Here is a 576716-nt window from a genome sequence, read left to right on the forward strand (position 1 = left end):
AAATTCCTGCTTAGGCTGTCCGCCAACACATTGTCTTTGCCTGGAACAAACTGGGATTGTAACTGAATGTTTAGGCTCAGTGATTTTTCCCAAAGATGCATTGTCAGTCTGCAAAGGGGGTAAGAGTGGGTGCCCTTGCTTGTTTATGTACCACATCACAGTGGTGTTGTCTGTCCGTATCAGTAAATGGCCTTGCTGAAGTTGGTGCTGAAAGGCCTCGATGGCATGCATTACTGCCAGCATTTCCTTTTGGTTTATATGCAGATGTGTTTCCTTTGGAGACCATTGTCCTTGTATACACCTGCCTTCCATGTGCGCCCCATCCAAGCTCTGAGGCGCCTCTGGTCATGGTCTGTGTTATCTGTGGCTTTTTGAATGACATACCTGTGTTTGCCTGGCTCACCGAGGCCCACCATAGGAATTCCTTTTGTAGGCATGGAATGAGCGGAATTATTGTCTCCAAGTTGTTGCTGTGTTGAGACCAAATGCTTTTTAGGTACCATTGAAGCTTTCTCATGTGTAGTCTTGCTAATGGAACCAGGAGAATGCAGGATGCCATGTAACCCAGGGCCTGTAGGAATCTCCTTGCAGTCATCTGGGTGAGTTTTGCTAAACCTTTGAAGTAATGAGTAAACTTCTCTTGCTTGTCTTCTGTCAGGTAAGCCATTTGAGAGGCTGTGTCTAGTTTGGCTCCTAAGAAGATTATTTGCTGGGATGGCTGCAGTCTTGACTTTTGGAAGTTGACTGTGTACCCCAGAGCTTGAAGTAATCGTATGACATAGTCCAAGTTTTTTGTCAACATCAATTTGTCGTCCGCTTGTATGAGGCAGTCGTCCAGGTACGGGTAAATTTGTATCCCCTGGAGCCTGCAATGAGCAATTACTGAAGCCAGGCATTTTGTGAATACTCTGGGCACAGTAGATAAGCCAAATGGCAATGCTGAGAATTGATAATGCTCTGGCCCTGCAAGAAATCTGAGGTATCTTCTGCAGCTGTGTCTGATAGGGACATGCAGGTATGCCTCCTTGAGGTCCAGAGTAATCAGCCAAGACCCCTTACCCAGCATGGGAAGGAGTTGCTGTAAAGTCAGCATTTTGAACTTTGGTACTATGAGAAAGGTGTTTAACGCGGACAAGTCCAGTATTGGTCTCCATTGAGATTCTTTTCTTGGAACAAGGAACAGTCTTGAGTAAAACCCCTGGTCTTGTTCTTGTTGTGGAACTCTTTCTATTGCTTTCATCCGAGTCAGCAGAGTGATTTGCTTGATAGCCTCTGCCCTCTGGTTTTGTGGTAGGTTTGGCATGCCTTGTTTTCTTGGCAAGGTATGAAAATGGAACCTGTACCCTCGGTCTATAATGTCCAAAATCCATTTGTCCTTTGTCAGTCTGTGCCAATTTTCTGCAAATAGAGATAATTTCCGCCCAAGGGAGCTTCTATTTGTTCCCTGGTAGGCGGAAGTAGAGGAAAGTCATTGAGATTGTGGCTGTGGGGCAGGTGAAACCCCTGCGTCACTTCTTTGGTTTCCTGGCTGCCATTGTCTTCCCCTGTAAGGGCCTCTGTATTGGCCTCTTCCTCGCCACGCCTGTTTTACCCCTTTGAAACTTTTCTGGATTAGGAAAGGACCAGTTTTTGAAGGCCAATTCCTACTGAATCTGGGGTTGAACCTGGAGGAAATCTTTCACCGTCTGAACTGATTTTGCTTTTTCTTCGATGGTCTTTAACACATCCTTAGCATTAGCACCAAAAAGCTTGTTCTTTTCCAAAGGTGCATCCAGAAGTTTTGCCTTTACATGATCTGGTAGAGGTTGATCTTTTAACCACGCATTGTCTACGAATGACTGCCCCTGTCATAGCTGCCCTACATGAAGCTTCCAGTGCATCATATCCACACTGCAGGAAGTGATTGCTTACTTGCTGAGTGTTATGTACAGCTTCCTGCAAAGCCTTCCTGTCTAAAGGATCAGGAGTGGCTAAAGTTTTTTGTAAATCTTCTAACAGGAAATCCTGATATTGTAACATATGAAAAAGGCAATTCAAAGCTCTCATAGATAAGGTAGTGGATGTGTAAACCTTTTTGCCCCATCTCTCTAATGACCTAGCTTCCCTGTTGGAGGGCAATGGATTTTTAGAGGTGGAAGCTGAAACTCCTTTAGGCCCCTGTGAAATAGTTTCCAAATCAGCAGTATGGGCCCTGAATAAATGGGAATGAGTTTCTGGGACCCTGTAATACCTGTCTGGCTTGGCTGGAGCAGGAGGAAGAGAATCAGGGGTAGCACTAGAGTCAGAATATAAATCATCCAAAACATCAAGTACAGGAGGAATAGCTAAGGACCTGTGCTGTGGCTTCTTAAGGAAAGTCCTAAGGCATTTTCTGGAATCAGAATATTCCTGCCCTTGCCACTTGAAATGTTCCCTCATGGTATGCAAAACTTCCCCAAAAGAAATATCCTCAGGAGGGGAGGCCGAGGGGATGGAATCATCTGCATCCGAGTCCTCATAGGTCTGGAAGAGCTCTTCCTGGCTATCAGAGTGGACAGAGCCCTCAGAATCTTCATCTGAAGGAATAGGTTCAGAGGGTTCAATCCGGGGCCTTTTATCAGAAGGAGGCTGGGATCCTCTCTCAGGATGGGCCTGTGAACCTCTAATCATAGAAATTAAGTCAGCAGCCATGGACATAATTTGTGTCTCTGGAGTAGGCTGAGGTAAGGTTTTAGTAGTAAGATGCTTTGTTTTGCTGGCTGCCTTAGCCCTAGTTGTAGGCCTTAATAGACATGGCCATAGGAGGCCTGGCAGCTCCACGTGCAGGAGTGACCTTGTCTACAGCAATGGTCTCGGCATTTCCTCGGTTTCGGTATCCGGAGGAAAATCGATAACTGGCGTCGGAGTGATGTCCGGAATCGAAGTCGTCGGTAATGCGGTGTCTTCGGTTCGGAGTGGTGGAGAGACCGTCTCAGAGGGAACCGGAGCACTCGCACTGGGTTTTGGCGTGGAGTCGGTGGTAGACACGGGCCGAGGATGTCGGTCCCGGTCTTTTCACTTCTTGGGAGTTTGCGATGTCGGGAGATCCGACGGCATAGTGTAAGCAAATTTATCGCCGAAAAAATCTTCAGCGAACTCCGCCCGGCGCCTGAGAGTGCGCTTGTTGAAGCGAGCACAGGCTACACAGGCCGAGACGTCGTGGTCTGGGCCAAGGCAAGGAAGACAGTAAGAGTGGAAATCCTTATGAGGTATTTGTTTACCACAAGAAAGACAATTGTTAACTTTTTCAGTAATTTCTGACATCGGCTGAGGCAAGAAAAGGTCCCCAACGTGGTACTTAGCTTTTTTAATGACTTTTGATGACTTCGGTATCAAAGAATACAGGAGCTGACCGACTGGCACTTGCGAACTGCTTCTGCTTCGGGCACCGCGCGGTAAGAAAGACTGAAGAAAATGGCGTCGGCTGATGCTTATGTACTCCAGCCGCACTGACGGAGAGAAACGCAACATCAGCCGACGTCGGACCCAGACTTTGGAATCCGGCCGACCGAGGGCTGCCTTTGGCAGGACAACCCACATGTTATGACTGCAGTTGCATTCTTGAAGGACATCAGCAAAAAGCCAACCATCGATACTTAGAAGCTCAGAGGAGCATACTTTTCGGCGTCACTGAAGCTCTGAAGGGCATGACGCCCAAACTTTTCTTTTAGTCAGCTCAGCTCTAACTGCCTGAAAGTTTGGACATGTGGAAGGTGCCCTAAAGCTTTGGAAGGTGGCCAGCGGTTATATCCTTGGTAGGATATAATTCATATAGCTAAAGCTACTGCAGCAATGATCAATATGACTGTCAAGTGTACATTAGTTTGAAAAACTATATAACGTTACTCTAGTCTTCTGTAAAGTAGATGGAGTGAATAAGGGTTGCTGTATACAGCATTCTCTACCTCCTCCAAAGCTAGCACTAGGAGAAAACCAAACAAAATATTTCAATTCAGAGGAAACAAATTTCTCCTTCTCCTGCAGCTGCTCCAGTTAGGGCCACCACAGCTGGTCAGTGATCCACAGAATGAGTCAGGGGAACATACGTTTGCTCCCTTAAAAACATTCATCCTGGCAAACTGAAAAACAGAAAATTCCTCTAAATGAGAATATGAAGTCCAAGATTCATAATCCAAAGTTTTGGGCTAAAGAATCTGCAAGAGATGAAGCCCTGTTTCTGCCTAAGTGAGAATCTGATGAGTCTTCCTCAGGGACATTTTGACGGACCTGATTAACAGACACTGCATACAGTATACCAGAATCAACCATCTGTAACAATTTCATTGCTGAGGCAACAAAATCCTCCTTTTGTACTGATGCTCTGTGTTGGAGAAAGTACAGCTGTGTAAGTAAACCTACCATAACAGTAAATGTTTGAATGAACACGGCTGCAGTAGCCTTAGCTACATGGGGGTCATATCCTGCATACGATATAACAGCTGCCCACTTTGCAAAGCTTCAAGGCACCTTCCACATGCCCAAACCGTTATACAGCTTTAGCTAAGCAGACTAAAAACAGGTTTGGGCACCAAACCCTTCAGAGCTTTCATTACAACTAAGACAGGAAAGCAAAGCCCTGAAAGGGCATGGCTAGGAAAAACAAAATAGATATCCACAAGCTTACATAAACACACAAACAAGTGGAATGGAGGGAAAGAGGGAGCAGAAACTACAGCAGTGATTATTCAAAAAGTTGTCATGATAGTTTACTTGCCAACTGTACTATGTTCTTCACATTGATCACTGTTACAGCAGCCTTAGGTAAGGCTAGAGTATCAGTTTAAAATAACTAGAAGGTGGAAGGGTCCAGGAGTCCCTGGAGAATTATCCCAGCAAAGTTTGTCCAAGACGTGGAAAAGGAATCAAACTTGTACTACTTTGTAAACATATGCACCAGTCCTACATCACAAAATGGATATATGTGGAATAATCAATACCTAGTGTTAAAGTATACAACTACTGGTCAAAACAGAAGCCTGGCTGAGGATACAGCCCTTAAAAGATGATATTGTCCAGCTTCTCACTGCACTACCAGACAAGGAGCTACTATATGAGAACCCCACTAGTGAGGTCTTCAGGAAAATACAGCAAAGTTAGAAGATGTTCGCCCTTCATCAGCCAAAAATATCCATCCTCTACCAAGAGCTGCAGGAAGAGTAATTTGCTTCCTTAAAAAAAATCTAGGAGTTTACCACAAGAGAAAAATACATCCTGCAGATCATAGCTCAGTGCTGCACACTACAATTCATAAATAAACATAGAATGCAAGCCATTTCTCCTGTACCAAAAGACCAAGTACCCTTAATTACCTTCTAATACAGGAACTCCTGCAGCTGGTACAAGTAATAGAACCTATACCAGAACAGAAGATTCTATGGGGCTTTTCCTAATGCCCAAAAAGGAAAGACCATGGAGGTCCATCCTGTACCTCTACAGGATAAACACTTCTCAAGATCCCAAAAATCAAAATGTTGAAACTGCAGATCTTTCTATCAGCCATGTTTCTTAACGCCCTAGTAGGCACTACAGGTATCAAGGATGCCTATTTCTACATACCAATCTACAAGGGCAACAGGCACTTTGACAGATTTGAAGTGGGGGTTGCTGTTTATGTCAGTTTACCTCCTCTCCCCTTGGGGTTATTATTGTACACAAAGGTTTTCAGAGTGCCCAGCTGTAGTAATACTTTATGTCAAGATAAAGTGCACTCGTATATACTATTACTTAAATGACTGCCTCATCCAGGCATTACCACACAAGAGGTAGACAGAGGCCCTACATTTTTACTATGGACTATTTTTAAAGTCTCTGATCTTCAGCATTCCAAAATCATCTCCCAACCCTCCAAAAAATTTCTCTAGGCACTTGAAGATTTAAGCAGCCAGTAAAGGTGGAGTAGTTGATACAGTATTCCCACATGGTAGCAAAGGCAAACAGCTACTTCCCCAGAGAATGCCTTATGGCACTGGCATACATAGTCTCTACCATTTTATGGTAAAATCATCACAATGAACACAAGGCTCCTGTTTTACCCAAGAGCCAGGTGGAACCAACACTTTGCCCCTGGAAGAGGGGATACCTATCACACCCTACATTTACAGAGAAGAAGTGGTTCGTCCAGGGCAGGCAAACATTAGGGTTTCCTTCACACAGAACACCTTAATCAAACCCTAGTCACTGGTGCTTCTAGTCTAGCTGAGGAGGGGTATACTCATGGACTCTCAACTTTAAGGCCTTTGGGATGATGCCCTGGTAGTGGCACCTTGGATTCGTTCAGGGGCCTCAGATTACAGCAGAAACCTAACTGAAAACAAAGTCTCATCACACACAATTTTCAAGCTCTTACACTCATTCCAAACTAACTAAGCATCAAGACATCCATCCAGTACAGAGCTACCTGCTGAAGGCTGTCTTCTTCAGACCTGGCTCCATCAGAAAGTTGTTGTCCATCTGTGGACCTAACAAATGAAGAAATAATGAACCTTAAGTATATGTTTTACAATCAAAATATTCATAAATATTTATATAGAGTAATCTGGTTTTCATTTTGAGTACACATCTTAAAACTAAAAGCATCTATCTGAATTTTAGGCATAGAAGCTGTCTACCACTTCACATAACTAAATGGTTATAACATAATGCAAACTTAACATTTTTCAGAGCAGCAAGTCAGACAAGTATTGGGAATAATAAAAAAAAATAGTTGCTTAAGGAATTAAGGACCACTGCCTTAAATTCAGCAATTTACAAAAGCAGAAGCAGTGTTGAGAGACTGTCAAATTAGAAAAGAACCTCGTGACTAAAGTCAACTAAATGTAGCACATAAAGTTTTGCTGCAAAACAAATTTTAGTTTAGAATTAAAGTTTTGCTGCAAAACAAATTTTAGTTTAGAATTAAATGCATTGTTCAGCAGTGTCCTTCAAAAGTGTTTGGCGATACCTAAACACAGACACTGCAAATATGTCAAATAATTCATTTACAAAGACAATTTAGGAGATAGCTGAACCCCTAGGTTCAGATTCTAAAGGTTTGCTGCTTTTTTTTTTTTTTTTTTTTTTATGTCAAACAGAAATTGGATATAGCCTAGGTAAAAAAAAAGCCAGTTAAACTGCAGACTTTAGCACATGATTCACAGAATGACAAAGAAGTTAACCTAACAGGCTTTGCTCTGCCATAGCAAAATCTGAGTGGCCTGTGAATTTTCATGCAGGGCAATAAAGTATTCTCCCTTGCTTAAACAATCTAGGAAAACATGGGTAGGTTTCATTTACTGTTCAAGGCTAGTCTCCATTACTACATTGGGCAAAAGTAAGGTATTAGTTTTCAGTGAAACTTTACGGAACCCTAAATTAGCAGCACTAATGGTAAAAAGCCTGCAGTTCATAAAGTCCTAGCTCAATTAATGATGAAAGTCATACAAAATATATACTTTTAAGGTTTACCATAGAAGCTGACCAACTACAGCAAAATTAAGTTATCCAGTATAAACTAGAAGTCTTAAATTGAACTAGAATATTGATGGAGGAGGGGGCAAAGAAAGCAGACATTAAAAAAAAAACTTCAGTAAGGCTACAGATAAAGAAAAGTCCCATGAATGAAAGAGATGGCTGCCAGATGGCTGCATCTGAATAACCAATCCTCCTCCCCACGGGTCACAAATCTAATGTAAACAGCCAAAAGTGCTCAGCAACTGGAACCATGAAACGATCTAGACATGCAGCTATGGCCCACAATGAAAAAAGTACAGTTTTGTACCTACCATAAATGTAGATGTCCGATAGGAATGCATCTGCAGTCCTTACAAATGGGTTGTCCTGTCGTCAGGCAGCCCTTCGGTCGGCCGGATTCCAAAGTCTGGGTCTGGCATCGGCTGGTGTCGCACTTCACCCGACGTCATTGCTGCAGTTATTCGGGTATAAAGGCATCAGCCGACGTCATTTTCCTCAGTGTTTCTTGCCCCAGATGCCAGGTGCCCTCTAGGAAGGCTAAATTTGGATAAATGCCAATGATTCCAAATATTAGAGAGCAAACAAAAAATAAGCATGTATGTACATATATACAAACAAATACACCATAATAGATTCCCCCAGCTAGCTATAAGAGGGGCAAATACCCTAGGAGTACCACAGAGGGGAAGGAGGGTGGGTAATCCTGACTGCAGATGCATTCCTATCGGACATCTACATTTATGGTAGGTACAAAACTGTACTATGTCCTTCAAGGATGCATCTGCAGTCCTTACAAATGGGTAGAATACCATAGCCAAACTGGGGGAGGAGGAAAAATAAAATTATGGTGTAGTTAGGATCCCTTGCAAAACAGCAGTGGCAAAACCTGCTCGGGATCTAGAGTATAAAGGTAAATTATAATGCTTGGCAAATGTATGCACGGAGCTCCAAGTAGCAGCCTCTAAAATGTCTTTGGTAGCCACTCCTCGTAGAAAAGCTGTGGTAGTGGCTGTAGCTCTTGTAGAGTGAGGCCTGATGTTTTCTGGAGTTTTCTTTCCATGGTAGGAGTAACAAAATCTAATGCAATTTCCTATCCACTTAGAGATTGTTTTGAAATTGCTTTCCCTTCCATTCCTGTTGCATATGCTACCAGTAACTGGTCAGTTTTTCTATTGCCCTTGGTCCTGTCCAGGTAGTAGCGTAGTTGTCTATGTACATCCAAGGTATGCAACAGTCTTTCTCCCCTGTTCTGTGGGTTGGGGAAGAATGTAGGTAGGTGGATAGCCTGATTTAACGATACTCTGGAGACCACCTTAGGCATAAAAGTAGGATTTGTTCTCATGGACACTCTATCTTGATGGAAGATCAGAAAGGGCTGTACTGCCATTAGTGCCTGTAGCTCAGATACCCTTCTTGCTGAAGTGATTGCCAGCAGGAAAGCAGTTTTCCATGATAAGTATTGCAATTCTGCTGTTGCTGCTGGTTCGAAAGGAGGAAGTGTCAATTTTTCTAGCACAAAGTTCAAGTCCCATGCAGGTAATGGTGGCTTCCTGGGTGGTTTTACATTTTTAATTCCTCTCAGAAACTGCCTGAGCAGAGGATGTGAGAAGACTGGAGGATCCAAGTCGTATTCTGCTGAAATAGCTGATGCATGAATCTTAATGGAAGAATAGGACAGGCCTTTGTGGAAGAGCTCTGACAAGTATTCCAGGATGTTAGCTATGTTTACCAGTGACACATCTTCTCCTTTAGCAGTACTCCAAATGAGATATCTTTTCCATTTTGCTGAATAGGTTTTCCTTGTTGAGGGTCTGCGAGCTTCCAAGATAATGTCTTTAACCCTTTGTGATAAATTTGGGTTAATTTGTCTTATGCAATGTTCCAGGCAGTCAGCTGCAGAGTTTTCAGGTTTGGATGCAGGGTGTTGTAGTTGTTCTGAGTTAACAGTAAGGGAACTAGGGGCAGGGGCCATATTTGTTCCCGAGACATGCTCCTCAGTAATGGGTACCAATGTTGCCTTGGCCAGTCTGGAGCTATCAGAATGATCCTTGGACGGTCCTCTTTGATCTTCAGTAGCACCTTGTGCATCAAAGGAAGTGGTGGGAATGCATATGCTGTCAGGTTTTTCCAACTGAAGGATAGGGAGTCCACCTTCCAAGCAAGTGGGTGGTACGTCCTGGTGCAGAATTTCTTTAGTTGGTGATTGTGTGGGGATGCAAATAAGTCTATTTCTGGGAGTCCCCATTTTCTTGTAATGGTTTTGAAGATGTCCGGATGCAGCATCCATTCGTGGGCATCCGTGGAAGTCCTGCTTAAGATGTCTGCTAGAATGTTTTCTTTTCCTGGTACAAAAATTGCTTGTAACTGAATGTTGTAACTCAGGGCCACATTCCAGAGGTCCAGTGCCATCCGGCATAGAGGGTACGAATGTGTGCCTCCCTGCTTGTTGATGTACCACATAACTGTGGTGTTGTCTGTCCTTATCATCAATTGACCTTGTCGAAGAAATGGTCTGAATGTCTGAATTGCCAGTTTTACTGCCAGCATTTCCTTTAGGTTTATGTGTAGGTGCAGCTGATCTTGAGTCCATAAGCCCTGTATGCACTTGTCCAGCATGTGGGCCCCCCAACCGAGGTCTGAGGCGTCCGTTGTGATGGTTTGGCTTGGTTGAGTGCTGCGGAAGGGCAATCCTTTGTTTGATTGACAGGCCTGAGCCCACCATTGGAATTCTTGCTTCAGGCATGGAATTATTGGAATTTGGGTTTCTAGGCTGTGCTTGTGTTGAGACCATAAATTCCTTAGGTACCACTGTAGCTTTCTCATATGCAGTCTGGCATGTGGGACCAATATTATGCAGGATGCCATGAAGCCCAAGGCTTGCAGGACTTTTCTTGCTGTTAGGTGGTTCTGCTTTGTTAAAGCCAAGAAGTAGAGAGGTAGTTGCTCCTGTTTTTCTACTGTTAGGAATGCCATTTGTTTGGATGTGTCCAGCTCCGTACCCAAAAAGGTTATCCTTTGGGATGGTATCAGCCTTGACTTTTTTATATTGACTGTATATCCCAGGGCTTGTAGAAGGTAAATGACCCTTCTCAAGTCTTCTGCTAGCTTGTTTTTGTTGTCCGCTTGTATCAGGCAGTCGTCCAGGTAAGGGTAGATTTGGATTCCCTGAAGCCTGCAATGAGAGATTACTGATGCCAGGCATTTCGTGAACACTCTGGGCGCAGTAGATAAGCCAAAGGGCAATGCTGAGAATTGATAATGCTCTGATCCTGCAAGAAATCTGATGTATCTTCTGCAATTTGGTCGTATGGGGACGTGCAGGTATGCCTCCTTGAGATCTAGAGTTACCAGCCAAGACTCCTTGCCCAGCATGGGAAGAAGATGCTATAGGGTCAGCATTTTGAATTTTGGAACAATGAGGAATATGTTTAAAGCGGACAGGTCGAGAATAGGTCTCCATTTGCTTTCTTTTCTTGGTACCAGGAAGAGTCTTGAGTAAAATCCCTTTCCTTGCTCCATAAATGGTACCTTTTCCACAGCTCTCATCCTTAATAATTGAGTTATTTGTTTTAGAGCTTCTGCCTTTTGATTTGGAGGTAGGTTTGGCATTCCTCTCTTCCCTGGTAGAGTATGGAAGTGAAACCTGTAACCTTGGTCTATTGTCTGCAAAATCCACTTGTCTCTTGTGATGTAATGCCAGTTTTTTGTAAATAAAGCTAGCTTCCCGCCTAAGGGTGCTTCTAGTTGTTCCCTGGTAGGCGGTGTCAGAGTCAAGTCACTGTGATTGTCCTGTAGTAGTGGTGGTGGCTGTGTCTGTACCTCGCTGGTTGTTACCCTGCCACTGGCGTCCTCTGTAGGCATCCCTGGATTGGCTTCTGCCTCTTGAACGCCTATTCCTGCCTCTCTGAGCTCTGGAGGAGTCTGGAAAGGACCAATTCTTTGAGGGCCAATTCCTGCTAAACCTTGGAGGTTGGACCTGCAAGAAATCCTTCACTGTTTGGACAGATTTTGCCTTCTCTTCCATCTTCTTCAGCACCTGTTGTGCAGGAGAGCCAAACAAATTGATCTTGTCCATGGGAGCATCTAATAGTTTTGATTTGACATGGTCTGGTAAGGCCTGCTCTTTTAACCATGCATGCCTTCTGATAACTGTGCCAGTCATGGCTGATCTAAAGGAAGCCTCCAATGCATCATAGCCGCATTTTAAAGAATGGTTACTGACTTGCTGAATGTTATGTACCATTTCCTGAACATATTTTTTGTCTAAGGGTTCATCAGAGGACAGCTTTTTGGTTAACTGGTCTAGCATAAATTCTTGATACTGGATCATGTGAAATTGACAGTTCAAGGCCCTAGCTGAAAGAGTAGCAGAAGTGTAAACTTTTTTACCCCATCTCTCTAAGGACCTGGATTCCCTTTCAGAGGGGAGGGTTTTTTTTGCAGAGGTAGCTGCTACAGCCTTAGGTCCCTGGGAGATAGTCTCGGGATCTGCAAAAGGAGCCTTGTATAAATGGTAATGCGTGTCCGGGACCCTGTAGTACCTATCGGGCTTAGCAGGGGCCGGAGGTAGTGAATCAGGAGCAGTACAAGCATCATTAAATGCATCATCTACAACAGAAAGAACTGGAGGTATGGCTAAAGGCCTATGTTGTGGTAAATGCAAAAAAGTTCTAAGCCTTTTCCTGGAGTCTGAAAAATCTTGTCCCTGCCACTGAAATTGTTCCCTCATAGCATGCAAGGTTTCCCCAAAGGAAAATTCCTCAGGTGGAGAGGCAGAAGGGATGGACTCTTCAGCATCAGAGTCTTCATAAGGGGAGAAAGGAGCCTCTGGAGGGTCTGTATTATCTGAATCATCAGAGGAATCATCTGTGGAAACTGGCTCAGCGGGCTCTGCTCTAGGCCTCTTCTCTGGAGGTGGGTGAGAGGCCCTGTCTGGGTGAGGTTGGGCTCCCCGGATTAAAGAAATGAGATCCTCTGCTAGACTAAGCATTTTTGAACTGGAGCTAGGCCTGTGAGAGGGGGTCTTAACAGGCACAGATTTAGTAGCTTTAGCTGCTTTAGCCCTGGCAAAGGCCTTAATGGACATGGCTGCAGGAGGCCTAGCAGCTCCACGTGCAGGGGTTGAAATATCCAAGGGAATAGTGTCAGATAATTCCTGAGAAGCTGCAACAGCAGGTTGGATTTCAGAAGCCGATTCCACCAGGTTGGAAGAAGCCTCGGTAGAAGGTAAGTTTTCGGCTGAAGGAAGGACCGCTTGCTCGGTTTCAGCCGAAACCGAGACACTCGCGGTTGGCTTAACCGTGGTTTCGGCCGAAACCGCGGACCGCGAGTGTTGGTCCTTTTCCTTGCGCTTTTTGGAAATTTGCGAAGTCGGAGGATCCGACGGCATAATATAAGCAAAATCAGAGCCGAAAAACTGCTCAGCAAATTCCGACCGACGTCTAAGCGTCCGTCGGTTAAAAGAAGCACAGGCTAGACAAGCTGCTACGTCGTGGTCTGGGCCTAAACAAGGTAAGCAGTAAGAGTGGAAATCTTTATGAGGTATTTGTTTCCCACAAGTTAAACAGTTATTCACTTTTTCTGACATCGGCTGAGGCAAGAAAGAGTCCCCACGGGTACTTAGCTTTTAGAAGTCTTCGGTAGTAGTAGAAGTATTCGGTAGTAGTAATCTCTGGTTCTGACCGACCGGCACTTGCGAACAGCTTCTGCTTCGGGCGCCACGCGGCAAGAAAGACTGAGGAAAATGGCGTCGGCTGATGCCTTTATACCCGAATAACTGCAGCAATGACGTCGGGTGAAGTGTGACACCAGCCGATGCCAGACCCAGACTTTGGAATCCGACCGAAGGGCTGCCCGACGACAGGACAACCCATTTGTAAGGACTGCAGATGCATCCTTGAAGGACATCTAGTTTGCTCTTTTTTCCCCCAGTAGTTGTTCTTTGACCAGAAGTATTTGGCCCACCCCTTCCAAGTAAGACAGGGTTCCCATGACTATCCCTGGTAGTGGAAAAATACAGTCAACATAGGGAAGGAAACACTGGGTGAGACAGAGGACTCCTAGACAGCCTCAGACTAGGAGCTACTCCAGAAGGTGAGGCTGTAACAGCAAACTTGGAGTCCAAAATGAAGATATCAAAAAGGTTTTCACCTTGTGCAACTGAGACCTGGGGAACATTTCTGGATGAGAGAATCTACAAGATAACCTCCCAATACAGGAATAAGGACAAAGTTGCTGAAAAGCTTCTGCCAGCACCACAGCACATACTACAGAAGGACAGACTACTCATGGGCACCGGCAGGCAAAGACTTAAGCAGTACACCAAGTATGGACTCTCCCAGGATGTGGCTGACAATCTGAACTCAGTCTTACTCCTAAATCTCTTATGTCCTCCCACAAAGGTATGGGGCATGATTTCCACCTTGCTTTTTGACATAACATACCACACACATCGGCACAAATGGCAACTTCACCTTTGGACAAAGTCCTGAAAAGCCTGTACTGGTAGAAAGACTACCCTCATTTTCAAATCAATGTACAGATCAGCCTCAATCAGTAACCACATACCTTGAATTGACTGTTCCTGAAAATGCCACCTCCCCCCTCCCCCAGACTAGTCCCCACATGTATTTTAAAGTGACTGTCAGTTAAAACGGGGACATAAAGGAGTCTGCCAAGACAGAGGCTTGACTTCTGAACCTACCAACTGTCTTTTATCCAGGATATTCAGAGTTGGAAGTCTACGAGATGGACTAGCTACATCCTGCTGAACCTCAGGAGTCTACTGAAGCAGTTAAGGTAACTAGCAACCTGAAAATTGACAATCCCAATTCCTAAAGACAAAGAATCATTGGAACCAACTGACTGATTAATCTGAAGAGTGGTATTTTAACATAATTCTGTCTAAAAAAAAAAAAAAAAAAAAAAAAAAAAAAAGCTTAATTAGCCAGAGTGAACAACCTATATCAGGTAGATGTTACGTTATGCAATCAGCAAGCACTAAATGGGACTTCGATTTGCTTACTCTGATGCCTTATGACTGGTAGACTGACGGAATGGACTCCCTTGGAGGTTAGAAAACTCAAAGTCATGGCTACCAGTAGCACAGATATGGGGAAGACCCAGGTAACACAAAGCTTCATCTGAACTGCAGTCATCATCAACATGAACTTTGGTGAACATCCTGCGGGCTGATAAGAGGCCAAATGACAATATACAAAATTAGAAATAAGTGGCTTAGGAAACCTCCTCAACACTAGAGTTATTTTATGCTGAGGTGGGGGGGGGGTCACAGCTTTGAAGAGAAACCGAAATCCATCCCACTTCAACATGAATCTCCAAAATTTCCCCAAACCTTACATCACTCAGAGGACTGGGTCAAGATGGAAGCTTCCTCATCTACATCTAGGGTGAGAGACACCAATAAGTAGTTGAAGTGCTTCCTCTTATAACTTACCTTCGATACTGGAGTACAGAACTCTGAGCAAGAGGATGGACAGGAAGGCAAAATCTGTCTGGATGAAGCCTCTGCATGTGGCTGCATCTCCCAGCCCTTCTGTCTTCACAAGGGGTGGATGGTCAAAAATGCAGTTACTTAAAAGTCTCATCGTGGATGCTGTGATAATAGCTATGTCAAAGATGGCGCACAGAGGGGCACCTGCATCATTAGAATCTGGAACAAAACTAGTGCCATAACTTGTGCTATAAAGACCCCCATAAGGATTAAGGACAGAACTGGCCTAGATCCTTGAGGCTCTTACTCAAGCCCATGTATTGGTCGGCAATGAAAGGTCAATGTCAGAGATAAAGAAGTCAGATCTAGGAAAATCATGACCAACCTTGCCCAAGAAACAGTGGTCTGCATCCCAACAATAAAGGGGGTCTCCTAACATCATTGGGGACAGGAACTCCACCATTGACTGTGGGGTCAACAAAGTAAGACAAGGTCAGTAGCAGGGGCCTCAACATCAAAAAAAGTTATGTCTTCACCATAAAGTACAGTTTTGTACCTACCATAAATGTAGATGTCCGAACAGGATTGCATCTGCAGTCCTTACAAATGGGTTGTCCTGTCGTCAGGCAAGCCCTTCGGTCGGCCGGATTCCAAAGTCTGGGTCTGGCCTCGGCTGGTGTCGCACTTCACCCGACGTCATAGCTGCAGTTCTTTGGGTATAAAGGCATCAGCCGACGCCATTTTCCTCAGTGTTTCTTGCCCCAGATGCCAGTTGCCCTCTTGGATAGCTAAATTTTGGATAAATGCCAATGTTTCCAAATAGTAGAAGGCAAACACAAGAAATAATCATGTATGTACATATATACAAACAAATACACCATAAGAGATCCCCCACCAGCTAGCTATTAGGTGGGCAAATACCCTAGGAATACCACAGAGGGGAAGGAGGGTGGGTAATCCTGACTGCAGATGCAATCCTGTTCGGACATCTACATTTATGGTAGGTACTATGTCCTTCAAGGATGCATCTGCAGTCCTTACAAATGGGTAGAATACCATAGCCAAACTAGGGGAGGAGGAAGAAGAAATTATGGTGTAGTTAGAATCCCTTGCAAAACAGCAGTGGCAAACCCTGCTCAGGATCTAGAGTATAAAGGTAAGTTATAATGCTTGGCAAATGTATGCACGGAGGTCCAAGTAGCAGCCTCTATAATGTCCTTGGTAGCCACTCCTCGTAAGAAAGCTGTGGTAGTGGCTGTAGCCCTTGTAGAATGAGGCCTTATGTTCTGTGGAATTTGCTTTCCATGGTAGGAGTAACAGAATCTTATGCAATTTCCTATCCACTTGGAGATTGTCTGTTTGGAAATTGCTTTTCCTTCCCTTCCTGTTGCATATGCTACCAGAAGCTGGTCAGTTTTTCTATTGCCCTTGGTTCTGTCCAGGTAGTAGCGTAACTGTCTATGTACATCCAAAGTATGCAGCAGTCTTTCCCCCCTGTTCTGTGGATTGGGGAAGAAGGTAGGTAGGTGGATTGCCTGGTTTAAAGACACTCTGGATACCACCTTAGGCATAAATGTAGGATTAGTTCTCATGGACACTCTATCTTGATGGAAGATTAGGAAGGGTTGTACTGCCATTAAAGCCTGTAGCTCAGAAACCCTTCTTGCTGAGGTAACTGCCAGCAGGAAAGCAGTTTTCCAGGATAGGTGTTGAAGATCTGCTGTTGCTGCTGGTTCGAAAGCGGGGAGTGTCAATTTTTCTAGCGCAAAGTTCAAGTCCCATGCTGGTAATGGTGGTTTCCTAGGAGGTTTTACATTCTTAATTCCTCTCAGAAACTGCCTGAGTAGAGGATGCGAAAAGACAGGGGGATCAAAGCTGTATTCTGCAGAAATAGCTGATGCATGTATCTTGATGGAGGAATAGGACAGGCCTGTATGGAAAAGCTCTGCCAAATACTCCAGGATGTTGGCAATGTCTACCTTTGACACATCTTTGCCCCTTTCGGTACTCCAAATGAGAAACCTTTTCCATTTTCCTGCATAGTTCCTTCTTGTTGAGGGTCTGCGGGCCTCAAGGATAATGTCTTTAACCCTTTGGGATAAATCTGGGTTAGTTGCTCTTATGTAATGTTCCAGGCAGTCAGTTGCAGAGTATTCAGGTTTGGATGCAGGATGTTGTAGTCGCTCTGAGTTAACATCAAAGGAATCAGGGCTAGTGTCCACATTTTCCCCCGAGACATGCTCCTCAGTAATGGGTACCAATGTTGTCTTGGCCAATCTGGAGCTATCAGAATTATCCTTGGACGTTCCTCTTTGATTTTCAATAGCACCTTGTGCATCAAAGGAAGAGGTGGGAATGCATATGCTGTCAGGCCTTTCCAACTGAAGGATAGAGAGTCCACCTTCCAAGCAAGTGGGTGGTACGTCCTTGTGCACAATTTCTTGAGCTGGTGATTGAGTGGGGATGCGAATAGGTCTATTTGTGGCAGTCCCCATTTCTTTGTGATGACCTTGAAGATGTCCGGGTGTAGCATCCATTCGTGAGCATCCGAGGTAGTTCTGCTTAATATGTCTGCTAGGATGTTTTCTTTTCCGGTACAAAATTGCTTGTAACTGAATGTTGTAACTCAGAGCCATATTCCATAGGTCCAGTGCCATCCGGCATAGAGGGTATGAATGAGTGCCTCCCTGTTTGTTGATGTACCACATGACTGTGGTGTTGTCTGTCCTTATCATCAACTGGCCTTCTTGGAGGAATGGTCTGAAATTCTGGATTGCTAGTTTTACTGCCAGCATTTCTTTTTGATTTATGTGCAGGTGCAGCTGATCTGGAGTCCATAAGCCTTGTATGCACTTGTCCAGCATGTGGGCCCCCCAACCGAGGTCTGAGGCATCCGTTGTGATGGTTTGGCTTGGTTGAATGCTGTGGAAGGGCAAACCTGGGTTTGACTGGCATGCCTGAGCCCACCATAGGAACTCTTGTTTCAGGCATGGAATTAGTGGTATTTCGGTTTCTAAGCTGTGCCTGTGTTGAGACCATAAATTCTTTAGGTACCACTGTAGCTTTCTCATATGCAGTCTGGCATGGGGGACCAGGATTATGCAGGATGCCATGAAGCCCAAGGCCTGCAGTACTTTCCTTGCTGTTAGTTTGTTCTGCTTTGTTAATGCCAAGAAGTAGAGAGGAAGTTGTTCTTGTTTTTCTGCAGTTAGGAATGCCATCTGTTTTACTGTGTCCAATTCTGCACCTAAGAAGGTTATTCTTTGGGATGGTATCAGTCTTGACTTTTTTATATTGACTGTGTATCCCAGGGCCTGTAGTAAGCAAATGACTCTTTGTAAGTCTTCTGTTAGCTTGTTTTTGTTGTCCGCTTGTATCAGGCAGTCGTCCAGGTATGGATATATTTGGATTCCCTGAAGCCTGCAGTGAGCGATTACTGATGCCAGGCATTTCGTGAACACTCTGGGCGCAGTAGATAAGCCAAAGGGCAATGCTGAGAATTGATAATGCTTTGATCCTGCAAGAAATCTGAGGCATCTTCTGCAATTTGGTCGTATGGGGACGTGCAGGTATGCCTCCTTGAGATCTAGAGTTACCAGCCAAAACTCCTTGCCCAGCATGGGAAGAAGTTGCTGTAGGGTCAGCATTTTGAATTTTGGAACAATGATGAATGTGTTTAAAGCGGACAGGTCGAGAATAGGCCTCCAATTTTTCTCTTTTCTTGGTACCAGGAATAGTCTGGAGTAAAATCCCTTGCCTTGTTCCATAGATGGTACCCTTTCCACAGCTCTCATCTTTGCTAATTGAGCTATTTGTTTTAGAGCTTCTGTCTTTTGATTTGGTGGTAGGTTTGGCATTCCTCTTTTTCCTGGTAAAGTGTGGAAATGAAACCTGTAGCCTTGGTCTATAGTTTGCAAAATCCACTTGTCTCTTGTAATATAGTGCCAGTTTTTTGAAAATAAGGCTAACTTTCCGCCTAAGAGTGCTGCTATTTGTTCCCTGGTAGGCGGTGCCAGAGCCAAGTCACTGTGATTGTCCTGTTGCAGTGGTAGTAGTTGTGTCTGTGCCTCGTTGGTTGTTACCTTGCCACTGGCGTCCCCTGTAGGCACCTCCTCTGGATTGATTTCTGCCTCTTGAACGCCTATTCCTGCCTCTCTGAGTTTGAGGAGTCTGGAAAGGACCAATTTTTGGAAGGCCAGTTCCTGCTAAACCTTGGAGGCTGAACCTGTAAGAAATCTTTCACTGTTTGTACAGATTTTGCCTTCTCTTCCATTTTCTTCAGTACCTGTTGAGCAGGAGAACCAAATAAACTGACCTTATCCATAGGAGCATCTAATAGTTTTGCTTTAACATGATCCGGCAAGACCTGTTCTTTCAACCATGCATGCCTTCTTATAACTGTGCCAGTCATGGCTGATCTAAAGGAAGCCTCCAGTGCATCATAGCCACATTTTAAGGAATGGTTACTAACCTGCTGAATGTTATGCACCATTTCTAGAACATATTTCTTATCTAAAGAATCATCAGAGGACAGTTTCTTAGTTAACTGATCAAGCATAAACTCCTGGTATTTTATCATATGAAACTGACAGTTCAATGCCCTAGCTGAGAGAGTAGCAGAGGTGTATACTTTTTTACCCCATCTCTCTAAGGACCTGGATTCCCTTTCAGAAGGGAGAGGGTTTTAACTGAGGTCGGCTACTGCCTTAGGCCCCTGGGAGATAGTCTCGGGATCTGCAAAAGGAGCCTTGTATAAATGGTGATGAGTGTCCGGGACCCTGTAGAACCTATCGGGCTTAGCAGGGGCTGGAGGTAAAGTATCAGGAGCAGTGCAAGCATCATTAAATGCATCATCCACAACAGGAAGAACTGGAGGTATAGCTAAAGGCCTATGTTGAGGTAAATGCAAAAAGGTCCTAAGCCTTTTCCTTGAATCTGAGAAATCTTGTCCCTGCCATTGGAATTGCTCTCTCATGGCATGTAAGGTTTCCCCAAAGGAAAATTCCTCTGGTGGAGAGGCAGAAGGAATCGAATCCTCAGCATCGGAATCTTCATAAGTAGAAAAAGGAGCCTCTGGATGGTCTGTATTGTCTGTATCATCAGAAGAATCATCTGAGGACACTGGCTCAGGGGGCTCTGCTCTAGGTCTCTTTTCTGGAGGTTGAGAGGCCCTGTCTGGGTGAGATTGGGATCCCCTTATTAAAGAGATGAGATCCTCTGCCAGAGTAAGCATTTGGGAACTGGAACTGGGCCTGTGAGAGGGGCTTAACAGGCACAGACTTAGAAGTTTTGGCTGCTTTAGCCCTGGCAAAGGCCTTTATAGACATGGCTGCAGGCGGCCTAGCAGCACCACGTGCAGGGGTAGAAACATCCAAAGGGATGGTGTCCGATAATTCTTGTGAAACCACAGTAGCAGGTAGAACTTCAGAGGCCGATTCAACCAGGGTAGAAGGGGCCTCTTTAGTAGTCATGGATTCGGCTGAAGATAGAACCGTTTGCTCGGTTTCGGCTGAAACAGAGACACTCGCGGTTTGCTTAACCGTGGTTTCGGCCGAAACCGCGGACCGCGAGTGTCGGTCCTTTTCTTTGCGTTTTTTAACAACTTGAGAAGTCGGAGGATCCGGCGGCATTATGTACGCAAAATCTGAGCCGAAAAACTGTTCAGCAAACTCCGACCGACGTCTAAGCGTCCGTCGGTTGAAAGAAGCACAGGCTAGACAAGCTGCTACGTCGTGGTCTGGGCCTAAACAAGGTAAGCAGTAAGAGTGGAAATCTTTATGAGGTATTTGTTTCCCACAAGTTAAACAGTTATTCACTTTTTCTGACATCGGCTGAGGCAAGAAAGGGTCCCCAGCCGGGCACTTAGCTTTTTAGAAGTCTTCGAAGTAGTATTCGGTAGTAGTAATCTCTGGATCTGACCGACCGGCACTTGCGAACAGCTTCTGCTTCGGGCACCACGCGGCAAGAAAGACTGGGGAAAATGGCGTCGGCTGATGCCTTTATACCCGAAGAACTGCAGCTATGACGTCGGGTGAAGTGCGACACCAGCCGAGGCCAGACCCAGACTTTGGAATCCGGCCGACCGAAGGGCTGCCTGACGACAGGACAACCCATTTGTAAGGACTGCAGATGCATCCTTGAAGGACATCATTCCGTGTGTGTTGCTCATTTTCATTGTTCACAAAAACACATACGGAAATAGCAAAAAAGAAACCCCAAACGAAAATTGCAGCCAACTGGAAAAAATCTTTTACTTCTTTACTAGATTCTGGTACCTCGGCCTTCGCCTTCAATGGAATTTTTGTTTGGTGTTTCTTTTTTGCATTTTCATTGTTCCTCAACTAATGGTTTGGTTCGGATCCAATCCTCGTATACAACTCGGCTGTTACACTAGTTTGTGGCCTCCAAAAGCTATAGAATACCTTCATTACCCATAACGCACCAACCCTTAACATCTGTCAGAACTTGTTGCTGCTTGACAAGAAGACTATAATGATATGCCACAACTGGAGTTCAACACAAAGGACACTGGTGTCCTTGAAGCCTCTCATTCCTCCAGAAGTTTGAGATTAAAAATGGTGGGGATTGGTGGGTGGGAAGTTGAGGAAGAATGAAAATGGACAACACAGATGGAACTTTATGGTGGGTGAACCATGCCTGTCAGGTGAAACAGGAGATCTGGATTTGAATCCAGAATCCAAGGTGGATATAGTAGATGAGGACAAAGAAAGGGAAAACAAATTTGTTGAGGCCTGTAAGGTGCAATGAGGATGATTTTGCTTTTCAACCAGGATGCTTTCTGCAAGAATTTGGGAATTAGGGGGAGTCAGAGGATAAGCATACAGAAGAACAGGGGGCCAGTCATGGAATAGAGCATCCATTGGTGACTCCCCCCAGTGGGGAATAAGGCCAGAAAAGCTGCTGCACTTGTTTAGGAGATGGGCAAAAAGATCACAGTAAGGTTGGCCCCACTGACTGAATATCATATTCACCACTTTGTTGTTGAGAGACCACTTGTAAGGTAGAAAGATGGACCTGCTCAGTTTGTCTGATATCACATTGGACTTCCCTGGAATATGTGTTGCTATTAGAAAGCAGTTGGAAGATATTGCCTACTGTCACACTCTGAGGGCTTCTCAACATAGGGGATAAGACCTGGTTCCCTCCTTGCTTACTGATGTATCAAACTACTGACATATTGTCTGTCTGGATTGCAACTGTTCCAAGAGGGAAGAGTCTTGGAATACCTGTAGTGCCAAAGCAACACTCATTTCCAGAACATTGACATGCAAAGTAGGCCTCTTCAGGGGACCTAGTACCTTGGAAGATTTTCCCCAGGAATTGCCCCTCCACTCGACCCAATCTGGCAAGTGTTCGGGGTCACTATGGCCTTTTGCTGACAGAGGATGAAAGGACAGCCTTGTAATACCTGTTATGACTGCATCCACCAGCAAAGGTACCTTTTGCATACTTGAGTTATTCTCATCTTCGCTGACATGGGTTAAGTATTGACCACTGTATTACTAGCATCCATTGCAGAATTTTCATGTGGAATCTTGCTAAAGGAACTAAAATTACTGCCACTGACACTGACCCCAGGGCTTGCAGAATCAAATCAGGCTGATTAACTCTAATTTCCACTCCCACCACTGTCACTCACTAAAACAATTAGGCTGGCTAGAACTCGCCAACTTACTGAACTATAACCAAATGACCATGGCCCATTACTTGCTGTACCACACAAACAAGATTCCTGATCTCTCAGGCTTACTCAACTTTCACAATTCTGCTCGCCAACTAAGATCCACAAACAAAGCCCTTCAAGTAGCTAAGTGTAGACACATTGCTGGTGAATCCCTCTATTCCAACACAGTTGCTAAAATCTGGAATTCTCTTCCACCAGATATCAGATTGCAAAACAGCAGTCCCATCTTTAAAACCCAATTAAAAGCCCACCTCAATCGCATCTGGCAATATACTTGTACTGACCATGGCTAGCCCTACTACCATTCAGATAAATCTTCCTCTGGCACTACTCAAAGGTCAAACTTGTAAGAAAAAAAAACTACCATAACGAAATTGTATTTTTAAATGTATGTATATAACTGTATAAATTACTGCACTTTCTTACTCAAATACATTATATTTTCTGTTTTACTACTGTACACTCTATTGTACACTTATGTAACTTCTCATCATACTATGCTATGATATACCACTGTTTGCTCTATTAATCTGTACTCATCTCTGACTTTTGCATTTTTATCATATATGTGGAGCTTTTGTATTTTTTATGATTGTCATGTATGTGGAGCTTTTCTCCCCGGGTCTCTGCTGAAAATGGGCACCTGATTGCCCAAGTCAGACCAAGCCAGTAATCAAATATAAAATAAAAAATTAAATAAATTCTGTTGCTGCAGATTATTTTCCTGACTTGCATCCTTATTTGCACTCTTGATAGTGGAAGAGAGGCTACCATAGATACTATGTTGAGCACTGCTCCTATGAATTCTGATGTCTGGGCTGGTTGTAACGGAGACTTGTAGTTTATGGTTATTCTGAGATGTGAACAAGTCTGTAACACCCGATGTGAACAAGTCTGTATCACCTAATTTTGTGTTTCAATCAGTTGATGCCTGGTCGGTGTGGTAATGAGCCAGTCATCTAAATTAGGAAACACTCGGAATCCTTGGAGTCTCAGGTGAGCTGCTACCACTGCCATGCACTTGGTGAACACCCTGGAGGCTGTGGTTAGGCCAAAGGACAGTGCTCTGAATTGACAGTGACTGGCTCCCAGAGAGAAGCACAAGTACCTTCTAGATCGTCTGTTCATCTTTGTGACACATCTTCAGGATGCGTACTATTAAGCACAACCAGTCATACTTTCCCTGAAAGAGCAGAATGGACTGAACCATGACCATCCAGAACTGTGTGAACTGACTTGTTCAATATACTGAGATCCAAAATTGGTCTCCAGTCCCCTATTTTCTTTGGCACCAAAAAGAATCTTGATTAAGTTCCGGATTCTGTTTGATCTGGTGGGACCTCTTGGATGACTCTTTCTTAGCAGCTTTTGGATTTCTAGTGCTGCTTCTTTCCTCTGATTAGGTGGAACATCAGGAAATTTTCTGGACAATGAAAGAGGTATGGAAAAGGGAATTATATAACCTCTAGAAATAATTTTCTGCACCAAACTGTCTTTTGTTATATCTAGCCAGGCTCTCTAGTGCAGAGTTAAGCAACCCCAGATTGCCTCCAGTAGTGGGCAATCAAGCCTCCTTGCAGGAGCACTGAAAGGGTCTGTAGGAAAAGGAACTTCTATACCTCTGTTTTTTGCAGGCCTGCTCTGCTATGGGGGAGTCACCTTCCATTATAGCTCCCTCCTCTGCCTCTGGGGGAACTATCACCATGCGTGTCCAGGATAGGACCCTGGGACTTTTTCAACCACATTTTTCGACATCCCCATTGGTTCCTGGAAAAGGTCTTTTGAGGGGTCGAAAAACGCACGCCCAGTGCAGAGAGCATCTTTCCACCTTTCTCACACCTGCTGAGTGTGTCCTTCACTGTGGGGCCAAAAAAAGAGGCGTCATAAGGAGGATTTACGAATAAGGACTTGAAGGGCTCTGCCAAACAACGGTGCATCCAGGCATGTATCATGATGAAATACCTGAACCAGTGGCCCTTGAGGCACGTTCTGCAGTGTGCAAGAAGCCTCATGGATGAATTAGATATAGCTTGTAGGGTAGCCAACTGAGAGACTACTGAAGATTGAGCCTCAGTACTTCTGGTTCCAGAAAGAGATTTTGATAACTCTTGAATCAAATCTCTTTGAAGCCTCGTAAAATATGCCAGATAGTTCGGCGATCCGAGTGCAAAAGTCTCAGAAGCATAAATGCCCTTCCCAAATTTGTCAATCACCCTAGACTCTCTGTTAGGAGGATGGACACAAACTCAGTTCACGCAAGTTCCTTTTTTGTAGCTGCTGCCACAATGACATCTACTGGCACCCCTTTACCCCAAAATTCCCTGCCTACTGGTGGGGCCAGAATCCAGTCTGGTCTCTTGGGATTGGCTCAACCATAACAGGCTCCTTCCGTGCTGCCTGGAGATAAACTCAATCAGCTCATCGGCAGCCTTAGTAACCCAGGAGGCAGATGGGCCAGCTCCAAAAACTTCCAGAAATACTGACTCCTCTGGAGAAGGATCTTAGGAAGACCAGCCACCGTTCTGCTTAAGGATCTCAATGTCTCCAAATGACAGTGGTGATTTTGGGGACCCCTCTCTTTCATCAAAATCAGTATCCTCAGTGATAAGACTCTTTTGCACTTTCTCTTCCTACGGACTTCCTGAGTGGGGTGGTCCAGTGAAGTATCAGAAGAGATTAGGATACCCTACTGGGTAGTCTGGAAGCTTTGAGATGGCTGTCCCTGTGGGGTAGAACATTGAGGATCATGGGGCAAAGTCATCCAAGAAGTAGAGGGTGAATCCAAGGGGGTAGGGACCCATCTGACCTGATGAAGCAGAGAAAATCTCTTGACAACCTCAAAGGCAGATCGCTCCAGAGAGAAGGAAGACAACAAAGCCGAGGCTCATCACCTCCCTCTGCCTTGAGAACAATCCACCTAATGCTAAAGAGATGGCTCGTAAACCTCAGAGTAGACTCCAACCTTCAACAAGGATGCTTAGACTCAGTCATCCGGCTCAGATGATGTCAGAGCTGGAGCACTCAGAGCAGTATTTGGATCCGAAGTCCGTGATTTCTTCAGATCTGAATCAGACAAACCCAGAACGCTCGGATCAGAGGACTCAAACAGCCGGTTGGACTACAGAAGGAGCTGTAATAGGTAGAGTAGTAGATGATCTGACTTCCTGACCCAAAGAGTTAGAAGCCTTAAGAACTCGCATCTGAAATTGTGCCATGAAAAATTTCATCATCCTTTCCACATCTGCCTCAGTTAGACTTCTGGAGGAACGAGAAGATGCTAGGGATGGCAATTTGAGCACCTCTCTACAAAGGGAAAAGGCACTCTGGATGATACTGGATCCAAGCGAGGAGAATAAGTTGTGCTTGGTAAGCCTGAACAGGCTTGATCGGATCCGATGAGGGTTGGACTGAGTAATTTCAGATTAGATTTCTCTTCTTTTCAGGTTCTGAAGAAGAAAAGGCTAAAGACTCAGAAGGTTTAGACCTTTGTGTAAGGTCTCTAGCTTTGTGTTTGGGGGATTGAGCCCCAGTAATAGCTTCAGAGAAGGAATTTGGCAGCAAGCCTTTCAAAATCAATTTGTTTTTCCCGTCAGTGCTTGGGGGATGAACCCACGAAAGGTACTGCAATCCTATTGCAAATTAGCAGGGCTCAAGCAATATACACAAATGTGTGAGCATTAAAATAAGGCAACTTGTGCCCACACTTATCACACATTTTATTTTACATTTAACTGGGGAAGTCTGACTGGATGCAAGTCCTTTTTTCAGCAGAGGCCCGGGGAGAAAAGCTCCACATAAAAAGTAAGCTAATACAACACAGGTACAATTAAAATATAACAAGTACAGTAGAACACAATTAAATATACAAAGTGAGACACATGGAATAATTAAACATAGTACTTTTAAATCCTGAAGAACCCTTTTCAGACATTCTGAAGAGAAAACTATAGCAATAATAGACTTATAAACAAAAATTTTTTTGAACAGAAAGATGAGGAAAAGTTAAATACTAAGGGAGTAAAAGGAAGGCTAGGCCTACCAATGATGGTAGGCAAGGGTACACGCAAAGGTATATGAAAAAGGACTACAGCAGTAACAACTCAAAAATAAAATTAAAAGATTAAATAAGTAGTTGTAAATAAGTAGCTTTTAGAAAAGAAATATCAAAAAAGACATCTCCCACTCTACACTCGAGAGCTGAAGGTGACCATGTCTAGATGCAAATGCAGCAAACATCTGAGAGATGTTATTTATTGGTGCATTATTGGTAGGGAAGGAGCTCCTGTATTTTTGGAGGCCACGAGCTAATGTAACAGCAAAGTCGTATCCCACCATTAGTTGCGGAATGAATGAAAATTGACATCAGATCTACAGTATATCCACTTACAGCCACCAGTGCTGACAAAGGTTGGTCTAGGCAATGGCCTCAACATGGACACCTGATCAGGCCTTGAGGAAGAAAACCGGCAGCAAGAAGCACAGAAACAGAGTGCAGAAGATAACTGACTTAAGCCAATGTTAGCAGGAAAGGAAGCCTTATACCACACATTGCAATGAAAATGTGGCCTTGTCATACTTTGTTGCAGTTTAAAATCCACTGAGATAGAACAATGATGCATGACTGACCTCAAATATGGAAAAGCAGACGTTTCATAGAATAACTGCCTGCTGCCCTCTCCTCCTGGGCTCATAGAACCCTGAGGAGATGTCTGATCAAGTTGCGGGTGGCAGCCAGGACAGACTCTTGGTAAAACATGCCCAGAAGGTAAGGGGGGACAAAAACTACAAAACTTAATCCTGGAAGTTTTTGAAACAGGATTAAAAGATCTTCAATCTTAGACATTTGCACTAACAGTATCAAAGTTACAAATGCAGTCAATGACTCCCACACACTAAGCTAATGACTATCACTCTTGAATACACCAAGAGTTACTTTCAACATGAATTACTTGTAGAAACCTACTGAAATGTTAGAGAACTTTGATCTTTTTGTTCAAAGTTGAGAGCGTATCAGTTGGAAGTCCTGCAAATGACCCTTCACAATTATCAAGACACATTAAAAATGTAATACTACCTCTAACTTCACTGCCACCCCTTTAAAAAACAAACACAAGCAGTAAAACTCAGGACAGGCTGCATGCACAAGCTGAAAAGAATACCAGGATGCATATGTTTTAGCTTGCCTTATCCTTCTTTGGGGGTGCAATATCTAAGCAAAGACAAGTGACTCCATGCTTAAATTATGCTTTACCAAACTATATTTTTTCATGTTACTTTTGTTCAAAACACATTTTGTGAGGTTACCTTTTGCTGTACATTATTAGAAGGAAGGTCAAATTTTGTGACCCTCCTTATTTACAACAGGATTTTTTTTTATCTTTGGTGCATCACCAAGCAGTTTTGGAGATATTTTGGGTGATGTCTATTTTTGGGCTGCACTGAGATTTTTTTTAAGCAAAGTGTAATCACCGTTTGGCAAGAACACTGCATTTCAGTGGAGAGTTTCTTCTTTGTCTGCTATTGTGAGACCATAGAGTCAGAAAATACAACTAGAGTGATACTGGAGGGCAAAGCCTCCCATGGAGAGAGGTTATACACAGACTTGTCTCGAACTTTTAATGTCTACCATGGCATTTTTGGGGAGAAAAGTTGTCAATTAGCTATAATCAACAAATACTTCAATATAATGCATGCTGAACAGTCACAAGGAAAGCACCCATACTGACACCACTAATGATGCCTTTGAAAATGTGAGAGAGCAGTGGAAGTTCTGCCATGACAATATTCACAAAGTGGATTTCACTATCACTGAAAAAAAATTCTAGATCAGGGTGTCCTTTACTTTGGGCCCAAATAGGGTGGACCTCTTCAAATGAGCAATGCAAAATGAACATCTTGAATTTCTCAGAAAAATTCAAGATACTCTCCCAGATGTGTTGCCTGACCAATGTTGGAGCCTGGCACTCTAGAGATGCCATCTGCTGCATGGGACGAAAGGAGCATGGTTACATCAGATATAGACCGAACGTTCGCCAACAATAAATCCATTGTCTTGTGGAATTCTCTGGTCATAGCTCCTAAAAGGGACTTTGTTCCTTTGTCAAGTCCCCCTGAAATGTTGTCAAGTGTGCTAGGTAGTTCATCAGACATAATGGAAAGTTCTCTGAAGCACAACTCCACTTTCTGAATTTGCCCAAAGCCCTAGACCCACTTGACTGAGAGATAGACAGAAGACCTTTTCTCAGATAGATCCTTCTTCATGGTCAGTGCCACCATGATGGCATCTACTGTGGGCCAATGTTCCGGGGGGGTCTGTCTAGAGGGGAAATATTTTACTAGACTTGCAGGATATAGGCTCCACCACATCAGGCTCCTTTTGGGCCTGCTGCAAAACCTGGTTAATCAGTTCATCAGTTGGAAGTACTACTTGGAAATAGATGGGCCAGCTCCAAATGCCTTAAGAATGTACAGTTGTGTAAATTCTTACCATAACAATAGATGTCCTTCTCTTCAGTACTGCAGCATTCTTTACGTATGGGACTTCCTTTCAAGGGTAGCTAAACATCCGGCCAGTATACCATAGCGTTAGTACATCATAAAGATGATGTACAGCCGTACATATATCAAAACTGAAAAGACCCATGAGGAACAAATATTCCTAGAATCTAGGAAGAACATGTGCATCCAGAAGGAGAAAAAGGAAAAGAATTCCAAGCCAGGAATAGGGCACAGCAGAAGGGGGGGGGGGGATACTGCAACAGTGAAGAGAAGGACATCTACTGTTATGGTAAGATTTTACACAGCTGTACTACGTCTTTCCACATCCGTATTGCAGTGGTCTTTACATAAGGGAGAGTACAAAAGCACAAGAGGAAACTTGAGAGGAGGAAGGCAAAGAGAAGCCCCCTAGAAACCAATGCGGGATAGGTCTAGCAAATTCAACTCTTGCTTTAGAAACATCACCCAACTTGTAATGCTTAGTGAAAGTTTGGACTGAAGTCCAAATAGAAGCCTCAGTGATGGAATTGGTATCCAATCCTTTGAAAAAAACAGAGGAAGCAACAGCTCTAGTTGAATGAGTCTTTACAGAAGTAGAAAGACTTTTACCATGAAAAGAACAGCAAAAAGAAATGGCCTTAGAGATCCAGGAGGATATGTTTTCCTTAGAAACAGCCAAACCTAGAGACCTGGGATGAAAGGAAAGAAAGTTTTCAGATTTGGAAATAGCCTTATTCCTATCAAAACAATATCGGAGCTGCCTATGCAAATCCAAAGTATGAAGAATCTTCTCACTAGCAGACTGCAGAAAAGGAAAAAAGGAGGACAGATTGATGAATGGCTCAATTTATTAATCAGCTTGGACATAAAAAATGGATTAGTATGAAGAGACGCACCCTGTCCCTATGACAAAAACAAGGAAGAACAGCATAAGAGAACCTGGAGTAAGGACCAAAAGAATAGTTTTCCAAGTAAAATATTGCAAGGAAGCTGAAGATACAGGCTCAAAAGAAGCCTAGGTCAATTTTTCAAGTACAAAATTAAGGTTCCAGAAAGGTGGAATAGGCTTCTTGGGAGGCATGACATGAAGGATGCCTTTAAGAAATCTAACCTCAAAAGTAGAGACAAGGGGAAGACTCAATGGTAGACAAGCAGAAATAAATCAAATTAACCAATGAATATGCTAACCCAGCATGAAGCAATTCACATAAGAGAGAAACAAAGGGATGCCCTTGGAAAATGGAACCTGGTGATGAGAAAAGCACCAAGACAGAAAATCTCCTTCATTTGGACAAATATGATTTCCTGGTAATGGATTTCCAGGCCTCCTGCAGAACCCTAAGCATATCCTCAGAAAAAAGGGTGTCTAAAAGGGATCAAAACCCTATCACCCACAGCATCAGCTGAAGAGTAGACAAGTGGATCCCCTTGGACCCCTTGGTCTTGTGTGGAAGTGTCCAGCCTATGAGGTAACCCATGGTGATTGCCCCAGGTTAGGTGAAGAAGGGGGAAATCAATGCTGTCTGGGCCAAATGGGAGTCAGCTGCAAGAGTTTGGGGGAAGTCTTGCTTGATCTTGAGCAGGAGACACAGAATCAGAGAAAGGGAAAGGGTAGAGAAACATTCCCTTCCAAGGAAAAGATAGGGTTGTCCACTTGGGACTCTGGCACAAAAAAATAGGAAGTTCTCTCTAAAGGGGAGGCAAAAAAGATCTACCAGTGGAGTACCCCCACTGATGGAAAATGTCCAAAAACACATCTATATGAAGCATCCATTCGTGAGCCAGTGTACTGCAGAAAGAGTCTGCCACTACATTTTGCTCTGAAGGAATGTAGGCACCTGAAGAGTCATTCACTACTCAACAACTATATCCAGAACTGAAGGGGAAGTCTGCAAAGAAGGTAGGACTGCATCCTCCCTTACTTGTTAAATTATCACTGTGGTGTTGTCTAAAGATTTTGTGAGGCCATGAAAGAGAGGCAGAGAGAGAATGAAAAGTCTGAAGAGCTAAAAAGGAGAGTGCTCATCTCCTTTATGTTAATGGGATCTGAACTCTGATGAGGAGGCCAGAGACCCTAAAGCGTGAAGGAACCAAAGGAAGCTCCACACCCCCTGTCCAATGCATCTGAAGAGAGCTCCTGAGTTGGGACTGTGGGTTGAAAAGAAGTCCTGGGTTGAAATAAAGTTGATGAATACACCCACCAAAGCTAGAGTTTGAGGCATGGAAGAAAGCAGCTAGAAAATTTAGTGGATGACCGTGTTGAAGCCAGACTGACTTTAGGAACCACTGTAATTTTCTCACATGGAATCTGGCTAGAGATAGGATAGGAATGGTGGAGACCATGGATCCTAGAACTCTGAGAAAAGCCCTGGAAATGACTTAACCTAGAGGAAGAAGGGAAATAGGTAATTAAAGACAGCCTTGGGTGGAGGCAGGGATGCCAGTATGGGACCAAGAAAAACAGGATCCCAGGGAAGGGATCACGACTGATTTCTGAGAGTTTATGGCAAACCCTTGGCTTTTTAAGAGACAGACTGGAGGTGCTGAAGCAAGACCTTGGGGAATGAAGCCTGAATGAGTAGGTCATCCAGTTAAGATTTGAACCCCTCTCACTCTGCAAAAGGCAATGACAGGAGAGAGGCAGTTGGTGAATACCCTTGAGGCAGCAGAAAAAAACAAAGGGCAAAGCAGAGAACTGAAAATGCAAGAACAGAAATGTAAAAACAACCTGAAAGGGGGATGAATTTGGATGTGAAGATAGTATCTTTAGACCTCATGGATGCTTAAGAAAGCCTGGGAAGAAAAAGCGGGTACAGGGTTTGAAGGAACATCCAAAATGATGGGAAAGATGTTGAGCTGAGAAAGATTCAGAAAGGGTTTCTGGGTGCCTTCCTTCCCGGCAACCAGATTCATCCTAGAATAAAACCCCTTCCCTTCCTGGGCAGGGGGCATGACTTAAATAGTGCCTTGTGCCAAAAAGGCCATGAAGCAGTTCTGGAAAGAAAGGAAGCTCTTCCTGAGAAGGAAGAGGGATGCCCAGAAAAAGGAGGAAGAGATTTCCACACCATCCCTGGCAGATGGTGGACAGACCCCAAAAGTCATGAGTAACTTCCCCAATTGGTAAGGGACAGGAAAAGGCGAAGGAATAACAGAACCCTGACCCAAGGAAAGGGGAAGTAAACTGCTAAGATTGACACCCTGGTTTGACTTGAAAAGGAGGCTTTTGAGAAGTGGGAGTCTGAGAAGGCTTAGCAGGAGGCACATACCTACTGCCCTTCTTACCTTTTGGAGAAGGGTGAGGCTGTAAGAGTACAAAAGCAGATTTGGATGGATAATTCCTCTGAAATTTAGGGATAGGAAAGAAAAAAATATATGTTTCAATTCTTGTAAGACACTGCCTTTATCCTGGAGGGACTTAAGTTCAGCAGCAGAGTCAAAAAGGTTCATATTATCAACAGGAGTATCCAACAATTTAGCCTTAATATCATCATGTAAGGGCTGGATTCAAAACCAAGAAGAATGTCTCAAAACAGAACCAAAAGGTGGCAGCCCTAGATGAGGCACCAGCTGCATCATAACTACATTTAATACAGTGGTGAGCCACTGGAGAGGTAGAATCCAGTAGAGAAAGGGCAGAGACCTTCTCTTCTAAATCAGGGAGGTCAGAGATTGCCTGAGAAGCTTGAGAAAGAAGGGCTGGGTCTGGTAATCAGTATAGCCCAAAAAGCCAGGGTGGCAGCAGTATATACGCTTTTCCCTAAATTTCCCATAACTCTACTGTCCTTATCTGAAGGAAGTAGCTTAGTAGAAGGCAAAAGTTGAGACAGTTTATCAGATGAGACAGATACTACAGAAGGATCAGCAGGAGGACATTTGTACAAGAACTTACAACCATCATGCACCTTGCACAATCTATCAAGTTTCTTAGGGACTGGAGGATGAGAAACAGGAGCCACAGAAGCTGCTGAAAATGTATCTAGGACGACAGCCGAGACTGGAGGTACAGCAGAGAGCTTAAGAGACTCCATCTGGAGTTCATAATATTGCTTTTGAGCATCAGAAATCTGAGAACAGTCCCATTTGAAATGTTCTATTGTGCGAGAATTAGTGTCCCCAAATGAGAGTTCTTCCGAGGGAGGATCTGGACTAAGAATCCTCCTCAGATCCATAATCCAAGGGAGAAGGGATTTGGGAGGAATATGCCAAAGACTTCCCCAGAATCCAAATCCTCTTCAGAGGATTCCTACTCTCTGGGTCTCTTAAGGGGAGTAGATGACCAAGGAGAAGCAGCACAGAAAAGTACAGTTTTGTACCTACCATAAATGTAGATGTTCGAGGATTCCATTGCTGCAGTCCTTACTATTGGGTATAGTCCGCATCCAGTCGGCCCGAATACCAGAGTATAAGGCTGACGTCGGTCAGGGCGCATTAGACTGACGTCAGTACGTCAGGGTACTAATGCGCATGACCGGCGTCATATCCTCAGTCTTTTCTTGCCCCAGATGTCAGAAGACCCTAAAAAGACAAGGCCCAAAATACCTGCACCAAAACATGAACAATATATACAAAAATATAAGCAGGTAAAACACCTACACAACCACCCCTAAACACAGAGGGGAAGGAGGGAGGGTAAATTGGACTGCAGCAATGGAATCCTCGAACATCTACATTTATGGTAGGTACAAAACTGTACTATGTTCTTCGTCTTCCATTGCTGCAGTCCTTACTATTGGGTAGAATCCCAAAGCAGAGGTAAGGGAGGCTGGCAAATCATAAAGAAGCAGGAGCTGACAACATGCCTTGCAAAACAGCTGTGGCAAAACCAGCCCTAGACTTAGAGTAGATAGGAAGGTGATAATGCTTAGAGAAAGTATGCACTGAACTCCAAGTAGCTGCTTCCAAAATATCCTTAGTTGCCACCCCGTAGAAATGCTGTTGAAGTGGCAGTAGCCCTAGTGGAATGAGGCCTAATCCCAGCTGGAACCTCCTTGCCATGATGGGAATAACAAAATGCAATGCAAAAGCCAATCCACCTAGAAATAGTTTGTTTTGACACAGGCTTGCCCTGAACTCAAAGCAAAAGAAACAAACAACTGCTGAGACTGCCTAAAATCCTTAGTCCTGCTTAAGTAATAACGCAATTGCCTGTGTACATCTAAAGTATGCAAAATCTTTTCCCCTTTATTTTGGGGTCTGCATAAAAGGTAGGCAAATGAATAGTTTGGTTTAAAGCCACACTAGAAACCACCTTAGGCATAAAGGAAGGATTAGTACGTAATGATACCCTATCCTTATGGAAAATCAAAAGGGCTCGACTGCCATAAGGGCCTGCAACTCAGACACCCTTCTTGCAGAAGTAATAGCCAACAAAAAAGCAGACTTCCATGACAAATATTTCAATTCAGCAGTAGCCGCAGGCTCAAAAGGTTGTAGAGTAAGTTTTTCCAACACAAAATTGAGATCCCAAGCAGGAGTAGGAGCTCTCATTGGGGGTCTTATATTCTTAGCCCCTCTAAGAAACTGCTTGAACAAAGGATGCGAAAACAATGGTGGGTCACAATCATAGTGAGCTGAGATTGCTGCAGCATGAATCTTGATGGAAGAGAAGGACAGACCCTTGTCCAGTAACTCAGTAAGATATTGAAGAGCCATACTCAAATTAGGCTCAGAAATCTCCAAATTCTTTGCTTTACTCCAAAATAAAAATCTCTTCCATTTTGCTGCGTACACTTTCCTTGTACTAGGTCTTCTAGCTTCCATAATCACATTTAAAACTTGTTGAGGAAGTTGAGACCTGCTGTGTTTCAACACAGAATATGCCAGGCTGTCAGATGAAGAGAGTGAAGCTTGACATTGAGCAGATGACCGTCCTGCTGGGAGAACAGATGTGGAATCAAAGGTTAAGGCCATGGAGGCTTCTTTACCAGACTCCGTAGTAGAGGGTACCAGTGTTGCCGAGGCCAATCTGGAGCTATCAAAATCATCCTTGGCCTGTCCTGTCTGACCTTTAACAGTACCTTTGGAAGAAGAGGCAGAGGTGGAAAGGCATACAGATGAAGGTTTGTCCAACTGAAAGACAGAGCATCCACTTTCCAAGCTGTGTGATGAAACCCCTTTGTGCAAAACTGTGGCAGCTGGTGGTTTAGTGGAGAAGCGAACAGATCTATGTCTGGAGTTCCCCATGACACTGTCAATTTCCGAAATACATGAAGATCCAGTTTCCACTTGTGGGGATCCATGATTTGTCTGCTTAACACATCTGCTAAGGAGTTCTGTGCTCCTGGCAGAAACCTTGCCTGAAGAGTTAGGTGCAAGCGTGGCGCAGTCTCCCATAAAATCATTGCATGCCTGCATAGAGGATAAGAATGTGTTCCCCTTGTTTGTTGAAGTACCACATGACAGTTGTGTTGTCTGTTAGAATCAACACCTGCCCTGGAAGAAGTAACTCCTTGAAAGCCAGCAATGCGAACTGGACTGCTAACATCTCCTTTATGTTGATATGTAGATGCTGTAGTCTGGCAGGCCACTTGTCTTGTATCCACTTTACATTTAGATGAGCTCCCCAAGCAATGTCTGAGGCATCTGTCGGTAAAATCTGACTCGCCTCTGGCGGGTCACAGAGAGTCCCTTGTTTAGGTGACATTCCTGAGCCCACCACAAAAATACTCTTTGAAGGCAAGGTATTATTTGAATGACAGTGTCTAAATCCTGGCAGTGCTGTGTCCATACATTTTTGAGATACCATTGTAACTTCCTCATATGCAGTTTGGCATTGGGAAGCACCAGAATACAAGATGCCATGAACCCTAATGCTTGAAGGACTGTCTCTGCAGTCAGCACGGACTGATGAGATAGTTGATGGAAGTAAAGTGACAGACTCTTTTGTTTGTCCGGGGTTAAAAAGGCCATCTGGGCTGCTGTATTCAGTCTCACACCCAGAAAGCACATGTCTTGAGAGGGTACTAGACTGGACTTTATTTCGTTCACAGAATACCCTAGGCATCTTAGCACTGCTATAAGATATTCCAGATGCGGTAGAAGGTCTTCCTTTTCTTGAGCCAGAATCAGGCAGTCGTCTAAATAAGGATAGATTTGAAGTCCTTGTAGCCTGAAGTAAGCTATCACTGGAGCCAGAACCTTTGTGAATACTCTGGGGGCAGTAGATAAGCCAAAGGGCAATGCAGAGAACTGATAATGAGAATCTCCAGCTTGAAACCGCAGATACTTCCTGTAACTTAGCCTGATATGCACATGAAGGTAAGCTTCCTTGAGATCTAAAGTTACCATCCAGTGATCTTTGCCCAGCAGGGGTAAAAGCTGTTGTAACATCAACATCTTGAACTTGGGAATGTCCAGATAAGTGTTGAGGAGAGATAAATCCAAAAGCAGTCTCCACGTGTTCCCCTTCTCTGGTACTAGGAACATGCGAGAATAAAATCCTAGGCCCCTTTCTGACACAGGGACTGGTAGAATGATGTCCAACACCCATCTGTCTTGAGTAATTAAATTCCAATTTCCTTTGAAAAGAGACAGTTGTCCTTCCAAAGGAGCTGCCAGACGAGAATCTACTGGCAGTTGAAAAGGCAGGTCATTGGGTCTGTTTACGAAAGGACTGACCCCTGCCCTCACCAGAAGTCTGAGCAGGTGAACTCCCTGTTCTAGGCCTAAAAGAACCTTGAGCCCTGCCCCTACCACGTCTAGACCTACCCCTAGACTGGGAATCATAAGCAGGATATGTCCACCCCGTAGCAGGCCAATTTCTACTAAACTTGGATGGCTCTACGTGCCAAAATTCTTTAACAGTTTGCATAGACTTAGCTTTGTCCTCCATTTTCTTTAAAACTGCTTCCACAGGTGAACCAAACAACACATCAGACTGTAAAGGAGCATCCAAAATCCTTGTCTTAACATGCTCAGCCAAATTTTGATCCCTCAACCAGGCATGCCTGCGAAGAACAGAACTAGTGGCAGCCACCCTCGAGGAGGCCTGCACAGCATCAAAACCACATTGCAAAGAATGCTTGCCCACTTGTTCAGACACATAAACTAAATCCAGCAAGTCTTTACAATCAATACCTTCCGCCAAAGCATCCACCTTAGATTTCAATTGTGAAAGGAGATAATTTTGATATTTCAGCATGTGAAACTGACAATTCAACGCTCTCATGGCTAGAGTGGAAGAAGTATACACTTTCTTACCCCACCTATCTAACGCCCTTGCCTCTTTGTCAGTGGGAACAGGATTTTTAACCACAGAGGCCTTAACACCTTTAGGCCCCTGAGAAACAGTTTCTGGGTCCGCCCTAGGACTCTTAAACAAATACTTATGAGCTTCGGGCACCCTATAGTACCTATCAGGTTTAACAGGAGCAGGCAAAGAATCAGGGTTCAGGGAAGCCTCTGCAAAAACATCTTCCACCACATTCAACACAGGAGGTATAGCTAAGGGCCTATGCTGGGGTAAACCAAGAATTCCCTAAGCCTCTTCCTGGAATCAGAGTAATCCTGGCCTTCCCATTTAAAGTGCTCCCTCATGGAATGCAGAGTCTCTGAAAATGAAAAATCCTCAGGAGGAGAAGCCGAAGGAGTGGCATCATCCACATCAGAATCAGAATAATGAGGATACTCCTGCAAATCTTCCAGAAGATTCAGAAGCCCCTGAACCCTGTTCAAAACTGTCAAACTCTGGTTCCACTCTAGGCCTCTTATCAGGAGGGCCCATAGAACCTCTAATCATAGTAATCAAATCTTCTGCCATTTTAAGCATATGTTTCTTAGGTACAGAACCGAAGGCTAGGAGAAGCCCCTACTGAAGCTGAAGTTGGCCTACCTCTAAAAGAAGTTTTGGCAACAGAAGGAGAGGCTCTAACTACTTTGGGAAGAGAGGGAAGAATAGTTACCTGAGAAGCCCCTCAGCCTGGCCTGCCTCCTGAGAGGGTACATCCTGTAACAGTAAAGTTTCTGCCTGAGACTCTATAGAAACTCCTGGCAAAACCTCTGGCTCCACTGAGCCATCTAAAGAACTGACGTCCGGGACTGCGGTTCATCAACCCTAGGCTTCGCTGTTTTGTCCTTGCGCTTCTTGGATGAAGCGGTCGGAGCATCCGGCGGCATTTTATAATTACAACGCTTCCCAAACACTAATCTGGCACAGTCTAACCTCCTCTTAATAGTGCGTTTGTTAAACTTAGCACAAGAGCGGCAACCAACAACGCCGTGCTCAGGCCCTAAACAAGGTATACATAATGTATGGTAATCCCTATGAGGTATTTGTTTCCCACAAGAAATACAGTTATTCACTTTTTCTGACATCCGGTTAAATACTGAGGCAAGAAAAACCAAAATGTTCCCCAACGGGTACTTAGCCAACTCTGATTCGGTCTGAAACTCCGGTTTCGGAATATTTCAGAACGCCAACCTGCACTCGCAAAACTGCTTCTGCATCGGATCACGCGGCAAAAGACTGAGGATATGGCGCGGTCATGCGCATTAGTACCCTGACGTACTGACGTCAGTCTAATGCGCCCTGACCGACGTCAGCCTTATACTCTGGTATTCGGGCCGACTGGATGCGGACTATACCCAATAGTAAGGACTGCAGCAATGGAAGACGAAGAACATCTCCTTGGGGAGTCTTTTAAAGCCATTAAGGCACTGAACAACCCCTGTGCAAAATTCTGCTATTCACACTGGGGATCTTCAGTAGCAAGGGAAACGTGCCTGTTTTGTTTTTTCTTTTGAGGGATGTCTGCCCTAAAAAACCCTAGGAGGTTCAGACCCTTGCCTACACTCAACCAGCGTAGTAGGAATCTCTTCCTGAACCAGGATTTGCAGTATCCCCTTCAGTCCCCCCCCCTAACATCCAAAGCAGATGTTTGCAGAGCCTCCAAGGACGTGTGAAAAGTTAGATCCTTGCCGGCCTCAGATAGGGCCGTGGCAGAGGAATCAGAACAACCCAGCAATCCTCTGGGCTTTCACCAGCCTTGAGAGAGGTGTCTGGGGGAGGCAAGACAGCGACCAAATCTGACTTTTTTTTTCCTTTTTCTTGGCAGGCAGCTGATCTTTAAGGTGAGAAGATTCTACTACAGCACCATGCACCAACAATTTAAGAACTTGGATCTTCATGTAAAATCGACAAGAAAGAGAGATGACTATGTAGGGTCTTGGGGACAAATGCTCATGAGAAGCACACAAACATTAGACTCTGCTTGTGATCTTTGAGGAATCTGCCTCCCACAGCAACATTTTCCCTTTCTATAAGGCATGTAAACTCAGAAAAATAAAAGTGAAAAAGATGAGAAACCCCAAAACGGCACTTGTCTGAAACACAGACTGGTAACCAGCAGAGAAGGAGCATTTAGACTTACTGCAAAGTAGTTCTGACATATGTACACCCATACATCACATTTATGTTGTACGCCTTGAGCAGGACGCATGTGTGACACGTAGGATATCTATATATTCCTAAGACATTGGCTGGACATTGGGCTGCCCTTGACAGGGAATTCCTTATGTAAAGAATACTGCAACAGTGAAGTACAGTTGTGTACACTTACCATAAATGTAGATGTTCGAGTGTATTCACTGTTGCAGTCATTACATTTGGGTAATCTGCTGGCAGGTTGTCCTCAGTCGGCCTGAATAACAAAGTCTTGGGTCCTACGTTGGTTGCTGTCTCTTCTTCCATTACGTCAGGTCGTCAGAGGTATAAAACATGCAGCAGACGCCATTTTAAATCAGTTTTTCTTGCCCCAGATGTCAGGTGCCCCCAAATGGGGAGCAAAAATATATATAAAAAACTGTAAATATATAAATGCACTTAAACTTAAAATTTCCCTTCATCTAAAAGCAAATACACCACAAAGGCTTTAGAGTATAGTGAAGGAACAGAAGATATAGAAAGGGGACTGGCGGGTGGGTAATCCGGACTGCAACAGTGAATACACTCAAACATCTACATTTATGGTAAGTGTACACAACTGTACTATGTTCTTCGTGTTTCACTGTTGCAGTCATTACATTTGGGTAGAATCCCAAAGCCATGGATGGGAGGATGGAACTAAACAGCATTAGGAGCGGCTATAAGGCCCTGCAGAACTGCAGTGGCAAAGCCTGCCCTGGATTTGGAGGAGAGGCACAAATAATAATGCTTTGTGAAGGTATAAAGAGAGCTCCAAGTAGCAGCCTCTAGAATGTCTTTGGTTGGAACCCCTCTGAGAAAAGCTGCTGAGGTAGAGGCAACCCTGGTGGAATGTGACCTGATCCCCTTGGGCACAGGTTTACCATGGTGCAAGTAGCAGAAACAAATGTAGTGGCTTATTCACTTAGAAATAGTCTGCTTTGATATAGCCTTCCCCTCTGACCCTGTAGCAAATGCTACCAGTAGTTGCTCAGACTTTCTTAGAGATTTAGTCCTAAGTAGAATCTTAGTTTTCTGTGTACGTCCAATGAAAGCAGAATCCACTCCCCCTTGTTCTGCAGATTTGGGAAAAATGTTGGCAGGTGAATGGTCTGGTTAAGAGCCACACTGGATACCACCTTAGGCATAAAAGAAGGATTGATCCTGAGGGCCACCCTGTCCGGGTAAAATATAATGAAAGGCTCCACTGCCATGAGAGCCTGTAGTTTTGAAACCCTTTTTGCTGAGGTGACTGCCAAAAGAAAAGCTGTCTTCCAAGATAGAAATTTTATATCCGCAGTAGCTGCTGGTTCAAAAGGAGGCAGGGTGAGTTTTTCCAGCACAAAATTGAGGTCCCATACAGGAGTTGGTGTTCTCCTGGGAGACCTTAAATTTTGGCCCCTCTGAGATACTGTTTAAGCAGTGGATGTGAAAAGAGGGGAGGCTCTGTATTGTAATGAGCCAAGATGGCAGAGGCATGGATTTTTATTGAAGAAAAAGATAGGCCCTTGTCAAGCATCTCAGTTAAGTATTGTAAAATCTGAGGAATATTGGGCTTTGCTGTGTCTATTCCTTGTGCTTGGTTCCAGGCACAGAATCTCTTCCATTTATCAGCAAAAGATTTTCTAGTACTAGGCCTTCTGGCTTCCAAAATGACATCCATCACAGATTTACTGAGAGATGCGGTTTGAATAATTAGTTGATTAGCCATGCTGCAAGATTCAGAGTTTGGAGCTGAGTGTGCAGAATTTGATAGTTGTGCTGAGACATTAGATGAAGTGTTTGAGGCAAGTACCACGGAGGAAGGTGTGACATATTCCTTAGAAGCGGGTACCAGTGCTGATGGGGCCAGTCCACAGCAACTAGGATCGTTTTTGTTTTTTCCTGTCTTAATTCTCCTGGATGCAGAAGGTCCTTGAAAGCGGTTAGGGCATTTTGAACAGCCAACATCTCTTTTTGATTGATGTGTAGATGCATCTGGTCTGTGGTCCACTTGCCCTGAATGCATTTTCCTGCCATGTGTGCTCCCCCGGCGTAATCTGGAGCATCTGTTGATACAGTCTGCCTGGCTGTGGGTAGGGTGAAAGGCTGACCCTTGTATAGGTGACATGCCTGTGCCCACCATAGAAACTCCTGTTGTAGGCAGGGAATCATTGGTATTACTGCTTCTAAACTGAGTATCGAGTCCAAACACTTTTTAGGTACCATTGTATTTTCCTCATATGCAGTCTGGCATATGGTATTAGTAGTATGCAGGAAGCCATGAATCCCAGGGCCTGCAGAATTTTTCTTGCAGGGAGATGGGACTTTTTTGCCAGTAATTGAAAATATTGAGTTAATTGAACTTGTTTGTCTGGCGTGAGGTAAGCCATCTGGGCCCGTTGTATTTAAGCTGGCACCCAGGAATGTAATCTGTTGTGAGGGCACTAGTTTTGACTTCTTTTCGTTTACTGTGTACCTTAGAGAAGTTAGCAACCTCTTTACAAACACCAGATGCTGTAGAAGGATGTCCTTTGTCTCTGCTTGAATGACGCAGTCGTCCAGGTATGGATATATTTGAATTCCTTTTTGTCTGCAAAAAGCATCTACTGGTGCCAGGCACTTTGTGAAGACCCTGAGCACAGTAGATAAGCCAAAGGGCAGTGCAGAGAATTGGTAGTGCATTGAACCAGCTTTGAATCTGAGGTATCTTCTGCAATTTTGTCTGATAGGGACATGCAGGTATGCCTCTTTGAGGTCCAGAGTAACAAGCCAAGCGTTCTTGCCCAGCATGGGTAGAAGCTGCTGTAAAGTCAACATTTTGAATTTTGGAATAAAAAGGTAAGTATTTAAAATTGAAAGGTCTAGTATGGGCCTCCAGGCCTTGTCCTTTCTGGGGACCAGGAAGAGTCTTGAGTAAAATCCTTGTCCTTGTTCTTTGCTGTGGTACTTTTTGAATAGATCTCATGTCCATGAGGGCTGAAATTTGTTTTTGTGCCAGGTCTGGCATTCCTTTTAGCCTTGAAATTGAATAGTCAAAGGTAACAGTCCACTCGATAAAAGAAACCAAAATCTGTTCCCTTAGGCTCAGATTCGTACTGCTGGCACTCCAATAACTGTAGTATAACTTTGATAAAAAACTCCTTTATTTAAACATAAACTTCAAAAATGAGTTAAGCACTTTCATCTAAGATACTTAGACCTCCTCAGAACTAAATCACCTCTTGTCCATTATGTTTATATACTCCATACATTTCCAATTATTTAATTAATTAATTAATTGGGTATTACAATTATACATTGTATTAAAGTGCCAGTGTGCCTGTTGATAAAGTGCTTTACATAGTGCTCTTTAAACATAAAAAATACCTTTTAAAATTCATTAAAACATTACATGTTAAGCTACGCTGTCCACATATAGTCATTTACATTTCCTCTTGTTTTTAAAAAAATAAACTTGTTAATAAAATACAATTCAATACATCAGTGTTAGACCTTGTGAGTTGAATCACAACTACCCTCATATTTCCCCTACCCCATATTTGCTAGGATGGGTTTTATAGAAATATGATCGTTTAATCCTGGTAGGGTAGACGCGTCCAATTTCACTTGCCACTTGGTTTCCAACTCCCCTAATTTTGTTTTAATATTTCCCCCCCTAGGGTTCACTTTGGCTATGTCCACAATACCAAAGTGAAACATGTTACAGCCCTTGTTTTCTTCCAAATGTCTCCATGTGGACAGCGTAGCTTAACATGTAATGTTTTATTGAATTTTAAAAGGTATTTTTTATGTTTAAAGAGCACTATGTAAAGCACTTTATCAACAGGCACACTGGCACTTTAATACAATGTATAATTGTAATACCCAATTAATTAATTAATTAATTAAATAATTGGAAATGTATGGAGTATATAAACATAATGGACAAGAGGTGATTTAGTTCTGAGGAGGTCTAAGTATCTTAGATGAAAGCGCTTAACTCATGTTTGAAGTTTATGTTTAAATAAAGGAGTTTTTTATCAAAGTTATACTACAGTTATTGGAGTGCCAGCAGTACGAATCTGAGCCTAAGGGAACAGATTTTGATTCCTTTTAGCCTTGGTAAAGTATGAAAGTGGAACCTGTAACCTTGAGACACAATATTCAGAACCCATTTGTCTTGGGTTATTGTTTGCCAGTTTTGAGAAAAAAGTGCTAGTTTTCCCCCCAAGGGGGCTTCCAAAAGGGAAGTGCTTGGCGTACGAAGGGGAAAGTCAAAGCTCTGGAATCTCTGTCAGAGGGTACTGGATTTTTTGCAATAGAAGCCTTAACCCCTTTTGGACCCTGGGAAATAGTTTCTGGATCAGCAGAAGGTTTTTTTTTATAAAGAAACTTGTGAGAGTCAGGGACTCTGTAGTACCTATCTGGTTTGGCTGGTGCAGGGGGTAAAGAATCAGGAGATAAGCTGGATTCAGAGAACACATCATCCACAATATCTGGCACAGGCGGAATAGCCAGGGGCCTGTGCGGAGGCAGTAAAAGGAAATCTCTGAGCCTTTTCTTAGATTCTGAGTATTCCTGACTTTCCCAATGGAAATGCTCCCTCATGGTATGTAAAGTTTCCCCAAAAGAATAATCCTCAGGAGGAGAGGCTGAAGGGATAGATTCTTCAGCATCAGAGTCCTCATAGGGAGGTATAGAGTACCCCTGGTCAGAAGAGGAATCGGAGGAAATGGAAACCTGATCAGAGGAATCATAGTCTGTATCCTGCCTAGGCCTTTTCTCAGGAGGGGGATGGGAACCCCTGATTAGAGTAATGAGGTCTTCGGCCATTTTAAGCATCTGTTTCTTAGGCATGGTGGTTTGTCAAGGAGAATGCTGTACTTGTTTCTTTGTCTTTAGTGGTACTTTTGTCTTGGCTGTTGATTTAATGGCAAGTTGTGAAGGTCTGAAAACACCCTCATAAGCCAATGCCTGCTCAGCGGCTCCGGACCCGTCTGAGGGATTAGTTTCCGTAGGCCCAATACCTTGAGTTTCCAAAGGCCTAGTTGTCTCCAGATGGGAGTCGGAGGCGGCCTGTGGCTCTGAGGTAGCAGGTGTCAGGGGCTGCGAAAGCACCTCACTGAGAACCGGCGAAACGGCGACTGGCCTAGAAGAGGTTTCGTCGTCAGTTTTGGACCTCGGATGTCTGTCTTTATCCTTGTCCTTGTGTTTCTTCGGTAATGCGGTCGTCGGTTGATCCGCCGGCATAGTATAATTGAACCTTCAGCCAAAGTAGTGCAAAGCAAAATCAAAACACCTTTTTGTAGTACGTTTGTTAAATCTAGCACAAAACCGACAACTAGTGACGTCGTGATCAGGGCCTAGGCATGGAATACAGTAAGAGTGGAAGTCCTTATGAGGTATTTGCTTTCCACAAGAAATACAATTAACTTTTTCTGACATCGGTCTGAGGCAAGAAAAAAGTTTCCCCAATGGGGTACTTAGCTTTATTGAAGACTTCGGATCTGAAATTCGACTTCGAAAATCTCAGGAGTCGGCCGACCGGCACTTGCGAACTGCTTCTGCTTGGCACGCGGCAAGAAAGACTAAAGAAAATGGCGTTGGATGCATCTTATATACCCCTGGCGCACTGACATCAGGGAAGAAGTGACAGCAACCGACGCCGGACCAAGACTTTGGAACTCTGGCCGACTGCGGGACCGCCTGACGGCAGGATAACCCAAGTGTGATGACTGCAGCAGTGTAACACGATGAACATCCTGGGTGGCTGCACTTGCAAGAAATCTTTTACAGTTTTCATAGATTTAGCTTTGTCTTCAATTTTCTTCAAAACCTCTTCTGCCTTATTACCAAACAGAGTATCATGCTGCAAAGGGGCATCCAACAATTTTGCTTTAACATGATCAGGCAGATTTTGCTCCTTGAGCCAGGCATGCCTTCTAATCACAGATCCAGTAACGGCGGCCCTACAAGAGGCCACGAAGGAATCAAAACCACATTGCAAAGTATGCTTTCCAACCTGTTCTGCTGAATGCAATAAATCCTGTAACTATTTTCCACACAATCCGAAATCAACATAATTTTCTGTTTCAGTAAGCTCATAACATGCTGTTGATATTTAAGCATATGAAACTGGCAGTTTAAAGTCCTGATTGTCAAGGTTGCAGACGTATAAACCTTCTTGCCCCATCTATCCAGTGCCCTGGAATCTCTATCAGAAAGAGTAGGATTTTTGGCAGTAGAAGCCTTAACACCCTTGGGACCCTGAGAAATAGTCTCAGGATCAGCAGCAGGATTTTTGAAAAGAAACTTGTGGGAGTCAGGAACCCTGTAATATCTGTCTGGCTTACTAGGAGTCGGGGGCAGGGAATCAGGAGCCATGCTTGATTCCGAGAATACATCAACAATGTCTAATACAGGAGGTACAGCCAAAGGCCAATGCTGAGGAAGAAGAAGGAAATCCCCAAGCCTCTTTTCTGATTCAGAGAAGTCCTGACTCTCCCAGTGAAAATGTTCCCTTAAAGTATGCAAAGTCTCTCCAAAAGAGTCATCCTCAGGAGGAGATGCAGATGGGATGGATTCTTCTGCATCAGAATCCTCATAGGGTGGAACAGAAAATTCCTGATCAGAAGAAGAATCAGAAGAAATGGAAACCTGATCTGAAGATTTATAATCAGTGCCTTGCCTAGGCCTCTTAGCAGGGGGTGGTGGGAACCCCTGATCAAGTTAATTAAATCCTCAGCTATTTTGATCATCTGTTTTTTAGGCATAGGGGCCTGAGCACGTGGGTCATGCGTCGGCTTTTTAGACATAGTTTTTTACCTTGTTTTTGTAACTGGGGTCGGTTTAATGTAAAAATGTTGAGGCCTGAAAACACCCTCAGAAGCCGGTGCCTGCTCAGCGGCTCCGGACCCATCCAACGGGGAGACATCCGCGGGTTCAATACTTTGCGAATCTCGCGGCATACCAGACTCCAAATGGGTCTCGGTAGAGGCCTGCGACTCAAAAGTAGCAGGTATCAGGGGCTGCGAAAGCACCTCACCAAGTACTGGCGGCTGGCTTAGGAGAAGCTTAGTTAGTTTTGGACCGCAACGGTCCGTCTCTGGCTTTTTCCTTGCGTTTTTTGTGAACTCCAGTAGTCGGATTGCTAACAGATGACATTTCAGGGTAGTTAAATCTTGAACCAAAATATTTAGAAGCAAAAATATACCGACGCGCAACAGTGCGTTGGTTAAATTTAGCACAAAACCGACAGCAAGGCACATTGTGATCAGGGCCTAGGCAAGGAATACAGTACAAATGAAAATCCTTATGAGGTATTTGCTTCTCACAAGTAATGCAATTATTAACTTTTACTGACATCGGTAAGGAGCAAGAAAAAAGTTTCCCCAACGGGGTACTTAGCTTCAGTTTGAAGACTTCGATTCTGAAACTCGAATACGAAAATTTCAGGAGTCGGCCGACCGGCACTTGCGAACTGCTTCTGCTTCGGGCACCGCGCGGCAAGAAAGACCGATTAAAATGGCATCGGCTGCATGTTTTAGACCTGACATCATGGAAGAAGAGACAGCAACCGACGTAGGACCCAAGACTTTGTTATTCAGGCCAATTGAGGGCAACCTGCCAGCAGATTACCCAAATGTAATGACTGCAACAGTGAAACACTAAGAACATCATGGAAGGACATATACAGATCCCTCCTGGGAGGAGGAAATCAGTGGACTATTCCCCCACAGCCCCCACTGTCAAACCATTTCCAGAATGTCCCCAAAGCAGACTTCAAGGGGGGGTGGGGGACACATGGGAGGCCCTTCCCCTTCAAAAATCAGCACCTTTCGTGAGAGACTGACAGGAGTCTAAATGCCTTCTTTTACATGAGTGTTTCTGGTGCTTTTCCACTGCGGGAGGGTCTGATAAGTCAAGGAAGCTGAAAGGGAACTCTCTTCAAGCCTTTCTGAGGCCTGAAGAAGCTGTCTGTCCCTGAATGCAAGATGATTCACTGGAACCACAGAGATGAGGGGAATCAAAATGGCTCCAAAAGCTGACATGATACATTCGACAGTGAAAACCCTTTCAAATGCCTTGAAAGGCTACGACTAAAGCAGCACTGGAGGAGTTCATTTTGGATCACAGGAGCCTGACAAGGAAAGTACAGTTTTGTACCTACCATAAATGTAGATGTTCGAGTGTTAATACAGCTGCAGTCTTTACAGATGGGTTCTCCTGCCATCAGGCGGGTCCTCGGTCGGCCGAATTCCAAAGTTTAGGTCCGGCGTCGGTTGTTGTCGCCTTCTTCCCTGACGTCAGTGCGACAGGGGTATATAAGACACAGCCGACGCCATTTTCTTCAGTCTTTCTTGTCCCAGATGTCAGGTGCCCCCACAAGGAAGGCAATACATAATTTATATATCTATGTATAGTCATGCAATGCAATATAATCAAAATTCAGTAGTTGCAAGCAAATACACCATAGAAGGATAACCCAAACAGGTTTTATGAGGATGAGTTAGCCACTAGGCCTGTACCAAGAGGGGAAGGAGGGAGGGAAACCTGGACTGCAGCTGTATTAGCACTCTAACATCTACATTTATGGTAGGTACAAAACTGTACTATGTTCATCGTGCATACAGCTGCAGTCTTTACAGATGGGTAGAATCCCAAAGCTACGCACAGGGTGGTAGGCACTAAGTGGAATTTGGAGGAGCCAGAATGCCCTGCAACACAGCAGTGGCAAAGCCTGCTCTTGTTTTGGAGTATAAAGGTAGGTGGTAGTGTTTAGTGAAGGTATGCACCGAACTCCGGGTGGCTGCCTCCAAAATATCTTTGGTAGGAACTCCTCTGAGGAAGGCTGCAAAGGTAGCTGTGGCCCTTGTTTAGTGGGGTCTGATGCCTGCAGGCACAGATTTACCATGAAAGGAGTAACAAAAACGTATGCAGTGGCCTATCCATTTTGAAATTGTCTGTTTGGAGATTGGCTTTCCTTGAGCTCCTACAGCATAGGACACAAAGAGTTGTTCTGATTTCCTGAACGGCTTTGTCCTGTCCAAATAGTAACGCAGCTGTCTATGGATGTCTAAGGAATGTAGCAGCCTTTCCCCTTTGTTTTGAGGATTGGGGTAAAAGGTAGGTAAGTGTATGGCCTGATTTAAAGCTACCCTGGATACTACCTTAGGCATAAATGACGGGTTGGTTCGTAGGGGAAACCCTGTCCTGATGGAAGATGAGAAAGGGCTGCACAGCCATGAGGGCTTGTAATTCCGAGACCCTACGTGCTGAGGTAATAGCCAGAAGGAAAGCTGTTTTCCAGGACAAATATTGCAAATCTGTTGAGGCAGCTGGTTCAAAGGAGGCATTGTTAATTTTTCTAGAATGTAATTAAGATCCCAGGCTGGGATTGGTTGTTTCCTTGGAGGTCTTATATTCTTAGCCCCTCTGAGGAACTGTCTTAAGAGTGGGTGAGAGAATAAGGGTGGATCAGTATTGTATTCTGCTGAAATGGCTGAGGCATGGATTTTGATGGAGGAGAATGAAAGTCCACTGTTCAGCAGCTCAGTTAGATACTGTAATATCTGAGGTAAATTCAGTTTTCTAGGATCCTGATCCTTTTTCTCATTCCAAGTGCAAAACCGTTTCCATTTTGCGGAATAAGCTTTTCTAGCAGATGGCCTTCTGGCTTCCAAAATGACATCCTGTACCTCCTTGGAGAATAGGGTCTGTTGTGGTGTTAAGGAATTTTCCATGCAGCCAGATTGAGTGTTTTCAGCTGACTGTGAAGAGTTTTGTAGCTGTGCTGAGTCAGAAGAAGAGGCATTAGATGTAGGGCCCAGGGAGGAGAATGTGTTAGGCTCCTCAGGAGTGGGTACCAGTGTTGTCTGGGCCAGTCTGGAGCAATCAGCATCATCTTTGGTCTGTCTGCTCTTGCTTTCAAAAGCACCTTGGGCAGTAGAGGAAGAGGTGGGAAGGCGTAAACTGTCCGTGCTGTCCAACTGAAAGAAAGGGCGTCCACTCTCCAGGCCTTTGGATGAAATGTCCTTGTGCAGAATTTTGTCAATTGATGATTTTTGTGGGAGGCAAATAGATCTATGTCTGGCCTTCCCCAGGCTTGGATTATCTTTGTAAACACTTGAGGATGCAACTTCCATTCGTGAGGGTCTGTCATATTTCTGCTTAGATTGTCTGCCAGCGTGTTTTCCATACCTGGCACATACTGTGCTTGAAGCTCGATTTGCCATTCCAGAGCCCTATTCCAAAGTGACATGGCCAGCCTGCACAGGGGGTATGAATGTGTTCCCCCTTGTTTGTTTATGTACCACATTACTGTGGTGTTGTCTGTTCTTATTAGTAATTGTCCTGGATTCAGGAGGTACCTGAAAGCTGTAATTGCATTTATCACTGCTAGCATTTCCTTTTGATTGATGTGAAGGTGCTTTTCCTTTTGGGACCATTTGCCCTGAATGCACCTGTCTGTCATGTGTGCCCCCCAGGCGTAGTCTGAGGCATCTGTTGTGATGACCTGATTTGCTTGAGGTTTGCAGAATGGTAGACCTGCGTTTGTTTGGCATGCTTGAGCCCACCATAGAAATTCATTTTGCAAACATGGAATTAGTGGTATTATTGTTTCCAAACTGTGGCTGTGTTGAGACCATAGGTTTTTTAGGTACCATTGAAGTTTCCTCATATGCAACTTTGCACATGGGATTAGAAGAATGCAAGATGCCATGAATCCCAGAGCCTGCAGGATTTTCCTTGCAGTTAGCCTGGTACAATTTGCTAGTATCTTGAAGTACTGAGTTAGTTGCCCTGTTTTCTGGCATAAGATAGGCCATCTGGGTGTTTGTGTCCAAGTTGGCACCCAGGAAAATTATTTTCTGAGATGGTGTTAGCCTGGATTTCTCTTTGTTGACTGTGTATCCCAGCGAATTCAATAACTGTGTTACATAAGCCAGATGTTCCAGAAGTATGTGTTTGCTGTCCGCTTGGATCAGGCAGTCATCCAAATAAGGGTATATTTGTATCCCTTGAAGTCTGCAGTAGGCAATTACTGATGCCAGGCATTTCGTGAATACTCTGGACGCAGTAGATAAGCCAAAGGGCAATGCAGAGAATTGATAGTGGATTGAACCTACAAGAAATCTGAGGTATCTTCGGCAGCTTTGTCTGATTGGGACATGCAGGTATGCCTCCTTGAGGTCCAATGTTACCAGCCAAGACCCCTTGCCCAGCATGGGAAGAAGCTGCTGTAAGATGAGCATCTTGAATTTTGGTACGAGTAGAAATGTGTTTAGGATGGATAAATCCAAAATGGGTCTCCAATCGGTTCCTTTCCTTGGTACCAGGAATAGTCTGGAATAAAAACCTTGACCTTGTTCATGAGTAGGTACCTCTTGAATAGCTTTCATGTCCATGAGCTTTGAAATTTGTATTTGAGCCTCTGCCCTTTGGTTGTGTGGCAGGTTTGGCATGCCTCTCATTTTTGGAAGAGTGTGAAAATGAAATCTGTAGCCTCTGTTTATAATGTCCAGGATCCATTTGTCTTTTGTGACAATATGCCAATTTTTTGAAAATAATGTCAGCTTTCCTCCCAAGGGTGCTGCCACTTGAGCCTTGCTTGGCATGCAAAGGGGAAAGTCATTGGGTTTGTTTTCTGTATTGCTGTGCACTGTCTTCGCCACCTCTTGATGCTGGAGATTGCCATTGTCTGCCTCTATATTATCCTTGAGATTGCCCTCTGCCCCTTGCGCGTCTGTATCTACCTCTTTGGGGCTTGTCCGTGGCTGGAAAGGACCAGTTTTTTGAAGGCCAATTTCTACTAAAACGTGGTGGTTGTACCTGTAGAAAAGCCTTAACAGTTTGCATAGATTTAGCTTTTTCTTCCATTTTCCTTAGTATTTCCTCAGCATTAGTACCAAATAATACATCCTTTTGTAAAGGAGCATCTAGTAATTTAGCTTTGGCATGATCAGGCAAGGTTTGTTCCCTAAGCCAGGCATGCCTACGAATGACTGATCCTGTAACTGCAGCTCTACTTGAGGCCTCTAGAGCGTCATAACCACATTGTAAGGTGTGCTTACCCACTTGTTCTGCACTATGCATCATATCCTGTAACTCCTTCAGATCTGGTTGTTCAGGTTGTGACATTTTATTCTTTAATCGTGATAACAGGAATTGCTGATATTTAAGCATATGGAACTGACAATTTAAGGCCCTCATGGCTAGGGTGGCCGAGGTATATACCTTTTTTCCCCACCTTTCTAAGGATCTAGACTCTCTTTCGGAAGGTAATGGATTCTTAGCAGTAGAGGCCTTCATTCCCTTGGGGCCCTGAGAAATGGTTTCTGGGTCAGCATTATGGCTTTTGTAAAGGAATTGGTGTGAGTTAGGAACTCTGTAGTACCTATCAGGCTTGACTGGGGCTGGAGGCAGGGAATCCGGATTAAGGCAAGCCTCCGAATAAACATCATCAAGTATGTCCAAGACAGGAGGTATCGCCAGAGGTCTGTGCTGAGGTAGCAGAAGAAATTCCCTAAGCCTTTTCTTTGAATCTGAAAAATCCTGGCCTTCCCAATGGAAGTGTTCCCTCAAGGTATGCAAGGTTTCCCCAAATAAGAAATCCTCTGGGGGGGATACAGAAGGAATGGACTGTTCTGCATCAGAATCTTCAAAAGGGGAGTACGAATGCTCCTCTTCATCAGAATGTTCTGAAATAATGGAGCCCTGGTCAGAAGAGGGAGATTCTTCCTCCACTCTGGGTCTCTTGTCTGGTGGGGGTTGGGAACCCCTGATAAGAGTAATTAAATCCTCAGCCATTTTGAGCATCTGTTTTTTAGGCATGGGGCCTGGAGATGGGCCCTGTGCAACAGGCCTCTTGGAGTGCATGGCTGATTTAGACTTAGTAAAGGCCTTGATGGAAAAGGAAGAGGAAGGTCTGAAGACACCATGGGTGGAAGTAGACCTAGCCACATTAAGAGGCTCAACACTCACAGTGGCTTCGGTAGCTGTAGTCAGGGTGTGGGCCGAGGAACCTGCGGTCTCGGTTACAGAGGACACCGCCAGAGAAGTGTCGTCGGTAGTCAGGGGCTGCGTAGGCGCCTCACTGAGAACCGGACCACGTGTAGCCAGTTTTGGCGTGGTGTCGGTGGAGACCGCGGGCCTCGCATGTCAGTCTTTGTCCTTGCGTTTTTTGGACAAAACGGTAGTTGGAGTCTCCGACGACATTTTATAGTCAAAAGCTTTACCAAAAAAGTGCTGGGCGAACTCCGCCCGACGCTTAATAGTGCGTTTATTAAAAGTAGCACAAAAGCGACAGCCCGAGACGTCGTGGTCTGGGCCTAAACAAGGAATACAGAGGGAATGGAAATCCTTATGCGGTATTTGCTTCCCACAAGAAATACAATTGTTAACTTTGTCTGACATCGGTCTAAGGCAAGAAAAGTTTCCCCAATGGGGTACTTAGCTTTAAAGAAGACTTCGGTTTCCAAATTTTCGTAATTTCAGGAGCTGGCCGACCGGCACTTGTGAACTGCTTCTGCTTCGGGTGGCAAAAAAGACTGAAGAAAATGGCGTCGGCTGTGTCTTATATACCCCTGTCGCACTGACGTCAGGGAAGAAGGCGACAACAACCGACGCCGGACCTAGACTTTGGAATTCGGCCAACCGAGGACCCACCTGACAGCAGGAGAACCCATCTGTAAAGACTACAGCTGTATGCACGATGAACATCACCCCCCCAAGAATCTACCCTGCTCTAAAGCACAGAGAGGAATGGATGGATCCAAAAGTCTGAGTCACCCCCAACCCTCATCTGCAGACGCTGACCTTTCATCTCGGGAACCCCTTGATATCCAACACTGTTAGAGTCCAACAGGTAAAAGACACAGTTGGACTTTAAAACAATAAGACTAGAGACAAACAAAAGCATCCTGCAGGTGGGACTCTGCTCCAGGACCAAAGGATCAGTAGGAGAAACTAGACATGGGGGGGGTGGCAGTGACTGGTCCAAACACTCCCAGAGCAGAAGGTGCAGGAACGACCACCCCCCACACCTAAATCCGGGTACTCAGGAACTAGCACATCATCCTGTGTAAATCTGCTTCAAACTCCTCACTGACTGTACTGACCTAAGCAAGTAGACAAAACATGGCCTAGAGTACCCGTGTAAGAGCAAGTCAAAGGTGGTGGGGTCAACTCTGAGGAGAATCTTCGCTCAATAGTTAACAGAGGGGTGGAGGAATGGGTCCAACTTGGTTAGAGATAAGTACCAAATCTGACTACTTTGGAGACTTTTGGAGATGAACCCACAGCCCTGTCACAGTTTGGAGACCTACTCCTCAACTGCTTATCAAAATATGTTTATGTCTTCGTCTTTCTTTGTCTCTTTTCCGCTTAAGCTTTTCTCCCATTGACTATTCTGTAGATTTCTTACCAGAGGCAGATTCCCTTGCTATGGCTGGGAGAAAGCATTTTAGGACCAACCTAGATCTGAGGTCCACGAAGGCCCTTGGCCCAAAGGCAGAGAGTACAGTTGTGTAAGCAAATTTACCAGAACAGTAGCTGTTAAAATGATCCCTGCTGCAGTAGCCTTAATTATATGGCTTACATCCTGCATATGATATAACAACCGGCCAGCTTCCAAAGCTTCAGGGCACCTTCCCTGTGCCCACTCAATCATCTCGATCTGAGCTGACTAAAGCCAGTTTTAGACACCAAACCCACCAGAGCCTTTCATGCCAACAGAAAGGAGGCTAAGCCCTTAAAGGACAATGCTAGGAATAAAAAATTTAAATGTCCACACCCTAGCATAAACACACCAAAAAACAAATGGGATGGAAGGAGCAGCTACTGCAGCGGTGATCATTAGAACATCTACAGTTAATACAGATGTGCAAGTACCCTGTGTTCATTGTGCTGATCACTGCTACAGTAGCCTTCGATATATGGGTAGATTATCCTAGCTTACTACATTTAGGAGGTGGAAGGAAGAGTAGATGTTCTTCGTGTTTCACTGTTGCAGTCATCACATTTGGGTGGTCCTCAGCCAGCCTGAATATCAGAGTCTTTGGAATTCTGCATCGGATGCTGTGGCTTCTTCCATGACATCAGGTCATCAGGGGTATAAACACATGCAGCCGACGCCATTACATCAGTCTTTCTTGTCATGCAGTGCCCGAAGCAGAAACAGTTCGCAAGCGCCGATCGGCAGACTCCTGAAATTTTCATTTGAGTTTCAGACCTGAAGTCTTCAAAAAGATAAGTATCCCATTGGAGATCCTTTTTTCTTGTTCTAACTGATGTCAGAAAAATTAACAATTGTCTTGTCTGTGGAAAGCAAATACCTCAGAGATTTTTCATTCTTACTGTGTCACCTTTTTAGGCCCAGACCACGATGTCCCTCGCTGTCAATTTTGTGCCTTGTTCAACGCCTGAACTATTCGTCATCGAGCTATTTTTGTAGCTAAACACTTTCGTTCTCGATCTCCGTACTCCGCAAAGGCTTCGTTAAGCCATCCGACTACCGATCTTCCAAACAAACGTAAGGATAAAGACAGAGACCAGCTGCATACATCCAAAATTGCCGACGACACTTCCGTTAAGCTAGTCGCCAGTCCGCCAGTACTCAGTGAGGTGCTTACGCAGCCCCTGATACCCGCTACTACAGATTCGCAGGCCTCTACTGAGACCCATTCAGAGTCCGGTATGCTGAGAGATGCTTCTTCGACTATGGAACCTGCGGATGTCCCTACCTTGGATGGGTCTGGAGCCACTGTGCAGGCACCAGCTTCTGAAAGTGTATTCAGGCCTACCGATTTTCATATTAAACAGACTACTTCTTTTCAAGCTAGAAATACCCTACTTCTTTTCAAGCTAGAAATACCAAATTCCTCAGGCCTAAAGCTCGCACTACGCCTAGAAAACAGACGACCAAACCGCATACTCAGGGCCCATATACCTCAAAAACAAATGATTACAATAGCTGAAAACCTTATTACCTTAATTAGGGGAAGCCAGCCTTCCCTCCTCAAAGAGACCTAGAATTGCCTTTCTTTCTGATTCTTCTGATCAGGAATCAGATATCTCTGTTCCTTCTGACTACCAGGATTTACCCTTATCTACTTAGGAGGATTCTGATGCGGAGGATTCCATTCCATCTGCTTCCCCTCTAGAAGATTTTTCTTTTGGTGAAACCTTGCATACCCTTAGGGAGCATTTCCGCTGGGAAAGCCAGGACTATTCCGAGTCCAAAAAGAGACTTAGGGAATTTTTACTCCTGCCTCAACACATGCATCTAGCTATCCATCCTGTTCTGGAGATTGTAGATCATGTTTTCTTGGAATGCAGCCTTACCTCAGCTTTGTAAAAGTACGCATACACAAAAGCCCCAGATGCAGCTTCTGGAATACTACTAGAATCCAACCCTTTCCAAAAAGGCATAAATGAGCCAAGGCCCTGGTATAGTGGGCCTTGACCACACCTGAATATTTTTATTGCAGTGAGTATAATAAAGGTAATAGCCATAGACACTCATCTGTAAATAGTCTGTTTTGACATAGGTCTTCCCTTCTTACCTTCGCAAGAAATCAAATGTCCAAAGATCTGAAAGAATTAATTTACTCAAGATAGTATGTGAAAATTAAAGATACGGAATAACCTTTCCTCTCATTTTTAAATTTAGGAAAGAAAACAAGATGGATTACTTGGCTTAAAATAAATTCTGATACCACTTTAGAAATAAATGGATGGACTTACCATAAGACCTTGCAACTCTTGTGGAGGTTAGAGCAATAGGTAAAACTGTTGTCCATGTTAAGATCTTCAGGTCAGCCAGGTTAGCTGGTTCAAATGGAGCAAGTGTCACTTTCCCCAACAAAAATTAGAGAAAAGGGTGCCCCACAAAATGAACTGGACCACAAAATGTATAAATGAAGCACCTAAAGCCACAAAGTGCTCGAACACGACTTTATTACTTCCAAAAAATAAAAATCACAATAAGCAATGATAAACGCTTATCTTGTTCACAGTGTTTTTCGTTATCAATGTAACTTCCTCAGCAACAAATTTACAATTAATACCGCCCCTTATTATATAAGGACTTGCCTCCTTAATTATCCAATCCCTTTATACATTGCATTAACAGGATTATTTGTTGAACAATATTGCAGCATAGGCATCAAAGATAAAATACTTCCCTAAAACCTTAGAAAATATTCACTAAATAAGTATTAAAAATCTTTTTTTATATTAGAATAAGTTATTTCTGTAAATATAAAATACCATTTAGGTATGTAAACAATTAAAAAATAAATAAATACAATTTATATACAATTATAATGTTACTAGATCAACTCAATACCACCATCTTGTGACAAACTAAAGAATACACCTTCCTTTTGAAACTCTGATACAAGTTTCTGATAAAAGTTGGTAAATCTTATTGAAGTGATTGAATATTCATAAACTGTTCTAATGTACAAGCCATTTCCGATTATATATATATATATATATATATATATATATATATATACACAAAAATATACATAAACTTAATATATAATAAAAATATGAAAATATAAACCTTTCATAATCTAGCAGCTCTTAATTTTAATACAGGTACCATGGATACATGTTCATTGATCCCTGGCTTTCTGCAAGCTTCTAGAACCAGTTGTCAATAAAGTTCCCTCACTTCTATCCTATTCTCCCAATCACCTCCTCTAATATCTTGTGGGATAACTTCTAAAACAAAAAACATAAAAGAAACTTCCTTGCAAACTGTACTATGTTTATAAAGAGCATTGTTAGAATCTTTTTTACTAATCTCATAAATGTGTTCATATATACTTCTTTTAAAAGCCCTTTCGGTTTTACCCACATAAAAGGAGGTGCATTTTTTGCATTCCGCCAGGTATACTATTCCCTTTGTGTCACAGTTAGCATGGTTTTACTAATAAATAATTTATCTCTAGCCATTAAAACGAGGCATTCCTTATTCATTACATATTTGCACTGTGTGCATCTGCCACATTTAAAAGTACCTTTTTTCTTAAAGCTTGTTTCTTTGTATCCTACCTTATTTTCTAACATATTTTTTTATATTTCTATCCTTTCTATAACTAAAAACAATAGGTTGTTTAAAAATTGTAGTAAGGTCTGAAAATTCTGAAAACATTTCCAGTTTTTGCTGATAATCTGCCTTATTAACATAGGTTCACAGTTGAAATTCATAATAAAAGCACCATTATAGTCTATCATTATTATTATTATTATTATTATTATTATTATTATTATTATTAAACATCCCTTTATCCTTTTTCCACCATATTTCTCACATTCCTCTGTATACCCATCCCTAGCAATAGACAAAAGTTATCAGCCCGCCCTTGCTTTACTTCTTTCATAACTTCATCAATCAAGTTTTCTGGATAATGCCTATCTAAAAACATTTCTTTCAATTTCATGCATTCCTCCTCAAACACCTTCTGGACTGTAGTCATTCTGGATATTCTTATAAACTGTCCTTTAACTAGGTTCCTCTTTTGTTTAAAGGGATGAGCGCTGGTGAAATATAAATAAGAATTGGAGAATGTCTCCTTCCTAAAAATTTTTAAATCAAATATATTGTCTTGGTAATTTTTGTATATTGTAATATCCAAGTATTCTAACTTGTCCTTATTAGCTTTATATGTAAATTTGAGAAAGTTAGTTGTATTGTTAATAAATTCTATAAATTCTTCCAATTTTTCATCTTCCTCTAACCAAAAGAAACACATATCATCTAGATACCTTTTATAAACATTCCAATAATTCATATATGGTGATGAAATTAAAAAATTATTTTCCCATGTGTTTAGAACTATATTCACAAAACTGGGGGCACAACAGGCCCCCATAGCTACACCTTTTATTTGCCTAAGAACTCTCCTTCAAAAACTATAAAATTGTTTAACAAGGTCAGTTCTAATAGTTCCATAATCACTCTTAATTCTTTCCAATTAAAGTTTTTGGTATCTAATAAAGCTTCCAAAAACCAGTCCATTCCAACTTCATGTGGAATCATTGAAAATAAATCTATTATATCCACTGTTAAAAAAGTGATGTTATTTTTATATAAATGATTGACATTCTTTAATAGATCCCATGAGTCCTTTAAAAAAACTTCCTTATCTAAACCTACATTCTTAATTTTTTCATCCACAAATTTGGCTAACAGATATGTTTTTGATCCATTAGCCAAAACTATAGGTGTAATTGGTGGGTTGTTCAAATCTTTATCCACTTTCACAATACCAAAAATAACTGGTATAAGTTGTTTCTCAACATACAAGTACTCAAACGTCTGTTTATTAATTAACCCATCATTTAATAATTCTTTAAGGGCAAAATCAATTTTAGAATGAGCTATATTTATTTTGTTAATAGATACTACTTCGTATCTATTTTCATCCCTTAATAGTTCTTCCATTTTAATATTATAAATAATGTTATCCATTATGACGATCCCACCACCTTTATCAGGCCTTGAAATTCTTATGTTTCTGTCCTCTCAAACTTTTTAACAATTCCCTTTCCTGCCACACCAAATTTGGTCTCATTTTGTATCTCCTAAGTTTCTCTCTGAGTTCCCTCTCTACAACCACCTCAAAATTTTTAAGTTGGGGATGTATAATAGGGTTGGCAGTACTTTGCTTTCTGAGTAATACAGATTTGGAAGAGGGAGTCAGGTTAGCAGAACTATTATTTTCATATAGTAATTCAAAATTTTTCTTCCTAATAAATAATTTCAAATCAATCAAGGTTTTACTGATGTCACTTTTCATATTAGGAACAAATTTTAGGCCTTTCATAAATAACCTAAAATGCCATTCATTAATTTCTATGTTACTATAACTGAAAATGTTTAAGTTCTGATATCTATACACATTTTCATTAATTTTAACCATCTCCTTACTACTATCATCAGTCTTATCTTTAGTAAAAAAATTCACCCCTTAACTGTTGTATTGTACTGTTGATTTGTTCCGAATCCTCTCCGAGCATTTCGGTAGAGGAAAATCCAAAGGGTCATTCAAATCATATACATGATTATCAGTTTCACCTAAATCATTTTCATTTTCTATTAGTCTACTATTGTTAAAGTGAACCCTAGTATGGGTGTCATTAAACTCTCTGGTTTCCCAATCGTTCTTATTAAAACCATGAATGTGAACACCTGAATCACCCTGTCTAAATCTATCATTCTTTTCAAATCCACCATTGTTAAATACACCATAATAACCCCCATACCTACCCCCTGTTTTTGTTTTAGGGTAACTTCTCTTCTCCTTGTATGCTAATACATCCCTTTCTATTTTTCTAGCTTTTCTTCTAGAATTATTAAGACATTTCTCATCTACCTTCTTTTTAATGTTGTAATATTTAATTTTTTCATTTTCAACTGTGAACAAGAGGTCATTCAAAATCATCTCATTTACTTCATCTGTTTTGTTAAATAGCTGTTCCATTTCAGTTTCATTATCTCTAATTATTTTCATTATTCCAAACCCACATTCATCAAAGATCTGTATTAAATCTTTAATACTACTTTCCTTTGCATTATTCGGGTATTTACAAACTCGTAAACCTTTAGGCACAATGCCGAGCAATAAACATTGTTTCAAATACAAATTATCTAAATGCAATGTTTTATATTTCAACATCAAATCCTGTAATAAATTAACATTATCACTGTAAGTGTTCACCTTTTCAAACTCATTCCTCTGAGTATTTTTATAATTTAAACCATCAGATTCTTTTAACCAGTCCTGCCAAACAAAGTCATACTGATGTTAAACGTGTTTATTACCTGCGTTGAGTTCAGAAACTTTGTCCATATTACGACCGTTCGTATGCTTGTCCTTTGGTCTCACATCTCTCTGTGCTTGTGTGACAACAACACTGTTTGAAGAAGTCCCCTGACGCCTAAAAACATTAGGAATATCTTCCAAGCTCCCATTATTCATATTCCTTCCCTCTGCTTCCGAACTAATGGCTCGTCTGCTTTCATCTTCCATTATGACATCATTCCGCAAATTACTCAGTCCTTCCTGGTTACCAGGCAACGAACCATTATTCCTATTCAGCAGCTGAGAAATGTTATTGTTTAGAAGCATTACGACCTGTGTAAGCTGACAGACTGCCTCACGCAGATTGTCAGTATTGTTGGCTTCCATTAAGTCCTGTTCCTCCACACGTTCTGGCTCCATTCTCTCACCAAATGTACTCGACCAACAAAAATTAGAGAAAAGGGCGCCCCACAAATCGAAATGGACCACAAAATGTATAAATGAAGCACCTGAAGCCACAAACTGCTCGAACACGACTTTATTACTTCCAAAAAATAAAAATCACAATAAGCAATGATAAACGCTTAACTTGTTCACCGCGTTTTTTGTTATCAATGTAACTTCTTCAGCAACAAATTTACAATTAATACAATTTTAATACAATAAATAGCCTGTTTTGACATAGGTCTTCCTTTCTTACCTTCGCAAGAAATCAAATGTCCAAAGATTTGAAAGAATTAATTTACTGAAGATAGTCTGTGTAAATTAAAGATATGGAATAACCTTTCTTCTCATTTTTAGATTTAGGAAAGAAAACAAGATGGATTACTTGGCTTCAAATAAACTCTGATACCACTTTAGAAATAAATGGATGGACTTACCATAAGACCTTGCAACTCTTGTGGAAGTTAGAGCAATAGGTAAAACTGTTGTCCATGTTAAGATATTCAAGTCAACCAGGTTAGCTGGTTCAAATGGAGCAAGTGTTACTTTCTCCAACCCAAAATTAAAATCACAAGAAGACATCAGATGTTTTCTTTGAGGCCTCAAGCAAAAAAAGAAGTTATGTACTCACCATAACCTTCCAAGTTTGTTGTCCTTGATCTCGTCTTCCTTCTTGTTGGTTGGGTTCGAAGTCAATCCTCGGCTCAAACTCGGCCATATTCTAAACCTTAAGAGCTTCCACTGGCTCGAACATAAGAAAACCACCAAGCCATAAGTAGAAAAACTCTTAGTCTACTCAACTCATAAGCCAGGAAGGGAATCAAGGCCTATATAACCAAAAGATGGATAATTCCTCCAGATCCTCCAGGAGGGGGAAGAAGGGTGAGATGCAAGAAAGAAGGCAAGTTCAAGGACAACAAACATGGAAAGTTACGGTGAGTTCATAACTTCTTTATGTTATGTTGTCCATATCTCACCTTCCTTCTTGTTGGTTAGGACTGCGTCCCAGGCACCTTCTTCTTGGGTGGCTCAATGGAATAGACACTTTAGAACCATGGAACCAAAGGATGCCCTGTTCCAGGAGGCCACATCTACTTTGTAATGAGTGATGAAGGTATGGGTATCAACCTACGTAGCTGCCACACAAATTGAGTCTAAAGGCAGTTTGGCCTGAAAGGCAGTAGAGGTAGACAAGGCCCTGGTTGAGTGTCCTCGAATTTTCACTGGCAGTTGCTTGTCCTGTGAGTTACAGACTTAAGTAATGGTGTCTGAAAGCCATTTTGATGACAGACTGAAGTTCCCTTTTTATTTTCTGCAAAGGATGCAAACAATTGGTCAGATGGTTTGAATTTCTGTGTCGTGTACAAGTAAAAACGTAATTGTCTATGAGCATCCAGTTGGTGGATTTTATACTCTGCCTTGTTGCCATGGTTCGGAAAGAATACAGGTATTTCTATTATTTGATACAGATTGAGCAAACCTTTGGTAGGAAGGAGGGGTTGGTTCTGAGAGAAACCCTATCTTTGTGAAAAATTAAATAAGGGGGACGAATGGACAGAACTTGTTACTCCGATAGCCTCCTAGATGAGGTAATGGCGATCAAGAAAATTGTTTTCCAAGTCAAAAATTTCAGAGAACAAGAACTAGCCGGTTCGAACAGAGGAAGAATCAAGGCAGCTATGACTAAATGTAGATCCAAAGGAGGAAGTGGTTCTATTATTGGTGGTCTCAAAAGGATAATACCCCTCAGAAAAGCTTTGCATAGCCTGTGGGACATAACACTGGAACCCATTTCTCCCACATCAACGTTGGAAATAGCAGCCAGTTGAACTCGGATAGCGGCTGCTGCTCCTTGGTTAAAAGTTTAATTGAGGAATTCTAGGATCTTTGAAATAGGTGCAGTAAAAGGATCATTATTATTTTTGGATGCCCAACAAGAGAACCATTTCCATTTGCTAGTATACAGTTTTCTCGCAGAGGATTTGAGAGAGGAAATTAGAATATGTTGTACTGCTGGAGAAGCCTGGCTAAGACGGGAAGTGGAAGAACCAAGCTGTCAGCTTGAGGGTCTGTAAGGAAGGGTTAAGTGTGCCTGACTGATGCATCAGCAGATCCGGAACTGGGTCCAGAATCCAAGGCTCCTGCTGAAGATGGACCCATAGAAATGGGAACCAGATTTGACAAGGCCAATAGGGGCAATGTGTATTAGCTAAGGAATGGGGGAAAGGCATACAGAAGTCCCGGAGCCCAATCGTGAACAAGTGCATCCCTGGGTGATTATCCCAGTGGGGGGACTAGGGCAAAATGGCTGCTGCATTTGGCATTGATGAATGTGGCAAAAAGATCGCAGCAAGGCTAGCCCGACTTGGAAAAATCTGGTTAGCAATATCCTGTTTCAGGGACCACTCGTGAGGCATAAGGATAGCCCTGCTTAGCTTGTCCGCTATCACGTTGGAATTCCCCAGAATGTGCATCGCAATCAGAAAGCATTGGGAAGACATCTCCCACTGCCATACCCTTAGATCCTCTCGACACAAGGGGAAGGATGTGGTTCCGCCTTGTCTGTTGATGTACCATACCACTGACATGTTATCCGTATGAACTGCAATCATCCCCGTGGGAAGAGCTGATGTGCTTGCAACACCAGGAGCACCAGTCATCTCGAAGACGTTTATGTGCAAGTGGTACTCGTGTTGTTGCCAAGTCCCATGAACTTTCTGTCCAAGATAATGCCCCCTCACCGTATCTGGGAAGTGTCCATGGTCACTGTGGCCACTGATCGGGGGAGGACGAACCATCTGCCTATCGTCAGCTGCGTGGATTGAAACCACTATTTTAGGTCCTTTTTGCAGGTCTCCGTGATATGAATTTCATGGGACATGGTTAAATCTTGCATAGACCATTGAGAAAACAGGAGTCATTGCAATAACCTCATGTGGAAGCATGCCAAGGGAACTAGCATTATTGCTGCCACCATTGAGCCCAGGACTTTTAGAACAAATCTTGCTTGGGGTCTTTCTTCCCAATTAAAATTGCAACCTGGTGTCGAATGGTCGACACCCTCTCCTGAGGCAATTTTAGGTCTTTGGTATCTAAATCTGCCCCTATAAATGTAATATATTGACAGGGCAACAAAGCAGACTTTTCGTAGTTTACAGTGATGCCTAGCTGAAAGTAGAGGTGGATTGTGGTGTCCCTTGTCTCGGTTAGTCGACGCTCGGTGGTGGTGGTAAGGAGCCAGTCGTCCAGATATGGAAACACCTGGAATCCTAGACGCCTCAGATGAGCCATGACTACTGCCATGCATTTGGTGAACACCTTGGGGACAGTGGTGAGGCCAAAGCTCTGAACTGATAGTACGCATCCTGCAGATCGATGGAGCACATCCAATTGTACTTTCCCAGGAAGGAAAGTATGGACTGCAATGTCACCATCCGGAACTTTTAGTTATGTACTTACCATAACTTTAGATGTATGGGATCCATCTCGCCTACATTCTATACAGTATCTCACCTACATTCTATACAGATGGGTTCGGAGCCGATCCTCGGCTCCAACTCGGCACGCTATACAATAGAACGAAGTCTCTTATTGGCTGAGTTACCTCATATCCCAAGATGCACCACTACTGCTTCCCCATATCTTGTTTGTCCGCACACATGCACATACACATAGACTGTTGTTATAAGATTGCCAGGTGTTTCAAGAGATGAAACAGTTGTATTCGGACCGTCCGGTCTCTTCTGGCCTCCAAGGTAGGGGGAAGGAGGGTGGGTTATTAGGAATGTAGGCGAGATGGATCCCATACATCTAAAGTTATGGTAAGTACATAACTAAAAGATGTAATGTGATCCTATCTCGCCTACATTCTATACAGATGGGACAGCGTCCCTAGCACCTAATTCCTGGGTGGCTCATTGGAAAACGGTCCGGAGAACCGTGGAACCGAAGGAAGCTCGACCCCTAGATGCCACATCCAATTTGTAGTGAGAAATAAAGGTGTGTAGAGAAGACCACGTAGCAGCCGCACAGATGTCATTAATAGAGAGCTTGGAATGAAAGGCTGCCGAAGTAGCCATAGCCCTGGTAGAATGAGCTTTCACTGGAATTGTAAGCTCTTTATTTGAAATGCGATAAATATGACTGATACAGTCTCTGATCCACTTGGCAATAGTGCCCAATTTATTGTCCAAAAAAGACACAAAGAGTTGATCTGATTTTCGTGCTTGGTGTGTCCTGTCCAAATAGAAACGTAATTGTCTGAGCACATCTAAGCTGTGAAAGGTATACTCAGCTCTGTATACTTAGGGAAAAAAAACGGTAATTCCAGTGATTGTTGCAAACAAAAATTAGAACAATCCTTTGGTATAAAGGATGGGTTTGGTCTAAGAGATACTCTATTCCTTGTGAAATACCAGGTATGGTGGTTTGACACATAAGGCTTGAAGTTCTGAAACTCGCCTGGCTGATGTGATAGCAACTAGAAGGGCAGTCTTCCAAGAAAGAAATTTCAAGTCACAGTTTGCTGCCGGTTCAAAGGGAGGTGCGATTAATGCGCCTAACACTACGTTAAGGTCCCACGGTGGTGCGGGATGAGATATAGGGGGCCGTAGAAGCCAAGCTCCTTTAATAAAAGCTTTGCACAACTTATTGCTCATTAAAGGTGGTTCTACGTTCTTGTGAAAATTGGAAATAGCTGCCAATTGAACTTTGATGGTAGACACCGAACAACCCTGGTTGAACAGGGAAGTTAAAAACTTCAGAATCTCTGACACCGAAGCTGTCATAGGGTCTAATCCTCGGAGTTGGGCCCAAATAGCAAACCTCTTCCATTTACTGCTATACATCTTTTTTGTAGAAGTCTTGTGGGCCGAGGACAATATATGCAAGACTTCAGGGTCGAAAGAATGGCTCCTAACTATGGTCGGAAGAGGAGTAGCTAAGCTGCTAGCTTCAATGAATGTAGGGACTGATGGAGCTGTCCTGACTGATGCGTCAGGAGGTCCGGAACTTGGTCCAGGAACCAGGGGCCGTCCAATGCATACTTGCGAAGAAAGGGGAACCAAACTTGACGAGGCCAGTATGGGGCGATTAGAATCATTTTGCTTCCCCAGCGAATCGCCTTCTGAATCACCTTGGGGAGAAGGGGAACTGGTGGAAAAGCGTATAGCAGACTGGAGGGCCAAGGTTGGGCCAGAGCATCCTTGGGGATCTCCCCCAGAACAGGAATGAGAGAAAAGAACTGCTGGCATTTTGCGTTGAGGGGAGTTGCGAAAAGATCGCAACATGGAACTCCCCATCTCGTGAAAATCTGTGTTATCACTTTGTGATTCAAGGACCATTCGTGAGGGGAGAGAATAGTTCTGCTCAGTCTGTCGGCTATCACATTGGATGTCCCCGGAATGTGTGTTGCCACTAGAAAGCATTTGGTAGCAATCGCCCAATCCCATACCTTCATGGCCTCTCTGCAAAGGGGGTAAGACCTGGTCCCTCCTTGCTTGTTCAAGTACCAGACTACCGACATATTGTCGGACTGAATGGCAATCGTTCCCTGGGGGAGGTGATCGTGCAGTGCTTGCAACGTTAAAAGCACTGCCCTCATTTCCAGGATATTGATGTGGAGAAGATTCTCGGAGTGCCACGTGCCTTGGACCGACCTGTCCACATAATGTCCCCCCCACCCTGTCTGGGAGGCGTCCGTAGTCAACGTGGCGAGGGATGGGGAGCGAAGGGTCGCCCCTGATCCAGGTTGGAGGAAAGAAGCCACCAACGAAGATCCTGTTTGCACGTCTCTGTGATCAATATGTGGTGACTGAGGGGGAGGTCTTGATAAGACCACTGGACTGAGAGGAGCCACTGGAGTATCCTCATATGCAACCTTGCCAAGGGGACGAGAAGAATGGTGGCTGACATGGAACCTAACAGCTGCAGGACCATTTTCGCTGGAGCGCGACGTCTGAGGAGTAACACCCGAACCTGAGACTGCAATGTTGCTATCCTTTCCGCAGGAAGATAGACTCGCATCTGCCTTGAGTCTATTTCTGCACCAATAAACAGAATACGCTGTGATGGCAGCAATACGGATTTTGTCCAATTGAAGGTGATTCCTAAGGAATTGCCTAGGGAGATAGTGGCTGCTAGAGTTCTTAAGAGTAGATGCCTTGAGGTGGCAGTTAGGAGCCAGTCGTCTAAGTATGGAAACACCTGGAATCCTAGACTTCTCCGGTGAGCAGTCACCACTGCCAAACATTTGGTGAACACCCTGGGGGCTGTGGTGAGACCAAAGGGCAGTGCACGGAACTGGAAATGACTGTCCCCTAGGCGGCGCAAGTGTCTCCTCGGCCTGATCTATCAGAATGTGATAATAGGCGTCTTTGAGATCTATGGAGCACATCCAAACACCTTCTCCAGAAGCGGAGAATGGTTTGCAAGGTGACCATCCGAATTTGGACTTTTTCACTGATCGGTTTAACCTGCTGAGATCCAAAATGGGCCTCAAGTCCCCGGTCTTTTTTGGTACCAAAAAGAATCTTGAGTAAGTCCCTGATCCGGCTTGATCTGCGGGGACAGGTTGGATGACTCCTTTTTGAAGCAGCTTTGAAATTTCGATGGCTGCCAGATCCCGTTGACTGGGTGGCGGGTCCGGGATTCTTTGGGATGGTGGGGAAGGTTGAGAGAAGGGAATGGTGTAACCTCCGGTGGTGATTCGGAGCACCCATTGGTCCTGAGTGATACTTTACCAGGCCTTTAGGTGCCTTGAAAAACGACCCCCGACTGGCTCCACAGCTGCACAGTCGGGCACTCCTTCAGGGATGCTGGAAGGAGGAGGAGCCATGAAAGGACTCGCGGTCTCCAGTGTTGCGGGGGCCTCCGCTGCCTCTGGGACGGCGTCTCCCTGAAAAATTTCCCCTTCCTCTGCCTCTAGAAGGGGAATCGCTCTGCTGCGATGAGTAAGGCTTTTGAGACTTACGGAACCACATTTTCCCTCCTCTTCGAGCCTTGGGATAAGGTCTGAAGGGAGTGGAAAACCGGGCCCCTACGGCAGTTAAAGTCTTACCCTCCTGTTCGCAGTGAGTCAAAGTGTCCTTTACCTTGGGTCCAAAAAGAGAGGACCCATCGAAGGTGGAGTCGGCAAAGGAAGACTTAAAGGCCTCCGCAAAGTGACACAGGCGTAGCCAGGCTTGTCTCCGTTGAGCAACACCTGTGCCCGCCACTCTGCTCGCTCCTTTGGCTGCATACGAAATGAGCCTCATGGACGAGTTGGATAGGGAGGACAGGGTAGCCAACTGGGAGTTAACCGTCTGGGCTAACTGCTCAGGTAAGTTACCGGAGAGGGTATCCGAAAGCTCCTTGACCAGATCCCTCTGCAGTCTCGTAAAATGCGTCAAGTAGTTCAGAGACCTTAATGTATAGGTTGCTGAAGCAAGGGTGCGCTTCCCGTATTGATCCATGCTCCTAGACTCCTTATTAGGAGGATGGACGGACGTTGAAGCCTCTGCCACATCTTGTTGGGTGGCAGATGCCACCACCAAGACATCTACAGCCACACCTTTGGAAAGAAAATCCTTATCCGGGGGTGCCGACAGGAATTTATTGGGGTGAGCTGGCACCGGTTCAAAAGAGTCCGGGTGTTCCCACGCCCTTCGAGAGATCAAATCCAGGAGCTCATCAAAGGGCGGAGACACCCAGGAGGCGGAGGGCTGAGCCCCGAAGGCCTTGAGGAATACAGACTCCTCAGCAGAAGGGGGTTTGGATTGCCAGTCTCCTCGTTGCTTAAGGATTTCCAAGATGTCCGCAAAGGATACATCATCCGAAGACGACGTGGGGGACCCTTCCGCATCATCTAGGTCGGTATCCGAGGTGAGGGACTCTTCGGAGGGACCTCCAGGAAGAAAGGAACCCCCAATGGGGGTAACCTCAGGCCCCAGGGCTCCGCTGTCATGAGACAGGGGGATTGCAAAGGAACCAGTCTCTGTGCCAAGGGAAGGTGGTGGTGAGATGGTAGAAGTGGCCAGAGAGGACTTGGCCAAGGCACTCCTCATGGCCTTGAAGGCGGGACCCCCAGAGTCCTGGGAAGGTTCAACCCCCAAGGCCACAACAGCAGTCGGAACAAAGGATCGGTCCCGAAGCGTCCCCCCGACAGAGGAGGTCCGCGTACCGAACACCGACCCAAAGGGCGGGGTTGGAGTTAGGGTCGAAACCGACCCGACAACCTGCACTGGCTCCACCAACATCGACTCCAATGGCGCCGAAGCTGTTGGAGGAGGAACCAAGAAGGCAGGGTGGGAAACCGGCTCCGGAGCCGACTGGGCTGGAGCCGAGACCAACTTTTGAAAGACCGGAGACTGAAAAAGCCTTTGAAGCACCCTGTCTACATCCGAATAGGACATCCTCGACGACCGAGAAGAGACCGACCGGGTCCGAGTCGACTTCGCCGGTTCCGAAAGACTGGGGGACCGGCTCCGAATGGTTACGAGAAGTATCGGCGCCGAGGGAGATTCCAGCACCACAGCAATTTCCCTCGGAGCCGATGTGGACTTCGGCACCGAAGGGGAAGAGTCTGAGCGGGCACCCTTCATCGGCTCCGAAGGCAGTGGAGCCGATGGAGATGACTCGCCTCTCGATGCCCGAGCTCTCTGCTCCGAAGCCAGAGGAGTCGAGGCTGGAGACATCGAGGCAGACCGTTCCGCCCTCGGCTCCGAAGTCCGTGGAGCCGACGAAGAAGCCTGCCTTGACTTTTTTGCTGCTGGATCCGACGGGCTGGTCGGAGCCGAAGATTTTTTCTTCCTCGACGGGGAAGAACAAGAAGATAGGGCTTCCTCAAAGGAAGGGGTAATAAGCCCTTTCAAAATCAACTTATTTTTCCTCTCTTGGAGCATGCGAGAGGAAAAAGCGTGGCAAACGTTACAGGATTCCTGAAGGTGCTTCGGCCCCAAACAGTATACACAAAGAATGATAGTCTGTAATGGACATTTTATAATTGCATTTCGAACATTTTTTAAATCCTGATGGCCTACGTTCCTTTGACATGGCTATCTACTTCAACACTGACTTCTAAGAGAAAAATAACTCTTAGACTAGGGCAAGATCCCGCTAAGTTAAACGGGATCACTTACCACCAAGAAAAAAATACAATTTACCACAGAAAAAATTTTAACTGCACAATTCCACAATGAGTAGCTGTTAAACAGCTCTAACTAAGGCGCGTGGGCTAGGCAAGGCCCCACGGGATCCTCGAAGAAAACAACAATTTCACCACAAAAATTCAAAATACTCAGTCAAACAATAAGTAGCTGTTAAAACAGCTTTTGGGTAAGTTTAGCGAAAATTCTGACAGAAAAATAATCACTAAGAGGCACTTAGCTCAGCCAAGTCCGAGACCACGTCTATGCTGTAGAAGCGGCAAACGAGATCTGGGGAAGCAGTAGTGGTGCATCTTGGGATATGAGGTAACTCAGCCAATAAGAGACTTCGTTCTATTGTATAGCGTGCCGAGTCGGAGCCGAGGATCGGCTCCGAACCCATCTGTATAGAATGTAGGCGAGATAGGATCACATTACATCTTTGTCTTCTTGACAGACGTGTCTGCTGAGGTCCAAAATGAGCCTCCAGTCCCATTTTCTTTGATACTAAAAAGAACCCTGAGTAAGTTCTGGACCCAATTTGTTCTGCAGGGAATTCTTGGATGACTTGTTTTCTTAGCAACCTTTGAACTTCTAGAGTTATTTGTTCCCTTAGATTGCGTGACACATCTGGGATGGATTTCTGTTTCCTGGGGAGAGGTGGCATGGAGAAAGGAATACTGCATCCCCTGGATATTATCAACTGTACCCCATATGTCTCTTTTGTGATATTTTGCCAGGCTTCGGGGTACAGTGACAATCTTCCCCCGACACCCTCCAGAGGTGGACAGGCGGGCATCCTTTTAGGAGTGCTGGAAGGGCCTACCAGAGAACGTATCGCTGTCGTCCTAACTCTGCGAACCCCCTCTGCCAAGAGGGTGGTGTCTCCCATTATTGTTCCCCCCCTCTGCCCTGGGGGGGGAACTCACCATGTGCGTCAGGTGAAACTCCCTGGGATTTCCGGAACCATATTATTCCGCCTTTTTGACCTTTAGGATAAGGGCTAGAAGGCGTATAAAAACATACTCCAATGGCAGAGTGTCTTGCCATCCTGCTCGCTCCTGGCTAGAGTCTCTTTTACCTTAGGCCCAAGTGATGAGCCATCAAAAAGGGCATTAGTAAAGGAGGAATTGAAGGGCTCCGCAAATTGACAAAGGCGCATCCAGGAATGTCTCCCATAAGGCGACTCCTGTGCCTGCAGCCCTGCTCGTTCCATCGGCTGCATAGGAAATAAGCCGCATGGAGGAATTAACTACCAAAGATAAGGTTGCAAGCTGAGAAGCAGTTCTATCCGCAGCTACAGGATCCTGTAGGGTATCTCCTAGCTCTTTCATGAGATCCCTCTGAAGACGGGTGAAATGGGCTAAATAATTCAGTGACCTAAGAATAAAGGCTGCTGAAGAAAAGACACGCTTCCCGTTATCTGTCCATCGTACAGGACTCTCTGTTCGGAGAATGGCCAGAAGTAGAGGTCTCTGCTAATTCCTTCTTAGTGGCTGCCACCACCACCATAGCATCAACTGGCACACCCTTGGTCAGGAAGGGTTTGTCATCTGGTGCAGTTATGAACTTATTGGGCCTCCGTGGAACTGGTTCCATATCGATTCCGGAGAGCTCCACACCTTTTGACTTACTACCCCTAGCAGCGGGTCGAAGGGCAGAGACACCCAAGAGGTGGAGGGTCGGGAACCGAATGAGTCCAGGTACCCGGACTCATCTTCAGAAGGGGAAAGGGACTTCCAGCCACCCCTCTGCTTGAGGATTTCCAGGATGTCAAAGAATGAGACATCCTCCGTGGGGGACCATGGGGACCCTTCTGAGTCCTCCAAGTACATGTCTGATGTCAGGGACTCGGGGGAGTCCACATGCTTCCTCTTACATTTCTTTTATTTTATTTATTTTACGTTTGATGACCAGGATAGTCCACTTGGCCAAGAGCAGCCCTATTTTCAGTGGAGGCCCGGGGAGAAAAGCTCCACAATAATTGCAAGTTACATTTCACATGTTACAAAAGGACATAGTTCATACAGCTAATTAAACATTTACAGATAAGCTCCATGATATTTGCAATTGGCTTGTCACAATGATACAAAAATGAAAAAATATAATTCAGTACAGAAATTTTAACATTTACATATAGTGAATATTTTTGTTATAAACTCAGTTGTAGGTTTAACATTTCAAAATACATAGCTACTAACCATTAGTAGGTTAGGAAAATATTATGCATGGAAAGGGTAATAGTATATTTGAGAATGGAGAGTACAGTACAATAGATATTAGAGAGAAAATTAGTTTTTGGTACGATATGGATTGTTTTCGGTGGGATGAACTAATAGTAGAAGACAGTTGGATGAGTCAGTGCAAGGTGGAATGGGGGTTAAGTTGGAGCATGGCAAGGGCATTCCCATTTGGAAGAAAGATGAGGGAGTAGCTGAGATTTGAAATTTGTATGGTTAGGTAGGTTGCGTAGGTGTGTGGGGAGACAGTTCCACTGTTTAGCTAAGGAGTAGGACAGCAGTACATGGCCAGGAGGTCAAGCAGGTTTGTGGACCTGTAGGAGATTTTGTTTTTTGGATCTGAGTGAGTGGTTGGGAATGTGAGGTTTTAAGGAAGTAGTGAGAGCTGGGCAGTTGGCAGGTTTAAAGTTGAGCTTGTGGGTGATGGTGAGTTCTAGTAACTGAGGTAGTTGGGTAGTTCAAGCCAGTTGAGGGCGAGGAGGGAGTGGCAGTGGTGAGGATAAGTTTTTTGAATTGGTTGCAAATTTGAAGATCTTGTGGTAGCAGGACTCAAGTTTGAACCGAAGGCCAAGATGGAGAATGGTGAAAAGAGGGGCACCATACATAAGATAGGGGAGTAGGAAGGTGGATGCAAGAGTTTGATGGGTAGAGGGGCATAGGAAGCGGTTGTGCCTGTAGAAAAGACCTAACTTTTGGTGAGTTTTCTTACTTGTCCTCTTCCAAGGGACCTCCTCAGGGGGTGCTCTGGGGAGATTTCGGAAGGGGGGGGTTGCCCAATGGGGCATCCTGGTGCATTGGTTCCCTATGCTTAGAATGGAGGGGTGCTGAAAGGGAAGATACTGGCTCCATAGGGGACGGAGTAGCTGAAGCAGAGAGAGGAGCTGTCTGACAGGACAGCACACTCATCACCTCAAAGGCACCACGATCCCAGCCGGAGAGGGTCCCCGGCTCCGAAGAGTCGAGACCCCTTCCCCGCAGCGAGGGCAATGGCTCTGAGGCTGATGTGGGAGCAGAGCTCACCTGCGTCGAAGCTCCAAGAGGGAGAGTGGGGTCGGACAAGGGTCCGATGCCACTCGCTCCTGCTGAGCCGAGTGTGTCGGCTCCCAGATCCCTCGATAGGAGGTATCGAAGAGATTGGAGCGATGTCGGAACAGAGACCAGAGGTTTTCGGAAAGTACAGTTGTGTACACTTACCATAAATGTAGATGTTCGAGTGTCTTCACTGTTGCACTCATGACTGTAGGGTTCTCCCCTGCCGGAAGGCAGTCATCGGTCGGCCAGAATCCCAATGTCTGGGTCCGGCGTCGGCTGTTCAGCCATGCTCCTTGACGTCAGAGCGCCAGGAGTACAAAGCTGACAGCCGACGCCATGTTCTCCAGTTTTTCTTGCCCCAGATGTCAGGAGTCCCAAAATGAATAAGGTCCCATACCCTTTGCAAATACACCTCAGAAAAATGGTGAAAAAAGGAGCCACACCAAAGTAAAAATAAGAGGGGACAGGAGGGAGGGAAACCCAGTCTGCAACAGTGAAGACACTCGAACATCTACATTTATGGTAGGTGTACACAACTGTACTATGTTCATCGTGTTTCACTGTTGCAGTTATGACTGTAGGGTAGAATCCCAAAGCAGAATGAAAGGGAGGTGGTCATAAAGAAGAAGGGGCGGCTAAAAGGCCCTGCAAGACTGCAGAAGCAAAGCCTGCCCTAGACTTAGAGTAGAGAAGTAGATTGTAGTGCTTTGAAAAAGTATGCACTGAACTCAAGTTGCAGCTTCCAAAATGTCTTTGGTAGGAACTCCCCTAAGGAAGGCAGCGGAAGTGGCAGCAGCTCTGGTGGAATGAGTCCTTATACTTCCTGGGATTTGCTTTCCATGGTGTGAATAGCAAAATCTGATTCCATGAGCAATCCATTTAGAAATGGACTGTTTTGAAATGGCTTTACCTTGGGAACTTGAAGCATAAGAAACAAACAATTGCTCTGATTTCCAGATGTCCTTGGTTCTGTCCAGGTAAAAATGTAGTTGTCTGTGTACATCCAAGGAATGTAAGATCCTTTCCCCTTTATTTTGAGGAGAGGGGAAAAAAGTTGGCAAGTGAATAGTTTGATTTAAAGCCACTTTGGAAACCACCTTAGGCATGAAAGTAGGATTAGTCCTTAAAGACACCCTGTCTTGATGAAAAATAATATAAGGCTCCACAGCCATAAGAACTTGCAACTCAAACTCTCCTGGCAGAGGTCAGAGCTAACAGGATGGCTGTTTTCCAAGATAAAAACTTGATGTCAGAAGTGGCAGCAGGCTCAAAAGGAGATAAGGTGAGCTTTTCCAAAACATAGTTGAGATCCCAAGCAGGAATGGGAGGAGATCTAGGGGGCCTTAAGTTCTTAGCTCCTCTGAGAAACTGTCTCATGAGCTGGTGGGAAAAGACTGGAGGGTCTGTATTATAATGAGCAGAAATAGCAGAGGCATGTATCTTAATGGAAGAGAAAGAGAGACCCTTATGTAAGAGGTCTGTCAGGTAAAGTAAAATCAAAGGAATGTTAGGAAGAAGAGGATCAGAATCCTGAGCCTGCATCCAGGAACAAAATTGTTTCCATTTTCCTGCATAAGATTTTCTAGTGCTAGGACGTCTGGCTTCTAAAATGACATCCATAACCTGCTTGGGTAGGAGAGTATGAATCAAAGACCCTGGATTAACCAGGCCACCAGGCTGAGAGTTCTGACATGGGAGTGTAGAACCTGACCCTAGTGTTGGGACAGAAGGTTCGGAGTCTGTGGTAAAACCCAAGGGGGCTCCAGACAAAGGTTTTTCAGAGTTGGGTACCAAAACTGTCGAGGCCAATTTGGGGCCAGCAAGATTATCATCTTGGGGTTGTCCTGTTTGATCTTTAATAATACCCGTGGAAGAAGAGGAAGAGGCGGAAAGGCATATCCCGAGAGGTTTCTCCAACTGAATGTTAGTGCATCCACTTTCCAAGCTTGTTCGTGGAAAGTCCTGGTGCAAAAAATCTGTAGTTGATGATTAAGGTGGGATGCAAAGAGGTCTATGTGAGGACATCCCCAGACTGCTGTTATCTTGAATATTTCGGTGTCCAGCATCCACTCGTGTGGGTCCGAAAGGTTTCTGCTCAGACTGTCTTGCCAGGAAGTTTTGCTTTCCTGGTAGAAACCGAGCTTGAAGGTCCAGATTGCAAGCTAGAGCTGTGTTCCATAGATCCATGGCTAGTCTGCAAAGGGGGTAGGAATGAGATCCCCCTTGCTTGTTTACGTACCACATAACTGTGGTGTTGTCTGTCCGTATCAGTAGTTGTCCTGGTTGTAGGAGATTCCTGAAGGCCAACAGAGCTTTCTGAACGGCTAACATTTCCTTTAAATTGATATGCAGATGCTTTTGATCCTTTGTCCAAAGGCCCTGCAGACAGTTGCCCTGAAAATGGGCTCCCCATGTATAATCTGAGGCATCTGTGGTTAGTATCTGAGTGGCAGGAGGCAGACAGAAGGGTTTTCCTTTGTTTAGAGTACATGCCTTGGACCACCAAAGGAATTCCTTTTGAAGACAAGGCAGGACGGAGATCAGTATGTCTAAACTGTGGCAATGCTGAGACCATACACTTTTTAGGTACCACTGTATTTTCCTCATATGTAGTCTTGCATATGGTACGAGAAGGATGCAGGAGGCCATGTAACCCAAAGCCTGCAGGAATCTCCTTGCAGATAGCTGAGTTAAAGTTGCCAAGGTTTTGAAAGTTGAAGCCAGCTGAAACTGTTTTTCATATGTCAGAAATGCCATCTGGGTTGTTGTGTTTAGAGAAGCGCCCAGAAAAATTATGTGTTGTGAGGGTGTCAAATTTGACTTTTTTATGTTTACAGTGAATCCCAGCAACTTGAGAAGATTCTGAACAAACTGTAGATGCTGGAGTAAGACATCCTTGCTGTCTGCCTGAATAAGACAGTCATCCAGATAAGGGTAAATTTGAATTCCCTTGAGTCTGCAATAAGCTACTACTGGAGCCAGGCATTTGGTGAAGACCCTGGGCAGTAGACAATCCAAAGGGCAGCGCAGAAAATTGAAAGTGCCTCGATCCGGCCTTGAACCTGAGGTATTTTCTGCGGTCCTGCCTGATGGGAATGTGTAAATATGCCTCCTTTAAATCTAAAGTTACCATCCATGCATTTTTGGTCAGCATTGGAAGTAGCTGCTGTAGAGTAAGCACCTTGAATTTTGGTATCTCTAGAAAAGTGTTCAAGACTGACAGATCCAGAATGGGTCTCCATGAATTTTGCTTCCTGGGGACTAGAAAGAGCCTCGAGTAAAAACCTTGTCCCATCTCTGAAAGTGGAACTAGTTCTATGGCTTTCATAGCCAAGAGAGCTTCCACCTGGTTTAAGGCCTCTGTCCACTGATGATGTGGAAGATCTGGCCATCCGCTTGGCCTTGGTAGGGTATGAAAATGGAATTTATAACCTCTTGAAACCACATCCAGAACCCACTTGTCTTGGGTTATATGAGTCCAATTTTGGTGAAAAAGAGAAAGTTTTCCTCCGTGAGGGGCTTCCAGGCAAGAAGTTCCTGCAGCCCAACAGAGGGAGTCATTGAGTCTGTTTCCTATGAGCTTGCGACCTGTCCTCTCCTCCCCTAGGGGTGGAAGCAGTCCACTGTCTTGGTCTATAAGAGGCTTGTGTTTGAGGCCTTCCTCGGGAGCATCTGTATCTACTCCTCTGAGGCCGGTCTGAATTGGGAAAGGACCAATTTTTAGTAGGCAAATTCCTACTAAATCTGGGTGGCTGTACTTGTAAGAAATCTTTAACTGTTTGCATGGATTTTGCCTCGTCCTCCATCTTTTTAATCACCTCTTCAGCTTTAGATCCAAACAAAACATTATGCTGAACAGGAGCATCCAATAATTTAGCTTTTACTTGATCAGGCAAATTTTGTTCCTTTAACCATGCATGCCTTCTAATTACTGTGCCAGAGGCAGCAGCTCTACAAGAAGCCTCCAAGGCATCAAATCCACAGTGTAAACCATGCTTCCCAACTTGTTCAGTGGCATGCATTAAGTCATGTAATTCCTTATCATCTGCACAGGCGGAAATGGAAATTAGCTTTTGTTTTAAAACGGACAGGAGAAATTGCTGGTATTTCAGCATATGAAACTGACAGTTTAAAGCCCTAATAGATATAGTAGCAGAAGTGTACACTTTTATGCCCCATCTTTCTAAAGATCGGGAATCCTTCTCAGTGGGAATGGGGTTTTTAGCAGAAGCGGCCTTAACTCCCTTAGGACCCTGAGAAATGGTTTCAGAGTCAGCAGTAGGGTTCTTGTATAAAAACTGGTGGGAATCAGGAACCCTGTAATATCTGTCAGGCTTAACAGGAGCTGGAGGAAAAGAGTCAAGGGTTAAGTTAGCCTCCGAAAAAGCATCATCCACAATATCCAAAATAGGAGGAATAGCCAGGGGTCTACGTTGGGGAAGAAGAAGAAAACCCCTTAGTCTTTTCTTAGATTCCGAATACTCCTGTCCTTCCCAGTGGAAATGTTCCCTCATTTCATGCAAAGTTTCCCCAAAAGAGAAGTCCTCAGGGGAAGAAGCTGAAGGAATGGATTCCTCGGCATCAGAATCCTCATAAGGAGGGAAAGAATATTCTTGGTCAGAAGAAGAAACTGAAGAAACAGAAGCCTGATCAGAGGATTCATAGTAAACTTTCTGCCTTGGCCTTTTATCTGGAGGGGGATGTGAACCCCTAATCATAGTAAGTAAGTCCTCCGCCATCTTAAGTAACTGTTTCTGTGACTTGGGAGCTGGATCAGAAGAGGCCTGTGTTGCGGTCTTTGATTTGGAAGGAGTCTTTGCCTTTGTCTTTGGCTTTGCCTTTATTAGAAGTTGAGTAGGCCTGAAAACCCCTTCGGAAGCCAGTACCTGCACAGCGGCTCCGGATGCATCCGAAGGAGCATTGTCCGAAGGTCCTGCAACAGAAATATTCAAAGGCCTAGTTGGCTCCTCGTTGGAGTCCGTTTCGGCCATCGGTTCCAAAATGGCCGACGACAGGGGCTGCAAAAGTGCCTCACTGACGACGGCCGAACCTGAAGCTGGCTCTGCTTGAACGATATCGTCTGATTTGGACCTCGGAGGCCTGTCTTTGTCCTTGCGTCGTTTGTGAACTCCGGTAGCTGGAACCATATCCGACGACATTTTGTAATTAAAACGCCTACCGAAGTAATGAAATACAAAATCGTACCTTCGTTTAATTGTACGTTGATTGAATCTAGCAAAAAACCGACAACTAGCTACGTCGTGGTCAGGGCCTAAGCAAGGAACACAGTAAGAATGAAAATCCTTATGAGGTATTTGCTTCCCACATGAAATACAATTATTAACTTTTTCTGACATCGGACTGGAGCAAAAGTCTTCGGACTGAAGTTTGTTCAGAAAAAATTGTCAGGAGTCAGCCGACCGGCACTTGCGAACTGCTATCACCGCACGGCAAGAAAGACTGGAGAACATGGCGTCGGCTGTCAGCTTTGTACTCCTGGCGCTCTGATGTCAGGGAGCATGGCTGGACAGCCGACGCCGGACCCAGACTTTGGGATTCTGGCCAACCGAGGACTGCCTGCCGGCAGGGGAGAACCCTACAGTCATGACTGCAACAGTGAAACACGATGAACATCAGACTGTTCCGCCACAATGACTTCCATGCACTCCGGCTCAGAGCTCAGGTGAGTCGAAGGAGGAACAAACTATCCGAGGGAGGGGAGGGTTGAGTAGTCGGCTCCACATCCACACGGGCTGGGCTCTACAAGATTTTGGCGAGAGCCGGTGTCTTGAGTAGGGTCTTCACCACCCTCTCCACATCATCGTTTGAAAGGTTCCTGGATGACAGAGAGGAGTGGGTGAACGATCGGTGGCTGCCTGCCACAGACTTCAGAAGCGGTGACTGTGGAGCACAGAAGATAAAGTCTCGTCAGACCAGAGAGGTTTCAGATCCGACAAACTGGAGGATTTGTCTTTCTGCTTTGACAGCTCGGAGGTCGGAACAGACTGAGATGTCGGTTTGGAGGATTTTTCTGGTTTTCTTGCCTAATTCCCTTCCACTGGTGTGTCAAAGGGCCCTTTTAATAAACCTCTCAATACAAGTTTGTTTTTGGGCTCCTGCAGGACTCTGGCGCTGAAGCCATGACAAACAGAACATAAGTCCTGCAGGTGCACTGCTCCCAGGCAATAAACACAGCTAGTATGTCATTCAGTCAGGGACATTTTTTGGGAGAAGAGTCACACTTTTTGAATCCAGAAGGCTTGGATTCCTTGAGTGGTTCTTTTGACATTGTTGAGGAGCACAAACAGCAACAAGCGCAACAAAACTATCAAGAAAGGAGACATACACTACTCTACAATAACAACACAATATCTAAATTTTATATATATATATATATATATATATATATATATATATAATATATATATATATATATATATATATACAAATATATATATATATATATATATATATATATATATATGTATATATATATGTATATATATATGTATATACATAAACACGGTGGTGGTGCTGCAGTATCGCTGTCGCCTCACAGTAAGACGTTGTCCTGTTCGATTCTTAGCTAGAGCGTCTTCTGTATGGAGACGTGCATGAATGGGCGTACCTTCATTGAAGGCTATGCGTCAGGGCCGGTAACTCGGCACGTAAAAATCTACTGCCAATCATTAGTGGACAGTTCGCTGTGGCGACCCCTAACGGGGAAAAGCCAAAAGACACAACATATATATATATATATATATTTATATATATATATATATATATATATATATATACTTTTTTTGAACATAGAAAGAAACGGAAGGTAACTGAAGGGGGAGAGCCTCTAAGTTAAACAACTCACCCAACTGTGGAGAGCCTCTAACTTAAACGGCTAACTCCTTAAGCAGAAAAGGGAGAAGGAGGGAATAAGGGGAAACCCTCTAAATGAAACAGACCAAAAGCAAGGGTGAATCCTCTACCTAAAAATTGATTCGTAAGGGAGGGGGATAGGCCTGAAGGAAAAAACAGAGATAGGGATCCTAGAACTACTACTAATCTATAGAAAAGACTGTCTTAAAGATTTTAAGACTTTAGTAAAGAATATAAGAAAAAAATTCAAAAACTTAGCCTGAGCCAGTCTCCAGCAATCCCGAAGCTTAAAGCGGCAAACGAGATCTGGGTAACTAGCGCTAGGCATGATGGGATAGGGTCAAGCCTCAAGCCAGTGGAAGCTCTCAAGCTTTAGAATACAGCCGAGTTAGAGCCGAGGATCGGCTCTGAACCCAACCAACAAGGAAGGAAGGACAGATAGGGACAACATAACATCTCCTATTAAAAACATTTTTACACGAGACTGCATTGAAAGAGCAGGATTCATGGGCAGACATACTGAAATGTCCGATAAATAAGCCTTGATGGAGGAGTAAGAAATACATAGGAAAGTGACTCAAAAAAATATTGTAAAACCAGTGAACAACTAGCCCTGAAAGGGTGCTGGTTATGTTGCTGGCACCAATTAGAAAATGTTTCCCATTAAATAATATATGCTTTTCTAGTAGCAGGCTTTACTGCCTCCATTAGTACCTGCTGCACATCCTCGATAAACAGGATTTTAATTCCTTTTAGGTACCCATCATCCGGGCAAGTCAACTGAAGATGATTGGGGTTGGATGTATCAGATGCCCCTGTTCTTGTGTGAGTGGATCCAGTCTGTGAGGAAGCTTGTGGTAATTGCCACTGGTCATTGCCAAAAGGGTGAATTACTGTTGCCTGTAGAGGAGTGTGTGTCACCACAATGATCTTGGGGAATTCCTTCTGAATCTTCAGAAGTACCCTGGATATCAGTGGGAAGGGTGGAGATAAAGGTATACTCCTCACAGATGATAAAAGCCTGAAAAATCCCTGATCTACTTTTCATTTGTGAGGGTCTACCCTACTCTGTTCAGCTGGTCTGTCACACAATTTTGCTGATAGAATACAAGATGCCTACACTGTGAGATTATGTTGTGAAGCTATATCCCAAACTAATTTAGCACGTCTGCAAAGTGGGAACAACCTGGTTCCCCCTTGTTTGTTAATGTTCCGCTTCAACAACTTGGGAGTCCCAGGAACCAGAAATGATTCAGGAAGTTGAGTCCTTTGATAAGGGCAAGCATCTTTTATATCAATTACCTTGTGTCGTCCTACACACCTTACACTTGTATCCCCTCCTGAAACTGCTGCCCATGTAAAGTCCAAGGAGTCTGTGGTGACTGAATGTTTTGGAACAAGGAGAGAGAAGGGGAGACATGAATTTAGGGATATTTGTTCTCTCCACCAAGTGATTTCTCTTCTGACAAACTCCATAACTAGCATTTGAAAAGGCAAAAGATGTTGGTGCTGCGACCAGAGACTTCAGATACCACTTTATCTTCCTCATGTGAGTCTTGCAAGAGGGTATCATCAGAATCATAGATGCCATGAAACCCAACACTTGAGGTATTCTCTAGCAGTGACCAAAGTCTGAGTGGAAAGCCTTAGAACTAAATCTGGATGTACATCTTTTTCCTGTGGAAGAAAAGGTCTTGGAAATGAGGTGTCCAGCTGACATCTCAGCAACAGAATCCAGTATGAGGAAGTTGCAAAATATTTTTTCTCTTGGAATCTCAGCTTGTATAAGAGATCTCACACCAAAGTCAGAAATTCCTGACACTATAAAAAGGACTATGCAAAGATAAGAAAGTCGTTTAAATATGGAAAAATGTGGATACCCTGTAGCAATCAACTATAACTAGAGCTAGTCACTGAACACTTTTGGTGCAGTGGACAGTTCAAAGGGTAAGGAAGAGAACTGATAATCTGATCCAGATACACAAAAAAATAATGCCTAAATTCTGGATGAATAGGGATCTGATAAGCATCTTGGATGTAGTATATCAGGAAACTTGAATGAGGAAGAATAGGTAACAGATTGAAAAGTGGCATCATTTTGAACTTTGGCATGATCACAAATCGGTTTAGGAAAAAAAAATCCACAACTTGCCTCAAAGCATTTTTCTTTTTTGCACTAAACATTCTTGAATAAAAAAATTCCACACCTGGGCAGGAGAAACTGGTTCTATCATTCCATGTTACAGCGTGTGAAGGACAGATGGAAATAACAGTCTGGACTGATGGATGAGGAATCACAAACTCCCTGGAAAAGGTGCCATTTAAAACCTTGACGAATGTTTATCTGAAACTATCTGTTCAGAGGGAGATAAGTGGAGATTCCTATCTTTTGGATGGGAAAGGGGGGAGCAAAACAACTTGGACTGTTCTTGGTTTTGGGCATATCCTGAATTCTTTTAGGAACTACTTCGCCATTTATTACACATCTCTTTACCTGCATTTTGTTGAGAATTTTTTGTCAAAATTTGATGAGGGCTTAGGATTTAAAAATCTTAAAATTCCTGTAACCACTTTCCCCATTCATCACTCTTTTTGATCACCTCTACAGCAGAGGAAAACAATCTCTTTCCAAAGGAATAACACAAATACACACCATTGTATTTGTTGGTCCATGGTTCCTGAATTATTCTCTGCAGCGGTTCCTGAGTTATTCTCTGCAGCATTATTTTAAAAAACAAATGTATCTCCACCATTAAGCCGCTGTGAAAGGGTAGAATTACCATTATACGAGCTTCCCATTGTCGCGATGATGTCATTACGTGCCGTATGCAAATTCTCCGAGGCGGACTGGCTAGAAAGTCATGCTGGTGATCTTTGAGCTGGAGTAATGCTACTAGAAAGGGAATTAGTAGCCTGAGATTCCATTCTGACGCACTCACTGAAGTTCACTTGCCACTTCACGTGGCAACTGCAAACCAACGCAACAAGTTAACCAGGACTAAATGGCGTTGTTTCCATCAGTCCTATTTTGAGACTCAAAACCAAGTTTGTTATCTAGGTTCATGGGGCATACACTGTGTTAAAGTCAGCATTTTTTGTATAGTACACGTTATAGGTAGCAGGATAGCTAGATTGTAATATGCATTTGTTTATTTACATATATATGAATCTATCTAGTAGAGGTATTTTAGTTATTTTAGCAATGTTATATGTAAATATGTGTTTGTGTAGCTTAGTGTGGAAGTTTGCAATGAATGTATATGAAAATGCATGTGTTACAAACTGCAGATGTAATATATCTTTAAATGCTGGTTTCAAACTGAGGCAAGTTTTATCACGATTGTTAGTGCATATATAAATGAGGTGCCCACTATGGTTCAAGTTTTTAAGTTTTTATTCTGAGGAAGTTTGTATTTCATAAACCAAAGAGCTAAATTAATACTTGGGAGTGGATCAGTTTGCCTTTTGCCTTCATTTGTGTTATTTCTACAGTTTGTGGGTGTAGTGGAAGTTTTGAAGTCTCTTTCCAAACGAGAATTTAAAACCTCATTGTTTTTAAATTTGTGAGGTTCTGAGAATGCAGGCAAACCTAATCAAAATAGTACCCGTGGTCATAGCTTTTGATGTTGTATGACTCCTCTGATACTCAGACTGTAAACAACTGAGTAGTGACTTGTACAATTGAATAAACAAAATTTATAGCAGATTTCTCCAAATAAAAAGTTGCAGACAAACCATTCCTCATGAGCCTAACAATTGAAAATTCTGAAAATCAAAGTTGCAGCAATCCCCCCATACTTATCATACTCTTCCCATCCTTATCAAAAAGAATAAGACTGGAATGAACATTTAACAGCAGTAGGATTAACTAAAGCTATATCTGTTGAATAAGGTTTGCAGAGTGTATAAAAACTTGAAAAACATTATACTTTCTGCCTTTTTAGGGGAAGCTGCCTATTAGGCAAACTGAAGGCAGTGATATCCACATAGGTTCATAGGTTGGTACTAGGCTATCAGCCCTAGGGCCTATACAAGCCTATCCATAACAATTCCCTAGCTATTTCTTCCCACACTATTTACTTCCCTGGACCCCTGTCTAGCAGGGCGACTGACGTGATCCCCGGGGTGATTTTCCTTTCTCCCATCCAATCGTTGAGGTTCCTTTTGAAGAGGGCCAAAGAGGTGCTCTGCTTGACATGTATGGGCAGTCTGTTCCACAGTCTGGGGAGTCTCTGGGTCAGGAACCTTTCCCTCCAGCATGTTTTGTTTAGTGATGACAAGGTTTAGATCCCTGTAGCGTGTGGCTCTGAGGGATTGGGATTTCTGTAAGTGTAGCATGACCAAAAGCTCTGGGTTTGACATGGCCTTGTATATTAAGCAGAGATCGCCTGAGCAGATGATATGCGACAGAGTATAGCTGGAGTTTAAGGCGGTCAGTGTAGGGCATCTTCTTTAGGCCTGAGATTCTTTTAGTGAGGTATTTCTGCGGCCTTTCCAGTTCATATCCTCCAAAGCTGACAGAATCGGAGGGATGGGTAAAGGTTCTTAAAAATTCATTCTGTAACTGTGCTCGGTATTTTCTAAGGGACTGAGAACTTGTTTTCTCCCATTGGGAACACTGGCACAATGTGGGAACAGTCTCAGAAAAAGAAACTCCCAGAGGGAGAATCAAAAACTGAGCTCTCCTTAGTAATCTGAGGAGAAAACCCTGTAGCTGTCACTTATTTTCCAGTCCAGATTAAAAATCTTGAATCTCTGCAGGAAAAGAGGCATCCCTCTTTTACCAGAAATCACCTTAAAGAAGGATCAACAGCCTGAATTAAACCCTGAGACAGACCCAGTAAACTATTCCTATCCAAGGATATTTGAGTAGTAGATGCACGTTTAGTTCATTTTCTTTTTGGCAGGAAAAATGGGGCCAACAATGTTAATGGCAACATCAGCTTCCCCAAGGATGGGTACATTTTGTCAAACAACAACATGAGTGTCTCTTCCATGCCCACTGAGGAGAGACAAAAAGCCACTAAGGACATGGCTAACCCCAAATCCACAGTGGCTGTAGGTGTTTCACCTGGTGGATTAGGGGTAAAACATGAGTAGTCTGTGCAACAATGGTTACAGAAGTCACTTGTGGCTCAGGCAAACCACTAGCCTGAAGTGTTGGCAAAGGCTGTTTGCTTAACTTTCATTTTGCAGCTGGAAGCACAGACCATTTGACTGGTAGTTTGTTCTATGGTCAAGCCAAAAATGGTGCTTCCTTCCCAGGTAAAACAAGCAGCAACAGACAAAGTGAAAGTCACTTCAATTACTTTAGACAGGAAGAAAGTTGTGCTCTCATTTAAACATATGAGACAGTCTCATGACAGTCCGTTAAAACAAAACAGTAGCTTAAAAATAACTTTCAACAGGAAAATATTAAACATTTTTTCTACAGCAGGACTAGCCACCAGCAGTGTGAATTTTGCCTATAGATAATTGTCACCATTGATGTGGCACCTTGATGTCATGTGCAAAAAATGGGAAAAGGGTGTGTGTATGGATGTTTTTTTCGGGTCTATATTAGAAGACCGAAGATCCGTTCGTGCGAATCAGAATTGAGCGACACATATAGCGCGAGCTATGGTAACGGTGAATGTCCAAAACCACGAAAAAAAAAATATCAAACTGTCATGGTTGGCCCGTCTGCGGTATAGCTCAGTAAGGTAAGCGCGAAATAGTTAATGACCTTAGGTTTAGGGTGCGGGTTAAGGTAAGTGCATAGATAGTAATGTATGTAAGGTTTAGTGTAGTGTTAGAAGTAGGGTTTGGTTAGTGTATCTATGTGTTTTATTTATTATGTTTGGGTGCGGGTTAAGGTAAGTGCATAGATAGTAATGTATGTAAGGTTTAGTGTAGTGTTAGAAGTAGGGTTTGGTTAGTGTATCTATGTGTTTTATTTATTATGTTTGGGTACGTAATATGTAGTGTGCAGTGTGCAGTGGTGTTGGCCGAAGATTCAAGATTTTAAATTTCACGGTTTAGGGGGTTCGGCGTATTTGCGTTTCGGGCTGTGTGTGTCATTTTGTAGCATTCACTGTAATGGGTTTTCGGTTTCGTAATATAGACCCGTTTTTTTCTACCACGAGACTTCTTTGCCCAACAGCAAAAGCCTGCAGGAGTATACTCGCTGGTGACAGGAAGGCTCAGAAGGACCGTGCACCCAACATGTCTTTATAGTCAGCTCAACTCAAGCTGCCTGAAGGTTTAAACGTGTGGAAGGTGCCCTAAAGCTTTAGAAACTCTCCAGCTGCTATATCCTATGCAAGATATAACCCATATAGCTGAGGCTACTGCAGTAGTGATGAATACGATTACTATTTATGGTGAGATTTTACACAACCGTAGATGTCCTTTTCACTACTGAAGAACTCATTACCTCTGGGATCTGCTGCCAAGGATAGCCCAAAGTCCAGTTTGCATTCCAAAGCTTTTATTACCTAGGGAGAGTAGTACGTCAGACGTATGCTCCCCATGCAAGCTTAGGGCATATAGGTGGTGTACATGCTCTTACAACTCAGAACTGAAGTGCCCCAGGAGAACCAGGACCACCCAATGGGAAAGAGGACATGTACATCCAGAAAAAGGAGAGAGAGGAGCCTCTTAGCCAGAACAATACTACCCATGCAAAAGGAAGAAAAAATGGGGCAGGGAAAGTACTGCAACAGTAAAAAGGGCATCAACTGTTCTAATAAGATTTTACACAACTGCACTATGTCCTTCAATATCACTGTTTCAGTATTCATCACCTCTGGGAAAGTACAAAAGCTACAGTGAAGGCAGAGAGGAGTCCTACACAAACCCATGCAGGATAGGCCTTGGCAAAACCTTCCCCAGCCCTGGAAATGGCAACCAATTTGTAATGTTTTGTGAAAGTGTGAACTGAGAAAAAAGTAGCAGCTTCAAGTACGGAGATGGGTGTACAAACCTTTGAAGAAAGCCCCCAAGGAAGCCACTGTGTAGTAGAATGAGCCCTCACAGATGCAGGCAGCTGCTTACCATGAAAAGAACAAAGAGAAATGACCTTGGAAATCCAGGAGGTGGTGGTTTGCTTACAAACTGCCAAACCCAATGTCCTGGTATGAAAAGAAACAAAAAGATAAGATTTACTAAAAGCCTTTATTTTCTCTAGATCATATCTGAGCTGTTTATGTAAATCCAAGGTGTGAATGACCTTCTCACTAGCAGATTGCAGATAAGAGAAAAAAGAAGGAAGCTGGATAGACTGATTAAGGGAACACTAACCACCTTTATCATAAATGGATTGGTATGGAGAAACACCTTGCCTCTATGAAAAACCCAAAAGAAAGAAGGGACTACCATCAAGACGTGTAGTTCAGATATCCTTCTGACATTGGTTACAGTAACCAATAAAACAGTTTTCTAGTGTGATGCTATAAAGCAGCAGCAGGCTCAAAAAGAGCCAGAGTTAAATTTAAGAACACAATTAAGATCCCATGAGGGGGGAGATTTCTTAAGGGTCTAACATGAAGGATGCCCTTAAGAAACTGCTTTACCTCAAACCCAGAGACCACAGGAGGAGGAGTAAGTGGCATACTGGTAGAAATGGCTGACAAGTGGACTTTTACTGAATATGCCAAGCCAGCATGTACTAGTTCACATAAATAGGAAAGAACCAAGAGAACCCCGCAGTTGGTGATATTTAAAACAACAAACAGAAAATATCTTCTATTTGGACATATATGATTTTCTGGTATTGGGTTTCCTGGCTTCTTGTAGGACCATAAGTACATCCTTAGAGAAATGGGGTCAGAAAGAATCAAAACTCCATCATCCAAAATGTCAGCTGAAGAGTGGACAGATGAGGGTAAAGGAGAGCTCCCTTGCCCTGTGTGAGAATATCCATGCAGTGAGGTAATGTGTGATGACTGCCTCTGGCCAAATAGAATAAGAGGTGGAACTAGTCCTGTCTGGACCAAAAAAGGGGGTCACCAGTAAGATTTTGGGAGAGTCCCTCTCTATTTTGTGAAGGACTCTTGGGACGAGGAAGAAGGGGAGGAAAGGCAAACAGGAACATTCCCTTCCAAAAGAAGGGCATGGTGACCACCTTCCAAGCTAAAGGATTTGGGGCACTGGGACAGAAATGGAGGAGTTGCCTATTCAGAGGGGAGGCAAAGATCTTCTTATGCATCCCATCCATTCATGAGGCTGTGTCATGGACCTGCTGGGAAAATCTGCCACAAGATTGTGCTCTAAAGGTATATACACACTGCCTGTAGGGTGACCTGCAGGTTGATGGGCATTTCCCCATGCTCGAAGGGAAAAAAAAAACAGTAAAGATTGCAAGACCTTATGCTTCCTTGTTTGTTGATGTACCACATGACTCTGGTGTTGTCCGTGTTAACCTTCAAGGGACACAGAATCTGGGACCCAGAGCACACAGAAATCTCTTAGAGCCAGAATAAGAGTTTTCATTTTTCTTGATGGTGATACGATCTGCATTCTGCTGAGGTGTCCAAAGGGCCCTGCACCTCTAGGGTGCCTGAAGCAGCTCCCACCCCAGCTCTGATGAGTCTGAAGAGTTCTTGAGACAGATGAGGAAGGTGGAAAGAACACCTGGATTAAGACAGAGGTGCCAAATTCACCAGTGAAACTCCAGTTTGAGACAAGGAAGCATAGGAACTAGATGGTCTAGCTGGTGGAAGCATTGAAGCCACACTGATCTGAGGTACTACCAAAACTCCTCCATATGAAGCCTGGCCTAGGGAAACGTGAAGATGGTGGAGGCCATGTGCCCCAGAGAAACATCCTGGCTGGAAGAGCGGACTGGGGAAATACAGACAGAAAATTTGTGAGCAACAAAGCCTTGGAGGCAGAGACAAAGATGCCAGCATGGAGCAATCTGGAACCTGCAAAAGAAGAAAACATGATCCTGAGATGGATTAAACATTGGCTTTTGAAAACTGATGGTGAATCCAGGCTGTGCAACAGTAGCCAAGTAAAATGAAGATCCTGCATAGTCTGGGAATGGGATGGTGCCTGAAGCAAGAGGTCGTCCCAATAAGGAAATATATGAATGCCCTAAAGCCTGAAAAAGGCTACTACAGGAGCTAGACATTTGATAAACACCACTGGGGCTGCTAAAACCCCAAAGGCCAAAGCAGAGAACTAAAATTGAGAAGGAGAAACAGAGAAATACAAATATTTCCTAAATACAGGATAGATAGGAATGTGAAAGTAAGCATCCTTCAAATCCAAAGAAACCAGGAAGGCCTGGGGGAACAACAGAGAAAATAGTCTGAAGAGAGCATTCAGAAGGAAGGCACTGAGAAAGATGTTTAGAAAGAAAAGATCCAGAACAGTTCTCCAAGAGCCGTCTTTCCTGGGGACAAGAAACATCCTAGAATAAAAAAACAAACCCCTCTTGGTCTACTGGCTGAATGGTGCCCTGGGTCCAGCAGACCCTGCAATGCCCCTGGAAGATGAATAAGCTGTTCTGCAGGGGGTAGAGGAATACCAGAAAAGGAGGAAAGGGTTGGGTCTTCCAGGTCAAAGTAACACTGCCAGATAACAGAGAGAACCCAGGTATCTGTAGTAAACAGCTGCCAAACTGGAAAAAAAGAAAACCTGATAAGCAAGGGAACCTGGCCAAATTGGAGGGATGGCAGAACAGTCAGACGGCTGCACACTTGTCATGAAAGGACTGCTTCTGGGGCCTGGACGCTTGAGTAGGTTTATCTCAAAAACATGCCTAGAAGCCTTGTTACCTTTGAAAGACTGTCTAGGCAGTCTGCAAAAAAAAGCAGTCCTCCTAGAATAGTTCCTTTGAAACATGGAAATAAGTGAGATGAAAAATTTGCTTAAAATCCTGTCATACGAGTCTAGTAATTGGTAGCTCTGAAGGTTAAAGTAGCTGAAGTGTATACCTTCTTACCAATCCTCTCCATGGCTCTACTATCCTTATCTGAGGGAAGGAGTTTGGAAGAAGGAAACAGCCAAGAAGGCTCATCAACAGATACAAAAATCAGTGCAGGATCAGATTAAGGGCATTTGTAAAAGACCTTGCAGGCAACAGGCACCATATACATTCTATCAGGTTTCTTAAGAGTTGAAGGCTGAGAATCCAGCGTCAGGAAGTAGCAGAGAAAATATCTAAAAGCGGCCAACACAGAAGGGACAGAAAAAGGTTTAGGAGAATCCATTTGTAACAACTAACACCTTTTATTGACATCAGATACTTAAGGGCAATCCCATTTGAAATGCACCATCATACGCAGGACCGTTCACCAAAGGAAAATGCATCCAAAGGAGAAATCAGGACTGACAAGATTCCTCCTCCTCCTCCTCAGACCCATAGTTTAATGGTGAAGGCAACTGAGAGGAATAGGCGAAAGAGTTTGGCTCAAGAGTTGGAATCTTCATCCAAAACTTCAGGTCCCTAGCCCTCTTAGGGGGGAAGAGGAACAGGGAGGAGCAGAACTGAAACCCCTCCCCCACAGGAAGCTTCAATGCCATCAAGGCATTGAACAAGCAGCGAGTGAAATTCTTTCACTCTCTGTGGATTCCTGGGCCCTGACACTACATGCTTAGTCTTCTGCTCTTCTTCACTGGGACATCCACTCTGACAAAATGCCGAGATTCGAACTCCTGCCTGGACACGATTAAGGTACTTGGCACCTCTTCACCAACAAGGTACAAGGAATCCCTTCAGATCCCTCAGAAATAAATCAGCTGTGGTTCCCTCTCAACACCCACAGCAGATGTTTGCAAGGCCTCCGAGGAAGTATGAAAAACTGGTTCCTGGCCAGCCTCCAAGAAGGTTGTGGCAGAAGAAAATTAGAAGTTATGTACTTACCATAAACTTGGTATCTGGGCTGTCCTCTTTCATTCGTTCTCATGACTGGGTTTAGGATCCTTCTTCAGATCTGATCCAGCCCTTTCCAGACTGATGCGTCGTGTCTCGAGCTTCTCCCGCTCCCTAGATCAAGTCTGCCAAGAAAAAAGGCAGCGAGGAAGAAAAAAGGAAAAATGTATGTATGCAAACAGACCATACAATGACACCAGTCACAAACAAGAATATCACCAAACATGGAGCTCAGAAATGCAGATCTGTGGATTCCAACATCCTCCAGGTACCTCCAGATACAAAGGTAGGGGGAAAGTTGGGTGGTATGTGAGAACGAATGAAAGAGGACAATTCAGATACCAAGTTATGGTCAAGTACATAACCTTAAAAATCTGTTGTTGTCCCTTTCATTAGACCTCATGACTGGGTCAGAGTCCCCAGCTACATGGTTCCTTGGGTGGAGGGATATGCCTGAGCACCACAGAGCCAAAGGATGCTCTATTTCTGGAGACATACAATTTGTAATGAGAAACAAAAGTATGTGAATTTGACCAGGTTCGTCCTGTTGCTGGTTGCGACAGCGACCCTAGCACCTTAGTCCTGGGTGGCTCATCGAAACAGACTCTTGAGCACGGTGGAACCAAAATCAGCTCCACTCCTAGAGGCCACATCCAACTTATAATGTGAGATGAAAGTATGAGGAGTGGCCCAAGTGGCTGCGGCACAAAATAGATTCCATAGATAGTCTTGCTTGAAAAAATACCGAAGTAGCTAAAGTTCTGGTGGAATGACCTTTGGGTTTAGTAGGGAGTTCTTTATGTCTCAGCTGATAAATCAAAGTAATAATAGAGGACAACCACCTGGATAAGGTTACTTTAGAAACTGGCAGGCCCTGTTTGCCCTCAGCATAGGACAGGAAGAGTTGGTCTGATTTCCTTGTTTGCTTGGTCCTGTCCAAACAAAAACGTAATTGCCTATAAACGTCTAATTGGTGTAACATTTGTTCAGCTTTGTTTAAATAGTTAGGAAAAAAGACAGGTAGATCAATAGCCTGATTCAGGTTTGTTTCGGAAGGTATCTTGGGCAGAAACAAAGGATTAGTCCTGAGTGAAACTCTATCCTTATGAAACACAAGGTAAGGAGGATGAATACAGAGGGTTTGAAGTTCCGAAACTCTCCTAGCGGAGGTGATGGCTACTAAAATGAGAGTCTTCCATGAGAGCAATTTTAAGGAACAGGAAGCCGCAGGTTGAAAAGGGGGGAGAATCAAGGAAGCTAATATCAAGATCAAGTCTTACGGAGGCGGGGGATCTCTGACCGGGGGCCTAAGCAAAATAGTCCCTTTAAGAAAGGCCTTACAAAGTTTGTGGGACATGATGCTGGTTTCTGACAGGCCAGCGTAGAAATTTGTGATAGCAGCTAATTGGACCCTAATGGTGGCAGACAAGGAACCAGCTTGAAAGAGTTCTGCTAAAAAATCTAGAACGTGATGGACAGGGGCTGTAAAGGGGTCTATATTCCTAGCCTCTGCCCAGAAAGAGAAACGTTTCCACTTACTAGCATGTCTTCCTGGTGGTAGATCTGTGCGAAGAAAGGATGATTTCACGCACCGTCTGAGAAATATGTGGAAGCCTGGCTAAGGTTGGAAGTGGAGCAACCAATCTGTGAGGTTGAGAGACTGAATGGATTGGTGCAGCACGCCCGACTGATGGACCAAGAGGTCTGGCACTGGGTCCAGATTCCAAGGTTGCTCCAGTAGGTGACTATGCAGGAATGGGAACCAAATTTGTCGAGGCCAGTAAGGGGCAATGAGGATCATCCTGGATCCCAATGCGGTCGCCTTCTGAATTAGTTTGGGAAAGGGTGGGAATGCATAGAGAAGGCCCCGGGGCCAATCGTGAACTAGAGCGTCTCTGGGGGAGTACCCGGGAAGGGGGTAGAGAGTGAGGAAATCGTCGCACTTGCTGTTGAGAGGAGTTGTGAAAAGGTCGCAGCAAGGTTGACCCCATCTGCGGAAATTTTGTCCGCTACTGACTGACTGAGAGACCACTCGTGAGGCATGAGAATAGCTCTGCTTAGCCTGTCCGCTATGACGTTGGACTTCCCGGGGATGTGCGTTGCTATCAGAAACCATTGAGAGGGGATCGCCCACTGCCAGAGTCTGAGTGCTTCTCGACATAAGGGATAGGACTTGGTTCCGCCCTGCTTGTTGATGTACCACACTACAGACATATTGTCTGTTTGAATTGCAATAGTCCCGGTGGGTAGAGAGTCCTGAAGAGCTTGCAATGCTAAAAGCACTGCTGTCATCTCCAAGACGTTTATGTGCAGGTGGTACTCTAGAGGTTGCCAAGTGCCCTGAACAGTCCTGCCCTGAAAATGCCCCCCCACACCCGATCAAGGAGGCATCCGTGGTCACTGTGGCAACAGGAGGAGGAAGAACAAACGGTCTGCCCTAGAGTACTAGAGGGGAGACCATCCACCACGCCAGGTGGTCTTTGCATGATTGAGTGATTATTATCTTGTGAGACATCCGAAGTTGTTGAAAAGACCATTGGGTAAAAAGCATCCACTGAAGAATCGGCATGTGAAAACGAGCCACGGGAACTAGTATGATTGCTGCAGCCATGAGACCCAACGTTTTTAGTACAAATCTGGCCTGAATTATTTTGCACTGTAGTAAGACGTACACGTCAGCGAATGTCTGACACTCTGTCTAGAGGAAGTTTTGCAGACAGATCTTTTGTATTTAATCTTGCGCCTATAAAGGTTATAAACTGACAAGGCGACAATGCAGACTTTTCAAAATTTATTGAGATACCTAGCTCGGAGCAAGTTTGGAAGGTATAATCCCTGGCTCGCAGTAGTTGATGCCTGGTGGAAGAAGAAAGGAGCCAGTCGTCTAGATATGGAAACGCCTGGAATCCTCGCTGTCTCTGTGAGCTGTAACCACTGCCATGCATTTGGTGAACACCCTGGGGGCTGCGGTGAGTCCAAAGGGCAGGGCTCTGAATTGATAGTGACTGGCTCCCAGCCGGAAGCTGAGAAACCTTCTGGAGCGCCTGTGCATTTTGATATGGTAGTACGCATCCTGAAGGTCTATGGAGCACATCCAATTGTCCTGACCCAAAAAGGGTAGAATGGACTGAAGCGTGACCATCCGGAACTTCGTTCTTTGAACAGATCTGTTTATCCTGCTGAGATCCAAAATGGGTCTCCAGTCCCTTGTCTTTTTTGGTACCAAAAGGAACTGAGTAAATTCCGGATCCTTGCTGATCTTCTGGGACTAGCTGGATGGCCCGTTTTTCTAGCAGTCTTGAAATTTCTGGCACTGCTTGTTCCCTTAGACAGGGTGGAACATCTGGAAGGGACTTGGTTGTTTGTACAGTAGTGTGGACAAAGGGGATTTTGTAACCCTTGGATATGATAGACCGTACCCATTTGTCTTGTGTGAGGATTTGCCACGCTTCTGGGTACAGTGACAATCTTCCCCCGACTGACTCCGAAGATGGACAGTCGGGCAGCCCCTCAGGGGTGCTGAAAAGGTGGTCAGAGAAAGATTCTCTGCTACCCTGATTTTGCGGACCCCCTCTGCCCCTCGGGCGGCGTCTATTATTGTTCCCTCCCCTGCCCCTGGAGGGAAACTCACCACGTGTGTCAGGCACGACTCCCTGGGTTTCCAAAACCACATTTTCCCACTCTTCTGACCTTTAGGGTATGGTCTAGAGGAAGTAGAAAAACGGACTCCTACAGCAGAGAGAGTCTTGCCTTCCTGCTCACACCTGGTAAGGGTATCCTTCACCTGTGGTCCAAACAGAGCCGAACCATCGAAGGGGGTATTGGTGAAGGATGCCTTAAAGGGGTCAGCAAAGTTACATAACCGCATCCAGGCACGTCTTCTCAAAGCCACGCTTATACCTGCGGCCCTACTCGCTCCATCGGCTACATAAGAAATGAGCCGCATGGAGGAGTTGACGATTGAGTTAAGGATCGCCAGCTGGGAATTAATCTTATCTTGAGCCCCCGCAGCTGATGGATCCTGAAGGGTATCACCCAGTTCCTTGAGAAGATCCCTTTGAAGGCGGGTGAAGTGGCACAGATAATTCAGCGACCACATGGAAAAAGTTGCGGAGGAAAACATCCGCTTCCCGTACCTGTCCATTGTCCTAGACTCTTTATTAGGTGGATGGACAGGCACTGAAGGGTCAGCCAACTCCTTCGTGGCTGCTGCAACCACCATGGCATCAACGGGGACACCTTTTGTCAAAAGTTGTTTGTTGGGTGGAGCTGTAATGAACTTAGTGGGCCTGCGGGAGTTGGTTCCACTGTGTCCGGGACTGACCATGCCCTTCGAGCCACTACTTCCATCAGCGGGTCGAAGGGTGGAGACACCCAGGAGGTGGAAGGGCGAGAACCAAACGCGCCCAGGTATACTGACTCGTCCTCGGAAGTGTTAAGGGCAGTCCAGTTCCCCCTCTGCTTAAGGATCTCTAGGATGTCTGAAAAAAGAGACATCCTCAGAGGGGGATCTTGGGGACCCTTCCGAATCCTCCAAGTCGGTATCAGACGTGACTGACTTGGAAGAGTCAAAATGTTTCCTCTTACATTTTCTCTTCCGAGGTGGCTCCTCTGAATGATCAGGGGAGGCCTCAGAAGAGCAAGATATGCCCAATGGGGTGACCTGGAGCATCTGTTCTCCACGCTTGGAGTCAGAAGGGTGGGCAGAGACCGATGCAGGCACCATGAGGGGAGGAGCCGACTCAGGAGTCAGCACACTCTTCATGACCTCGAAGGTGCCCCTACCAGGCAGAGTAGAAGGGCCCTGCTCCAAAGAGACGTGAACCCCTCCCGGCACCGAGAGGGACGGCTCCAAGGCCGATGTCGGAGCCGAGCTCACCTGCGCCAAAGCCCCGAGAGGGAGAACGGGGTCGGACAAGCGTCCGATGCCACTCGCCCCCTCGGAGCCGACGAGGGAGTCCCGGCGCCCAGATCCATCCAAGGAAGGAACCAATGAACAGATCAGAGCCAACAAAGGAGCCGAAAGGTGTGGTATCAGCTCAGACGTTTCCAAGATTCGAGGCCCAACCAGCTCCGGCTCCGAACACAAAGGGGGAGTCTGAGGAGGAACTGCTGAAGACACAGGGACAGCCACAGTCTGTTGAGAAGGGCTGGTTAACATTTTGGCCAGGGCCTGCGATTTGAGTCTACTAACCACCCTCTCCAAGTCATGATCGGATAGCCTGGAGGACCGAGAGGAGTGGGACATATGGCTTAGTTCAGACTGAAGCAATGGTGACCTCGGAGCCGAACAAACTGATTCTAGGGAAGGGGACCTAGAACCTTTTCGGACCAAAGACTGTTCCGACACTAAAGCCGGGGCCGATTGAGGTCCAGAGATGTCGGTTCCAGCCAGAGCCGAAGAGGAGCCGACAGCTTGGGCTTTAAGGATTTCCCCAACTGAGGCTTTGCTGAGGATCCCTCTGGCTTAAGTAAGCCTCTCAAAATAAGCTTGTTCCTACGCTCCTGCAGGACTCTCGGGCTGAAAGCGTGACAGACCGAGCAGGAGTCCTGCAGGTGTAGGGAACCCAAGCAATAAACACAAGTGTGACCGTCCGTCAGAGACATCTTCTGACAGAACGAGTCACACTTCTTGAAGCCTGAAACTTTGGTATCCTTGGACATACTGGCAAGGGGATACCAAAGAGAGAATATTAAACTAGTGCTTAAACAAGGCACACAGGAACAGTCACACACCCGCACTAGTTAAACTAACAATAATAAGAACAAAAACTATCACACCACTTAATAACAACAAAAAACTATCCACTAATAAAAATATATACAAATATTACAAGGCTAAACCCTACTCCTATTAGGTACAAAAAAAAAAGGGTGGGGTTAGCCACTAAAGAGAAGAAACAAGGGGGGGAAGGGTAGAAACTCTCTAACAAAAAATGAGTTTCCCGAGTGGGACAAACTAGGGGACAACACAGTCTAATAATACTAAATGGGAAAGACTATCTATATATAAGAAAACTACAAAGGTAGATTTTAAGCTAATAAGACCAAAAAAGATTAATACGACCTGAGCCAAGTAAAAATGCAACCTCGTAGCTGAAGCGGAAAACGAGATCTGGGTATCTAGCGCCAAGCATTGTGGGATATGGGGAGGCCTCGAGCCAGTAAATAGCTCTCAAGCTTTAGTAGATAGCAGAGTCGGAGCCGAGGATTGGCTCCAAACCCAACCAGCAAGAATGAAGGCGAGTGAGACAACTTAACATCAATTGTTCTGATTTTCTGAAGTCCTTCATTCTGTGCAGATAGAAATGCAACTGTCTATGAACATCAAGTAAATGAAGCATATATTCACCTTTAGAGTGATTAAGGAAAAAAAGAGTGGAAGATGAATAGATTGGTTAATATTTGCTTCCGTGGCTACTTTGGGCATAAAGGAAAGATTCATCCTCAAGGAAACCCTGTCAATGAAAAAAGTTATGTATAGTGGCTTTGATGGGTTTGAAGAATAGGTTTGAAGTTCTGATACCCTCTTGGCAGAAGAAATGGTCACCAAAAAGACAGTCTTCCGAGACAAAAACTTTAGATCATGGGAGGCAGCCAGTTCCAAAGGTTTCTGAGTGAGACCTTGCGAAATCAAGGTCAAGTCCCATAGTGGAGAAGGCTCTTTAATTGGGGGCCTGAGTAGGAGATTTTCATAAAGGCCTTACACAATAAAGTGATAGAAATTGGTGTTAGGTCCGATGTGGCATGAAAATTGGCAATCACAGCCAGATGCAACTTAATTATGGAGAAACTGTCACCTTGTTGAAAGAGCGAAATTAGGAAGAGAAGAATGGCAGAAACTGGAGATGAAAAAGGGTCTATTTTCCTGTCTAAAGCCAAGATGGAAAATCTCTTCCACTTGATATGGCACGTTTTTTTGGTAGAAGGTTTCTGCGATGCAATATGTTATGGACTGGGGAAGCTAGCCTGGACTGCCTTAAAATCATTGGAAGTGGAGGAACCAAGTGGCCAGTCTTGGAGATCTGAGGTTGGGAAGGAGATGTTCTGCCAGATCAGATCCTGTCTGGGATCTAGTATCCATGGTGGATATTTGGTGCGAGACCAGAGAAAGGTTAAACATACCTGATGAGGCCAGCAAGGGTCAATGAGGATTAGAGTACTCTTCAACCTGCTGGCTTTCTGTAGAACTTTGGGATCAGGGGGTTTGGAGAATAAGCATACAGGAGACCCAAGGGCCAATCATGGATTAGAGCAAACCTGGGTGACTCCCCCTTTGAAGGGATCAGAGCGAGGTATTTGCTGCACTGGTTGCTCAAGAGAGAAGCAAATGGGTCATAACAAGGCACGCCCCAATGGCTGAAGATTTTATCTGCTACTGCTTGGTTCAAGGACCACTCATGTGGACTCCAAATAGATCTGCTTAGTCTGCCACTAACACATTGGTTTCGCTGGCTATGTGCACTGCAAGGAGAAAGAGATTGTACACTCCCATACTCTCATGGCCTCTCTGCACAAAGGGTATGAACGGGTTCCCCACTGTTTGTTGATATACCAGACTGACATTGTCTGAATGAACTGCTATCATTCCCAGAGTGAGGCAATCATGGAAGGCTTGCAACACCAAAGGACTGTTCTTATCACCAGGATACTGATGTGCAATTGGGTCTCTATAGAGGACCATGTACGTAATGTCCCACCCCACCAAGAAGCCGTCTGTGGTCACTGTCGCTGTTGGAGGAGGAACAGAGAAGGGCCTGCCTAGGTAAAGGTCTTTTGAGAAAAGCCACCACTGAAGAGGTCATCTGCAGAACTGACAGCTTGATCCGATGACTCAATGGGTGAAACAGAATAGACCATTGGAATGAGAAGTCCACTGAGGAACTCTCATGAAAAATCTTGCTAGCGGGATCAGTAGGATGGCAACTGACGTGGAACCTAGGGTTTTCAATAAAAGCAATACTGGGGGGTTGGGCATGTCTAGCAAGAACTGTACTTGTCATCTGAATAAGAGCACCTTGTGTGTTAGTAAGGATACTACCCCAGTGACATATTTCAGTTTCATTCCTATGAATTATATGGTCTGTACAGGGGTCAATTTGGATTTTCTCACGTTTATATTGAGCCCCAGCTGGCTGAATGAATGTAGTAGGAATTGCACCGCCTGACCCAGTTGATGCTTCATAGGTGCCATTAGGAGCCAATCATCCAAGTACGGAAACATCTGAAATTCTTGCAGTCTCAGGTGAGCTGCCACCACTAATATGCATTTGGTAAACATGCAATGGGCTGCACTGAGTCCAAAGGGCAGTGTTCTGAATTGACAATGGCTGGCTCCCAGTCGGAAGCGCAAGTGTCTCCTGGAGCGTCTGGGGATCTTTATGTGGTAGTACATGTCCTGGAGATCTATACAGCACATCCAATCATCCTTGCACGGTAAAGGCAGAATGGACTAAACAGTCACCATGCAAAATTTCAACTTCTTGACATACAGATTCAATTTGCTCAGGTCCAATATGGAGCTTAGGTCCCTTGTCTTTTTTGGCACAGAAAAGAAGCGTGAATAAGGGCAGCATACTTGGTGTGCGGTTGGTACCTTCTGGATGGCTCTTTTTTCCAGAGGTTTCTGAAGCTCTTGAAGGGCCTGCTCCCTCTGACTGGGTGGTACATTAGAGAGTCTTCTTTTGGTGGGTGGAGGAAGGGAAAAGAGAATGTAGTATCCTCAGTATTATGTTCAGCACTCTACCCTGTTATTTTTGCCCAAGCATCCAGGTGCAAGGAAAATCTTCCCGACTGCCTCCACAGTAAAACAGTCAGGCAACACTTCAGGACAGCTGGTAGCACTTGTCCAAGAAAGGTTCTCTAAAGCCCCAATTCTGCAGACCCCTTTGCCTCTGGGGCAGCACCATCCATTAAATCCTCGTAAGACTCCTGGAAAGGACTCTGATATCTTGAACATCATCTTCCCGCTAGGTTGGTTCCTTGAGAAGGTCTTTTGTGGGGAAGAAAACTTGATCCATATGGCAGACGGGATTTTTCCTTCTGGTTCACTGCGGAGGAGGGTCTCCTTGACCGATGGTCCAAACAAGGAGGAGCTACTGAATGCAGCATTGGTAAAAGACACCTTGAAGGGTTCTGCAAACCTGCAAAGCCTCAAGCAGGCATGACTCCTAAGGGCTATGCCTGTTCCGGCCGCTCATAAGGTTTGTTCCGCAGCACTGGAAATCAGCTTCATCGAGGAAATGGCTAGGGAGGATAGGGTGGCCAGTTGGAAAGACACCTTCTGGAAGTCCACTGCCGACATGGACCCTGAAACAGAATTGGTAAGCTGCTGAACCAGGTCCCATTGCAGATGACTGAAATGGGCCAGGTAATTTAACGCTCTCGGAGGAAATGTGGCCGAGGTCTAAACGTGCTCCCATGTCTGTCCAGCTCCCGAGATTCCTTGTCTGTGGGGGGTAGAAAGTGGAGCTTTGTTCTGCCAGTTCCATCTTTGTAGCTGGTGACACTATGACACCATCAACTGGGATGCCCTTACTCCAATGAAAATGGTCAGCAGAGGGGTTCAAATATCTATCCACTTGCTTGGGAATGGGCGACATGGTGTCAGGTTCCTTCCAAGCACGGTGGGACACAAATCAACAAGTTCATCCACTATTGGGGTCACCCAGGCTGTAGATGTGCCCATCCCAAAGGCCTCCAAAAAGACAGATTCCTCAGCAGAGGAGGTTTGGGCACACCATCCACTCTTACGCTTCAGAATTTCCTGAATATCTCCAAAGGAGATTTCTTCAGTTGGTGAGTGGGGGGACCCCTCGCCTCCATCTAAATCCATATCTTCGGTTAATGACTCCAAGGGGGAGTCCAGCTGCTTCTTCTTGCATGTCCCTCTTCCAAGGTACCTCTTCTGCGGGGGACTCAGTGGAGGACTCGGAAGAAGGGGGGGTTCACTAGTGGAAGGGAAGTCTGGAAGGCCTGTTGGGCAGGTTGACCGTGGACAGGATATAAGAAGCCAGACTCGGACTGCATAGAAGCTGGATTGGTTCGGGGGGGCAAGGAGACAACTCTAGGCCTAGAGAATGCCCTGCCAGCTGGAAGGCTGCCAAACCTGGACATCTCTCCCACTCTCTCCTTGAAGCCGGCAAAGCCTCAGAAGAGAAGGTGGACACCACTGCGGACCTGGCACCTCTAAACACCAGCCCCAAACTGTCAAGAGCTGAAGCTCTGAGAGATAGGGACTGATCCAACCATGTCAGAGCAGAGCCCCCCCCCCCAAGAGTTGACGCTGACCTCACAGGTCTCGGACCCGCTCTGCTCTGACAGATTCGGTACCTAGCAAGTCTGGGACACTGCTGGAATCAAGCAAGTATGGATCCTTGAATCTGAAGTCTCTCTCGGGGTGTCTATAATCTGGGGTTCCAAAGACAGGGGTCAGATCGGAAGAAGTGGCAGCAAAGGAGTACAGCACTTTCACGGATCCAAATTGGGATGGAGACCGTAAAAGCCCCAACTCAATCTGAGCCTTTAAGAGGCTTTCTCATCATCTTGTCCATATCGGAGCGGGAAAGTCTGGATGACCTGGAAGAAACGGAGAAGTAAGTAGACCTTACAGGTGATTGTACCAGCCTGACTGGAGAGGGAGATTTGCTGTACCTTGGAGTGTGGCTATGAGATCTCCAATCTGAAGCTCTGGAACCAAAGGAGGGAGGGGAGCTCCTAATAGTCAGAACCTCTCACTGGTTCGAAACCTGTTTGGGATGTGACATTCTAGGATCTGAAGAGGCTCGGAATCAATGGCGGATTACACCTGGAGTAAACTCCGGATCTGAGGAGCCTTTCGAACCCGAAGGTTTGCTCTCTCTTGGATCTGGCAGTTTGGACCTTTTCTCCAGTCTGGACAATGAGACCCCCGGAGAGGCAGAATGGGCTCACTTACAATGTTCCTTGCCCTCCTTGGGATCTTTGGAGGAGCAGGTTTGGCAAGAGTCTGATCACCAGAGGAAGGCAACAGTCCTCATAAAATCAATTTGTTGTGCTCGTCTGCCATGGCATGGGGTTAAAGGCTGCGCACACCTCACAGTCCTGACAGAGGTGAGCAGGACCCATGCAATACACACACCTCTTGTGGACATCAGAGTGTGGAATCTTGTGCCCACAAGAGGAGCAACACTTAAAGTCAGTTTGTTTACTTTTCATGACACACTATGCAAGGGGTTAAACAATGCAAATGAAAAATGTAAAGCACCACACCACCAAGCACATACATGCACTTGCACACACAAGAAAGAAAAAGAAGTTATGTACCTACCATAATGTTCTATGTTAGTTGTCTTCATCTCGCCTTCTTTCTTGCTGGTTGGGATCGGAGACGATCCTTGGCTCTGACTCGGCCATCTTCTATAGCTCGAGAGCTGTTTACTGGCTGGAGGCTACCCCTTATCCCATGATGCCTAGCGCTAGCTACCCAGATCTCGTTTGTAATAGCTAACCCCAGACATAGCCAGAGAATCAACCTGTCCAAACAAACAGGTTGAGCAAACCTGTCATACTCTCAGTCAGTAGAGGAAACAAACCAGAGAACACTCAGCCAGTGAAACCAAAACTCCTCTCGATCCAACAGGACAGGGGGACGGAGGGTGGGACGCAAGAAAGAAGGCGAAATGAAGACAACTAACATGGAACGTTATGGTAGGTACATAACTTCTTTATGTTAAGTTGTGTATCTCGCCTTCGTTCTTGCTGGTTGGGACAGCGTCCCTAGCTCCTACAATCTTGGGTGGCTCATTGGAACAGACTCTTTAGGACAGTGGAACCAAAGTCAACTCTGCTCCTGGAGACCATATCTAGCTTGAAGTGATAAATAAAGGTATGAGGATTTGCCCACGTGGCAGCTGCACAGATAGAATCCATGGGCCACCTAGATTGGAAGGTCACAGAGGTGGCCAAAGCCCTAGTAGAATGACCTTTTGGTTTGATAAGCAACTCTAGTTTCTCAATTGATAAATGAAAGTAATAATGTGAGACAACCACCTGGATAAGGTCTCTTTGGAAACTGGGAGACCTTGTTTGCCTAGGGCGTAGGAAAGGAATAGTTGGTCCGACTTCCTTATATCCTTAGTCCTATGCAAGTAGAAACGCAATTGTCTATGAACATCCAATTGGTACAATTTGTATTCTGCCTTGTTGGTGTGGTTAGGGAAAAACACAGGAAGGTCTATAGATTGGTTTAAATTGTTTTCTGAGCAGACTTTCGGAAGGAAAGAGGGATTAGTCCTCAGAGCAACCCTGTCCTTATGAAAAACCAAGTATGGAGGACGAACACATAGTGCCTGAAGTTCAGAGACGCATCTGGCTGAAGTAATAGCTACCAGAAAAAGTGTTTTCCAAGATAGAAACTTGATGGAGCAGGATGCTGCAGGTTCAAAGTGGAGCATAATTAAGGAGGTCAGTACCAAATTAAGGTCCCAAGGAGGAGAGGGATCTCTCACTGGAGGTCTAAGGAGAGTAGTCCCTCTTAAAAAGGCTTTACACAGCTTATGAGACTTAATGTTTGAATTAGACAACCCAACATGAAAGTTAGAAATGGCCACCAATTGAACCCTGATTGTAGCAGAAGCGGACCCAGAATGAAAAAGCTGTGCTAGGAACTCCAAAATTTCATGGACTGTGGCTGAAAAAGGATCCATGTTCCTAGCCTCTGCCCAACAAGAAAAACGTTTCCATTTGCTAGCATAAGTCTTTCTAGTTGTGAGCTGGAGTGTTTGGAGAGATTGATGCAGCCCGCCTGATTGATGAATCAGTAGGTCTGGAATCGGATCCAGAGTCCAGGGCTGATCGAGAAGGTAATGGTGCAGGAACGGAAACCATATCTGTCGAGGCCAGTAGGGGGCAATGAGGATCATTTTGCAACCCAACGATATTGCTTTCTGTATGAGTTTCGGTATCAGGGGAAACGAGGGGAAGGCATAAAGAAGTCCCTGAGACCAACCGTGGACTAGAGCATCTGTGGGTGGGTGACCTGTAAGCGGAAGAAGTAGTTGCTGCATTTGCTGTTGAAGGGGGTGGCAAAAAGATCGCAGCAAGGCTGTCCCCATTTGCGGAAGATCAGATCCGGAACTACCCGATTCAGAGACCACTCGTGAGGCATGAGAATAGCTCTGCTGAGACTGTCCGCTATGACGCTGGACCTTCCAGGGATGTGCGTCGCAATCAGAAATCGATGGGAAGAAATTGCCCACTGCCATAGTCTGAGTGTTACTCGACATACAGGGTAGGACTTGGTTCCGGCCTGCTTGCTGATGTACCACACCACTGACATGTTGTCTGTTTGAATTGCAATGGTTCCAGAAGGGAGAGAGTCTTGAAGAGTTTGCAATGCTAGGAGCACAGCTCTCTTCTAGGACGTTTATATGCAGGTGGTACTCGTGAGGCTGCCAAGTGCCTTGGACTGTCCTGCCCTGATAATGCCCCCCCCCACCCACCCTATCAGGGAGGCATCTGTGGTCACTGTGGCTACTGAAGGGGGCTGAATGAAGGGTCTGCCCTAAGTCACTAGTGGCAAGACCATCCACCAGGAAAGGTGCCTTTTGCATGCTTCTGTAATCGTGTGAGACATGGGCAGCTGTTGGAAAGACAACTGTGTGAACAGAAGCCACTGAAGGATCCTCATGTGAAAGCGGGCCAGTGGGATTAGAAGAATGGCTGCTGCCATGGAACCCAGAGTTTGAAGAACGGACCTGACTTGGATTCTTTTGCTCTGCATCAGAATTTGTACTTGCTGACAAACTGCAGACACCCTTTCTGGCGATAGCCTTGCGGACATGTTCCTTGTGTCTAAGTATGCACCTACATAGGTGATAGTTTGACAGGGTAACAAGGCAGATTTTTCAAAGTTTATTGTAATGCCTAACTGGGAGCAGATTGTGATTGTGTAGTCCCTGGCTTGAAGAAGTTGATGCCTGGTAGTAGCAGTGAGGAGCCAGTCATCTAGATATGGAAACACCTGGAATCCTCGACGTCTCAGGTGAGCCGTGACCACTGCCATACATTTGGTAAACATCCTGGGGGCTGTGGTGATACCAGAGCTCTGAACTGGTAATGACTGGCTCCCAGCTGGAGGGGAAGGAATCTCCTGGAGCGCCTGTCCATTTTGATGTGGTAGTACGCATCCTGAAGATCTATGGAGCACATCCAATTGTCCTGACCCAGAAAGGGTAGAATGGACTGTAGCGTGACCATCCAAAACTTTGTTCTTTGAACAGACTTGTTTAGTCTGCTGAGATCCAGAATCGGTCTCCAGTCACCTGTCTTTTCTGGTACCAAAAAGAACCTCGAGTAAGTTCCGGATCCGTGTTGGTCTGCCGGGACTTTCTGGATGACTCTTTTTTTCTAGCAGTCTTGAAACTTCTATGACTGCTTGGTCCCTCAGATTGGGTGGAACATCTGGAAGGGATTTGCTCGATGGTAAGGGGGGTTGAGAGAAGGGAATTTTGTAACCTCCAGATATAATTGACCATACCCATTTGTCCTGTGTTAAATTTAGCCAGGCTTTTGGGTACAGTGAAAGTCTTCCCCCGACTGCCTCCAGAGGCGGGCAGCCGGGCAACCCCTCAGGGATGCTGAAAGGGCTTCTCAGAGAAGGATTCTCTGTTGCCCTGGTTCTGTGGACCCCTTCTGTCACGAAGGCGGCACTTATTGTTATTTCCTCCTCTGCCCCCTGGAGGAAAAATCACTACATGTGTCAGGCGAGGCTCCCTGGGATTTTTAGAACCACATTTTGCCACTCTTCTGACCCTTGGGGTATGGTCTGGAAGGAGTGGAAAAACAGACTCCCACGGCAGAGAGAGTCTTGCCTTTTTGCTCACACCTAGTCAAAGTGTCTTTCACCTGTGGTCCAAAAAGAAAGAAACCATCAAAGGGGGTGTTAGTGAATGACGCTCTAAAGGGTCCCGCAAAGTTACACAGCCGCATCTATGCATGTCTCCCAAGGGCCACGCCCGTACCTGCGGCTCTACTAGGCACCATCGGCTGCATAAGAGATGAGCCTCATGGAGGAGTTGACTACAGAATTAAGGGTCGCCAACTGGGAAGCCACTTTGGCTTGAGCCCCCTCAGCTGATGGATCTTGAAGGGTATCTCAGAGCTCTTTAAGGAGACCCCTCTGAAGCCGGGTAAAATGGCATAAGTAGTTCAGTGACCTCATGGAAAAGGTCGCTGAAGCAAACATTCGCTTCCCATATCTGTCCATGGTCCTAGACTCCTTGTTAGGAGGATGGACAGACGAATAGGTTTCCGCGAACTCTTTTTTGGTGGCTGCTGCTACCACTATGGCATCAACAGGAACACCTTTGGTAAGGAACTGCTTATCATGGGGTACTGTGATAAACTTGCCAGGTCTTCTCGGAGTTGGTTCCACTGTAGCCGGGGCTGACCAAGCCTTTCGAGCCATCACGGACATAAGTGGATCGAAAGGTGGAGAAACCCAGGAGGTAGAAGGTCAGGAACTGAACGCATCCAGGAATACAGACTCATCCTTGGTAGGGGCTAGGGAATTCCAGTTCCCCCTCTGCTTAAGCATTTCGAGGATGTCCGAAAAGGAAACATCTTCAGAGGGGGATCTCTGGCACCCTTCCGAATCATCTAAGTCTGTATCAGAAGTGACAGACTCAGGGGAGTCAATGTGCTTCCTCTTGCACTTCTTACAAGGGGGCACCTCTGAATGTTCAGGGGAGGCCTCAGAAGAAGAGGAAACTTCCAATGGGGTGCCTTGGAGTGCCAGTTCCCCACTCTTGGGGTCTGAAGGAGGAGCAGAGGTTGGCACAGGCACTACAGTGGACGGAGCCGGTGGGGCTGATAGTGGAGCTGACTCAGTGGCCAGCACACTCCTCATGACATCGAAGGCGTCCCTGCCACGACGCAGAGAAGGCTCCGGTTCTGAGGAAATCAGAATCCTTCTCCGCACCAAGGGAGATAGCTCCGAGGCCGATGTAGGAGCCGAGCTAACCAGCGCCGAAGCTCTGAGAAGGAGAACGGGGTCGGACAAGGGTCCGATGCCACTCGCCCCCTCGGAGCCGAGAGAGCCCCAGCACCCAGATCCCTCGACGGATGGCACCATTGAGGGAATTGGAGCAGACGACGGAACCCAAGGAGATAAGGTTATCGGTGCCGACGGTTCCACTACTCGAACCCCAACGAACTCCGGCTCCCAGCTCAATGGAGTCGGAGGTGGAACATCGATGGAAGTGGACGGAGCCGACACCTGTTGGAGGACTGGACATTTTGGCAAGTGCCTGTGACTTTAGCAACCTACTGACCACTCTCTCAACGTCATGATCCGAGAGCCTAGAGGATGGAGAGGAGTGAGATGATCTGTGACTGCGCTCGCTTTGCAGCAGGGGAGACCGAGGAGTCGAATGTATCGATTCCAGAGAAGGGGACCTCTGCCTCTTGTGGCTCCACAAAGGCTCAGAGTCGACAGGGAGATAGTCTTATCGGTTCCAGCCGGAACCGAAGTAGCAGGTAAAGACTGAACCAAAGACGACTCCAAACTTGGAGTCGATGATTTGGTAGATTTAGGGGATTTCACAGGCTGAGTCTTGGTCGGTGAACCCTGGGGCTTTAAAAGGCCCCTAAGAATAAGCTTATTCTTACGCTCCTACAGAACTCTTGGGCTAAATGCATGGCAGATAGAACACGAGTCCTGCAGGTGCACAGCGCCTAAACAATAGACGTAAGAAGTGTGCCCAATCTGTCAGCTGCATTTTCTGACAGCATGAGTCACAATTCTTGAACCCAGACACCTTGGATTCTTTGGACATCCTGTAACAGAAAAATACAACAATAGCTAAAGTTTATTTATTTGTTTTTTTTTTTTTAAATAGGAAAGCCTCTAACTCAAACGACTAGCCTATAAAGAAGATCGAAGGAAAGCCTCTAACTTAAACGGCAAACCTGACAGAAATAAGGAGAAGGGGGGGGGGGGGACTCTCTAAATTAAACGAGTTCTAAAGGGACGGGAAGGAATCTACAAATACACACTTAACAACACAACAAATATATGACTAACAACTAACAAAAATCCCTAGGAAAAATACTATTTCTGGTAAAGAAGTTCTATAAAGAAACTTTATACAAGCCCGAGCCAGAAAAACGACACCTCGTAGCTGAAGCGGCAAATGAGATCTGGGTAGCTAGCGCTAGGCATCATGGAATAAGGGGTAGCCTCGAGCCAGTAAACAGCTCTCGAGCTATAGAAGATGGCCGAGTCAGAGCAGAGGATTGGCTCCGATCCCAACTAGCAAGAACGAAGGCGAGATAGACAACTTAACATCAATAATTATATAGAAATTTTTTAAAAAGAGAAAGTGAAAGACCACTTTTTGGGGGGGGGGGCTATTGCAAACTACTCAAAGTCAGGAGAGGAAAAGAAAAAGTACAGTTGTGTACACTTACCACAAATGTAAATGTTTGAGTGTATTCACTGTTGCAGTCATTACATTTGGGTAGATTCCCAAAGCAAAGGTTGGGAAGATGGATTTATACAGCATTAGGAACAGCTATAAGGCCCTGCAAAACAGCAGTGGCAAAGCCAGCTCTTGATTTAGAGAAAATTGGTAAGTGATAATGCTTGGTGAAAGTATGAACTGAACTCCAGGTAGCAGCTTCTAGAATATCCTTGGTAGGAACACCTCTGAGAAAGGCTGTTGAAGTAGACACAGCCCTGGTGGAATGAGATCTTATCCCCTGGGGGATAGGTTTTCCATGGTGCTTATAACAGAAATGAATACAATGGCTTATCCATTTAGAAATAGTTTGCTTTGAAATAGCCTTCTCCTCTGCCCCTGCAGCAAATTCTACCAGCAGTTCAGATTTACTTTGAAATTTAGTCCTGTCCAAGTAGAATCTAAGTTGTCTGTGTACATCCAATGAATGAAGAATCCGCTCTCCCTTGTTCTGTGGATTGGGAAAGAAAGTTGGCAAATGAGCGGACTGATTAAGAGCCACACTGGATACCAACTTGGGCATGAATGATGGACTGGTCCTGAGTGACACCCTGTCCGCATGAAAGATGATGAAAGGCTCCACTGCCATAAGGGCTTGCAATTCAGATATCCTTCTAGCTGAAGTGATTGCTAAAAGGAAGGCTGTTTTTCAGGACAGAAATTTTAAGTCTGCAGTTGCAGCTGGCTCGAAAGGAGGTAGAGTGAGTTTCTCCAATACAAAGTTAAGGTCCCAGGCAGGGGTTGGAGCTCTCTTGGGTGGTCTCAAGTTTTTGGCCCCTCTGAGATACTGCTTTAGAAGAGGATGAGATAAAAGGAGGGGGGGGGGTCTGTGTTGTAATGAACTGAAATGGCTGAGGCATGGATTTTTATGGAAGAAAAAGACAGGCCTTTGTGAAGCATCTCGGTTAAGTATTGCAAAATCTGAGGTAAACTGAGCACTGCTGTGCTCATCCCTTGAGATTGATTCCAGGCACAGAATATTTTCCATTTGTCGGCATAAGACTTTCTAGTACTAGGTCTTCTCGCCTCCAAAATGACACCCATCGCAGGTTTGCTGAGGGATGCTAAGGGGGAATTTAAATGATTAGCCAAGCTGCAAGATTCAATGTTTGGAGCTGAGGGTGCAGAATTTGGTTCCCCTGCTGAGACAGTAAGGTAGGTGTCTGAGGCAGATGCCATGGGGAAATGTGTGACACTGCGCAGGAGTGGGTACCAGTGTTGGCGAGGCCAGTCCAGAGCAATCAAAGTAATTTTTGGTTTGTCCCGTTTGACTTTTAGTAGAGCTTTTGAGAGCAAAGGCAGAGGGGGAAAGGCATAGACTTTATAGGTTTTTCCAGCTGAAGGGCAGAGCATCCACTTTCCAGGCTTTTTTGTGAGGAGTTCTTGTGCAAAATTTGTCCAACTGGTAGCTCTGGGGTGAGGCAAAAAGATCTATGTCTGGGCTCCGCCATTTGCATGTCAACATGTTGAAAATCTGTGGTTCCAGTTTCCATTCACGAGGGTCCATAAGATTTCTGCTTAGTTTGCCTGCCAGAACATTCTGCTTCCCTGGTAGGAATTGAGCCTGTAGTTGTACTTGGTAGCTTAAGGCCGTGTTCCACAATGCCATGGCTAGTCTGCAGAGGGATTAGGAATGTGTAACCCCCTGCTTGTTTATGTACCACGTAACCGTGGTGTTGTCTGTCTTTATCAGTAATTGTCCTGGATGAAGGTAGTACTTGAAGGCTGTCAGTGCATTTCATATTACATTTTGCTGCAGTTGCACTTTATGGTTTATGTGTATAGTAAGGTTTTTTAGAAGTTTTAGATATTTTTAAGAACTATTATATATGTTTTTAGGATATTAATATATTATTATTAATATATTTATAAAACACAATGAATTATTTGAATCCCAACAGATTTTAACAAATATGCATGTTATGGTTATCGATATCCAGGTTGTAAATTTAAGTTACACATATATATTTTTTCGATATACCTTATTTAAGAATGTAATTTTATTTTTTCTAATTAAGTCAGATGACCATTAAGAATTATAAATAGGTTTGGGTTCCTCTTAAGCACATCTTGATAAACTGCTAGTTGTCTTTACTGTTGTCCACATATTAAAGACTTTTGCAGAAAACTTCATTGGTTTGGCCCCGCTGTGTGGTTTTTTACTACTTCTTGGTACTACTACTTACAATTCTGTGCAGCTAGTATTTCTTTTTGATTGATATGAAGGTGCATTTGTTTTGGGCTTCATTTGCCCTGAATGCACTTCCCTGCCAGATGAGCCCCCCCATGCATAGTCTGATGCGTCTGTAGTTAGGGTTTGGGTGGCAGGGGGTGGTGTGAATGGCAGTCCCTTGTTTTGGTGGCAGGCCTCTGCCCACCATAGGAACTCTAGGCGCAGGCAAGGTACGATTGGAATCATTGTTTCCAGGCTGTGACAATGTTGACTCCATACACTTTTTAAGTACCACTAAAGTTTCCTCATATGCAGTCTTGCATATGGAATTAGAAGAATGCAGGAGACCATGAACCCCAAGGCTTGCAGTACTTGCCTTGCAGATAGCAGGGTTTTTGTGGCCACCTGTCTGAAGTAAGTCACCAAATGAATTTGCTTTTCCGGCGTAAGGAAAGTCATCTGGGCAGTTGTATTCAAGCTTGCACCCAGGAATGTAATCTTTTGAGAGGGTACCAGTTGAGATTTCTTTTCGTTTATGGTGTACCCTAGACAGGTTAGAACTCTCTTTACAAACGCCACATGTTTTAGAATAATGGCCTGGTTTTCTGCCTGAATTAGACAATCATCCAGGTATGGATATATTTGAATATTTCTTTGCCTGCAAAATGCAATTACTGGAGCCAGGCACTTTGTGAATACCCTGGACGCAGTAGACAAGCCAAAGGGCAGTGCAGAGAACTGATAATGCATGCAGCCTGCTTTGAAGCGTAGGAATCTTCTGCAAGATTCTCTGACTGGGATATGCAGGTAAGCCTCTTAAGTTGAGAGTTACCAACCAGGCATCCTTGCCTAGCATAGGAAATAACTGGTCAAGAGTCAGCATCTTGAATTTTGGAATGTCCAGGAAGGTGTTTAGAGCAGGCAGGTCCAGAATTGGACGCCATGATTTGTCTTTTCTGGGTACCAGGAAAAAGTCTGGAATAGAAACCTTGTCCCTTTTCCTCTTCTGGTACTAGTTGAATAGCCCCCATGTTTAGGAGGGAAAGTACTTGTTTCTGAGCCTCTGCCCACTGATTTGGGGGCAGGTCTGGCCACCCGTTTGGAGTTGGCAGCATGTGGAAATGAAATCTGTATCCCTGGGATACTATATTTAAAACCTATTTGTCCTGGGTTTTAAGTTGCCAGTTTCTTGAATGAAGAGCCAGTTCCCCCCCAAAGGGGCAGCTAAGAGAAAAGTGCTAGGTAATTTCAAAGGGAAGTCATTGAGACTGTTTACCATAGGGTGGGTTGCCTTGTTGTTTCCAGATTTGGAAGTGGAAGCACCCCATTGCTTAGTTCTGAAAGTCTCTTGGGACTGAAACCTAGTACTTTTGGAATGTCTGGGTTTGACAGTAGTGGCTCTGGAGGGAGCTGGAAAGGACCAGTTCTTAGTAGGCCAATGCCTACTAAATCTAGGAGGTTGTACTTGTAAGAAATCTTTCACAGTTTGCATAGATTTAGCTTTATCTTCTATCTTTTTTTAGAACTTCATCAGCCTTATTGCCAAATAGGCGGTCCTGCTGTAAAGGAGCATGCAAATGTTTTGCTTTAACATGATCAGGCAGAGATTGCTCCTTAAGCCAAGCATGCCTTCTAAGTACAGACCCAGTAACAGCGGCTCTACAAGAGGCCTCTAAAGAATCAAAACCACATTGCAAAGTATGTTTGCCAACTTGTTCAGCTAAATGCAATAAATCTTGCAAATCATTATTCTCCACACAGTCAGAAATCTACATAATTTTCTGTTTAAGCAGTCCCATGATATGCCGTTGATATTTTAGCATATGAAATTGACACTTTAAAGCCCTAATTGCTAATGTTGAAGAAGTATAAACCTTTTTACCCCATCTATCCAGCACCCTGGAGTCTCTATCAGAAGGGAGTAGGATTTTTTGCAGTAGAAGCCTTAATGCCCTTGAGCCCCTGAGAAATGGATTCAGAGTCCACAACAGGATTTTTGAAAATAAATTTGTGGGACTCGGGAATCCTGTAGTACCAGTCTGGTTTGCTAGGGGCTGGAGGTAAGGAATCAGGGGCCATACTGGATTCTGAAAACACATCAACAATATGTAGTACAGGAGGTATAGCCAAAGGCCTATGCTGAGGAAACAGATGTGGAATAAAAGGTAAAGGCCATGGAGGCTTCCTTACCAGACTCCTTAGTATGGGTACCAGTGTTGCGAGGCCAATCTGGAGCTATTAAAATCATCCTTGGCTTGTCTTGTCTGACCTTTAGAGACCTTTGGAAAAAGAGGCAAAAAGGCATACACATGAAGTTTTTTCCAACTGAAAGAAAGAGCATCCACTTTCCAAGCTGTGTGATAAAACCCCCTTTGTGCAAAACTTTGGCAGCTGGTGGTTTAGTGGAGAAGCGAACAGATCTATGTCTGGAGTTCCCCATGACACTGTCAATTTCTGAAATACATGAAGATCCAGTTTCCACTGTGGGGATCCATGATTTGTCTGCTTAACACATCTGCTAAGGAGTTCTGTGCTCCGGCAGAAACCTTGCCTGAAGATTAGTTGCAAGCTGAGAGTCTCCCAAAAATCATTGCTTGCCTGCATAGAGGATAAGAATGTGTTCCCCTTGTTTGTTGATGTACCACATGACAGTTGTGTTGTCTGTTAGAATCAACACCTGCCCTGGAAGAAGTAACTCCTTGAAAGCCATTAATGCAAACTGGACTGCTAACATCTCCTTCACGTTGATATGTAGATGCTGTAGTCTGGCAGGCCACTTGTCTTGTATCCACTTTCCATTTAGATGAGCTCCCAAGCAATGTCAGGCATCTGTCGTTAAAATCTGACCCCCTCGGGCCCGGGTCACAGAGAGTCCCTTGTTTAGGTGACATTCCTGAGCCCACCAAAAAAATTCTTTTGAAGCAAGGTATTATTTGAATGACAGTGTCCAAATCCTGGCAGTGCTGTGTCCATACAGTTTTGAGATACCATTGCAGCTTCCTCATATGCAGTTTGGCATTGGGAAGCACCACAATACAAGATGTCATGAACGCTAAGGGTTGAAGGACTGTCCTTGCAGTCAGCACGGACTGATGAGATAGTTGATGGAAGTAAAGGAAAGATCTTTTGTTTGTCCGGGGTTAAAAAGGCCATCTGGGCTGCTCTATTCAGTCTGACACCCAGAAATCACATGTCTTGAGAGGGTACTAGACTGGACTTTATTTCGTTTACAGAATACCCTAGGCATCTTAGCACTGCTATAAAATATTCCAATGCTGTAGAAGGTCTTCCTTTTTTTGAGCCAGAATCAGGCAATCGTCCAATAAGGATAGATTTGAATTCCTTTTACCGAAGGTATCAGGGCCGCCTTTTTTTTGAGTGAAAGCCAAAGGGGTAGAGAAGATTGGAAAAATTACTCAAAAAGCAGTCTTCCCCCTTGTTTTGGAATAAGGGAAATTCCGAGCTAAAGACCCTCCGGATTTTCCCCCAGAAAAATTTGAAGAAATCGAAAAATGCCAAAAAAAAAAAAAAAAAAAAAAAAGAATAAAAGAAAAAAAAAAAAAAAATAAAAAAAAAAAAAAAAAAAAAAAAAAAAAAAAAAAAAAAAAAAAAAAAAAAAAAAAAAAAAAAAAAAAAAAAAAAAAAAAAAAAAAAAAAAAAAAAAAAAAAAAAAAAAAAAAAAAAAAAAAAAAAAAAAAAAAAAAAAAAAAAAAAAAAAAAAAAAAAAAAAAAAAAAAAAAAAAAAAAAAAAAAAAAAAAAAAAAAAAAAAAAAAAATAAAAAAAAAAAAAAAAAAAAAAAAAAAAAAAAAAAAAAAAAAAAAAAAAAAAAAAAATAAAAAAAAAAAAAAAATCAATCACCCGGAAAAAAAAAATAAAAAAAAAAAAAAAAAAAAAAAAAAAAAAAAAAATTAAATAAAAGCACAAAACCAACAACGCCGTGGTCAGGGCCCCAAACAAGGAACACAAGGGAAAAGGAAAAACCTTTTGAGGTATTGTTTTCCCCCAAGAAAAACAATTAATTTTTCTGACATCCCTTTAAGAGCAAGAAAAACCCAATGTTCTTTCGTTAAAATTGGGCAAAAGAAATGAATAACCTTGATAACCGTTCTGACTTCCTGAAATCTTCTATTCAGTGGAGATCAAAATGTAGTTACCTATATACTTTCAAAAGATGGAGCATGTATTTTCCATTGTTAGCAAAGTTGGGAAAGAAAACAAACAAATTAATGGCTCTATTAATATCTGTTTTAGGGGCTACTTTAGGCAAAAAAAAAAAGACGGCTTGGTCCATAAGGCAACCCTGTCTGTGTGCAAAATAAGAGAGATTTAGAAGAGAGTCTGCAGTTCAGAACCTTGTCTTATAGACATAATGGCTACCAGAAAAGCTGTTTTCCATGATCATTTTAAATAAGACTTGGCTGATGGTTCGAAAGGTTTCTGAGTTAACCTTTGCAACATGACTCTCAAATCCCGGGGGTGGGGGGGGGGGCAAAGAGTCCTTTGTTGGGGGCCTAAGCAAGAAAGTACATTTTATAAAAGCCTTGTACAAGTCTGAAGAAGCATTTCTCCTGAGTGAAAAATAGATAGCTGCCAAATGTACCTTGATAGTAGAAAATCTAGCTCCTCCTTGAAAAATAGATATTAAAAATTTTAGGACCACAGTGTTAGAAGCAGTGAAGAGGTCCAATTCCCGCTGTATAGCCCAGAGAATTTTTTTTCCATTTACTTTTGTAAATCTTCCTTGTAGAAGCCTAGAGGTAAAGACAGAAGTATCTGTCGGACTGGGGAGGAAAGCCTGGGCTGTCTAGTTATCAATGGAATTGGAGAAAACCATGTGGTCAACTTGAGGCCTGAAATGTCCTGATGATGCATCCCAGATGGGTGAGAAATAAGGTCTGGACTAAGGTCCAGCACTCATGGTGAATAACTATGGTGAGACCAAAGGAAGGGGAATCATACTTGATGAAGCCAAATCAGTGTAATGAGGATAACTGTGCTCTTCAACCAAAGTGTCTTCTGTAAGAATTTGGGGATTACAGGTGTCAGGGGATAAGCATAAAGGAAATTGGAGGGCCAAATATTGACACACTGTGAGTTGGGGCTAAAAACCTGCTGCATCCTGCTGTTGTGAGGAGATACAAAGAGGTCACTGCAAGGCTGTTCCCAAGATAGAAAATCTTCTCCACCACCAACTAAGTGACAGAGCACTCATGAGGCATCAAAATGGACCTACTGACTTGTCTGCTAAAATACTGGACTTCCTTATACGAGAGTTTGCCTACTACCACACACTTACTGTCTCTCAACAAAGCGGGTAAGATCAGGCTCCCAGTGTTTGTTGATGTACCAAACCACAGACATGTTGGTCAGTTTCTATCTCAAACGTCCCAAGAGGAAGAAAATCTTGGAAGACCTGCAATGCTGAAGGAGTACTCCTATCTTTAGGTCGATATGCCAAATTGGTCTCTTCTGGGAACCACGTGCCTTGGACCGTCCATCCCAAGAAATTCTACCCCCCCACTCTAGTTGGGAGGTGTCCATGGTTACCATGGCTACTGAAGGCAGAAGTACAAGAGGGTGGCCTTGGAAAACTTTGTTCAACTATTCATCCAAGTAGACGGTCCCTGAATACTGGAGTGAGTTTGACCAGAAAAGAAAAGGGAGGATGAGGAACTGACCACTGAACAGCTAGGGTCAATTGAGGAATGCACACATGAAACTGGGATATAGGAACCAAGGTTATGGCAACTGCCACTGACCCTAGGGCCTGGAGAACGTCTGACTAAGGGGAGAAGGGCATGTAATAATCCTTGCACAATGTGATGGAAGAGATGCTGTCTGACTTGCTGTGTTTAACTGGGCACCTATGAATTCCAGCCTCTGAACACGTTAAAGAGGAGACTTGCAGATGTTGACTAAGATGCTTAGTGACTAACATAAGTGGAGCAAGTAGTCCTTTGGTTCCTTTAGGAGATGCTTGGTTGGGGTGGTGAGGAGCCAGTCGTCTTAGATATAGAGACTGGTATGGCTGTAGGATATTCTAAGAGGATACAGCAGCTGAATCTCTCCAACAAGAGAAAACCCTATCCACTACCTTGACGGTACAAGGAATGGGTGATGCCATAACTGGTTGCACTGGAGCCAAAGCTTTCAATGCTACCATGCCACAACCTTGCCCAAACCCATGCCTCAACGGGAGAGTTTGACATAAGCTGTCCAACACCGAAGGTCCAAGGAGCAGAGAAGTCTCCGACATCATCAGAGTGGAACACCAAGGAGCAGGGATGGTTCCGACAATAGAATGGAACCTAGCTACCCGGACCCAGTGACGACGCTTCAGCAACAAGACTTGTCCTGGTCTAAAAAGTCTAAGTCGAACAAGTCAGGGAAGCTGTCCAAGTCAAAGATCTAGCTTTCTTCGGATCCAAGAGACACACTCAGGTCTCTCGAATCCAACAACTCTGAAACAGTGGGTCAGATCGGAGGAGGAGAGATTACTGCACGAGAAGTAGAAAGGAGGCTTATGGGTCTGATGGGAGAACCGGAATAACCCACATTTGAATCTGAGGAACTTTCTCATCATCCTATCCACTTCAGCTTCTGAAAGGCTCCTGAAGAGCCTGACAGAAGTGGTGGATTGGGGCCAACACACTCTCCTTGGGGTCCCCTGAAGGAAGGGGGGAATGGAGCAGAGGAGAAATGGGCTCTACAGTGAACCCTGGAGACCAGACTCTTGGAGACTTCATATGAATCGTTGTCAGATCAGAGGACGTGGAATCAGACTGCTTCTGCTTCACATCCAAGGGAATTGGATTTGATTTCTTTTGAGGAGTCTCCAAACATGGAGTAGTTTTTGGAGAGGGGGTTGGAGACTGCTTATGTGAATATTTTGCCTCTGAAGAGACTTTGGATGATTTAGTGGGGGGGGGGGTATGAGCCCCTGGTGCAGAGGAAGAAGGTGGCAGTGATCCTTTTAAAAACTAACTTATTTCTATGATCGCTAAGAGGTCTAGAAAACTACCAACAATGGTAAGTAAAGAAATTACCCTCTAGAGGGTAGAAAAGTTGAAAGACAAGGTAAGAAAAAGTGTTGACAACGGTACCTGCAGCTAGAAGATACAGAGAAAAAGGAACCACAAAGTAAAGAACTCTTTTTGAATATAAACTGTGCAATGGAGGTGGGTGAACTAGAAAGATAGGAGGCTAGGAAGATGTACAGAAATTATTTGACTTACAGAAGACAGAACACCCAAAACAGCTCTACGAGATGGATCAGCGTCCGCAGCTATACGGCAACAAATGAGATCTGAGGAATAGCAGGTTGACTAGGGCATTATGGGCAGAAAAAGGAGCTTGAGAGTTTGATACAAGAGTCTTGTAAATGCAAAGGAGTCAGATCAGAGATCCATTCACTGTGGAATGACTATAAGGGACAATATCAGATCTGATGGCAACACTGGACTATACTCTGGATTCTTACTTCAAGAAAAACATCAGGTGGAGGCTGGACAGCAGTAGACTCGGGCCTAGACTTCTTGGCTTTCATTTTGAGCAGCAGCTGTACTTCAGGGTGAGCCAATTTTGCCATGGTACCTTGGGCCAAAAAGCTAGAGATGTTGGTTCTCAAAGTAAATGGAAAGTGAAGAAAGACAACTATGCAAAGTCTTCAGTACAAAAGCCTGACAGATGGAACACTGAGTGAGGTCATTAGGTACAGTTAAGTAAAACACGCACCTATCATGGTGGTCTTTATGGGGAATCAGACTCCCACACTGACATTTACCCTTCTTGGATGACATGTAACCCACTGAACAATATAAGAAAAAGAAAAAAGAAACCCAAAAAGGTACTTCTCCGAAAGACATGGGCTCAGTATCACCAGCAAAGTGAAGGGCATTCAGACAGATGTACAATAACTGCATCTGGACTGGTGGCAACGAAGTTCTGAGTTGGGAGCCTACATAAGTCACCGTTATGCTGTAAACTTGCTCAGGAAGCACACGTCTGATGTACAACACTTCCTAGTTAATAACTGGTCGGACATTGGGCTACCCTTGGCAGGATATCCCAGAGGTGATGAATATTGCAACAGTGATATGGAAGGACATCTGGATGTATCATCACTTGGTCTCCTATTAGGTGTTTAAAACCACCTGAACTGTTTTTCAGGACTGAAGGGGGGCAATGTCTCTTCTCAGATGATCTGGACTATCAAACTCATAATACAGACATGGTGTGGTGTGAAGAAAATTTCTGTCACTTACATTAAGATCTCATTTTTTGGTTACTTCCCAAAGTTCAGAATCATAGGGTAGGATACTGACAGACTAGTAAGCAAAACTTTGTTCTAGGGCTCAACTCCCATCTTAGTCCAGTGCAATGCTTTCAGTATTGTTACCACAACACTAATTCACAGGTCAATCTCTTCTATACTACTTTGTGAACAAGAAGAAACCTTAAGAAACATTGCCAGGTGATATGGCTGCTCCCCCTTATGGATAGAAATAAAGCCACTTTCTTCCAGAAAACAGCCATGACTTCTAATAGGGAGGCACAGTTTCTCATCCAAACCAGTTCCAGCTCAAGACAACTGCTCCAGTGCAAGCTGAAAATCAATTTAAGGCCAAGGCAGCCAACACTGACTACAAACACTTATGCAACTCATCCCTAAATTGGGGACCCTCAAACAAGAAGTTATGTACTCACCATAACGTTCGATGTATGTAGTCCATCTCGCCTCACATTCTTACCCGTGGGTTCAGAGACGAATGTCGGCTCCAACTCGGCCATACTTTAGCTCGAAGTCTTTCAATTGGCTGGGCTAAGATGGTATCCCATGCTGCACTGCTCTCTAGCCCCAGATCTAGTTTGCTGCGAGCACTAGCACTCACTTTCCATGCATAACACCACCTTAGAAAGGAAGAACAAACCAAGAATGAAGGGAATTCTGAAACCAGGCCTAACCTCTAGATCCTCCAGGACGGGGGAAGGTGGGGGGTAAGTAACAATGTGAGGCAAGATGGACTACATACATCGAACGTTATGGTGAGTACATAACTTCTTGATGTTATGTAGTCCAATCTCGCCTACATTCTTATCCGTGGGACAGTGTCCCCAACACCTAAATCCTGGGAGGCTCAGTGGAATATACTCCTGAGCACTGTGGAACCAAAGGAAGACCTGCCTCTAGATACCACATCAAACTTGTAATGAGTAACAAAGGTGTGAGGAGATGCCCAAGTAGCCACAGCACAAATATCATCCATAGACAATATGGCCTGAAAAGCTGTAGACGTAGATACAGACCAGGTAGAGTGAGCCTTCACTCAGAACAGTAAATCTCTTCCCCCTGAAGTATAAATGAAAGAAATACAACAGGAAATCCACCTAGACAACGTGACTTTGGAAACAGGAGACCCAATTCTGTTTTCCGAAAATGAAATGAACAACTGATCAGATTTTTTCTGAGGTGAAATAAAATCATAATTGTCTGTGCACATACAATTGATGAAATTTGAATTCTGCCTCGTTTGAGAACTGAGTAAAAAACACTGGTAATTCAATGGATTGGTTATAACTGATGCTACTTTGGGAAGAAAGGAAGGATTCGGTCTGAGAGAAACTCTGTCCTTATGAAAAATCAAGTAAGGTGGTTTAATTGATAAAGCTTGAAGCTCCAAAACACGTCTCGCTGACGTGATGGCTACCAAAAAGACAGTCTTCCAAGTTAAGAATTTTAAATCACAAGTGGCTTCAGGCTCAAAGGGGGGTGACGTAAGACCCTGTAGAACAAAGTTTAAGTCCCAAGGCATAACAGGTTCAGAGACAGGAGGACGAAGCAACAAAGTGCCTTTCAGGAAAGCCCTACAAAGTCTATGTGCCATTAAACTAGGTTTGTCTGCAACGTGAAAGGTAGAAATCGCTGCCAACTGGACTTTAATGATTGCGGCAGCTGATCCCTGGTTGAAAAGCATAGAGAGGAACTCCAATACTGACGAGATTGGGTCTGTGTAAGGGTCAATCTGTTTGGCATGTGCCCAGATGGAAAATCTCTTCCATTTGCTGTAATAAATCTTCCTGGTCGAAGGCTTATAAGAGGAAGATAGAATATGAACCACATCCGGCGAAAAATGGTGAAGCCTAACTAATGACGGAAGTGGAGTAGCCAAGCTGTCAACCGGAGGGTCCGAAGAGAGGGATGGAGCTGCCCTGACATACGAGTCAGTAAGTCTGGTTGTGGGTCCAGAATCCAAGGAGCGTCCATGAGATAGGGATGGAGAAAGGGGAACCAGATGTGACGAGGTCAGTGTGGAGCAATCAGAATCATTTTGCTTCCCAAGGATTGCGCTTTCTGAATAACCTTTGACAGCAAAGGAACCGGAGGGAAGGCATATAGTAGACCGGAGGGCCAATCGTGGACTAGAGCATCCCTGGGTGACTGCCCCTGAGGGGGGATAAGGGTGAAGTAGCTGCTGCATTTGGCATTGAGGGGACTGGCAAAAAGGTCACAGCAAGGCTGACCCCACCTGCGGAAAATCTGCTCCACAACTTGACAGTTCAGGGACCACTCGTGAGGCATCAGAATAGCTCTGCTTAGCCGGTCTGCGATCACATTGGACTTCCCAACATTTTCTGGTAGCAACGCACAATCCGGGGAAGACACTGCCCACTGCCACACTCGCATGGCCTCTCTGCAAAGGGGATATGACTTGGTTCCTCCCTGTTTGTTCAGATACCATACCACCGACATATTGTCTGAGTGGATTGCAATAGTCCCAAGAGGAAGAAAGCTCTCAAGTGCTTGCAACGCTAGTAACACTGCTCTCATCTCCAGGACATTGATATGCAGATGCATCTCGTGCTCTTGCCACGTGCCTTGGACTGTCCTGCCTAGATAATGCCCCCCACCCCCACCCATCTGGGAGGCATCCGTGGTCACAGTGGCAACCGGAGGCAAAGGAATTATCTTTCCATGAAATGAATAGCAGAATCGAATAATGCAATTTCTATCCATTTTGATTGTGTCTGTTGAAAATTGCTTTTCCTTGCCTCCTGTTGCATATGCTACTGTCAGATAGTAGTTTTCTGCTGGTGTGTCTTCTGTCAGATAAGTAGTTCAGTTGTCTGTGTATCAAGGTGTCTAGCCAGTAGTTTTCCCCCCCTGTGTTCCAAGTTGAGAGGGAATGTAGTAGGTTGAATAATAGGGTTCAAGGAAACCCTGGATACCTTCCTGGTAAAAGTAGGATTGGAGCAGACACTCTATCCTGGTGGAAAGATGAAGGCTGCACTGCCATTAATAATGCTAACTCAGATGATACCTATTTGCTGAAATATTGCTAGCAGGAAGGCAGTTTTCTAAGATAAGAACTGTAAGTCTGCTGTTGCTGCTGGTTCAAAGTGTTAATTTTCTCTAGGTGGTTTCCTTGCGAAGGGTTTTCCCGCATTGAGGTTGTCGGTGTGAAGCCACCAACTGAGATCCTGTCAGCACCTGTCTGTGAGCAGAATAGAGTGAGAAAGTGGAAGATGTTGAAGAGACCACTGGGCGAAGAGTAGCCACTGAAGGAGCCTCATATGTAACCTTGCCAGGGGAACTAACAATCGTAGCAGCCATGGTCCTCAGAGGGAGCAAGGCGTAAATCTGTTGTTGTAAAACTCTGATTCTTTCCTGTGGTAAAAACTCACGCATTAGCACGGTGTCTAATTCGGTGCCTATAAAGGTGACATGCTGCGAGGGCAACAAGGCAGATTTTTCCCAGTTCAAAGTGATGCCCAACTGTTGACATAGGTTGATAGTGGTGTCTCTGGTCTGAAATAGCAGATGCCTGGTGGTGGCAGTAAGGAGCCAGTCGTCCAAGTATGGAAACACTTGGAATCCCAGACGTCTCAAGTGAGCAGTCACCACTGCCATGCAGTTGGTAAACACCTGGGGGCTGTGGTGAGACCAAAGGGCAGGGCTCGAAAGTGAAAGAGACTGGCTCCCAGCCAGAAGCGTAGGTGATTTCTGGATGCCCTGTCCATCTTTATGTGGTAGTAAGCATCCTTGAGGTCGATGGAGCACATCCACACTTCTTTTCCCAACAATGGGAGAATAGATTGCAACGTGACCATTCAAAACTTGGACTTTTGCACATGGGTGTTCAATCGGCTGAGATCCAAAATGGGTCTCAGGTCACATGTCCTTTTCGGCACCAAAAAGAATCTGCAGTAAGTCCCTAATCTGATCTGGGTTTGAGGGGACATGTTGGATGGCTCCTTTTTCTAGCAGCTTTGAAACCTCTGAAGCTGCGGAATCCCTTTGACTGGGTGGAACATCCGGGGTTTTCTTGATTGGAGGGGGAGTTGACGAGAAAGGAATGATATATCCTTCGGAAATTATTCGTAGAATCCATTGGTCCTGGGTGATACCTTGCCAGGCCTCCGGGTATAATGAGATGCGGCCCCTGACTGGCTCTGGAAACGCACAGTCGGGCCTCCCATCAGGAGTGGCGGTAGGGAGAACCACGAAAGGAACCGCGGTCTCCCGAGTTACGAGGGCCTCCTCTGCCCCTAGGGCGGCGTCTACCTGAACCCCCCTCCCCTGACTTTGGAAGGGGATTCACCTTGTGCATCGGGAAAAAAACTCTGATTTCTTGAACCACATCTTCCCACCCCTCTGAACCTTGGGATAAGGCCTAGAGGGAAGGGAAAAACGGACTCCTATGGCAGACAGAGTTTTCCCCTCTTGCTCGCACCTAGTGAGCGTCTTTCACCTTGGTTCCGAACAAAGAGGAACCATCAAACAGGGCGTCAGTGAATGTAGACGAAGGCCTCCGCGAAATGACAAAGGCGCATCCAGGCATGTCTCCTAAGAGCGACTCCTGAACTTGCTGCCCTACCCGCTCCCTCGGCTGCATGAGAGATAAGCCTCATGGAGGAGTTCACAACAGAATTGAGGGTAGACATCTGAGCATTGACTTTCTGAGCCACTGCCTCAGAAACGTTACCCGTTAAGAGTATCTCCAAGGAGATCTCTCTGGAGCAGTGTAAAGTGTGATAAGTAATTCAGTGACCGCAAAGTAAAGGCTGCTGAAGAAAACATATGCTTCCCGTACTGGTCCATAGTCCTAGACTCCTTGTTAGGGGGATGGACGGTGGAAGAAGTCTCAGCCAATTCCTTCTTGGTGGCCTCTGCCACCACCATGGCATCCACAGGGACTCCCTTGGATAGAAAATCCTTATCAGAAGGGGCAGACAAAAATTTAATGGGTCTCCTGGGGACTGGTTCCACAGAGTCAGTAGTTTCCCACACGCTTCGACTAACCAGATCCAGAAGCTCGAAGGGTGGAGACACGCAGGAGGCCGAGGGCTGAGCACCAAAGGCCTTCAGGAACACAGACTCCTCTTCGGAGGGGGCTTTGGATGGCCAGTCGCCCCTTTGCTTCAAAATCTCTAGGATGTCAGAGAAAGAAACATCCTCAGAGGATGACTTAGGGGACCCCTCAGATTCCTCGAGGTCGGTGTCTGACATGAGAAACTCATCTTGGGAATCTATGTGCTTCCTCTTGCATGTTCTCAGAGTTTTTGCCTGAGGAGCCACCCAGAAATACGGGGACCACTCGTGGGGGTACCCTGAGGCCTTGGGGCTCCGCTGTCAAGAGATAGAGGGTGATCAGAGACCAGCACCGGTGCTGTAGGAGACAGAGTGACTGAACAGTATGATGCCGCTGACGACCTGGCTAGAGCGCTCCACATAGTCTCGAAAGCTGGTCCTCCTGGGTCCTAAGATCGACCAGCCACGGAAGACCTCGGATCAGAAGGGACCAGGTCCGAAGCTGAGACAGGAGTCGGGGCTTCCCCACGCCGAAGCACCGAAAGGGAGACTAGGAGCCGAGAGGAGTCCCGAAGCCTCCCCCTCAGGTCCAACCGAGGAATCCCAAGTCCTGAACCCCGTGGACGGCGCCGATTGAGTCAGAGCTGATGTCGGAACATATAAGCCAGGATGGGCTCTCGGAACCGACCTAGGGACATCAAACGGAGCCGAGCACTCCGGCTCCGAAAGATGAGATGCAAGTATCGACGTAGGTAGAGGGACCGGCTCCAGAGCCGACTGGGTCGGAGCTGAAAACAATTTAGCCAGTACCGGTGACTGAAGAAGTCTCTGCACCACTCTATCAACATCCACATCCGATAAGGTCCTGTAGGATTTAGAGGATAGGGAAGGAAATAGAGACCTCCTCTCTGAAGGAGATCTGCGAGGAGGAGATACCGGCCTAATGCTTGGTGACCAGCTCCGAACAAGCTCCGAGAGAATAGGAGCCAAAGCAGGTTCCATAGAAACTGACACTTCCTGCGGCCCCAAGGACAATGGAGCAGAGGATGTCATCGAAGATTTAGCTGTTTTCTCCAGCGGCTCCGAGGATACTGATGGAGCCGGGGATCTCTTTTTAGCCTTAGAAGATTTAGTTTTAGATGGAAAAGACTTAAAGCTGGAAGCACTCTCCAAACCCTCCTCGAAGGAGGGTTTCAGAAGTCCCTTCAAAATCAATTTGTTCTTCCTTTCCTGAAGAACACGCGGGCTAAAAGCATGACAAAAACTACACGATTCCTGGAGGTGAATCGCTCCCAGACAGTACACACAAACAGAGTGTCCATCAGTGATAGACATCTTATAACTGCACTTCGTGCACTTCTTAAAGCCCGAGGGCTTATGCTCCTTAGTATCTTTAGACATAGTCACTACAAAAACTGAGTCACTAACCCAACAACCAGACCAATGGTCAATTAGCCACAAACGCGGGAACAGAACAGACAGTACACCACAAAGACCTCTAACTTAAACGGTCCTAGAACACAAGGTCAAGAGGGAGGACTAGTTCCTCTAAATTAAACGGTCTTAACCCAAAGGAAGTTAATTTAGCACACAAAGGTAAGCGAGGGGACAGACTAGGTCCTCTAACTGAAACAGGCCTAGCCTGCTGGAAACAGCTAGTGGGATACCACAAGAAACATGCTAATTCAAGAAAAAAAAAAAAAAACAACTTTTCCACAAACACAGCTCAAAGATACACACACAAATAGCTATGAAAATAGCTTTTGTTGCAAAAACGTCTCTGCTATAAAGATGAAAAGAATACTTTGCCACAGCCAAGAGCGAGACCATGTCCGAGCTACACGAGCGGCAAACGAGATCTGGGGATAGAGAGCAGTGCAGCATGGGATATCATCTTAGCCCAGGCAATTGAAAGACTATGAGCTAAAGTATGGCCAAGTAGGGGTCGACATTTGGCTCCGAACCCACTGGTAAGAACGTAAGCGAGATTGGACTACATAACATCCTCTTTTGCATGTGGACATCCTGTGCATGGGACAATCACAAATAGAAAGGGAGACAAGGCACATCCTCAGACTCCTACAACTACCTTAAATATATTCTATTTAGTACCAAGAACAACTCTCACTCTTCAAATACACAGGACAGATGGCACACATTTAAGTGGTTTTGAATATGCTTCTCTTACAAAAAAAAAAATAATAAATGCTGTGTACATCCCTCTCAAAACTTATGTGCAAATGGGACCACTACCCACAATGAACTGCTTATACTGCCTTTAACAAAACACATTTTGAAAACAGGAATTCTAAAAGCCTATACATTACCATGCTGCTAAATCAGCTCCTGTCTGCTTATCCCCCTGCATCATGTTTAACTTCTGAACATGGTGTCTGCAGTCTGCTCCAGTGCCCTCTCCATACACCTTTAAAATAAAAAGGAAATGTAAAATATATTACAATGTTATCTATATCACCATTTTCCATATGGCTTGTGACTACTGATAGGTCAGAAAGTGAGATACATCACCTGCTCCTGTGATGAAAATAATTTTAGAACTGGAGATATTAGAAAGGCAGACTAACACCTTGAAAATACAAAAATAAAGTTGACTTACTCCTTTAAAAACTGCCATTCAACAATTCAAATTTGATACAGTCTGACAGCCATCTGGACAATTATTCTGGAGACACTTTCCTAGTCTACTTGGAGCAAAGGAAATAAATGCAAATCCTTCCTTTGACCTTTACTGCAACATAAACTTAACATGCACAAACTAATTATCCATAAAACAATGCAATAACATTGATAAGATTTAAAAGTTTTAAACCATACAGTAAGCATTATATGCAATTCATTTTTTTACAATTAAATAAAAATGTAAAACTTCAAAGCATTAAAAAGCCAAATTTTAAAACTTATTTTCACCAGTACTGAGCCACTATCCTTTTATTAAGTAATGGATATTTTTAAATAACTGAAATAGTTTACTCTGCAAGTATACACACTCACTCTAAGGGCAGATTGAAAGACACAAGGCTCTCTACTAGAAATGCTTGGATGAAACAGGGACAGAGACCTTCGGAAACATTATCCCTGTCAACACTATACTAAGCATGTTCCCAAAGTATTTCTGATATGTTAGTATACAGCCTAGGATACTCCCCCTCCTGCTTTCAGTGATATTTTTAAGACAGGCTGGGGAACACGCTGGCAAACAAACTACAGAAAATTATTTGAAGAGATGGCCCTCTGCATCAAGCTGCTTTACTGTACTGAAAAGTAGAGGGAGTAGGTCAGATATTGATTCAGCTCAGGTGACGTACCACTGACTGAGACTATAACCCACTGTGCATCAAGAAGGCAGCAAGTGAACAGAATATATGTAAATAAGCTATGCATTAAGAGTAATACCCTAAATTAAAGATCATAATACTGTGTGCTTACATGGTGATTATATCTACAGTTTTTGCTGACAGGTATAAGACCTCTTAAAAAGTTTGAGCAACATTATCACATGTTAGCATCAGGTATAATTAGAAGCACCATAGCAACAGAAGGTCCAGCATACTCCTAAAGCAGCAAAGCAAGACAATTTATCCTTTTAATTCTACAAAGTGCAGGAAATAATGAATGAGAGCAATGTCAGCTACATATTTTTTTGAATACGTTCTTATCTGCCACTGCAAAAAGAGGGGTGTGTGGTTAGTTTGGTTGTTGAGGGCAGCTGTGTATGGATGGGATTACACTGCCTTTATTCCGAGTAGGTATTTCGCAGGGGAAATTTCTTGTGCGGTTTCGGAGTATGCACTGGCAGAGATTTCCTAGCTGCAGCTGTTTTACCTTGTTGGTGCAGCCATCGAGTCTGTCAAAGTCTGGGATTATCAGGAGTTTGCCCCCTGACAAGTTTTTTTTTTTTTTTTTTTAATCATAATTTGTATTCATTTTTCCTACAGCAGCAATCAGAAGGGTGCACATAAGAGAAAACATGAACAATCTCAACAGAAAACACAGTGGTAAGTAAACTTACACTACTCGAATAGATCACTGATGCATTAGCCTTAGCTATATCATGTAAGTGTTGTATATCTTGCCAAGGATAGAACAGCTGTCCAGCTTTCAAACTGAACAGCACATTCCATGTGCACCGACCACTGATCACTCAGAGTTGGAGAAAAATCAGCTGTCTGGCTGCCTAGCCCCTCCAAAGTTATTATACAAACTAAAAGGGGAGGCTAGAGCCCTGAAAGGGAACAATGCTAAGTAAACAGAAATCTCTGTCCACACCCTGGCAATAAAAATTACATAAAATATGGGGGAGGGGGGACAACTACTGGAGCAGTGATCTTAGTCAAACACCGACTGTTATACCAAGTTTTATTTACACAACGGTACCATGTTCATACTTATGATTACTACTGCACTAGCCTACGTTATATGGCTAAAATAGCATAGATTATAAAATGTTTGGGAGAACAAAGGATGAGGATTCAGGAGCCCAAGCAGAATGGGCTTAGTTCTACACTTGGAAAAGAAGTCTAGACTAATATTCTGTACATGTATGTACAAAACACCAAATTGCTGCCTCTAGAATACTTCAAGTCCACTTCTTTCCAAAAAGTGCTGAAAAAGCCAAGGCCTAGTAGAATGTGTCTTGACCCCACCTAGAATTAACTTGTTATAGTAAGAACAAAAGGAAATAACAGCATAGACAAACATTTGGAATTTGTCTGCTTTGGCACTTTTTTACCTACATTAAAAAAATAAATAACTTGAGCAGTATTTCTGAATATTGTACTTATATCATTATAGCATCAAAGGCGTCTGTGGACAATCATATTACGAAGAATCCTTTAACTCATTTTTAGGTTCAGGAAAGAAGACTGGGAGATGAATAGCTTCTCTCAATGTAAACTTTTGATACTACTTTGAGAAATAATACTTTATTGATGGTTAAAGAAACCCTTAGTGGAAAATGAGAAATGAGCCTGCAACTCGTATACCCTTCAAGCAGAAATGAGATATCAGCAACACCATTCTCCATGGTAAGATCCCCCGATCAGCCTGTTGAGCTGGTTCAAACGGAGAAGTCATTTAATTTTGCCAAAACAAAATTAATATCCTAAGGAGGAGCCACCTCTTTTCTAGGTGGAAGGGTATGAAAATTTTTTATATACGTACAACAACACTGGACCATTTCATTTCCATCCTGCTGGATTCACACTGGCATAGCAAGTACTCCAGAATAAAGCTCTTTAAACTTCTTCCTCCCACAATGCACTTGCCCTCTCTAGACCAGCTTACGCCAGATCATGTTTGCTGCCTAAGCACATGAGACACAATATGACTCGGAATCCTCAAACAGCAGAAGGCCAGAGGATGATAGAAGGTATGTCTTATCAGACAGACAGGAATGAAAGAATCCACGGTCATGGCAAGTACATAGCTTCCACATCCTTTTTATTCTGTCCTGTCCGATCAGACTATTGGGTTAGAATCCAAGCCACTGGTATGCATGGGTGGTATCTTGATAATAGCCCTTTGAAGATGGAGACTCCAAATGAAACTCTGATCTAGAAGTCAATCAAGCTTGTAGTGCTTAGAAAAGGTATGCAACATCAACCAAGCTTCCACAGCACAAATACTGTCAACTGAAGAATTCTTAAACAAGGCTGTAGATGTAACTACAGAACATGTGGAATGAGCCATGGGTTTAACTGAGAGGGGCTCACTGCAGCTTTGATACAAAAATGTGGTACAGTCTGACAGCCATCTGGACAGAGTGATCCTGGAGACTCTTTCCCAGACTACTTGGAGCAAAGGAAATAAATGCGACTCCTCCCTATGACCTTTAGAGTAACAAAGAACATTTCATTTATCTGAACATACAAGGTATGAAGGGTGCAATCTCATTCAGTGGAATGAATAGGAAGGAATACCGAAAGGCTGACAGATTTTACAAGGATAGTATCCATCAAAACCTATGTATGGCCCGAGTGATGACAAGGCATGCAGTTCAGAAATTCTTCTGGCCAAAGTAATAGCATGAGGAAAAGTTTTCCCAGAATTAAATTTTAAGGCCAAAGGAGAAGCTGACTCAAAAGGATGTTGAGCAAGTTTCCAGACTAAATTTAAGTTACATGGTGGGGCAGGCTGGTTGGTTGGCAGTCGTATAAAAATTCCTCTTCAGCAGGTGTTGTATAAATTTATTCACTGCCAGCAAACAAGAATCTGGTTAAGGAAGAAAATTGGAAACTGGAACCTGCATCAAATAAGGTGAATAGAAACCGCAAAACATTAAGAACGGATTTGAGGATGTTGCCTTACCAAGAGATTAAAATGGTTGCATTTACTAAGGTAGATCTTTCCAAATGGTCTCTTATTGGGACGCAGACTGTATCCTAAAAATCATCTTGAGACAAGGTGAGGCTCATTGCAATCACTTGAACTGGAGAAACCAAATAGTAAGTTTTAGATTCTGCAGAAAGTAGTTAGGCTTCCTGGATGTGTGGGACAGAAGATACAGAGTTGGATTTAACAGCAGAAGCAGCTTCTTTAGATGAAGCCTTAGCAGGTGGAACCACATCTGACTAGGCCAGAAAGGAACAATGAGAATGACCACTGCGCTCTGCATTTGAGGACTTTCTGTAAGAATTCCAGAGTCAGGGGAACTGAAGAATAAGCATGGATTATTCCAGATAGCCACTACTCAACTAGAGAGCTACTTAGGGACTGCTTGCCTTGGGGGATCAAAGCAAAGTAGGTGCTGCACCAAGTACTGGTTGAGAACACAAAAAGATTGCAGCCCAAATGGTTGAAAACTGCATGAGCCACCATCGGATTGAGAGACAATCATCACTGGATAATGGAGAACAAATTATTTTCCCCACACTGATGATTGGATAAAAGATCCACCAAAAGAGGATCTCTCCAAGTATTGGTCAGAAGGATGGGGAAATAAGAGACAAAGGGTCAATTGAGACCACTGATTGCACAATAACCAGTGAACAACCTCATGAGATGCTAAGCAAACTGAACCAGATTACAAGAAGCCATTACACCCAGGACCAAATAAGCTGCAGGTTTGTTCCACAACAGATCTTGTATTGCCTTGTGAAAAGTCTGTATTCTCGCTGAGGGCATGAATACTACATGGCAAACCATGTCTAGAAGGCATTTGATGAACTGCAAGCACTCAGATATTTCAATACTTACAGCAATGCCAAAGGACAAACAAATCTGGGAAGGTAATCACTGGCTTTCTGTAGGTATTCTACTGTTAAGGCAGCCAGCAGCCAAACATCCAAATATGGGAACACAGTGAATATATTTCTGTACTACTTATATTGCTCAAGTTCCTATTCGGAAGACTGGTCTAAATCCCAGACATGGTTTTCTTATTGTGAATGAAATGTTCATAGAAAATACATGTAAAATGCTTACACTGAATAGCTTTAAATATATTAATTTCATAAGCGATAAGGAATCTGAAATGCTCGTTTTATGTTAACCTAAAGCAGTCTATCAATACAATATTTGCCTGATAGTAGAAATGCTTGTTGGTCTCTTATTGTGAACACGGAGCTCACTGTTAATGAAATGCTGATACTGAACTCAGAAAAGCTGAAAATAGAGTTTGGAACAAGCCACAAGATATCAGGTCATCTCACATTTTAAATCTGTAAATCATCAAAAATATAGAATCCTGCTACTTCCAGTTTTATAAGCATTATTTTTGCAATATAATGTCTTTTGAATATATGTAGAAAATCTTTCTATTTTTTTCTCAGACTAATTTTGTAAGAAAAAGGAAAGAGATAATTAAAACATTGCAAATTACCTTTGCAGAACCACAAGGTCCTGCTGACAAGAGAAAAAATTAAGTTGCTAAGGTCACAGCAACAATTTTACATGAGATATCTGTTAAGGTAAAATAACTTCATGTAACACAGTTCAGAGAATAATCTTTATTGTACAGAACACATGTATGTGGGAGACTAAGAGGCCAAGTTCTTATCTCCGTGAACAAGAAACTTCATTCTTTTACATTCTAAATGCTTCTAAGCAGAAAGTACAGTTGTGTAAAATCTTACAACAGTAGATGCCCTGTTGCAGTATTCTTTACCTAAGGGAGAGTACAAGAGCCAAGAAGGAGGAGGGAAGGAAGAAGGCACAGAAGAGCCCTCTATGAACCCATGCAAAATAGCCCTGACAAAATCAGCCCAGGCCCTGGCAATAACATCCAACTTGTAACGTTTGGTGAAAGTATGAAGAGAGGATCAAGCAACAGTCGCAAAGATGAAATTAGTGTCCATTCCTTGAAAAAGGCACCAAAGACTACTGCCGTAATAGAAAGTGCCTTTAACAACAAAGACAGGCATTTGCAGTGAAAACAAACAGAAATTGCCTTAGAAATCTAGGAGAAGATGGTTTGCTTAGTAACAGCCAAACCCAGAGTCCATGAATGATAGAGGAGAAGCTGTGGATAGCAATTAAAGAGTTGAAGGATTTTATCTGGGAAGGGAAGACAGCAAGGGGTCAAGTGGGATAAGCCGATTCTTCCAACAGAACAAGGCAGACTAGGATTACCCAATTTGAGGGGGTATTTTAGAGCAACACAGTTGAGGCTCTTATACATAGCACAAACAGAACACTACAATACAAAGTGGAAAGGAATGACTCTGATACAGGGAGGAAGCTCAAGAATTAAGGAGAGATTGGGATTTTGGATGCAGACTGTTAAGGAGAACAAAAATCATACAATATTCATAAAATAGCAGGGAGTACTAAAAACCAAACCAGCACAAGAATGGAAAAAAGAGATTTTACCGATAGGGATGACTTTTGGTCAGGGATACAGATAACAGACAAGAGGGGGCTAATTTATTGGAGAAAATGGCAAAAGAACCAAGGTATCGGGAGCAAATAACTAAAAAGGGAACTGTAATAGAATGGGAAGAGGCCAAGAATTTATTTGGACTGCAGGTTAGAGATAGCCTTCCCCATCAAGGATTGATATCAGAGTATAGGCAAACAGAAAGAAATAGGGTGCTCCTGAATGAAAGACCAGCACTGGTAGAGTTTTGAATAGAATCAAGAACAGAATCTGCTGTTAAAAAAGGAATAATTAGTAAAACACACAAATTACACAATGACCCGCCCCCCATTAATATTCCAAAACGTGCACGCTGATTGGTCAGCGTGCCCGTTTTAAATCAGACTTATACTAATGAAAAAGCTCCAGTCTCCCAGACTTTTTCCATTAGTATAAGTAGTTTTTTTTTTTTGTTACAGCAATGGAGAACGGAAGAGCTCCGTTGCTGTAATCTCGCTATGTTAAACGGGTTTAACATAGCGAGATAGCTTTAAAAAAAGCAAAGGAGCTCTTCCTTTGTCAGTTGCTTTTTTAAAGCTCTCTCGCTATGTTAAACGGGTTTAACATACCGAGACAGCTTTAAAAAAAGCAACGGAGAAAAGAAGATCTCTGTTGCTTTTTTTTTAAAGCTATCTCGCTATGATAAACTCCTTTAACATAGCAAGACACCTTTTAAAAAGCAACGGAGATCTTGCTTTCTCCGTTGCTTCCACACACAGCTCTGATGTACTGCGTAAGCATTCGTATGCGCAGTACACCAGAACTGCCGCAGAATACCAGACAGCTGCGGAAGGGCAGCACAGAGGCATTATACAATGCCATTATTTAAGAAAAGTATTTTTTTTCTTAAATAATGTCATTGTATAATAGCAATAATCCACGCCTGGGTATGGGTAATGCTGGATTTATCCATGGTGGTCTTTGTTTGGCCACTCGTGCTTCTCCCTCATGACCAAACCACACCAACCGTGGGTAAATCCAGCATTACCCGCACCCAGGCGTGGGTTACTGCTTAAATATTTCATGGTAATTATAAGAATCAATTAGAGGAGCTCAAAAAGACTTGGGAAGACAGACTGGATAAGCAATTCACAGAGAGACAATGGTATGGTATATGTTAATCTCCCAAATATGCAACAAAGTCTAGAAAATTTTGGATCTTTGCTTGGAAGTGTTTGCATAGATATTTTTATACCCCAAGTAAACTCTAAAGAATTTTTCCTCAGGTGGATGGCAAATAATGGAGGTGTGACGGGCAAGAAAGAGGTGGCTGGGAACATTTATTGGGAGTGTAATGAGCTGGCAGACTTTGGGGATTCCCTGTAGACCACTCTGTCAGAGATGCTGGGTGAGCAGATTGGATTGACTGGGGAGATGATTTCTTCGAGTTATGATACAGAATCGGAATTGCCTAGGCATCGTAAAGCCTTGCTGAGTCTAATTATGGTGGCTGACAAAAAGTTGTTGTGTCTTTCGGCTTTTCCCGGTTAGGGGTCGCCACAGCGGAACTCTGGTCCGCTAATGACTGGCAGTAGATTTTCACGTGCCGAGTTACCGGCCCTGACGCACAACTTCAACGAAGGTACGCTCATTCATGCATGTCTCCACACAGACGACGCTCTAGCTGAGAATCGAACAGGACAACGTCTTACTGTGAGGCGACAACGCTATGGTGGCTGACAGAGTAATTACTAGAAAATGGAAATCAAAGTATAGACCAACTTTACTAGAAGTATTGAATATAATAACCTAGATAAAACAAGTGGAATTGGGATCTTTAGAAAAAGGAGGAAACGTACTACATAGGAAAAAATGGAAGTTGTGGGAACAATGTATGCAGTGCAGGAACAAGGTTTAAGCGACAGGATTTGAATGAGCCATACAATGCTTAACTGACAATGACTGGATAGATTCTAAGCAATGTATAATGTTTGCAACTACAGTCGTTTTAGTGGTGTCTGTGATGTATATTGTTTGCAACTAAAGCGGTGTCATGTTGTTTGTTTTTCATTTATATAAATGTAAGATTGCCTATGTCACATGAAAATTTAATAAAGATGCTAGCAGGCAAAAAAAAAAGTCCCTGAATGATGAAAAACAAAAAGTTGCTCAGACTTGCTAATTTCCTTTGTTTTATCTGAACACCTGAGCTGTCTATGGAAATCTAAGGTGCAAAGAACATTCTCAATGGCAGACTGAAAAAGAAAGGAGATGAACAGACTGATTAAGGGGCAACTCATTGACCACCCTGAGCATAAAGGATTACTTTGGAGACGCCCTCTCTCTGTGAAAAACTAATAAATGAGGACTAGCCAAGACAGCCTGAAGCTCAGACACACTCAGGTTGAATTAAGAGCCAAAAGAACAGTCTTCCAAGTACAATGTTGCAAGGAAGTTGAAAAGAAGAATATACTAACTCAGCATGGAGCAGATCACACAAATAAGGGAACCAGAAGAACCTCCACAGAAAAGGCAACCTGATGGAGATACAAGCACCAGTCAAAATCTCTTCCATTTGGATATATAGGATTTTCTGGCAGTAGGTTTCCTGGCCTCCTGCAGAACCCAAAGCACATCCTCAGAAAACAGGCGCCTAAAATAGATCAAAACCCATCATCCACAGTGTCATTTGAAGAGTGGATAGGTGAGGATGAATAGAAGATACGTTGTCTTGTGTGAAAAGATCCATCCAGTGAGGTAACTTGTGATAACTAACTCTGGCCAAATGAAAAAGAAGGGGGAACAAATACTGTCTAGGGTAAAAGGGAGTCACTAACAAGATTTTGGGAGACTCTCACCTGATCTTGTGCAGAACGTGTGGCAATAGAGGAAGGGGGGAGGCATACAGAAACATTTCCTCCAAGGAAAAAACAAGACATCCACTTTCAAAGTCAGAGGACTTGGAACTCTGAAACAGAAGAGAGAAAGTTGTCTGTTCAGAGGGAAGGCAAAAAGATCTACCTGAGGAACAACCCACACATGGACCATGTCCAGGAACACATTTCTGTGAAACATCCATCCTAAAGAGCCTGTGTTCTGGATTTGCTCAGAGTATGCTGCTAGATTGTGTTCTGAGGAAATGCAAAGAACCTGAAGAGTCACCTGATACTGAATAGCTAGATCTCAGACCTGAACAGCTAATCTGCAAAAGAGATGGGACCTCATACCCTCTTTCTTGAAGACATACCACAACACAATGGTATTGTCTGTGAAGACTTTGAAGAGGGCCAGGATGAAAAATGAAAGGATTGTGGAGCCAGAAGCAGAGTTGTCATCTCTTACACTGATATGATCTGACCCTTTGATGAGGTGGCCAGACAACCAAGAAGTTTCCCACCCAAAGTCAGAGGCGCCCTTGTAAAGTCCTGAGAAGGAATCAAAGCCTGGAAGGGAAGCCCTGGATTGAGAGAGAGTTGATGAATCCACCACTGAAGCTCGAATAAGAGACAAGGAAAAGGAACAGGAAACTCCGAGGGGGAGGGCAATGTTGCAGCCACACTGATTTGAGGTACTACTGAAATTTCCTCATATGGAGCCTGGCAAGAAACAGCATGGGAATAGTGGATTCATAAATCCCAGAACCCTAAGAATTTCCTTAGCTGTGAGACAGGATAGAGGAAGAAGAGACTGGAAAAAAGCTGTAAGAGACAGAACCTTAGAAGCAGGGAGAGATGCCAGCATGGGAACGGTCTCTAGCTTGCACCAGAGGAAAACATGATCCAGGGAGGGCATCAGAACTGATTTCTTGAGGTTTACGGTGACCCCAAAACTGTGTAAGAGACAAATGCTAAGCTGGAGATCCTGTAACCGATTGCTGGGAAGAGGAGCTGGGAAGAGGAGTTTGAATGAGCAGGTCGCCTAAATAAGGGAAAATGCATATCACCCAAAGCCTGCAAAGTGCAGTGACAAGACTGAGCCATTTGCTGAATAACCTTGGGGCAGTAGAAAGACCAAAGAGCAAAACAGAGAACTGAAAATGCAAGGAAGAAGCAAACAAATTTCCTGAAAAGGGTGAATGTGGACATGAAGGTATGCATAACTGAGGTCTAGAGAAACAAAAAAGGCCTGGAGAAGTAGAAGAGGAAACAAAGTCTGAAGAGACAAACAATATCTGCAAAGAAGGAACTTTGAGAATGGTGTTGAGCAGAGAAAGTTCCAGAATTGGTCTCCATGTGCCCTCTTTCTGAAAAAAAAGCAAAACATTCTGGAGAAAAAAACCCTTTCCTACCTGGGGTGAGTTGAACAGGCTGAATGGTGCCCTGATCCAAAACGGATTGCAGAACTTGTGGAAATGAGGAAACTGTTCTAAGGGAGGTTGAGGAGTGCCTGAAAGCAAGGGGGAGATTTCCAAACCATAAAATAACCCTGACAAATAAAAGACAGCACCTAAGAGCCTGAGGTGATCAGATGCCAATTTGGAACAGAGAGAAAACAGAACCTGGCAGAGAGAAAGGGAGGCCAAATGCCAAATTGAGATATGCTTGTCCTAAAAATAAGGCTTATGAGACGGAGTCCGAGTGGACTTAGGAGGAATGCGCCTAGACTCCTTCTTACCCTTAAAAGGAAGGTGATTATGTCTACAAACAAAGGCAGACTTAGAAGGGTAATTTCTCTGGCATTTGAGGATGAAGGTATAAAAATATGTTATTATCCTGGTGGGACTTAAATAAATCAGCAGCAGCTGTTCCAAAAGACTTATTCAGAGGGGCATCCAAAAACTTGGCTTTAATATAATCAGGTAAAGCCCGAAGACATAGCCAAGAATAATGCCTTATCACAGAACCAAAGGCAGCAACACTGGAAGAGGCATCAGCTGCGTTTTGAGTGACAGACCCAAGAAGGGAAAGAGCAGAAGCCTTCCCATCAGAATCAGGAAGGTCAGGCATCATCTTAGTCACATGGGAAAGAAGAGCCAAAAGACACCTGGATATGTGCGTCTTCTAATTAACAGCCCTAAAAGACAGACTGGCAGCAGTATACAATTTCTTACCCAACCTTTCCATGGCTTGACTGTCCATATCTGAAAGGAGCTTAGTAGAAAGAAAGAGATTAGAAGGTTTATCAAAGGAAACTGAAACCACTGAAGGATAAACAGAAGGGATTTGCAATCCTCAAGCACCTTGTAGAACCAGTCAGGTTTCTTGGAACTGCAGGCTGAGACTAAGGAGCTACAAAAGCAGCAGTAAAGGAATCCAAAAAGGGCTGCCAAAACAGGAGGGACAGCAAATGGGTCAGAAGCGTCCGTTTGTAGAAGCTCAAGAGACCCAAGAGCAATCTCACTTAAAATACTCCATCATGTGGGCAATAGTACCCATTCTGGGGGCAGTCTGGACATCATGAATTCTCTTCCTCCAAATCATTGTTCAAATGGGAAGGAATTTAAAATGCAAGGGATTCCTCTCCAGAATCCAAGTCCTCATCTGAGCAATTCGATTCTCTAGGCCTGTTAACTGGGGTGGAAGACCAGGGAGGGGTAGGGACAGACACCTTGAGGAGCCTTCAAGGCCATTAAAGGATTGAGCATACCCAGAGTAAATTCCTGCCATTCACAGTGCGAATCTTAGCAACAGGGGAAATATGTTTAATTTTCTGCTTTTTCTTGAGCGAGACGTCTGCTCTAAGTTCTCCACAGGAAGTTCAGACCCTTGGCAAGATTCAATCATGGTAGTAGGGATCTCTTTCCTCAATAAAATCTTAGGAACCTCCCTTGGAAATAATCAGCTGAGGTTCCCACCTAACGTCCACAGCAGACGTTGGAAAACCCTCAAAGGATTTGAAAGAGTTCAGATCCACGCTGGTCTCAGATGGGGTTTGGCAGAGGAATCCAAGCTAAGCACTGGACAATCTTCAGGGCTTTCACCAGCTTCTAGAGTGACGTCCAGGGAAGGCCGGACAGCAACCAGATCAGGCCTAGTCTTCTTAGCAGACTGCTGGCACACCAGACAGAAGGATTCCGTCATAGCACCCTGAGCCAACAGCTCAAGGTATATGGACAAGCAGGATAAAGGACTACATAGGGTCTTAGGAACAAATACTTGACAGACAGACCTCCCAAGCAAAAAAAGGCACTAGTCGTGACAGACTTTATGGGAATCTGTCTCCCACAATGACATTTTCTCTTCTTGGGATGACATGAGCAAAAATACAAGATACAATTGGAAAAAGTGGAGAAGAATCCCCAGTGGGGTACTTATCTAAAAACAGCTTGGTAACCAGCATAGCAAAAGGGCATTCAGATCAATGTTCTATAACTGCATTCGGACTGGTGGCAAGGATGTTCTGAGTGTGTGTCCATACGTCACATCTTTATGCCCTATGACTTGCATGGGGACCATAAATGTGAAATACAGCACCTATAAGACCCAAAGGCTTTGGTATATTGGCTAGACCTTGGGCTATCCTTGGCAGGAGAGCCCTTATGTAAAGAATACTGCAACAATGATACGGAAGGACAATTTTGTATCTTCTAACCTACAACTACTGATCAATTAAAACTAAACACCTTTGGATTATTCTGCTTCGTAAGCATCTGCAGACCCCTTATCTGTGCCTTTCCATATTACACGCAAGTTTCGATCTCACAATGGAACTTTCTTCAACGGCAATTCCATGTTGGCAGTAAAAAGAAAACTAAGGCAGGCTTAGGCTGTCACGATCGATCTTTAAACAAAATGAATTCCATAGAAAGATAAGTATACACTAAACATTTTTCCCCATCTTACACTTCTCCCTTCACAATCCCCAATTTAATGCTACAAAACATCTCTCAAGATTTATTTTAAGACTGGACAATGACAACAGCTTTTCAAATGAGAAGACACTTAGACATCTTTTACTCTATCGTCAACAAACACAATGCTTATACAGACACTTGGAAAAATGTTTTTTGTGAATAAATATATCTTTATATGGAACAAAAAAAGTTTGAATATTTTTCAATTTACTCGTCTCAAACAAATAATTTGTCTAAAATTTTATAACACCCTATCCTCACCGTCTTATTTTTATTTACTTCAGTTGTGGTCAGTGGCAATTTTCTATTCCATTTTTTAATATGCACATTTTGTAATTTGATAATTGCACAGTTTCTCTAAAAGAAAAGTTCTGTACTCACCATAACATTCCATCTGTATTGTCCATTTTCATTTTTCTTCAACAACTGGGTTCAGATCTGACTGCCATTATTTTCAGCTTGTGGCCAATGTAAACTCTCAAGCTCCTCCCTTACCCACAATGCTCAATCCCCAAAATCCTCAAATCTTTTTTGCTGGCTTACACTAAAGGAAAAGTCTGCATGTCCTTCCCGCGGTTGGGTAGCGTTCGAAAGACATGCGTGCGTAAATGGGCATGCCTTCGCTGAAGGTTGGGCGTCGAGCTGGCACCTCAGCGTTTCGTAAAAATCTACTGCCAATCATTAGCAGACCGGAGTTCCGCTGTGGCGACCCCATACCGGGAAAAAGCCGAAAGACAAACAAACACTAAAGGAAAATATTAGTACCCTGGTAATGGAAAAACATATCTGGAGTTCAACATAAGGAACAGTGGTTCCCTTACAAAGTCTCATTCTTCCAGAAGTGATTAGTTTAAAGGTAGGGGGTTGGGAGGGTTGAGGAAGAATGAAAATGGACAGCATAGACTGAATGTTATGGTGAGTACACAACTTTATCTGATGTCAATTTTCATTCATTCCTCAACAAGTGGAAAACACTCCTCAGCTACTTGAAATCCCAGGAGGACTCTTAAGGAAGGATATTCCTGAGCACAGTTGAGATGAAGGCTGCTCTTCCCCTCGAACAATACCCCATTTGACAATTTGTAATGTGTAATAAACATATGAGGATTAGCCCAAATAGTAGCCGCAGATATACAAGTCCATGGAAGCCCTGGATAAACACATTGATGATGATGCCATGGACCTAGATGAATGGGCTACGAAAGAATTTGGTAAGGAAAGGCCCAATGTATTACAGACAAAGGAAATACAAATCAGTCAGCCATATGGCTAATATTACTTTCATAATTGACTTTGCTAATTTGGAATCTGCAAAACAGACAAATTAATCTGTTTTTCTGAAATCCTTTGTTCTATGCAAGTAAAAATGTAACTGCCTATGTACATCCAGCAAGACTAACATATATTCACCTTTGTTTGTAAAATGTGGAAAGAAGACTGGAAGATTAGTAGACTGGTTGATATTGCATTCTGATACCACCTTAGGAAGGATTTGTTTGTAAACCTACCCTATCTTTGTGAAATATTAAGTAAGGAGGTTTAGCAGGCAATGCTCGAAGTTCTGACAGTCTTCTAGCAGATGCGAACACAACCAAAAATACAGTTTTCCAGATCAAAACTTTTAACTCACATTTTACTGCTGGTTCGAAGTGAGAAAGAATTAAGACATGTAACACTAAATTTAAGTCCCATGGTTGGATCCTTATAACGAGGTCTCAAAAGATGGGTACCTTTCAAAAGGCCTTACAAAGTTTTGATGCAGCCAAGGAAGAGTTTTTAATCCCTATATGAAAATTGAAGATGGCAGCTAGTTGTACTTTGTAATATCTACACTTCTGAGGTTTTAAAGATGACTATTATTTTATTAACACTTTATTATTAAAACCAAGATCAATAAACACACTTGTTCTACACAAACTAGGACTTCATCAAAATCAATGTTCTACCAAGTAATACTTAGTTATGTCTTAAAATGACACTAATTCATGAATTATCCATTATTAAATAGCATTCTTAAAGAGACAGTGCATATCAAAACTTAGACCAACGTGTCCAAACAGTAAAAGACCTAAAATATTCAATAAAACCTTGAATAAATGACTTGGACAAAAGTAAAAAGAAGTGTTAAATAAAATATATTCTAGAATTTAACAAAGGCTGTAAGGAGAGGTTTTCATTTATGCCTGGAGCTTGTGAGGCTTGCAGTCTAAGCTGCCATTTTACCTCCTCTTCTTCTAACTTAATATTGGTATCACCTTCTCTGGCGTTAGGTTTAATATGCTCCAAAATGCCGAAGGCAAAATTTTTGAAGGAGGGACAAGTTTTGGAATGCTTATATAATGCATTATTCTCATTCTGTTTACTAATCTGATACACATGTTCATATAGTCTTTTCCGGAGACATCTCTCCATTTGGCCAACATAGAAAGCCGGACACCCCAAACATTTAGCAAGGTAAACTACCCCTTTTGATTAATAGTTCCTTCTTACAAATACTACTTTTGAACCTATAGCACTCTCCAAAATTTAAGTTCTTCCTTCTGAAATAAAGGGGCATTAGGCACATGTTCAACTTTGTTGTTCCTTTGTTTTTTGTGCCAAGAAAATCACTTAACTGTGGCTCTTTCCAATTTTTCTTAAGACCTGTTTTAAAAATAAATGTAGGATCTGTACCTAATATTTTGTAAATTTGTGGACTAGCCCTTAATATATTCCAGTCTTTGCTTACAATGTTTTTGACTTCACTTGCCTGTGGTCCATGATCTATTTTAAAACATGCTGTGTCTTGCTTTTTGTCACTATTACTTAGTCTTACCGCTAGTAAAGGTCCGTACTTCTTACCTCATTGTGACTCAACATACCCTTGTATGTCTTCAACAAGATGGGGGAATACCCTCCAGCTAAAAACATATTGCCCACAAATATTAACTCATTAGAAATATACTCTAAATGTGAGGTCATCCTGGCTATTCTTCTAAACTGCCCCTTAACAATACTCTTTTTCTGACGAAGTGTATAACAACTAGAATAATCCAAACAGAAATTACTGAATGTAGGTATCCTATAAAAATTGTTGATTTAAAGCCACTACTAGCATGTTTAATAAATGTATCCATGTAGTCGATCTCCTTTTTTTATAATTATATGTAAATTTTAAGAAAGAGGAGCGGTAGTTGACAAAATTGGCAATTGGCGTTTCTGCCCCATTCCACAAAATAAATATATCATCCAGAAATCTAACGTAGAGTTCTGTGTTTATAAACATCACACTCAAAAATAAATTTCCAGTCCAAAAGAACAAAATTAGCGTAAAGTGGGGTGCAGGATGACCCCATGGCACTGCCTTTATTTTGTTTTAAATATTCCCATTTGAAATATATATAGTTATAATCTAAAATTATGACCATTACATTGTTGTCACCAGAAAAACTTTTTATATCGAATCATACTGTTACAAAAATGTTCTAAACCCTCTTCCTTGAGATTTGAAGTGTAGAGGTCCACCACGTATATAGTTAAGAATATGATTTATTTGGCTTAAAGGTCTTAAGTCTCCCTAGAAAATCGCAAGAATCAACAATTAAATAGTCCACCTTGTCATAAACTGATTTTAACCATCTATCAATGCATTACCTAATGGGGTATGTCTTTGATCCCCCGAACTGTAACAATGAGACTAAAAGGAGTTTTTTCTATATTTTTATGGATTTTTGGGATACCGAAGATTGTGACGACTAAGAAGTTATATACTCACCATAACGTTCCATCTGAGTAGATAGACTTCATTTATCTGCAACCTTTGGGATTCGGATGCGACCTCGGATCCAAGCCAGAAATCTTTCACAGCTTAGATCCGAGCTCCTAGCTCCTCCCCTTCACCCATAATCCCCTGCCATCCCTGACTGACCTCAGATCAAGTTTACCTATAACCAAAAAGGCTGAAAAAGGAAACTAACTACCTTCCTTAAAAGGGCAGAGCAAAAACTCCTGGCCAAAAAAACATCCGAAGGTCAGGGGGAAGGAGGGTGGGACAGTTGCAGACAAATGAAGTCTATCTACTCAAATGGAACGTTATGGTGAGTACTTAACTTCTTAATCTGAAGTAGTTGACTTCATTTGTCAGCAACCTTTGGGACAGAGTCCCCAGCTACCTGTACCTTGGGCGGCCTTCATGGAAGGATGTTCCAGAGCACTGCAGAGCCAAAGGATGCTCTCCCTCTAGAGATATCCAATTTATAATGGTTGATGAAGGTATGAGGTGAAGCCCAAGTGGCTGCTGAGCAAATATCATCCAGGGGTACTCTAGCCCAAAAGGCAGCAGAAGTAGACATGGACCGAGTAGAGTGGGCACGGACTCCCTGAGGTGTGGGCCTGCCAGAACTTTCATAAGCCAAAAGGATGCATTGTGAAATCCATCTCGACAAGGTGACCTTCGACACAGATTTACCTAAATTAAATTTGGCAAAGGAGACGAACAACTGGTCGGATTGTCTATGACCAGCCGTTCTATGAATGTAAAAACGTAGCTGTCTATGCACGTCTAAAGAATGCAGTTTGTATTCTCCTTTGTTCTGGTATTCAGGAAAGAAAACTGGCAGATTAATGGATTGGTTAATATTTGCCTCGGAAGCAATCTTAGGAAGGAATGAGGGATTGGTCCGGAGGTAAACCCTATCCTTGTGGAAGGTCAAATAAGGAGGTTTTACAGATAGGGCTTGAAGTTCAGAAACCCTCCTAGCTGAAGTAATAGCGACGAGAAAGGCTGTTTTCCATGACAAATGTTTGAGATCAGCTGAAGCTGCAGGTTCAAAGGGGGGAACTGTCAAGGCCTGAAGTACTAAGGTCAAATCCCAGGGAGGCACTACTTCCTTTATTGGAGGTCTGAGTAGGAAGGTGCCCTTCAGAAAGGTCTTACATAACTTCGAGGTGATCAATGGACCCAGTTCATGTCCCACGTGGTAATGAGAGATAGCTGCTAGTTGAACTTTGACTGTGGAACAGCTAGCCCCCTGATGAAAAAGCCCTGAAAGGAAATCCAAGATGGTGGGCAACGGAGCTGTGAAAGGGTCTAGGTTCTGCCGCTCCGCCCAAATAGCGAAACGTTTCCATTTACTCCTATAGACTTCCCTAGTAGAAGGCTTATGTGCTGCTACTAGGATAGCTTTAACTGGGGAGGAGATACCGGGAGTCCTAGCTACAAGTGGAACTGGAGCAACCAAGCCGTAAGCTTGAGATTGTCCAGGTTTGGGACTGGGAGGCCTAGGGGGTGGGAAATCAGATTCGAAAGGAGATCTAGAATCCCAGGCGGATTCACCAGATGAGACCAGAGGTAAGGGAACCAAGCTTGACGAGGCCAGAATGGGGCAATGAGGATCATTTTGCTCCCCAACCAACTGGCTTTCTGTAGAAGCTTCAGCATCAGAGGTAGAGGAGGAAAGCATAGAGTAGACCAGGAGGCCAAACATGCACCAGAGCGTCTCTCGGGAATTCCCCGGTGGGGGGAATTAGAGCGAAGTAGTTGTTGCATTTCGTGTTTGAAGGAGAGGCGAAGAGATTGCAACAGGGTTGTCCCCATACGGCAAATATCCGCTTCTCTACCTGGGGATTGAGAGACCACTCGTAAGGAGACAGTATGGTGCGACTGAGTTTGTCCGCCAGGATGTTGGACCGTCCCGGAATATGCGTTGCAATAAGAAAGTGGTTGGTGGAGATCGCCCATTCCCACACACTCATAGCTTCTCGACAGAGTGGGTAGGACCTGGTTCCCCCCTGTTTGTTGATGTACCAGACCACCGACATGTTGTCTGACTGAACTGCAACTGTTCCTGTAGGAAGAAGGCTCTGAAGTGCTTGCAACGACAACAGCACTGCCCTCATCTCTAGAACATTTATATGCAATGAGGTCTCTGTATAGTTTCACGTGCCTTGGACCATCCTGCCCGCATAATGCCCCCCCCACCCGAGGCGGGAGGCGTCTGTGGTCACCGTGGCTAGTGGAGGGACCATGGAGAAAGGACGTCCCGCTTGGAGGTCCGGTGATTGTAACCACCATGCGAGAGCCCTTTTGCAAGCCTTGCTGAGAGGAATGGGGTGACAGAGGGTATTGACGGAAGGACCATTGGACTTGGAGAGTCCACTGCAAAACCCTCATGTTCAGGCGAGCTATGGGGAGCAGGGTAATTGGGGCCGCCATGGAGCCCAGCGCCCTCAGGACCAATCCCGCCGGGGGAGCCGACAATAGTAAAATGGCCCGCACATGTAGCCTCAGGGTGTGAAGTCGTTCGGTGGTTAAGAAGGCTAGTAAGTTGTTGGTGTCTAATCTGGCCCCGATAAAGTCTACCACCTGAGTCGGGTTGAGAAATGATTTGTCCATGTTGATGGTGATCCCCAACTGGGGAGCAAGGTGGAGAAAGTAATTCATGGCTGAGTAGAGTAGATGCCTTGTTGGGGCGGTCAAGAGCCAGTTGTCTAGGTATGGAAACACCTGCATTCCCTGAAGCCTCTGGTGGGCCGCTATCACTGCTAATAGAACACCCTGGGGGCTGAAGTGAGACCGAATGGAAGTACCCTCAACTAATAATGACTGGCTCCTAGCCAGAAGCGGAGAAACCTCCTGGATCGCTTTTCCATCAAAATGTGGTAATACGCATCCTTGAGGTCTATCGAGCACATCCAGTCGCTCTCCCGCAACTGGGGAGAATGGATTGAAGGTGACCATCCTCAAACTTTTCTTTGGTTACTGACAGGTTCAGGAGGGAGAGATTGAGATTGGCCTAGGTCCCCCATCTTTTTTGGCACCAAAAAGAACCTGGAGTAGTAACCCGATCCGAACTGGTCTGGGGGGACGTGTTGGATGGCTCTTTTTCCTAAGAGCTTCTGAATTTCCGCAGCTGCAGCCTCCCTCTGATCGGGTGGGACGTCGGGGAGGTGTTTGGGTTGGTGAGGGGTGTGAGGAAAGGGGATTTGGTATCCTCTGGATATGATGCGAAGCACCCAGCGGTCTGTCGTGATTGACTCCCAAGCTGCCAGGTGCCTCGAAAAACATCCCCCGACTGCCTCCAGAGAGGAGCAGTCGGGCAACCCCTCTGGGTCGCTGGGTGGGCCGGTCAGAGAAAGCTTCTCTGGACCCACCATTCCTCGGGCCCCCTCTACCTCTAGGGCGGCATCCACCCTGTCCTCCTCTGCCACCGAAGGACTGGGGGTCCGGAGCGACTGGGATTGTTGCGACTTCCGGAACCACATCTTCTTCTGTCCCTTTTGGTTCTTGGAGAAGGACCTCTGGGGAGCAGAGAAGCGGACACCGACAGCAGACGTCTTCCCGTCCTTTTCACTCTGGACCAAAGTCTCGCGAACGGTCTTGCCAAACAGGGCAGAACCATCGAAAGGGGCATTCGCAAATGACGCCTTGAAGGCTTCCGCGAAATCGCAATGCTGGAGCCAGGCCTGATGCCGCATGATGAGGCCTGTTCCGCTGGCTCTAGCGGCTCCCTCTGGGGCATGGGAAGACACACTGATTCCCTCGGATCCGAAGCTCAGCCCACAGCTCAGAGAGCCCGGATCTGACAAAAACGGACCCGACAGGCTCGAGGGAAGAGTCGGCACCGAAGTACGCGATACTGTTGGCGCCTACCCACCTCCGGCTCCGAACCCGGGAAGCGGGTCGGAGAAGGAGCTATCGGGGCAAAGAAAGGTGTCGAGCTCCCCCCGGAGGTGGGGGGGGGGCAGGAGCACTCCCATCTGCAGTTGGGCCTGGAGAAACCTTCGTATCATCCGGTCCAAATCTGCGTCGGAAAGGCTACAAGTCGACCTCGACGAGGCCACCAAGGCTGGTCGGGAATGCCACCTCGATGACCTCGACGGAGATCGGGTCTCCTCCTCCTCGGGGCCCGGTGAGAAGCACGGAGACCGGATCAGAGAAGGAGGAGACAGGGAAGCCTTGGAGGGAGAAGACCGCTTAGCCATGGGGGGCCGAAGCGGAGGCCTCGGCCTGCTGCTTGTGGTGCTTCTTCCTCCTTTTTTCTTTCCTGGCCTCCCTCTCCTCCGGTGCTGCAGCGGGAGTTTGAGTCCCGACCGGAGGAAGAGAGGCAGGAGTGGCCGCCACCGAAGCCAGGGAGGGGGCCACAGAAGCACCGGAGGCCGAAGCCGAATCCGGGGGCAAAAGTCCTGCTAGGATCAGCTTCGACCTCCGGTCCTTCAGTGCCCTGGGGTTGAACGCCGTGCAGATGGAACACCCAGAGGAAAGGTGTTCAACCCCAAGGCACCGAACACATCGAGTGTGCCATCCGCTGGGGAGAGCTTATGGCCACACTCGGTGCACTTAGAAAAAATGGGTTTTGGGGCCTCAGACATCTTAGGCCCCAAACACACAACACACAGAAGCTACACACCCGCGAAGGGGAGGGAGGGTAAGTTTTAACTAAAAGGTATTAGTTAAAAAAGGGAAGCCTGACCACAAAACACACTCGTACACTTAAGGATAATAAAAAAAAGTTTTAAAACTCGCACAAAACACTCAGAAGACCCTACGAACCAGGAGCTCAAAAATCTAGCTGCTGACAGAAGCGCGGCAAATTAGATCTGAGGTCAGTCAGGGATGGCAGGGGATTATGGGTGAAGGGGAGGAGCTAGGAGCTCGGATCTAAGCTGTGAAAGATTGTCGGATCCGAATCCCAAACGTTGCTGACAAATAAAGTCAACTACTTCAGATAATAGGGTTTCCCAACCCTCGGAATATTATAGGCATCCATAGATGTTATTTGATTCAATAAGTACTCTTCAAGATATGAATCTATTCTCTGATAACTTATATGAGCTTCAGTAATAGATGCTGGGGAATAAGGACCTTTGTCATTTAATAAATCAAACATGGCCTTAGAATATTCAGGGGAGTCAGTGACATGCAGTACAGTCCAGGAAGAAGCAGAACAAAGTGGAGCTCACCCTAAAAGTACTGTGCCAAAACCTATGCTCCTGTATCATCAGCCACAGCCATTCCTAATGTTAAGACTACTCGGGCCCACTCAAATAACAGTACGAATGGGGAGGGGGCGCATAACATTACATCTTTTAAAAAACAATGTAATAAATATTCTAAGAGAGGTTCTGGCAATTTAGAGAATTTTCTTGACATGAACTTTAACTTTGCCTCAGGGGTGATGTATAATGTAGAATCAAATGAGGTTTTCGAGTATAATGTAGGCAGTTCCCTTAAAGAACTAATTTTCAAGCTGGAAAAGAAACTGATTCAAATCAAATCATTACTGATGGACAATGCTTATTTAATGAGGTGCTTAGAATTAAAAATAGTACCTCAAGGGCTGGGCGTTTTAAATTCTCTTTTGGACTTGATTTTAATGATGGAAATATTTGTTAGGCACGGCCTTCAATTAATTGAAAAAATTAAGTTTAATGATGTCAGTCTTTATTTGATTTAAGAGGTTGAAAAATTGAATCTTGATACAAAAATGATTTAATATTTCAACAATGGGAAGGCATTTATAATAAGCAATTCATCATAGTAAAAAGAAAATGTGAAAGTGTTTTTAAATGAAAAATGACAAAAACTAGACAGCTATGTGAAGCAATATGCAGAAAAGCAAGCCTACCCTGTGAAAGCATTTGTTTCTAAAAACACTTCTTAAAAAAGTGTATATAGTTGAAATGAGAAAGATAATGCAGACCAACAGGGAGCATTTAGGTTCATAGGTTGATACTAGGCTATCAGCCCTAGGGCCTATACAAGCCTAGCCATAACAATTCCCTGGCTATTTCTTCACACACTATTTACTTCCCTGGACCCCTGTCTAGCAGGGGAACTGACATGATCCCCGGGGTGAATTTCCTCTCTCCCATCCAATCGTCAAGGTTCCTTTTGAAGAGGGCCAAAGAGGCACTCTGCTTGACATGTATGGGCAATCTATTCCAGAGTCTGGGGAATCTCTGGGTCAGGAACCTATCCCTCCAGCATGTTTTGTTTATTTTGATGACAAGATCCTTGGAGCGTGTGGCTCTGAGGGATTGGGATTTCTTTAAGTGTAGCATGTCCAACAGCTCTGGGTTTGACATGGCCTTGTATGTTAAGCAGAGATCGCCTCAGAGTAGACGATATGCGACAGAGTATAGCTGGAGTTTTTTAAGGCAGTCAGCATAGGGCATCTGCTTTAGGCCTGTGATTCTTTTAGTGAGGAATTTCAGAAGCTTTTCCAGTTGTTGCAAATGTCTTGAGAGGTACTTACCAAACAGGGCGTTGTATTCTATAATGGGTCTAATGAGGGATGAGTACAGTGGATCAATGACATCCTTTTTTCTGGATGAAAAGCCCTTAGTGATGAGGTGTGCCACATAGAAGGATTTCCTGACTGTTGTGGCGATGTGGTTATTGAAGGTGAGACCACTGTCCACCTGTGTCCCTAAGTCTCTTATCACACTTTTGGTGTTTAGTGTACTGCCACCTATAAGGTAATTCACGGGTACATGTTTTTTCCCAAAGGGGATAACTATACATTTCTTGGCAGTGAGCTTGAGCCCATGGCTCTAACACCAAGCATCTGTTTCTGTAAGGCTCTTCTGCAGAGTATCCACATCATTTGGGGATTCAATAATGGCTCCCAGTTTGCAGTCATCTGCGAACTTTGTTAGCCAGAGCCCCTTAGTGTTGGCCTGTACTTCAGAGAAGTAGATGCCAAACAAGAGCGGTCCCAGGACTGAACCCTGAGATACTCCACTTGTCTGGAGCTGGAATTGGAGTCGGCTACTTTTACAGTGAGGGTTCTATCAGTAAGCCAGTTAGCAACCCATTGGGTGACGTAGGGATTAATGCCCAGCTTAGGAAGTTTATCTATGATTCCAGCATGGGGGATGGTGTCAAAGGCCTTGGCAAGGTCTATATAGGCTGTGTGGACCACCTTACCCTTGTCCATGGCTCTGGAGACTGATTTGAAGAAGTCAATCAGGTTCAGTAGACAAGATCGGCCCTTCACAAACCCAAACTGGGTGGGGGTCCCAGTGTTTGAAGGTTGCCAATGTCTGTTTACAAGTTCCACGATAATACACTCCATGGCCTTGCAGAAAAGGCTCATCAGACTGATGGGACTGTAGTTTCTGGGATCCAAGGTGGATTCCCCCCTTGTGGAGTGGGATAACTGTAGCTCTGCGTCACTCAGTGGGCACGAAACCTGAGGTGAGGCTATGATTAAACATGACACTTAGGTGAGGTGCCAGTTCATATTGTAGTTCATGTAGTACACAGCCCGGGATGTCATCTGGTCCCATGGATGTTGTATTCTTAGCTTTGGAGAGTGTGTTTTTTACCTGTGTGGCCATTACCACCGGAATTTGGCAATCTTCCGGTATTGAGATGGGCCATTTATGGAGTGGGAGGGGGATGAAGTTGGCACTGAATCGATCTGCCAGGATATTGGCAATATCCTTGGGATCAGTATATTTAATGCCATTCTGTTTTAGCTCAGAGCAGATCTGAGCATTGCCATTTAGATTCTTGACATAGCTATAGAATGCCTTGTGGTTGTCTTTGAAATCTTTGGCAATTTTATTTTCGTAACTAGCTTTGGAGGATTTTATGAGGGATCTCAGTTTCTTACTGAGGCTGGTAAGGGAGTTTTTTGCATCCTGGGATTTTCCTCTTTTCTGCAACAGTTTCTTCCTTTTGTTGTAAAGATTGTTTATGGCAGGGGATCACCAGATTGGCTTCCTTTTTTTGGATGAGAGCATCTTGGTTCTATTTGGGATGGCACGATTCATGCATGAGTGGATGTGCTCGTACAGTGCCTTAGTGTAGGATTCAGCAGTTGAACTTTCAGTTCCTGTCTGCATGGGTGTCATGAAGTTTGTCACTTCTGACTTGAGTAGCATGAAGTTGGCTTTGGAGAAGTTTTTTTATGGAGGTTTCCTTACTGGGGGGTGGGGGTGGGATGTGGATGTTAAGGGTGATTAGCTTTTGGTCAGACCTGACTAACGAGGGGGTGAACATAGGTGTGGAGCATCGATTTCCCATGTTAGTAATGACCAGGTCTGGGATATTGGAGCCCCTGGTGGGACTATGGATTACTTGATCCAGGGCGTTGGAATTTATGAATTCCAAGAACCATTGGGCAAAGGTGCTGGTACATGAGTAGTTTTCCCAGTTAATGGTAGGGTAGTTAAAATCACCCAGTATTAGGGTGTTTGGTTCTATCTTAATATTTTCCAGTATGTTTAAATATTAGACATGAAGGAGAGAAACTGTACACTTTTTTCCCTCTGCAATCTCTCCAGATACCAGGAGGAGAAAATTTAAGACATTACAATTCTGGAGAGGGGATGAATCAATTTCCGCCCAGAAACAGGTGAAAACGGGAAAAGTTGGATTCCAATTCCATAATAAACTCTAATAAAGATATTGTCACCACACTTAATTTTCACATATATAATTATACAAATAATTCCATTTCTAAGGAACACTTTTTAAATGGTACTTATTTCCCAGCATCTCTTAATGAAGTTTATATAAGTTACCAAGGAATAGATTCAACTCTTGAAAAGTACTTATTGGATCAAAGAATGTCTACACTACAGATATCTATAATGTTATGAGGGTTAAGAACCGTATTGTCTCCACAATCTTCGTTATCCCAAAAATCAATAAAAATATAGGGAAAAAAAAGTCTTTTAGACTCATTGTTGCATTTGGTTAAAATCAGTTTATAAAAAGGCAAATCATTTAAATTGTTGATTCTTGGGATTTTCTAATGAGACTTAAACAAGACCTTTGGGCCAAACAGATCATACTCTTAGCTACAGACATGGTGGACTTCTACACTTCAATTTTCAAGGAATAGAATTTAGATCATTTTTACAACAGTATGATTAGATATACAAATTTTTCTAGTGACAAAATAAAATAAACTTAATAAATGATTTAATAGTAATGGTTTTGGATTATAACTATATTTCAAATGGGAATATTTTAAACAAAATAAAGGTGTTGCCATGGGGGCATCCCTGTGCTCCAACTTACACTATTTAGTTCTTTTGGATTAGGAATTTGTGTTTTTGAGTGTGAGAAAACACACAAAACTCTATGTTAAATTTCTGGTTGAATATATTTATTTTGTGGAATAGGGTGAAAAAGCAAATTGTCAATTTTATTAACTACCTCAACACCACCTTCTCTTTCCGAAAATTTACATGCAATTACAATAAGAAGGAAATAAACTACTTGGATACATTTACTAAGCATACCAGCAGTGGCTTTAAATAAACAATTTATAGGAAAGTTACTTCCAGTAATTCCTATTTGGATTATTCGAGTTGTCATCCACTTAGTCAGAAAAAGAGTATTGTTAAGGGGCAATTTCTAAGAGCAGCCAGGATGACCTCACATTTCGAGAATGTTTCTAAAGGGTTAACGTTTGTAAGCAATGTTTTTAACTCATGGGTATCTCCCCACCCTGTTGAAGACGTATAAGGGTATGTGGGAGTCACAATGGGGTAAGAAATACAGACTTTTACTAGGGGTAAGACTAATTAATATAAAAGTAAAGTCCAGGACACAACCGTAGATGCAAATCTTCTTTATATTCTCACAAAGTACAACAGATGAGCGCTTTTGTCTAATGACTAGACTTCATCAGATAAAAGCACTGGTACCAGTAACAACTTTTATACAACTAGTCTCAATCAACAAATAGACTTAATTAAAATTTAAAGTGATGCACATGTTCACTATTAACATTCCTGTTTTACTGTGTCCTATAAAAAACTATAAAACGTATTTGTAGTTTCAGTGGATAAATTTAAGCCCATTTGTACAATCTCTAAATTATAAAATCATTTTTAAATATAACTCAAACTGATTACACGCTTTCAGCTTTTTTATGTAATACAGATTTTATACTAATATAGTCATTAAGACCTGGTGGGGAATTAGATTTAAGCCTGAGCTGCTATAACAGTTCCCTGTATAATAAAGCATTTTTCATATCACCCCCTCCCCTCAAAAAATCCTTTGTGACTAAATCAATTATACCAAATTTAAATCCTACAAACAAAGAACAAGATACACTGTGTTTGTACAAAGCATTTGTTTCCTTGTGGGTCCTAATGTCGTATAAATGTTCATAGATACGGTCCTTAAATGTCCTTTCAGTTTTTCCTATATAGTATGCACTGCATGCAGTGCATATAGCCATATAAACTAACATTTTGGACTTACAATTCCCTTTGATAAATCTTACTATCCTATTCAGGCCGTTGTTTAATTTTACAGTTGCCTCTCCCCATATATAGGTACAAACACTGCACGCTCCACAAGGAGTGGTTGCCTTGTATTGTAAAGATTCCCTTTTTCCATGTTCGAAGGTCCTCTTGAAATTCATTCCCACCTTATATGTGAAAATGGGTTGTATACCCACTAACTGATGTACCTCCTTATTTGTTTTCATCAAGTTCCAATTGGTTCTAATTATGTGTGAAAATACCTCTGAGAACATACTGTATTGAATAATACATGCTGTGTTCTATTTTCTTCTCTCATCCAAAACCACTTTTGTGTTCTGAAGGGGTTGACCTAAAAGAGCCTTATATTTTACACCCCATTCATTCATAACCTCATTTAGAATTTCAGTGACCATTTCGATAGGGTATTCTCTCTCACTAAAACATTTACCTAGGAAAACCATTTCTTGTTCTAAATCATAGTGGTCAGAGGTCATCCTGGCTATCCTAACTGCTTGGCCCTTAATTAAGCTTTTCTTTTGTGCAGTCGGATGGTGACTAGTGAAGTGTAAATAACTATTGCACCAAGTAGCTTTCCTGTAGATGTTTGATTTGAAACCACTGATCGTCTTAGAAATGGTAACATCCAAATAATTAATATAATATTCATTGTATGTGTGTGTGAAAAAGTAAATGAGTGCATGAATCCAAATATTCCATAAATTTGTGCAATTCTTCTTTGGTCCCATTCCATAGCACAAAAATGTCATCCAAAAATCTCAAATACAACTTAATGTGGTTGTAAAAAGCAGAGGGAAAAATAAACCTATTTTCCCATTCAAGTAATACCAAATTAGCATATGTTGGAGCACATGCTGCTCCCATAGCTATACCGCTAATCTGTTGGTAATATTCTCCTTGGAAATGGATGTAATTGGAATCCAGAATGACCTCCATAAGTTCTAACACCAAAAGAATTCTATCCCTAGGTAAAGTAGAATGTTTAAATAGACATTCACTAAAATAATCGTATCCCTCCCTTCTAGGAATACAAGTGAAGAGATCCCTCACATCAGTAGTGAGGAAAATACAATCTGCACTCCAAAGCTGCTGGGTCATTTTACTTAAAAATTCCCACGAGTCCTTGATTAAATGTGGGGTCTTATTAACTATATTTTTGATGTGCCTATCCACTAAAAGGGCCAACGGGTGAGTTTTAGAATTCTTTGCAGATACTATAGGTCTATAAGGCGGTACGTGTAAAGATTTGTGCACCTTTGGGACTCCAAAGATTAGGAATATTTGGATTCAATTGTTTTAAAAAATTGTATGTTTTAGAATCAATCCTGTTTTCTAATAGATATTCTTCCAGTAAAAAATCAATTCTACTGTAAGCTACGTGAATTTGATTAATAGACACAGGTGTATATGTTGCACTGTCTAATAAAATATTGGTAATAGCGTTATTGTAGTCTTCTACATTGTAAATTACCACACCCCCACCCTTGTCAGGTTTCATAATACGCAGTTCGTTTTGCGTCTGTAATTCTTGTAACAAAGTATTTTCTTCCGTAGTCAAATTTGAATGTTCTCTCTGCCATCTGTTGTTGGCATAGGATTCATAAATTTCCTCAGTGACAACGTTTTCAAATAATAACAAGGTGGGGTGAAGTGGGGGGTTGTATGTGCTGTGTCTTATCAAGGCCCCATCGCCCCTATAGTTGTCAGTGGCAGTGTCTTTACCTTGATTGAATATGATGTTTAAATTTAATTTTCTTAGATACAACTTCAAATCCACTAACATGTTTGCTATATCACCGTACTGTGTCTTAAAAATTGAAATCCCTTAGAGAATAAATTAAAGTGTAATTTAGTTAAATTGTAACTAGTGTAGTTGAAAATTTTGAATCCCTTGTATTCATAAAGAATATTGCAACTGTCTTCCTTTTGTACTATCTCATCCCCTTCACTACTTTTTTCCACCCGTAGTGCCTGTCCAAGTGTCCCGGGTCTGGAGGGAACCTGTTCTTGCTCGCTAACCTTTCCGACCTCCTAGGGAGAAAAAAAATGTTCCCCCTCCCCTCCAAAAGAATCAAGTTCATCTAGTTCATCTAAGGGTCTATGCCTGTTATTTTCATCAAATTCTTGATCAGTTAGTTCAGGGGCCTTGTCGAAAACTGAATTAGTTTCCCAATGCTCCTTTTCACAATTGATTTTAGACAAGTATCCTTGTGTCCTGTTAATTCTTTTGAAAGGACCTACATAAGCCTTCCCCATTTCATATTGTTTTTTATCCCTTACAAATTTCTTTTGTTTGGTAATATATACGCTTTGGATTCTTTTCTCAGTTTTAGTCAATATACTCTCATACAACCTCTCAAATTCAAAAAATAATAAATCATTGACAATTGTCAGCATTCAATTTACCTATTTCTGCAGTCAAAGTCACTAAAAATGCTTCATTACATTTCACCATACGTTCAATAAGACCTAAACCACATGAATCAAAAAAACTATGAAAATCTTTACTGTTGGCTTCTGTGTATATTATACCAAAAGGGTATTTAAATAACCTCAACCCTTGTGGCACTATTTTGTGAGCCAAACAACATTTCAGGTAACTATTGTCCATTTGTACATGCTTTAATTTAAATAACTTCTTTTCAAATAAAAATATAATTTCCTAAGTGCAGTCATGTTCCTTTCCAGCGTCATCATATTTAGTATGACCATCCATATCAGCATTAAAATGGTAAGTTTTCTCTAAAATGTCTTTAAAACACATACCCTGACCAATCCCAGGGTTCTTTTGTACCAAAAATCCATCACTGTTAGGTATTTTAAGACCTGAACAGCCAGACTGCTGTTTAGGTTCAAAATCAGTACCTCTTTGTAGAAAACAACCTCCGGTGGTCGTTTTTTCCTGGTCCGCCCCTTGCTGAATTTCCAAAGGGTAAAATCCATTTTTTCTAAGCCCTGCATGGTTGGTAATTACGCCAGCGCCGACCTCTTGTCTCTGCAACCCTCCACCATCACTCGCGCCAACCGAGCGGAGATGACGAACTAAAAACAGCGTCTTCTCTTCCCATATGGGGAGCCTCCTTCCTCGATGTTGCAGCACCACCTGCTGGTGCCTTTTGACTCATCAGTTCAATAAGTATAGACAAATCTACTCAAAGAAGCTATTTCATCTCGCATTTTAATGAGTTTGTCTGATGCGGACATGGCTAAAACTGGACTTGAAATACGGTCATCGACCAGCAGAGTAGAATCACCAGATGATATATTCATTGGTACCAGTGCCCAAAATAATCACTTCACTTAACGATAAGCACCAAAGTGAAATCCTGGGCAAAAACAACTGAATACAAAGTAAGAAACCGAAACCAATTCAAATATAAAAGTAAAGTCCAGGACACAACCGCAGATGCAAATCTTCTTTATATTCTCACAAAGTACAACAGATGAGCGCTTTCGTCTAATGACTAGACTTCATCAGATAAAAGCACTGGTACCAGTAACAACTTTTATACATCAAGTCTCAATCAACAAATAGACTTAATTAAAATTTAAAGTGATGCACATGTTCACTATTAACTTTCCTGTTTTACTGTGTCATATAAAAAACTATAAAACGTATTTGTAGTTTCAGTGGATAAATTTAAGCCCATTTGTACAATCTCTAAATTATAAAATCATTTTTAAATATAACTCAAACTGATTACACGCTTTCAGCTTTTTTATGTAATACAGATTTTATACTAATATAGTCATTAAGACCTGGAGAGGAATTAGATTTAAGCCTGAGCTGCCATAACAGTTACCCGTATAATAAAGCATTTTTCATATCACACCCTCCCCTCAAAAAATCCTTTGTGACTAAATCAATTATACCAAATTTAAATCCTACAAGCAAAGAACAAGATACACTGTGTTTGTACAAAGCATTTGTTTCCTTGTGGGTCCTAATGTCGTATAAATATTCATAGATACGGTCCTTAAATGTCCTTTCAGTTTTTCCTATATAGTATGCACTGCATGCAGTGCATATAGCCATATAAACTAACATTTTTGGACTTACAATTCCCTTTGATAAATCTTACTATACTATTCAGGCCGTTGTTTAATTTTACAGTTGCCTCTCCTCATATATAGGTACAAACACTGCACGCTCCACAAGGAGTGGTTGCCTTGTATTGTAGAGATTCCCTTTTTCCATGTTCGAAGGTCCTCTTGAAATTCATTCCCACCTTATATGTGAAAATGGGTTGTATACCCACTAAATGATGTACCTCCTTATTTGTTTTCATTAAGTTCCAATTGGTTCTAATTATGTGCGAAAATACCTCCGAGAACATACTGTATTGAATAATACATGCTGTGTTCCATTTTCTTCTCTCATCCAAAAGCACTTTTGTGTTCTGAAGGGGTTGACCTAAAAGGGCCTTATATTTTACACCCCATTCATTCATAACCTCATTTAGAATTTCAGTGACCAATTCGATAGGGTATTCTCTCTCACTAAAGCATTTACCTAGGAAAACCATTTCTTGTTCTAAATCATAGTGGTCGGAGGTCATCCTGGCTATCCTAACTGCTTGGCCCTTAATTAAGCTTTTCTTTTGTGCAATCGGATGGTGACTAGTGAAGTGTAAATAACTATTGCACCAAATAGCTTTCCTGTAGATGTTTGATTTGAAACCACTGATCGTCTTAGAAAAAGTAACATCCAAATAATTAATATAATATTCATTGTATGTGTGTGTGAAAGAAAGAAAATGAGTGCATGAATCCAAATATTCCATAAATTTGTGCAATTCTTCTTTGGTCCCATTCCATAGCACAAAAATGTCATCCAAAAATCTCAAATACAACTTAATGTGGTTGTAAAAAGCAGAGGGAAAAATAAACCTATTTTCCCATTCAAGTAATACCAAATTAGCATATGTTGGAGCACATGCTGCTCCCATAGCTATACCGCTAATCTGTTGGTAATATTCTCCTTGGAAATGGATGTAATTGGAATCCAGAATGGCCTCCATAAGTTCTAACACCAAAAGAATTCTATCCCTAGGTAAAATAGAATGTTTAAATAGACATTCACTAAAATAATCATATCCCTCCCTTCTAGGGATACAAGTGAAGAGATCCCTCACATCAATAGTGAGGAAAATACAATCTGCACTCCAAAGCTGCTGGGTCATTTTACTTAACAATTCCCACGAGTCCTTGATTAAATGTGGGGTCTTATTAACTATATCTTTGATGTGTCTATCCACTAAAAGGGCCAACGGGTGAGTTTTAGAATTCTTTGCAGATACTATAGGTCTAAAAGGCGGTGCGTGTAAAGATTTGTGCACCTTTGGGACTCCAAAGATATTAGGAATATTTGGATTCAATTGTTTTAAAAAATTGTATGTTTTAGAATCAATCATGTTTTCTAATAAATATTCTTCAATAAAAAATCAATTCTACTGTAAGCTATGTGAATTTGATTAATAGACACAGGTGTGTATGTTGCACTGTCTAATAAAATATTGGTAATAGCGTTATTGTAGTCTTCTACATTGTAAATTACCACACCCCCACCCTTGTCAGGTTTCATAATACGCAGTTCGTTTTGTGTCTGTAATTCTTGTAACAAAGTATTTTCTTCCGTGTGAGAGGTGTGAATTTTGATGGAGGAAAAAGACAGGCCCTGGTGAAGCATCTCAGTTAAGTATTGTAAAATCTGAGGTAAATTGGGCACTGCTGTGCTCATCCCTTGAGATTGGTTCCAGGCACAGAATCTTTTCCATTTTTCAGCATAAGATTTTCTAGTACTAGGCCTCCTTGTCTCTAAAATGATATCCATCACTGGTTTACTGAGGGATGGTAAAGGAGAAATTAGGTAATTAGCCAGGCTGCTAGGTTCATTGTATGAAGCTGGGGGTGCTGAATCTGTTTCTCCTGCTGAGAGGATAGGGTAGGAGTCTGAGGCACGTGCCATGGGGCCAACAGTGACACACTGCACAAGAGGGGGTACCAGTGTTGGCGTGGCCAGTCTGGTGCAATCAAAATTGTCCTTGGTTTGTCTTGTTTGATCTTTAGTAGTACTTTGGAGAGCAGGGGCAGAGGAGGAAAGGCATAAACTTATAGGTTTTTCCAGCTGAAGGACAGAGCATCCACTTTCCAAGCTTGTTTTTGGGGAGCCCTTGTGCAAAATTTGTCCAACTGATAGTTCAAGGCAAACAGATCTATATCTGGGCTCCCCCATTTGCTTGTCAACATGTTGAAAATCCTTGGTTCCAGTGTCCACTCATGTGGGTCCATGAGGTTTCTGCTTAGATCGTCTGCCAGTGTGTTTAGTTTTCCTGGCAGGAATTGAGCTTGTAGATGCACTTGGTAGCTCAGGGCTGTGTTCCACAATGCCATGGCTAGTTTGCAGGGGGGATTAGAATGTGTTCCCTCCCCCTGCTTGTTTATGTACCACATAACAGTGGCGTTGTCCGTCTTTACCATTAATTGTCCTGGAAGAATGTGGTCCTTGAAAGCTGTCAGAGGATTCTGTACAGCTAACATTTCTTTTTGATTGATATGCAGGTGCATTTGACTTGAGTTCCATTTGCCCTGAATGCACTTCCCTGCCAGGTGAGCCCCCCATGCATAGTCTGATGCGTCTGTTGTTAGGGTTTGGGCAGCAGGGAGTAGAGTGAATGGTAGTCCCTTGTTTTGGTGGCAGGCCTCTGCCCACCAAAGGAACTCTAGGCGTAGGCAAGGTATGATAGGAATCATTGCTTCTAGATCCTGAGAATGTTGACACCATGGGCTTTTTGTAGTTTCCTCATATGCAGTCTTGCATATGGAATTAGAAGAATGCAGGAGGCCATGAACACTAATGCTTGGTGGTTGTACTTGCAAAAAATCTTTAACAGTTTGCATAGATTTAAGCTTTTTCCTTCATCTTTTTATAAACTTCTTCTGCCTTGTTGCCAAACAGGTGGTCCTGGTTTAAGAGAGCAACCAGTAATTTCGCTTTAACATGATCTGGCAAGGATTGTTCCTTGAGCCAAGCATGCCTTAAGTACAGACCCAGTTACCGCAGCCTTGCAAGATGCCTCTAGTGAATCAAAACCATATTGCAAAGTATGTTTTCCAACTTGCTCAGCTGACTGCAGTAAATCCTGTAAATCCTTATTTTCAGCACAATCAGGAATCAACATGATTTTCTGTTTAAGCAATCCAATAATATGCTGCTGATACCTTAACATATGAAACTGGCAGTTTAAGGCACTAATGGCCAAAGTTGAAGAAGTGTATACCTTCTTACCCCATCTATCCAGCACCCTGGAGTCTCTATCAGAGGGAGTAGGATTTTGGGCAGTAGTAGCTTTAATGCCCTTGGGACCCTGTGAAATTAGTCTCTGGATCCGCAGTAGGATTTTTAAAAAGGAACTTGTGAGAGTCAGGGACCTTGTAATATCAATCAGGTTTTTTGGGAGCAGGAGGTAGAGAGTCAGGGGCCAAGCTAGATTCCGAAAAGGCATCATCAACAATGTCTAATACAGGAGGTATGGCTAAAGGCCTGTGCTGGGGCAGGAGTAATAAATCCCCAAGCCTCTTTTTAGAATCAGAGAAATCCTGACTTTCCCAACGAAAATGCTCCCTGGGAGTATGCAAGGTTTCACCAAAACAGAAGTCCTCTGGGGGGGAAGCAGAGGGAATAGAGTCCTCCACATCAGAATCCTCATGGGTAGATAAGGTTAAATCCTGGTCATCAGAGGAAACAGAAAATTCAGAATCCTGGTCAGAAGTATCATAAGCAAACTCAGTCCTAGGTCTATTAGAGGGTGAAGGCTGGCTTCTCCTGATTAAAGTAACAAGGTCTTAAGCCATTCTTATAATTTGTTTTTTAGGCATAGAGGCCTGAACATGCGGTCTGGGAGTCAGTTTTTTAGGCATGGTTCAAGTTTTAGGCCTTGAAGAAGAAGATTGAATCTGTTTAACACGCAAATCAGTAGGCCTGAATACACCCACAGAAGCCGGTGTCTGCACAGCGGCTCCGGACCCATCCAAGGTAGAGACATCTGCAGGTTCCACAGTTGAAGCATCTCGCGGCATACCGGACTCCGAATGGGTCTCAGTAGAGGCCTGCGAATCTGAAGTAGTGGGTATCAGCGACTACGAAAGCGCCTCACTGAGTACTGGTGAACTGGCGACTGACTTAGGAGAAGCATCGTCGGCAGCTTTGAACCTAGGCGGCCCGTCAGCAGCTTTGAACCTAGGCGGCCTGTCACTGTCTTTATCTTTGCGTTTTTTCGGAATGTCGGTAGTTGTATGGCTTACCGAAGACATATCAGGATAATTGAACAGAGCACCAAAATATGTAGAAGAAAAAATATACCGACGACAGATAGTTCGTGGTTTAAATAAGGCACAAAACGGACAGCGAGGTACGTCGTCGTCAGGGCCTAGGCAAGGAATACAGTATGAATGAAAATCTTTATGAGGTATTTGCTTTCCACAAGTAATGCAATTATTTACTTTTACTAACATCGGTTTACAGCAAGAAAAAAAGTTTCCCCAACGGGGTACTTAGCTTTTAGTTGAAGACTTCAGTTCTGAAACTCAAATGAAAATTTCAGGAGTCGGCCAACTGGCATGTGCGAACTGTTTTGAGCACCGCAAGGCAAGAAAGACTGATGTAATGATGTCGGCTGCATGTTTTATACCCCTGACGATCTGACGTCACGGAAGAAGGGACAGCAACCGACGCAGGACCTAAGACTTTTATTAATCAGGCCGACTGAGGGCTACTGCAAGCAGATAACCCAAATGTGATGACTGCAACAGTGAAACACGAAGAACATCAGATACAGTGGTCCAAGAAAAGAAGGCAAGAGTAGCACTGATCACTGAAATTGCTACACCCAGTGACTACAGTGTCTTGCGTAGAGAGAGAGATAGAGAGAGACAAAGTCATAAAATATTAGTATCAGCAGGCAGAAATGAATGCAATCTGGAAGAAAGATACCCAAGGCAGTTCCGATGGTAGTAGGAGCAACGGGTCTTATAAAAAAGAATGTACAATCCTATTTAGATAGGTTACCAATACATGTAACTCCATACAAACTGAAGGAGGAGTCATGACTGGGCACACTGAGTACTGGGAAGAGCACTACTGGCTGACATCAAAGATTGAAACAATATTAATTTCATGAACTTTAATCATACTTTGAATTAGGAATGGGGTCCATTTCCGCCATGGTAGTAGAAATCCAAAAGACTTGCAGAAATTAAAAGAGAGTAAATTCAGAGGTAGAGACCTAGGTACATAGATAGATAGCAGCCTGAACTTTGACCACCATGTGTCCCCAGTGGTGAGGAAGCCCTTCTACATGGCACAACTTATAGGTAAAGGTACGACCATCCACATACTAAGGAAATTTTATAGCCCCACTGTACTTACCCTACCACATGTACTTGACTAAGCACTTACAGCAGCTGGAGCGATCTCAAAGGTTCCTCAAAGAAAATACAGGGTGTAAACATGTCCTATCTGGATTGACTAAAAGCCTTATCCCTTTACTCAGTCTCCTACAGACTGTTAAGGGGTGACCTATGCCTGACTTATAAGGGAATCGCAAATCCAGCCTGGATGGAGCTGCTAAACATCCATAAGTCAAACAGCATAAGTGATCTAGAGATCAAAAGTTAGTCAGAGACTCAAACAAAACATGCTGGAGAGACAGGTGGGTCTCTCAGAGAATGTCCCTTCTTTGGAAAAGTCTTCCTATTCACATTAAGCAGAGGACTTCCCAGGCCCTCTTCAAGCACCATTTGGATCAATGGATAAGGAGTCAAAATTCACACCTAGGGTAGTGCCTATGTCCCTTATGGACAGGAGCAATCTGTAAGATATTCTAGGCATGTTCAATTTTATGTGATTTTAACTTTTGATGAATATTTATGAGATTTAGACATTGATCAATTTGGACACTGACTGGTTAATTAAGTTTTGAGTGCATATTTAAGGGATTGTTTACGTTTTATCATGCATTAGCTGAGGAAGTTCCACTGGGAACGAAAAACGGGGTGAGAAAGCCAAGCATTTTATTTTTGTGTATTTATTAAAGTTGAGTGCTTTCAGTCACTTACTGCGACTCCAGGTTCTTCATTTTGACTTTTTGTAGATGGAGCTTTGCTCTTAGGGGCATCTTTTCGCCTCTATTTCTGGTTTAGCATATTCTAGGTATGGGCACAAATCCATGGCATCCTCTTGCCCTAGGGGCCATATACTAGGTAAGATTGGGCTACACTAGCTAGGCCTATAAGGGCTTTTAAGCCATTAGCCTAGTAATCTCCTATGAACCAATGACATAGCCCAAATGGAAAATCTCTATTTGCTATGGTAGATCTTTAGTGGATTTCTTTAAAGAGGCTGATATGATCTGAAAGGATGTTGGGAGCCTGACATCTCTGGCTAAAGTTAAAACATTACGAACCCAGCAATTAACTTCAGGATCTCTGGTAACTTTACAGAATTCTCGTCCAGAGAAGGCAGTCTAGTCAGGAGTGTTAATAGGTTTGTATACTTATTCAACATCCATGGGCGGGGGTTTGTACTATTAGAGGTCACAGGAAAACAAAGCACATTCATTGGGGAAACATAGGAGCAATGAGGATCACTCTGGTCTTGCACATTCTTGCTTTCCTGATGAATTTGTTCATTAAAGACAATGGGGGAAGTATAAAGGAGACCTGTGGGCCAACTGTGAGCATCCCTCGGTGACTGTCCCTCTACAGGGATCAGGACAATATAACTGCTACAATTGTTTAGATAGAATGAAAAGAGGTTGCAGCAAGGTTGGCTGCAGCAACAAAAAAATGAAGGCCGTCGCCGTTGGATTAAGGGACCTATCACAAAGCATTAAGATAGTTCTGCTTAATTACCACAAGAGAGAGATGTGTGTGTGCGTGTGTGTATATATATATATATATATATATATATATATATATATGAGAGATACAGACAAAGAAGGAACGCATAAACTCTGCAGCTGGGATTGAAGAGGGTCAAAGGAGGCACTCTGCTTGGCATGTATGGACAGTCTATTCCAGAGTATGGGGAGTGTCTGGGTCAGGAATCTATCCCTCCAGCATGTTTTGTTCATTGTGATGACAAGGTTTAGACCCCTGGAACGTGTGGCTCTGAGGGATTGGGATTTCTTTAAGTGGAGCATGTCCAACAGCTCAGGGTTTGACATGGCCTTGTACATTAAGCAGAGATCGCCTCTGAGTAGACGATATGTCACAGAGTACAGCTGGAGTTTTTTTTTTTTTTTTTTTTTTTTAGACGGTCAGCATATGGCATCTGTTTTAGGCCTGTGATTCTTTTAGTGAGGTATTTCTGCGGCCTTTCCAGCTGTTGCAGATGTCTTGTGAGGTACATACCAAACGGGGCGTTATACTCTATAATGGGTCTAATGAGGGATGAGTACAGTGGGACAAGGACCTCCTTTTTTCTGGATGAAAAGCTCTTAGTGATGAGGTGTGCCACATAGGATTTCCTGACTGTTGTGGTGATGTGGTTATCGAAGGTGAGACCACTGTCCACAAGTCTCTCATCACACTTTCGATGTTTAGTGTACTGCCACCTATGTGGTAATTTATGGGTACATGCTTTTTTCCAATAGGGATAACTATACACTTCTTGACATTAAGCTTGAGCCCATGGCTCTGGCACCAGGCATCTGTTTCTGTAAGGCCCTTTTGTAGAATATCCACATAATTTGGGGATTCAATAATGGCTCCCAGTTTGCAGTCATCTGCAAACTTTTTTAGCCAGAGTCCCTTAGTGTTGGCCTGTACTTCAGAGAAATAGATGCCAAACAAGAGTGGTGCCAGGACTGAACCCTGAGGTACTCCACTTGTCACTTGTCTGGAGCTGGATTTGGAGTCTTCTACTTTAACAGTCTGGGTTCGGTCAGTAAGCCAGTTGGCAACCCATCGAGTGACGTAGGTATTTATGCCCAGCTTAATAAGATTATCTATGATTCCAGAGTGGGGGACGGTGTCGAAGGCCTTGGCGAGGTCCAGATAGGCTGTGTACACCACCTTACCTTCATCCACAGCTCTGGAGACTGATTCGAACAAGTCAATCAGGTTCAGGAGACAAGATCGGCCCATCATGAACCCAAACTGGGTGGGGTCCAGTGTTTGAAGGTTGCCAATGTCTTTGTTTATAAGGTCTACGGTAATGCATTCCATGCCCTTGCAGATCAGGCTCATCAGACTGATGGGACGGTAGTTCCCGGGATCCAAGGTGGATCCCCCCTTGTGGAGTGGGATAACTGTAGCTGTGCGCCACTCAGTGGGCACAAAGCCTGAGGTGAGGCTATGATTAAACATGACACTTAGGTGAGGTGCCACTTCATTTTGTAGTTCACGTAGTACACAGCCCAGGATGTCATCTGGTCCCATGGATGCTGTATTCTTAGCTTTGGAGAGTACAGTTTCTACCTGTGTGGCCATGATTACCAGAATTTGGCAATCTTTTGGTACTGAGATGGGCCTTTTAGGTTCAAATAACAGAACAGATTCCTGGAGGTAGCAGTTAGGAGCCAATCACTGAGATGAGGGAAAACTTTGAACCCTGGCAAGCAGAGATGTGCTTCCACAATTGCTATTATCTTGGTAACTACCCTAGGTGCTGTGGTGAGACAGAAAGGCAGGGCCCTGAATTGAATTGAGAGAGTTTCCCAGCCAGAAATGGGTAAATCTTCTCTGTCTTTACGTGATAGTTTGTGTCCTGGAATCTATGGAACACATCCAATCGTGCTTCCTCAGTAGAAGAAAATGGACTGAATCGTGACCATCCAGAATTTTGTCCATTTTACAGATTTGGATGACTCCAATTCAAAATGTGTCTGAGGTTCCCCATTTTCATTTAAAACCTCAAATAGACTCAGAACTCAAACTGGTCTTTAGGAACTAGTTGGATGACTCTTAGCAGCTTGTTATATTTTGAAAAGCTTGTGAGAGCATGGATAAGCAGTCCCCTCCCCACCCGACTGCCTCCAAAGTGCAGCAGTAAGGCAACCCTTCAGGAGCACCAACAGGGCTTTTTGGCAAAAGGACCCCAAAAAAACATGGTTGTAAGGTCTGCCTCTAGGATGACAGCCATTGCAGTTATCGCTTCCTCCACTTGAGTGTCTATTCCAAAGGCCATCCTGATAAAAACTGGATTTGCTAAATCACATCTTTCCAGACCTCTGATTTCTAGAAAGTTCTCTGGGGGTGGAAAAATGGATTCTCCTGCAGTGTGTGTTTTACCATCTTGCTGACTCCTGGTTAGCATGTCTTTTACTCTGTATGGAAAAAATGGCAACAAAGACAGCATTAACAAAGGATGTCTTAAAGCCTTCCACAAAATCAGACACATCCAGGCATGCAGATGCATGGGGATGTTGGTGCCTGCAGTTCTAGCTTTGCCATCAGCTACATTCAAAGGCTACATTGGAAGTACACTGCAGAGTAGAAAGTTGAGAAGCCATAATCTTCTGAACATCTGCAGGCAGATTACCCAACAAAGACTTGGAAAGTTCTTTGGTCAAGTCTGTCATAAATCTAGTAACATGGGTCAAATAATTCAGAGCTCTGACTGCAAAAGTCATTGAAGTGTATGCCAGTTTCCCAAACCTGTCTATAACCCTAGACTCCTTGTTAGAGGGATAGGCAGAGGAAGTTTCTTAAAGCAATTCCTTTTTAGTGGCTACTACCACCACCTACAGCATCCACCAGTGGATTCTGCTCCAGTGTTTCAAATCAAACTGGGAGCTAATATAGCATGGAGTCTCAGAAACCTGTGGTACAGACTGTCCTTGTCTGACAGAGGTAGGAAACAGCACAATCCTATTGAGGTTTGGATGAAACAGAGCTGGATGGAAGCACCTTGTCCTTGCGCATGGTCAAGACCCTCGTTAAAGCCTCAAAAGGTTGAAACTGCAATCTGATCTGGAGGCAGTCTTCAATCCAAAGATGAAAGATACTTTGGTGCTGATGAGCTCGACTCTGAAACAGAACTCTGACTGGAGCCATAAAGTACAGAGGCCCTGAGATGGAGGAACAGCTTCAACAACTTCGGTGTTCACCAATCCCCTGCACCAAGGCTTCAGCACACAGTCTCTTCCAAATCCAAAGATATCGGAGTCTAAAGAGAAATGGATGCTGTCGGATTCAAAGTATCTTGGACTGTATGCTCCAACAAAGGAACCCTGGGACAAGTCCGATTCAGGGTAGACTGGTCCGAAGGAAGGACCAGGACTGGAGAAATGAGAGGAAGTATAGCTGGAACAATACTTAGTACATTTCCAAAGGGCAGTACAGAGAACCCAAAGTTGGATCTGTGTTCTGAGAAACTTTGTATGATCCTATCAATATCTTGTTTGCTTAGGCTCCAGGATGACTGGGAAAAAGAAGCCAACAGAGATGGTCTCTAGTATCTCCACTCTTGGAGAAGAGGGAGAGATGTGAAAGACTGTCTGCTCTGACCATCTAGGAGTTTTTGGAGATGGCCCAATTGACCCCATCAGATCTGGAAAATACCTAACTCACTTTTTTTCTTTTTCCTTTTCTTTTTCTATCAGTTTTTCCTTAGGTTTACTTTTATCTTGTTTCTTAGCTGGGGAAATTGAAGTAGAGGTGGTAGATATTTAACACCCTTGTCTGCGGATGGAGGAAGCCCATGACTATGAGCTTCTTTCCTAGTCTGAAGTGCCCTAGAACTAAAAGAGGTGCGGGCTTGGCACTCTGTATCAATATGGGCAGTGCCCAAACAGTACACACATAATGAATGGGGGTCCTGAGGAGGAAGTTTTGCCCACATTCAGTACAATTTTTGAATTCATTACTATCTGACATAAATCAACTATAACCACCCACTAGAAAAAAGGCACACGAACTGTAAAACAACCTAGAAAGAGTTGCTACTTTTTCTTATAAGAACACACACACACAAACGCGCACACACACAGCTAAGACTACAACTGCAAAAACTACATACTAAGATTTAAATGTTATTTCACTATACTGGTAACTACAACTACCCAAGTTCTATCTAAAGCAAAATTCTAGAAATCTACACACAGCAAAATTATTAATGTTATTTTTTATAAACTAATGCTAGCAGGACACCTCTCTTAGTAGGAAGAGAAGAAAGTGTTATAATCCAAAGGATATAAACTTTTCGCTGAGCCCTCATGAAGTCTTTAGACATCAAACAATATTTAAGGTACTATGGTAAAGTGGAGGGAATTATGAGTAGGAGAGGAGTCAGAGCACTGGATCAAAGAGGCCTCAGTATTGGTGCTGAGGTCAGATCAGACAATCCACTTGTTAAAATGGATGAAAATAGAAAACACTGAATACAAAGTTTGATACCAGAATACAACTATGAGGATGACTGTCATTCTCCACAACTTAGCTTTCTGAAAAAAAAAATCAATACTGGAAGGACGAACTGCATGTTGAAGACTATTGATGGACCAAAGTGTCCCAGTGGAGAACAAAAGGGCAAGGAATTTTTGCACTTTATGTTGGCTGGCTAAAGTGTTCACAGCAAGGCATTCCTCAAATTGAAAAAATTCCTGTGCTACATGCGATTTGAAGGAACCACTCATGAAGCACCAAACATTTGTTAAGCTGTTCCTTAAGAAGTTGAATTGACTAGGTATGTGCATTGGCAGAAAACATTGTGTGGTGCTCAGGCATACCTACAATTTCATGGCCTCCTGGACAAGAGGATAAGGTCTGATACCACACTGCTGATTGCTATACCATACCACTGCCATGTAGTCAGTATGGACAGAAACACACTAAGAGGACTGCCCTCATCTCCAGTATGTTTATCTGTAAACTGGCTTCCTAATGGGACTGGGTTCCTTGAAGTGTCTGGCCTTAAAATGTCCCCTACCCCAGGGCAGTGGCATCCATAGTTACCATGAAGACATGTTTATAGAGAAAAATTATAGTAGAGAATTGATTCAACTGGTTAAACAGTCCTTTGAGGCATCTTTAACTTCATCTACACAAGGAAGAAGCCTAAATCAGGTACAAGGAGGACATAGGTTGAATAAAGGTGTCATACCTTTTCAAACTAGATACACCAGTGATAACAGATGTATTGTTGAAATTATACGAAAGAACTGGCATATTTTGCTTACAAATGATGATATAAAGAGCTTGGTAGGAACAAAACCAAGATTTATCTATACTAATAGTAAGAACCTTAAAAGACTACTATGTATTGAAAAGTACAATGATAAGCCTAGTAAGATATATGATATGAAACAATCTGATGAAAGAGAAGGACTGACCAGAAATAATGAAATAGGAACCAATCCATGTAAAACATGTAACATGTGTGGTTATATTTCTAATGATATAAATTTTACACATCCCAAGCTAGATATTAATTTCAAACCTAATTTTAAATCAACTTGTACCAGTTCAAACTTGATATACCTAGCAAATTGTCAGGATTGTGATGCGTTCTACATAGGAATGACAACAAGATCTTTGAAAGAACGTATATACAATCATATATATGATATTAGGAAAAAAGATCAGAAAAATGCCCTTGCTAAACATATATCTAATAATCCTGACCATAGTTTCAGATTTAGAACATTACAACTTGTACATATGAGTAACAGGAAAGGGGATACTTTCAATGAACTAGAAAGCATAGAATTGCAATGGATTCTTAGGTTTAAAGCACACTATAGCCCAGGTCTGAACCAGTATATTAGTGTTAGGTCGGTACTTAAAAAAAGAAGCTTAAAATAAAATAATAAATTCAAACAATTGATTCATATCTATTGATATATTTATATTTTACATCACCTTTGAGACTCAACCACCATAAATATATATATACCTTTCACTACATCTCTACTATATATGAATCAACATAAATAATATAATATATTAATCAAAATTCCCATATTTTAGATACATAAATACACATTTTATACATACATTATTTAATACTTATTCTTAAGATTTTTAATATATTTCTTATTAAGTTATTAAGATGTTTTTAAACTTATTCATATTTATATTCATATTTATATATTTTCATACTTATAACGCATCAATGTTATTAAATAATGAAATTAACATCTCGTGACTGTACCATATAAATTTATACTGCCTCATTATTTATTTTATAAACAAATAAATAAATTAATAAATATTTTTATATTGATATTTATACATTTTTAGTTAATAATTTATATATCTTACAATTATCATAAAATATAATACAAATATATACATTTTTTCATTGTTTAATATAGTTTTCATCTGTATATTTCATATAGATACACATTTAGACAAGCTATGAATATATATATATATATTCTTCCTTTTTACATATTCTAACATCTTTATTATAATACCGATCTGAAAGGAATTAATATATCCACCTATTTATATAACTTTAGCCTCCAGTCTAGCCAAATATTGCAGAAGATTTTGTTATTTTGCATCATCAGAACAAACAAAAGGGCTGAGCTGATCTTGACAGTCTCTTTTACTCATTTATTAGCTATTTTTATTCTAATTCAGCTTTAGATACAGGGTCATATATAGCCTATTATAGTTATGGTTAAAAGCACTTTTTATGCTGACACCTTCAAGTTTTCCAGACATAAGGAGAACTTCAGACATGTATATATAATGTTTTTCACATACTTTCTCTGCTTTACTATACAATGTTTTATTTTTATAGAACTTATTCAAGAATTGAGGTTTTTCTATGTGATATGGATAGGAAGATTTCCATCTTCTCTATGTTTTTATGTCTGTTTTTATGTCTGTTTTTAACTTTGTCTGTTTATAGAGTGAGACAGCTTTATGATTCTTTCAGAAACTGCACTGACACTTTAGTAGATACAACAGCTTTTTGCAATTAACTCTGTAATTACCACATTAAGTGGTTAATAGATGCAATTTGTTACTAATCAGTACTATATAAGGAATCAGTTCAGCTATAGTTAAATAGATCTGAAGAAGCGTACAGTTCGTACGTGAAAGCACTCATCTCTTTTTGTACCTAATAAAGAAGTTTTTGCTGCATAATCGTGGTGGTCCTCATACTGGTGTTCTTCTACATAGTTACCATGGCTGTTAGAAGGGAAATCCTACAATCAGATTCCAACTCTCCATCCAACCACAAACAAATATCTGGCACATTTACATAGGTGGCTTGTGGCTGTCTTCAGACCCAGTGTCTGAAGAATTAAGAATGTCATCAAGGCAAAGAGGTTTAGCATATAGTAAATAACAGACTGAAATGGAAGGAGCTTAGCCATTCTGTGCATGGTGTCCAGATAACATCTGATGAATACCAGCTTATTTGTAGGTTCCAGCTGAAACCTAACCATGTGTATCGAAATTCTTAGGGACAAACAAAACAAATAATTCATCCCTTGCTGCTCAGTGGGATTCCTTGGTGGTAGAGACTAGAAGTCATCTAGGTAAGGAAGATTCAAATTCCATAAATCCTCGTGTGACAGATTACAACAGACACATACTTGGTAAACACCCATTGGAGGGGATATAGAGCATCCAAGTAGCAAGGATCAAAAGTGGTAGTGAATGGCTTGGATCCAGAAGTATAAGAAAGTACAGTTTTGTACCTACCATAAATGTAGATGTCCGAGAGGTATGCATCTGCAGTCCTAACATATGGGTTGTCCTGCCTCAGGCAGCCCTTCGGTCGGCCGGATTCCAAAGTCTGGGTCTGGCCTCGGCTGATGTCGCACTTCACCCGACGTCATTGCTGCTGTGAATTGGGTATAAAGGCATCAGCAGACGCCATTTTCCTCAGTGTTTCTTGCCCCAGATGCCAGGTGCCCTCTAGGAAAGCTAAATTTGGATAAATGCAAATGGTTCCAAACAGTAGAGAGCCAACAATATAAGCATGTATATACATATATACAAACAAATACATCATAATAGATTCCCCCAGCTAGCTACAAGATGGGCAAATACCCTAGGAGTACCACAGAGGGGAAGGAGGGTGGGTAATCCTGACTGCAGATGCATACCTCTCGGACATCTACATTTATGGTAGGTACAAAACTGTACTATGTCCTTCAAGGATGCATCTGCAGTCCTAACATATGGGTAGAATACCATAGCCAAACTGGGGGTGGAGGTACTAAGATGATTATGGTGTAGTTAAGATCCCTTGCAAAACAGCAGTTGCAAAACCTGCTCGGGATCTGGAGTATAAAGGTAGATTATAATGCTTGGCAAATGTATGCACGGAGCTCCAAGTAGCAGCTTCTAAAATGTCTTTGGTAGCCACTCCTCGTAGGAAAGCTGTAGTAGTGGCTGTAGCTCTTGTGGAGTGAGGTCTGATGTTTTCTGGAGTTGCCTTTCCATGAAAAGAGTAACAAAATCTAATGCAATTTCCTATCCATTTTGAGATTGTCTGTTTTGAAATTGCTTTTCCTTCCATTCCTGTTGCATATGCTACCAGAAGCTGATCAGTTTTCTGTTGGTCTTGGTTCTGTCCAGATAGTAGCGCAATTGCCTGTGCACATCCAATGTATGTAGTAGTCTTTCCCCCCTGTTCTGTGGGTTGGGGAAGAATGTTGGTAGGTGTATTGCTTGGTTCAATGATACCCTGGAGACTACTTTTGGCATAAAAGTAGGATTAGTTCTCAAGGACACTCTATCCTGATGGAAGATAAGGAAGGGCTGTACTGCCATTAATGCCTGTAATTCAGAAACCCTTCTTGCTGAAGTGATTGCAAGCAGGAAAGCAGTTTTCCAAGATAAGAACTGTAATTCTGATGTTGCTCCTGGTTTGAAAGGGGGAAGTGTTAACTTTTCCAGCACAAAGTTAAGGTCCCATGTAGGCAAAGGTGGCTTCCTTGGAGGCTTTACATTTTTAATTCCTCTCAGAAACTGCCTGAGTAGAGGATGAGAGAAGACTGGAGGATCCATGTTGTATTCTGCTGAAATTGCTGATGCATGAATCTTAATGGAGGAGTAAGACAGGCCATTGTGGAAAAGTTCTGCTAAGTATTCCAGGATGTTAGCTATGTTCGCTAATGATACATTTTCTCCTTTTGCTGCACTCCAAATGAGGTATCTTTTCCATTTGGGTGAATAAGTCTTCCTTGTGGAGGGTCTGCGAGCCTCCAGGATAATGTCTTTAACCCTCTGAGATAAGTCTGGTTTATTTTGCTTTATGCAATATTCCAAGCAGCTAGCTGTAGTGTTTTCAAGTTTGGATGTAGGATATTGTAGTTGTTCTGTGTTAGTAGTAAAGGAACTAGAGGTAGAGGCCATGCGTGTGTCCGAGACATACTCCTCAGTAGCGGGTACCAATGCTGCCTCGGCCAGTCTGGAGCTATCAGGATGATCCTTGGGTGATCTTCTTTGATCTTCAGTAGCACTTTGTGCATCAAAGGAAGAGGTGGGAATGCATATGCTGTCAGGTTTTCCCAACTGAAGGATAGGGAGTCCACCTTCCAAGCAAGTGGGTGGTATGTCCTTGTGCAGAATTTCCTCAATTGGTGGTTGTGTGGGGATGCGAACAGGTCTATTTCTGGTAGTCCCCATTTCTTTGTAATGGTTTTGAAGATGTCTGGATGCAGCATCCATTCATGGGCATCCGTGGTAGTTCTGCTTAAGGTGTCTGCTAGTGTATTTTCCTTTCCTGGCACAAATTTGGCCTGTAGTTGAATGTTGTGTTTCAGGGCCACATTCCACAGGTCCATTGCCATCCGGCATAGAGGATATGAGTGTGTGCCTCCCTGTTTGTTGATATACCACATGACTGTGGTGTTGTCCGTCCTTATCAGCAAATGACCCTGGTGAAGAAAAGGACTGAATGTCTGAAGTGCCTGTTTCACTGCCAGCATCTCTTTTTGATTTATATGTAGGTTCAGCTGGTCTTGTGTCCATAGGCCTTGTATACACTTGTCCACCATGTGTGCCCCCCAGCCTAGGTCTGAGGCGTCCGTGGTGATAGTCTGGCTTGAGTGAGGTTTGTGGAAGGGCAGACCTCTGTTCAACTGACAGGCCTGAGCCCACCACAGGAATTCTTGTTTCAGGCATGGAATTATTGGAATTTGGGCTTCTAGACTGCGCTTGTGTTGAGACCATACATTCCTTAAGTACCATTGCAACTTCCTCATATGTAGCCTGGCATGTGGAATCAATATTATGCAGGATGCCATGTAACCCAGGGCTTGCAGCACTTTCCTTGCTGTAAGCCGGTTCTGCGTTGTTAATGCCATGAAATAGAGTGGCAGTTGCTTTTGCTTTTCTGCTGTGAGAAATGCCATTTGATTTGATGTGTCCAGTTCTGCACCCAAGAATGTTATCCTTTGGGATGGTACCAGCTTTGACTTTTTCATGTTGCCTGTGTATCCCAGGGCTTGCAGTAGTTGTATAACCTTTTCCAAATCTTTTGTTAATTTGGTCTTGTTGTCCGCTTGTATTAGGCAGTCGTCCAGGTATGGATAAATCTGAATTCCCTGAAGCCTGCAATGAGCAATTACTGATGCCAGGCATTTCGTGAATACTCTGGGCGCAGTAGATAAGCCAAAGGGCAATGCTGAGAATTGATAATGCTCTGATCCTGCAAGAAATCTGAGGTATCTTCTGCAATCTGGTCGTATAGGGACGTGCAGGTATGCCTCCTTGAGATCTAGAGTCACCAGCCAAGACTCCTTGCCCAGCATGGGAAGAAGCTGCTGTAGGGTCAGCATTTTGAATTTTGGAACAATGAGATATGTGTTCAGAGCGGACAGGTCGAGAATAGGCCTCCATTGGTTTTCTTTCCTTGGTACCAGGAAAAGTCTGGAGTAAAATCCTTGCCCTTGTTCCATAGGTGGTACCTTTTCTATAGCTCTCATCCTTAGTAGGTGGTGGATTTGTGCTAGAGCGTTTGTTTTTTGGTTTGGTGGTAGGTTTGGCATTCCTCTCTTTTTTGGTAGAGTGTGGAAGTGAAACCTGTAGCCTTTGTCTATTGTCTGTAAAATCCTTTTGTCTCCTGTAATGTAATGCCAGTTTACGGAAAATAAGGCAAGCTTTCCGCCTAAGGGTGCTTGCAGTTGTTCCCTGGTAGGCGGTATCAGAGTCAAGTCATTGTGTCTGTCCTGTGGGAATGGTCGTAGCTGAATCTGTGGCAGTACTTCTCTGGTTGTTAGGCTGCCACTGACGTCCCCTGTAGGCACCTCTGGATTGACCTCTGCCTCTTGGGCGCCTATTTCTGCCTCTGTGTGCTCTGGAGGTGCCTGGAAAGGACCAATTCTTCGAAGGCCAATTTCTACTGAACCTCGGAGGCTGGACCTGTAAGAAATCCTTGACTGTTTGGACAGATTTTGCTTTTTCTTCCACCTTCTTTAGCACTTGCTGTGCAGGGCATCCAAACAAACTTTGTTTCTCCATGGGAGCATCTAGAAGCTTTGACTTTACATGGTCTGGTAAGGATTGTTCTTTTAACCAGGCATGCCTTCTAATCACTGTTCCAGTCATAGCTGCTCTAAAGGAAGCCTCCAGTGCATCATAGCCGCATTTTAAGGAATGATTACTGACCTGCTGAGTGTTATGTACCAAATCCTGAAGGGACTTACGGTCTATAGTTTCAGGAGAGGACAGTTTTTTATTTAGCTGGTCTAACAAAAATTCCTGATACTGAATCATGTGGAATTGACAGTTTAAGGCCCTAGCCGAAAGAGTAGCAGAAGTATAAACTTTTTTACCCCATCTCTCTAATGCTCTAGATTCTCTTTCAGAGGGGAGGGTTTTTTTGGCAGAGGCAGCTGCTACAGCTTTGGGGCCCTGTGAAATGGTTTCAGGATCTGCAATAGGAGCCTTATACAAGTGTAAGTGTGTGTCCGGGACCCTGTAATATCTGTCGGGCTTGGCAGGGGCCGGGGAAGAGAGTCAGGGGCAGTACAGGCATCATTATAAGCATCATCAACAACTGTAAGTACTGGAGGAATGGCTAAAGGCCTATGCTGTGGTAAATGTAAAAAAGTCCTTAGCCTTTTCCTTGAATCTGAAAAATCCTGGCCCTGCCATTGAAAATGCTCTCTCATAGCATGTAAGGTTTCCCCAAACGAAAATTCCTCAGGAGGAGAGGCAGAAGGAATGGAGTCTTCTGCATCAGAATCCTCATAAGGAGAATATGGGCCTTCTGGAGGACCTGAGTTTTCTGAATCATCCGAGGAATAGTCTGTAGAAACAGGATCCGGGGCTCTGCTCTAGGCCTCTTCTCTGGAGGGGGTTGAGAGGCCCTGTCTGGGTGAGGTTGGGATCCCCTGATCAAAGAAATGAGATCCTCAGCCAAGCTGAGCATTTGGGAACTGGAGGTAGGCCTGTGTGAGGGGGTTTTAGCAGGCAAGGCCTTAGAAGATTTAGCTGCTTTAGCCCTAGAAAAAGCCTTGATAGACATAGATGCAGGGGGCCTAGCAGCTCCACGTGCAGGAGTAGATATGTCTAAAGGAATAGTATCTAATAAATCCTGGGTGCCTGCTACAGCAGGGGTAATTTCAGTTGCGGATTCAGCCATGCTGTGTGAGGCCTCGGCTATCGGAAGCAAGCTTTCGGCCGAAGGAAGAACCGTGGACTCGGTTTCAGCCGAAACCGAGACACTCGCGGTTGGCTTAACCGTGGTTTCGGCCGAAACCGCGGACCGCGAGTGTCGGTCCTTTTCCTTACGCTTTTTAGCTAATTGCGAAGTCGGAGTCTCCGACGGCATTTTGTAAGCAAAAGCAGGACCAAAAAACTCCTCTGCAAACTCCGACCGACATCTAAGTGTCCGTCGGTTGAAGGAAGCACAGGCTAGACAAGCTGATACGTCGTGGTCTGGGCCTAAGCAAGGAAGGCAGTATGAGTGGAAATCCTTATGAGGTATTTGTTTCCCACAAGTTAAACAATTATTTACTTTTTCTGACATCGGCTGAGGCAAGAAAGAGTCCCCAACGGGGTACTTAGCTTTTTAGAAGTCTTCGGTAGTAGAAATCTCTGGATCTGACCGCCCGGCACTTGCGAACAGCTTCTGCTTCGGGCACCGCGCGGCAAGAAAGACTGAGGAAAATGGCGTCGGCTGATGCCTTTATACCCAATTCACAGCAGCAATGACGTCGGGTGAAGTGCGACATCAGCCGAGGCCAGACCCAGACTTTGGAATCCGGCCGACCGAAGGGCTGCCTGAGGCAGGACAACCCATATGTTAGGACTGCAGATGCATCCTTGAAGGACATCCTGCTGAAGCGCTGAAAATTTTGCTGTGCAGATATGCATACCAGAGGGACAAGCATATGCAATCTTCTTCCTGAAGTCATGAAAAGATAGATTACACTACAACTATCTGAAATTTGGTTTTGACAGCAATTTTGGCTGCTGCTGCTATCTAGGATGGGCCTGATGTCCTTTTTTCTTGGCGGGGGGGGGGGGGGGATTCTGAATAGATCCTAAACTCTCCCTAGTCTGGTGAGACATCCAAGATAGCTCTTTTCGATAAGAAAGCTTTAAACTCCGGACTTTTCTACCTGCTTTCTGATGGACTTCTCTGGAAATGGTGAGAAGGATGGCTTTCGTATCTGGGGGAAAAAGGGAACTATGCAACCACTAATTACTATTTTGCCTGACCCAGATGTCTTGCATGATGACCAATCAACTACCTCAGTGCAGAAAAAGAATCCAAAGCTACCTCCAAAGTAGACTAGTTCGCAAATTCTTAGGTATTCTTGCTATCAGCTTCCTTGTACGGGGCCATGGAAACTGATTTTTGTGGAACACCTCTGCCTTGAGGCTACATCCTTTGAAGAGCTCGTCCCTCAACCTCCGCACGCACTCATGTCTTGCAACTAGTAAAAGGGGCTATTTTTTTTCTAAACCACAAGTTCTTAGGACCCTTTTTATTCCTTGAGAAATCTCTTTGGGGGGTGTCAACTTGACTCCTACTATAGTTTTGCCCTCTTGCTTGCTCCTTACCAGTTTCCTACTATAGTTTTGCCCTCTTGCTTGCTCCTTTCCAGTTTCTCTTTGAAGTAAAAAAACATCAAAAAAGTTTCCCCAAATGTGGCATCATCATCCAGAGGAGACAGTTGGGATCCCTCCCCTTCACTGATGTCTGAAAACAGAGGTAAGAGACATGAAAAGTACAGTTTTGTACCTACCATAAATGTAGATGTTCGAGGATTCCCTTGCTGCAGTCCTGACTATTGGGTATAGTCCGCGTCCCAGTCGGCCCGAATACCAGAGTATAAGGCTCGCGGGTCATGGCGCTTAGACTGACGCCAGTACGTCAGGGTACTAATGCGCATGACCGACGCCATTTCCTCAGTCTTTTCTTGCCCCAGATGTCAGAAGACCCAAAAAGACAAGTCCCAAAAACAACCTGCACCAAAAAACAAGTACAATATATACAGCAATATAAGCATGTAAACTCACCTACACAACCACCCTGAAACACAGAGGGGAAGGAGGGAGGGTAAATTGGACTGCAGCAAGGGAATCCTCGAACATCTACATTTATGGTAGGTACAAAACTGTACTATGTTCTTCGTCTTCCCTTGCTGCAGTCCTGACTATTGGGTAGAATCCCAAAGCAGAGGTAAGGGAGGCTGGCAAATTATAAAGTAGCAGGAGCTGACAACATGCCTTGTAAAACAGCTGTGGCAAAACCAGCCCTAGTCTTAGAGTATATAGGCAGGTGATAATGCCTAGAGAAAGTATGCACTGAAGTCCAAGTAGCTGCTTCCAGAATATCCTTAGTTGCCACCCCCGTTAGAAATGCTGTTGAAGTGGCAGTAGCCCTAGTGGAATGAGGCCTAATCCCAGCTGGAACCTCTTTGCCATGATGGGAATAACAAAATGCAATGCAAAAGCCAATCCACCTAGAAATAGTTTGTTTTGACACAGGCTTGCCCTGTGAACTCAAAGCAAAAGAAACAAGTAACTGCTGAGACTGCCTAAAATCTTTAGTCCTGCTCAAATAATAACGCAATTGCCTGTGTACATCTAAAGTGTGCAAAATCTTTTCCCCTTTATTTTGAGGATCTGCAAAAACGTAGGCAAATGAATAGTTTGGTTTAAAGCCACACTAGAAACCACCTTAGGCATAAAGGAAGGATTAGTGCGTAATGAAACCCTGTCCTTATGGAAAACCAAAAGGGCTCTACTGCCATAAGGGCCTGCAACTCAGACACCCTTCTTGCAGAAGTAATAGCCAACAGAAAAGCAGTCTTCCATGACAAATATTTCAATTCAGCAGTAGCTGCAGGCTCAAAAGGTTGCAGAGTAAGTTTTTCCAACACAAAATTGAGATCCCAAGCAGGAGTAGGAGCTCTACGTGGGCGTCTTATATTCTTTGCCCCTCTAAGAAACTGCTTGAACAAAGGATGCGAAAACAAAGGTGGGTCACAATCATAGTGAGCTGAAATTGCTGCAGCATGAATCTTTATGGAAGAGAAGGACAAACCTTTGTCCAATAATTCAGTAAGATATTGAAGAGCCACACTCAAATTAGGCTCTGAAATCTCCAAATTCTTTGCTGTACTCCAAAATAAAAATCTCTTCCATTTTTCTGCGTACACTCTCCTAGTACTAGGCCTTCTAGCTTCCATAATCACATTTAAAACTTGTTGAGGAAGCTGAGACCTGCTGTGCTTCAACACAGAATATGCCAAGCTGTGAGATGAAGAGATTGAAGCTTGACATTGAGCAGATGACCGTCCTTCTGAGATAACAGATGAGGAATCAGAGGTAAAGGCCATGGAGGCTTCTTTACCAGACTCCTTAGAAGTGGGTACCAGTGTTGCCGAGGCCAATCTGGAGCTATCAAAATCATCCTTGGCCTGTCTTGTCTGACCTTTAATAATACCTTTGGAAGAAGAGGCAGAGGTGGAAAGGCATAGACATGAAGGCTTTTCCAACTGAAAGACAGAGCATCCACTTCCCAAGCTGTGTGATGAAACCCCTTTGTGCAATACTTTGGCAGCTGGTGGTTTAGTGGAGAAGCGAACAGATCTATGTCTGGAGTTCCCCATGACACTGTCAATTTCTGAAATACATGAAGATCCAGTTTCCACTCGTGGGGATCCATGATTTGTCTGCTTAATACATCTGCTAGGGAGTTCTGTGCTCCTGGCAGAAACCTTGCCTGAAGAGTCAGTTGCAGGCTTAACGCAGTCTCCCATAAAATCATTGCTTGCCTGCATAGAGGATAAGAATGTGTTCCCCTTGCTTGTTGATGTACCACATGACAGTTGTGTTGTCTGTTAGAATCAACACCTGCCCTGGAAGAAGTAACTCTTTGAACGCCATCAATGCAAACTGGACTGCTAACATCTCCTTCATGTTGATATGTAGATGCTGTAGTCTGGCAGGCCACTTGTCTTGTATCCACTTTCCATTTAAATGAGCTCCCCAAGCAGTGTCCGAGGCATCTGTCGTTAAAATCTGACTCGCCTCTGGCCGGGTCACAGAGAGTCCCTTGTTTAGGTGACATTCCTGAGCCCACCACAAGAATTCCTTTTGAAGGCAAGGTATTATGTGAATGACAGTGTCGAAATCTTGGCAGTGCTGTGTCCATACATTTTGAGATACCATTGCAGCTTCCTCATATGCAGTTTGGCATTGGGAAGCACCAGAATACAAGATGCCATGAACCCTAATGCTTGAAGGACTGTCCTTGCAGTCAGCACGGACTGATGAGATAGTTGATGGAAGTAAAGTGACAGACTCTTTTGTTTGTCCGGGGTTAAAAGGCCATCTGGGCTGCTGTATTCAGTCTCACACCCAGAAAGCACATGTCTTGAGAGGGTACTAGACTGGACTTTATTTCGTTCACAGAATACCCTAGGCATCTTAGCACTGCTATGACATATTCCAGATGCTGTAGAAGGTCTTCCTTTTCTTGAGCCAGAATCAGGCAGTCGCCCAAGTAAGGATAGATTTGAATGCCTTGAAGCCTGAAGTAAGCTATCACTGGAGCCAGAACCTTTGTGAATACTCTGGGCAGTAGATAAGCCAAAGGGCAATGCAGAGAACTGATAATGAAAATCTCCAGTTCGAAATCGCAGATACTTTCTGCAACTTAGCCTTATAGGCACATGAAGGTAGGCTTCCTTGAGATCCAAAGTTACCATCCAGTGATCCTTGCCCAGCAGAGGTAACAGTTGCTGTAACGCCAACATCTTGAACTTGGGAATGTCCAGATAAGTGTTGAGGATAGATAAATCCAAAATTGGTCTCCACGTGTTCCCCTTCTTTGGGACTAGGAACAGGCGAGAATAAAATCCAAGCCCCTTTCTGATACAGGGACTGGCTGAATGGCCCCTATCTGGAGTAACTGAGAAACTTGCTTGTGAGCCTCTTGTCTTTGTGGAGGAGGAACATCTGGCATGCCTTTGAAAGGGGGCATTGTGTGGAAATAAAATCTGTAACCGTGATGAATGATATCCAGCACCCATCTGTCTTGAGTGATTAAATCCCAATTTTCTTTGAAAAGAGACAATCTTCCTCCCAAAGGAGCTGCCAGACGAGAGTCCACTGGCAGCTGAAAAGGCAGGTCATTGGTTCTGTTTACGAAAGGACTGACCCCTGCCCTCACCAGAAGTCTGAGCAGGTGAACTGTCTGATCTAGGCCTAAACGAACCTTGAGCCCTGCCCCTACCACGGCTAGACCTACCCCTAGACTGGGAACCATAAGCAGGATATGTCCACCCCTTAGCAGGCCAATTTCTACTAAACTTAGGAGGCTGCACCTGCAAAAAATCTTGAACAGTCTGCATAGACTTAGCTTTGTCCTCCATTTTCTTTAAAACTGCTTCCACAGGCGGTCCAAACAACACATCAGACTGTAAAGGAGCATCCAAAATCCTGGTCTTAACATGCTCAGCTAAATTCTGATCCTTCAACCAGGCATGTCTGCGAAGAACAGAACTAGTAGCAGCCACCCTCGAGGAGGCCTGAACAGCATCAAAACCACACTGCAAAGAATGCTTACCCACTTGTTCAGACACATGAACCAAATCCAGCAATTCTTTACACTCAATACCTTCCGCCAAAGCATCCACCTTAGATTTCAATTGTGAAAGGAGATAATTCTGATATTTCAGCATATGAAACTGACAATTCAACGCCCTCATGGCTAGAGTGGAAGAAGTATATACTTTCTTACCCCACCTATCCAAAGCCCTTGCCTCTTTATCAGAGGGTACAGGATTTTTAACCACAGAAGCTTTAACACCTTTAGGCCCCTGAGAAACAGGTTCTGGGTCCGCCCTGGGACTCTTAAACAAATACTTATGAGCTTCGGGCACCCTATAATACCTATCAGGCTTAACAGGAGCAGGAGGCAAGGAGTCAGGGTTCAGGGAAGCCTCTGCAAAAACATCCTCCACCACATTCAACACAGGAGGAATAGCTAAGGGCCTATGCTGGGGTAAAAACAAGAATTCCCTAAGCCTTTTCCTGGAATCAGAGTAATCCTGGCCTTCCCATTTAAAGTGTTCCCTCATGGAGTGAAGAGTCTCTGAAAATGAAAAATCCTCAGGAGGAGAAGCTGTAGGAGTGGAATCATCCACATCAGAATCAGAATAAGCAGGAAACTCATGCAAGTCTTCCACAGAAGACTCTGAAGCCTGTGAACACTGTTCAAAACTATCAAACTCCTGTTCCACCCTAGGCCTCTTATCAGGCGGGGCATAGAACCTCTAATCAGAGTAATCAAATCTTCTGCCATTTTAAGCATATGTTTCTTAGGCACAGAGCCCGAAATGCTAGGAGAAGCCCCCACAGAAGCTGAACTTGGCCTACCTCGAAAAGAAGCTTTGGCAACAGAAGGAGAGGCCCTAACTACCTTGGGAAGAGAGGGAAGAACAGTTACCTGAGAAGCCCCTCAGCCTGGCCTACCTCCAGAGAGGGCACATCCTGTAACAGTAAAGTATCTGCCTGAGACTCCATAGAGACACCTGGCAAAACCTCTAGCTCCCCTGAGCCTTCTATAGAACCGACGTCCGGGACTGCCGGTTCCTCACCCCTAGGCTTCACTGTTTTGTCCTTGCGCTTCTTGGATGAAGCGGCGCCGGAGCATCCGACGGCATATTATAATTGCAACGCTTCCCAAACACTAACCTAGCACAATCAAGCCTCCTCTTAATAGTGCGCTTGTTAAATCTAGCACAAGAGCGGCAACCAACAACGTCGTGCTCAGGCCCTAAACAAGGTATACACAATGTATGATAATCCCTATGCGGTATCTGCTTCCCACAAGAAATACAGTTATTCACTTTTTCTGACATCCGGTTAAATACTGAGGCAAGAAAAACCAAAATGTTCTAACGGGTTACTTAGCCAACTCTGTTTCGGTCTGAAACTCCGGTTTCGAAAATCTCAGAACGCCAACCTGCACTCGCAAAATTGCTTCTGCATCGACCATGCGGCAAAAAAGACTGAGGAAATGACGTCGGTCATGCGCATTAGTACCCTGACGTACTGACGTCAGTCTAAGGCGCCATGACCGACGTCAGCCTTATACTCTGGTATTCGGGCCGACTGGGACGCGGACTATACCCAATAGTCAGGACTGCAGCAAGGGAAGACGAAGAACATCATCAGAGGGGAGCCATGTGCCTCCTCTTGCACATACTCTTTCTGGGTACCTCAGAATGAAAATCTTCCAAGTGGCTGCAGAATAGATTACGCCCTGTGGGGGGCCATTTTCTGATGCTTTTCAAAACTCTGAGGAATGCCCAAAAGTAGAAACTAATCTGGACATGAAGATCAATCTTTCACAGACTTTCAATGCCAATGAGAGGTGCCTGTAAGAGACAAAGCCAGTATTAGAGCCAAATAGGTAAACACTGACTGGGGTCAGTCTCACTGTTGGGCCCTAAAGTCACCACCATACTCAAAGCAAGTTTCTGTAACAAAGATTGAATGCCAAAATATGGGATATAAAGTAAACTGACCCAAAAGAGCACACACATATACACAGATATATACATATATATATATACATATATATATATATATATACATATATATATATATATATATATTATATATATGTACACACACACACACACACATATATATATATATATATATATATGGGTCTACTGCTTTACAGCGAAAATACACTTCGAAATAAAGCAGTAGACCGTACACTTCAGCAAAAGGGCACTTTCGCTGGTCTAGTTCCCCGGGCTACCCAAAAAAAAACTAAGACATATTTTTGCAGGGGAACAAGCCCCCCTGCACCCTCCATGTGGGGGGCTGTGCCCACCACACCCCCCCCTACTTAAATATACCAACTCCGAGATCGCACTACAGCGGGGAAAAGGGAATATTCCCATTCCATGCTGTAGTGTGACTGCCGAAGTCAATGTTCTAAGTTTCCTACTTCGAACAAGTGGTCTTGGTGAAGTGGGGTTCGAAGTAGTGAAACTTCGAATATATTGACGGATCCCATATACGTGTGTGTGTGTGTGTGTGTGTGTGTGTGTGTGTGTGTGTGTGTGTGTGTGCATATACAACTAAAGAAGGTTAGAGAATATGTATAACTAGTTAAAAAAAATCCTGGCCAAAGCAGCTTAAAGAAACCACAAAGATAGTTAAAATTTCTATATACCTGCTAGAGTTGTAGTCAATCATGTCTCACAAATGAGATCCAAGAGACAGGAGAAGTTGTGCTAGAATTGTAGGGGAGAGATGTTATGTTTGCTGTGTTGATGCCTGGCATGCCCAGTGCCATCAGTGAACAGGGCAGACTGGTCACTCCAAGATTTGAAAGATACGTATTTGCAATGCATAGTGGGTCTTCATGATCCACACCCATCCACTTAAAATGCAGGAGAAATCATTGCAAGGCTCTAGATGCCAAACACCTTTAAGACTTTCCCCAAGCTCAACCTCCTATCTGTGCACTCCTATAATACTCCGGGCTCCATTTAGAAGCTCAATTTTGAGGAAAGTCTAACTTCATATGGCAGATAACATATAGAGTTTTACAAAACATTTGTATGGAGATCACGGATAACAGTGGAGAATCGGGTAATTTCCCTTTTCTCCCACTGCAGTGCAATCTCAGAGTTAGTATATGTAATTTTCAGGGGGTGTGGAGATGCAGGTGGGCTTGCGCCCTTCAAAAAACATAGATTTGTTTCATTTTGTTTTGTTAGTCTCTTCGGAAAGTTGATAATTTGTGAAAATTTACAAGAGGACAGAGGAAGTTGGGAGGTTATACTGAAGTGAACTCATCTGCAGCAAGAAGCTCTATCATTCTGGCAAATATGTGACACTCCATCTTACATGATCTAGTCAAACTACTTTAAATATAGGCTAGAATCCCTAGCTTTCTCCTCTTGGATGTTATGGCAAGTTTGTCCCATATGATGATAAAGTCAAAGGTCACCCCGAACTTTGAGATGATATCAATCTTTTTAATGCTTGCAAAAGTAAGCAGTTAGAAGACCAAATCACTGCAGCAGAAATGTCAACTGAAGCATTCCTAAAATAATTGCAGCCACCATCCCTTGCGAAATGGTCTTTGGGTTTACCTCGTAAGGTTTCATTATACTTGTCACAGCTGAAAGCAGTACGGTGAAACAGCTGTCTGGAAAAGGTGGTGTTGGAAAGTTTTTGGCCTAGTCTCCTATAAACAAAGAAGTGGACATCTTTCCTATGATGTTTGGTTCTATCCAAGAGCAGCTCCCGATTCTCCCAAACATTTTTGTTCAGTTTTGCTTCAGTGGTTACTTTTGCAATAAAGGATAATTTGGTCCACAAAGATACTCTGCCTTTTTAAAAGATGTAATAAGATCTGAAAGAAGAATCTGGAGTTCTAGAGTCTTGCATAACAGAAAATTATGATCTGCTCCAGTGGCTGGCTCAAATAGAGCCACAAAATCAGTTCCTCCTACATATAATCAATGTCCTAAAGAGCTACATCAGGTGTGGGAAGGCAGGGCTCACACACACACACACCTTCCCTTCTACAGGCACGGAAGTCTAGATATCCTCTGAGAATAGCCTTACAAACCTTTAGAGATGACAGTGAGCATGAATTTATCTCCTGATGAATGGAAAATGCCGTTAAATGTGCTTTAACGGGTCGAGGACACATGCTCGACTAGCATATATCCGAAATACAAAACATTGAACACACATACACAAAAGCGCTTAACATCGAAATGCGCTTCCGTGTATGTGTAGTTCATAAAAAAAATCTACATTTCTGCAGGGGGGGCTTCGCCCCCTTGCACCCCCCCACACACCCCCTACTTTATTATTCTCACTCCAAGATCTCACTACAGTGGGGAAAAGGGAATTTTCCCTTACCCACACTGTAGTCCGATCTACGAAACAGGCACACATACACAAAGCGCTTCTCAATGTTAAGCGCTTTCATGTGTATGTGTTCGATGTTTTGTGATTCAGACATATGTTAGTCGTGCATGTGTCCGGATCCCACTTTAACAGATAAAAAAATGATCAGAGGACTGTCAGAAATGGAGCCAGAAAAAGGGTCAAATCCTTCTCAACTGACAGCCCATATAACTTTCATTCATCGGTTTTAAGGTTTCTGGAAGATACAAGGACGTAGACCACCTTGAATGGGTGGGGGGATGTTACTGTCCACCAATGAAACTTCTGGGGGGGCGGGGGACACTCAGTTCAGTAACCTTGAGGGACTGAAGGTCAAAGTGAGGCTTGTCAGATTGGCAAGTTAGAAAAACGTGTGTATGGTTGTAGATAGGCAGGCTTCTCTACTAGATGAGGTCACAGCAGTGGAAACCAATTTGTCAGGACCAGAATGCGGCCACGATGAGGACTATTGCCTTATGCATGTTGGCGTTATACAGAAATTTCTCAAAAGGGGAAATAGGGGATTATGCAGAGAAGAATACCGGATGGCAGTTTAGCAGAATACAAAACAGGGGCAGAGTGTACATGAAACTAAATGGACGCTGCTGCACTATAACATTCTGCTAAGTGTCTTCCTGACAAGGGATTAGGAAGTAAAGCTGCTGCACTTGGAGATGGTCCGGGGGGAGAGCAGAGCTTGCCTCAGCATTAAAAGCTAGAGTTTGCTCCTGAAGAACACTCCTGTAGCATTAGGTGAACTTGTCCACAGGAGAGCTGGCCAAGGCAGGAATATACATTGTGACCAAAAAAATGATTAGTCTTCATGGTCCATTCCCACAGCCACTTGTTCTCCTAACACATACGAAAAGAGTGGGATCCACCTTGTGGATATACCATATCACTGCCTTTATGTTGTCCAACTAGACCACAACAATACCCAAAGAAGGAAGCGCTATACAGCCTGCAATGCTAGAAGAAAGTACAGTTGTGTACACCTACCATAAACGTAGATGTTCGAGTGTCTTCACTGTTGCAGTCATAACTGTAGGGTTTTCCTGCCGGCAGGCAGCCCGAGGTCGGCCAGAATTCCAAAGTCTGGGTCCGGCGTCGGCTGTACCAGCAAGTACCCTGACGTCAGAACGCAGAGGTATAAAGCTGACAGCAGACGCCATCTTCTCCAGCCTTTCTTGCCCCAGATGCCAGAAGTCCCCCAAAGTAACCAAAAGGTGTCCAAAAAGGAAACACAAATACACCACAAAAGAAAAGGAAGATAGAATAAGCAGAAAATAAGAGGGGATTGGTGGGAGGGAAACACCGACTGCAACAGTGAAGACACTCGAACATCTACATTTATGGTAGGTGTGCACAACTGTACTATGTTCTTCGTGTTTCACTGTTGCAGTCATAACTGTAGGGTGGAATCCCAAAGCTGTGATGAGGGAGGAGGTTATGCAGAAGAAGGGGCAGCCAGAAGACCCTGCAAGACAGCAGAGGCAAAACCTGCCCTAGACTTAGAATACAAAGGGAGATTATAGTGCTTAGAAAAGTATGCACTGAACTCCAAGTGGCAGCTTCCAAAATGTCCTTGGTAGGAACTCCTCTGAGAAAAGCTGCTGAAGTGGCAGCTGCTCTAGTAGAATGACTTCTAACAGTACCTGGAATTTGCTTCCCAAAGTGAGAGTAACAAAACCTTATCCCATGAGCAATCCATTTGGAAATAGTTTGTTTAGAGATAGCCTTGCCTAGAGAACTGGATGCATAAGAGATAAGCAACTGATCAGATTTTCTGAAATCTTTAGTTCTATCCAGGTAAAACCGTAGTTGTCTGTGTACGTCCAATGAATGCAAAATCCTTTCCCCTTTGTTTTGAGGATTTGGAAAGAAAGTATGAAGGTGAATAGTCTGATTTAAAGCCACTTTAGAAATCACCTTAGGCATAAATGTAGGATTGGTCCACAAGGCAACTCTGTCTTTGTGGAAAATAAGATATGGTTCCACAGCCATGAGAGCTTGCAACTCTGAAACCGTTCTGGCAGAAGTCAAAGCTGATAAAATAGCTGTCTTCCAGGATAAGAACTTGATATCCGAAGCAGCCGCAGGCTCAAAGGGGGATAAAGTTAGTTTTTCCAAAACATAATTAAGATCCCAAGCAGGAACAGGAGGAGTTCTGGGTGGTCTTAAATTCTTAGCCCCTCTCAAGAATCGTCTCACCAGCTGGTGAGAGAAGATGGGGGGATCAGTGTTGTAATGAGCAGAGATAGCAGAAGCATGAATTTTAATGGAAGAAAAGGAGAGGCCTTTATGCAGAAGGTCTGAGAGGTAAAGTAAAATGGAAGAAATGTCAGGCAGAAGAGGATCAGAACCTCGATCCCGCATCCAAATACAAAATCTTTCCCATTTAGAAGCATACGATTTTCTAGTGCTAGGGCACCTAGCTTCTAAGAGAACATCCAAAACTTGTTTGGGAAAAGCAGAAGGAATCAAAGGCCCTTGTAGAGCCAAGCTGCCAGGCAAAGAGTCTTGATTTGAGAGTGTAGCATCTGACCCTGATGCTGGGACAGAAGAGAAGGAAACAGAGGCAGAATCCATGGAGGTTCCAAGAACAGGTGTCTTAAAGTTGGATACCAAAACTGCCGAAGCCGATTTGGAGCTATCAAAATGAAAATCTTGGGTTTGTCCTGTTTTATTTTCAGTAACACCCGAGGCAGAAGAGGAAGAGGAGGGAAGGCATATCCCGAAAGATTCCTCCAGCTGAAAGACAGGGCATCCACTTTCCAAGCTGCTTTGTGGAAGGACCTGTTGCAAAAGAGAGGTAGCTGATGATTGAGATGAGATGCAAACAGATCTATCTGAGGGCAACCCCAAACTGCCGTAATCCTGCTGAATATGTTGGGGTCCAGCATCCATTCGTGAGGATCCAAAAGATTTCTGCTTAGGCTGCCTGCTAAGAGATTCTGTTTTCCTGGAATGAATTGAGCTTGAAGATGCAGATTCAGATTTAGAGCTGTGTCCCATAAACTCATGGCTAGTCTGCAAAGGGGGTAAGAGTGAGAGCCCCCCTGTTTGTTTATGTACCACATGACTGTGGTATTGTCTGTGCGAATCAGAAGATGGCCTGGTTGCAAAAGACTCTGGAAGGCTAGAAGAGCATTTTGAACTGCCAACATTTCCTTCAAGTTGATGTGCCAGGGAAGATGCTTCTTGGTCCAATAACCCTGCTGGCAATTGTTTAGGTAATGAGCTCCCCAAGCATAATCCGAGGCGTCTGTGGTTATGATCTGAACAGGATGAGGTAGACGAAAGGGATTCCCTTCGTTTAAAGCACAAGCCCTGGACCACCAGAGGAACTCTTTTGGAGGCAGGGAATCAGAGGTATCATTGTTTCCAGGCTGTGGTAATGCTGAGACCATACACTCTTTAGGTACCATTGAAGTTTTCTCATATGAAGCCTTGCATTTGGGATCAACAGGATGCAAGAAGCCATGTAGCCCAGTGTCTGCAGGAATTTCCTTGCAGTGAGCTGAGTCAAAGTAGCCAAGGTCTTGAAAATTGATGCCAGCTGTACTTGCTTTTCTGGAGTAAGGAAGGCCGTTTGTAGGCTTGTGTTTAGAAGATCTCCCAAAAAGATCATTTGCTGAGAGGGGATCAAATGTGACTTTTTTGTGTTCACTGAAAATCCCAGAAGTAGGAGAAGACGCTGAACAAACTGCAGATGAAGTAAAAGATCCTTGCTGTCCGCCTGAATAAGGCAGTCGTCCAGATAGGGGTAAATTTGAATCCCTTGGAGTCTGCAATAAGCTACTACTGGAGCCAGACACTTGGTAAAGACTCTGGGCGCAGTAGATAAGCCAAAGGGCAGTACAGAGAATTGAAAGTGTCTCGAACCTGCCTTGAATCTGAGGTATTTTCTGCTCCTGTCTGATGGGAATGTGTAAATAGGCTTCCTTCAGGTCCAATGTCACCATCCAAGCATCTTGGGAGAGCATGGGAAGAAGTTGTTGCAGAGTAAGCATCTTGAATTTTGGAATCTCCAGGAAGGTATTTAATACTGAGAGGTCCAGAATAGGTCTCCATGAGTTTTGTTTCCTTGGGACCAGGAACAGTCTGGAGTAAAAACCTTTTCCCATCTCTGGAAGTGGAACAGGCTCTATGGCTCCCATGGCCAATAAAGCATCCACTTGATTTAAGGCCTCTGACCATTGATGTTTTGGCAGATCCGGCCAACCCGAAGACCTTGGCAGAGTATGAAAGTGGAATTTGTAGCCTCTTAAAATCACATCTAAAACCCATTTGTCCTGGGTAATATGAGTCCAATTTTGGTAGAAAAGAGAAAGTTTTCCTCCAAGAGGGGCTTCCAGGCAAGGAGGACCTGTAGCCCAACGGAGAGAGTCATTGGGTCTGCTTCTTTTGTGATTGAGGTCTGTCTTCTTCCCTTCTGGGTGAAGAAGCAGTCCATTGTCTTGACCTGTAAGAGGCCTGAGCCTGCGCCCGACCTCTGGAGCGTCTATATCTTCCCCTTTGAGGCCTGTCAGACGTGGGAAAGGACCAATTTTTGGAGGGCCAATTTCTAGAAAATCTAGGAGGCTGAACTTGTAAAAAATCTTTGACAGTCTGCATAGATTTTGCTTTTTCTTCCATCTTTTAATAACCTCCTCAGCCTTGGATCCAAATAAAACATCATGCTGAACAGGGGCATCTAACAGTTTAGCCTTAACCTGCTCAGGTAAATTCTGCTCCTGAGCCAAGCATGTCTCCTGATGACAGTACCAGAGGCTGCGGCCCTGCAAGAAGCTTCAAGGCATCAAAACCACAATGTAAACTATGTTTGCTAACTTGTTCAGTGGCATGCAATACATCCTGTAATTCCTTGTCCTCTGCACATGCAGGAAAGGTAGAGAGCCTTTGCTTTAAAACAGACAAAAGAAATTGCTGATACTTGAACATGTGAAACTGGCAATTTAAAGCTCTAATAGAAAGAGTAGCAGAAGTGTAAACCTTTTTGCCCCACCTGTCCAAGGCACGAGAATCCTTTTCAGAGGGAATAGGATTTTTAGACGAAGCGGCCTTAGCAGCCCTAGAACCCTGGGAAATGGTTTCAGGATTAGCAGAAGGGTTCTTAAATAAGAATTGATGGGAGTCAGGGACTCTGTAAAATCTATCAGGCTTAGAAGGAGCAGGCGGCAAGGAATCAGGATTCAAGTTAGCTTCAGAAAAAGCATCATCCACAATATCAAGTACAGGAGGAATAGCCAAAGGCCTGTGTTGAGGGAGAAGGAGAAATTCCCTAAGTCTCTTCTTGGAAGCAGAATAATCCTGACCTTCCCAATGAAAATGCTCCCTCATCTCATGTAAGGTTTCCCTAAAAGAGAAATCTTCAGGGGGAGAAGCAGAGGGAGTAGAGTCCTCTGCATCAGAATCCTCATAAGGAGGAAAAGAATAATCCTTGTCAGAGGAAGAGACAGAAGACACAGAAGCCTGATCAGATGAATCATAAGGAATATCCTGTCTAGGCCTTTTTTCTGGAGGAGGGTGAGAACCCCTAATCATTGTCAGTAAATCTTCAGCCATCCGTAGTAATTGTTTCTGGGACTTGGGAGCTGTATCCGAGGAAGCTTGAGCAGAAACCCTTGGTTTAACAGGAGTCTTTGACTTCACCTTTGTCTTTGTAGAAATAGTGATGTGAGAAGGCCTGAAATCCCCCTCAGAAGCCGGTACCTGCACAGCGGTTCCGGACCCATCTGAAGGAGCGACGTCCGAAGGTCCTGCAGCAGATAAAATACTAGGCCTAGAAGGCTCCCCATGGGAGTCCATGTCGGCCATCGGTTCCGAAGTGGCGGACGACAGGGGCTGCAAAAGCACCTCACTGACGACCGCCGAACCCGAAGCTGGCTCCGGCTGCAAAGTATCTTGTTTGGACCTCGGAGGCCTATCCCTGTCTTTGTGTTTCTTTTGAATTCTGGTTGTCGGTAAAGTATCCGACGACATCCTATAATTGAATCATCTACCGAAATAATTCAAGGCCCAATCGTACCTACGCTTGATAGTGCGAGAATTAAACCTGGCACAGAACCGACAGCAAGAAACGTCGTGGTCAGGGCCTAAGCAAGGTAGACAGTAAGAGTGGAAATCTTTATGAGGTATTTGTTTTCCACACGATATACAATTATTAACTTTTTCTGACATCGGAGGAGCAAGAAAAAAGTTTCCCCAATGGGGTACTTAGCTTGAGAAGAGAAGTAGAAAACTTCGAACCGACGACAATCAAAGCACGTTGTTCTGAATGCGCCAACCAACGACTTGCGAGCTGCTTTCCACCGCACGGCAAGAAAGACTGGAGAAGATGGCGTCGGCTGTCAGCTTTATACCTCTGCGTTCTGACGTCAGGGTACTTGCTGGTACAGCCGACACCGGACCCAGACTTTGGAATTCTGGCCGACCTCGGGCTGCCTGCCGGCAGGAACACCCTACAGTTATGACTGCAACAGTGAAACAAGAAGAACATCTACCTCACTTTCAGAGCATTTATATGCAGATTAGCTTCTTCTAGTGATCATACCACCCCACCCCACCCCACCACAAGGCAGACACTTGTTTTGAGAGTCACTTTGAAGCACAAGAGGTTGAATGGACTGTTCTGAGAAAGACTGAATAAACAAACTTATCAGGTTAAATATTTGTGACATACCCAGGAAATCCTGATTGTGACAGATGTTGATCACTGTTACAGCACTACTTATCCGTTAGCATCTCTGCAGAACTTTCACAGGATATCTTACAAAAAAGGAAGCAGAAAAATTGTTGTTGCTATGACCCTCAAATTGTAACTGCTATCACTGCATGAGATAGCAACAGAATGTGAACCCAGAATGCAGAGAGAATCCTGGTCCTCTAGGACAGAGCTTTTAAAAAGTGTCACACAAAAAAGGCTAGTGTTTTCAACTGGGTCTGTGTTCAGCCATTAAAAAAATATTAAATCAAATGGCTGTACATTGAATGTTACTCAACAAACAGCACTTTTAATGAACAGGCATGTCTTCGAAAAATTCATTGAATGGCCATAGTTGGCCAACATAAAGGAACCACGATCTACTACTAGCTTAACAGCAACTTAGCTTTAACAAGAACCTGCCATTTCCCCAACTTAATGCGTCCTTGGAGTTGGTACATATAATTAGTGGTGTGTGTATGGGGGGTGCAGCCCCCACATACCTATTTTCCCGTGTTCACTGAATCCTTCTGTTGTGGGGTACTGTGCCTCCCACCCCCCCACTAATTATATATAAACAATTCCAAGGTCACACTAAATTGGGGAAAGGGTAGATTCTGTTAAAGCTAAGTTATTGGTAAGCTACTATTTGAATTTTTGTTCCTGAGGATTGCTTATCTGTGATGAATAAAGGCTTGTTGCTTTGGAACACTACATGGGTTTCATAATTTTTGGAAATTGTGACTGAGCTCATCAACAAATTTGTTTAGACTACTAGTTTTTCTGTTTTTATTGTCAACAACTGCCAAGCACTTTCTGAACATGCTGGTGGTTGTGGCAAACACACACTCTGAATTCAAAGTGGCTGGCTGCTACAGTGACACATGAATTTCCTGCATTCCATTCTTTGTCTTGCTGTGCAGAGTTACGCATCCTGAAGGTTCAAACAGCACACAGACACCCTTCTCTAACCATGGAAGGCACAATTGCAATCACTCGCCAGAACTTTGTCTTTGCTTTGAAAAGATTTAGTCTGCTTTGATCCAGAAATGGCCTGAAGTTTTATTTTCATGACACACAAAAAGAACCTTAAATAATATCTGGACCCTATCTTGTGTAGTGGGATACCTCCTTGAATATTCATTTCTCCAAAACATTTAGGGCATCTAAATATGGTCATTGCCTTCTGATGGGATAAGACATGGAAGGAGATGAGCTAATAGCTGGTGAGTGTACATTAACAGTTTAACCTCTAGAAATTACCTCCATGAACAAATAGTCTTGTCTGATGGGCTGCCACACATGGAAGTGTGACCCCCAAATACCTCTAAGTCAGGGTCAGGCAGGCAAGTCTTCAGGAATTTTACTATTGGCTCCAATATGCTACTGAGGCAAATCTCCACAGTTATGCTAGTTCATCAGAACACTGCTAAAATGGAAACCATTAGCCTTTTTTGAGGCCGCAAATCTGGGACACACGAGTGAAAATTTCCATGCTAACTGCTGTGAACATCTTACTTCCTTGCTCACTCACCTGTAATTTTTCCTTCACTTTTGAACCAAAAAAAAATAAGTTACCATTACAAGGACAAAGTTGCATTTCCCAAGCCAGTTATGTTGATGTACAGTAATGCCCAGCCCAGCTGCACAAGCTGCTCCACTATCTGTTTTATATCCAGGAATCACATGGACAAATTAGATACATTTGTCACAGCTCGCCAGTCCCAATTCCCCACATAGATTTCTACCTGGCACTTTTCTATTACTTGTTGCCATTTGATAACTGTGCAGGTGGGATGTTCAGTTGATCTTTTTTATCAGCAACCCAGGCTCCAAAGGAGCAATAAACAAGTTATCAAATCAAATGCGACAAAAATAGCAAAAACACAGAAGACAAACAGAAAAATACACAAAGTAAACAAGAGCGGTAACCAAACAGAATTCTACAGTTGTTAAATCTGCTGCGATGTCTCAAAAGTGATACAGAGTTTACACTTATACATATTAAGCCATGGCTGGAATGTTAAAAATAAGCACAAAGTTATTTACAATAGGGGTGTAAATATTTACATAATCTACAGTAAAACTATTTCATAGCACATATTTACATGTTTTTGAATTCTTTTGTCTTGTAATTACAGTGTTAGAGTTGAAAAAGAAAAGTTGCTGAAGCAAGAGCTTAATAAATTGCCATACGCGCTACCCTTTAATCCTAAAATCAAAGGTGCACATAGTTTGGCCTTAAATTCCAGTGGAGAATTTTGAGATTTTTACTTCCATGGAGGCTTTGGCAATTTTATAAAGGAAAGGCTTATTCACCTGTAGCTGTACCAGATCTAGGCCTAATGATGAGCAGTCCTTCCTGGGAGTTCACAAGTTGGATCCTTAACTTGAAGCTTGGATTTCAGAGGTGGGAAACAGCAAAGCATAAAAGCATTTTAAATATATCTGGGTACCAATAATTAGATTTTTGTTTTGTACAGCAAACCAATCAGAATCCTTTTAATACATCAGTGATGGGCATAATAGCCGGCTAGGAGTGAAAAGCAACATTTTGTTTTCAACCAGTTGTAATGGAGAGGAAGTAGTGGCAGTGAAATTCAAGTTGAGAGAGGAGTACATTGTCAGTCAAGGATTGCCATGCTTTTGGAGACAAGAGATGTGTTACCTTGCTGCAGAGCTCAAGTTGCTCTAATACAGTGCCTGTAATACAGTCAGTGTGATATGAAATATAGTAAAGGAAGGGTGCCAACATATTTCTGCAGTGTCTTGTTTGGCATGGTATTAAAACATAAATCTTTTGTTATTGGAGGAAGACTTGTGATGTTTGGTAGGTTTCAAACAGGTTAAGACTTGACTAGTCTGGACTCTGCAAAACGTACTAGGACCAAAAAAGGCTATTTATATAGACATGACACATTATCTGTATGTTCCAAATCTTGCAATTAAAACTACCAAGGTCTATAAATCACCAAAAGAAACTGTTGCTATGTAAATGTGGAAAAAAGGGAAAAAATACCAAAAAAGTGAGAGAGAAAATCTTTGGGGAGAATAATTATGCAGGGCATACAAGGCACAGAAGAAGCAATTCCTTCCAGTAATGAAAAACTGTAGAGAATCTGGGCTGAGGTTCAAAACTCTCAAAGCCAGACATTTTAAAAAAGGTTTTTCACCAGCCCCTCAACCATTTTTTGTAGTTAGAGGAAGATCAATAGTGCATTTTCTGTAAAAATGGGAGAATGTTTAAGTCATAGCTGTGCCTGGTAGAATACAAGGTTTCTTATTAAATGAACAAAGGAAAAGACGAGAGAAAGAGTTCAGACTAAAGGACATCAAAAGCAAAATGGAGTAGAGAGGCATCTGAATGAAGATTCCCACCGAAGCTATTACAACAAAAGCACAGTCTAGATGAAAAAGCACAGAGAACCCACCATACAACTGCAAAGATCACCAAGGAAAACAGTCACAAAAAAAGTGTTAGGCACAGATGAAGTCACAACAGTTATCAACAGGGTGTATATGCATGAAGGCAGAAACAACTGCAGATGGTATCATCGCATTATGAAGACACATGCATATCCCAGATGACTATGGAGAATCAGTGTTCTAGAGTGTCAGAGTACAAGAACATGGATCTTCACATCTACAGGCAGTACAGAGGTATAGATTGTGTAATCACACTGCTTGAAAGTGCTGGAGAGAAAAAAAAATACCACAGCAGTAAAGACAGTAAGATGGGAAAAAGAGTACTTCAGTTTCACATCAGGATGCAGTACAACTGAAGAGGTTTGCAGTAAGACAGACAGTGGACAATCTAGAAAAGAGGAAAAGTCCAACAGGGCATTCCTAGACTTGGATAAAGCTCATGACAAGGTCTCAAGAAAGCAGATTTCTGCACTCCTGCAATGGCTTCAAGTCCCAGAAATATTGACATACATTAGTGTAGGTCATTAACAAGTACCCAAAAGACAGAAGTACAAACACTTGAGTGACAGAGGTTCAAATTGGGAGTGGATGCACATCAAGTACAGCACAGTCCACTCCTGCACATACTGATGGATTACAAACAGGTCGGCGTAAACAGAAAATACAACCTGCTGCAAGAAGATTATTCAGCCCTGGAAGCAACCTCTGAATAGAAGCTCAACAAATGATATGGACTGTAAAGCAAAACTGAAGACACATGGGATGAGAGAGTAATGGTCTTGGCGGCACTTAGGGTAATCAGAGGATGCTAAATATGAAGACAGGAGGGAAAGCTCATGGGGGGGGGGGGAGGGGGATTTCAAAATGGCTGCACATTGATCAACATATTAACTTCATCTCTCCCAGTGTGAAAAAAAGAGATAAGAGTCATGGATATTAACAGACTAAGTAAAATTCAGTTACTGGCTAGTAAGCACAGTGTACTGAATGCCACAAAGAAATGTAGAAAACCTGAAAGAAAATCAACCAGAAAAGGGAGAAACAGGGATGGAATCCTGTTCAGTAAAAAGCAGGTTTGGTACAAGACATGGCTTCCATTAGAGTTAAAATCAAAACAAATGTACTGAAAAGTGATTAAAATAAATCAAACTTGTAGGAACGCATCAACTCAAATAAAATACTGGAAAATGGCTTTAACTAGTTATTAAGACGAACTGATTAACTACAAAAAGGCTGTCTGGCTAAGGGACTTCTCAAGAAGAAAGAGTTGGATGATAGTTTATGCAGAGAAAGCCATAGATTTTCTGCTGTACCAGACAAACTGGAAGGAATAGACTATTAATTTTCAAAAAGCACAGATAAGCAATTGAACTAGCATTACACACCAGGATCTGTTAACTGAAAGGGCACATGGAGTGCATGCTCCAAACCTGGCCATAAGAAGGGAGCCAAGACCTGTACTAGTAAAGATGCAATCATATCAAGAGAAAGAGTTGATACTGCCAAAACTACAGCAGAAGGGAAAAATAATTAATTTTTTGAGATAGCAGAGAGCTTGTAGAAAATGATTATTCACAGTATATCAGGCCGACTGTTGAGAGACACTTGTGAAATTCAAGCTGCTGTATCAGACTGTCTTCAGACAGTTTTTTCCTGGAGGATCACACATTTTTGGATGCAGAATCAGGCTAAAGAAAAATAAAGCTTATTCAACAAAAAATAAACTGGCAAAAAGAAGGGGACTCTGCTTCTCATTTTTTGACAAAGCTCACGACAGACTGTCAGTGAAGCCTTTACCACTGTTCCAAACACTTGACACACAAAAAAGCACAGGAATTGACTAGAAGAATCATGAGTACATTGGACTTGCTGTTGGGAGACTCAGATTAAAACAGGAAGACCACCAGCAACACTGAAAATTAATATTTGTGAAATATTGCTTTTCAAGGAAAAGTGTCAGAAAAACATTGGACTCTTGTTGACATTATGAAACTTGTAGTTGGACTGTGAAGCATAAACCTCACTTTACCTAATTAATGTTTCAAAGGACACTACGCAAGACAAAAACATTTTTTGTTCTTAATAGTGTTTGAATCAAACATTGCATGATCTAAATTGCATCTTATATATATTAAAGCGGTTCTATGTACTGTGTATTCAGGGGTATATTAAATGTGTGCGGTGGGGAGTCTTTTCAATGACTGATGGATATGTTAAAAGATAAAGTAAACACATTTTTTAGTTGTAAGAAATACAGACTTTACAGTACAAGAGAATAAAAGCTGATCAAAAATAATATTTAATGTTAATAGGTAGTGATCTTGGCCTGCTGAGGTTGGGGTGGCCTGCAAATATATGTAGAATTAAGACAATCACATTTTTTACAAGGTAGAATGTCTAGTTTATTACCCTCGGCTTAAGCTATAAACAATGTTTTTTTGTAAGCAAGTAGTCTTGAAAAACAAGACAAAATTATGAACGCTGTGAAAAATCCTAACTTCTTTCATCACTAAAGATACTCACACCCCCCCCCCCATTAGAAAATGTTCAGTGGGAGTTGAAGTCTACAGCTGGGTTTTTGTACCCCCCAACCCTCCAGGCATACAAAGATTTTTAGATATCTGTGAAAATGCTTTTAATGAAGCTTATACTCCTGGTATGCAAGGCTGCACCTTTCATAATTTAAATACAGAAGAATATAGGGCTCTACATGAATTGCAGGATTTACATTCTCTTATTATTAAACAAGCAGATAAAGGTGGTAAAATTGTATTAATGGACAAAGATTTATATGTTAACCAGATGAAGGTTTTGCTATTAGATACTTGTACCTATCAAATGCTGACAAAAACAGCTGTAATTGCTATCACTGATAAAGTGTCCTTTTTAGTGTTTGATTTACTGATTACAGGATTAATTGATGAATCCTTATTTAATTATTTTTCAGTACAAAAACCTCTAGTTCCTAGGATCTATGGACTCCCTAAAATCCATAAACATCCCACGGTTCCTCCTTTACGCCCCATTGTATCAGGAACAGGATGGTGCACTGAGCCTCTATCTATTTATGTAGAAGGCATTTTACATGAGTTCTTGGATAGTTGTTATACAGTTCTTAGAGACACAAAAATGTTTTTACAGCGGTTGCAAAATAGAATGGAAACTATTGATAATGATGAAGAATTTGTATTCCTTACCATGGACATTGAATCTCTTTTTACTAGTATTCCAAATGTTTGGGGTATTGATAGAATAAGAGAATTCCTCGATATGAATAAGAAGCTGACTACTAATAACATTATGCTAGTCTGTGCACTATTGGAGATTATACTTGAAAATAATATTGTAGCTTTTCAGGATCAATTTTTTCTACAGAAGATTGGCGTGGCTATGGGCACTTCGTGTGCAAATAGCTACGTCAATATATCACTAGTACGATGGGAAGAACAATATGTTTTGTCAGATGTTAACCCATTTTTTGGCTACATTCTCTGGTACATCTGTTTCGTGGATGATGTTTTTGTCTTGTGGAAAGGGCATGGTGAAAATATCAGTAATTTCATTGATTACCTGCATAGTACTACAGATTTTTGAAGTTTACTTTTACTTTTTCTGATACATGTGTTGATTTCTTGGATGTGAGTGTCACCCTTACTAATTTAAAGCAGATAAGAACCAGTATTTATCACAAACCTACAAGAACCAATGCCTGTCTGCACAGGTCAAGCATGCACCCGAGACACATACCTAGAAATGTCCTTACAGGACAAGTCTATAGAACCCTATGCCTACATAATAATGATGAAGAGGCAGTTGCTTTAAATAAGTTACAAGACGAATTTCAAACAAGAGGCTATTCTAGCTCAGAAATCACTAGAGTGATAGCAGATGCATGGAAATTGAGATCTACAAGATGTAAACCATACATGAGCTCTTATAGTGCTGATACATGTATACCTTATGATACAAGTATTGATAGAAATAAGTTTAGAATAGTTTTTAGATTTGCAAGTGACATCAATAACTATACGGAAATTATTAAAAAGAATTGGCACTTATTACATGAAATACCAGGTCTGGTTTCCACAGTTGGTGACACCCCAAACTTCAGTTTTAGAAATAATGTGTCTTTAAAGCAGCAGCTCTGTAATAGAGAACATCAGTCTTTTAAAAAAAAATTTTCAAACAGACAGGGCACCTTCGTGTGCAGGAATTGTGCTGCTTGTCAGCATGTCTACACTAAAAATGAGTACATTCATCCTGTGAAAAGTTTTAAACTTTATACAAAGAATTATTATGATTGTAAAAGTGTCAATGTTGTTTATTTTTGTTTTTGCCAAGCATGCCATGCCTATTATGTAGGCAAAACAAATAGGAGCTTTAAAGAAAGAATGTTAGAACATACAAGGGACATACGGAACCAGAAGCAATCAAATGCTCTAGCTAATCATGTCCTGAATACAGACAGTAGCCATTGTTTACAACAAATATTAAGGACAAACAGAGGTGGTGACGTAGAAAACCACACTGAAGAATTACAACAACAATGGATCACTAAATTACAAGCAGATAGATATCCTGGTTTGAATGGCTGCACCTCATTAGTTCCTTACCTTAAGGCCAGGCGCCTTAAACACTAAAATATGAGATGTATATATATATATATATATATATATATATATATATATATATATATATATATATATATTTTCCATTGTACTATTATGGTTATATGTGTGTGCATATGTACATATTTTATATATATATATATATATATATATATATATATATATATATATATTTATTTATTTATTTTAATAACCATCAGGGATGACACCCCCCCCCTTTTTTTTTAAATATTAATATATTTGTTTTAAAATATTATTGTTTTTAAATATTGTTTTTAAATATTATTGTGTGTAAATACACACCTTTCTATATATTTTATGCATTTTTCTTATGGATATTGATATTCTTATGTTAGTGGAGTAATATCTCTTTAAATTGTGATGTCATACTAATTGTCCTAGTATTTAACCAAGCATCAGTTGTAGTGATGTGGTCTGATGAAGCAGCATTAAGTTGTGAAAGCGCTTACCGTTTGTCTTCTGCAATAAAGTACAGTGACTGATTTCCAGTGTGTAACTTTGGTGCCTTAATTTACTTTTGCTGGGTTTTCCAAGATGGCTGCACACTGATCAACAGCTTATCTTCGCTCTCCCAGTATGACAACTGGAACTGAGAAATAGCAACTGATACCATTAGCTTGAATAAAATTCAGTTACTTGCTAGTAAGTACACTCTCTGATCACTGCAAAAAAAGAAACCAAGAGCCCAGAAAATATTGGATTAGAAAAAGTGAGGGCAAAATACCGACTGGAAGAATCCTACAGCTGTTCAACCTCCAACTTTATTGCAAGACATGGTTTCCAGTATCTATAGAAAAAAGTCAAACGTGATCAGAGCGGATTAATATAAATCAAACACTGAAGGAATATATCAACCCAAATAACAAAAGGCTGGTAAAAATGGAAGGTTTAAACAGATATTTAGTGGAACTGATAAAACTGCAAAAATCAGAGTCTGAAATGAAAAAAATGCTGGCTGACTGAGACTGCTCAAAAAGAAAGGTTTCAAAAAATGGTAGAAATGGAGGGCAGAGCACACAGGGAAAATCGGAGATTTTCTGCTATAACAGAGAAAGTAGGAGGAGCTGATTGCATTAATTTTATGAAGGCACAAATAAGCAACTGGACTGGTATGCATTAATTTTATGAAGGCACAAATAAGCAAGTGGACTCGTGTTCCACAACAGGAACTGTTAATTGAAACAGTACAGTGTTGTGCATGTTCCAAATCTGGCCATGAGAATGCAACCAAGACCTTTTTTAGTAAAGATGCAAACCTACCAGAATAAAGAGATGATCCTGACAAAACTGTTGCAAAAAAGGCACAGTATTAAAAGTTGGACAGAGTAGAGCATTTGTGGAAAATGTATTATTAACTGTACAGCAGGCAGAATATTATTTTTTCCAGTAATCAAGGAATGTCAAGAGGCAAGTGCAAGATTCAATCTGCTGTATCCAGCTGTCTTCAGAATATTGCTCATGTAGTATCAAAGTAATTTTTTGTTGCAGAATAAGCTAAGGAGGAAATGCAAAGGTTTGTCACACAAAAAGTGAGTCATTAAGCAGAAAGGGGCTCTGCTGCTCATTCTTCTGATAATAAAAATCACTCATGAAACCTTTTCCACTGTTCCAAAGGAAATGCTTGAAACAGAAAAGCACATGAGTTGACCTGAAGAAGAATCAGGAGGATCTTGGAAATGAACCAGAATCTGGAGCTGGGAGATGAAGATGAACAAGACAGACAGACCAGCAGCACAGAAATTGGTGAATAAATGCATAACTGCAAGGCATCGATCACATTTGTGATATACGGCTGTATAAGAATAAGTGGAATGAGTGGACTTTTGTTGACTTTGTTAAATGTTTGGGGAAATGAAAACCATTTGCCTCACTTCATGTCATTAACGTTTGCAAGGACTCCAAGGGGACAAGAAGAAGGAAAAAGGTAACCAAGTAAAACAATATCTGTTCTTAACAGCATTTCTATGAAACTTTTCACAATCTAAATTACAGACTTCATATTAAAGTAGTATTAGTTGTCCTTGAATGTGAAAGTAAACAGATGCTTTTTTTCCTTCCTCTTCTCTTTCTTTTTTGGTATTAAGAAATGTAGGCATTGCAGTGCAAAGAGAAGAAAAGAGACTGAAAACAGGCTGTGATCTTGGGAAATAATAATACATGTAGAGCTCATATGTTTTTTCTTACTTTTGCATAGGTAAATGACTGGATTAAGACCCTTTGTTTAATCTAACAGCAGTAAATATGACAACACAATGTAATGAAAACATTTCCTTTAGTGATGTTTCAACTTATTTTTCTTCTCTTACATTTCCAAGGATACAAGCTAACAACAGGGAAATAAGAGAGAGAAGAGTGGTTTGCTTAAAGGCTAAAAGTTAATGATTTATGAAAGCATGCAAGCTCTTTTCATATCGGGGGGGAGATAAAGATAAAAAAAGAACAGACAACAATTACTTTAAGTAGAAGTACAGGCAATAGCACCTTAGCATAGATAACCACAATTTCTGCTTAATTAGGATCCGATGTAGCAACTTGCAGCTTTCTATTTGGGACAAGTGTTCTTATTACGAGGGTTACACTTCATTATTTGAAGATGACATAGTTGTGTATGTATCAAGTTAATTGAGGGGGTAACAAAAAAAGTCTTGTAAAATAAGACCACTTCCAGTGTTCATAAAAAACGTATAAAGGATTAACCTACCAAATATTAATGGGTGCATATATCAAAAAGCTGGAAAGACATTTAAAAAAGCTGCCATATATAGTAAGTGGGAATAATGACTTCTTAACATAATGGCAATACTTTCCATATTAGCTCGAAATGTGAATGGTCTCAGGTACATACAAAGAACAAAGAACACTTTATATTAAGAAATGCAGAGTGCAAATAGCAATGTTTCAGGAGACATTTAGGAATTCAGATGTGAATTTGCTAAAGAAATATTTTGGGATGGATCTTCTGCAGAATATCAGGGCAAAGGAAAAGAGAAGTACTTACATTAATTACTGGTGGAGCTCCAGTAGTAAGAGAGGAGGAAAATACGATTATGGCAGATTTGTGGTAGTTGAGGGCTACTGGCAAAGGATGAGGATTATGCTGGCATGTATTTATATTCCACCTAAAGCTGCTGTTCTACAGCTTAAAACTTTGGGGAGAAATAATCATCTTTCAGCAGGTAATATTAAATACAGTAGGAATGGGAACTGATTTGCAATGAGGATGTATCTAGGGGGCCTAGAAAGATAAAAAAAAAGAGGGTAGATTTCTGAAGAAATTTATGAAAGTATTTAGTACAAAATATAACCAATAACACAAAATGGTGTGTAGAAGAGTGGAAATAAACACAAGTAACAGCCAGCAACCACTCTGAGCCAAAAAAACCTACGACCAGTAGAAAAAACAATTTAATTCAATCCACATAAGGTCCTTCACCATACAAAAGTAAATCCACAAGAATAAAACTGATTGTAAAACAGGTCAAGCTCTTTCGTCGGTAGACTTCATCAGAGCAGTTAAAAGTAGTTACTAACATCATTTTAATATACCCCTAATAACTTCAATTAAACAAAACTTTCAGAATTAAAGTGACAGTGCAGTTTTGATCTTAAAACTTAAACTTCACATAAAAAAAATTTTCTTTGAACTCCATACATACTGTTTTTTAAAAAGTAAGCAGTTGTCAAGGTGATAAAAATGTTATTACATAAAAAACATTATTACATTAAAAACGGTTTGCCCAATGTTTCAATTCGGGTTTCAAACTAATATGTTCATTTAAACCTGGGGCAACCGTGGCATTTAATTTCAGTTGCCATCTAACTTCAGCCCGAAGCAATTGGTTCCCCCAGTCACCTCCCCTAAAGTTCTTACCTACAATTTCCAAAATTCCAAACCTAAAATAATGATCAGGTTGGTTAGTTTTAATATGTTTGTATAAAGCATTGTTTTCGTCCTTTTTTGAAATACTATACATATGCTCATAAATTCTCCTACTCAGACGCCTTTCAGTTTTTTTCAATGTAAAAATGACCGCAAACCTGACAAACAGCTAAATAAACTAACCCCTGGGAAGTACATGTACCTGCAACAAAATTCACAATTGTTTTATTAGGTCCAAGAAAGATGGTTGAAACATCAGTGATGTACCTACAATAATCACAGGCCCCACATTTGTAAGTACCTTTTCTATAACATTTCTTATCTGGAATTGGATTATCCAATACATTCTTTAAATTTCGGTTAACCCGATATGTAAAACAAGGGCCATCACCAAGAGTTTTCAATAAATCCATATTCCCTTTAAACATCACCCAGTTGTTTTTAATGATATTTTTAACTCCCTGTGATGTTTCTCCATAAGTTAGTACCATAGTTTGTGTAAAATCCCTATTAACACCTGTATTATAATTTTTCGTACCTTCCTCTTCACCTAATAATGGCTTAAACCTAGTGCCCCATTCACAACATATCTGGTCCTTGATGTTGTTGATAAAAGTTAGTGGGTAGCCCTGAGCCTCAAACATATTCACTAGTTTGTCCAACTCTGTTTTAAACAAATCAAAATTTGAACACATACGGGCAGCCCGTACCATTTGCCCCTTTACAATGTTCCTCTTAACAAAAGTTGGATGACTACACCTTATCTGCTTATTATTTCTGGCCAGAATAGTATTACCCACCCATTAGGGGTATTTATTGACCGTACGGTCCAAGAAGCCTTGGTGTCCATTGACCATATTCTTATTGATTCATGGGATTTTCTCTGGAGAATCAAGAAACAATATTATAATAAAAATGTTTGTTTTTCAACCATAGATGTGGCTGATCTTTTCACCTCAATCCCACATGATATGGGGTTAAGAGTTTTTTCACGAGGTTTTGGTTGAGAAAACCAGTTTGAGTCATAATATGATAAACTTTGTTATGGAATTAATGGAAGTGATTCTTAAAAACAACTTTTGTTGTTTTGGTGGAGAATTTTTTCGGCAAACGAGGGGTGTGGCAATGGGGAACAGTTGTGCCCCTTTGTTTGCCAATCTTGTCATGTATAAATGGGAAGCAGAGTTTGTTTTTAAGTCCCCCTACAATGAGTATTGGTCAATTTATCTCAGATTTTTGGATGACCTCTTTATTTTGTGGAAAGTGGTGAATTTCATGAAAGGTTTTTGAACTACTTGAATGGAGTATGTGACTATTTTAAATTCACTGGGGACAGTTGAAAATCATACATTAACTATTTAGATGTTAAGTTAATGAAGGAAGAGAGGACCAACAGTTTTGTTTCAAGTGTATATAGAAAACCAACATTCTCTAATGACTATCTCGAATTTTCAAGTAGTCATCCAACTTTTGTTTTGAAAAATTATAATACAGGTGTTAATAGGGATTTTACACAAACTATGGTACTTACTTACCGAGAAACATCACAGGGAGTTAAAAATATCATTAAAAACAACTGGGTGATGTTTAAAGGGAATATGGATTTATTGAAAACTCTTGGTGATGGCCCTTGTTTTACATATCGGGTAAACCGAAATTTAAAGAATTTATTGGAAAATCCAATTCCAGATAAGAAATGTTATAGAAAAGGTACTTACAAATGTGGGGCCTGTGATTATTGTAGGTACATCACTGATGTTTCAAACATCTTTCTTGGACCTAATAAAACAATTGTGAATTTTGTTACACGTACATGTACTTCCCAGGGGTTAGTTTATTTAGCGGTTTGTCAAGTTTGCGGTCATTATTACGTTGGAAAAACTGAAAGGCGTCTGAGTAGGAGAATTTATGAGCATATGCATAATACTTCAAAAAAGGACGAAAACAATGCTTTATACAAACATATTAAAACTAACCAACCTGATCATTATTTTAGGTTTGGAATTTTGGAAATTGTAGGTAAGAACTTTAGGGGAGGTGACTGGGGGAACCAATTGCTTCGGGCTGAAGTTAGATGGCAAATGAAATTAAATGCCATGGTTGCCCCAGGTTTAAACGAACATACTAGTTTGAAACCCGAATTGAAACATCGGGCAACCCGTTTTTAATGTAATAATGTTTTCTATGTAATAACATTTTTATCACCTTGACAACTGCTTACTTTTTTAAAAACAGTATGTATGGAGTTCAAAGAAAAATTTTATGTGAAGTTTAAGTTTTAAGATCAAAACTGCACTGTCACTTTAATTCTGAAAGTTTTGTTTAATTGAAGTTGTTAGGGGTATATAAAAATGATGTTAGCAACTACTTTTAACTGTTCTGATAAAGTCTACCGACGAAAGCGCTTGACCTGTTTTACAATCAGTTTTATTCTTGTGGATTTACTTTTGTATGGCGAAGGACCTTATGTGGATTGAATTAAATTGTTTTTTCTACTGGTCGTAGGTTTTTTGGCTCAAAGAGTGGTTGCTGGCTGTTATTTAGTACAAAATAGGTGAATTCATGAGTAGAAACTCAATTTAGATATTATTCCCCAAGGTGCAATAACTGGGCTAGACTAGACAAATTATATTTCACAGGAACATGTGCATTTAACTGAAAATGTTGATACACATCCAATAACTATTTCATATTATGTGCCATTGAATTACTGAAAAAAATGCAGGGTATTAAAAGGAAGAAAGGCACTGCCACTTCCCCAACTACCCCTTAAAGAGAGGAATTTAAAGTAAGGCTGGAGGAAATCCTCAGGGAATTATTAGGGAACACAAAGTACCCCAAAACTTATAGCTAAGTGAGTGGGATAAACTGAAAGTGGAGTTTACAGAGTAGAAATAAAACAGATCTAGTTAAGAAGTAATACGATTTAGAGGGGCTGACAAAGGTATTACAAAATAAGGACAATCTCACATAAGAGGCATAATTCCAGAGTGCTAAAGAGAAAATAAGGGAGTACCCAGATAAAATGCATGCATTTAGAAAGACTGGTGTTAAGCAAATGTTTTTTGGTAACTCCAGATCACAAAAACTTTTGGCACAAAAACGCAAGTCAACAGAAAGTGGACAGGTTTGTTGCCAAACTTGGGGAGCCTCTAACAAGAAAAATACCCAGAGATCCTGTAGAGGTAGGAGACATTTCTGAAATTTTCAAAAAAATTGTATAAAGCAAAGATGAGGAGAAATCAAGCAACACACAAATGGAAATATTTATGGAAGACTTAAATATGCCAAGATTAGAAGAACAACATGCTCAACACATAAAAAACAAGACAGGAACAGAGGAGATAAAAATGGTGATGTATAACCAATCTGCAGGAAAGAGGAGAAATCAAACAAAACATAAATGAAAATATTTATGGAAGTCAAATATGGCAAGATTAGAACAACAACAGGCTCAACACATACAAAACAAGACAGGAAGAGAGGAGATAAAAATAGTGATGTATAACCAATCTGCAGGAAAGCCTCCTGGAACAGATAGTATTAGGATGGAAGTTTAGAACCTAGAATGGAAGAAAGTGATAAAGATCTGGAAGGTTTTGTCGAACAGTATTTTTAAAAAACAACATCCAGGGGGGGGGGGGGCTATGGCAGCTGCAATACCTAAAGATGGTACAGACCCATCTGATTAAGCTTCATACAAGCCCATTTCAATTTTAAGCCAGGATCATAAAGTGTTTACGTCTAGAATTGCCAAAACATGGCAAAATTTATGCCAGAATTGATAGATCTGGACCAAACTGGTTTTGTGGAGGGAAAGCAAATATTTGACAACGTTAATAGAATAATGATGATGCAGAGGGAAACGATGTAAGAAAATATCACTGTTATTGTTGGGTCTTGTTGCAGTAGAGGTTTTCGACAAAGTAAGCTGGGATTTTATGAATCAGACAATAGAAGCATCACATTTCCTGATAATGAAAGTTAATTAGAAAAATATATGAAAGATTGGAGGCAAGTGGGACGGTTCCTATCTGAAGTTGTGTCAGAACACAGGAACCAGCAAGGGTGTCCCTCTTCCCCTTTTTCATATTTGCATTATATTTAAACCCACTGGCAAAGAAAATAAGGGACTCAGAAATTCAAGGATATAACAGGTATGTATAGTGTTCAAGAAAAAGTACAGTTTTGTACCTACCATAAATGTAGATGTCTGAACTGGATAGCATCTGCAGTCATAACAAATGGGTTGTCCTGTCGTCAGGCAGCCCTTCGGTCGGCCGGATTCCAAAGTCTGGGTCCGGCTTCGGCTGATGTCGCACTTCACCCGACGCCATCTCTGCTGGTCTTCGGGTATAAAGGCATCAGCCGACGCCATTTTCCTCAGTGTTTCTTGCCCCAGATGCCAATTGCCCTCTTGGAAAGCTAAATTTTGGATAAATGCCAATGTTTCCAAAATAGTAGAAGGCAAACACAAAAATAAACATGTATGTACATATATACAAACAAATACACCATAAGAGACTCCCCCAGCTAGCTATTAGGAGGGTAAATACCCTAGGAGTACCGCAGAGGGAAGGAGGGAGGTATCTGACTGCAGATGCTATCCAGTTCGACATCTACATTTATGGTAGGTACAAAACTGTACTATGTCCTTCATGGATGCATCTGCAGTCATAACAAATGGGTAGAATACCATAGCCAAACTAGGGAGGAGGAATAATAATTATGGTGTAGTCAGGATCCCTTGCAGTACAGCAGTGGCAAACCCTGCTCGATCTAGAATATAGAGGTAAATTATAATGCTTGGCAAATGTATGCACGGAGGTCCAAGTAGCCGCCTCAATAATGTCCTTGGTTGCCACTCCTCTTAAGAAAGCTGTGGTAGTGGCTGTAGCCCTTGTAGAATGAGGTCTTATGTTCTGTGGAATTGGTTTTCCATGGTAGGAGTAACAGAATCTTATGCAATTTCCTATCCATTTGGAGATTGTCTGTTTGGAGATTGCTTTTCCTTCCCTTCCTGTTGCATAGGCTACAAAGAGCTGGTCAGTTTTTCTGTTACCTTTGGTTCTGTCCAGGTAGTAGCGTAACTGTCTGTGTACATCCAAGGTATGCATTATTCTTTCACCTCTGTTTTGTGGATTGGGAAAGAAGGTAGGTAGGTGGATTGCCTGGTTTAAAGACACTCTGGATACCACCTTAGGCATAAATGTAGGATTAGTTCTCATGGACACCCTGTCTTGATGGAAGATTAGGAAGGGTTGCACTGCCATTAAGGCCTGTAGTTCCGAAACCCTCCTTGCTGAAGTAATAGCCAGTAGGAAAGCAGTTTTCCATGACAGGTGTTGTAGATCTGCTGTTGCTGCTGGTTCAAACGGAGGGAGTGTCAACTTTTCTAGTACAAAATTCAAGTCCCATGCTGGTAATGGTGGTTTCCTAGGAGGTTTTACATTCTTGATCCCTCTGAGAAACTGCCTGAGTAGAGGATGTGAAAAGACAGGAGGATCAAAGCTGTATTCTGCTGAAATAGCTGATGCATGTATCTTGATGGAGGAATAGGACAGGCCTGTATGTAGAAGCTCTGCCAAATACTCCAGAATGTTAGCAATATCTATGTTCGACACATCTTTTCCTCTTTCAGGACTCCAAATGACTAACCTTTCCATTTTCCTGCATAGTTCCTTCTTGTTGAAGGTCTGGCGGGCTTCAAGGATAATGTCTTTAACCCTTTGTGAAAGGTCTGGGTTAGTTACTGCTATGTGATGTTCCAGGCAGTCAGTTGCAAGGTTTTTAGGTTTGGATGTATGATGTTGTAGTTGTTCTGAGTTAACATCAGAGGCATCAGGGTATTGACCACATTTTCTCCCGAGACATGCTCCTCAGCAATGGGTACCAGTGTTGTCTTGGCCAGTTCGAGCTATCAGAATTATCCTTGGACGTTCCTCTTTGATTTTCAGTAGTACCTTGTGCATCAAGGGAAGAGGTGGGAATGCATATGCTGTCAGGCCTTTCCAGCTGAAGGATAGAGAGTCCACCTTCCATGCAAGTGGGTGGAATGTCCTTGTGCAGAATTTTTGAGCTGGTGATTTTGTGGGGAAGCTTAATAGATCTATTTGAGGCATTCCCATTTCTTTGTGATGGCCTTGAAGATGTCCGGTGTAGCATCCATTCGTGAGCATCCGGAGGTGGTTCTGCTTAAAATGTCTGCTAGGGTGTTCTCTTTTCCCGGTACAAATATTGCCTGTAACTGGATGTTGTAGCTGAGAGCCAGATTCCAAAGGTCCAAAGTCATTCTGCATAGGGGGTAAGAATGAGTGCCTCCCTGTTTGTTGATGTACCACATGACTGTGGTGTTGTCTGTCCTTATCATCAAATGGCCTTCTTTGAGGAATGGTCTGAATTTCAGGATTGCCAGTTTCACTGCCAGCATTTCTTTTTGGTTTATGTGCAGGTGCAGCTGGTCCTGAGTCCACAGTCCTTGTACGCATTTGTCCAGCATGTGTGCCCCCCATCCTAGGTCTGAGGCATCCGTTGTGATGGTTTGGTTTGCTCGAAAGTTGTGGAAGGGTAGGCCTGGGTTTGACTGGCATGCCCGAGCCCACTATAGGAACTCCTGTTTTAAGCATGGGATTAGTGGTATTTCTGTTTCTAAGCTGTGCCTGTGTTGAGACCATAAATTCTTTAGGTACCACTGTAACTTTCTCATATGCAGTCTGGCATGTGGGACCAAGATTATGCATGATGCCATGAAGCCCAAGGCCTGCAGAACTTTTCTTGCTGTTAGTTTGTTCTGCTTTGTTAATGCCAAGAAGTAAAGAGGGAGTTCTTTTTGTTTTTCTGCAGTTAGATATGCCATCTGTTTTACTGTGTCCAATTCCGGCTACCAAGAAAGTTCTGGTCTGGGATGGTATCAGCCTTGACTTTTGAAAATTGACTGTGTATCCCAGGGCTTGTAGCAAGTAAGTGACCCTTTGTAAATCTGTTGTCAGCTTGCTTTTGTTGTCCGCTTGTAACAGGCAGTCGTCCAGGTATGGATAAATTTGGATTCATCCAACTTTTGTTTTGAAAAATTATAATACAGGTGTTAATAGGGATTTTACACAAACTATGGTACTTACTTATGGAGAAACATCACAGGGAGTTAAAAATATCATTAAAAACAACTGGGTGATATTTAAAGGGAATATGGATTTATTGAAAACTCTTGGTGATGGCCCTTGTTTTACATATCGGGTAAACCGAAATTTAAAGAATTTATTGGAAAATCCAATTCCAGATAAGAAATGTTATAGAAAAGGTACTTACAAATGTGGGGCCTGTGATTATTGTAGGTACATCACTGATGTTTCAACCATCTTTCTTGGACCTAATAAAACAATTGTAAATTTTGTTGCAGGTACATGTACTTCCCAGGGGTTAGTTTATTTAGCTGTTTGTCAGGTTTGCGGTCATTTTTACGTTGGAAAAACTGAAAGGTGTCTGGAGTAGGAGAATTTATGAGCATATGTATAATACTTCAAAAAAGGACGAAAACAATGCTTTATACAAACATATTAAAACTAACCAACCTGATCATTATTTTAGGTTTGGAATTTTGGAAATTGTAGGCAAGAACTTTAGGGATGGTGACTGGGGGAACCAATTGCTTCGGGCTGAAGTTAGATGGCAAATGAAATGCCACGGTTGCCCCAGGTTTAAACGAACATATTAGTTTGAAACCCGAATTGAAACATCGGGCAACCCGTTTTTAATGTAATAATGTTTTCTATGTAATAACATTTTTATCACCTTGACAACTGCTTACTTTTTTAAAAACAGTATGTATGGAGTTCAAAGAAAAATTTTTTTATGTGAAGTTTAAGTTTTAAGATCAAAACTGCACTGTCACTTTAATTCTGAAAGTTTTGTTTAATTGAAGTTATTAGGGGTATATAAAAATGATGTTAGCAACTACTTTTAACTGTTCTGATAAAGTCTACCGACGAAAGCACTTGACCTGTTTTACGATCAGTTTTATTCTTGTGGATTTACTTTTGTATGGTGAAGGACCTTATGTGGATTGAATTAAATTGTTTTTTCTACTGGTCGTAGGTTTTTTGGCTCAAAGAGTGGTTGCTGGCTGTTATTTAGTACAAAATAGGTGAATTCATGAGTAGAAACTCAATTTAGATATTATTCCCCAAGGTGCAATAACTGGGCTAGACTAGACAAATTATATTTCACAGGCACATGTGCATTTAATTGAAGATGTTGATACACATCCAATAACTACTTCATATCATGTGCCATTAAATTACTGAAAAAAATGCAGGGTATTAAAAGGAAGAAAGGCACTGCCACTTCCCCAACTACCCCTTAAAGAGAGGAATTTAAAGTAAGGCTGGAGGAAATCCTCAGGGAATTATTAGGGAAGACAAAGTACCCCAACACTTATAGCTAAGTGAGTGGGATAAACTGAAAGTGGAGTTTACAGAGTAGAAATAAAACAGATCTAGTTAAGAAGTAATAAGATTTAGAGGGGCTGACAAAGGTATTACAAAATAAGGACACTCTCACATAAGAGGCATAATTCCAGAGTGCTAAAGAGAAAATAAGGGAGTACCCAGATAAAATGCATGCATTTAGAAAGACTGGTGTTAAGCAAATGTTTTTTGGTAACTCCAGATCACAAAAACTTTTGGCACAAAAACGCAAGTCAACAGAAAGTGGACAGGTTTGTTGCCAAACTTGGGGAGCCTCTAACAAGAAAAATACCCAGAGATCCTGTAGAGGTAGGAGACATTTCTGAAATTTTCAAAAAAAATTGTATAAAGCAAAGATGAGGAGAAATCAAGCAACACACAAATGGAAATATTTATGGAAGACTTAAATATGCCAAGATTAGAAGAACAACATGCTCAACACATAAAAAACAAGACAGGAACAGAGGAGATAAAAATGGTGATGTATAACCAATCTGCAGGAAAGAGGAGAAATCAAGCAAAACATAAATGAAAATATTTATGGAAGTCAAATATGGCAAGATTAGAATAACAACAGGCTCAACACATACAAAACAAGACAGGAAGAGAGGAGATAAAAATAGTGATGTATAACCAATCTGCAGGAAAGCCTCCTGGAACAGATAGTATTCGGATGGAAGTTTAGAACCTAGAATGGAAGAAAGTGACAAAGATCTGGAAGGTTTGTCGAACAGTATTTTTAAAAAACATCTGGGGGGGGGGCTATGGCAGCTGCAATACCCAAAGACGGTACAGACCCATCTGATCAAGCTTCATACAAGCCCATTTCAATTTTAAGCCAGGATCATAAAGTGTTTACATCTAGAATTGCCAAAACATGGCAACATTTATGCCAGAATTGATAGATCTGGACCAAACTGGTTTTGTGGAGGGAAAGCAAATATTTGACAACGTTAATAGAATAATGATGATGCAGAGGGAAACGATGTAAGAAGATATCACTGTTATTGTTGGGTCTTGTTGCAGGAGAGGTTTTCGACAAAGTAAGCTGGGATTTTATTAATCAGACAATGGAAGCATCACATTTCCTGATAATGAAAGTTAATTAGAAAAATATACGAAAGATTGGAGGCAAGTGGGACGGTTCCTATCTGAAGTTGTGTCAGAACACAGGAACCAGCAAGGGTATCCCTCTTCCCCTTTTTCATATTTGCATTATATTTAAACCCACTGGCAAAGAAAATAAGGGACTCAGAAATTCAAGGATATAACAGGTATGGTGTTCAAGAAAACTCCACTTTAATTGCAGATATTTTGTACTTGATGCAACCAAAAAATAACATCAGTCTTGTGGAAAAATCTGAGAAAGTTCTGGGTTTTTTCAGGATCTGAAATTAAACTTTAACATTTGTTTATGGGGATAACATAACTGGTGTCAGTTTTCAGCGGAGGCCCTGGGAGAAAAGCTCCACACACTATAAAAGTAATTAATGGTAACAGTTACATGCTACAAAAGTTTAAAATGATTAACAAGTACAAAGTAGTAAGATAGTTGAAGAGAACATATTGAACACGAGAGACATTACAAGTGTTAAAAACTTGGTTGTTATGGGTGCACAGCATTAAAGTGTCAAAAAAACATAAGTACAATATTTACAGAGAGCATTGGTTGAGCAAATTTGTAGTGAGTTTTTTGAAAGTGAAAGCACTGTTTTGTAGTCTGAGGTCAAGACGAAGGGTATTCCAGGTGTTAGCAACTTCGTGAGGGAAGAGAGATTCCCCAGAGCTGTTTCTCATGGAATTTTTTTCAATCGAGGCTTTATTGGTGGAACATAACTATCTATTTGAATTGTAGAAATTTAGCAGGCCAGATAAGGCAGGGGTTTTTCTCTGGATAGTATAGTATTTGGTGTGCTAGGTTGACTTGGTGGTATCATAATAAATTGAAAAATTCAAGCCAGTGTAAAGTAAGTAAGGATTGGTAGTGGTGGGAACGAGATTTGGCATTGGTTGCAAATCTGGAGATTTTGTTGTAATGTGGAAAGTTTATTAAGGTCAGTCTTGTTTAGGTTTGTTAGTACTGGTGATGCATAAAGTAATGTTGATAAGAGATGGGTTCTGGCTATAGCAGTTCTAGACTCGGAAATCAGGTACTTTTTGCAGCGATATAGGTTCCCTAGCTTTCTGTGGACTTTGGAGATAGTTAGGGATATATATTTGTTGACTCTTAGTTGTTGGTCAATTGTAAGGCTTAGTAATTTGGCCTCTGGGACTGGGGTGATGAGGGTCTTATTGGCTGAGAATATAGAGAAGATGGTTAGGTCATTAATTTTTATTGGGAGGAACAGTAAATATTGTTTTTTTTTTTTGGGGTTCAGTATCAGTTGTGATTTACTTAACCAGTTTTCTATCTCTGTGAAGGATTCCTGGGTGTTTTAATGGAGGAGCTGGATATTAGATGCACAGCAAATTAGAGTTGTGTCATCAGTATGTCATACTATTTCAGCTTTTGTGGTTGCTAAATGAAGTTGATTTGTAAAAATGTAGAAAAGAAAGGGGCCGAGAATAGAACCCTGAGGCATACTCAGTGTGACTGGGCGTGGGGAGGATAGGGAGTCAAGCCATTTGACAGACTGAAGGCGATTGTCTAGGTAACCTTTGAACCACAGCAGGGCAGGGTTGTCCATGTTGTGCTCAGAGAGGCAGGGTACGAGTTTACTGTGGGAAACTGTATGTAATGCTTTGGTTAAATCTAGAAATATAGCAGAGACTAATTTGCCTTGGTTTCTGTGTGTGTTTATGGTGCTGGTGAAATTAATTAGGGCAGTGGTGGTGCTATGGGATGGTCGAAAACCATGTTGAGTTTCAGATAGTACATTATTGGCGAGAAGGTGGGTAAGGACTTGGTAACGGATACATCTTTCTAGAATCTTTGATAGGGGTGACAGAATCGCAAAGGATCGAAAGTTAGAGAAGTCAGTAGAGGGGCCACCCTTGTGAAGGGGAATGATGTATGAGGTTTTCCATAAGGATTTATTGGTGTGTTCAGTGATGGATCTATTTATCAGTAATGAAATAGGGTAAGCTATGGCCCTGTATGCAAGTTGAAGGTACTCTTTGGGGAGATTGTCAGCAACGAGGGTGGTGGGTTTGAGTTTGGATAAGAGTTTTTGGATAGTTAATGTTGGTACTGGCTTGAGTGAGAAGGGGGTATTGTTCTTTAGGCCCTTAGGGGAGTGTGGGAGGTTGGTGGGACTTGTACTGTTAATAAGTTTAAGTACAGAGGAGGTAAAATGGTTGTTGAAATTGTAAGCTATGTCTGAATTTGATCCTTCTGTATTGGGTGAGGGTGTAGTGGTTCTGCCGGCTGGAAGATGTTGTTCACTGCTGCCCAGAATCTTTGTGGGTTGGTACTATGCTTCCTTTGTAGGGAAATTTAGTGATTTTGTTTGTCAGTCTTAATGAGCTTTTTTGCCTTACTGCGAAGTTCAATAAAGGCTTGCCTAGTTGTGGGTGTTTTGAGTTAGCACTGGGTCTTCCAAGCTTTATCCCTTTCCTTGAGCAAGGACCTTGTGGTTTTCTGTAGTCAGGTGGCTGGGTTACTACGAGTCCTAGTTGTTCTAAGTGAGGCTAGGTGGTTTAGGATGTTTAGAAATGTGGAGTTAAAGTATTCAACTGCCTTGTCTAGTGGATGGGTTTTGATGGGAGCCGAGTTGCAGGATTTTAAGGCATCCAAGAAGTGGTTAGTGGGGAAGTTTTTGTGGATACGGGTATGAAGTAGGGAGGGAGAGTTATTAGTTTATGTCTAAGAATAAAAGTGGGATTGTGGTCACAGAGTTGGCCAGTGTACTGCACTGATGGGCAGTATTGGGGTGGTTTGTGAAGATCCAATCTAATGTGGATTCCTTTTTTGTAGTTTTATCAATGCAGGTGGGTGTTTGTATGAGTTGGGTGAAGTTGTAAAGGTTAATGTGGTTAAGTTGATATGGGAGAGTAGATGGAGTTCCAATCGAGGTTGACATCATCTAGCAGGATAGCTTCTTGGGGAAGGAAGTGGGAAGCCCAGTGGAGTACTGACTTTAGGGTGGTCAGGTTGTTCCCTGGGGGTACATCAATATTTAGATGCTTGTGTTGGTTAATGAAGAGTTTAGCAAGTAGAGTTTCTGCATTTTTTAAATCTGGGGATTCTTTTTGTAGGAGCTGGATTTTTAAGTTAGTTTTGTAAAGCAGGGCAACACCACCACCTCTTTTGTCTACTCTGTCAACTCCATGAATGTTATATCCAGGTGGGGTTATGGAGTCATCCTTGACATGCGGCTTGAGCCAGATCTCTGTAAGGAGCATAATGTCAGGGTTATATAAAGAAATTGTGGAATGCAGTTCTTCTATTTTGTTCATAATACTGTGAATGTTCAAGTTAAGTATTAGTAGGTCTGTGGGTTGACGGCTGATTGGAGGTAGAGAGTTATTTGTTTTAGTTGAGGCTGGTGTTGGACCGGGGTTGGGGTGAATATCACCTGCTAGTAGTAGCTGTGTTGCGACACTGGTAATAGTTTTGAAGTATAACTTTATTAGGGAGTTGAACCTGAGACTTGGTTGTTTTTTTTGGATTATGTGACATAATAAACTGGTGTGGTGAATTTTATGGATTATGTGACATAATAAGCTGGTGTGGTGAATTTGATGAAAGACTGGTTATAAATGACTGGAAATATGTCTGTGGGGGGATAAGGAGTGTGAAGGGGTAGGGTGGGGGACTTCAGGTTATTGTATTGGTTGGGTACAAAGTGATAGGAGGTACTGACAGAAAGTATGAGAGACATATGAATAGAGGTGCTGGTAATGAGCGAGTACTGAAAAGTTGGGAGTGGGCAGAGTGAAACACGGTGCCACTGGTTTTGAATTCCAAGAAAGGAGGTTTATACACTTGGGAGAGCGAGTAGGTTGAGCAGACTATGGATTAAACAAAGGCTATAACTATGTACCCACACAAGAACTGGTTCTGTAATACCCATATTTATGGATAAGTAATAAAAGGAAGTATTTAGGAGTATGGACTAAAGGATTCAATTATAGCAGCAAAGGATATGTGGGAAAAGACTAAAATGATAAAACAAAATCTCAGAAACTGGAATCTCTTGCCTGTGGATATGGATATCAAGAAACAAGCAGTAAAAAAAAATTTTAGCCCCTAGTTTTATACAAAAGCAGGCACATTTTTAATAAAACAAAAAAGTAGTAGTGGTAGTAAAAAACAGTTGAAGGATTTTATCAGGGGGAAAAGAGGGCAGTCAAGTAGAATAAGCTGATACTCCCAATAGAACAAGAAGGTTTAAGATTACCTGATCTGAAGAGATACTTTAGAGTTGCAGAGTAAAGTCTCTTATTCACAATACAAGCAGAAACTAAAATTCAAAGTGGAAATGGATGATGAAGCACAGAGGAAATTCAAAAAGTAATGAAAAAATAGATTTTTGGATGTAGATCCTAAGGAGTGCAGTCACACAGGCTACTATATTCATAAAATAAAATGTACTACGAAATAAGCCAACATGGGAATGGAGAAAGGAGAGTCTGCTAATAGGGATGACTGCAATTAGGGGTACAGAAGAATAAGCAAGAGGGGGCTAGAATTTATGGAGGCAGTTGTCTAAGGAACTAAGGTATTGGGAGCAAAAATTAGAGAGAGAGGGTAATAGAATGGGAAGAGACCAAGAAGACATTTAGTCTGGAGACTAGTGATTGCCTTCCCTATCAGGGACTGATACCAGAGTACAGACAAAAAAGATAGGGGAATTCAAAATGAAAGACCTGCACTGGTTACATTTTTAACTGAATCTAGAACAGAAGCTGCCATTAAAAAAAATGGAAAATTAGTACAGCATATGAAATATTGCATGATAACTACAGGAATCAATCAGAAGAAGAAAGATTGAGGAGAGATTTCATATACAATTCACAAAGAAACATGCGATGACATAAGCAAGGCTCCCAAATATGCAACAAAATCTAGACTATTTGGGATTTTTGCCTGAAGTGTTTACGTAGGTACACTTTTATACCCCAAGCAGACTCCAAAGAATTTTTCCTCTGGTAGGTGGCAAATGTTAGAGGTGTGATGCGGAAGAATGAGGTAACTGGGATCATATGTTTGAGTGTGTAATGAGTTGCCAGACTTTAAAAAATCCCTACAGAGTACTCTGCCTGGAATACTGGGTGAATAAAGGAAATTAATTTTGATCTGATATACAGAATCTAAATTGCCTAGATATACCAACGCCTTTTTAAGATCATTTCTAGTGGCTGCCAAAAAAGCAATTATGAGAAAATGGAAATCAAAATCTAAAACTATACTTGAAGCAGTGAATATTTTAAACAGAGATAAAATATCTACATGTGGAATCTTTAGAAAAGGGTAGGAGAAAAAAATACATAAATTAATATTATGGGAACAATGCATGCAGAAAATGTTTTGAAAATGTTTTGAAGGAAGAATGAGGTTTAAGAGGCGGCAGGAAATGAACAATTTTTGTAATGTTTAGATTATATAACAATATGTGTGAACAACAATGCTTGTATATTTAAACTTTTTAATATAGCTTGAATACTTTTACATAAATGCAGGTTTATCTGTGTCACAAGTGATAATTCAATAAAGATGTTAAAGTCTACAGCTGAAGGCAGTAGTGCATTCAGTTCTGAGTGAAATTTAAAGATTCAATGAAGACTACTTTTTACAAAAGACTAGCTGAATGCAGGTGCAATCAATCTTGCGAGTTCTGAGCATTCTTTGCAGAGGGAAAAGAAAAATTTAAAGGTATAATGGCAGGCAGTTCAGTAAAAATGAAGTGTGAAATCATCAAGTGGTGCAGCAGCTAATGTTGTCGCATCACAGCAAGAGGTTCTCTGGTTCGATTCTCGGTTGGGATACCTTCTGTGCAGAGTCTGTATGTCCTCCCTGCGGTTGCCTGGGTTTCCTCTGGGTACTCCACTTTCTTCCCACATTTCAAAGATGTGCATCTGGAACATTTTTCCCCGGGCCTCCGCTGAAAATAGGCTCTGTCCTAGTTGGACTTTCCTGGTCAACAAATGTTAAATAAAAAATTGAAGTGAATAAAAGATAGCAGCTTTCCTAGTAGCTTTAATAGTTTAAATTCTACACTGTTCTATTACATACATTATGAGACGGCTAGTGCACTTTTTCTTGGGCTAAAAGAAATGGTCTTCTGAAAGCTTGCAAGCAGTTTTTCATATTTGGAAAGGGAAAAAAAAGAAAAGAACAGAGAAGAGAGCTATCAATGTAAGCGAGCACACACTCCGTAGCATGCACTTCAGCATGAGTAACCTTCATGTTAGGTTAAGTAATGTCTGTAGGTGCAGCTGTCGATTTGGGGAAAATGTTTCTATCTGGAAGGTTAAACTTCATTTTTTATGTACATAGTTTTATATGTTTTAATTTAACAGGGGATAGGGATGTTCTCAAAATGTACTCTGGTTCCAAGAGAAACTGTACAGCAGATCAGCCTACCAAACATAAGTGTGCATGTAACACAAAGTTGGAAATAGTCCTACAATAAAAACTGGGTGGAAACAACTCTTTATCATAATGGCTATGCTGCTCATATTATCTTGAAACATAAATGGCCTAACAGGTAAAGACAAAGTACGTACAGTTGTATATAATCTTACCATAATGGTAGATGTCCTTTGCTTCAGTGTTGCAGTATTCATAACAGTAGCGATTCTCTGCTAAGGGCCGGCCAGTATACCAAAGCCTTTAAGTTGCTTTAAGGTATGCTGTACATCACACACATGCTCCTCACAAAGCATAGAGCATAAAGGTGATACCCAGACGTACCATTCTCAGAACTGAATGTCCCAGTAAGAATGCCAGTCCAAGGAAAAGAGGTAATCACTACATCCAGAATAGAAATGACCAAGGGGTGGAGGGAGGGAGTGAATACTGCAAAAGTGAAGAGGACATCTACTTTTCTGGTAAAGATTTTACACATCTGTACTATGTTCTTCCATATCACTGTTGCAGTATTCATAATAGTAGGCACAGTGCCAAAACACATGAAGAAACTTGGAAGGAGGAAGGACCAGCAGAGCCCTCTGGGAAACCATGAAGAATGGCTGTAGCAAAACCAGCTCTAGCTCTGGAGATTCCACCCAACTTGTGCTAGGTAAATGTATGCATAAAAGTCCAGATTGCTGCCTCAAGAATAAAGTTAATATCCAAACCCTTGAAAAAAGCACCAGAAGAAGCTACAGCCCTGGTAAAACTAGTCTTAACAGGAAAAGGAAGGCTCTTATCATGAAAAGAATAACAAAAGGAAATCGCTTTTGAGATCCAAGAAGAAATGGTTTTGTTTGGATACAGCTAATCCTAGAGACCTGATGGATGAAAAGAAAAACAGCTGATCATATTTCCTAATAGCCTTAGTCTTATCCACAAAATCTGAGTTGTCTATGCACATCCAATGTATGCAGCACCCTCTCACTGGCAGACTGCAGAGGGGGTGGGCAAATGAACAGACTGATTAAGAGAACTCATTAACCACCTTGGGCTTGGATTTACTATGCAAGGATACCCCTTTATCCTTATGAAACATTGAAAAAGGAGGACAAGCCATAAGGGCTTGAAAAGCTCATACACCCATCTGGCAGAAGTAAGGGCCAACAAAAGTACAGTCTCCAAGAGCAATGTTGCAAGGAAGCTAAAGCAGCAGGCTCAAAAGGAGACAAGTCAATTTTTCCAAAACAAAATTAAGATCCCAAGGCAGAAGAACAGACTTCCTGGGAGGTCTAGTATGAAAGATGCCTTTAAGAAACTGTTTAGCTTCAAATTTAGAAGCCAAAGGAAGAGAAAAAGGCAGACGAGCAGAACTAGCTGATAAGTGGGCCTTAACAGAAGAATAGGCCAACCCAGCACTGAGAAATTAACACAGATAGGAGAGAACCAAAGGAACACCCACAGAAAGTGGATCCATGTTATGAGAAAGACACCAAACAAAAAACCTCTTCCATTTGGATAAATAGGATTTCCTAGTAGTGGGTTTCCTGGCCTCCTGCAGGACCTGAAGCACTTCCTCGGAAAAAAGGCGTCTAGGTGGAATCAAAATCCTATTACCCACAGTGTCAACTGAAGAGTGGACAGATGGGGATGGATGAGAGATCCACTGTCTTACGCGAAAAGGTCCACCACCCTGTGAAGTAACTTGTGATGACTGCCCTTGGCTAAATGTAGAAGAGGGAACCAATGCTGACTCGGTCAAAAGGGCATCACCAACAAGATTTTGGGGGAAAAACTTGAAAATAAGCTACTTATCCCACTACAGAAGCCAAGCCAAAGAAACCTACGTCTGTAGCTGATCAAGATCTGAGGGGTTAGATGGCAGCAATGGATCATGGAAGTGGGAGGAGCTCAAGCCTAGAAGCTGTCTGTAAAGTTGCCGGATCCAAGAGTGAAGACTAGTGACATGGACAACATCAAATCCAGAGGTTGGATCAGAGAAGGAGGTTGAGGTACTGGAGTTGGAGCTCTCACGGATCCTGCATGGGTCAGAGATGAGAATCTCCAAATGAATCTGGGCTTTGAGAAAACTCCTCATTCTATCCATGTCTGATTGTGATAGCAGAGAGGATCTCAAGGAAGTAGAAGAATGGGTGGACCTGACCGGAGAAAGGCTGGTCCAAGCAGTCGGGTCTGGGGAAGGAGATTTGCTCCAATGTGGTGTGGTGTGAGACTCTGGGACCTCCGATCTGGGTGTGTCTGATCAGAGGAAGTTTCACCGGGAGATCGGGAACTTTGGATCCATAAAACATCCACAGGATCTGAAAAGCTGCCTGGACCCAAAGGCCGAGGAACCAAACGGCATTAGTGTCTTATCTGGAGCTAACTCTGTTGGATCAGAGGAACTTCTTGGATCCAATAAGATGCGAGATCCAGTAAGATTTGAAGTGGAAGGATCTGACAATTTTTGGCACTTCTAAGGTAAAACGACGTGAATATTGGAGGAGCTGAGGGGGCACACTTCTTGAGCTCCTTAGAAGTGGGAGTTTGAACTTAAGAGGTCTGCAAGAGACCTTTCAAAATCAACTTATTACACCTATCAGCAAGGGTACGGGGGTTAGCTGCACAGATGTCACACTACTTCCAAATGTCCCAGGCCAAGACAAAACATGCACCTCTTGTGGGCATCCGACTGGGGATCTTATTCCCATAAGAGGTGCATAATTTAAAACCCGTAGGTTTGTCAGAACACGTAAGTTTCAGACATACTGGAAGGAGGGTTAACACACACACACACACACACACACACACACACACACACACACACACACACACACACACACGGAAGCTTAATACAACTTACTCTAAAGATAAATTAAAAATTGGGAATTTTTTTTTTTTTTTTTTTTTGGATAACAGGAAAACGAGAAGAAAAAAGGGAAATTAACGATTATAGAAGAATGAGGAGGGAGGAAGCAACCCTAAAACTAGCGAAAAGATATGGTAAGAACTTGCTTAAGAAGGAGGGGAGAAAAAAAACTAACCTGAAATATATAAATACAGATAAAGGACAGTAAAGGAAAAGAACTCACTACAGAAATAAACCCATGAAAAAACAGGAAAGTCACATCTCTATACTGAGACTGCAGAATCGCGTCTGAGCTGGAAGGCGGCATGAGATCTGAGGGGTTAGAGAAGGAGTAGGGCATTATGGGAGAGGAAGGAGTTTGAAGCTTGGATCACAAGTCTTGAGAAGTGGCAGAGTCGGATCCGTAGACCCAGCAGTGGGGCATAATGAAATGGGCAACATTAGATATGGATATTTACTTCATAGTATTGTCAAGCTAACTTTTGTATTGCTGCTGCCAAATACCTTAGTTACTCAATTGTAATTCACTCTTGCCATCTTAGGAAACATGCCAAAGTAGCCTCACATGCCTTAGGGACAACCCATCTCCCATAATGTACTCTAATTTTAAGTTTCTAGATTAGTCACTGCATTATAAAAGGAGAATGGAGTCAATTCATGAGCACATCCAATACATAACATTACACTTTCATACCAGTATAAAATCAGCACAATGCAATTTTAGGCCAATAAACTTAAGAGGAGAAAGAATCAAGTATGCACGACATGTCTCCAAAAATTAGAGATGCTGGCACTATGGAAGATATATTAACAGCTTCTAACTAAGATGTGATCAAACAATGACATTCTGTGGCAGTTTTCTCACAGAAGGTTCACAGTCAAGTATGTTGCCCTAAGAACATTTTGGTTAGCACACAATGCACCGTATTTGACCAAGTCCTCCTAGGATGACCATTTAACCCATCTGGAAAAGCACATTACTGAGGTCTCATGCTGTACCTTGCAATTATACATCTGCACAGGCCTAAGGGTACATGGCACACATTGGCAGTAGGGTGTCCCAATACCACTACACTAATTTATCAGTCCCTCATTACTTTAACACCTTTCACAGGTCCTCAAATCCACATAGCAAGCATGGCTTCAGAGCTATGCATGGCATCCAAAGAGCCCTAATAAAATTTCATACAATGGGGGGAATTACCTGCAAAAAAACACAAGCACACACACACAAAAGCGGGTACAGAATTTGACTTTTCTACAAGTATTCAACTCAACCATCTTCTACTAATAAGGCTTCAAATCAACCCATTGTAGGTTCATAGATTAGTACTAGGCTAACTGCCCTTGCGAGCCATTTTAAGCCTACCTTAGTTATCCTTTGTGAGATTCAAACCCTGCGCCTTGTGTTTGTAAGGCAAACACCTTAACCATTAGGCCACCGTCCTAACCTACTTAGTACTAATCTAGTAATACCTTCCTTTAAAAGCTACTTCCATAACAGAAAGTATGGTCGTGCAAGTAAACTTACTTTAACAGTAGATGTTCTAATTCATCAGTGCTGCATAGCCTAAGCTACTTGGCTTTATCCCACCTGTACCAACTAGCTTCTAAAAGCTTTCGGCAGCCTCTAGATGTTCCTCCTGCAAGGAGCACGCAGGGGCATGTCTATAAAAAGACAAGAGGAGCACCAAAAGCTTGAGAGCATTTTTTGCCCAGAAGTCAAGAGCCCCAAATACATGTTCTAGAAATCAAAAAAAAAAAAGCTAACTATAAAGGGTGAAAAGAACCATGCCCTTGCAGCATATCATGAAGAAGAGGGAAAGTGTGGTTGGCAGGATGGCCACTGCAACTATGATGCATTATAACATCTATTGGTTACGGTAACTTTAAACAACTATACTGTGTTCAAATGAGCAAGGTTTCAGTAGCCTAGGCTATATGGCTAGATTAACATAACTGAGACAGGCATAGTAAAACATGGAGGCAGATACCAAAGACTCTTGGAGGCCTTGGAGAATAGTCCTAGCAAAGCCAGTTCTGGACCTGGAAAATGAATCTAATTTGAAAAGCTTTGTAAAGGTATATACAAAGTGCCACATTGCTGGCTCTAGAATGCTTCTAGAGTCCACCCCTTTCCCGAAAGGGATAGAAGCCTCTGACCTGTAGCTCTGCCTGAAGTGGCTTGTTCTGGTCAGTGTAATAAAAAGCAATAGCATGAGTCAACCAAAGTTTGACATCAATTGCTATGAAGGTAAAAGGAAAGGGAAGGGCAGAGGACCAGCTGGTCAGCTTTCCTGAAAGGCTGAGTTTTGTCTAAGTAGTATCCAAATGTTCATACAGAGAGTAAAGAATTCTCTATCCCTTGCTCCTAAGTTCAGGAAAGAAAATTAGAAGTTATGTACTCACCATAACGTTCCATCTGAGTAGGTGTATTCATTTGTCTGCAACCTGTGGGTTATGGATCCGATATCGGATATAGTTTTCCAGCTATGGATCCAAGCTCTCAGCTCCTCCCCTCACCCATAATGCCCTGCTCTACCCTCATGACCTCAGATCGAGTTTGCCAAAGCAACAATACCCTCAAAAGGGTAACAAGTAATATGCAGGAAACTGAAAGGCCAAATGAATACACCTACTCAGATGGAGCGTTATGGTGAGTACATAACTTCTAAATCTGAAGTAGGATATTCACCCAGCTACCTGAATCTTCCATCATGGAAGGATATTGATGCAAGATCCAACTTATAGTGAGAAATAAATGTATGAGATGAAGCGCTGCACAAATATCATCTAGAGGAATCCTAGCCTTGAAGGCTGCGGTTGAATGGGCATGAACACCCTCCTTCCTGACGCTTGATAAGCCAATAAAATGCACTGTGAAATCCAGCGGGATAGAGAAACTTTGGAAATTGGCTTGCCCAAATTGAATTTTGCAAAGGAAATAAACAGCTGGTCGGATTGCCTATGACCAGCTGTCCTGTTGAGATAAAATCTTAGTTGCCTGTGAACATCTAGTGAGTGTAGCCTATATTCACCTTTGTTTTCATACTTAGGGAAGAAAACAGGGAGGTTAATGGATTGATTGATGTTTGCTTCAGAAGCGATTTTAGGAAGGAAAAAACCAAGTAAGGAGGTTTAGCTGATAAAGCTTGAAGTTCAGAAACTCTCTTGGCTGATGTAATGGCTACCAAAAGGCTGTCTTGTAAGACAAGAATTTGAGATCCACTAAGAAAGGTCCCAAGGAGGAACTGCTTGCTTTATAAAGGTTTTGCACAATTTGGCTGACATAAGAGGAAGAGACTCTTGACCAATGTGATAGTGAGAAATAGCCAGTTGAACTTTGACTGTGGAACTGCTGGCACCATCATTAAAGAGAGAGGTTAGAAAATCAAGCACTACAGGAGAGGAACTCCATTTGCTTTTCTAGTGGATGGTTTATGAGCCGCCACTAAAATAGCCAGTCCTTATCAAGAGTGGAACTGGAGCAGCCAAGCGGTCAGCTTCAGGTTGTCCAGGTTCGGAGGAGGAATGCAGGAAGGATGGGATATCAGATCCGAATGGGATCTAGAATCCAAGGAGGATTCACAGAGTGAGACCTTAGGAAGGGAACCAGATCTGTCGAGGCCAGAATGGAGCAATGAGAATCATTCGCATCAGAGGCGGTGGATAGGCATACAGAAGACCGGTGGCCAAGCATGCACCAGAGCGTCTCTTGGGGTACCTCCGGGGAGGTAGTGTTTGAGGAGAAAGATCGCATGAAGGGTTCCCCACCGTTGACAATTGAGAGACCACGTCAGAATGGTGCGACTGAGCTTGTCTGCTAGGATGTTGGACCGAGTTGCCCATTCCCAAACTCTCATGGCCTCTCGACAAAGAGGTAAGACCTTGTTCCCCTTGCTTGTTGATGTACCAGACAACAGACATATTGTATTGTTCCCAAGGGAAGAAAGTCCTGAAGTGCTAGAGCACTGCTCTCATCTCTAGAACATTGATATGCAGTAAGGTCTCTGAATCGTTCCACGTGCCTTGGACTGTCCCCGTGGTCACCGTGGCGAGAAAATGGGCGACCCTGTGGAGATCCGGGAGTGGAGCCACCACAAGAGGGACCGCTTGCAAGCCTTGCTGATCGCTATGGGATGATGCATGGGAGAGCAAGGTATGACCACTGAACTAAGAGCGTCCACTGTAGAATGCATATGGAGCCTGGCAAGAGGAAGAAGTGCTATCGAAGCCATGGACCCTAGAGCCCTCAGGACCAACTCCGCTGGAACAGAACATGAATGGAGAATGGCCCGCACCTGGAGCTGCAGATTTAGAACTCTGTCCGCAGTGAGGAAGGCACGTAAACTCCTTGTGTCTAGTCTGGCCCCTATGAAGTCTAAGAGCTGAGTGGGCCAGGTTGGACTTGTTTGTATTTATTGTGATGCCCAGAAATGGAGCAAGATGGAGAAAGGAGTCTGTAGATGCCTTGTTGGGGCGGTAAGGAGCAGTCCAGGTAGGGAAAGACCTGCACCCCTGAAGCCTCAGGTGGGCCGCTACCACTGCTAGTACTTTGGTAAACACCCTGGGGCTGTGGTGAGACCAAAGGGAAGGACCCGGAACTGGTAGTGACTGGCTCCCAGCAACCTCCTGGAGCGCCTGTCCATTAGGATGTGGTAGAGATCTATCGAGCACATCCAGTGGTCTTCTCCCAGAAGGAGAATAGGTGTAGAGTGACCATTGAATTTTTCTTTGGGGACTGCCAGATTCAAGAGAGAGAGGTCTAGGATTGGTCTTAGTTCCCCGTCTTTTTGGCACTAAAAAGAATCTGGAGTAGAACCCTGATCCGATCTGGTCTGGGGAGCGGGCTGGATGGCTCTTTTCTCTAGCAGATGGCCAATTTCCTCCCTTTGACCGGGTGGTACGCCTGGGAGGGACTTCATCTTTGGAAGGTGAAGGAAAGGAATGCGATATCCCTGGATATGATTTGGAGAACCCAGCGGTCCGATGTTATGGACTCCCATGCCGCTAGGTGCCCCCCGACTGCCTCCAGAGTAGAGCAGTCGGGCAACCCTCAGGGTTGCTGCGGCCGTTCAGAGAAAGGTTCCCTGGACCCGAAGTTTCTGGGGCCCCTCTGCCTCTAGGGCGGCGTCTCCCTGTCCTCCTCTGCCACGGAAGGACTGGTTGTCCGGAGCAGGCTGGGACTGCTGCGACTTCGGAACCACATCTTCTTCTGACCCTTTTGGTTCCTAGAATAGGGCCTCTGGGGTGCCGGCAGACAGCGTCTTCCGTCCTTCTACCTCTGGGTCCGGTCTTGCCAAACAGAGCAGAACCATCAAAAGGCCAGGCCTGACATCTCGTGACCAGTCCTGTCCCAGAGCAGCTCTCCGTAGCATGGGAGAGTAGCCGCAGTATTTGTGACTGACCTAAGAGTGGCCATTTTGGTGGAGTGCAGAACTCTGTCCTCCTCCTCAAATGGACTCAGGGATGCAGCGTACTCCTTAATAAGGTCTCGCTGCATCCGAATAACATGTGCCAAATAGTTCAGCGCCCTTAGAACATCCGCTTGCGGTCCATCATCCGAGACTCCTTGCTCGGTGGGTGGACTGAGGGACTCTCCTGAGCCAGTTCGCCATCAACATGGCATCTACAGGAGGAATGGGTCCTGTCGGAAGGCGGGCTAAGGATTCTATCAGGTCTTTTGGGAATTGGCTCCACGGTGTCCGGTTCCTTCCACGCCCTGGTGGTAATAAGATCCACCAGGGGGGGACAATGCCTCCAAGAACACGGACTCGTCCGAGGAAGACTTGGGGCAGACCACCCCTAATAGCATTTCCATGATGTCTCCAAGGAGACATCCTCGGGGTGACCGTGGGGAGCCCTCCTTCCTCCAAGTCCGTGTCTTCAGTGAGACTCAGGAGTCAATGTGCCTCCGAGCCTCCTCTGGGGGCTGTCAGAGGAGTCCTCGCGGCAACAATTTGCTCCATGGGAGCAACGGCTGTCCCAGGGGCCGGATGGTGGAAGCCTGGCCCAGTGCAGAGAGACCCTCAACAGAGCCCTCTCCACTACATCAAAAGCCGAGACCAAAGGATCCGACAATCGGCTCCGATCCGAAGAGTGGATCGGCCGGCCGCCAAGCACTCGGATCGGCGACAGCGCCGACACAGGAGCACTGATCCCCGGATCCGGCTCGGATCCAGGCTCCGAGATCGGTCCGAGCCTTTCGAGGGCATGGTCGGATCCGGTACCAAGTACTATCGGCTCCGACCTCCCCGGCTCGAAAGCTGCCGGCTCCAGTTGCTCCAACCCGGGGTCGGGGGTCGGGAGAAAATAGGCTTAAAAGGGTGTTGAGCTCCCCGGGAGGCAGCACTCCCATCTGCATCTGGGCCTGGATGAACCTTCTCATCATCCGGTCCAGATCTGCATCCAGGCTATGGGTAGATGGCTACCGAGGTAGGCCTGGAATGCCTCCTCGATAGCCTTCTCCTCCTCCTCAGGACCCGGTGAGAAGCACACAGGTGACCGGAGCCGAGAAGGAGGAGACCGCAGCTGGCGGGGCGAAACAGAGGTCTCGGCCGGATGCATCCCTCTCCTGTCCTGGAGTTTGAGTCCCAGGAGCAGGAGGGGTGCCACAGTGGGAACAACTGCAGCCGCAGGAGTCCCGAGAGGCGGGAGGAGGTCGGGAGAGGTCCGGTAAAGAAGACCAAGACCAGCTTGGACCTCCGCTCCCTCAGTGCCCTGGGGTTGAACCCAGCACAAATGGAACAACCAGATGTGAGGTGTTCAACCCCAAGAGTGTGGCCATCAGCGGTGAGAGCTTATGGCCACACTAAAATTGACTTAGGCTGTTCAGCCATAGTCACTAAAGTTAAGCTAAAGTTACAAAAGTAACCTAAAACAACAATAAAGAAGCACACAGGCCTCACACACACTCTGGAATAAAATTTACTACTAAAAATTAAATTAAACTAAAAACAGTCAATAAAAATAGGAAACCTACAACTTTCACACAAAAAAGGTTAAAGAAGGCAAAAATAGTCTATTTTTGAACAAGAAAAATCCACTTAGCTGAGAGCTATGAAATCCACATCTAGTTACCAGCGCGGCAAACAAGATCTGAGGTCATGAGGGTAGAGCAGGGCATTATGGGTGAGGGGAGGAGCTGAGAGCTTGGATCCATAGCTGGAAAACTATGCCGGTTCGGATCCATAACCCACAGGTTGCAGACAAATGAATATCCTACTTCAGATCTGAGGTTAATGGACTGAAAGTAAACTCTGAAACAACTTTAGAAAAAAAGGAAGGATTTGTTCTCTAAGAAATACCCTACCTCATTTTTCACAAGGACTGTAACTGCTTCCAATTTAGATGCACAACTGTACTTTAATCTCCTAGCAGAAGGCCAAGGAAACTTAACGCCATTTGAATGATCACTGCTGCAGTAGCATTAGCTATATGGGTTACATCCTGCACAGGATATAATAGCTGGCCAGCTTCTAAAGCTTCAGGGCATTTTCCACACAACCAAACTTATCAGCCAGCTCGAGCAGGGCTAACTAAAAAAAAAAAAAAAAAGACTGGTTTGGGCACCAAGCCCCTCTGAGCTTTCACATCAAAAGAAACAGAGGCGGCTGAGCCCTGAAAGAACAATGCTGGGAAAAGTATCCACACACTAACAAACCACACCAAAAAACAAGGGGAATGGAAGAAAAAAAAAGAGTGGCTAATGTAGTGGTGACCATTCTAACATCTACTGTTGCTGCATGTTTACTTACACAGCTGTACTATGTTCATCACGTTGATCACTACTGCAGTAACCTTAGCTATATGGCTAGGTTACTCTAACATTTGGGAGGTGGAAGGGGAATGGTCCAGGAGTCCCTAAAGAAAATCCTAGTAAAGCCTGGTCTAGATAAAGGAATCAAACTTGTATTGTTTTCTAAAAGTAGGTACACAGGATCAAGTTGCAGCTTCTAGAATATTTCTAGAAACAAACCTTTTCCAAATAGTCATAGATGAAGTCAGGGTCCTTGGTAAAGTGGGCCTTGGAATAGTTTTGTTGTTTTGAGTATAACAAACGTTAATAGCTTTAGACAACCATTTTAAAATGGTCAGTTTGGACACAGGTTGCCCCTTACCTTCACAGATCTGAAATAAGAAGTTATGTACTCACCATAATGTTCCATCTGAGTAGGTATCTTCATTTGTCTGCAACCTTTGGGTATCGGATCCGATCTCGGATCCGAGCCGGCAACTTATTTCACAGCTAATATATCCAAGCTCCTAGCTCCTCCCCTTACCAATAACCTCCTGCTAACCCTGACTGACCTCAGATCAAGTTTGCCCGTATAAGCAGCTAACAGGCTAGATACGTCCCGAAGGAACTAAGGAAGGGACATCCAGAACTAAAATCCGAAGGTCAGGGGGAAGGAGGGGGGGATGGTTGCAGACAAATGAAGATACCTACTCAGATGGAACATTATGGTGAGTACATAAACTTCTTAATCTGAAGTAGGAACTTCATTTGTCAGCAACCTTTGGGACAGAGTCCCCAGCTACCTAGATCTTGGGTGGCCTTCATGGAAGGATGTTCCGGAGCACTGCGGAGCCAAAGGATGCTCTCCCTCTGGAGATAACATCCAGCTTATAATGGCTGATAAAAGTATGGGATGAGGACCAAGTAGCTGCAGAGCAAATATCATCCAACGACACTCTAGACCTAAAGGCAACAGAGGTAGATATAGAACGAGTAGAATGCGCACGTACTGCCTGAGGTGCGGGCCTTCCTGAACTTTCGTAGGCCAAGAGAATGCACTGTGATATCCATCGTGACAGAGTGACTTTAGAAACAGATTTGCCTAAGTTAAATTTGGCAAAGGAGATGAACAACTGGTCAGATGGTCTATGACCAGCCGTCCTATGAATGTAGAAGCACAGTTGTCTGTGCACATCTAACGAATGCAATTTGTATTCTCCTTTGTTTTGGTATTTAGGAAAGAAGACAGGCAGGTTAATAGATTGATTGATATTCGCCTCTGAGGCCACCTTAGGAAGAAAAGAGGGATTGGTCCTGAGGTATACTCTATCCTGGTGGAAGGCCAAATGCGGGGTTTTGCACAAAGGGCCTGAAGCTCGGAAACTCTTTTAGCTGAAGTAATAGCGACCAGGAACGCCGTTTTCCAGGATAAGTACTTAAGATCAATCGAAGCAGCACGTTCAAAAGGGGGAGCTGTCAAGGCCTGTAAGACTAGTGATAAATCCCAAGGGGGTACAATGTCTTTGATAGGGGGTCTGAGCAAGAAAGTACCCTTGAGAAAGGTTTTGCATAATTTTGCCGTGATCAAAGGCCCTGATTCATGTCCCACATGGTAATGAGAAATAGCTGCTAGTTGTACATTGACCGTTGAGCAGCTAGCCCCCTGATGAAAAAGACCTGTAAGGAACTCCAACACAGTCGGCAACGATGCTGTGAAGGGATCTACATTATGATGCTCCGCCCAGATGGAGAAACGCTTCCACTTACTGCGATAGACCCTTCTAGTGGAAGGTTTGTGTGCCGCTACTAGTATGGCTTTAACTGGGGAAGAGATACCGGGAGTCCTGACTAGGAGTGGAACTGGAGCAGCCAAGCTGCCAGCTTTAGGCTGTCCAGATTCGGGGTCGGGAGACCTAGTGGGTGAGATATTAGATCTAGTAGGAGATCCAGAATCCAAGGAGGATTCACCAGGTGAGACCACAGGTAAGGGAACCACGTTTGATGAGGCCAGAATGGGGCAATGAGGATCATTCTGCTCCCCAATCAACTGACTTTCTGCATGAGTTTCAGCATCAGGGGTAGAGGAGGAGGATACGCATAAAGCAGACCGGGAGGCCAAGCATGCAACAGAGCATCTCTCGGGGATTCCCCGAAGGGGGGAATTAGAGCGAAGTAGCTGTTGCATTTCGTATTTGAGGAAGAGGCGAAGAGATCGCAACAGGGTTGCCCCCACACGGCAGAAATCCGCTTAGCTACCTGGGGATTGAGAGACCACTCGTAAGGTGAAAGGATGGTGCGGCTGAGTCTGTCCACTAGTATGTTGGACCGTCCCGGAATGTGCATTGCAATAAGAAAGCGGTTGGTGGAGATCACCCATTCCCACACTCTCAAGGCCTCTCGACAGAGAGGATAGGACCTGGTTCCCCCTGTTTGTTGATGTACCAGACAACTGACATGTTGTCCGTCTGTATCGCAATAGTTCCTACAGGAAGAAGGTTGTGAAGTGCCTGCAACGCCAAGAGCAACGCCCTCATCTCCAAAACACTGATATGCAAAGAGGTTTCTGTGTCGTTCCACGTGCCTTGGACCGTCCTTGCCTGAGCAATGCCCCCCCCCCCACCTGAGGCGAGAGGCGTCCGTGATCACCGTGGCGAGGGGCAGAGGCGTGGAGAAGGGACGTCCCGTATGGAGGTCCGGGGAGTGGAGCCACCACAAGAGAGTCCTCATGCAAGCCCTGCTGAGGGGAATAGGATGGCTTAGGGGATGGTGTAGAAAGGACCACTGGACTTGAAGGGTTCACTGCAGGACCCTCATGTTGAGAAGAGCCAACGGCAGAAGAGTGATTGCCGCTGCTATGGAGCCTAGAGCCCTCAGGACCAACTCCGCCGGTGGAGCTTCTAATTGGAGGATGGCCCGCACATGAAGCCTCAGGCTTTGCAGTCGTTCCGCAGTCAGGAATGCTAGAAGGTACCTCGTGTCTACTTTGGCTCCTATGAACTATCACCTGGGTCGGCGCAAGAGAGGATTTGTCCATGTTGATAGTGATGCCCAGCCGGGGGGCAAGTCGAAGGAAGTAGTCCCTGTCTGAGCAGAGTAGATGCCTTGTTGGGGCGGTCAGGAGCCAGTCGTCCAGGTATGGAAAAACCTGTATTCCCTGGAGTCTCAGGTGGGCCTCTATCACTGCTAATACTTTGGTAAACACCCTGGGGGCTGTGGTGAGACCAAAGGGAAGGACCCTGAACTGGTAGTGACTGGCTCCCAGCCGGAAGCGGAGAAATCTCCTGGATCGTCTGTCCATCCGAATGTGGTAGTACACATCCTTGAGGTCTATTGAGCACATCCAGTCATTCTCCCGCAGAAGGGGGGAGGATGGATTGAAGGGTGACCATCCAGAATTTTTGTTTGGTTACTAACAGGTTCAAGGAAGAAAGGTCGAGGATTGGCCTTAAGCCCCCCGTCTTTTTTGGCACCAAAAAGAACCTGGAGTAAAACCCTAATACGAACTTGCCTGGGGGGACTGGTTGGATGGCTCTTTTCTAGGAGCTGCCGAATCTCTGCAGCTGCTACCTCCCACTGATCGGGTGGTACATCGGGGAGGTTTCTGATTTTGGGGATGTGATACAGGGGAATGTGGTAACCTTTGGATATGATGCGAAGCACCCAGCGATCCATTGTGATGGACTCCCAATTTGCCAGGTGCCTCGAGAAACGCCCCCCGACTGCCTCCAGAGTGGAGCAGTCGGGCCACCCCTCAGGGTTGCTGCGTGGGCCGATTAGAGAAGGATTCTCTGGACCCAAAATTTTTCGGGCCCCCTCTGCCTCTAGGGCGGCATCCTCCCTGTCCTCCTCTGCCACAGAAGGACTGGTTGTCCAGAGCAGGTTGGGAATGCTGCGATTTCCGGAACCACATCTTCTTCTGTCCCTTTTGGTTCTTGGAGAAGGACCTCTGGGAAGCAGAGAAGCGGACTCCAACGGCAGACAGCGTCTTCCCATCCTTTTCGCTCTGGATTAAAGTCTCGCGAACGGTCTTGCCAAATAAGGCAGAACCATCAAAAGGGGCATTCACAAATGACGCCTTGAAGGGTTCCACAAAGTCACAGTGTCGGAGCCAGGCCTGACGTCTCATGACAAGGCCTGCTCCACTGGTTCTAGCAGCTCCCTCAGTGGCATGGGATAAAAGCCGCAGAGGTATTCGATATTGATCTTAGAGTGGCCATGCGAGTGGAATACAACTGTTTGTCTTCCGCCAACATGGACTCCGGGGGGGGGGAAGCAGCGTACTCTTTGATAAGGTCTCGCTGCATCCTAATGACATGTGCCAAATAGTTCAGGGACCTTACTGAGAAGGTCGCTGAACTAAAGACCTGCTTCCCTAGGCGATCCATCGAGTGGGACTCCTTGCTTGGTGGATGCACAGAGGGACTCTCCCGAGATAATTCCCTCTTGGTGGCTGCCGCCACCAACATGGCATCTATGGGAGGACCCTTGCTCCAGTGGGACTTCTCCGAAGGGGGGCTCAGAATCCTATCTGGGCATTTGGGAACTGGCTCCACAGTGTCCGGCTCCTTCCACGCCCTGGTGGTAATTAGGTCCACCAGGGGGTCGGCCGGAGGGGACACCCAAGGGGTAGACGGGCCTGCTTCGAACGCCTCCAGGAACATGGATTCGTCAGAGGAAGCCTTGGGGGCAGACCACCCACCCCTGATCCTAAGCATTTCCATGATGTCTCCGAAGGAGACATCCTCGGGGGGTGATCTTGGGGAGCCTTCCCCGTCATCTAAATCCGTATCTTCTGTTAAGGACTCAGGGAAGTCCATGTGCCTCCTCTTACACTTCCGCTTGTGAGGAACCTCCTCGGGGGGGGGGGCTGTATGAGGAGGACTCACCAGCAACGTCCTGTTCCAGTGGAATGACCTGAGACGTCAAAGCGGGCTGTCCCTGAGGCCGAGTGACGGAAGCCTGACCCAAACGAGAGGGAGTGCGGGATGGAGCCATAGCAGGGAGCGGGGGCCTGGATGCCCCAAACAGTGCCCTCTCCACCACCTCGAATGCCGAGGGAGAGCCGCTCTCAGTGGGATCCGAGAGTCAACCTTCGCCCGGATCTGAAGGGCAGATCGGAGCCGGCGCCGAGACCAACGGATCCGAGAGGCCAGTGTGCTCCGACCTGGACGGAGCCGAAGGCACACTACACCCCTGGATCCGAAGCTCAGAGCACGGCTCCAAGAGCTCGGATCCGACAAGCTCAAGGGGAGAGTCGGCGCCGAAGTACCAGATACTGTCAGTGCCGACCCGACCCCGGCTCCGACGCTGCCCGGCTCCAAATGCTCTGAACCCAGGAAGCGGGTCGGAGAAGGAGCTATTGGGGCAAAAAAGGGTGTTGAGCACCCCCCCCCCAAAGGGGGGGGAGGCAAGAGCACTCCCATCTGCATTTGGGCCTGGATGAACCTTCTCATCACACGGTCCAAATCGGCTTCAGACAGGCTGCGTGTTGATCTCGACGAGGCCACCGAGGCAGGGCGGGAATGCCGCCTCGATGACCTCAGAGATCGGGTCTCCCCCTCCTCGGGACCCGGTGAAAAGCATGGAGACCGGGTCCAAGAAGGAGGAGACCTAGACCTGGAAGACCTAGAGGGAGAAGCCCGCTTAGCTGGAGGGGTCGACGCGGAGGCCTCGGCCCTCCGCTTGTGGTGCTTCTCACTCTTCTTTTCCTTCCTGGCCTCTCCCTCCTCCGGCGCAGAAGTGGGAGTTTGAGTCCCGGCCGGGGGGAGAGAGGCAGGAGTGGCCGCCACCAAGGCCTGGGAGGAGGCCATGGAAGTACCGGAGGCTGAAGCCGAATCCGGGGGCAAAAGTACCACCAGGATCAGCTTCGACCTCTGGTCCTTCAGAGCCCTGGGGTTGAACGCAGTGCAAATCGCGCAACCAGAAGATAGGTGTTCAACCCCAAGGCACCAGACACACAGAGTGTGGCCATCCGCCGGTGAGAGCTTATGGCCACACTCGGTGCACTTGGAAAAAAACAACTTTGGGGCCTCAGACATTTTTTTTTTGACCACAAAACAAAAAACACACTCACACATAAGGCCCCAACTGACAAGAACACACTCACACGTAAGGCCCCAACTGACAAGAACACACTCGCACACTACGAACCAGTGAAGGGAGGGGAGGAGAACACAAATTACCACAAAAAATAATTAAATATAGGGTTTCTAATGCTAAGGAACCTAACCACACACACTTTAAGGGGATTTAGAAGAAAAAAGTAATCAAAATCACTTATCTAAGCAGGAGCTCGTAACCTAGCTGCTGAGTTTAAGCGTGGCAAACTAGATCTGAGGTCAGTCAGAGTTAGCAGGGGGCTATGGGTAAGGGGAGGAGCTAGGAGCTCGGATCTTTTAGCTGTGAAATAAGTTGCCGGCTCGGATCCGAGATCGGATCTGATACCCAAAGGTTGCTGACAAATGAAGTTCCTACTCCAGATGGTTAGTTTGGTCAAGATAGTACCAGAGTTGTATGTGGATATTCAAGATATGGATTACCCTCTCTTCCTCAGTTTTATGTTCAGGAAATAACAGGAAAATGGATAGCTTGGCTTAAAGTACACAACGATACTACAATAGGAATAAAAGTTTTAGTTCTCAGTGGAAAATGAGATAGCATAGACTCCATTCCTGCAGAGGTCAGAGCAGAACAATCACTAAAGTTGTTATCCATGTTAAGAACCTCAAGTCAGACAGGTTAGCAGGTTTAAATGGAGCAAGTGTTAGCTTTTCTAATACAAAATTAATATCCCAAAGTGGGGCCACCAATTGTCCAAGCAGCCAATAAAAGTTGTTTGGGTCAGGGTTTATCAAATACCCCTGTTCTTGTGTAGCTAGATCCAGTCTGTGAGGAAGCTTGCAGCAATTACCCCTGGCCATTTCCACAAGGGAGAATCATGGCTGCCTGGGCCAGAAGGGAGTTGCCACAATGATCTGGGGGAATTCCTTCCAAATCTTCATATTCACTCTGGCCATCAGTGGAAAAGCTTACAGGAACATTCCTGTCCAAGGAAATAAAAAGGCACCAGACTTCCACCTTAACGTTCAGAGATAAGGCAAATGGGTCTACTTGAGGAACATCCCACAGATGGATCAAACCTTGGAAGACTCCCTGATCTAGTTTCCATTCATCAGGGTCTGCCTTTGCCCTGCTCAGCTTGTCTGCCACCCAGTTTTCCTCTGATGGAACACAGAATGCTTGTATAGTGAGACTGTAGTGTGAACCAGTATCCCAAACTAACATGACTAGCCTGCAAAAAGGGGAAAAACCTGGCTCTTCCCTTGCTTGCTTATATACCATATGACTACGGAATTGTCTAAACTTGGAGATCTTGGGGACTGAAGATGATTCAAAGTGCCTTGATCAGATCAAGCATCTCTTACATTTGTGTGATTGCATATGCCCTTGGTATCCCACATACCTTGCACCTTTATCCTTCCTGAAACTGCTCCCCAGGCAAAATCAGAGGTATCTGTGGTGACGAAGAGGGTGGGAGGAGAGAGGATCCTGATTTAAGCATATTTGCTGTCCCCACCAAGCTGTTCCTCTTCTGACCAGGACTGTGCTGGGACCAGAGAGACTTCTGATGCCACTGTATCTTTCTCATGTTGAGTTTACCAGGGGTATCATGAGAATCACATATGCCATGAGACCCAAAATTCTGAGGTATTCCCTCGCAGTGACCAAAGTCTAAGTGGAAAACTTCAGAAATGGATCTAGATGAAGATCTAAATTCCTGTTGCAGAAAAGCTTAGTAACAGAGGTGTCTGACACCCCAGAACACAATCCTGTGTGATACAGTAAAAAGACTTTTGAATGTTCTCTTGGAATCCCACCTTGTGTAAGAGATCTCTCATCCAAGTGAGAAATTCTTGACACTTTGAAAGAGACTCTGCAAAGGTAATTTGTCTAAATATAGAAAAATGTGAATACCATGTAGCCTGCAGTGAGCTATAACTAGAGTTGGACACTTTGTGAACACTCTTGGTGCAGTGGATAGGCCAAAGGAAAAGGCACAGAATTAATATGGTTGTGTGTGTGTGTCTGGATCACAAGGAATGCCTGAAGTATGGATGAATGGGAATATGACAATCTTTTACATCTAGTATTAACAGAAAAGTTGAATGAATGAGGAAAAGGAGGTAACAAGTTGTATAGTGACGTTCTGAATTTGGGCACTATCAAACAGGTTTAGGAAAGAAAGATCCAGAACTGGTCTCAAAGAACTCTTTGGCACCAAGTCATCCTTGAATAAAAACCTTTCCCCACCTGGGAATGAGGAACTAGTTATCACTCCCTGGGGAAGCATTTGATGGACAGGTGGAAATAAAATGGACTGGCCTCGTGGATGATGAATTTTCTCCTACTGCATCTGTAACATTGACGAATTATCTTTACAACCCATTTGTCTGCCAAAGAGAAAAGTACAGCTTTAGACTTTCTGGAAGGGAAATGGGGCTGCCCAGAGGAGGGGGAGACATGGTCCCTTAAATAGCCATTCTGACTTGCTGGGCTGTGATTCGATTTGGGAGGTTCCAGAATTCTTTTTGGAAACCCTTGCCATTTCTTCTTAAGCATTTACCTGCATTTTGTTGACATTATTTTGGGGTTTTTTGCCAAAGGTGGATGAGGGGTTAAAGAATCCCTTTGAACAGTTAGAAAAAGAGGACTGAAAACTTTTAGAAAGATTCCCTGAATCAACTTACCCCTTTCATCACACTTTTGATGATCTCTGCAGAATGGCCAAACACTAAATCTCTATCCAAAGGAGACTTTTAAAATATACTGCTACTGCTGCTCAGGGAGGTTTGTCAGACTGCAGCCAGGCAAACCTCCACAAAAATAGTACCAATGTCCATAGCTTGGGAAGTAGCATCAACGGAGTCGTACACATACTGCAAGCAATAAGTAGTGGCTTGTACAACTGAAAACACTAAGTTAAAAACAGATTTTCCTCAGAAGAAGAAAATGCAGACAGACATTCCTCATACATTCAGAATTAGTCTAAACATACGAGCCTGACAATTCAAAACTCTGAAAATCAGAGCTGCAGAAGCATAACGTTTTCCATACTTATCTTCCTCATCCTTATCAAAGGGTAGGACTGGAATTAAATACTTATCAGCAGTAGGATTAACTAAAAGCTTTAACTGCTAGGTCAGGTTTGGGAAGAGTGAAAAAAAAAAAAAAACTAAGGAATTTTATTTCATTTGTTTACCAGGTAATGTCCGACCAAGCAGGAGGCCCATTTTCAGCAGAGGCCCGGGGAGAAAAGCTCCATACATACATACATAACTACTTACATACATTTTACAGTATTAAACAATCAGAATGCACACATATATGTTAACATTGTACAAAGGAAATAAAATCAGTACAGTAATAGCTAAATACAATTCACAAATTTAGCTTAAATGGTTCAGTACGAGATGAATATTAACAGTATGTCAAGTAGTGAGTACAGTCTGCCAGGAAAGAGCACTGTAGTTGTAAGACGAAGCAGAAATTGTGTTTCCAAATGCAACTGAGTTGGAGTGTTGAACCTAGTTAGCAAAGGCAGATAATACTTGTAGCTTTGAGAAAGAGCTGGATTTGGGTGAAGAAAGGGGAGGTGGGTGGCCTAGCCAGGAGTGTGGCAGGAGCAGACTAGTGTTTTGCTAGATGTTCCTTGAGGAGGTGTTTGAACTCATGAAAGCTAGGGTTTTTAGCGATAGGTTGAGGGAGGAATGTTCCACAGTTTGGCAATTTTATAGGAGTAGAGGGCAGTGCCTTGTGTGTTGTGGGGTTGTTTAATCTTTAGCAATAGTTTATTGGAGGATGTTCCAGAGTTTGGCAATTTTATAGGAGTAGAGGGCAGTGCCTTGTGTGTTGTGGGGTTGTTTAATCTTTAGCAATAGTTTATTTGAGGATCTTAGTGATTTAAGATAGCTGTTGGTTTGGATTACACTGGTGAGTGCTGAGCAGTTGTTTGGTTTGTGAATTATTTTGTGGGCTGTGGGCAGTTGGTTTAGTGTTAGAAGGTTTGGGTGTTCTAACCATTTTATTTGTGTGAGTACTGAGCAGTGGTGGATACTGTAGGGGTGGCCAGTAGCAAATCTGGCAGTTTTGTTGTAGCATGGTTCAAGATTTAGGTCACATTTACAAATGTTTGTAAATACTTGGGAGCTGTATAGGAGGGTGGAGAGTAGTTGTGCATGGGAAGTGGTTAGTCTGGCAATATCTGTAAGGTAAGGTTTAATTCTATATAGGGTGCCTAGTTTAGAGTAGGCTTTAATGGTGAGAGATGTGTGTATCGAACCTTAGGTTTTCATCACCTGTGACAACTAGAAGTTTGGTTTGGTTAGTGGGTTCTATTTTGGTTCCGTTTGTGGAGTGGATTGAAAGTGGAGTCGGACATTTTTTGGGTTTATTATAATTGAAAACAGCTAATTTGATTTTGTTAGGGTTTAGTATAAGTTGGTGGTTAGCGAGGTAGTTTTCAATGTCCTGGAAGTATTGTTGTGTGTAGATCCTGGGGTGAGGGGGCTGGGCAGGTTAATGTAGAGTCATCAGCGTACTGGACTATGGAGGCTAGATGGGTTGCAGAGCTGAGGTCGTTGGTAACGACTGTAAAGAGGAGGGATCCAAGTTTAGAGCCTTGGGGTACGCCAACAGTGATGGGTAGTACAGGGGACAGGCTGTTCTCCCACTTGGTGATCTGCTGACAGACAGAGAACTATGGAACCAGGGCTGATGAGTTAAGACAATGAGATGATAGTTTTAGTAGGATTTGGTGGGAGATGATGTCAAAGGCTTTTGACATGTCCAGATATATAGAGGAGACCATTTGGCTGTCATTAATGAGACCCTGTATGGTGTTTATGAAAGATAGCAGGGCGGTGCTGGTACTTTGTTTTGGCCTAAAGCCATGCTGCATGGGGGAGAGGAGGCTGTGATTAATGAGGTGGGTGAGGAGTTGGGAGTGAATACATTTTTCTAAGATCTTGGCTAAAGGGGAGAAGATGGTTATGGGACGGTAATTGGATAGATCTTTAGTGGGTCCTTCTTTATGTAGTGAAACGGTGTAAGATTTTCCATAGATAGGGGACATATTGTTCAGAGTTAGAGCGGCTGATCAAGATTGATATGGGATAGGTAATTGAGGGAGCAGCAATTTTAAGGAATACATTAGGTAGTTCGTCAGCAGCTAGACAGCAGGGTTTGAGCCTGGAAAGGAGGGATTTTATGTAGTTAGTTTGGATTGAGGAGAAGTAGAGAGGGGTGGGGAAGTCAGAAGTGGGACTGGGTACAGTGAGAGGTTGAGCAGTCTGATTACCAAGAAGTGAAGCGATTGAGTTAATAAAGTGGGCATTGAATTGTTAGCTATAAGGACAGTAGCCTTGGAGGTGTCAGGAGAGGGGGTTGGGGTATATCTTGGGTTGAGATGATTGTTAATATTTTGCCAACATTTATTTGAGTTGTATTGGTGGTTTTTTAACATGAGAGGAAGTAGTTTTATCTGTTTTTATCCGTTTCTTAGCCTGGCTACGGAGCTGTTGATATATTGTGTGGTTATTTGTATTTTTGGTGGTGTGGTAAGCAGACCAGGCCCTGTCTCTTTGCTTAATTAGTGCAATGGTATCTTCAGTTAGCCAAGGTATGTGCCTAGTATTTGCTCCAATTTTTCTTGTGGGTGCTAGATCATTAAGGATTTTAAGAAAGGTATTGTTGAAGTTTAGGACTGACCAGTTATTTTGCTGGAGTAGAAGGTTGAAGTTGGAGGGGGAGAATTTTTTCTTGTTATGGACAGTTTTGTATATTGTGTTAATTTGTGTCTGAACTCGTTTTCTGTACAGGAAGGTAGATGAGTGGTCACTGAGAGAGTCAGGAAGGCAGCCTGCTAAGTAACAGATTGGGTTTGTTAGTCAGTATCCAATCTAGAGTGGACTGTTTTTTTGAGTGTCTTATCTAAACAGGTTGGATAGGATATGATTTGGGTGAAACTGAAGAGGTTTAGGAAATTGGGGGGGGTTTGTTGGAGATGGAGTGCCAGTCCATGTTGCAATCTCCTAAGATAACTGTTTCCTGGTTAAAATTGGTTGAGACCCAGGGGAGGAGATTTTCAATTACTGGGACAATGTTTCCAGTGGGGAGGTGGGAGGTTATGATAACAGTTTTGCTAGGGTTTATTGTTAGGCCCGTTGTTAGAATTTCGGAGTTGGGAAGGTCAGGAGGGGCACAATTCAATAACTCTAGTTTGAGCGTGTCTTTATACATAATGGCGATGCCACCACCCCTTCTGACTGGTCGGTCTAATCTAATTATGTTGTATCAGTTTGTAATAATTTCTTTATCTTTAATGTGGGGCTTTAACCAGGTTTCTGTTACTGACGCAATATCTGATTGGTAGGACTTAAGGGTTGCATGGAATTCAGTGATTTTATTTACTATATTATGAAGGTTAAAGTTTATAAAGACTAGGTCAGAGTTGTTGATTTTTGGGAGTGAGGGGAGTGGCTGGTGATTAGTAGTGTGTTGGCTATAGGTTGGAGTAGAGCTGGGGAGGGAAACTGGTAGGGCAAGAAGGGGTGTGGGACACTGGCCTTGGGTTGGGGTGGATGTCAGCCTGGAGCTTAATTAGTGTTATATTGTATAGAATGAGGTGTTTGATTTTATTAGTGAGTTTAACATATCTGTGTGTTGAAAAATAATTACAGTTAGTGGGCAAGTGTTTGAAAGGTAGGAGGAGGAACGTAGTGGTGTTGTAGAGTTGAGAGCTGATGGCGGTATAATGTGTGGGTGTGACTGCGGAGGACAGAGGGAGAGTTTAGGTGATATATAGTGCATGAGTGGAGGGAGGTGGAATTAAGCAAGAGGTAGGGAAGGTAGAGAAGAAGAGTACAGGTTAGCAAGGAGATCAGATTAGACAGTGGTTGGCTGAGAAGGTGTGGGGTGGGGTTGTGGGGGGAGGGGGAGGCAGGAGAAGGATTGACTGGTGGTAGAAGGGGCATGGTTAGGTTAGGTATAAATCTAATGAAAGAGGGGGTGGGTGAGAATGGGGATAGGATAGGGGAGCGGAGTGAGCCAGAACACAGCGAGGGCGAATGGAGAAGGTTGAGCCCACCATATGCACAGGAATTTGCAAAAAACAATCTACAAGTAGGTATGCAACATGAACCAGGAGCAGAGTGATAGTTTGCTGTGTAGCTTTGTCTATAGCAGACCAGCTACCTATTACTCCAAGATAATGAAGTACAACTCAGCAGTTATGCATTTGAAGTCTGCCAATAGGCAACCACTTCAAAGATTAAACTCTATGAGCAATAAGTTACTGAGCTTAAAGAAACAGGAGGGCCAGAGAGGATTAATGAGATGGGAAGCAAAATACAGCACTGCAAGAGCAGCTGTCGTCCAGGTGCTGTGCACGCCAATACTCCCTACCGAAATGTTAACAGGCACAAGGGTATAAGTTGTTTAAATAAGACACCTACACTTTAATTTTACAGTGGAGCACTTTCTGGACAAGTGTAATAAATGTCAGCTATTTATGCATCCTATGTGCCTTTTTATGGGCAGCTGGCCAACTGTCAGGAAAATTGCCGTTAGTAACACAGCCTCCAAAACTGACAGAACTAGAGAAATGAGTGACAGTTCTGGAAGTTCCTTCTCTAACAGCTCATAGTATTTCTGAGGGACAAAGAACCCTCAGCATTCTCCCACAGAAAACATTGGCACATTCTGGAAATAGTCTCAAAGAAACTCCCACAGGAGAATCAGAAACTGAGCTTTCCTGAGTCTGAATCAGAAATCTGAGGAGAAAACCCTGTATCTGTCCTTCATCTTCCTATCCATATTCAGAGTATCGAGTGTCTTCAGGAAAAGAGGTATCCCCCTTATGTCCTTCTATATCACTGTTGTTGTATTAGTCATAGAAGGATGTCCCATCCGATGCTCAGCCAGTATAAAAAAAGTCTAAAAAAGGGATCTTGTATGCGCCATACATCGCATTTATATTGTCTGCATAGAACTTGGGGCATAAAAGGGATATATGGATGCAACTACTTAGAACTTTTGTTGCCAACTTTTGTTGCCAATTTAAACATCGTTTTGCCAGTTGGTTTGAACGCTTTGTTGCTGTATTGAATATTTAGCAAAACCACATTTTAAAAAAAATGGGGCAATTAATTTTTTTTGGTCTTGTACTTTATATTACTACCTAAAGTTCATGTCATCCAAGAAGGGGAAATATCAGTGTGGGAGGCAAATTCCTCATAAGGATAATCATGAACAGTGTATTTTTTTTTGTTTGGGTTCCTCCCATGACCATACCTCTTGTAGCATCCATAAAGCATTTGTGCCCAAGACACTCATATGCCTGCCCTGGCCATTTATCTTGGAAAAACAACAGTTTAAACAGTTAATCCAGGGTACCATGGCAGAATCCTTTAACCCCGGGATACTCCCGCTAGGTAAGAAGGTGGCCTCGGATGGATTCTTTTAACTGTCCATCTCCATCAGACATCTCTTTAGAAGCAGGTAATATGCTCTGTAGGTTGTGCTGTATTTACATTAGATTCCTGACAGAGGCTGGCATGGATCAGACTTTTCGCTTGTCTTATGAGGCTTTGCAGCATCTACCCCAGACATGGAGGAACCTTGGTTGATTATTTTAGAGGTTCCTAGATGGATTCTGCAGATATTGGTCAAGGAGGATGTTCCGGGTTCTCTTCTTAAATCCTACCAAGGGTCGGAACCTCCGGTAGTTGTTAGTGCTAATGTCCCCTCCAAGAAGGCAAACCTGAAGCATGTTTCAGTCCATCCTACGGATACTCAAAGGGAATTGGCAAAAGTTTACACTCTGGGCTTTTCTGTCTAATGGTCCTAAAACCTTCTGAAGGGGTTTCAGTACCCACTCCTTCTTGGACCTCTATCCCTTCTAAATGGTTTAGGGAACCATATTCCTCGGATGAGGATTCAGTGTCTGATGAGGGGGTCTTTGTCCTATTCTTCACAGATGCTTTGGCTTATGGTTCTGATGAAGAGCAATCTGTTAGTCTTGAGGTTGCCTTTCAAGGAATTGTCCTTTGGGGGCATAATTGCTAGGATGATGGAATTCTTTAAGTGGGATTCTTCTCAAATACCTGACATTCAGAGAAGATACTGCACGTTGCTTCAGGTGGATACTCCTAAACCATTGGCAGTTCCTTTTGTATTGGCTGCCTTTTAGATACTTTCATTGCTGCTTCCAAGTCTCCCTGATTCTCAGCCTCCTACTCCTAAGAAACGCAAGTTCTATACTGTTCCTGGGAATAGTCTATTTTTATTTAAATGTACTTGTGTTGATACAGCTGTGGCATTCGTCTTTTCTGACAAACCTTCTAAACTTTTGCCTTCTGATAAGGATAACTGGGCAATGGAGAGGATTGGCAAGAAAGTTTACACTGCTTCTACTTTGGCCTTTAGTGCCATTAATTACCAAACTCACATGACAGGTATGCTTTGGCCTTGATTGCTCAAGCTTGTCAGGTTATCTCTGTCCTCCCAGATTCTGATGGCAAATCCTCTGCCTTATCTTTTTTAGGTTCTGTTTCTCAAGTGACTCACCACTCTATTAAATGTAACTAAGATGCTGCTGATGCCTCTTATAGGGCTGTGGCCTTTGGGTCCATCATGAGGTGTTGTTTCCAGTCTCTGCCTGAGGACATGAACGCCAAGTTGTAGGATGCTCCTTTGGGTAATAAACATGTCAGCAGCAGCAGTCCCATAAAAATGTGCAAGTCTCAAGAGAAAAGTAAAGCCTTGCAAGAACTTAAACATATTTGTCTCCCCTATCCCTAAATTTGAGGAATAATCCTTCTAGGTCTGCTTTTGTTCAGAGGCAACACCTCCAGGCCTCAAAGGGCAGGAAGGGCAGGGAGCAGGCCCCCTCTAAGAGTTCTAAGATTTCTGTTGGCTAGAAGACTCCTTTATCTGAGAAGCCTGCTTCTCTTTGACAATTTCCACCCCACCCCCAAATCTTTTAAACCAGGCTCCTTTGTCCCTTCAGATCTCTCGGATGAGATCTCCTCACACAGGATAAGGGGTCTTTCACCCATCCCCATTTTTCCACTTCGAATTGGCATTGTGGGTGATATGGTTTTGATCCCTTTCAGACACCTCTATTCTGATGATGTGCTCATGGTTTTACAGGAAGCAAGGAACACTCAACCAGAAAATCTTATATGCCCAAACGAAGATGGTCTGTCTAGTGCCATGCTCATAACCAGGACCCCTTTTCGGCAGGGGGTCCTTCTGGTCCTCTCTTACTTGTGTTAGTTGCTCCAGTCTGGCTTGACCTATTCTTCTGTGAAGGCCCATTTGTCAGCCATTTCTGCTTGTCTGCCCTTAAATACTCCTTTGAATTCTCATTTTGAGGTCACACAATTTCTTAATGGCATCCTGCATATTAGGCCTCCAAGAAAACCTATTCCTCCTCCTTGGGACCTTAATTTTGTTTTGGAAAAATTGACTTGGGCTCCTTTTGAGCCTGCAGATTCTGATTCTTTTGCAACATTGTACCTGGAAGACTGTTTTGTCACTGGCCCTTCTGCTCCATGGGTTTCTGAGCTACAAGGTCTTTATGGCCACACTTCCTTTTTTGGCTTTTCACACGACAGGGTGCCCTTTTGTACTAATCCTTCTTTTATGCCAAAGGTAGTAAAGGAGTTGTCCTTGAAGCAGAGGGTACAACTCCTTCCTTTTTCCTTTCTCCTCAGTCTGCTAGTGACAGGGTCCTGCATACCTTGGATTTGAACAGAGAGCTCTGGTATTAAGACTATCCACAAGTCTGATCACCTTTTTGTTTCCTTTCATCCCAGGTCTTTGGGTTTGTCCGTTTCTAAGCAAACCATCTCCTCATGGATATCTAAGGCTATTTCCTTCTGGCTTATTCCATTAGGGCTGTTGCATCTTCTGGTGCCTTCTTCAAGGGGCTGAATGCCAATTCCATCCTTGAAGCTGTTACTCTGTCTTCAGTGCATGCCTTTACTAAGCATTATAAATTGGATATGGTATCTTGAACCAGAAGCAGGTTTTGCAGATACCATTTTATGTGGGGCTGTTGAGGGGTCTTTTCAGCCTTCCACCTCCCATTCTGTTTGAGCTTTAGTCTCCCTTCTATGACAAATACTACAACAGTAATATAGAAGGACATAGTGAAGTTGTGTAAAATCTTACCATAACAGCAAAAGCCCTCCTCTTCACTGCTGCAGTATTCACTCCCTTCCTCCAATCCCCTCTTATTTATTCTGAATTTTTTTCCTTCTGTATGTAAATGGACTCCTTTGTCTTATGGCACAGGGCGGGACACCCCATCTATGATAAATACTGTAACAGTGAAAAGAACATCTACTGTTATTATAAGATTTTACACAACTGTCCTTTCTTTAATCATAAACTACTTTATAAGGATCATCGAAAGCCAGAATTAAATCCTAAACCAGACCCAGTAAACTACTCCTAAGGAAATGTGAGGTGTCGTCGGTATGCATTTAGTTTTCCATTTCCTTTCGACAAGGGAAAAAATGGGGCCAATAGTGCTATTAATGGAGATGGCAGCTTCACCAGGGATGGGCACAACGTTCAGATGAAACAGGGAAGCCTTCCCTATTCCCTCTCCCAGGACCAACAAGTTCAGCTCTCCCCTGCAAACAGGAAGTGGCCAATACCAAGTCTATAGTAGCTGTAGGTGCTACAGAGAGCTCTCGGGTAAAAATGAATGGTCTGAAGTACAACAAATGGACAATCACCCACATGCAGCTGAGGCAAATTGCTAGCCTATTGTGGTGGTAAAGGCTGTTTGATTAACTTTATTTTCATAGCTGGAAGGAGGACTGACAGCGATAATTGCAGTTTGTTCCATGATCAAGTCGAAATTTGTGTCGTTTCCGCCAAGAAAACAAGAAGCAGAAGCATAGTCTTTAAATATCATTTTTTTCACATAACAGAGTAAAATTAACTTTAAACGCTTATCTCCAAAAAGTAAAACAAACAATTTCTTCACAGAAAAAAAAAAATTCAATTACTTTAAACTTTTAAACACTGCAAAAAAAGATAAGCGCACTCGTTTAAAAGTACACTACAGTCTCATGACAGTCAATTAAAATATGGACTCCTAGTTTTAAAGCAACTTTACTGAAGAGGAAACTTAATAAAACTCTGTACATGAATGTTTTTTCCACAAAGGGAACTTGTCTACACAGCAAAAGAAAAGTACAAGCAGTCAAGAGAGCCTCAAAAGCCTGAGGGGAAGAGTACTTTTTGGCAGCTGGGCACCCAAACCTGTCAGCTCAGCCCAAACTGACTGGTTTTGACACATGGAAGGGTGCTTTGAAATTTTGGAAGCTGGCCAGCTGTTATATTCTATGCAGGATATAACCCATATAGCTAAGGATACTGCAGCAGTGCTCAATAAAATGAAGTGTGTGCCATTTAAAGAAGTTCAAATCAGCCTGATGAGTTGGTTCAAATGGATACTGCATAAGCTTTTCATGCATGAAATGAAGATTCTAAGGAGGAGCCAAGTATTTCCTAGGTGGGAGGAGATGCAAGACCACTTTCAAAAATTGTTTTACTTCAGCATTGTTGGAAAAGGGGATGGGGAATCTATGTGCAGACATGCTGAAATGACTAACAAGTGCAACAGACTATAACAAATCATTGGACAGTAACTCTCAAAATCAAGAACCAGAGGCATCCAGGTCAGCAACGGCTCTTGGCTCTTAAGTGGCACCAACTAGAAAAATGTTCCACTTAGCCATATATGGTTTTCCTAATAGCAGGTTCACCCCTCAAGTACCTGGTGCATGTCCTCAGAAAAAAGGTGCCTAAATAATGTCAAAATTTATCAAGGCAATTAGCTGAAGCATTTTTACATTGAAGTTATCAACCCTCCAGTCTTGCGTTAGTAAATTGACCTCAGCCAGAATGAAAAGGGAGAACCACTGTTGCCTTAACCAAAAGGGGATCACCACTACAATTTTGGAGTCTCCTTCAGGGATTTTTAGAACTCCTGAAAGGTTTATAGGAGCATTCCCATCCATGGGAATGAAAGCTGCCTGCAGAGAGTCCTGGAGCATACCTTTAGGTGTCTGTTCTGTAAAGATGCAAAACCAATCTAATGGAGGTGTTCCCTACAAGTGGATCAATTATTAGAAAACCCCAGGATGAAGTTTCCAGCTGCAGGGATCTAACCTGGTCCTGCAGGGCTTGTCTGCAATAAAGTTTACCTCTGACATAAATGTATGAAGCTTTAAGAGTCAGACTAAGCTATAATTACAACTACTTGGACCATCACAGCCAGTCTGCAAAGGGGGGGGGGGTAAGTATCTGGTACCCTCATGTTTATGTACCATTTTCACTGTGATATTGTGCATGTATACTAGCACAGGTCCTGGGGACCAGAGATTATTCAAGGCTTTCACAGCATTAGCAGCCAACATCTCCCTGATATTTGTCTGCTTTAGTCTGTCTACAGCAGGGGTGTCCAACAGGTGGCCCTAGGGCCACAATCTGACCCAGAACATTTTCTAGCATTGAGAATGTCCAATAAGCTGTTTTGAATGGACAGACACATGCTGGACAGGGTAATAAGGTCCCACAAACTTGCCATGTATGGCAAGTGGCCCCAGGGCCAAAAGTGTTAGATACCCCTAGTCTACAGGATTCCTCAGAACTTGTACTTTTATCCCTTTTGAAACAGCTTACCAGGTCGGATCTGAAGCATCTGCAGTGACTGAGTGGCATGGGGATGTAAGGCAGAATGAAAGACCTGGATTGAAAATTATCTGATCCATCCAACATTCAATATCCTCTTTACAAATCCCACAACTAGAATTTGAAAAGTCAGAGGTGTAGAGCCAGAGTCCAGACTGATATGAGGTGCCAATGAATTTTCCTCGTGTGTTGTCTGGAAACAGGTAGCATAATCAAATGCCATATACCACAGAATCCTGAGAAATTTCTTTGCAGATACTTAATTTAGGCAGGAGAAACTCATGAACTGTTGTAACTTAGTCCTGACAGCTGGAAAGAAAGTCTGCAAAGATAAGACAATTATCCAAATATGGAAAAATGTGCATGCCTGGGGGGTGGGGGTCTGCAATGAGCTATGACTGGAGCTAGGCAGTGAAATGCCCAACCCGTTTATTAGTAGAAATGTCATAATAGGTGTTCTTTAGGTACAGCTTTACCATGAAAGCTAGGGCTTGGATCAATGATACAAGATTCTGCAGTGGACTTGAAATCTTGACATGGAGGTTTAAAGCTGAAAGATTGTTTGGGACCAGAAAAATCCTTTAACAGCCTTTGCTTCAAATACTGAAAGGCACTGGTTCTGTTACTCCCTGGGATATCATGCTGTGCAGAATGTAAGGAAATGGAGAAATGTGGTACCTTCGATAAGAGGGAATTCCCAGGAACTGAGGGAGGGATTCCCATTGTCAGGAGTATCCTTGTTGAATTACCCCATGCTCTTTCAAGTTACAAGTGTGCAGTATGGCAAGAAGTTGGCAGAAAACATTACACTGCTTCTTATATTTAGTATATGTATGGTACCATAGGTGGTACAGGGATGACATAGGGTATTATGGCACCTCTTGCAGTTAATGTAAGGAGTATGGTGACAGTAGCTGATATGAGGAGTATAATGACATTTTTGTGCCCTTACCAACTTCAGTACTGCAGGAGGTACTGGAGAGCAGAGAAGATACAGTAAGTGTCTGGAAGTCTGAAGAACTTGTTTTGTCAGTTGCTTTCTGCTCCCATCCTTACTGACCATCAAGCTTCCCTCCAGTAGGACTTTATATAGTATGGTGGGGGGAGGGCCATTTGGAGGTATTGTCATACAGGCAGCTATTTGGGCTGCTTCCCCTCACTGACATCCTGGTGGGGAGGGTATTAAGACTGTCCGCACCACTGGGCAAGATGCGAGTTACCCGTATTACTGCACGAACACAATGCCTTCCACCTGCAACTGCACACCTCCATATACTCACCAAAAGGCTACCACAAAGAAGTGGCACTTATTCAACTTCAAATCAGCCCCTAGGATGTGTACTCCAATGCCCTCTCTCCAGTGGATTGTGACTGTGTGCAACCTCTGCTTGGTCCCATCCTCTCTGTCAACAGCCTAAGCCTGCATGTTTGGGACCAGGTGAAAACTCCATTCCTCTAAAGCGGGGGAGATGGCTTTTTACAGTCTGGAGAACTGGCAATTATGGACAATGGCTGCGTGCTGAAAAGTAGCATCACCCCCACCCCACCTTTAAAATGATTACAATAACACAACTGCCCTACTATGGCTTGGGGATATAAAATACATAATCTTTCAAGATATTGCACAGTACACTTATGTGGGTATTGCAGCTGGCATTTTAATGTAGCACACTTGCTACTGTTTTATGGGTAGCAATAAGTGATAGCAATCATCTTAAAGCGAATCATTAGAGAGGTACAAGCCAAATAGACTGTTACATTTAATATAGGTCCCAATTACTAGATCAGATTTCAATCTAACTACTTAAAAAAAATAATTCCAAGCACAGACTCTTGAGGGCTAGAAATGTGGGTGTGCATGCGCATCGACTAGTATTAGGATTAAGGTTAGTTTGTGTCTCGGTGTGTGTGCGCGCATGCGTATATCATTTAAATTGGGGTCAGTGATGGGGTTTAGCTTGGAGTTAGCACTAGCACACATGGGTAGGGTAGGGTAGTCACTTTAGACCACCTCTATCCCTTACCCCAATACTGTACATATATTTCACTTTAAATTTTTTTTGTTTTCAGGATGTTGGCATTCTATCAGACACTCAAATATGAATGTACAGATACAGAAAAATAAAGGTTAATAAGAGAATGAATGAATTATTCACACGATATTGTGGCACGAGAATAAGCTGATGGGGCATATTTGTACAATGTAAAATGGGAGAGAGAGAGACTTTAGGTGATAGCACAGGAGTGTCCATTCAACTGGAAGCATTTTAGAAATGCTTTACTTAAACCTGGTGATTGATAACTGGTTGAGCATTCCTTTGTGAGGAAAGGACTTCTATGATCACATCTGTATTTCAGGATTTGTTTTTCTGTGGTAGGTACTGGTAAACAAATTTCATGATGGGATTATATCAAGAAAGTGTGGGGTCAAAATCTGGACATGATCTTGGGTAAAGTTTAAGTGAAATATCTAATTTTGTTTTCTAGAGAGTCTTCCTTTAAGTAGAATACCATTGCCTATGTAGAATTGTTAAATGAAATGGATGCCTATGTGAATAGAGCACACTGCCTACCTCGATCTTCCCAAAAGAATTCAGCATAATACCTCAATTGGGCATTGTAAACAAGCTCACTGAATCAGGTATTAAACCTTGGGTCATCACTGGATAGCCAACTGGCTCACAGACAGGTCCTCCGAAGTTAGGATAGGGCAGTCTACCACCATACAATGGCTAGCCGAATGTTTCAGTGCAGGGGCCACTCCTTTTCGGCATCTACTTCTGTGAGGTCAAGGTCAACATCAAAGGCTTCTGGTTGACAAGTTCACAGATATTTGCAAATTAGGTGCAGTCTTTGAATTCCAACCCCCCCCCTCCAACATAAATAGCCTTCTAGATGGCCTAACAGACCAATAACTGGTACCAGAGTCAACATATTAAACTCAGTGCCAAGTAATGTACTATTGTGTACATAGCATTATTTGTTAAGACAGCCACCCTGCAAATTACTACGTTTACAAAATACCCCTATGAGCATTTCCAAATCCCAGACTACTAGGTCTACATGTAAACTGTGGCTTAGCCTTTGATTATCATGCATCTATAGTAGTAAGGAAATCATTCTATGTTGTACAATGTCTAGCACGGGTATGGCATCCAGGTCCAAAGGATGTCATTGTTCTGTTGTACTCTGCCCTCATCAGACCAATCATGGAGTACTATGCTCTCTTCACTATGTACTTGATCAGACATATGCAGCAACTGGAGCATCAGATTCCTCACAAAAGAATACATGACTTATAGAAGTCTTACGCAGACTTCCTCAAGGCCCTGTCCTTGTACTCGGTCTCCTACAGACTGCTGACAGGCAATCCATGGCTGGCATATGGCGCCTCTTCAGACGCAGCCTTAGTAGACCTGTTGCACATCGCAAAAAAAATAATCATAAATGCCTGCTCTAAGGACCCAAATGTCACCTGCAACATAAATGGGACATACTGGAAGGATAGGTATGAGTCTCAGAGGCTACCCCCTTCTTTGGGGCAGACTTCCCATCCATGTGAAGCAGATTTCTTCCATGTACTTGTGAATTTGAATCAATGATGGGAAATCATAAGTTAACCCTGGGTCTGGCATGTATGCCGAGACAGGAAGTGTGTAAATGCTCAACCAATCATGCCCAAGTTTATATATTACTTGTCAACCCCCCCCCAAAAAAAAAACTTAGGGCCAACGCCTTCCTAATATTTCTGGGAAGCATGGCTAGGCAGAAAAAGGCCTCTCAGGGCCATTAGCATAGTATTCTGCTATTATCCTAATGTTCAGTGCTGCACAGGGGATTAATTGCTTGCAATAGCTCTGTTGAATGAATTTAAGTTTGGGGTGTGTAACAGCTGGGTAGGAAAAAAGAGTGCTTGGAACTGGGTAGCAAGCATCTGTTTATTCTGTATGGCACTTTTTTTGTGTTATGAGTTAAGCATCTATATCATCATCACAAAGGATTGTTTAAAGTAATTGCGAAGGGATTTCCTGCACTGGGTCTTCATGGAAAGTGGGCCAAGGTCTACTGGATACTTTTACATCCACAGCCAAATAAAATTAGTGGCTATAACTTAAAGTGAAGCACTGTATGTAATGTTTAATCCTTTTGGTTAGCTTTACTAATGTTTTTGTGCACATTTTCAAATGGTAGTTTTTTGGAATTGCATTCAAGTACAAGTTAGTGGATAAGTTAAGTGACAAGACATTTATGTTTTGTATATAAAATGTTTGTCTGTGCTGTGAATGAGAGTGGAATCATTTGCTTACTGCATAAGTTGGGTTCTTTCATAAATGCAGTGCATTAATAGAAAGTAAAAATGAATGGTCCAAGGATTGAGCTCTATGGAAAGCTAGTATGAGGTATACTATGGAAATACTGCCGGTTGACTCATTACAGCGAAGTGCAAAACGATCAACACTGCAGTAGCAAAAATGATGTGGGTTAATCCAATCTGCAAACTTTCAAAAGCTTTGGGCCACATCAATGCATCTTGTGATACCATATCCCTCATACAAGCTGCAAGTGTCAATGTAATGCTCCAGCAGCATTGCATTATTCATACTAAATGTAAAGGGTGCTGTAAAACCCTATGCCACCCCAGTACCTCCTCTGATACTCTACTCATAAAAAATGCAAGGAGCATTGTAATATCATGTGCCATCCCAATATTTCCTGTAGTATTGTAGTCCTCATACAATCTGTAAGAATCACTTAAACATATAATGCATTACTATGATTCCCCACTACAGGCACTAACAGAGGGCATTACTATACTATCCAAGCACCAGCATTGTTAATGTAATGCTTATACTGATAATAAGGAGAACAGAATGCCCCTTGTCATTGCACTATCTCCTGTGGTACTATACTCATCAAAAGAACTGTACGGGGTGCTGCATTACCCTATCCCATTCCAGTGTCTCTTGCAGTACCATAATCTATACAACTGTAAGGGGCACTGAATACCCTTACCACAGCATCTTCTGTTATACAGTACTCCATGCCAACTGTAAAAGGTGAAGAATACCATGGGCCACCCCTCAATACCTCTTGAGGTACTATACTCACACTAATTGTAAGTAGCACTGTGATATCCTGTGCCAACCCAGTACCTCATGTGATATTATAGTCCTCTTAACTGTTAAAGCCACTGTAACGCTGTACACTGCCGCCAATACCCACTGGGTTATTTTGCTGTACCTACCAAGTGCAGGAGGTATTTTAATACTTTGTCACCCCAGTACTTCCTGGGGTACTGTACTTGTACCAGCTGTAAAGAAAAAGTATACTATACCCACCCAATAACTTCTGTGGTATTAACTCTATGTAGAAAATACCACTACTTTGTAAAACTCGGTAACTCCGAATGTAATGCAACTATAAAGAATACTGTAATGCTGCATTAAAAATGTGAAGGCCACCCTGTCCAGTATCTCCTACAGTACATTAAACTGCAGGGTTCACACCAAGTATTCCATGGCAAAGTAAGACATACAAAGCCATTTCAGACAATGCCATACTGAAAGCAAAATTCAGCACACACGAAAAATCATTACATCCAGAATACAAAGCCATCTTATCCTGTACTACCATGGAACTGAATTACACCCAATTACAATTCTTACCTTTATTATAGATTGTTTCTCTCCACATAACTTGCAACGCCATCGCTTGTCCTTTTTGACCTAAAAAGGAGATAAAATAACATCTGCATTAAACACTTATGAATAAGGGAAGGTAATCTACAAGTCTGATTGGATTAAAGTACATGTCCATTTTTCAAACTTCCTTCCAAATTTTGGATGTTGTTTCCCCAAGCAGTACTAAAGGGAGGAACAAAAATACAGTCCTTTTGAATGTGAAGATCATAGTAAATATCTTCTACTTCCAATTTTTCCACAATTTCTGAAAATTAACTGTTTGCTTACAGCACTGTACATTTTTGTGCACAAGATGGCTTCAGAATGATGACACTGACTGAACAAGTTCTAAGATGTTACAATATGTATGCTAGAGTATCGATTTTGAAACAGCTGATTTCTGGGAGCAGATCTGAATGCATCTCTAAGTGAAGAACCAGCAAGGGTGGGATGGTCACAGCAGTGAGCAGACATCAGCTCACAAATCATTGGGGACAGCTGTGGCAAAAAATTACTGAAGACAGATGCAACAACAGTCTTTTCAGAGCAGTGTGCCAGTTCTACCAACACTGCATTTCACTACAGCTGATGCACACCACACCAGTACTTCTGACACTTTTTTCAATACTGTGTGCGCTCCCCAACCACAAAGAAATGGGGGGAAAGGATTTCCAAGATGGCTGCATATCAAGTAATGGCTTAATTCTAGCTCTACCAGTGTGAAAACAGAAACTTAGCAGAGAAAGCCAGTGGACCTGGATTTCTGAGTAAATTTCAGTAACTAGAGATAGTAAGTGCACTGTCCGGATGCCAGGAAAACAAATACAGAGGACTTGAAGGAAAATCAGCTACAAAAGGCGACGAAAAAACACTGACTGAGGAAGAACACTGTAGCTGTTCAACAAAAAGCAGTGCAAGCTCCAGACATGACTTCCAGTAGAGGAAAGTATAAGGCAACTGCACACAGACCTGACTAAAATAAAATTAAACACTGATGGAGTATATCAACTCAAACAATAAAAGGCTGGAAAGATAAGGTGATAAAACTGTAAAACTCAAAAGTCAAAATGAAGAAAAGGCTGTCTGAATAGGAGACTGCACAAAAACAGATGTTCCAAAAAATAACAGAATTAGAGAACGGAGCACACATACCTGAGAAGCTGGAAGAAACCGAGTGTAGTGATTTTATGAAAGCACAAATAAGCAGCTGGACTTTTATTCCACAACAGGAATTGTTAATTGAAAGGGCACATTGTGTGTACCCTCCAAACATGGCTAATGAGAAAACAACCTAGACCTTCAACAGTAAAGATGCAATCTTACCAGCAAAAGGAGCTGATTCGGACAAAACTGTGGCAGAAGGACAAAGTACTAAAAGTGGGAGACAGCAAAGTCTTTGTGGAGAATGACTGCTCATTGTACACCATGGAGAAGAAGAGTAAGTTTATTCCATTATTCAGGGAATGTCAAGAAGCAAGAGTAAGGTGCAAACTGCTGTACCCAGATATCTTCAAAAAATTATTTTTGTTCCTCCGGGGATAAATGATAATGATGAAGTACATCCTAAGAAAGAAATACGAAAGTCTGTCCAACAAAAAGCGAACTCTGAAACAGAAGGAAATTCTGCTTCCTGTTCTGGTAATACAGAGACTGTGCCAGTGAAACTGTTTCCAGTGTTTCAATGGAAAATGCTTAAGACGGGAAAAGGGCACAAGAGATGACTAGAAGAATTCAGAGTACATTTGAAATGAAGCAGAGACAGGTTTTGGGAGATGGAGATGAACAGGAATAGAACAAGAGAATCTGGAAATATTGAACTTTCTTAGACTCTGTTAAACTTGTAGGGACTATAAAGCATAAAACTACATCATGTCATTAATGTTTGGAAAAATACTAATTTACTAGTACTCTTTAATAGTACTATTTTGATGGTGGATGGCTTTCTTTGCGTGTTATGAAGTAAAGTTTTTTTTTCACTTATTTTATAAATGTATTTATAAATGTAAACCGGGGCTCCTGTCCTTTCTTTTTTTCTCTCCCTTCTCTTTCTCCTTGTTCAGTTGTAAGAAATAAAGGCACAGCAATGTAAAAAAAAATCTGGTTAAAACAGCATGACAAAAGAAAAATCAGTGTGCTTTGTCTCATTCTTGCATAGGGGAATGGCTGGGTTAAGGTCATTAGATTAATCTAGCAACAGGTTTTAGAGAAAGCAAGTAAATGAAAAATATTGAATATTATAAAGCTTTTTCTAGTTAACGACATGCTTGGCAGTTGTGCGTCTGGTTTTCATACCTCTAGCAGACAATCTGATAAAGAGAAATGGCTTGGAAAAACGCTTTCTGAAAGCATTCAAGTGTTTTCCCAGCTGAGAGAGCTATAAGAAACTCAGGCACTTAATAGAACCACAGGCTATACCTCAAAGCTGTGTGTGGCTGTCAGTTTGGAAAATTTGTTCCTATTAGGAGAGTAAAACTTCAATATTTGAAGATGTACATAGCTGTGTGTGTTATTAAGTTAATGGGTTTTAGGGGGTATGTATTTTTGTTTGAGGGTTTCATTACAGCAAAAAGTTCTGTAAGATGTGACATAGGCTTAAATGAAGATGACAAGAAACAAGTGTATAAAAAATTAACCTGCCAAACAGTACATGCATATAACACAAAATCTGGAACTACACAATTAACAAAAAAAAAACTGTTGTACATAAAAGGTGGGAATATATTTTTTAAGAATATGATGCTTTCTGTAATGTCTATAAATGTGAACAGTCTCACAGATAAATACAAAACACAAAAAGAGTAGTAAACTATATTAAAAATGTAGAGTAAACATAGCTATGTTACAGGAGACACTTGGAAAGAACTGAACATGTGAATTTGATATAGATTTTTTTTCAGGGTGATTATTCAGCAGAATACCTGGGGCAAAGGAAGAGAGGAGTTCTTCTATTAATTGCAAGAGGAGCTCCAATAGTGATGGAATAGTATACAAAAAAAGACAATCATGGTAGATTTGTAGTACTAAGAGGCTGCTGGCAAGGGAGGAGGAGGATTACACTGGCATGCCTTTATATTCCATCGAAAACTGCTATAATGTAGCTTAAGGAAATTCTGGGAGAAATAATCAGCTTTCAGCAAGGAATATTACTTATAGGTGGGGACTATAATTTGATTTGCAAAAGTGAAGATGTGTCTGGGGGGCTCAGAAAGGTAAATATAACAAAGGAGGGTTGATTTTTAAAAATATATAATTTTTGGTATGGAAAATGCAAATTTAGTACAATAATGTAATATTTGGTATGGAAGATGTGAATTCAGTACCTGGAGTCTGGAATTAATTTACATATTATTCCCCAGATACAAAAACTGGGTTAGGCTAGACAGAACTTGCATTTTCAGGAACATGTGCATTTAATTGAAAGTCTTGAATACACACCCAATAACCATTTCAGATCATGCACCAATAACTAAAATAAAAACACAGGGTAATGAAATAAAAGACACTGGTGTTTTCCCCACTACACACATTTTCAGACTTAACAAAATAAAAATGAAATCAGCTATAAAGAAGCCTGTAAAAATACTTTTTGGGATTTCTGTTGTAAATGTAAATTGAAGCAGAATGCAAAATATCATTAAAAACTACTGGAAACTAAGGACACTGTAAACCAGATACACCTGCATGTGCAATTTCTCTCTCAAAACTGAATCAACACTGATTAACACTATTGCACCCTGTACAACTGGTTAAGGCCCACATTAAGCTTTGCAAAAAGATCCAAAATACTACATTTTTAGTAATGTGACCTGATAACAGTGGTATTTCATTATACAACTAATTTCAATTCATAGACTTTAAATAGGGCTGTGGTGTACAGAAGTAAAAAATGCCAAAACTCCTTAATGCATTTGTTCGGTCTGCAAGTTGAAAGTCATAGCAGCATCACCACCTCACCCCCATTAGAGTGTTCACAGACTCTAATCATACTACACATCTCACATTTAGAGGGTTTTGTAATGTGACCCTCTTGCCACAAAAAGGAGCATTTATCAGTGACCTATAAACTACTACAATTGACACTCTCTCTCTCTCTCATTCACCACCACAGCTGTGCAAGACCATTTTGGTTAATGTAATAGTTGCCTCCTACTATTCACACCTGACTGTGGTTTACTACTACTCCAATGTCTTTAGGGTCCTCCATCTGCTATTACACAATCATATATTCACTGGCACCCAGAGATGAACTTTCTAACCCCTTCATCAGTGAGCAGTGCCCACAATAAGTTGGGCTTTCAACCACAATGACCAGAACATGACAAGCCAGGTATGTGTGTGCAACACCACCCCTTGCTAATCAAGAAGATACTCCCTTGTATTTACTAGCTCAGGTCAGCAACCACTCAGAATGATACCAGCTGTATGCCAGATGAAAACTGGACTGAAGATGAGATGAAAGGGGGAAAACAGACCACTGTCTTCCACAGCCAGGCTCCAGACACAATAGAGAACCTTATGTACAGAAAATAAAAACTACCGAACCAGCACAGCTAGGCACAACACGATTCATTTTAAGAAACAAATGGAGCTAAAAGAGCATGTGAATATCATGGAAGTGCTTACTTCTTTTAGCTCCATTTGTTTCTTAAAATAAAGTGTTGTGCCTAGCTGTGCTGGTTCGGTATTTTTTTTATTTTCTATACGTATACTTCGCTTATTAGGACTGCACATTTATCCCGGTCTTGACTGCAGCAGTTGCTATAACAGAGAACCTGCAAGATAAGGAGTCTACTCCAGGAATCCTTTTCAGCCTCAACATGAACTAAAAAGGGGGGCAAATACATGTATGCATGGGCAATTCACTATGTAGCCTGCCCACCAGTATTTTCTACGGAAACTGGAAAATATGCTGATGCATGCAAAACATGGAAAAATCCACATGTTAAGACGTTAAGAATGAATCCTGAAGTGTGCAGTCATGAGGCAGGTCTTAACACAAAGCCAACAAGCTGCTCTCAAGATCATTTCCCAAACACACATCTTGCCACATCAGTTAAAGGCAAGAACACAATATTGCACTGCATAAAATAAAACTGATAATCTTTGGGAAGTCAAAGAACACATTACCTGATGAACTTGGAATGTCTTGCAAGAGAAGCACCTCAGAACATGAAACTCCTGAACCATGATCAGACACTTGCGTGCAATCTTCCTTCTAAACTCTATCTAGGTTTTATTTTTGGTGAAGAGGGCACAATGCACTGCAAAAAAAAATAAATAAATAAAATTTCAGCTCCAGTGTACTATATGCATTTGCAAATTACACCACACAAAGCCTAGAAGTGATGTTCTTACCATAACGTTGGATCAGTTTCAACAAAGTCCTTCCAATATGACAAATGGGTATTGTGCCATTCCAGACTCTATCCAGCCATTTGCTAGTGTTCTAGTTAGTGCCTTGATCTCCTCCCAAACTGTTCCATAATGCCCTGTGCACCTTCCAATTCAGATAAGAGTTTGTTGACTAGTAACCATCTATGTCACAATAACGGTAACAGAATACTTAGGAAACAATTGAAAACTTACAATTTGGTTGGGGTATGGGGGAAGAGATGTAGCATCAGGCAGACTTGGATGAAAAGGATCCAGTGTTAAAACATGATATGGAGGTTATGTACTTTCAGTCCAACGGATCCAACAATTGGGACAGAATCCCAGGATACCTGAGATCTCGGGTGGATCATAACCTCAGAAGACTGAAGTCCCAAACACAGCTCTGGTTCTAAAGAGGTTTCATTTATAACGTTTAGAAAAAAGTCAGAAGTTTAGACCAAACTGCTGCACACAGCATCAATAGACAAATTCCTGAAGAGGGCCATAGATGTTACCATGGAGTTAGGCTTCGAGCTTAGGTTCTTGTTGATAGAGTAAATAAAGGAAATGCATTCAGATACTCATCTGAACAATGTTTGCTTAGAAATATTGGAGCCTAATCTGTTGGGAGCAAATGAGAAACAATAGGATGTCCTTTTTGAATTAGCTTGCTCAAATGTAGACCTTTAGTTCCTCCAAGACTAAACTCATATGTCAGATCATAGTAGGGTCTTTAACTAGGGGATGAAGGAAGGCCCTGCACAGTTCAAGAGAGGCCAAAGTATTATTTTGGCATCTGGGATAGCAATTGGAGATTGCAGCAAACTACACTTGAATGGTGGAGTAGCTAGAACCTGCTTCAAACAAGGTAGCTAGAAAGTGTAATCCATCTGCAAGAGAGAAAGTATGGTTCAAGTCCTCAGCTAGAAGTCCAGCTAGTGAAACGTTTCCATTTGCTCTTATATATCTTCTGAATATACTGTTTCAGAGAAGCAAATATAATGTGATTGCACTCAAAGGGACTGACGTCTGGCCATTAGGGGAACCCGAGAAATTATGCAGTTAGCTTAATGCTGTAAAAATCCAAGTGAAGCTGGTCAGAGGAGTATGAAAGATCAATCCAGTTGAGACCTTGAAGCCGGGCGAGTATCTTCAGAAAAGGTCAGAGTAGAGGGAACCAATCTGTCCAGGCAAATATGAAGCAATAAAAATTACCTGCGATTTTGCATGTCAATACCTTTTGTAGGAACCTGGTTATCACAGGAAGAGAGAGGTGTACACGAGACCAGACGGGCCACTGGCTGACTGGAGCACCCCTGGGTAACTGTATCTTCATGAGAAATACAGCAAAATAGCTTCTGCATTTGGTAATGAGACATGTTTGCCTCTCCAACCAACAAGGCTAGAGGGCATAAGATCTGGTCCCTCCCAGTTTGTTGATTCACCAGACTAGAGTGTTTGTAAAAGTGATCACCCTTGAAGGTAAGAGATCCTGAAATCCCTGCAATGCTAAGAGGATCAGTCTCATCTTCAAGATGTTGATGTAGAGACTGGCCTCTGATCATTTCCAAATTCCTTGCTTAATATTGAGTGTACCAATACTGCTTGCACAGATTTTAGTACCAGATTTATTTTTATACATATAGCTACACACATACATGCACACAAACACTATAATTAGTTCATAGGTAGGTACTAGGCTATCGGCCCAAGGGCTTAAGTAAGGCTAGCCAACAAGGTTCCCTGGCTCACGCCACCCAAGAAAGTTATTTTCCTGTGCCACTGTCGAGCAGAGCCACAGAAGTGATCCCAGGGGTATATTTCATATTTGCCATCCACTCATCAAGGTTTTTCTTGAAGAGTGCTAATAAGGAACTTTGCTTGACGTATATGGGTAGTTTGTTCCAGAGTATGGGAAGTCTCTGGGACAGGAATATAACCCTCCAGCATGTCCTGTTTATTGTGGTGACAAGGTTTAGATCCGTAGTGTGTGTAGTTGGGAGGGATTGGGATTTCTTTAGGAGTAGCATGTCCAACAGCTCTGGGTTTGACATGGCTTTATATGTTAGGCAGAGATCACTTCGGAGTAGCTGGAGTTTTTTGAGACTGTCAGTGTACGGCATCTGTCTGAGGCCAGTAATCCTCTTTGTGAGGTACTTCTGTGGCCTTTCCAGCTTCTGAACATATCTTGTGAGGTACATTCCAAAAGGGGTGTTGTACTCTATAATGGGTCTAAAGAGTGTCGAGTAGCAGGGAACAATGACCTCTTTTTTCCTGGATGAGAACCCATTTGTGATGAGGTGTGCCACGTAGAAGGATTTCCTGACTACTGTGGTGATGTGATTATCAAAGGAGAGACTACTGTCCACCTGTGTCCCATTGTCTCTTATCACACATTCGGCGTTAAGTAGACTGCCACCTATATGGTTGTTCATGTGTACAGAGATTTTACCAAAGGGGATGACAATGCACTTTTTGGCATTGAGCTTGAGGCCATGGCTCTGACACTAGACATCTATTTCATTGAGGCCCTTCTGTGGGATGTCCACATCATTTGGGGACTCGACTATGGCTCCTGGTTTTCAGTCATCTGCAAACTTTGTTAGCCAAAGGCCTTCTGGGTTAGCCTGTACTTCAGAGAAGTAGATACCAAACAGATGTCATCTCAGGATTGAACCCTGTGGTACTCCACTTGTCACTGGTTTGAAGTCAGATTTGGAGTCGACAACTATTACAGTCTGGGTTCCGTCAGTGAGCCAGTTGGCAACCCATCTTGTGATGTAGGGATTTATACCTAGTTTAGTGAGTATAGCAAGAATTCCAGAATGGGGGATGGTGTCGAAAGCCTTGGTGAGGTCAAGATAGGCTGCGTGAACCACCTTACCCTAGTCTACACCTTAGGTGACTGTCTCAAAGAAGTCTATCAGGTTCAGCAGGCATTATCTGCTGTTCACAAACCCAAACTGGGTGGGGTCCAGAGTTTGGAGGTTACCAATGTCTTTTTTTATGAGTTCGATGATGATGTGTTCCATAACCTTACAGTCCAGGCTTGTCATGCTAATAGGGCGATAGTTCCTGGGATCAGTGGTGGCTCCCCCTTTGTGGAGTAGGATAACTGTTCCTGTGCGCCATTCAGTGGGCCCAAAGCCTAACGTGAGGCTTTGATATAAGTTTCCTGGTTCTTGCAGGTGGCACAATAAGGTTTCCATGGTAATCATTTTGCATTGAACTTTAATAAGTCAGTAGCAAGTCCACTCAACTATCCTAAAACTGAACTCCAAGCAGCTGGTTTCCTCTGTCTCGCACAGTCATTCCTATTGGGATCATGGACCAGCACTTCCCCACAACTTCTGTAGCCAGCCTGATTGAGCCGGGTATCTTGATACAGTGCAAGAACTGTCTTGTGCTGTCTGATGATCATCTATTACTCAGTATGCGAGATGTATATAATAACTTTGGAGGCAAAAATCTCACACACAGTAAAATCAGATGCCAAAATTATCAGCAATACTTCCCACCTCTTTAAGGCTATCACAATACATATAAATCAGTCATATGCTGAGGTTTAAATGATTTAATTTTCCTAAACCTCAAAATCCTTCAAAACACAACAAAGGCACAAAGCACACTCAGCAAGTTAAGCGTTACCTCCTCATATAAGGCAAGGAGACCCAAAGTCACAGATGCTGAACTTGTAAGGCAGGCATCAGCCAAAGCAAACATTCTTGTTATAGAGGATTTTACTGCAAGACATACAGATGTACCTCTTATTATCAGGCTGAGCATGAAAAGAGTGACTGATCTTGGCACCAGACAAGCAACTGTCGGATCACACATGCACACAAGTCCATGAACAAGAACCAGTAGGGCTTGGTCAAAGTTCATGCCGGCATCAATGACTTGCCTCCCTGGACTATACAAAGAGACGTGATGGAGCTTTCAGACAGTGTCCAAGACTGGTATTAGCCTAGCACTGATTACTTTCTGCAAGTATGATACCTAAATATGAGCAAAAAATAATTAGCTTAGGCATTTGTCAGCATAGGAGAGCACAACTGACAGACAATGCTGCCTCACCAGGGATGGCCAGCATCTGTTCCATCTTGGGTTTCTATTACTGGCAAAGACATTGTCCACACCCACAGTGCCTTTTTTTTTTTTTTTTAGGCAATGCCAACCCAATAAACCTACCAACATTAGGCAATGCCAACCCAATAAACCTACCAACATAATGTAAACAAGCAAAGAAAAACATGAAGGTACTTCTGAGCAATGCTAGGAGCATAAACAAAAAACTCCACTCCCTACAAACTCTTCTTACAAAGGAGGATGTTAACATCTGTGTAGCTACTGAGACATGGTTTGAAATGGCAGAGAGCACTCTAGCTGTGGAATGCTACGATGCCTTCTACAAATTTAACCCATCTACTGTGCAGAAGGGGAAGAAATGTGGAGGCATGTCAATCTACATCCAGAAGAGACTTGCATCAAAGCTGGGAAAGCAGCATGATGCACTCACCTCTTTATGTCCAAATAACCATCAGAAAGGTCCTGTACCATATATTAGCAAGCTACAGAACTCCTTCTATGACACAAGAAAGCCACAACACCTAGCTACAGAACTACAATCATTCAGTATTAAACCCAATACCATGGTAAGGTTAGTTTTTCCAAAACATAGTTCAGGTCCCAGGCTGGCATGGGTGGCCTTCTGGGAGGTCTGATATTAAAACCCCTCTGAGGAATTGTTTAATCGAAGGATGTGAGAACAGGGGCTGCTCTGTATTGAAATGAGCTGAAATGGCCGAGGCATGGATTTTAACAGAAGAGAAGGAGAGGCCACTATTGAGTAACCCTGCTAGATGATCCAGAAAAAGAGGAATGGAAGGCTGTGAGGAACTGCCTCCTCTGGACTGGCTCCAGGAGCAGAATCTTTTCCATTTCCCTGCATAGGATTTTTTGGTGCTGGGCCTTCTGGCCTCTGTGATGATGTCTAGGACCGGTTTGCTTAACAGGGGCCTCTTGTTTGCTTTTAAATCATTAGCTATGCTGACAGTTTGAGAGTCTGCAAGTCTGGGTGCAGCATCCCCGCCCACACCTGAGTCAAGAGGTCTGAGATCAGGGGAAGCTGCCTGGAAGCAATGAGTATGGCCTTTGTTCTCTCCTCCCTTATCTTGATCAGTACCTTGGGAATAAGAGTCAGAGGAGGGAATGCGTACACAAAGAGGGAGTTCTAGGGGAAGGTCACGGCATCCACCATCCACACTAAGTGGTGATACTCCCTGGTACAGAGTTTCTTTAGCTGATGGTTGAAGTGCGAAGCAGAGAATCCACCTCCAGAGTTCCCCATTCCTGACTGACTTGCAAAAAGATTTTTCTGTGGAGCTGCCATTCATGGGGGTCCAGTAAGTTTCTGCTTAAGTGGTCTGGCAGGGTGTTGTTGATCCCTGGTAGGTATTGGGCTACTTGGTTTAATCCCATGGAGGAGGCTGTCAGCCAGAGGTTCATGGCTAGCCTGCACAGAGGATAAGATCCCTCCCTGTTTGTTGATAATACCACATCACTGTGGTGTTGTTTGTTTTGATAAGGAGTACCCCTGGCCCGAGATGGGGTTTGAAGGATGTCAGAGCCTTTTGTACTCCCATCATTTCCTTCTGGTTGATGTGCAAGGGAAGGTGCTGAGCATCCCAAAGGCCTTGGGTGCACCTGCCTGCTAGGTGAGCACCCCAAGCAATGTCCGAGGCATCGGTGGTGATGGTCTGCCCAGTAGGGTGAAAGATGAAGGGAAGACCCTTGTTCTTGCCACAGGCAACTGCCCACCAGAGAAACTCGGCCCTTATAATCAGAGGGAGAGAGGACTCTAGAGGCTGAGAGTGCCGACACCAAAGGTTCTTTAGATATCACTGAAGTTTTCTCATGTGAAGCCTGGCCAGAAGAACTAGAAGGATGCAAGATGCCATGTACCCAAAGGCTTGCAGGAACTTCCTCACCATGAGGTGACTCCTGGAAGCCAGCTGGGTAAAGTAGAGAGGCAGGAAGCTCTGCTTTTCCGGGGACAGGAAGGCCATTTGGGATGCTGTGTCCAGCAGTGCTCCCAAAAAAAGATCCTCCTGAAGGGTGTTTGCTTTGATTTCTTCTCATTGATGGTCAACCCTAAGGAAGTTAGGAGAGTTTTGACAAAGAGGTGGACTTGAAGCAGCTTTTCTTTGCACTCTGCCTGAATGGAGAAGTCGTCCAGACAAGGGTAAATCTGTATATTTCTCTGTCTGCAAAATGCTATGGCCGAGGCTAAGCATTTGGTGAATACCCTGGGAGCAGTAGATAAGCCAAAGGGTAGCGCAAAGAACTGAAAGTGCTGTAAGCCTACTCTGAAGCACAGGAATTTCCTGCAGGCTTCCCTTACAGGGATGTGGAGGTAGGCATCTTTTAGATCTAGGGACACTAACCAGGCATTTTTTGTCAGCATAGGCAGCAGCTGCTGAAGTTAGCATTTTAAATTTGGGGACCACCAAGGAGGTGTTCAGAATGGATAGATCCAGGATGGGGTGCCAAGTGCCCTCTTTTCTGGGAACAACAAATTGTCTGGAATAAAAGCCTTTGCCTGTTTGATCTGCGGGAACAGGTTCTACTGCCCCCTGGGATATGACAGTTTGGACTTGTTTCAATGCCTCTCCCCACTGATTTGGAGGCAAGTCTGTGTACCCTCTTGGAATCGGGAGTTTGTTAAAAGAGAATTTGCATCCCTGAAAAATGATTTTTTTAAGACCCATTGGTCCTTTGTTACAGCAAGTCAATTTTCTTTGCAGAGGGAGAGCCTTCCTCCTAGCTTTTGGTGAATGAAAGGAGGGCAGAGGGGAGAGAGGGAGTCATTGAGAGTGTTTGCCATAGAAGGATGGCTTAGAACTCCCCATCTTTGGGGCAGAAGTTGTTCACTGTTTGGTTCTCTGCTGTCCCTGGGACAGGGGCCTGGGTGGTCTGTCCCTGCGGGGTTTACCTTGCCCCTGCCTGCTAGGTGCAGGAAAGGACTAGTGCTTAGAGGGAAATTCCTGCTGAACCTAGGAGGTTGAACGTGAAAGAAATCTTTTACTGCTTGCATAGATTTTGCTTTGTCTTCCATCTTTTTAAGCACACCTTCTGCTTTTACTCCACACAAGCGGTCCTTATCCAAGGGTGCATCAATTAATTTAGACTTGACATGATCAGGGAGAGGTTGTTCCTTCAACCATGCACATCTCCTAATGACAGATCCTGACACTGCTGCCCTGCTTGAGGCTTCTAGGGTTTCATATCCACAGTGCAATGAGTGTTTGGCCACTTGACAAATAGAGTGCAGTAAATCTGCTAATGCTTTTGAATTGGCACAGTCAGGAAAGTTAGAAATCTTTTGCTTTAATAGTTCTAAAGTGTGTTGTTGATACTTTAACATATGGAACTGACAGTTGAGTCCTCTGATAGCTAAGGTTGCAGAGGTGTATACTTTTTTACCCCATCTGTCCAGAGCTCTGGAATCCTTGTCAGAAGGAATAGGATTCTTTGCAGAACTAGCCTCATCTCCTTTAGGTCCCTGTGTAATGACATCTGGGTCTGCAGCAGGACTTCGTACAGGTATTTGTGAGAATCTGTTACTCTAATACCTGTCAGGTTTACTGTGAGCAGGAGGGAGGGCGTCAGGGGCTAAGCTAGATTCATGGAAAACATCATCCACCACTTCTAAGATAGGGGAATGGCCAGGGCTCCGTGTTGGGGCAGGTCTATAAACTTTTCTTAGACTGAGGGAAGTCCTGAGATTCCCAGTGGAAATGTTCCCTGAGGATGTGAAGGGTTTCCCCAAAGGAAAGGTCTTCTGGTGAGGAGGCAGAAGGAATGGATTCCTCTGCATCTGAATCCTTATAAGCAGTCAGAGGTTGTTGCTCTTCTTCAAAATCTGAATATCAGATTCCTCAGAATCCTGCTGTCATTATTTCAGAAGGGTATCTTTTCCTTTTAGAAGTTGTGGCCTGACTACCCCTGATAAGGGAGATAAGATCCTCCACCATCTTAAGTATCTGGGCTTGGGGTGGTACAGCAAGAGTAAGATGGTGGCTAGAGGTAGATTTTCTAGGAGTGGCCTGGCTTCTAGGCCGAAGAGTATCCATTGATCTGAGGGAAACAGTAGTCAGATGAGAAGACATTTTTGTCTAGAACTGGTAGTGCGAAAGGCCTCCTCGGAAGCCGGTGCCTGCGTCATGGCTCCGGACCCAACCAAGGCAGAGACAACCAAAGGCTCGAAAGACGAAGATTTCTGCAGCATACCGGACTCCAAAAGGGTCTCAGTAGAGGCCTGTATAGATATCTTATCAGGCATCAGGGGCTGCGAAAGCGCCTCACTGAATTCTGGAGAACTGATGACCTGCTTAGCAGTAGCATCGTCGGAAGGCTTAGCCTGATGTGGTCTCTATCTTTCTCTCTACGTTTTTTCGGAATGTCTACAGATTGTTGGCTGACGGACGTCATTTCAGAATGCGAAGATGGAATGCGAAAAAAAACTGTCTACAATAAGAGCTCTACAACAAATGTTCTCTTGTTAAAGAGGGTACAGAACCAGCAACGGGGGACGTCGTGGTCTGGGCCTAAACAAGTGACGCAGTATGAATGGAAGTTTCGGTGTGGGTTCTGCTTTCCATATGCAATTCAACTGTTAACTTTTTCAGATATCGTTCTGTGCAAGAAAAACGGATCCCCAACGGGGTACTTAGCTTTAGACGCTTTCAGCTGTAATTCGAACTCAAGTAGTGACCAGCACACTTGCTAACTGCTTCTGCTACAGGCTCCACGGCAAGAAAGACTGATGTAATGGCGTCAGCTGCCTTGCTTTATAGCACTGATGACCTGACGTCAGTCACAAGCAACAGCAGCTGACACAGAAAAACACTGACTCTGTTATTCAGGCCAGCCGAGAGCTACCACAGCAGGGATAACCCACAGGTGAGGACTGCAACAGTGAAACACGAATAACATCAATTAAGTGTAACTACCAAGGAACATCTTTGATCTTATCCTTGCTAATACAGGAGCATCTTGCTCCATTCCTTGTACATTTTCATCACTTTTTAGGTCCAACCCTAAAGCAGTCTCATAGGTAGGTACTAGGCTATCGGCCCTGGGGCCTATACAAGCCTAGCCAAAATGTTTCCTGGCTTTCGCCACCCAAGAAAATTCTTGCCTCAGTAGAAATAAAATTTCTGGTTTGAGCCAATACCGGTGGAAGTCCTGTTGGCAGCCTGGAAGGAGAAACGCCCAGTCATTGGAACAAACTTCTCCAATGAAGAAAGAGTACTCACACACAGGATCCAGAAAGTCAAGGTAGTGATATGTACTATGGGCTCAAACACAGAGGACTCTGACAAGTTCCAAAGCAAAGCATGTTGCCCAAGCACCCGGTTCCAACACCAAGAGAGATGGGGTGGAGCAAATCTGATGCTAAAAGTATCAATATCAGAACTAAGAGGGGTGGTAGTGCCAAAGTGACAGGATCTGGGTGAAAAAGTGGGCTCCAAAATACCATTGATGCAGAAACTAGCACCAGGGAAGGAGCCTAAGATCAAGTGGGGCCAACCTGATTTGTCCTGGTATTAGAGGAGATGATGCAGAGTTCCAGCTGTCTTTAAGAAAGTCCTAATAATGTTTCCTAATCAAATTTGGAAGTATTTCTAATTGAGCACATAGACTTCAGAAAAAAGCCTGAGGAAGCCAGGAAGAAAGAAAAACTATTTTTTTTTCTATAATGAATTGATGAATGTCTAACAACAGATTTAGAAGGAGACTCCTCTCTAATAAATAAGAGATGTGTTGTCCTATTTTAGTCTGGTTCAACTAATGGGACTGATTCAACTCTATCTGCCCTTTGCACATTTAAAACCTTCAGATCCAGGGCTCCAACTTCTCCATACCCATAATTCACCTTCCATCCTCAAAATACCTCAGATCAAGTTTGCCTAACATAATATATTTATGTAGTATTGAGAACTCCACTTAAAGTATGTTCCACACAACAAAAGCGGGGAAAGGGAGAGCCCCATGTGAAAACTACAGGGAACCAACCTGGTTGAGGTTTGCATTATCAGGACTCCTGTACAGTACTACCTGTTTTTCAAGGTACAGAAGGTGGCAATTTGGAAGGTGGGAGGAATGTTGAAATAGATAATAGGACAACACAGATCTATCATTATGGTGAAAACATAACTTTCATATCTAATGTTGCCCATTTCAGTCTAATTCAACAAATGGAACGGATTCCATAGCTACACAATTGCCCAGATAGCATTAAGGAAGGATATTCCTGAGAGCAGCAGAACTGAAGGGAGTACGAGACCAAGATTACACATTCAGCTTAGCAAGACACGAAAGTACATATGGCAGACCAAGTAGCTGCACAAATCTCATCTACTGGGAATGATGTTGGAAAAACTGTGGAAGTTGCCACTGCCCTTGTCAAATGAGCTGTCATTTCTTTAGTTTAGGATAATTCTAACTTGTCAAGCAAATGTAATACCAGTTTAAGAGCCATCTTGAGAGAGTGAGACACCACATCCCAGTTTTACCTTGGATAATGCAAACAACTGGTCCGACTTCCTGAAGTATTTCATTCTGTGCAGGTAGAACCTAAGCTGTCTTGTACATCATCAAGTGCAATGTGTATTCTCAGTTATTTGAAAATTTTGGAAATGAAATATAAATACATTGATTTATGCTGGATTCAGATATCACCTTTAGAACATCAGAGGGATTTGGTTTTAGAAATACACTTACGAAAAACAGATATGATTTTCATGACAGAGGCTGTAACTCTGAAATTCTCTTTGTAGCAGTAACTGCTAAGAAAAACATGTTTTTTCCATGTTAAGAACTAAGTCTACAGAAGCTGCTGGCTCAAAGGTAGGTCATGTGAGGGTCTGAAGCATCACTGTAATATGTCATGGAGGCAAAACTAGTAATGCTCATCTAAGAAAGGCTTTACATACCTTTAAAGAGGCTATGGGAGTCTCATTTTAGCCTCTGTGATAATTAGGCATGGCTGCAGTTGAACCAATTGTGAAAAACTAGAACCATTCTGGAACGATTCTGACGAACTCTAAAATGGAAGGAATGGGTGCAGAAAATGAGCCCAAACTCTTTCCTGTGGCTCAAAAAGAAAATCTGCCTGGTACTAGACTTTTGTGAAGCTGTAAAGGTATGAACTACATTTTCCAAAAACCCGACATCCCTGGCCATCATTAGAATTGAAGTAACCAAGCAGTTGATTTCACGGTCTCTGGGTCCAGGACAAAATGCTCTGATGGATGGGAGGGGAGATTTGGAATGTAAGCTAGAATTCAGGGTGGACACAGGAGGAGAAACCAAAGGTATAGAAAACACACTTGTCAAGGCCGTTATGGGGTAATGGGGATCCTTTCTGCCTTGCATCTTCTGGCTTTCTGAATGAATATCATTATCAAGGGAAGTGTGGGTGGCATAGAGAAGACCCGTGACCACTTGTAGACCAGAGCATCCCATGGTGACTGACCCTGAGGAAGTATTAAGGCAAAATAACTGCTGCACTTGTTCAGGTGGGATGCACACAGATCACAGCAAGGTTAGCCCCAGCAACAGAAGATGCCATTCACCCCTCTCTGATTGAGGGGACACTCATGAAGCAAAAGAATGGGCCTGCTTAACCTGTTGAGTAGTACACTGTAAGCCTGCAGAATATGGGTTGCTAAGAGAAAGCTATAGGAAGACAACACCCATTGCCACACCCTCATTGCTTCTCAACATGAAGGGTAAGACCTGGTTCCTCCTTGCTTATTGATGCACCAGACCACCATGTCGTCCTTGGTTTTGCAGACCATCTCTGCCCTTGGACAATGATGATTAAAGTTACCTCTCCTCTGCCATGGAGGGGGGCTGAAGTGCTCCGGTTAAAATGCTTCTAAACTACATCATTCCTTGTTGATTCCTGGAGAAGGTTCTTTGTGGAGTAGAGAAAATGACTCCCACAGTAGAAAGGGAATTACCATCCTGTTCGCCTCTGGCGAGTGGTTCTTTAACCTTCAGTCAAAAGAAGGTGGAACCATCAAAAGGCAGCATTAATGAAGGAAGTCTCAAAGGGGTCCAAAAAAAAAAAATCACACAACTGCAGCCAGGCATAGCAGTGTACAGCTCTGTTGGTTAACTACTGCCCTAGCCATTTCATCAGCTGCCTTGGAAAGCAAACACAACAAAACGTTACAGATGGAATTTAAGGTAGACAGCTGGGGAATCCATGGTCTTCTGGATATTTGCTGGCAAAATACCTGAAAGAATTACCAATCTCCTTGGGTCAATACTCTTTGAAAATGGGTAATGAGGGCCAGATTTTTCAGTGCCATCAAGGAAAAGTCGCTGATGTGTAAATGTGTTTTCCAAATCTGCAGACAGCCCTGCATTCCCTATTATGGGGATGGACAGATGAGCTCTCTTCAGAAAGCTTTTTTCCATGGCTGCTGCTGCTGTGATCATAGTATCTACAGGGGGAAACTTTTACTCCTTTGGTGTGGTAAAAATCTTACCTGATTTTTTGGGGATTGGCTCTGCTGTATCAGGCTCCTTCCAGGCCCGATGTGCCACTAAATCAATGAGAGAAGATCACCCAGGCAGTAAAACAGCCAGCTCCAAAAGCCTCTAGGAACATGGATTCTTCCAGGGAAGCTGCATCATGGGGGTAAACCATCCCCTTGTCGTTTCATCAATTCTAGAATTTCACCAAAGGAAACACCTGCGAAGTGGATCATTGGGAAACTTCTGATGTCGGGTTCGAATCACACTGGGAGCTGAATGACAGAACTTCTGAGGCTTTTGGAAGCTGACTTTACCTGTCGACAAGAAGGAACAGAGTCCGAAGCAGAATAAGGAGGTCAGGTCCGAATAAGATGGAAGCACCTCATCTCTAGGTCTGGAGAAAAATAGCTGGAATGCGACCAAGCTGCTAGAGCCAAAGCCCCAAGAAATAAGGAGGGCTCAGACAGTAAGAGTCAATCTGTCCCCCTCAAGCACCAGCACTGATGATTCGGCTCAGACTCTTATCTCAATCCAATGACGTCAGAGTTAAGAGAGACTGGATCAAACTGGAAGGCACCATCAGAGCTGACATAGGTGTTCTAGTGATGTCTGGATCCAAGTCCTTTGGCTCTAAAGGTCAGACCTGCAACTGGAGTCATCAGTGGCACTGTTCTCAGCTCGATCAGAGGGGATGGAGCCAAGGGGACCACCAACTGTATCCAAGTTCAAAAGAACCTCAGCATTATTCTGTCAGTTTCAGCTTCCATAAGGCTTCTCTAACAATGGGCAGACCTAGAGGAAGAAGAAAACTGAAGATGCCCTGGACTGATGCTGGAGTATTGGCAAGTGGAGCAAAGTACTAAATTTGCTCTGGAGAAAATAGTCATGGTGGAAAAGGTGAACAGATCTGAGGCTTCGGAAATTTGGTGCCAGACCCATAGAAACTATGGGGTCCAGAAACAGTTTCTTGAGGCCCTTCTCGGAAATCTTGTTTTGAGGCTGAATCTTTTGGTTTCAGAAGTTCTTTATCCCCCAAGGTAGATGGGAAGGAGAAGACAGACATGTTTGCTCGACTGAGCAATAAGAACCTTCAGAATCATTTTGTCCTTTCTACTCTGAAGGGCTTTGTAACCAAAAGCAGGACAGACTTCGTAGTCTGTGTCTAAATGTGCAACTCTCAAGCAGTGCGCATAGAGTGGGGGGGGGTCTTGCAGATGTATCCTACGGCCATATTTTGTGTGTTTAAAACTTGTCAGCCATGCTAGCAGAAAGAAAAACAAATGTTAAGCAAGCACCCACACTCAATATCCAGAAAACATGATGCATACAAACATACCACAGAAAGAAAAACTCAAATGAGTTGAAAGTAGTAAAAAGTTACGTACTTACCAAAATTTAGCATCTGTGTTGTCCATTATCATTCTTCTTCACTACTGGGTTACAGATCCAACCCTCGGACCCAACTCGGCCACAATTTTTAGACTTGGATCCTAGTCTGAAGCTCCTCCCTCTACCCATAATGCCCTACAATCTTTGTAGTTTCCTCAGATCAAGTTTGCTGCTTTACTACCTTCCGAATAGACACACATAACAGATAGAAAGTAACCAGGGGCTCAAACCAGGAATGTAAGATTCCTATAAATCCAATAGGTCCTCTAGGAGCCAGCAGACTGGGGGATGGCTGGGAGGGAGGTGAGAAAGAATGAAAATGGACAACACAGATGCCAAGTTAATGCAAGTACATAACTTTTACATCTAATGTTGGCCTTTCCATTTTTTCTCACTGGTCAGTCCCCAGAATTGTTACTCTCCGGTGGCCTCAAGGAAAGATGCTCCAAAGCATTGTCAAACCAAAAGAAGCTCTACTTCTGGAGACAATGTCCAATTTATAATGTGTCACAAAAGTGAGTCTCTGACCAAGTGGCTACAGTACAATCATCATCAATCAAAGCTCTGGAGGAGAAAACTGATGATGTAGCCATAGATCTATTAGAATGGGCTTTAGGAGGGTGAGGCAAGTTCAACCCATTTTTTTTTTTTTTTTTTTAATAAATTAGTGAGATACAGTCAGTAATCCATTTAGCCAAAATAACTTTGGGACTGCTTGACCCAGGTGGGTTGATGAGGAAGAAACAAATAGTTGGCCAACCTTTTGCACTGTTTTGTTCTATGAAGGTAGAACGGCAGTTGTTTGTGCAGAATATATTCGCCCTAGTTAGAAAATTTTGGAAAGAAGACTGGTTTATATTAGTCTCTGTGGCTACCTTAGGCATAAAAGATGGATTGGTATGGTGAAATACTCCATCTTTATGAAAAATGATGTAAGGCAGTTTCGATAAGGCCTGAAGTTCAGAAATTCTTCTTGCTGATGTAACAACTACCAAAAAAAGGTTTTCCCAAGAAAGGAATTTCATTTCACAATCATTCACTGGTTCAAAGGGTTTCTGAGTTAGTCCTTGAAGAATAATAGTTAGATGTGATGGTGGAGTAGGATCTTTTAATTGTGGTCTAAGTAGAAAAATCCTTTTCATGAAGGCCTTGCATAATTTAGACATATAGCAAGGGATCCAGAAACATCTCCACAATGAAAATTTGAAATGGCTACCAGATGAAGTTTTCTAGTGGAAAAACTAGCCCCTTCCTTGAAAAGAGAAGCAAGAAATAGAAGGATGGCTGAAATAGGGGCCGAGAAAGGATTGTAAACCTTTTCCATTTATTTGATACACTTTTTTAGTAGAAGCTTTTTGGGAAGCTTAAAATGTCTCAAACAAGCCTGGACCTTTGCAAAATTACTGGAACTGAAGATACCAAGTGGTCGGTTAGATGGCGAGAAGCTTGTCGATTCCCTGATGGATGAGAGACAGGAAGTCCTGCCTGGGCTCCAGAATCCATGGGGATATTTCGGATGTGACCAGAGAAAGGGGAACCATATCTGATGAGGCCAGTAGCAGGCAATGAGGATTACTGAACTCTTCAGCCATCTGGCTTTCTGCAGAAACTTTAGAATCAACAGTAGAGGGGGATAAGCCTAAAGGAGACCAGAGGGGGCAGTCATGAACTAGAGCATCCCTCGAGAACTCCACCAGAGAGGGAATTAAAGCCTAGTACTTGCTGCACTTGTTGTTATGGGGAGAAGCAAGGTTGGCCCCAATGGCCGAAAATCAGATTCACCACTGACTGAATGCGGGACCATTAGGGGAGGGGTCAGAATGGACCTGTTGAGTTTGTCTGCAAGAAGGTTGGTTTTCCCTGCTATATGTGTTGCAACTAGAAAGCAGTCTAAAGATTTCTCCCATTCCCAGACCCTCATGGCCTCTCTGCATAACAAGTAAGAACAGCTTCCTCCTTATTTGTTGATATACCAGACTACTGACATGTTGGTCTGCATTGCAATTGTCCGACAGGGGAGGCTGTCCTGAAAAGCTTGCAACATTAAAGAACTGCTCTTGTCTCTAGGACGTTGATATGCAATCTGGTCTCCCAGGAAAACCAGGTGCCTTGGAACATCTTTCCCTCAAAATGACTCCCACCTTAGTTGAGAAGCATCCTTGGTCACTGTGGCCATAAGGGGAGGAAGAAGGAACAACCTGCCGAGAAGCACATCGTCTGGATGAATCCACTTTTGAAGATGTTTGCAAACCAGAGCAAACTTGACAGGAACAGATAATTACTGGTAAAGAACAGACCACTGAACAGTCAAGGTCCATTGGAGGACTCACATAAAGAACCTTGCTAAGGGCACTAGGATGATGGCAGCTGACACAGCCAAGAGCTTGAAATATCAATCTTGCTGAGGGAGATGGTAAAGAAATTATTTCCCGTACTTGGTGTCTCAAGGACGGTATGAGATGAGGAGTCAAAGAAGCTATCTGGTGCATTGTATCCAGAAAAACAGATTAATTCCAACCTTTGAATGGAGGACAGGTTCGATTTGACAAGATTTATGGTAATGCCCAAGTAGATGAAGTTCTGAAACAATTACTCCCTGGCCTGAAGCAGACAATGCCGGGTTGGAGCAGTGAGAAGCCAGTCGTCCAAATACGGAAACACCTGGAAATCCTTTCAGTCTCAGGTGAGCTGCCACTACTGCCATGCGTTTGGTAAATACCTTGGGGGCTGTGGCAAGTCCAAAGGGCAGAGCTCTGAACTGGGAATGATTGGCTCCCAGCCTGAATCGCAAGTGATTTCTGCAGCGTCTATTTTGATGTGATAGACTTTCAGGACGGGTACTACTGAGCACATCCAGTGGCCCTTGCGCAACAGTGGTAGAATGGACTGAACCGTAACCAGCCGGAACTTTGACTTCTTTACATGTTGATTTAGATTGCTCAGATCTAAAATGAATCTCAGATCCCCCGTTTTCTTTAGCACTAAAAAGAAGCAGAAGTAAGTTCAGAATCCTCTGTTTTGGTTGGGACATTTTGAATTACTTTTTTTTTTTGCAGTAAGTTTTGAATTTCCAGTACTGCCTGCTCACCCTGACTGGGTGGAACATCAGGAGTTTCCTTTGTTCCACCAGAGATGGAAGGGAAAAGGGAATGTAATAACCTGTAGATATTATGCTATGCACCCAGACATTTGTTGTCAGATTGGTCCAAACATCTTGGTGCAGGGAACAACGACCCCCAAACTGCCTCCACAAAAGGACAGCTGGGCAGTGCTTCAGGTGCACTGATAGGGTGTCAGACAAAGGTTCTCTGAAGCCATGATTCTGCACCCCACTCTGCCTCTGGGTTGGCGCCTACCATTGAAACTTCCTCCTCTACCTTTGAAGGATGAATTCCCGTGTTGATCCTGAAAAGAACCTGGAGATTCAAAACAAAGTCTTCTTACCACCTCGCTGATTTCTACAGAAGGGGCGCTGACAGATAGAAAACTTGATCCTAATGGCAGACAGGGTCTTTCCTTCCTGCCTGCTGCAGGTAAGACTCTCTGACAGATGGCCCAAACAAGGAGGAGCAATTGAAGGGGGCACTGACAAAGGACACCTTGAAAGGTTCCGAAAAGTCACAAAGCCTCATCTAGGCATGCTTTCTCACTGCAATATCTGAGCCAGCTGCCCTTGACGTACCCTCCACCGAATGGGAGAAGAGCTTCATGGAAGAGTTAGTCACAGAAGGAAGAGTAGCCAATTGGGGAGATACTTTTTTGAAGTTACTGTCCAACATGGTCTCTGCAAGAGAGATGGATAGCTCCTTGACCAAATCTCTCTGCAAACAAGTGAAGTGTGCCAAGTAATTAAACAATCTCAGTGCAAACCGTAGCTGAGGTGTGAATGTGCCTACCAAACCTGTCCATTGCTCAAGACTCTCTGTTCAGTGGATGAACAGAGTAGCTCTGTTCGGCTAGCTACTTTTTGGTGGCTGCAGCTACAACAATGGCATCAACAGGGACACCCTTTGACCAATGACGTCTGTCTTGGGGGGTACCAGAAACCTGTCTGGGTGTTTGGGGTGATTGGCTCTATAGTATCCAGTTCCTTCCAAGCCTGGCAGGAGACCAAGTCAATAAGGTAGTCCATTAAGCAGCTCACCCAAGCTGTAGACGGGCCCACCCAGAAAGCATCCAAGAACACAGACTCTCTTCAGGAGGAGGATGTTGGACCTACCAGCCACATTTCTGCATAAGGATCTCAAAGATGTCTCCAAAGGAGACATTAGGTGGCGATTGTGGGGCTCCTTCTCTCTCATCAAGGTCTGTCTTCTGTGAGCGACTCCATTGGGGAGTCAACGTGCCTCCTTTAGCAAAGTTTTCTTCTGAGGAACCACTTCTGTGGGGTGTACAGGGGAGGCATCGGAAGAAAGGGGGCTTTCTCAGGGGGAAGAACATAGAGGCTCTTCAAGGCAGGCTGACCCTGGCCCAGTGAAGGAAGAAGGGGAGGATCAGAGGCAAGAGAGTCGCATCTCTGTGAGCAAAGAAAGCCCTTTCCACAAGCTGGGAGGCCGACGGACCAGGAGAAACCCCCCCCCCATCTCTCTCAAAGCAGAGGCAGTTGAAGAAGCACGGATGGGAATCACCCTGAATCCATGGTCCCCAAACATGATTGGACCACAGATGTCAAGGGCTGAAGCACAGAGAGAAAAGGATGGGTTTGAAAAAAAGTCAGAACTGAACCCTATCCCCAGGATCTGATGCCAACCTCTAGGATCCAAGACCCACTCTGATCATACATTCTCAGATCACAGCTAGTCAGGGTAGCCAGAGTGGAGGAAGAGAGCTTCCTTGGATCCAAAGGGGAGACTGTCAAGTACCTAGAATCCTGGGACTCCAAAGTCTCTGGTTGGATTGGAGAAGGAGACTGGATAAAGCAGCCGGGGCACTCACAGTTCCTACTGGGGACAGAAGTGACAAACCCCCCCCCCATCTGGATTTGAGTTTTGACAAACCTCCACATCATCCTGTCCATATCAACATCAAAAAGACTCCTGGAGGACCTAGAGGAAGCAACTGATGTAGGCCTGGAGTGTCTGGATGGGGTTTGGAACAATTTCGAGGGTAGTGTTGGAGAAACTGTCCTGATGGCAAACTCTGGGGTTAGAGTCCTAATGCTTGGATCTAAGGTCTTTGGATCCAAGGTGGAAGAAGTTGGCCTAAGAGAGGTAGTCACATGAGAGGTGCCTGTTGGATCCTAAGAGCACTTTGGATCCGACAAGTTTGGAGCCGATGTCTTTGCAGACTTAGCTGGAGGCTACAAAGAAGCTCTTGAAGCCTTATAGGAGTGTATCCTCGGATCGGATGATTCAGTAAGGTTAGCGGAGGGGGTTTGAGTCCCTGAAGATGAAGCAGGCAACATACCTTTTAGGAGGAGTCTGTTCCTGTGATCAGTGACGGCTCTGTGGTTAAATCCCTCACAAATTTTATAACCTCACCACAGGTGATCTGGCCCTAAAACCACTCACATTTACTGTGCACATCGGAATGGGAAATCTTATGGCCGCATTCCAAGCAGCACTTGAATCCTGTAGGCTTATTAGGTATTATTAAAAAAAAAAAAACTTGAACTGTAACTATAAATATAAGTACAAGTTTAACTAGAGCTTTAAATGCACACTAAAAACACACACCACAGCAACCCTATAACTAACAACTAAAAACAGTAAAATATAGAAATAGGTGTATAACCTCTTTTTTCTGGTTCAATTCACTACAGAGGGAAAAAGAAAAACAGAAAGGCAGAAATGCTAAACATTTAGAGAGAAGGAAGCAAGAGTATTCACACCAACTAGTTCCCAATGCCTGCAAATCTGAAAAGGAGGGGAGGAGACTAAGTCCAAAAAGTACAAGAACTAAAGATAGAATAAGTTTAGGAAGAAAAACTAGACTTATCCCCCAAGTACTAAAACTCTGACGAGACCAGGAATTTGCATCGTACCATCTAGGCGGCAAACGAGATCTGAGGAAACTACAGAGATTGCAGGGTATTATGGGTAGAGGGAGGGGGTCAAGACTAGGATCCAAGTCTAAAAAAATGTGGCAGAGTCAGATCTGTAACCCAAGAGTAAGGAAGAAAAGGACATCAGATCTGCTATTCCTAAATAATTCTTGTAGGCTATTTCTAGAAATAATGATGACTAATAGGGAAGGAGTAAACAGCTAAAGCAGAGCAAAAATACACATTGTCTGTAATATAATAGCCAAAACACTAAACCTAAAGTTGAGATCAGAGCCTCTGCGACCATTCAGTTCAGGTGGCAAACAAGATCCAGTGTATTTTGAGGATGGAAGGAGAACTGTGTGTATGGGAGGAGTCAGAGCCTGGAACTGAAGGTTTAAAGGTGCCGAGGCTGGATCCATATAAAATGAAAGTCCCATTCACTGAATCAGACAAAAATGGAATCGGTTCAGGAAATTTTTACCTTGGTACAGAGGAAATAAGATTCCTCTCTTAGTACCTTAGAATAATAGGTGGAAGCTTGGTCCTTAATCTTACAATTGCACCTGCCTTGTCTAATACTTTGTAGTGAGTCTTGTCCATTTGCTCCAAGAGTAGAAGGTCGTTCTTAATCAGTTTAGAGCAGGGGCAAGAGCCCTTACAAAGTGAGCACTTAATATTTAGGGTCTCTTGAGCCTAAGCAAACTAAGTACATTACATCTGTATCTTCAGGTGGGAGCTTGAGCCTACACAACACTTTTTGAAAGTTTTATCCATCTTATTACAACACTAGAAGCAAAAAAAAAAAAAAAACCACAATACAGAAGCAAACAAAAAAATCTCAATACAGATGAAATATGATTTTTTATATATATATATATATATATATATATATATATATATATATATATATATATATATATATATATATATATATAAAATGTACCATTCTGTTATCTGAATTACAAGGTTCTGATAGCATTTTAAACATACAGTGTATCCCTCAAAGGGACAGACCTTTGCAATCCCCTTTTTGTTTGGGGGGCCTAGCTTACTTTGTCTTGTAATTATCAATTGTACTTAAACTCAGACTTTCTAACCTACATTTACTTCAAAATACAGAGAGCCTGAGTATGCCTTTGATTACTGGGACGGCCTGAGAGGACATTACTCCTTTTCAGCAGAGGACCGGGGGGGAGGGCTCCAAACAGAGCACCTCATTACAAAAATTAAATGCTCCTTCCTTACAAGCACTTAAAATTGATACATGACCAGTGAGACACAGGGGCATTACCAGTTTGTAATTTTAGGATATATGCAGCAGCAGTTCATAATGATACAGTACATGCAAGCCTAAAGCACGTGTATATTAGTTAAGATATAAAATGACATTTCCAAAACATGGTTTTACTGTTCAAGCATAAGTACATGACATTTATTTCAGAGACTGGCTAAGACATTCACAAGCATGGTTTCTACACAAAAGCAAAAACACATTTATAAGTATAGAAAATACAAATGGTTTGCAAATCATAACAGCTGTTTCACAGGTGTCAATGCAAGTTAATTGTGGGTTACATTCTCAAGAAGGATTCCTTGCTTCTTTTGGAAATCTCTGAGGAAATTTAGGGATAGGGAAGAGGTCCAGATGAGCTCCTATGAACTCCAGACTTGGTGCAAGTGTGAGCTGAGATTTGTTGTAACTGACAGTGATTCCCAGATGAACACACAACTGAAGCAAGTAGTCCCTTGCCTGTAGAAGTGGATACCTAGTTGAGGCAGTTAGGAGACCGCCCTCTAGATATAGAAACAGTGGGAATCCCAGCAGTCTCAAGTGAGCTGCTACCACTACCATGCATATGAACACCCTGGAGACTGTGGTGAGACCAAAGGGCAGTGTTCTGAACTAGTAATTTACTTATTTCCAGTGTGATGACCTGGGAAGTCCACTGGGCTCAGGGAGCCCATTTTCAGTGTAGGCCTGGGGAGAAAAGCTCTGCATTACATAGTTTAGTTACATATACAATCATAGTAAAGAAGGCACCATTACAATTTCATTCCATGCTAGAGAACAGGAATAAATTACTTGGTTACATAGTACCTAAATATTTAGGATGGCAGTGGTAACTTAACTGAAAAGGAGAATAAAGACTTAGAAAGAAGAGAAAAAAAGAAAAAAAGGTGGGATGGGTTATTTATAATATGTACAACTATGTTATTTACAATATGTACATTTATGCTAGGTTAGCTTGTACTCAGTTAAGTCAGGAGTTTAAGGGGTGGATTGATTATTAGGCTAGGTGGGGAGACTGCAGTTGCATTTCCTGTTAGAGGAAAGGTAGGAATAGAGCAGTCCTTAGAGAGGAAGGAAGAGAATTTGATTTTTAGCTAAGGAAAAGGATAGAAAAAGCTGACCAGCAGAACGATTGGGTTTGCGGACAGTGATTAGGTTTTGGTGAGTAGATCTTAAGAGTTCTCTGAGTGATGTAAGGTTGAAAGATGTCGGTTAGTGCTGGGCACTTAGTAGGTTGAAAAATTAGTCTGTGGGCTGTGGTAACTTGGAGATAGTCTAAATGGTTGGAGAGTTCAAGCCAGTTTAACAAATGATGGGAGTAGAATTTGGCTTTGGTTGCAGATTTAGAAATCTTATAACAGACTTCCAATTTGGAGGAGCGAGAGGCAGATAAGTTTGTTAGCAGAGGAGCGCCATACATTAGTGAGGGGAGTAGATATGCAGTAGCGAGAGTTTGTCTGGTGGAAGGAGAGAGAAAGTGGATGTTTCTGTATAGCATACTAAGTTTTATATGGGTTTTCTTAATGTTTTGCTGGATGTGAGTGTGGAATTTTAGGTGTTCATCAATAGTAACCCCAAGTAGTTTAGCGAGGGGAAGAACCTTTATAGCAGAGTTGTTTTGGCTAATAATTTGGAACGAGTTTTTATCAAGATGGGAAGCTTTTGAGGGAGAGAATAATAGTATTTTTGATTTACTGGCATTTAGTGAGGTGGTTTTAGAGCATCCAGTTTTCAGTGGTGGAGAAAGCAGTTTGAGTCACTGTTTGAAGCTTTGAGAGGTTAGAGGCACAGCAGACTAAAGTTGAATCGCCTGCATATTGTACAGTTTTGGTGTTGGGTATGGCTTTGTGGAAATCATTAATAAAGATGTTGAATAACATTGGACCGAGTATGGATCCCTGGAGTACCCCAGTGGGGGTAGGAAGGAAGGTTGAGGTGCCTTTCCCCATTTCACATCTTGAGACCTGTCAGAGAGGTAGCTTGAGAACCAGAATAAGGTATTCTGGGAGAGATTAAGGTTAGAAAGATGGTATCGAATGCCTTGGACAGATCTAGTAGGAACTGTTGATACTATTTTTCTAGAGTCATGGGCAAGATTTAGTGTGCCTAAGGAGAGAAGGGCAGTGATAGTACTATGGCCAGGTTGGAACCATGTTGGGTTGGAGTGATTAGTTGGTGATTGGTTAGGAATGGCATAAGCTGAAGGTGGATGCATTTTTCCAGAAGTTTTGAGATTGCGGAGAGGATAGCTATAGGGTGGTAGTTAGAGATGTTATTGTTTTTTGCCTCCTTTATGGAGAGGTAGAATAAAGGCAGCCCACCGTAATTTGGGCACATAAGATTCCTGCATGGATCTAGTGATCAAGATGCTAATAGGGAGAGTGATACCATTTTTTTAGGAAGGAAGATGGGATATACTCAGGGGCATTGGAGCATGGTTTTAATTTAGAGAGTATTTCTTTATGTGGGAGGTTGAGATGGGTTTAAGTTCAAATATTGGAGGAGGATTGGGGGCAGAGGGTGGTGTAGGGGATGAGGACGATTGGATAGGTTGAGTGGAAGGTCTTGGTCAGTTCTGCTATGGAGCTGGTGAAGAAGGAGTTGAATAGAGATGCTATTTCAGGATCAAATTTGCTGGTGTCAGGGCAGGGGTTGTTTCTGGTACCTCGGCTGAGAAGAGAATTAATGGAATTCCAGAAATGTTTGGGGTTTTTTGATTGGTTAGACTGGAGTTTGATATAGTAGGACTTTTTGTCTCTGATGATTTGTTTTTTAGTGAGGTTGCGGAGTTGTTTATATTTAAGAAAAGTTTCTGGTTGCTTGTTTTGATGGTATGTTTTCCAGGATTTATCTCTTTGTAGCATAAGTTTTTTGGTATCTTTGGTTAGCCATGGGGTGGTCTTGGTTTTTACTCTTTTTGTTCTTAGTGGAGCTAGGGAGTTGAGGATGTTTAAGAAGGTAGAGTTGAAAAATTCTACGGCATTGTCTAGTGGAAGAGTTTTTAGGGGGTTCCACTTTGTTTTAGGGAGTCAGAGAAAGTAGTGGGGTTAAAGTTTGTAAGGTTACGTGTGTGAACATATTGGTGGAGGAGAGGAGTGGGTAGCTCGGTGTATGAAAGCTGACAAGTGGTCTCCTATAGGGTCAGGTATAATGCCAGAGTTTAATACTTTATTAGGATGGGATACTAGGATCCAGTCTAGTGTGATACCTGGGGGGGTTGTTTTGTTGGGTCTGGTAATGGAGTTAGTTAGTTGGGTATTGTTAAATAGATTGATGGATATGATGGGATTAGAGTTGTTGATTTTATTCCAATCGATATTTACATCTCCAAGTATGAAGGCCTCTAGCTTAATATTGGTAGAGGTCCAGATGAGAATTTCTTCAAGAGTAGTGGTGTTATTACCAGGGAGGATGTAGAGGGCAATGATACAAATGCTTTTGTGGTTATTTTTGGTAGGCCTACTACTAGTTCTGCATTGTTGAATGGAGGGATAGGATTGGAGTAGGGAGTGATGGATAGCAGGTTAGAGTACATTAAGATAACCCCACCCCCTTTTCTATTTAAGCGATCGTGTCTGAGGGATTGGAATCCAGGAGGGAGGATTTCAGAGTCATGAATATGAGGTTTTAGCCAAGTTTCAGAGATGGCTACAATGTCAGGTAGGTTGTAGTTTAGCCAAGCATGAAAGTGGGCTACTTTATTTCTTAGACTTTGGACATTGATGGTGAAGAACTTGAGTTATTTATGGTTGGTTTTATTGCTTGTGACAGGGAGACTGGAACTAGAAGTATTTGGCCCAGGATTTGGGTGCATGTCCCCTGCTAAGCAGAGGTAGCTGAGGAAGGGTAGTAGTATTTTTGATTTGGTCTTTAATAATTGTGGACAGTAAAATATTACTTTAGGTTTGTAGTATTTCATTGAAGGGGGAAAAAGTTTTATCCTGAAGTAGTGGAGCGGGTTGGGTTGAACTATAGAGGCAGATATGTTGTGAAGTAAGTTTTAGTGGGATGAGGAAAGAAATTGGGAATAATGACTGGCTCCTAGCCAGAAAAGCGGGTTATCTTCTGGAGTACCAGTTCATTTTGATGTGATAAATCTTCAGGATGCATACTGTCGAGCACATCCAATTGTTCTTTTGCAGCAGAGATCAAATGGACTGAACCGTGACCATCTGAAACTGTGAATACTGTACAAATGGATTTAATTTGCTGAAATCCAGAACTGCTCTCAAGTCTCCTGTCTTTTTTGAATAAAGAAGAATCATGAGCAAGTTCTGGATCCTCTGCGGTCTGGGGGGACCTCTTGGATGACTTTTTCTATCAGTTTTTTTTCTTTTTTTCATTATTATTTCTAGAGACACTACTTCCCTCTGAGTGGATCATCAGGTATTTTCTTCACATTGGTGGGAAGAGTTAGAGAAAAGGGTGAAGTATAACCTCTGGCTATGATTCTCTACACCGATATCTTTTGTAATATATAGCCAGGCTCTCCAGTGCAAAGAAACATCCCTTGACAACCTCCAGAGGGGGAACAGTTCGGCCTCCTTTCAGGAGCACCGATGGGGCTTATCCAAGAAGAAATCCCTGAAGCCTCAGTTCTGCGGGGCACCTCTGCTGCAAGGACAGAAACTTCCATTTGGAGTTCCTCCCTCTGCCCCTGGGTAACCATCTCCACATGAATCTTGAAAAGGACCCTGGATTTTCTAAACCACATTTTTCTACCTCTTCACCAAATCCTCAAGAAAGGAATTTGAGGGGTTGAAAAAAAAAAAGTACACCCATGGCAGACAGAGTCTTTCCCTCTTGTTCACATCTGGAGAGCATGTCTTTAACCATGGTGATGAACAGGGAAGATCCATCAGAAGGAGCACTGATGAACAAAGACTTAAAGTTGTTCCACAAAATCACAATCGCATCCAGGCATGTCTCCTGATGGCTATGTCTGAACCCACTGCCCATGAGGTACCTTCCTGTGCATGGGAGATTAGCCTCATAGACGCATTTGTAATAGACTGGAAGGTGGCCAGTTATGAGGTGATTTTACTTCCATCCTCAGCTGACATGGGCCCAAAAAGAGGATTTGTCAAACTCTTTGGTCAGCTCTCTTTGTAACCTCGAAAAACTTGCCAGATAATTCAGCAACCTGACAGCAAAGATCATTGAGGCATACAAAAGCTTCCCAAATCTGTCAAAGCCCCAGACTCTGTCAGAGGGATGGACAGAGAACTCTGTTCTGCCAGTTCCTTCTTGGTGGCTACAGCCACAACCATGGCATCGACCAAGACTCCCTTGCTCCAGTGTACACAAGCCTTAGGGAGAACTAAAATCTTGTCTGGTCTTTTCGGTATTGGTTCTACAGAGTCCGGCTCCTTACACGCCCAAAAGAAATAAGGTCTATGAGCTCATCGGCTAGGGGGCGGGGTCACCCAAGAAGTAGAAAGGCCAGACCTGAAAACCTCCAAGAACACAGATTCTTCCTGGTAGGGAGTGTCAGAGGACTAACCACCTGTTTCAGGAACTCCAGGGTGTCTCCAAAGGAGACGTCTTTGGATGATGATCTGGGGGTGCCCTCCCCCCTCATCAAAAATCAGTGTCCTCCACGAGAGATACCTAGAAGGAATCTAACAGCCTCCTCTTACACATGCGCTTCCAAGGGACTTCCTCACTAGGATGCTCAAGGAAGTGTCGGAAGAAAGGACAATGCCCAGATGGACAGCCTAGAGACTTAGCTTGGGCTGGCTATCCCAGTGGAAAGGATGGATGAGGCTCAGAGCAAAGAATAAGATGAGGCAGGGTTGTCTGATCTGAGGGGGGGGCGGGGACATCTCTTCGCCAGACAAGGAGAAAGCCCTCTCCACAACCTCAAAGGCAGACTGTCTACAAGACACAGAAGTCTATGGCACAGGAGCCGGGATTTCTTGAACCACTAGCTCCTGCAACCCCATGAGCACTCCACCAGAGGAAGGAGTTGGACAAGAGCTATCTAGCACCTAAGCCACAAGGGGAAGAGAGTCTGCTCCAAAAGCTTAGAAGTCTTCTACAACCCCCCAGACGCAGCACCAACACTTCGTCTCAGAGTCTCTTCTGGCTCCAAGACAGCTCAGAGAAACCATTGGAGTCTAAGAACAGATCACCTTCAGATCCAATGAAGACAACCCCAGAGATCTCAGATCAGAGGTCTCTGAACAGTGGGTCAGATCGGTGAAAGAAAGAGTGGAAAAGGGATGGCTCACAGATCCAGTGGAAGAAGAGGTCAGCTGAAACCCCATCTGAATCTGCACTCTGAGAAAACTTCATCATCATCCTATCCACATCTGCTTCTGACAGGCATCTGGAAGATCTAAGAAATGACTAGGTGGATGGAAGTCTGGAGTGTCTTCGTGGAGATCCCTCCAAGAAAGAAGGGAGCTGTGATGAAACTGGATCCAATGAGATCTAGATTTCAAAACTGTCAGATCTGAGACAGACGAATCCAACTTCTTATGCACTTCTGAAGGGGGCTCCAATGAAGAAGCCAGCATGGAAGAACTGTAAGGAGACCTCTTGCAGGACTCCTTTTCCTTGGAAATTGACTCTTGACTTACTCGTCAGACTTTTGGTAGGGGTTTGAGCACCAGCAACTAAGGAAGTAGAGGAAGGAGGCCTCCTAAAATTAACTTGTTCTTCCATTCAATTAAAGCTCTAGATTTAAAACCAGAGCAGATTGAACAATCCACTTCTAAATAAGCAGGGCCTAGGCAGTACATGTATTCTTTGTGTGCATCTGAGTTGGGAAACTTGTGCCTACAGGTAACACGCTTTCTTTGAACCCTGTAGGCTTGTCAGCCATGACATACCACAAGCAACAAAATAGTAGCTAGAAGAAAAAAAAAATCTAAGGATAGAAAAGCAAGAAAAAAGGAGAGAGGAAAATGATCAACAATGACAGAAATATTCAAATAAGTAGGGTACCGAAAACGGTAGCTACAAATGGAGCTGAAATTAGTTCAAAAGATATTGGGTGGGTGGTAGGAGTATAACAGAATATAGGAGGCAAAACTAAAAGCCAACTCACAACAGACAGGCTATAACAACTCCAATAACCTCGAGAGCAGTGGGATCCACATCTGAAGCTGATGATGGCAAACGAGATCTGAGATATGCTAGTTTGGAGGGCCATTATGGGTAAAGGGAGGAGCTCAAGAGTTCTTGGATCCAATGATGTAATAGAAGAGGCCAAATCGGATCAGAGTCTCGAACTCAGACACATCAGTTGAGGAATAAATAAAAAAGACATCAGATACTATTGTAACCAGCCACTGACATTTGCTACCAAGCAGGCCTAACCTCAAAGGTTTACAGCCCATAGTAGGTTTATGCCCACTGGCATAATGGTAAAGATATTTGTCTCTCAGTCATAAGATCCAGGGTTGACATGGGTATCTGATGAATGGGTAGACTTCACAGTGTGTGTGTGTGTGTGTGTGTGTGTGTGTGTGTGTGTGTGTGTGTGTGTGTGTGTGTCAAAGAGAGAGAGATTGAGATTTCTCCAATTTCCCTAAAAATGCGTTTCACCCTCAAACCCAGTAGAACTTGAGGTCTACCAACACAGTGCACACCAAATTGAAGCATTTTAGGCAATAGCACAGACTTCTGGTGCCACCTGTTCAAAAAGAGTCATGTCGACCAACTGCCGTGTGCATCAACTGTGGTGTGCTGTATCCTCTTGAGAGGAAGAGACAACAAACTGTGAGCCACCCCTCTGTGTAAAATGTGGCTCTAGGCAATTTTATTCATACCAACTATAGGTGACAAAATGAGCGTGAGGACTTTGCCTCTTCAAACTTCCATCACAGACCAAGGCCTGTGGTGAGAAATCAACATGAATCTATTGACCAGTATGCCCCACCATAAATCCCAGCAGTCTTGGCGCAGTCATCCAGTCTGAGTTACCTGAAATAGTTCTCTTGAACAAAAGGACCTAAAATAAGGAGGATACAACCTGAAGTGGATGCAGTGATGATAAAGAGAAGACTAGATATTGTGCGCATCCAGAAGACAAAGTGAAATGGCAGTGCAGCAAAGTCTCTTGCCCTGGGATCCAGAATGTACTACTCAGGGGAAGAACAGACTAGAAATATTTTGGGGCTGTCTTCTGAAGACAGTGAGGAAGTTAATAAATCAATAACAGACTCATGGCACTTGGTGTAAAAATAAAGCAGTTTTCATGATCTCAGTCTGTGCACCACAGTAGGGCTGCAATGATGAGGAAGAGGGCATTCAAACAGCAGTTGCAGGACCTCCTCGAAGTAAGACAAAATGAGTTGCCTCGATAAAGAGGGAACAGAGTTCATACCTGGACAGAACAGACAAGATATGAGCATTGTCTGGGTTCATTCACATGGTTGTAGGCAACAAGAAGAACAGACAAGATATGAGCATTGTCTGGGTTCATTCACATGGTTGTAGGCAACAAGAATAAATGAAAAAGGGGGAAATACACAAAGTGGAGACAGAAAAGATGGACCAGCCCAGGAAGGAATACAAGTTGACTAAACAGAGGTGGAGACAGCAACAAGAGCAAGGTAGAGAATTTCTACCAGCTTCTGGGGAAGTGGCTCAGCAGATGGCATAAAGCAAAGCAATGACAGAAAAATGCTGTCAGCAGACACTACTTATAAAGACACCAGCAACAATCTGCTCACCAGTCTAAAAGACATCAACAGCAGATGGATGAAGTACTTAAAACTTATTAAGAAGCTCCACAGAAGTTGTACTGTTGTATGCATATCATAGATTAATAAACTCATCCTACAAGAACACAAAGGAAAGTGAAGTCATGAAAAATGCAGCCTCAGATGAAATCAGACCAAATATTATGATGCTGGGTGTGTTAAGAGAACTGGCACCAGAGGGTACTCACAGTATAGGGAGAGATGTATCCCAGATATCTTCAAAATAAAGCTTCTTGTGCCAATGTTCAAGGAAAAAAAAAAGGAATACTATACTGCAAGCAGTACAGTGGTATTAAACTCCTGTCACACTGTACAATTAAATTGGATAAGATAACTGAAATGAATATACAGGACTTTTAAAGTAAGATGGGAAACTAACAATACAGATTCTGATCAGGATGCATTACAACCAACCTGATGTCTGCAGTGAGAAAGAAGTGGAGGAGAGTCCGACTCAGCATTACTAGACTTCAACAAAGTCGATCCTAAAAAAATGGATTATGGCAATCCTGCAATGTACAAGTCCTAGAAACACTGGCAGAACTACTGCAGGCTATGTACAAGGACTCAGTGACAAGAACAGGCAGTATTCGGTCTCAGAGAGGAGTTCCCAGTAAGTGGGTATAAAGAGTTTAGCTCTTTCTTCACTCCTCTTCATACAGGTGATGGGAATACATCAGAAAACGGGTCAGATGGAGCATAAAGCTGTTGTATACAGATGATATTGCACTAAATGGGCCCCAGGCAGGAACTTCAGCTTCTGGACTACCGCCCAGAGTACAGACATGTCAATGATCATGGCAGCAAATTGGGGAAAAAAATCAGAAGCTGAAAATTAAGAAAGAAATGAAATTGGTGGAACGTGTTAAAAGCATCAGGTATCTGGAAGATGCAGTTGAGCAGAACGGAAATCCAAATGTGGAGATCAAAGCTAAATTCAGAAGTGCTACAGTCAAATGCCATTAAGTGCCGGGTATCATGTGACAGAACAGCAGAGAAGCTGAAATGTTGGTAATGTCTCTTCTGGACACAAACTGCTTGCCTTTTGCAACTTTCCTCAACATCTCCTTAGAAGCTTGAGCCTCTCCTTTACCCCATGACTCCCTACACTCTTGACAGAAGGATTCTGGATCGACCAAGACAATTAGGCAGTCATTATCCTAAAGAAGGTAACAACATGCAAGTAGGGAATGAGGAAAAGCCAAGTCTCCGGGGTTCCGACAGATCCCTTTAGAAGTGACAATTTGGATGGGATTAGGAGGGCAGATTGTTCCAAGTGACCTGACAGAGACCAAACAAATCCCATGTTCTGGTTATTCCAGTGTTTGAATACAGACACTGGAAATCCAACATTCTGGCAAGTGCATAATTTATGTATTTCATCTGGTCCTGTCTGGACACTGGAAAAAGTTGAACAGAATCCCCAGCTGATCTTGGGCAGCTTAAAATTGGAAGCTGAAATCCAACATTCTGGCAAGTACATAATTTATGTATTTGATCTGGTCCTGTCTGGACACTGGAAAAAGTTGAACAGAATCCCCAGCTGATCTTGGGCAGCTTAAAATTGGAAGCTTTTAACAATGGAGGCTCCAAAGGAAGCTCAAACTCTAGACAAGAGTATTCAATACATAATGTTTAGCAAATGTATGCAAGGTTGATCATGTGGCAGCCACAGCAATGTCCTCAAACTGTATATTTCTTAGGATGACCATGGACAGTCTGAACCAAGGCAGAGCGAGCTTTCAAGCTAGAGGTAAAGGGTGTGTCACATGAGGAACAATAAATGACAAGATTACCCTTTCCAAGTAGATGGAAAGGAAACAAATGAATTGGTTATCTTTCCTGAAATCTTTTCGGTGATATAGGTAAAATCTGGGTTGCCTGTGCACACCTAAGCAGTGTAACTGATATTCACCTCTGTTAAAATTGTTGGTAAGAAATGTCGGTAAGTAGATGGCTTGATCCAACTTCTCATGAATGACCACTTCAGGCATAAAGCGTTAGTTCTGACAGAGTGTCCTGATGGGGAAAAAAAATCATCAGGTAAGGAAATTTGGGCAACATAGCATGAACGGCCAAGATAGAGACCTGTTTTAAAGAAGTAATGTCTACCAAGAAGACAATGCTCCAAGACAAAAACTTTGTGTCTGTGGAATTTGCTGCTTTAAAATGAAGATTTGATCTCTAGAACAAGGAGAGCAAGGTGAACAGAAACCCCCTTTCAGAACACTTTGTATACTGTATGTGAGGCTAGGGGATGGTAAGATCAACCCTAACTGAAGAATAACTAGCTCCTTTTTTAAATGTACCTGCTAAAATAAAAGAAACATTTGGGATACAGAAGCTGAAGATGAATGTATACTTCACTTAACAGCCCAAACAGAAAACTCAACCCCAACTCAATTCCTCTTCCTGTAGGGGGTCTCCAAGATGGATCTATTAGATTGATCACCTGAAGAGAACAATTGGCCTCTGATTATCATTGGAAGTGGAGAGACCATGTAGTCATGTATAGAGACTGCGTGTTCAGGTGAAGCCATGCAGACTAGCAAAAGCAGATAAGAGTGCTGTGGAAGAAGGAGTGGTCTTTTGAATAAGGCCACAGCAAAGGGAATCATATCTGGTGTGGCCAAAATAAGTCTAGGAGAATGACCTTCATTCTGCACATTGACATTCTAAAGGAAAGAGAGACAGAGGAAACTGGGGAAATGCTTACAGTAGACGTTGGGGCCAAATGTGACAGAATCTGTCTCTTGGGAGATGACAATGAAGAAGTTCTCTCGGAAGATGTTTGATGGGGAAGGCAAGTTATTGCAGCACGGTCCTCCCCATCTGTGAGATATCTTCCATGCTACTACCTTTTTGAGACACCATTCATGTAGGAGCAACACCCTGCACAACCTGTCTGCAATTCCACCTGATGTCTCTGATAAGTACATCGCTATAAGAAAGTAATGTAATGGTGCGGTCCATGCTCTCAAGGCTTCTCTGCAAATGGGGCAAGATCAGTTTCCACCTTGTTTGCTTATGCACCATTCTGCAGACATGGTAAAGTGGACAGATGCCACACCAAGGGGATAAAGTCCTAGTGTTGCAGGCATTTCAGGTATGCCAGCTTTCATCTCAAAAACCTTGAAGTGCAATTTGGCCTCATGCATAGCCCACATACACTGGACCACCCTTCCTAAATTGGGGTAGGTCATACGAAAACTCCCATGTACAGATTTTGCAGATTTGTCCACCTGATGTTTTTTCCATGCAAAACATTTGGTCATATGAGGCACGGACTGTATTGCTGGGTCCCCCATTGTATCCTCAACATCCATAAATCCCACATGTTCAGCCTGTCATGTGGCACTGACTCAATTCAGCCAAACCCAACACATAGTACTGATGTCATGGTGGGGTTCAATTTTGAAAAAGAGTGACTTCCTGAACTATGGATGCAATCCTGTCTGCTGGTAATTTCAGCTTCTGCTTGACTGGATCCACCCAGTAGTCAATAAATGTTAGGGACTGTAATGGGTTCAGCTGAGACTTTGGCACACTGCTCCACCTTTGTCTTTTTCTGGGTATCGCTGTCAAATACTGCCTTATAGGCAGAAGTTTTTCTGTAGATGGTGCCACTATGAGCCAGTCGTCAAGTAGGAAAGATTCTCACTCCTAACAGATGCACATGTGATGCAACAGGGGGGGGGCATTCATTTGGTGAACACCTTGGAGTGGGGACTTTAGCAAATAGCAGGACTCAGAATTGACAATGACCAGCCGCCACCTTAAAGTGCAGGAATCTCCTGAAAAGCTTTGCTATGCTGAGATGTGTAGGTAAGCATCCTGAAGATCTAAAGAGCACATTCATTCTCCTGCCTGCAAGCATGGGGTTATCAGGAATGGATTTTTTCACACATTCATTCAAGCAACTTAGGCAAAGGATTGGTCAGAGAGGCATTTGCTTTGATAGTGGGTGGTCTAGGTGAAATTCGTTTAGGACGACTGCTTTTAAGTGCCTCAGTATACATTAGTCTGGGTGCTGTGTGCTTGTTTTCAACAACCCATTGTGGTTTTGTATGTGAAAACAGAGTTCAGTGTCACTGTGCAACTACACCTCTCACATACTGATTCTTTAAGGTTTAAGTGGTTGTCAGTAGTCATCAATTGCTACATTGTCTCAAGATGCCCATCTCCACCAAGCTGGCTACAAGGAAGTTAGGAAATTACATATCCAACCTGTCCAGTTCTTTGATTTGTGAGCTACAAGAGGGAGGTGTATTAGCGTTAGAAGGCTACTAGAGGTGCTTTGTTTGTGGAGCTTCACTGAGAGGATAGCACGTGTGGTGTTATGTGCTGTTTTTTCTTGAGCCCAAAGGAACTCCGGAAAAACAGCAACTATCAGTGAAGTCCCAAACACTAAGTCCCTAAGGCAAGCAAACACTTCCCAGGACTCTCACAATAGGAAAATCCATTACAATATATACGGATGCCCCTCTACCCACGCCAAACAAGGAGAAGAAAAAAAACCACGTTCCATCTGTGTTGTTGATATTCATTCACTCATTACCGATGGGTTGTCTGTTCTATCCTCGGAACCGAGCCAGCCATTATCAAGCTCGCGTCAGCCAAAAACTCGCGAGCCAAGGTCTTACCCAGAATCCTCTGCTCCATTACCTCAGATCGCGTTTGCAATTTGACAGATAAAAGTAGAGGCTACCTCTGGTCATCACAGACCTACAAGACAGGAGTACATGAGATCAACCAAGAACCTCCAGGATGGGGGACGGAGGGTGGGAAGTAATGAATGAACAAAGATCAACAACACAGATGGAACGTTATGGTAAGACATAACTTCTTTATCTGATGTTGTTAATCTTCATTAATTCCTTACTGATGGGACAGAGTCCCCAGCTACCTATATTCCTGGGTGGCCCTCATGGAAGGACATTCCTGAGCACCATGGAGCCAAAGGAAGCTCTACCTCTGGAGGCCAAGTCCAATTTGTAATGAAGAATAAAGGTATGAGGTTTGGCACAAGTTGCAGCTGAGCAAATATCATTGAGGGAAGTCTTGGCATGAAAAGCTGCTGAAGTTGACATAGATCTTGAAGAATGTGCTTTGACTATATGAGGCAAGGTAAGATTGTTTTTGTTATAGTTAAAGGTAATACAATTTCTCAACCATGAAGCCAATGTAACTTTTGATACAGGATGACATCGTCTAGGTCCAGAAACAGTTGGTCTGATTTATGGGTAGATTTTGTTCTATCCAGACAAAAATGAATTTGCCTATGAACATCCAAGGAGTGTAGGCAATACTCTCCCTTGTTAGAATGGTTAGGAAAGAACACTGGAAGGTCAATAAACTGGTTGAAAGATCGCTCTGACACTTTTGGTAAAAAAAGTAGAATTAGTTTCTCAGTGATACCCTATCCTTATGGAAGAAAAGATAGGGAGGTTTGATGCATAAGGCCTGAAGTTCTGACAATCGCCTGGCCAATGTGATTGAGAGATATTTTATATCACATGAAAACGCAGGTTCAAACCCAAATCCCAAGGTTGTACGGGCAAAAGGGAGGTTTTAGGTGGATAACCCCTTTCAAGAAAGTCAGAGTCTGTGTGACATAAGGGAAGAATCTTGAAAACCAATATAAAAATTTGAGATGGCAACTAAATATACACAGATAGTAGAGGCAGACATCCCATTGTGGAAAAGATGTGATAAGTAATCCAATACCACCAAGACCGGGGCTGACAAGGGGTCCAATTGTTTATTTGCTGCCCATAGAGAGAACCTTTTCCATTTAAGATAGATTAGTCTGGTGGACGATTTATAAGATGCAGTAAGAATATTGCACACAGGGGCCAAAAAGTTTTCATGCCTGGCAATCATTGGAAGTGGAGAAACCAAGCTGTCAGTTTCAGGGGTGAGTCAGACACTGCAGATGGGAGATCAACGTTGGGGATCAATTGAGGATCCACAGATGATCTAGCAGGTGAGGCCAGAGGAAGGGAAACCAGACTTGTCGAGGCCAATATGGAGCAGTGAGGATCACTTTGCTCTTCAACTGTCGAGCTTTCTTTAGAAAACGGGAGATGAGGGGAGGGGAGGATAAGAAAAAAGAAGACCCATGGGCCAAGCATGGACCAGTATGTCCCTTGGTGACTGTCGTCAAGGGGGGGGGGTCAGGGCAAAGTAGTTGCTGCGCTTGTAGTTGGTTGGGGAGGCAAATAGGTCACAGCAAGGTTGGCCCCAGCGGTCGAAGATTTTTGCTGCTATCAGAGGATTGAGGGACCACTCATGAGGCTGTAGAATGCACCTGCACAATTTGTCCGCTATCACGTTGGAGCTCCCGGGAATGTGCTTTGCAATTAGAAAGCAGTTGTAAGCCATCGCCCACTGCCATATTCTCAAGCCTCCCGGCATAACGGGCAAGATCTGGTGCCCCCTTGTTTGTTGATGTACCAGACCACTGACATGTTGTCTGACTGGATCGCAATAGTCCCTGACGGAAGGATGGAGTGAAATGCTTGCAACACTAGAAGCACCTCCCTCAGTTCCAGGACACTGATATGCAAAAGGGCCTCTGATTCTGACCAGGTGCCTTGGACCGAGTTTCCCTGACATAGCCCCCCACCCGGGAGGCGTCCGTGGTCACCGTGGCTATTGGTTGATAGGGGTTGAAAGGGCAAGACCATTGTTGGGGATTTCAAGACGTCCACCAGAGTAAATCTTGCTTGCATCTCTGAGTTGCACTTATCTGAAAGTACAAAGGATGTTGTAGAGGGTACCACTAAGTGAGAAGTAGCCATTGAAGGAGCCTCATGTGAAATCTAGCTAGAGGAACAATGGTAATAGAGGCTGCCATTGACCCCAATAGCTGGAGTATAGACCGAGCTGGAGATTTGTGGTGACAGCAGTGGTTGAACTTGTCATCTTATTCTCTAAAGCCTGTGTTCTGGAAGGGATGCTGGGCAATTTCTCGTGTCAAACAGTACCCCTATAAATTCCAAAGACTTGAGTTGGGGTTGTGTCGGATTTCTCCCAGTTTATAGTGATTCCCAGGCTTCGCACTGTTGAGAGTATACTGCAGGGCTTCTTCCAGTAGACGTTGGTAGGGGCAGTGAGAAGCCAGTCGTCTAGATATGGAAACACCTGGAATCCTTGAAGTCGCAAGTGAGTGATAACCACTGCCATGCATTTTGTAAACACTTTGGGGCTGTAGAGAGGCCGAAGGCAGGGCTCCAAACTGGTAGTGACTGGCTCCTATTCGGAAGTGGAGGTATCTTCTTGAGCGTTTGTCCATTTTTATGTAGTAATGCACATCTTGAAGATCTACAGAGCACATCCAATCGTCTTCTTCCAGAAGAGGAAGGATAGACTGAACCATGACCATCCGGAATTTCTCTGTTTTTACAAATTTGTTTAGTGTACTGAGATCCAGAATTGGTCTCCAGTCCCCTGTCTTTTTTGGCACTAAAAAGAACCTTGAGTAAAAACCGGACCTTATCTGGTCTGGAGGGACCGTCTGGATGACTTTTTTGTAGCAGCTTTTGGATTCCGTGTGCTTCTGTTTCCCTATGTCTGGGTGGAAAGTCAGGTAATACTCTTGATGAGTCTGGGCAAAGATGGAAGAGGATGTGATAAACCTCTGGATATTATCCGCTGTAACCAAGAGTCAGTTATCTTTTACCAGGCAGCAGGGTACAAGGAGAAATGACCCCCTACCGCTTCCAAAGGGGAGCAGTCAGGCAAAGCTTCAGGAGCAGATAGGGTTGGCCAGAGAAAGAATCTCTGGAACCCCAGTTTTGCAGACCCCCTCTGACCCAAAAGGGGCATCTTCCATTGGAGTTTCCCCCTCTGCCTCTAGGAGAGAACTCAGCACGTGCATCCCAGAAAGAACTGTGTGATTTCTTATGCCACATTTTTCAGCTCCTCTGATTTCTGGAGTAGAATCACTGAGAAGTGGAGTGTCTGACACTAACGGCAGACAGGGTCTTGCCATCTTCTTCGCACCTTGCCAGCATATCCTTGACTTTAGGGCCAAACAAAGAAGCAGCCTCTATGGGGGCATTCATGAAGGAAGCCTTAAAGGAGTTCGCAAAGGCGCATCCAGGCATGTCGTCTGGAGACTATACCTGCTCTGCCGCCCCTTCCGTTACGTGAGAAATAAGACGCATGTAAGAGTTGGAAATGGACTCTAGCATGGCTGAGAAGCCAAGGTTTCCGAGATCTGGTTGATAAGATCATGCTGAAGCTTGGTAAAATGTGTCAAATAATTCAAAGACCTTATGGTGAAGGTCAATGAAGCAAACACACGCTTCCCTAATCTTTCAATCGCCTGAGACTCCTTGTTGGGCGGATGGACAGTTTGGCTCTCTTCTGCCAAATCCTTCTTAGTAGCAGCTGCCACCACCATAGCATCTACTGAAGACCTCGTGACCAGTGAGGGTGCTCAGCTGGGGGCAATAATATTTTAATCGGGCCACGTAGGTATTGCTTCCATGGTGTCAGGGCTGTTCCATGCTCAGCAGGCGGGGTGACCCAGGAGGTAGGGGGTTGGTCAAGAAAAGCCTGCAGGAATACGGATTCCCCAGAGGAAGGATTAGAAAGCTTCCAGTCACCCCTCTAAGGAGCTCGAGGATGTCACCAAAGGACACCTCAGAGGGTTCCGTGGGGATCCTTCCCCATCATCAAAATCCGTATGTTCGGTCAAGGACTCCTCAGTGGAGTCCATGTGCTTCCTCTTACACGACACTCTGCGGGGTACTTCCTCAGTGGGTGGTTCTGGGGAAGACTGCAAAGAGGGGGTGGTCTCCTGAGGAGGAGAAACCTGAGGCTCCTGTGCCCGGTGTCCAGCAGTTGAAGCTTGTGACAGTTGTGGCACAGAGAGGGGAGAGGGCTCTGACAAGTGTGCTTTGCCAGCTGAGGCAAGCGCCCTCTCCATGGCCTGGAAGGCTGGCCCGCCCAAGGAAGGATGGGAGCCCGGTTCAGAGCACGACAGCCTCGGAACTGGGGTCACACCCTGCCTCGACAAGCCCACCCCCAGACTAGGAGTCTCAAGAGGACAGTGAACCACAGGAGAGTGAGCATTCCTGGATGGTGTCATGGGGGGGGGATCGGCATGGAGCCAGGAATGCCCTCCCCAATGGCACAGCCAATGACCTGAGATGAGCCCGATGCCCAGTGCACCGAAGGCCACAAGGACAACTCTGGTTCCAAAGTGTGATCCACTATTGGAGTCAGAGGAAAGGAAGCTGCTGTCAGAGTAATAGACTTCGAAACTTGAGTGGAAGTCGAAGGAGGAGTACATGTAGGGGTTTGAGGAGATAACATTCACCTGAATGAGGGAACGTGGACTTAGACGGTTGGGAGAGACCTCTGGCCACAAGCAACTGGTCGACAAGCCGCAACACATCCTGTTCAGAGAGACTCTTGGTTGACCTCATGTAGAAGGCTGATGGCGATTCTGGCCTTTCCAGGAAAGGACTATACTGACTCTTAGCAAAAGGATCCAGTGAAGGGGAATATATGGTCCTTGCTAATTCAATAGGTGCAGAGGCCAGAGCGGAGATGTCGGCACCGAAGAAAACAGTGCGGAAAAAGCCTGCACCGAGAATGTCAGCACCGTAGTAGTTGAAGGTGTCCGTACAGTAATGGCAAAAGTCTGCCCCGAAGGGTATGGTGCCATAGTGGAAAGTGTCTGCACCGGCAATAAGGACAGTGCCAGGACAGTGCCGAGAAGGACTGCACTGAAATACATGTCGGTGCAGAAAAAGTCTGTGCCATGGTGTACAGAAGAGTCATACTTGGAGCCGAAGGGGACTGAACCTGTATTGATGGTGCCATTAGGGGTTGCGACAAAGCTGTCGGAACTGTAGTTGTCTGCACTGGGAGCACCTGTGCCAGTATCGATAAAGGAGACATCAGTAAGGAATATTAGAATAAACTTTTGAGAAATATTTAGAGTAAGAACAATATATAAACTTTCAAAAATTAGACAATTAGCTGAGAGAGTGGCTTGACACGGCTGTACAGCAACGCTGCAAATGAGATCTGAGGTAAGAGGGAGCAGCGCATTCTGGGTAGGACCTTGGCTTAAGAGTTTTTGGCTGACACGAGCTTGATACTGGCCGGCTCTGTTCAGAGGACAGAACCAATAACCCATCAGTAAAGAATGAACGAAGATTAACAACATCAGATCTGTTAGTTACTTATATGGAGCCTGGATCCACAAAATCACACATGCACTCAAGTTATCATGCCACAGGTACCAGTAGGATTCCATCATAGTCCATGTAGGTGTAAGTAACCTGAGATATACCTCCCTGGACTACATGAAGAAATACATTATGGAGCTTTCAGACTGTGTCTCAGGGTGGTTATGAGCCTGGTACTGAGCAGCATATTACCATCACAGAGGAGAATGTCACAATATGAACAAAAAGTGATCTTAACAAATGGCAGTCTTTCTGGTGTCATTCTAAGCGGATCCAGTATTTGTCAGCTTGGGAGGACATGGTTAGCCCACATTGCTTTGTCAAGGATGGCCTGCACCTTTAGCCAGTATTCAAAAGCCTAGAGGGTAAGGCTTTGTCCGCTACCATTGTGCCTTTTTTAGGCAAGGCCAAGCCGACAACCCTATCAATATAGAAAAATCAACTCAGGAGAATTACTGTATAATGCCAGGAGCCTAAGTAAAAAAACTACACTCCCTCCAAGTAGTCCTCACACTCAAGAATATAGATATCTGTGCAGTTACTGAGACATGGTTTAAAGTGGCAGAGAGTACCCCAGTAGTGTAAGGTTTCAGTACCTTCCACACTTTCAGATCAGTAGTTGCACAGGCAAGGGCTAAGGATGGAGGTGGCCCAATGTACATCATCAACAAGCATACCACTAGGGTGGTCAAACAGAATTACATGCAGAGTTCCCCCACATGCAGATCACCATAGAAAGAATCCTGTACCATATCCTAGCAATCTACAGGTCACCCCTCCATGTCCCAAAAAGCTCACAATGCATACTTACACCTACTGGAGATAATGACCATCCAACCCAACACCCTACCCATGGGACTCTACACCAGCCTATGCTGAATTGCTCTCAAACTCTATACAACCACGTCAATGGCTACATATAGACAACTGCACCTACAAGAATTAGCCCCAGAAATCGTCCTTAGTGGCATCTCAATTTAAGTGGAATACACAACAATATAACAAGAAAGGAAAAGAATGAAAAAAGATGGATTTTTCCTTACATTTTTTTTAAACTAGGGGCAGGAAGAGTAACAATGGAAGGATGAAAGATCAGGTAGAAAAAAATAAGTTTGTAAAACACACAGCAATAAGGAGTCTAAGATAACAAGGCACCAAAGGTATTGCACTTTTGCTTATTTGCATTAAGAAAGCCTTTAACTCCCTCAAAGGAGTCGATCAAGTGCTGAAACATCATAGCTGCAATGGCAGCTACAAAATCTGGAGTTCTCCTCTTAGGAGCAGAGAGTTATGGGAAAGGTGATGGGCTCAAGCTTATAAGGCAATATCATTGCCATGAAAAAGGCATCAAAGAAAACTAGTCCAGCTGTTTCCAGGGTCCGGACAGAACCGGATCACATCAGCAGTGTGACCAGTTTTTCTGTAAGGAACAGAAAAACAGAGCAATGACGGTAGTACAGCTTGACTAGCTGGAGATAAAGAGCCTGAAATAGGCAGGATACACACTGTACGGCAGAAGGACAAAGACAGAACAAAAGCCAGCATAATCTCAATTGCACAGAAAATCAAGAAGAGATTAGGATGGTTCAGTCTCATGAACTGGAAAGCAGATTTTTGACGGGCAGGAGGAAGACAACCGCACATAAGGACATCCAACAAAGTGACTGACTATGCGAGAGAGAATCTCCCACATCTGAGAAAATCTGTCAAAGAACATAAGAATGGTTACGAATTAAGTGAGATGGAAACAGTTTATGCAAATGCCCCACCAAATGAAAAATGGAAAAGAAAGGGAGTTGATGGTACTTGCATGAACATGTGAATGGGAATATACAAGTGCTCATGCAAACATACAAATATACATAATTATAGAAAAAAGAAAATTAACTTGTCTGTGCTCAGCCATACAAAAACTGAGATTCTGCCCCATAATGTGCATGGTTATGTGCAACAACTGTAGCCTGAAAATGACACAGTCACAGCCAGGCTTTTTACCAACTTTGCTTTTCCTCAAAAAGAGGAAGGCCACAAAATAATACCAGAGACAGAAATGCTTCCACCTACCTTTGTGCATCTTTGTTTGACCAGATACATTAAAACTACCACAGTTGCACTGTATATATGAAGATATCAAAATTTGGATACCTGGCTCCATGACAAAGAATGGCTAGAGCTTCAAATTAACTCAAGTAACCACATCTCAATTAGTGATCCCTACATTAGAGCAGCCAGGCAGGAAGGGAGGGAGAGGACTGAAAGAGCATAACACATTAACCTCTCCTGGGAGGTGGGATGGGTTGCAGAGACTCAACAAGAGCTGGTATGACTTCTCCACTCGAGACCACAGAAAAACCACACCCTGTGCATAAGGGCAGGAAGGCACAGCTGCTGGCAACACCACTTGCAAATGTGATAAATAGCCCATTGCAAACCACGCCCCCACCTTCAATCACTCAAGCAGAGCATATGCAGAGGACACAAGACCAAGGTAAAACATTTCCTCATGGTTGCTTAAATGATGGCCCCACCATCGTGAAACAAATGTGTTGATTGGCAAGAAGGAAGCTGAAGATCAGCTGGCAGTGAGGGTAAAAACCATGTAAATCAACATTGAAAATCATTGCTCATGCACACTTTACACATTTTATAGACTAGAGTTTATTTCTATCTTGCACTTGCTGTAAGGGAGCCTTCTTTGCTCCTATGTATCATCACCCAAAATCAGTAAACATTTCCTTAAGAACTTTCTGGAAGTTTATTAATGAAGCTTGTGTTATTGTCCTGTCACAGTTCTCAATCTCATCTTACCTTCAAGAGAAAAGAAATTGGCCCTCACCCCCAAACTATACTTCAAATGTAAGTGCTACCGTAAGCATTACGGACCAATAAGTATCCATATGCATTTTCTGAAGTCATGTCCATTTACCATTATTTATTCACTATCATACTCATGACTTTATAAAACAAAATTTTAAAGAAACATGCCAAAAATATAGGCAAAAATCAAGGACACCTTACAGGTAAGCACAAAAATTATGATGCTGGCACTTATGTAGTACTCCTATATCCCCTTCAGAAGCTTTGCTATGCATGCACATGCAATCTACAAGGACCCCAATTTCCATTTTTCCAGAAAACATACCAGTAAATCCATCTTTAGATTACCAGAGTACTGGAAAACATAACGTTCAAGAAATATGGTATTTTTGGCCAAAGTACTCATTCACCACAACCTGTATTTCCTCTCATATTTACCACTTAACAATACCATCAGCTTGAATTATTGATTGTTCAACAACAGCATAAATCACTATCTTCTAAGATGCTCAGCAGCAAATACCAGCCATACAGTACTTTACACACAACCGTATTGCACACAGTTATGCATACTTACTACCACCCATACAACTACTAATACAATAGCAACTAATATTTATTAAGCAAGCCTCCTGTGACCTTGGCTAACTGAAACACACTAACAATGCTGATGAAGACCATAAAAATGGTAAGAAAACCCAAGGGCTATGCAGCTTCATATTATTTTAACTGCCTCCCACCCATATTTTGTTCTCTATAAAAATTGATTTGATAAATTATGAGGACTATGGTCAGGTCAGTAATGTCAGGGTTCAATACCTGTTAATGTTCAAAAAAATAAGTTGATGCCAATTGTTTTGTTAACTTTAAATAAACTGCTTTGTCCAGAATTGTTAAGCAAAGTTGAGAGTTACCTGAACACGCCAGTAGAAATTGCTAAAAATCTGTCATTAATACTGTGAGCTAGAGTTGAAGTGCTAGTAATATATACCACAAAACACTGATAAAAACAGCAAAAATGAGCACAAGACTTAGACATCACAAGATGGTGGTTCAAATCTCTTAATTCATGAAAAGAATGTTAATATATTTCAATGTTATTTTTTAACTAACTAAAGTTGAATTAGTTAACACTGCAGCCAGCAGAAGACTTGTTTTATGAATATTCATAAGCAACTACATTGACAAGTAGTCTGCTTGAAGTAATGGACTTGGTACATGTTGGTCAATCAAAATTAATTTATGCACAATCTATGGTTGACTTACATGGCACTCATAAATCCAGCCCTAATGGAGCTGCTACACATCCACAAGTCAAACAGCACAAGGGTGACCCGATCTGGAGATATCAGTGACTCAAAAACATGCTGCAGAGAACCACGTCTCAGAGATTGTCCCTTCTTAGGAACAGGCTTCATATTCACATTAAGCAGAGCCCTTCCCCTGGCCCCTCTTCAAACACAACTTGGATCAATAGAGGAGAATCGCAAGCTCACACCTGGGGTAGTGACAGTGTCCCATATGGACAGGGACAGTCTGCAAGATACTCAAGGCATAGGCACAAATCCATGCCATCCTTTTGCCCCTAGGGGCTATATAGTTAGTCAAGTCAGATTATACTGTCGAGGTTTGTAAGGGCTCCTAAACTATTAGTCTAGTAATCTCTTATAGACATATGTAATGGACTGGCACATATCAAATCATATTAGCAATACCCAAACCTGCATAAAAATGGTGTGGGGGGAGATAATGTTCTACTCTTAAGGGTTTGGTAGAGAGCATTTGGTTTATTTGTGTTTTGTTCACAGGTACTGACTGAAATCCAGAAGAGAGCCCTGCATTCCCCTGAAATTTTAAGCCATTGTGATTTAAGCATGAACATCACAGAAATGCGCAGAAACTGTATGTTGACCCTATCTAGAAGGAAAAAAGGGGGGGTGTATATCTCTCTCACACACAGGTAGCAAGGGATGAAGACGGTTAATCCATGAAACTGAGTAGCCTTTTGACTTTGCCAGCAGACGTATGGGGGGAGGGGTAATAAGGATAGGTCATGAACCCTCTCAGCAGCAGAAGCAGTCACAACTCCTCTACCCATAAAGCTCTTAAGATCAATACTGGCCCCAGCACACTTAAAAGTAATTCAGGGAAGGAAAAAAGCGCAGGTGGACTGGTAATGGATAAGTGCACTGGAACTGCTGAGGGAGAGGAAATCATTGCCCATAGGTCAGTTACAACACTTAACCACACAAACATTCTGAGACAGGACCTTCTGTCTCCAAGATATGAAGCACTGCCTCTCACAATGTGGAAAATATGGAACAGACTGACTTACAGCGCTCAGTGAATCAAGGACACTTAAAATATTAGTACTATTAAGAATGATAGAATAAGAGAACGTGAATAAACATTTTCTGAAGTAAAGAAGTCCATAAATAATGACAATTAAAATTATAAAGTGCAATTCACCAAAGATCACTAGTTTCAGGAGGGACTAATTGGCACAGAGCTAAAATTTGGGTAAAAAAAGGAAAGCTGAAAGAGGGGTATGCACTGACTATCAAGTTTTAACGCTCACAGCATGGTTAAAACTGTTACTTGCAAAATTACATTAGTTAACTAATACGACTTTTAATTATGTGCCGTGGATAACGATTAAAATGTTTTTATACTTGAAAGTGAACTACACGAATTTTGAATGCTCATAATAAAGTACATCTCTCGTGGACTACAGCTAAGAAATGTGTAGGGGAACTGATCAAACCGCAGTAAGACATCATCTTAATTCAAGAACTAAAGTACAAAAAATGTAATTTAAGGTACACAGGGTCCGTCTGGTTACAGCCTCTTAAACATTTAGAAGATTGTGTACTACTACCCTTACGGAAAAGGCGATGAACTTGTTTGCGTAACCACAGAAAAAAAAAGATCACAGTGGTTATGATGACTGTGTACCGGGAGGGCATCAGCCCCCAGTCTCTAAAGAAATGTAAGGCTGCAGTCAATAAATAATACCATACCTATAATTTACGATTCAAAGCACTTCTGTGAAAACCGAGAGGCTTATTACAAATAGCACAAATCCACCAGGTTTCCAAACCTCAGTTTACTGTTGCCTTTAAATCCCTAACAACAACTACCACTGTACACTTAGTATCATTGTATCAACGTCCGACACTTGAATTTAGGGACCTTTAGATAACTGTCACCACCCCCAAACAACACGTACCAAGCGCATACTCTGTTGCTATCATCTATTTCTATGTTTAAAATGTAGGCTTCCGACTTACGTCACGTAAGAGCGCGTTAGAGTTTGGCGCTTGGTGGCGGTAGAACTTATTTGGTACTTCCTGAACTAGGGTTGCCACCTTTTCAAATGGCCAAAGTGTACCTCATTACGGGAACGTACCTCATTTGGGGTCTTAAAAAGTTCATGTTCCTCGAAGTTTCACATTGAAAGAGTCTTTCACAAATTCAGTTAGGAATTTTTTTAAGTGAAATCCACGGTAAATATTAATTAATCGTATTAATTCATTAAAGGATGATCTTTATGAGTAAAACCATCATATTTTAACCACCCTATGCCCTTCCTAGTTGAAGTTGTTAGTAAGCCATTAGTATGTGTTCCACATTTTTCCCATTTGTTCCACATTATGAAGGTGAGTGTTCCTCATTTTAGAGTGGAAGGTTGAGAGCTATGGTCCAAAGTGGGACATTTTCGGTACAAACATCATATTTTACAGGCTGACACATACCCACTGTCAGTACAAAGGATAGAACTTAACTTTTTTGCCTAAATAAAAGCTTATTCTTGTAGCATTTTTGTTGCTTATTCTGTTTCTTATAACATTTAGGTGTTTTAGATACAGAATAACTGTTTTATGCAACTATTGCATAAAATATAGGAAATAATTTTGTCCTACAATCTCAGGACATTTGCCATTTTTAAATTTTTTTGTCAGGACACAACTGACCAAAGAGGGACTGTTCCTCGCAAAGTGGGACAGGTGGTAGCCCTATCCAGAACCCGAAGCCAAAACTAGTCAGAGACTTCTTCTTTCTGCTCGTTAGGGGTCGCCACAGCGGATCGTCTGTCCGCTCATGATTGGCAGTGGAGTTTTCGGTGTTGAGTTGCCAGCCCGGCGCCCAACCTTCCATAGAAGGCACACACTCACACCTAGGGCCAATTTTAGAGTGTCCAATCCACCTACAGCATGTCTTTGGGAGGAAACCCACGCGACTACAGGGAGGACATGCAGACTCTGCACAGAAGGCACCCCAGCCGAGGATCGAACCGGAGAACCTCTTGCAGTGAGGCGGCAACGCTAACTGCTATATCTCTCAAATGTCCCTGATTTTCAAGGATGTCCCCGAGTTTGACTCGGATTTTAGCTCCGCCCTTGTTGGTCCCCCCTGAAGCTGGTGACTTTTGGAGAAAAATTGAATTAGACTTAAGAAATAATAATACGTAGAATAATAGTTACATTAAAAAATGTATGTTACTTCATAATCTAGCATGCTTTCAGTGTTTCACATTAATGGTACTAATATTTTAAATGTGTCCCTTATGATTTTTGGATTTGTCTCTGATTTTGCTGACATCTGTCCCTGACTGGTAATTGAGAGCTATGTCAGAGACGTACATCATTTCACTAATTAGCTCCAAATTTTGCATACTGGCACTTTTTTATTTATAACGCTGACTAATAAGATTTGCATTTTTTGAGAAATACGTTTCTTTAGGCATAGGTTCCTGCTTTTTAGTTATTTTATTTGTTAACCGGGATAGTGCAGTGATCGCAATGGATATGTTACAGGCACAGATAATCTCAGTTCTGGCACAAAATCAGAAATTTATGAAGAGATGGTGCCAAAGTAAAATCAGGAACAGTTGGACATACCTCTCAAGTGTACCTTATTTTGCGGAACATTCCTCATGTTGGGTCTTAAAAAGTTAATGTTTCTCAAATTTCCACATTAAAAGGGTCTGTCAAACATTGTGTTAGCAATATTTTAACTGATATCAATGATAAACAGAACTGAGTCATATTATGTGATTTGAAAGACCTATTCTGTAAATAAAAAAAAAATCACATTTTAACCATTCTATGAACTTAGTTGAAGCCGTTAGCAAGCCATTAGTAAGTGCTCCGCCCATTTGTTCCACATTATGAAAGGCAGTGTTCCTCATTTTGGAGATGGAAGGCTGAGAGATATGGGTATAAATTTTGCAGTAGCAGTCCTGATATTTTTTCCCATTTATCTTTTGCTTGTCTCTCGTCGTTAAATCAACCATTTCTGCCAAAATAACGATAGTCGGTATTTAATAGATAACATTGCATATTTAAACGTCTGTGCAATGGAACTGTTTCAGGCACAGATCATCTCTGTTCTGTCCCAAAAATCAGATATTTACAAATAAAGGGAACCAAAATTAAAATCAGGGACAGCTGAAAGGTATAACTTAACCAACTGTCACTACTTCTTAGTAGCATCCCTGAGCTTCCCCTTTAACTTTTGCTTGTCTCAAATATTTTCTGCCAAAATAATGACGATTCAGTCACTATTTAATAGGTCACCTTACAGACTTAAACTTGTAATGTTCAGAAAACAAACATTAACAGTTCATAATTGTTAGCCTTGCTACCTTCCAACGTTTGGTTCTTAGCCGTTGTCACACCCCTCAAGATGCAGACACTGAAATTGAATGCAAAAAAGCTCTTAAGAAGTAGGTACTGCCAGCAAAAAAAAAAAATCAGATTACTGAGTTAGCACAAAAGTTGCAGAACGAGCAGTGTATGACACCTCCCACATCTTGTATTGTCCATCGCCATCAGTCCAGTGGACCTTTTGTAGCCTGGCCACACAATCCCACATTAAAATTACCAAGACATGGAATATTACCATGGCCCACAAAACAAAGTACTTGTACTTAGTTTCAACTCCTTTTCATAGGGACATGAGGAACCTGACCAGGGGTGTACTTTCGATTGCCCATTCAGTCATCAAGGTTACACTTAAAAAGGGTCAGAGAGCTAATATCCTTTACATCCAAGGGGAGTATATTCCATAAAAGAGGCATTCTTTATGACAAATATCTATCACACCAGCAGGTCGTATTTATGTTACAGTGGGAGTTTAGTTTGCTTTTGCATATGTGTATGAGGTTGCATACGACTAGATCATTTGAAGCTCCACAGGCAAGGCAGAGGTTCCCCGTCAACTAGAAATTAAAAAGAGTGAGAGCTCTTTAAGGTGATCATAATAGTTTTTGGAGGACATTTCCTCAATTGTTTTAGTAAGAAAATGCTGCAGTCTGTCAAGCTGGGTCATGTGCCTAGATAAGTACATAAGAAGAGGGAATTATACTCAGTTATTAACCTCATAAGGAAGGAGTAAAGGGGAAAGATAACTTCCTTGGATCTAGAAGATATACCCTTGGTGATTAGTGTGGCTATATAAAAGGCTTTCCTAAAAACAGTTTTCTCAAGTCCCCATGACACATATTGCTTGGGGGTAATGCTCATGTGGGAGTGAATGACATGTGATGCACCTCCTTGGATCATATGAAGAGGGACAAGGAGGTGTATCACAAGTCCTTCACTCCCACTTGAGACCCTAGTGACATTGCGGATTCTTGGACCTAAGAGACAGCTAACAGTCACTCTGCCTTTGCTCAGCCTAATATGTAGATCATCAGTGTGTCTAACTGTGGCGTCCATATAAACAGGAACTTACCAGGTGAGCTATCTTGGCCTTGCTCAGGGCTTCCACATGCTAGTTGTATGACATTTTGTGGCTTGGTTTAATGTAGTGTCAAACTGAAATGTATGTTGGTTAATAGCTGTTGAAGCTAGACAGAGTGCAAGAGGTAAGTTAGGCTGATGCCTAAAGAGGATTTCTAGGAGACTTGAGTAGAGATTTTCTTAAGCATCAGCATAAGATGTTATGGCGTTTGCAGTATGTGAATGTTGCATTGGTGTGGATGAAAATAAGACAGTGTTTATCTCATTGCATATAACTGGCTGAGAGTGGTGTATTTATACCTTACACATGTAGAGTCCATTGGGTTAAGTAGAAGTTCATTTTCAGTGAGCATGAGGTTATTCTTACACTGCCTTAGGATTCCATGAACTATAAGGCTGGCAAAAGAAGGTTAGTCTGTTGGCTCTCCGTGATTACTAATGCTGATGAATGATAAAGGTATGTGATGAGCTAAAGAGGGACTGAGAAAATAATACAAGTAGAAAGTTTCTTGGTCTAGTGGTAAGTTCAGCACAAATCTGCACATTTCAGCGCTGCTGGTACCTGGACTCCACAGAACAGCATAGCTAGATGAGGCTCACACAATTCAATACAAGACATTTAGACAGGGAAGAAGTATGTAAGTAGCTCACATGAGTTAGAAAAAGGTGTCCTTTCAGAAGTATAGGGAAAAAAAAGAATTTTCTTTTGTACACCACCTGCTATAGGATACTACTACCACTTCACTCAACACAGCAATAAGTATTAAACAAGAAAACAAAAGAACCGACTGAAAAATGGTTGAAATCTGAAGCCCAATCACTCAAAGCTATCCAGAGCATCTCACAATTAGTCCATCTTTCACATACATCAATCATCACTTAATCCAAGATGGTCTCAACACACTCGGTATTCTGGGCGTATGGAATTGGAGGAGAAAGTATTTAAATAACTTATACAACTGATACTTTTGTGCTTAGTGAACACAGTGGTAAAGGAGGAAAGGAAGGGAATCTGATGGTCAAATTAACATTAAGAGTAGACAATAGATACAGTAGCTTTAAAGTCACAACAAACGCCAGGGTGGGTGGGGAAAATCAGTCCTAGTTGATTAAATAAAATAATGTACTCCAACAAAATGCTTCAAAACAGTTCTAGTAACAGAAATATTAGTGCAAAATAAATTAAATATAATGTTTACTTTCCTGATGCAGAAATACTCAGAAAGACATTTTCACTTTCAGGTTTAAAAATGTATCCACAGCAGCACTATGAATGCTGGTTTAGAGCTAGCCATAAAGGAAGAAGGGAAACAATAGGATGAGACTTCCAAAATGGCTGCACACTGACTGACAGCATAACGTAGTGCTCCCAATGTGAAAACAGAAAATGAGAAAAAGAAGTGCCATAAAAAATATTTTGGGGGTAAAATTCAGTTACTGGCTAATAAATACACTGCCTGATGCCAGCCCAGAAGACATTTGGAAAACCTGAAAGAAAATCAACCAGAAAAGGTGAAGAGAAAAAACATATGGTAAATTAGGTATCCCTGAAAATTATGATATCAATAGCACACCCCTAAAAGTAAACCCAGTGGTGAGGGACCTAGGAATACAGAATTAATAGTAACCTAAACTTTGACTGTCAGGTAGCTACAGTAGTGAGGAAATCCTTCTGTGTGGCTCAACTTATAAGTAAAGGCATGGCATCAAGATAAAAGGAATTCATAGTGCCATTGTACTCAGGCCTCATCATGCCCATAATCAAATACAATGCTCCCTTCTGCATGTACCTCACCAGGAACTTACACCAATTGGAGCAGCCCAAGAAGTTTCTCACTACAAAGCGTAAGACACATGTCTTATGCAGACCAACTAAATGCCCTATCCATTTATTCCGTCTCATATCATTTATTGAAAGGTCGCTTATACCTGACCTACAAAACATTCTCTGATCCAGCTCTGATGAAAATGTTATATAGTCGGCAGAAAAATTTTGCAATATTTACACATTCCATGGGCCGGAACCTTATTTGTGACTCTAACAGAACTTGCTGGTGGTACAGATTCATATCCCAAAGACTACCTCTTTTATGGAATAAACTTCCCATCTTCATAAAACAAAGCCCGTCCCTCACTCTCTTAAAAAAATAATTTGGTTAAATGGATGGGGAACAGTAAATTCACTCCTGGGGTACTGCCCATGTCCGTTATGGAGAGAGACAGTTTATAAAAATGACTCTGTGCTCCAGCACCAAAAGACGCACTACACTGATACTACCCCATTGCATATCTGGGGAATTAAGATATAATAATATCATATTCTGGGTATTATTGACTAGGCTTGTAAAGGCTCTTGTGCCATTAGTCTAGTAATCACCCGTGAACCTGTGATCTGTCTTGGAAGGATTCAGTAGCTGTTCAGCAAAAAGCAGTTCAAGCATCTGCTTTGGTACAACAGATGGCTTCCAGTAATTTAGAGGGAAAAAAATCAAATTTACTTGGAGGTGATTAAAATAAATGAAACACTGAATGAATATAGCAATTCAAACAACAATTAAAATAAAACAGAAGAAGCTTTAATGAGCCGTTCTGATGAACTGATAAAACTGCAAAAATCAGAGAATGACATGAAGAAAAAGCTGGGTGAATATGGGGTTTCTGAAGAAGAAATGTTTAAAAAAATAGTAGAGCTAGAAGACAGAGCACACAGAGAAAACCTGAGATTTTCTGCTATACCAGAGAAACTGGAGGGAACAGACTGTATTAATTTTATGAGACCACAAATAAGCAACTGGAATGGAGTTCCACAGCAGAATTTGTTAATTGAAAGAGTCGTTGATTGTATACTCCAAACATGGCTATAAGAAAGCATATAAGACCTGTATTAGTGAAGATTCAATCATTCCAACAGAATGAGTTAATCCTGACAAAATTCTGGCAGAAGGGCAAAGTATTAAGAATTACAGACAGCAGACTGTAGAAAATAATTATTTACTGTACACCAGGCAGAACAGATGAAAATTAATCCCAGTAATCAGGGAATGTCGAAAGGCAGGTGTGAGATTCAAGCTGCTCATTACAGCTGTCTCAAAGAGTGTTTTCCTGGAGAATCAAAGTAATTTTTTGATGCAAAACAGGCTAAAAAGGAAATTAAAATGTTTAACCAACAAAAAGTGAGTCAGCAAGCAGAAGGGGACTCTTGTGTCTCATTCTTCTGACAGTAAGGTTCATAGAGGCACTTTTTCAGTGTAATCTTTTTTCAACATTCCAAAGGAAAATGCTTGAGAGGCCAAAAAAGCACAGGAGTTGACTAGAGGAATCAGCAGTACCTTGGATGTGAACCACAGTCTGGTCTTGGGAGATGGAGATGAACAGGAAGAAAACCAGCAACTCTGAAATTAGAGAATAAATAGAAGACCATAAAGCATCTTATCACATTTGTCAAATATGGTTTTGCAAGAAAAAGTGGCTGAAAACACTGGCCTTTTGTTGACTTTGTTAAACTTGTCCATGGGCTGTAAAGCATAGACCACAGTTTATATCATTAATGTTTAGAATTATACTAAAAGGGGGAACTGTAAGTAAAACGATTTTTGTTGTTATTACTATTTGTATAAAATATTTTATGATATAAACTGCTAGTTACAAACAGTAAAACAATTCTGTATAGTGTGCAGTTAGGGATATTTTAAATGTGGGGAAAGCTTTTCAGTGACTGCTGTATGTGTTAAAAATATTGAAGAAAATAAGCACTTTTTAGTTGTAAAAATATAGGTTTTACAGTATAACGAGATAAAAAAAGCTGGACAAAAGCAGGTTTAATGTTCAGGCTCTTGGGATGGGGGTCAGTTGTAAAAGTGCACTGATTATAAGTAAAATTAGGATATTTTCTCTTTTATTTTATAAGGGTGAATGTCTAGACTACTATTTGGCATAAAATGTAAACAGGTGTTTTTGTAAGCATGTAGGCTTTAAAATGAAGACAAAATTATGAAAGCCATGAAAATGCCAAGCCTCTTACAACTGCAAAGATATTATCTTATTTGTTTTCCAATGGCAAACGTTCATTGGAGTTGCAATATCTGCAGCTTAGGGCACGACTGCATTATTTTCTGAGTGAAATTTACAAAGACTCATTGCTGATTACATTTCCGTGGTGACAAATCTGCAAGTGAAAGCAGTTCATCTTGAGATTTCTGACTATTCTTTGCAGAGGGAAATGCAGAATTTAAAGGTACAATGGCAAGCAGTTTAGTGAAAAAATTAAAATTTGAAACTGTGGGAAGTGAATAAGAGGTATCAATCTCTCTAGCAGCCTTAATAACTTAATGCAGTTGATAGAACACTTTACAATTTAGTTGTATTTAAAGATAGTCACTGCACTGTTAGGACTAAAAGTTAATGTTTTCTGAAATCATACAAGCAGTTTTTCATATCGGGGGGAATAGATAAGAAAAGAACATTCAGCTCTCAAGTGGGAGCACAGGCTGTAGCATGAGCTTTAGAATGAGTAACCTTAATTTTTAGCATGAATAACCTAATTTTAAGTTAGATAATGCATGCAGGTGCACCCATCAATTTGGGGCAACTGTTCCCTTCTGGAGGATTAAACTTCATGTTTTGAAGATGTACATAGGATTGTGTGATTGTTCCAAGTTAATTGGGATGCGGATGTTTTATATGTATGCATTATTTATTTATTATTTTTTGAGGGTTTTCATTAAAACAAAAAGTCTTGAAAAATGTGACATAGGTTCAAATAGGGATGAGAAGAAATGACTGTGCAAAAGATCAGCTTGCCAAATGTTAGTATATGCATGTAACATAAAAGCTGTAAATACACATTAAAAAACTGTCTTGCATAATAGGTGGGAACAATAGTGCTTTATTATGATGGCTATGCTATCCATATTATCCTGGAATGCAAATGGCCTTACATGTATAGATAATAAGGAAAGAGTATTGAATTATTTTAAGAAATGCAGAGTGGAAACAGCAATGCAGCAGAAGACACATTTGGAAAGAAAAGAGCATGTGAATTTAACAAATAGAGGATCTAAAAATGGATATTCAGAAGAATATCAGAACACAAGGAAAGGGGAGTAATTATACTAATTGCTGGAGAGGCTACAACTGTGAGAGATGAGGGAGAAAAGACAAAAATTGTAGATTTGTGGTAGTAAGGGGCTATTGGTAATGGAGGAGGATTACAATGGCATGCATTTATACTCCACAGAAAACTGCTATTATGGAGCTTAAGAAAATTTTGTGAGAAATAATTAGCTTTCAGAAAGGAATATTACTTATACGTGGGGACTGGAATTTGATTTTCATTATTGAAGATACATTGGGGGCACTTAGAAGGGACAATATAACAAAAGAGGGTACATTTATTTATTTATTTTTTTTTTATTTGGTTTTAAAACAACAAATAAATCAATTATAAAGCACACAAATAACTGTTTTCATAGGTCTGCAGTTGATCAATACATCAAAGTTATACATCAACAACAATTAATATTTTTCAAGCAAGTCTTTAAGTTTAAGCCAAGATTTATATGAATGTGTAATATTACAAGTTCTCATCTTTATAGTATGCAATTTACTACTGCAAACAAGTTTTGCCATACTAATAAATTCAGTACTAGAGGGCCACAAAATGCAGAACGAAGGTAACTAGTGTGAATAACAGCTACAAAACCACCAATCCACAAAATAAAAATTCACACTATGAGGAACCAGTGATGCCTCTGTAAAATTTAAGTAACACAGCAAATTTTATTGAATAAAATTTGCTGAGTTATTTAAATTTTACAGGGGCATCACGGGTTCTTCATAGTGTGATTTTTTTTTCTTTTCAACACTAGAGGGGGTAACTTTACTTTTCCAATTTTTAGTAATTTCTTTTCTGGCTATAGCAAGAATGGACCAAAAAAGAGGCACTTGGGTGTTTGGAATTATCTCAGGAATTAGAGTGTTAAATAAAACTAAAGCTTTAGAAATGCTACATCTATCTGACCATAGAAATAAAGTTATTGACTTCTTTCCAAAAAGGGGACATAACATCACATTCATATACCATATGCATCAAATCAGCTATTATTTCAGAATTACATCTCTAGCATTTAATTCTATTTGATTTATATATAATTGTAATTTTGTTGGGAGTGACAAAAGCTCTGTGTAAAAAAATTCCAAGTGAAATGTTTCCAATATAATGAAGATTAACTTTTATGGGTACTTTCTTATTATAGTGCCCCCAGCGATATACTTATGTAAAGAGTCCTTATCTGAAATGAAGCTCCGATGAATATGCCAGCTGCCATGCTTGTCTCATAAACGTGCATAATTACCACATGCATCTCTACTCTTATTTCATAGCTGTCGTTATATATTTCAGTAATCCATCTCAAACAAAAGACTCAGAAAAGGATATTCACCCTGTGTCTTGCTGCTCACTTCACATCTTAAGTCACTTAACTTCCATTGTCTGCCTGGTGCTAGAAAGTCAGCAAAAGGACAACAGCCACCAAGTATAACTATTTCTGCAAAGCACTCCCAGTTTTTAAAAGTAACAGTGACCTCTTTCTTCCCTCCATTTCACTGTTCTTGTGTTCAATTCAGTGACAATTTTGAAGTATCATGATAACAATAGATGGGTTGGTTCTGCCTTAGCGTACTGAATATTAGAAGTGGGTTAGTCTTTAGAAGAAATAGATACAACATTGTATTTTTGCTGCCAGCTAACTGCTGTTTTATTTGAACTTGCAGTCCTCTGGACCTTCTTAAAAACTTGTTTACTACAAGTATGAACCAGACATCTTGTCAGAATAGTTTTCATTTTGTCTTTATGTTGGGTGTTTAGGTAAAACTACATTATGGTGTTACGTTTTGCCAGGGCTGCTATAATAAGGAAGTACCATTTCATCGGTAGATTGTAATATTAATTTCTTGTATTCTTCAGAAAAGTCTTCATTATTCATTCATTATTAATTTTTGAGGAGTAGTTCCAATAGGAATTGTCTAAATATGCAAAATCTAACTTAAGAATTTTACAAATTTATGACAAATATGATTTATTTTTCATTGCATTATTATTGATATTTATTAAGAATTCCAATAATTTGGGGAACAATTTCTTATCTAGGTTATATATCTTATTTACCTCTGTGTTCACAAAGTCTCTAAATATTGGTAAAATTAACCAATTCTCGTAAATCTTCATTATATTTGGACCTTAACTTTTCAACAGTATATATATATATATATATATATATATATATATATATATGTAAAATCAGTACCATTTAAGAATTGATACCAATAAATTAATTACTTTATTGTTTCAATACTAGCATTTTGTTGAAGTTATGAGTTTCTAAGCAGTCATTTGTATACATAATTGGAAACATAAAATATATTAAGTCTTTAATACAATGGTTGGAATATGTGAACTTTTGGAAAGAGGAAATTATGTTATTTACATAGGGAATTTGAGAAGAGGGCATAAAACCATTTACATATAAATCTTTAATAAACAGATAAAACTATTAGGTACTATTTATTTATGATTGGTTGTGATATCTTTATTATTTACTAATAATATTTCTTGATGTATTTGTTTCCTGTTTGAATCATAAGATTAATGTATCCACAATGCTATAACTTTTACAATTGTTGAAGTAGCATTCAACTGAATATCAAGGAATTCGATTCCACCATTATCCCAACCCTTTCTGTGCCAATCAAAGGAAACTCTTGCTTTATTAGGATGCCAAAACAGTGAGTAGAATATTATTTATCTTCATTGTTGATTTTTTTGTTGGAAATAGTACTAAATATTTTAAGACAAAAATATTTTAGGGAGAATTACCATCTTAAAAACATCAATTATTCTTCCATGGTAAAGAAGAATTTGTTCCAATTTGTGACTAAACTTAAAATGTCATCAACAACCTGTTGAAAGTTTGTTTGTATCATTTATTTACTGTTAGACATAATGGTTATAACAAGGTATTTCATTTGATTGTGATTGCAATTGAAGTCAGAATTTTTTGTATTGCTTTTTTTAATTGTTTATAAATTAATAATGTATTCCTTTTATTATGCTTAAATCTTAAGTTTTAGATTTCTTCAAATTGACTCAGAGAACTAATTATATCGTTTTAATATATTTTCTATATTGCCTATTGTTAGTAAAATATCATCAGCAAATAGTTGAATCTTTAGCTCAAGATCTTCTTTTATTTTGATACCATTAATGTTCTTATTGGATCTAACACCATTAGCAAATGGCTGTACAGCTAATGCAAAAAAAAATGTGATAATGGACTGCCTTGTTTTGTGGCTTTTTGTAATTCAAATGAATTAAAAAGAAAATAACTTATTTTAACATAAGTAAAAGAGTTATTGTATAACTTAGAAATTAATGCAATTAGCTCAGGTGAGAAATTATACACTTTAAGTGTTTTAAACAATTATGACCAATTAACTGAGTCAAAAGCCTTACTTAGAACTCAAGACTAATGATAGAAAGTTATTTTTTTTATTTTTACTTGCATAGTCTATTAATGTATGTATTCTTATTATATTATCATGTACTTGTCTATTTAAATAAAACACAGTTTGATCATTCTTCGTTTAGGTATAAGTAGATTAATTCTGTTAACTAAAATGGACATGAACATCTTATAGTCCACATTTAAAATTGAAATGGGCATGTACGATAAACACTTTGTAGGATCCTTATCTTGTTTTAAAATAGGTGATATAAGGGAATACTTCTATGATGGGGGAAGGACTTCAGCAGTTGTTTTTATTTCTCTATAGGCCTTATCTAATAGTTTAACTACATTATCCAGCAGTTTTGTTATATAGTTCTGGTATAAGACCATCTAAGCCTGCTGCCTTATTATTTTTTTAACTTTTTTATTTGAGATTTTATTTCTGTTAAAATGAATGGTCTGTCACTTTTTTATTATTTGTACACTTGTTAATTTCTTATTTATATTTTCCTTAGAACAATTTCAACTATATCATCATTATCTAAGTTATTTGTAATATTATTTAGATTTTCATAAAATATTTTAAAGCCCTCAAGGATGCTTTTAATATCTGTTCTACTTTCTTTTTTATTATTCATGTGCATTATAATTTCTTTGATATGATTTAGTTTATGCATGTTCTTAGGTCTAAGATCAACTTTATGCATGCTTAAAGGGTTTACTGAATATGCCTGAAGTTTAATTTTTTTTCAGGTTTATTGAAACTGTATTATTTAGAATTTCAGCATATTTTGTATTTAAGGTTAAGATCAAACTGACTGATAATGTCATTTGGTTTTAGATTTAACTTTAGTGTGTCTATTTTGGCCTGTGCAAACAAAAAGCAGCACAAAAGCAGAGTGAAATACTAAAACACAAAACACTGTCTTTGGAACACCTGTAGCAGAAATAAGTAGTCCGTAGGTGTAATCCCAAATTCTTTATTAAATAACAGCAAGTAAAACACAACAGTTTATCACTTTCATTCAAACATCTTGAACTTCATTGGAACTGTAGTGTATTCAATTATTTATCCCATTCTCTTGTTTTACTAAAGTACCAGCTTGTAACTCTTCCATTTAAGAAAGCCTTTACTAAATTCCATATGCAATTTCAGCTACTTCACCATTCATGTTTATTTCTAGGAAATTTTTGATCTCTTTAACATATCAATCCTTGACTCCTTTTATTTTAATAATGTATACTGGTAATCTCCTGTGATGTATTAGAGTGTCAGTTTTTAAAAATAATATTAAAGATTATAGCATTATGGTCCAATAATGGACATGAAACTATTGAAACTTCTCTGATATGTGATAGATTGAGACAAAACTTTTATTGATATTTGTTTGTGTTCCATATCTACATGAATAATGGGTAAATTGAAGTGAGTTTCTTTTTATTAGCTCATATATATCCTTTAAATTCATTATATTTACAAAATTCATTAAGTGTTTGGCTGAAGATCTGATTCTCAGCTTTCTATTCATAGTGGAATATTTGTCTGATAAAATACAATTAAAATCACTAGCCATTATGGCTTCACCTTTCATCTAATAGGCTATAGTGTCAAAGTAATTTTTTTTTGCATCTTTAGCTCCAATAAGAGTTCACCAATATATATAGCTTTCTGTTCCACTCAATTCTAACAATGCTTAACATACCATTTTTATCAACATGGGTATCTTTAGGTATTACTGGTGAGTTCTTCCATAAAATGAGTGTGCCTCTTCTTTTAGCTCAAAAGTCAGAACCTGATAAAACTAAATAATTTTTAATGAAAGTTTATTTACATCTTTATTAAGTAAACATGTTTCCTGTAGAAATACTGTTTGAGCTTTATGTAATTGCAAGTATTTGAACAGACTCGCCCTCTTTACTGGATTATTCAATCCATTAATATTAAGAGATATGAATTTAAAATCAGACATTTCTGTAAGAGAGATAAAAAACACAAGTATAATGAAATAATGTTTATGTACAGAACTTATTATACAGTTTATACATAACAATATGAAATCTTCAGCTATGGACAAAACCTTTGAAACAAATAAAAAAATACTTATATATAACCCTAAAACATTCTACCATGGAATACTGTATTCCTAGTTTGTTGAAAAAGACAAACAAACTACCTGTCAAACTCTCCATTTGACTAACAAAGTTTAACTCATGCTTCTGATTCAAATTAATACGGCTCATGTACTTTTAGTATGTGTCATCTTAAAAAAGCCCGTTAGTGAATTATTATGAATAAGAAAAGGTAAACGTGTTCAGAATCTTTATTATAAGTTGACCAAACTGAATAACTCTACTATCTCCTTTCCTTGTACCTCACGTTATCTCCCTGGTCTACTACAGGGAGGAAGTCAGTTGTTGTTTTCATGTTTATTAATTTATAGGTCAGATGATTTTATATTCTTCTATTTTTGTACTATATGTAAAGTTATTTATAGGATCATACATTCATAAATTAATACCAGACTAACTCTCCTTGTGGTTCATTCCAAGTCCAGCCAATTAATCCTTGTGAGAATCAGTCCCTGCAGCTTGTGCATATACGGTGAACACCTTAACTAATGTGCCAACCTCTCACCCTTGTAGACCTATTTATATTCTTTAACTATATACATATTTACTTATTCTGAGTTTGTTTTAATTCTGTTTGTATACTATGTCTTGTACAATTACTATATTCCTAGGTTTTATATTTTAGCTATAATCCTAGTGTAGAGTGTCATATAATAGAATATTTTTATTTACCCCTATATATTTCATACTCTTTAATCTAGTACTACTGTTAGAATAAGTCCTGTTCTTTCCTTAAATGTTAAGTCTAATAGTATCTGAAAAAAAGAGTATATCTTTTAAGATTCAAACTTTCCATAATAAATTGTTCTGAGATATTCAGTTTTGTTACCATAAAAAAATGTTTTTATCAGAAATGTCATTCTATAGGCTAGTATATAAACTATCCTTCTGGTATACTGCAAGCATTCAGAACTATTTAATAACCGACACTGATTTAGAATGCAATTCATTGTCTTTTCCTTAACTAACTTGTATTCAGTGAAATCATAGTATATGATTCAAAATATTATGATTACTTACTTTTAGACAGGAAGAAGTAACCTGAACATTTCTTAGAATTTTAGAACTTCTCAGCATCACAAAAGTGTTCATGATTCTAATTAAGCTGCTTCAAGCTGGTCCTCATGACAAAGGCTTGCAAATGAACAGTTTATCAAATACAATTCACACAAAAACATTTGCAAGTGAATCCAGTCCACTTCTACTTTTATACATCAATCCCTCAAACCCTTCCAAACCACTTAAAAACACATTTCAAAGCATGTTAAAACTAAAAAGCAATTGTATTTAAATAAATAACATTTAATGTTTCAGTAAGCACTATTTGTATGAGATGTTTAATATAAAGCAGACTGTCATTGTTTTAAAGGAGACATAGCATATGAACTTGAATTAAAAGAGTGACAGTTATGTGTGATCCATGTTTAACTTGTAAAACTGTGAATGTCACTCTAATTATTTGATAACATTTCAATAATAATGTTTATATATGTAATAAACTATATTTGTATACTTTATTTATACCACAGAATAACTTTCATGGGTGCTATTGCATGTCAAGTATACTATCGGCAGCAAGCATTCAAAACTATGCAATAATTAGCAGTGGTTTAGAAAGCAATGCGGTGTCTTTTGCTTATTATCTAACTTGTATTCAATGACATCTTAGTGTATGATTTAAAATATTATGATTACTTACTATTAGACAGGAAGAAGTAACCTGGACAGGGCATAGACTTTTAGATGTCCCACAGCTTCACAAACATGCTCATGATTCTAAGTTGTTTCAAGCTGGTTTTCATGATAAGGGCTTGACAATGAACAATCCATCAGTTGCAATTCACACAAAGACACTCACAAGTGAATCCAAGCCACCTTCACACCACATATCCATCCCACAAACCTCTCCAAACCACAAAAAAAAAAAATACAAATTCAAAGTATGTTAACCACTAAAAAGCTATTATATTTAAAGAAATAACATTGAATGTTTCAGTAAGCACTATTTGTATGAGATGTTTAATATAAAGCAGATTGTCGTTTTTTAAAGGAGACATAGCATATTAACTTGCATTAAAAGAATGACAGTTATGTGTGATCCAGGTTTAACTTGTAAAATTGTGAATGTATTTGCTAACATTTCAATAATAATGTTCATATATGTAAGAAACTATATTTTTGTACTTTGCTATATAACACAGTATAACTTTCCTGGGTGCTATTGCATGTCAAGTATAGCATCAGCAGCAAGCATTCAGAACTATCCAGTAACTTTACAGTGGTTTAAAATGTAATTTAGTGTCCTTTGCTTATTATCTAACTTATACTCCTTGACATCTTAGTATATGATTCAAAATAGTATGATTACTTACTATTAGGCAGGAAGAAGTAACCTAGACTGGTCATAGAATTGTAGAAGTCCCACAGCATCACAAAAGTGCTCATAACTCTAAGTTGTTTCAAGCTGGTTTTCATGATAAGGGCTTGACAATGAACAATCCATCAGTTGCAGTTCACATAAAAACTCTCACAAGTGAATCTAAGCCACCTTCACACCACACATCAACCCCTCAAACCCCTCCAAACCACACAAAAAACAACAAAAGCATTTCAAAGTATGTTAACTACTAAAAAGCTATTGTATTTAAAGAAATAACATTTTGTTTCAGTAAACACTATTTTGTATGAGATGTTTAATATAAAGCAGACTGTCATTTTTTAAAAGAGACATAGCATATGAACTTGCATTAAAGAATGACAGTTATGTGTGATCCAGGTTTAAATTGTAAAACTGTGAATGTTACTCTAATTATTTGATAACATTTCAATAATAATGTTCATATATGTAAGAAACTATATTTTTATAATTTGTTTATAGCACAGTATAACTTTTCTGGGTGCTATTGCATGTCAAGTATACTATCAGCAGCAAGCATTCAGAACAATGCAATAACTGACAGTGGTTTACAATGCAATTCAGTGTCTTTTGCATGTTATCTAACTTGTATTCCTTGATATCTTAGTATACAATTCAAAATATTATGCCACAAACCACTATTCAGTGCAAACCAAGAAATAAAAAACACAGTGGCAAGGAAGCAGTTAGAGCTGAACAAAATATCTAATGGATTAAGCGCTTTCGTCAGTCCATTCACAATGACTTCATCAGAATAGCACTTCAATGTAAAAAGCACAATATAAAGCTTCTACCTACAAATAATTGTGCATCTAATTAGCCAATTAATCTGTGAACCCCTAACTACTAACATTTAAAGTGGCAAGTGCATTTTCCTATCTAAACAATAAAGTGCAATACTAAAATGTATACAAAATTGCATCTGTAAAATGTATTACCATAATAAAAACATCCTAACATATAATTTAATATTTCAAGAAAGTCAATTAATAAAATACACTTAAAAATACCTATGTTGCATATAGTACCAATGGCTGTGTAAGTGTTGTTTAACAACATTGTTATACATGGAATTCAGATTTTAGTTTCAAATAACTGGCCAGGGATACAACCTCATTTAGCCCATGGGGATTTGTGGCATTCACCCTCAATTGCCACATTAATTCTTTATATTCTAAGAATATATCACTAGGTCCACCTCTTTCATTTATTTTTATATGTTCCAAAACAAAGAATTTAAAATTGTGCATAGGGAATTTACTAAGATGTTTTGCTAATGCGTTGTTGTTGTTGTTACCTTTATTTATGTCATATACATGTTGGTATATCCGTGTTCTGAAGGTGTTTTTGGTTTTCCCAATATAATACCTTTCATACACTTTGCACAATGCGATGTATACCACGTTTTTTGTACCACAATTACTTTTGTGCCCAGAACATACAGTCCCATATTGTGGTATAACTACCCTGTCACCTTCTGGTATGTGTTTACAATGAGAACAATGACCACACTTTTTGGTGTAACCACTATTTTGGGATCCTATCCCCTCCCTCTTCTGTTCCAACATATTCTTAATACTAGTATTCTTCTTGTATACTACAATTGTTTTTTCTCTTTTCTTATCCCCCACCTGTTCATCATTTTTTAACAAAAAAAAAATTTTGTACAGAGTATCTTTAATTTGTGGAAACTGGGGGGTAAATGTCCAAATCATTGCTCTATTAAAGATATTTTCATCGTTATTCCCATTGTGTCCTACACTGTTCCTATTAACTTTATCTGGTGGGTCGATCTCCATACCCAACCCCAACAATGGAAAAATATCCTGCCATTCTCTTATGGGTTACCTCTTGCAATACTGGTAGCACAAATTCCCTTGGGTACCCTCTCCTAACCAACATATCCAAAAGAACATCCCTTTCATATAAGAATGTATCCAACTCACTAACCATCCTTGCCAGCCTAACCCCCTGTCCTTTAACCAAGGATCTTTTCTGATGTATGGGGTGGCTGCTTTCAAAATGCAATAATGTGTTTGAGTATGTCGGTTTCCTGTATATTGTGGAGGTAAATTTCTTCAAATCTTTTTTTTCTTAATCTGTAATTCTAAATCTTCTAGACTTTGTTACATATTTGGGAGCAAAACATATGTCCTCCCATTGTTCCTTTGTGACTTGCTTATCTAATCTCTCTTCCCAATCGTTTCTGACCTCCTCTGATTGATTCCTATAGTTGTTGTGCAATATTTTAAATTCCCTACTAATTATACATTTTTTTAACAACAACTTCTGTTCTACATTCAACTAAACCTCAACTAGTGAAGGTCTTTCACTAAGGATTCCCCTATCCCTTTCTCTTTGCCTATACTCTGATATCTATCCCTGATAGGGAAAGCAATCTCTAGCCTGCAGTCCAAATGTCTTCTTGGCCTCTTCCCATTCCATTATCTTCCCTCTCTAATTATTTTTTTCAAAAACCTTGGTTCCTTTGCTAGTTTCCTACAATAAATTCCAGCCTGTTATCTGCATCCCTAATTGCAGTCATTCTTATTGGTAGAATCTCATTTCTCATTCCCCATGTTGGCTTAGTTCTTAGTATATTTTCTGCTACTTTATGAATATAATATTCTGTAAGACTGTTGTTATTCTTCTTAAGGATCTGCATACAAAATCACAGTCTTTCCTTATTTCTTGAATTTCCCCTCTGCTTCATCATCATCCCTTTCCACTTTGAATCATAGCTTTCTGCTTGTGTTATGTATAAGAACCTTAGCTGTGTAGCTCTGAAATATCCCTTTAATCAGGTAATTCTAAACCTCTTTGTTGTATTGGATCAACTTATCCCACTTGACCCTTACCCTCTTCTCCCTAGATAAAATCCTGCTGCTCTTTATTCATTAACATCCACAACTTCTCTGGTTGCTAAAATATGCCTCACCTGTGTATAAAAGAAAAAGGACTGAAAACATTTTACTGCTTGTATCTTGCTATCCAATACAAAGGCAAGAGTTTTCAGTTTCACAGTTTTTATATTATCTTTTATTTAGAGTCTTCCCACATATTCTTAGCTGCCACAACAGCGTCCTTTTTAACCCATACTCTTAAACATTTCATGTTATCATGTCGCCATAATTATAGATATTGCTCAACCAATCGCTGTGTTTACAACTACAGCCTTTGTTTTATCTTTATTAATTTTATATCCTGAAAAAAAACAGAACAGTCTCAGAATGTTCCACAACACTGAGATGTACTTTTCTGGCTCTTTCAATTACAAAACAATATCATCAGCAAATAGAGAAAACTTTTCTCAACTACTATGCCAATTATATCCTTCAGTTTCTGAGACCCTTATTTTCTTTGCCTGTCGTTCTAAATATAACACAAATAACAAAGGGGAAAGAGGATACCCCTGCATGGCTCCTCTGCTCAGACACAACTTATCAAAGAGGAACCCTTCCACTTTGATTTTTTTTACCCGGATCTCTCAAAAATCCTCCTAATTAACCTTATTATTGTGTCAGAAAATGCAAATGCTTCCATTACCCAACTCATAAAATCCCAGGTTACACTATTGAATGCTTTCTCTGCATCATGACCCACCAACAACAGTGGTATTTTCTTACATTCTGCTTCCATCTAGATCATCATTGTTGTATCAATGTTGTCAGACGTTTGCTTCCCTTCTACAAAACCACATTGATCTATATATATCAATTTTGGCAACATCTTAAAATTGATTTAAATTCAAATGGCCCTAGATGAAGCTGGATCTGATGGGTCTTTACCATTTTTAGGTATTACAGCCACCACAGCTTTTTTCCAGGATGTCAGTGCTTCTCCTCCTTTTATATACTGTTAAACAAAACCTTCAAGATCATTATCACTTTCTTCCCTCCAAGCTTCCAAACTTCCATAGGAATACCATCTATTCCTGGAGACTTTCCTATAGATTGGTTATATATCACTTTGATCTCATCTCCTCTTATCTTAACTGTTAATTGTTGAGCCTCATGTACCTCATCCCTTGCCAGTAGCCCCTTACTACCACAAATCTGCCATTATTATATTTTGAAGTGAAACTTCTTTAGGCAAGGTAGTGCAAGTTCTGAGTGTGACGGAAAAATGAAACGGAAGTGAGACTCCACCAGATGGTGGTGCTGTTCTGTTCTTCTAGTTATTTGATAATTGGCTGAGAGGTCTTACCCATTTTAACTACAGCTGTCCTCCTTAGTCACAAAGAAACAGGCAAAAATGTTACAAGTACCCCCCCACACACACACACACATATATATGCACACACAGAGTGAGAGCAGTTGAGCGATCCCCTGGCGGCAGCATCAGTTGAAAGGTTTCTGTAATTCTCAGCCATACCTCTCAAACTCTTATCACAAGAAATCTGGACAGAGACACAACTAATTGGGGAGCAAGGGACCAAAAATAAGGACATATTTTAAATATTGCTCTTAAAAGCTTAGAAAGTTTCTAGAACACACACACACACACACACACACACACACACACACACACACACACACACACACACACACACACACACACACACACACAGTGAGAGTGATTGAGTGATCCCCCTGGCAACAGCAGAATCAGTTGAAAGGTGTCTGTTCCTGTCTATCATACCTCTCAAACTCTTACCACACAAAATCTGCACAGAGCCACAAATAATGGGGGAAAAAGGACCAAAAATAGGGACAGATTTTAAATATTGCTCTTATAAACTTGGAAAGTTGCTAGAATAACAGGGTTTCCCTTAGCATGCATTTTCTGAAGCAGAGGTGTGCATGCGAGAGAGAGTGGCAGCAGCAGCAGTAAAGAACTTTGCATACCTCTGTACCTGAAAGTTGAAGAAATCTGAATAAAGCCTAAAATAAAGGGGGTACAAAGGCTCAAAAATAGAAACAGATTTTAATTATTGCTGTTATAAAATTACAAACTTGCTTATGTAAAGGATTTCTGTCAGCATGAATTTTGTAAAGAATATAAAAGTCTGAAACTCAAATGTATGTCATTATTTAGTAACTTCAATCTCCAATGACTGCCAACAAACGAAAAGCTTTAGGAGTAAGGGATGAAAAAATAAAATATTTTAAATACCTGGTTATTTTTTTTTTAAAGTGTTATATTTTGGATGTAAAATGCTTCTTCCAACACCATTTACATATACAACAGAAACATTGAAACAGTAGGCGGAGGAACTATTGTACATCAAAAAATATAGTAAAAATAATATAGTAATAAAAAATATAAATAAGTAAAACAAGACAATTTTATAGAGAGCCCATTCTCTAAGTGCAATAATGCACTTCAGGGTGTGCGTTAATGTGTAATTAACGCTCTTCCATGGATGTACAGGCCCTCTGCCTGTGGCGTTGGGCCTTATAACACAAATGGGCGGGAACTAATTACACATTAACACACACCCTGGAGGGCATTATTGCTTGCTTAGAGTTTACCCAGTGTTGCATCAATGTATGTGAAATGGTTAGCTGTCCATGATAGACGTATGGACTTCCCTTCGCACTTCCTAACAGATGTTTCATTTCTGCTATGCACGGTGACCATGCACATTCTTTTTTTCCCTCTTCTATCACTATTGGAGCTCCTCTAGCAACTAATGTAAGTATTCCTCTTTTCCTTTTTCTCTGATGTTCTGGTGAATATCCATCCTGAAATAATTTCTTTATAAAATTCACATGCTCACTTCTTTACAAATTTCTCTTGTAGTAATGCTATTTGCACTCTGCATTTCTAAACATATTTAAATATTTTTTCATTTTTCTATACCTGTGAGACCATTCACATTCCAAGATAATATGGAAAGTGTTGCCATTATGACAATAAGTCATTATTCCTACCTATTATATATGACAGCTTTTTAAATGTATATTTCCAGCTTTTGTGATATATGCACCCACTAATGTTTGGCTGATTGATCCTTTACACATTTTTTTCTTATAATCAACATTGGAACCTATGTCACATTTTACAAGACTTTTTGTTTAAGTGAATACCCACAAAAAAAAAATAACCACACGCCAGAACACCCTCGAACCTGTTAACTTAATACAAATTCACAAAACCATGTATATTTTCAAATAATAAAGTGTATGCCTCCTAATCAGAACAATTTATCCAGATAGACAGCTGCAAACACAGGCCTTAATTAAATTAAAGTTGAAGTTATTCATGCTAAGAAGCATATTACTGCCAGCATTTTTACTTACCCTAACTGGTGTCTTTTTTTTTACTATCTTTATTCAACTCCCAGATGTGAAAAACTATTTGCATCAAATAAATCAATCCGTTTTGTGTACAGGTAAAAAGTGCACACCTGAATCTGTGCCACTAATCCTCATCCCTCAGTATAAAAACACTTCACTTTATTTTTTTATTTATTTGTTTATCCATTGTTGACCTGGTTAGTCCCACTAGGTTAGTAGCCTCTTTTCAGGAGATACTTGATGACATTGTTCAGGTTTTGGATGTGAGTGGAGCTGTTAACTGAACATCTGAAAACCAAACATGGCAAACAATGAAATGGACATTAAGTGGAGTGAGGAGAATGGAGAAGGGAGAAAAGAAAGCAAAGGACAGTTGGTTAAAAGGCAAAAAGAAGGAACCAATGTAGGTATAATGGATTCAGAGGAGTTATTTCAGCAAAATTTGTTTGCAGCAGATTCTGCAACACTTGTGTGTATTGCTACAACCCTCCAGTTGGGGGACATTGTGGGATGTTTATTTGAAAGAACTAATTGAGCAGAGTGAACCAGAAAGTGTAAAAAGCAGTGCTATGGGGTGAAATAATGGACAGAATACAAGAAGAAAAAGTTCAAGAAATAAGGAAGAAAATAAGTCATATGCACAAACTGTAAGAGAAGGTGAAAGAAGAGAAGAGAAGAAAACAGATGTAAGAAGTAAGTATCATGTGAGATTAAGTAACAAGACAGAAAAGGAACTGGATAGGTATGAAATATGAGACAGCATCATTTCACCACTGGCTATTGAACCTAGATAGGTAAGAGCATTTATTTCTATTAACAAAGATACATTTTTGTGACATTTTTTTTCTAGGAGGTGGAGTATATGGAAAAATTCTTAGAACAATACAAAATAAGAAAGAATGAAAATCATTGGCACTTATATGTTGTGCAAGCATTTAATAGAGAAGCAAAGAAAAGAATATTCATACAATTTCATACTGAAGTTGACAGAGAAAATTTAAAAGACTGATGGGGATTTAATAAAATCCATGTAGGAATAGTGGAAGGCCTACACAGAAGGTACCATGGCAATGTCTGTAGCTCCACCTCGGCAGTGTGCCTTGCATATTAATGAAGGTGCGTTACTGAGGGACAGCCATGTAACACCATTACAGAATCAGTGTAGGGGGTGTTTTACAGTGTCCGGAGATGGGTAACATACCCCCTGCACTCTCAAAGTGCCATATATCCAGTGAATGGCACTGAAGTATAAAATTTAAATAGTTTAATTTTTTTGTGTGTGTGTTTGCATGGTGCTTAGCAATGGACACATGCCAGACATCTAAAAACAGAAACCGGATGGATTCAATTATGGATAGAAGGGTCAAGTTTAAGCATAGCTGAACGGGTTTGTGCAGGGTGCCACGGTGCTTAAACATAGTGGAGAAATATATATAAAAGTACAACAGCAGTTCACACAGCTACGTAGCTGAATGCTTATTAGAGTGACAGCCTCATGTGCAGTAGGTGCAGGGTTCGGATATACAGACCAATTATTTTGTAAATACTCATTCTGAGAGTTATTTCAAATCCCAATGAAATAATTGTGTGATTATACAGACAGGTTATTAATATTATTTTGCAAATACAAATTTATGAGATGTACTATTAAGCTGTGAATTAATTTTGTATGCAAGGTTAAGAAGGGAGGTGATGATTAGTGATCAGCAGTATGGTTTCATGCCAGGAAAGAGCACTACAGATGCAATGTTTGCTCTGAGAGTGTTGATGGAGAAATACAGAGAAGGTCAGAAGGAGTTGCATTGCGTCTTTGTAGACTTGGAGAAAGCATATGACAGGGTGCCTAGAGAAGAGTTGTGGTATTGTATGAGGAAGTCGGGAGTGGCAGAGAAGTACGTAAGAGTGGTACAGGATATGTACGAGGGTAGTGTGACAGTGGTGAGGACTGCAGTGGGAGTGACAGATCCGTTTAAGGTGGAGGTGGGATTACATCAAGGATCAGCTCTGAGTCCTTTCTTATTTGCAGTGGTGATGGACAGGTTGACAGATGAGATCAGACAGGAGGCCCGTGGACTATGATGTTTGCAGATGACATTGTGATCTGTAGTGAGAGTAGGAATCAGGTTGAGGAGACTCTGGAGAGGTGGAGATATGCTCTAGAGAGCAGAGGAATGAGGGTCAGCAGGGCTAAGACAGAATATATGTGTGTAAATGAGAGGGAGGGTAGAGGAATGGTGAGGATGCAGGGAGTAGAGTTGGTAAATGTGGACGAGTTTAAGTACTTGGGATCAACAGTTCAGAGTAATGGTGAATGTGGAAGAGAGGTGAAGAAGAGAGTACAGGCAGGGTGGAATGGGTGGAGAAGAGTGTCAGGAGTGATTTGTGACAGACGGGTATCCGTAAGAGTGAAAGGGAAGGTCTACAAGGGTGTAGTGAGACCAGCTATGTTATATGGGTTGGAGACAGTGGCATTGACCAAAAGGCAAGAGTCAGAGCTGGATGTGGCAGAGTTAAAGATGTTAAGATTTGCAATCGGTGTGACTAGGATGGATAGGATTAGGAATCGGTATATTAGAGGGTCAGCTCATGTTGGACAGTTTGGAGACAAAGCAAGAGAGACGAGATTGCCTTGGTTTGGACATGTGCTGAGGAGGGATGATGGGTATATTGGGAAAAAGATGCTAAGGATGGAGCTGCCAGGTAAGAGGAATAAAGGAAGGCCTAAGATAAGGTTTATGGACGTGGTGAGAGAGGACATGCAGGCGGTTGGTGTGACAGAGCAAGATGCAGAGGATAGGAAGAAATGGAAAGAGATGATCCGCTGTGGCGACCCCTAACGGGAAAAGCTGAAAGAGAATGATGACACAGACAGGTTATTAAGCATGTATGTTGCAAATACATGTAAGAGATGTATTTTAAACCCCTGATGGAATATTGTATGTATGCAAAGACATTTTATGAATCCTTTATTTTGCAATTACACAAATATGAAATGTATTATGAAATCCTTCACTGCTGCACTCTGCTAAGCACAGCTAAGCCTAGCCAAGCATTGCTTAAACAAGGAATGTTGTAGCAGTGCTTAGCCAGTTTGTACATTGCCAAGCGGTACAAAGCACTGCTAAGCAATCCCTGTTTAGTGTTCAGTGCCGCCAAACTGGTTTGTGCACTGCTAAGCATTGCTAAGCATTGCCAGTTTAAGCACTGCTCAGCTGAGCTCAGCAGGTTTGCTAAGTGGAGTGTCGCATTTTTAAAAATGGGCCAATGGCAGCAAAGGGTGGTAAACCAGCCTTATTTAAGTGCAACAGGCAGGAATACAGCCAGAACCTGTTAGAGTTTGACCTGAGCAGGAACTATGGCAGGAGTTGGAGAGGGTACATGCTTCCAAGTGCAGTGGTGGGGCATTCTGGAGTTCAGAGTCATGGTTGGACTCCTAGCAAAAGACCATGATGTCCGGCTGCTACAGGGCCAGTACCAGGGGTCAGAGTACAAATTGGAGGCCTGGGACCAGCTGGCACATGACCTCACCAATGCAACTGGTATCCCCACATAGGTGAGTAGGCACCACCATTATGATGACCTGAAGCATAGGAAGGGGATCTCTTGGCCACCTGGATCCAAAATGCCCGGGATGACAATGCCCCACAAGTTTGTAAGTAGTGTCAACATTGTTTTGCCAATACCTAATCTGCATGTATGATAGACAGGTATGAATAATGGTGTGTTTCTCTCCCCACAGCTGCAAAGGAGAGAGCTTGCAGCCTGGAGGCCTATGGAGGGCACCTGGGCAGGTTGCATTATGAGTGTGGTGAGTACAGATGTATCTTGCACTCTACAGTCATATAAATAAGAAAGAATAAATTAGTAACTGCCAGTAGGTATATTCAGTTTTGAGTGTACTGCAATGAATGTGATCATAGACCTGGACTGATATAAGTGAGTAATGCCAGGTACAGTTCAATAAAGATGAAAGCATGAAACCTGATAATGCCAAGGAAATAAAAAAGTTTCTACTGCATTAATAATGTTAAGGAAATAAATTCTACTGCAATAATAATGTTAAGGAAATATAAAAGTATCTACTACATTAATTGTGGAATTACAGCTGTACTGCAGCACTTGCATTATAGAAATGACTCATCAATAAAGACTGTAGATATATACCAATCACTGCATGATGTCACTCCTAATAAAGGTGTGTTGTACAGTACATGTGTATTTTGGGCTGTTGGTCATGAAACTGAGTATTACAACTGCTGTGAAGTAAAAACGGGAATAACACCACTAAGAGACTGAAGGTTAGCTAATAAAGAAGGTTCAGCTAAACTGTAGATGTGGAGCTGTACTGCAAGATATAATGCATTATAATATTTGTTATGCACTAAGATCTGAATCAATAAGAGGAATGCCAAATTTATATTGTGTATCTCAGGACAGTGTGGTGTAAACTATTGCATTTCAGCTAAATGCATTCCTCATCTTATGTATGCTGCTGCAGGCAAGTATGGAACTGTAATATCTGTAGACTGCAAATATACCATCTGCACCTGTATATAAGTCAGGTAGCCAACCCAGCAGTCCGATATAGTCTGTACACATCACACATATTTCCACCCACTAGGGATGAATTGTCTACACCTCCATTCTATGTATTAATGCACAATTTACCTACTATCTCTGTCATGCATGACTCTCAAGCATGTGTGTTCAGGTGTCACTGCAGTCTTATATAACACTCTACCTCTGTTACCAGGTCATAGTTTGTAACTAGGTAAGCTCTAGGCACATATCAGTCAATCAATATTCAGCAGTGGCTTAGTAGCTCAGTGTGATAAACACTAGGTGTGATGCACATTTTGTCACACACAGACCAGGGTTTGAATCCAGGGACATGTACTACTAAATATTTATAGGAATAGTTATGTATTGTTAGCAGATATTCTCCCCACAGGAATTACAGGTATATAAATGGCTGTAGTAGCTGTTTGAATGAGTAGCTGATTTTTGTGTTCAAACTCTCTCTCTGAACTGTGCACAATACATCTCTCAAGTGTAAACTCTTGCCAAATCCTATTTGATTTATGTCAATAGTACAGTCACACTACATCAGCCCACAGTACACCTTGGTAGTCATATATGTCCCCCTGACATGTAATAGGCCCTTGTAGTTGTGTACCTGTAGGTGTTACAGCTTGGCCCATACTGTCCCATGCAGATAGCTTGAGAGGTATATACATGTTACAGAAGCTATAGGGCACTTGTATACATAAAGTAAGGGCAGACCTGTACAATATATAAGAGTTCTGTTGCAAACAATATAGCCTATACTGGTAGTAATGGAATGTCTTTCTCTCATCCCCCACCCCATATCTGCATCATAAATTATTATTGTCATACATCAGGTATGGTTTACTTTTAACATATGTTGTTCTCAAAACATTATGTTGGGCCTTGTGTTTTATTATTGTTATATATTACAATGGTTGTTGAATTACCTATGTTTTTGGCCTTCTGCGTAACCGTTACTGGCATACTGTTACAATACCGACTGTTAGCCCACTTATTGTTGTGTTCCATATGCTATGCAATGTTATGTTACCGGGTTATTTGCAACAACCTGGCATGCTGTTATAATTAACGTTTAAATGTTCTGTTCATTACTAACCTATACAGTTAGAAAAAAAACTCAACACCATAGCTCAACTGGGTAGGCCAGTTCCTGCCGATCCACCTACCCTACCTCAACCAGCCATGGCACCAGGTCGCAGCATGTCTGGGACGCAACCTGGTGCTGCCCCCTCTGCTCATCCTGAACCACCTAAGGGTGGATCTGCCTCAGGAGACGGGGCCCGTCACCCTCTCTGGGAGTGGGCATGAAGAGGGAGTTGTCACCCAGCGATAGCTGCCAGGGATGGTGCACAGTGAGTTTGATGACTGCTTGTGCCAGACTGAGGCAGGCTGGCTTGTGCCCAGCCCCCAGCACAGCCACCTTTGGGGCAGTGAAGGAGCAGTGTTGACTGCCCATGAGTCAGGAGCTCAGTCTCACTCCTGCCATCTGGGGGCACATGACTCTCTGATTCCACAACACCCTCCCTGTCCAAGGTGTTTACCCCCCTCATGTGTCATAAACTGCCCATGTCTGCTGTCTTGTCTGTTTGCAAACGCAACCTCTTCTACCCAACTTACCTCCCTAAATGTACCTATAACCCTTCCCCAACATTCCAGACTCACCTTAAAAAAAAAAGGCATCTGTCCCACAAAAAAAATCGTCCCATACATAGCTGTCCATTTTGCCACACATACACTGCCCGCAATCAGTCATTACAGCAATTAATCAACACAGTTATGTCATCCACACCCCTCTCTCTGGGATGTGAGGCTCCAAATTCCAAATTGTCAACAACCTGCACAAGTTGCTGTACAAGAAATGTAGAGCTATGGTCCTTTCCTACACCCATCCTGCACATCCCTACCTGCCTTTCACATTGTTTTCCCCCTGCTTGCCCCCATTTCACCACTTTCCTGTCACCCCTTTTTTCTTTTCTTTTTTTTTGGAATTAGCACAGGTTTAAGCGAAGCTAAGCGGCACAGTGCGTCACATTGTGCAAACCCACTTAAACCCACTTATAACTGCTTAAAAGTACTTTAATCACCTTATATGTTTCTGACACTGTTATGCACATCAGCAAAATAATCTCCCCTGCCAAGTCTCAAACTCGGGATCCTGTCAACTACAGCATAGTGCATTAGCCCTCTAGGCCACTCAGATCTAAAGTATAATAGGTGTTTCCATAAACATATCCTGATTGCCAGTGACACACTGCTTGCACAAATAATGAGAAAAATGACAGCATACTTGGGACTGTGATGAAGGCACCAAACCAGTACACAGCCAAGTAAATGTTGATGGATGTACGTGAGGCCTAGGATATCAGGTAGAGCTGACAACTGCACAGACTGTTGCAGAATGTCCACAGTTGTGCCACCTACTTTTGGCATGGTTGTCACAAAACCTATTCTGTGTGCTGAAGTACTGGCAAGTCAGTACAGATTGAGATTAGAAAATCATGACAGACAGTTCAGTGTCACGTCATACCAATCCAAACACACATGTTCATGTGAATCCTGTGTAAAAGACTGTATGCATGCACATATGTCTTGCAAATACACCTGTTATAATATTGACTCAGTAACTCAATCTGTTACATTCCTAGCATGCTTTACATTTTGACACCCAGAGTCGTAGCTTCCATTCCTGTCTGTTGCATGTCAAGTACATGCTTGTCAATACAACAAATAAATGACTGAGTCTTGCAATTTTAAGCAGAACTGGTTGCTGCTACTGCAGTTACTGCTGCCCATATTAGCATGTCAAAGGCCTGTAGGTTGGGACACACTTCACAAATATGTATAGGCATCCTAAATGTCGTCTACTTCTTTCTGGATGGCACTATTACATAACATATGTACCTGAGGCACATGCCTCACCTGGGCTATTATGGGTACCCTCACCCTGGCTATGCTATGACAATAGAGCTGACATTGCTCCCACACTGACATATACAGCTTGCTGTCCCCTAGTGTGTTCAGAATTCCCAGTATGACTCCTGGGCAGAATGCAGCAGCTGCAGACTGCTACATATGTGGCAGTATGTTTAGCAACTTGCTACAGACCTACCATACCTCCCAACCACCACAGAACAGGGGATCCACACAACACCCATCCATAAAGGGGTGGTGATGGTCATGTGACAGGGACATGTGTCACATTCTTCCCCTACAAACATACACAGCTGATAGACCAACAGCTACTGCAGCAGCATGCATATTCTGATGCATATAACATATGACACTCACATCTGTCTGTCCCCTTATTGACCTCAACCCATGTTGTTAAACAGTAAATTTCCACATAATCAGAAAGTCTGTTCACAATGGCCAAACATAGCATGTGAAACTGTGGACATACCACATAAATCCGGACATGGACAGTATTTGTACCTACCCTCTGTGATGCTGTAGTCTCCACACCTCAATAATGTCCATCTCACGGGCCAGGAAAAGGGCCATTGCCTACAAGAAGGCCTTAAATATAGCACTGTGGTGCCATGTCACTGGCTAATGAAAATGCAACCCAGCTGTTCTGGATGCAATTAGTAAGTATGAGTCACAGACTGTTCCGCAGGCAATCACCTGTTCATGAGCATTACCTACAAAAGCAAGCTGCTGCCTATGGTAAACAGGTCCGTGACTTTCTTTACGAAGACAGACTGTGATATTATAAGCATTATACTACAGGATTTCTGCACATAAAGATGTATAGCACTATACTGGGTATGTAATAGAAGTCCCCATGTAATGGGATGCAAATGGGAGGACACAGCTATGAGAAATAGAGACTACAACAGTAGGTCTGTAGTACATATCTTGGAATGACATGTTGCTGTTAGTTAGCTGTTCAGCACCTATAGGCTTCCCTTTCGGCTCTCCCCATATACAGCCAAGTGAGAGGCACATCGGTGTGTCTCACAATGGAGTCTCCTATGACTAATATGTTTGATTTATGGTGATGCCTTAGTGGCTGTGGGACACAGGCATGTGGCTATGCATGGTATGTGGTATGAAGGACTGTGGAGTTTGTGTGTGTTTTTGCCTCGGAGGTCTCCTTTATTTGGGGATGTTTATGTTGAGGACCTCCGCATATGTGGACATGTGTTGTGTAGGTGTGGGTGGTGTCTGAGGTGCACTGATTGTGTTAACAACCTTTTCGGTGCCTGATATGCAGGCTTGAGAGGGAGAGAGCATGGACTGTAGGTTCTTAATGTCATTGCATCTCTCACAAATTGTGTTCCTTGGTGGTGTTGTAGATGGTTGTCCGTATACATGAAGCAGTTGCTACACTGTATAAACCAGGAACCTACACAATGAACTTTAAAAAACAGGTTGCAGAAGTTTTTGATGAAGGCTGTGTTTTAACCTTGATGAAAGCGCTTAAACTGTGTCTGTGACTACATTAAAACTGTGTTTTTCTCTCAGTCTGGTCAGTCTAGTTGTATTCGTGTATTTTGGACTTCTGCAACCTGTTTTTTAAAGTTGCTACACTGTGTCAGGATGCTCATATCAACAAGACTGGCAGGAGAAACTATAGGACATTGTCCAGCCATATTTGTCAGAATCTGTGGGAGGAAGGCCAGGGAGACCTAAGGGGTGGACCTACAGCCCAGGTGCTTAAAACAAAAGTAGGAGGCTTACACTACCACATACAATGTAGACAGGCTATAAAGAAGCAGTAACAGGTGCATCAGAAAAGATGCAGTTGAACACCTTAGACAGCATGCATCAAGTAGCAGGAAACAGCAAGATGAGGGAAACGCATGATGTATTGTCACTATGTTGCTGATAGCCACATACATACTGTGGTGACAGATGGTGGGGTAGGATGTGAGAGTTAGTGGAGGATAGTGCTGGCAAATGTGGATGTGGAGGGTGTGTACATAATGGAAAGTAATGTATGTGGTCCTGTGATGTGTTCCCCTCTTTTTGTCTAACAGGACTAATGTACAGATGGAGGAACCCACCTTTTTCTGCAGCTAAGAATGACATTAGAGTTGACAGCCTCAGACTGCATCATGACATCCTGCTGTCAAGGAGTGGCCAGAATCAGGAATAATGCTCTACAAAGTGGGCAGACCTCGTTGCATCAGTAAATCACGTAGGGTTACAGGATAGAAGCTATGAGCGAGGCCACATACATGATAAATGCTGCATGGCAAAGGACTGCAGCTGTGGCCAGGGACCGTGCTGGCACCAGTGGATGGCTTGCAACACAACAACCACTCTTGGCTACAGAGGAGTTCCTGGCAAACCTGGGTTCAGCCACCAGCTTGCAAGCATCCATCACTCCGTATGTCGTGGACGTGGGTGGCACAGCTTCCACAGCACTGGAGTGTACATGTAAGCCTCCCATTGTCATCACTTTAATACTGTAGCAGTCATAGTGGCAGCTTCTGCATACCTGTACACAAATGTAAGGTCAATCTGCATGGGGGGGTTTGTACTGCACACATGTGCACACACGTGCACACACACTCAGAATGTCAGCAATGTGGGCAGTATCACTGTTCATATTGTGCACGTTGACATACGCACATATTATCCTGTACCAATATCACATTTGTGTTTGCTGACAATACCTACCCCCCACAGTTCCATAAGTACATCTGGTGTGGCTAGAGTTGAACATTCTGTAGCCAGTGAGTGTGAAACTGTTTTGTTATGGCTCATTTATACCCTAGGAATGTTAAGGGCTGCCAGTTTGCCATGAACACAACTGTTAAGTTTGGCCATAGTACAATACTTGTATGTTCAGTTGTGGAGAGGTTCATTGCAGTGCATTGAATTGGTAATCACAGTAGCATATTTGCAGGAGCTGTAACATATATGCATGTATTTTTGTGAAGGTCTATGTAGTTTGCTATACATGGGGCAATAGTAGGGTGGAGACGGGTTCACTGTGTTTTAGGTGAAGGTCCATCACATACATTGACATGTTGCTTATTTCACAGGCATGTTACTGGCAACATTAACCGGACATAGCTGCACTGCATGTTGTTAAGGGCTGGTCTTGTCTGTGTCTGTTGTGGTCTGGTTGTGTGTTGTGTATGGGCTCAGTAATAAGTTGTGGTATGTATAATGCAGTTGTGGCACCTCACGTGTGTGTGTGTGTGTGTGTGTGTGTGTGTGTGTGTGTGTGTGTGTGTGTGTGTGTGTGCGTATGTGTGTGTGGATCAGCAGACATAATAGTGCAGGTATTAATGTAGTCATGTTGTCTTCCTTCTCACAGGTGGCCATGGTGGTTGTAGCCTGTCTCCCTCACAATCTGATGTCAGTGTCTCATTGGACTCTGATGATTATGGTGACCATAGTGAGGCACAGGTGGGGTTGTTGGGGGCTGAATCTGTCCCATAGGTTGACATGCCACTTCCTCCCCCAATGTCCCTGCACACAGTCAGTATGCCCACACATACCCAGTCCCCTGTGCCCACAGATATTGGACAGTCAAAGGGTGGTGGCATCAAACAGGAGAGTGTGGTGACTATGACATCTATGACTGTAGACATTAACCATAGCCAGTGAGCTGGCAAGGTCCCACACAGGCAGATTGACAGGGTGCTTGAAGGAGGACTGCTGCCCATCCACCACCTGTCACAGGTGTCACATCATGAGTCACTTGACGCATGTTTTGTTCCATCATGGAGGCACAGGCACATTCCGAACACAACACCAGATGGATGTTCAGGATCATGGCTGCATCACTGTCTGGCATCCATGACTCCTTCCACAACACTGGTGATGCCATGCATCATTTTGCCGATGTAGTGGATAGACAGTGGGGTGAGACATTGTCAGTCCTTGACCATGCATTGTCTGTGCTAGAACATATTGTGGGAGTAGGACACTGAACATGTGGATGTAGGTCAGCAACAACATCAGCTGAGAGTCCATGTGGCCATGCACAGTCATGCTCCCATAGTGGCAATACCTCCAGCACTACAGAAGGGAGGGTGCTGTCAACACCACAACGTGGCAGGCCATGAGCATATGGTCCTGGATGGTCCTGTGAGGGACATGGACCCAGCAGACACCAGTCACCAACAGCAGGTTGTACCACATCTGACCCTGGGCTGGTGCCAGTGTCACTCCTGGCAGAGCCAGTTCCCGTGTTCATGGCTGGAGATGGTAAACTGTACATTCTGCCATGTACGTTCCACAGCTGTCCAACATACCCTCGTGTAGGGCTAGCACATGGCTTGACTGTGTATGCGCACACACTCACAAATCACTTTCACATGCAGGTCACTAACAGACACACACAGCTCCTCTCCATGGACCAGCTGACAAGCACCCCTCCAGACACACACACACATGATGTCAACTTTGTGGCACAGCCTAGGCCTTTGGCAACCCCACACCCTGTGCATGTGATGATACCTGTATCACATCCCTGTCATCCATACCATCAATGCAGGGACATGCAAATATGTGTCTGATGCACAGGGTGACTATAGTACATTTCATGACAGTTTGTAGTGCAGTAGTGTTATGCCCTGTAAGGTGCTGTCTGCTGGCATGTGTCATGAGTACACATTAGAGTGTATGTACCTTTGTTCCATGATGCTGCAACTGGTGGTATTATTGCTGACTAACTGTTGACTCTCAGACCTTTTTCGTTTTCTTTTCCAGGGGTCTGTGTGTCTATGCCATGGAGACCTGGTGCCAATACAGCAGCTTAGGATAGCATGGTGACAACGCAGAAATGTGACTTTGCCAAGATACGTCTGTATATATGCATGGTTACCTAGGTTCGTATATGTGGAACAGTGTGTTAGGGACAATGGGGGCAGACAGCATAATCTTGCATGCATACCCTGTGACATGGCATGCTACTCTTGATACATGTCACCTGGGAGTTCAGTAGGACCGTATGTTCATAGGATCATAGGAGGTTACTAGAGTAATGGCTCTGGGGCCTTACAAGCCTAGCCATTAGTTTATCCTAAAAAAGAAACATCAGTCAGCACCTGTTGCCCCTGTTAATGAGGGACACAGGTGGGACCCCTAGGACAGATTTGTGTTTTCCCTTCCACTCATCATGGTTATGCTTGAAGCAAGGCTGCCGGAACCATAGAGTGAGGGGGAGGGAGTGCCCCACACACACACACACACACACACACACACTTTTACAGCTGCAAGATCATCTTCACTAATTACAAGGCAATTGGCCATGAGGCTTCAACAATTCAAAAAAAAAAAAAAACTTCACAGTGGCAGCTTCTTTAAAGACCCATGCATGCATTGCACACCAACACGGAAGTCCACTCTACACTTATGCATACAGAATTTAAACTAGCTGTTCCATTAAGCAAATATTTCTGGTACAGAGTTATGCTGCCTCCCCAAGTGTTTATGCTGATCATTGCTGTCAAGTAAGAAGAGTTTTGGTTTTGTTGTTGTTGCCTGAGTGTTTTCTTATTGCCGAAATCATCACATTTTGTTGTTGCCCGTTTCAGTACTGAGAGTTTTCTGCTCCCAAGTGTTTTGCTGGTTCTGCTCTGCTCCATAGTGTTTTGCTGGTTGGAGCATTAAGAGTTCAGGTGAATGTAAGTTGATTTTTATATATGTGTTTCCATTGCTGAGTTTGGAACATGGTTGCATAGCTTTATTTCTTTTACAGGGCAACCAGCAGTGTTATGGCACTTTTTTATTAGAAAGTTAAAGCATTCAAAAAATGCAGTTGTGAAGATGAGTGTTTTTGCTGCATTGTTATATGGTACACTATATTATTTGTATTGTAGATATTGTTACTTGTCAAGACAAATTAGAAAATTTGGGTACAAAGGGTAATGGTGATACCACTTACATATATGGCAGCATGTCCCCTACAAATAAAGCATACATATGTACATAATGATGCACACCAGGCTTTCATCTGTATTCATTATGTTTTAAGGGGACTTATAGTTCTATGTTTTGCTAGTATTTGAAAGTAAAAGTCTGAGAGCTACTAGTTTTGTCTGAAAATAGTGCAGTAAGAAAAATAATACAATAAGGCAATAAGGATCAAAGAGCACAACAGTTTTAAGAACTGAGTGTATTGTCATATATATTTAGCAGACACATTTTAGTAGCTGCTTCAGAATGGATTGCTTTGTGGTTGGAGAAATGTCCTTTTTGTACAGGTATTGCACTATAAATTATTTTAATCTGGAGGTCTTGCATCTCATAGTTTGCTGTTCAGTGATTTTGGAATGAAACCAGTAAACCTGAGAGCTGTTGTGATACAATCCATATTTCTGTTTTTGAAATGCAATGATATCACTTATAACACTTACTGGATACCCTTTTCTTTTGGTTTCATTGTGAAGCCTTGAAAACTATGTGTTTGCTTACTAATGTAATGAGAGTAATGCTTGTTTTGGGCTGTAGAAGCACATGATTCCATAGGAATGAATCTGCTGTGTTAAATCGCTATCAATAAATCATTGTGCTTTATGTTTCACTTAGGTGGAATGTAGAACATGCAGAACCAAGGTGACTTAAAGCTTCTTGGTCTTCTGAATTACGGAGACATGTAGTTGGTCTAGTTTGTGTGTGTGTATTTGTTTTGTGCTTGATTGTGAGAAATGCTTGAGCAGCTTTGTTATTTATTTATTTTATTTTCTTACATTAGGTCACTAGGAAAGAGCAAGCAGATGTTTCAGGCTGGAACAGTTCCCATGTATAGTTATGAAAGATGTACTTTTCAGAATGCTTTATTGTAATGTAATTACAGTATTTTACTTTTTGGTCTTTTATTCTTTTTTTTAAGGAGTACAGCTAGGTCTTTAGAAATTTGTTCAACAGGCACAATTCTGTTTCTGTGTATGTCTTTCTCTCTCTCTCTCTTTGTATCTCCTCCTTTCTCTAAAAGGCTAAAGATAGGGAAAAGCCTCAGTGTTGATATATTAAAATTAAAATGCATACTACATACCATCTAAAGAGAACATTAAACTGGGTGTTCTGCTGTCATAGTATTTGATACAGTAGCCAGTGAATGATGAGCAAAAATAGCAACAATTTCAGCCAGAGACACCCAAATAGATTTGCCTGTTGTGGGTGAATGAGTGAATGACTATTTCTGGCAACTGGGTTTCTCTCAGTTATGCTACTGCAAATCAAGGAACCTAAAATGACAAATCCATAAACAGCCCACTTTGTGTTACTGTAGTGGCTCTGGCAGGTACTTGCATGTTATTAATTCAGAAATATTAAATTATGCATAGTTAGCAACAGTACAGCTTGTGCCTTCTCTAAAGGTTGGGTGCAAGGCTGGCAACTCGACACCGTAAAAATTCACTGCCAATCAAAAGTGGAGCAGTGACCTGCTGTGGTGACCCCTAACCGGGAAAAGCTGAAAAAAAAAGAGAGAGAGCAACAGTACAACTTGTGTTGCAGGGGAATATATTTTTTTATAAAAAATATATAAAAGGTGTTGCATTTCTTCAATACACAGCTGCTTTGTTTATTTTAATCTGTTTAATGATTGCCTTACTGCTTTGACATTGCTAATCCTCAAGACTGGATTACACTGGGAGTTATGTCCTACTGGGAACAGTGCACAGAAGCAGGTTAGTGCAGCAGATATTTGTGAGAAAGGATGTACTTTATTCAGACAGTTAGATCTTTCTGATTGACTAAGGAGAGGAAACTGTGCATCAGTAATAAACTGTTTTTCTTTTGTGTCTATGCATGATCTGGTTTGCTAGCCAGCTAATAACAGCACCCGTTGCTGTGTCTTGACTTCATTTAAGATGAGGTTGCTGCTCCGAGCTCAAAACTGACTACTGACGCATATTTTAGTATACCTGCATATGGCAACCTATTCCCCTGCATTGAGGTACCTGAACTGCAAATACAGTATCTACCTTTCTTTGAGTTCAATAAAGGGAAGAAGAAACTATAAATATCTCAATGACAAAGTTTTGTTTATACATAACATGTGCATTGTACCCACCTGGCGGCTGCCTATGTCTCCATCTCCTGCACTACCTGCAGTGCCTGCTCGCTGGTAATCAAGCAATCATTCACATTAGCAATTTAAAAGCAGGTAAAAGTGAGAAGTCAGGCAGGCACTAAATTAATAAATCTGTCAGGCAGTTGGTAATAACCAGTTCCATTGCTGAATATTAAAAATAGGACACATTTTTGTCCACTGTTGTAATGCTGTGTAGCTGAGAAAATTCATAGGCAGTGCTTTTGTGCTGATTTATTTTATTTACTGTTGGTTTAGATGGAGAAAAAGCTGTGTCAGTTTAGGCACACTAATGTAAAAAGAAGTCAGGTTTGAGAAATCAGCGGGTACTCACCACTTGGGTACTATTAGCATTGCCTCTAGAAGGAACTAAAGGTAAAACTCTCCCAAGGGATGTAATTTAAGTGTAGTCCTGTGAAAAAAAAAATATTTGATGACAAAGCTGTGAATGCTTGGAAAATTATCCTTTTAAATATGTGTGCATATTTGCTTACACACAATATATACGTAAATGCATTGTGTGTATATATACATATATATATATATATATATATATATATATATATATATATATATATATATATATATATGGAATCACTACTTAATACCGAAACTACACAATTCCGAAGCCCACAATACTGAGACTAAAATCCCTAAACCACACATTACCGACATTTTAAAAGCATGAAATTCAAAATCGCAAAAGTACTACATACATGCAGCACACACACAAACATATACACAGCCTCCCCCATAACCAAACAAACTACCCTACAATAAGATAGAGGGGCTTTGCCCCTGCACTTCTATGTGGGGCTGTGCCCCCCACACCCCTGACTTTAATATTCTAACTCCGAGATCGCACAGACATACATACAAGGCAAACTCACACCCACACATTATAGCCCCTCACACACACACACACACACACACACACACACACACACACACACACACACACACACACACACACACTGCCCCTCACAAACACACTTACACACACATACTTACATGAACCGCAACACCAGAAGTGCTAACTCAAAATCCCTTACCATCAGGATTTTGAATTTCGCTTCTGGTCTTCGGTAATGTGCGATTGTACATGGTCTCGACCTTTTGAAATTCGAGATTTCAAAAGTTCGAGATTTAGTAGTGTTCCCATATATATATATATATATATATATATATATATATATATATATATATATATATATGTGTATATGTATATATGTATATAAATGACAGATGATTGAAAGTTTATAACCTTGTCAGTGAGTGAGTGTTATTACTTCCATTATCACAGTTACCATAATGATCAGTGAGCATGCTATGTTTGCTGGCATTTGCAAGGTGTAATGACAATCTCTAAAGGTTAAGTGATGTATTTGTGTGTGTGTGTGTGTGTGTGTGTGTGTGTGTGTGTGTGTGTGTGTGTGTGTGTGTGTGTGTGTGTGTGTGTGTTTGTGTGTAGTTCAGAGAGCTTGCAAAGGCAATTCTGTGTGTATTTTCCTTTTTTGGTGGTGAGGCATTGTGGTAATGTTTGCATAGATATATGTTTTTAGTATAGGTTTTAAGTAGTTTAGTATGTTTTTATGTGTGGTTTGTTTGTGCTTTGCATGCATGTTTGCAAGAATCACATTTGTATTTAACTATGTATGTGCCATTTGATATGATATTTGTCATTGTGCCACTTTGACATGTATCTGTCCAGACCCATGCAACAATTGGAATTCTCACAGAGACACCTTACTAAAAGGATACAAGTCTTAAACAATAGGTCTTGTGTGGACCACCTCAAAGATTTATCACTATACTCAGTATCCTACAGAATGCTTAGAGGTAACCTGTGTCTGGCATAAAAGGCATCCTTCCACCCAATACTGATGGACCTACTGAACATCAACAAGACAAATGGCATCAGAAGTACTCAGTCCAGGTCTAAATTGAATATTGTGGAGAGAAGGATATATATCATAGAGGCTACTACTGTTCCAGAACAGACTATCCATTCAATGAAACAAAGCTCATCCCTGTCCATATTCAAATGCAACTTGGATCTAAGGAAGGGTAATAGAAAATGTACTCCAGGATTGCCCCTTGTACCACTAATGGATTGAGCCAGTCCGTAAATACTGCATCTTTTACATGGGTCCCTTCAAATTATCTATGGTATGATCACAATTAATCTCACTAGGGCTAATATACAATTATCAGCCATGGGATAGGTAAGACCAATCCAGGAGATGTTAATTCAAGTACCAAAAGGGAAAGTGACTAAGTTTAATGTCCTCCAAGTGATCCTATATTGTGGTAGTAAATAGGTTTAAAAAATTGTCCTTTTTAGATCACTAAGTGCACCTCTCATCCACTGCCCCCCCAGCCTTCAACAGCTTCTGGCACCTCTAGCTTGAAGAGGGTCAGCATGGTACTCTGTTTGACTTGTATGAGAAGTGTATTCCTGAGACAGGGCAGCCTCTGGGAGACAAACCTGTCTCTCCAGCAGGTTGTGTTGATGTCACATATCAGATTCAGTCCTGTCATGCAGGTAATATGTGAGGAGTTAGATTTACAGATATGGGGCAGCTGTAGTAGAGCAGGGTCCAACATTGCCTTGTAGGCAAGACACAGCCCACCTCTGAGCAACCTGTTTCATACCGAGTGGAACAATAGTGATTTGAGCGTCTCTGCATGGGACAGGTGTTTGAGGCCATGGATTACCTTTGTGAGGTACTTCTGTGGCCTTTTCAGTTGGTGCAGGTGTCTGGATAGGTACATACCAAATGGGGCATTGTACTAAAATATTGGTCTACTGAGTGAGGACTATAGAGAGGTAATGACCACCTTTTTTCTGGATGCAGTCCCTTTACCTATGATATGAACCATGTGCAAGTCTTTTCTGACCACTGCCACTACATAATGGTTGAATATGAAATTGTTATCAATCTGAGTACCCAGGTTTCTCAACACAGGTTGTGTATTTAGAGGGTTGCCATTGATGTGATAAACAGTGGGGCCGTGTCTTTGCCAAATGGTATGATGATATAGTTTTTTGCATTTAGCTTGGGACCAGGACCTCAGCACCAGTCTATAGTTGATGTAAGACCCTCTTGCAATATGTTAACATGATTTTGGGAGTCAGTGACAGACAGCACCCAACTTATAGTCATCCACAAACTTGGTCAGTACCTACAAACACGTAGGTGGTGGCGGATAGCATTCATGCCTAGATACATGAGGGTTATTTAGGGGTAGCAGCCACTCACAGGGCCTCAAAATGTATACATATTGCACACACATAGGAAAAACAGACTAGGGTTTCCACCTTATCAAACGCCCAGTGTGGGACACTTTTTTGTAGTAACATGAGAGTTGGCAGGACAAACCCTACCCATGGCAAGTGCAAAGGACAGAACTTCACTTTTTTGCCAATACAACAGTTTATTTTTGTAGCATTTGCTTAGATTACACTATTTCCCATAACATTTAGGTGTCTGATGTAAAATTACTGTTTTATGCAGCTATTAGGAAAATGTAGGAAATATTTGTTGTCCTACACTCTTGGGACATTTGTATTTTTTTTAGTTGTTTTCACAGGACACACCTGGCCAAACATAGACTGCAACTTGCAGAGTGGGACAGTTGGTAACCCTAACACAGTTACACTGCTTCCAGGGGATATACGCATATATACACACACACACACACAAACTCATGAACTCCCCTTGTTGAGAGTAGAACCCCTACCTGTCTAGTTGTACTTACTATAGATCTACATACGTGTCGCATGTGCCATGGAGGTTATGTGTTTTTGGAGTGTCTGCCACTACTGTTCAGATGGATGACATCTGCAGGTGCTGTAAAGGTTGCCAATGGGGAGGTTACCAGGGTTACACAGGCCCTTAAAATTGTATAACCATAGTACACACACATGCAAAACAGCCACACTGCTGCAAGGGGATATGCTTACACACACACATACACTCACAGAGTTGCCCATTTTGAGATTAGAACCCCTACCTATCTAGTTATATATACTATAGTGCTGCATACTTACCGCATGCACCATGGAGCTATTGTGTTTGGAGTGTGTCTAACTGTGCTTCTAAGATGGATGACATCAGTAGGCTCTGAAAAGGTTGCCAATGGTGGGGTTAGCAGGGTGGCACAGGCCCTTAAAATTGTATAACCATCACACACACACAGGCAAGACAGCTGCACTGCTGCAAGGGGATATGCTTACACATACACTCACAGAGTTGCAAGTTTTGAGAATAGAACCCCTATCTATCTAGTTATATGTACTATAGGGCTACTTATTGCATGTGCCACAGAGCTTATGTGTCTGGAGAGTGTCTAACTGTGCTTCTAAGGTAGATGACATCAGCAGGCCCTGTAAAGCAAGCCAATGAGGGGTTAACAGGTACACACGAGCCTTATATTGGCATTGCACACACATAGGCAAGACAGACACACTGCTACAAGGGGATATACATATGCACACACACACTCACAGAGTTGACATTGTTGGGATTAGAACCCCTACCTATCTAGTTGTATAGAGTATAGTGGTACGTACATATTGCATGCACCATGGAGCTTATGTGTTTGAAGACCATCTGCCACTGCTGTTGGGGTGGATGACATCAGCAGCTGTTGACAGGGAGGCTGCTGTTGTGGAGGACATTAGTCACATGGCCATAAAATGATTGACCATTACACAGACATAGGCCTGTTGGGCATGAGTATACTGCTGTATATGGAATATCTACACACACACACACACACACACACACACACACACACACACACACACACACACACACACACACACACACACACACACACACGGTGGCTGATGTGAGATTAGAACCCCTGCCTACCTACTATTACACACTACAGCTCACCATACTAGTTTGTATGCGCCACTGATTACAATTGGTCTACAAGTGGCTGCAGCACTACATCACTCTATACTTTTCTGTGTCTTTTTCTCTCCCCCTCTGTTATATATATATATATATATATATATATATATATATATATATATATATATATATATATATATATATATATATATATATTATATATATATATATATATATATATATATATATATATATATATATATATATGTGTGTGTGTGTGTGTGTGTGTGTATGTGTGTGTAGCTATATAAAATCCTACATATACATATACATTTTATATGTGCCACATACTGATAGATAAGGGTAACCATGTCTGATGGGGATAGGAGAGACAGGTATACATAGCTGTCTGTATGCACAGACATATTGACATCTCAGTTCTATAGGCATATGAGGGTTCAGACATGGGCTGAAATTAGTTAAGTGTAGGAGCATGCCCAATGTTACCATCAGTACTGACAAGGGGAATCCAGGCCAGACCTACCTGTACTCCAGTTCGGGATTTTGTGTGGTATAGCCAGTTGGCTGCTGCACCTGATTAAACAGTCCAGCACCTCCCTGATATAATACCCAAGGGATTCCCCAGCTGTGTGCTGTCCGTAATATCTGACTCATACCTAGGGTGTGTACAGATTGTATTAGACTGAACAGGGTTTTGCATCATATGTCTGGTACGTTTTACATAGCAATGAGATTTCCTGGTACATCAGTGGCAGATCATTATAGATTGACATGAGGAACTGCTGACAGACATTTGAGTTACTGACTCCATACATTGCAGGGAACCCATACTACTGCATGACTTGCTCTACTCTGCACTTTCTACACTTGTCTGGCCAGTAATTCATCCTTCTCCTTATATGTGGGCTTTTGTCCCAATCCTGTTCCTGGCTTTGTCCACAGTTGCTGCTCTATGTAGTTGTAGGTATGCATGTCACTGGGATACAGGATGTAACACCACACAAAGGGTTACAGACTTCACACCTCTGACTGTACCTGTTTTGCAGGATTCCAGCATTGCACCCCATATGTGTGCTCTGGTCCTCAGTTTGTGTTGTATTGGTATTATAATGCTACATGGTGCCCTAGGGACATTTTTAATATTGCTCTTACAAACTTAGACAGTTGGTAGAATAACAGATTTTGTATTAGCATTACTTTTCTGAAGGGTATGAAGTCTCAATCTCAAATGTCTGTCATTATTTTCTAAATGTTAACCTTTATTGATTTGCCACTAGTCTGCCAGAAAACTGCAATCAGTCTGTGAAACTCTGTACATTTGAGTGGTATGATGGTGCCTACTGACTTGTTTTAAGTACTGAGACAGTTACATGACAGCCTTTACATCCTGCTGCTACTCTGACTTGTTATAACCCGCTGTTCTACTAGCCACCATCTAGGTTACTCAGAGCTGTGTACTGTCCATATCTGTGCACCCCTGTCCCTCCATTGTCTCTGGCATTGTCCAGCTTTCTTGCAGTAACAAATAGTGACATATGAACAGTCTGTAGAACTCCTACCATAGGTGTAGCTTACATGCAAAATAGTAAGCGCAGACAGTCTTGAGCCATGCACACCAACAACCACAGTAATGTACTTAGCCCACTAAGCCACAACAGCCACCAGACAGTGCAGTTTAATTCCTGGCACTATCAACCACAGCCATACATAGCACATTGACCCCTGCATATTGTAGAAATGGCACATGACATCAGCTTGATTGGGATAGCCCTGGTATTGTGTGGTCTGCTGCTACTACCCTGCAAACATCCAAGAAACCACAATGTCAGGCAAACCATTTATTAAAACACAATCTCTAGTGCCTCGGCTTGCATTAAGCCTTCAAGGAGTAAAATTCACCATGAAATACATTCATATAAATACCAGCAACCCTCCACTAATTGAATACAATTATATAATTATATAATACAATTAAATTGCCATTTAAGTATTTAAATTAAACTTTTCCAACTACACTCAGTGTTAAATGATGTTGAATAGGGAAGTTACAATTAAACCTTACTAGGTATATAATAATTTTGAGAAAAAAAATGTGGACAATGAGAGGTTTTTTTATAGTAACCACATATAATATTTTAAGTTCTTCTATTAAGAAAATGCTATAAAAGGGGAAGGAACATTAAGGACATTGTTGTCCATACTCAATTTAAAAGACCAACGGATATATTAATACAAGTTATTCAAGAGGTGGGCACCTTCCAGTGTGGAAGGTGTATCAGCTGTGAATATGTGGTGAAAACTTTTCCTAAGATTAATGGGGTAGCTTTTACAGTTAAAGAGCATTTTAATTCTGTTACTGAAGGAGTTATATATGCTATTAGATGTGGGTGCAAACTTTTTTAGATAGGACAAACTAAAAGGGCTTTCAAGACCAGATTACAAGAGCATCTCAGAGATATTAGATCTGGTAAACTTGAAAGCCCTTTGGCACAACATTTTAAATGTGTACATAATAGTAATGTGAGTAGCTTGCAAGCTACTGTTTTCTATAAAGTATATTGTGAATCAAGTGAATAAATAACAAATAAATTGTTCCATAAAGAAGCAATATTTATTTTGAAATATTCTACATTGACCCCTAAGATGCTTAACACTGAGTCTAGTTGGAAAAGTTTAATTTAAATACTTAAATGGCAATTTAATTGTATTATATAATTATATAATTGTATTCAATTAGTGGAGGGCTGCTGGTATTTATATGAGTGTGTTTTATGATGAATTTTACTCCTTAAAGGGTTAACGCAAGCCGAGGCACTAGAGATTGTGTTTTAATAAACAGTTTGGCTGACATTGTGGTTTCTTGGATTCATACCTTTTTCCTTTGTGGTTGTGACTATATTTTGGTATGACCAGTGATCCAGCAGTTGATTTTCCTCGTCCTTTTTGACATGAAGTTACAGATTCCACTCAGTGTACCCTGGACAGTTTCTTTAGACCAGTGAGAGAGCAGAGAGAGCGGGATGATACATCAGTCACTAGTGGTGAAGTGCTTTCTTCCACGGTATGGGAAAGATTCCTCAATGAGACCAGGGGTAAGCATTCCCATAATCCATTCACAGTGGTGGGTAAGAGTGCCATAGATCTTTCAGCTGAGGCTGTTACTTTGTACAATAAATTGGAGCAATTGCTTACAAAAGAAATGTCTGTGTATTACAACATGGTGAGCCTTCAGAGATATGTGAAGTTGGATGTTTCTCCACGAGGACTGAGGGCTGCAAAATTTCCATTTATGCCTTTTGGTTTAACTGATTCAGAGGATAAAATATTCAAGCAGCGATGGGAGAAAGCAGCACATCGGTGTTCCATGGAGTGGATTACCATCCTTGTTGAAAGGGATAGGGTAAAATTAGATAAAGTTAAGGTGGAGATTTCCATTGTGTGCTCCAATTTGGCTGTACTAATTGTCAAAGCTAGACTTGAATCTTGCTTACAAGATATAAAATCTAAACTCACAACATTAGAGCAGCAATTAGTGGAACAAAAATTATACAAAATAAGAAGAGACCTATGAGACTATGAAAGTGGTACAGCCTTCTTGAGGTCATCCAGTCGGAGAAAGCGTTCTCATGTACGCTTTCAGAGGCATGCAGGAAAACAGATCCAACATGGAGAGGCTTCTTCTAGTGACAATAGTAGGTTTTTTAGTGATTTTGATGATGAAGAAGCCTTTCCGCCAATGCCGGAAGCTAGGAATCAACATATGAGGGACAAATTTTGGAAGAATGATAACAGACAGAGGAAGCGAGGGTGTCCTCAACAGGAACAGTTTCGTGAATCTACCTCACAGTGGGGTGATAAGAGAACTAGATGGAACTGATTCTGTTGATGATAGTGATCATAATATAATTGTTAAAATATCAGGACAGAGTATTAGTGAATATGTGTATTCTGCTTTATGTTGTGGTCTTAAAATTTTTCCCTCGGTTGTACCTAAATTACATCAGTGTAAAATTGAATTATTCCAACTAGTCCGTAAGTTACATCTGAAAGACTTTTTTCAGAAAGGAAATTTGTGTTATAATAAATATAGTAGTGATGCTGTGAGTAGTGTATTTGATATTGTGGATGGCAGTTTGTCATTCGATGAATCAGATGAATCTTTTGTGTCATGTACATCAAGTTTATCAAATGAATATAATGCTTATTGTATGCTCGATGCTACTAATATTCAATTTAAAAGTAACTTTATGCCACCATTTAGACATGAAGGAATATGTAAAGTCCATGGTATGGTGGATTTTGAGTTGGAAAATATGCCAAAATGTTTACTATCAAAGAAGTGGAATACAATTTAACTAAAAATGAGTGGCAAACATTAGTAGCTTTTAGTAAACAGCATGATTTAATTATTAAGCCTTATGATAAGGGTAATCGAATTGTGATTATGCATTTTTCTCAATATTTGAATGTGTCTGAGTTTATTGAATGATAAAGAAACATATGAGATAGTAGATATCCCACAGTATCAAGAAGCTAGAGATAGATATGTGAATTTAATTAATAAAGGGATAAGGCTGGGGTATTGGCTGGATTTAGAAGTGGATAAAAAGTTAATATGTACTAACACAGGTATGGCATATTTTTACTGCCTACCTAAGATCCACAAGGATATCTTACAACTCCCTAGCAGACCAATTGTCTCAGCTGCTAAATATTTTTTACATAATGTTAGTGTGGTGATTCATCATTTTTTGTTGAAAGAAGCTATTAAGCTACCATCACATATTAAAGACTTTTGATTTTCTAAACAAAATCAATGACATTAGGTGGAATTCTGATATGTATTGGCTCTATATAGATGTAAGGAGTTTATATACTAATATTAAACATGAGTTTGGCATGGAAGCTTTAAGGTTGTACTTGGGAGAGTCGGGTCTTTATCACATCAGAGAACACTGATATATCGAACTTCAAAGTCTGAAAGCTGAAAACAGCGAAGAAACGGATCAGCAAATTTTTTCCCAGGGAAAAAATTCACTGTGCCATTCTCCGGGCTTTGCTGTTTTCTCCACTGTGGTGCGATCTCAGAGTTGATATATTTAAGTTGGGGGTGACTGTATACTCCTTTTTTTTTTTTTTTTGGATCAGCAAATTTTTTCCCTGGAAAAAATTTGCTGAACCGTTTCTTCACATTTTTCAACTTTTGGACTTTGAAGTTCGATATATCAGCGTTCACTATTTTTTGCATTCGCTGGTGTGATATAGACCCGGGAGATTCACCTTTAGCATATTATGACATGGAATTTATATATTTTTGTTTGACCAATAACTATTTTGTGTTTGAAGAAACATTATACCATCAGTTACAGCCTTTTGCTCCCATGTACGCAAATTTATTCTTGGGGATGTTTGAGTCAGAATACATATATAGAAGTGAGAATTATAGAAAATGTGTGTTAAAATATTTTAGATTTATTGATGACCTCCTCTTTATTTGTAAAGGCGGTAGGGATCAGGTAACAGAATTTGTAGAAAGGTGAAATCACAATAGGTTGGGAATTAGTTTTGATGGTTTACAATATGGGGCTAGAGTAACATTTTTGGATCTAATGTAATAATAAAATGTTCGATTAGAACTAAGATACATCGAAAGTTCAATGAAGTAAATAAGTTTTTAGTGAGGTCTAGTTGTCATCCGCCCCATATGATTAATTCCCTTCCATTTGGAGAATTTTCACAAATTTTTAGGTTGTGTAGTAATTTTGAAAATATGAAGGAGGAACTACTGTGTACAGCTGAAATATTTCTTAAGAGGGGATATGCTAAACATATATTGGAAAATGCTCTTACAAATATTTTTGAATAGGGAAGGTACAGTTAAACCTTACTTCTTTCTCTTCTTCTACTTCTTTCGGCTGCTCCAGTTAGGGGTCACCACAGCAGATCAATTGTTTCCATTTCTTCCTGTCCTCTGCATCTTGCTCTGTCACACCAACCACCTGCATGTCCTCTCTCACCACATCCATAAACCTTATCATAGGCCTCCCTCTTTTTCTGTTAACTGGCAGCTTCATACTTAGCATCTTTTTCCCAATATACTCTGCATCCCTCCTCAGCACATGTCCAAACCAACGTAATCTTGCCTCTCTGGCTTTGTCTCCAAACCTTCCAACCTGGGCTGACCCTCTAATATACTTATTCCTAATCCTGTCCATCCTCGTCACACTCAGTGCAAATCTTAACATCTTCAACTCTGCCACATCAAGCTCTGACGCCTGCCTTTTTGTCAATGCCACTGTCTCCAACCCATATAACATAGCTGGTCTTACTACCCACTTGTAGACCTTCCCTTTCACTCTTACTGGTACTCGTCTGTCACAAATCACTCCTGACACTCTTCTCCACCCATTCCATCCTGCCTGTACCCTCTTCTTCACCTCTCTTTCACACTCACCATTACTCTGAACTGCTGCTCCCAAGTACTTAAATTCATCCACCTTTGCCACCTCTACTCCCTGCATCCTCACCATTCCTCTATCCTCCCTCTCATTCACACACATATATTCTGTCTTAGTCCTTCTGACCTTCATTCCTCTTCTCTCTAGAGCATATCTCCACCTCTCCAGGGTCTCCTCCACCTGTTCCCTACTCTCAATACAGATCACAATGTCATCTGCAAACATCATAGTCCACGGGGACTCCTGTCTGATCTCGTCTGTCAACCTGTCCATCAACTTTGCAAATAAGAAAGGGCTCAAAGCTGATCCTTGATGTAATCCCACCTCCACCTTAAACGCATCCATCACTCCCACTGCAGACCTCACCGCTGTCACACTACCCTCGTACATATCCTGTACCACTCTTACATACTTCTCTGACACTCCCGACTTCATCATACAGTACTACAACTCCTCTCTAGGCACCCTGTCATATGTTTTCTGTAAATCCACAAAGACACAATGCAACTCCTTCTGACCTTCTCTGTACTTCTCCATCAACACTCTCAGAGCAAACATCACATCTGTAGTGCTCTTTCCTGGCATAAAACCATACTGATGATCACTAATCATCACCTCCCTTCTTAACCTAGCTTCCACTACTCTTTCCCATAACTTCATGCTGTGACTGTTCAGTTTAATCCCTCTGTAGTTACTACAGCTCTGCACATCACCCTTATTCTTAAAAATCAGTACCAAAATACTTTTTCTCCATTCCTCAGGCATCCTCTCACTTTCCAAGATTTCATTAAACGATCTAGTTAAAAACTCCACTGCCATTTCACCTAAACACCTCCATGCTTCCACAGGTATGTCATCTGGGCCAACAGCCTTTACGCTCTTCATCCTCTTCATAGCTATCCTTACTTCCTCCTTGCTAATCCACTGCACTTTATGATTCACTAATCACACATCATCCAACCTTCTCTCCTTCTCATTCTCTTCATTCATCAACCCCTCAAAGTACTCTTTCCATCTGCTCAACACACTCTCCTCACTTGTGAGTAGGTTTCTCTCATTATCCTTTATCACCCTTACCTGCTGCACATCTTTACTAGCACGGTCCCTCTGTCTAGCCAATTGGTACAGGTCATTTTCTCCCTCCTTAGTGTCCAGCCTTTTATACAACTCTTCATACGCCTTATCCTTAGCCTTCACCACCTCTCTCTTTGCCATGCACCTCATCTCCTTATACTCTTGTCTACTTTCTTCATCTCTTTGACAATCCCACTTCTTCTTTGCCACCCTCTTTCTCTGTATACTCTCCAGTACTTCTTCATTCCACCACCAGGTCTCCTTGTCCTCCTTCCTCTTTCCAGATGTCACACGAAGCACCTTTCTAGCCATCTCTCTTACTAGCTCTGTTGTAGTAACCCAGCTATTCAGTAACTATTCACTGCCACCCAGTGCCTGTCTTAACTCTTCCCTGAACATCACCTCACAATTACCCCTTTTCAATTTCCACCATTTGATCTTTGGTGCTGCCCTCACACTCATCCTCCTCTTCTTGATCACCAATGTCATCCTACAAACCACCATCCTATACTGTCTAACTACACTTTCCCCTGCCACCACTTTACAGTCTCCAATCTCCTTCAGACTGGCCCTTCTACATAAGATATAATCCACCTGTGTGCATCTTCCTCCACTCTTGTATGTCACCCTATGCTCCTCCCTCTTGTTAAAATACGTATTCATCACAGCCATGTCCATCCTTTTCGCAAAATCCACTACCATCTAACCTTCTGCATTCCTTTGCTTAACACCATACCTACCCATCACTTCCTCATCCCCTCTGTTCCCTTCACCAACATGCCCACTGAAATCTGCTCCAATCACCAGTCTTTCACCCTTGGGAACAGTCATCACCACTTCATCCAACTCACTCCAAAATGTTTCTTTCTCATCCATCGCACACCCAACTTGTGGAGCATTTCCAGCTTCATAAACATCACTCTATCCGACACTCTTTTCACCTCCAAAACACTCTTAGCATACTGTTCCTTCAGGATAATGCCTACACCATTTCTCCTCCCATCCACACCATGATAAAACAATTTGAAACCACCTCTGATACACCTAGCCTTGCTCCCCTTCCATCTGGTCTCTTGCACACACAATATACCAACCTTCCTTCAGTCCATCATATCAGCTAGCTCTCTCCCTATACCAGTCATACTGCCAACATTCAAAGTTCCAACCCTCACTGTCAGAGTCTTAGCCTTTACCTGCCTTCAGGCATGCCTTCTTCCTCTTCTCCTCCTTCGGCCAACAGTAGCCCAATTTCCGCCAGCACCCTGTTGGCCAACAGTACTTGTGGCGGTCGTTGTTAACCCGGGCCTCGACCGATCCGATATGTATTTCTGTACTGTTGTCTGCATGTATAATTTGGCAAAATTCTACGCCGGATGCCCTTCCCGACGCAACCCTCCCCATTTATCCGGGCTTGGGACCGGCACAAAGAAATGCACTGGCTTGTGCATCCCCAGTGACTGGGTTACAGTTAAACCTTACTATGGATGTAATAATTTTGAGAAAAATAATGTGGACAATGAGAGTTTTTTATAGTAACCACATATAATATTTTAAGTCCTTCTATTAAGAAAATGCTATTGTATTACTGAGATTTTTTGAGAAAATACAGGGACTTACAGAGTTTTACAACCCAATCACCTGTTTTTTTCTGATAGAAGGGGAAGGAACATTAAGGACATTTTTGTCCATACTCAATTTAAAAGACCAACGGATATGTTAATACAAGTTATTCAAGAGGTGGGCACCTTCCAGTGTGGAAGGTGTATCAGCTGTGAATATGTGGTGAAAACTTTTTCTAAGATTAATGGGGTAGTTTGTACAGTTAAGGAGCATTTTAATTGTGTTACTGAAGGAGTTATATATGCTATTAGATGTGGGTGCAAACTTTTTTACATAGGACAAACTAAAAGGGCTTTCAAGACCAGATTACAAGAGCATCTCAGAGATATTAGATCTGGTAAACTTGAAAGCCCTTTGGCACAACATTTTAAATGTGTACATAATAGCAATGTGAGTAGCTTGCAAGCTACTGTTTTGGAGAAAGTATATTGTGAATCAAGTGAATATATAATACATAAATTGTTGCATAAAGAAGCAATATTTATATTGAAATATTCTACATTGACCCCTAGGGGGGCTTAATACTGAGTGTAGTTGGCAAATTTTAATGTAAATACTTAAATGGCAATTTAATTGTATTATATAATTATATAATTGTATTCAATTAGTGGAGGGCTGCTGGTATTTATATGAGTGTCTTTTATGGTGAATTTTATTCCTTAAAATCTTGACGCAAGCCGAGGCACTAGAGATTGTGTTTTAATAAACAGTTTGGCTGACATTGTGGTTTCTTGGATTCGTGATTTTTACCTTTGTGGTTGTGACTATACCCTGCAAACATAATGTTACTGCAGTTGTATGGGAACACAGGTGTGTTGGGGGTAGGGGACTGTAGCATTGACAGTTGTTCATCTGTCCTATGACCCCACTGTTTGTCATTTCCCTTGCATAGTGCAGTGGGTTTTGCTGCCTAGGGGCCTACTGCATATTATTCATTTATTTATTTAAGTCTGATGACCAGGGAAGTCCACTGGGCCAAGAAGAGCCCATTTTCAGTGGAGGCCCAGGGAGAAAAGCTCCACAATAATTGCAAGTTACATTTCACATAGTTCATACAGCTAATTAAACATTTACAGATAATTGGCTTGTCACAATGTTACAAAAATGAAAAGACATAATTCAAAACAGACATTTCAACATTTACATACAGTGCATATTTATGTTATAAACTCAGTTGTAGGTTTTACATTTCAAAATATATAGCTACTAGCCATTAGTAGGTTAGGAAAATATTATGCATGGAGAGGGTAATAGTATATTTGAGATTGGAGAGTACAGTAAATAGATATTAGAGAGAAAATTAGTTTTTAGTAGGGGAGGGATTGTTTTGGGTGGGATGAAGTAATAGTAGAGGTAGTTGGATGAGTCAGTGCAAGGTGGAATGTGGGGGTTAAGTTGGAGCATGGCAAGGGCATTCCCATTTGGAAGAAAGATGAGAGAGTAGCTGAGATTTTAAATTTGTATGGTTAGGTAGGTTGTGTAGGTGTGTGGGAAGTGAGTTCCACTGTTTAGCTAAGGAGTGAGACAGCAGTAGATGGCCAGGAGATCGTTCAGGTTTGTGGACCTGAAGGAGATTTTGGTTTTTGGATCTGAGTGAGCGGTTGGGAATGTCAGGTTTTAAGGAAGCAGCAAGAGCTGGGTAATTGGCAGGTTTAAAGATGAGCTTGTGGGCAATGGTGAGTTGTAGGTAAATGAGGTAGCTGGGTAGTTCAAGCCAGTTGAGGGTGAGGAAGTAGTCGCAGTGGTGGGATGAGTTTTTTGAAATGATTGAAAATTTGGAGATCTTGTGGTAGCAGGATTCAAGTTTGGACCGACGGCCAAGATGGAGATTGGTGAAAAGAGGGGCACCATACATAAGGGAGGGGAGTAGGAAGATGGATGCAAGAGTTTGATGGGTAGAGGGGCTTAGGAAGCAGTTGTGCCTGTAGAGGAGACCTAATTTTTGGTGGATTTTTTGATTGTGGATTTGATGTGGGTGTCAAATTTTAGTTCTTCATCAATAATGATGCCAAGAAGCTTGGTGTTGGGAAAAATTTCAAGGAGGGTGTTGTTTTGGCTCTGTATGGTGAATGTGGATTTGTCAATGGAGATTTTGGTAGTGGAAAAAAACATTAGTTTGGTTTTATTTGCATTTAATGCCAGATGGTTAGACTACATCTAGGTTTCTGTTTTGCAGAAGGCTAGTTGGGTTTTTGCTAGGAGCTCGGAGGGGAGAAGGCTATTGTTGAGTCATCTGCATATTGGATAATAGATAAGTCTGGGCTGGACTGATGAAAGTTGTTAATGAATAGGTTGAAGAGAAGAGGGCCAAGAACAGAACCTTGTGGGACACCTGTGTGTGTGGGAAGGAAGGGGAGGTTGAAGTTTTCCATTGGACAGCTTGTTGGCGGTTGGACAAGTAGCTGGAAAACCAGGCGATGGTGATAGGAGAGAGTTGTAGGGTGGAGAGTTGGGATACAAGTAGGGTGTGTGAGATGGTGTCAAAGGCCTTTGACAGCTCTAGGAATAGTGTGGATACGAACTTGCCTGAGTTACGTTCAAGGTTTATAGTTTCAAGAAAGGAAAGAAGGGCAGTCATAGTGCTGTGGCCAGAGTGGAAGCCATGTTGGGTAGGGGAGAGGAGATTGTTTAGTGTTAGGTGTGCCATGACTTGTGCTTGTATTGTTTTCTCTAGTATTTTAGAAAGGGGAAAGCATGGCAATAGGCCTGAAGTTGGTGGTATCAGTATTTTTGCCACCTTTGTGGAGTGGGATGATGTAAGCATGGTGCCAGATAGAAGGGACATATGATTCTTGTATGGATCTATTCATAAGAATAGAGATGGGATAGGCAATGCTGTCTGCAGAATGTTTGAGGAATGTGGGTGGAAGCTTGTCGAGTGCATTGCGACAGGGTTTGAGTTTGAGAAGTATTTATATAGTGCTTGTGGGGATGAGCTTGAGACAGAAGGATATGGAGAAAGGTTGATGACTGGGGTGGTGGTTGGGGCAGGAGGGGTGGTGGTGAAGGAGGGGGTGGGAAGTAGACTGATAATTTAGCTATGCAGTCTATGAAGAATGAGTTGAACTGGCTGTCTGTTTCAAGATTGGAGAGGTAGTGGCCTCTATTCCTATGATGTGGCCACTATTGGGCAGAGAGTTCCTGTTGTCCCACATAGCTGTCAGTTGTTTGCAGGTATCCCAGTAGCCCACTCTATTCTCTTGCATATATGCATCAGGTCCATACATATGCTACCATAGTCTAGCACCCTATACATTTGGTGTAAAGAAGAGTGACTTACCTTGTGCCTGCAGCAGTTGATATAACAGTGCTTCAAGGCTGACTCTATCTGATTAATACAGTACAAAGCCAATACATGGTAAGGTACAGGTTGTGTGATGTGGCTGGCATCAGTTTTACTATGTATGTGAGTTGGAGTGAGGTGTCAGTCCCTAGGATGTCAGTGCATGTGCTATGCATTGCCTTTTTGTCAAGGCCAGGACATACTGGTCATGCCTATGTCTGCCAATAGGGACAAGCTCAAGGGGATTCCTCCTCTGAGATTCTCCCTTTGGCTGTGGGGACCCTGGCACTGGTGGGGGGGCTGTGTGTCCCTTACCTGTCATGTTCCTCCTGCAGCTGTTTCCACAGGATCATATTGTGTAGCATGGCATATACTGTGAACATATGTGCACATGTGGCCTGAGAGTACTGCGAGGCGCCACCAGATATATTGAGGCAGCAGAACTGTGACTTGAGCAGCCCAAACACACATTCTGTGATGTTTCTAATTTGTGCGTCTGCCTCATTATAGCATTCATCGGTAGGTGTGTGTGCATTTCTGATGGGTGTCATCATCCATGGTTCCAATGCATAGCCAGCATCCCCCAGTAGATGGCCGTATGGGATATCCCCCCTGGCAAACGTCTGGTACAGCTGTGATGTGTGCCAGATGTGGGAGTCACGATACCTGCTAGCACACACATTATTGATAATACCATGGGCATTGCACACAACCTGGCAGTTGATAGAGTGAGACCCCTTGTGGTTGACATAGACTCTACCTTCCTCACCAGGTGGTGCTTTGATGTGCACATGAGTTCAGTCTATGACACCCAGTACCTCAGGGTAGTGTGCTACATGGTAGAAGAGATGCATATTGCTGGCCCTCTCCTCAGGAGTGTGAGGTAAATATATGTGCTCACTGGCATATGTTTGCATGACAACCAGGCACTGGTGGAGTACCCTGGATGCAGATGCCTGTGAGACCCCCATCATGTCCCCAGTAAGTCTTTGAGAGGTACCTCAGCTAATATTCTAAGGGCTACACATACCTTTGTTTCCACTGGGATGGGTTCCCCTCTGTTGGCTCTGGGTCTGAGTTGAGGGTGGCAAAGTTCGGTGAGTTCTTGTAGTATGTCCCTGTCCACCCTGTAGTGCTCTACAACCTCCAGCTCATATAGCTCCTGGAAGGTTACCATGGGCCTGAACACTCTTCTCTTTCTCAGTCTAGTCCTATTGTCAGCATCAGCACCAGCACTGACCTTAGCCTCTAGCACAATCAGATGTAGCAGAGCAACAGCAGCCCCTATCATTTTGTAAGTTAAAATTTCCAAGTGTGCACTCCATTAGTGCAGAGTATGTGGGAAAAATCAGACTGAAGGGTGTATGCATACTTTATACTGGTGTGCTGCAGATGCAGCCTGTGTGATTGGCTGACTATGATGCATTCCACCTGCCAGGTTTATCAGTGAAGGTTTTGCCCAGTGTCCGCAGAACAGGGCTTATCAGTCATTTATACTTGATTGGCTTTAACAGGCTATTTCCTTTTATTTATTTATTTTTTTAGATTACTTTCACTGCTAAGCACTGCAGTGTGGTGCTCAAACCTGCCGTTCTAGTATAAACAGTGCTCAGCAGTTTGGACACACCCCCATTAACAGGCATGCTCAGCTTAGCTTAAACCAGCTAAAACACATGCCACAGGGGTAAACACAGCCTGGCAGCACTGGGCACACATTCCTGCTTAGCTGTGCTTAGCTGAGCACAAGCGGGCACCTCTGAGCTTCAATCCACTTAAACATAGAGTGACACCCCCCCGCTTGATGTCAGCTACCTGTTCTACTAACACCAACATGGTTCTGGGCCTACATGGGTTTTATCTGCAGACACAGTGGCCCATTTTTGCTATTCATTAACCTCAGCTCATTTGCATACATATCCTTGCATATACTCTGGATAGTTCACTACTCCAGGCCCTGCCTCCTTAGCAACCACTGAAACCTGCCATTGTACACGCTGCATGCAGAGCACTATAATGCATTATTTTTGCAAATGTCTTATTTTCAGTTTTTCAACATGTTAATATTTTTTCCATAACGGCATGTTTGTGCGTTGCTGCTCATTGTGCAAATGTAATATGTGTATGAAAAAATATATATATTTTATAATGAATTGCATTGCCTTTTGGACTCACTGGGCATAGTGTTGGGCATTTCCATGCCTACATTGTAATATCCAACCTTTTTTTGGGGCTTTTACAGTCCCTGCTTAATTTTTACATTTCTGTACATGGTTATTTTCTGTGTACATTTCTGACACCAACACGGCTCCTACACAGATACCTTTCTACTTATTGGATTGATTTCACCTGCTTATGAGGTGATTTGCATTCCATAGACCCTTCCATGTTCGCACACTCGTGCACACACCTCTGCTCTGTTTAATGGATCGCTTGGCTGCCGGTTTCTGTGTTTGGGCCGTGCCACTATGCCTACATGGAAAATCACTCCATGTAGGCTTTACTGAATTCCTCCCACTGTTTAAAAACAGTGTGTACATATGTTATGGACATTACAAAGATTTATGACAGCAGAGGTTTAGGGACTGGGGGAGGGGGATGTGGTGTTATATTGAAAATGCAAAATGACAAAATAATACATTTGCTTAGTAAAATTAATGTGTCATGGAATAAGGGGTTGGTTAAATACAGGGGTCAACCAAAACATGTTTTCTTTGTGGTAAAAAATTATCATTTATTTAGTAACTGTGACAGAAATGTTTATTGGTGGCAAAAATGGTCATGAAGTAAAAAAGTGTGAGCAAAAATGTATAAAGTTTGAGAAAATGGGACATTCATAGATGGACTGCAATGTTAAAGAGAATCATACACAGGAAACAAAAGTAGACCAAGAAAGAGAGATTATTTTAGTAGATTATACTGAAGAGACACAAAAAGAAAATACAACTGAAGAAGATATAAGAATGGAAATAAAAGGATATGTGAAAGGAAAAAAAAGAAGGAGAGATAGAATAATTAAGTAATTCAATCGATGAAGGGAAAGATAAATGGATAACAGTTAAAAGTAAAAGAAATTCTATTGGGAAGAGAGTGTAGGACAGTAAGTGCAAATTTAAAAATATAGGAACAGGAGGAAACAAAAAATGAAAAGAATAAAAGCAATAGAAACTTTTTTACAAAGTGAGAATCCTATCCAAAATGTGAGTAGTATAAAGAATGTTCAATAAATGTTAGGATTGTTGGAATGGTATAGATTGTGAGATATGGATATCATAATAAAATAGATGTAGGAATAACAACAGCAAAGAAAGAATACAAGTAAATGAGTTATAAGAAATCAAGGTTATATGGAAAATAGGAAAAGAAAAATGGTCAGGAATAGCACTTTTATGTAAAGAATGTGTAGAAATTTTGGATTACATGTTGGTAGTATTAGGGAGAATATTAATATTAGATATAAAATGGAAGAACCAAATATATAGGGTAATTGCACTTTATCCATACACTCTACAGAAACAGAGAGAGAGATTATGTTTAGGAAATTATTTGATTATGTTAGTGTATATATGCAAGTAATAGTAGTGGGAGACTTCAATTGTGATATAAGACATAGGAGAAAAGAAGGGGCAGATGTAAAAGTAATTTCAGATATGTTTAAAGCTATGTTTAAAAGTAGTAAAATGTACTTATGGAAAAACAAACTTTGGACATACAAATGGAGTAATTTGAGAACTGAAATTGATTATTTTATAGTATCAGAGAGTCTAAGGATATTACATCAAGGAGTTAAAATGAAGTTTTTTTCAGAGCATGTAGCAATCTGGATAGAAATTCAAGAAAAATACGCTGTATAAAAATAGGTAGTGGTATAAAATTAATTAATGAATCAGAGTTAAATGAGTATGTAAACAAAAGAATACATCAACTATGGTTAGATCATATAAACATGATAAGATTTTATAAAGACTGGACAAGTTGGTGGATTAGTATAAAAGAAAAAATATAGAAAAGAATTGCTGGAATGGCACAGGACAAAAAGAATACAAGATAGTTGCAAATATAAGAACATCAGTAACTAAGTCTTTAAAAACATAACAGGCAATAAAGAAGAGTTTCTAGAAAAAGAAAAAAAATGTTATATGTAATGAACCAGAAGAAAATTATAAAATGTTATTCAAACAAATATATTTTTACAAGGAATAAAAGAAGTAGCAGCACCATACCTAAGTAAAATTCTTAAAGAAAAAATAAGGATACTAAGAGAGTTAAGGAATGATTAAGGACATATAATGAATACACAAACAGAAATAATGCAGACAATAAAAAGACATATTTTGAAAACTTTTTCATATGTGAGATTATAAGAAAGCATAAATAGAACTTAAAAATTAAATGAAGAAGATAAGAGAATGGAAGAAAAGATTGCAATGATTGAATTAAAAATGTGTTGAAAACAGTAAATGTAGAAGCAGCTGCAGGTCTAGATGGACTTGAATATCTAATTATAAGGATATGCAAGAATGGCAAAATAATGTTTTTTAGAGGTGTTGAATGAGTTATTTGAAAAAGGGGTAAATGATGGAAAAATATGTATGGGTGTAATGAAATTGATATGGAAAAGGGAGAAAGAACAGATATAAAAAATGGAGACCACTAGTATTAAACAATGTTGATTATAAGATTTTTATGAAAATTGTAGAAAAAAAGAGTAAGGCTAATAAGCTACAGAATGAAACAATTTTTGGAATAAAAGAAAAAGGAAGTCAAGAACTTTTAATGATAATAAGAAAATTGATAGATGATGTAATAAATAGAGAAACAGAATCAAAAATATTAGTAGAGACGCTGTTTTAAAAATAGTGACGCTCCACTAAAACTTAACTTTTTAGACAGGTAAAAGTTAAAGTATCTACTTTCAAATCTAATTCCTCTAGTGCACACTGCAGTGTTTAGGATAAACCATTTTTTCATCTTACCTTTAAGCATCTATTGCAAGACCACCAGTTATTGGAGAGCCCACATTCTGCCTCTCAGTAGTCATCATGGGATTAGTGCTTCTGTGTTCTCCTGGTGAGAGAAGGAGTGCAGTTACATTATTTCCTGGAGTCTGCTGATCACCAGAAAGCTTAATAACTGCTTTATAGGTGACAGCTTGGAATCTGTGCTTATATTCTGATGCTGGTGAGAGTAGGAGCAGAGTGCATTTATTCCTGGCTCTTTCTGATTGGAGTCCCTGTGACTAGCACTTACTCTAAAACCTGCTGGAAAGCACTAGGAAGCCTTAAACTGATACAAGCACTCAACTCTCTTTGTTAATAAGGAGAAATTAACCATATGCACTAAACAGCCTATAATTGCAAAGTACCTTGCCAAGGTAAGGGGAAAACAGCTCTTGTACTTTACAAAAAAGAAAAAGAAAAAAGGCACCTAACCAGGCATGTCCAAGGGTCAGCTTCCGGTGATTTATCCTGTCCACCTGGTGAATCTGGGCATACTGGGGTAATGTAGCAATTGCCTCATGTACACAGACAACCCTCTCCTCCTACCACCCAACACTACAACCTGTGAGAGATGCACTTATATAACCAAACTGGAAGCAAAGCTCTCTCCAGCCAAGATTGTGCTAGACAATCAAGAGGAGAAGGTTAACACCCGCACTACACCTCAAGCAACACACAGCCCTTCAAAAGCCTCACTACCAACACCCACACATAGCAACACTAATCCCACATATGTGGAGACCCTTAACATTAACCTGCCCAAGCAATAAGGACCTCTGAAGCTGAAACGCAAACAAACACCAATCACAACCAAAGTATCACATAGCTCACAACACCAGTGTACCACCCAGCAACAGCACCTAAAGCAGGACAACGTACCCAATACTTTAGTCATAGGTGACTCTATAGTTAGGCACACTGATGTCCCACTCACCAGGCTGAACAAGGAGAAAATTACAGTCAGCTGCCTGTTGGTTGCCAGGATCCACCACATAACACATGCACTCAAGTCACTCCACAAGTACAAATATGACTCTGTTATTGTCCATGCTGCAGTGATTGACTTGAGACGTACCTCCCCGGACTACATGAAAAGAAACATGGAAGAGCTCTCGGATCATGTGGCCCAGGCAGGTATGACCCTAGCCCTTAGCAGCATCCTGCCTTCACCCAGAATGATACCAAAGTATAAGGAAAAAAATATTGTTCAACAATTGGCTAAGCTTCTGGTGTCATTCAAAGGGGATCCAGTATCTGTCTGCCTGGGATGACATGATCGACAGACCATGATACTTTGCCAGAGATTGTCTGCACCTGTCGCCCCTGGGACTCAAGTTACTGGCTAAGGCTCTTCCCACCCTTATAGTGCCTTTTTCAGACAAGGCTCAAAGGAAAAAAACACCACTGTTACAGGTACAAATATGCAAATTCTGAAGGTAATGCTACTCAATGCTTGAAGTCTAAACCTCAAAATGCACTCTCTCGAGGCACTCCTAAAAATAGAGAACATCGATATCTGTGCAGTAACTGAGACCTGGTTCAAGGCTCCACTCAGCACCCCTGCAATACCAGGCTACAACTCTTACCACACTTTTCGGCCACCAAACCAGAACCAAAACACTGAAGGTGGAGGAGTGTCCATATTCACCAAGGATATTCACACCTCCAGGCTAGTTGCCCAACACAATGCATCCAAAATTCTCCAGGTGCAACTAACGCTAGGTAAGACTGCAATCCAAATTGTAGCTTACTACAGATCCCCCACCATGCCCCAAGATTCTCACTACACCTTTCTAAACATACTGGAAAATATTAAGATACAAACAAACACCCTAATACTGGGTGATTTCAACTACCCTGCCATTAACCGGGAAAACTCATGTACCAACACCTTTGCCCAATGGTTTTTGGAATTCATAAATTCCAACGTCCTGGATCAACTAATCCATAATCCCACCAGGGGCTCCAATATCCTGGACCTGGTCATTACCAACATGGGAAATCAATGCTCCACACCAGTGGTCACCCCCTCGTTGGTTAGGTCTGACCATACGCTAATCACCTTTGACATACACATCTAACCCCCACCCCCCAGTAAGGAAACATCCGTAAAAAACTTTTCCAAGGCCAACTTCATGCTACTCAAGTCAGAAGTGACAAACTTCATGACATCCATACAGACTGGAACTGAAAGTTCGACTGCCGAATCCTACACTAAAGCACTGTATGAGCACATCCACTCATGCATGAATCGTGCCATCCCAAATAGAACCAAGACGCTCTCCTCCAAAAAAGGAACCCAATCTGGTGGTCCCCTGTCATAAACAAACTATACAACAGAAGGAAGAAACTGTTGCAGAAAAGAGGAAAATCCCAGGATGCCAAAAACTCCCTTACCACCCTCAGTAAGAAGCTGAGATCCCTCATAAAATCCTCCAAAGCTAGTTTCGAAAATAAAATTGCCAAAGATTCCAAAGACAACCACAAGGCATTCTATAGCTATGTCAAGTATCTAAATGGCAATGCTCAGATCTGCTCTGAGCTACAACAGAATGGCATTAAATATACTGATCATAAGAACATTGCCAATATCCTGGAATATCAATTCAGTGCCAACTTCACCCCCCCCTCTCACTCCCTAAAGGGCCCATCTCAATACCAAAAGATTGCCAAATTCCGATAATCACGGCCACACAGGTAAAAACCGCACTCTCCAAAGCTAAGAATACAGCATCCATGGGACCAGACTACATCCCGGGCTGTGTACTACATGAACTACAAAATGAACTGGCACCTCACCTAAGTGTCATGTTTCACCTCAGGCTTTGTCCCCACTGAGTGGGGCACAGTTATATTTATCCCACTCTACAAGGGGGGGATCTACCTTGGATCCTGGGAACTACCATCCCATCAGTTTGACGACCCTGATCTGCAAGGCCATGAAATGTATTATCATGGAACTTATAAACAAAGACATTGGCAACCTTCAAACACTGGACTCCACCCAGTTTGGGTTTGTGAAGGGCTGATTGTGCCTCCTGAATCTGATTGACTTCTTTGAATCAGTCTTCAGAGCAGTGGAAGAGGGTAAGGCAGTCCACACAGCCTATCTGGACCTTGCCAATGCCTTTGACACCATCCCTCACTCTGGAATCATAGATAAACTTACTATGCTGGGCATAAATCCCTACATCACTCAATGGGTTAACAACTGGCTTATTGACAGAACTCACACTGTAAAAGTAGCAGACTCCAAATCCAGCTCCAGAAAAGTGACAAGTGGAGTACCTCAGGGTTCAGTCCTAGGACCGCTCTTGTTTGGCATCTACTTCTCTGAAGTACAGGCCAACACTGAGGGACTCTGGCTAACGAAGTTCGCAGATGACTGCAAATTGAGAGCCATTATTGTATCCCCAAATAATGTGGATATTCTACAAAAGGGCCTTACAGAAACAGATGCTTGGTGCCAGAGCCATGGGCTCAAGCTCAATGCCAAGAAGTGCATAGTTAGTCCCTTTGGGAAAAATCATTTACCCATAAATTACCACATAGTAGCAGTACACTAAACACCAAAAGTGTGAAAAGAGACTTAGGAACACAGGTGGACAGTGGTCTCACCTTTGATAACCACATCGCCACAGCAGTCAGGAAATCTTTCTATGTGGCACACCTCATCACTCAGGGCTTTTCATCCAGAAAAAAGGAGGTCATTGTCCCACTGTACTCAACCCTCATTAGACTCATCATAGAGTACAATGCCCCATTTGGTATGTACCTCACAAGACATCTGCAACAACTGGAAAGGCCGCAGAAACACCTCACTAAAAGAATCACAGACCTAAAGCAGATGACCTATGCTGACCGACTAAAAAAACTCCAGCTATACTCTGTCACATATCGTCTACTTAGAGGCGATCTCTGCTTAACATACAAGGCCATGTCAAACCCAGAGCTGTTGGGCATGCTACACTTAAAGAAATCCCAATCCATCAGAGCCACATGCTCCAGGGACCTAAACGTCGTCATCACAATGAACAAAACATGCTGGAGGGATAGGTTCCTGACTCAGAGACTCCCCATACTCTGGAATAAACTGCCCATACATGTCAAGCAGAACCCCTCTTGGCCCTCTTCAAAAGGAACCTTGACGACTGGACGGGAAATAGGAAATTTACCCCGGGGATCACGTCAGTCACCCTGCTAGACAGGAGTCCAGGGAAGTAAATACTGTGGGAAGAAATAGTCAGGGAATTGTTATGGATAGGCTTGTATAGGCCCTAGAGCCGATAGCCTAGTACCAACCTATGAACCTATAAGTAAAGCATTTGATAAGATACAGCATGAAACATTATGGGAAATTTTGAAATAATATAAGTAATAAAATAATCAATATTTTGAAATTAGTATATAACAAAAATAAAGTGAAATTAGTGGTTAATGGCTGGTTAAGTGAGACTATAGAAATAAAAAGTGATATTAAACAAGGATGTCCAGCAAGTATTTTTCTGTTTGCATTAATCATGAATGCGGTTGTTACCGAGATAAATTTAGCATTGGAGGAAGCTAAATATTGTACACTAAAGGGAATTCAGATTCCAGTAATGTTCTCTTATGCTGACAATTAAGTATTAGTTGTGAAAAATAAAGAAAATGGATGTGTATAGCTATTAAGACACTTCACAAAGTATTAAGAGTGTTAGGATTGAGCATTAACGAGGAAAAGAATAAAGGACTGAGATTCTCATGAAAAATAAGAAGTATTTAGTTTAGTAAAGAAGAGAGAGAAATTTTGTGAGTAAGGTCTGGTAAGGAGCAACAGAGAGAGACACAATGGTAGGACATGTTACTTAAAATTAAGAATACTTGTATATTTTTGAGTACATTCAAACTTACGTATAGGAAAAAAAGCATGTTTGATTAATTCAGTAATATTAGGTAAGATGGCACAACTAGCCAGTGTATTCATGATACCATTGTTATGTGAAAAAGAATTATTGAATGTATTTACATTTATATGGGGATCTAGAGTAAACCCTATTAAAAGAGGAATTATTAATGTTATGAAAAAAGAGGGAAGTTTGGGTTTAATAAATCTAATTGTATATATATATATATATATATATATATATATATAGCTTTATTGAATTTATATAAAATATTGACAGGAATAAAGGAAAAAAGAAAATTGTTAATAAAGATAATAGAAGAAAAATATAAAACAATATGGGAAATGCTTAAATGTTTAAAAAGAAGTAAAGGAATTACTTGTATGGAAATTAAAATATATCAAGAGAAAATATTATTATGGAAGATTAATTTAAGTAATATGATAAAGAATAGGAAAGAATGGTAGAAAATATAATGAAAAAATGCTATCATATTTACCCTTGGAAGTACTTAGAGGGAAAAAAGTAAGAGCCGTAAACGCAATAATGAAAAGATGTGAAAAATATGTGGAATTTATAGATTTTTTAGGTGGTTGTCTATAAATAGGCTTCCAGTAAAGGCAAATATGCCATATAAAAATAGAGTCTGTATATATTGTGGGGAATTAGAGACCGCTGAACACGTTTTTCTGAAATGTAAAAGAATAAATCAATTGTGGGAAGAAATATGAGGTAAAGAATGTTTAAAAAGATTGACAAATGTTAAATGTATTAATATGGACATGACAGGATATGCATACTATGAAAATATGTAACAAAATGATGTAGATAGATTGGATGAAAATTTTTGTAAAATGTGGATTTTCTGTAATGAAATAATGAATGAGATAAAATTTAATAGGAAATAAGATTCTGGTTGTGGAAAAAGAGTGGAGGGAATTGAAAGTTGAAAATATGTGAGTTAAGTGTAAATAATTGTAAATAGCTGTAAAATGTGTATATAGAATGTATATATTGTATATTGTGAATTGAAAAAAGGACCCCCTACTCTTGTCAATAAGTTTGATCTTTTACATTCACCTAAACTACTACCAACTCAGGCAGACTGGGTCTCAGTTTAACATTGCATCCGAAGAATGACACCCCCCCCTTATGCTTCACTACAGTGTTAACAATCTATCTCTACATGGGAATAAAACCCACATCCTTCTGCACCACAGGCAACTGTGCTACCTGTTTCACCACGGACACAGCAATTAAATGAAAATGATGTACTTACCATAACAACATGGATCCAACTATAGGTTGTCAGATCTGATCAGGATCTGACCTCAGCAACTACTCTGAAGCTTCTTGGTTCCAGAGCTCTGACTCCTCCCCTACCAATAACTTCATCTATTCCACCTCAGTACCTCAGACTGAGCTTGCCCCAATAAGATAATATATATCAATCCTTTTCAAGACTAAATCTAGTATACAGGAAAAATTTGTAGGATTGGAAGACAGTGAATAAGAACTACTTACAGACAGGGTGTGCCAGGAAACTACCTTGTCACCAGAAGCCCATTTGTGTCAGTTTGGAAGGGGGCACAAAGTAGGGAGGTTGAAATGGATGAAAATCAGACATCATGGATCTATCTTTATGGTAAGTATATAACTTTTGTATCCATGTTGTCTGTTTTCATCCGATTCAACAATGGGACAGATTTCCAAGCTGATACATTTATTTATTTATTTATTTATTACATTTGTTTACTGGGAAATTCAAATTGGACACAGGTCCTTTTTCAGTGATGGCCTGGGTAGAAAAGCTCTACAGAATAACATGGTAGATGGTAAACAATAACAATTAAGGTATGAATATAGTAGAGATGATTATGATATGGAGAAATACAGGAGCAAATTAGGTACAATCGAGTAGTAAGCTCTAATTAACATTGAGAAATAAGTAAAACACAGTGCTACAAATTTTCTAAAACAGTAACTAGATAAACATAATAATAGACTAAATCATTAACTAAATCCTGGAAGGATTAACAAGCAGTGAATAATCTTCAGTTCAGTTTTATAGTGAATACTCTATCTAAATCTGGGAAAGGAGAGAAGGGTTGAAGGGGAGGTTATTAGTCAGGGTTTGGACAAGGACAAAGCCAGTGAGAATTTAGGTGAGATTTAAGTGCAGTCTTGAAAAGACTGCAGGAAGGAAGGGTAGTTATGGTAGTGGGAAGGTTATTTCAGAGCTTGGATATAGCGCAGGAAAATAGTGCTTCACCTGCTGAGTTTTTGGCTTTGGTGACTTGGAGTAGATTTTTGTTGCAGGAGCATAGTGGTCTGGAAGAATGGTAGGGTTGGAGAATTGTATGGAGTGATGGGATTGAGAGGGTGGTTTACTAGTTTATGAGCAAAGGTGAGTTTAGTTTGGTGTAAGAGATGAGGGAGTTCAAGCCAGTCAAGGTCTCTAAGGGAGACACAGTGGTGGCTGCGGTAAGAGGCACCATTGGCAAATTTTGTGATTTTATTGTAGCAGGCTTCGAGTTGGTGTAGGTTTGACTGTCTAAGATTTGTAAGTATTGGTGATGCCTAGAGTAGGGTGGAGATTAGTTGGGAATTGGCGATAGAGATTCTTGCTGGTTTGGTGAGGTATTGGCAGCTTCTATATAAGGTGCCCAGTTTTTTGTGAACTTTTTTTATTGTTAGTGATATGTGGGTGTCAAATTTGAGATTATTGTCTATCTGTATGCCAAGTAGTTTTGTGTGGACTGTTGGTGAAATCGAGGTATTATCCTTGGCTTGAATAGTGAAATGTGGGGTGTTTGGGGTATATTTGGAGGAGTGGAAGATGAGGAGTTTGGTTTTATTTGGAATGAGAAGAAGCTGGGCATTAGATAGCCAGCTTTTAACTGAAGAAAAAGATTCTTGGGTGATCTGTTAGAGTTTTGTTAGAGTTGGGGCTGAGCAGATGAGGGTGGAATCATCGGTGTACTGTATGAGGGAGGCATGTTTGGTGGCAGTGTGCAGGTTGTTGGTGAAAAGGGAGAAAAGTAGGGGGCCAAGGATGGAGCCTTGGGGAACCCCGAGAGTAAAAGGGAGACAAGTGGATAGATTGTTGTCCCAGATGACTGATTGCTGGCAGCCTTGTAGATAGCTGTGGAACCAGTTTTTGGCTGGTGTGGAGAAAGAGAGGTCAGATAGAGCAGAGAGTAATAGACTGTGTGACACAATGTCAAAGGCTTTAGATAGATCCAGAAATACAGCAAAGGAGAGGAGGCCATTGTTTTTGTGATGGAGGATAGTGTTGGTGAAGGAGAGGAGAGCAGTTGTCATGCTATGGTGTGGTCTGAAACCATGCTGGGTATTGGAGAGGAGGTTATTGTTAAGGAGGAATTTGGAGACCTGTGAGTTGATGCATTTTTCGAGTATCTTGCAGAGGGGAGAGGATGGCAATGGGGCGGTAGTTGGAGAGGTCAGTGGAGGGGCCACCTTTGTGGAGGGGAATGATGTGTGATATTTTCCATAGCATGGGTACATAGGATTCAGATATGTAGTGGTTGATTAATATGGAAATAGGATAAGCTAGGACATTAGCTGCTATCTTTAGGTATTCAGCGGGCAGGTAGTTGGCTGCTAGTTTTGTGGGTTTTAGTTTTTTCAGGAGTCTTTTTATGTAGGAGGTGGGTACTGTAGAGAGAAAGAAGGTAGGGAAAGGTGGTTTTGGGTTGGGTGAAGGGGGAATTAGTGTAGGGAAGTGTTTTTTTGTTAGGGATAGCATGGATTCTGTGAAGTGTTTATTGAAAAAATCAGCAATGCTACTGGTGGAGAGAGGGGCGGTTGGCAGGGGGGGTGCTTACTTTTCCTGGTCAGGGTATAGAATTAATTGTGAACCAGAATTGCTTGGGGTTGTTTTGGGAGGAGTTTAGGGATCTCTGATAGAAAAGGGCTTTGTCTGCTTTTAAATCTGGGAGGTATCGATGAAGATCATTCCTGAAATTGGTGGAACCAAAGGGAGAATTTGATCCAGACTGTACATCCAAATTGTAGTGAGATACAAAGATGTAAAGTGTTGACCAAGTTGCTGCAGCACAAATATAATCAATAGATAGTCTACTAGAAAAAAACTGTTGATGTGACCATTGGCCTTGTAGGATGAGCCTTAGGTTTAGACTGCAGAGACAAACCCTTTCTATTTTAAATGAAAAAAACATAGCCTGATAACCATCTGGAAAGAGGCACTTTAGCAACTGCTTTATCTAATGTAGGCTTTGAGAAAGCAACAATTGATCAGACTTTCTGACTGGCTTGGTCCTATGAAGACAGAACCTACATTGATGATGAATGCCCAGCATATGTAAAATATATTCACCTTTATTTGAGAATTTGGGGGAAAAGACTGGAAGGTCTATATACTGGTTAAAATTAGCCTCAGATGTCACCATAGGAAGGAAAGATATGTTAGTTCTCAAGGAAACTGTCTTTGTGAAAAAAAAAACAAATAGGGTAGTTTGCAAAAAAGTGTTTGCATGTCTGAAATCTACCTGGCTGACATAACAACCACTAGGAAAATTGTCTTCCAAGAGAGAAACTTCAAATCAACTCATACGGCTGGTTCAAAGAGTGATTGAGTTAATGCCTGTAGCATGATAGTAGTACCCAAGGGAAGTACTGGATCTCTGACTGGTGATCATAGGAGAAAGGTTCCTTCAAAAAGACCTTTGATGTTCTTAAGGAAGTTATAGAGTTCTCATTCTGCCCCATGTGGAAGCTTGAAATAGTGGCTACTTGCATTTTGATAGTGGAACAACTAGAGCCACTGTGGAAAGGCTAAGATAAGAACTCAAAAATGGAAAGAATAGGAGCAGAGAAAGGATCTAACCTTTTGACATAGCCCAAGTGGAAAACCTCTTCCATTTACTATGGTAGATCTTCTTAGTGGACTGTTTTTGGGATGCTGATATGATATAGACAACCAAGGTAGGGAGCCTTACATCTCTGGCTAAGGTTAGAACTGGAGGAACCAAACAGTTAACTTCATGGATTTCTGGTCTGGAGGAGGCACTCTATTTGGGTGTGTTAGTAGGGTTGAATACTGATCAAACATCCACAGTGGATGTACTAGTACAGGCCCCAGGAAAGGAAGCCACATCTGTCAAGGTCAGAAGGGGCAATGAGGATCACTCTGGCCTTGCACATTTTTGCTTTTGTATGAATTTGTTTATTAAGGGCAAATGGGGGAAAAGGCATAAAGGAGACACAGGGGCCAATTGTGGACTAGAACATTCTTCTGTGACTCTCCCTGCAGAGGGATCAGGGCAAATTAACTTCTGCATTTGGTATTTAGTTAAAATGCAAAGAGATCACAGCAAGTATGTTCCCAGCAGTCACTGTTGGATTGAGGAGCCATTCATAAAGCATTAAGATAGTTCTGCTCAATTTGTCTGCTTGCAGATTGGACATCCCCAGTATGTGTGTTGCAGTTGGAAAGCAATGATAAAACATTGTCCATTGCCAAACTCTCATGGCCTCTTCACATACAGGATAGGAGCATGTTCCACCCTGCTTGTTGATTTACCAGACTACCAACATATTATCTGACCATATAGATATCACACCCTTGGGGAAGACATCTTGAAATGTCTGCAATGCTAGGAGAACTACCTCATCTCCAAGATATCGATGTGAAGGTTGGCCTCTGTCTGTGTGTGACCAAGTACCTTGGACCATCTTCCTAATGAAATGCCCCCCACCCTAGAATGGATTTGTCCATGGTCATTACACCCACAGGTGGATTCATTTGGAAGGACATCTTTCTGTCACTGAAAGAGTTTTATCAATCAGGATATGTGCTGTCTGCAGATTTGAGTGAGATGAATTTTTGTATGTTGGGGATGATTGTTTTGGGATCATTGAAGCACTCTCATGTAAAATCTGGCTAACTGAACCATGAGGATAGTATAAGCCATTAGGCCTAAGAGGCAGAGAATTAGTCTTGCCAGAGGAGAAGGATGACGGAGAACTTGACTTGCTGTGATGTGCAGGGATAGCACCCTAGAGTGAGTAAGTCTGGTGAGCTGTAAACTTGAATCCAAGTGGCATCTGATAAATTATGTCTGTTGAGCAGAGGTAAGATGACTTTGGGCTGGGTTGACTGTGATCCCTAGATCTTGCATTAGATGGAGCAGAAGGTCCTGATGGTTCAATAACAGGTCGTTGGAGGTGGCAGTTAGGAGGCAATTGTCGAGGTATGAGAAAGCATGTATCCCTAGCAGGCGAAGATATGCTACTATCACTGCCATCATCTTGGTAAGCACTCTGGGGTCTTTGGTGAGACCAAAAGGCAGGGCTCTGAACTGGTAATGACTGGGCCCAAGTAGGAAATGGAGGAATCTATTTGAATACTTCTTTCTTTCTTTCTTTATTTAACATTTGTTTACCAGGAAAGTCTGACTTGGAACAAGGCCAATTTTCTGTCGAGGCCCAGGGAGAAATGCTCCAGACGTATGTCTTTGAAACATGGGAAGAAACCGGAGCACCTGAAGGAAACCCACATGAATGCAGAGAGGACATGCAGACTCCACACGAAAGGCACTCCATCCAAGAATCGAACCGGAGAACCTCTTGCTGTGAGGCAACAACACTACTGCTCCTCTGTCCTAACATGATATTATGCATCCTTGAGGTCTGTGGAGCACATCCAATTGTCCTTTCTCAGAAGTAGCAAAATGGGCTGAATTGTGACCATCTTGAAATTTGTTTGTTTCACATATTGGTTTAAGTGACTCAGGTCCAAGATGGGTATGATGTCCCCTGTTTTCTTGGGCACTAAAAAGAACTTCAACTCTGGACTTTAACTGTTTTTTGGGGACCAGTTGGATGACTCTTTTTCCTAGCAACTTGGAAACTTCTGCTGCTGTGAATTCCCATTGACTGGGTGGAACATTAGAAATCTAATTTTTTCTTTATAGGAGGAAAGGAAAATGGTATGGAGTAGACTCTGGAAATTATATTTAGCACCCAAGAATCCATTCTTATGTTTTTGCCAGGTTTGTGAGTGCAGAGACATGTGTTGTCCAAACAGCCTCCAGAGTGCAGAAGTTGGGAACCCTTCAGGGGCTCAGAAAGGGCTTTTCGGTAAATGGAACACAAAAGCCCTGTTTATGAGGTGCATCTCTGCTTCTAGGGCAATGTCCATTGTAGTTGCCTTTTTCTCTGTCACAAGAAGGTCCATCACCAGGACTGTCATGATAAGAGCTCTGTGATTTACAGAACCACATTTTCTTTCCAGCCTTCTGATTCCTAGAAGAGTTTCTATGAGGGTTGTTAAAATTGATTCCCACTGCAGAGAGAGTCTTACCATCTTGCTGACTTGTAGTTAGTATGTCTGTTACTTTTGGTCCAAATAAAGTGGAAGCATCAAAAGGGGCATTGACAAATTAAGTCTAAAAGCTTTCTGCAAAATCACGAAGACGCATATAAGCATGCGGATGCATGGTGATGTCAGTGCCTGCTGCTCTAGCTGTGCCATCAGCTGCATTAGAAGAGAAATTCACATGGCTATGTTGGAAGTAGACTGAAGGGCAGAAAGGTGTGAATCCATGGTCTTCTGAATATCTGTAGACAGGCTACCCAAGAGAGACTTGGAAAGCTCCTTGGTTAGGTCTCTGAAATCTGGTGACATGGGCTAAGTAATTCAGCACTCTAAGTGCAAAAGTCACTGAAGCATACATCCATTTCTCAAACTGGTCCAAAGCCTTAGGCTCCCCGTTAGTGGGATGGACCTAGGAAATTTCCTCAAATAGTTCCTTTTTAGTGGTTGCCACTACCACCATCGCATCCACAGGTGGACCTTTGCTGCAATGCTTTCCTTCCTTTGGTGCTACCAAAATCCTGTCAGTTTTTTGGGAAGAAATCCACCACATAAGGGTCCTTCCATACCCGTTGAGCTATGACATCAATGAGTGGGTCAAAGGGTAGTACCACCCAGGATGATGTTGAGCTGGAACTAAAGGTTTCTAGGGAACAGAAACACATCTGGTGAAGGGTTATTGCTGGACCATCCCCCTCTCTGCTTCATCAGTTTGTGAGTCTCACTGAAGGTAATGTCTTCTGAGTGTGATCCAGGGGAGCCTTCACCTCATCCAAGTCTGTATTTTCAATGAAAGGCTCTGGAGAAGAGTCTATGTGCTTCCACTTGCACGTCTGTTTCTTATGAACCAGTTTTCATAGGAGATTGGAAGGTTCCAAATCAGACTGGGAATTAATGTAGCATGTAACCTGAGAAGTTTGTAGTACTGACTGTACCTGTATGACATGGACATGGGAAGTAGAAGCCAATTCCTGATGGGGTTCAACTGGAACCAAACTGGATGGATGTGTCTTCTCCCTCGGCCTTGATAGGATCCTCTCAAAAGTCTCAAAGGTCAAGGATGCCATTGATTTTGTGGGACTAATAATATTCTCAGGCAGAAAAGAAACCATGGAACCGATGGGTCTCAACCCTGAAGCTGATCTTGGGGATGATCTACTGAGTGCTGACATGCCAAGGGGAAGGGACAGCTTAAACAACTTCAGTGTTGACCCCCCCCCAAAGCCCCAGCCCTGAAGCTTTGGCTCCAAGTCTCTTCCAGATCTGAAGATATCAGAGTTAAAAGAAGAATGAAAGCTGTCAGAGTCAAAGTAACTTAGACTGTTGGCTATGGCAAAGGTGCTCCAGGACAGATCAGATCCAAAATAGTTGGGTCTCAAGGGTGGACCAGGACCACAGAAAGATGAAAAGAGGAAGTTGGCCTAAGACTTGGCATTATCCCAGAAGACAGTATCGACAGAACCCTGAGATGGTTCTGTGTTCTAAGGAACTTTTTCATCATCCTGTCAACCTCTTGCTCAGTCAGTCTTCTGTCTAACTGTGTAGAAGAAGCCACCGAAGGTAGTCTTAAATACCTCTGCTTCTGGAGGATGGGTGAGTGAAACCTTGGACCCACCAGGTCCAGAGAGAACTAGAACCAAGAAGTTGATGGATGGATCTGAGAGACTGTTGGCTCCAACCTGGACAGCAATGGTGAACTCAGTGAATGCTTCCTTAACCTTTCTGAATCCAATTTTTCCTTCTCTTTCTTTTCTACTGCTCTTTCTCCTTTTCTTTCTGTTTGTCTTTTGGCCTCTTATCCTTGTTTGCTGGACCGGAGGCTGTGGAAGAAGTGGAAGGTATTGCAGACCCTGTCTATGGAGGAAGAAGACCCTTGACAACGAGCTTCTCCCTCCTGCTCTGGAGAGTCCTAGAGCTGAAAGATGTACAAGCCTGACACTGAGTGTCAAGATGAGCAACACCTAAACAATAAACACATAGTGTATGCGGAGCCTGGGGGGATGTTTGTGTCCAAATTCAGAGCATTTTTTAAATACTTGGCTGTCTGCCATAATGTCAACTATCAATGCAAGCTAAAAATAAACTAGTACACACACACTAAGTATATATATTTATGTATATCTAATACACTATCCTAAACTCTGTGAAACACTATAAAATACCATAACAGACTATATTAATGCTATAAATTTGAAAAAAAAAACTACACACTAAACTTTACAGCTATGATATCTAACAAACTAACTATTTAATCTAACCCTAACTCTAATTCTAATTCTAACCTTAACTGTACACCCAAACTGGAGAGAAAAATCTCTTGGAAGGCAAAGGACTGAAATATAAGCAGAGATATCCACAGGAAAAGGATACTGAAATGGTGATCCCTGATAAACATGATCAAATTATTCAGGTGGCAAATGAGATCCGAATTACTGAGGTGGAGTGGAGGAAATTATCAGTGGGGAAGAGTCACAGCCCTGGAACCGAGAATCTTCAGAGTTGGTGCTGAGGTCAGATCCCATTGGATCCAACAACCCATAATTGAAAGGATGAAAATATACAACATTGGCTCTTTCATTTAATTTTTTAGAGGGGGTCATATGGCACAAGCAATCCAGTGCTAGCAATACAAAATTAAAATTAATAGGGTGTTTGCAATCTAAGGAGTTTTTCTGAAGTCAGTTGTTCACAGGATGTATCTAACTGTATCCAGAGAGTACCTCAGTCAAGTTTGGTAGTGGCTATAAACATAACCAGCAGTTTTTTTAGTTTTCTGCTTTATTTGCCAAAAAAAAAAAGAATTAAAATAACTTTTGCTCTTTGGACATACCATGCCATTACTGCAGTAAGGCATGCCATATAATGTTTTAAGTGCATTGTATTCTATGTTTTGCTGAACAGTTAGTAAATCAGCCTCATCAAGACAGTGACCTATTCCTACAAATACCTCTCAACTTCTTTGCTAAGGAATTGTGCACAAAGACTTCCACGATGGCTGCACACTGATCAGCAGTTTAACTTCAGCTCTTCTAGTGTGAAAACAGAAACTGATAAACTACAGCCAAAGATATTATCAACTTGAGAAAAATTTATTTACTGACTAGTAAGTACACACTGCCTGGATGCTTGCAAAGAAGAAAGAGAGAGAGAATGAAAGAGGATCAACAAGAAACGGTGAAGAGAAAACACTGACTGGGAAGAATCCTGCAGCTGTTCAGCAAAGACATGGCTTCCAGTAATTTAGAGGAAAAAATAATTCAAATGTCCTCAGAGCTAATTAAACAGACAAAACACTGAAGGAGTATATCAACTCAAATAACAAAAGGCTGGAAAAAATGGAAGAAGTTTTAAACAGACATTCAGATGGGTTAATAAAACTGCAAAAATCAGAGGTCAAAATGAAGAAAAGACTGTCTGAGTATGAGACTGTTTAAGAAGAGATGTTTCAAAAAATTTAGAATTAGAGGAGAGTAGGGAAACTGAGATGTTCTGCTGTACCAAAGAAACTAGAAGGAAAAGACTGTTTTAATTTTATGATGGCACAAATAAGCTGGACTGGTATTAATTGAAAGGGCAGACCATATATGTGCTCCAAATCTGGCCATGAGAAAGTAGCCAACCTTTATTAGTAAAGCTGCAAACCTACCAGCAAAAATAGTTGATCCTGACAAAACTGTGGAAAAATAGCAAAGTATTAAAAGTTAGAGACAGTAGCATATTTCTGGAAAATGATTATTCACTATACACCATGCAGAAGAGAAATAAAGTTACTCCAGTAATCAGGAAGTGTCAAGAGGCAGGTGTGAGATTCAATCTACTATATCCAGCTGTCAGATTTTTTTTTCCTGGAGGATCAAAGTCATTTTTGATGCAGAACAAGGTAAGGAGTCAATGCTATTTGTCCAATAAAAAATGGCCCATCAAGCAGAAGAGTACTCTGCTTCTCATTTTTATGATAATAAAGCCCACACAGAGATTTTGCCACCTCCAAAGCAAACATCCAAGCAACCTCCACCCCCAACACAAACCATGAAACACATACTTCACAAAACCAGTGTGCCATGCAATCACAGCCCTTAAGGCAAAATAGCATACCCAACATACTAGTAATAGGTGACTATAGTCAGGCACACTGACATCCCACTCACTAGGCTGAATAAGGAGAAGGTTACTGTTAGCTGCCTGTCGGGTGCCAGGATCCGCCACATAACACAAGCACTCAGGTCACTCCAGAACAAGTACAAATATGACTCTGCCATTGCCCATGTTGGTGTGAATGACCTGAACCATACCTCCCTGGACTACATGAAGAGAGACATGGAAGAGCTCTCTGATCATGTAGCCCAGGCCAGTATGACCCTGACCCTGAGTAGCATCCTGCCCTCACCAAGAATGATACCACGGTATAAAGAAAAAATGTTCGATTTCAACAATTGGTTAAGTTTCTGGTGTCATTCAAAGAGGATCCAGTGTCTGTCTGCCTGGGATGACGTGCTCGACAAGCCACACTGCTTAGCTAGAGATGGCTTGCACCTGTCACCCTTAGGCTTTCAAATACTGGCCAAGGCTCTTGCCACCCCCCATAGTGCCTTTTTTAGGCATGGCTCAAAAGACAAACCCACCGCCCTAAATAGCACAAGTAACAAAAACTGAGGGTAATGCTACTCAATGCCAGAAGTCTAAACCTAAAAATGCATGCACACGAGGCACTCCTCAGTATGGAAAAAAATCGATATATGTGCAGTAACAGAAACCTGGTTTAAGGCTCCAGAGAGCACCCCAGCACTACCAGGCTACAACTCATACCATATATTTCGGCCACAGAACCCAACCCGAAATACAAAAGGCGGGGGCGTATCCATATTCATCAAGGATACCCACACCTCCAGGTTAGTGGCACAACACGATGCTTCAGAGATCATCCACATGCAACTAACAATGGGCAAAACTGCAATTCAAATTGTAGTTTGCTACAGATCATCCACCATGTCCCAGGACCCCCATTCCGTGTTTCTGGAAACACTGGGAAACATAAAGGTCCTACCAAACACCCTAATATTGGGTGATTTCAATTACCCAAACATTAACTGGGAGAACTACTCAAGTACTAACTCCCTTACCCAACTTTTCCTAGAATTTATAAACTCAAACACCCTGGTTCAAATGGTCAACACTCCCACCAGAGGTGACAACATATTGGACCTGGTCATCACTAACATGGGCGACCGGTGTTTCACACCAGAGGTCAACCCCTCACTGATTAGATCTGACCATAAACAAATCACTTTGGATATCCATATTCTGCCCTCATTCCCGGACAAGAAAACCACCGTGAAAAACTTTTCAAAAGTAAACTTCACGTTACTTAAGACCGAGGTGGAAAGTTTCAAAGCCACCATGCTGAAGGATAACACTGTCCAAGCTGCAAAATCCTTTACTAATGCATTCTATGAGTAGCTACAAGAATGCATGGATCGTGCCATCCCAAGCAAAACCAAGACTCACTCCTCCAAGAAAAGGAAACCAGTCTGGTGGACTCCTGCCATAAACAAGCTATACAATAGAAGGAGGAAACTAGTACAGAAAAGAGTAAACTCCCAAGAAGGGAAGACATCCCTGATCAGTATCAGCAAGAAACTATGATCCCTCATAAAATCATCCAAGGCGAGCTTTGAAAGAAAAATTGCCAAGGACTCCAAAGATAACCACAAGGCATTCTTTAGCTATGTCAAGAAGTGGCAATGCTGAGATCTGCTCAGAGTTAGTGCAGAATGGCACAAAATACACTGAACCGACAGATATCGCCAACATCCTGGCAGACAGGTTCAGCGCAAACTTCACCCCCCTTTCACCCCCAAAAGGGCCCATAACCATACCAGAAGAATGTAGAGTCCCTGAAATTACAGACACTCAGGTTAAAACAGCCCTCTCCAAAGCCAAAAACACAGCATCAATGGGACCGGACAGTATCCCAGGCTGCGTCCTACACAAGCTCAAAGATGAACTAACCCCTCACCTAAACACACTGTTCAAACTCAGCCTCTCCACAGGCTACATACCCATAGAGTGGCACACAGCAATGGTTATTCCACTCCACAAAGGTGGAGCCACAACAGACCCCAGGAACTATCGCCCTATAAGATTGACTAGCTTGGTCTGCAAGGCTATGGAGCACATCATCATGGAACTCATTAACAGAGACATTGGGAACCTCCAAACATTGGACCCTACCCAGTTTGGCTTTGTTAAGGGCAGATCATGCCTCCTAAACCTGGTGGACATCTTTGAGACAGTTACCAAGGCTGTAAATGAGGGAAAGGTGGTACACACAGCCTACCTAGATCTCACTAAGGCCTTCTACACCATTCCCCATTCTGGTATTATAGACAAGCTCACCAGCCTGAACATAAACCCCTACGTCACAAGATGGGTTGCCAACTGGCTCATGGACAGACCCCACATGGTGAGAGTTGTGGGAGCTAGGTCCTACTATAAACCAGTTACAAGTGGCATTCCCCAGGGCTCAGTCTTAGGACCCCTCCTGTTTGTCATATACTTCTCAGAGGTACAGGCAAGCACAGGAGGACTATGGCTGACCAAGTTCGCAGATGACTGCAAACTAGGGGCTATAACTGACTCTCCGGCTGACACAGACATCTTCCAAAAGGGTCTCACTGAGACAGAGACCTGGTGTCAAAATCATGGCCTCAAGCTAAATGCCAAAAAGTGCATAGTCATCCCCTTTGGAAAAAACAAAGTACCCCAAACTACCACATAGGTGGTAGTCCCCTAAATACGAAAGACATAATAAGGGATCTGGGGACCCAAGTAGATAGTAATCTCACCTTTGATAATCACATTGCCAAAGTGGTTAGAAAATCCTTCTATGTGGCCCACCTAATCACAAAGGGGTTCGCATCCAGATCAAAAGAGGTCATTGTGCTCCTCTACTCATCACTCATCAGACCCATCATAGAGTACAACGCCCCATTTGGGATGTACCTTACAAGACACCTGCAACAGCTGGAAAGACCACAGAAGTACCTCACCAAGAGGATCACTGGCCTCAAACAGATGCCATAGGGCAGCAGCTCGACTGAAGAAACTCCAGTTGTACTCGGTTGCATACCGCCTACTCAGAGGTGAGCTCTGCCTGACATACAAGGCCATGTTCAACCCAGAATTGATGGACATGCTCCACCTAAAGAAAACCTTATCCCCTCGAGCCACACACTCTAGGGATCTAAACCTCACCACAACAAATAAGACATGCTGGAGGGATAGATTCCTGTCCCTGAGACTTCCCATGCTTTGGAACAAGATCCCAATCTACATTAGGCAGAGCTCCTTGCTAACACTCTTCAAAAGAAACCTTGATGAGTGGATGGGAAACAGAAAGTTTACCTCGGGGATCATTTCAGTGGCTCTGCTTGACAAAGCACAGGGAACTAATCTAAGGAGGCGGCGAAAGCCAACACATTCTGGCTAGGCTTATAAATGCCTTCAGGCAGATAGCCTAGTACCAACCTATGAACCTAAACCTTTTCCACTGTTCCAAATGAAAATGTTTGAGAGACAGAGAAAAGTATAAGGAGTTGACCTGAAGAATCATGAGTATTGTATAACTGAACAAGAATCTGAAGTTGGGAGATGGAGGAGAACAACAAAGAGTAGCAAGACTGAAATTGGTCAATACATGTGAAACTGCACAGCATTAATCACATTTGTAAAATGTAGTTGGACCTTTGTTGACTTTGTTAAACGTGAGGAAATGAAATGTGTTTCCCTTCGTGTCATTAATGTTTAGAATGACTCAGAGGAATGGAAGAAGAAGGAAAAAGGTAACTAAGTAAAACAATTTATTTTCTTAACAGTGTTTCTATGAAACTTTTCACAATATAAATTTCATATTTGTAATAAAGTATTTTAGTTGTTCTTGTATAAGATAAAAGTTATTAAAATAAACAGATGCCCTTTTTTTTCCTCATTACGTTCTTTCTTTACTTTTTTGGTATTAAGGAAAAGTAAACATTAAAGTGCTAACTGAAAAGAAAAGGTAGACAAAAAGCATGTTTAAGTTAATAGGTTGCAATCCTGGGATCCTAAGGAGGGAGATGGGGTGAAAAAGTACATTGATGATAATATATATAGACCTGATATGTTTTCTCTTGCTTTTGCATAGGTGAATGCCTGGATTAAGACATTTGGCTTAATCTAATGACACATTTTAAGTAGAAACATGTAAATATGAGCACACTAAATATAATGAAAGGTTTTCCTTTAGCAATAAATGGTTCAGCTCATCTTTCAGCCTGCAAAAGAGAAAGACATTTTCTTTTTTTTTTTCTTACTTTTCCATGAAGGCAAGCTGAAAATAGAGAAATAAAAACAGAATACTGGTGTCTTCTTGACTAAAAGTTCAATAGTCTGCAAGTAGTTTTCATATCTGGGGAGGGGAATAAAGATAAAAAAGAACAGACACCAATTAGGTAAGAAGCACAAGTTATAACATGCATTTTAGCAGGGATTACCTCAATTTCAGGTTAGCTAGGGGCTGTGTTAGCAGCTGTCAATTTGGCACAAATGTTTATATTATGAGAGTTGGACTTCATTATTTGAAGATGTACATAGTTGTGTGTGTTTGTTTTAAGTTAACAGGTAATGGGGGGTGCTCTAGTTGTATGTTTGTTTTTTTTTGTTTAAGGGTTTTTATTAAAACATATGTGACATAGATTCCATTACTGATGATAAGAAAAACTGTGTTTAAAGGATTAATCTGTCAAACATTAATGGGTGCATCTATTACAAAGGTCGGAATTAGACATTTAAAAAATCTGCTAGATATATGTAGGAATAATGAGGTTTTACCATAATTGTGACACTTTCCATATTATCTTGGAATGTCAATAGTCTCACAGGTATAGAAAAAAGGAAAGAATACTTAATTACATTAAGAAATGCGGAGTGCAAATAGTAATGCTAGAGGAGACACATTTGGAAAGATCTGAGCATGTGAATTTGATAAAGAAAAGATTCTGGGATGGATATTCTGCAGAATATAAGGGACAAAGGAAAGAGGAGTACTTATATTATTTGCTAGAGAAGCTCCAGTAGGGGTAGAATGGGAAAACAATAAAAATGGAAGATTTGTAGTAGTAAGGGGCTCCTGGCAAGGAACTAGGATTACACTGGCATGTATTTATATTCCACCTAAAACTGCAATTTTGGAGCTTAAAAACATTTGGGGAGAAATAATTATTTTTCAGAAGGGAGTATTACTTATAGGTGGGTACTGGAATTTGATTTGCAATAATAAGGGTCATCTGGTGGGCCTAGAAGTGGAAATATAACAAAAGATGGTACATTTTTGAAGAAATTTAAGAAAATATTTGGTATGAAAGATAGGAATTCAGCAGCAGGAACTCAGAGATATTTACATATTTTTCCCCAAAGTGCAATTGACAGAAATTATATTTTACAGGAACATGTCCATTTAAATGAGAATTTTGATACACATCCAATAACAATTTCCACTCATGCGCCAATAATTACTGTCACTCGTCTAGTCAGGATGAAGTAGACGAACATTTTAGGTTCTGTTCAAGCAGCTTTATTATATACAAACATAAACATATATACACATTAGTTGTCTCATGCATAGATGTTCACACACTGGCTGTACTCACAAAATGGCACTGGAGCTAGCACGTGCCTGCTATGTATATATGCACGTTCAGGTGTTAGAAATACTTCTTAAAGGTACAACACATATGTTATTCTACATCCTCCCTCTTTGAGAAATGACATTGACAACATTGACTGACATGCTATAGGTACAAAGTAATTTTCCATCATGCAATTAAAAAAAAAACATATAGATATATATATATATGTATATACACACACACACACACACACACACACACACACACACACACACACACACACACACACACACACACAAAGCTACATCCAAGCTGCTGTGTATTTCACACTGGGTCTGGAAATGTGACCAAATCATGTGACATATAAATTGGAATTGGATTTAGCAATTGGGATTGTCTCTGCTGAATGTTCAAACTTAGGGACATTATGAACATTATCAGAAATGGTAGTGGGAATCAAGACACGTTCTGGAACAGGAACATTGTCTGACTCACTCTGAGATTTAGAGTCTATATCATAGGAACACTGCTGGAATAATGGTTCTGATACAGGAAGTAGATGGCTGCGATTTCTCCTGTACTCCGCACCCTCAGATTTCACAAGATAGGATCTAGGATCTTCACATATATTTGTTACTTGACCAATCCTGTCAAAACCTTTCACTGTTTGTATCCTCACTGTCTCTTCTTCTTTCAACAGATGGAAAAATCTGCTTGATTTGTCATAGCTGGACATCTGGAAAGAATGCATTCTAAATAATTGGACTTTGATTGCTTTATTGTTCCTAGCTTTAGACCTCAATAAACTGGAACTGTTAGGGAATGTTGTTCTGGTTTCCCTGGATAGAAGTCTTTGAGCAGGTGAGCCAAGTATATTCTCACTGGATATGTTTCTGAGATTGAGTAAATTCAAAAAGACATCGGTATTGTCACACTTTGACTTTTCAAGTAATTTCTTTGCACTCTGTACTGCATTTTCAGCTAGTCCATTTGACTGCAAATATTCTGGACTACTAGGAACATGTACAAAGTCCCATTCTCTTGCAAATTTCTGAAACAACTGACTGGTAAATCCGGTACCATTGTCAGAGCTAAGCTTTTGTGGACTTCCATGGACTGATAAATGACATTTCAGCTTGATAATAACAGTAGTGGATGTTAGGTTAGGTTGTAAATCAATCTCAAACCAGTTCAAATAAGAGTCTACCAGTACTAAGTAATGTTGATTGTTCCACTTGAATATGTCAGTGACTACTGTTGACCAAGGTAGTTCAGGAACTTGACTTAGCTGAAGTGGTTCTTTCTGCAAATGCAGTTTAGTACTATTGCATACTGAACAAGAAAAAGTACTCTATCAATGTCTTTTGCTAGAGAAGTCCAAAATGCAAGTCCTCTTGCTCTTCTTTTGGTAGCTTTGGAACCTGCATGACCACAATGCAAAATCTGGATGTGTTCTTGTTGTAAGGAAGTAGGAACAACAATTTTAGGACATTTGAAAATAATGCCATTTTCCATCAAGATCTCATCTCTGTAAGGAAAGTAGGGTTGCACTTCAGGTGGTACACTGGATTGCTTTGACGGCCATCCAACATTAATGTAGTGGTTGAGCTTTTGCAAAATTGAATCAGTCTTTGTATGATCTCTTAGCTCATCAAGTCTTGTGGTAGAAAAATTATGCACTTCCATGATATCAAAGTCAAATTTTTCTGCGTCAAGCTGTTCCGTTGTATTTCTGGGTGAACTGGATAAGGTATCAGCCAGATAAAGAAGTCTGCCTTTTGTATAGACTCTTTTGAAGTTGTACTTTTGCAATTTAAGCATCATTCTTTGCAATCTTGCTAGAGCTGAATGCATAGGCTTCTTTAAAATAGTAACCAGAGGTTGATGATCAGTTTCAATCCGAATAACTCAATCATAGATATAATCATGAAACTTGAAACATGCAAACACTATTAGCAAAAGTCCTTTCTCAATCTGAGCATACTGCATTTCAGTTTGGGTAAGTGTTTTAGGTGCACAGGCTACTGGTCTTCTCTCTTGAAGAATAACTGCACCAAGACCAAATTTTGAAGCATTTCAGGAAGGGGTTACTGGTTTGTTGACATCATAGTATCTTAATGTAGGTGGAGTAGAAATTTTCTGCTTAAGGTCTTCAAATGCTTTCTGGTGATGTTCTAACCATGGCCGTGTAACATTCTTACATGTTAGCTCTCTCAAAAGTGCTGTCAACTCACTGAAGTCTGGTATAAACTTGCCTAAATAGTTAACCATTCCAAGAAAACAATGTAGAGCTTGTACATTATCTGGTGCTGGCATCTCAAAAATGTCTGCTTGTTTGGACAGGTCTGGTCTCAAGCCAATGCTAGTAAATAAATGACCTACATATGTAATTTCTGATAGTCTGAATTTGTACTTTAGAGAGTTAAGCTTTAAGTTCACTTTATGTGCTCTGTCTAGAACTCTCTTTTAAGATTTCTATCATGCTCTGCTTCACCATTGCCTCCGATTAACAAATCATCTACTATTATGGCACAAGGATAACCTGAAAATATTTGCTCCATTGCACTCTGAAAGGCTTCACTTGCAGAATTTATTCCAAATGGCATCCTAAGAAATCTGTATCTTCCAAATGGGATACTGAATGTAGTCAGTAATGAAGATTTTCTATCAAGCATCACTTGCCAAAATGACCTTTTGCATCTAAGACAGAAAAAACAGTAGCATTTGGTATTAGAGCTGTGACTTCTTCAACTGCATGCATGGGATGATGCAGTCTCTTCAACGCTTTGTTCAAATCTTTTGGGTCAATGCATATTCTGATTTTGTCTGAGCCTTTTTTGTGAGCTGCTACCATGCACGACACCCATTCTGTTGGTTCTGCAACTGGACAAATTACACCTTGCTGCACCATTTTGTCCAACTGAGCTTTGACTTTATGCTGCATAGCTATCAGAATTTTTCTTGCAGGTCTGACTACTGGACAGATTTCTGGGTCTAACTTCATAGAATACACAACTGGAAGTTTGCCCAACTTGTCATCGAAAACATCAGCATATTCTGAAAAAATAGTGTTAGTGAAGCTAAAGCTGGGACATGTGCTTATTTGATGAACTTCTTTGGTAAAAGAAAGCAGATTTATTCTCAAACTGTCTCTGAGACCCAGTAATGACTGCACAGGTCTTCAAACTGCAAAGAATAATAAGCTATAACAGTTCTTGGCCACATAACATGAAAGCACTACTCAGCCTTCGGTTTGAATTTCTTCACCAAGAAGAGATGCTCTGCAAGTAAGACCCAGGTGCAAGGCAGGAAGTAGTTCAAGTAGACAAAAGATTGCCAGCACCAAATTCAGTGTAAAGCATCAAAAAGCATCAAAAGACGCTAATATGTAAAGTATATAAACTTTTATTAAATATAATAAACAACCCAGACCGGTTTCAGCCAACAGGCTTTCCTCAGTGGGAATAAAAGAATTTCTTCACCTCCATAAATAAAGAAGTTTCACACAAATGGTCACATTTAGTTGTTCACCAGATGTCACCTTAGCAAATGTATCTGCTGACATAACATTACACTTTGAACCTGTGTCTACTTTGAGCTCAGTAGATTTACCATTGATCTGGACAGTACAAAATACTTCATTATTTGCCAATAAATCTACTGCATCAATCTTTTCACCAATCACTGATACACCAACTACATAGAAAGCAGACTGCTGCAGATCATCGTGATCAATTTGCCTTTTTGAATGACCCTTCTTTATAACAGTGTGAGGCTTACTAGATTTACAAAATTTTTGAAAATGGTTCAATTTCTTACATTTATGGCATTGCTAACCAAATGCTAAGCACTTTTCTCTTTCAGACTCATGGTTGGCACCACAATTGCGACAGTTAACAATAAAGCTTGATTAGGGTTTTGCTGATTCACCCTTGTATAACACTGAGCATGCTCCTTTAAGTGAACTAGTCTTAGAACTTGCTGGAAGATTGTGGGTTTTCCTTGCCACACCTACAGGGCCTACAGCTGCCATGTGCTTAGGTCTATTTCTGCCTGCCACATGTTGCATACTGACTACATTTGCTCTGAAGCCTGCCGAAACCATGCTCTTATCACTTGCAATCATATTTGTGTGCCTTTCTGTAGGTTCATGAATTTGACAAATCTCAATAGCTTTGCTCAGCATTAAATCACTGTCATGAAGCAAAATCTTTCTCACAACAGCATTATTAATACCACACATGAGCCTGTCCTTTATTATCTCATCTTTCAAATCACCAAACTTACACATTTTATCTTTATTTCACAGGTCAGTAATATAAGCTGCAAAGGTTTCTCCTTGCTTTTGATCTCTTGTGTAAAACAAATGCCTCTCTAATGTAACATTGGTTTGGGGGTTGCAAATTTCTCTAAATTTGTACTTCAAACACTCAAGGTCTTCCGTTGATTCAGCCCGTACAGTAATATGACGATTTGCTCCTTGACCTTCATATACTGGTCGTGCATATACAAATGAATGCTCTCTTTCAATGGCCTCTGACCCTGCTAGATTTAGCAAAATGAATGCCCTGGTGGGTGCATCTTTATCAGAATAAGCTGCTTGTATGAATATATCATACTCTTGCACAAATATTCTCCAATTCTCTGCAATATTCTGATCAAATACAAATGGTAGCAGTTTACGAAAACCTTCTGCCATATTAATACATCTCAGTGAAGACTTTTGCCAGTATGCACGAACACACACACGTACATATGCCTGAAATTTATGCCAATACTTGTAACTGCTCCCAATAGCACAATAAGCCTCTGTACAACTGAACTTTGCAAAATACATTTCCCGGGCAATGTAATATTCTTAAAATCACCTATCAGTGCAAAACACATTTCAAATAACTGCACTGTGCAAATAAACTTGGCAGAAGAAGCTCAGAGTAAGAAACATTTTGAAGTAATTGCACTTTGCAAATAAACAGTACACAGCACACTGAAATTTCCCCCAAATGGCGGTACTTTGCTAAACAACTTTGTATAGTACAAGAAACACTCTGTAATGGCAGCACTCTGCGAAAAGACACACCCAGCACAAAAAAAACTTTTCAAAATGACTGTATTTGACTGCACTTTACGAAACAGTGGCACTTTGCACACAACAAACTCTTTGAAATAAATGCATAGTAATAAACACACACTGTAAGCACTTTTACACACTTTGAGATACTTCGAATAACTCTAGTTATACTATTCAGAGCTGCACTCAATGCGAGGTAGCAGTTTATGCCAAAACACAGTAATTCACCAAAATACATGCAGTCGCCTTGCTTTACTTATACTCAATGTGCCCTTTCTACCATTTGTTATATCCGTTTTGCTCATTTAATCTCTTTTCATGCCCATTGTATTTTCTTGTGCTCATTTTAACTCTAAACATGCTCGTTTTACTTTAAACATGCTCGTTTTGCAATTCTGAGGTAATTCTGAACCCTTTATTTGTTTTTCTGGTGCTCGTTTTATCAAATATCTTAATTTCAAAAATTTTGTTTAACTAATAAACTTTCTATGCTTCTCATTTGTTTAGTAATATGTTTTTTGCCCGTGAAATGCTCCATTTTATTGTTTTTAGAAAATAAATCGTTTGTGCAAGTTTTCATTACCTTTAGTTCATTTCTGGCCCTTTTTTCCATTTGGTTCACTTAGTTTGCCTTCACTTTTAACTCTGTACTTTGTGGCTCTGAAATGCAGTCTCTGTAATCCCGGTTCTGATACCATGCATCTAGTCAGGATGAAGTAGACGAACATTGTGGGTTCTGTTCAAGTAGCTTTATTATATTTAAACATAAACATATATACAAATTAGTTGTCTCATGCATAGATGTTCATACTCTGGCTGTACTCACAAAATGGCACTGAAACTAGCCTGCTATTTATATATGCCCGTTCAGGTCTTAGAAATGCTTCTTAAAGGTACAACACATATGTTATTCCACAATTACTAAGATAAAAATGCAGGGTAATGAAGTAAAGATGAGACACTGGCACGTCCCCATCTACCTGTTTGAAAGAGAGGAATTTATGTAATGGGTAGCGCTGCGAGTTATTAGGGAAGATAGAAAGTACATCAGTAGTTATAGCCAGTGAGTGGGATAAAATGAAAGTGGAGGTTAAAGATAGGATAGAAATAAAAGAAAGAGATCTGGTTAAGAAGTAATGAGTTATTTAGAAGAGCTGACAAAGGTTAAAGTATTACAAAATACAGGGAATCTCACAAAACAAAATGAGGCACAACTGCATGCTAAAAAGAAAATAAGGCAGTATATGCATGAGTTTAGAAAGATTGCTGTTAAGCAACTGTTTTTGATAATAACTCCGGAACACAAAAATGTTTTGTATAATGACTTAGGCAGTAGAAAGGAGAAAGAGTTTTTGCCAGACTTTGGGAGCCTATAACAAGAAAAATAACCAGAGATCCTGTAGAGGTATTAGAGACATTTTGGAAATGTTATGAAAATTTGTATAAAGCAGAGAAGTGGGGAAATCAAGAAAAAACACAAATAGAAATATTTATGGAAGAACTAAATATGCCAAAATTAGAGGTACATGAGGCTCAACAACTAACAGTTAAGACAGGAAGAGATGGGATGAAATGATATATAACCAATCTACAGCAGAGTCTCCAGAAACAGATGGTATTCCAGTGAATGTTTGGAAGTTAGGAGGGAAGAAAGTGATAAAAATCTGGAAGGTTTTGTTTAACAGTATTTTAAAAGGAAGGACTGTACCAACATCCTGGAAAAACTGTAGAGGCCGTAATACCTAAAGATGGTAAAGACCTATCTAATCCAGCTTCATATAGGCCCATCTCAATTCTAAACTATGTTTATAAAGGTTTTTGTTCATAATGGCAAAAAAATGGCAAAGTTGATGCCAAAATTGATAGGTTGATAGGTTCACAGGTAGGTACTAGGCTATCTGTCCAAAGGCATTTATAAGCCTAGTCAGAATGTGTTGGCTTTCGCTGCCCCCTTAGATTGGTTCCCTGTAGATATGTGCCAATGTGGGGAGGCAAATATTTGACAACATTAATAGAACAATGATGATTCAGAGGTAAGCAAAATGTTAGAAAATACTGCTGTTATTGGTGGGTCTTGACGCAAAAAAGTATTTGACACAGTAAGCTGGTCAGTGGAAGTATTTGCACTTCATGATACAATCATAAGGTTAATTAGATGGATATATGAGGGATCAAATGCAAAAATCAAAGTGGGAGGGTTCCCCTCTAATAATTTGAGTCTGAACAGAGGAACCAGGCAGGGTTGTACTCTTTCTCATTTGTTATTTGTGTTAGATTGAGAACCGTCGGAAAAGAAAATAAGGAACTCAGAATTCAAATATATAACTGGTACAGCATTCAAGAAAAGTTGGCATTATTTGCAGATGGTATTATTTTGTACCTGCTGGAACCAGAGAAGGACATCTCAGTGTTATAGAATTTTCTAAGACAGTTCTGCGTTTTTTGGGATATAAAAGTAATGAAGATAAAACAAAGGTCATAGCTATAAACTATGTACCCACACATGAATTGGTCCAGCAATACCTGTACATATAGGGACATGATAAAATGAAGTATTTAGGAGTATGGATTAAAAAGATTTCAATTACGACAGCTAAGGATATGTGGGAAGAGACTAAGCAAAAGAAAATATAAAAACTAAGAAACTTGAAGCTTTTGCATATGGATATGGATAGCAAGATACAAGCAGTAAATGGGTTTAGTCTCTTTAGCATTACACACAGGTCAGGAATAGTTTTATCAACCAGAGGAGAAGTTGTGGATAGTAAGGGCAAGAGTCAAGTGGGATAAGTTGATCCTCCCAACAGAAAATGGAATTTTAGGATGACCTGATTTCAATAGATATTTCAGAGCTACACAGTTAAGGATCTTATTACATAACACAATCAATAAGCTAAAATTCAAAGTGGAAATGGATGATGATGAAGCAGGGAGGTAATTCAATAAATAAGGAAAGAATGGGATTTTGGGTGCATATCCTTAAGGTGAATAACAGCAGTCATACAGAATATTATATTTATAAAGTAGCAGAAAGTATATTAAGAACTAAGCCAACACAAGAATGGAGAAAGGAGGTTCTGCCGATAGGGATGACTGCAATTAAGGGTACAGAGAACAGACAAGAGGGGGCTGGAATTTGTTGGAGGAAACTGGCAAAGGAACCAAGTTATTCAGGAAAAATAATTAAAGAAGGAAATGTAATAGAATGGGAAGAGACCAAGAAGACATTTGGATTTCGGGCTAGTGATTGCCTTATCTTTTTGTTCCTGTTCAACATTAACGACTAGAACGAGTTATAATAGCAGAAACAAATGTTATTTTCATCAAAAGCAAGATGGCAAAAGTACTGTGGGGTTGGACGCCTTTCTGGGTCAAAACTTTGTTTTTAATAATAGTGATATGTCAACCGAGGACAGAATTGTTAATGTCGAACAGGAACAAAAAGATAAGACATTAAAAGATTTAATTCATGATTTTGTTAAAACAGGCATTATAAGGGGACTACAGATGGATAATGCCTATCTTAGTAGGTGTTTATAATAAAAATTATGCCTTTGGGCTTACGTTTTTTTTTAAATACCAATGGGAATGGAATTCACTGATGAAAATGTGAAATGGTGAAAAACCTTATTTGACAGTTTTGCTTTTAGATTTATGGAATTTATTATGAAATGTAACGACAACAAATTGTGTCACATGTTAAAGAGTGGTGAAAAACTTAATGAATGTATCCAGAAAGATTTGTTATTCATTCAATGGGAGAAATTGTATGCAAAACAGTATGATATTGTTGATAGTAAAAGTTCGAGAAATCTTCACTAAAAAGTGTTGTAAACTTAGAAGGGATATGGATCAGTATGAGAAACAAGAAGTATATATGTGGAAGAAAGGACAACATGACAATTTAGATAGTTATAAAGGGAAACACACAGTGTAGAAGAAATGGAAGGAAAGAGGAACTTATAACTCAGGGAACAACGTTGGAAATAAGCATTTTTTAGGGAAACAGAATTATTGGAAAGGCAGGAACAACTTTACCCCAAGGGGGGGGGAACCCATATGCCAGGAAGGAACAATGGATAAACGAAACGCAGAGGTGGGGATAGTTCAACACAATGCAGTACAGTATAGCATAGGACAATTTAACATCTATAATTACACACAATTGCAGCTTTAGGAAGATCACTTCAAGCTATTTGCTAAAGGTATGAAATATGTCCCATACGGGAAATTTAATATAGTGGATGTTTTAGTTGAGTTCAAATTATACTTACGAAAATTGAATCTAGCCTTCACTTCAAAGAAGACAATGGATATTCAATTAATGTAGATTTAAAGAAAAAAAGTACGTATGTACCACCTTTACATCCTACCCTAGTGGCCTATGAAAAAAATTGTTATGGAAGAACTATACAAATTACATGGGAAATATATGAAAAGGAGGGTAAAACATAATTTAACTGAAGAAGAAGAAGTATTACTACACCAAATATGTCATGAGAGTGACATTATCATGAAACCCGATAAAGGGGAGGTGTAGCATTAATAAATACACAAGATTACAACAATAAAATGTTTGAGTTGTTACATAATGATTTCAGGTATACTGTTTCATCCTTAAATGAAGTCAATATAGGGCACAGACATACAGATTTGTATTTAGAGGAATTTCTCTTGGATAATAGGATAGATATGGACACACATACATTTTTAAAAGTTACATTTCCTGTTCTAGCCACCATAGTAGGGATTCCAAAAATACAGAAGAATATACTGGACCCCCCATACAGACCCATAATTTCAGGTAGTAAGTCCAAACCCTTCCCTTTTGATAAAGTAATAGACAAATGGTTTAAACCGGTGTATGAAAATGTACCCCATATTGTTAAAGATTCATGGGATTTTTTAGGCTGGTTAAAACCAGAAATATGGAAAGAGGGGCTCATATATTTAACAATTGATGTAGTAGACCTGTTTTCTTGTATACCAAAGGAAGAAGTTCTTGAGAGATTTAGTAAAAGCATACAGACGTATATGGGCTTTGAATGGGAAAAGGTATGTTTATTGGGTGAATTCATGTCTATAGTACTATATTTTAATTATATTATGTTTGAAGGTGAGCACTATAGACAATCTAATGGGGTCGCTATGGGTGCAGCCTGCGCCCCAATGTATGCCAACTTAGTGCTCCTTGACTGGGAAAATGAGTATATATTTGAAAGTCAATATAACAATAACATACAATGTTATACAAGATTTTTGGATGACATATTTGTTTTGTGGGATGGTACAAGTGATGAGGCGGCAGCCTTTGTAAAATATTTGAATGGAATAAAATCATTCCTAAGTTTTACATATAGTTGTAGTGACACAGGCATAGCTTACCTTGCTACTTATATATCCAGTGGGGCTAATGGTTTTGAATCCAGAATATACAGGAAGAAACCTTTAGTAATTTGTACCTGGAATGAACTAGTGGTTATCCATCCAGTCAAAACAGGAGCATTATAAAGGGACAATGCAATAGAGCCGCAAGAATAACTTCAGAATATAGTGAGATGGTTAGAGAAATTCAATATATAGGAACCCTATTTGAGGGGAGGGGGTATCTTAAACCCATTATTAGAGATGTTAGTAGTTATGTTATAAAAGAATGGGGGGAAAATATAGTCCATTATTAGGAGTTGGTTTAGTCGAATCTATGGACAAGCAGGGTAAGGATGATGTGTGAAACAGTATAAAAGAGCATGTATAGTAGAATACAATCCTTATGTATAATAAGTTAAAGAAATTATAAGTAATAATTGGAATATATTAAGAAGTGATGAAATGGTATTGAGGAAGTTAAGTATTAACTCAAGCTATGTATATAAGACTGGACATAATTTAAAGTATAGATTTGAAAGAGGTAATACAGCATTCAGATATAAAGACAAAGAGGGATATACAAGGAAATGTGGGTGCTGCAAACAATGTCAAGACATACTGGAGGAAAAAACAATAATCTTGGAGAATTTCAACCACACTAAGATATGGTTTAAGAAAGGAAATTGCTGTTCGCAGCATATAATCTATTTAGTTAAATGTGTTGTCTGTCCTTGTTTCTATGTGGGGAAAATGGACAGACAACTAAGGAATAGGATATATGATCATAATTATTGTATTAAAAGAAGAGATCATAACAATACATTATATAGGCATATACAAATGAATAATAATAATGTGTTTAAATCTGCTATATTGGAACAGGTCAAGCCAAATATTTGGGGTGGGGACATTTAGGCAATTTTATGGGAAAAAGAAGTTAAATGACAGCTAATGTTAAATGCATCCAAAGCCCCTGGCCTGAATGATTTTATTTCTACAAAACCATTATTAAAAGATAGCATATTGGTTGAAATGTGCTAGTTCATTGGAATAATACTGGATACAATATAATAGTGTTTTCTAATGAAGTACACTGTAGTGCTGACAGTAAAGAACATATATACAATTTATAGATATGTTTGTATACATGTGTATTTATTTCATAAATAATATTGTGATAATATACTGTAGGTTTAGTAGGAAGTATAGAGAAGGTGGATGTATTTAAGCATTTTAAGCATTTTATGAATATATAAAGCATTTGGCTTTAAATGTGAATAGGCTGTGTAACAGCAGTATGAATATGCATTAGGTCATGAATATGCAGAATATGGATTTGAATAGATTTTTCAATCCCATTAGTCAACTAGTATTATTTAAATGTTGTGAATCACCACTATAGTGTTCTGATGAAGTCTACATGTGGTAGATGAAAGTGCTTAACTTATGTGGTTTGCTTTTTTTATGTGTTTTAAAATAAACATTTATCTGAGTTTCTTGTGAGCCGTGATACTCAGCAGTGTATCATTGAATTATTTGGACTGTTTCTAAGTTGGGAATACGCTGATTTTGGTGATTTTTTTTTAAATAATGTACTTACAGTTAAATGCTTCAAAGAGAGCTATAGCAATAAAAATATCAGAAGAGAACAAAACAAATGCAATATAGTTGAGATACTACTCAGAAACACAAATTTAAAAAAATGAGAGTGACAAAAATTATACAAAAATATAAGCATGTCATCACGTCTTAATTTGATAACAAACAAACAAGTCAGATGTCAGATCCTAAATTTCCTGAAAGAATTTTAACTTACACTATAACATTAAGCTGCAACCTACATAGCTTCACCCAGATTATCACCAAAATAACCATATCTAACCTTTCATGGGGTCTATATTACATAATTGAATGGTCAAATATTCAAACAAGTAATAGTCGACCCGTAATAATCGAACCACCACAATGTCGAATGGTTCAATGGAGATCTCTGTACAGTGTGGAAATGGAAGTCTTCCATTGTCTGCACTGTAGTGTGATCTCGAAGTTGGTATATTTAAGTAGCAGGGGGTCTGGGGGTGCAGGGGGGCTTTCCCCCCTGCATAGAGCATTTAAATGGTTTGTTTGGATGGGTTTTTCTTTTTTTATTTTCCGTTCGACATTGTGACGGTTCGATTATTACGGGTCGACTATTACATGTTTGAATATTTGACCATTTGATCATATAATATAGACCCCCTTTCATGTGGTATAGTTTCATTACTGAACTCTAGGTTAATAATCCACTATAGAATAACAGGGCATCAGTAGTATTTCTCGGTTCCTTAGTAACCCTGTGCCCCTATCAGTAGCCCTTTCTAGCAAGATGACTAAATCACCATGCAGAGATTACTTCTTAAGTCTTCTCCTCACTCTTTAAAACATTCTTGAAACCGGAGTTCTGTTATTTGAAGTAGGACTTTGTCACACTTCAGGTTACTATTGACTGTAACAGGCTATTAACTTCTTAATTTCCTATTGCCACTAGAGACATATTACTGTGTCCTGTGGAAAAGTAAATAACCAGTTATAGCACAATCTCAAATTTCAAACACATACCGAAGAAGTTGTGTCATTTGTTCTCTTGCGTTAGACTGTCACTCATAATTGCTCACAATGAAGCTTGACATCTATCATCAGCCTGTCTCTATTTTCCAGCCCAGTGAAAGAACTTTTGAAAAATGGCTATTATAAATGTTTTTTTCCCAGAGATGTATTTACGGCTGAATACTGAGAAATGCATTTGCAGGGAAGTATCTATCTAACTTATTCACCCCCTCCACCTTCATAAATACCTCTTGTCCTACATATATGACCATCTAGGCTGTTATTTTCAATCACTGCTCATGAACTGAATGCATATCACAGTCCAACAATGGTTTGATCAGGAAGATCCCTGATAAACTGTTTCAAAAGGCATGCCATTTAGCACAGTTACAGAACTTAAAAGGTTAGCATCAACTGGATAACTAACACTCTACTGCCAACACTTTGGGTGAAAATACCCAGAAATGCAAGTATATGGTTCTTTGGCTAAGCCAATTCCTGTATTTTTACATCATATTGATGCCCAGTACTTCAAACATTTTACTTGAGAGAAATTTATAATTTGTAGACCGCGGCATTTATAGCAACTTTAATCAAGGAGTGTTCATTCATAAAAATAGGTGCTACAGATTGTGGTGTCTTCTTCTTCCTGCAACAGCAACACTGCAAACGATCACAAATGAAGTGTCATGTCACTTTTTTCACTTAACTTAAGGCATTGACCATCACACACCAGGCCAGATTCCAAAAGAGTTGCTCTCAGTGTAAGTCTGCCCTGATTCAGAAACACTTGCTCTCAGTGTAAGTGACTTACTTCGATGTAAGGTCTATCTATAAACAGGCTTACACCAGAAACCAGATTCCATAAGACCTGTTCTCAGTGTAAGTGGTCACTTACACTGGGAGCAAGTCATTTGGAATCAGGCCCATTATATTACAAAGTGCACACCTTTTTGCATGCTTATCTCTAGACTATCTTCTTTACTTGTACCTTTTGTCAATAAACTCCTGAAATGTAAGCAAACACATTGCTACATGTGTTCTTAGGGTTCCCTTTCACAAGACTGAATATATGAATACTCAAAATGAAACGTAAGCAAACACATTGCTACATGTGTTCTTAGGGTTCCCTTTCACAAGACTGAATATATGAATACTCGAAATGAAACGTAAGCAAACACATTGCTACATGTGTTCTTAGGGTTCCCTTTCACAAGATTGAATATATGAATACTCGAAATGCAGAAGCCCGAGCCCAAAATCTCGAGTATTCATATACTCAACATTGTGAAGGGGCACAAAAGGAAATAAAAAAAACACGTTTTCTAATGTTTTTGCAGGGGGGCTGCGCCCCCCACACCCCCCTACTTAAATATACCAACTCCGAGATCGCACTACAGCAAAGGAGATGGAAATGTACCATTACACGCTATATGCATAAGCGCACAATGGGACACTTTCCATTCCTCCGCTGAAGTGCGGTCATGAAACCTGCATATTAAGGAAGGAACAGTACAGGGGGAACCAGCCCCCTACAAAAAGGTAAGTAAAACCCTTAATCTAATTTTTTACACTTCCTGTTCACAATTTTGAGTTACTGAAACTCGAGATTTTGAACTCGATCTTATGAGTTTCGAGCTTTCAGTAATTCGATCTTGTGAAGGGGAACCGTTCTTAGAGAACTTCAGCTATGACAAGCATCATGGGCAGAATTTCACACTTTAATACAAGAGCCAAGAAATGAGCTTAAGCAACTTCATCAGTTGTTTTCCCTCAGCTGTCTGTACAAGTTACAGATTAACACACTGGTAAGTCATTTCTTCTTGAAAGAGTATGGGCAGTTCAGCAAGTGCACAGATGCAAAAGTGATGCATATGACTGGACACAGCTACTGCACACAGGACAATGTCATAAAATAATTTGCTATATTTTTATTTATTTATTTATTCATTCATTCTTTGTTGGCTGGATTAGCCCCACTAGACCAGTATCCTCTTTGCAGGAGAGAACCAAGACGGTACCCATATCAAATTGGGTACATTTGGCCAGGGCAGTAAAGAAATTCCTCTACTCTTTTTTAGATAATGACAAAAGTAAGGGTACACCTGGGACAACAACTTAGACGATGAGTAGCTGTAATGAAGAAAAATGTTCACACCTCCTGCATTAGTTGAGAGAACATAACTCTGCTTGGGTAAACATCTGAGAAAATTTAAATTGTTTATATTATACTGTCGTATGAAAAAGACAAAACATGGAGGTTATGAGTTAGTTAAAAAAATTGAAAGAATTTGGCTAATAACCAAGATAAGCAGCGGTTGGTACTAATACTGCCACAATGAGTATAAATGCAATAACTGGAGACATTTGTGGCAGTATCTGTAATTGGGAAGACAAACAATGGAACAGATGCTGCTGTACTATGCAAGCTAATGCTACACAGACATTCAACTACAAAATAGTAGTCTGTTATTTTAGATAGTCAGATTTGTTCACATATTTCCTGCAAAGCTTGTTTAAGTGGTACAAACTTGAGGGCATTCCCAAAATATATAATAGAAATTGCCTATTATGCCTATTACACCTCTAACAACTTGGGTTTACTGTGGGAAATATTCTGGCTAGTCTGTCTGGAGTGTAAAAATTATTCAACATTGCCAACCCCCCTAAAAAGTAAAGTTTTAGAGAACTGGTAATATACCTTAGAGACTAATGTTACTTTGCCCTTTTATTGCTGAGATATTTTTATACCTAGCTCTCTTTCCAGCATCAGCCTAACTGTGTTGGTCTTGCTAGTTTTCATTCCACAAAGTATCTTATACAAGGTACAAATAAATTTAACACTGTAGTTTTGGTCCTGTCTTGTGTCAATCTACCACTCCACCCATAAAGGCCAATCCTCTTTCTTTTGACAGTACATAATTTGAGTTTTCTTAAATACTCAGACATTCCAATTATGCTGTGCTGATAAGGCCATAAGAAGGCCGAAACATGCATGTCCACAGCTAGTGGGGTTTGGCTTTATTGGCCTGAATTTGTCCATAACAGACTTAAAAAGGGAAAAATATCATGGACATTCAGGACTGCCATATAGTTGAAACACCTGATGTTCTTGAGTCATTTCCATATATCCCATGTTCATAGGTAGGTACTAGGCTATCTTCCCCAAAGACATTTATAAGCCTAGCCAGAATGTGTTGGCTTTCACCACCCCCTTAGATTAGTTCCCTGTGCCTCTGTCCAGCAGAGCCACTGAAGTGATCCCTGAGGTAAACTTTCTGTTTCCCATCCACTTGTTAAGGTTTCTCTTGAAGAATGTTAGCGAGGAGCTCTGCCTAATGTAGATTGGAATCTTGTTCCAAAGCATGGGAAGTCTCTGGGACAGGAATCTATCCCTCCAGCACGTCCTAGGGTTTAGATCTCTAGAGCGTGTGGCTCGAGGGGATAAGGTTTTCTTTAGGTGGAGCATGTCCATCAATTATGGGTTGGACATAGCCTTGTATGTCAGGCAGAGATCATCTCTGAGTAGGCGGTATGCAACTGAGTACAGCTGGAGTTTCTTCAGTAGAGCTGCATAGGGCATCTGTTTGAGGCCAGTGATACTCTTGGTGAGGTACTTCTGTGGTCTTTCCAGCTGTTGCAGGTGTCTTGTAAGGTACATCCCAAATGGGGCATTGTACTCTATGATGGGTCTGATGAGTGATGAGTAGAGGGGCACAATGACCTCTTTTGATCTGGATGCGAACCCTTTTTTGATTAGGTGGGCCACACAGAAGGATTTTCTAACCACTTTGGCAATGTGATTATCAAAGGAGAGATTACTATCTACTTGGGTCCTCATATCCCTTATTACGTTTTCTGTATTTAGGGGACTACCACCTATGTGGTAGTTTGTTGGTACTTTGTTTTTTCCAAAGGGGATGACTATGCACTTTTTGGCATTTAGCTTGAGGCCATGATTTTGACACCAGGTATTCATCTCAGTGAGATCCTTTTGGAGGATATCTGTGTCAGTCGGGGAGTCAATTATAGTCCCTAGTTTGCAGTTGTCTGTGAACTTGGTCAGCCATAGTCCTCCTGTGCGTGCCTGTACGTCTGAGAAGTATATGCCAAACAGGAGGGGTCTAGGACTGAGTTCTGGGGAATGCCACTTGTAACCGGTTTAGAGTTGGACCTAGCTCCCACAACTCTCACCATGTGGGTTCTGTCCGTGAGCCAGTTGGCAACCCATCTTGTGATGTAGGGGTTTATGTTCAGGCTGATGAGCTTGTCTATAATAGCAGAATGGGGAATGGTATCGAAGGCCTTTGCGAGGTCTAGGTAGGCTGTGTGTATCACCTTTCCTTCATCTATAGCCTTGGTAACTGTCTCAAAGAAGTCCACCAGGGTTAGGAGGAATGATCTGCCTTTAACAAAGCTGAACTGGGTAGGGGCCAGTGTTCATACGTTCATAGGTTAATACTAAGCTAACTGCCCTTGCGAGCCATTGTAAGCCTAGCCAATTGTGCCTTGTAAGACTCAAACCCTGCACCTTGTTTGTAAGGCAAACACCTTAACCATTAGGCCACCCTCCCACTGGGAGGTTCCCAATGTCTCTGTTAATGAGTTCCATGATGATGCGCTCCATAGCCTTGCAGAACAAGCTAGTCAGGCTTATAGGGCGATAGTTCCTGGGGTCTGTTGTGGCTCCACCTTTGTGGAGCGGAATAACTGTTGCTTTGTGCCACTCTATGGGTACGTAGCCTGTGGTGAGGCTGAGTTTGAACAGTGTGTTTAGGTGAGGGGTAAGTTCGTCTTTGAGCTCATGTAGGATGCAGCCTGGGATGGTGTCCAGTCCCATTGATGCTGTGTTTTTGGCTGTGGAGAGGGCTGTTTTAACCTGAGCGTCTATGATTTCAGGGGCTCTACATTCGTCTAGTATAGTTATGGGCACTTTTGGAGGTGAGAGAGGAGTGAAGTTTGCACTGAACCTGTCTGCCAGGATGTTGGCGATATTGGTCTGTTCAGTGTATTTTGTGCCATTCTGCACTAACTCTGAGCAGATCTAAGCATTGCCACTTAGATTCTTGATATAGCTAAAGAATGCTTATGGTTATCTTTGGAGTCCTTGGCAATTTTTCTTTCAAAGCTCACCTTGGATGATTTTATGAGGGATCATACTTTCTTGCTGATACTGATCAGGGATGTCTTCCCTTCTTGGGATTTTACTCTTTTCTGTACTAGTTTCCTCCTTCTATTGTATAGCTTGTTTATGGCAGGGGTCCACCAGACTGGTTTTCTTTTCTTGGAGGAGTGAGTCTTGGTTTTGCTTGGGATAGCACAATCCATGCATTCTTGTAGATGCCCATAGAATGCATTAGTAAAGGATTTTGCAGCTTGGACAGCATTATCCTTTAGCATGGGGGCTTTGAAACTTTCCACCTTGGTCTTAAGTAATGTGAAGTTTGCTTTTGAAACGTTTTTCACGGTGATTTCCTTGTCTGGGGGTGGGGGGTGGAATGTGGATATCCAAAGTGATTTGTTTATGGTCAGATCTAATCAGCGAGGGGTTGACCACTGGTGTGGAACACTGGTCGCCCATGTTGGTGATGACCAGGTCCAATATGTTGTCACCTCTGGTGAGAGTGTTGACCAGTTGATCCAGGGCATTTGAGTTTATAAATTCTAGGAAATGTTGGGCAAGGGAGTTAGTACTTGAGTAGTTCTCCCAGTTAATGTTTGGGTAATTGAAATCACCCAATATTAGGGTCTTTGGTAGGACCTTTATGTTTCCCAGTATTTCCAGAAATGTGGAATGGGGGTCCTGTTACATGGTGGGTGATCTGTAGCAAGCTACAATTTGAATTGCAGTTTTGCCCATTGTTAGTTGCACGTGGATGATCTGTGAAGCATCGTGCTGTGCCACTAACCTGGAGGTGTGGGTATCCTTGATGAATATGGATACGCCTCCGCCTTTTGTATTTCGGTCCAGGTTCTGTGGCCGAAATGTATGGTATGAGTTAGTGCTGAGGTGCTCTCTGGAGCCTTAAACCAGGTTTCTATTACTGCACATATATCGATTTTTTCCATACTGAGGAGTGCCTCATGTGCATGCATTTTGAGGTTTAGACTTCTGGCACGGAGTAGCATTACCCTCAGTTTTTTGTTACTTGTGCTATTTACGGCGGTGGGTTTGTCTTTTGAGCCTTGCCTAAAAAGGCATTACGGGGGTGACAAGAGCCTTGGCCATTATTTGAAAGCCTAAGGGTGACAGGTGCAAGCCAACTCTAGCGACACAGCGTGGCTTATCGAGCATGTCATCCCAGGTGGACAGACAGTGGATCCCCTTTGAATGACACCAGAAACTTAGCCAGTTGTTGAAATTGATTATTTTTTCTTTATACCGTGGTATCATTCTTGGTGAGGGCAGGATGCTACTCAGGGTCAGGGTTATACTGGCCTGGGCTACATGATCAGAGAGCTCTTCCATGTCTCTTTTCATGTAGTCCAGGGAGATATGGCTCAGGTCATTCACAGCAACATGGACAATGACAGAGTCGTATTTGTACTTGTTCTGGAGTGATCTGAGTGCTTGAGTTACCTCTAATGCAACAGGTTTTAAGGAATCACATAGTGGAAAGTCTAGCTTGGCTAGATTTTTCTTTTAGTATTTAATGATTAGTTTTTTTAAATATGTCAAACATAAATCAAACATTTTTCTAGGAATCACAGTTCCCTTTATAATATCAATAAACTGGTCCCATGTTAAGAGAACGATATCTTGCATCAACCATTTTCAGAAATATATTCTCAAGACTTGTCAAGTCTCTGTTCCCTACCCCTTGTCAGATTAATAGGCAACAATTCGTCAAGCCATTTACCTGTATTAGTGTTCTTTATCACCTCATTAATCAGTGACACTAAATCCATAGCTATTGTTTTATCCCTTTGTTTTCTACAAGACTTCTTTCCTTTAATCATCTAATAAATCAACTTTCCCCTTCATATTTTAAAATTAAAACTAATTTACTCATATTCTTAGGATATCAGATCCTGTAAACATGTTAACCTTGCTGTCATTCTATACAACTCAAAATTTGAGAGCCCCAGTCTATAACTCAAGTTGAAAAAATAATTATATTCCAGGCCAAGGCCACCTTCAGCTTTTGTACTGCCCAAATGTATAACAGTTGTAGCCATCCTTAATTTATGCAAATATTCTGCTAGTAATGCCAAAGGAAGACTTTGTGAGGCATACAGTATTATAGGGAGCAGAAACCACTGTGCTGCCTACAACATTTGTCCCATATCTAAGAAAATTAAATTCTATTTTTGATAAATATCCTTAACCTTCTCTAAAATAACCCCTGGAGTTAACCTCATTCATCTAGCTCGTCTATCAGCTAACTTTATATCCAAATGAAAGAAGTCCTCCACCCTCAGCTTATATAGAATCTCCCACTCATTCCTTCTGTTTCAGGAAAGAACTGCACTGCCCTACTAACCACCTCAAACAAAATTTTTCCAGTTCTTTAACCTGTTCCCTAAAATGGAACACCACTGCTTTACTGTTGCAAAAGCTAATTGGATGCTCATACCAAAAATAGCTTCCATCCTTCCGGATACCTTGTTATACAAACAGATAAAGGAAGAAAGTTTCTTCTTCTTTGCCCAGAGAATATTATGAACATCTGCTTCCTTATAATCAAAGGTACCTTTCTCAAACTACATCTGATTTGCAAACTTCACTATCGAACATGAAATGCCAATTCAGATATTTTGTCCCAGGTCAAACGGATAATTTCTTTAGTTACAACTATTTGATCAGCCAATATTACTGACAGAACAAGAAATAAATTCTCCTCACCACTACTAAAGACACTGAGGGTAGACAAATGAACAAAGAAAAAAGACCTTGGGTGTTGTCCACAGCTTCAGGCTTCAGACTGTTAAAACACAATTTATTAATCGATTAAAAAGTGAAGCTGACAGGATGTAAACTTCACTAGAATATGGTGAACTGAAAAAAGTTAAGTATCCAAGCAGTTGTCATCCACAGCTTCAAACTTCAGGCTGTTAAAACTCAATTTATGAAAACTTAAAAAGTGAAGCTGACAAAATGCAAGCTTCACTGAGATGTTGAAATAATTAGCCTAGTAATTAACATCCACAACTTCAGGCTTCAAGTTGTTAAAGCACAGTTAATAGATGCTTTATAAGCAAAGCTGACAAAAACATATACTTCACTGGAGTGTAAAAAGCTGATGAAATTGTCCAAACGATAAGCGCTTTCAGCAGATGCCTTCTTCAGATCGTATAAAAGTGTGGTTAGCTCTTCCTGTTTATAAAGGAAACACAATCAAGAGCTGGTAGCTAACTGTCTTTGGTAAGATCAGACCATAAATTAATTTCACTGGACATCCACATCCCGACCCCACCCCCAGCCCAGAAAACCACAGTGAAAAACTTCTCAAAAGCGAACTTCACACTTCTCAAAACCGAAGTGGAATCCTTCAAGGCCCCAGGGCCAGTGGAAACTACGGTCCAAACTGTAGAATCCTACATAAACGCATTCTACGGACATCTCTAGGAATGCATTGATCATGCTATCCCAAACAAAATCAAGACCCAATCATCCAAAGGCAGGCATCCAGTCTGGTGGACCCCAGCCATAAATAAACTGTACAACAGAAGGAGGAAGCTACTACATGATAGAGCAAAATCCCTAAAAGGGAAGGCATCTCTGATCAGTACTAGCAAAAAGTTACGATCCCTCATAAAATCCTCCAAGGCCAGCTTTGAGAGAAAAATTTTACAGGACACTAAAGACAATCATAACGCTCTTTCAGTTATGTTAGGAACCTGGAATGCAACTCCCAGACTTGTTCTGAGTTGATTCTAAGCGACAAAAAATACACTGAACCCACAGACATCGCCAATATCCTGGCAGACAGGTTCAGTGCAAACTTCTCCACCCCCTCCCCCCAAAAGAGCAAGTATCTGTCCCGGCAGAGTGCAGCCTCCCAAACATCTCTGATGCTCAGGTGAAGGCCGCCCTCTCCAAAGCAAAAAACACTGCTTCCATGGGACCAGATGGCGTCCCGGGTTGCGTCCTACATGAACTAAAAGAAGAACTAATCCCTCAAGTATAACTGCTGTACAATTTCAGCCTCACTACAGGATATGTGCCCAAAGAATGGCGTACAGCAACAGTGGTCCCACTCCACAAAGGTGGCGCTTCTGCGGGCCCTGGAAACTATCACCCCATAAGCCTGACTATCCTTGTCTGCAAGGCTATGGAGAGGATCATCATGGAACTCATAAACAAAGACATTGGGGACCTACAGACACTAGATCCTACCCAATTTGGCTTCGTCAAGGGCAGATCCTGCCTTCTGAACCTGGTCGACTTCTTCGAAACAGTCACTAAGGTCATAGATGAAGGGAATGTAGTCCACACAGCCTATCTGGACCTCGCAAAGGCATTTGACACAATACCCCACTCAGGCATCATAGATAAGCTATCCAGCCTAAATATAAACCCCTATGTCACAAGATGGGTCGCAAACTGGCTCAAAGACAGAACCCACAGAGTCAGAGTTGCTGGAGCCATGTCAGACTCGAAACCGGTTACAAGTGGCATCCCACAAGGTTCTGTCCTGGGACCTCTCTTGTTCAGTATTTACTTTTCTCAGGCCAATGTGGGAAGACTATGGCTCACCAAGTTTGCAGATGACTGCAAACTGGGCGCTATAATCAACTCTCCAGCTGACAAAAATATCCTTCAAAAAGGTCTCGCAGAGATGGATAACTGGTGCCAGAGCCATGGTCTAAAGCTAAATGCCAAAAAGTGTATAGTCATACCCTTTGGCAAAAACAATGTGCCCACAAATTACCACATAGGTGGTAACCCATTAAGTACAGAGAATGTAATTAGGGATCTGGGGACCCAAGTTGATAGCAATCTCTCCTTTGACAACCACATTGCCAAAGTGGTTAGAAAGACCTTCTACATAGCCCACCTCATCATGAAAGTATTCACATCTAGATCAAGAGAGGTAATCGTGCCCCTTTATTCATCCCTCATCAGACCCATCATAGAATACAATGCCCCCTTTGGGATGTACCTTACCCGACACCTGCAGCAATTAGAAAGACCCCAAAAGTACCTCACCAGGAGGATCAAGGGACTCAAACAGATGCCATATGCTGCTCGGTTAAAAAAACTCCAGCTCTACTCAGTTGCATACCGCCTACTTCGAGGTGATCTATGCCTGACATATAAAGCTATGTCCAACCCAGAATTAATGGACATGCTCCAGACCAGTAAATTTAAATCCCTTAGAGCCACGCGCTCGAGGGACTTGAACTTCAGCACAGAAATAAATAGAACATGCTGGAGGGACAGATTCATAACCCAGAGGCTCCCTTCGCTCTGGAATAGAATTCCAATTCATGTTAGGTAGTGCATCTCACTGACTCTCTTCAAGAAGAATCTTGATGAGTGGATGGGGGATCGTAGGTTTGTCCCAGGGATTACTTCCGTGTCACTATTAGACAGAGGCACAGTAAACTAAACTTTAAAAAGGGCACAGTATACTCAAAATCAAGGGGTGGCATAAGCCAAACACAATTGGGCTAGGCTTATAAATGCCCCAGGACAGATAGCCTAGTATGAACCTATGAACCTATGGTGTTCTTAAAGGCACAGGACAAAAATAAATGTTCAAAGTGGAGATTTGTCTCCTATAATGTAGTTCAATGTTAAAAATGCTAGAATCATGTATTAATGTTTGGTAGGTTTCTTCTAGATTTTAGAACAGGTCTGAGAGGTACTATTGTATTAAGACCTGGGGGTCGATTGGCTCTAAAATTGTTGATTGAAAAGATCTCTCTCAATTCTGTCCTGTTATGGACATCTCCTTCCCTGATGTTTTGGGTGACCACTTCCACTGCTTTGAACAAGAAATTATGTGTAGGATGGACCAATATGTGTGCTGCTAAGGCATTATGTGGAACTTTCTGATCAATGTCTCTGACATGTCGTAGAATACGATCCTTTAATCGTTGGTCAGTTTTACCAGGATAGAAAGCTTTGCACTTGCGACAGGTAGCCAAATAGATAATATGGCTAGTAGTACAATCAGCATAAACATCGAAATGAAAGTTACGTCCAGATACTGGGTGGAGAAAAGTATTACTAGTATCTAAATAAGGACAAACTTTGCATCTGCAGCATTTTAAAGTACCTTTGCGATCTGATAGTGGGTCACCACATTTAAAGCCATCTTTATGGCATGATAATCTCTTGATATTCTTTTTATTCTTATAGAGAAACCTGGGTCTCTCTCCAACGATGTTCTTTATTTTATCATCTGCTGTCAGAATCGGCCAAAATTTCCTGATCACTTCACAGACCTGTCGATTGTCTGAACTGTAAGTGAGCATACATCTAAGTTGTTGAGGTGTTGTGTCATTAGACTGTCTTCGTGAAGATTGTTCAGACCTCTCTGAGTAATAGGGTTGACCTCTTTGCTTTCTATAGGTTTGCACCTGTGAAACTGGTGGAAAATTATTTTCCTGGTAAGCCCTATCCTTCAAATATCTACGTAGATTGGATTGCTCTTCCAAGAATTCCTCCTCATCAGTACATAGTCTTGAGACTCTTAAGATTTGGTTGTCAAAGATGTTATCAAAAATATGTCTTGGATGCATGCTCTGCCTGTGTAAGAAATGATTTTGCCAGGTCTCTTTCCTATGCACCCCAGTAGAGAGACCTTGAGTTGGATGTAAACCTATCTTGACATCCAAGAAATCTATGACTGAGGATGAGTGTTTCATTTTGAACTCAAGGAAGTCAGTGCTGTAGTTAATGACGCTGACAAAAAGATCCAATTGGTCAATACCTCCTTTCCATAAACAAAAAACATTATCCACAAATCACCCATAATAGACAAGTTCATTCTTCCAGATATTTCCATCACTGAAGATTGTTTTAAATTCCCACTCAGCCAAGACCAAGTTTGAATAACTGTTGGCACATGGAGTTCCCATGGCCACACCCCAGGTTTGCAAATAAAGGGTATCTCCATACATAAAGATGTTATTCTCAAGGACTAATTCCAGCAGAGAACAAAGAGGTTCCATTGTTAAATTATGTCTAATCAGAAAATCATGTAAGGCCCTCAGGCCTTACTCATGGGGGATCACAGTAAAGAGACTGGTTATATCCATAGTTACAAGTAGAAGGTTATCAAATCCATCCAGAGACTTAACAATGGAGAACAAGTCTTTCAAGAAGCTGCCTGTATCCTTCAAGACAGTGGTAGCATAAGGCAAAGTTTTCTTGAGTTCATTTTCAACATACATGGATATGGATTCAGTGATCCATCCTCTCCCAGAGACAATGGGACGTAAGGGAGGGTCCAAAAGATCTTTATGTATCTTAGGTAATCCACCAATGCTGGGAAACATAGGATGAGGTGTTTCAAAAAATTCATATAAATCTTGACTAATCCTTCTTTCTATCAATAGATCATAGGTGCTCCCTCTGATACATTAAATTCTCTGATTTACTTCTTTCTTACTCAGTTTGCAATAAGTCATGTTGTCATCCAACATCAGTGAAACTTTATTATGGTACCAGTCTGCATCCATCACTACTATGCAGCCACCTTTATCTGCTGGTTTGATCACCAAGCTATCTGTCCTTCTCAACTGTTGGAGAGCCTCTTTTTCTTTCCTGTTCAAGTTATAGAAACAATTCTTAACTTTATCTGTTGTACCTCTCACCTTGTTTATCTCATCCTCACACAATTTCATAAAAAGTTCTACTTGAGGAGGATTAACTGGAGTAAATAAACTCAATTTCTTATAGGTCTGCTGTTCTTTCGTAGAACCTTCTCCAAAAATACATTTCAGGGACACGTTCCTGCAGAACAACCTAACATCCGTCATGAATTAATTCACATCAGAAGAAACAGCTGGAATAAAACTCAGTCCCTTATTTAACAGGCTGATAACATCAGGATCCAGTGTGATCTTGGATAAGTTAACTACTAAGTCATTACCCCCAATATTTAGACCACAAACTTCTTCCGTTTGCGTTCTTGACTCTGTATCCTCTGTGGCCTGTACGAATTCTCCCTCACAAAAAACGGCAATGGCCAGTTTACTAGTAGGTGCGTTGTCACTTCTTTAGGTCTAGTAGCACAATTAATGGTGGTGTTGGAATTACTACCATCATTGGTATCGTTAGCACCAGTACCTCCCAGATCCCTGGTGACAATATCAGTGCTAACAGTAGGAACCTCCTCTTCTGTAGATGAAGTCGAGGAGGGAAGAGAAGTTGATGAGGTAGTAGTTGTTCGAGAAGGATGCAAAGTGTTCGCAGTCTCTTTTACAGCCAAACCTTGTATGACTTTCTTTTGTTTAGTAGTAGAAAAATGGGGATGTCCTCGATTGGTGTTATCCTCTCTAGGCCATTCAAAGATATGACCGTTAGTGAAATCCCTATGATCTCGATTCAGTTTACCCATTTTTTGTAGTTTAAGCTTATTGTCATAAGTGTTTAAGTTCACTTGTAACTGTTCAATCTGGCATAAATGCTGGTCCTGCAAATCACAACGTTCCAGTTCTTCTTGTTTCTTAGAAATAAAAGAGGAAATTTGTTTTTCTTCAGGTTTAAAAAAATCAATGAGCAGCCTCATGTATTTTTGGCTAGTTTCCAAATTAATCCTTTGCCATTGGGCTAACAGCTCCGGATAGGTGTTTCCATAAGAGGGAAGTCATTTAACTCTCATTCCTCTTGGCACTATCTGATGAAATAGGCAAGCTTCCAAATGGAAGTGTTGCCACTGAAGCCTTTTAAGGCGATAAGCAGCATTTTCTACTTCACGAAGCTTGTCAGAAAGACTAGCATCTACTGCAAGATTTGTAGTATTAGGTGCTAAACAGTCACTACTAAAATTAATAGTTAAAAGTGGATTTGCAATGTCTCTAGATAAACCAGGAAAATTGCATGATTTTGCTTTCACTGCTGCTCCTGTTTGCTCTTCTGCCATGTGTAGAGTGGGAGAAACAAACAACAAAACAAGAAATAAATTCTTCTCACCACTACTAAAGACACCAAGGGTAGACAAATGAACAAAGAAAAAAGATCTTGGGTGTCATCCACAGCTTCAGGCTTGAGACTGTTAAAACACAATTTATTAATCGCTTAAAAGTGAAGCTGACAGGATGTAAACTTCACTAGAATATGGTGAAAAAAGTTAAGTATCCAAGCAGTTGTCATCCACACTTCAAACTTCAGGCTGTTAAAACTCAATTTATTGAAAACTTAAAAAGTGAAGCTAACAAAATGCAAGCTTCACTGAGATGCTGAAATAATTAGCCGAGTAATTAGCATCCACAACTTCAGGCTTCAAGTTGTTAAAGCACAGTTAATAGATGATTTGTAAGCAAAGCTGACAAAAACATATACTTCACTGGAGTGTAAAAAGCTGATGAAATTGTCCAAACGATAAGCGCTTCCAGCAGATGCCTTCTTCAGATCGTATAAAAGTGTGGTTAGCTCTTCCTGTTTATAAAGGAAACACAATCAAGAGCTGGTAGCTAATTGTCTTTGAGGTTCTTAAAGGCACAGGACAAAAATAAATGTTCAAGTGGAGATTTGTCTCCTATAATGTAGTTCAATGTTAAAAATGCTAGAATCATGTATTAATGTTTGGTAGGTTTCTTCTAGATTTTAGAACAGGTCTGAGAGGTACTATTGTATTAAGACCTGGGGGTCGATTGGCTCTAAAATTGTTGATTGAAAAGATCTCTCTCAATTCTGTCCTGTTATAGACATCTCCTTCCCTGATGTTTTGGGTGACCACTTCCACTGCTTTGAACAAGAAATGATGTGTAGGATGGACCAATACGTGTGCTGCTAAGGCATTATGTGGAACTTTCTGATCAATGTCTCTGACATGTCGTAGAATACGATCCTTTAATCGTTGGTCAGTTTTACCAAGATAGAAAGCTTGGCACTTGCGACAGGTAGCCAAATAGATAATATGGCTAGTAGTACAATCAGCATAAACATCGAAATGAAAGTTACGTCCAGATACTGGGTGGAGAAAAGTATTACTAGTATCTAAATAAGGACAAGCTTTGCATCTGCAGCATTTAAAAGTACCTTTGCAGTCTGATAGTGGGCCACCACGTTTAAAGCCATCTTTATGGCATAATAATCTCTTGATATTCTTTTTATTCTTATAGAGAAACCTGGGTCTCTCTCCATCGATGTTCTTTATTTTATCATCCGCTGTCAGAATCGGCCAAAATTTCCTGATCACTTCACAGACCTGTCGATTGTCTGAACTGTAAGTGAGCATACATCTAAGTTGTTGAGGTGTTGTGTCATTAGACTGTCTTCGTGAAGATTGTTCAGACCTCTCTGAGTAATAAGGTTGACCTCTTTGCTTTCTATAGGTTTGCACCTGTGAAACTGGTGGAAAATTATTTTCCTGGTAAGCCCTATCCTTCAAATATCTACATAGATTGGATTGCTCTTCCAAGAATTCCTCCTCATCGGCACATAGTCTTGAGACTCTTAAGATTTGGTTGTCAAAGATGTTATCAAAAATATGTCTTGGATGCATGCTCTGCCTGTGTAAGAAATGATTTTGCCAGGTCTCTTTCCTATGCACCCCAGTAGAGAGACCTTAAGTTGGATGTAAACATATCTTGACATCCAAGAAATCTATGACTGAGGATGAGTGTTTCATTTTGAACTCAAGGAAGTCAGTGCTGTTGTTAATGAAGCTGACAAAAAGATCCAATTGGTCAATACCTCCTTTCCATAAACAAAAAACATCATCCACAAATCGCCCATAGTAGACAAGTTCATTCTTCCAGATATTTCCATCACTGAAGATTGTTTTAAATTCCCACTCAGCCAAGACCAAGTTTGAATAACTGTTGGCACATGGAGTTCCCATGGCCACACCCCAGGTTTGCAAATAAAAGGTATCTCCATATATAAAGATGTTATTCTCAAGGACTAATTCCAGCAGAGAACAAAGAGGTTCCGTTGTTAAATTACTCATGGGGGATCACAATAAAGAGACTGGTTATATCCATAGTTACAAGTAGAAGGCTATCAAAACCATCCAGAGACTTAACAGTGGAGAACAAGTCTTTCAAGAAGCTGCCTGTATCCTTCAAGACAGTGGTAGCATAAGGCAAAGCTTTTTTGAGTTCATTTTCAACATACATGGATATGGATTCAGTGATCCATCCTCTCCCAGAGACAATGGGAAGTTAGGGAGGGTCCAAAAGATCTTTATGTATCTTAGGTAATCCACCAATGCTGGGAAACATAGGATGAGGTGTTTCAAAAAATTCATATAAATCTTGACTAATCCTTCTTTCCATCAATAGATCATAGGTGCTCCCTCTGATACTTTCAATTCTCTGATTTACTTCTTTCTTACTCAATTTACGATAAGTCATGTTGTCATCCAACATCAGTGAAACTTTATTACGATACCAATCTGCATCCATCACTACTATGCAGCCACCTTTATCTGCTGGTTTGATCAGCAAGCTATCTGTCCTTCTCAACTGTTGGAGAGCCTCTTTTTCTTTCCTGTTCAAGATATAGAAACAATTCTTAACTTTATCTGTTGTACCTCTCACCTTATTTCATCCTCACACAATTTCATAAAAAGTTCTACTTGAGGAGGATTAACTGGAGTAAATAAACTCAATTTCTTATAGGTCTGCTGTTGTTTCTGACAGAGTATTTTGTAGTGAGTTTTTAAAAATCTGCCAACTCATTATACTCCCCAAAAACATGTTCCCGTTTACCTCTTTCTTCCTGATCACACCTCCAACATTTGCTATCTGCCTAAGGAAAAATTATTTGAAGTCTGCTCAGTGTATAAAAATATGTATGCAAACAATTCCAAATAAAAATCATAAACCTTCTGGACTTTGTTGTATATTTGGGAGCCATACATATGTCCTGCCCTTGTTCCCTTGTAAATTGTTTTTCCAGACTCTTTTCACAATGTTTTCTAAACTCCTCTAACTGATTCTTACAGTTGTTATGCAACATTGCATATGCCTTACTAATTGTTACTCTTTTAGCAGCAGACTGTGTTCTACATTCAACTAAAAACGCCACCAGTACAAGTCTTTTAATTAGGGCTCCCCTATCCCTTTGCCTAAACTCTGATATCAGTTCCTTGTGGGGAATTCAGTTTCTGTCCTGCAGTCCTAACTTCTTCTTGTCCTCATTGCACTCTATTACATTTCCCTCTCTTATTATTTCCTCTCAATACCTTGGTTCCTTTGCCACTTTTCTCTAGTAAATTTCAACCACTTATTTTCTGTACCCCTAATTGTAGCCATCTCTACTGGCACACTTTCCTTTCTCCATTCCTGATGTTCTTAGAATACTTTCTGCAACTTTATGATAACAGTATTCTGCATGGTTGTTCTCCTTCAGGATCTTCATCCAAAATCCCACTCTCACATTATTTCTTGAACTCCACCCACTTCATCATCAATTTCCAGTTTGAATTATAACCTTCTGCTTGTGTTGTGCAATATGAGTGTTAACCGAGTAGCTGTAAAATATCCATTCAAACAAAGTAATCCTAAACCAGTTTCTTCTATTGGGAAAATCAACTTATCCCACTTAGGTTTTGCTCTCTTATCCTCCCAAGATAAAATCCTTCAACTTTTTATTAACTGCTGTGTATAGCATCTCCTCTGGTTGATACAAATATGTCTGACCTGTATATAAAGCTAAAGGGTCTAAAAATATTTAAACTTCTTGTATCTTACTATCGATATCCATAAAGAAGAGATTCCAGCTTCTTAGTTTTTGTATTTTCTTTTGTTTAGACTATTCCCACATATTATTAGCTGCCATAACAGAAGCTTTTTTAATCCATATTCCTAAATACTTCCTTATATCATGTCCCCATAAATATGGTTATTGTTAAACCAATTTGTGTGTGGGTAATTAATTTATGGCTATAGCCTTTGCTTTATCTTCCTTAATTTTATATCCCCAAAAGATATGGAATAATCTTAAAATGTTCTACAACACCAAAATGTCATTTTCTGGATGTATCAAATACAAAATAATATCATGTGCAAATAAATCCAATTTTTCCTGATTATGTCCTTGAATTTCCAGGTCCCTTATTTTCTTTGCCAATGGCCCTAAATGTAAAGCAAATAACAATGGGAAAGAGGACACCCTTGCCTGATTCCACTGTTCAAATACAACACATTGGAGAGGAATACTCCAACTTTAATTCTTGCCACTGATCCTTCATCTATCCTCCTAATTAACCATATTATTGTATCAGGGAATGTAAATGCTTCAATTTCCCTACTCATAAAATCCCAGCTTACTCTGCTGAATGCTTGTTCAGCATCGACGTTTGGCACAATGACTTAGGCCACAGAAAGTAGAAAGGTTTGTTGCCAAACTTAGGGAGCCTATAACAAGAAAAAAAATGAGAAATCATGTAGAAGTATTGGAAATATTTTGAAAATTTTATGGCAATTATTTTTTAAAATGGAGAAGTGGGGAAATCAAGAAAAAGCACAAATGGAAATATTTAGGGAAGACTTGAATATGCCAACATTCGAGATAGATAAGGCTCAGCAACTAACAGTTAAGACAGGAGGACATGAGATAAAAATGGTGATATATAACCAATTTGCAGGAAAGCCTCTGGGTATAGATGGTGTTGCAGCAGAAGTTTGGAAGCTAGGAGGGAAGAAAGTGATAAAGATCTGGAAGGTTTTGTTTAACAGTATTTTAAAAGGAGGCGAGGTACCAAAATCCTGTAGAAAAAAGCTGTGGTGGCTGTAATATCTAATGTTGGTAAAGACCCATGTGATCCAGCTTCATATAGGTCCATTTCAATTTTAAACCATGATTATAAAGTGTTTATGTCTACAATGGCTAAACAACTGGCACACGTGATGCCAAAATTGATAAACATGAACCAATGTGGTTTTATGATGGGGAGGCAAACATTTGACAACATTAATAATACAATAATGATCCAGTGGGAAGCAGAATGAAAAACATACAGCTGTTTTTGCTGGGTCTTGATGCAGAGAAAATATTTAAAAGACTAAGATATGATTTTATGATTACAGCAATGAAAGGGTTTGCATTTCCTGGTACAATAATAATTTTAATTAGAAGGATATGTAAAGGATCAGAGGCAAAAATCAAACTGGGAAGATTCTTCTCTGATAATTTTTGTCTGAACAGAGGAAACTGGCAGAGGTGTCCTCTTCCCCCTTTGTTATTTACATTGTATTTAGAACCATTGCTAAAGAAAATAAGGGACTCAGAAATTCAAGGATATAATTGGTATCTGGTGGAAACAAGAACAGACATCTCAGTGTTGTGAAATAGTCTGACACAGTTCTGTTTTTTTTTTCAGGATATAAAATTAGTGAAGATAAAACAAAGGCTATAGCTATAAACTACGTACCCACACATGAATTGGTTCAGCAATACCTTTATTTATGGGGACTTGACAAAATGAAGTATTTAGGAGTATGGCTTAAAAAGGATTCAGTTATGGCAGCTAAGTGTTTGTGAGAACAGACTAAACAAAAGATAAGACAAAAACCGAGAAACTGGAAGCTTTTGCCTATGAATGTGGATAGCAAGATACAAGCAGAAAAATGTTTTAATCCCTTTAGTTTTATACACAGGTCAGTCATATTTTTATCAACCAGAGGAGAAGTTGTAGATAGTAATCAATAAAGAGGTGAAGGATTTTATTTGGGAGGGGAAGAGGGCAAGAGTCAAGTGGGATAAGTTGATCCTCTCAATAGAACAAGGAAGTTTAGGATTACCTGATTTCAAGGGATATTTTAGAGGTACACAGATAAGGCTCTTATGAATAACATAAATAGAAAGATGCAATTCAAAGTGGAAAGAAATACTCATGAAGCAGGGGGTAATTCAAGAAATAAGGAAAGAATGGGATTGTGAACAAAGATCCTTAAGAAGAATAATTACAGTCATATAGAATATTATATTCATAAAGTAGCAGAAAGTATACTAAGAACTAAGCCAACACAGGAATGGAGAAAGGATATTCTGCCAACAGGGATGGCTGCAATCAGGGGTGTAGAGAATAGACAAGAGAGGGCTGTAATTTACTGGAGGAAGATGGCAAAGTTGGCAAAGGAATCAAGATATTGGGAACAAATAGTTAGAGAAAGAAAGGTAATAGTATGGGAAATGGCCAAGAAGACATTTGGATAGCAGGCTAGTAATTGCCTTCCCTATCAGGGACTGCTATCTGAATATAGTCAAAGAGAAAGGGATGAGGAATCTTAAATTACATACCTGCACTGGTTGAGTTTTTAACTGAATCTGGAACAGAAGCTGCTGTTAAAAAATGGATGATTAGTAGGTCACATAAAATACTGCATGCAAACTATATGACTCAATCAGAAGAGGCCAGAAAACATTTAGCAGAGAGATTAGATATGCATTTCATAAAGAAACAATGGGAGGGCATATGTATGGCTCCCAGATATGCAACAAACTCTAGAAAATTTAGGATTTTTGTCTGGAAGTATTTGATTAGATATGTTTATACCCTAGGCAAACTCCAAAGAGTTGTTACTCAGGTAGATGGCAAATGTTGGAGGTGTGATGGGGAAGAAAGAGGTAACTGTGAAGACATGTTTGGGGGTGTAATGAGTTGGCAGACTTTAAAAATTCTCTACAGAGTACTCTGTCCTGAATATTGGACAAATGAGTGGAACTAATGAAATTATTTTTTGAGCTTGGATACAGGGTCTGAATTGAATAGACATAGTAAGGCCTTGTTAAATTTAATTCCGTTGGCTGCCAAAAAAGCAATTACTGAAAAATGGAAATCAAAATCTAAACCATCTTTACTTGAAGTAGTGAATACTGTAACATAGATAAAAGAAGAAGTGGGATCTGTAGAAAATGGTAGGAGTAAATTACATAGAAAAATGGAAATTGTGACAATAATACATACAGCAAAAATGTTTTGGAGGAGGAATGTGTTTTAACTGAAGTCAGGAATTGAATACTTTATTTAATGCTGTTTAAATTATGCAATACATAACAATATATATGAATTATAATGTTTGTAATTTTGAACATGTTAATATGGTTTGATTACTTTTACATAAATATAAGTCTGCCTATGTCACAAGTGATAATTCAATAAAGGTGTTTTTTTTTAAAAGACCCACTAAGAATAATATTTTCTTAAATTCTCCTCTCTCTGGAACATCACTGCTCTTTAATGTTGTCAACTGTTTGTCTTCCCTCCACATAGTCACACTGATCCACATCCGTCAATTTTTGGCAACACCTTTGCCATTCTTTTAGCTGGTATAAACATAAATACTTTATAATCGTGGTTTAAAATTGAAATGGGTCTTTAACCCCATTTTGGTAATAAAGTCACCAAAACTTTCTTCCAAGATGCTGGTGCTTCCCCTCTTTTTAAAGTACTATTAATCAAAATCTTCAAGATCTTTATCACTTTCATCCATCCTAACACCCAAACTTCCACAGGAATAACATCTGCTCCTGGAGACGTCCTTGCAGATTATTTATACATTACCATTTTTATCACATCTCCTCATATTTTAATTGGATGTTGAGATTCATCCTCTGCTAACCTTGGCATAATTAAGTCTTCCATAAATATTTCCACTTGTGATCTCTTTTGGTTTCCATACTCCTCGCTTTATAATAATTTTTATAACATTTCCGAAATATCTGTAATATCTGTATGGGATCTCTGGTTCTTTTTCATGACTTAGTCTACCTAGGTTTTGCAACATCCCTTTCTACTTTATGTTGCCTAAGTCATTGTGCTAAAAGTTTTTATGCTCTGGAGTTGTTATCAAAAAATAGTTCTTAATGGCAATCTTTCTACTTATGCATGCTATCTAAATGCTTTCTTATTTTCTCTTTAGCACTCTGCAGTTGTTCTTCATGTTCTGAGATTCCCCTTATTCTGCAGTGCTTTAACTTTTGTCCAACCCTCTATATAGTTCCTATTACTTTTTAACCATAACTCAATCCCTTTTATTTGCACTCTATTTTAAATTTCATTCTCATTTTAGCCCAGTCACTGGTTATTTCTTTCGAATAAATTTATATCTTCCCTAATATTTCTTGAAAGTTTTCCACTACCCATTTCTTGAATTCCTGTCTTTCTAACGGGTAGTGGAGAAGGTGCCAGTGTCTCATTTTTACTTCATTACCCTGCATTTTGTCTTAGTTTTTATTAATGCATGATCTGAAATGGTTATTGGATGTGTATTGAAGCTTTCAATTAATGCACATGTTCCTGTGAAATATAATTTCTGACTAGAGTAACCCAGCTATTGCATTTTGGGGAATAATATGTACATTTTGTCTGAGTTCAATCTATTTCACAAATTTCAAAAGAAAAAAAGAAAAAAAAAGGGGGATATGGCAGTACATAATCAGTTTGAACCTCCCATTGTGGGATTTGCTACAGAAATGCCTATACCCAAAGGTACTATACCCTGTAATAAATGCTCTGTCTGCAAAAATGTGGCCAATTGTTTTGAATACATTAATGGGCATCATTTTTCTGTGAAATGTAACTTTAGTTGTAATACTTGTGGGGTTATATATGCTTTGAAGTGCAGTTGTAATAAATGTAATTTGTAAAATGTAAAATGCAGTTGTAATAAATATTACATTGGTGAAATTAGTAGAAGTTTCAAAGTGCGATTTCAAGAGCACCTAATAGTCATAAAAAATGCTAAGACAGACAGTCCTTTAGGCAGTCATTTTTTGGACTTTCATAGTTCAAGCCCTGAATGTATTTGGGGCTGTGTTCTGGAGAAAGTCGAGGTGTCTTTGGGTGAATTGGTCAGCTTAAATAGTAAGCTGTGTAGAAAAGTACCCTCATATATTTTAAAAATGAACACATTGGAACTATTAGGGTTAAATAAGGATTGTGATTGGAAATATGTAATTTAATTTAATTAGCAGCGGGTGTGACTTGTTAATTTTATCTGTATATTACTATGGTGTTTTTTATGTTTTTTTTATACTCTTTGAAGGCTGTATAGCCAAGGTGCTAAGCTAATAAATTCAGTGGTGCATTTTGGCTTGCTTGTTGCTTGTGTTATTTTTCTCTTTATCTTGTGCTTTGTGGTATTACTACTATTTCACAAATTTCCCCTTTATTGGGTTTAACCTTGAGCCCTACATATAATACCAAACATTACTTACCACAGTATCTTTTCTTTACTAACAGAGAATGATTAACCCTTCCATATATTCCAATTTCTCCATAAATAGAAGAATGGATTAAATACACACTTTTCCTAAAAGGCTACTTGAATGTTTTCCACAGCTATCTTATCTCTCTAATATCTTGTAAAATTGTATACCACTGTTAATTAATCCCATCATTACTGCCATACTGCAAACTTAGCATTAAAATAACATTCCTTGTGAAATAAATTCCACTTGGTTGAATATTCACCACAACCTTTGCATTTTTCATCAGTCATATTTCTCCACTGCATTTACAATTTCTTGTATCCATATTCTATTAGTCAAAGCAATGAAATCAGTAATTTAACTTAAGAATAAACATAGTCTAACTTGACTCAGAAAAACAATTCTCACTTCTATACTCTCATTCTGAATATGTGTGATTAGTGCATTCAAACTAAATTAAGAGCAGCCCTTTATTAGACATCCTTGAAATATTATTTTTAGTATTTGTACATTATCTGATGTGAATCAGTTCACCAACATCTTCATCCATGTATTTCACACATGAAGCAAAAGATTCAACTTTTTCCATACCTTAATGTTATAACATATGCCAACGTTGTCTATGATACACATTATTAAGAGCTTTTTATTATTTTAATATTATAAACTGAAACTTCTTCATCTATTTGCATTCTATAAACCCCTTCTTGCAAGGTTTTATCCAAGACTATGTCAAAACCTTTCTGAAAACTTTTCATAAGAATCACATAATGTAGATTTCACAGAGTCACTGGTGGTCTTCAATTTGTTAGTTTCTATCTCTCTTTTTTTCTAAATAAATTTTATTAATCACTGATAAATACCTCATCCACCCAGTTAACTGCCTTCAAAAAAGCTAGCCTTTCTCATTCCAAAATGGTGGCAGTAGCTGAATCAGCTAAAACAGGTCTGGGCATAGACCATTAAAAACAGCAAAAGCCTGCAAAGAACAGTAATAGGTTGACAGAGGCTGAAAACGGACATGTTTGTGACATCCAGAAAGTCAGCAAGGAAGAAGAAAAAGTGAAGTAAAAAGGAAAACAACAGTCAACATATAGATGAAGACTAAAAGCAGCATGGTGGAGCAGAAGTGGAAAAACAGATGGCAATGGCAGCTGAAGCAGTACATTCCTCAGTCTCTGAGATTTCAAGATCAGTGGACCCCTGTTGTACATACAACAGAAAGCTGCAGGGAATAGAAGATGCTTTAATCAGGTATTCAGAGGAGATAACTGTTATATAAACTGGTAAAAAGGAGCTGAAAAAAATGTTGGTACAGCAACTAAAATATAAACAAAGGACACAAAATCTGGCTGAACATGAAGACAGGTCACACAGAGACAACATGAGATTTACATAATTACCTGAATAAAACAAAGTGAAGACTTGTAAAGACTATTAGACAATTCCTCAGCACATGGACTGTACTTTCTATTGCTGATATTAAAACAGAAAGAAAACATACAGTAAAAATTCCCTCATATATCCCCCTAATCAACCTTATAATTTTATCAGAGAATGCAAATGCTTCCATTGCCCTGCTCATAAAGTCCCAGCTTACTCTGTCAAATGCTTTTTCTGCAACAAGACCCACCAACAATAGTGATATTTTCTTATATTCTGCTTTCCTCTAGATCATCAGTGTTCTGTTAATGTAGTAAAGTCTCACTTAACTGGTACCAGTGGGAATTGGTAGATGCCTGTTAAGTGTATGTTCCTGTTGCTTGAGATATGCTTTGCGATTTTTGATTGGCTTATATACTGGCATACAGGCCAATCAAAAATCGTAAAGCAGAGCCTCTTCTGCTCAATGCGAAACAACCCGCTGTTCCACATCGAACAGAAAAGGCTCCACTTTGCCATTTTTGATTCGCTTGTAGGCCGGCATACAAACCAATCAAAAATGGCAAATTGGAGCCTCTTCTGTTTAATGCGGAACAACCCGCTGTTCTGCATTGAACAGAAGAGGCTTCCCTTTGGGATTTCTGATTGGCTCATATGCTGGCATATGATTCTATCAAAAATATCAAAAAGGACCCGGCACACTAGCCAATCAAATGCCGGGTGCTTGAGTCCCGGATAACGGGGATTTTACTATGTTGTCAAATATTTGCCCCACCACCACAAGACCACATTGATCTATATCTATCAATATTGGCATAACTTTTGCCATTCTTTTAGTTATTATAGACATAAATTCTTTATAATCATAGTCTAATATTGAAATGGGCCTGTATGAAGCTGAATCTGATGGGTCTTTACCCTCTTTAGGTATTACAGCTAGCACAGCTTTTTTTCCAGGATGTTGGTACTTCTTCTCTTCTTAAAATACTGTTAAACAAAACCTTCCAGATTTTTATCAGTTTTTCCTTCCTAGCTTCCAGACTTCCACATGAATACCATCTACTCCTGGGGACTTTCCTGTAGATTGGTTATACATCACCATTTTTATCTCACCTCTTCCTATCCTAACTATTAGTAACTGAGCCTCATCTACCTCTAACTTTGATATATTTAATTCTTCCATAATCATATCCATTTGTGCCTTTTGATTTCTGTATTTCTCTGCTTTATACAGACTTTCAAAGAATTTCCAAAATATTTCTAATACCTCTACAGGATCCCTTGCTATCTACCTTGTTATAGGCTCCCTTTCTACATTCTGATGCCTGAGTTGTTGTGCTAAAAGTTTTTGTGTTCTAGAGTTATTATTAAAAATAGTAGCTTAATGACAATCTTTCTAAACTCATGCATGTCAAGGTAATCTGGAGCTCAGGGTGCCATTTTTAAATTACTTGCAGTAGGCGCCGCACAACCCAGCATCCTGTTGAAGTGTGCTCGCCACGTAAGTCACTGAGTATATCTTAGTCTTTTTATTTTTTACTTTATTCTACCTACTTTTGCTGAAAGAATTGCTTCCTATGTACTTGCTTTCTTGTTACCAGCCATGCTAATCACATGCAGTAACCCACCTAGCCTGCATCCCCAGCTATTATTTACAAAGAGGACTGCATTTTAAGCCTGTTAATTAGTCTTGTGCTGAGAGTTATTGGTGTTCAATGCAGGCTCATATAGAGAATGTTATTGTATTAACTGATACCACCATGTTGTTAAAATCTCAAAGTCAAATCTCTGCATTGCTTAACTATCTGCCTGTTTTTCAGCCTTTGTCCAAGCAGTACCTGTTTCATACTGCTTCCACGTTATAATCAGTGCAGTATTTCAGCGTTAGCCTGTTAGTCTATGTTTGTTTAAATTTCTAGGCTATTATCTGTGTAGCTACTCAGTGCCAGCCTGGTAGTCATTGCTTGTACAAGCACTATCTGATTTAAATGGGAGCATATTGGTCTACGTTACAAATGCTTCTTTTTGACTACATTTCCATAATGCTGTGTTGCAGGTTTTAGTAGTTTGCTACTGTTGCTCATTGTACTGCATATTCATACTGTTCCATAACGTCATTTATTTTAATGTTGGTACCCAGCTATAGTTATTAAGCTGTTTCTTCTTTTTCTTAGGACCAAACTGTTTCTCCTGTCATACTTTCTGCATGTACTCTGCTATCCCCCTCTACTTTACCTAGTCCTCCACTCATCCTGACATTTATGTTTATATTTTCTCCCTTTTTCATTTCAGTTTGCCTTCCACTACTGCAGCTGACCTGAACAGAGCCCCCCGCATCCTTCAGTCCTTCAGGACTGCGTACTATCCAGCTCCTCCAATCAAAAGAAAACCTGAAATACGGCCATATAGAACTGTAAAGTCCATATTAAACTGTAAAATGTATCTCCCATTTTAGTCTCAGTGTTTATTATACTATTTTCACTCATTGGTTAAAAGTCAGCCTTATATAGCAGTGGCATACACACTAATGGGAGTGTTGGTACCTTGTACTGCTCCCTTCCACATCCACTTTTTCTAAGTGAGGCCATGTTTGCTAACTTAGTTTTTGGCTACATTTAAGGTCTGCCTACAGCCAGAATTCAACAGCTTTAGTGCACCCTTCCCCTGCCAGCACTTAACTGTGACAGGACACTTGACTGATAGTTTTCTGCAGGATTTTTCTCTCTTCATCAAGGGGCAGCCCACTCCATTTGCCCTCACTTTGCTTGGACTCACTCTGCTCTGCTACCCACCCCCATTCCCACCCACCCCATATTATCTGATTTATTCTTTCTCCTCCCACACCCTCCTACCAATTAGCCAATCAAACCCCTTCCTCACCCTAACCAACTCCTAACCCCTCCCACTTTTTCATTCCACTATCCAACCCAGCACATCATCACCTCTTTTGTCCTTTCAACTCGTTAACCTCTCCTACTATATATTCTGCCATGACAAATACACATACTGTATTACCCCTATCATCTCTACTATGCATTCTTGCACTAGCATCTACAACTACCTCCTTTACTTCACTCAACATTACACTGTATCAGTCACCAACCCTCCTTCTGTACTCTAGCTCTGACTTGATCAACCCAAATATTATCATCTCTCTCCACCTTTTCATAACAAATAATGTTCTTCTCTCTACTTACAGATATGTCCCTTCTCAACCACCTGTAACTCCCACCCTGAAATACCATCGGCTGCATGAAAAACTTTCACTTTTGCTACTCCACATCCTAACCTATATCAAATTGTACAAAGATATTCACCCTAACCCAGGTCCAAAAACCCCCAATCCACCTCTCTTACCCATCAGCCATAACTACTACTCATCCAATCCACCCTTTGCCAAATCCAATAAACCTGACCTTCTCCTAATCAACTTCAACCTGCGAACTAAACTTAATAAATTTCATGATTTCCAGGCCACCATTGCATTCTACTCCCCAGACATTGCTATCATTATGGAAACTTGCTCAAGCCACATATTGAAGATCAAGAAATCCTACCCACTGGATATGACATCATCCACTTCGACAGAACCAAAAAAACATGGTGAGGGTGTAGCTATCTTCTCCAAAGACACCTTCAACTTGGAACAAATAAACTGTACCTCTCCAGTCCTCCCTAACTTAGAACTTATAGCAACTCGCCTTAAAATAAACTCCCACAAAACACTAACCATTATACCTACTTAACCCCCTCTGGGAAACAACCTAACTACAATAGAAATCCTCCTGTACTGGATATCCACTAACTTCACCCAGGAAACTATTGTTCTTGGTGGTTTTAACCTAAACTGGCTTACATGCTCATCAGAAAACATCTCTAATTTTATAAACCTCTATAATTTCACCCAAATCATACAGTCCCCTACCTGCACCGACAAACATTCTAACAAACAATCCATCCTATATTGGATTCATATAAATAATTCTTCTGCAGAATACTCTGCAGGCTGCCTTCCAGATGCCCTTAGTGACCATGCTCCAACCTTCATCCTCAGAAAGAAACTTCACCTCCCCAAGAATACCAACTTTAAACTCATTCGCAACAAAAAAACTTTTCTGCTCCTCTATTTAACTTCCACCTCCAGCGTTATGACTCTAAAAATCCTACAACTCGATCTTGCAGTCCAATATTTCAATGAAGCTTTCCTGAATATACTAGATAGATTAACTCCCACCAGGAAAATCTGCAGCAAAGCCAAACATCTGCCATGGTTATCAGGAAACTGCAAAACATTACTAAACAATGAAATAAAGCCTGGTTAACCTACCACCAAACAAAAAATGCTGCAGACCTTCTTGTATTTAAGCAACAATGGAATCAAGCCAAAAAACAGATTTTACTAGGCAAAAAAATCTTTCTTCCTTAACTAGCAGCAAAAACATGCACATAACTCCACAAAATTCTGGCAAAACATTAACCACCTACTAAAACCCGGCAAATCTTCCACCTCATCCCCATCCACCAGAAACAACTCAGACAGTCTAGCCTCTCAATTCAACTCACATTTCAACTCCATTATATCCCTCTTACAAAATAACCCCAGTGTACCACTATCCATCTCTAATCCCTCCAAATCCCCCAGCTCTTTCTCCTTACCAACAGTCCAGACTAGCTACATTAAAACACTTCTTACAAAACTTAAATCCACCTCCACTGCTACCGACCTTCTCCCAAATTAATGCTTAAAGCTAGCTGCTCCTTCTATCTGCTATCCCATCTCTGTACTTATTATTCACTCCATCACAAAAATGCATGCCCCTACCATCTGGAAAATCTCACATATCATACCTCTCCACAAAGGTGGCCTATTCACGGAGCTCGCTAACTACTGCCACATAGCTCTTCTTTCACCTCTAGCAAAAATTCTGGAACAATGCATCCACCATCAGCTACTTGATTACCTACTCTCTAACAACACGCTATCCAACTCTCAGCATGGATTCAGACCAAGACACAACACCACTACTGCTCTGATCAGTTTCACCAACACAGTAAACCTCCTTAAAAACAAAGATCTCTTAGTCTTCTCAGTCTTTCTAGACATGTCAAAAGCATTTGACACTGTCTGCCATCAAAAACTCCTTAACAAACTTGGCTCATACAACTTAAGCTCTTCACCCCTTCACTGGTTTCACAGTTACCTCTCCAATAGACAATGTTGTTGTTGTCTTTTGGCTTTTTCTGGTTAGGGATCGCCACAGTGGAACTCTGGTCTGCTAATGATTGGCAGTAGATTTTCACGGTGCCGAGTTTCCAACTTGATACTCAACCTTCAATAAAGGCATGCCCATTCATACATGTCTTTCGGAATGCCACTCGACCCGCAGGAGGACATGCAAACTCCACACAGAAGGCACTCCCCGCACTCCAGCCAAGAATCGAATGGGAGAACCTCTTGCTGTGAGGCAACAATGCTACCGCTGCACCACCATGGCTATATTACCTCTCCAATAGACAATAAGCCACCAAATGGAACAACACCCTCTCAATCCTTCAGCCTATCTCTGTAGGAGTTCCACAAGGCTTCATTCTAGGACCTCTTCTTTTCACCATTTTCACTAATGACTTCTACTCTGCCACTAAGGATGCCACCTTAGTCCAATACGCATATGATGCCACCCTCAGCTGCTCTGCTCCCACCATCCCTGAACTTCAGGACAAAACACAAAAATCCCTACTAGATATAGAAACCTACCTAGCTGAAAATAATCTCATCCTCAACCCAAACAAAACAAAACTCATGGTTTTCACCAAAAACAGGTCCACTAGCAGTAACCTTCCACTCACCATCTATTCCTCCAACCAAACTGTAATCAAACCCATAGAACACACTGAACGCCTTGGCATCATAATCGACAATCAACTAAAACTTGACAAACAAATAGCAATGACTATTTAAAAAGTCCATATAAAATTAGGTCAGCTTTATAGAGCTAAACCCTATCCTACCAAAACCTCCAGAAAAACCACTGCCAGGTCATTTCTTCTCTCCATCCTACTCTACTCCTCACAAATCTTAACTAACCTATGTAAGACTGATCTAAATCTCCTTGCGGCATGCTATAATAAAACAGCCAAATTTGCAGTTGACATTCCCTATAGGGAACATCAGTGCCTAACTCTAAAAAAATTCAACTGGTTGGAGCTACCCAGTCTTCTTCAATTCAAAGAACTTATCATTCCCATACTATCCTAACCAAACCAGATAACTCCCCTGACCTAAAAGACCTGGTTCAAGCTAACAATAACATCAGAGACCTTTGATCCTCTGAGAAGCTCCTGCTAAATGTTATCAAATCCCTAAACAGTTTCAGAGACTCACTGTATTCCAACAAAATATCCAAGTCTTGGAACCTATTACCTCAGCACATCCTCAATCAAAATGTGACCTACAAATTCAAACAAAGCCTCAGAGAACATTTGTCCAATCACTGGCTCTGTCCTTGCTGCAACCCTGACTAACTTTCTACATTATTTTGTTTACCTCAGAATCTGGGTCCACCGTTAAAACATGCCTACTAGTTCAGTCTATCAGACTTTTGTATACTCTAAACTAATTCTGATGTAAAATAGTTTGTGTATAATTCCAATCAATATCCATATATTTACTGAACTTTTGTAATTCCAATTTTCTACTAGTTGTTCATGTTACTGCTGTCTAATTTCTGCTATTTGCTTTAAAGTTTGTGTTTTTGAATTTTTCTGTATAAATGTAAAACTATATATGGTTTGTTGGAGCTTTTCTCCCCGGGTCTCCACTGAAAATGGGCTTCCAGCCCAGCCAGACACTTGGTAATCAAATGTAAAATAAACAAAATAAATAAACAAAATCCCTTATTTTCTGATTAGCATTCTACAGTTGTTCCTCTTCTTGTTCTGTAAGATTTACCCCTATTCTGCAAAACTTTAACATTTGTCTGTCCCTCTAAATAATTACTGTTACTTCTTAACCATATCTCCCTTTCTTTTATTTCCACCCTATTTTTAAACTCCATTTTAATTTTATCCCACTCCCTAGCTATATTTTCAGAAGAAGTTTCTATCTTTTCTAATAGCTCCTGAATAACTTCCACTACCCATTCTTTAAATTCCTCTCTTTTCAACAGATATGTGGGAAAGTGCCAGTGTCTCATTTTTATTTCATTACCCTGTGCTTTTATTTTAGTTATTATTGGCAAATGATCTGAAATAGTTATTGGGTGTGTATCAAGATCTTCAATTAAATGCACATGTTTCTGAGAAATGTAAGTTCTGTGTAGCCTAGCCCAGTTTTTGTATCTTGGAGAATAATATGTAAATTCATTCCGAACTACTAGTACTGAATTCACATCTTCTATTTCAAACATTTTCATAAATTTCTTTAAAAAGCTACTCTCCATTATTATATTTTCCCTTCTGGGCCTCCAGACACATCTTCACTGTTGCAAATCAAATTCCAGTCCCCACCTATAAGTAATATTCCTTGCTGAAAGCTGATTATTTATCCCAGAATTTTCTTAAGCTCCATTATAGCAGTTTTTGATAGAATATAAATACATGCCAGTGTAATCTTCCTCCCTTGCCATTAACCCCTTAGTACAAAAAAATCTACCATTTTTGTCTTTTTTACCCTCTTCTATTACATTTGAGCTCCTCTAGCAATTAATATAAGTATTCCTTTCTTCCTTTGCCCCAGGGATTCCACTGAATAACCATCCTGAAAACCTTTATTTATCGAATTCACATGTTCAGTTCTTTCCAAATGTGCCTCGTATAGCATAGCTATTTTCACTCTATATTTTTAAATATAGTTCACTACTCTTTTTTTTGTATTTATCTGTGAGACCATTAACTTTTAAAGACATTACAGAAAGGATCATATTGTTGAGAAATTACTATCCCCACCTTTTATGTATAACAGCTTTTTTGTTGAATGTCTAGTTCCAGCTTTTGTGTTACATGCATGTACTTGTTGGCAGGTTAATCTTTTATAAAGTTGTTTGTTGTCATCTTCATTTGAGCCTATGTTACATCTTACAGAACTTTTCCTTTTATTGAAAACCCTCTAACAAAAATATACACACACACACACACACACACACACACACACACACACACACACACACACACACACACACACACACCCAACACCTTATAAAAACCTATTACCTTGATAATAAAACACAAAACTATGTATACTTTCTTTTTGTTCTTCTCATAAATATCCATTTCTTTACAGAAAAAATGATTTCTTCTCAACTATTCAACATACTTATTCTAATCTTTTCACACCTTTTTTTCTCTTTTTTCCTTAGCTGCAGTTCCACCCATAGATATATATTTATGTATTTTTCTTTAAATATAACCAAGCACTTTGTCCAGGACTTACAAAACCTATCATAATATAATGTTCTTTCCAAACTGTCCAATTTCCTGATTCATTTCATCTGTGTGCAGTACCTTTCTAATAGACTTTTTATACATTTTCCTTCTTTTATATCATCATTTTCTCCCACTTCAGTCCAAATATACAAATGATCCAAAACCCCTGTGACCATAATACCACAGTGTTTTTCTGTCAGATGCCCATACATCAAAAATAGTCTTTGTTTTCAGTAATCCTCTTGTACATGTAAACTGTTTTGTATTCCATAGTTTTAAGCCACCCACTTCTTTACTTTCTACAGCGTTTTAACATCATGATCCACTTTTTTTCTATTTTTCCACAAATCAGTTAAGATCTCCCATTATAATAATGCTTACATTAACCAATGTATTATTTTTTCAATTAACTTCACTTTCCTTAACAGCAGTAGTGCATAAACCCCTATTAGTCTGAATACATAGGTTCATAGGTTTATAGATGTGTACTAGGCTAATGGCCCTGGAGCCTTTACAAGCCTAGCCCCATAGGAATACCCTAGCATCATGCCACCCCACCTTAGTTCCTAGTGCTTCTGTTGAGTAGAGCCACCGGAGTGATCCCCATGGTGAATTTTCTATTTCCCATCCATTCATTGAGATTCCTCTTGAAGAGGGCCAGTGAGGTGCTCTGCTTGACATGTATGGGAAGCCTATTCCATAGCATGGGCAGTCTCTGGGTTATGAACCTGTCCCTCCAGCATGTTATGTTGATTGTGACAATGAGGTTGAGTTCTCTGTAGCATGTGGTGTAGAGGGATTGGGATTTCGTTAGATGTAGCATTTCTAACAGAGTTGGGTCAGACATGGCTTTGTAAATCAAGCAGATATTGCCTCTAAGTTAGTGATATGAAACAGAGAATAGTTGGAGTTTTTTGAGTCTGTCCATATAGGACAAGTGTTTAAGGCCTAGGATCCTCTTTGTGAGATACTTTTGCGGCCTCTCCAGTTGTTGCAGGTATCTAGTGAGGTACATGCCAAATAGGGCATTGCACTCGATGATTGGCCTAATAAGGGAAGAGTAGAGGGAGACAATGAACCTTTTCTTCCTGGATGCAAAACCCTTAGTAATGAGATGTGCCACATAGAAGGACTTTTTGACCACAGTGGCAAGTTGGTGGTCAGAAGAGAGGTTGCTGTCAACCTGTGTTCCCAGATCTCTTATAATGCCTTCTGTGTTCAGTGAACTACCATCAATGTGATAATTCAAGGAAACCGGGTTTTCCAAAGGGGATGAAGACACATTTTTTGGCACTGAGCTTAAGGCCATGGTTCTAACACCAGTCATTGGTCTCATTGAAGCCTTTCTGTAGGATGTCAACATCACTTAGGGAGTTAATAATAGCTCCCAACTTGCAATCATCTGCAAACTTTGTCAGCCAGAGTCCCGTCGTGTTGGCCTGGACTTCAGAGAAGTAGATACCAAACAGGAGAGGACTCAGGACCAAACCATGTGGGACTCCACTCACGACTGGTCGGCAGTTTGACTTGTTCTCAGCTACTTTCATACTGTGGGTTTTATCTGTGAGCCAGTCTGCAACCCACCTAGTGATATAGGGGTTCATGCCTAGCTTAGTAAGTTTTTCTATGATTTCTGAGTGGGGAATGGTATCAAAGACCTTGGCCAGATCAAGGTAGGCTGTATGAACCACCTTACCTTCATCCACAGCTCTGGTGACTGACAAAAGTCGTCGACCAAGTTGAGCAGGCATGAGCTACCCTTCACAAAACCAAACTGTGTAGGATCCAGAGTTTGGAGATTCCCTATATCCTTGTTTATTAGGTCCATGAGGATGCGTTCCATAGCCTTGCATACCAGACTCATCAGGCTAATGGGGCAATAGTTCCCGGGGTCTGTAGTCGCTCCTCCTTTGTGGAGAGGGATGACTGTAGCAGTGCAACATTCGGTAGGGGCAAAGCCTGAGGTGAGGCTGTGATTGAACAGGGCACACAGGTGAGGTGCCAGTTCACTCTGTAGTTCATGTAGAACACAGCCAGGGATACTGTCAGGTCCCATAGAAGCTGTATTCTTGGCCTTGGACAGTGCTGTTTTAACCTGTGCAGCAGTAATACTCGGTGCCTGGCACTCTACTGGTGTTGTGATTGGTCCTTTGGGGGGTAAAGTTAGCACTAAATCTGTCTGCCAGTATATTTGCAATATCTGTTGGCTTGGTATAGGATTTATCACAGGGCACAAGTGCCAAAATAGGGACTGTCCTGCACAAAGAGGGGCAGGTGATAACTGTATCTAAATTCCATACAGTGTTGTGTCCCCATAGTTTTTCATCTTGCTGTCTGTCATTGAGAGGTATAAAGCTTGTGTCTTGTAAACAGATAATAGTACAGATAATGGCCTGCACACTATTCCAGTATTGATAATCTTCTGAATTTATTTACTAGATTGCTAATATTAAGACCACTCTAACATTATTCCTTTTCCTTTTTTAATTTTTGGAGGAAATTTTCTAAACTTTCATTTCCTCTTATCCTTTGCTCTGTAGTATTTTCCCTCTCTAGTTTAACTAAATTCCTCCACTTCCCTTTTTTTGATCTGATTGCTCACTTAACAGTTGTCCAAACATGTTATATGTCACAGTTTCAACTTCCTGTATGCCTATATGTATATCATATTCTTGAACAAAATTAGTCTCACCTTCTTCATGCACACCCTTCTTTTCTTATTTGTTCTATAATTATATCATTCACTTTTCGGATAACTTCTGCATTTTCCTCTTGTACTGTTATACATTTCAAGTACAAAAATCAAACATGACCTTCCTCCCCACACACCCTGCATTCCTTTCTACATTTATTCATTGTATGACCCAACTCTCCACATTTGTTGCACTTGACCTTTTTATAGTCTTAAATTAAAGGTTTCAAGCCCCACAAAAATACAATTTTTTAGTTGCCTTGGTACTTTAAAGTGTCCTTAAAACCTTCCACAAATATCACAATAGGGAAGTGCTGCAAAATATCCTGCCTTACATTTAACACAGCATCCATTTCCCAAATACCATTACATACATGCTTCATCTATTGTTTTCTTAATATTTTCATTTTTGTCACAGTATTTAAGTAAACATTTCTTTAAGTCTTCCTGCTCTGTAAGTTCTGAATTGCACAAAAATATGTTTTTTTTTAATTCAGTTCTTGATCAAGAGCAATATAATTGTTCCATGTGTAAATGTCTTATATCTTTTCAGATTCGTTTAAGAATTTATGTAGCATAATTTCAGTTTCAAATGTAATGTCACAGAAGGCCTCTTTACCTAGAATAGTCCTTAATACAGGCATTGCTGTATTCCAGACTTTAGTATAGTTCCTGTGTTGCCCATTTCCTTACTTGGATAGAAGGAAGCTTCTTTGTTCACCAGTGGGAGTGGGGAGCTTTGAGCAGCCTATCTGTCCCTGGAGGAGTGATCTCAGCACAGAATCTGGTAGTTTATTGGCAGTTTTGGGCTAATTTCTAGCTCTTTCTAGTCCCCTGTATAAAAACCCACTTTGGCATGGTTTTTTGCTTGTTCCTACTCAGCTAAAGCTCCTCGTGGACCTGCAGAGTAGTGCTAGCAGTAGAGAGGCGAAAAAGAGTGACTGCTAAACTGATTTAAGTATAATTTATTGCTACTACCTTTGCGAACGTCCTTTCTCACCGAAAAGCGAGTTATATCTGCTGTTTTACCTGTTTAAGCTTGTTTTACTGTTTTTTCAAATTGCACTTTAAAGTTTGTCTTTTGTTGCAGTTTATCTGTTGAGGCTGCTCACTCAAGTGCGCTAGCCTGTTACTGTGAATTTTCTGCTGTTTGCTTCTTAAAAAACAAAAAAAATCCTTGTTTCCCGCCTTTCCCTACCTAGAATAGTCCTTAATACAGGCATTGCTGTATTCCAGACTTTAGTATAGTTCCTGTGTTGCCCATTTCCTTACTTGGATAGAAGGAAGCTTCTTTGTTCACCAGTGGGAGTGGGGAGCTTTGAGCAGCCTATCTGTCCCTGGAGGAGTGATCTTAGCACAGAATCTGGTAGTTTATTGGCCGTTTTGGGCTAATTTCTAGCTCTTTCTAGTCCTCTGTATAAAAACCCGCTTTGGCATGGTTTTTTGCTTGTTCCTACTCAGCTAAAGCTCCTCGTGGTCCTGCAGAGTGGTGCTAGCAGCAGAGAGGTGAAAAAGAGCAACTGCTAAACTGATTTAAGTATAATTTATTGCTACTACCTTTGCAAACGTCCTTTCTCATCGAAAAGCAAGTCATATCTGCTGTTTTACCTGTTTAAGCTTGTTTTACTGTTTTTTCAAATTGCACTTTAAAGTTTGTCTTTTGTTGCATTTTATCTGTTGAGGCTGCTCACTCAAGTGCGCTAGCCTATTACTGTGAATTTTCTGCTGTTTGCTTCTTAAAAAACAAAAAAATATACTTGTTTCCTGCCTTTCCCTACCTAGAATAGTCCTTAATACAGGCATTGCTGTATTCTGGACTTTAGTATAGTTCCTGTGTTGCCCATTTTCTTACTTGGATAGAAGGAAGCTTCTTTGTTCACCAGTGGGAGTGGGGAGCTTTGAGCAGCCTATCTGTCCCTGGAGGAGTGATCTCAGCACAGAATCTGGTAGTTTATTGGCCACTTTGGGCTAATTTCTAGCTCTTTCTAGTCCCCTGTATAAAAATCCACTTTAGCGCGGCTTTGCACGATTGTGCACATAGCTCAGCATCGGGCAGCGCTGCTTAATCGGGTGCAAACCATTACTGGCTCCATAAAGTCTACTCTTCACTTTTTCCCTTAGAACTGTCTATCTCACAAACTAAACACCCTATTCTCAATCTAAGGCCCTGCACCTGCTCATATAAGCAATTTTACAAGTTAGCACCAGTAAACTAAAAGCACTACATCCCCCTATACTCCCTTCTAGCACCTTGTCCCCTATAGGTCCTTCTGATTCAGTGATAAAGAAGTTCCCTATACTATTCTAGCATGTCCAAAGAATGGCTTCCTCTCCAGTCCACCTGGTGAATCTGGGAATTTTGAGGCAATGTTACAACTGCCTCATGTACACAGACAACCCTCTCCTCCTTCCAACAAGTTCAAATATATGTGAGAGATGCAACCATATAGCCAAACTGGAGGCTGAGCTCTCTCAACTCAGAACTGGTGCAACCAGACAGGAGGAGAAGGTAACCTCGCAGACCACAAATCCAGTCTCACATAGTCCTACCACAACAGCAAACCAAACACATAAACATACTCAGAAGCTCTAAATAAAAATCTGCCTAAGCAGCAGAGACCTCCAAAGAAGGCATCCAAGCAAACGCTACCCCAAAACAAAACACATGCAACACATAGCTCACAAAGTCAGTATGTCAAACAGTCACAGCCCTTAAGGCTAAATAACACACCTGATACACTTGTAATAGGTGACTCTATAGTCAGACACACTGACATCCTGCTCACCAGGCTGAACAAAGAGAAGATCACAGTGAGCTGCCTGTCGGGCGCTAGGATCCACCACATAACACAAGCACTCAGGTCACTCCAAAGCAAGTACAAATATGACTCAGTCATTGTCCATGGTGGTGTGAATGACCTGAGACGTACCTCCCTGGACTCATGAAAAGAGACATAGAGGAGCTCTCTGATCTTGTTGCCCAGGCTGGTATGACCCTGACCTTGAGCAGCATCTTACCCTCACCCGGAATGATGCCACAGTATAAAAACAAAATGATCAATTTTAACAATTGGCTAAAATGTTGGTGTCATTCAAAGGGGATCCAGTGTCTGTCAGCCTGGGAACACATGCTCGACAAGCCATGTTGCTTCGCAAGGGACGGCTTGCACCTGACACCCCTGGGCTTTCGGATATTGGCAAAGGCTCTTTCCACCCCCATAGTGCCTTTTTTTAGGAAAGGCTCAAAAGACAAACCCACCTCCATAGACAACACAATGAATAAGAAACTAAGGGTAATGCTGCTCAATGCCAGAAGTCTAAACCTCAAGGTGCATCGATATCTGTGCAGTGACAGAAACCTGGTTCAAGGCTCCAGAGCACCCCAGCACTACCAGGTTATACCTCATATCATGCTTTTTGGCCCCAAAACTCAGACCGAACCATAAAAGGAGGGGGAGTATCCATATTCATCAAAGATACCCACACCTCCAGGTTAGTGGCATTGCACTAGGAATCGGAGACCATCCATGTGCAACTAACAGTGGGCAAAACTGCTTTTCAGTTTGTAGCATGTTATAGACCACCATCTCAAAAACAGGAATCCCACTCGGCTTTCCTGAGATCACTGGAGAATATGAAGATCTCTCCAAACACCATTATATTGGGTGACTTCAACTACCCAAACATAGACTGGGAGCACTACTCAACCCCGACATCCTAGCCCAAAGATTCCTAGAATTTATAAACTCAAATGCTATGGAGGAACTAGTCACCACTCCCACAAGAGGGGAAAACATACTGGACCTGGTCTTCACCAACATGGGGACTCTATGCTCCATACCAGAGGTATACCCCTCATTGGTAAGATCTGACCATAAATTAATCTCACTGGATATCCACATCCCGACCCCACCCCCAACCCAGAAAACCACAGTGAAAAACTTCACAAAAGCAAACTTCACACTCCTCAAAACAGAGGTGGACTCATTCAAGGTCCCCAGACCAGTGGAAACTACGGCCCAAACTGCAGAATCCTTTGTAAATACATTCTATGGACACCTCCAGAAATGCATGGATCATGCTATCCCAAACAAAACCAAGACCAGTCATCCAAAGGCAGGCGTCCAGTCTGGTGGACCCCAGCCATAAATAAGCTGTACAACAGAAGGAGGAAGCTACTACATGATAGAGCAAAATCCCTAAAAGGGAAGGCATCTCTGATCAGTACTAGCAAAAAACTATGATCCTTCATAAAATCCACCAAGGCCAGCTTTAAGAAAAAAATTGCACAGGACTCTAAAGAAAATCACAAGGCTTTCTTTAGTTATGTTAGGAACCTGGTTGGAAACTCCCAGATATGCTCAGAGTTGATCCAAAATGAAAAAAAAAATACACTGACCCCACCAACATTGCCAGCATCCTGGCAGACAGATTCGGTGCAAATCCCCCCCTCCCCCCCAAAAGAGCAAATAACTATCCCAGCAGAGTGCAGCCTCCCTAACATCTCAGATGCTCAGGTGAAAGCCGCCCTCTCCAAAGCAAAAAACACAGCATCAATGGGACCTGATGGTGTCCCGGGTTGCGTCCTACATGAACTCCAAGAAGAGCTAAATCCTCAGGTAAAGCTGCTGTTCAATCTCAGCCTTACCACGGGTTATGTACCCAAAGAATGGCGTACAGTGACAGTGGTCCCACTCCACAAAGGTGGTGCCTCTTTGGACCCTGGAAACTATTGCCCCATAAGCCTGACTAGCCTGGTCTGCAAAGCTATGGAAAGGATCATCATGGAACTCATAAACAAAGACATTGGGGACCTACAGACTCTGGTTCCTACCCAATTCAGCTTTGTTAAGTTCATATCCTGCCTCTTGAACCTGGTCGACTTCTTTGAAACAGTCACCAAGGCCATCGATGAAGGGAAGGTAGTCCACACAGTCTACCTGGACCTCGCAAAAGCCTTTGACACAATACCCCACGCGGGTATCATAGATAAGCTCTCCAGCTTAAATATAAACCCCTATGTCATAAGACGGGTTGCAAACTGGCTCAAGGACAGAACCCACATGGTCAGAATTGCTGGAGCCATGTCAGACTCAAAACCAGTTACAAGTGGCGCTCCACAAGGCTCAGTCCTGGGACCTCTCTTGTTCGGTATATATTTTTCTGAGGTTCAGGGAGGACTGTGGCTGACCAAGTTCTCAGACGACTGCAAACTGGGCACCATAATTGACTCTCCATCTGACACAAGTATCCTCCAAAATGGTCTCACAGAGATGGATAACTGGTGCCAGAGCCATGGCCTAAAGCTAAACGCCAAAAAGTGTATAGTTATACCCTTTGGCAAAAACAAAGTACCCACAAATTACCACATAGGTGGTAATCCATTAAGTATGGAAGAAGTAATTAGGGACCTGGGGACCCAAGCTGAGAGTAATCTCTCCTTTGACAACCACATTGCCAAAGTGGTTAGAAAAACCTTCTATATAGCCCACCTTATCATTAAAGGATTCACATCTAGATCAAGGGAGGTCATAGTGCCCCTTTATTCATCCCTCATAAGGCCCATAATAGAATACAATGCCCCATTTGGGATGTACCTTACCTGACACCTGCAGCAACTAGAAAGACCCCAAAAGTACCTCACAAAGAGGATAAAGGGACTCAAACAGATGCCATATGCTGCGTGGTTAAAGAAACTCCAGCTCTACTCAGTAGCATACCGCCTACTTAGAGGCGATCTATGCCTGACGTATAAAGCCATGTCAAACCAGGACTTAATGGACATGCTCCACCTTAGAAAATCCAAATCCCTTAGAGCTATGCGCTCGAGGGACTTGAACCTCAGCACAGAAATAAATAGGACATGCTGGAGGGACAGATTCATAACCCAGAGGCTCCCTTTGCTCTGGAATAGAATCCCAGTCCATGTTAGGCAGAGCCCCTCACTGTCTCTCTTCAAGAGGAATCTTGATGAGTGGATGGAAGATCGTAGGTTTACCCCGGGGATTACTTCTGTGTCACTTCTAGACAGAGGCACAGTAAACTAACCTAAAAAGGGCACAGTAAACTCAATTCAATGGGTGGCAATAGCCAAACACACTCTGGCTAGGCTTGTAAATGCCCTAGAGCAGATAGCCTAGTATGAACCTATGAACCTATGAACCTTATATCTCTTATAGAAAAAAAAAACTAATGGCATGACAACATTGTCCCAAAGGACCACTCTACAGCAGCATCATTTCTAGTTCTTAGTCTCATAATGTTCATTTTTTTATCATGAAAAACATTCACTATGCCTTCTGAAAAAAGTTTTTCATGTATTCTGAATATGATTCTTCTCTGCAAGGGCATTTCATAGTATCATAGAAGGTTACTAGGCTAATGCCCCTGGGGCCCTTACAAGCCTAGCCAAGAGTTTATCCCCAAAAAGAAACCTCAGTCAACACCTGCTGCCCCTGTCAATGAGGGACACAGGTGGAACCCCTGGGACAAATTTGTGGTTTCCCATCCATTCATCAAGGTTCTGCTTGAAGAGGGTCAGTGAGATGTTTTGTTTGACATGTATGGGAAGTCTATTCCAGAGACGGGGCAGCCTCTGGGAGACAAACCTGTCTCTCCAGCAGGTTTTGTTGATGTCACATATTAGATTCAGGCCTTTTGAGTGGGTAGTGCATGAGGAGTTAGACTTATGGATATGCAGCATCTCTAGTAGTGCTGGGTCCGAGATTGCCTTGTAGGCGAGACACAGATCGCCCCTTAGCAATCTGTATGATACTGAGTAGAGTGATAGTGATTTGAGCCTGTCTGCGTATGACAGGTTTTGGAGGCCATGGACACTCTTTGTGAGGTATTTCAGTGGCCTTTCCAGTTGGTGCAGATGTTTGGAGAGGTACACTCCAAATGGGGCATTGTACGCAATTATTGGTCTAATGAGGAAGGAGTATAGAGAGGTAATAACTTCTTTTTTTCTGGATGCAAGTCCTTTACTTATGAGATGAACCAAGTAAAAGGCTTTTCTGACCACTGCCACAAAATGATGATCGAATGTGAGATTATCAACCTGAGTGCCCAGGTCTCTCACCACAGGTTGTGTGCTTAGGGGGTTGCCGTTGATGTGTTAATCAGTAGAGGTCGTGTTTTTGCTGAATGGTATGATGATACTTTTGTTTGCATTTAGCTTGAGGACATGACTTTGGCACAAGTTATTAGTGGCTACGAGACCCTCTTGCAGTATGTTAACATAATTTGGGGAGTCAATGACAGCATCCAACTTACAGTTATCCACAAACTTGGTCATCCACAAGCCTTTTGTCTTTGCCTGTACCTCTGAGAAATTGATGCCAAACAGTAGGGGTCCCAGGACAGATCCCAGGGAAACTCCACTAGTGACAGGTCTGCTATCGGAGGTAGAGGTGCCTGTTTTAACATTGAGGGTCCTGTCAGTGAGCCAGTTGGCCACCCACCTGATGAGAAAGGGATTTACTCCAAGTTATGTTAGCTTTTTGATGATGTCTGAGTGGACGATTATGTCAAAGGCCTTGGCCAAGTCAAGTTAAGCTGTATGCACTGACTTTCCCCTTATTCAGGGCCATGGTGACAGTCTCAAAGAAATCAACCAGGTTCAACAGGCAAGATTTGCCCATGATGAATCTCAACTGGGTGGGATCAAGAGCTTGGTGACTGCCTTTGTCCTTGTTTATGAGATCCATAATAATACGCTCCATGGCTTTAAAGATCAGACTTGTCAAGCTAATAAGGTAATAGTTTCCAGTGTCGGTAGTGACACCACCTTTGTGCAAGGGGATGACAATGGCAGTTCTCTACTCTGCTGGAATGAAGCATGTATTTAGGTTGTGGTTGAATAGGGTGCTCAATGGCAAAGCCAGTTTTTGCTGGAGATGGTGCAGAAAACCTCCTGGGATGCTATCGGGTCACATGGAAGCTGTGTTCTTTGCTTTGGATAGGGCCTGTAACACTTGATCTATGGAGATGTGAGGTGCAGGACAAGTATCGGGGATATTGAAAGGGCCTTTGGGGGGGACAGGGGGTGAAGTTTGCACTGAACCTACCTGCTAGCAGGTTGGCTAAGTCAACAGGATCAGTGTAAGTGATATCATTAAGTACTAATTCAGAACAAACCTGGGCTTTGCCACTGAGGTTCCTGGTGTAAACGAAGAAGACTTTATGGTTTTGCTTTGTTTTGGAGGCTAGTTTCTATTCATAATTGGTCTTGGAGGTTTTCACTAATGATCTAATTTGCTTGTCGAGGCTAAGGATGGAGTTTTTCCATTTTGGAATTTGTTCCTTTTTACCCTTGGACAACAGTTTCTTCCTTTTGTTGTAAAGCCTGTTGATAGAGGATGTCAACCAAACAGGTTTGTGTTTCCTTGAAGAGCAGGTTTTAGTTCTATTGGGTATGGCTCAGTCCATGCAGTTGTACAGGTGCTTGTATATTGCATTGGTGTACAATTCAGCATAGTTGTCTGCATCCTCTGAGGGGGCAGTGGTGAGAAGCTACAGATACTCTCCCTTAGGAGGTTGCAGTCAGCTTTTGAGAAGTTTTTTTTTAGCTTGACTACAGCTGATGAGGGGGGTAGGGTCGGACAGAAACTTTGAATAAGACAATCCGATGATCTGATCTCACCAGGGAAGAACATGCTATGGGAGTGGTGCAGCGGTCACCTATGTTGTTTAGAGCCAAGTCCAGAATGTTATCTCCCCTTGTGGGGGGGATGAGACAAGCTGGTCTAGTATGTTAGACTTGAGGAAGTCAAGGAATCACTGAGAGAGTGCATTAGTGCAAGAATAGTTCCCCGAGTCTATGATGGGGTAGTTGAAGTCACCAAGGGTTTATCAACATATTTGTTCTTTCTGTTCTTCATCCTCAGTAAACACATAATCCACCATCTCACACCACAATACGGCACACTCATTTCCTGGTTCCTCCTTGTCAATCCACTCCAACAATTTTTTGTTATGCATTCCACCATCTTTCAGTCTGTTATTATACTGCTATCCTACACAGATCAGTCTGAGAAGCAGCTAAATGCTACTAATTTGTATCATCCACTACAAAGATTCAGCTCCTGATGTCTGTACAACAGCATCTACTGCCTTATCCATCATAATTTCCTTCTGTTCAGCATCCTTCCTCATATTTTCCAACTATTTTACACTGCTTTCCTCCATGCAGTTGCTTCTGCTAACCTCTATCTTGGAGTTCTTCCAAGTAATAGTGACAGTCATGTGGTGTCATCAGGTGCTCGAAAAGAGTAGGGGAAATTCCACGATGCCCTGGCCATATTTCCCTTAGAAGCATAAATGCCACCTCTGGTCTCCCCTGAAAAGAGACCATTAGCCTAGTAGGACTAAGCTGCTCGACAAAGCATAGCTAAAATAAAGAAAGAATTAAACTACCATCTTTCAAGCTTTTCTTTAGTATCTTGTGTTTTCATGCCTATTTGCTAACTTTGTCTACAGCTTAAACTAATAACATTAGTCTAGATATCCACCTCTATAAAAGCAGGAGAAAATACTTTTAATTATACATGTAATATATTCACTACACTTTTATCAGTAGGAGACCAAGATCAGAAAATTAATTTAATTTTAACCAACTTTATTACACTCTTTCTTATCCTGTTACAGTGTAAGGCCTGAATATATGGCAGTTTTAAAAAGTATTTCTTACTTTAATATCTCTAGCATATGCAGCAGTCACTGATAAAACTTCCCCACCTCACATTTAAAATACCTCCGATTGCATAATGTACAAGAACTGCTTTGCAATGTAACTTGTAGTTTACATCATTAATTATTTATACAAATATTAATAAGAGCAAAAAGGATTTTTTACTAACAGTTACTTATTCAGTCAATTCACTGTCCCTCTAAACATTAATAACATAATGTGATGTTTAAACTTTAGAATTCTCCCACCATTTTTATACAATAAACAAACATCCAGTCTTTTTCAGCTTCTTGTTCTTGCAGAACCATAGTTCCTGTGTCTGTACTACATCTAATGGGATTGATGCTTTACAATTATACTGTGTATTTATTAATTTCCCATTATTATGGTTCTTCTTTCTGATCATCTGAGCTTCCCAGCACCAGTATCTGTGTAAAGTCCAAAGTATTCCAGATTCTTACACTCATCATGTGGGTTTCATTTTGTTGCTCAAGTATTTTCCTTTGGAACAATGGAAATGTTTCACTGGTAAAGTCTCTCTATAGGCTTTGTTAATGTAAGCCATTTGAGAAGCAGAGTCCCCCTCAGCTCACTGGCTCACTTTTTGTTAACTAATCTTGTTTTTATTGCTTCCTTAATCTGTTCTACATCTGAAATGTACAGACCCTATGGGAACAACTAGAAACAAATATTCTGAAAATAGCTGAATATGGCAAATTGAATTTCACATCTACCTCTTGACATTCCTTGATTGTTGGGATAAGCTTGCTTCTCTTGTGCTGGGTGTGCAGTGAATAGTCATGTGCCCTCTGGTGTCCAATTTTTTTTTTATTATTTCTCTTCTGCTACGGTTTTGTTAGGGGCAGTTCTTTCTGCTAGTATAATTGCATCTTTACTAACACAGGTTTGGATACCTTATCATGGCCAGATTTGGATCATGCACATTATGTGCCCTTTCAATTAACAAATCCTGCTATGGAACACAAGTTTGGTTGGTATTTTTGCTTGCATAAAATGAATGCAGTCTATTCCTTCCAGTTTCTCTAGCTTAGCAGAAAATATCAGGTTTTCTGTGTTTGCTATGTCTTCTACCTCTATTTTTTTAAACCTTTCTTCTTGAGAAGTCTCATATTCAGACAGTCTTTCCTTCATTTCAACCTCTGATTTCTGGCATTTTATCAATTCATCTGAACAGCTTCTTAAAGCTTATTTTTTCTAGCCTTTTGCCACTTGACCTTATATATTCTTTCAGTGTGTACATATTTTAAATACCTCTAAATGCATTAGATTTATTTTTGCCTTAAAATCATCAGACATCATCTCCTGTACTAAATCTGAATCTTGAACTGCTTTTTGCTGAACAGCTGCATGAATCTTCCTAGCCATGACTTTTTTCCCCTTATCTGGTTGATTTCCTCTTTATTTCTGCATGTTTCTTCTATTCTGTCATCCAGGTAGTGTAATTACTAGCCAGTAACTGAATTTTGCCCAAACAGATATTTTTTACTGGCTGTTTTAACAATGTCTTAAGTTTTCACACTGAGAGAGCTCTAATCAATCAGCTGTAATCAGTGTACAGCCATTGTGGAAGTCCTGATACGTTTATTTATTCATCAGACTTTAACATGCAACATGAGATGAAATACATGAATGATATACATGTTAAGAACATTTTCCAATGTCATCTTAATATATTTTACAGTTTTCCTCATAACATCAGTATTAGTCTTTACATCATGCCTTTGTGTTTTTTAATACCCCACCAACATCACACATCTTCTTCCTTTTTTAAACAAGAAACATCTTCATTAAGTTATCACTAATGACATAGGCAACCACATATTTATATAACTGAATACAGACCATAATGACATAATCTTAATTACAAACATTGTATATCACAAACCATGTTGACATACTTTTAGTTGTAAACATTATACATCACTTATAATTTATCCAATCACTGTCAGTCAAACATTACAAAGCTCATTCAAATCCTGCCTTCTTTTAAACCTCATTCTCCCCCGTATGTATTGTTCCTACAATTCCCATTTTTTTCCATGTAATTTGCTCCTACCCTTTACTAAAGATCACATTTCCAGTTGTTTTACCTCTGTTACTGTATTCACTACTTCTAGTACAGTTGGTTTAAAGTTTGATTTCCATTTTCTAGTAACTGCTTTTTGGCAGCCACATAATTAGACTCATCAATCCCCTATGCTTAGGCAATTCTGATTCTGTATTATAGCTCAGAAAAATCATTTCCCTAGATACACCAATTTGCTCACCCAATATCTCTGACAGAATAGTCTGCAGGGAATCTTTAAAGTCTGTCAACTCATTACACTCCCAGTAAATATGTTTTGAAATACTTTTTTCTTCACCATCACACCTCCAACATTTGTTGTCTACATGAGGAAAAATCCAATGGCGTCTAGTTGGGATATAAAAATAAGTATTTATTTTTTATTTTATAGTTGTTTAACAGGAAAGTCCATCTCTACAAATAGTCCTTTATCAGCAGAGGCCCGGGGAGAAAAGCTCCACTAATAATAAGTATAGTAGTACAACATAGACGAATAATACACATATGACAAAGATACAAAAAGCATTCCTACAGAGTTATACAATATAGTAAAGAAGAAATGGCTACACATTTAATAATCATTTGCCCTAAGTCACAGTATAGTCTAACATGTTGATTAATACTGCTGAAAGAGTTAAGGAAGAAAGGAATAGAGATTCCATTCATAAGAAAAATATTACTCTGGAGTGGAGCAGGAGCAAAGCCAGGTGTTAGCAAGGTGAATTTTTAAGGATCTTTTGAAATCTGCTATAGAGATTTTGTTAATAAGGTTAGAGGGCAGGGAGTTCCATCTTCTGGCTATATAGGTAGAGTATAGGGACTCACCTGCAGAGTTATTGGCCTTAGAGACTTCTAACAGTTATTTGTTACTTGAATGTAGTACTCTATTTCCGGTGTATAGCTGGAGTAAATTTCTTAGGGCAGAGTCTTTTTCTGGGTGATGTAAAATCTTATGGGATAGTGCTAGTTGGCTATACAGAAGGAGATGAGGAAATGTTAGCCATTGCAGTTGTTTTAGAGTTGTACAATGGTGAGTCTTATAGGGAGATAGGGAGAGTCAGTGGCAAACCTGGCAATTTTATTATAGCATGTTTCTAGTTTTGTGATTTCTGTTTTTCTTAGATAAGTGAGAATTGGAGAGGCATATGTGAGTGTAGAGAGTTAGGTTTGTGCATGCTATTTTTCTTTGGTTGTTTTTTCAGGAAGGGTTTGTTCCTGTATAAGACCCCTATTTTTTGTGGACTTTTTTATGGTTTGGGCAATGTGAATATCAAATCTCAAGTTACAGTCTACTTCTACACCTAGTAGCTTAGTCTGGGTTACAAGTGAGATAATGGTGTTATTTTTGGATACTATGTTGAAAGGAAGAGAAGGTAGAGTTTATCTAGTTGGGTTGAAAAGTTAAAGTTTTGTTTCACTGGGGATGGGTTCAGAATTAGCTGATAGTCAGATAACCAGGATTCAATGGATATAAATGATGCTTGTGTAAGTGTGTGTAGTTCTTGGATGGAAGAGGCAGTACAGATTAATGTGAAATCATCTGCGTATTGTATGACTATAGCATGAGGTGTAGAGGTGTGAAGGTTATTGGTAAAAATAGTGAATAGTAGTGACCCCAGGATGGAGCCTTGGGGAACGCCTAGTGTTACTGGAAGTAATGATGAAGTGTCAGTGTGTCACTGAACTGCTTGTTGTCACCTTAATAGATAACTCTGGAACCAAGTAAAAGTGGATGCACAGAGATTAAGGTTAGAAAGGACATTGATAATTTTATTATGTGCTACCATATCAGTTGCTTTAGAGAGGTCTAGATAAAGAGCCGATACAACTTACTATTGTTTCTATATTTATTTAAAGTTTCTGTGAATGACAAGAAGGTAGTAGTAGTAGTCGTAGTAGTGCTACGAGAGGGGCGGAATACATGTTGTGTGTTAGTAAGTAGGTTGTGGATGTTAAGGTGGTCCATGATTTGTCTATGTATGCACTTTTCAAGAATTTTGGAGAGGGGAGAGGATAGCAATGGGGCGACAATTTGATATTTCTCTTGAGGTGCCACGTTTGTGGAGAGGGATTATGTAAGAAATTTTCCAGATATCAGGCAGTAGATTTTCAGCTACAGATCGGTTAATAAGAATTGTTACAGGATAGGCTGTGGCCTCAGCAGCAAGTTTCAGAAAGTTAGATGGTAGTTTATCTGCTGCCAGAGTGATGTTTTTTTTTAGTAGTTTTTTAATTGTGGCCATGGGTACAGGTTGCAAAGAGAAGAAGTTCTTGTTATTATTTGCATTACATGATGTAGAAAGGATGGAAGAAGGATGAGTTTTGGTTAAGGCAAGAACTGTTTCTGTGAAATACCTATTGAAATGAGTGGCTATGTTGTGACTGGGGACGGTGTACTTGCTTTACCAGGTGAAAGAATATTGATGGCAGACCAGAATGTTTGAGGGTTGTTTAGATGTTTTTTCTGTATGTTATGATATTAGTTGATTTTGTCTAGTTTGACCTGTTTTAGACTTTGTTTCTAAGTTCCAGGTATGATGTTCTGAGAGCCAGTTTTATGCCAATCAGTCCAAGTAAACATTTCCAAGCAAAAATTCCAAATCTTTCATATTTTGTTGCATATTTGGGAGACAAACATATATCCCCCATTGTTTCTTTGTGAATTGCTTATCCAATCTCTTTTCCCAATCCTTTCTAACCTCATCTGATTGATTCTTACAGTTATCATGCAAGTAATATGCTCTACTAATTATTCCTTTTTTAACAGCAGCTTCTGTTCGAGATTCTACTAAAAACTCTACCAGTGCTGGTCTTTCATTTAGGACTCCCATATTTCTTTTTGCCTATACTCTGATATCAATCTTTGAGAGGAAAGGCAATCTCTAACCTGCAGTCCAAACAAATTCTTGGCATCTTCCCATTCTATTACCGTTCCCTCTCTAGTTATTTGCTCCCGATACCTTGGTTCCTTTGCCAGCTTTCTCTGATAAATTCCTGCCTCCTTTTGCCTATTGTCTGTATCCCTAATTGCAGTCATTCCTTTCAGCAGAATCTCCTTTCTCCATTCCCATGTTGGCTAAGTTCTTAGAGTACTTTCTGCTACTTTCTGAATATGATATTCTGTATGATTATTATTATTCTCCTTAAAGATCTGCATCAAAAATCCCAGTCTCTCCTTGTTTCTTGAGCTCTCCCCTGTTTCATCATCATCATCTCTTTCCACTTTGAAGGATAGGTTTCTGTTTGTGTTATGTATAGGAGCCTTAACTGTGTAGCTCTGAAATGACCCTTCAAATTGGGATATTCCAAACCACATTGTTAAAATGAAAGAATCAGCTTATCCCACTTACCTCTTGCTGTCTTCCCCTCCCAGATAAAATTATAAAGCTCTTTTTAGTTGCTATCCACAACTTCTTCTGTCTTTGATAAAAATATGACTGACTTGTGTGTAAGACTAAAAGGACTAAAACATTTTAGCTGCTTGTATCTTGCTATGCATATCCATATAACAGAGCTTCCAATTTCTCAGTTTTTATATTATCTTTTGATTAGTCTCTTCCCACATATCCTTAGCTGCCACACGGGATTCATTTTTAATCCATACTTTTAGGTACTTCATTTTATCATATCCCCATAAATATGGATATTACTGAACCAATTTGTGTGTGGATACATAATTTACCACTATTGCCTTTGTTTTGGCTTCATTAATTTTGTGTCCCAAAAAGATGTGAAACCATCTCAAAATGTTCCACAACACTGAAATGTCCTTTACTGGTTTTATCAGGTATAAAATAATATCATCTACAAATAGAGGTAGCCTTTCTTGACTGCCATACCAATTATATCCTGGAATTTCTGAGTCTCTTATTTTGTTTGTCAATGGTTCTAAATATAATGCAAATAACAAAATGGAAAGAGGACACCCCGTCTGGTTTCGCTGCTTAAGCAGAAATTATCATAGACGAACCCACCCACTTTAGTTTTTGCCTCTGATCCCTCATATATTATCCTAATCAACCTTATAATTTTATCAGGAAATGCAAATAATTCCATTTTCTTGCTCATGAAGTCCCAGCTTACTCTGTCAAATGCTTTCTCTGCATCAAGACCCACCAACAACAGTGATATTTTCTTAAATTCTGCTTCCCACTAGATCATCAGTCTTCTGCTAATGTTGTCAAATGTTTGCTTCCCCTCCACAAAACCACACAGATTCATATCTATCAATGTTGGCATCACTTTTGCCATTATTTTAGCCATTATAGACATGAACACTTTATAATCATGGTTTAGTATTGAAATGGGCATATATGAAACTGAATCTGATGGGTCTTTAACCTCTTTAGGTATTACAGCTACCACTTCTTTCTTCCAGGATGTTGGTATTTATCCTTTTAAACACTGTTAAACAAAATCTTCCAGATCTTTATCAGTTTTTTCCTTCCTAGCTTCCAAACGTCCACAGGAATACCATTTATTCCTGGAGACTTTCCTGTGGATTGGTTATACATCATCATTTTTATCTCATCTCTTCCTTTCCTAACTGTTAATAATTCAGTCTCATCTACCTCTAACCTTGGCATATTTAATTCTTTCATAAACATCTCCATTTATACCTTTTCTTGATTTCCATATTTCTTTGCTTTATACAGACTTTCAAATAATTTCCAAAACATTTCTTGTTCCTCTTCTTGTTCTCTAAGATTCCCCCATTTTATAATACTTTAACATTTGTCAGCTCCTCTAAATAATTCTTGTTACATCTTAACCATATCTCCCTTTCTTTTATTTCTACCCTATTTTTTAAACTGCACTTTAATTTTATCCCACTCACTATTTATATTTTCAGAAGAAATTTCTATCTGGTCTAGTAGCTCCTGAATAATTTCCACTACCATTCATTAAATTCCTCTCTTTTCAACAGATAGGTGGGAAAACACTAGTGTTTCATTTTTATTTCATTACCCTGTGTTTTTATTTTAGTTATTATTGGCATTATTATATGAAATAGTTACTGGGTGTGTATCAAGACTTTCAATTAAATGCACATGTTCATGTGAAATGTAAATTCTGTCTAGCCTAGCCCAGTTTTTGTATCTTGGGGAATAATATGTAAATTCACTCTATTGTCTTGCTCATAAAGTCCCAGTTTACCCAACTCCTAGTACCAAATTCACATATTCCATGCCAAATATTTTCATAAACTTCTTCAAAAATCTACCCTTATTCCCTTCTGGGGTCCCCAGACACATCTTCACTGCTGCAAATTAAATTTCATTCCCCACCTATAAGTAATATTCCGACTGAAAGCTGATTTTTCCCAGAATTTTCTTAAACTCCATTATAGCAGTTTTAAGTGGAATATAAATATATGCCTGTGTAATCCTTCCCCCTTGCCAGTAGCCCATTAGGACTACAAATCTATCATTATCTTTTTTATCCTCTTCTATCATTACTGAAGCTACTTTTGCAATTAATATTATTACTCCTCTTTTCCTTTGTCTCCTGTATTCCACTGAAAAACCATCCTGAAAACCTTTCATTATCAAAATCACATGTTGAGTTCTTTCCAAGTGTGTCTCCTTTAGCCTAGATATTTGCACTGTACATTTTTTTTAATATTGTGCACTACTCTTTCTATTTTATATTTATCTGTAAGACCGTTGATATTTAAAGGCATTATAGGAAGTACCACTGTATTAAAAAGTTATAATTTATGTATAACAGCTTTTTTGTTATATGCATACACTGTTTTGCAGGATGATCTTTTATATAGTTGTTTCTTCTCATATTCACTTGAGCCTATGTCACATCTTACAAAACGTTTTGTTTTGTTGAAAGCCACCCTCAAGCAAACAAACAAAAAAACCCACTCTCAATACCCCCTAAAATGTATTAACTTAATACTAACACACAAAACCATATATATCTTCAAATATTGATGTTTTACCCTTCTAATGGGAACAAGTGTTCCAAACTGACAGCCATACTCACAAACTTCAGTTCAGCTAAAACAAAGGTTATCCATGCTAAGATGCATGGGACAGTCCATGCTTCTACTAAGTACTGTCTGGCTTAGTCTTACCTTTAAAACTCACCCAGTTGCTAAAACATTTGATGCATTCAGAAAGCATTATCTCCTAGCCATTCTCTATATCAGATTGTCTAAATGGAGACATGAGGACCATATACAAGGTTGCTACTAAGCATATATTTATTTGCTAGAAAAAAATCTTTATAATATTCAGTGTTATTTTTCATTTACCTGCTTTCTGTTAAAATGTGTTACTAGACCAAGCTAAGGGCCTCAATGCAATCATTCCCCAATGCTAGAATGAAAAAAAAAGTACATCAATTTTTCTTTTGTCATGCTGTTTTCACCAGACTTTTCTTCTTTTTTTCACATTGCAGTGCCTACATATCTTAAAACTCAACAAGGAGAATGACAGAAGAAGGGAGAAATAACAGGCATATGTGTTTACATTAGTATCCCCATTACACTTAGAAATAACCCAAGAAAACTTTACTTTATAACATGCAAAGAAAATCATACACTACAAAAATAATACTGTTAAGAAAAAAATTGCTTTACTTACCATTAACTTTCTCCCTCATCTTCCCCTAAGTATTTTTCCAAATGTTAATGACATGAAGAAGGGCTTATGCTTTACAGTCCTCTACAAGTTTAACAAAGTCCAAAAAAGGCTAATATCTGCAGATTTTCTTGTTCTGTCTTGTTTCCTATATATACTTATTGCTTTGTAATCCCATATTTGTCAGTTCCCAAGTTACTGGTTTTATTCCCGTTCATCTCCATCTCGCAAATCCTGTCTCTGCTTCATTTCTAACATGCTCTCTATTCTTCTAGTCAACTTTTGTGCTTTTTTCCTTCTCTCAAGCATTTTCCATTGAAACTTTGGAAAAGGTTTCAATGGCACAGTCTGACTGTGGCCTTTATTACCAGAAGAACAAGAAGCAAAATCGCTTTCTGTTTCACAGCTCACTTTTTGTTGAGCAAACTTTTGTATTTCCTCCTTAGCATGTACTTCATCAAAAATGATTTTGTCCCTCCAGGGAAGAATATTTTGAAGATATCCAGGTATAGCAGTTTGAATCTCACACCTGCTTTTGAACATTTCCTGAATAGTGGAATAAAGTTATTTTTCTTCTGCCTGCTGTACAATGAATAATCATTCTCGACAAACACTCTGCTGTCTCCCAGTTTTAGTACTTAATGCCACAATTTTGTTAGAATCAACTCCTTCTGCTGGTAGAATTGCATCTTTATTATTAAAGGTCTAGGTTGCTTTCTCATAGCCAGGTTTGGAGAATACACACTATGTTCCCTTTCAATTAACTCCTGCTGTGGAATACCAGTCCAGTTCCTTATTTGTGCTTTCATAAAATTAATGCAGCCTGTCTTTCCAGCTTCTTTGGTATAGCAGAAAATCTCAGGTTTTTCCTATGTGCTCTGTCCCCTAATTCTATTTTTTAAAACATCCCTTCTTGAGCAGTCTCACATTCAGCCAGCCTTTTCTTCATTTTGACCTCTGATTTTTGCAGTTTTATCACCTCATCTGAATATCTGTTTAAAGCTTCTTCTACTTTTTCCAGCCTTTCATTGTCTGAGTTGATATACTCCATCAATGTTTCATTTATTTTAGTTAGGTCTGTGTGTAGTTCTCTTATACTTTCCTTAAGGTTACTAGAAGTCATGTCTGGAGCTTGCACTGCTTTTTGCTGAACAGCTGCAGTACTTTTCCCAGTCAGTCTTATTTTTCCTCAACCTTTGTAGCTGATTTTCCTTCAGGTCCTCTGTATTTCTTTTTTCCTGTCATCCAGGTAGTGCACGTATTAGCCAGTTACTGAAATTTACCCAGAAATATAAATCCATTGGATTTCTCTGCTAAGTTTCTGTTTTCACACTGGGAGAGCTAGAATTAAGCTGCTACTCAATGTGCAGCCATCTTGGAAGTCCGCAGCACTATGTAGTTTAAGATGTACTGTGTTTAAGATTTTAATAATAACGTCATATGCTCCTCGTGCGTTTTACGTATTTTAAATGTGACTTGAATGCATTTCTTTGATAAACTTGACAAAGCATTTGTAAAAGCTTACTGTATTATGAAAGCTTGTGATTACTAAAATATCTCTGTGGTGTCCTGAATGGCTTTTGTTTGTTGTTTGATTTATTTTGGCACATTCAGGACTTTATCTGCTGACACTTCTTTTTATTGTGAAAGACCAGCACTGGTCGAATTTTTAGTGGACTCTAGAACAGAAGCTACTGTTAAAAAAGGGATAATTAGTAGGGCATACAAATATTGCATAATAATTATGGGAATTAATCAGAGGAGGTTAAAAAGGATTGGGAAGAGAGACTGGATAAGCAATTCACAAAGAAACAATTGGAGAATATAGGTATGGCTCCCAAATATGCAATCAAGTCTAGAAGATTTAGGATCTTTGCTTGGAAGTACTTGCTTAAGTAATTTTATATGCCAAGTAGACTACAAAGAATTTTTCCTCAGGTAGCTTGCAAATATTGGAGGTGTGATGGGGAAGAAATAGATAATTGAAAACATATTTTTAGGGAGTGTAATGAGTTGGCAGATTTTAAAAATCCTCTGCAGACTTTGTCAGAAATACTTTGTGAGCAAATTGGTGTAACTAAGAAAATGATTTCTTGAGCTGTGATACAGAATTGGAATTACCTAGATACAGTAAGGCCCTGCTGAGTTTAACTCTGGTGACTGCCAAAAAAACAGTTACTGGACAATGGAAATCAAAGTCTAAACCAACCATTCTGAAAATAGTGACTCTAGTAACAGAGAAAAAATTAGTGGAATTGGGATCTTTAGAAAAGGTTAGGAGCTAATTAAAAAGTTGCTGCTGCTATAATTATTAAATCAACAGGAGGTGTTTTGGACCAATGGGGTTTGTCTTTTGGGAAACGAAGAATTGTATCTGGCTTCCTGGGAAAGCTTCACAAGTATTGGGTCTCATTATTTTCTAACTGCCAACTCTATCAGCTTCTCAATGGGAGGGCTAAAGCAGGACATAGTTGGTACATTCCATATGCTTCAAACAATGCCACCTCATCTTGAGAGGGGAGGTTCTGTCGGCCATGATCCTCTCTGATGCATGAGCTCCAATATATCTCTGAAGAAGGCATCCTCTGGAGCAGATTGTGAAGACCCTTTAATATCCTCTGAGTCAGTATCCAATGTGACTGACACCATCTGTAAGTCTAGTTGTTTCTTCTTACATGTCTTCTTTTTGGTGGTTCAAGGGGTGATGCTCCTGAGTCCTCCAAGGACTGTGTCTGCACTATGGCAGAAAATATTTAGGTTGGCAGAATGACTCTGACCCATGGATGCCTTTTCATAAATAAAAGGGATTGAGTGAGGGCCCGGGAGGGGGGACCATCCCCAGTGGAACCTGTGGATCCACTTATATGGGGTGTGACATCCCCACTCTGGGCCAGTAATCAAGGAGCCTGAATCCTCACCACTGACACTGAATAGGGATTTCACTTGGAACAAAAATGGATGCACCCTGTATTTCCAAATGCAGCTCTCTGCATCAAGCACAATTTCACTTAAGAGCACACAGGGAGCACACTCAGTCCAGGGTCTGGATTTTTCTGTCTCCCTCCAGGTCCCCAATAAGATTACCCACTGGTACAACTATAGGGTTGAGACCTCAGCTGAGTGTCCAAGCCAAATTCTCCAGCACCTTCTCTGTGAAACCAGTGCTTTGTCTCCCTGCTCCAAGTAGCTGACATACACAAACTTTGAGATTGGATTTTCACACACACACACACACACACACACACACACACACACACACACACACACACACACACACACACACACCTGGGAAAGGCTGGCACAGATTTACTAGCTATGCCCCCTTCTGTCCAGACTATAAGGTAGTTACACTGCCATCAGACACTCCAAAGCCAGCTACTCTAAGGCTCTTGCAAGAACACACCATTATACTGAGTAAAATTAATATTATAATTAATATTAATTCAAATGGTAATGTTGACCAAACAGCCATGCTTTCAGGTGTGGTCACAGTGTCACCAATAAATATAAGTACTCTCAAAGGTTAAAATATTCTCTAAAGGACCAGGCACAATTAAAAGTTTAAATATGTTTAATAATAAATAATAAAATAAAATGAAAATATTAAATATCTATTTACAATAAGCACCAGAGTTTCAGACATGGGAAATATTAAAAATAACACAGGTGGACAGGTTAAAACAGTTACAGGAAAAACAATATTTAACTAATCTTACTCTATTTTCCTGACTGATCTAAGGAATTATTATTATTACTCACTAGAGCAAGGCAAGATGAAGTAGGTGAGGGGTCCTTCCTTGGCAGGTTCCAAGAACAGAGTGCAATGAGACTTCAGTCTCACATAGTATTAAAAATTATTTTTAGTGATGGATTACAGAATGACATCACATACATCTGGTCATCTGACTTCTGGTTCCCATGCAACCCCCCCCCCCCCATTGCTAAAAACTACTAGGATTTAGCACCTTTGTGTCAATAATACACACACAGAGAGCCTTGCTAAGATCTGCTGCAGCTCCTGGAAGTCATACAACAATTTCAAACTTCCACCCTTCCAGAGTAGTAATTAGTTCACCCCAATGACAATGCAGGAAGCTTCCTAGTACAGAACTGTTGTCTCTGGCTGCATTGAGAACTGCAAGATACCATCTTTATGGCCTAGGTCCAGTAATTTAATTTCAAAACATTTTCAAAGTTTGAGATTAACCTTTTCTCTTCCCATATCCTCTGTTAAAACATATACATTTAAACAATTACAATAATGCATGTATATTTAATTTTCTGACCAGTAAGGCACACTGTTGATACATTTTTAACACAAGCAGCTTTTCAAATACATTTTTCAACACAAGCATCTAAACAAATCAGTTTGATATACAAATGGCATATAATTCTTTACAAAATTCCAGCTAGCTGTGCTGGCATATGTTACACATCCACTGCCCTACTTCTCCTCGCATAGCTGACAATACTTCACATCCTCACATGAAGCTAAATAAATCATCCTTGTCACCTCTCAGAAGGATGTGCCTACCTCCAAAAGATCCAAAGAAGTCACTCCCATTGTTGGATCCAACTCTCCCACTGAGGGGTGGGTCAATGACATGGAAGAAATCTGTTAAGCCACCAATGAAGCTGGTACTGATGTGGGGAATGGATCCAAAGACTCAAAATCAAATGTCTCCGAAGTAACCAATGGGTGTGTGCATTCATCTCCTTGGATTTGAGACTCAGATATTGGATCCAACAAGTTTAGAGCCAAATGAGTTGGACCCATGAGTCCTGGAGCCAACAAAACATGGAATGTGGGTCTCCAAGCCACAGAATCTGGGAGTAAAAACAGTCCAGATATGTCTGGTACAGAAGGTAGGACTGGTAAGGGTACCTGAATAGGTGTGATTCTATCAGCTTCAGAGCAGAAAGTGTAGGAATGACCCCATCTTAATTTTGGTTTTAAGAAATTTCTACAAAAGACAATGTAGATCAACCTCAGAAGTTCTTCTACATGACCTGAAGGATTGAATAGAAGGAAAAGAAGAAAGCCTAGAGGGAAGACACTCTGTCTTGCCTAAGAATTGTTTTCATGGAGAGTCCTGGATCGTAATTTATCTGTCCAGTCTCAGGATCTGGGGGTGAAGTATATGTTGGAGTCTTGAGTGACATGCTCCACAATCCTAGAAGCCTTTGGTGTTACAGTTGGAACCAGATTATCACTCTATCTCTTCTTTGGATCTGAATATTTTGATTTTGAAAGTTTTTCAGAAGACTTCTTTGTCTTCTGGTTTTCTGGATCAGGTGGAAGAAATCCTTTGACAATGGGCTTGTTCTGTCTGTCGACTAAGGCTCTGAATCTGAATGCAGTACAAATCTCACATGACTGACAGATGTGAGACCCCTAGGCACACTACACATAGGTTGTGAAGATACTTTTGGAAGATATTAAAACCAGTTTGAGCATTTGTTTGAAGCTAGTAGACTTCTCCATGTTAAGAAAGGATAAATCTAAATTTAACAAAGTAAGTAGGACTTTACTAAAACTATAAGGCACTTAACAATATAAGTACAAACATTATAAAATATTAATCTCTAACTATTACTATTCTAATAATAACCATACACTAAAATATATCTAACTATATCTAACTAAAATAAGAACACTCTAAACATCTAAGGGAAGGGAAGGAAAGGAAAGGTGAAAATGCTGACGAGAAATACAGGTAAAAGTGACAGACAAAATACAAGTATTTTAACATTTTTCTAAGTAATGCTAAATAAAGGGTTAAAAGATTACTGTATAAATAGTTTTAGCTAATAATGACCAAACATATGATTTTTTTTTTGAGGTGAAGCACTTATCTGTCAAGATCTTGCTGCTACTTGGAAAGGTGGTAAATGAGATCCAAGTTAGTCTGGGTGAAAGAGCTTTATGGGAAGGAAATACTTTAAATGGCTCCAGACTGGAGCACTAAATTTGCTGGAATGGATCCAAAAAGTGGCTCAGAGAACCATACATTGTAGCAAACGGACTAAATGAATAGGATCTACAGTTGTGCAATTAACCTTACCATAACAGTAGATGTTCAACATCTAATTGATCACTGTTGCAATAGCTTAAGCTATTTGGGTCCTACCCCCACTGACCAGCAAACTTTCAAAGCTAATGGGCTTCTTCCACATGCTCTAACTATCTGGAGCTCAAAGGGAGATCTGTATAAATAAATAGTTAACGAGCAAAATTAATCAGAGCTTTACTGCCTAGGAGAGAGAAGCAAGAGTCTTCAAAGAAGCAATACTAAAAACATACCAGAAGCTAAATATATACACAAGGGTATACAGTCACACCATGACAATATATATAACAAAAAAAAGTAAGGGGGCTGGAGGGAGGGGTGGCTACTGCAACAGTGATATATAAGAACATCTATCAACTATACTATGCTCAACATTAGATCACTGTTGTAGTAGCCTAAGCTATTTGGGTTGATTACCAAAGTAGAGAAATTAAGACAGGAGTAGGAAAAAGAAACTAATACTCTAGGAACCCCTGGAAAATGGTCCTGAAAGAATCCAGTTTGCAGTGCTTTGTAAAAGTATGTACAGTGGACCAAGTTGCTGCCACTAGAATACTTCAGGAGTCTACCCCTTTTTAGAAAGACACTAAAGAAGCCAAGACCCTGTTGGAATGGGCCCCAGCCTGCCCGGACATGGCTCATTATGGCAAGTATAACAAAAATCAATAGCATGAAACAACCACATAGAAATAGTTGGATTTCACAGTGTTGCCTTCTCCTCCTACCTTCATAGGAGACAAACAGCTGTACAGCTTTCCTGAAGGTTTATGATTTGTCTAGGTAGTATCTGAGCTGCCTGTGGACATCCCAAGTGTGAAAAATCTTGTCTCTCTCTTGCTCTTGGCTTCAGGAATAAAATAGGAAGATTAATAGACTGACTCAAAGTAAACTCTTAGGCATAAAAAAGGATTAGTTCTCAAAGAAATCCCTGTCCTTGTGAAAAATGAGGTATGGTTGACTCAACACAAGTGCTTGAAATTCAGATACTCTCGTAGCAGATGACAGAGTAATAAAGGAAAGAGGAAACCTGCTCCATGTTAAGAACCTCAATTCAGCCAGATAAACTGGTTCAAATGGAAAAGGAGTAAGATTTTTAAGCACAAAATTAAGATTCCAAGAAGGAATCAACTGTTTTCTAGGTGGATGAATATGCAACATACTTTTCAAGAACTGTTTGAATGTAGGATGGCTAAAAAGTGGGGAAGGGATTCAGGGCAGTCAAGAAAAATGTCTGATAGATGAAGCTTGATAGAGGAATAAAAAAGGACAGAGGACAGTAACGCACACAAATAATCAAGAACAAGAGGCAGCCGGGCCTGAAGAGGAGTCCTGGTTTTTGGACTGGTACCAAGTAGAAAATCTTTTCCACTTACAAAAATAGATTTCTTAGCATCATTTTTTTAGCCCACTTTAGTGCCACTGCAGATCTTCAGGAAAAAGATTCCTATCAATTTTTGTTTCATCCAGAAAGAGATAAGAAATGAATTTGAAAGGAAAGTACTTCAGGATGGGTATTCAGCAAAATACCAGGGACAAAGGAAAAGAGGAGTAATAATATTAATTGCTAGAGTGGCTCCAATACAGATATATGAGGAAAAAAATAATAGTAGATTTGTGGTAGTAAGGTGCGACTGGCAAGGGATAAGGATTACGCTAGCATGTATTAATATTCCACCAAAAACTGCTACTAGGGAACTTAAGAAAACTTTTGGAAAAATAATCAGTTTTTGGCAGGGAATATTATATATTGATGGGAGTTGGAACTTGATTTGCAAAGACAAAATGCATCATTGGGACCTTGAAGGGAAAATATAACAAAAGAGGTTATATTTCTGAAGAAATTTATAGGATCACAGGACCATAGGAGGTTACTAGGCTAATAGCCCTGGGGCCCTTACAATCCTAGGCAAGAATTTATCTCCAAAAAGAAACCTCAGTCAGCACCTTTCATCCCTGTCACTGAGGGACACCGCTGGAACCCTGGGACAAATTTGTGGTCTCCCATCCACTGATCAAGGTTGCGCTTGAAGAGGGTCAGCGAGTTGCTCTGTTTGACATGTATGTGATGTCTGTTCCCGAGACGGGGCAGCCTCTGGGAGACAAACCTGTTTCTCCAGCAGGTTTTGTTGATGTCGCATATTAGATTCAGGCCTTTTGAGCAGGTAATGCGTGAGGAGTTAGACTTATGGATATGGAGCATCTCTAGCAGGGCAAGGTCCAAGATTGCTTTGTAGAGAGACACAGATCACCCCTGAGCAATGTGTACGATACCGAATAGAGTGATAGTGATTTGAGCCTGTCCACCTAGGACAGGTGTTGGAGGCCATGGATTCTCTTTGTGAGGTGTTTCAGTGGCCTTTTCACTTGGTGCAGATGTTTGGAGAGGTACATACCAAATGCAGCATTATACTCAATTATTGGTCTAATTAGGGAGGTGTATAGAGTGGTAATAACCTCCTTTTTTCTGGATACAATCCCTTTACCTATGAGATGAACCAAGTAAAAGGCTTTTCTGACCTCTGCTGCTACACGATGGTTGAATGTAAGGTTATTATCAACCTGAGGGCCCAGGTCTCTCACCCCAGGTTGTATGCTTAGGGGGTTGCTGTTGATGTGGTAATCAGTACGGGCCATGTTTTTGCTGAATGGTATGATGATACTTTTTTGTGTTTTGCTTGAGGCTATGACTTTGGCACCAGTCATTAGTTGCTGTGAGACCTGCTTGCAGTATGTTAACATAATCTGGGGAGTCAATGACAGCACCCAACTTACAGTCGTCTGGAAACTTGGTCAGCCACAGGCCTTTTGTCTTTGCCTGGACCTCTGAGAAGTAGATGCCAAACAGTAGGGGCCCCAGGATAGATCCCTGGGGAACTCCACTAGTGACAGGTCTGCTATTGGAGGTGGAGGTGCCTATTTTGACTTTGAGGGTCCTGTCGGTCAGCCAGTTGGCCACCCACCTGATGAGAAAGGGATTTACACCAAGTTGTGTTAGCTTTACGATAATACCAGAGAGGAGGATTGTGTCAAAGACCTTGGCCAAGTCAAGGTAAGCTGTATGCACTGACTATCCCTCATCCAGGGCCTTGGTGACAATCTCAAAGTAGTCAACCAAGTTCAACACGCAAGATCTGCCCTTGACAAATCTGAACCAGGTGGGGTCAAGTGCTTGGAGATTGCCTATGTCTTTGTTTATGAGATCCATAATAATATGCTCCATGGCTTTACAGATCAGACTTGTCAAGCTAATGGGGCAATAGTTTCCAGGGTCAGTAGTAGCACCACCTTTGTGCAAGGGGATGACAATGGCAGTTCTCCACTCTGCTGGAATGAAGCCTGTTCTTAGACTGTGGTTGAATATGGTGCTCAATGACAAAGCCAGTTCTTGCTGGAGATGATGTAGAATACAGCCTGGGATACTATCAGGTCCCATGGAAGCTGTGTTTTTTGCCTTGGATAGGGCCTTTACCACTTGATCTATGGATATGTGAGGTGTGGGACAAGTATCAGGGATGTCAAAAGGGCCTTTGAGGGGGACAGGGGGTGAAGTTTGTACTGAACCTATCTACTAGCAGGTTGGCTAAGTCAACAGGATCAGTGTAAGTGATACTGTTAAGTACTAATTCGGAACAAACCTAGTCTTTGCCGTGGAGGTTCCTGATATAACTGAAGAAGGCTTTGTGGTTTCCCTTTATTTTGGAGACTAATTTTGATTCATAATTGGCTTTGGAGGATTTCACTTGTGATCTAATTTGCTTGTTGAAGCTAAGGAGGGAGTTTTTCCAGTTTGAAATATGTTCCTTTTTACCCTTGGACAACAGTTTCATCCTTTTGCTGTAAAGCCTGTTGATAGTGGATGTCCACCAAACAGGTTTGTGTTTCCTTGAGGAGCAGGTTTTACTTCTGTTGGGTATGGCTGAGTCCATGCAGTTGTATAGGTGCTTGTATACTGCATTGGCGTACTATTCAGCATAGTTGCCAGCATCCTCTGAGGGGGGAGGTGGTGTAAAGCTACAGATACCTTCCCTTAGGAGGTTGTAGTCAGATTTTGAGAAGGTTTTTAGCTTGATTACATTTGTGGGGGTTGGGTGGGCTAGAAACTTTGAATGAGATGGTCTAATGATCTGATCTCACCAGGGAAGAACATACTATAGGAGTGGTGCAGCGGTCACCCATGCTGGTGAGAACCAAGTCCGGAATGTTATCTCCCTTTGTGGGGGATGATACGAGCTGGTCTATTGCATTAGAAATTATGAAGTCAAGGAATCATTGAGTGAGTGCATTAGTGCAGGAGTAGTTCACCCAGTCTATGGTGGGGTAGTTGAAGTCACCAAGAATCAGGGTGTTAGGGGATACCTTAATGGAGGCAAGTATATCCAGGTAAGAGGAATTTGTGTACTGAGTCATGGAGGGAGGTCTATAGCTTGCTATAACTTGGATGGGTGTCTTGCCAACTGTCAGTTGCATCTGGAGTAGTTCCAGTGCAGCATGCTGGCAAACCATTCTGGAGGTGTGCCTGTCCTTAATGAAGCTAGAGATTCCACCACACTTAGTCTTCCCGACCTCATTTTGGGGTCGGAATGTGTGGAATGAGGTATAGCCTGGTAAGGCAGGGGTACGCTCTGCATTCCTAAACCACATTTCCATGGCTGCACAGACATTGGCATCTTCCATTGCAAGGAGAGCCTCCAGTGAGTGAATTTTCAGGTTAAGGCTCCTAGTGTTAAGCAGCACAACCTTCAATTTGCTTTTTGACAGATCTTTTATGTTGGAAGATTTGTCTTTGGGACATTGCCTAAAAAGTACAATGGGGTAGGCAAGAGCCTTGGCCAGGATCCAGAAACCCAGTGGTGCAGGTGGAGGCCATCTCTGGCAAAGCATAGAGGCCTGTCAACCATGTCGTCCCAGACAGACAGATACTGGATCCCCTTGGAATGATACCAGAAACTAAGCCAATTGTTGAAGTCAATTATTTTTTTGTTTGTATTGTAGTATCATTCTTGGTGAAAGTAGGATGCTGCTTAGGGCTAGGGTCATACCTGCCTAGGACACATACTCTGAGAGCTCAATCGTGTCTCTCTTCATATAGCCCAGGCAAGTACATCTCAAGTCATTCACACCAACATGGACAATGACAGAGTTGTACTTGTAGTGGAGAGACTTAAGTGCGTGCGTGATGTGGCGGATTCTGGCAACAGACAGGCAATTGACTGTGACCTTCTCCTTGTCGAGCCCGGTGAGGGGGACATCGGTGTGTCTCACAATTGAGTCACCAATGACTAGTGTGTTTGGTTTATTGTTTTGCCTTATGGGCTGTGTTTGTGAGACACTGGTGTGTTATCTGCTGTGTGTGATGAGTTTGGTGTTGTGTGTGGAGTGTTTGTGAGTGTGTTTTGGAGGTCTCTGCTGTTTAGGTAAGTTTTTATTGTGGACCTCTGCACAGGTGTGTGTGTGTGTTGTGCTTGGCTATGTGATGTGCTTGGTGTGATGTTTGTGCAGGCAATCTCCTCTTTGTCAGGAGTACTGACTGTGGTGTGAGAGAGCATGGACTTCAGGTTACTGATGTACATGTATTTCTCACAAGTAGAAGAATTATGTGGTAGGAGAAGAGGGCTGTCAGTAAACATGAGGCAGTTGCTCCACTGTCTCAGTATGCCCATGTTGACCGGGCTGGCAGGAGAAACTGATGGGAATTGTCCAGCCATAATGTTCTGAATGCTTGGGCAGACTTATGGAGAGAGGGTTTTGATAAAGGATTGCCCCACAAGAGTGTATACCACAAGAACCTTTTTAAATGTGAAGTAACTGGCCTGATGCACAAGTGCTAAAACCAAAACTAAAATGCTAGAATAACAGATAAATTTAATCTGGCTACTAACAAGTAGTAATAAATGCAGCAAAATAAAACCACTTGAACACTTAAAAGCACACAGCAAAAATAAGGTAATAAAGTAGGATGAACACAATTACAGTAAAAGCAGGTGAATAAAGTATATATTTTTTTTGTTTGTTTTTTTAAGTGAAGAGGAAGGAAACAGAATATAGTACAAGATTAAGAAACTAAGGGGGTAGGCCTTACCAAATGCTCTCTCTGTACTCAGTACACTGAGCTGATGAGATAGGACAGGGAGGAGTCCAAGGTCAAAGAAAACAGGGAGTAGGCCTACCCAAATTTATTTTATTTATTTATTTTATTTTATTTATATTTGTTAATTGGGTGGTGTCTGACTGAGTTGGAAACCTGTTTTCAGCATACACCTGGGGAGAAAACCTCCAGTACAGTACAAATTAGTTAAAGTACAAGTAGTTAAAAACAAATATAACAAAAAAATGCATTTTACAAGTTCACACAAGGAATTCAAGGTTGTAGCAAAATTTTACCTAGAATGCCAAGTAAGTGAGGTACATAAATGATGACATTATGCAAAGGTATACAACATCCAAAAGAAAAATCAAAGAGATAATATGCAAGTCATGCAAGAGATGAGCAGTAATAGGAATCTCATGACAGGGTTGAGCAGTAATAGGAAGACAACTAGCCATGAGCAATACAGGGGCAAAGCCAGTTAATATTTAGATAATCTTTCAGGGTAGTTTTAAATGCGGACAAGCTGGGATGTTTTAGGATGTGCTGAGGAAGATTGTTCCAGTCCTTGGCTATTTTATAGGAGTAGAGGGAGATGCCATGTTAGTTATGAGTCTGGGTCACTTTTAGCATTAGATTGTTGGATGATCTAAGGGGCCTACAGTTAGAGTAAGGCTGGACCAGGTTTGAAAGAGCTGGGCAGTCAGTGGGGCTGTATATGATTTTATGGACAAGTGAAAGTTACTTTAGTGCTAACAGGTTGGGAAATTCCAGCCAGTTAAGTTGTCGGAGAACTGTGCAGTGGTGTGTTTTATGGGGTTGGTTGGTGGCAAACTTAGCTATTTTGTTATAGCAGGATTCTAGTTTATTAAGGTCAGCTTTGGATAGGGTGGTAAAGATCTGAGAGCAGTAGAGGAGGGTTGATAGCAAGTGAGATCTTGCAGTGACAAGTCTAGCTTCTTGTGTAAGGTAAGGTTTAACCCTGTAGAGAGCTCCAAGTTTGAAGTGGACTTTTCTGATTGCAAGGCAGATGTGTTTATCAAATTGTAGTGTACCAACTATGGGTTTGTTTATTGTACCACTGGAGGACTGTATGGAGAGGGGTGGTGTGCTGAGTTTGGATGATTTGTTAGAGACGATTAAGAGCTTGGTCTTATTTGGGTTGAGGATGAGTTGATGGCTGGTGAGGTAATTTTCAATGTCATGGAATGATGTTTGCATTTTGTGTTGACGTTCTTGAGGGGAGTGGGCTGAGCAGATAAAAGAGGAATCATCAGCATATTGGATGATGGTGGCATGTTGAGTGGCAGTATTAAGGTTATTGGTAAATATGACAAAGAGGGGCCCAAGTATGGAGCCTTGGGGTACTCCTGTGGTGACCGGTAATAGAGGGGAGAGGTTGTTTGCCCATTTAGTAGCCTGTTGACGGTTAGATAGATAACTGTGGAACCACTTTTGGGGTGAGGTAGTGAGATTATAAGTGGCAAGTTTGTTGAGTAATAGCTGGTGGGATACCATGTCAAAAGCTTTTGACATGTCTGGGAAAATAGTTGAGACTAGCTGTCTTTATTTTTGAGGTGGTGAACGGTATCTGTAAAGGATAAGAGGGCTGTGTTTGTACTATATTTAGGTCTGAAACCATGCTGGGAGCTGGAGAGTAGGTTGTTAGTAGTGAGGTGATTCATGAGCTGTTGGTGAATACATTTCTCTAGAATGTTGGCTATGGGAGAGAGGATGGCAATGGGTTGGTAGTTTGTAATATCTCTAGATGAGCCACCCTTATGTGGTGGTATGATGTAAGAAACTTTCCATAGGTTGGGTATATACTGTTGTGAGACAGAGCAATTTATTAGTATGGATATGGGGTAGGCAATAGGCCTTTATATACAAGGTGCTTTAAAACATCAAGGAAAGGTTGGAGAAACGTGTATCGGAGGTTAAGTTAGGTACTACTAGATGCAGTAGGTGCAATTATTGCCAGTATATTATTGATAAGGCAAAGGTTTGTTTGAACAATGCCAGCCAATCCACTGTAATATTTAGGAAAGGTGATTGCAACTCAGCTGGCTTGGTATACATGGCATTATGCAATCATTGTTTTTCTTTCTATGTGGAAAAGATGGAGAGAAAACTAATGAAAAGAATATACGAACACCTGTATGATATAAGAAAAGGCAACTACAACAATGCCCTTTTTAGGCATTCTCTAACATGCATTGGTTTTAAGAAATTTGTTTTTGGTGTACTAGAAGTATTACCACATGGTGCCAGAGGGTTTAGATTTCGATTTACATTTTCTAGTAATTTCTTTTTTTGGCAGCCACCATAACTAGAGACAGCAAGACCTTACCATCGCTAGGCAGTTCTGATTCTGTATCATAGCTGAAACAAATCATCTCTCTCATCACACCAATCTGCCCACCCAGCATCTCTGACAGTGCATCCCACAGGGAATCCTTAAAGTCTGCCAACTCGCTGCACTCCCATAAAATATGTTCCCACTTACCTCCTTCTTCCCCATCATACCTCCAACATTTGCTATTTACCTGAGGAAAAATTCTCTGGAGTCTACTTAGGGTATAAAAATATATACGTAAACGTTTCCAAGCAAAAATTCTAAATCTTCTAAATTTTGTTGCATATTTAGGAGATATATGTATGTCCTCCCATTGTTTCTTTGTGAATTGCTTATCCAATCTCTCTTCCAATTCTTTCTAACCTCCTCCAATTGATTCTTATACTTATCGTGCAATATTTTATATGCTCTACTAATTATTCCTTTTTAATGATAGCTTCTGATCTACATTCTACTAAACACTTTACCAGGGCTGGTCTTTCATTTGCCCCCCCCCCCATTTCTTTCTCTTTCTGTAGCCTGCAGTCCAAATAAATTCTCGGCATCTTCCCATTCTATCATCTTTCCCTCTCTAGTTATTTGCTCCCAATACATTTGTTCCTTTGCCAGTTTCCTCCAATAAATTCCAGCCCTCTGTTGTCTATTGTCTATATCCCTAATTGCAGTCATCCCTATCTGTAGAATATCCGTTCTCCATTCCCATGTTGGCTTAGTTCTTAGAATACTTTCTGCTACTTTATGGATATAATATTCTGTATGATTATTGTCATTCTCCTTAAAGGCCTGCATCCAAAATCCCAGTCTCTTCTTGTTTCTTGAGCTTTCTTCTGATTCATCATCATCCCTTTCCACTTTGAATTATAGTTTTCTGCTTGTGCTATGTATAGGAGCCCTAACTGTGTAGCTCTGAAATACCCCTTCAAATTGGGTAATCCCAATCTGCCCTGTTCTACTGGATGAATCAGCCTATCCCACTTGACTCTTGCCATCTTCCCTTCCAAATAAAGTCCTTCAGCTCTTTATTAGTTGCTATCCACAGTTGTCCTCTGGTTGATCAAAATATGCCTGGTCTGTATATAAGACTGAAGGGACTAAAAATATTTTGACTGCTTGTATCGTACTATCCATATCCATATAACAAAGCTTCCATTTTCTCAGTTTTTGTATTATCTTTTGTATATTCTCTTCCCACATATCCTTAGTTGCCACACCAGAACCATTTTTAATCCATACTCCTAAATACTTCACTTTATCGTGTCCCCGTAAATAAGGATATTGCTGAACTAATTCATGTGTGGGTACATAATTTATCTCTACTGCCTTTGTTTTAGCTTCATTAATTCTGTATCCTGAAAAGATCTGAAATTGTCTCAAAATGTTCCACAATACTGTAATGTCTCTTTCTGGTTTGGTCAGGTATAAAATAATATCATCTGCAAATAAAGCCAGCTTTTCTTCACTACCATACCAATTATATCTTTACATTTCTGAATCTCTTATTTTCTTTGGCACTGGTTCTAAACAGAATGCAAATAACAAAGGGAACACCCCTACCTGGTTCCTCTGCACAAGCAGAAATTATTAGAGAGGACCCAACTCACTTTAATTTTTGCCTCCGATCCCTCATATATCCTCTTAATCAACGTTATATATATTTTTTCAGGAAATGCACATGCTTCCATTGCCCTGCTCACAAAGTCCCAGTTTACTCTGTCAAATGCTTTCTCTGCATCAAAACCCACCAACATCAATGGTATTTTTTTACAATCTGCTTCCCTCTGGATCATCAATGTTCTGTTAGTGTTCTCAAATGTTTGCCTCCCCTCCACAAAACCACACTGATCCACATCTATCAATTTTGGCATTACATTTGTCATTCTTTTAGCCATTGTAGACATAAACACTTTATAATCATGGTTTAGTATTGAAATGGGCCGGTATGAAGCTGGGTCCGATGGTTCTTTACCCTCTTTAGGTATTATACCTACCACTGCTTTCTTACAGGATGTTGGTACTTCTCCTCTTAAAATATGGTTAAACAAAAACTTCCACATCTTTATCCATTTTTCCGTCCTAGCTTCCAAATTTTCACAGGAATGCCATCTATTCTTGGGGACTTTCCTGTAGATTGGTTATACATCACAATTTTTATCTCATCTCCTCCTATCTTAACCATTAGTAATTGAGCCTCATCTGCCTCTAACCTTGGCATATTTTATTCTTCCTTAAACATTTCCATTTGTATCTTTTCTTGATTTCCATATGTCTCTGCTTTATACAGACTTTCATATGAGGAAATTATTTTTGAGCTATGATACAGAATCAAAATTGCTTAGACATAGGAAGGCCTTGCTGAGTCTAATTATAGTGGCTGCTAAAAAGGCAATTACTAAACAATGGAAATCAAAGTCTAAACCAACTATATTAGAAGTAGTGAATATAGTAAGAGTGATAAAACAACTGGAATTGGGAACTTAAAAAAAGGGTAATAGCAAATTATATAGAAAAAAATAGGAATTGTGGTAACAACACAATGCAGGAACGATGTTTAAACAAAGACAGTATTTGAATGAGCTATGTAATGTTTGACAGACAATGACTGGATAGATTATAAGTGATGCATAATGTTTGCAATTAAAATTATGTCAATATGGTTTGTGATATATATTGTTTGCAACTAAAATTATGTCAATATGGTTAGCTTTCATTTATATAAATGTATGAGTGCCTTTGTCTCAAGTGATAATTTAATAAAGATACTTCTTGTTTAAAACAATACACAAATTTACATTACATACCTTAAAACTAAGCATTGGTTTCAGAAAAATATGGTATGATTAAGGTACTGAAAACTTACAGAACTTTGCAATACTCATAAAATTGCAATAAAACACCTCCTAAAATACACTACTGTCTGGAAGAACTGGTAGATGTGACTACACTTATATGCAGCAAAAGAAATCTGGAGAGGGAACCTTCTCTGCATAAAATTATGGGAAAAGGGGAGTAGTTAGATGGTGTGGGAAAGATTTAGATGCCCAGCTGCATGATACTTGGCAGCCTCAAATTCTAGAAAGAGAGGAAGATGGGCTGATCCTATAACATCTTAGTAAACATTGGGTGTACTTTTAACTTTAATAATAACTCAGTACTTAAGAATAGAAAGGTAAAAGGAATACAGTTTTGTAAGATGTACAGTTTTAGACAGCGAGTAGCCCAGAGATGATGAAACATCTTTACTACTAATATTGGTAACTGTTTTCCGTAGACCTATTTGCATTATATAATAAGTGATAATGCTAACAATCAGGAAGTTTACAGCTTTCTAGTATTTAAGACATGCATTTTACTTCATGCTACACTTGCAGATTAGCAAGCATCATTTACAAAAATCTTATTGCTGTGGGTTGACTAGCAAAATCTACATGAAAGAAGATGCAATAAATGATATTAATTCTGGCAAATGAGATGTTAGACAATAACAATTTCAAAGAAATTCCTGGCATACTGTTTTACAGCACCTTGATAAATTACTGGAAAATGCCATGTATTAATATTATTACTATTTATTACTATTATTATTAGTAAAAATAGCTAAGTCATTCAGTTTTGACCTAACAGTTTAAACCAGTAATTCCAAATGGTTTAGAACTGAATATTTACCAAGTAAAGAAAGCAGTACAGCCTCTACCAAATGTAGCCCACATCCATGTTATGCCTGCAGTGGGTCTATCTCTTTTAGGCAAAATATACAGTGATTTCTGACATTCCATATAATTTCTCTTCAGTCCCCATCATATTTATATTATTTTTTTTCACCATTTATTCTTCCTTGGGTTTCTTTCATTTTATTTTAAATGAACTCTTCTTTTAATTCTGTTGGTCTGAAGGCAAGGCTGTGCTGCACAAAATATCAACAATCATAAAAAAGCTGGGTTGAAGAAAGTTTGAAGTGAAACTGAACTCTTATTGACAAAAATGCAAGTTAATAAATGTAATAATGAAAGAAAAAGTCCCCAAGGAACAAAAACTTAAGAAAAGTGTGCACAAGTGGATGGAAAGAAAAGAGCAAAAGTGTAAAGGGTCCTAGTGACTGCCGAATCAAAACAATTAAATACAAGTCAAAAAATGCAAGAAAACGGTACTGATGGTGTCATGGCATACTAGCTGCACTGGAAGCTTAAACAATAACAAAAAGAAAGTTGTATTCCTATTTTGAGGCAGCAGGGAAAACCATTTAAAGTATTACCTGCAGCTATGGTCACATCATCTTTACAAGGACAAAGAGAAGGGAAAATTTACAGAATACAGGAAGACTGCTAGGCAAGTGATCAAGAGGACCAAAAGATGTCAAGCCATATACAAAATTTAAGCATTCACAAAGTTCATGCCTCCCTTTCCAAGCACTTAATTAATAGTGCCTACCTCCCAAATTAAGCAGACTTGTACATGACAATGCTGCTGTAAATTTTTGTCTTCCCATTCAATCTAGATTGGCCTTAAAGATAATCAAAATAGTACTTCATTTGCCCTGTATTAATAATCATACCTCTCAACTGTCCAGATTTTCGCAGGATGTCCAGATTTTTGCCTCATATTTTTGGTCTGTTCCTCATAAAATTTGTGGTTTTGAGGCAAGTCATTGAGGATTGAAGTCACTAAATAATAACAGACATTTGAGTTTCAGATTCCATATCCTTCAGAAATTGCATGCTGACACAACAAATCCTGTTATTCTAGCAACTTTCTAAATTTCTAAGAGCAATATTTAAAATTTGTCCCTATTTTTGGGCCTTTGCCCCACCCCCATTATTTTTGTCTTTGCCTATATTTCTTGTGCTAAGAGGTTGAGAGGTACTGTAGCTATTTAGGCTGGGAATACATTGTGTTAGGAGTCTATCTCTCCAGCGATTATTGTTTATTTTTTGGTGCAGATTTATGTTCCTAATGCACGCATTTGTAGTGCCACAGGTTTTAAGAAAGAAGGTCAAATATTTTGGGCTTTCATGGCTCAAAAAACAATACACAGGTCACCTCAGAGCAGCCTGTGGGCTACTAAGTTTAATGATAATTGTGTCAATTTACTGATAGATTGAACGCCTTTGATTTTTTGGTAAAATATCTTTGGCAGCATTTCTAGTTAGCAATATGTTTTGATTTATATATACCAAAGGGAGCACTGTATGCAATGAAGGGTCTAATACACCAATGTAGAGCAGCAGGATGACATCTTTGGATCTTGAAGACATTTCATTAGAAATTAACAGGGCCAAGCTGAAGGATTTCTTGACTAAGGTGAAACATGATGCTCAAATAAGTGAGGATTGTCCAAATAAGTACCCATGTGTTTTATGACTGTGCCTTTCAGAAAGGAAGTGTGATTTAAATTATATGAGGTGAGAACAGGTTTTACCGAATACTACTACACTGCCCTTTTTCACATTTAACTTCAGATGGTTTTCAGTATGCTAGGTATGTACATATTCCAGTGCATGATCTGTAGCAAAAGCCACATAATGCTAAGTAAAGATCTGGATAAAACAGGGATAAGGTGATGCAGGGAAATGACAGAAACTTTGAAGAAGTTGAGGTAGGTGAACATTTGACAAAAGTGATCTTAACAGCAGAGCAATAAAGATATATGGATAACTCAGGGAAAATATAACTATCTTCATGGAAGAAATGGTTGAATTATTCAGACAACTTCTCCATGGGAAGGCAGTATGGTTAAAAGCAATGAGGAAATTCCAGGAAGTAAAAGGGCGACAAGGTAGTTATGAAGTGCAGGGAAAACAGCTGGCTCAGTAGGATCTGCAGCTTATCCAGTACAAAAACTGTATGTTTTATTCACTTGCAGATAATTCCAGAGATGTTGGAAATAAATATTTCTATTAAAATTATATTAGTAATATGACATGTATTCTTATCCTCTGTTACTAAAAGGTTCTTGGACCCAGTTTCGGTGGCATGGAAACAGGCTTAGAGTACTGTATTTAGCCTTTGGTGAATATGTACAAAATAGAGGGAGTCAGGGAGAGGGGAGAGGTAAAGGAGGTATGTATGGGAGTAGCAAAGTGACAGGACAAGACAGTAGGTGACTTACATATGGTATATGCTGTCTGAATATAACCTTGTTAATGGAGACATGGAATCAAGATGATCTTAGAGAGACAGTAGATAAATAGTGATGTTGCAGGATTAAAAGCTGAAGGCAGAATTGTTGAAACTAAAAGACAAATCATACAGACTGAGCAGAACACTGCAATGAGGAGGCCAAATTGATGAAGCCTATGGTAGTAGAAAAATCAAATATATTAAGTGTGGACTCATGCTGGTGGAGGACAGGTTGATGGGTTATGAGATTACACATAGCCCCATTTGGGATGATCCAAAATGTGGACTGATTTCTTTGAGCAGCTAAGTGAATATGGGAATAATGGATGTGTGGAGACAGTATGGGGGCATTTAAAGTACCAGACAGCAGGTTATTCTAATGTTTATAAATTTATAAATATCTTCAATAAGAGAAATGAGAAACATTTTGTGTTAGTTTACGAGTAATACTAAGAAGGTAATATATACCCTTACGTATTCTTGTGGCATATTTATATTAGAAAAACAGTAAGAAAATTTAAAGACTGTAAAAACATTTAAGAGACACTGAGTAATAGAAATGAAAATTCTGTTGTGGTGCATTTTAAAGAAAAGCATTATAGAATCATGGATAGCTAATATGCAACAATATTAAACCAAACACAAGAAAGTGAACAGGGTGGAAGAAATAGGAATGGCAGATTTTTATGTATGTCTACAAATGATACTTTGGAATGAACATGGAATGTAACCAGAGTTTTTTACTTGCAACCAATTAAACAATTTATTGCTTCTTTTTATCTATTAGTGCATTTGATTTGATTTTGCCATGTATTACTAAATTGGCTTTAGTGTGAGTTGTTCTGTACTCTCAACTTTTTCTGCAATCTAATGGACTTCGTCATTCAAAAGAGGATTGTTTATACTTCAAGTAGTGTATGACTGATTTTTTTGATATTATGGTTAAAGACAGCAATTTCTGGAGGTCCATGTGCATTACGACAAGCAGGTACTATAGATCCAAATCAAAGAAGAAAGTCAAAAAGACCTAAAGTGAGGTCTTCCAAGATGGGTACACACTGATCAACAGCTTAACTTCAACTCTTCCAGTGTGAAAACAGAAACTGAAAAACTGCAACTATAGATATTGCCAGCTTAGATAAAATTCCATTACTGGCTAGTAAGTACACTACCTGGATGTCTACAAAGAAGAAACTAAGAGAGTCTGAAAGAAAATCAACTAGAAAAGGTGAAGAGAAAACACACTGACTGGGACGAATTCTACAGCTGTTCAGCAAAAAGCAGTTCAAGCTCTAGCTTTGGTGGAAGACATGTCTTCCAGTAATCTAGAGGGACAAAAAAATCAAATGTGCTCAGAGCTGATTAAAATAAACGAAACACTAAAGGAGTATATCAAATTAAATAACAAAAGGCTGGAAAAAATGGAAGAAGCTTTGAACAGATATTCAGATGAGCTGATAAAATTGCAAAAACAGAGGCCAAAATGAAGAATAGGCTGGCTGAATATGAGACTGCTCAAGAAGAGATGTTTCAAAAAGTAGCAGAATTAGACAGAGTATATATGGAAAAATCTCAGATTTTCAGCTGTACCATAGGAACTAGAAGGAACAGACTGCATTTATTTTATGAAGCATAAATAAGCAACTGGATTGGTATTCCATAGCAGGGACTGTTAACTGAAAGGGCACACTGTACATATGCCCTAAATATGGCCATGAGAAAGGAGCCAGCAGAAAGAGTAATCCTGACAAAACTGTGGCAAACGGGCAAAATATTAAAAGTTGGAGAAATAGAGTGTGCAAAATGATTATTCACTGTACACCAGGCAGAAAGAGAAACAAATTTAATTCAGTTATCAGGGAATGTTGACAGGCCAGTGTGAGATTTAAGCTACTGAATGCAGCTGTCTTCAGAATATTTTTTCCTGGATGATCAAAGTCATTTTTTTGATGCAAGGGTAAAAGATAAGTTCTGAAAGTATGCAAGTAGTTTTTATATCTGAGAATAAAGATAAAAAGAGAGAACAGACACCAATTAGTGTAAGTGGAAGCACATGCAATAACATGCATCTTAGCATGGATAGCATCAACTTTAGGTTAACTAGGGCCTGTGTTAGCGACTGTTCTGGTAATTGCTTTTTTTAACAGTCACCATAATTAGACTTAGCAAGGTCTTACTATGTCTAGGCAACGATTCTGTATCATAGCTCAAAAAATTATTTCCTTAGTTATACCAGTTTGCTCACCTAGTATTTCTGATAGAGTAGTCTGCAGGGAATCTCTAAAGTCGGCCAGCTCACACAGGTTCCAATGCTGATGATAACAAAAAGCTGTATAAAGAATTAAGCTGCCAAACATTAATGGGTGCATGCATCACAAACGCTGGAATAAGACATTTAAAAAAGCTGCCATATATATCTGGTGGGAATAATGACTTCTTACCATAATGGTGGGACTTTCCATATTATCTTGAAATGTGAGTAGACTCCAAGGTATAGATGAAAAAGAAAGAATGCTTAATTATATTAAGAAATGAAGAGCGCAAATAGCAATGCAACAGGAGAAACATTTGGAAAGAACTGAGTATGTGAATTTGATAAAGAAAGGACTTCAGGATTAATAATCAGCAGAATAGCAGGGAGAAAGGAAAAGAGGAGTTCTTATATTAATTGCTACAGGAGCTCCAGTAGTGATAGAACAGGAAAAAAAGATAATAATAGCAGATTTGTAGTAGTAGTAGTAGTACAGGGCTACTGGCTAGGGATGAAAATTATAGTGACATGTATTTATATTCCACCTAAAACTGCTATTTTGGAGCTTAAAATTTTATTGGGAGAAATAATTAGCAATCAGCAGAGAATATTGCTTATAGGTGTGGACTGGGATTTGATTTATAACAACGAGGATGTATGGGGGGGCTAAAAAGAGAAAATATGGCAAAAGATGGTAGATTTCTGAAGAAATTTATGAAAATATTTGATATGAAAGACATGAGTTCAGTAGCAGGAACTCTGAGATAATTCACATATTATTCCCTAAGTACAACAACTGGGATAGACTTGATAGAAATTATATTTCATAAGAACAGGTCCATTTAATTGAGAACTCTGATACACATCCAATAACTATTGCAGATCATGTGTCAATAATTAATAAGATAAAAAATGCATGACAATGAAGTAAAGATGCTTCCCCACCCACCTGTTAAAAAGAGAGGAATTTAAGGAATGGGAAGTGAAAATTATCTGGAAGTTATTAGGGAAGATAGAAAGTACTTCAGAGGTTATAGCTAATGAGTGGGATAAAATGAAAGTGGAGTTTAAAAATAGGTTAGAAATAAAATTAAAAGAGATCTCTTAAGAAGTAATAGGAATTATTTAGAGGGGGCGACAAAAGTGAAACTATTACAACATAAGGGGAAACTTACAGAACAAAGGGACATGCAATTGCAGAGTGCTTTAGAGAAAATAAGGGAGTACATGGATAAAATGCATGAGTTTAGAAAGATTGCTGTTAAGCAACTGCTTTTTGATAATAACCCCAGAGCACATATACTTTTGGCACAATGGCTTAAGCAACAGAAATCAGAAAGGGTAGTTTCCAAACTTAGGGAGCCTATAGCAAGAATAATAACCAAAGATCCTGAAGAGATATTAGAAATACTTGGGAAATTTTGTTAAAATTTGTATAAAGCAGAGAAGTGAGGAGATCAAGAAAAAGCACAAATGGAAATATCTAGGAGACCTAAATATGCCAAGGTTAGAGGTACAGTGGCTATAAAAAGTTTACACACCCCTGTTAAAATGCTAGGTTTTTTTGTGATATAAAAAAAATAAGACCATAATAAATCATTTCAAAACTTTTCCCACCTTTAATGTGACGTATTACCTGTACAATTCAATTAAAAATCAAAGAAATCTGTTAGAGGAAAAAATATTTAAAAAAAAAAGTACAATACACTGGTTGCATGTGTGCACACTCTTAAACTAATACATTATTGTGTGTGCACACCCTTAAATTAATACTTTGTTGAAACACCTTTTGATTTAATTAGAGCATTCAGTTTTCTTGGGTAAGAGTCTATCAGCATGGCACATCTTAACTTGGCAATATTTGCCCACTCTTCCTTGCAAAAGCGCTCCAAATCTGTCAGATTGCGAGGGCATCTCTTGTGCACAGCCCTCTTCAGGGCGCTCCACAGATTTTCTATTGGATTTAGGTCTAGGCTCTGGCTGGGCCATTCCAAAACTTTAATTTTCTTCTGGTGAAGCCATTCTTTTGTTGATTTGGATGTATGATTGGGGTCATTGTTGTGTTGAAAGGTGAAATTCTTCTTCATCTTCAGCTTTCTAGCAGACACTGAAGATTTTGGACCAAAAGTGACAGGTATTTGGAACTGTTCATAATTCCCTCCACCTTGACTAAAGCCCCAGTTCCAGCTGATGAAAAGCAACCCCAAAGCATGATACTGCCACCACCATGCTTCACCATGGGGATGGTGTTCTTTTGGTGATGTGAAGTGTTGTTTTTGTGCCAAATATACCTTTTGGGCCAAAAAGTTCACCCTTGATCTCATCAGACCATAACACATTTTCCCACATGCTTTTGGGAGACTTGATGTATTGTTTTGCAAATTTTAGCTAGGCCTGGATGTTTTTCTGTGTAAAAATGGCTTCCGTCTTGCAACCCTACCCCATAGTCCAGACATATGGAGAATATGGGAGATTGTTGTCACATGTTGTACACAACTAGTACTTGCCAGAAATTCCAGCAGCTCCTTCAGTGTTGTTGTAGGTCTCTTGGCAGCCTCCCTGATCAGTTTCCATCTTGTCTTTTCATCAATTTTGGAGGGACATCCAGTTCTTTGCAACATCACTGTTGTCTCATATTTTCTCCACTTTTTGATGACTGTCTTCACTGTGTTCCATGGTATATCCAATGCTCTGGAAATTTTTTGTACCCTTCTCCTGAGTGATACCTTTCAACAATGAGATCCCTTTGATGCTTTGTAAGCTCTGTGAACCATGGCTTTTGCTGTAGCAGGCAACTGAGTAAATGTCAGGAAAATCCTACTAGGACAGCTAAAATTTATTTGGGGTTAATCAGAGTCTCTTTAATTGATGGCAGGTGTGTACCCAAGAAGACTGAATGGTGTAATTAAATCAAAAGGTGCTTCAACAGAGTATTAGTTTAAGGGTGTGCACACACAACAAAGTATTAGTTTAAGGGTGTGCACACTTATGCAACAAGCTTATTGTACGTTCTTTATTTTTTAACTTTTTCCCCCTAACAGATTTGTTTGTTTTTCAATTGAATTATACAGGTTATAGGTCACATTAAAGGTGGGAAAAGTTTTGAAATGATTTATTATGGTCTCATTTTTTTATATCATAAAAACCTGGCATTTTAACAGGGGTGTGTAAACTTTTTAAATCTGCTGTAGATGAGGCTCAGCTAACAGTTAAGGACTTCCAAGATGGCTGCACACTGAATAAAAGCTTATTTTCAACATTCCCAGTGTGAAAACAGAAACTCGGAAAAGAGAGCCAATTTCAATAACTGACTAATAAGTGCAGTGCCTGGATGCCAGCAAAAAGGAAATTAAGAGAACCTGAAAGAAAGTCAAACACAAAAAATGAGGATAAAATACTGGCTGGGAGGAATCATGCAGCAGTTCAGCAAAAAAACAGTTCAATCTCCAGCTTTGGTGCAAGACATGACTTTCAGTAATCTACAGAAAAAAATGTCATATGTGCTCAGACATGATTAAAATAAATGAAATACTGAATGAGTATATCAACTCAAACAACAAAAGTCTGGAAAAAGTGGAAAAGGCTTTAAACAAATACTCAGATAAGCTCACAAAAGTGCAAAAATCAGAGTCAAAATTAAGAAAAGGCTAGCTGAGTATAAATCTGCTCAAGAACAGATATTCCAAAAATGGTAGAATTAGAGGACAGAATATGCAAGGAAAAACTGAGATTTTCTGATGCACCAGAGAAACTGCAAGGAGCAGGCTGCATTAATTTTATGAAAGTAGAAATAAGCAACTGGACTAGTATGCTACAGTAGCAGCTGTTGATTGAAAGGGCACATAGTGTGTATTTTCTAAACTGGCATGAGAAAGCAACCCAGACCTTTAATAGCAAATATGCATTCTTACCAGCAGAAAGAGTTGATTCAGACAAAATTATGACAGAAGGAGAAAGTGCTAAAAGTGGGAGACAGTAGAGTGCTTGTGTAAAATGTTTTACTCACACCAGACAGAAGAGGAGTAAATTTATTCCAGCAATCATGTCGAGAAGCAGGTGTGAGATTCAATCTGTTGTATCCAGCTATTTTCAGAATATTTTTCCTGGAGGGTCAAAAACATTTTCTGATGCAGAACAAAAAACAAAGTTTGTCCAACAAAATGTGAGCTATCAAACAGAAGGGGATTTCTGATTTTTATTCTTCTGATAATAAAGCCCACAGAGAGATTATACCAGTGAAACCTTTTCCAATGTTTCAAAGGAAAATGCTTGAGAGACAGAAAAAGGCAAAAGAGTTGACTAGAAGAACCAGAGTATGTTGGAAATGAACCAGACACTGGATCTGGGAGATGATCAACAGAAAGAAAACCAGCAACTCAGAAATTGATGAATACATGTGGGATCACAAAGCATTAATTACATTTGTTAAATATGATGGAACAAGAAAACTACAAATACTGGACTTTCTGACTTTGTTAAAGTAGTAGGGGACTCCAAAGCTTATGCCCTACTTTATGCCATTAATATTTAGAAGAACATTCAAGAGAGGGGAAAAGGAAGTAAAACAAAATTTTGCTGTTAACAGTATTTCTATATTACATGACATATACTGCATGCTATAAAGTAAAGCCTTTTAGTTATTTTTGTGTGTAATTGGGATATGAAAGTAAACAGGTGCCCCTACTTTATTTCCTCCTTTCTTTCTTGTTCAGTTTTATGAAATGTAGGCACGGCAATGTAAAAAGAGAAGAAAGCTCAGACAAAAGAGCATGATATAAGAAAAACTGATATGCCTTTTCTTACTTTTGCATAGAGGAATGACTGGATTAAGGCTTTTTGGCTTCATCTAACAAGTTTTAAGGGGAAGCAAATAAATAAAAGAATACAGAATATAATGAAAAGCTTTCTTCTAGCAAATGTTCACACTGCAACATGAAAAGCTTGCAGTGGAAGGCAACTGTGTATCCAGTTCTCCTGTTTCTATGGAGACAATCTGATAAGGAGGCAATAAGAAAGAATACCTGTTTCTTTTAATGGCTGGCAGATAATGTTTTCTGAAAGCATTCAAGCTGTTTTCTACATCTGTGAAAGGAATAAAGATAAGACAAAAACACTTAGTGGAAGTAGAAGCACAGGCTGTACCATGTATCTTAGCATGGATAATCTTCAATACAGGTTAATTCAAGCCTGTGAGTGAGCCTGCCAGTCAGTCCTATTAGGAGGGTTAAACTTCATTATTTGAATATGTGTGTCTATATTATATAATCAAAGTTTTATAACTTTGAATACCATATGACTGACACCATATGGTCGAAGTTATAAAACTTTGAATATATAAAGAAAATAAAATAAAAGAGCAAACCCTAAACTATCAACTCTGAGACCACACTATAATGTGGTAAAGGGAAGATTTCCCTTTACAGCACTGTAGTGTGATCTTGGAGTTGGTATATTTAAAGAGCAGGGGGGTGTAGGGGGTGCAGGGGGTCTTGCCCCACTGCTTTAACCCGTTAGGTTATTTTTTTTTAAATGTTTGAAGTTTTATGGTGTCGATCATATGGTATTCGAAGTTATAAAACTTCAATTATATAATATAAACTCAAATATGTACATAGTTTTTTGTTTGGAGTTGGTATATTTTTTTTTAAATGTTTGAAGTTTTATGGTGTCGATCATATGGTATTCGAAGTTATAAAACTTCAATTATATAATATAAACTCAAATATGTACATAGTTTTTTTGTGTTAGTATTAAGTTAAAAGGTTCTGGGGTGTTCTGGGGTTGTTTTTTTTTTTTGTTAGGGTTTTCATTAAAATAACTTTTTTTAGGGTTTTCATTAAAATAAAGTCTTGTAAGATGTAACATGGGTTCAAATGGATATGACAAGAAACAGCTGTATAAAAGATCAGCCTGCCAAACATTAGTGTATACATGTAACACAAAAGCTGAAAATAGATACTTAAAAAAACACTACTACAAATAACAGGTGGGGATTGTGATGTGGATATCCCACCACTGCTAACAAATATGTGATGACCCACCACCTCTGGGCCAGTAATCAAGGAGCCTCAATCCTTACTACTGGCACCTATGGGGAATGTTCACTGAGAGGATTACCACACACACACACACACACACACACACACACACACACACACACACACACACACACACACACACTCATACACACACACTTTTCAGATGCATCTCTCTGCATCAAGTACAATCAAGCACAATTTCCCTTAAGAGCAAACAGAGACCACAGTCAGTCCGGGGCTGATTTCTCCCTCTTTCTCCAGATCCCCAATAAAACTCCCTACAGGCACAGCTATAGAGTTGAGATCTCAGCTGAGTGTCCAAGCCAAGGCCCCCAGCACCCTCTCTGTACAACTAGTGCTTCGTGTCCCTGCCCAAGTAGCTGACACACGCACATACATACACACAAACACACACACACACACACACACACACACACACACACACACACACACACACACACACACACACACACACACACACCTGGGAAAGGCTGGCTTACTAGCTATGCCCTCTTCTGCCCAGACTATAAGGTAGTTATGACTGCTTCCAGACACTCCTGCCAGCTACCTTAAGGCTCTTCCAAGGGTGGGTCTATGTCATATAATCGAACTTCCAAAATTTCGAACACCATATGTTTGAATTTGGAAGTACAAAATATGACAACAACAAAACCCCAGAACAGCATATTTTTCCCAGGGAAAAAAATTTGCTGTTCCAAAAAACACACACACAACACAAGCGCACCAAACACCTAATAAACCTACACTACACCTTACATACACAACTATCTTTGCACTAACCTTAACCCAAGCCCTCACCCTAAGGTCCATCACTATTGCACACTAACCTTACCCGCACCATAACCCTAAAGTCCGTCACTATCGCACACTTACCTTACCTGCACTCTAACCCTAAAGTCCGTCACTATCACACACTTACCTTACCTGCGCCCTAACCCTAAAGTCCGTCACTGTCACACATTTACCTTACCTGCACCCTAACCCTAAAGTCTGTCACTATTGCACACTTACCTTACCTGCACCCTAACCCTAAAGTCCGTCACTATCGCACACTTACCTTACCTGCACCCTAACCCTAATGTCCATCACTTTTGCACACTTACCTTACCCGCATTCTAACCCCAATGTCCATCACACTCAAACACTTACCTTAACCTGATCCAAAACATTCGCACCACAGTACAGAAAATGTCGAAGCCGCGGAAACAGCCAACCAAATTCTTTCCCTAGGAAAGAATTAGAATTTCCGCGGCTTCGACATTTCTATTTTTTGAACTTCCATGTTCGATCTTCCAAGAATCGACATTTAGGACGGTCGATTAAATAAAAGGAACCCTCCAAGGGTACCCAATATAGTGAGTGAAATTAATACTAATACAAATGGTAGTTTGGCAAGAGCAAGACTATTAGGAGTGACCCACACAGTGTCACCAAATAAATATGCAAGCGCACTCAAAACTTAAATATCTCTAAAAAGATCAGCCATAATGAAATATTTAAATATACTTAATAAATAATAAAAGAACAAGAAAATACTAAGTATACATTCACAATGACATCAGAGTTCAAAACCACAAGAAATACTTAAAATAACATTGAAGGACAGGCTCAGACAAATAAAGAAAAATAATATCTAAACTAAGCTTAACTATATTCCTGACTGTATCTAACAGAGTTACTATTCCCTACTTACTTAACAGAGCAAGGCAGATGATGTGGTGAATGGTTCTTCTTTTTGTCAGGCCCAAGACAGAATACAGAGTGCTCAGTCTCACAAAGAAACTTCTCAAGATAATATCTAAAATATTACTTCTAAGATACCTTGCAGAATGACATCATTTCTGGTCATCTGACTTCTAGGTGTTATGCAAACCCCCATTGCTGGAAGCTGGCAGGACTTAGCACCTACCTGTAAAAATACACACATAAGGGCTTTTGCTCAGATCTTTGGAAGGTGCTGGAAGTCATAAAACAACTGCATACCTCCACACTTCCACAGTAGCAATTAGTTCACCCCAAAGAAAATACAGAAATCTTCCTAGTATATCTGTGTCTCTGGCTGCATTGAAACCTGTGAGATAGTAACATTATGACCTAGCCTATAAAGTGATTTAATTTCAGATAGTTTTCTAAAGTTGGCTGGAGTGAGGTTAACCCTCCAGTTTCCTTAGCTAAAACATATACATTTAAAAAGTTAGATTGGTGCATGTACATTTCTGTTCTCTCCAGTAAGGCACACTGTGGATACATTACAAACACAAGCACTTTACAAATACAATTTCAACACACATGTCTGTACAAATCAGTTTGATATACATATGACATAAAGTTCTAATACATTTGCAACACAAGCATATTGTATAAATCAGTTTGGTATTCACAAATGACATATAATTATTTACAAAATTCCAGCTAGCTGAGCTGGCAGTACCGCCTCTTGTCAAACCTCTCCCCCCTTCAAAGACAAAAGCTAGTTTTTAAGTGCCCCTCGGGAAATGTTGCTTGTGAGGAATGAGCCTATCTAGGAATATATTACTCCATACCCTGTCTTGAAAGCCCATCTGCATTGGCATTGCTAACCACACTGTGGTGCTGCACTGTCATATCATATGTCTGCAACCATAGGTTCCACCTTAGTAGCTTGGCATTTTGCTGTCTGGCTCAATGTAGTCATGTTAAGGGATTGTGGTCTGTCACTACGGTGAATTTCCTCCAATACAGATAAGGCTAAAGGTTCTGCAGTGCCCATACGATGGCTAGACATTCCTTTTCTACAGCTGCATAGCATTCCTCCCTGGGTTGGAGCCTATGGCTGACATGTACCACTGGGTGCTGTTCACCCTTTCATGAAACCTGGCTGTGTACAGCATCCACCTGCACAACAAATTATTTGCTGTAATCTGGACTGGCTAACACAGGTGGTTCTCCCCAAAGCTCCTTTAAGCTTCTGTAATGCCTGCTCACATCCTGAGGTCCACACTACCTTATCAGGTCTGTTTTTCCTTGCCAGGTCTGTGAGGAGAGCAGCTATGGTACTATAACTGGGACAAACTTTCTATAGTACCTTGCTATCCTTAAGAATGCCCTTACCTGCTTTCTGGCAACAGAGGCAGGCCATGCCTGAATGGTATAACACTTTGGCAGGTTCTGACCTCATCTTACCACTTCCACCTCTATGTCCTAGGTAGGAGACTTCTGCCATACCCACCTGACACTTACTTGTCTTAATGGTCAATCCTGTCCTCTATAGTCTGCTCAGCACCTCCCTGACATGCTGAAGGTGCTCTTGGCAGGAATGGCTGTAGATGGCAATACCATCCAGGTAAGCAAGAGCAAAATCTCCTGCTCCTGGTAGGATATGATCTACCAGCCTCTGGAAAGTCGCTGGAGCATTTTACATCCCAAAGGACATCTTCGTGAAATCATACAAGCCGAAAGGAGTCACAAACCCTGACCCCTCTCTAGTGTTGGGAGTCAAGGGCACCTGCCAGTAGCCCTTGGTAAGATACTTAATCCCACTCAGCTGCTCTAGGGTTTCATCTGTCCTAGGAATGGGGTAAGCATCTGACTCTGTAACTATTTAGTTTCCTGTAGTCCACACAGAACCTAATGCTGCCATCCTTGTTTGGTACCAGCACCACCGGGGAGGCCCAGGGACTGCTGGACTCCTGGATTAACCCCAGTTCCAACATTTCCTGTGTTTCCTCTCTCAGAGTCTGTTTGACTCTGTCAGGCACCCTATAATGGGCCTGCTTAATAGGTCTTTGGGGTCTTGTATCCACCAGGTGAGGACACCCTGGTTTCTCAGTGAACATGCCCCCCCCAAACTCCTGTAACACTTCTCGGATTTTTAGAACCTGGGTAGAGGATAGCTACTGGGACATTGCTACCCCTTCCACTGAGGTGTCAGTCCGAGCCTCACTGAGGAGATCTGTCACCAAATTCCCCCAGAGTCTCCTCCTGCTATCCACTGCAAATACTCGGCACAAGGGCCTATCTATCATGGTAAGGATTCATCGTGTTAACATGGTACAGTTTGTGCACCTGCCTCCTGCCTAGCAGTTCTACCATGTAATATCACTGACCTTCCTTACCACTTTAAAGGGTCCCTCCCAAGCTACCTGCAGCTTATTGTGTCTAACAGGAATGAGAACCATAACCTTCTGCCCCACAGCATGCTCTTTGGCTCGAGCATTCCTGTCATACCAGACCTTTTTTTGCTGTTGGGTTCCTGCCAGGATCACCCAGGCCAAGCCTATGAGCTCCTTGAACCTTGTCCTGAGGTTTAGGGCATATGCCACAATAGACTCCTTGTGGGATTCACACTCACCCTCCACTCATCATGAATCAAATCTAGAGTTCCCCTCACCCTATGCCCATACAGCAACTCAAAAGATGAGACAAATTTGGATTCCTGGAGCACCTCTCTGTAAGAAAACAGGTAGGGCAAATATTTATCCCACTCCCTCTTAAACTGATGTACAAATGCCTGTAGTATGGTCTTTAGTGTAGAGTTTAACCTCTTCTCCAGACCATTAGTCTGGGGGTGGTAGGGGGTGTTTGTTAGGTGCGTCACTCCACAGTGTTTCCACAGAGAAGCCAGCAGGTCTGACATGAAATTGGCACCTCTTTCAGTCAGTATTTCCTTTGGGAAACCTACCCTGTTGAAAATCTCTAACAAAGCATTTGCCACCTTTTCTGCCTCAATGGAGGACAGAGACACTGCTTCTGGGTATCTGGTAGCATAATCTACTACCACTAGGATATACTTCTTCCCTGTGGAACTTGGGATACCCATAGTTACTCTCTGAAACAGCTCCTCAACCACAGACAAAGGCATCAAAGGAACTTTGAACTTGTCTCCTGCTTTGCCTACTTTTTGCCATTGCTCACAGGTCCTACAGTACCCTGTTACATCCCTTGCAATCCCAGGCCAATAAAAGTTCTGTATAATACATCTCTTGGTATGCCTTATGTGCATATGACCTGCAAAGGGAATGTTACGGGTTATGGCTAGAAGTGCCAGATGGTAGGCTCTGGGCACTACCAACTGCTGTATTCTCTCACCCTCTAGCCCTCCCTCAGGGGTCCATTCTCTATACAGTAACCTTTGTTCCAGTATATGGAATCCCCTTTTCCTTGAGAATCAGGTGCCTCCCTAGCTACCTCCCTGAAGCCTTGTAATGTAGAGTCTGAGAGCTGAGCCTGTCTCAACTCTCTCTTTGTAACCCTTCCCAGCCCCCTTCCACAGGAAGTCTGGTATCCTCTCACAGTGGTGCCTCACTGTCAGACTGGGTGCTACTACTCACCTCTGCTCTTGCAGTCACTCTGTCTAATGGAACATCAGTACCTACCAGTAGCTGTGGCTCACCTTCAGCCTCACTTCTACAAGGTAGCACCCTTCCTGAAGCAGCCACCTCACCAGTCCTGGCTTCAAGTGTGTAGTCTGCCTGGGTCCCCCCCTGTCTCCAAGTATGATTGCATGTAACTGCGTACACACAGGGTACTGCATTATCAAAATCATTCCCTATCAAGACATCTACAGGGATATCCTTAAACACACCTTCTCAATTGCTTCTTTTTCCACCCTCCTAGTCAAGGTGAAGCCTAGCCAAAGGTATTTGGAATGATGTCCCTCCTAAAGTTATGACTGGAATAGACTGCCCAAGCAAGTAGTGCTTCTCTTTAACCATTGCAGGCTTCACAATGGTTAGGTCAGGGGCTGTGTCTCTCTTAGCAGTGCCCTGTTTCCCATCTACTAAGATAGGATATAACCTCTTGTGGTAGTTTGGTATCCTTGTTGTCTTCAGACAACTTACCACTGGCATTCTGTTATTCCCACTTGCTGGCTCCCCTACTTTTTGTTCCCCACCTTGCCTCCATGGACATCTATATGCTACATGGCCCCACTGGTTACATTTAAAACATTTAACCCTTCATCCTGGCCATGTACCTGATCTAGTGGCTTCTCCTATTACTGGTGGACTCTGTTGGGGATTTTTAGGCTGCCCACCATGGGTTCCTTTATACCCATGTGCAGCACTGGGTATCCCTTTCCTGTACGGTAATGCACTACTTGCTAGGTATAGGTCTCCTTTTTTTCCCCAACTCATCTGTGATGTTGCATTCCCTATCTGCCAGCTAGATTCTCATGTCCTCAGGAAAAGTGCTAAGGGCTTGTTCCTTCACCAAAAGGTCTGCCAACCCTTCAAAAGTGGTGACCTGACACTCACTCTCCCACCTATGAAAATAAGTGCTTAATTGAGCGATATAATCACACACACTTTCATCTACCTTGCGTCTATGCTCAGAAAAAAAAAATCTATAAGCTTCAGGTATTAACTTAAAACATTCCAATAAACAGATTTTAAATGTATTATAATTTAAGCAATCAGTATCAGACAATTTAGAAACAGCAGTGACAGCTTTACCATGGAGTAAGGGGATGAGGATCTGTACCCAGAGCCCTCGGTCAACATTATACTGTTTGCATACTCTTTCAAGCATATGAATAAAACTATGAAAATTATTACCTTCTTGGTACTGAGGAAGATCTTTGATGACCTTTATTGCTTCTGGGGTATGGTTACTCCCTTCCCCGTTACCTCCATGACCCTGGTGAAGAGTCAGCATTTCCTTTTCATTGCCTCTCCCTCTCATTTTTTATTTATTTATTTGTTTGGCTTCTGGACATCTCAGTCTCTCTGCTGATTCTAATTCCATCTGCTTCTCCTTTTCTTCAGCCTCCAAATGCCACAGTCTCTCTGCTTATTCTGGTTCCAAATGTTTGGCCTCCAGTTCAAGTATCTTTAACTCCGGATGGATTTTTAAGTCCTCTGAGGAAAAATTGAGCTGTACATTTTCTGATGGTTGTACATCCCCAAGAGCTTTCTGGTTGTCTTCCTGGCTGCTGGTCTGTAATGTAGCTGTGACTAAGGCTGCAATAATTTCCCCTTTAGTCAGGTTGGCGTGCACCAGTCCCTTAGCTTAGGACATCTCAGACAACTGGCTGTCAGCTTGCCATAATCCTCTGCTGACATCCTTGCTTGCTTTCCCTGACAAATTAAGCTAACAAAAAAATAAATAAAACTGTTCTGATATAAAACTACTCTGAATGTCTACTCTGTGGCTGCTTGAGAGTACAAACACCTTCTTTAGTGATCACTGTTATAGGCTACAATAGTTCAATATCCACACCACTGAATCCTAATATGTGATATGGTGATCCCTCCTCTGCCAACCAATGTGTGATGTGGATATCTCACCACTGCCAACCAATATGTGATGACCCACCACCTCTGGGCCAGTAATCAAGGAGCCTCAATCCTCACTACTGGCACCTGTGGTGAACGTTCATTGGGAGGATAACAGGTATACACACACAGTATTTCCAGATGCAGCTCTCTGCATCAAGTACAATCAAACACAATGTTCCTTAAGAGAACAAAGAAACCACAGTCAGTCCAGGGCTGGTTTATCCCTTTTTCTCCAGATCCCCAATAAGACTCCCCACTGGCACTGCTATAGAGTTGAGACCTCAGCTGGGTGTCCAAGCCAAGGCTTCCAGCATCTTCTTTGTCAAGCCAGTGCTTCATGTCCTTGCCCAATTAGCTGACATACACACTCTTTAAGATTTGATTTACACACACGCACACACCTAGAAAAGACTGGCACATGTTTACTAGCTATGCCCCCTTCTGCCCAGGCTATAAGGTAGTTATGACTGCCAATAGACACTCCTGCCAGCTACCTTAAGGGTCTTTCAAAGGTACCCAATATATTGAGTGAAATTAATATTAATACAAATGGTAGTTTGGCCAAGAGCAAGGCTATTTGGAGTGGCCCACACAGTGTCACCAAATAAATATGCAAGTACTCTCAAAATAGAAATATCTCTACAAAGATCAGCCACAATGAAATGTTTAAATGTAAAAAATAATAAATAATAAAATAACAAGACAATACTAAGTATATATTCACAATGACGTCAGAGTTCAAAACCAGAGGAAATACTTAAAATAACATTGAAGGACAGGCTCAGACAAATAATGAAAAACAATATCTAAACTAAGCTTAACTATATTCCTGACTGTATCTAAGAGAGTTACTATTCTCTACTTACTTAATAGAGCAAGGCAGATGATGTGGCGAATAGTTCTTCTTGTTTTCAGGCCCAAGACAGACTACAGAATGCTCAGTCTCACAAAGAAACTTCTCAAAATAATATCTAAAATATTACCTCTGAGACAGCTTGCAGAATGACATCATTTCTGGTCATCTGACTTCTAGTTCTCATGCATACTCCCATTGCTGGAAGCTGGCAGGACTTAGCACTTACCTGTAAAATACTCACACAAGGGTTTTTGCTCAGATCTTTGGCAGGTGCTGGAAGTCATAAAACAATTGCATACCTCCCCACTTCCAGAGTAGTAATTAGTTCACCCCAAAGACAATACAGAAAGCTTCCTAGTACAGACTTTGTATCTCTGGCTGCATTGAAACTGTGAGATAGCACCTTTATGGCCTAGCCTATGAAGTGATTTAATTTCAGATATTTTTCTAAAGTGTGCTGGACGGAGGTTAACCCTCCATTTTTCTCTGCTAAAACATATACATTTAAACAGTTGCAATAGTGCATGTACATTTCTGTTCTCTCCAATAAAGCAAACTGTGGATTCATTTCAACACAAGCACTTTACAAATACCTTTTCAACACAAATGTTTGTACAAATCAGTTTAATATACACATGACATACAGTTCTAATACATTTGCAGTGCAAGCATCTTGTATACATCAGTTTGATATTCAGAAATACCATATAATTATTTATAAAATTCCAGCTAGCTGTGCTGGCAGTATCTCCTCTTGTCACAGGAATAATAACTTTTTATCATAATAACAGCATTTTCCATATTATATTTAAATGAATGGTTTCACAGATATATATATAAAAAAGAAAGAGTAGAGAACTATATTAAGGAATGCAGAATGCAAATAGCTATGCTACACGAGATACATTTGGAAAGAGCTGAACATGTAAATTTGATAAATAAAGGATTTCAGGATGGTTATTCAGTGGAATATCTGGGACAAAAGAAAAGGGAGTGCTTATATTAATTGTGAGAGAAGCTCCAGTAGTGATAGAAGAGGGGAAAAAGATAATAATGGTAGATTGGTAGTACTGAGGGACTACTGGCAAGGGAGGAGGATTATCCTGGCATCTATTTATATACCACCTAAAAGTGCTACAATGGAGCTTAAGAAAATTCTGGGAAAAATAATCAGCTCTCAACAGGGAATATTACTTATAGGTAGGGAGAGGAATTTGATTTGCAACAGCAGGGATTTACCTGGGAGTCCTAGAAGAGATAATGTAATAAAAGAGGGTACATTTTTATGACATTTATGAAAATATTTGCTATGGAAGATGTAAACTCAGCAGTAGGAGTCCAGAGAGAATTTACATATTATTCATCAAGGAACAAAAACTGGGCTAGGTTAGACAGAAATTATATTTCACAGGAATGTGTGCATTTAATTGAAAGTTTTGATATGCATCCAATAACTCTGTCTGATCACACACAAATAATAACTAAAATAAAAATGCAGAGTAATGAAATAAAAATGAGACACTGGCACTTCCTCACCTATCTCGTAAAAAGAGAGGAATTTAAGGAGTAGGTAGTGGAACTTATTTGTGACTTACTAGGGAAGATATAAATTTCTCATGAAAATATAGGTAGGGAGTGGGATAAAACTGAAGTGGTGGTTATAACAGCGTGGAAATAAAATAAGAAGAGACATGGTTAAGAAGTAACAAGAACTATTTAGAAGGACTGACAAAGGTTAAAGTATTGCAGGATAGGGGGACTCTCATAGAATGAAAAGAGATGCATTTGTAAAGTGCTAAAGAGAAAATAAGGGACTACCTTAATAACATACATGAGCTTAGAAAGATTGCTGTTAAGCAGAAGTTTTTTGATAATGACTATAGAGCAAAAAAAGCATTTAGCACAATGTCTCGGGCAACAGAAAGTAGAAAGGGTTGTTCCCAAAATTAGAGAACAAGGGAAATAACCAGAGATCCAGTAGAGGTATTAGAAATGTTTCAGAAATGTTATGACAATCTGTAAAAAGCAGAGAAATGTGGAAATCATGAAAAAGTACAACTGGAATTATTTATGGAAGAATTAAATATGCCAAGGTAAGAGGTAAATAAGGCTCAATTACTAACAAGAAAGGAGGAGATGAGATAAAAATATGATGTATAACCTATCTAAAGGAAAGTCCTTAGGAATAGATGGTATTCATGTGGACGTTTGGAAGCCAGGAGGGAAGAAAGTGATAAAGATCTGGAAGGTTTTAACAGTATTGTAAAAGGAGAGGAGGCATCAATTTCCTGGAAAAAACAGCTGTGATGGCTGTAATACCTAAAGACGGTAAAGACCCATCTGATCCAGCATCATACAGGTCCATTTCAATTCTAAAGCATGATTATAAAGTGTTTATTTCTATAATGGATAAATAAATGGCAAAGGTGATACCAACATTGATAGATATGGACAAATGTGATTTTGTTGAGGGGAGGCAAACATTTAACAATATTAGTAGAATAATGATGATACAGAGGGAAGCAGAATGTAAGAAAATACCACTGTTGTGTTGGATCATGATGCAGAGAAAGCATTTGACAGAATAAAATGGGATTTTATGAGTAGGGCAATGAAAGTGTTTGCAATTTGTGATATAATAATAAGGTTAATTAGAAGGATATATGAAGGATCTGAGGCAAAAAACAAATGTGAGGGTTCCTGTCTAATACGCTGTGTCTGAACAGAGGAACCAGGTAGGGGTGTTCTCTTTTCTTTGTTTTTTGTTTTTTTGAGTTATGTTTAGAAACACTGGCAAAGAAAAAAAGGACTCAGAAATTCAAAGATACAATTGTTATGGTTTTCAAGAAAAGTTGGCTTTACTTGCAGATGATATTATTATTTTGTACCTGATGGAACCAGAAAAGGACATCTCAGTTTTGTGGAATATTATGAGACAGTTCCAAAGGCTATAGGTATAAAGTACCCAGAAATGAATTGGTCTAGCAATACCCATATTTATGGGGACATAATAAAATTAAATATTTAGGGGTACGGATTAAAAAGGATTTGGTTATGGCAGCTAAGGATATGTGGGAGGAGACTAAACAAAAGATAATTCAAAAACTGAGAAACTGCACGCTCTTGCCTATGGATATGGCTAGCAAGATAAAATGAATATAAATGTTTTTAGTCCCTTTAGTGTTATACACAGGTCAGGTATATTTTTATAAACAAGAGGAGAAGTTGTAGACAATAATTAATAAAGAGTTGAAAGATTTTATTTGACAGGGGACAAGAGCAAGTCAAATGGGATACAATGATCTTCCCAACATAAGACAAATTTAGAACTACCTGATTTGAAGGGATATTTTAGAACTACACTGTTAAGGCTCTTACACATAACACAAGCTGAAAGCTACAATTCAGAGTAGAAAGGGATGATGATGAAGCGAGGGTGTAATTCAAGAAATAAGGAAAGAATGGCATTTTGGATGCAGATTAAGAAAAATAACAACAGTCATGCAGAATACTATGTTCATAAAATAGCAGAAAGCATACTAAGTACTAAGCCAACACTGGAATGGAGAAAGGAGATTCTGCTGATAAAGATGCCTGCAATTAGGGGTACACAGAATAGGAAAGAGGGGGGCTGAACATTACTAGAGGAAGCTGACAAAGGAACCAAGGTATCATAACAAATAATTAGAAAGGGTAATAGAATGGGAAGAGGTCAAGAACACATTTGGATTGCAGGCTAGTGATTGTCTTCTGTGTCAGGGATTCTGTCATGGATTGATATCAGAGTATAGACAAAGAGAAAGGGATAGGGGATTTCTAAGTGAAGGACCTGCACTGCTTGAGTTTTTAATTGAATCTGGAACAGAAGCTGACATTAAACAGGGATAATTAGTATGGCATATAAAGTATTACATGATAAGTATAGAAATCAATCAGAAGAGGTCAGAAATGATTGGGAAGAGAGATTAGATATGCAATTCACAAAGAAACAACTGGAGGACATATGTATGACTCCCAAATATGCAACAAAGTCTAGAAGATTTAGGACTTTTGTCAAGAAGTGTTTACATAGATACTTTTATACCCAAATCCAACACCAAAGGATTTTTCCTCAGGTAGATGGCAAATGTTGGAGGTGTGGTGAGGAAGAAAGATGTAACTGAGAACACTTTTTGGGAATGTAATGAATTGTCATACTTTAAAAATTCCCTACAGAGTACTCTGTCAGGAATACTGGATGAGAAAATAAGTACAACTAAATGATTCTTTTGAGCTGGGATACAGGATCTGAATTGCCTAGCTATAGTAAGGCCTTGCTAAGTTTAACTCTGGTGGTTGCCAAAAAAGCTATTACTAGAAAATTAAAAAAAATATATCTAAACCATCTTTACTTATAGTAGTGAGCCCTCTAACAGAAATAAAAGAATAGGATGTGGGATCTTTAGAAAAGGGTAGGAGTAAATTACATACACAAAAATGGAAATTGTGGGAACAATACATGCAGAAAAAATGTTTTGGATGAGGAATAAGGGTTGAGAAAAGGCAGGAACTTAATAATTTATGTAAAGGTGCTTAGATTATGGGATATATAACAATATGTGTGGTGTATAATGTTTGCAAATGTGTACATGGGTTGATTACTTTTACATAAAGTTAAGTTTGCCTATATCACAAGTGATAATTCAATAAAGGTGTTTAAAAAAGTGAGTACCTAAAGCAAAATGGTAAAACAACTAATGACCATCAAATGCCAATAATTAAAATTCTAGAGACAATAATACACAGACAAATGAAAGGAATGGTAATCTTTTTTTTTTCTTCTCTTAAAAGTAATACTTTTCCAGAAATGAGTCATGATGTGAAGGGACTTAAATAAATTAGAAATGACTATGTGGGCATGATATTAATGATTCAAGAATTAAATACTTGGTTCACCTTAAAAACACTTAATACGTATAATAAATTTGACTTTGCTACTTGTGTCTGCATGTCATTAAGAGATCCACTACTCTGTATAATTTGGCTGACTCAAATGATAAACAACCCCATGTGAGCTGCTAGCTGTAGCACATCAATGTGCCATCCAAAGGTTAAATCATTTTGTTAAGGAAGATCAAATAAAACATCACAAAGTAGATAAAAACTGAGGAAATACAAAACTATCTAAATTTGAACTTACAGAGACCTAAATTAGTTTATCATCAATAAACTCAAAAACTACAACTTTAGAAGAAAGTACAGTTTTGTTCCTACCATAAATGTAGATGTCCGAGAGGTATGCATCTGCAGTCCTTACAAATGGGTTGTCCTGGCCTCAGGCAGCCCTTCGGTTGGCCGGATTCCAAAGTCTGGGTCTGGCCTCGGCTGATGTCGCACCTCACCCGACGTCATAGCTGCAGTTCTGCGGGTATAAAGGCATCAGCCGACACCATTTTCCTCAGTGTTTCTTGCCCCAGATGCCAGGTGCCCTCTAGTAAGGCTAAATTTGGATAAATGCAAAGGTTTCCAAACAATAGAGAACAAATAGAAATAAACATGTATATACATATATACAAACAAATACACCATAATAGATTCCCCCAGCTAGCTACAAGGTGGGCAAATACCCTAGGAGTACCACAGAGGGGAAGGAGCGTGGGTAATCCTGACTGCAGATGCATACCTCTCGGACATCTACATTTATGGTAGGTACAAAACTGTACTATGTCCTTCAAGGATGCATCTGCAGTCCTTACAAATGGGTAGAATACCATAGCCAAACTGGAGGAGGAGGCACTAAGGAAGCACTAAGAGTTTATGGTGTATTTAAGATCTCTTGCAAAACAGCAGTGGCAAAACCTGCTCGGGATCTGGAGTATAAAGGCAGATTATAATGCTTGGCAAATGTATGCACGGAGCTCCAAGTAGCAGCCTCTAAAATGTCTTTGGTAGCCACTCCTCGTAAGAAAGCTGGAGTAGTGGCTGTAGCCCTTGTGGAATGAGGTCTGATGTTTTTTGGAGTTGCCTTTCCATGAAAAGAGTAACAAAATCTAATGCAATTTCCTATCCATTTTGAGATTGTTTGTTTTGAAATTGCTTTTCCTTCCATTCCTGTGGCATATGCTACCAGAAGCTGGTCTGTTTTTCTATAGTTCTTGGTTCTGTCCAGGTAGTAGCGCAATTGTCTGTGTACATCCAAGGTATGCAGCAATCTTTCCCCCATTTTCTGTGGGTTGGGGAAGAATGTTGGCAGGTGTATTGCTTGGTTTAAAGATACTCTGGAGACCACTTTTGGCATAAAGGTAGGATTAGTTCTCATGGACACTCTATCCTGATGGAAGATAAGGAAGGGCTGTACTGCCATTAATGCCTGTAATTCAGAAACCCTTCTAGCTGAAGTGATTGCAAGTAGGAATGCAGTCTTCCAAGATAAGTACTGTAATTCTGCTGTTGCTGCTGGTTCAAAAGGGGGAAGTGTTAACTTTTCTAACACAAAGTTCAAATCCCATGTAGGCAATGGTGGTTTCCTTGGTGGTTTTACATTTTTAATTCCTCTGAGAAACTGTCTGAGTAGAGGTTGAGAAAAGACTGGAGGATCCATGTTGTATTTTGCTGAAATTGCTGATGCATGAATCTTAATGGAGGAGTAAGACAGACCATTGTGGAAAAGCTCTGCTAAATATTCCAGGATGTTAGCTATGTTTGCCACTGATGCATCTACTCCTTTTGTTGCACTCCAAATGAGATATCTTTTCCATTTTGCTGAATAAGTTTTTCTTGTTGAGGGTCTGCGAGCCTTCAAGATAATGTCTTTAACCCTTTGAGATAAATCAGGGTTATTTTGTCTTAAGCAATGTTCCAGGCAGCCAGCTGCATTGTTTTCAGGTTTGGATGCAGGGTTTTGAAGTTGTTCTGTGTTAACAGTAAGGGAACTAGGGGCAGATGCCATATTTGTTCCCGAGACATGTTCCTCAGTAATGGGTACCAATGCTGCCTCGGCCAGTCTGGAGCTATTAGGATGATCCTTGGACGGTCTTCTTTGATCTTCAATAGCACCTTGTGCATCAAAGGAAGAGGTGGGAATGCATATGCTTTCAGGTTTTTCCAACTGAAAGATAGGGAGTCCACCTTCCAAGCAAGTGGGTGGTATGCCCTCGTGCAGAATTTTTTCAATTGGTGGTTGTGTGGGGATGCGAATAAGTCTATTTCTGGTAGTCCCCATTTCTCTGTAATGGATTTGAAGATGTCTGGATGTAGCATCCATTCGTGGGCATCCGTGGTAGTTCTGCTTAGGATGTCTGCTAGTATATTTTCTTTTCCTGGTACAAATATTGCTTGTAACTGAATGTTGAAGCTCAGGGCCACATTTCAGAGGTCCATTGCCATCCGGCATAGAGGGTATGAATGTGTGCCTCCCTGTTTGTTGATGTACCACATAACTGTGGTGTTGTCCGTCCTTATCAGCAATTGACCCTGTCGAAGAAGTGGTCTGAATGTCTGAATTGCAAGTTTTACTGCCAGCATCTCCTTTTGATTTATGTGTAGGTTCAGCTGGTCTTGAGTCCATAAACCTTGAATGCACTTGTCCAGCATGTGTGCCCCCCAACCGAGGTCTGAGGCGTCCGTTGTGATAGTCTGGCTTGGTTGAGTGCTGTGGAAGGGCATCCCTTTGTTCGATTGACAGGCCTGAGCCCACCATTGGAATTCTTGCTTCAGGCATGGAATTATTGGAATTTGGGTTTCTAGGCTGTGCTTGTGCTGAGACCATAAATTCCTTAGGTACCATTGTAACTTTCTCATATGTAGTCTGGCTATGTGGAATCAATATTATGCAAGATGCCATGTAACCCAGGGCTTGCAGGACTTTCCTTGCTGTTAGCTGGTTTTGCTTTGTTAATGACATGAAATAGAGAGGAAGTTGCTTCTGTTTTTCTGCTGTGAGGGATGCCATTTGATTTGATGTGTCCAGTTCTGCACCCAAGAAAGTTATCCTCTGGGATGGTATCAGCCTTGACTTTCTTATATTGACTGTGTATCCCAGGGCTTGCAGTATATGAATGACCTTTTTCAAATCTTTTTCTAATTATTGTAACAGGCAGTCGTCCAGGTAAGGGTAAATTTGAATTCCCTGAAGCCTGCAATGAGCAATTACTTATGCCAGACATTTCGTGAATACTCTGGGCGCAGTAGATAAGCCAAAGGGCAATGCTGAGAATTGATAATGCTCTGATCCTGCAAGAAATCTGAGGTATCTTCTGCAATTTGGTCGTATGGGGACGTGCAGGTATGCCTCCTTGAGATCTAGAGTTACCAGCCAAGACTCCTTGCCCAGCATGGGAAGAAGCTGCTGAAGGGTCAGCATTTTGAATTTTGGAACAATGATGTATGTGTTTAGAATGGACAGGTCGAGAATAGGTCTCCATTGGTTTTCTTTTCTTGGTACCAGGAAAAGTCTGGAGTAAAATCCTTGCCCTTGTTCCATGGACGGTACCCTTTCTATAGCTCTCATCCTTAGTAAGTGGTGTATTTGTTGTAGAGCATTTGTCTTCTGATTTGGAGGTAGGTTTGGCATTCCTCTCTTCCTTGGTAGAGTATGGAAGTGAAACCTGTAACCTTGGTCTATTGTCTGTAAAATCCATCTGTCTCCTGTGATGTGATGCCAGTTTACTGAAAATAAGGCTAGCTTTCTGCCTAAGGGTGCTTCTAGTTGTTCCCTGGTAGGCGGTCTCAGAGCCAAGTCACTGTGATTGTCCTGTGGAAGTGGTGGTGGCTGGATCTGTGGCAGTACTCGCTGGTTGTTAGGCTGCCACTGGCGTCCCTGTAGGCACCTCTGGATTGACCCCTGCCTCTTGGGCGCCTATTCCTGCCTCTCTGAGCTCTGGAGGTGTCTGGAAAGGACCAATTCTTGGAAGGCCAGTTCCTACTAAACCTTGGAGGCTGGACCTGTAAGAAATCCTTGACTGTCTGGACAGATTTTGCTTTCTCTTCTACCTTCTTCAGCACCTGCTGTGCAGGGGAGCCAAACAAATTGAGCTTATCCATGGGAGCGTCCAGGAGCTTTGATTTAACATGGTCTGGTAAGGACTGCTCTTTTAACCATGCATGCCTTCTGATCACTGTACCAGTCATAGCTGATCTAAAGGAAGCCTCCAGTGCATCATAGCCGCATTTTAAAGAATGATTACTGACCTGCTGAATGTTATGTACCATTTCCTGAACAGATTTTTTGTCTAATGGTTCAGACGAGGACAGTTTTTTAGTTAACTGATCTAACATAAATTCCTGATACTGAATCATGTGGAATTGACAGTTTAAGGCCCTAGCCGAAAGAGTAGCAGAGGTGTAAACTTTTTTACCCCATCTCTCTAAAGCCCTAGATTCCCTTTCAGAGGGGAGGGTTTTTTTGGCAGAGGTAGCTGCTACAGCCTTGGGTCCCTGGGAGATAGTTTCAGGATCTGCAAAAGGATCCTTATACAAATGATAATGTGTGTCCGGAACCCTGTAGTACCTGTTGGGCTTAGCAGGGGCCGGAGGAAGAGAATCAGGAGCAGTACAAGCATCATTAAATGCATCATCCACAACAGTGAGTACTGGAGGAATGGCTAAAGGCCTATGCTGTGGCAAATGCAAAAAGGTCCTAAGCCTTTTCCTAGAGTCTGAAAAATCCTGGCCCTGCCATTGAAATTGTTCCCTCATAGCATGAAGGTTTCCCCAAAAGAAAATTCCTCAGGCGGAGAGGCAGAAGGAATGGAGTCTTCTGCATCAGAGTCCTCATAAGGAGAATAAGGGCCCTCTGGAGGGTTTGTATTATCTGAATCATCAGAGGAGTAATCTGAAGAAACTGGCTCAGGGGGCTCTGCTCTAGGCCTCTTCTCTGGAGGTGGGTGAGAGGCTCTGTCAGGGTGAGGTTGGGATCCCCTGATCAAAGAAATGAGATCCTCTGCTAGACTAAGCATTTGAGAACTAGAGCTAGGCCTGTGAGAGGGGGTCTTAGCAGGCACAGTCTTGGTAGATTTTGCTGCTTTAGCCCTGGCAAATGCCTTAATCGACATGGATGCAGGGGGCCTAGCAGCTCCACGTGCAGGAGTAGATATATCTAAAGGTATAGTATCAGATAAATCCTGTGAACCTGCAAGAGCAGGTGGGGTTTCAGTAGCAGATTCAGCCATGCTGGATGAGGCCTCAGTAGGAGGCAAGCTTTCGGCCGAAGGAAGAACCGTGGACTCGGTTTCAGCCGAAACCGAGATACTTGCGGTTGGCTTAACCGCGGTTTCGGCCGAAACTGCTGACCGACGGGTGTCGGTCCTTTTCCTTGCGTTTTTTAGTTAATTGCGAAGTCGGAGTTTCCGACGGCATATTGTAAGCAAAAGCGGAGCCGAAAAACTCCTCAGCAAATTCCGACCGACGTCTAAGCGTCCGTCGGTTGAAAGAAGCACAGGCTAGACAAGCTGCTACGTCGTGGTCTGGGCCTAAACAAGGTAGGCAGTAAGAGTGGAAATCTTTATGAGGTATTTGTTTCCCACAAGTTAAACAGTTATTCACTTTTTCTGACATCGGCTGAGGCAAGAAAGAGTCCCCAACGGGGTACTTAGCTTTTTAGAAGTCTTCGGTAGTAGTAATCTCTGGTTCTGACCGACCAGCACTTGCGAACAGCTTCTGCTTCGGGCGCCACGCGGCAAGAAAGACTGAGGAAAATGGCGTCGGCTGATGCCTTTATACCCGCAGAACTGCAGCTATGACGTTGGGTGAGGTGCGACATCAGCCGAGGCCAGACCCAGACTTTGGAATCTGGCCGACCGAAGGGCTGCCTGAGGCCAGGACAACACATTTGTAAGGACTGCAGATGCATCCTTGAAGGACATCTTGTAAAATTAAAGAAAAATAAGACTGAAATAAATACTGAGGACTACAAAAATGAAAAAGATTTTTTTATCAATACAAAGAAGGCCTCAGATTTAAGGCAGAAGTGAGGTTATATGACAATGTTGGGGTTGAGGACCTTTGTGGGTGTCATGAAGTGAAAACAGAAACAGTAAAATGAGCAAGTCAAGGCATTCAGCACTGAGAATACAAAATAAGAAAGAAAATGCAGAGCAGCAACTGAATGACAAGAGTATTTAAGGGTACCAGCAACAACATTAACATAAGCAAGGAAGGGATACATTCCCATACAATGGAAACTAAAACAATGAGCAGGAAATGCAAAACTCCATAAGTGGTAAAACTGTAATATTTTGTGATAGAACTGCTCATCAAATCAGGAATTTAGATAATTAAGTTAAGATATGTAGTAATGTATTTCAAGTTAATGTATGCTATTTAGAAATGTTTATGTACTGTAATTTATTTTTGTAACAAGTTATATCTTTTTAAATAACTAGGCTGGCTACATCATGTGATTAATTGATTCCTCTATTTAAATTTCTGTAAATTAACTGCTTAATGTGTACTGATGAAGGGTGTATTCCCGAAAGCTTTGCTATATAAAGTTTTGGTGTGTTTAGTTGCTGTTTCTTAGTACTTTGTTTCAATACAAGTATTACCGAAGTATTTTATTTAGTTTGTACTTTGTTTGGTTTCCATTGCTCACACCAAATAAAGGAGGAGAAGTTTGGCCAGCCATTTGTATTTACCATTCATCATGGAGATTGAAACACGGGCAGAAAGGAACCTAATGAGCAGATTGCTTCGACAAGAAGAAAATCCATTGCTAAAACTAACATTTACTCAGGACCCCCCCAGGTAACCGTTGGCTGGGAGGAGGGGGATTTTAAGCAGAAACTAATTATTCTAGAAAGAAAAGTGCATTCCTACAAGTAACTCCAATGGCAACGGTTAAGCTTTCAAGCTTATTTGGAGTTGGGTATTGTTCCACATGGACTTAGAATTCTTAATATGCCTTCCTATGCTAATACTTAATAATGACCTTTTAGTTCAATGGCAACAGCTAAACCTTAAATTAAGCGCGGACTACATGCGCCTTATGAATAACTTCTTTGAACCTATAGAAACTAAGCTTGTGGAGGAAATAGAAAGTTTGGAGAATGAACTGGTTACTATGTCATGTTTTAAAGATTTGTCTGACATGTATCAAACAGTCCTGGATCGTTTGCATGCTTTAGATAAGAGATTACAACAAACAAAAAAGAATAAAATTCAAAGGGACATTAATGATTTTAAAAATAGCCATATCTTTTCTTGGCCGAGAAATAACAATACCTTTGTGTATCAGAAAGAAAAGAAAATGGATTTAAGCAGTAAAAAAATTAGTTTACTGGACCAACTTGATACGTTTGACGAACATGTGGCATTAGTAGAAAATTTAACCAGTGTTAACTTCCACAATAAAGACAAACCCAGCCCCTCTATGCAAGTATCCAATCAAGGGCAGAGTTTGTCCAATAAAAGAAGAGATAATGAGGCAGTGGATTCTCCACCTCCCACTGCTGACGTCACGATAGATAACGCTGTGCGACCAAAAGTAAAGGAAGTGATGATAATTAATGCCTCTACTCGTACGAAGGAAACACTAAAAGAAGGAACGCCACAAAGAGAAATAACCACCTACTCTCCTTTTCAGCTGAAACAACCCGAAAAAGTTCCCCTGCAAACAACGACGAAAAATACTCCATCACAACGACAGTCGCAGCAGCTAATTACTGGCTTCAAAAGGAAGAATGGCAGTCCGTTGATTCAGAGCAAGGTGGTGAAGCGAGTGAACAATTAACCATTAATATAGGAATGCTTAACTATGGAACTGGATATAGCCCTAGGGATGAGGGGACTACAAGTATCATACAACAGCATGACATTGAGCGTTCTGCATTGCTGAATGAAGGTACTGTAAATCTCTCAAATTTTGTACTGGATAAATTTCACCTGAATGTTCTAAAGAAAGGTTTGAAATTTATTCCGAATATGTCTGATGATATTGTGCAAACTGTAACGGACTTAAAGTTATTCGTTAGAAAAGTTAGTTTAAAATTAATATTTAAAGGTAATGATAAGCAAATGTCTAAATGCAGGAAATTGAGTTTGTTTTCACCAATACTGTGTCCCATTTTGGCAGCTTTTTCAAGTATTAATGAGAATGAGTTAAGAATGTTGTATAATAAAAGATATAGAAGAACAATATATAATCTAACCTACTCTGAATATAAGGCAATGAAGGAGCTACAAGAGAATGAAACTATAATCATTAAACAGGCAGATAAAGGGGGAGCAGTTGTCCTGATGGATAGAGCTTGGTACATGATGCAATTTAAAGATTTTTTAAGTGATACATCTACTTAAAAAAATACTTGTATTGAAGTTAATAAGCATATAACAAATATTAATATGGCAATATATGAATTACAGCTTAGTAATGATATAAATATTGAGTTGTTTAATTTTTTAACAGTACCTTGTCCCAGAATTCCACAAATTTATGGTATCCCTAAAATTCATAAGGAACTGCTAAACCCCCCACTACAACCAATTGTCTCAGGTGGAGGTTGGATTACACAACCTATCTCGAAATATTTTCAGACAGTCCTAGGGCAGTATTTAAGTAAATGTGTTACAGTATTAAAGGACACCAATAGTTTTCTGCAAGAACTGTATAGTTGGTCAATGGGAAATAAAGAAGGAAATTACATTTTTGTAACACTGGACATAACTTCGTTATTTACAGTTATTCCGAACGAATATGGAGTAAATGCCATTAGGAATTTTCTACTGAATGAAATTAAAATGCATGCTAGAGAAATAGAGAATATCTGCTCTTTGCTTGATCTAGTTCTGATGAACAATATTTTCCTATTTGATGGTGACCCTTATTTACAGTTAACAGGTGTAGCAATGGGCACCCCCATAGCTAACACTTATGCCAACATAGTTTTATATGAATGGGAGAAAAAGGTAATTTTTAATGGCAATAATGGAGTAAATTCGAATGTGAAATTTTATAAACGGTTTGTCGATGATTGTTTTTTGTTGTGGGGAGGTAGTAAGATGGAATTAAATGATTTTATAAAGTATCTTGATGGAACTATGCATTTTTTAAAATTTAAGATGACTGAGTCTGAACTGGGCATAAACTTTTTAGATGTATATGTATATAAGAATGGTAGTACATTAGAATCTACCATATACAAAAAGGAAGTAGATGCATGTAGGTATCTCAATAGGAAAAGTATGCATGCACTGCATACTTTTAAAGGCATAGTGAAAGCCCAACTAATAAGAGCCAGTAAACTGAACACTCTAGATGTTAAATTTGAGGAACAAGTAAAGGAAATGAAACAGGATTTTTATAATAGTGGCTATTTAGAACATATGATAAATAAGGAATATGAAGATGTTGTAAAGGAAAGATCTAACAAGTATAAACCTATACTTAGTGGGGGATTACAGGGTGACGGTAAACAAAAAAATGGGGAAGAGAAAGTGAGATATCTCACTACTTACAATTTAAATACAAGAGTCATATGTAATATAATTGAGAAAAATTGGCCCATTTTGTTAGCAATGCCAGAAATTAGATCAATAGTGGGAGATAGACCCCTGTATGCCTATAGGAACTCTGAGACACTTAAACAGAAGCTGTGTTATAAAGATTTTAAACAATTGAATAAGTTAAAGCAAAAAAGAATAGGCACAGTTAAGTGCTATAATTGTACATGTTGCGAGGACCTATATGAGGGGGAACATAGTTTTATACACCCCACTAGTAAAAAGGCTTACAATATTAATGCCCTAACTTATTGTAATATAATGCAAATTGTCTATTTAGCCACCTGTAATAACTGTACTTCATTTTATGTAGGGAAAACTACACGGAGACTGAAGGATAGAATTATAGAGCATAAGTCAGAAATAAGAAGGAAGTTACTAACAAATGCTCTAAGTAAACATATTATAGAAAGGGGAGAAAGTCATAAATTTAGCTTTAGAGTTATGTCGCATGTAGAAATGGGAGTGAGGAAGGGTGATATGAATAATATGCTGGAATTAAAAGAATATGAGTGGATAATCAGGTTACAGGCAGATGTGAAACCAGGCTTAAACAATGCTGTTAGCCTTAAACCAGTCTTATTGAAAAAGCAAAGAGAAAGACTTTGATATAATATTTTTAAATAATATCTACATTCTGATAGAGTATATTTATTTAGATAATGGTTTTAAGTTAAGATATGTAGTAATGTATTTCAAGTTAATGTATGCTATTTAGAAATGTTTATGTAGTGTAATTTATTTTTGTAACAAGTTATATCTTTTTAAATAACTAGGCTGGCTACATCATGTGATTGATTCCTCTATTTAAAGTTCTGTAAATTAACTGCTTAATGTGTACTGATGAAGGGTGTATTCCCGAAAGCTTTGCTATATAAAGTTTTGGTGTGTTTAGTTGCTGTTTCTTAGTACTTTGTTTCAATACAAGTATTACCGAAGTATTTTATTTACAATATCTAAATAAGCACGAATATGCTGTATTACTGCTTGGCCTTAAATGTGTTCCTACAGTGTTTTCTTACTTATATGGAACTAAAGCTGAATTATTCAAACTGGTACAAAAATAGTATTTAATGTATTTTTGCACACAACAGTTTAAACAAAGGACATAATGACTATGGGGGCATGGTATTAGCAGGAAGTGATATTGAAAATGACAGTTTAAACAGTGATCTTTGTGTTTTCTTGTTTCTCCAATATGGAAATCATCATTCATGCATCTTGTGAAACATAAACAGCTTTTTAGAGGTTAAGAGCTATTTTATTCTGGTTTTGTACTGCCGTACAATAACATGTTTTCCTGCTTCATACTGAAAATGCATTTGATGTTTTAATGCAAAAATTTGAAAAATAAAAATATTATCAAGAAGCCAGAAAATAAAGGCTGAAATTTTGTTGTGTTGAACAGATTCATAGGTTTTCACTAGGTTAATGACCAAAAGGGCCTTTTAAGCCTAGCCATGCATCTCAAATCTCTAACAAGTTCTGGTATGCTTGATAAGTGTAAACAGGGTCTTGGGAGATGAAACATTTACAAGCTGGGGCCTGGGAGATAAACCATTCACATGCCACCTGTGTCCATTAGAGACATAGGTGCCAAACCAGGGATGAATTTCCTGATCCCTATCCAATTGTCCAAGTTGCACTTGAATTGGGTCAAGGAGGAGCTCTGCTTCACATGGATAGGGAGCCTGTTCCAAAGACAGGTTAGTCTCTGGGATACATACCTATCTCTCCAGAAGGTCCTATTTATATCACAGGCAAGGTTTAAGTCTTTAGAATGGGTAATTCTGGTGCTGTTTGTTTTGCAGACATGCAGGAGAACCATCAGCGTTTGGTCTGACAATGCATTGCATGCCAGGCTTAGATTTCCCCTCAATACCCTGTAGGAGACAGAATAAAGGATAGGGCCTTGAGGTGGTCTTCATAGGATGTTACTTACACCCTGTATTCTTTTAGTCAGGAACCACTGTGGACATTCCAATTGTTGGATATGCCTGGTTAGGTACATACCACAGGGGATATTGCACTCAATGATAGGTTTTATGAATGCCGAATACAATGAAGCAATCACTTCCTTGGACCTAGATGCCATATCTTTGTTTATAAGTTGCCCAACATAGAATGTTTCCTCACTACTGCAGACACGTGGTGGTCTCAGGCTAGATTACTGTCTATGTGTGTTCCCAAGTCTGTGACTACTGGGTAAACTGTTAGGGGTGTGTTGCCAATATGATAGTTACCAGGGGTGGAGGACTTCTCGAAGGATACTATTATGCATTTCTTGGCATTTAGTTTTAATCTATGGCTCTGACACCAGTTTTCTGTCTGTGTCAGCCCTTCCTGGAAAACCTTTGTGGCAGTGTGTGATTCAATGACAGCTCCTAATTTGCAATCATCTGCAAAATTAGTCAGCTAGAGGCCACTGACATTGGTCTTAACTTCAGAAAAGTAAATGCCAAAAAGCACCGGTTCCAGGACCGATCCCTGAGGGATTCTGCTTGTGATTAGTTTCTTTGTAGATGTGGCCTCCAGAATTTTAACTTCATGGGTTTTGTCTGTGAGCCAGTTGGCTATCCACTGGCTGAAATAAAGGTTTGTACATAACCTCTTGAGTTTGTCAACAATGCCCAAGTGGGGTATTGTGTCAAATGCCTTGGTCAGGTCAAGGTAGGCAGTGTGAACCATTTTGCCATCATCCATTGCTTTGGTGACCTTCTCAAAGAAGTTCACCAGGTTGAGTAGGCATCACATGCCCTTGACAAACCATAACCAAAAAATATGGCACCAAGGATGGAAAGGTAAAATCGCAGCCTTTAATGTTAATATCACATTAAAAAAATAATGATAAGCTCTTTCATCCATTAAATAATGAACTTATTCAGATGAAAATAATTCTCCATGTAATCATTTGAATACAATACAATTTTATTTTTATTTATTTATTTTACATTTGTTGACCGGGATAGTCCGACTGGATGCATGTCCATTTTCAGCGGAGGCCCGGGGAGAAAAGCTCCAAGGGTAAGCAGATACAGCATTACATAATACCAGCATTACATATTACAAACAGACTATTTACAGAGATTACATAAGTAAGCAAGTTAAACAAGTTCCACAGGTTACAGTTAATCCTGAGCACAAGTCAGGATTAAATTAAATTACACAGTAAACTGGTTAACAGATTTTTACACATTCTAGAGAGAGTTAGCCAGGCTTGATACATTGACATAGCCAGTTAAGTGACAAATGTTGTTTGAGTCTAGTTTTAAATTGACCTAAGGTGGAAAGTAAGGTAATATCAGCTGGAAGAGAGTTTCAGGATCTACTTACAGAGTTTGCAAAGAGAATCACCGGCTGTGTTATTAATTTTGCTAGTCTGAATTAGTAGTTTGTTAGAGGATCGAAGCGGTCTAGGATTGTTATAGGGGGTGATAATATTTTTAAGTGCATGAGTATTGTCCGGATTATAGAGGATTTTATAGGCCATAATCAGTTGGTTATACTGAATTAGGCTGGGTAGTTCAAGCCAACCAAGCTGATTTAGATTGATGCAATGATGTGTCCTAAAAGGCAGCCCAGTGGCAAACCTGGCAATGTGGTTGTAGCAAATTGAGAGTTTGTTAAGGATAGTCTTGTTCAAATTCGAGAGTAGAGGGGATGCATATAGAAGGGTTGAAAGAAGGTGAGAGCGACCTATGGCAATTTTAGCTGGAGGGATTAGGAAGGCTTTTATTCTGTAAAGTGACCCTAGTTTTTTATTGATGGTTTTGATAGTTTGGTTAACATGTAGGTCAAATTTTAGATTATTGTCTATGATGACACCTAATAGTTTTGTAGATGGGTCAGGGGAGATTATTGTGCCGTCATTTGATTTTATGGTAAAGGTGAAAGCGGTAGACCTACGTGTTGGTGAAAATAACAGCATTTTAGTTTTTTTGGGATTTAGGATCAGATGATGTTCAGAAAGCCAGTTTTCTATTGTATTAAAGGTGGTCTGGGTAGCTGACCATAACTCTACTGGAGATGTGGCTGAGCAAATCAGAGTAGAGTCATCAGCATATTACAGCTGACTTTTGGGATGACAGTATAAAGGTCATTAATGAAGATGGAGAACAGCAAGGGCCCTAGTATAGAGCCTTGTGGTACTCCAAGGGTGTTAGGTAGAAGGTTAGAGAGTTTGTTCTGCCAGAGAACAGCCTGCTGTTGACCATTCAGGTAGGATTGAAACCATTGGAGGGCTCCAGTATCTAGACAGAATGTTTGCAGGGTGTGGATTAAAAGTTGGTGATCAACCATATCGAATGCCTTGGAAAGATCCAAAAAGAGGGCTGAGGATATATAATTATTGTTGCGATTATGGTTTATGGTGTTAGTAAAGGCTAGGAGGGCTGAAGTAGTGCTGTGATGAGGACGGAAGCCATGCTGAGTGTCTGCCATAAGGCAATTTTGGATTAGGTGGTGCATGAGTTGTCTATGAATACATTTTTCCATAATCTTTGCAAGTGGAGATAATATAGCTATTGGCCTGTAATTGGAAAATTCAGTAGAGCTGCCTCCTTTGTGAAGTGGGATTACATAGGATATTTTCCAGATGGTGGGAATTTTAGCTTCTACTATGGTTCGATTGATTAGTATTGAGATGGGGTAAGCAATAGCATCAGCTGATTTTTGTAGGTACTCGGCAGGGAGTTGATCAGCAGAAAGTGTAGTGGGTTTTAATTTTTTGATCAAGGTACGGATAAGTGAAGTGGTGACTGGTTGGAAGCTGAACACAAGTAGGTTTCTAGGGGTGATGCTTTCAGGACCAGGGGAGCTAGGAGGTAGTTGGCTAGCTAGGGCTTGAATTGTCTCAGTAAAGAATTGGTTAAAACTATCAGAAACATCTTCAGGGGTTTTATCAATAGTAGTAGCAGGGATTGGGGTTGAAGTTTGTCCAGGATGTAGTAGATTATTTAAACCTGCCCAAAACTTCTGAGGGTTATTTTGATTTACTGTCTGTAAATTACAGTAGTATTGTTTTTGTCTTGTAAAATTGATTTTTTGGTTTTGTTCCTGGATTGCCTGTATTTAATGTGATCTTGAGAGTCTTTAGAAGAACGCCATAAAGCCCATGCTTTGTTTCTAAGGGTAATTTTGAGTTTAGACTCTATAGAAAGCCATGGTGCAGTTTTTGCCTTGGTTCTCTTTGAACGAACAGGTGCATGCAAATCAAGGATCTCAAGGAATTTGTTGTTAAAGTATGCTACTGCTTATTCTAAGGGGAGGTGTTTTAGAATAGACCAATTACATGAGTTTAGTTCTTGTTGGAATTTGGCAGGGTCAAAGTTTTTATTGTTTCTAACCTTTCTGAGTAAGGGTTGTTGGGAATTAATGGTTTTGTGCTTAATTACATATGTGAGAAGGTGATCGCTTAGGCCATTAAGGAGGGTACCAGAGGTGTACAGTTGGGGGTGACTGTTTATGAGTACCCAGTCAAGTATACTTTCTTTTTGGTTGGGTTTACCTATCCTGGTAGGGGTGGATATGATTTGTGTAAATGCATGCAGGTTAATATGGGTGGTTGGGGATTCTAAGGAACAGGTGCCCCAGTCTATGTTTAAGTCTCCAAGTAGTAGGGTTTCTTGGGGGTAGTGACATGACAACCAGTGCAGGATATCTTCAAATGTAGATATATTGTTACCTGGGGGAATGTACATACAGATGATATTAATGTATTTATTTTTATTAAGTTGCAATTTGGTGGAAAGAATCTCTGAGTTATTAATCTGAGGAGGTTGTATTACATCTATGGTGACATTCAACTCAGATTTATAGAGTACAGCTACCCCACCCCCTTCCTCAAAGCATGATCCAGCCTGTGTATGTTGTACCCAGGTGGTAACACTTCATTGTCTTTAATGTTAGGTTTTAACCAGGTTTCAGATAAACAGAGAATCTCAGGGGAGTGGACATCCAGAAGTGCATGCAATTCATGTACCTTGTTATTAATGCTTCTAATATTGAGATGACAGACTAGGAGAGAGTTAGTTGGCCTATTAATTGTAGGTTTTGTAGCTTAGATTACAAGTAGAGGGGGTATGTGTATCTGAAGTGAGTGGGCCAGGGTTGGGGTGAATATCACCACCAAGTATTAGGTTGAGTCTATACTTGGTGATGAACTTCAGGAATTTGTTTATTAGTTTGTGGTAGTGCTTGGATCTAGAGCTAATGTGCCTGAGGTTGAGATGTTGATAGACTGAACAAGATGTTGGATAGGGTCTGGTACTGTAAGTATGGCTGAAGGTGGAAGGATTTACAGCTGGGGTGATAGTATGGCCTTTTGGGACCTGAAATCCCATGAGAAACTGGTTTTCATACAAGGTAAGGAAGTATGGTGTGAACAAGAGGGGTAGTAAAGAGGAGTATATCATTATATGTGATTCAGCTAGTGAGTGAAGGAACTGTTTTACCTGGTGATGCAACACCAAAAGATAGAGTGGTGAGGTAAAGGTACTGGAAGGGGGATGGGAGAATGCCAGATGAAAGCTAATAGGTGCTATTAAAATGTAGGTAGTAGAATGGGGGTGGGTGGAATCATCCCGGATGAAAGCAGATAGGATCTAGAAAGTGGGGGAGTGGCTATAGTACTATAAATGTAGAGGTACTGGGGGCGGGAGAAATTGGGGGCAGGGAGGGCGAATAGAGCCCAAAGCGTGGCGAGGCTTAGCAGGGCTATTGCAGTTTACAAGGTTTCCTAAGGTGTCCTAAAGCTATAAGGTAAGTATTAAGCTCTTAATGTAACAGTCAATTTACTTCAGTTACAGGGGAAGGAGGCAACCACTCAAGTAGAAACAAAGAGCCCTATGGCTGACCAATATGGTGACCTGCTTAATTACAAAGCACTGTAAGTGAAAGCTTAACAAATGCTTTTTGTGCGTAACCTACTCTGTTTAAATGTTGAGAGAAACTGATTGCAGTCCTGTAGACACCGTTTTGTAGGGAACTGTAGAGTTCAATCCATTTAAATGTTGAGAGAAACTGATTGCAGTCCTGTAGACACCGTTTTGTAGGGAACTGTAGAGTTCAATCTGTTTAAATGTTGAGAGAAACTGATTGCAGTCCTGTAGACACTGTTTTGTAGGGAACTGTAGAGTTCAAACTAATAAATAAACTAAAATAAAGAGAAAATTAACAATAAAATACAACTGATTAGCACAAATAATCATTTCTTCATGATTCGCTAAAAAAAAACTATCTACCAATAAAAGATAACAGAAATTATCCCTTTGAGTCCAATAGGCTTTCTCCCTAAAACCATTTGGACCTATAACTTAATTGTGTTCAAAACACTTCCCTTCTTCACTGATCGGGTAACTCTGAACATCTTCCTCCAATAAAATACTACAAAACATGCCCCACTCATTGGTGAAAAAAAGACACTTCTTAGACCTCATTTTTCCCCTATTCTTTAAACAGCTTATTATTGTTGCTACTCTTTTCCTTTCATGAATACCTATCTAGATGCTCGGACATGAGTAGTAAGGAGACTGATCTGTTAACTTTATTTCTAGAGGTTGTACTGTATAACAATATTTTTATGTTTGACAGTGATGTTTACGTTCAGAATGATGGCGTAGCTATGGGCACATCATGTGCCAATAGCTACTCCAACTTGGTCATGGCTGAATGGGAGAATGGTCTGCTGTATCCCCTTGAAGCCTTTAGACAGTCAGTTGGGTTCTACAGACGATTTGTAGATGACCTCTTCCTGATTTGGAAGGGGGATGAGCCCAGCCTCTTGGACTTTGTTTCTGCTGTCAATTCTTTGACCAGTTTTCTTAGTTTTACTGTCAGTTATTCCAGACATGATATCTCTTTTTTGGATATATATGTTGAGAGGCTTAGTAATGGTTTATTAAATACAGCAGTACATAGAAAACCATGTTATAGGAACACCTTGTTACACCGTAAAAGTATGCACCCTTACTATGTGTTTGGCAATGTAGTCAAAGGTCAGGTAATGAGAGCTTCTAGGTTAAATCCTAGTGAAGAAGGGTACCATTATGAGTTAGCAGATCTTAGGAACAGATTTATTAATCGTGGATATGGTGGTCATGAAATAGACCGTACAGTAGTTGAGGTAGGGCCCTTGAGAACATCTAGAGCATGTCCCTATTTCTCGGAGAGGAATGTCTCAGTGAATCATGTAATACAGAATAGACAGGGGAATGTTTTAAGGATGCCAATGTTTTTTACATCTGATACACCTGAGATCAGGAATATTATAGAGAAACATTGGGGTACCCTTCTTTTAGATGATCATATAGGTGCTATAGTTGGTCCTAGACCCCATTTTTTTGTATAAGAACAAAAGAAATCTAAAACAGATTTTGTGCCATCGTCTCCTTAGTAAAAGTACTGTTGGTCTACCTGGTGAAAGGATTAATACCAGACCCTGCAATAAATGTGGACAATGTGAGTTTATTGACACCAGGGATGTTTTTAAACACCCTGATACTGGGAAAGTATTTGTTTTTAATACATCCACTAATTGTCAAAGTGAGAATTTGGTATACCTTGCCAGGTGCATGGCATGTGAGGTATTTTATGTAGGTAAGACCAATAGGAAATTACGTGAACGTATAAGGGAGCACGTATATCATATACGGATTGGTTCTGATTTTAATGCATTGGCCAAACATTGTAAGGATTCTGGCCCTACACATATTTTTAGTTTTTCTGTTATACAGTACATTAGACTCAATCCACGTGGGGGTGATATCAGCACTTATACAGAAGAATGTGAACTTAGATGGATAATCAGACTCAGGGCCGATAGGTCACCTGGACTCAATGATAAGGTACCGCTTAAACCTATCCTCCGGAATAGGAAGTTGAGGGTGACGAAAAGGCATTCTCTTAATGCGATATTATGAAACTTGTTTGTTTTATACAGTTTTTATGCATTGGCTTTTATGTATTAGTTGTAGGTTAGTTTGATTTTATAGCTTGTATATGCTATATGTTTTGCTATATATACGTATACGTTTTACTACGTAGGTTTATTGCAGGTTTTATTTATTTATTTTGAATGTGTATGTGTTTCAATTTGAATAAGTGGTTCCTTTAAACTAATTAGTGCTTGTAATGTTATATTTTCTTGAGCCAACAGGAATCATGGTGACAGTTTTTAAATGGGTTGGTTTAATTGCACTTTTATTGTCTGATGAAGCCTGTATGGTGAAAGTGCTTACTGTTGTTCATTAAAGCCGTGCTGATTGTCGAAACCTGTGTTTGGATTATTTGCATTTACTGTGGATATATTTTTTGCTTTTTGGACTGCACGTTGTGTTTAACTCCTGTGGATGGTTTACACTTTGCTGATTTTTTGTTACTTGTTCGTAATCACAGGAGTTTTCACCTTTTGGAGGTGCCTTATCTTGATTTTATACTCTTTTCCTTTTATCTTTTTCTGTTTTAGATCGTCTTCACTGTGAAGATGAATTAAGCCATTCATCTGCTTGCTTTACGTTAAAAATAATCGCTTAAAATATTAAGTAAACCATAAAATAATTAAAAAAACACTTACACAGCTTATGCCTTATATTATCGTTTGAGGTATTATTCAAATTCAGGACACTTCCCTTATTCACTGATTAGTTAACATGGAACATCTTCCTCCAATAAAATACTTCAAAATATCCTCAACTGATTGATGAAAACAGCCACTTCTTAAACATCATTGGCCCCCTCATTCTTTAAACGACCTATTGTAATTATTCACCTTTTCGTTTATCTTTCCTTATTTTAGATTAGATCATATTCACTGTGAAAATGAATTAAGATATGTGCCTGCTTGCATTTGATTAAAAATCACTTGAGATATTAAATTAGCCACAAAATGATTATAGAAAACTTAAACAGCTTAGGCGTTATTTCATCGTTCGAGGGCCTTAAGTTTCGATACACATGAAATAGAGGATTATTCATTAATGCCTGGCCACACCTCTGCATTCAAGTGGATTTGGCAAGCAGGTTCCCTCAATTCTAACTGTAAAGCTTGGGGACCACCCCTACAGTTCGACGGTACTGGATCTATAGCCATACATGTAAAAGAGTGCCCCAGGTATTCATTTATGTGTTTTGTTAATGCACTAGTCAAATTATTTTTTTTGATATTATATTCATGCTCATAGATCCTAACTCTCAATTTTTGATCAGTCTTCCCTACATAAAATCAAGGAGAATCTCTACATCTAGCTATACAGACTACAAATTTTAATTCACAATTATATTTCCTTTCAATTAAATATTTAATTCCATTTATTTAAAACTCCCTACACTCATTCACCCTCTTAAACTATTGGCAGAACCCACACCTCTTCACTTCACCACTAATACATTTGTATGTATTATTCCTTTCTAACATGTTTTTTAAATTTAGGACCCTATGAAAAACCAAAATTGGTCTATTACCCACTTCGTTCCTATTGGTACTTTCCTCTGCTAATAACATTCAATTCTTGTTTAAAATTGATTTTATTAAAGGAATGTTGGTAATAATGGCAATACTAAAGTTAGGACCTGACCTACTCTCATTAGACATGTCATTCTCAATAAAATTAAAACCAATAGACCACTCATGTTAAATACTTAGTTTGCCAGTTTTGATACATAAAATTGGTTTAAAATACCCCATGCCTCTTTTCATAGTCACTTCAAATACCAATTCCTCAAAAAAAATTAATTGGGTAACTGTTCTTTAAAAACATCTCAACCAAATCAGAACATTGTTCCTTAAAATGGTCCTGCAAAGTGGCCATTCTAGAGGACCTAACAAGTTGCCCTTTAACCACAGTGACACATCAGATGGGCACTAGTATAATGCAAAAAACTGTTGGAATAGGTGCTCTTCCTATACATTTTCGATATAAACCAAGAATTCTCCTTGTCTTTAATCAATAACACATATGGATAGGAAATGCTTTCAGTATTCATTTCATAAGTGAATTTTAAAAACTCAGTTTTGTTATTAATATACACTGGATATAAAAAGTGTACACACCCCTGTTAAAATGCCAAGTTTTTGTGATATAAAAAATTAGACCACAATAAATCATTTCAAAACTATTCCCACCTTTGATGTGACCTATAACTTGTACAATTCAAGTGAAAAACAAACAAATCTGTTAGGGGAAAAAATATAAAAAAATAAAAAATGTACAATAAGCTGGTTGCATAAGTGTGCACACCCTTAAACTAATACTTTGTTAAAGCACCTTTTGATTTAATTACAGCATCCATTCTTCTTGGGTACACACCTGCCATCAATTAAAGTTACTTTGATTAACCCCAAATAAAGTTCAGCTGTTCTAGTAGGATTTTCCTGACAATTACTCAGTTGCCTGCTACAGCAAAAGCCATGGTTTGCAGAGAGCTTACAAAGCATCAAGGGGATCTCATTGTTGAAAGGTATCAGTCAGGAGAAGGGTACAAAAAAATTTCCATAGCACTGGATATACCATGGAACACAGTGAAGACAGTCATCAAAAAGTGGAGAGAATATGGGACAACAGTGACGTTGCAAAGAACTGGGCATCCCTCCAAAATTGATGAAAAGACAACACAAAAACTGGTCAGGGAGGCTGCCAAGAGATCTACAGCAACCCTGAAGGAGCTGCAGGAATTTCTGTCAAGTACTGGTTGTGTACTACATGTGACAATAATCTCCCATATTCTCCATATGTCTGGACTATGGGGTAGGGTTGCAAGATGGAAGCCTTTTCTTACACAGAAAAACAAAAACATCAACGCCAGGCTTAAATTTGCAAAACAATACATCAAGTCTCCCAAAAGCATGTGAGAAAATGTGTTATGGTCTGATGAGACCAAGTCTGAACTTTTTGGCCACAATTCCAAAAGATACGTTTGGCGCAAAAACAGCACTTCGCATCACCAAAAGAACACCATCCCCATGGTAAAGCATGGTGGTGGCAGTATCATGCTTTTGGGTTGCTTTCTTCAGCTGAAACTGGTGCTTTAGTCAAGGTGGAGGGAATTATGAACAGTTCCAAATACCTGTCACTTTTGGTCCAAAACCTTCAGCGTCTGCTAGAAAGCTGAAGATGAAAAGGAATTTCACCTTTCAACAAGACAATGACCCCAAGCATACATCCAAATCAACAAAAGAATGGCTTCACCAGAAGAAAATTAAAGTTTTGGAATGGCCCAGCCAGAGCCCAGACCTAAACCCAATAGAAAATCTGTGGGGTGACCTAAAGAGGGCTTGCACAAGAGATGCCCTCACAATCTGACAGATTTGGAGTGCTTTTGCGAGGAAGAGTGGGCAAATATTCCCAATTCAAGATGTGCCATGCTGATAAGAGTCCTACCCAAGAAGACTGAATGCTGTAATTAAATCAAAAGGTGCTTCAACAAAGTATTGGTGTAAGGGTGTGCACACTTATGCAATCAGCTTATTGTACATTTTTTTTAACATTTTTCCCGTAACAGATTTGTTTGTTTTTCAATTGAATTGCACAGGTTATAAGTTACATTAAAGGTGGGAAAAGTTTTGAAATGATTTATTGTGGTCTCATTTTTTTACATCACAAAACCTGGCATTTTAACAGGGGCGTGTACACTTTTTATATCCACTGTATGGCATAAAATCTAACAATTCATCCTTAGTGCCTTTTCCAAATAATTCCCAAAAAATTCCAAATAATACATAAATCATCTAAAATTCTTACATATAAGTGGATTTTATTCCTAAAGTCACTTTCAAATAAAAATTGGTGTTCCCAATGGGCCAGAACCATGTTGGCAAACACAGCTCCACATGGTGACCCCAACTTTTTGCAAATAGTATGCACTCTCAAAAAGGATGAAATTGTTGGTTAAAACCATGTCTAACAGTTCTTCCTAAAAGTTAATTTCATTCTGTAGGGCCCTCTTCTTACATAAAAACTCCATTACCCAAAATATACCAACATCCTGTGGAATATCAGTATATAAATCCTTGACATCTATCATCAAAAGTGTCACAAAATTCCAAGAATCCTTACAAATTTGGGATTCATCCTTTAAATATTCGAGACCATAAGTTTGAATTTGCAGAAGTTGGAGCGTTTCAAAGGAAATCTCTGTAAGGGGAGGTTTCTGTTTTGTTCAATGTGGTGCAATCTCGGAGTTGGTATATTTAAGTAGCGGGCTGTGGAGAGCGCAGTCTCCCACGTGGGGGGTGGAGGCGGACTTGCCTCCCTCCTTACAACAGTTTATTTTTTCTTTTCTTTTGTTTATTATCCATAGTCAAAGATTTTTAACTTTGAACAGGATGGTTCGAACATTCCGTGTTCTAAGTTATTAAACTTTGACTATGTGATACAGACCCATTTTAAACCAATTTTGTATATCAAAACAGCGAACCAACTATTGAACAAGAGTGGTCTAATGGTTTTAATGTTATTGAGAATGAAATATCTAATGAGCGTAGGTCAGGTCCTAACTTTAGTATTGCCCTTATTACCACCTTTAGTAGCAACATTCCTTTAATAAAACTGATTTTAAATAAGAATTGGATTTTATTAGCGGAAGAAAGTTCCATTAGGAACAAAGTGGGTGATAGACCAATTCTGTTTTTTCATAGGGCCTAAATTTAAAAAACATATTAGAAAGGAATAATACATACAAATGTATTAATGGTTAAATGAAGATATGTGGGTACTAACAATATTGTAAGAGGGTGAATGAATGTAGTGATTTTGAAATAAACATTATAAAATATTTAACTGGAAGGAAATATAATTGTGAATCTAAATTTGTAGTCTGTATAACTAGGTGTAGAGATTGTCCTGGGTTTTATGTAGGGAAGACTGATCAAAAAATGAGAGTTAGGATCTATGAGGATGAATGTAATATTAAGAATAAGAATTTGAGTAGTGCATTAGTAAAACACATAAATGAATACCCTGGGCACTCTTTTACATATATGGCTATAGATTCAGTACCTTTGAACTGTAGGGGTGGTCCGCAAGCTTTACGGTTAGAAATGAGGGCACTTGTCTGGCAAATCTGCATGAATGCAGGGGTGTGGCCAGGCATTAATGAACAATCCTCTATTTCATGTGCATGGAAGCATAAGGCCCTCGAATAATGAAATAAAGCCTAAGCTGTTTAAGTTTTTTATAATCATTTTGTGGTTTATTTAACATCTCAAGTGATTATTTTTAATGAAATGCAAGCATGTGAATATCTTAATTTGTTTTCACAGTGAATATGATCTAATCTAAAATAAGGAAAGATGAAGGAAAAGGTGAATAACAACGATAGATTGTTTGAAGAATAAGGGGACCAATGATTTTTAAGAAGTGGCTGTTTTTCACCAATCAGTTGGGGATATTTTGAAGTATTTTATTGGAGGAAGATTTATTTATTTTATTTATTTACATTTGTTTACCCGGAAAATCCAACTGGACACAGGTCCTTTTTCAGAGGAGGCATAGTGAGAAAAGTTCCACATGAAGATACATTAAGTATAAGTTTGTAAGAAAATGTTGATAAAAATGCAAGTGTACAAATGCCAGCAAAAAACACAATATAAAGTATGAATAATATAGTTACACGAAGGACAGTGGATATACATGGAGTATAGATGTTCTGTGTTAACTAATCAGTGAAGACAGGAAATGTCCTGAATTTGAATAAGACCCTAAACAATGATATAAGGCATAAGCTGTATAAGTTTTCTTTATAATTATTTTATGGTTCACTTAACATTTTAAGTGATTATTTTTAACTTAAAGCAAGCAGGTGAATGTCTTATTTTGTTTTCACAGTGAAGTCGATCTAAAACAGAGAAAGATAATAGGAAAAGAATAACAACAATGATAGGCTGTTTAAAGAATGTAACCACGACCACAGGAACTGCCAAAATAACTAGGAACTCTCTACCAAGACAGCATACACGGATGGTAACTCTCACCACTTCCAGAGACCAGACTTGCATCAACAGACTTGAGAACAATCTTTTATTCACCAACAAAATATAACCATGAACGCTTTAATAAAACTGCGTTTTCGTCACACATAGACTTCATCAGATAACACAATGCATCACTTCCAACACCCTCTTATAGTCATACCAATTAATTAATTAATCTTTCAATTACATCTAATTAATGTTTAAAGCACCCCAATGTCTTTTATCCATGATAATGTTTCATCATTAAACAAAGTGCATATAAAGTGCATATAATGTATATGAGAAAATCAATGTATATAGATACTAAATATATATAGAATAAATGTATGAAAAAATGCATGAAAATAATTTTTTAAAAATTTAAAAACACGTTATGCAACCACTAGGAATATAATAGTAATAATAAATATAAATATAGATATAAATAAGCACATTATATAAATATATTAAAAACTGTTTTTTAGATAAAAACATCCCTTTGTTCATCCAACAAATTAGGAACTACATAAATAGTATATCAATGTGAAAGAACATTATGAATTCATGAATGTAAATAAATATTATTATAAACAGACTAGTAAATTTCTTTTAAAATATTTTAAACATACAATTCATATAGCAAAAAGAATGTAATGGTGACCTCTGGTGGCTAAACCAGGTATAAACCATATATATTTTTCTCATAACTTGGCTGCTCTCAGTTTTAACAAAGGTAATATAGAGATGCTATCGTTTAATCCAGGCCACTTATCTGCATTTAATGCCACTTGCCACCATAGCTCTCTATATTCTATCCTGGTCTCCCAGGGGCCCCCTCTAATATCTATTGGAATATGTTCAACTATTAGAAATTTAAATTTGTATTCTTTGCATAGTTTACTATGTTTATATAGGGCATTACTCTCTTTCTTCACTGAGATCTCATAAACATGTTCATAAATCTGTTTTTTTAGGGCTCTTTCTGATTTACCAATATAGAAAGAGCCACATTTCTCACAATAAGCAAGGTAAACTATGCCCCTAGTTTCACAATTAAAATATCCTGTACTATATACCATTTTATTTCTACTTTGAATATAGTATCCATCCTCATTGGATATATAACTACATTGGGCACAGTGTCCGCACTTATATGTACCCTTTTTATTATTTTTATTATTAGTAACCTTATTCTTTTTTCCTTCCAAAATGTTTCCCATATTCCTTGAGTTTCTATAAATTATTTTTCTAGAAATACTTGATATATTTTCTATATCCGATAAAGTTACAAATTTATCCCATTCTTTGAAAAATATTTTACTTATACCACTGTTTATATTATTATATTCTAACACAAGTGTTTGGGGATACAAATCAGTATCATTTTATTACTATTTTGACCAATGTCAGAAGTGGGTTTGTTCATAACCCCACCTTCAAACCCTTTGTATATAGGCTGAAACCTGTCCTTCCTTCCTTCTATTACCTCTATTTTTATTTTCTCAACAAAATCTTGGTAGCCTCTTTCCCAAAACATTTTTTCCAATAAATCACATTCACCTTTAAAGTCCTGTTCTGAACTTGTCATACGGCTACCCCTTACAAATTGTCCTTTAACAATGCTTTTCTTGCAATGTTTCGGATGCGCACTAGTGTAATGTAGGTAGGAATTACAATATGTCGGTTTCCTATATACTTTAGATTCAAAATTTCCTTCCCCTTTATAAAACTCAATGTCTAAATATATTAAACTATGTTCTGACACATTATATGTAAATTGTAAAAAATTAGTGGTTGATTTAAGATATTCCATAAAGTCATCTAACTGATCCCTTCCAGCATTCCAAATAATAACTATATCGTCCAAAAATCTCCTATACATTGTCCAACATTTGTTATAAATAGAGTTCAGGACATATTTTTCTTCCCAGAATGCTAGGATGAGGTTAGCATAAGTAGGGGCACAAGCTGCCCCCATAGCTACCCCTTGGATCTGCTGGAAGAATTCACCTTTGAAGTAGATGAAATTATTGTTTAAAACCAAATCCATAAGCCACAAACATGCTAACTTGTCATTCTGGCCCAAGTGTCCATAATCAAACACTATTTCCTCCAGCATATTCTTTCCTTCCCCGTGGGGTATAGAGGAAAATAAATCCACTATGTCGATAGTTAAAAACAGGACATTGTCTTGCCATTCACAACTGTTTAAATCATTTAATAATGCCCATGAATCTTTTAAGATGTTAGGTCTTTCCATCCATATAGGTTTTAACTTTTTATCCACATATTTAGCTAGGGTCTCTGTTTTCGAGCCTTCGGCTGACACTATGGGCCTCAGTGGTGGATCCATAGGGTTTTTGTGGATCTTTGGTATCCCAAAGATAACTGGTACCTTTGGTTTATCCACTTTTAAAAACCCATAACTAACATGACTTATCAAACCTTCTTGTTCCATATCATGTAGGGCCGTATCTATTTTATGATAGGCTATATTAATTTCATTTCTAGACACTATCCTGTATCTATTCCCATCCCATAAATGGGTATACATTTTGCTATCATAAAGGATACAGTCCATAAAAATGATACCCCCACCTTTGTCGGGCTTCATTATTCTTATTTCTTTATTATTTCTGATTTCATACAATAAATCCCTCTCTTTTTTTGTCAAATTATCACCAGACTTTATTGAATTACACTTTTCTCTTACTTCTTTTTCAACCACTTTTTCCAAATTTTTTATCTGTGGGTGTAACGGTGGGTTATATATACTTTTTTTCTTTAAGACCTCACCGTCTCCCCCATTTCTTATGTTATTCGAACCTGGCCACATCACCTTAAAATTCACCTTTCTTAAAAAAAGTTTTATATCTAACAGGCTTTTGGTCATATCTCCATTGTTATTAGGTATAAACTTCAAGCCCTTAGAAAACAATGAAAAATGTTCTTTTTCTATTATTACACTACTAAAATTATAAATACTAAAATTGTCCCTAGTGTTGCAAACCTGAATAGAGGATCTAACCTCATCATTTGTCGGGAGATCCGGGTCAGGGCTCAATAATATTTCCCCCTCCCCCTTCTGCCTCCCCTCCACTGAAAATTCACATTCTGTGGTCCCTGTTTCTTAATAAGACGCTCAGACCTTCGTAAAGGAGGGAAAGCTTCATCATATTCCTTATCATTTTCTCCATAATTTTCATCATGTTCATTATATTCATTATATCCCATAGCCCCCACCTCCTCTGTCTCATTATTAGTATCTACAAATGCATTACCATAACTTTTATAAGACCCCTGAGGTTTGGGATAACTATTGTGGGTATTATATTCATGTACATCTCTTTCCAATTTCTTAATTTTTCTCTGAATGAGGTCATTACACCTCTGTTCAACATTTTTTCTAATATTAAGATATTTACATTTCTCTTCATATACACCAAACATTAAATCCCTACGGATGCATTGGTCCAACAATTCAATGTCTCTATGCATGACATCTAAAATTCTTACATTTTCTTTTACAATTAACTTAAGCATATCTAAACCACATTTATTAAAAACACTGATCAATTCTTTGTGGTAATTTGAACCAATCATAACATTATTTGGAAATTTAAAGACCCTTAGGCCTTTAGGCACAATTTCCTTCACAATACATTCATTGAGATACTCATTCTCAATGACAAGCGCTCTGAATTTATACATAAGACTGTTGAGCTTATTTAACTTTTGTTTGTATGTCCCGTTCACAACATTGGTAACATTGTCATTAAATCCAACAAAATCAATACAAGGTTTGGAGCGTAACCATTCAAGACTATCCATGGTTACATTGTTAGCCCCCAAATGGTTCACAGTACCTGTAGAATTGGCGTTATCGCCATTGCCGTTACTTCCAGCGTCTCTTTCTTGTGATACCATTAAGTCCTCCCCGAACAAACACGGCGTGTTTGAAGGATGAAACGTATTCGTTGTTCCAGGGTCGCCGATCCTATTCCTCAGACCCATAAGCTCTCCCTGCTCACGTTCACCTCCATTAACACCGTTCGGACGACTCCGGTGCACACCTTGACCTTGCGAACCATTATTTTTCTCCAAAAGAGCTGAACTGAGTGGAGTTAGAATATTAATGAGTTCGGTAAGCTGACCTATCAGCTTCCGCGTACTCCCCACGTCCTCAGAGCCTCTCATCTCAGTAGTGGAAGAGCCATCCATCACGCTCCCGAAATAAACTAGTAACCACGACCACAGGAACTGCCAAAATAACTAGGAACTCTCTACCAAGACAGCATACACGGATGGTAACTCTCACCACTTCCAGAGACCAGACTTGCATCAACAGACTTGAGAACAATCTTTTATTCACCAACAAAATATAACCATGAACGCTTTAATAAAACTGCGTTTTCGTCACACATAGACTTCATCAGATAACACAATGCATCACTTCCAACACCCTCTTATAGTCATACCAATTAATTAATTAATCTTTCAATTACATCTAATTAATGTTTAAAGCACCCCAATGTCTTTTATCCATGATAATGTTTCATCATTAAACAAAGTGCATATAAAGTGCATATAATGTATATGAGAAAATCAATGTATATAGATACTAAATATATATAGAATAAATGTATGAAAAAATGCATGAAAATAATTTTTTAAAAATTTAAAAACACGTTATGCAACCACTAGGAATATAATAGTAATAATAAATATAAATATAGATATAAATAAGCACATTATATAAATATATTAAAAACTGTTTTTTAGATAAAAACATCCCTTTGTTCATCCAACAAATTAGGAACTACATAAATAGTATATCAATGTGAAAGAACATTATGAATTCATGAATGTAAATAAATATTATTATAAACAGACTAGTAAATTTCTTTTAAAATATTTTAAACATACAATTCATATAGCAAAAAGAATGTAATGGTGACCTCTGGTGGCTAAACCAGGTATAAACCATATATATTTTTCTCATTTTCTCCTAACAATAATTTCATCTACTTCAAAGGTGAATTCTTCCAGCAGATCCAAGGGGTAGCTATGGGGGCAGCTTGTGCCCCTACTTATGCTAACCTCATCCTAGCATTCTGGGAAGAAAAATATGTCCTGAACTCTATTTATAACAAATGTTGGACAATGTATAGGAGATTTTTGGACGATATAGTTATTATTTGGAATGCTGGAAGGGATCAGTTAGATGACTTTATGGAATATCTTAAATCAACCACTAATTTTTTACAATTTACATATAATGTGTCAGAACATAGTTTAATATATTTAGACATTGAGTTTTATAAAGGGGAAGGAAATTTTGAATCTAAAGTATATAGGAAACCGACATATTGTAATTCCTACCTACATTACACTAGTGCGCATCCGAAACATTGCAAGAAAAGCATTGTTAAAGGACAATTTGTAAGGGGTAGCCGTATGACAAGTTCAGAACAGGACTTTAAAGGTGAATGTGATTTATTGGAAAAAATGTTTTGGGAAAGAGGCTACCCCGAAGATTTTGTTGAGAAAATAAAAATAGAGGTAATAGAAGGAAGGAAGGACAGGTTTCAGCCTATATACAAAGGGTTTGAAGGTGGGGTTATGAACAAACCCACTTCTGACATTGGTCAAAATAGTAATAAAAATGATACTGATTTGTATCCCCAAACACTTGTGTTAGAATATAATAATATAAACAGTGGTATAAGTAAAATATTTTTCAAAGAATGGGATAAATTTGTAACTTTATCGGATATAGAAAATATATCAAGTATTTCTAGAAAAATAATTTATAGAAACTCAAGGAATATGGGAAACATTTTGGAAGGAAAAAAGAATAAGGTTACTAATAATAAAAATAATAAAAAGGGTACATATAAGTGCGGACACTGTGCCCAATGTAGTTATATATCCAATGAGGATGGATACTATATTCAAAGTAGAAATAAAATGGTATATAGTACAGGATATTTTAATTGTGAAACTAGGGGCATAGTTTACCTTGCTTATTGTGAGAAATGTGGCTCTTTCTATATTGGTAAATCAGAAAGAGCCCTAAAAAAACGGATTTATGAACATGTTTATGAGATCTCAGTAAAGAAAGAGAGTAATGCCCTATATAAACATAGTAAACTATGCAAAGAATACAAATTTAAATTTCTAATAGTTGAACATATTCCAATAGATATTAGAGGGGCCCCTGGGAGACCAGGATAGAATATAGAGAGCTATGGTGGCAAGTGGCATTAAATGCAGATAAGTGGCCTGGATTAAACGATAGCATCTCTATATTACCTTTGTTAAAACTGAGAGCAGCCAAGTTATGAGAAAAATATATATGGTTTATACCTGGTTTAGCCACCAGAGGTCACCATTACATTCTTTTTGTTATATGAATTGTATGTTTCAAATATTTTAAAAGAAATTTACTAGTCTGTTTATAATAATATTTATTTACATTCATGAATTCATAATGTTCTTTCACATTGATATACTATTTATGTAGTTCCTAATTTGTTGGATGAACAAAGGGATGTTTTTATCTAAAACAGTTTTTAATATATTTATATAATGTGCTTATTTATATCTATATTTATATTTATTATTACTATTATATTCCTAGTGGTTGCATAACGTGTTTTAAATTTTAAAAATTATTTTCATGCATTTTTCATACATTTATTCTATATATATTTAGTATCTATATACATTGATTTTCTCATATACATTATATGCACTTTATATGCACTTTGTTTAATGATGAAACATTATCATGGATAAAATACATTGGGGTGCTTTAAACATTAATTAGATGTAATTGAAAGATTAATTAATTAATTGGTATGACTATAAGAGGGTGTTGGAAGTGATGCATTGTGTTATCTGATGAAGTCTATGTGTGAGCAGTTTTATTAAAGCGTTCATGGTTATATTTTGTTGGTGAATAAAAGATTGTTCTCAAGTCTGTTGATGCAAGTCTGGTCTCTGGAAGTGGTGAGAGTTACCATCCGTGTATGCTGTCTTGGTAGAGAGTTCCTGTTTAAAGAATGGCAACTATGACACCCCTGCACTGGCCCAGTAATCAAGGAGCCTCAATCCTCACCACTGGCAACAGTGAGGGATGTATACATTGGGAGGATTACAAGTACACACACAGTAAACCACAATTTCCCTTAAGAGCACAAAGAGATCACAGTCAGTCTGGGGCTGGTTTCTCCCTCTTTCTCCAGATCCCCAATAAGACTCCCCCTGGCACAGCTATAGGGTTGATATTTCAGCTGAGTGGCCAAGCTGAAACCTCCAGCACACTCTCTGTCCAAGCAGTGCTTTGTATCCCTGCCCAAGTAACTCACACACACACACACACACACACACACACACACACACACACACACACACACACACACACACACACACACACACACGCACATGCACACACACACACACATACACACACAAAACAGATACACACACACACTTTGAGATTTGATTTGTACACAAACAGAAACACACACCTGGGAAAGGCTGGCATAGGTGTATTTATTTATTTATTTATTTTTAAATTTGTTGACTGGATTGGTCCAGCTGGGACAGAGCCCATTTTCAGTGGAGACCCGAGGAGAAAAGCTCCACAATTACATAATCACTTAAAACAAATAACTAAATTAACACAGTACATAGCTAAATAAACAAGAGTCATTGACGGTGATGAACTAAAATGCTGGATTTAACATAAATAGCAGTTTGACTTAACAAATCAGCACAGTATAATAGGTACAGTGTAGATTAAAGGTGGGCAAATAAATACTTTACATTTAAGTCAAGGCAAAGTACAGTAGGTATGGTGCAGAGTAAGGTAAATAAATAAATATTTATATCCTTAGTCATTAGTTCAGTCATTAATTTACTAGCTATGCCCCTACTGCCCAGATTATAAGGCAATACCAGCTGCCACCAGCCACTACTTATCAACTACTTTTAAAGCCCTTACCAAAGGGTGCCCAATCTTACTGTGTAAGGTTACTATTAATCCAAATGGTAAGTGTGATCAAGACTTTTCAAGGCTATTTAGGAGTGGCCTATACAGTGTTACTAATTACATATACAAGTACTCTAAAAGCTTAAATAGCTCTAAACAAGCCAACCACAATTAAAAGATTTAAATATATTTAATAATAAATAATAAAAGAACAAGACAATACTCAATCAACACAGTAACTGCAGAGTTCAGAATCACAGGAAAAATTTTAAAACAACATTTCAGGACAGTCTCAAATAAATACAGAAACTAATCTGTACTATATTCCTATCTACATCTAAGAGAAATTACGGTACCCTAGACTTACTTACAGAGCAAGGCAAATACAGATGGGAAGTGCTGAATGAATATTTCTAGGTCTAAGACAAGATACAAAATGCCCACTCTGTCTCTGAGTGTGTTCTTAAATTAATATCACATATTACTGCTGGGGTGGCCTGGATGACATCACTCTGTCACCTGCCTTCAGTTCCCAGGCTAACAGAAACCTAACAAAATGTAACATTTCTGTGTGAAAAATACATATCTCTCAAATGTTTGCTCAGAACTGGAAGCCATAAAACAATTAAACGCTTTTACATTTGAATCCTAGTAATTATTTCTGTTTCAAGACAATAGGAAAACCTCTAGCTCTAGATATTGTTTCTACTTACTAAGAGATAATACAATCATAAAACATTCTGATTCCAACCTATTTTCTTGAAGCCTTGCAAGTTAACTCTGTATGTTCCAGCTTCTACTTTTAAAACATACATTTGCACAGGTATATAGTTTATATACATTTCTGTTCTTTTCCAGTAGGGTACACTGTGGTTACATTCTTGAAGCTCAGTACATAACATACAGTTTTCTTACATTTGTAGGACAAGCATATGAATCATATTACTATTCACAAATGACATATGCTTATTTACAAAATTTCAGATAGCTGACTGGCAGTATTTCCCTGGTGTCACAGTGACCAATGATGTCTTTGAAGTATCTTTTTTTTCACCAATGAGTGGGGCATGTTTTGTAGTATTTTATTGGAGGAAGATGTTCTGTTTACAAAATGAATTGATTAATTAGAATGCAGTAGATTTAAGGGCACAGAATGAAGTATTTTGTACTGTCTGGATAAATGGAAAACCCATAGAGTTCAAAGTTGACACAGGTTCCAAGTGCAATGTTATGTCAGAAGAAACATTTGCAAGAGTGGGTCATGGTGAAAGGCTTGACTTAGCAAGGTATATGAAGCTTGTTGCTTATGGAGGTGAAGAAATTAAAATCAAAGGCTCATTAGTGCTTTCATGTTACTCTGCTGGAAGAAGCTACGGCATGTTATTTTATGTGGTCAAGCATCCAGTCATTATTAGGGCTCAGAGACAGTTTGAAAATGGGATTGCTTTCATTTAATAAGGAAGTCAACCATGTTAGTTTAAAAGACCACTACTTTAATTTTGCCCAGTGCATTTTTTCTATCTATGCTAATCTTTTCGAAGACAAACTAGGCAAACTTCCAATTGTGTACTCCATGAAGTTAGACCCAGAGGTCAGTCCAGTTATCAGGCCAGCATGTAAAGTTCCAATAGCCATGCAGGACAGAGTTAAAGCCGAGTTGGATAAAATGGTGCAACAAGGTGTAATTTGTCCAGTTGCAACTCCAACTGAGTGGGTATCTTCCATGGTGGTAGCTCATAAGAAAATCTCAGATGACATCAGAATATGTATTGACCCACGAGATTTGAACAAAGCAGTAAAAAGATCTCATCATCCAATGTGCACAGTCAAAGAAATTGCAGTTTTGAGGCCAAATGCAATTATTTTTTCTGACTTGGATGCAAAGAGTTCATTTTGGCAGATTCAGCTTGACTAAAAAATCATTATTTCTCACTATGTTCAGTATTCTGGCAGGTACAGATTTTTGAGAATGCCACTTATAATAAATTCTGCAAGTGAAGTCTTTCAACGAGTAATGGAGCAATATTTTTCAGGGTATCCTTGTGCTATTATAGTAGATGACAAACTAGTAGGAGGTCGTGATGAAGCAAAACATGACAGAAACCTCAGAAAGGTTCTGGAAAGGGCACATCAAATGAATCTTAAGCTCAATCCACAAAAAATGCAAATTCAGGCTACAAGAAGTTACTTATGTTGGTAATTCATTTACCAGTACAGGCCTACGACCATACCCTTCAAAACAAACAGCCATTCTTTAGATGCCAGCACCAGACAATGTTCAAGCCCTGCAACATTTTCTTGGCATGGTCAACTACCTAGGCAAGTTCTTTCCAGATATGAGCCAACTATGATCACCCCTCAAAGAGCTGACACATAAAAATGTATCCTGGTTTTGGTTAGAGCAACACCAAAGAGCATTTGATGTCCTGAAACAGAGAATTGCTTGTCCACCAACTCTAACATACTATGATGTTCACAAATCAGTTACACTTTCCTGTGATGCTTCAAAATATGGTCTTGGTGCAGGTATTCTACAACAGAATCAATCTGTTTGTTGCCTATACATCAAGAACTCTTACCCAAACTGAGATACAGTATGCCCAGATCGAGAGCTTATGGCAACTGTGTTTGCATGCTCGAAGTTCCATGATTATGTTTATGGTAGACCTATCCAGATTGAAACAGACCACCAATCTCTAGTCAGTATCATGAAAACCTATGCATTCAGCTCCAGTCAGACTGCAATGTATGATGCTGAAATTGCAAAAGTACAATTTCAGTCTTGTCTACAAGAAAGGCAAACTTCCTTATCTTGCTGATACATTATCTAGATTGCCCAGAAACACCACAAAACAGCACGAGAATGAGAACCTTGATTTTAAAGTAATGAAAGAGAAACATCTTTCTTCCACAGAACTTGATGAGTTGAGAGCTCACACAGGCACAGATCCAGTTTTACAAAGGCTCGTCCACTTTATCAATCAAGGTTGGCCGTCAAAGCAATTTAATTTACATTAAGAAGTGCAACCTTATTTTCCATACAGAGATGATATTTTGTCTGACAAAGGTATCATTATGAAAGGTCCAAAAGTCATTGTTCCAAAGTCCTTGCAACCAGAGTACATTACTATCTTGCATCATGGCCAACCAGGAACCGAATCTACCAAAATAAGGGCGAGAGAACTAGTATTTTGAGCTCCTATCTCACAAGACATTGAGAGAGCACTTTCATTTTGTTCAGTGTGTAATAGTACAAAACTGCATCAACAGAAGGAACTACTTCAGCTAAACTAGATTCCCGGACTACCTTGTACGAGTCCACACAAAGTTATTTCTGACAATGGCATGCAGTTTACAAGCCAACAGTTCAAAAGATTTACTGAAGAATGGGACTTTACTCATGTTACAAGTAGTTCTGAGTACCTGCAGTCAAATGGTTTGGCAGCACGTGCATTTCAAAGTGCAAAACAGTTACTAGAGAAGTTAAAATGAGATAATAGGGATGTTTCCTGAATCTCTTGAATCTCAGAAATGTTCCTCATGATAAACATCTTGGTTCACCTGCTTAGAAACTTCTGTCAAGACAAATCAGAACCACATTACCAATTAGTAGTCAATTGTTGGTTCCATGTGTCAAGAACAGGTTAGTGAAAGCCAATCTGTTGAAGAAATGCTTAACCCAGAAATCCTACTATGATAAAATTAGCAAACCTCTCAAACCATTACAAGAAGGAGAAGTGGTAAGGATGCAAACATTCAAAGGTTATGATCGGGTTGGAGTCATGACGAATATTTGCCCAGAGCTGAGATCATACATTGTGGAATCACAAGGAGCAGGTCTTGGGTAGAATCAGAAGCATTTGAGACCAGTGTCTGAGCCTATACCACAGCATGTAGCCTTTGAGAAAGACTTTTTATATCAGAGTGAGTTGTCTAATGTTCCAATACCAGTGGAAGATCTGCAGGACATTCCTGTTGCTGTGACGAATCCAGAAGTTCCTGATGCGAGTTGTGCACCACAGACTGTCCCCGTTGCTAAATTTGTTCCAGATTGTTATGTTATGAGAAATGGTCACATCTCTAAACCCTGTAGCAGATATGAAGCAACTTGGACATGAACATTGTGTTTTTTTTCCAATGTATATAGTAATGCATGTCTAACTCTGATATTATTTTTCAAAGGGCAACCTTTTTAAGAGGGAGGATGTAGATCAATATGTGTGTATATACTTTTAAGAAGCTATCCAAGGGCTTGCACAAATGTATAGATACTAATCATGTGCATGCTAAACTGCCATTTTGTAGTAAGCCGTTGAGATGTAAGCATGTATTTATGTATGTAAGGTCTATCTGTTAACTAGTTCATTCGTACTTTATGGTGCTGCTGTCCATCCAGATGTGTTTCTGTGTATTAAAGCATCTAAACAAAACCCCCCACCTGCTTGTCTTATGTGTTAGAGAAGGACGAGCAAGAGGAGTGGAGTCTTTTGTTTAGATTCCTAGCATTGAGCAGTAATACCTTTAGAAGTTCTTGGTTTTGCTTTGCTATGTTGGAAGTACTTTCAGTTTGGCATTGCCTAAAAAAGGCATTATGGGGAAGACAATGTTTTAGCTAATATTTGAAAGCCTAGATAGGAGAGGTGCAGACCATCCCTGGTAAAGCAGCATGATCTGTTGACCATCTCCCTCCATGCTGACAAATATTGCTCCCCCTTAGAATGACACCAGAAATTAAGCCAACTATTACAAGCCTGGGAGACATATCCTGAGTGCTCCGTGATGTCTCTGTTCATCTAGTTTAGGGAGGTACATCTCAGGTCATTTGCACTTACATGGATTATGACAGAGTCATACTGGTACTTATGGTCCAATGACCTGAGTGCCTGCATAGTCTGGTGGACCCTAGCCCCTGATAAGCAACTGACTGTGACTTTCTCCTTACTCAGCCTGGTGAGAGGGCCATCATTGTGCCTCACAATGGAGTCTCCAATGACCAGAATGTTGGATTGTGTGGTGGCTTGCCTTATGGGCTTAGAAGTAGGTGCTCCATGAGATGTGGCTGAATGTGTTAATGTGGGTGTTGTTTTGAAAGAGTGCATTTCATAGGATTATATGAGGTTATTAGGCTAATAGCCCTGGGGCCCTTACAAGCCTAGCCAAGATTTTATCCCCAAAAAAGAAACATCAGTCAGCACCTGTCACCCTTGTCAATGAGGGACAAAGGTGGAACCCCTGGGACAAATATGTGCTTTCCCAGCCACTCATCAAGGTTGCGCTTGAAGAGGGTCAGGAAGGTACTCTGACATGTATGAGAAGTCTATTCCAGAGATGGGGCAGCCTCTGGGAGACAAACCTGTCTTTCCAGCAGCTTTTGTTGATGCCACATATTAGATTTAGGCCTATTGAGCGGGTAATGCTCAAGAAGTTAGACTTATGGATATGGGCATCTCTAGAAGGGCAGGGTCCAATATTGCCTTGTAGATGAGACACAGATCACCTCTGAACAATCTGTATGACACCAAGTAGAGTGATAGTGATTTAAGCCTGTCCACATACAAGTGTTGGAGGCCATGTATTCTCTTTGTGAGGTATTTCTGTGGCCTTTTCAGTTGGTGCAACATACCAAACGAGGCATTATACTCAATTATAGGTCTAATAAGGGAGGAGTACAGAGAGGTAATAACCTCCTTTTTTCTGGATGCAATCCCTTTTCTTATGAGATGAACCAAGCAAAAGGCTTTTCTGACCACTGCTGCCACATGAAGGTCGAATGTGAAATTGTTGTCAACCTGATTAGCCAGGTCTCTCACCACAGGTTGCGTGCTTGGGGAGTTGCTGCTGAGGGCATTTGTTAGGTGTAGTTCATCTAGGAGATCTTTAAGATTTGGGAAGGTTACATTTAAGTGCCTCAGCATATGTGGGTGCATGCATCTGCACTGAATTGTGTATGATGGGTGCAGTGTGTGTACTACTAGCAACTGTATTGACATTAAGAGTGCTTATATATGAGAGCTTTGCCTCCAGTGACATTGTGTGAATACATCTCTCACATACAATATCAGTTTATTTGAGAATTAATTGGTTGTCAGTAAACATGAGGCAATTTTTACATTGCCTTAGGATGCCCATATCCACCAGACTGCTCACGGAGACAGAGAAAAAGTTCATATTCATGGCAACAGACCCTTTTTATTGATTAGACAGTTGGAGTGAGACTATAAAGCAATGTCAGGAGTATCAGGTTTGCAACTCTGGGGGGCATTGCTTGTCATTGCAAACTAGTTGTCTTGTGTCCAACTAGGTATTGGTAAAATTTCAATTGTGCTTTTACAGAAAAAGTTCCACTCAAGGTGTCTGTGTCTATACAGGTCACTGGCAAACACTTGATGGAAACTAATAAGTACACCCGATGAATTATGGACAAATCAAGCAGTACTTACTGAAAATAAAGAATTAGCTTGTCAATAAAGATGAAAAGAGGGAAGTCACATGAATGGCTACTGCATGACTACTACTAGTGCTGATCTCACCACAGTTGTACTCTGATAGGATTCTATACTCCTTTGTTTCTTCTCTCACCAGAAGCAAAACATTAGCACAGATCCCAAGATGAGAAGCAGGCCACAGCCTGTTTGGTGATCCACAGTCTTGTCACAGATGATGCAAAGGTCTATAGGCTTGTTGTAGCCCTTTCTTGGTAGATGCCTTAAATAGCAACCAGGCCAATCAGGAACTTCAAGCACAGACACTCACTGCCCAATTAGAAACAGTCAAGAATCAATGCACTCTGTTCCTTCTCTCAACAGGAGCATAATATAAGTACAAATTCCAAGCTGGCATATATGAAGCAGTTGTTAGGCTTTCTGGATATCAGTAGTCTCCAGGAAATAATGTCCCTGTGCTCCTTCTCTCACTAGGAGGAAAACAGAAGCACTATTCCCAAGATGACTACTGAGATGCAGAATGTGGGCTCTCCAGTAACTGGTGGTCTTTGAGTAGATGCTGTAGATTTTAAAGATAAGATGGTAAAATGGGTTAACAACCTAAGAGCTACAGTGTTCGCCAAGCAGTTAGATATGAGCGGGGGGGGGGGGGTAACTAAGCTTTAGCTATCTAAGTGGAGAGACACTAAATTTAAAAGAGCAAGATAGGTTGGAAGGGGGTGAACACTTTTTATTCTGGTTCTATGAAATACAGTGGAATGGCCAATAAATTTAAACAGTTGAAGGGGAGTGATTTCACAAAATTATAATTTTGTACTTACTCACAACAGCCAATGAAAGGGGAGAGGGAAGGAGATATGTGGTCAAATTAGCATAAGGGGCAGGCAACTAGAAAGGTAGTTGAGTTTAAAAACACAATGCCAGGGTAGTAGGGTGGGAAAAACTTAATTTCTGTGTGACTCACAAGAGACACAGCTGTGGTCTCTTTCCTAGTTTAAATATGCAATTAAAAGAAGAATACAAGTAAAACACAGTGTAAAGAAAACAAATCATAATATACAAAATAGAAGAAGGCAGTAAAGTAATACAACACAAGAAAGCAAAAAAAAAGTAACCTTTCCCTCACAGCAAGTTGTGGCAGTTTGGGTGAGCTATCCAGTAAAGTCTAAATAAATGTCTAACAGTAGGATATGTACTACAGTGTGTGCTAATAGGTTCATAGATACAGTAAATATTAAGCTATCAGTCTGTACACTATTACAAACTTAACCTATAACCAGAGGTCAGAATTAAACCCTGAACCTTGTATCTGTGAGGTTAAAACCTTAGCCAATATGCCAAATCATCCCCAATGTACAGTAATACATGGAGATATACTACATGCATCTGAATAATCAAAGTCAGACAATCAGAAAGACTATGAACATGCCCTTCAGGAATTTAATGATATTTCAAACAGGGGTATTCTCCCAGATTATTCTAAAAATTATGCAGATGAAAAGAAACAAACTTAAAATACATGCATACTGATATTCTACTGCCTCATAAGAACATGATGTCTCCACCTGAAATATTGAACATGCTGGGATATGGCAGGTTTTTCAAAATACTGGCAAGCTAACTGACCATGAATTGTGACAATATGCTGATACATTAAAGTCATATATAAAAGATTCTATGCATCTACTACAGAAATTTAAAAATACTACTTGGAATAATAAGATGTACATCAAGTCTATATACAAATATCAAACATCAGAATGGAAAGTACAGTTGTATAAGAAAGTACAACTGTGTCACACATACTATAATTATAGATGTTTGAGTAGATCAGTGTTACAGTACCGATCCTTTGGTTTTCTGTCAAGCTTCTGCGACTGGTCTGATTTCCAGAGTCTTTTCATCATCCCTAGCTGACAGATGTCCAATGGCTGATGTTTGGATGTAAGGGTATAAGAGCAAAATCCCCTGTCACAATCTTCAGGTCTTTCTGGACAGTGAGCAGCAGTCTGATGCATGAGAACAGAACAACCCTTCCAGATATCAAAAGACTTTTTGGTTAGGAATATGGTAAGGTACAGCTGTGTGTTAGAAGTAAAAGTATGGGATGAAAGAAGATAAGAACTACCCATCTAACATGCACCCCCCCCCCACTGTAATGGTGGGGCAGAAAAGGACAGCAGACAGAGGAGTAGGAGGGTGGGAATGTAATGCAACACTAATCTATTTAAACATATACAATTATGTGACACAACTACTATGTTTTTCATACTCAATGTTGCATTGCTGATCCTTAGGAGGACTGCCAAAGCTGCTAGTTGGGGTGAAGGCAAGCTGTCTGGTGGCCCTTGGGAAAGCAGGTTTGGCAGGATGGCAGTAGGAATCCCTGCCCTAGCTCTGGAGACAGTGGCTAGATGATAATGTTTAGTAAATGTATGGATGGACGTCCATGTGGCAGCTTCCAGAACAGCCTCTATATGGACACCTTTAAGAAAGGCAGTGGTGGCTGCACTGTGTCTGGTGGAGTGGGCCCTGACATGAGTTGGTATTGGTTTACCACGATGGGTATAACAGAAGGTAATGCAGTTGGCTAACCACTTAGAGAAAGTCTATTTATAGACTGGTCTGCTTTCTTTTCCTTCTGCTAAAGGCACCAGATGTTCTGCTCTGCTAGGGAATTTTGTTCTGTCAAGGTAATAACTGATCTCCCAGTGTACATCCAGGGAGTGCATGATTTGCTCTGCTTTATTCTGTGGGCTAGGGAGGAACACTGGAAACTGAATAGCTTGATTCAAGGAGAGATCTGATACTACTTTGGGCATAAAGGATAGATTTGTTCTAAGGGTTACCATGTCCCTATGGGACACTGAAGGGTTCCTTGTACACCATGGCTTGTAGCTCTGACACTGTGGTCTTCCAAGTGAGCATCTTTAGGATGGCAGAAGCTGCTGCCTCAAAAGGTGGCAATGTAAGTTTTTATAAGACATAGTTTAAATCCCAGATAGGGACAGGGTTTCTCCTCGGGGAGGGGGGGGGGGCTAACATGTATGACCTCTGAGGAAAAGTTTGAGGAAGGAATGAAAATAGATAGGTGGAGCAGGTAAGACTAGAAGAGATACCTGAAGCATGTGCCTTAATACTAGAATAAGAAAGTCTCTAGTGAAATAGTTCTCACAAGTATTCTTACACAAGGTTTATGTTTGCCAGAGAAGAGTTAATGTTTTTGTCCTTGCACAAAAAAAATTTCATTTGGAAAAGTATGATTTTCTGGTATTCATTTTCTTACCTCTCTTGGGATTAACAGGACTTCTGTAGAATAGACTGCAGTACTTGGGATCAAAATCCAATCCTCCAATCTGTTAGTTTGGGGAGTGCTCAAGTGAGGTTGAATGACAGACCCCTTTATCTGAGTGATTAGGTCTATCACTTGTTGAAGAATATAATATATCCTCTCACTGAGGGTCAAGAGGAGGGAGAACCTTTAAAGCAGTCTGTTCTGGTGAAAAGCAAAAGGTCTATACGGAGGTGTCCCGATTGAATGGTGAGGTCTAGGAAGGTTTCCTTCTTCAGAATCAATTTGTTGGGGTCCAAAATGTCCCTGATCAAAGAATCTGCTAAGGTGTTGTTCTGACCTGGGGTGTAGGATGCTATCAGTGTTAATTTCAGTTGTGCTGAGCCAAATCTATTTGCTAGACTACACAGGGCATATGAATCAGTTCCCCTTGCTTGTTTATGCACTACGTAATAGTGGTGTCTGTCAACATTTGCAGTGCTCCTGGGGCTAGTTTGATTTGAAAGGCTTTCATCAGTAAAAAACTGCCATCAAGTCCTTCTGGTTTATGTGAAGTTTTCATTCCACTGGGGATCAAACACCTTGTACCTTCATGGGTCCCAAGTTTGCTTCCATGACTACTTTAGAACTATCTGTGGCTATGGTCTTGCCTTTCTCTGGTTGAGACATTTGCAACTGGATTCAACTTGATGGTGTTTTTCCACCCAAAAAGCTCCACTTTCAAGCATGGTAGAAGAGGCAGCAGGGTTTCCAAGAGCTGGGAATGTTGTTCCCAAATATTCTTTATGAACCATTGAAGTTTACTCATGTAATTTTGCCAGTAGGATCATAACGATGCATGATGACATGAACCCCAAGGCTTTTGCATATTCCATTGCTGTGATTGTCTTCCTTGGTGGTAAGCTAAGAATGTAGATTGTAAGAAAGGACACTTTGTCTTGGGGTAAGAAAACGTTCTGTTGCACAGAGTTTATCAATGTACCAAGAAAGAATTTTTATGTGGGGATGAAGTTGGGACTTGCAGAAATTGAGGGTGGGACCTACCTTCTGAAAGCAGTCCATCTAAAGTTCTGCAATGTGCTACAACTAGGGTTAGACATTTGGTAAAAACCCTCCTGTGCTCTTTTGCTATAGGCACATGAAGACAGGTATGCTTCAGATCTATTGTAACCATGTAACCTCCTGTAAAAATCATAGCCAGCAGTCTTTGAAGAGTCAACATTTTGAATCTGAGAATGTCTAGGAACTTGTTTAACTCTGACAAGTCAAAACTTGGCCCCCACGTTCCTTCCTTTCTTGGAACTAGAAAAATCCTAGAGTAGAATTATCCCTGTTGCAAGAGTTCTTGCAAGATGGGAGGAAGGAGAGATTCTTGTTTTTTGGAGGCTTTGGTATCACTAAGAAGGTCATTTTTTCTGAAATGAATGAAGTAACCTTTTTCTATGATGTTTCTATTGGTTAAGAAAGTAGGAGAGTCTTCCTGCTAGTGTGACAGGAAGATGGTGTTGGGGAAGGGGTGCTGGGGGAGAGCTGTGGATAGTCACAGTTTTTCTCTTGGGTGTACAGAGTATTTGGACCTGCCCCCCCAGTCTAGAGCGTTGGTCACGTTCCATCTCCTGAACTGTCTAGGTCTTTGATCAGGGAGGCCTACCCTTTTCTTGCCATGGGGCAGATGCCAAGGTTTAGAATGATAATTTCTACTATATCTTGGGTTTGGATACAAATAAAATTTTTTCACTGTTTTTATTTGGTTCCCTTTTTATCTAATTTCTCAAAAGACTTTTCTGTAGGAGGCACATACAGGAATTCTTTATCCAATAGGGCATCTAGGGGTTCAGCCTTAACTTGGTCAGAACGTGGCTGGGTCCTCAGTCAATTGTGCCTGTGGATAAGAGCCAGAAACAGCTGCTCTGTGTGATGCATCTAAAACATCGTAACCACACTTCAGAGAGTGTCTATAAACCTGGAATGCTGCTCTAGCTGTGTCCTGTATGACCCTTAGTAGTACCTTATCTGCAATGTCCTCAGCTTTCGTAATGATATGTTCCTGCAAGGACTCAAATATTTTAACACATGAAATTGGCAATTGAGGGTCCTCATAGATAGGGTAGCAGATGTGTAAGTCTTTTCCCAAACCTGTCTACTAGTCTGCTTTCCCTGTAATTAGGTGGGGGGAGGGTGTCTTAGCAGCTAGTTAGGTGCACCCTTAGTGAATTAGGCAGAGACTACAAAGGGATCAGCTTGTGGGTCTTGTAGAAGTATTTGTGACTGACAAACACTCTATAAAAATGGTCTGGCTTCCTTGGGGCTAGGGGAAGAGAGTCTGGGTATAAAGAATCCTCAAAGGCATCATCTAATACCACATGGTCTGGTGGGATAGCTAGTGGACTTGGGGATGGAAAGCTTAGAAGCTGTTTGTAATTGTAATAGATTTGGACCTGAGAGAGTTCATTGCTTTCTCACTGAAAAATATCATTCATCTTATGTAATGTATCCCCAAGCAGAGGAAAGGGTATCATCTGTCAGAATTTGGATAAAATTGATGGATGAGGTGTTCAGAATTAGATAAGTCTTCCTCATCCTTAGATCTTGAAAAATCAGACTCCTCTTGAAAAGAGACATATCCTGGTCTTTTACTGGGAGAGGTTACAGTGGAAGTCTGTAGTGTCTGAATGGTCTCCCTAGATTTCATAAATGACACAAATTCCTAAGCAATTTTTAGGAGGCACCCAATTTCAACTTGGAAAGAAGTAACTGATGACTAGGGTGCAGTGTGTCTGGTCTCTCTGTTTAGGCATCCATCTGACAAGAAAGGACTCAGTCCATGGTTAGGCAACAGTGATTTTGTTCTAGGTTAAAGATGTGTGTTCTTGCAGAACAATCAAGGAAGATGAATTATCTCCCTCGGTAACCAATGTTGAGGCCTACTGAGTGATCTCAGACCCTACCAATGTAGACACTGAGGATAGTAGAGTTGGAAGGACTGATGCCATGTAGGCCTCCTGAGGGGTCACACTAGAGGGCTCGAGCCTGGTATAGTCATCGGACCTGGGGGCTGCAAAATCATTTCACCAGGGTCGTTGGTTGACTTAAGTACAGATGCAAAAGAATCATCATTCTCTGCAGAGTCTTTTCTTTAGTTTTGATTTCTTTCCTTATTTTGATAAGGTAATAGTAGCAGTAGAAGTCAAGGAAGATGAAGGAGTGGCAGGAACTGGTTCCGACGACTCCATGTGAACTACAAGGATTTCGGCCCAGCACTTAAGGGTTTTAGCTCTAAATCTTGCAGAATCCTGACAACTGGAAATGCCATGCTGAGGCCCCATATGAAACAGACAAAAGGACTGAAAGTCTTTATGTGAGATTTGCTTCCTATGCTTCAAGCAGTTACTAACTTTTTTGAACATTAATCAGAAGAAGGAATACCCCAACAGAGCACTTACCTAAAATCTGTTTGTAGAAAATCTGCAGAAAAATGAACCAGAAGACAAACTGTGAACATTTGGTACACATAGAAGCACACAGGACTGCACAGTCAGAAAGGACTAAAGATGGCACCAGTGGACGCCCCTCTTATATCCTGACATCTGAAAGTTGGCTATCAGGTATCAATTATCTAGGGATGATATAAACACTCTGGAAATTGGGCCAGTCATGGGCTTCTGCAACAATGACTATGAAGAACATCTTAGATAACAGTAGTAAATGTCCTACTGATCACTGTTGCAGTATTCCAAACTGTAACAATGACATCTTGCCAAATACCCTGAAAATCTGACTGGGTACCAAAACTAAAATCTTTCATAGAGCCATGTCTGATTTATGACCTAATCTCACAGGTGTAAGGTTAGATAAGCAGATGTGTGAAATCCTCAGACTATTTCAAAGCCACATAAGGAAAGTTAAGCAGACAGGCAAAGGTCAGCTAAGAAAAGGGATGGCAAAGAAAGGCTCCCCTTGGTACATGAGAGAACAGAGGAGAGCACCTAGGCAGGAACAAAAAGGGGAGATGGTAAGGTAGGAAGGAATCCTGCAACAGTGAACAGTAAGACATCTACTACGGTTATGGTAAGTCCTTACTGTACTATGTCTTTCCGTAGATCACTATTGCAGTATTCCAAAATATTGGGTGATTCCCAAAGCTTAATTAGTAAAGGTGGATGGATCAGGCAGAGGGGATCTGTCAATTAGTCAAGAGGGAACAGACCTGGCAAAGGAGGCTCTGGCTACAGAGAAGGCATCTACCTTATAGTATTTAGTGAGTGTGTGTACAGAAGACCAAGCTGCTGCTTCTAGAATTTCTTTGTAAAAGGCTCCAGAAGAGACAACTACTCTAGGAGAATGGGTTTTAACCGGACAAAGTAAATATTTCCCATGGTTGGTGTAGCAAAAGGAAATGGATAATCCAGTTACCAGTAGTTTGCTTTGGGACCAGATTTTCCAATTTGGCTGTCTGGAAAGAAACAAATAACTGGTCAGTTTTCTGAATTTCTTTGGTCTTATCCAAGTAAAGTCTGAACTGCCTGTGCATATCCAGGAAACAGAGGATTCACTCACCCTTGTTCTTAGGGTTAGGGAAAAAGTTCAGAAGATTAATGGCCTCACTTAGGGACAAATCTTTGATGAGCTTAGTTATACATGAGGGATTGGCCCTCAAAGAAACCCTATCCTTATGAAAAATATCGAAAGGATGGGAAGGCCATCAGGGCTTGGAGCTCAGAACCCCTTCTAGCAGAGGTAACTCCACTAGAAGAATGGTTTTCCATGTACAACAATTTAGAAAAGTATAAGCTGCTGGTTCAAAAGGTGGCAGCGCAAGTTTTTCTAGGACATAAAAGAAGTTATGTACTCACCATAATGTTTCATCTGTGTTGTCTATCTTCATTTATCCTTAAAGATGGGTTCGGTTCCAATCTGGAAACTGCCTCAGCTGTTACTACAGCTCGCACCAGCCAAAAACTGTTGAGCTTCACCTCTACCCAGAATCCCTCTCTGTCAATTACCTCAGAACGAGTTTGCAGAAAATTTGTAAATATACAAAAACACACACACACACATATAAATTACATATACATACATACACACACACACACACACACACACACACACACACACACACACACACACACACAGGAAGTAAGCCAGATGGAAGCCTTATCTACTGTGTTTGAGTAGCATAACAGTTCCGGCACATGTGATCCGTTCCACCAAAAATCTTTGAGGACGGGGTATGGAGGGAGGGGAAGTCAAGGATAAATGAAGATAGACAACACAGATGGAGCATTATAGTGAGTACATAACTTCTTTATCTGATGATGTCAATCTTCATTTTATCCTTGACAGATGGGACAGAGTCTCCAGCTACCTAAAAACTTGGGTGGACTCATGGAAGGATATTGCTGAGCACCATTGAGCCAAAGGGTGATCTTCCCATAGAGACCAAGTCCAGTTTGTAATGAGGAATAAAAGTATGAGGAGAAGCCCAAGTAGCTGCTGCACATATCATCCGTAGAAGCTCTAGATTGGAAGACCACTGAAGTGGCTACAAACCTTGTAGAATCTGCTTTGACAGGTTTAGCAAGGTTAATTTATTTTTATAATAAATGAAAGAAATACAATCTTTCAGCCACTTAGAGAGGGTAATCTTGCTGACTGCCTTGTCCAACTTTGCAGTAGAAAAAGAAACAGACAATTGACTTGATTTCCTTATAAGTTTTGTCCTGTGAAGACGGAAATGTAATTGTCTATGGACATCTAGTAAATGTAGAGTGTATCCTCATTTTGTTAGAGTGATTAGTGAAGAAGACTTGTAGATTAATAGACTGATTAATAGTAGCCTCAGATACTAATATGGGCAGGAAGGAGGGGTTTGTTCGTAAAGATACCCTATCCTTATAGAAAACTAGATAAGGAGGTTCAGATGATAAAGCCTGGATTTCTGAAATTCTTCTGGCTGAAGTAATGGCTACCAACAAGAGTGTCTTCCAAGATAAAAACTTCAGATCACATTCCACAGAGGGTTCAAAGGAGGAATGTATTACTGTCAGTAGTACTAAATTCAGGTCCTAAGGAGAAATTGGATCTTTATACGGGGGTTTTAACAAAGGTGTGCCTCTTAAAACTTTATTACAAAGCCTGTGAGAGGCTAAAGAATGTTCTAAACCACTGGGAAAATTAGAAATCACAGCAAATTGTAGATTGATGGTGGATGGAGAAACTCAACACTGAACAGAGGTGCTAAGAAATCTAAAACATGCTCAAATGAAGCAGAGAAAGGATCAATTTTCTTTTCATGGGCCCAAATTGTAAATCTCTTCCACTTACTTATAGTTTTCTAGTAGAAGATTTTGAGCCAATAAAAGGATGTGGCATACTGGAGAGGACATACTGGGATGCATGACAATTAGTGGAATTGGAGGAACCATGCAGTCAGCTTGAGGTTCAAAATGATTGGGTGAACAAAACCATCTGGATGGGACAGGAGATCTGGCACTGGGTCCAGAATCCAAGGTAGGCAAATCAAGTAAGGCCAAAGAAAGTGGAACCAAATCTGTTGAAGCCAAAATGGAGCAATGAGGATTACTGTACTCGTCAACCTGAGGATTTCAGTAAAAATTTGGGAATTACAGGTACCAGGGGAAAGGCATACAGTAGACTGGGGGGCCAATCATGGAGGAGAGCATCTCTGGATGACTTTCCCGGAGGGGGAATCAGGGAGAAGTAACTTCTGCATTTGTTGTTTAGGGGAGAGGCAAACAGGTTGCAGCAAGGTTGACCCGAATGACGGAATATGATTTTCGCCACTTCTAGACTGAGACACCACTTGTGAGGCTGAAGGATGCATATGCTCAGCTTGTCTGCAATCACACTGAATCTCCCCGGAATGTGCATTGCTATTAAAAAGCGGTTGGACGAGGTCACCACTGCCACACTCTGAGGGCTGCTCAACAAAGGGGGTAAGACATGGTTCCTCCCTGTTTGTTGATGTACCAAACCACTGACATATTGTCTGCCTGAATTGCAGTAGTCCCCTGAGGAAGAGCTGTCTGAAAGGCCTGCAATGCATGAAGCACTGCTCTTATCTCCAGGAAAGTGATGTGCAAGTTGGCCTCTAAGGGGGACCAAGTACCTTGGACCATCTTGTCCAGATAATGCCCCTCCACACCCCATCTGGGAGGCATCTGTGGTCACTATGGCCATGGGCTCTGGAAAAACAAAGGGACGACTGTGAAGAATTAGCTTGGAGTACATCCACCAAAGATGGTCCATTTTGCAGAGTTTGGTGATTACGATTTGATCTGACATTGAGTGGTGAAGGATAGACCACTGGAAAACTAGTAGCCATTACAGAACTCTCATATGTAACCTGGCTAATGGGACTAGAGTTATGGAAGCTGCCATGGATCCTAGAGCTTGCAAGACTAATCGTGCTGGAACCTTCTTCCTGTGAATTAACTTCTGAACCTGAAACACAGTTCTCTGATGTCATTCTGGAGGAAGAGATGCTATCTTTACTTGAGTATTCAGTACTGCCCCTATGAATTCTAAATTTTGTGTTGAGGTTAAATGTGACTTTTCTAGATTGACAGTACACCCCAGATGGGCACAAGTGTAGAGGGTGTAGACTCTGGCTACTATTAATTGATGCTTGGTCGAAGCAGTTATGAGCCAATTGTCTAAGTGCAGAAACAGTCAGAATTCTTGCAGTCTCAAGTGAACTGCCATGCATTTAAGGAACACCCTGGGGGCTGTGGTAATTCCAAAAGCCAGTACTCTTATTTGGTAATGACTGACTCCCAGCTGGAAGCAGAGAAACCTTCTGGAGCATTTACTCATTTTTTATTAAGGTAATACACATCCTAAAGGTCTAGTGAGCACATCCAGTTGTCTTTCTTCAAAAAGGGGAGAACAGACTATACTGTGATCATCCAGAACTTTGTCAAATAGATTTCTTCAGTACACTGAGATCCAAAATTGGTCTCCAGTCCCCTGTCTTTTTTGGCACTAAAAAAAAATTTTGTGTAGGTTCCAGATCCTTGGTCTGGTGGGACTTTGTGGATGACTCGTTTGTCCAGCTGTTTCCAGATTTCTTACACTGCTGAATCCCTCTGATTGGGTGGAACATCTGGGATTTTCTTTTGAATGGGGGGAGGTTGAGAAAAGGGAATGACATAACCTCTGGATACAATACATTGCACCCAGGAATCTTTTGTTAAGTTTAGCCAGGCATTTGGGTACAAGGATAAGCATCCCCTGACTGTCTCCAGAGGAAGACAATCAGGCTTCCCTTCAGGAATGCTGAAAGGGCTTGCCTGGGAAAGAATCCCTGAAGCCCTGGTTTTACAGACCACCCCTGCCATGAGGGTGGTGTCTTCCATTTTTGTTCCCCCCTCTGCCCCTGGGGAAACTCCCTCCATGTGTGTCTTGGAAAGGCCACTGGGATTTCTTGAACCACATTTTTTCATTACTCCTCTGGTTCCTAGAAAAGGACCTTTAGGGGGTGGAGAAATGTACACCCACAGCAGAAAGTGTCTTACCATCCTTGTCACACCTGGATAAAGTCTCTTTTACTTTACGGCCAAACAAGGATGTTCTGTCAAAAGGAGCATTGATGAAAGAAAACTTGAATAGTTCTGCAACGTGACATAGGTGCATCCAGGCGTGTCTCCTTATGGCTATGCCTGTACCTGCTGCTCTAGATGTCCCTTCAGCTGTATAAGCAAACAGCATCATGGATGAATTGGACAGAGACTCCAGGGTGGCTAGCTGGGAAGCCACTTTCTCCTGGTCTCCCTCAACTACAGCTCCTGCCAGGGTGTCTGACAACTCTTTAATCAGATTTTGTTGGAGTCTGGTGAAAAGTGCCAAAAAATTCAAGGACCTTATGGCAAAGGTCAATGAAGTGTAGACCTGTTTCCAAAATCTGTCCATGGCCCTAGACTCCCTATTAGGTGTATGGACAGAGGAACTCTCATTAGCAAGTTCCTTTTTAGTGGCTGCTGCTATGACCATATCATCTACAGCCAATCCCGTAGCCCAAAACTGCTTATCTTCTGGAGTGGAAAGAATCTTATTTGGTCTTTTGTGGATGGGCTCGATGGCGTCTGGAGCCTTCCACACCCACTGCGAAATCAACTGAATGAGGTCATCAGTGGGAAGAGTCACCCAAGAGGTAGATGGGCAGGTGCTGTAAGCCTGCAGATGAAGGTTTTTGGGACTTCCAGTCACCCCTCAGTTTTAAAATTTCCAAGATGTCTCCAAATGGGACATCTTCAGGTAGTGACAGTGGGGGACCCTTCCCCCTCATCAAAATCTGCATCTTCTGTGACTGATTCCTGGGGAGAATTCAAGTGCTTCTTCTTGCACTCCTTTTTCTGAGGGCCTTCTCAGGGGGATAATCTGGAGAGGTATCAGAAGATGACAGTACCTGTTCCTGTGATACCTGAGACTTCAGCACCCACTGTCCCAGTGGAGAGGCAGGGGAAATAACAGAACTAGAGTGGGGTACCTGTTCTGAGAGTCTCTACAAGAGAAAGGGCCCTGTGCATAGCCTTGAAGGCTGGTCCCCTGAAGAGGGAAGGGAGCCCGGAAAAGAGAAGGACTGCCTCGGAACCAGGGTCACTCCCCACTCTGAAGATCCAACCCTCAAGAACAAAGCCAGAGCTGAACTAACTCAAGGGACAGCTCCAAAAAACTGGACTCAAGACCTGTTCCTCAAAACTGGCAGTGTAGCCACGGCTCCAGGAGGTCTCCGATTCAGAAACAACTGAAGAGCTCAAGGTAACTACTGACTCCAAAGAAGCAAACAACACCACAGCCGGGAGGTCTGGAACAGAGGACTCTAAGACCTCTGAGGAGGTTAGAGGAGGAGTGGTTAGTGGTGTAAAGTAAGTTGCAGTACCAATACCAGAAGGGGTCATTACCGAACAGGGGCATGAAAGTCCTCTAGCTCATAACATTTTATTCACTTGGATTTATTTATTCACGTTGAGTTCTGAAATGCCTTTGGTGGAATAGACGGATGACATGGAAGAGGACTTAGGCCTCTGCAAGAATACCTCTGGAAACTCCCCAGCAAAGGGATCAATAGACACAGAGTAGGTGGTTCTAGGCAAAGTGGTCTTGTCAGATGAAGCAGCAGTCACTTTTTGTATTGAGGCATTCAAACTTGGAGAGCTCAAAATTGCAATCAGTGCAGGAATGCACATTGGCACCAGAGTGTCAACAACAGAGGCCTTTGGTTCTAGGGGAACTTTTAGAGCCAAGGTCTTTAATTTTTTGACTTTCGGAACTGATGGGTAAGTCGGAACTGAGAGACTTCTTTTCTTCGATTTTTCTACAGATAATGAGGAAGAAGGAGATGAAACATCTGTCTTAGCTTTATCTCCAATGGATAAGGCTTCAACAAAGGCTGAATGGAGAAGTCCTTTTAAAATAAACTTATTCTGGCTTTCCACTAAAGCGCAGTGGCTGAAGGCATGACAAATGCTACACTCTTCCTGTAAATAGTGAGGATCAAGACAATACACACACAATAAATGAAAGTCTGATGAGGGAATTTTATGGCCACACTTCTGGCATTTTTTGAAGCCAGAGGAGCCTTTACTCTTCTCAGCCATGTCAAGCAGGGAAAAACAGAGAAATCTGCTAAGTAAATCACACTTCACAACAAAAAGGGAAAGTGAGAGCAGAAGAGATATAATTTTTACTTATATTTTTATATTTTAAGATAGAAAGAAATAAGGTAAAAACAGACTATCGATGAAAGTTGTAGAAATACACAAGCATGTACAGGGACAAGAGAAAGACTATGAGGGGGGACTATCAGCAATGCTAGTGGGGAATACACAAAAGTATAAAGGGAAAAAGTATCAACGATGACACTCGGAGAAATACACTAAGTGTAACAAGAAAGAAGAAAAGGGAAACGAGACAGAAACTATAAAAAAAAGGAAAAAACTTTACATAAACCCACTAGCATTTGAGAGTTGTAGCTAGACATGACCATTTCAGAAAGTGGCAAATGAGATTGGAGATAATTGAGATAGAGGAATTCTGGGCAGAGGTGAAGCTCGTGAGTTTTTGGCTGGTGCGAGCTGTAACAGCAGAGTCGGTTCCAAGATCATAACCAAAACCATCTGTCAAGGATAAAATGAAGATTGGCAACATCAGATGTTAAAGTTCCATGAAGGCAGAACAGCTTTCCTAGGTGGGTTTAAATGATGGGCACCCTGAAACTGCTTTGCCTCAAGCCTAGAAAGCAGTGGGGGCTCTAGAAGCAAGCATGCAGAAATAACCAATGAGTTTGTCTTAATCGAAGACTAGACTAGACAGGTTCTAACCTCACACAAATAAGACAGGGCAGTGGGTACCCCAGTTTGTATAGAGTTCTGTTTGTTAGCAAGACAGCAGGCAGAAAATCTTTTCCATTTGGATATACAAGACTTTCTAGAAGTAGGGTTTCTTGCCTCCTGAAGAACCTGTAGTGCATCCTCATATAACTGGTGTCCTAAAAGGATCCAGTTCCTATCAACCATACTGACAAGCTGAGATAAGAGGATGGGATGAAGTATAGAGCCCATGTTGTGTGAGAAAGTCTACTGTGTAGGGTAACTTGTGGTGATGACACCTGGCTAAGTGAAAGAGAAGGGAAAACCAGTGCTGTCTAGGCCAAAAGAGGATCACCAGCAAGACTTTTAGTTTGTCCCTCTGGATCTTTAACAAGACCTTGGGGAGTAAAGGTCAAAGGAATGGACATGGCAAGGAGTCCTGGAGCAAAACAGCTGGAGCTGACTGTTGTGAATGTAAGCAAATTGGCCTACCTCCTTTTTCAGCATCCATTCATGAAGATCTTCCCTGGACCTGCTTAGAAAATCTGCCAGGACATTGTCCTTTGAGGAAATGTAAACTGTTTGGAGGGACAAGTTTCCTTTTATGGCCTTTTTCCAAGCTGGAAGAAACAGCCAGTCTGCATAGCTGATAAAGTTTGGTCCCCCCTGTTTGTTTATATACCACATGACCATTTAGTGTTGTCTGTGAAGATCCTGAAGGGGCCTGGAGACCCTGTGTGAGAGGTTTGCAGGTCCTGAATCGGTAACTGCATTTATTTCACATTGATATGTTCTGTTCATTTATTTGGTGACCATTGTCCCTGGACTCTGTAGATAACCCAAAGGGGAAAGCAGAGAACTGAAAGTGTGATGAACAAGCTGAAAATCTTCACATTTCCTCTAAATATGAATGGAGACATGGAAATAAGTATTTTTCAAATCCAAAGATACCAAGAAGGATTGAGAATGAATGTAAGGGAGAAGAGTTTGCAGAGAAAGCACTTTGGATGAGGGCACCTTCACAAAAATGTTGAGATGGGACAAATTTATAATGGGTCTTCATTCTCCTCCTTTTCTGGGCACCAGGACAATTCTGGAGTAAAATCCTTTTCCTGCATACTGCTCTGGTAGAGGTTCTACTGTACCTTGCTCATGAACAGCCTGTAGGATAGGAGGCAAGAGGTTTCCCTGACTGGGAGGGAATGGAGGGATATCACTGAATGGTGGAATCTCCTTCCAAGTCATTCCGTAACCCTGTTGGGTAATGAAAGCAAGCATTTTTTCTGAAGTTATGAGCTGCCAAGCAGAAAGGAATAAGGTCAGTTTTTATGACAGAGGGAGGGCTGGACCATGGGGGTCTGGAGAAGGCAAAAAATAGGCTGATTTATCTAGAACGGGAGGCTTCCCAGACTTGGAGTCTCTGGACAGCTTGTTCTGAAATCTCTTTCTGGTTGTTTTCTGCCATTCTGTGCAGATCTAGGGTCAATGTGAGAAAGAAGTTTGCTTAGCCAGGTACTTTCCCTGATATCTGGGGACAGAAGTGAGGAAGACATGTTTGAAATCTTGCATAATTTTACCTTGTTCTTGCAAGGATTTAAACAAGACGGCCACCTCAGGGCCAAATAATAGACCCCTATTAATAGGAGAATCCAAGTTTGACTTTCAGATTCTCAGGAAAGGACTGGAAATCAAGCCACACACAGATTTTCTAATGACAGACCCAGTAGCAGCTGTTCTGGAAGAAGCTTCTACTGTATCACAACTGCTGTACCTTACTACCTGAATAACCTAAGCCACTATGGAGATTGTCTTCTCTGGAAACATCTGACATTAAGCAGCAGGCTAAGTTTTATTCAGATCAGTCAGAATAGACAACAAATATTTTGTCACTTGAGTTTGGTAATTCACAGCTCTGAAGGCCAGGATGGAGGAGCTGTACACTTCTTCCCATATCTGTTCATTGCCTACTGTCTTTGAGGGTAGGGAATTAGTAGCAGGGAAAAGTTTAGATGATTTGTCTGTGGAAATAGAAAAGCCAGAGGAGTCTGGTAAAGGATTTTTATATAAGAAAGTGTAGTCATGTAAGAACTTAACATAACAGTAGATATTCTACTTATTGTTGCATTATTCCTTACTAATGGGATATCTTACCAAGTGTAGCTGTAAATCCAGCCAACATACCAAAGCCTGGGTCCTTCCATGTCCTGCATGGCAGACATTATGTTTAACATCCAAAGCATGAGGTACGTAAGTGATGTACAAGCACAAACCCCTCAGAACTGAATTGTCCCAGAAGAACTGGAGCACCAGACAAGGCACAAAAGAACATGGTACATGTATGTCAAAAAAAAAGAAAAGTTGTCCCATCAGACAGGGGAGGGAAAAAAAACCTAACAGGGAAAGGAAAGAGAGAGAGAGAGACAGAGATGGGGAATTCTGCAATAGTAATAAGTTGGACATCTACTTACATGATAAGTTCTTACACAACTTTACTATGTCCTTCCTTAATCTCTGCTGCAGTATTCCTTACTATTGGGAGAGTACTAAATCCACTGAAGACAAAGGGAGAAGGAAGAAGAAACTAAGAAGCCCTCCAAAAACACATGGTAGGTGGACCTAGCAAAATCTGATCTGGCCCTTGCGAACACATCTAACTGATGGTGCTTAGTAAAAGTATGCACAGAACAAGTAGCAGCTTGCAGAATGGATCTAGCATTGAGACCCCTTAAAAAAGCTTCAGAAGAGGCAAAGCCCTAGCAGAATGAGCTAAAACAGAAGAAGGAAGCATTTCCCATGAAAAGAAAAACAAAATCAAATGGCTTTAGAAATCCAAAAATAAATGGTTTGCTTGGAAACTGGAAAACATAATTTCTTATCATGAAAAGAAACAAAAAAAGCTGTTCAAATGTTTTAAAATCTTTAGTCTTGTCTATGTAATATCTGAGCTGTATATGAAAATCCAAAGAATGAAGAATCTTCTCACATAGGAGAAGGGAAGATGGATAGTCTGATTCACAGGCAAACTATTGACAATCATAGGCATAAAGGTATGATTAGTTCATAGAGATACCCTGTCCCTATAGAACACTATGTCTGAAGGTCTGATGACGTTTACTATTTTATGTAAATGAAAAGCCCTTAACATTAAATTGGGCTTTCCTTTATTATTTTGGACAACCACTGCTTGTTTATTTTAATAGTTTGTGGAATATTTTTCATTATCTATAGAAAACTAAAAAAGGAGAAATGGCTATGAGAGCCTGAAGTTCAGAGACTCTCTTAGATGAAGTCAGAGCCACCAACAAGACAGTTTTCCAGGTACAGGATTTCAAAGTGGAAGAGGCGGTTGGTTAAAAAGGTGGCTGGGTAAGACTTTCAAAAACATACTTTAGGACCCAAGGAGGAGGTTGGGTTTTCTTGGAAGCCTAATATGAAGGATGCCTTTTAGAAGCTGACCTCAAATTTGGAAGTGGTGGATCCTGCACAGACAGGCAGAAAGGGCTGATAAATGAGCTTTTAAAAAATATGCAGACCAGAAATGAAAAACTAACACAGACAGGAAAGAAATTACACTTGTGTAAAATCGTACCATAACAGTAGATGTCCTTCTCTTCACTGTTGCATTACTCATAACTGAAGCGATCTCCAGCCAAGGATAGTCCAACATCCAGCCAGTATACCAAAGCTTTAGTACTTATAGGCAATGTACGTCACACGGGTCTATATTATATCATCGAACGCTTAAATAAGCGAACGCTGATTGATCAACCTAATTTAAGCAAAAGCTTACAATCTCGAACTGTCAGATCAGCGATTTTTTTCCCAGGGAAAAAAAAATCGCTGATCCAAAACATACACACAACACAAGCACACCAAACAAACAGAAATCCACACACATACACCTAAAATCTGATACCTAACCCTACACTAAACTATGTACACACAACTAACTACCCACTTACCTTAACCCAAACCCTAACCCTAATGTCCGTCACTATCGCACACTCACCTCACCCGCTCCCTAACCCTAACTCACTTAAAGCCACCCTAACCCTCATGTCCACTCAATCGCACATACACCTAGCCCGAGCCCTAACCCTAACTTACCTAAATCACCCTAACACTCACATCCACACAATCGCACACTTACCTGAATCTGACCGGTAACTTTCCACCATAACACTGAAAATACCAAAGCAACAGAAACGGACAACCAAATTCTTTCCCTAGGAAAAAATTAGAGTTTCTGCTGCTTCGATATTTTTCAATTTCGCGAAAATAAGTTTGATCAATCAGCGTTCGCTTTTTTAAGCGTTCGAGGATATAATATAGACCCCGTCACACATACTCTCTCCGTGCAAGGTGAAGGGCATAAAGGCGACATATGGATGCACGCACTTAGAAATAGAAATGCCCCAGGAGGAACAGAATGTCCCTAGGGATAAGGAAAAATGCGCATCCAAAAGGAGAAAAAGGAGAAGAGCCCCTAGGCCAAAATGACAAGAAAGAATAGGCTAGAGCAGAGGGGGCATGAGGGAGGTGTGAATACTGCAACAGCGAAAAGAAGGACATCTACTGTTATGTTAAGATTTTGCACAACTATACAATGTCCTTTCATATCACTGTTGCAGTATTCATAAGTGAAGGGACAGTACAAAAGCTCAACAGGAAGCCTGGGGGAGGAGGATGGCATGGAACATCCATCCATAAATCCATGCATGACAGCCATGGGAAAGCCAGCTGTGGCCCTGGAAATAATATCCAACCTGTAATGATTGGTGGAAGTATGAACAAAGGAATAAGTAGCACCATCAAGAATAGAACTGGTATCTAGCCCCTTGAAAAAAGCACCAGAGGAGAGGCAACAGCTCTGGTAGTATGAGACTTTACTGACAAGGAAAGACATTTACCATGAAAAGAATAACAAAAAGAAATGGCCTAAGAAATCCAGGAAGCAATGATTTGCTTAGAAACAGCTAAACCCAAAGTCCTGGGAAGAAAGTAAACAAAAAGTTGCTCAGAACCGCAAATAACTTTAGTTTTATCCAAATAATATCTGAGTTGTCTATGCAAATCCAAGATGTGAAGAACCTCTTCACTGGCAGACTGTGGAGAAGGAAAAATGGAAGGAGGAAGAAGAAGAATAGACTGACTGAGGGACAGCTCATTGACCCATCTTGTGCATAAAAGGAGGATTAGTATGAACAGACACTTCTCTGTGAAAACTTAAGACAGGGGAAGCAACCATGAAAGCCTGAAGTTCAGACACTCTCTTAGCTGAAATGAGGGCCAAAAGAACAGTCTTCCAAGTAAAATGTTGCAAGGATGCTGAAAAAGCAGGCTTAAAAGCAGCCTGAGTCATTTTTCAAGTATAAAATTGAGGTCCCAGTATGGCAGAATTGGTTTTCTAGGAAGCCTGATATGAAGGATGTCTTTAAGAAATTGCTTGACCTCAAATCTAGAGGCCAGAGCAGGAGTCTTGGGTAGACAAGCAGAAACTGCTGACAGGTAAGCTTTCACTGAAGAATATGATAACTCATCATGGAGCAGATCAAACAAATAAGAGAAAAACAGAGGAACCTCCACAGATAGGGGATCCTGATGACTAGAAAGGCACCAGACAGAAAATCACTTCTATTTTAATGTATATGTTTTCTGGTAGGGGGTTTCCTGGCCTCCTACAGGACCTGAAGCATATCCTCAGAAAAGAGGCACCTAAAAGGATCAAAACCCTAACACTCACAGCATCAGCTGAAGAGTGGACAAGTGAAGATGGATTAGAGATCCCTTGTCTTGTGTAAGAAGATTCACCTTGTGAGGTAACTTGTGGTGATTGCTCCTGGCCAAGTGAGAAAGAAGGTGGGACCAATGCTGTCTGGGCCAAAAGGGAGTCACTAGCAAGACTTTGGGAGAGTCCTGCCTGATCTTGTGCAAGACTCATGATAGCAAAGGAAGGGGAGGGAAGGCATACAGAAATATCCCCTTCCAAGGAAAAGACGGGGCATCCCCTTTCCAGGTCAGAGGACTTTGGACTCTGGAACAGAATAGAGGAATTTGTCTGTTCAGAGGGGAGGTAAAATAATCAACCTGAAGAATACTGACTGACATGGTTAAGGAACACATCTCTGAGAAGCATCTATTCGTGAACTTATGTGCTGGACCTGCTCAAGGATTCTGCCATTAGATTATGCTCCAAGGAAATGTAAACTGACTGAAGAGTCACTTGATACTGGACAGCTAGATCCCAGACCTGAAGAGCTAGTCTGCACAGAAAATAGGACCTTGTACCCCCTTGCTTGTTGACATACCACATCACTGTGCTATTGTCTGAAAATGTTGAGGGGCCCCGGATGAAACAGGGAATTTAAATCTTGAAAAGCTAAAAGTAGTGCCCTCATCTCTTTTATATTGATGGAGTCTGGCCTCTGATGCAGAAGCCAGAGACCACGAACCTTGAGAGACCTGAAGGAGGCTGCCATCCCCTGTCTGAGGTGTCTGTAAAGAGCTCTTGAGTAGGGACTGGAACCTGGAAAGGAAGCCCCGGGTTGAGAGAAAGTTGATGAATCCACCACTGAAGTTTAAGCTTGAGACAAGAAAGGAAGTGGACAGGGAAGTCCTGGTGGTGACAATGTTGCAGCCACATTGACTTGAGACACCACTGTAGCTTTCTCATGTGGAGCCTAGCCAGAGGAAGCATGGGAATGGTGGAAGCCATGAACCCAATAACCTGAAAAATTCCCTGACCATTACTGAAACCAGAAGAAGAGACTAGAAAAAGGCAGTAAGAGACAGGGCCTTGAGGGCAGTCAGAGATGCCAGCATGGTGATGGTCTGAAGTCTGCAACAAAGGAAAATATAATCCTGAGAAGGGGTCAGAATTGATTTCTGAAAGTTTATGGTGAACCTCAGACTCTGCAACAGGGAAATAAACTGGAGATCTTGAAGCAGAGCAATGAGGGAAAAAACTTGAATGAGCAGATTGTCCAGATAAGGAAAGATCTGAATTCCACTCATCCTGCAAAAGGCAATGACAGAAGAAAAGTCAATACCTTTTGGTCAGTAGAGAAGCCAAAGAGCAAAGCAGAAAACTAAAAATGCAAGGCCGAAACAGAAAAATTTAAACATTTCCTGAGAAGGGGTCAGACGGGGATATGACGGCATCCTTGAGATTCAGAGAGACCAGAAAGGCCTAGGATAAAAGAAGGGGAAATAAAGTCTGAACAGACAACATCCAAAAGGAAGGAATGTTGAAAAAGGTGTTGAACTGGGAAAGGTCCATAACTGGTCTCCAAGTGCCCCCTTTTCTGGGAACCAAAAACATTCTGGAATAAAAACTCCTCCCTACATGGCATGAGGCACAGCTTGAGAGGTGATTTGGATCAAAAGAAACTCGAACACCGCTGGGAAAAAAAGAAGCTGTTCCTGTGGAGATTGGCAGGGGGTGGAGGAAGGGATTTCCAAACTGATAGAATTATATAAACATAATATTTGTTTCCCTCATAACAATAAAGTACAGTTTTGTACCTACCATAAATGTAGATGTTCGAAGATCCACATTGCTGCAGTCCTTACACTTGAGTAGTCCGCTGTCCTCGGTCGGCCCGAATATCAAAGTATTAGGCTGACGTCGGTCAAGGCGCTTAAGACTGACATCAGGACGTCAGGGTACAAATGCGCATGACCGACGTCATATCCTCAGTCTTTTCTTGCCCCAGATGTCAGAAGACCCTAAAAAGAAAGGTCAAAACCAAAAGACAGCAAAAAACAACCAACCACCCTTGCACTAATCATATGTACAATATATACAATATCCACAATATTCACAACCCAAACCACACAACCGCCTCTAACTACAGAGAAGGAGGGAGGGATTGGACTGCAGCAATGTGGATCTTGAACATCTACATTTATGGTAGGTACAAAACTGTACTATGTTCTTCATCTCACATTGCTGCAGTCCTTACACTTGGGTAGAATCCCAAAGCAGAGGTAAGGGAGGATGGCAAAACTATAAGGCAGTAGGGGCTGCCAAAATGCCCTGTAAAATTGCAGTGGCAAAACCAGCCCTAGATTTAGAGTAAAGTGGAAGGTGGTAATGCTTAGAGAAAGTATGCACTGAACTCCAAGTAGCTGCCTCCAAAATATCTTTAGTTGCCACCCCCCTTAAAAAAGCTGTAGAAGTGGCAGTAGCCCTAGTGGAATGAGGCCTAATCCCAGCTGGAATCTCCTTACCATGATGGGAATAACAGAAAGCAATACAAAACCCAATCCACTTAGAAATAGTTTGTTTTGACACAGGCTTGACCTGAGAACCCAAAGCAAATGAAACAAATAACTGCTGAGACTGCCTGAACCCTTTAGTTCTGCTCAAATGATATCGCAACTGCCTGTGTATATCCAAAGTGTGCAAAATCTTTTCCCCTTTATTTTGGGGTTTGCATAAAAGTAGGCAAATGAATAGTTTGGTTTAAAGCCACACTAGAAACCACTTTAGGCATAAAGGAAGGATTAGTACGTAAAGATACCCTATCCTTATGGAAAATTAAGAAAGGCTCAACTGCCATAAGGGCCTGTAATTCAGAAACCCTTCTCGCAGAGGTAATGGCCAACAAAAAAGCAGTCTTCCATGATAAATATTTCAACTCGGCAGTAGCTGCAGGCTCAAAAGGTTGTAGAGTGAGTTTCTCCAACACAAAATTGAGATCCCAAGCAGGAGTAGGAGCTCTACGTGGGGGTCTTAAATTCTTTGCCCCCCTAAGGAATTGCTTAAACAAAAGATGAGAAAACAATGGTGGGTCACAGTCATAGTGAGCAGAAATTGCTGCAGCATGAACCTTAATAGAAGAGAAGGACAAACCTTTGTCCAGTAACTCAGCAAGATATTGAAGAGCCACACTTAAATTAGGCTTAGAAACATCAAATTCCTTTGCTGTACTCCAAAATAAAAATCTCTTCCATTTATCTGCGTACACTTTCCTTGTACTAGGCCTTCTGGCCTCCAAAATAACATTCAAAACTTGCTGTGGAAGCTGAGACCCTCCAGGGTTTAAAACAGAATATGCCAGGCTGTTAGGTGAAGAGAGTGAAGTTTGACATTGAGTAAATGACTGTTCTCCTGAGACAGCAGGTGTGGAATCAAGGCAAAGGCCATGGAGGCTCCCGTACCAGACTTCTCAGTAATGGGTACCAGTGCTGTCGAGGCCAATCTGGAGCTATTAAAATCATCTTTGGCTTGTCCTGTCTGACCTTTAGGAGTACCTTTGGGAGGAGAGGCAGAGGTGGAAAGGCATACACATGAAGATTGCTCCAATTGAATGAAAGAGCATCCACTTTCCAAGCTGTGTGATGAAACCTTTTGTGCAAAACTTTGGCAGCTGGTAATTTAGTGGAGAAGCGAACAGATCTATGTCTGGAGTTCCCCATAACACTGTCAATTTCTGAAATACATGAGGATCCAATTTCCACTCGTGGGGATCCATAATTGTCTGCTCAACACATCTGCTAAGGAGTTCTGTGCTCGGCAGAAACCTTGCCTGAAGATTTAGCTGTAAACTGAGAGCAGTCTCCCACAAAATCATTGCTTGTCTGCATAGAGGATAAGAATGTGTTCCCCCTTGCTTGTTGATGTACCACATGACAGTTGTGTTGTCTGTTAGAACCAACACCTGCCCTGGAAGAAGTAAATCCTTGAAAGCTATTAATGCAAATTGGACTGCTAACATCTCCTTCAAGTTGATATGTAGATGTTGTAGTCTGGCAGGCCACGTGTCTTGTACCCACTTTCCATTTAGATGAGCTCCCCAAGCTTTGTCTGAGGCATCTGTCGTTAGAATCCCTTGTTTAGGTGACATTCCTGAGCCCACCACAAAAATTCCTTTTGAATGCAAGGTATTATCTGAATGACAGTGTCCATATCTTGGCAGTGCTGTGTCCATACATTTTTGAGATACCATTGTAGCTTCCTCATATGCAGTTTGGCATTGGGAAGCACCAGAATACAAGATGCCATGAACCCCAAGGCTTGAAGGACTGTCCTTGCAGTCAGCCTGGACTGATGAGACAATTGATGGAAGTAAAGGGAAAGATTCTTTTGTTTGTCCGGGGTCAAAAAGGCCATCTGGGATGCTGTATTCAGTCTCACACCCAGAAAGCACATGTCCTGAGAGGGTACTAGACTGGACTTTATTTCGTTCACAGAATACCCCAGGCATCTTAGCACTGCTATCACATATTGTAAATGATGAAGAAGTTCGTCCCTTCCTTGGGCCAGAATCAGGCAATCGTCCAAATAAGGATAGATCTGTATTCCTCTTAGCCTGAAGAAAGCTATCACTGGAGCCAGAACCTTCGTGAACACTCTGGGCACAGTAGATAAGCCAAAGGGCAATGCAGGAACTGATAATGAGAAGTCCCAGCCAACGCAGATACTTCCTGCAACTTAGCCTGATAGGAACATGAAAGTAAGCCTCCTTGAGATCCAGAGTCACCATCCAGTGATCTTTGCCCAGCAGAGGTAAAAGCTGTTGTAACGTCAACATTTTGAACTTGGAAATGTCCAGATAAGTGTTGAGGATAGATAAATCCAAAATTGGTCTCCACGTGTTCCCCTTCTTTGGTACTAGGAACAGGCGAGAATAAAATCCTAGACCCACTTCTGGCAGAGGGACCAGTTGTATGGCCCCTATTTGAAGCAGCAGAGAAATTTGTTTGTGAGCCTCTAGTCTTTGCTGAGGAGGAACGTCCGGCATGCCTTTGAAAGGAGGCAAGGTATGGAAATAAAACTTGTAACCTTGGTGTATGATATCCAATACCCATCTGTCTTGGGTAATCAAACTCCAATTTTCCTTGAAGAGTGCCAACCTTCCTCTCAAAGGTGCTGCCAGGCAAGAAGGATCTGGCAGCTGAAAAGGTAGGTCATTGGGCCTGTTTACGAAAGGACTGGCCCCTGCCCTCACCCGAAGATTGTGCAGGTGAACTCCCTGTTCTAGGTCTGAAAGAGCTCTGAGCTCTGCCCCTACCACGTCTAGATCTACCCCTAGACTGTGAATCATAAGAAGGGTACGTCCACCCCTTAGCAGGCCAATTCCTACTAAACTTCGGAGGCTGAACTTGCAAAAAATCTTTAACAGCCTGCATAGACTTAGCCTTGTCTTCCATTTTCTTCAAGACTGACTCCACAGGTGAACCAAACAACACATCAGACTGTAAAGGAGCATCCAAAATCCTTGTCTTAACATGGTCAGATAAATTCTGATCCCTCAGCCAGGCGTGCCTGCGAAGAACTGACCCAGTGGCAGCCACCCTAGATGAGGCCTGTACAGCATCAAAACCACATTGTAAAGAATGCTTACCCACCTGTTCAGAGACATGTACCAAATCTTGTAATTCTTTACACTCAATGCCTTCCGCCAGAGCATCTACCTTAGACTTCAATTGAGAAAGAAGATAGTTTTGATATTTCAACATGTGAAACTGGCAATTCAAAGCCCTCATAGCTAAGGTGGAAGAAGTATAGACTTTCTTTCCCCATCTATCCAAAGCTCTGGCCTCTTTATCTGGAGGAACCGGATTTTTACAACAGAGGCCTTGACACCCTTAGGTCCCTGACTAACAGTTTCTGGGTCCGCCCTAGGACTCTTATAAAGATATTTATGAGCCTCAGGCACCCTGTAATACCTGTCCGGTTTAACAGGAGCAGGAGGCAAAGAATCAGGATTAAGTGAAGCCTCTGCAAACACATCTTCCACAACATCCAGAACAGGTGGTATAGCCAAAGGCCTATGCTGGGGTAAAAGCAAAAATTCCCTAAGCCTTTTCCTGGAATCAGAGAAGTCCTGACCTTCCCACTTAAAATGTTCCCTCATGGAATGAAGAGTCTCTGAAAAGAACAATCCTCTGGAGGAGAAGCAGAAGGAGTAGAATCATCTACATCAGAATCAGAATAAGGAGAATACTCCTGCAAGTCTTCAGCCGAAGACTCTGAAACATCCGAAGCCTGCTCAAAACTCCCCAACTCTGGTTCCACCCTAGGCCTCTTATCAGGAGAGGGCAAAGAACCTCTAATCAAAGTAATTAAATCTTCTGCCATTTTAAGCATGTGCTTCTTGGGCACAGATCCTGATGAACTAGGAGTGACACCAACAGAAGCTAAACCTGGCCTGCCTCTGGGAGAAGCCTTGGAAACAGAAGGAGAGGGCCTAACCACCCTAGGAAGGGAGGGGAGTACAGTAACCTGAGAAGCCCCTTCAGCCTGACCTGCCTCCTGAGAGGCCACATCCTGCAATATCAAAGTCTCCCCCTGGGACTCCAGAGAAGCCTCTGGCGGAACCACTGGTTCCACTGACGCCTCTAAAGAACCGGCGTCCGGTACAGACGACTCTTCTTGCCTGGGTTTAGCTGCTTTGTCTTTGCGCTTCTTCGAAGAAGCGGGCGTCGGAGCATCCGACGGCATATTATAATTGCACCGCTTCCCGAAGACCAACCTGGCACAATCTAACCTTCGCTTAATAGTGCGCTTATTGAACCTAGCACAAAAGCGACACCCAACAACGTCGTGCTCAGGCCCCAAACAAGGAATACACAAAGTATGATAGTCCCTATGCGGTATCTGTTTCCCACAAGAAATACAGTTATTCACTTTTTCTGACATCCGGTAAACCACTGAGGCAAGAAAAAACTAAAATATTCCCCAACTGGGTACTTAGCCAACTTTGACTCGGTCTGAAACTCCGAATTCGAAAAATTTCAGAACGCCGAACGGCACTTGCAACGCTGCTTCTGCATCGGACCATGCGGCAAAAAAGACTGAGGATATGACGTCGGTCATGCGCATTTGTACCCTGACGTCCTGATGTCAGTCTTAAGCGCCTTGACCGACGTCAGCCTAATACTTTGATATTCGGGCCGACCGAGGACAGCGGACTACCCAAGTGTAAGGACTGCAGCAATGTGAGATGAAGAACATCATGTATTTGATAGAAAATATATATAATTTGGTAGAACTGTTTTCCTTCCTAGTAACAGTGTGATGTTTTTAGAAATAGCATGTGATGCATTGGCTTAACAGAATGTGCTTGTGTAAAACAAAAAGTATTATACTTCTGAATGTTTTTGTAATAGATATTTCTTGAAATATCCTAAACAGCTAAATGTACACAGATATTCAAGTGAAAAGGGAAATGGCTAACACAGCAGAAAAATGTTAGAACTATCTTATCAATGAAAGAACATTTCGGCATGCTGAGAAGATTTTCTCTGAATGAACATGGGTAACGCACCAGAAAAAGTTACAGACTATCCTATCAATCAAAGAACATTTTGGCCTGCTGAGAGCTAGTATTCTCTGGACTGAGATAAGGATGCTGACAAAGAAGGCTTCAGTACAGGAAAATAATGTTTTTATCAAGGGACAAAGTTTTAAAATTATAAAAATCGCTGTAAATACTTTTTTGGTGAACAGTTTATAATCCAAGTCAGCTGAAGAAATGCAGTGTATCTGACAGTGATCCATGTAATAAAGAAAATGTGTATAATCTCACAGTAGTGCTTGGTCGGCTTGTTTCAATAAATCTGTCAGCAATTATGAATACACAGTTGTACAGTCAGTTTTTCTCTGTGACCTGTTGCCTTTAATTTCAATTTAACACAAACCATGAAATACCCCTGGTAGATAACAAACAGAACCCAAGAGTCTGTTGTGATCTTTAACCAATTTGGAATAGACAGGGAAAGATGGTGGGATAAGGGAACCTAGTCGAGAGAAAGGGAAATTAAATTGTCAAGTGGAACCCGGCTTATCCTGAAAAGAAGGCTTCTGGGAAGTTGGGGTTTGAGTAGATTTATCATGAGGCACAAGTCTAGAACCCTTTTCTCCTTTAGGTGCAGGGCAAGATTGCCTGCAAACAAAAGCAGATTTGGAGGGGTAATTCCTCTGAAACCTTGGAATAGGAGAAACAAAAAATGTGTTTCAACTCTTGCAACACTTTACCTTTATCCTGGAGAGACTTAAAAAGTTCATCAGCAACAGCACCAAAAATAATTTTATTATCCAAAGAAGCATCCAATAGTTTGACCTTAATGTCATCAGACAAAGCCTGAAGATGAAGCCAAGAGTAATGCCTCATAACAGAACCAAAGGCAGCAGCCATGGACAAAGCATTAGCTGCATTGCAGCTGTATTTCATATAGTGATAGGCAACTTGAGCAGTAGAACCCAATACGGAAAGGGCAGAAGCTTTCCCACAGAGTCAGGAAGGTCAGAAACCACTTGGGAAATCTGAGAAAGGAGGGCCAAAACATACCTGGTCATATGAGTCTGATAGTTAATGGCCCAAAAGCATAAGGTGGCAATATCATCAAACTTTTGGTCAAGCCTCTCTGTGGCCCCATTACCCTTATCTGAAGGAAGCAGCTTGGTATAGGGCAACAACTTGGAGGGCTTGTCTGAAGAGACAGACACTACAGCAGGATCAGTAGAAAGGTATTTATAAAGAAATTTTCATTCATCAGGCACCTTGTAAAATCTATCAGGTTTCCTGGGAGCAGGGGGCTGAGAAGATGCTGAAAAGTTATCTAGGAGGGCAAACAGAACTGGGGGAACAGTGGAAGGCTTAGGAGACTTCATGTGGAGGAGCTCTTAATACATTTTCTAGATATCAGAGACTTGAGAACAATTCCCACTTAAAGAATTCTATCATATGAGTAACTGTGTCCTCAAAGGAGAATTCCTCCAGTGGGGAATCTGGACTGATAGAATCCTCTTCATTTGAGTCATGGTCCAAAGGGGAAGGGATTTGAGAGGAATTAGCCAAGGACTCTTCCCCCAAACCCTGATCCTCATCAGAAGAGTCCAGTTCCCTGGGTATTTTTGGAGAAGTGGAAGACCAGGGAAGGGCAGGCAAAGACACCCCTTGAGGAGGATTTAAAGCCATTAAAGCATTAAAACCACCACTAAGTAAAATCTGCAATTCATTCTGGGGGATCCTTAACTACAGGAGAAATATGCTTGGTCTTCTGTTCCTTTTTCTGTGGGACATCTGCACAAAACACCCTTGGAAGGTTAGACATTTGGTGACACTCAATAAGCAAAGGAGGGATCTCCTCCCTCACTAAGATATGTGGAATCCCTCTCAGTCCCTCAGATATACTCAGCCAGGATTCTCCCTCAACATCTGATGCAGACGTCTGTAATCCTACAAATATGAAAAACTGGATCCATGCTGGTCTCCGATGGGGTTGCGGCAGAGGAATCCAAAGCAACCACTGGACGATCCTCTGGGCTTTTCACCAGCCTCAAGTGAGATATCTGGGAGAGACTGGACAGCAGCCATATCTGACCAAGTTTTTTGACCTTTTTATGGCTGACTGCTGACCTTCGGGACAGAAAGACTCCACCATAGCACCTTGAGCCAACAGCTTAAGACGTTGGTTTTCAAGGTAAACAGATAAGGAGGACAGATGACTACTGAGGGTCTTGGTGACAAAAGCTTGTCAGATAGAACACTGTGTATAGTTGTGGGAAGCACCCAAACAGAGGAGACACTAGCCTTGATGATCGTTATGGGGACTCTGCCGCTCACATTGACAACTTCCCTTTCTGGATGACATGAACCCAAACAGCAACAAATAAAAAAAAAGAAATATAAGGAGAAACCCCAATGGACACTTATCTGGAACATGGCTATGTAACCAGCACAGCAGAAAGGCATTCAGACTGATGTTCAGTGATGGCATTTGGAATGGTGGAAAAGAACTTTGTGTGTGTGCATCCGTACATCACCTTTATACCCTACACCTTGCGTGATGAGTGTAGGTGTGATGTATGGCACCTATAAGTAGTAAAGGCTTTGGTATACTGGCCAGACATTGGGCTATCCTTGGCAGGAGATCCCTTCAGTTATGAATACTCCAACTGTTATATGGATAGACATCAGTAGGAATCTCCACAGAAAGAGGGTATGGTTCATTGTTGTGACACCAGATAGAAAAATCTCTTCAATTTATTCTTGTCTCCTATAAAACCTGACATACACCCTCAGAAAAGTAGTGCCAGAAAGAAATCAAAACCCTATCACCCAGAGTGTCAACTGTAGGGTGGGAAGATGAGAGTGAATGAGAGGGCTCTTGTCCTGCGTGAGGAGGTCCATCTTGTAAGGTAACTTGTGATGATTGTGCTTGGACAAGTGAAAGAGAAGGGGAAGCCAATGCTGTTTGAGCCAATATGGGCCAATAGGGAGTCACCAACAAGATTATGGGCCTGTCAAACAATCTTGTGAAGGACCTTTGCCAACAGTAGAAGGGAAATGCATACAAGAAGATCCCTCTCCAAGAGAAAGAGATGGCATCCAGTTTCCATGAGCCAGAGGACTTGGCACTCTGGAACTGAATTCGCTGAGTTATCTGTTCTGAGGGGAGGCAAACAGATCCACCCAAGGAGTACCCCACTGATGAACAGTGTCCAGGAAACCCCCCTGTGCAACATCCACTTGTGAGGATCTGTCCTGCATATGCTCAAAGCGTCTCCCAATACATTCTTTTCTGAGGGTAATATATACTGCCTGAAGAATTAACTGGTCTCCAATGCTACCAGGGTTAACCTGCAAAGGTGGTAAAGACTTTGCCCTCCCCCTTTTATGTATCAAATAGTGGTGGTGTCCATAAACACACTGAGGGGTTTGGAGACTAAAGGTAAAGCAGGGACTGAAGAGACAAAATCAAGGCCTTCATTTCCTTGACACTGATGTGTTCTGTCACCTCCTGAAAAGACCAAACTCTCTAGACTATGCTGTTTGAACAAGCCCCTCCAGGCTAGGTCGGAAGGATCTTATACAGATCCTAAGTGGGGAGAGGGACCTGAAATGGAAGTCCTGTATTTAGGGATACCTGGTCGATCCATCAAAGAAATTCCTTCCTTAAGCAAGGCAAGATAGGAATCCAGAAGTCCAGAGGATGGCAATGTGTTAACCAAATTGCCTTTAGATACCACTGAAACTTCCTCATATGGAATCTGGAAAATGGAACCATAGGGATAGTGGGTGTTGTGTTGCTGAGATCTCATGCAAGAGAAGGGACTGAAAAAAAAGTCTGTCAAAGAGAGGAAGAAAAGCTGTTATAGTAACAGCTTAAATTCTGCAACCCAAGAAAACCTGATCTTGAAAAGGCATCAGAACTGACTTTTAGAGTGAGGTCTACACTGTGAAGTAGGTGTATTTAAGTTAGTTAACATTTTAAAGATGGAACTTTCAGAAAAGTGTTGAGAAAGAAAAGATCTAAAATAAATCTCCAAGAACTCTTCTTCCTGGAAACCAGAAACATCCTGGAAAAGAAACTCTTGTGCCTCTGGCATGGAGAAACTGACTGAGTGGAGTCCTAGGACAGGAGATCTTGAATCAGTGGTGGAAAATTAGGTAAATGACAAGAAGTTGGCTGAGGAAAGAGGAATACCTGAAAAGGCTGGAAGGGACTTCCACACCATTCTATAGCCATTAATTCTCTGCCAGATACAGTCTTTGAGAGAGGGGAGTCCAGCTCAGAGAAAGAGGATAGTAGTCACATGGAAGTAAGTTTCAGGAAAGGAAGACTTCATGACTTGGTTTCTCAGGAAAAAATCTGTTTAGAGGACTGTTTACCCTTTTGGGGTTGCCTTTGATGTCTACTCATGAAAGACCTGCTTTTAAAAGATAGTTCCCCTGATACTTAGTAAGAGGGGAAAGGAAAATCTAGTTAAGGTCTTGCATAATCTTACCCTTGTCCTGTAACACCTTAAAGAGGTCTGCAGGTGCAGAACCAAGTAAATTCTGAGTATCCAGGGGAGAATCTAATAAAGGACAGTTGTGTCACATTTGTCATAATTGTAGACGTTTGAGTAGAAATACTGCACTACTGATCCATGGATCTTCCAACCATGAAGAAGCTAGCAACCAGACTGATTTCAAGAGTCTTTTTCATCATTCCTGATTGACAAACATCCAATGGCCAATGTTCAGACATCACAGTATAAGAGGGGCATCTGTCAATGCCATCTTCAGCTCTTTCTAGACAGTGAGCAGCAGTCTGATGCCTGAGGACAGCACAACTCTTCCAGATGTCAAAACCATTTTTGAACAGAGACAGGGAAAGAAGCCAACTATGTGTAAGTAGTAAAGGTAGGGAATGGCAGTGGATAAGAGGTACAAATCTGAAATGCTTTCACCCCCCTCACTCCACTGGTATGAGGGAGAGAGCAGGAGAAACCAGGAGACAGAGTAGGAGGAGGATGGGAATTTCTACTGCAATATTGATCTACTCAGACATCTACAATTATGTTAAATGTGACACAGCTGTACAACGTTCATTGAAGTCAGTGTTGCAGTACTGATCCTTGGAAGGACTCCCAGAGCTACTAGTTGGAGGGCAGACTGTCTCTTGCCCCTTATGAAAGCAGGTTTTCTAGGATAGCAGTTGCAAACTATGCCCTAGCCCTGGAGGCAATGGCTAAATGGTAGTGTTTAGTAAAGGTGTGGATGGATGTTCATATGGCAGCTTCCAGGATAGCCTGTGTAGGAACACCTTTAAGAAAGTCACTAGTGGCTACACTGTGTCTGGTGGAGTGGGCCCTGACATGGATTGTTACTGGTTTACCATGAAGGGCATAACAGAAGGTAATGCAGGTGGTTAGCCACTTAGTGATATTCTGTTTGGAGAATGACTAGTCTTCTTTTCAATATACAAAGGCCACCAGTAATTGATCTGCTCTGTTAGGGAATTTTATCCTATTCAGGTAATACCTGATCTGTCAGTACATCCAGGAAATGCAAGCTTTGTGGGTTAGGGAAGAACACTGGCACATGAAGATATTGATTCAAGGAAAGCTCTGCAACTACTCTGGGCATAAGGAAAGGATTAGTTCTAAGGGTTACCCTGCTCCTATGGAATACAGTGAAGGGTTCCCTGCACATCAGAGTCTTGTAGCTCTGAGACCTGCATGGCTGAAGTGATGGCTATGAATAGGGTGGTCTTCCAAGTGAGCATCTTTAGGGAAGTAGAAGCTGCTGGCTTAAAAGTTGGTAATGTAATTTTTCCTAAAACAATGTTTAAATCCCAGGCAGTAGGGACAGGGTTTTTCCTGGGAGCCCTAAGATTTGTGATCCATTTTAGGAAAAGTCTCAGGTCAGGGTTAGAATAGATTGGGGGGGCAGGTAAGGCAAGCAAAGATAGCTATAGCATATACCTTAATAGGGAATAAGAAAGTCCCTTGTGAAATAATCTTGAAGAGTATTCTAACACCAGATTTACATCTGCCAGCAAACTATTAATTTATTTGTCCTTGCATCAAAGAGAAAACCATTTCCATTTGGGTAAGTATAATTTTCTGGTATTTGGTTTCCTAGCCTCTCTCGGGATTGATAGCACTTCTGTACAATAGTCTGCATTATTTATGGTCAGAAACCAATCCTCCAAGCTGTTAGCTTAAGAGTGCTCAGGTGTGGATGAATAACAAACCCCCATAGCTGAGCACAGTGGGGCTATCACTTGTTGAAGAATGTAGTATATCCTCTTGCTAAGAGTCAACAGGAGGGAGAACCAATGTTGCCTTGGTCAGAAGGTGGCTATGAGTATCACACATGGCCTATCTGACCTCACCAATATCAATACCCAGGGAATCGGGGGAAAAGGTGTGAAGGGAAAAAGAAAGAGTTCTGTCCATTTGAAGGAAAAGGCATTTGCTCTCCATTTTACCTGACTGTTGGGTTCTTGAGCAGAACTTTTGAAGTTGTCTGTTCTGATGAGATGCAAAGAGGTATATATTGAGGTGTCCCATTTAATGGGTGAGGTCCAGGAAGATCTTCCTTTTTAGCATCCATCCCTAGACTTCATAAAGGCCATCAATTCCAGAATGTCCCTGTTCGAAGAGACTGCAAAGGTTTTGCTCTGGCCCAGGACATAGGACACTATCTGTGTCCTGTATGGTAAGACCTTACCTGCAATGCCTTCTGCTTTGGTAATGATTTGTTCCTGTATGGAATAAGCATTTTAACGTATAAAATTGGCAATTGAGGGACCTCACTGACAGGGTAGCAGATGTATAAGTCTTTTACCTAAATCTGTCAAGTAGTCTATTTTCCCTGTCATTAGGCAGGGGATGCCTAACAGCAGGCTTAGGTGCACACTTAGTGGCTTTGGTAGATATTACAGAGAGATCAGCTTCTGGGTTCTTGTAGATGTGTATATGAGTGTCAAGCATGCTATAAAAACTATCTGGGTTCCTTGGAGCAGAAGGCATAGTATAGAGAGAGGCTGTCGAAGGCATCTAATATCACATGGACTGGGAACAGACAGTGGTCTCGGTGCTGGCAGGCTTGGAAGCTGCCTGTAATGAGTTTGGGTCTGACAGAATTCCTTGTTTTTCCCAATGAAAAGCCACCTTCATCTTATGTAATGTATCCCCAAAGGATAAATCTTCTAGGGGGAGGCAGAGGAAAGGGTGCCATCTGAGTCAGAATCAGGATAAGACTGAGGGGAGAGGTGTTCAGAATAAGATAATTTTTCCTTATCATCATATCCTGAATAACTGGATTATCCTTGAAAGGAGCTATCTCGGTCTTTTAATGCAAAAGAATAGAGGGGTAGTATGTGATGCCTGGCTAGTCTCCCTAGATTTCATAAAGGCCATCAATTCTTGGGCAATTTTTAGAAGGTCCTGAGTTTCATCCTGGGTTGTAATAAATGACTGCAGTGTATAATGAGGTAGGCTGAAAGGTCTGTTTGGTGTAGGCATTCATTTAATAAGAGAGGACTTGGTTTATGGTTGGGAGACCGTGGCCTCTGTCTGGGTTAATGGCATGTGTTCCTTCAGGAAAAAACATGGAATATGAAACATCTCCTTTGGTAATCAGAGATGTCAGAAGCTGAGGCCTGCTGACCACCCTCAGACTGAAATGACGCTGTCAACAGAGAGACCAAAGTTGAGTGGCCAGATGCCATGGCAGCCTCCCAAGGAGTCAAGCCAGCAGGCTCGGGCCTGATACTTACTGGACCTAGGGGCTGCAAAAGCAACTCATCAGAGTCATTGGTCAACTTGGATGCAGACAATGAAAAATCACCATCATCTGCTGAGTCCTTTTCTTTTGTCTTTTTGTCTTTTCGTTTCTTTGGCAAGGTAGTGGTTGAAACCAAGAAAAGCGGCAAGAAGCAGGTCCAAGAACTCCATGTGTGCCATGAGGACTTCAGCCCTACACTTATGGGTCTTAGCTCTAAACCTATCACAGTCCTGACAACTGGAAAAAACAGACAAAAACAATGAAAATCTTTATCCAAGATTTGCTTCCCACACTTTAAGCAGTCTTAACTTTTTTGAACATGAATCAAGAGAAAATTCCTTAACAGGGTGTGTTGGATTGCGTGGCTTGAAAGAGCTGAAGATGGCTACGACAGATGCCCGTTTTATACTCTGACATCCAAATGTTGGCCATCAGACATCCATTGGCTTGGAATGATAAAAAAAACTCTGGAAATCAGGCTGGTCACAGGTTTCTGCATGGAAGACCCATTGATCAGTACTAAAAAAGAATACCTTAGCTTTGACATCATAGCTACACTTCATCAAATGTCTAGCTATCTGGGAAGCCGAACTGGGCAAGGAAAGGGTTGAGATCTTGTCTGACTCAGGCATATCAGCTACAAAATCCCCCACTTTGGAAAGAAGGGGAAGCACATCTAGTCAATTATGACTGACAGCTGATAGCTCTAAAAACTAAAGTAGGAGAATTATACACCTTCTTTCCATACCTATCCATGACTCTGCTATCTTTATCCACTGGTAACACTTTAAGAAAAGCAAATAGTTTTGTGGGTTTGTCAGCTGAAAGAGTAATGACAGAGGGCTCTGATGAAAGATTCTTATAATTTTTTTTTTTTTGGAGCAGGGCACTGAGACTCAGGAGCTTGAGAAGCACATGTTAAGGTATTTAGCAGGGCTTTAAGAACAGGAGGAACTGCAGAAGATGTAGGGGAATCCATCTAAAGGAGATCATATTTCTTCTGAGTATCAGATTTTTGAGTTTTCCCACTTAAAATGCTGCATC

The 576716-nt window shown here is 41.2% G+C and overlaps 1 protein-coding gene across 1 annotated transcript; it reads right to left on the bottom strand.

Moving 5' to 3' along the window:
• Nucleotides 1-6376: 6376 nt before the first annotated feature.
• LOC122800512 (MRN complex interacting protein) lies at nt 6377-309342 on the bottom strand. The gene is made up of 5 exons (XM_044069952.1): nt 309130-309342; nt 262901-263034; nt 257759-257818; nt 126186-126283; nt 6377-6476 (listed from the first exon to the last, which is right to left on the bottom strand). The coding sequence occupies exons 2-5, from the start codon at nt 262958-262960 to the stop codon at nt 6377-6379; spliced, it is 318 nt and encodes a 105-aa protein (XP_043925887.1). The 5' UTR covers nt 262961-263034; nt 309130-309342.
• Nucleotides 309343-576716: the final 267374 nt, after the last annotated feature.

The sequence above is a fragment of the Protopterus annectens genome, chromosome 4.part0 (assembly GCF_019279795.1).
Source record: "Protopterus annectens isolate FY-2018-M chromosome 4.part0, PAN1.0, whole genome shotgun sequence".
In the NCBI taxonomy this organism is placed as follows: domain Eukaryota; kingdom Metazoa; phylum Chordata; order Ceratodontiformes; family Protopteridae; genus Protopterus; species Protopterus annectens.

Excerpts from the sequence above, each read along its gene's own strand:
- LOC122800512 (XM_044069952.1), bottom strand. The coding sequence starts at position 262,960 with ATGGTTCAGGAGTTTCATGTTCTGAGGTGCTTCTCTTGCAAGACATTC. Across the intron at positions 257,819-262,900 it reads AGACATTCCAAGTTCATCAG|GTCAAAAAGGACAAGCGATG; the intron begins GTAATGTGTTCT and ends TCTCCTTTTTAG. Across the intron at positions 6,477-126,185 it reads GGAGCTGATTTAGCAGCATG|GTCCACAGATGGACAACAAC; the intron begins GTAATGTATAGG and ends TTCATTTGTTAG.